Source organism: Bombus pyrosoma, linkage group LG12 (assembly GCF_014825855.1).
Source record: "Bombus pyrosoma isolate SC7728 linkage group LG12, ASM1482585v1, whole genome shotgun sequence".
NCBI lineage: Eukaryota > Metazoa > Arthropoda > Insecta > Hymenoptera > Apidae > Bombus > Bombus pyrosoma.
The window spans coordinates 10882729-11332309 of NC_057781.1; the positions used below are offsets into that span (position 1 = coordinate 10882729).

The window sequence follows — 449581 nt, forward strand, 5'->3', positions numbered from 1 at the left end:
TCCAACGACGTGACCGAGGTAGAATCAATTGTAAATTTGCAGTAAAAGTCTCTTTCGTTCAAATTCTCCCGTCGTTGCGGTAACAATGATTTTTCGATTTATCATTGAACGTCCGTTTCAAATTTATGTTTGTCACAATGTAGGGCAATCAGGAAGGATCGGTTGATACATTCCCGTCCCTGTGATTTCCTAGTTCTCGCCTTTTCGTAACATTTGCCTTATTCGATTATTTTCTACTTTGATCAACGATGTTCTCGATTAGGTAGAAACATCGATGATGATTCTAAAAGCAACCGAGGAAGAATTTATCGCGTGTGTCGTGTGACGGAACGGGAGAAATATATACGTTTTATAGCAGAGGCTAGCGGCAACGTCGCAAACCGTTTGTCGGACTCAGCCGCCGAGTCACCGACTTTTCGAGGCCACGGTACGTTGTATACCCGTGTGCTTAAATTCATTCCGATTACGAGCGCGATCTACCGGTGCTGGGAAATATGAGCTCAAGGACGAGCTTTTCCCGCACGCTTGTGCCCAAATCCCGGCCGGTAACGCAGAGATTTACTTTCCCTTCTTCGTTCGTGTTCCACTTACGGCTAACCTTGCGACTCTGAATGGCAGCGTTGCGGAGTTTACGCTTTTTCTTTTCTAACCGTTAACTGATTTTACACATCGTTCTAAGATTTGTTATCGAATGATCTTTTATTAGCCAACTTCGGCTATATTTTCCTTTTCCATATTCAACTAGGACACGAGTGTCAAAATATTATTATTAATCCCATAGTTCGCAGGAGAAAGTGACAGAGTATGTATTTTTAATTCACCCAGTGGCCTTCTTGAGTGTAACATTGTTGAACCAGAAATGTTAAATTAATAATTTTATTGACTCTCGCTCTGACACTAACACTAAAGTATATTTCGATTTTACTTTACTTTACTTTATTTTTTCTTATATAAAAAACAAAATATTTTTGTTTGATTTCCACAATTACTTTAGTCATGAAACAAAGTACAACCACGGTCTTATGAACTGTTATAAAGAATAACAGTATGATTTCTTTTGAATAAATTTATTTTCCAGCTATCTACTTGAAAACATTGGATAAAGCGTTTCGTTGACTCTTCTATTTATCTCTCTTTTCTCATTAGTATTGTAAGTTATTTTTAGTTTTATTTGCGTACACATTTTGTTCGAATGTTTTTTTAAAGCAGAAAGCGTGTAGGAATTATGTAGAATTCGTAAATTCAATAAGAAATATTTGCATTACATTTAAACGTAAGTGTTCCTTTGCGATAATGTTTCAATTTTTAGATCCTAGAGCCTGTTTATAAACGACACGTTCAAATAAAGAAAACTTTCATAAATAATCATTGTACAATTATTTGAAAGCATATGCATATGTTATTGCGTTTGCGTTTCGTATTCTATTTGTATTGTAACAAAAGATTCATGAGTAATTGTCTCAAACTTCTAATAGATAGGATAGATACAACAGCTTGTTGTATTTAATTATCGCACAAGCAGGAGGAATGTGGTGGTTTATCAGGTTAAATATTTACTGTACGATGTCGATAATTGAGTAAGAATTAAGTAAGAACTTTTCTACGAATCACACGAAAATTGTTTACGATAGAAAATCTTTCCATTAGTAATACGTATATTCTATCCATCATTAGGTAATTTATTTAACAAATGTTTAAAATTACCGTTATTTGTGTGCTTTTATATTAAGAGCAGTTATTTCTATCGTATTACTCTTTTTCCATATTTCACAAGTTCATTTATCAAGTTTTACGATCGGGAATCAATTTTGAAATCAATCAATCTCGCCATGTGTAATTAATATATAAAAACTCGTTCGCAATGGAAATATAAAACTGTAACGCAATATGAAATTTGCTGTTTATTTTCCGCTTCTAATCGCTCTACTTTAATCAATATTTTGCTTGTGTTCGATTTGGAAAAATTCTCCGTCCTCTATGTGCGAAGCTTTATTGAAAAATGGCCCCGTTCATTTTTCTGTATAATGCCATTGCATTTTTATCCGAATGTCTTGCGCAATCTTAGCTTTGTGCTCGTTGCGGTATAAAGAAAGAATAATTTTTAATATTATTATGACGAGTAAAAAAAATGCGGTCATTGTAAATTATTCATTACATTAAATTAGGATATGTATGTATGCACTGTGCTATGCAATGTGAAATACAATATGCAATGCGACTTGCTGCGGTCAAATGAAGTAATACGGTTTCGCGTTATTATTTAACAACTTGATAAGAAAAGATTCTTCGACTGTGATTCCAACAATATCGTTAGATTATTATTTAGTTTTTACATGTAGAATGGGAAAAAACGATAACCGAGGAAGAAAACGTTTTTCTTATTATCGTATTTTATATTATCGTCTTATTAACGTATTTCTTATTATGATAAATATATACGCCGAGAAAAGTAGAGTTTTATAATAGAATGAAAATTTATCTTAATCCCGTGTTAAATAAATTTTACTTGAAATAAGAAAGCGACGATTCAGAACGGTATTTCGTTTTGTCAATTGTAATATAAGTGTTATTCAGAACGATACGACGTATCGGTTTATTTGAAGTAACAGCAATTTCAAATAATTGTGTCGTTTCATTATCTTTCTATTTCAGCTATTGATAAAAACAAGTCGCTAGCTTCTGGTCTCTCGTAATATATTCAGTCATTTTGGTTACATGATCAACGAAATTATACTTACTTAAATATCTCTTTCGTTTTCACTTACTTTTATGTAAAATAAATCGACTGTTTTTGATAACGAAGCAGCTACCTAACAAAATAATTTATCGTTCAGCATACAATTTCTAGAATGTAAAGATTAATATAGAAAATAAAAGATGAAAGTTTGGTAAATCTTTTAGAAAATTATTTATCGTTGTTTCTGGACAATTTTTCTTTTTCGGCCATTACTAGTAGATGCTATAGAGTGCAGTGTTGATTTAATCGGCATAGAAATGCAAACTATGTACATATGTAACGCGAAATCAGGGTTGCGCTGTTTCGTTATCTTGACACGTGGAACTTCGTGGCACAGTTTACTGTTTTATTAAAATGAATTGGAATTTTTTTTCATATCATTATTTTGCCAATTTTTTACATTTTTAATATATGCGACATATGCAACTGGGATAACAGGAAATTAGTGTTTTTTATTCGACTTTATTATTTTGTGCTACCTTTTATGAAATACTCTAATTTTACTTCTCATTGTCCTCGCCTTCAGAATTAAAAACGTCCAAGAATTATCTTCAACATGATTCAACATGGATATTCACGTTATTCTAAATGTATATATTTTTGATACATTTTTACAGCAATGCATCTATATGAAAATGCTTTTATAATATATTGTTTAAGACGGTATATAATTTATCGAATTGGTGATTTAAACGTTATTAATACAGTTAATGCTTTACGGTTGCTACAATTTATTTTATTTTTCACAGATTCGGCACATTAGGGAACAGGAAGGCCCGAATAGTCATGCGGTACAACAGGGAGAAGTGTCTTCTTCGAATCCTAACATACTGTCCAACGATCAAGTTGGTCCTATTTTACTCGAGGTACAACTCAATTTAAATCGAATCTCATCAATCCATTCTGTTCTTGTTACTTTAGTTCATTGATACGTATACGCCCGGAGCATCTGCATGTTTTCTTTTATTCCTGTTTACTGACAATTTGTAGCTAGATCAACGAAGATCTGCTTCGATAAATATATCTGCTTTGTTAAAATTAATCAAATTTCTGGAATACACAGATATATTACAGATAGCGTATCATTGTAATCGATATATTGTTAACGCAACTTATAAATTAAATTAAAAAGACGTTAGACCGAATAGAAAATTATTTCAACTAAAGATCACCTTTTAAACTTTATTTATTGTATGCTCGCTTATGATTTCGGACATTTACAGATCATCCACTGATGTATAAATTGTCTACAAGACGAGAGATTTTACTTATACGAATAATCCAATCGTTCTAACAAGATCAAACGTTAAATCCTAGAAATATTTTATTGAGTGAAAAAAAAAGAACTACGAATACTTCTTGAAACTCTCCAATATTGATTTTTATAAGAATTAAATAAAAGATAATCTAATGATCAATTAAATTATCGCACTTTCACATAAAGCCGTTTATCTAATCAATATTGTATCTCTTTATTAATCACTGTAGACCATCAATATTATATATATATATATGGAATACCGTTAAAATCAAATTTGCTGTGAAATTTTTGTCCAGGCGCTAGATGGCTTCCTTTTTGTTGTAAATACGGAGGGACGAGTGGAGTACGTAACAGATAACATAACTCAGTACATAAATTACACGAAGGACGATGTTCTCGGCAAGGATATTTATAATATTATTCATCATGGAGACCACAACGCCTTCATGCCGAGCTTGTTGCCTATACCATTAGGTCAGTACGTTTTTCAAATACAACCTCGCTCTTATTTTTCATTTTAATTTCACTTTTCATTTTTTCTTATCTCATCTTTTATTTCGCTTTTGTTTCTTGTTTTTTTTTTTTTTTTTTTTTTTTTTTTTTTTTTTTTTTTTTTTTTTTAACCAAAAGTGGAAGATATATGGAGATTAAGTTTTCTTTAGAGTAGAACGTGTTTCGTCCTCGACGAATACGCGACGAGTACACGATAAAACAATTATTTATGGTTGCTTTTCATATGCGTCAGGGATAGTTATGATAATGTAACTTTAGCATTTATTTACCGGTCGGTGTGCACGTGTACTTTTCAGTTTATCTTGCTTTGTTATGGAACTTCGGTAGCGGCGCATCGGAAAGATTTATCTTGTGTAATGGAAGGAGACAGCTTTGAAATTCTGTAGCGCAGCAGAAATGCGATGCCATCGACGGAGCGCGTTGCACTTCGACAAGTTTGCCTTTTCCTGCTAGCTGTCAGGACACGTGAAATTTTCTTCGCTCGATGCTTACGTTAGTTTACACACTTAAGCTATTTTTTTTTTACATCAAATGCATTGAACTTTTTGATGTTCGAATGAAATACATATTTGTTTGTTTTTTTAATTCTAGTTGAATTGCTTAATACCACGCTCTTTGAAAGTAATGACAGAAATATCTATGAAATATCCACTATATATATTTTAATTATCGTGTTCTTATTTAATCGAATAATTTCCAAAACTTCTTGTCACTTTATTTAAATTATATCCTACAAGTTTCGTAGGAAATTAAACGCTCAAAAGAAAAATTTCGAAGAAAAAATTTCCATCATTCTTGTCATTTTCATAAGCAATAATTTACATTTTTAAATGTATTCGGTAAACCTTAAATTACGATTAACTTTTATCGTTATATTATTCACGTTTTTCATTTGCATAAAAGTCAAGTACAAGTATTCCACAAAGGTTGAAGAATCTCTTCATTCTTTTCTTCTTTTTACAAGTATTACGACGAATTAAAATGATATATGAGATAACCGATTTGTCACATTTAAAAACGAGTTTCGTTTGTAATTCAGCCTGGATGAACGAGCAGCAGCCGCCCCAAAGGAACCGTACCTTCACTTGCCGCTTCTTGGTGAAGCCTCCCGATGATAAAGAAGAGACTATGGAGGAGAAGCAGCAACGAGTATCAAAATACGAGTCTATGCAAATCTGTTCAGCTCTTTTGCCAAATAATAGTGATCGTCTGGAGAGCGGTGACGTATCGTCTGAATCTTCAGACAACGGTCCTTGCGTAATGTGCGTGGCTCGCAGGATACCCCTAAACGAGAAGCCCATTGGTACGCCCATCGAACAGTTCACCGTCAAGTTGGACACTACGGGGAAGATTATCGCGGTTGATGTTATCTGGTTATCGTCTCCTTACTCTGAGTACCTAAGCAAGGTAAAGAGGATGCCAAAGATCTCTGATATATTTGCTTTGGAACTGGCTATTTCTTTTAAATGCTAGACATTATGTCTACGTTATTCTTGAGGCTTATGAAGAAATGATTTTATAGCTATTTAATGTAGTTGAAGTCGAGGAACCTGTGATATTTGTTTCTCTTTGCAGTTGTTGTTGTTCATTTGCAATTTTTTGAAAGTATGATGATCTTATAAGATTTATGGTATTAACGTTAATAAACGTCTTACCTCGTTTGTAAAGTAGTACGTTGCACATAATTATTCGTAACGTTTTATTGCAGGAGCTAATTGGCACGACGATAAGGGACCTGTGCCACCCTGATGATCTCAATAACCTAACTGCACATTTGAACGACACGCTTCAAAAGGGTGAGAGTACCAGTAGCGTGTACCGACTACGCGTTAGTCCTGATAAGTTCCTTAATATTCAAACAAAGTCAAAGCTTTTCAAAGCAAATGTGATGAACACACTTGTTGCCGACTTCATTATGGCCACCAATACCATCATTGGGTAAGTTGAACCATCTCACACGTATTCCCTTCTTATGCGTTACGTACGTTTTTAGTCGTAAAACATAGGCGCAATAAATATATCTTCAAGACTAATTTTCTCAGATTAGTGGTTTTCGGATTAGCAGAGTCGGATTAGTCATTGTCTTTGTAAACGTTCTATCTTACAAATGTATTACTTTCACAAATGGTTCTAAATTTCTTTTCCAAAATGTGACGTTTCATTAAATCTCCGTGAAATGAATATCATTGATAACGATTAATCTGAGGTTGAATGTCTTATTACGTACATTGACTACCAAAGTATGAAAACCTAAAGTTCAAAGCATCTGGAAAATGGAGTTAAAATGCGTACAGATTGTCTTTATTCGATTACATGAACAGAACTAAATACAATCTTGTAAGTTGGAATGCTATGGTATTCAGTGGTATCGAATTAAGAGTAGTTGTACAACTATTAAACTACTAGGATTGCGAGAGGATACCGAGAATAAACCAGTAGAATCTCGATTATTACAAATTACGAGATCGTGAATAACTCAGTTACGACCAGCAAAAAGTAACGAATAATTGTACGATCAGCCTATATTTTATGTTACTCGATTGTTTGTTTAATCGTCGTATAATTAGAGTCGTTAAGGTTTTTCAGTAATCGACGTTCTGCTGGATAATTAAGTAAACTTACTAGTCCCTCATATCGCTTTACTACTGTTCTATTGGAATACAGAGGCAAGGGTGACTATATCTACACGGCATATTCTACCTATGAACTTCCCGCTGCGTTAGGTTTCCGCTAATATATTCTATTTGCCTAACTTCTCCGTGTTTATCTTATGGCTATTGCTTCAATAACATTCTCGGGCTGATTCGAAGGCAAAGTCGAAAAAAAAAAGACGGATAAGAAAAAGAAGTACAGAAATTACACGGAATTTGTTAGCACGTATTCCCAGAAAATAACGCGATTCGTTTCAATTCGAAATTTATTATAGATTATTTTTTTCCAAAAGTTTTCTACAGGTTTTTCGGTAGTGATTCTTTTTTTTTTAGGTTCTTATGAGATTCTTGCATGTTTCGCAATACACGGGGTATTTTTTCTCGGTGTTGGAGATCTGGCCACTCTTGAAATTGAAAACAATTTATTCCCCTCCCCCATTGTGACGTTTTACGATTACGACTTCGTTTATCGCTTTTATATATCGCTTTCTAACACTTCGTTTGCTAACAACTACTATGTATCACACACGCTGGTCTTAATCGTTATCTCATCGCTCACGAATCACTCTTCTTCGCAATGTTCGTCTCCACACAATCACATTCTTCATATATTGTCATCGGAGCGGGAATGGCAAAGGTTAGAAGTGATACGGTACAACGTTTATTGCTGAGATTGTGCAATTGAAAGTTTAAACAACTTCTCACACGATCCTTGCCATTTCATTCTCGATTTACGAATTTCGTGACGTTTTATATTTGTCGGGGCAAACGGTGATTGCAAGACATTCGCGAATAGTTGAACTTGTTCGGTTCTCTTCGGTTGAGAAAATTCTATTTAAATTATTAAAAAGAAATAACGAAAGAATTTGATCAATTATCTGAATATTTCGATTTTATTCGATGAAGAGAGCGGTAGAATATCAAATTAAAAGAAAGAAAGAGATTGGAAACTCGAAGATTCGTAATTCTTTACTTATCGTATTACTTGATAGTTTAGTTCTGATCGTGAAAGATTATGGAAGTTGGTAAAGAGTTTTGCGCTCGCCTAACGCGTTCAGGCTGCGAGTAGTTAGCGAAAGTAAGATTTACGATTATCATGGTAGAATGCGGCAAGTCTTACTTACGCTTATGCAACTTAAAATTAGGGTATCAAGGTAGCACGATTGATGCTGAAGGTTTCTCGGTAAACAGTGCGCGTGACGCGAAGAACATCATTTTTACACGCTTAAAATCCTCTCCTCGAGTGCTATTTAACAACAATCCCTATCGGCTTAATACGATTTATCCATCATTTCAGTCTTCTCATTCGAAGGGATAAAGTGCATATCTGTTCGTTCTCTTTGAATCGCATTGACGTTGTTCCGTGAGCTTGAAACCGCGGGTAAACGCAAGAGATATTACCTGGCCGAGCACTGTTCACCGCGTTCAACGCAAACCGTTACATAGTACATAGTAATGCTTAGTGTTAGACTAAACCGAAAAAAAGTGTTTTTTATGGTAACTGCCAAATACATGTGTTGTTTTGTTTCTTGTCCATGATAGGGACAATGACTTAACGCCTATCGAGGGTGGTCAGCTTTCCAACAACAAAGTGTGCTCTGGACACTCTAGTAACCGTTGTGCGAATAATAGTAATAATAATAATGGTAACAATAACAATAACGTGGGTGGCCCGCTGATGTCCGTGGCGCATCTAAACGGTCAAGTGAGTGGTATCAGTAGTCGGGGGTTGGCGGGTACGTCGTCGCACACCGGTACCGCCGCGACATCGTCAAACTCGATAGTGTTTAGCGCGGCCGAGTCTTGCAACCCCCTGCCGTCGCTGAGTACCAGTAATCCGTTCAACCACTTTTCGGGGAACATGGACTTGGAATTCGAGCTCTTCCCCAGTTCCACATGGGACTTGGATAGTAACAGCGGGTGGGCAGATAGGCCCGAATCGAGAGCGAGCGGGCCACCAAATTCACGACCATCTTCCCAGCCAGCCCCGACATCTCCGAGTCCCCAGGGAACGTTCTCCTCTAACTCGGCGGTGGCGCCTCACTGCAGTCCCCTACGCGCGTTCAGCCCAACTTCAGGCAACGCAGCTCACACCTTCAGTAATTCGTTCCCCTTCAGTCCGCTTCAGGAATCACAGACGTCCTCCTTGACCAACAGCGCTACTAGTAGTGTTAGTGCCAACGGAGCCGCCGGATTGACGCCCAAGAGACAGGATGAAGGGAAGACCGGATGTTCGACGACCAACCAATCTGCCATGGAGGCGGGCAACGCGAGAAACAACGCGACCTCCGTCACTGGAACTGCGGCCGTTGCAGCCGCTGCCGCAGCCGCAGCCGCGGCTGGCCAAACTGGCTCCACCGGGACCGTTATCGAAACTCAGAACAGTGTTGTGTCCACCGAGTCTGGTAGACTAAGAAACTTGTTGACCAAGGGGGCTAGTGCTAGTGAGGACAGTCAGGACAATGCGAATAACGATTCGGAGAGAGAAAATAAACATAGAATATTGAAGATCTTGTTGAATCAGCAAGACGAGGACGATTTTCATCCCGAGCATAATAATAAAGTGCGCACGAGTCCTAGCAACATGCCGAAACCGAGCATGGAGCATTCGAAATCTTCGCTTGGAAATAATATGCTGCTACAGGTAAACAAGCTGATCATTGGCATCCAGAAATTCCAACTGGTATCGGACTGGTGCCAATCGGACTGCTTTCAACTGCTTCGCATTATCTTCTTTTTCTTCTTTCTCCTTTTTGTTTTTTAAATTCCTTATCGTTTCCCTAGCTTTTGTAGTGGACGTGATCAACCAATATATCTATTTTCTTTCATAAGTAGCAATTCACTACTTCTTGCTAATTGAGTCATTAATGTATCAAATAGTATTAGCATATTGTCGACGAACGCTGTATTATATCTGTAATTTTATCAAAATGTTATAGTATACAGGGTGGGAGCTATTGGTTGATCGCAATATATTCTATTATATAGTAATTGTACTTTGTTTTGTATAACTATTTTATTTCGTGTAATCTCTTCTTTTGAAGCTATTAAACGAAAAGAATGACGACGAAGATGAAGAGGCTCGCATTGGCTTGAAGAAGAGGAACGAACTTTTGCAACAGCTTCTGAAAGACCAAGATGACGAGAGAAAAGTACAAGAACAACAGGTAGGTAGCGATAAGCTTAGCCTCAATATAGTTTGATACTATATGGATGTATGTACGTAGCTTATTACGAACTTAAAGTTATTTGGTTTCATTCTATAGAATATAATGGCGTTTTAGTTCTCGGTTCTTTTGTATAGAGTCTTTTTGCATGAAAAATTTTAGAGTTTAAGATTGAAACTATTGATAATGTCGTGTCAGTTTGATTAATGAAAAGTAATTCGAATAGTGTAAGTCACAAACCCGGGAAGAGGATTCTCTGTTGCGAAGTCTTGGATTTCGGAACACGACGCCATCGCCGTCTCAATCAAGCGACAATGTCGGACACGGTGGCTCCACTCAAGTCGGTCAGAAGAGACCTGGCGAAGATGGTGACGTGAACATAGCCGCGAAACGACCCATGGATGGATCGCATCAAGTGTCTTCTTCTGGCACGTCCACTAACGCGACCAGCAAGCTCTGGGAGAGGAACAAGATGTTGGCTTCGTTGTTGGCCAAACAACCTCCTCAGCCAACCACTATCCCACCAATACCTGCATCTGTGATATCGGCTACCCCGCAGGTAATTAATTACTTAATTATTTTCTAATTTTGTGAAGTGTTAGTTTTCTGATTATACTGATCGTGATAATTTTAGTAGTAATTCGAAAGAATGCATTTTTTTTTTTTATTGTACATTATCATATAATTTACTTAGTGAAATAGTTGCCTATCTAGAAAATGATCCAAGTCTGATATTAATTCGCCAATATTTTCAAACTTCCCCATTTCATAAAATTTTTATAAGTGGTTCTATCGTGCATTTAATCTTTGCGGCGATAGCGTTGATTAGTATGTAGTTCCTTCGATAAAAGTTGAAACAGTCAATTCTTTCACTTTTTAAGTCTCAACGTTGAAATTGAACAAGTCGCTTAAATAATTTATTGATATTGTCATCTCTTATGCAAGGACAAGCTGCTTCGCATAGGGTTAAAATCCCAACAGCAACAGCAACAGTCACAACAACAGCAATCCCAGCCACAACAACAACAGCAACAACAGCAGCAGCAGCAACAACAGCAGCAACAGCAGCAACAACAGCAGCAGCAGCAGCAGCAGCAACAACAACAACAGCAGCAGCAGCAGCCTTGGACAGGTGGCAGCTTGCAGTCGGTTGGTGGCAATAATACGATTACGACTACCGCTACTTCCGCACGTACTCCTCTCCAAAGCCAGTCGAGACAACTACCTCGCCAAACAACCAATACCTACCTCACTCATATGCTAAGTCAGGTAATACTCAGTTACTTATTATATAAAATCATTCAATCGTTTATTATACCATTTTGTTAAAATATTGGTCTTTGTCTAATTACAGAGTAATTGAATAAATAATTACGAGACTTGTTACCTGTTTATAGCAACAAAGACCTCAAATTGGTCAAATAGATTCGGAATTTACGGGCAGCGGGGAGTATCGGCAAACGAGCACCGATCCCAGTGGTTGGGACAACCAGTCATCAGATCCTGATCTTTCCGATATATTGGATCAAGTTATCGAGTTCGTGCCGGATGAAGCTATCACAGGTATACAATTAATTATTACTGCCATTAAACGCATGAACCGTGTCTAATATATACTCGTCTTTCACTCGTTTATGTTTAATATATTTTAGATATATAACTGTATACCTTCGCTGTCACGGCATAATTATAAACCTTGTGATTTTGCTTTCTTTTAATGATGCTTCGTTCGAGAGATACTCGTTAGCAGTAAGCTAATACACTCACGGGGGTTATTTGTGCAATTTGTTGCGCGTGTGACAGCGAAAGTAATTATCATTATAGATAATAATTTTTATTCAATAGATTCGTCTGCGATAGCAAATCTCCTAGATGCAATCGAAGCACCGCAAAACAACGCGTTGAACGAGAAGATGGCGATTAACGCGATACAGAAGTCGTTGATGTTATGCGAGACTGCCGTAAATCCAACGTCTTCCACCATAACAATTCCTGGCACGCCTCCAGCTTACTCTACAGCAGTAAGTTGATATCCTTTTCGCGCGTATTTTTATAACGCGTCTGCGATAATCGTAATGTACGTTTAAATATATATGTACACATTACTTTAAACATCGACCGTTCTGGTAGCGTTCTATCGATATTACTTGTCGCATGTTATCGTTACACGGTATTACATGGTCGTAATAATTAATATTTATGAACGATATAATTTTAGTTGGGTACCACCCCTGTAACGACGAGTCATAGTTACCAGCCACCACCGATATATCAACAACAGTCAAGGATGAGGTTTAACACGCAACCGGGCGTCAGGCAGACGACCGCTCAATTCACGCAACAGCAGCAATTACAAATGCAACAGCAGCGGACGAAAATGATACAACAACAACAACAGCAACAGTTGAAGCAGAGGTTGCTTCAGCAACAGCAGCAACAGCAGTTACTCATTCCTTCCAATGCTACAGCTACGGACCAAATTACTACCGGAATTCACAATATCGATAACCTTTTGAACAATACTGTTGCGCCAAATGTATCGTTACAGGTAATTACAGAGTTAGTCTTGAGTTGTTACATAGAATCACAAACTTGTTACACGTAATTGATAAATTATATTGTTCTCAGCGGTCGAGTGTTCCAGATTCACAAGTGTCCCCAGGTTATGGGGGATCCGTCCAGATGCCTTCCGGTCATCGACTTGCTCATTCGTATTCTCATCCTGCAACGTTACCACAACAGTAAGTTAATAATTAGTAAAATTAATAATCATTCTGCAAGTATCTGACATTCTTCATTTGTTTCTAGCCCTATTGTAAACAGTAATTTTAACAGTGGTCAACAAGTGTCTGTGGCAGCGCGACTCTCGCCGCACTCTCCGGCTGGTATTTTGTCATTTTCCCACCCTCAGCCGTTGTCGCCACGGGTGACGCAAGTACGTTTCAAGAGTCATTTAATTAGACAAGGCGTCCTAAATGCCTGTTGCGTAGTTTCATTTGTATTTTTAAGTTTTGTTTTTATTTTATCGAGAGGTGCGCGCGCGCGTCGTTTCTTAGAATAATTTCCATTGTTTACTTCGTGTCCCGTTTATATAATTTGCGTCCTTGTTTACGTACGACACGAATATTTAATTTTTCTTTTACGTTTTGTGATTAAGGGCAACTATGGTAATACCCCGAGATTATTCACCGTTAACCAGGTGAGATCGCAGCAACAACCTACCGCGCAGCAGCAGTTGCAGCAACAGCAGAGATCGATGCCGTCGCCAGGGACTCCGGCATCTGCTCGACAGTCTCCGTTTCCTGCGGAAACCTTTCCCCCACCTACGTCCCCCACAGCCAGCCAATTTCCACCTGGCCCCAATCCTGGTGCTCCAAATCCTTCGACCCAATATCGGTTGCAACGGACCACTTCTACACCTTCAGCTACGACTCAGTTGCCAGGTAGGTTGATATTCTGTTCGGAATCCTTCTTCGTTGACGGTGTAATTATATATATTACGAATATTTATAACGAGACATTTTTTCGTTCGTTGCTACTGATCACGCAGTGGTGCATTTATTACGTTTAAGTCGTGTATCTTCCATAAATTCCATAGGTTGTGTGAAATTTTTTTGTTTTTTATGTGATCGCAATACGTAAAATTATACTGTTAGTATTTACCAATTGTACATTTAAAGAAGAAAGTTTGTAGGCACCTTTTAATGCGTAATTGCAAATGTATATATTAACTTGAACCCGTATTCCGTGCAAGGCGTTGAAAGACTCTAAGACGGTGATCGCGTTGTGATTTCGTTCGTCGTGTCGGTATCGTCAAAGATATTCAATACTCTATATTAGTGTGATTAATCTTAAGTATTTATGCGAATAAACATATATAATACGAATACGAAACAGAAGGTGTGATCTAAATATATATATATCTTGTCGACGCGTACGTAGGTAAGTATAAAACCGATTCCAATATGTGTTTCTCTGTTGTATGTTCAGAAACGGAACAAGTACGTCTAGATTAGATAGATATGTGTATAGATAGTTATTAGACATTTTTTTATATCAGTATTTTTCAACTTGTTCTAATTTTAGAAAGAAATAATTTATTTTTTCGATATCATCTTCTATTGATTTTACAATATATATATATATATATATATATATATATATATATGATACATCCAACATTCTCTTAAAACTAAAATTATATTACAAACAATCTTTTCTAGTATGTCTCCGATACGACCAACAATTTATGACTGTGAGACAAAATATTAAAAAAAATTCAATCGAGTTTAAGCATAATTCGATGATAATCCAAACAAAAGAGGAAATAGTGCATATAAAGTATAATAATATGAAGTAACATGCATTTAATATCCGTATAGTTATATACGATTATATATTATAAAACGAAGAATACGAAGAACTTGACCAAAATTATATTATATTAGACGTATTCCAATCTCAAAGTGGAGCATGGAGGAAAGCTGACTAGAAGCGCTATAAACGCTATTGCTATGAGCTCACAAGAAGCAAGGAGATAGACAAGCTTGATGTTGCAGGTGGGGTAGGTTCGCCCCGGCACTACGGCGGAGTGAGTAAGGAACAACCTCTTCTTTCACCTAGTCATCCACATTCGGGTTGCAACCCGGCAACACCGACTCACAATCAACACAACGTAACGAATACCCAACAACACTTCTCCAACCAACAACATTCTTCTATGATATACCACACGACCGCCAATACTATCAACACAGCTGACATGCAGAACAATCAGTTCTGTTACGATCGGACGTCTGTTCCACTCTATTCGTCAGGGCCTGGGGACACGCAGGATGCCAGGTCTTTGCCTCCCGGTAATCCTGTCAATCACCAATTGGGTGGTAAGTCATGTGACCACTTAATGTCATGTGACCATCACTTCGTCATCATCACACCCCCTTCCGTATACGCCCTTCTTTGTATCTAAAATACCTCGTGTCACGAGATCGGCTACAAAGGCATGAGACATACTGTGTTCTTTTTTCTTTTTTTTTTTTTTTTTTTTTATTTCGTTGATACGTGGGAAAGCACATCATTCTCTATTCACCATCCACCCATCGATGTATCTACCTAAGCAACTGTAAATATGACGATCGTATAAGCTGCAGCGTTTTTTCATGCGTTCAATGTACCCCTTCACTTTTTAGACGCCCTGTATATTTCCTCTTTTACGTCTCATATGGGAAGTGGTGCTTGCTGTGTGGCTAATCAGATGCCGTGAAATATCTTGTGATTTGATTAGAATCAATCGGATCATTTCATCTCGAATTCAACGACTGTTTTACTCTCATGCATTTCCATTTGCCTTTATTCATCAAGATCATCAAGACATCATTCTTGCTTGTTAGATCGCAATTGGAACGATAGAGTTATGCCTGAACCACTGTCGTTTAATAGCATTCCTATGATTCTTGAGATTCGAAGGATCCTTTGTCTTTTTCAATTTTGGCTAGTTCCCGGTGTCTTGCTCAGTTTCGAGCTTTTTCAAGCGATCAGTGAAACAGACCATCGTCATAATTCTTTTTCATGTCTCTTTTCTGACGATCATTCCTGTCGTGTATCTCATAAGAGATGTCAACGCAGAGTAGCGTATCCTGTGGAAACAGCGTTAAATGTTGCATGGTGCTTTTGTTTATAGTTTGACAGCCGACTATTTTCGTAATCGTACCAACGGAATGTATTCTTCGTTTACATTGTAGTATGGATTTACGAATTAAAGAACACTCTCATCCTGTCCTTTTTCTGTTTCTTCAGTTTCATTTGAAAGATACGTATACGTTACTTGAGAAATTTAGTTTCTACAACTTACCTTATAGTCATAAATATACTTGCCCGTTAACTAATTTAATAATCGAGCATTTTTTTCACAGTCCAAAAGATGGATAGAGAGAGAATATCTTTTAATCGTTCGACTTTGTAATAAGAGAAAGATGCGACGAGTTTATTTTGTACTTGCTCGCTACCTATACTGTGCTAGAAGAAAATTCTCTTCAATTGAGTCTCGGTATTTGTGTTTGAAGATAAAAGATTAAATATTCATACGAGTGACGTATTCGAATTTTTTCAAGATAATGCGACGAGGGAAACAGCTACCATTGTATAACTGTAAACTAACTTCAACGATACCATGTTCTCATTAGATGATCCTTTCATTCTGTGAATAACAATCCATATGTGATCCTAACGACGCAAAATAGTTAGACTTTTCCACAGCAAGGACTTTGTTAAATGTTTGTCTGTCGAAACACGTACATTTTGTAAAAACGTGACAAAATGCCTCGTGTCTGCCTGGGGTAAATCGATTCATCTGTATTTTACGAGAATCGTGATGTAACATAGTACATATTCATCCCCGTTTACGTGATACACCCCTTCTCACACTAATTTCAGCGATACAAACATAATGTTCGATTCTGCACTCTAATTCTTTTTAGCGATATAGAGACTACACTTTCCTGTGGTGATTGTAGACACTGATGTACTTATATGTAATGACATAGTAGATAAGTCAGTAGGAAAGACTACCCTTTGTATCATATCTTTTTAGGTACCTTTCGTATGGCTCGTATGCGTTTAAATCACCGTACTGTTTAAGGTGGACCGGAAACGGAAGCGGGCAAACCATGTGCAAGTTGCGATATACCGGACGTTATCTAACAAATGTTAATCATAGCGAAGAAGACAGCCAATAAAAATATAGCAAAAATATAGCAAACGATAGAAACGGTAGTTCTAATTTTATTTTACATAACATTGATTTAATAATCAATTCTAACGAATTGTGGTTTCATTTGATTAAAATAGAATACAATTTTTCGGAAATAAACCTGTTAACCGATGTTACGACTCCTGCTGTCTCATATAGCATTTCGAATCGTATTGTTTTGTTTATTATTCTGAAATACATATATCTTTTGTTATTCTTATAAAAATTTCAATTTTTCCCTTTAAATACGTAGACGTAATTCGACGTTTGGAGCATTATCTGGCACGATTAAATGAAAATGATTCTTTTGAAAGAAGATCGGAAAACAACGTTTAGCCAGGATTAAAAGAGCGATTGAAAATAGCTCTTTGAGTGTTGATTTGCCCATTTCCGGTTCAGAACGTATTTACACTATGTATTTAGTGACTACCTCCGGCACTTCCGGACCACGTAAAGTAGCGTCATTATCACTTGCACCACATATATGAACTTTGTGTTACAACTAATATATTATCATATTAATATATTAAACATATTATTATCTTCCTATCGTAAGAGTGAATCTTTTGTATCAATGAAATTAGAAAAGAAAACAATGACAATGTGTAAAAGCGATTTCCTTTGCTTTTTCTTTTTTTTTTTTTTTTATTAAAAATTTAGTTTAGCGTTAAAAGTACCGTTTTCATGAATTTTCGACATTAGTTGAAATTCGAATGTAAAGTTTCATTATCGTTTGGTCTATAAATTTTAATTAAGATTGTGAAAGTATTTCATTGTGGAAGCATACATTGAAGTGAATTAATTTTGCATATATCGGTGTAATTTATACTGACTCGATGAAAATCATTATTCATAATTCTCAACTGTCTACATTTAATTTTGTATGCTTGTTATGTCATGCTGTTTCGTTTCTCTTCTGTTTATGTTCTTCATCGATCTTCGATCCATTCGTGATTTTTATTCATGCGTATCAATTATTTTTATATGTTTGTAGCACTCGTTATATGTTGCGTTATTTTACAATTGGAGCATGATCAATGCAGACGATTCTTTCCTTTGCTTTGGTTCGATATTGTCCATTTTGTTTTCAGTTCCGATCGATATTAACAAAATTTTTCTATTCCACGATTTTAATTATTTCATAATTTACGACTATACTTACATATTAATGCATTGTTAATTTTTATTTGACTTTTTTTTTTTATAGTCTTAGTAGTCTTATTGTTAGTCTTAAAAGTAATCTTTTAGGATTATAATCACATGTACGAATTGTTAATAGTACTACTACAAAATGTTAATATCATCGATAAACTTAAGCTTGTTTGATATTCTTATCAAATTGCGCGCGAATGAAATGTACGAAAAACTGAGGCACTTGGTCGCTTATTAATCATTCTCCAATTTCCACTGAACTTTCATCCGTACGGTACAATAAGAAAAGAAAAAAAAAAAAAAAGAAAAACAGCGTGAGTCCACGGTTTTCAGAACCGTACGTATATCTTAATAACGAAACTAAGAAGATATTACTAACAACGACGCATTCTCATGTACAGTACATCGGAGCTTTTGTGATTAATCATTGTCACTAAACGCAGTGTTACTAAGCATCGTCGAGTACAATTTACGTTAAATGTTTTTCGAAGCTCTATTTTATACGTGTGATCCTAAAACAAAAACAAAAAAAAGAAAACAAAAAAAAAAAAAAAGAAAAGAAAAGAAAGAGGAGAAGAAGACAGAAACAAAAAGGAAAACTCAAAGCTTTTTTGTACGGCGCTCCTGTAACGAACGAAGCTTCGTCTCCTAGCACTTTTATTTATTATTTTTTTTTTTCTCTTTTTACTATCTCTTCTTCCACCAACAACATCCTTATGCTTGAAATATCATGATAAATATCCACGAAAGGATGGGCCAGGTATCGACATGTTTCAGAATAAGTCATTTATTCGAACTTATATCAACGGAATATTGTAAATACCGCATTTTGTAATAAAGCAATCATCCTGTACCTTTGACTAACTTTTATGTTATTGCTTGCACAATAATACACGATCTACGAGTAACTACTTAAGATGTAATTAAGATTATAATTATCGAGTTGTCAGTTTACATGAGAAAAAGGAAAAGAAAAAGAAAAAGAGAGAAGATAAGACGAAATAAAGAGAAAACGAAGATCGTGGTTCGTGTTTAGCGTGTCTATATATAAAAATCTAACGAATCCTGTTTCGTTTTGTCACAGGAAATGCTAGCAGCACTTCGGAGTTCGTAAGGCAAGAACTGAGAGCGATCGTTGGCGCACGAACGCAACAACAGCAACAACAAAGGATACCTAACAATATTCAGAACAATCTTTCTGGTCAAGTATCTCAGGATGATCTCGAAGCACTCGGTCTGACGTTCGAAATGTCTTCTGCAGGTACGTCTGTCGGAAGAAGAGATACATACGTTTTCTCTTTCGAAAGTCGTGTGTTAGTCAAAAGGCTTAGTCGAACAGCTTGTAACAATAGGAACGGAAAAGAAATTAGTTCTCCACCTAATTTCTTTTTCTTTCGGAAATTCTGTTTTTTTTTTTTTTTTCGAAAACTGGGGGAATTATATTAATTGCTAATGATGTTCATTGGTTTCTCGATATATTAACAAAATTGATAAAAAGTTGGATTTCGCGTTCCGCTACGGAGTACATTCATTGATCTTTAATCGTTATAATTATTTCTGTACGTTGTAAATAGCGCGTGTAATGTGCTGGAAGCTGTGAAAAAGTATTACAGGGATCCTACATATATATTCACATAAAGTTTCGCTTCATTTATATCACGTTTCATTCAATTACACTTTTTAACAACTTTCTTAATAGTCGTTCGTTTAATTTTTTTCACGTATTCCCGATATTGTTGTAAAAATTGAATCGTTCTCGTTCTCGCATCATCTCTGTATTAATAGCTGCCGTTAAATTGAAAATATTAGGAAAACGTGTAGATATAATGTTAAATATGTTTAGTAGGGGCGGAGAAATTACGATTCAGCAGTAAATGGTACCAATAGAACTGCTTTTTCGTCGAGAGTTTCGCGTTTAATTAACATTCTCTACCTTTCTCAGTTTCTTCTTAATTATATTTTCTAGAAATCTGATGTTTTCGTTCCAAAACTTGAAAAAAGAATTTTCTCTGAAAACCGTGAACTTTCTCGTTCATGAAATTTCTCGGTGTATAAATTCTTGCGCAAAATTCTATACGAAACAAAGAAATTGATCGCGCGATACCATCCGCGAGAATCTTTTCCGATATCTGTTCGCGAACGAGTAGAAAAGTATATTCAGAAACACAAATTTCATCGGTTGTATCTATCATATCTCATCATCAGTATCACGATCGAGACGCGGATCTATCAATCGCTATCAGACAGTGGGTACCGGCTTTCACTTTCGATACAATTGTCCCTTTCGACTGAACAAAGAATCGATTCTTTTCTTTCGTAAACGATCCGAACCGCGGGAAAAATCGAACGATAGTTGTTTTTATAGCTCGTGTCTGTCGTGCGCGTGAGGACAATATAGTTACGTGCCTATTACATATAAATATGTACAGGATCGAAAGATGTGTCCGACACACGAACACGAATACGTCCGCTTCTTGTAAGAAAACGCATTATTTCTAATGAAAGACTGGTGGTAACGCCTACTGTTACAATGTCCTAACTAGGTGAGGCTGTGGTTAGCGATGGCCCTGCCAAGAGCTGGGCCATTGGGAGTGCCGGAAGTGCCCCCTCATCCTCCAGGGTAAGACCCTTCCGACAATTACTTTTACGTATACATTTATATATTTATTATATACATACATATATATATATATATACTTATTTATTTATCTCTCTCTTTATACATACAATTTTTTTTAATTTATTTCCCATTTGATTTTGTATGCTATGTCTTCCCTTCTTCGCTTGGCTTCAGAACTTATGTGCACGACATGTTTAACGAGTACTTTTTTTTTTTTTTTAATTTCTCTACGCACTGAGCGTAAAACTTGTAGGGGGTATTTTAGCGCTCTCTTTTTGCATGTGTCACTTTGAACGTTATTTACATTTATTTACATATTTCACTGTAGTAGTCGTAAATACGTTCGTAACGTTAGGATAACGTCTGCATATTTGTATAGATCGTTGACGCGCTCACCAGCTACGCAGTATATAGCGAGATTTATCTTTCGCATCGCGAAACAGTATTTCTCAAGGTAGTGTTCGCGTCTCTCTACTACTTTTCTTCCTTTTTTTCTTTTCAAAGTTGTTTTCACATTTTTACTTTCTACCGAGTTCTGACGAAACGAGAGCCGATATCTTATCTTTCGTTGAACAGACTCTTTGTTTTCCACCGTTCGCGTGCATACTACACGGTTATATCGACTTTGTACGATTGACAGCTGCGTGGACGTACAAAGGGTACACCGAGCCAGCTTGTTCGTCTTGTCAGACGGTGATCATCCGCGTTTTATAACGTCCTTTTTGTAGCTTCGTTTAATTATTCCGTCGTCACTGTATCTAGAGATGCAGGGGTAATCGAGGCATGCGTCAATTGGGTAATTGGAGGAAAATTGGTATTCCATATTTCTTTGTACATACGTCTCTGTTCCGCCTATACTTTAGTCAGAGTCGAACATCTGTTTGCAATATTTCAATTGAATTCAAACGAAATTATATTACGTGCCGGCGAACATTGAAAGTAGAAAAACATACGTTTGTTATTTGCCAAGAGTTCTCGCAATTTTTTAGTCACCTTATCGTAATCGATTATATCTAACGACATAGACGTACACGTAAGGAACGAGGTTAATTAACTTTTAGATAGGAAAATAATAAGAATAACGAGCGACTAGTTACGCTAGCGAGATATCAAAAATTAAAAAGTATCTGTGCCGAAGGATTAACAAATTAGAATATCGATAGTTATTAATCACGACGAGCCTGCTATACCGTTTTCCTGTCCACGTTCAAAAGGCAGCAAAATATCGCTTTATCCTCGTTATTCATTGGCGCATCTTGTTTCAAGTTTTACACTCAGTGACAATTTACGAGACTAGGAAATGCGACATTTACCTCTTTGCATAATTCTGTCAGTTTGACTAATATCATCGTTGTGAAACGAGAGAAATCAGTTTTGAGAAACGACTGGAGATCTTCGAATCAAACGCGTTAACGTTTCTTACGATCAAACGTCGTGTAATTTCTACGCATAGAACTAATGTTTATTCTCTTAAATCGTATTAATTGCAAGTAACCACGCAAACATTTCTCGTTGTTCGCGACTGACTAACGTAACGCAAAAATATGAAGATATCAAATTCAAATAATCGCGAAGATTCGTTTAATTTTCGACAGTGACTGTTCGATAAAAGAATTAAATTCCTTGTAAATTATATTCCTCCTTTTCGAAATTCTAGGGCTTTTTCAAATTTTCTTACGATCAAAGGAAACGTAAATTGTTTGCCCATATTTTGGGCAAAGGAATATTTTACAACCGTTTGAAAAATAAATTCGTTTAATACAAAAATGTGCTATTGTATATATTTAGAACAATAATAGAAGGTTTTATCGTCGCCATCGTTTTCAAGAATTGGGAACCTGGAATACTTTCACTTGATATCTTTATCTCGTAGTAAAGACACGACATAGAGCATATACGGGAGAAGAAAAGAAAAGAAAAGGAAAGAAAAAAGAAAATTGTAAGCAAAAAGCAAATATTTTTTGAATGATCTCTTTTTCATCATTTGTTTGACAAGTGATGTCTCTTTAACCGTAATACCATTTTCTATCAATTTATGAAGAAATTCTGTTGCGATTTCTAGAAAAGTGGGTTGATTTTTAATTAAAAAAAAAAAAAAAAAAAAAAAAATATCGTTATATAGAGAGAGAGGAAGCTTTACGAAAATTCTTTCAATTAAAATATTTGTCCAAACGAAACGAAATGGAAAAAAGACGAGTAAAATAACATAAAGTAAAATAAATTGAAGTAACAAAAAATATTTGTCGCATTGTATTTATGTATATGCCTGATGTGACATTTTTTCTTTTTTTTTTTTAAGGCTGCTGTATCTTAGTTCGTTAAGAAAGAAAAGCTGTAGTTGTTTGTTTGTTGACGTTTCAAGCATAAGTACGATGGGTGCTGAGACACGTTGTTTCCTCTTCATTCTACAGGGTGATGGTGCCGTAAGCTTTAGCTCATTCGAAGTAATCAATATTAATCACACTGCCATTGTTGTATCGTGTAACGTACATTTAGTATTGTAATGCTTTTTCACAGTGAGCCAAATGGATATCTAAACGCGTAGCTCCTTATTACATACCTACTATTTTTCTCTCATATGCTGATTGCTCTCGTCGCATGAAGCGAAATTATTCTCGCGGTAAGTTTCACGCCGGCAAAATCGATGGAAACGCGGAAGGAAGCCTCCGAAGGCCAATCGCGAATATTAATTTCCTCGCATAAATCGTTGATTAATGCGAAATAGTCGCGGTTCGTCGAATTTTCCTTCGAAATTTCGTCCCAGTTAATGGCAAATCATTCTGATGGCGTAGCCGTAGATCAACGTGTTCGATACGACAGTAATGTTAACGTAATTTTTGTGAAGTTGCGCTCCTGTAAATTTCAATTTAAACTTTGTTCGATGAAATACGAAAAGTCGCTGCAATGATCGAGGGGTTTCGAGGAAAAGTGGAATAAGCGCGCTTTTTCTACAGATAACGTAAATAGTTACCGGAGATATTTCTTTCCATGAATTTCCAGGTGCTTATAATTAGCCACGTGTAGCAAGATATTGTTATCTTTGGACGAGCGTAAATTTTTCTACACAAATTTACCTCTATATCTTCCACGAATTACGTTTTATCGCTTGCAACACTCTTCTTCCGAGCCTCTGAATTGTTATTTTTTCGCGTGTTTATAATTACGCTTGCAAAGTACATTTTCAAGTAAATTTCGAGTAGAGGATAGAACGGAAAAAAAAAATTGTATAAATTCCTTGCCTTGACATAAATTGTTGAAATCATTGTTGTGTTCGTGCTGATAGAATTTAAACTACTCGCGTAGAATTGCTTCTTATCGTAAATGATTTACTGCGAGTTGAACGCGTTAATACTATTCGATGATCGACAATTAATTTGAACATCGGTCTTATTGTGCTCGCGATCAAACATCGATCAACTAATCGGTCTATTCGTTTATCCGCGTTCCAGTTGAAAGATCGGGTCTGCAGAAGCAAGTTTAGTAATCTTTCGACATATTGCGATACCCTTAACGTAGCTTCTTTAACGTTTCGCGAAATAACTGCTTCTTATAAATAGAAAAAGGAAAGAGAAAACTCCGTTTCTCTCCTTATTCTTTATGAACATCGTTAATTCGCGCCCGGCCAAAGCGAATCTTTCTTCCTCTCCCTTGTTTATTTTTTATTTTATTTTACTTTTTTTTTTTTACGTTATTAAACTAGCGGCCTTTGGTGTGCATTGGATCTTTGGATGTGTAGCGAACATATGTGGCTTCAGTACAGTTTTCTTTTGAGTTTTGACTTTGCGTTTGCCTCCGCAGGAGCGTTTTAGAATTCAGAGACGGCGTCGATCGATCCCATGTCGAGAACTTGTCGAGATTCTTTTTTTTTTTTTTTTATTCATTTATTTTATGCTTTCTAGAAGAAGCGATGAGCTGGTGCGAGTACTCAAAAAGTTCGATATTTTTATTTACTTTGATCAAAGTTAGAAATGTTTGATCCAAATTTGGAAATTTTCGAAAAAGAGCGATAGCACTAAGCGATGGCGTTAGTTCAATTTCTAAGGCAAAACAAGCGAATGTGTTTAAAATTTGTATTAAAAAAAAAAAAAAAAATAAAAAATAAAAAATTGCTAGTTTAGTACGATTTAGCGGTAAACAAATTTATCGATTTTATACGAGTCTTTGATTTTACTTGGTATATAATGGCCAAAATTTTGAGTACTCGCAGACGCTAAAACGGAAACGCATTAGTTTTGATACGTAGTGTCACGATCACGGGTTTTTCGAAATATTCAGGATGTAGGTGCTTTTGGACAGATCACTTAATTTATTCTCCTCCTTTGTTATTATTACTTTGTTTTAGAATAATTTCATGCCAGTTAACTTACAATAGTTTAATCATCAAATTTTGTATTACAGCTTCAAGGATTTAAACAAATTTACACCGGTCTTTTACCGAGACAGTTATACTTTTAGACGCTTGCTTTTCTTCATTTCATATTAGATTTGCTATTAGCAATTTCTTGCCTATATCCAGAAGGATTTACTTTTAAAACAATGTCTCTTTAACTTCAAAAGGTGTCCCATTATGCAACGCACATAATTTCATAGAAACAAATTTTCCCCAACGCAGAGTAAGATAACTGTTTTATATTTTATATCCTACCATAGCACACGTAAAACGAGCCTGCATTATGCAACAAGACTACATAACTCACGTAATTCAATACGACGTCATTCTCATAATTTTCGTCACGTAGTACTCTGTCCAATTTTTTCTACATTCTGAATTGAACGACGGCAACCTTCTAAAAGAAAAAAAAAAAAGAAAAAAGAAAAAGATAAATAAAGTAAATAAAATAAAATAAAAATAAAAAAAAAAAAAGGAAAAGAAAGGACTGGTTGTCGGTATCTTGGCTACCTTATTACAAAAGCCTGTAGAACGATGCATATCAAACTAATCAAACGGAATTCATTTTGCAGACTTCTATGGAGGAAGTAGCTCGAGGTGATCCGAAGGTGAACCAGTCGTCCCTGTTACAGAAACTGTTGTCCGAGTGACTGCCGGCCAACGCTCTGCACAGTAAAGGGATCTATGTAATATACGTTTGAACGCGAAACCAGAAACAGGAAGAACGAGAAAAGGGAAACAAGGAATATGAAGACGGAAAAGGAAAGGGAAAACGAGAGAATGAGAGAAAAGAAATTGGATAGGAATCGATGATACATACACGCATGTACACCCTATACGTAATGGATACTAATTGTATTATATGTAAACGCTGCAACACACGAAGTCAGTATTCAGATACGTATCACCAAATACAATTTCGAAGGAGGAATTAAAGAAAAGAAATGTTAGACCGCTGCGCCGTGCTCTCCGTGGCCTCTTTGCGTTTCCAACAGTTCGAACTCGCGGAACAACATGTCACGGAACGTCGACCGAGTGCATCGACGTTTAACTCGTTCGAACTCCAAGGACGAAAAAGTTTCCGTTTTTCGTTTGGCTGTGTCGAGATTTTTTCCATGATTCTACTAGGTCGTCCTTGACCTCGTTGACGTTGAGACGGATGATCTTAGTTTTCGGCGAGGAATAACCGGCAAGGTGGATCAGTGTTGATGAACGATCGAACAAACAGCAATTGGTGGATCGAAATTTGTGAATCGAAACCGTAGAAAAGGTGTGAGAACATGGATCTCGCGATTCGACGATGTTACGGGGATGAGAGGAGGTTTGGGCGCGGGGAGCACGTGGCACGATAGCGCGATGTTCTTATTTTATATATATACATGGATATATAAAAAAGAAAGAAAGAAAGAAAGAAAGAAAGAAAGCCTTTCTCGGGGCAATCCAGCTTCGGACGATATTTGAGTATATATAAATAGATAAATATAAATAAATAAATATAAATATATATATACATATATATATACATATATATATATATATATATACATATGATTACAAATATAATACCGACACGATAAACTGACGGCCGTGTAACTCTATATTCAGGGTTGCTACGCATTGCCGTCAGTATTGTATTTGGTATCACTGAAAGAAACTACGTAGGTACCTCAAAGGTATACTTTATTATACCACTGGCTGTTGAACATAGAACTATTTATAGGTTTAATTATTGTACACAAGAGTGATGAAGTAAGAGTATGATAAAGAAGGCGGTGGAGAAGCTGAAAAAAAAAAGAAAGCAAATAGAGCACTATTTCACGTATTCTCTTAATTTAACGATCCGTTTTGACTATTACATTTATGAATAATATATTTGTGATTGTAAGAATCCGCAACCAAAATGTGACAAAGAATACTTGTTGTTGTTAATATGATTATAACTATTATTATTATATAATAATTATTATTATATTATTTTATTTTATTTTATTTTATTATTATTATTATTATTATTATTATTATTATTGACATCATGATTATTGCTATTACCAATATTCTTATTGCAATTACTATATTATTGTAATATTAAGGATTATTATTATTATTATTATTATTATTATTATTTTATTATTATTATTATTGTAATAATAATTATTATTATATCAATATTGATATTATTGAACACTTGGAATATGCATATTTCTATTCAATAGTAAGAGTACCTTTATATATACATATATATATATATTGTATAAATGTATATGTATATATATGTATAGGGATTTATATATCGTGTTATATATACATATGATTCGTTCGTTTATTTATATATAATCGGTATATAAATTTGCGTATATTTATATATGTATGTATACGTGTGGAGAGGATGAAGAAGATGAAATGAAAAAAAATATGGAGATCGATCCTTCTATTTTGCATAGCTCGGTAATTCTCTTTCGAGTCTTTAGAGATGCACACTAAATTACTTCTCGAACGACATCCGTTGTTGCATTGATCGTAATTGAGAAAAAGAGAAAAAAAGAAAGAAGAAAAGAAAAAAATGTATCGAAGAGAAATTAAGGGAAGCGAAAAAGAAACAATGGAAAAAAAGTGGAAAATACGTCTAATTCACGTTTATTGTATATATATATACACACGCCGCGCGACATAAAACAATCGGTGTGTATATATGTATATTATACATGCATATGAAAGAAATCTCACGCAAGTGTCTTATTTTTCCAGGATGTTCACCGATTATTAAACGAAAAGAAAGATTGAAAAACAGAGTTAAAAAAAAAAAGTGTAGAAAAAAAAAAACAGCGGAAGAAGTAAGTTGGAAGAAATTGCCACGAGGTAGACACTCGCGAATTTTGGTGACAGCGTACTTTGTTTTTGACGGAAGTCGCTATTCACCGTCGTGACCAGAAGTCTGCGCCAGAATGCGTTAAAAGTTTGGTTTTTCTCTTACTTTTTTAATGCGAGGATAGTGTCCCTTAGCGTAGCTGTTTTAATGCGATATACATATATATATATATAACATGTATTTTTTTAATCCAAATTGTTCGTCGTCGAGATTCTTTTTATTATTCTCCCCAGCATTCATTCTTTTGTTAATATACTCTGTTTCTTTATTTTCGATTTTAAGGTGTAGAAAAGGTGCAAACGTATGCGGGGAGATTGTTGATCAAGTTTAACGTGATTGCCTGTTTGAGTGTCTCTTATGTTAGGCGTATAGATGAGGAATTCGTTTTTTTTTCTCCTTTTTTTTTTTTTTGTTTAGGCACAATTTTATCGAGCGTTCGTAGTTTTTAATGATTTTATTGATAAAAGGGATGTTACCGTTCTGGAGGTTACGTTTAGATCGTAAGAATCGATGATCGATTGGGAGGGCAAAATGTAGTAATCGATGAAGATAAAACGACGTACTATTTAAACGGATATGGAAGAAGTATATGAAACCGTACGTGTAAAAAGAAAAAGAGGTCGTCTGCGTAGAAGAAAACAAAGAGAAACGATTTGGAAGGACGAAGACCGATATTTGACGAATATAGTTAATTGCTGTGATGACACTGGCCTGCTCATCTCCGTTGCACTTTCTTCCAATTATTCGGGCAGTTACAAAGAGTTGCGTAAAATAAAAAACAAAACGACAAAAAAAAAAAGAAAGAAAGAAAGAAAGAAACGAAGAAGAAGACAAAGATACGAAAACCCTATAAAACACATTCGTGAGGTACTCTGAATATGTACACGTGCATACATAGACATGTATACTCGTTTCGTTAGTCGCGCGTCGCCGTTCACACAGCGGTTATTTTGTGTGTGTGTGTGTGTGTGGCGCACACGCGCGCCCACGTACGTGTGTATGTATGCCCGCGCGTGTGTGTATGTGTGTGCTTACGCCTGCGTGCGCGACGAAGAATGAATGGTATTTCACGGTGTGCGTGCGGCTCTGCGTGTTTTTTTCTCTTTGTGCGTGCGTGCGCTCGTAGGCATGCTTGTACGCGTGTGTGCGTAGTGAATTACGTCATATAGATAGATCATATGTGCTTTCTAATGATGAATAATTTTATAAATATAAATATAATATCGATCTCTCACGTGTACATTTATTTTGGAAATTCGCGCCTGGTCCGCGCGGGTTTGATCATTAAACTGTAATTAGTTTTCATGTGCTTTATTTTCCTTTGGATATCGCGTCTAGCGATATCTCTGATTATCCTTCTACAAAAAAAAAAAAAAGAAAAGAAAAACGCCATCCATCTACTCTGACACTTTGAATCTTGCGGATCCATTCGACGGCTAAAGGTTCAAGTTGCTCGTTCTCCGTTCAACTCGATCGATTTTATGACTCGAGTAAATACACCAATTTGAATAATTACTTAATACGTTTTATTACTTAAAATAACGATACATATATATATATATATATAATATATAAATATAAAATTAGGGTAATCTTACTATTACACGCAATAGTTTCCTTCGTTATATTTATTTTTTACCATTTTCTATAATATGCATCAAGCATAAAATCGACATTGCGCGATCATTATTATTCAATTCTCTCTATACCTACGTGACTTTTAAATAGCGATGCTACGATAGTAGTTATAGCTCATACGCATGGCAAGTATCGCGCCGATTACCGCTTTTCATTTTAATTATTAATGTTTTTGGCACAATTTAAGTAAACAGAAAAGAAAACAGAGAAGATAATATATTTTCTTAACGTGGCAGTGGAAGAGTCAAATTTTTATCTTACGAAATATCTATTTTATACTATTGATACACGTTAATAGGAAGATATGCTCTCTTTCGTGCACGCATCTTCGAGTACCTGAGTTGACGGGAAAATTTTAATTACCCATCAATTGACAAAGTCGACGAATGTCGATTGAAATCGGCTGGAATTAAACTAAGAAAATTCAAATTGTTCCTTAAGGAAAGTAAACCGATTAGAAGATTAGATGAATTCATTTTATACAAATATATATCGCTCTACCAAAAAAAAAAAAAAAAAAACATTTCCGGTTCGCTGTCAAGCATTTCGAAATCGCGATCACGAAAGAGACGATTGAACACAAAATTCGCGACGTGCCGCTGCACAAAAATCATCAGGCTGTTTCAGCGTCCGGTAGCTTCTATAAAACTGTTTTATTCGACTCAATGTAAATACATAGGCAAGTAAATGTTACAGAATAAAATAGCGATACATATGATACACTGGATCGTTAATTTAAAATTCGATTGTTTGCGCGAGTTCGATCAGCGTCCGTGGTGGCAGCGGATGCCGTCGATTGGCAGGTTTTGGCCGAACACGTTCGTCCCCGTATCGTATTTTTTGGCATTAAAAACGACCGACGAATGGCCTATTCGCATTGTGAATGCTCCTTTATATTCCTTCGTTACACCATACGGAACAGACGCGATAACTTAACTAACAGATTCGAACATCTCGTTATATATACACACAGACTTGCTGTTTCTAGCGATGGGATTTGAAACGTTACAAATCGTTTCGAACCTGTATGGACGACGAAAAATTCGAATCACTTGGAACATGATCAGAAGTTTGCAACTCTCGACGAGTCTTGAGAAATTTCTAAGTGTTTGATGTTTCACTATCGTTCTCGATACGTGTTTCTCTTTCCAAACGATACGTTAACATAAAGCGTTAACGACAGTGTCCGAAAGAATAGCGCGAACGTTGATGTCCAGATATCCATCCGGTGGAAGAAAAAGATCTTCGAAACTTTCAAGACGTATAAAGATTTTAGAGATTCAAGAGCGAAGATTTACGTGTAACTGAAGAATCTTAAACTTCGAGTCATGTTCAAAGTGCTTCGAATCTTCTTCTATAATCTTGAAAACCCTCGAATGGCTTTCGAGATAAGATTCAAACACCCATTACTAGTTGTTCGTTCGCACGATTACGTCCGTGCTATCGCATCGATCGTTGTTTAAGCCGCGTTCGGAGATTCTGTCGTTCGTTCGGGTTTACGTAGTCTGCCTCTTCTTCGATAGTGATACGGAACGCGTCTATTAGGATCTCTCGTTTTGCTTATAGGCGGTTTCTTCTGATATTGATAGTTTGGATAATATGAATGCGGCGGTGGGTACTGAATGTTGCCGACTTGGTCTCTCTGGCCGTTCGGCGTGAAAGGTCTCGGCGTTCTGGCATGTTGGTCTTCCGTGACGCGACGTCGAATGCACACCGCGCAACGACTTACTCGCGATGTGTGATCGGCTTTCAACGTTTGTGGTATAGGCCTGCGGAACATCTCGTACTCCTTGATGATGGTTAACCAGTAGGATATGGCAGTGGAGTAATAGTTGCACGCGCCAAAACCATGGCACTCGATGAACGGTCTCGTGCGGAATTCTTCTAAACAGGAACCGGGGGACACCAAGGACTGACCGTATCCGCGTCCGCCTGCGTCTCGATGCTGAAAATTTGTCGTTGTTGCAGCTTTCAGATTATTTCAGAATCGTTCGATTTTGGCTCGTTAATTTTGTAATTGAAACGTGTCTTGTTAGAAATAAGCAAGCGACCGGATACTCGCGAGCGAGAGCGAGAGCGTGAAGCGAAGAAAGTTATACTCACCATGAGGAAACTGTATCCGATCCAAAGTTCTTCCCAACCGCCGGGACACTCTGGTATAGCCATGGATTGACTGTGCACCGCGATCACTCGAGTTGGAGCCTCGCAAACGGAACATCTGGACAGATACCTTCCGACTTCCGGTGCCGGTATAGACGCCATGGACATAGGCATAGGTTCTGTCGTGCTCAACCAATAGCTGTAATCGTTCTTATTGGCGTAGTCGCATACGTTTTGCAAATTGCACATCGTGAAAGGCATGGTGGAGAATTTTTGAAGGCAGCTTCCAGCGGTTCCTGAAACGAAATATAATCTCCATCACGCGTTCCATTCTTACGAAGGAGAACAGCCGAGTTAATCAAGAAATTTAATGCTGATCTCCATTAGTCGTCTTTAAACGTTCTTACCAAGATCCTGTCCGACAGAATATCCTTCGCCCATTATGTGCAAAAATGAGAAACCGTCCCAAAGTTTCACTGTATTTCTTGGACACACTGGTATCATTTCGGATTGCGAGTGTCGAGCAAAGAAGAAACCTCTGTTTCGGGCACCAGGTGCCGGTGGTGCCGGACTTCCCCGTATTCCGGGGGATCCTACGAATTAATTTGCATTTTTTTTTACATTTCCAACGTATCATAACTGTATCTCGTGCCATTGAAATGTTTCTGAAGCTAAACGTTGGTATTTCATCCTCTTCGGAATTCTAATAACATTGCTCGTCACGATATTAAAATATTGCTTGTATCTCGTTAACAAGCGATTTATTACCTCGAGGACCTTGTCGGCCAATTGCACCGCGAGGACCAGGATAACCAGGAGAACCAACAACGCCCTCTGGCCCTGGAAGACCGGGAAGTCCTTCCATTCCTGGTTCTCCTTTTCTTCCGGGAATTCCATCTTCTCCTTGTTCGCCTATCATGCCCTGAAGCCCAGGGAAACCTACGCAAATGTAAATGTATAATCAAAATGTAAATATATATATATATATTAAATGTTCTTTCAGATGATAAATTATTGATTTATTTTGAAATTCTTTTTGCTTGTTATAGTACCTGGTAGCCCTGGAAGTCCTACATCACCGGGTAAACCCTTTCTTGGGAAAGGCGAGAATGGGTTAATACCATTATCTCCTTTCGGTCCCTGCGAAGCGTACAAAAATTTATATCAATTTTCTGGAATAATTATTCACGACAATATATTAATCAAATTATTCAAGTTCTTTTACGTTCTTTATCAATCTAAACGCGTTAATTGTATCTCGTTACAGCGATACTGCAACTTCAAAGTATTTCGTATAATACACGCGATATGTTTTCGAAAATTGTTTAAATTGGCAGGAGTTCCTTACTTTTATGCAACAAAATTTGTATATTTTTTAAACTCTCGATATAGTTGCTTATAAAAGAATTTCCCTCATATTGAAATAATTAATATTGTATGACTAATAGCGCGTCGAATATGTAAGATAATTGAAGTAACTAACTTTTGGTCCTGGAAGTCCCATCGCACCGGATAAACCTTCGTCTCCGTCGTCACCGCGTTGTCCTCTTCGTCCAGGTAGTCCTTCGCGTCCAGGAATGCCCACTTCACCAATTTCTCCTTTTACTCCTTTTCTACCGTTAAATCCAGGCAATCCTGGTTCACCTGGTCTTCCTTTAATGGCGAATATAGGCAGTGCACGGTCGCCAGGTTCACCTTTTGGTCCTTGTAGACCAGGTATGCCTTCTAACCCCTCTAATCCTGGAGCTCCAGGGAAACCCGTGAAACCTTCTGGACCTACACACGAAGATGAAATATGAAAACTTGTTCGCGATTCGCGATAAACAGTGATCCTGTCGATAGTCTAGATTTTTATAAATATTCTTTTAATTTAAATCAATTTTTTAGACAACTTTTCTTTTTTAAACAAATTTTAAAACAAATTTAAACATTATAAACAATGATTATAGAAGGTGCATGAAATACATGGAATACGCATAGAATGTAAAAATATATAAAATATGAAAAATATAGAGGTGTCGCGTCTGCCAAATATTATAGAAAACGGTGTATGTGATATTTTTGTTATTTTAGATAAAAATATATTTCTGCGTATTACCAGCACTTTTTTCAAATTTCCGATGAGAAGCATAAATATATACGCAATTTACCTATAAATCGTAAATGCGAAATTCATTCGTACTATGAGAAGAGAGTAATACCTCGATCCCCTGGAAGTCCCTTTGGACCACGCGTGCTGAAACCAACGTCTCCCATAATTCCTTTAGGTCCATTATATCCGTATTCTCCTGGTGCGCCCTTTTGACCCGGAATTCCTGGAGTCCCGGGTAGTCCATCTAGTCCAGGTAATCCGTCCTCGGCTGGTTCGGCCAACTCACCGGGTAATCCTAGATAACGAGTATAATATAGTTATACGCATTTATACAACGGATATCTTACCGGTGATCGTACTGTTTTAACGCGAGACTTGCAAATTGACTAGTTTCAAGTTTGTTGCCTTTGACATTGCTAAAGATACGTGGGGATTTCTGAGAAAATTAGCGTTTAATTTACCTAAGACCCAAGTTCGAACCAAATTCCAAGACCCGATGGTACACTAGCTGGCGAAAGTACAATTTGAACACTCTCCACAGAATATTTTTGTGTTCTTGATATTTTCATGAGTCTGTGTATATATTTATATTCTATCTCTTTATCTATAATTTTCTATATCTCACACGTTTAAGTACAGTGCTGTACAGAAACGTGATTGGTGTTTACCTGGGAAACCTTGAGGTCCTCGATCGCCAGGGAGACCCGGGAAACCTGGCACACCTGGGAATCCATCTGGTCCAGGGAATCCAATATCACCTTTCATACCCTGGAATTGTTAAATTATCATTAATCGTCCTTTAATCGAACGATTAAAACTGCTAAAAACAAGCAATTTCGAAGGCTACTCTTTTATATTAGTTATTTATGTACCTTCCGTCCGTGCAATCCTATGAAACCTTGTTCACCGCGTATTCCTTTTTCACCTTGCAAGCCTTCGAGGCCAGGAATACCGAAATCACCCCTTTCTGATACACCATACGATGGAGGACCTGGTTCACCTACCATTCCTTTGGGTCCTGGTGCACCCATTAAACCGGGTAATCCTCTAGGACCCGGATCACCAGGCATTCCTGAATAAAATTTACACATTGTACAATATTTATCATTTTTTCTGTTCGCTAGCGTCATATTGTAAATTATTAACATTTTGACGATTCCTTCGCGGGGTTGGTTTGATAAAAAAAAAACGTAGATTTTAGTCTTTTTTTACAATTTACAGATAAGAGCAGTAAGACAATTTACAACGTAATTGCGAAACCTACCTGGCAAACCCATCTGACCTGGATCTCCATCCATTCCTCGTTTACCTTTAGGTCCGCTGTAACCAGGTGGTCCTATCGGACCTCGTTCACCCTTCACACCAGGTAAACCGTGAATACCGTACGCTCCAGGCGTTCCCTTTAAACCCCAAATTCCTCTTGGCCCTTTCAAACCATCCGGTCCCATGTCACCCACCTCTCCCTATATGAAACAGGTAAACGAGGAGCTCCTATTATTGTATTATTTATTCCCGTTATTAACATTATAATGTTATATATCGCTATCGTCATTTAGTATTCTTTGATATAAGCACGGAACGTTGATGTATAACGTACGGTTATAACGTTATTAGGTTGTTGGAATATTCATAGCGAAAGTTAAGAATATTTTAACTGGAATTAAACCCTTTGCCATCTATAACTTCGCCAGTCTTCTGTCGAAAACATCTTTGACAAAATACGAGAAAATTAATTGATTCAGATCTGAAAATGTGTACAGGTGGTTGGTAGAAAAATTGTAAAGTTAATTTTATATATCGTATTTATGCGATTGAATTTTTCATTTTACATGGAAATTTTCCTATTCGAATCATTCCACTGTTTAACCATTTCCTCTAGATTCCATCCTAATTGTAATTTTCGGACAAATAACGATGCCCTGAATGCGCGCACCGAATAAACTCGTAGAACCAATTATTTTCTACTGTATTTTTAAACATCATCGTCGCTGAGGGACTTACTTTTGGTCCAGGTAGTCCGTTGAATCCGTCAAAACCAGTTTCACCTTTGATTCCCTTCAGACCAGGTGAGCCATTGCGACCTATTCCTGGTTCACCAGGTGGGCCGTGTCGTCCATCCATGCCAGGGAAGCCAGGAGGTCCGACTTCTCCCATGAAACCAGGCTCACCCACCTCACCTTGAGGTCCACTGAACGCGCTTTCACCCGGAAGTCCGTCCAAACCATCCGGTCCCACGTCTCCAGAAATGCCTTTTGGACCAGGTAATCCTATAATTCCTATAACACCTTCGGGTCCGACGTCTCCCGGTTGTCCTTTAGCTCCAATTATTCCGGGCATTCCGTCGGGACCAGGCCAACCAGGAGGACCGGGCTCGCCAGTTTCACCATCGGCACCGTCTGGTCCAGGAGGACCCGGTTGACCCGGTGCACCATCCCTTCCTGAGTAACCCATCGGTCCGGCATCGCCGTCGTCACCTCTGCGTCCGATGAAACCGATTTCTCCTTTCAGACCCTTCATCCCATCGAATCCAGGTGTTCCGTAGGGACCTATTTTCAGCCATTTTATTAGCGATTGATCATTAGTAAATTGCAGATTTTTACGCATTTGTGGGAAATTCGAAAGCGCATAAATCCATAGAACGTGGATAATGCGCAAAGGTATCTAAAATATTTGAAGTTATAATATTTAATACATAAAACGATCGTCTAGATAGATTTCATTTTTTTGTTCGTAAAAGCATATAACATAATTTGCTTAAATATCCGCGATTTAAATACCAAGTTTCCGCGTAATTCTGTTGCATTCTACCCGCTCTTTCGTTCCAATATACCATCGATGTTTGATAATTGGACTGCAGTTGAAATATCCGATTCCGTGTGTGCCATTCAAAGCATGTAAAACAGGCTGTTCGCAGTTTAAATATCATCGTTATACAGAATTTTGTAAAGTTTGGATTTCCCTGGCCTTTTCCAGCGGGAATGTACATATCGAGCGAGGCGTGTTCGTCGCTCGTTTATTGCGTTCATGCGTTACGGTTAATCCTTGTTTATAGTTACCTAACAATTCCCATGAATCGTCGCAACTGTTTCGAAAGGACCATTCTCTCTAGAGAGTCGGTCGATACGCCGAACAGATTTTCTCGTGCATTTAAAAACTAATCGGATGCCAATTGCGTTGATTAACATTTCCGATGTAATGACTGTAAATACTTGAAATTCTGCCGTGCAGAGTAAAACGTTTGTGAAAAACAAGCGCGATAAATTTCATGTCATCGATATTTAACTCGAATTAAATAAAATCTCAAGCAACGACGAATAATATTGAAAACTAATCGATACAATTTTTAGTTGAAACAATGGATTTCTTTGAAAATCGACGAGGTCTGGAAAGAATAGACGCGACACAACTATCCCATTAATTTAATATCGCGAGTAATCAAAAGTATTACGTGTCGATTATACGGCGATTGAATTACTCTTCTTAATTGTGTACGGTCACGATCCGCGAGAAATTGCTTTGCTTTGCAGCATAGCGTCACAAAACACAGATCAAATATGTATCAATACACGGATCAATAGATAGATCAAAAAGTTGATCCATTTGGTCAATCTTCTATGTGTCAAAGGATTCGTTTGGCAAATAAAAAAATAATAATAAATTTCTGATATTCGAATTGAATTAATAAAAATTAAAATTTAAAAGCCATCTTACCTGTAATACCGACTTCTCCCATTCTTCCGGGCATTCCAGGTTGTCCAGCCATTCCAGGGAAGCCCCTAGGTCCCTGAGTGCTGTAACCTCGTTGACCTTTGGCTCCCTGTTGATCGATTTTTCCCGTTAAATATCAAGCGTCAAATATCAAGCGTCAAATATCAGACGTCTATCACCTTTGCCGTCTAATTTTACCTGTAGTCCAGGTAATCCTTCTTGGCCAGGAGCACCTTTGCTACCTTTTGTTCCTCTTGCACCATCCACTCCGGGTCTACCTTGTAAACCTCTAGGACCAGGATCACCAACGTCTCCCTTGTTACCAGACCAGCCCATTAATCCATAATCGCCATACGTCTGATTTGATCCTGGTTCTCCGCGATCTCCTTTGTTACCCAAGCGACCCTAAAGATCCGATCAAGAGAAGACAATTTTATTTCACCTGTGTTACGCGATAGTTGCATAAAAATTCAACATCATGAAAGAAAGATATTATCAATACATTTTTGTTGATTTTCTGTTTTTAACGTTATTTTACGTTACGTTATTAAACATTTGATTCGATCTCCTTTGTTCATATGCCTACCGTGAAACCTATTGGTCCTTGTAATCCTGGTGTACCCGATGTTCCGCGAGGTCCTTGATCTCCTGGCATACCGGGGTATCCTTTTAACCCTATAGGACCCTGACGCGATATACCAGGTGATCCAGAAATTCCCGGCAGTCCCGGAAATCCTTCGTCACCAGGCCATCCTTCGACACCTTTCGCACCGTCCTCTCCTATAGGAATTTCATCACACGTTTACTATCAAATAGCGATTGACAATCGCTACCTTTTTAAAATCTTTCATTTATTGTTAGTATAGTATAACTATATTATAGTGTGGTATGATAATTGATAGGAGAAAAATTCAGAGAATAAATGTTGTCCCTTTAACCTCTTACCTATATCACCTCGTCCTCCTTTGTATCCTTTCTCTCCTTTCAGATTTATAACCGGTGGCGGATAAGATTCTCCGGGTTCACCTTTTCCTCCTTTGTCACCCATTGGACCTTTGGTTCCCGGAATGCCCGGGAAACCCGGCTCACCCCGAAGAAACTCTTTTGGTATCGATGCGTTGTCACCCGGAACACCCGGAATACCATCCAGTCCGGCGAAACCATCGCGTCCTGGAAATCCTGGAGGACCAAAATCACCCTGAAAACAAAGGAGCGCTGTTCGTTGCCTATGCTTTCACGAAAAATTGATTAACTCTCGCAAAAATATATATTATCACAAAAGACATAATTCAACAATCATAACTCAATAATTATAAATATAAGTAACAATTGTCCTTCAAATATTTTCTTGAACGACCAAGTCTCTCAGATGCCGTTTTTGATTCAGATAAAACATATTCTTACCTTTTCTCCCTTCGGTCCTTGAATGCCAGTGTCACCGCGACTGCCAGGTTGACCTCGCGGGCCTCTTGGCCCTTCGACACCAGGGAAACCCTTGTCACCGATGTCACCAGGCATTCTAGTTAGTTTGTCTGGCCATGTCAATTTTCCCATTTCTCCTTTAGGGCCTTGAGGACCAGCGATTCCTGGTCTTCCACTGTCTCCTTCCAATCCTCTGGGTCCCATAATGCCCCGTTTACCCTGTACACCTTTGAATCCACGAAGTCCGGACAATCCCGGGTATCCTGGCGTTCCAGGATATCCGTCCAGGCCGGAATCACCAGGTTCGCCCTTTCTACCGGGTAGACCTGTTTTGAGAAATAGTACGTATCCATATACTACGTGTAATGTATAGTAATCGATCGGAATTTCTTTTTTGGTAAATAAGAACTTCGAAATATCTTTACAGTTAGATAAAGTACAAAATACATGGATATTCCATAAAATTTTCTCTAATTGTTAAGATATTTGTATGAGTTGCCGCGTGTCTATTTTTTGATCGACGATAGTCAAATCGAAACGTAGAATTTGATTCAAGAATGACAAAGAAATTATTCTGCAAATAATTAATTACCGATAAAAACTTTTTTATTTTAAACGAATCATTCGACTGAATTCCTCTTTATCTATTAACCACCGAAGTGGATAATTCTCGTAACAGTTAGAAAATCATTTTCGTTCTTTCTTCCCGCCTATGTAGTTAAAATTCCCACGTATTATCTAAAGTGGGTGGTAGAGATTACCCTCTTTTAACAGATTCGTTTCAATTGCGTTTAGTCATTCACGATCCGAATTCTCGTAGAACACGAAAACATAAAAATAGAGAGGATGTCGTAGTAAACGATATTACAGAAAGCTTTTAAATATTTCTTTAATGGAACATTCAGAACCTCAGCGTAGGCTTATAAGCATGTAAGTAAGTGAATAAGTACACGATGCTATCAGATGCGATAACGTTGTAATCCTATTGCAAATTCAAGATACAGCAATAACTGTCCACCGTTCTTATCTCAAGATGTCATCATCATTAGTCACGCTAGTAAACTGATATTGTCTCGACAGTAGCAAACAGAGCGGAGCAATAGTATAATATACTATTAAAGCACAGATTTTCGATACGATGTTGAAATAGAATATTAAAGTTCAACGTCCATAGATATTAAAATGAGAAATAGTTTTTCTTCCTTTTTGATTCATCGATATAACATACCTGGCGTACAAACACCACAGTCGTCTCCTTTAAGACCTTTTACACCTTTGAAGCCTGGCGCGCCTGGAAATCCATCGGGTCCAGGAAGTCCAGGAAGTCCTGGTAAACCACGTTCACCCGGAGGGCCTCCGATCCTGCTTCCTTTTCCAGGGAAACCTTTCGGACCTGACCGATCGAAACGTTAATTAGCATCGCTACAGGAAATTGTACAGCATACCAAATTTCCATTACAGCATATCGATGAAGATTTCTGCTTATAATTAAGAAAAATGACCACGAACGAATAAATTGTCGAATACGAGCGATTTCTTCGTTGCTCGCGAAATATCTGTGTTTTTAAACCAAGAGCATTAGATAATACTTTGATCAATTTTTGTTACGAGAGACCGTTTCCTCATTTTTTTTCATTTAATCAGCAATTTTTCATTGATATTCCGACAATTATTCAATCGCTTTGTTAATCGATGTTCTGATAATCAACGTCCTGAAATAGTACAGACGTGTATACAATCGTGAAACTACGAATGTAGGTGTATAAATATAAATTATAAAATAGACGTATGTGCAATTTATCAAACGAAGGAAAAGGTACCTTGGGGGCCATGATCACCACGATCTCCCGGTAATCCAGGAATACCGGGGTATCCGGGTTTTCCATCTAAGCCTGGTGGGCCGTGTATCGATATTCCAGGAAAACCTTTCGGACCGGCGAGGCCGGGTATACCCGGTGCACCTGGTGGACCTTGTAAACCCATCTCTCCGGTAAGACCTTGAAAAGAGAAATGTAACGAAGCATGTTTCAGTCAGTTCAACACGTTCTTCGATGGACATTGAATCGTTAAATACAAACCATCTTGCCCTGGCTCTCCTTTGATGGAAGATCCTTTCAGTCCTGCCGATCCAGGAGGGCCGACCGGTCCTGGAGGACCAGGTGGCCCGATATAACCTACTTTACCGGGTAAACCTGGTATTCCTGGTTCTCCTGGATTACCAGGCGGACCTAGATAGAAAGGAGCAGTTGTTACATCGAGATCTTTTTTCGTTCTATTTTTAGAAATGGATACTGGATAAAAACAAACCTAGATCTCCTTGAATTCCGATATTTCCTTGAATTATTTCGTCCAGTTCCGGTATGTATCGTCCAGGTTCTCCCGCAGCTCCTTGTTTACCAGGTGGTCCTTGGTTTCCGGGCTCTCCCAACTCTCCCTGAATTCAAAATACAGAGCTACATCTTTCCAAGTCAATATTCAAAAAGTCATCTAGTTTGTTATCGCTATCCTGTTGAAAGATAATTCTTATTCAAATCGATTATTAAATTAAATATTTTCGTGTCAATTGTAGTGAAACGCTGAAACATAATCGTAGATTTGCTTCAATAAATAAACCTCAAGAATCTCAAGATTAATAGAATCTCAAGGTACATATGTACGTAAAAAGTGATCAATTAATTTTAAACCAAGTACGAACAGCGTACAATTTGAATAAAATACGCGATCGAATTATTTTATTAAGTTTCTTTGACTAAGAATGAAACGGTAGAGTGGTCTTACATCTAATCCATCGGGTCCCGGTTGTCCGGCATAGCCCGGAGCCCCTTTCTCTCCTTTTTCTCCCGAAGGTCCTGGCGGACCTATTGCACCCTGTTTGCCTCTAGGTCCATCGTTACCTTGCTCTCCCTTCGTACCTTTAGTACCAGCGAATCCTGGACGACCCTGCGTGAAAATGTCACGTATATACAACACGAATACGATGATCCATAGAGATTATCTTTTAATTTCGCAGTTTTTCCCATTTGTGTGGCCGTGTTCGCTTCAACGAGAGAGACTTTCTCTCGCCGCACATGTTTTAAATCGAATCAACACTAACGTGACGAAATCCTTTTGTTTGATTATTAATTTTAGAAGATTGGAAATAGAGAAGGATACGAACTACTGCTACATCGAACTGTTCTAAAGCGTGTTCGACGTTTTAAATGTTAAATTCATTGTTTTGATATAATTTCATACGATGCAATGTTTCTTCGTTCCAGGAAGAAACTACTTAAAGACTTGCATATTTTTGTACCTCGCTATTTCTTCTTCCACTTGCAACGTACAATTCTGTGGAATTTGTAACAATTTAAAGTACACAATGTTACTTACGTGAGGACCTTTCATGCCAGGCTCTCCCTTTCTTCCTTGACCACCTTTACCTCCTCGCATCCCCTTTTCGCCCCTACTGCCCTTCACCGGATAGTACATGGTATCTGTTTTCTTGTATTCATCTTTACTCGGTGGGCCAGGCTCTCCTCTGTCTCCTTGTTCACCCACCGTACCTTTCGCGCCATATACAGTTTCACCTACTTCACCTTGCATGCCTGGTAACCCCATGGGTCCGCGGTAACCCTAAAGGATGATTCAATCGTTCGTTATTTATCTATCATAAATAAGTAAGCTGGCGCGATATCACTTCGTTTCGTACTTCGTATTATCGTACAGATAATATGAAAATTACGTTAACATTGTGTATCATTTTATACGCTCCATACTCTATTGCGTCTGTTATTAAAAAGCTTAGTTTTAAAAGGGTTAAATCTACGAGTATAATTCACCCGGAAAGTACTACGGACTCAAAGAATTCTCAAAAGTCACGTAAAACGAAATTGCATTAGAAGCTAGATCGCGTTAGATCATAGTTGGATCTAACCGCGTTACCGGAACGAAATTATATCCAATTTCTCATCTTTACTGTCACACGACAGAGTAAGAAGGCAACATGCACGCGTGCACGGTGGCCAGTTTACAGAAGGGCGAATGCAGCTAACAGAGGTTTCGAGTTTCTCGGAAGTTGCCGATCGGCCGCAGTGGAATCTTCTTCCGAGGGTAGACGGCTCGTATTATCAGTGGCTGTCGTGTCAGCAGATAACAGGCTCTTGAAACGCGACGTTTCAGATTTCAGCGGATTCTGCCCTGTTTAGAGATTAACATGTAGCTTCGTTGCTTCAGCGACTGATCGTCGCCTCTTATCCAGCTAGTTTCATCCACACGTTTCTATATTTGCTTGCCATATTTTCTCGTTGTTTTATCAATGACGAAATATCACTCGAACGTCACGCAATAACTACATATAGTAAATCGTAGAAATATTTGAACAATTACTATAAAAAGCTTTTACTCGTATATCTTACGTTATACGAAACAGCGAGCAATTTTATTCGCACGACGAGATACCATCGCCACGATTATCAAATTCGAAATCGATCTGCGTTCACCGCTTCGTCTTATCGTTAATTCCATTTTACACGGCGTCCGCCGGTCGAAACTGATTTTTATCGTAGCACGCGAGTTCGAGGGGGCAAGGACAAAAGATAGTTACACGATTGTACAGCGGCGATTTTTACGAAGCTGCATGTAAGAAGATTCCATCGCGAGCACGTTATCAAGACGCGATATCGCGCGGCCCATGAATTCCTTTAAATTCCAAGTCGCATCTCGTTCGCCTCCGCATTTCTTATTTCCGGCGTGTCCGTTAAATATTGCCGGCCAACACTTAGTCAGCCAGACGATATTTCATGCGAGCAGGTGGCGTTTCGCAAAAAGGAACGAAACGCGTCCAAAGACTGGACCGCTTCGCCCTTTCCTCGTCTTTTTCATTTTCTTCGTCGCTTCTCTCTTTCTCTGATAGCCTCGTGGCTTGGCGAACGAATGGCATGACCTAAACGTTCGTAAGAGGTTCACGAACCCTCTGCTTCGCCCGATCGGTCGTTACGGTACCTGAAGCGCGATACCAACGGATAAGTCGCGATCTTGTACTCACCATGTCTCCTCTCTCTCCTGGATAGCCCATTTCGCCGGGGATCCCATACGATCCTTGAAAACCCTGGGCAGAAAATTTTTAATTTACCAATTATCATGGTTTGCGCGATCAATCGACGATTTTCTAGTCGACGACGATGTAAATTACGCACAGAATACTACGAAGAAGCGTGTAAGTTTTGAAACGATTTTACCTTAGCTTTTACGGCTACTGCGACGACTGTAATCGCCAGTGCCAATCATACTATGGATAATAGTTCATTTGACGCGTCTTTTGTTGTTCTTTTTCATTCTAAATAGAGGACAGTGGTAATAAATCCTAAAAGTCGATTTAACGATAAACGACGATAATAACGAGTTTAACGTACGTAAACGACGTAAATGTCAAACTCGATAAAAATGATTTTCCTTTATTTCTATTTAGAATCTTCGTCTCTGGTACTTAAGTCGTTTACCATTTCAATTCTTCGACTATACTTTTTTAGTTTCTTAGTTTTCAACGGGTCGTGGGACCTGTAAAGTTCGTTACCTCGGGTCCGTCGATGCCTGGATTCCCTCGAACACCTTTCACGCCCACAGAATTGATACCTCCGTCACCAGGCTCGCCAACGATCCCTGGATCTCCTTCTAGCCCTGGTTGACCACGTTCACCATGCATACCAGGCAATCCTGGTGCACCGGCACGTCCATCAGTCCCGTTGCATCCGTCCAGACCGTCCGGTCCCATTACACCTTCTGGACCGGGATTACCCTACGGCCAAGGATTCAATTATTTCAGATTTCTCTGATTCGTTCCGTTTTATTTTAACTCGGGTAAATCTCGACTAGCAGAAACACGAAAGATCGCTTGGCTTCGCGAAGCTTCCTGGGAATTTTTCTTGGGTAAAGTTTTAGGAACGCGTCAAGAAGATATTTTTCTAACGCGGTTAAAGATCTGAAGAATTCCTTTGATAAATACGTGGACATAATAAATCTCATACGTATTTTCATAAAAAATATACATAAGTTAATATTCTAAATTATAACAAATGCGTTTAGGTGCATGTTTGATGAAAGTATTGTGTCATCCAAAAAGTTTCTTTCCTTTTGTAAGGAAATAATGGATGCAAAACATTTTCTGTTTTATATTGTTTGGTCGAATCACGTATGATCGATTTTGTTCTATCAAAATAAAAATCATAACGTTCGACGGATTAGGTTTCGTGTTTATATAAAAATGCGTCGTTGTAAAAGACACTTTTCGGACAACCTAATATTTAGAAAATTGGAAAATCCGAATATTTGGATCATTTCAACGAAGATAAAAATTCATTGTATATCTTTGAGAAATTATCCGTATTTCAGAATAGCGTACTTAACGTTACGTGTTGTTTGAGCAAAAAAAAAAAAATATTTCCGTCTTATTTATAAAATTTAGGTTCAACAACGAAAAGATGTAGGAAGAATTCAAGTATTAAAAAGCCACGAACCGAATCTTCGTCGATGAGAATTCTCGTACATTCGATTTAACGAGCACGATCTGTAGCCATCGCTACTCGTTGCACAAGTTTCGGTCTATTTTTGTTTCTTCCCGTAAATAATATTTTTTTCCTGATAAAAGACACAATTTTTATCGTTCCCGTAAAATGGGACGAAAATAACAACTCTACAAAAGTTCACGCAGATACGTAGGCAGCGAAGCTTTATCGATTTATTTACAGCTAAAGCGATCAGATCATAAAGTTGGCTCCTAGAAGAAAATTTCAAAACGTAATTATCACTGACAACGAGTTTCACATTTTGTACGCGTGCAATAGCTTAAAAAGGCCAATATTATCCTCTTGCACGACTGAATTAGTACGTGTTAATGAAATCTAATAGTAAGGAGAATTCATTATCAGGAATTGGTAAGAGGAGAAAAATTAATGGGAAATTTTGCGCGAAAGTGCAGCTTGTTGAGCGTGATTCAGAAAAGATGTCTACAAATTGGTTGGGATATTTAAATTCATAGCTTGTGGGATCTAGATAACATGTGACGGACAAATTTGGAAATTCAGGCGAACCTTGAATGTAAAAATTGAAACTCGACAAACAAAGTTTTAATGGAATGGAGATTTTTACGTACCGGTACTCCTGGAGCTCCAGGGAATCCTCGTATACCTTCGTCACCCTGAAAAGAAAATAGAGAGATCAGATTCGTTGAACGAGTGTCTCGTTGCAATTGTAACTTCTGCCACGATCTTTCATATTTCATATTTTTATTTTCGCCGAAAAGATCGTGCAAGAAGTTTATAAATTCATGGGAAGATAAAATACGGTTTTTCGTTGGTTTCAGTTGGGAAATTTCAACAGGCTTACAGATTATAAATCACAAATCGCAATTATCAACCGCATATATTCCTTCTTCAACGACTGCAACAATAATCAGCTTATTCGACGAGACATCGGATGTGGTATTACCAGACCCATCAAGGATATCACACCCACTCCTCCTTTCCTATAAAAATAAATTTCACAATTATGCGTACACCGCCTACTACATATTTCTTTAAATACGTTACATCGTACATGATTCGTCGCAATTGCGAAAGTACGATTATTGCATCGCACAATTGATTCGCTGGAAGGCCATCTAATCAGTGGTGCAACTGCAACCGTTTCAAATGTGTACTTCCTGATCTGGAGGTGCTTGTAAAAGCGCACGATCGTTCGTTGCTGATAACGCGATTCCGTTCTGTGTGAAATAAAATGCGTCGTTAACAATTGCCAGTATACTTTCGCGAGCGACTGTATGTTACCCTGTTTGTAATTTTTCATTATATTTATTTAGCTATTAATAGAAAAAAGTATGGTATTTGAATAGCATTGATAAGCTCGTTATTGTATCGCAGCGTTTAATCGTAGCACGGACGAAATCATAATAGAAGATTTTTAAACAAAGTAAGTAACGTAGAACTGTGATCGTTTTAGTAAAATTAATCCGATTGTCGTGCTTTTACGTTTTGTAAAAGTCGTAAAAATTGATAGCGGTGTACTATGCTGTTTTGCTTTTTCTAACAATAGGAAATTTCGTTCCCATTGCAAACAACAATAGGGAAATAGATAAACTTTTTACAAGCTGCGGTACGGATGCGTTGTACGTCGAACGGGTATCAGAAAAAATAGAAATATCCTTTTGCATCGTACTGTCACTTTGATCGAAATACTAATACGAATTTTTCTTTTGTAAATGTTGCTTATAACAGAAGATTTAAGATGGCGAAGGAAAATAAATAAACCGTTTTTCGTACAAATTAGCAATGAGCCTAGCAACGAGTAATTTCTACGCGGATGTTTTATATTTTTCTGAATGCAACTGAATAAATAAGACAGAGATTCGTTTTATCCACTAGATATCATCACGAAGCTTTAGCTTTGCTAATTTCGTTTACCATAAAGTGTACGTTGAACGTTGATGAATTATAAAGAATAATAAATCATACTCGGCTACTTAACATCATCGTTATGATGTGTTTCCACATAAACATTTTTCACACCCTCCTAAGAACCACTTTACACACCGGCGTCGTGCTGTACCGTAATAATCCGTCGTGCCTGAAGCGTAACAACGAGGAGGAAGGAAAGGAGCAGAGTCCACCGCAACGAAGACAATTACACCATATAAACCACCGTACGGGACAAACAATGTGCATGCATACAGGATTTCACGTCGAAAAAGGAGTATCCCGCGGAAAGTAGTCCCCCGGGCAAGTAACACGCGGTAATTTGCACACTCGCAATTCCGCCACCGTTTCTCTACATACGAAACTCGAATTACTCGCATAATTAAGATGTACGGCTCGTGGTTGTGGTTAATTAACCGACGAGCGTTAAATCGAGAATAAAAATGGCAAGGAGAAAGAAATTGAGAGATAAGTTTTTCGGTAGGAAGATGAAACGACAGAAACGTAGATCGAAGGTACGAGCAACGAAGATAGATCTCAGCTTGGACACAAATTTTACGAAATTTACTTTATGTTATTCGGACGAAAGTAACATAGAGAGATACGACAGTCGTTAGAATCGAATTACTTTAGGTGAAGAAGAAAATAGCAAAAATGTAGATCGAAATGGAAAGAGGTTTTGGAAGGCAGAAGAAGCGAAGGAAGAGATAAAACGGAAAACTGCTTTCTTACGGGTAAAGCTTTTTTGTGTTAATTCTCGTGACAAGGGGTGGAACGAGGGCAAAAGGAGTTTACGAGACGCGTCGCAAGCTTACCCGTGGCTTTTCACGCAACATTTACGCTCGCTCGTCTCTGGTGAACGCGTGGCAATCACGGAACGAGTGGTTATTTGTACCCTCCTCTACTTTGCTACTACCCTCGGCGGATCTGCTTTGATCCTGACGCGTGTCTGATGAGTGCTCGACCGACTACAGATTATTTGTGTGCTTATCTTTGACATACAACGATGTGGTTATTACATCTACGAATATCCGCGCAGCTTCACGTCTTTATCAATGTAACTGAAGAAACAGAATCTGAATAGATATTTGTTCCTCCTATTAAATGTTACAACGAGCTTCTTAATTTGGATATTTTATACGTCCACGTGGATTCTCTGTAAATTTTTACATATACAAATACATAAACATTTCCAATTTAACGATTACAAAAATTCCTCGAGTTTCAATATTATTTATTGATTTATTAATCTAGATTATAATATGCGAGAAAATAAAGAAGAGAGAACGAATAAGGAGAGAAGATAGATAAAGGAAAGATAATCTTGGTTAAATTGTACGCATGTATAACGGCAGATACAAGTTGGAAAATTGATGGCAATAATATTATTCTCGCCTTTATCTTTGTCTATGCAGCATTAAAGTATAAACTATTTTGCTTGTTTTCCAAGTATTCCTGAAAACTGTAATTGCATTGGGAAATTTCGTTATGCATTAAAAATGCGTACGTTGCGTTAAGTACGAATTACGTCTTGACGCAATCCTCGAATTAGCTTGAATTTTTATTTGTAGTGGAAAATTCTTAGCTTCGTCAGATCTTCCGTCGACGATTAACGCACTTATCTTGCGTGATTACAGTTTTAAGAAACGGTAAAAAAAAAAAAAGAAGAAGAAACAGCTTTATCAGTTAACCTGTTGCGCAACTCTCAAGAATCATGCCTGATTGAGAATGCTGTACCACAAGACTGTAAACTAATTATATATTACTTCTTTCCCTGCTGAAATTTTTCATGAAACGCGATTTTACAACGATATTTCGACGACTATCTTCGCAAATTCTTCCTAAACTATTATGCGTTCCATCCGAATTACTTTAGCATTGTTTCATGGAAAGTAGTTTAGAATTTTAATATCTGCACGATCAACCGTAAGATATATAAAGACTTGATAAAGTTCCGTGCTACTGCTCGATACGAATCGATCGCTGTCGTGGACCAGAATGGTCCTCCTGACCAACACAAGCGCCTCGTTGCTGCTACGCTGATCAGACCAACTTCCTTTGTCCATTGTCTTATTCGTGGTATCCACGTGAATGTTTCCACGTGGCGTACCGCCATATCTCACATTTAGAAATCTTTGGTGAACTCGTAAACTTATTAGCCGATACGGACAGCGGAGTCGAGTCGCTCGTGGACTGTTTTACTCTGACACAATTGCAATGTTATACATTTTATATTCGTAAAATTAGAAAGAAATTCGTATTGGAAATAATAATTTGAATATTGTACGCGTTTTTCATTTATCATACCGAATACATTTATGAATCATCGATGCGTGATATATACGCGAGTATATATGGAACGGTTATTTAAAATTTCCAACAAAGGGATATGCGGTGAATAGAAGATTCACTGCCATTCGCCTGGAACGTGGAGAAACGGGACTGAATCGTTTCGTGAAACAGGCGTAAAACGGATATATATCATTCGTGTTAACGATCCTGTATTTCACACTTTAATTATACATATCGGACATCCGAAATTGATGAACTATGCCCGATGTAACGTCGACCTATTGCGGGACTCGCTTGTTCAGCGGAACGTTAATCACACCTCTTATTTACAATCGTTAAAGTGAAAAGTTATAAAGCGGCCCACCGATTCGCGGAATTATTTATGCGTTCGCGCCGATTTATCTTAATTATTTATCTTAATTGAGCGCGTCCGAGGAGGCCCTCGCGCTGTTACGTTTCCAAGTTGTCGCAAGCAAAGCGAAACGCGAATGTGTGCGCGCCGGCCGACTAAATTAATATGGAAACGCGGCTGATTCGTATTCGGGTCAGATAACAGCGGATTCGACAGCTACCCATGAAATACTCATGGGAATCGGTCCGCGTGCGTCGCGTCTCCTCGCGTGAAAGTCCGCTCTTATCATCGCGGCTCCGCGTTTCGAAACTTTTTAACGACTCGATAACCGAGGCTCGTAATTTTTGCCCGTGCGCGATGTTCGTCGTGGATGGCAAAGTATAATACGTATACAACCATACGTAAAATAGACAAAGTATTTGTTATAATATTTAGCGAGCGAAACACATGTTTGTTTTATGTTTCCTTTATTTCGTAAAAATATGAATATTTGATACGGATAACGAAAATTGTATAAAAAGTCACAGTTTATTAATTAAATGGTGATTTTTTGAAGAAATAGAAAAATATTGTTCAATTATTTCTATAGATACGCGCGTATTTAGACGGCTAGATGCGCAGGCGAACGAATAAATGGTAGAACAGATGCATAGTGGAATTAATAGCCAGACAACTAGCTACGTAGAGACAAGGATAGAGGGATACGTATGGAGTAGAGAAGAAAGGGAGGCTGAAAGTAGGCCGGGTATAAAGCGGACAATAATTGTTCTTGATAAATTCATATGACCACAAATCGTTTGTAATTGCTCAATATTTCAACGGCCTCCATGGAAGCTGCGTGTGCTTTACTAATTATGATTGGGAAAACGCATGCCGCTGAAATATCACCGAGCAGGTACCGAGTCGAATATTTCTATATTCCGCTGGTGAATCGATTTTGTCACGCTGCCTATCGCCATGCGTTTTTGTCGAGCAGTTAAATTGAGAGGCCAGCAGAAACTGCTCAATGCGTAAGAAGCAAGTTTTATCGCCTTCTTTCGCCTCAAAGTAATCTTTAAAGTACCTAGAAGTAATTAGAAAAGAATCTTTGAAAGCTATGTTTCATGAACATGAGTGGAGGAACAGAGCGTCGGGTAAATATCGTTTTATTTGGAATATTTTACTAAAAGAGAACCTCGATTAAAATTGTAACGATGGTAATGAACAGGCGACGTGATTTATTTTAAATTGATGGATCAGTAGATATATATCGATCGATATGTTATACGGCGATAATATAATATTTATCGAAATTCGGAGACATTTGGAATAAATTGAAAATGAGGGGCAGGAAGGTTGTTCACCTTTGGAAAACATGAATTTACGATGCAAGTACCAGAGAGTATAGTTGGTAGAGGGTACCGGTGCCTACCAAATATGGTCAGACTCGATACAAATTGACACACTTCCTTTTAAGGGCTTGCACTGATTGGTCTGGTGTGAACTCAGGGAAAGGGTTAAATCTAGGATGACGAGTCATAAATCCTCTCCTTAAACGGAAACCGGCGAATCCAAGATGAAAGTGTGCACGATTGAAAAGTAATTTCGATGTAAAAGACGATAAATTTTAGAAAAGAATTTTCATAAATGAAATCGATTGGTCCAAAAATATTTAATAAAACATGTACATATTGTTTCGGAGAAATCCTTGTTCTCCAACAGAATCTGTTTATTCTTACCTTATCCTATATTTCTTCTATATTAATGTTTGATTCGTATATCTATATTAATACCCCACCATATAATGAAACTCGTCAATTGTTAAAACACGTCTGTACCGACGTATATACTGACGTATTTCAACGTTGTAACATTTTGTTCAATTTCGTTCGTAATTAGCCTCTCCTTTAAATTTCATGGTACGCGTGACCATCATTGACCATCAGTTTTATAATTCACGTTTCACAAAATGTCGAAATATCAACATCAAGCTGATCAAAGTTGCGCATGTAGTTGCGAGCCTTCGCAGACCGAACAACGAACGAACGAACAATTTTGTCCATATCGCAGTACTTACGTTCGTATTTTTCAATCTCGTTCGAACGATGGCCCACGTTTGTCGAAATATCGTACAATTTGACAGATAAAACACGTTTACGGTTCTCAATTAGCAGAGTTGGCTAGCCGATGACAGGACCAACCGAGAGACGATTAACTTCATCGTTTTGCGCGAATAAAAAAAGTTCTGATCGATTAATCGTCTCGTTGACAATGTACGTAGATCAATCGTCGTGTTTGATACGAGATGAAAAGAACTTCTAATAAGCCGACCACAGAACGACTAATGTTAAAAGCCAGAATAAAGGCTTTGTTCGATGCATCGTTCTGTGTCGTGGATTCTTTTTTCTAGAAAGCTCCTCAATTCCTTTTTTTTTATCTTCTTTTGTTCACAGATAAACTATTCGCTGAAATTCTGTGAAACGTTAAGGAAGGAAGGGTAGGCAGAGCGTATCTGGTTATGAGATCATTCGACATCCGGTTTCACACTGCTGGAAGCATAGAATGATCTGTCAATGGGAAGTGCGTTATCGCAATACGCGTGGTATGTCATCCTCCCTTTTTCGTTCTTTTCTCTCTCTCTCTCTCTCTCTCTCTCCTTCTGTCTTTCGGTCGGTTCGTGCTTTTAATGGGACGACCTAATTTCGTGAAAATCTTACGCGAAGAAAGACGATTCAAATGGCCCGCTAGATTGGAGCAATCAGCGAGAACGCGAACATCGCGAAGGCTTGCGAAATTTCGCGGTATAAGTGTGGGATAAATATCGGTGGATAAAGAATGTAGGAACAGATCTCCGAGAATAGAGTCTAGTTTTGGTAAATTTCAGACGACGTTGATGTTAAAAGTAATATTATACCGGGTGATGATATTCTATCATGCGGCTGTGACTGAGTATTTCAGACGGTGTAACACATTCGTTGCATTGATAGGTGGAACAAGTTTTATTTTATCATATACTTTATCATCTGCCCTTTTCGTTTTCGAGTATTAAATCGGAAACTTTGTTCGTCGCTAATCGAATTCAATCGAACAACGGTCAGTCTTTAATTTTCGCAAACATATTTTCTACGAATTAATTAATTTTATCAATTTACACTGAATGATGAATGAACGATAAGAAGGTCAGTTTTTTTCATAAGCGAAATCTCGTAGATTTTATCGAATTCGATATTCGTCGGATTTTTCGCGGTAAAAGCGTTGCCAGTAACTGCAAGGTATTAGATTCAAGCGATATGTAGATGATTGCGGAACGGAAATGCTTCTCACCCCCACATTTTGCGATATGAGAAGACGAGCGAACGCGTAGGACTTGGCTGCGTGTATCCGTTCTATGGCCGTTATCACCTTTCGGTATCCGTTATCGCTGCATGAAATGTACCGGCAAATCAACAATGGGTCGAATGTGAATTGAAAGAGATTACTCCGATTTTCAATAAATCTTCCTATCAGACCAGTGCGCCCATGCTTTATGGCGTATTTTTTGACAAACGAATTTTACGTGCAACAGGTAGTTATAAAATATCTCTGGTTATATCGATAATTTAATTTCTAAATCGATTGTTTGAAGCCTCAGAAAATAGCGATACACAGCCAATACAGCCGACAGGATTCCTCGTAAATGGAAAAGTAGCAAAATTAGAATATATGAAAGATGAAATTGATCAGTTTGGTTAACATATCTTTCGCAACAGGTTGATGCTGATATCGAATTCAGCGAAATTGATGCGATCATTTTCGAACTAGCTATTACGTCAACAAATATGTACATCCTTGCAAGTTTAAAGTGTGTATCAGCAAATCACGCACTGTCGTAGAGTTCAAATGAAACATAAATGACGAAACTCGAGCAATCGAGTATTTTTCGACCCAATTGCAAGAATATACTCGCTATCGAGGAGGATTGAACGATTAATAAATTTCATAATACATACTGCTTTTTTAATAAGCCTGTTCTGTCTCAATCTAATTTGAGCACATGTTTTTATCGCGTAATATACTTTCAAACATAAATACGACAAAATTATTTCCAAGAGAAACGAAGCGATGCATCAGAAGATAGAGGATCCGTAAATAAGGCAACTTGGTATTTAAAAGATCGAAAATTCGAGCGACATATTTGCTTCGGTCAACAGGTTAAACGATCATCGAGAATTCACACGTATAAAAATGAATGTCACGTAAATTTGTTCGGCTATCGACGATGGGGTGGTACAAAGTGCGAATGTCACGAGGGGTTAATGGCACGTAGGTTCGGTATCAAAGGAGGATAGCCGCATGGCAGAGAGAGGCGTATCGTCGGTGAAACGGAGATTTCTTTATCGGCGCTTAGATACCCTACTTCGTTCAAGCGAAACAAAACAGGGGTTACACGTGCTCGTCCCAGCCTCGTCAACGTCGCCGTCTCTTTTACCGCGTGGGCGTGCACTTCTGTTTCCTTTTTTCCTACCTCGTGTATTTTCTCGTCGCCTTTTAGTTTGCTCTTTGATCAGCTTAACGATCCCCACGTGGACGAGCTTAGATTTTTCTAATTGTTTACCGTGTAGGAAATCTTCGTCAGTTATTAATAGATTCGGTCCAGCATATTTTCTTTTTCATCTGTTCCAACTTTACTAAAATCTATCGATTATCAGAAAGCTACAAACTTCCCGAGGAACCTACGTAATATTACAATTTTACTTTTTCTCTCGAAATTGACCATTTTTTTTTTCTTTTTTTTTTTATGTGTGTCACTTGTCTATCAAACCGACGCGTCGCGACAACTGACGCTACGAAAAGCGCAAGGAAGCAGGAATCGAGTAATCTCGGGGCGGAACTGCAATAGGAAAGGCCCGCGTTTCTGTTAATTCGTGTCAATCCTGATAACGAGACAACGACGTAGACGACGACTTCATCGGTCAGCTCGTACAAAATAGTCGTGGCACGTGGGTATGCTTGTAATATGTAATATCTGGGTAATCGTTACGTAGATAGGGATCAATGCCAAACGCGAGGAAGGCGAGATGCTGCAATTTATCATTAACGCCTACGTCCTGAACCGTCGGGCCGAATTGTTAACCCAAAGCGCAGAATTGTGCCATTCCCACCACTTCGGTGGTAATTTCGGAACGAGGTCTGCAGCTTTTGTTCGCCTCTGGCGACACCACTGCACCGAATAATTTTCCAATTGAGTCATTTTTTACAAGCTGCATCGAGTTTATTTCGATCGGTTTTACATGGGTTTTGAACGTGGGGGAAGCTCGCGCGTACTTTCAAAATTTCGCACTTTTCGATCACTTTTCATCTTCCAGATTGGCGCAATTCGATATTTTCATATTTTATTACGCGGTTTAGAGATATATTCTATTTTTTAATTCTATCTCGGTTCTCTAATTGTTTATGGTTCAATGTCGTTTTAAAAAAGACCTTGAAAGAAATTTTTTTTGTCAGCACTTTTTGTTTTTTGCAGTACGAACGAAACATCATACGTATCAGTAACGATTCTTTCATATTCTTCTCAAATTTCAGAAATTTTCGGAATACGTTCTCCAAGCGGAAACAATATTTGTAACGACACATGTATGTATTAAAGATATTTTAAGTGAATAATTTTTCCTTCGATAGAATTCACAACCAAGGACTATTAATCGCGTAACATTTTTTACCGCTATAAGTTTAAAACTTACATCAAACAATGCAACGAAAAAGTCTCGATATTACGCAGAAGAAAGTATATCCCTCGATCGGTAGAAATATTTTATTAACGTGCAGAAATATTCTTATTCGATGGAGCCACTCTATACGACGTCGCGCAAGCAGAAATCTTCTTTCAAGTGGAGTGGTATCGCGAAATAACCACGGAGAGGAATGTTTATTTTTTCACTTGTTGCTCGGTAAAGTGTCGCGTCAGTGCGGTACCATCGAACACAGCATCCGTTCTCCAGAAAGGACCATGACGTCAGCGTGTTCTCGCGCGCGCGTTCCTTTTACGACACGTTTCGTGCGAATCTACCAGCGAGAGAAAAAGATCCTCAAAGCTGTAGTTCGTTTGAATTGAACCCGATACGCGGCTAGAAAATTAGAGAAACTGAGAACATCGTAACACGAAGGTTAACTGCGACGTCGAAACAACGATCGGGTTAATCGAGTGCGTCAGCCTCGACTTTATGGTCGCCATGGCGGATGATACCGAAAGATTTACGATCGTCAGGCCAACGATGAGCCCGATGAAATTTACATACGACCGCTCGAGATTTCTACTTTGCCCTTACGGCCAGATATTTAACGAATATTTTTGAATAAATGAAAAAATTATGCGTATCCTTCGTTTTATTGTCACGACCAACCTTTATTGTCCAACCCACGTTTCTAGAAGCTGCGTGGAAATATACAAGATCGTTATTCCTCCTACATCTAGCTGCAAATCGATGTTTTTAGACAGTAATGACGCACGGTTATCGAATGGATATTGAATAATTCTATGAAAAAATAGCATCGTATTATGAAGAAACATCGCGCTATTGGAAGAAATGTCATTACGGTTCATTGTGAATTCATTGTCGTTGGCGGTTATTACCGTCTTGAAATTTTATGATTTAATGATTAATCCGATATCAATCGTTGCGACGTTAATGGGAAAGTTCGTTATCAAGTTGGAAGAACTTAACATTCTTTGCAATTTGGTATCAGTTTATTTAAACGTTCTCTTTAAGTAAAGTATTTAACTGCGTGAAATTTAATTTATCTTGCAAACGATGAAACAATTTAATTTTACGGGAGGAAATGTACCATTTTCGACTGGTTCCTACTTTATTGCATTTTGCTATAATTTGTAATTCCTGCAATTGCCAATTGATTTTACCTTGGTAATATAAACTGTACGATAAGAGACAACGCTAATCATAACAACTAGAGATTGTTCGATAGAATCCACTCCTAGCTTAAATTTGTAACATCTACTGCGATCAATTTTTTACAACTAAAACTATTCTATAAATTTATATCAACGATGTATTATAATTTGTTCCAAAATGAACGGTCAACCTCGAAGCGATCTTCTAAATATTCTGACACCAACGATTTAGTAGATTAGTTACCTAGAAGAATTATTATCATCATAAAGTTCAATAAAATTATCATTTGTTTCGTTTATGGCATCTTTTTAAGCTGCGTAAAAAAGGTCAGAAGCGATGAAGAAAATCGGGGATACTGGCAACGTTGCAGCGGTCGAAAAGGTCGCTCTCGATGCAGTGGTACCAGAAAGGGCCATGACGTCATCCAGATGACTCGTTTGGAGCCGCCGGCGTCCCGATGTAAAAGATGCAATCCGTATGTGTCGTAAAAAAGAGAAAAATGCGCTCGTAAAGTCTTATCTTGCCGCAAACTGATAGATGTTCATTAAGGAGTCGACTGCGCAACCGTGAAGTAGCATTCTCTTAACATGGTTCCGCAATATTTCGCATCGTTTTGATAAAGGTCCTTATCACCTAGTTGCTGCGACCTCTGTTCTTCTTGTGACCTGATTTTTTTATGTAACTTTGTAACTTGCATAATCATACGACATCTTTGCTTATTACGTGTACTTTCAGAATAATTCCACCTTCAAGTTTCCCATAAATCCATAAAAATCCACAGTTTAGTATATTATTTAGTATATTTAAGTATATTTTATTCTATCGTGTTTCTCTAAAATTTCACGAGGTTTTGAAAGATCAGCGAAAAAGGTGAACTGGAAAAACAAATATTACATCAATATCAACTTCGACTATTTGCCATCGAACTTTACAAACCAAACTCGATCAAATTTCATCGACTCCCACCTGAAAACCCGTTCAACCCTCGACCGCAATGATCGACAATCGTTGATCAGGATGACGGGCGACATCATTGATCGTGAGACAGCGTGATTGGATACGGTTCGTAACTCTCCTTATCTCTTCTTCGTCTCGTCTCAAGTCAGCTCTTCGTCGAAAACGAATCATTTCTGTTTCTCGTCACGGTGTAATGTTCCATCATATTGTATCGGGTTCGGGTTGCGAAAGAATGGATTCGCGGTACTTCTGTGCAAGAGGATCGAGTGCGGGCGGACTTTGTGGGAGTTCCGCGGTAATTCCTTCTCGTTCTCCGCATTTGGAAACGCTCCGTTTCTGGCGGCTGACGCCATACCGCTCTTTTTTAATCCCCCTTTTGAACGCGTACACGCGTACTCAGCAACAATTTCATCGAAAATCGAACCGAAAAAAAAGCGGCTCTGGTATCCTCGTTAGCTGAACAAATGGAGAGAATACGATAATCCCGCTATGCGATTTCGATTGTGTTCCTTCCGCGTATTCGGTTTATACAGTTTTAGCAAAAGAGAAGTGGATCTAGATTTTTTATTTTCAGACGTACAGCTATGCTCCATCTTGATATTCTACTATTTATTTTACACGTATTTATTCGTGTCATTTTTAAGCGTTTAACTTTTAACCGTGATATGTTACGTATTATTAGGTCGGCCGAAAAGTTTCTTTCGTTTTATAAGGAAATAATGGATGCATAACATTTTTCGTTTTATATTATTTCAAGATAAAGATTACAACGTTCGACAAATTAGGTTTCATGTTTGTATAAAGATGCGTCGCTGTAAAAAGGACGTGTCTGTAAAAGAAAGACACTTTTCGGACAACCTAATAGTAATATGAAATTTTCTTTTGAAGAATTTTGAAGATTACAATTTCAGAATGCAATTATTACGGAATTATTGGATACTTTCGAAATTATTAGCTATGCGTTGAATTGATTTTAAAGAATTTTTTAATTAAGATATGGTAATGTAGAACTAAAGTGATCGATGTAACAAGTACCGTATTTTTAATCATGGCTGCCCATGAAGGAATAAATATTTCGCCCAATTCTGGAGGACCAATTTAGGCACTTCTCGACGGTTACGGACTGCGGAAGCAATTAAGAAGCAGCTGCGATACTACGGATTCACATAATTTCCCCGTATTTTATTTTCTGCTAATACACCCACGATGTTGAGTTTGACTCATGGTGATAAAAAAAAAAAAAAAAAAAAAAAAAAAAAAAAAAAAAAAAAAAAAAAAAAAAAAAAAAATGAAACATAGAAAGAAGAAGAAGACGAGACATCTGTAGCCCTCATTAAGTATTTTACGATGTAATTGCGTCAGTTACTAAAAATTCTGCCTCTATCAAAATTGTTTAAGCAATTGTACATTTCGGTTCAACGTAATACGATACGATTTTTTACTCGATTTACAACATACGCGATGTAACTCAGCCCTTTAACAACCAAACTGATCGATATTATCTTTCATGGAACTTAACTTGTGGAATTTACCAACTTTTCGGTTTTCGAGCGGCTCGAATATCATCATCCAGATCTATGTTTGAATTATTCACACATTATGTGAATAAGAATTGGAATAACGATATTTCTCTTGTATATATTTTGAAATTATTGATTATGGATATATGCGGTTGAATAATTGTAAAACTGATTAATACTCATAAACCTATTTAATCGTGCAATTCTTAACGTGAATAATATCGTGAGATATGACTGTTCGCTTACCCTGTAGCCCTTTTCTCCTGTACCACCATATTCTCCAGCAGCACCTTTTTCACCTTTCGGACCGGGTGGCCCATCTGGTCCGATGTCACCAGGAAGTCCTTCTGGTCCCTGAGGTCCAGAGATACCAGGGAAACCTGGTGTACCTTTTATCCCCTTGCAATCGCATTTGTATGAATCTCTGCAGATCTGTAACAACATCGTGACATTGAAACATAACTTATTAATTACTTTAGTTGTTGTTTAATTATTACTAATTATTTTACATATTATTAAGCGATTAAACGATAAATTCTTAAGCAAAGTTGGCTTGAAATTTCAGTGTCCCTTCTCTGCCAAAATATCAACATACAAGAGACGTTTCTGTTATTAATGATCGATAAAACTACATTTTTCTTTGCGTCTAAATAAAATTCAGCCCCGAAAGGTTTAACTTTATGTCTCTAAAATTCTCTCGTGATTTCGTCGAGGCAACATCAGCTTACGGATGTTAATTTGCGAATAACATACGCCACCGTATCTCGAAGGACCATATCTGTTTGAATAACGCGAAAGAGGAGAAAAATGTAATCGCACGCGTTTGTTTCGGAGGATGAAAGCTGTTCTGCTTATGTCAACGAGACTTGAAGAACGACGAACGACGTCCAGCTTTCGAAGAAACCCCGGTACGATGTGTGTACATACATACAAGACACGTGTTCTTTCTTCGCCATTTTTTTCATCGTTCTACAACATTATATTGGCCCGTGCACGAATAAATAATGTAACGTGCGTACGAATAATAAGGTCCGCACGTGCGAGACACGGACCCATTGCAGCGGATCTTTTATATCGAAAAATGGAGCGGCCACGTTTGTGTTTCTTCGGTTATTCGCCTAGTGGTTGGTTATTCAGGTGCTCCGATGTTTGTTGGAATAGTCGAATTTAGAAATTTCGAGCGTTCACCTTACCGGCTTGTTAGAATATCCTAGTTTGTGGCACGCGGCAACTATACGTTACTTTAAGCGTGATAAACAAGCTTTCCGCTTAAGAATTCCAAAGTTATTTTCAACTCGTGTAATCATATCTCGCGTTCTGTGTTATTTAAGCTTCGAAAAATGAGTTTTAGGGAACTTTTTATCCTTTCTTGTGTCACCGTGTTCTCGGAGAGTGAATTTGAACATTTTTTCTTTATTATTAATATTCCACGATATTCATAAAACGTGCAATATTCTAACGCGTTAAAGTAATGTTCTGTACAGCGAAACTGTATTACGTCGTTGAAAGAAATACAACTTCCGTTAATTCAATCGTATTAAATCTGTTGAAATATACAAAGAAAAAGAGGAAAGGAAATGGTTAATTCGTTAGGCAATACATCAAAGCTTTTTCTCTATTTTTATTGACATTTCTGTATGGTGTCGATACTACCAGGAATCGTTCGAACAGTTTGCAAAAATATTTACGAGTTGAAATCCAGTGCACGGGCCAACTGTTTATCGAAAAAGACTCCGGGCAGTTACTTTTTTAAATAGAATCCGGTAATTCGAGCCGGATCGCTGGAATATTTTAATGGCAAGGATTTATGTAACAGAAGAAAAAGTGAATCTGCACTTCAGTTACCACCCACGATCGCAAAGACTGCGCGAAATCAAGGTCACCGTTGCATTAATGCATCAGTTTAATGCCACCTACGTGATTGGTTGTGACAAGTCACCTTGTTTTTAATCATGTGTCAAGGTATCCCCGTGGCTTTGGAGTTTTGCGAGGACCGTATTTACCGCAACATGCGGTCGATGATAAACTTTCGATTATTTGATCGGTGGATCGTAAACTCCTTAATCTCTTTCTAAGAATCGATCGCCGATAATGATGTACGTAAATGGAACAGAATCGCATTTTTTTAAAGAGTTATTACGAAATAATAAGCGCGAGGAGAGAAATATCAAAGAAATTCGAGTCTGACTATCATAGTCTTGCAGATAAGATTAAATAGTAGTTTCGTTCAAATCTTGGAATTCATTACTGAAATCCAAGAAAAGTATATCTCAAGTTACATTAATATATCGGCAGAACAAAATATACTTTGAAGATAATCTGCTCTAAAATTGAATAAATGAATTTTTGGAAACAGTTAGCTATTATTACACTAGGAAAAGTTAATCGAGTACATTTCTCACAGATGTCCATCGGATACATAGTAAAGATTAATATTAACAAACGAAAATTTGTCATAAAATTCAAACGAGCGATCATGCATATTATCGATGATTCTTTCGTACATCTCTCAAGCTAAAACGTCTAAGAAAAATACGATATCGATTAAAAAATAATAGAAAACGCTCGTTTCGATTTTCAAGACAGGTAAGGAACAACTAAAATTTCGATTTCACATTTTGTCTATGCATTTTAAGAATGAATTACTGACATCAGTAATTGCCAGGCAACTCCATATATGTTTCCAGCGAAAAAAATAAACGGTATGTTTTTTAAGAAAGTAGGTGAGCTTGTACGAAGTGACTCGGCACAGGGGTCCTACATAAAGCGAGACCGTAACTCTTTGCGGATTTCGATCTTCGAGCCGTCTTATCTGTCGCGATGTTCATTTTTGTATGATGACCTCGTCGCGAAACGATCTTCCAAATATGTAATGCTCGCGGCGTGTCTGCTTGCTCTTAGCCATCGGCATGACGTAATATTCCAGCTTGGACGAGAGTCGCGTTCGCATGTGACATAATTTCGCGATTACGCATGAGGACGATCTATCGCGAATTACGTCCTGCCCCGTCTCACGAATTTCAACAGTGGAAAAATTCTTCGTTGAATCTATTCATTGAAATATATATAAATTTGTACCAACTGCTTTCAGTTATTTCCTGTATCAATCGCTATGCTTTATGGTTAAAAAATTATGTTATGTTATCCTATGTTCGACGAAAATTTAAAGAAATCGTTGTTAATACGCGTGATCTTACATTCGAATTTTACGTGAAAGCTTTTGCAAGTGTTAAATGCCGTTTTGTTTGGCACAAAAATTCGAAGAGTAGCAACATTTTTCTTTTCAGGGCTTTTCAGGAAAGAATCGGATAATTTGATTTTTGTTCTTACACATTTCCTTAAATCAGTCCTCGTCGCGTCCACAAAATTGCAAATACATAACGCAAATATGAAAATTATTACTTCGAACGAAGGAAATAATATTAGACGTTACATCGTGCAAAATAGAATTTCAGAGCTGAACAGGTAATGTTAGATGACTAGCTTCCTGTTAGACTTTAGTCAATAAAGCTAGGCGGAAGCGTTCGCTTTAGCAATTATTTTCTGAAGTACTATTCGTCTCTGTATTGATTTTTCCTTTTAACCTACATACTTAGTACCTAAAATGTAAATTTCAGTGAAATATTCTTAAACCTCCTACCACCCGTATTATTAAAGTATTTTACGCTCGAACGTTCCACCCTTCGAGTTTCTATAAATTTACCTGAGAATTTTTCTTATGCTTTAAACCGATCTCTATCGATTTTTGTTTAAATATCAACAGCAAAGATAAATCGAGATATTAAGTAGATTATCATTGTGCGTAAGTTGCTTGTTTAACACCTTGTATATAAGGAGAATATATTGCTCTGGTATATTCCATCAATGGTAAAGGACGCGTTAAACGACACAACAGAACACATACTGTGTTACACGTTTTAACTGATAATCTACGATACATCGTGAACGAAGTGCACCACTTAAGCTGAGAAGACTGTCCTTGTCGGCAAGTTTATGCGTTATGAATATGTATCCACGCCAATGGAATCGCTGTTTAAATATTGAACGTGATATCTAAGAAATTAATTGTCCTACTTCTTCCCTTAATATCGCTGTATTTCACGTTACATGTGTCAACTTGAATACGACGTAAGGATAAAATTTGTCGTGAATTTTATTAATCCTAATCGTTTGGGAATTTCATTTGCTCTCTTAATTGTTCAGAACTCTAGATAACCCGGTTTTTAATAATTTGCATTAAAAGTAACGACGATTTGAGTACTTTCTTTTTACTTGAATTTTACAATTTCTTAATCTTTCTAAATACGCTTAATCGTGATTTTAAATTGTACTATTATCGTATATTTCGGTAGTCGTGAATTATTGAAATAAAGTTAGAAATTTCGTAAATTCTCCGTATTAATAATTTCACGTACAAATAACTTATACTTATCTTCTTACATGACTTCTTAAGTTACGCATATTAAAACATTTCTATCCTTTCTCCGTCTACCGGCAGTGGAACTACAGAACTCATAAGTAAAAAGATGATAAAGCATCTTTGAGATATCTTCTGTATTTCAGAACTTTGGAAATGATGGTGTTAACGTAATCGCGAAGAGCATGTTCCAGCATATGCCATCAGTTCCTAGTTTTCACCGAATAGCGGACGTTTACGAGATCCGTTGGTCCAAATATTTATATCATACCGTTTAGGTTCCTGGATCTATGATGTCACATTTACCATAAAACCTTCTAAACAGTTCCTTTTTTCTTGGATCGTCGCAAACAAGCTTTACTAACTAAATCGTTCCAAGTTTTTCGCATGTTATAACATATCACTCTTGTATGAGCAAAGTAACAGACTTCGTCATTCTGTGACTTTATATGGTAGCATGGAATAAAGGAAACGAAAGGAGATAATTTCAAAATCTCACGACTTTTTACACAAAGTAAGAAAAAGACTAAGAATAAGATCGGTTTTTCCTTCCTCGTATGTGGACGATGTAAAATTTTTCTATGGCAGATATTATGAACCATCGTAGCTGACCAAAAATAAAGTACGCCAATAATAACTCTAACAATTGGCCAATCCTTTTAGAATGATACATCTTGTCGCGTTAATAGGACAGAAACGCGAATTCATCAGATCGCTTTAATATCACCGTATTCCAATCGGTCGATTACTACGATATCTCGTTCCAGTGACGCGAAATTTTAAGCACCGATCCTTTTCCAATCGAAATACGAAGATAATTGAATTTGAATTTTCTCCGCACTCAGAATACGGTACACGATCGACAAAATTTTTCAATTATCTGCCTCCGTCGTACTTGCACCTTTTGTCCGGCTGATTTTTAAGCCGTTCGTCGCGTGTTTCTATTTTAAAGACGGCAACGCTCGACTTTCCTCGTTTATCGAACGGAAAGAGAAGCCTCTCTCGAGCAAATTACACCCGGCGGGTTTAACGCGCCACTTTAATTTCCCCCCATCCCTTCGTTGTTCTGTGAACAGGGCACCACCCAACTGATTACGATTGCTATGCCGGACATTCGACCGATAAATGCACGCCAACAATGGCCGGTGTACTGCGACGTGGAATTAACGTATTGTTAAACAAGTTCTACTCGGGCAGGTAACGCGCGTATTCACGGCGAGATCGCGGTACAGCTCTTATCGAACATACGGCGTTATGCCATGGGGTTCGTGTTCCATGGAGAACGCACGATCCCGTATCCGGCGATAGAATGAATTCGATACTTGGAATTTTCCTGCGATTCAACTGCAGGGGATTTCTGCAGTCTCGAAGAGGAGCTCGTTTCAAGCGTACTTTTTCAGTCGTTGAGTATTCTAATTGTTATCTTGCTGGTTGTGCAGTAAACGGATTATTTATATAAAGTTCGACGATAATATTAAGTTGTACTGTTTGCTCACTTTTAGCGATTTTATTTGGGAGATATTTCAAAATATTTTTGATTTTGGAATACTCGGAGCAAAATAGTGAATGTGAAACATTCGAAGCAAAATTTCTCACTTCGATGCGTGTATACAGGGGAATTTCGGTATTCCTATCGTTGCGAATATTTTCACCGATCCGGGCGATCTGTGCGTTTATGATCGGTGGGATTCGTGTAAAGTAAAGAGACGTGGCTCGACTTACGCAAACGAGTCTATCGGGGAATCACCCTTTGCGTTGTAAGCAGGAAATCTGAGAGACGATAAAGCCATTCGCGGGTAATCGTTGTTGGCTAGGGCTAGGGAGGGCTCGATTCGTTGCGCGTTGCCTCCGGTGAAAAGCAACGTGACGCTTAGTTAGGCGTTTCACCGCGATAACGATAACCAACATTGCTTCTCGTCGACAATAATCCAACTTGACTGTGTTCCGTGCTGGATATACGAGTACATATCTGCTATTGTGGTCGGTCGATATGCACTCTTACTGGTTTATTCTTTAATTGGAAACACTACGGTATTTATGGGTTAATGAACGCTTGGAACGAGCTTTGGATTATTCAGGAGGGGCATTAAAAAGTGGTGCTGAAATTTCTTGATAATGTAGCTTCCGACATTTCGCAGATAAGAGATTTTGCGAACGGTGCGTGTAAAACGGTGCAGATATCGGTTGAACATCATATCAGCAACACGGCTGGGCCAATGATAAATTATTAAATACTTTCCCTTTGAACCAGAATTTCGTAAAGATATGTCAAACGATGACTGATTATATCCGTGAGCATATTTTATAAAAAGAATGATTCATACTTCGGACAGTCACGTAACGCGAATGATACGCCAAGTTAAACTTTCCAGTGCTGCTTTAGGGAGTGGTACAAAAAAAAAAAAAAAAAAAATATGAGGAACCTTTATACGCACGATTAATTGCGATACCGGGAGGCAGACGTCGTCCCCTGTTGCTTTATGCAATCCGATTTTCAGTGCAGATTGGCCCGAACCGGTCCAATTGGTTCTGAGACCGGTATCGGTGTAGTGCCGAACTCGTCGAACTTTCTCAGCGAAATTATCAACATTAACCCATTTATACCCATGACTACGCGAACAAAATTTTTATCGGTGATTAAATATATTAAATCGATATAAACGACGTCGGTGCTTTTTGTAACTTTCTGTCAGGAAAATCAATCACGTGCTTTTACTTCGATGATTAAATCGTAAAAATTCATGAAATCCCTGCGATGTTATAACGAAAAGGAAAGGGCGGCACGAAGTTTCTTCTGAAACCTATACGATTCGAGAGTCGGGAACACTAAAGGCTAATGCGGCGCATAACAAAAATTCTTCCCTGTTCCGCGAACCCTCCCGTTCTTCTAGCATCTCCAACTCGCCAAGGCTTCCACACGAGCAAAAGGACGAATCAAAGAGGCAGACGAAGAGAAAAGATGGGAATTAGCATCCAGGGGATCCCAGAAATCCTTCTAACGACGAAACGTCGTGCACGGTGTTCGTTTGAAAAGTTTCTAAGAATTGAATTTGTCCTTCTTTAAGCCGGAACAATTTGCAAAATAGTAATCTTCGTACAAAGTGGTTTTCGCCTGTTTAAAACTCTTCTATCCTAGAAACTCGACGAGACAGAAGCTTCGTAATTCGAAGATTTTTATCCTACCCTTGAGTTTGAGTCACGCCATGGCTTCGACTCTGCATACATTGTCATTTCAACGTATTCGTTGGAACGTTAGTTGGCGAAAAAACGCATCCACTCTAACCATAGTCTAACTGATCCAGCATGCGAAGTAGTCCGCCATCGTTTGTTCGCCGTGCACGCAGCGAGATACCGACAAGAGAAGCGAGCAGGTAGGGGGTGAAACAAGCTCGAACAGCAGAAGAAGAGAGGGCGAAGAGGAGGCACACGGTGTACGGAATCTGCATAATGTGCAGTAATATTAAGCGTCCTCAGCTCTTGGCCGGATGACGCTGGCCGAGCGAAATCGTGGCCAGACACACTGTCGATATCTATATATACGTATAGGGATGTGTTGTACCGCTTGACTCATTTCTCCGTCTCTTTTTCTCTGGTTACGAGATTCTCGTCAGTGTTCGTTCTCAGCGTCCTTTTCTTCGGCTACCTCGCCGTTTCGTTCTCTTTTTATTTCTGTTGCATCGATCTCCGACCGGCATCTTTTGCCACGTCGCGTTCTCTCCTGCTGTCGCGTTTCGTTTCCAGACGAATCGAGGAGTCATCGTCCAAAGGGAAAGAACGATACTTAGAAAATAACGGGTAAAAAAGTCAGTCTGTTACTGAGCTCTCTCTCTCTCTCTCTCTCTCTCTCTCTTGTATCGCGATTGAATTTCCCGCAATGAATTTCATGCTTACAATACCGTTTAATTTTAACCAGATTTATTTTAGTTATAAAATTACGGATAAATCGAACTGCAATGGTTTTATCCCTTATAATCGTAAACCCACCTACGAATAGAATAGAACATTATTGCGCGGTTCAAATTTCTAAAGTCTATGTGCGATAATGAAATTGATTTACTTAATCGTCAAACCTATAGAACTGTCTTGTTACTTGACAAGTAAAGATTAACCTTATGTTACACTTTAACCAGAATTTTTCTAAAAGGACTAACGAAAATATATTATCGCTATGTTTTCGAGTTGATAATTTACCGTTATAGCCTGGTGATACCACAAAAAGACGATAAGTGGTGATGCCAATTATTAATTTGCAATTAACTCGTGCATTTTCGTACAATTCACATATCGCTATTGCGTGCAACCGATTCGATCGATTCAATCAGTGTTCGAATATCTTTTAAGCAGCGGGTAATGTACATACACCGTTTGGTCGATTACATAAGCATCACCGGCATGGCATCGTGAATTTATCCTCTTGTTCTTCCTTTTTACTTTCTTCGTCGCGTTCATTTCGAAGTTCTTCTGATCTTTTTCTCCTTTTTACAGGCTCTTTTTTCTCTTGCGCGCTCCTTTTTTAATTCCTGCAGTACCGCGAGGCGGTATATGCCGCCTCGAACTCATTTTTTTAATTCTGCCTGGATCATCCTCGTTACGCGCGTGTTAACTTCTCTTTCCTTTCGCATGCTCGGCTACAACGACCTTTCCCTCTTGCCTCTTGCGCGCATGGACCGACCATTACATCTTCCTCCTTTTCGTTTCGTTTTTCTTTCGCCTTTCGCTCCGTGAAATTTCGTTTTTGATTCTCGCTGTCCTCCTCTCTATCTATCCTTTTGACGTACACGGCCGTGATTCATCATGATTTCGCTTTATTGAAAACGAACAAGAACTGCTTGAGAACGTTTGGGAGGGATGCTTAATGAAAGATATCGAGAACTACGAAGCATTGTAGCGTGCAATACGTTTTTAATGGATATTGATGGCCCGAGCGGCTTTTTGTACGAATCTGGGTAATTATTTGCAACATGCTTGAAAGAATAATGTGGTAACTTTAAAGATTTTAAGATATTAAAATCTTATAAAATCAATGGTATTAAAAATTGTGGTTTTTTAAAATATTATAAATCCTGTTTAATATATTTTTAAGATGTCAGCGAGTTTCGATTCGTACAATGTACTGTCGCTTCGAGTAGATTAAACAGTCATTTTTATTCTTGTCAACAAAATATTATTCGCCTGAGAAATTGTTTCGCGACCATGTATATTGAGAAATTTAATAAATTTCCTAAACATTATTCAAATATTACAGAATACATTATAAGCGAGTAATTTTAGTTAGATAATTCTAGCCAGAATATTCCTGAATACATACCAAAGCATTGAATTTCGAGCTGTGCTGCTGAAGAAGCTGCTGAAAAAGGAAATTTGTTGAAAATTCCTCCTCGAAAGCTACTAATCGAGCTTGGTTTACTTCGTGTATTGGAAATAAAAAAATATTCACGATGGAATGTACAGTCTCGTAAGAAGCAGAGAAAATAAAGTCATGAGAAATATCGCTACGAACCGATTGATTTGTGTCAAGTAATTTTCGAAGAGGCAGCCGCACTTTCTTCAGCATGCACTCGAGCGTCGAGTTCCGACCTCTGTGCGGTCGCTTCTTTGTATGAAAAAGGAAATTCACTAAAAATCCGTGGTCAAGAAGTGCGTACGATACGGAGCTTCGTAAGTGGATAAGCATCGAGGGAACAACTAACACGACACGCCGCCGTCGTTATGCAAACTCACCGCATGTCCAGGACAACGGGAATTACCCTTTAAATTCTTTTCCTGTGTCCTCTTTTCCCTACCTCCTCTTCCTTTTCTTTCTCTCCTCTCTTTCGTGATTTTTAAGAACTGCTCTACAACGTCTTTCGCTCTCTTTTTTGCCACTTGTTTTCTTCGGTCTAAAACGAAGCATCGGCCGCGTAAAAAAATTGATCAGCGGACTTGCATAAAATATCGCAACTCGTTTCGCATTCCTTTGCTTCTCCTTTCCTTTCTCCGCCGTTTTTTCTAATCCCGCGCCTTTTGTTTCCACCCTCCGACGGCCGTTTGTTTCCATTTTCTACCGATTCTTCGTTTCTTCTCAGTTCGATATCGTTAAGACGTTGCCAATAGTTAAATAGTGACGAATCGTTTGACGACGGGTTAATTACTTTTGTTTAATTACACACATACACACATATGTATATATTTCTATAATAAAGAATTTTACTACTTTTAAAGTCAATATCGTAATCGCACTCAATCTTTATTTATGATGCAGCTGTTTCAATTTTCAAGCCGACGTTTATATTTTATGAAACGTTTTTCTTTTAATTTAAATAGGATTTCATAGGAAACTTTGACTCGCGCCTTGCGCGTATTTCTCTTCGTCGTCATATGTGCTTGTTAATGGAATGATCTTATGTTTACTAATTTCAGAGTTGTACTGGTGAATTGAAGAAAATTTGCATCTTGAAGCTAATTTTCGCATGCTTCGGGTATTAATTTTCATTAACCGAGTTTCGAGCACGTACGATGGGAGCGACAACGCGGCAACAAAGTCATAGTTCAAAGTTGCGATATTACTATAATTATATAGATGATGCGTTTAGAGTTCCCGAACAATTAGCGAAAGGGTAATTTGCAATTTCTTCGAGTTTATAAACGTTCTATCTCGTACAGGAGACGAGATTTTCTTTTATCTCTTAATTCAAACTTTGAAATCGTTAACGTAGATTAAGTAATAATAATAACGATTTGACACAACGTACGTTAGATTTCGAAAAATCTTCCGCAGCACAGAATCGGTCGATTGGAATAAGACGTTGTTTCTTTGATAACTTCGATGAAGTTACCGTCGATTAAAATTGTAAGTTTGCTACTATAAAAAGTATCACTCGATTAAATCTCGATAAATCCGCCAGACAATAGAGTCAATCGATTCTGGCACAACGTAGGACGTAAGATATTAGAAAGCAAAGAGAGGAAGAGTTGAAACCCCATAAATGGCTTTATTCAAATCCCTAATAGGTCGGAAAAGGTTGGCTCTCCCCAACACTTGTTCAACAGGGGCCGGTGTATCGCTATAAACGAGCCGAGTGTCTGACTCGTCTGAACCTGAACGCCATGTCTGCCGGCAGAAATGCTGACCCCCATAAAAGAATCCACGTGTGCGTACGACACATGTGAATCGCCGCCTTCTTCACCTCTATCGATACGTGTCGGTGTACGAAGCCGAATCGACCGGTAATCGTGCGGTAAATACGAGCTCCGGGCGTCGATCTCACTATCGATACACTCGAACGTTATTATTTAGCACCGCGTTCAACATTTTTTTTATTCTCCCCTCTACCACTTTTTCCTTTTATTTCGTTTGCCTTTTATCGCGAGAGGGAAGTAATTACGTAAAAATCGCGGCAGCCCTTTAATCTTTCATGTCCTTCTTCGAGCTGCATGTACGCGCGAGCTTTTTTGTTTTGCAGCAATATTTCATGTTTTATATAGATTTGTATATGTAGCAAGGTGCTCGTTTCGCAAGTTTGTTGAGTAATGGGGATTACATAAGCACCTTTCCATTGCAGTTTGAAAACTCAATGAGATCGGCACGTGTAAAGGTTCGTAGAAAAATTGAGAAATTAATGAAGTTATACGGGAGTGATTTAAAAAGTTCTAAGTAGCCATTAACAACTGTTTAAATTGTTGAAAACAACTTACACCGGTTGTCTTATAAAATCCTTTTACACGAAGAAAAAAATACGAGTACTGTCATGGTATGAAGTGTTTTGTGCGAGTCTGTCAGCCTGTTTTTACTTATATAATAATATATTCTCATATTTTAGCGTAATGTATGCTTCGAAAATTTCAGATATTGCGTGAGTTACGCGTTCGAAAACATAACATTATGTTATTAGACTTATGATACTTTTCTTGGTTCTTGTCGATGTTTAATTATCTTTTGTTGAATTATTCATAAGTAACGCGTAAATGAATTTTGACATAACGCAATAATAGATTAAAAGTTTAAATAGGTTAAAAGTTAAAAATAGGTTAAAAGTTACCTTAAAAAATGGCCACTTTAACTAAAATTACATAGCGAAAACTTCATTTGTTATTAAATAACCTACCATGCACATGCATTCGCTTTAAATGCACAGAATTGAAACTTTTATACTACATGTGTACAAATTACGCTATTCTTATAGCGATGACATTGTCATTTTCAGTTCATTATGCGAAAGAATTAAAAAAAAAAAAAAAGAAAATGTGACCGATAATCGATAATACACGATAAAACATCTCAGATATGAATCACCAAGTATTGTAAAATAGTGCCAATGAACGATTTACGATCTTTGAAGTTAACAGACACGATATGCTAATGGAAACGATGATACGTTCAATGTAGAAAAGTTTTTTATGCTGTGTCTACTCATCCTAAAAAATTATTAAACGCAGAAAAATGTATCTCTTCCGCTATTAAAAGCAAATAATTTTTATTTAGAATATAAAAGGATGAAACACGCGAAATATCACAGTATATAAACAATGTAAAAGTCGATATTAAAATGATTAGCAGCGATAATTAAAAGGCAAGAGCATGTTATTTCATAATTAATTAGTAAATTAATTTATTTCATGTAATAAAGATATTTGCTAATCGATATAAATTTGAATATTGGAAATTAAATTGGAAATTCATGTATTACTTTTCATCGTAAATATGCATTGCAGTACGTATACTTTTAACGATATTCATAAAAATTGAATTTTTTAACATTTACAAAATTCACTCATATTACAATTCAGCGTTAGAAATCTGAAATTAACGACAGATCTTCCCGAAGATGCTTCGTATAGTATGTCATACTGTGCATCTTTTGTTCCTTGAAGTGCTTATTGTTAGCATTGAACTCCCGTGTAATCTTAAACGTTTTGATGCACTTCTAATCAGTTGTGGTGCGTTATGCGTTTGTAGCACAAGGGTCGAATGTCAAGTTTATGTCTTATGTTTGTAGCGACTCTGACCGTGTAAGAACAACATTGGCGCCAATTGTAGCGTCTTCGCCTTGCGAGTCTTTTTCTAACATTCGATTCACGGAACGCAAGTATTCATTGTATTACTCAATTTCCCGCATTCTTTCATTACTGTCATTGACACAACGCCCCATTCTTGATTGCTCTTTGTCGGCATTGGTTGCCTCCGACTATCGATTTAAGACGATAAATGATCATCAGCAAGTCTATTTTATGGCATTTGAATGAAACGAAATTACTTGGTCGAGAATAACTAAATTGATGGTTTATTCGTTGTTATCTTGTATTCAAAACTAATTGTGAATTAAGTGCCGAGAAAGGAGGGAAGATCGAAAGTATTAAAATTTATATTACGATGTAGCTGTAGTTCTTGCTTGTGATATTTTAAGCCACGTAAAATAATCCTTTTGTAATCGAGAGTTGATGATTAATATTCTCAGGGACGTATATATTAAGGATACGAAGAGATAATTATTCGTTATTTTCCTGAGAAAAGTTATGTATTTAAATACGCCTAACCATTGGAGTAATAGTTAAAATTAACATATTTGCACAACATTGATCGCATGTCTCGAATTAAACAAAAATTGAACATACACATATGCATACGTTAAGATCCCTCAAGAGGTTAAGATTTTAATTGGATTTTACGATACGATAAATTGAGACTTGTAATTAAATTGCATCTAATAATTACGTAACATCGCACGAGAGATTTAGATTTTCGAATGATTTAAAGATTCAGCTACTTTAATATCTTGGTATTTGTCGAATCTCTTAGCCTGGTGCCAAAAATTCAGCTTCTACGGCCAGAGATTTTTCAACGTAATTGATGAAAAAGTTGTACGTAATGGGTCTTGTCCGAGTAGAGAATAAAAGCTGGAAGATCGCGTGTCGAGGTGAAAACGGAAGTTCCAAGCGATAACGTGTTACTTAACGCGTCAGCAAGTGATTAAGGTCAATAATTCAATGTAGCCTTAAGAGATATACAAGCTGCATGCTCGTGGCTTTTCGCACAAGCTTGGTCAAGTGTTTTCTTATCATTTTTTTTTCATAAATGGTTATACAACAAAATATTTAGAATACAAACAAAATTTAATATCGTTCCGGTTTTATCGTATCGTTCTGTTTTACACGCGTTAAGACCTTGGTAATAGAAAAACCTGAGGCGCCCTATATTGTTCAACATAAACCTAATCTGGATGTATCAATATACATACTTTTATGTATATTCTCTCTGTCTCCGTCTCTGTCCCTCTCTCAAACAAACAAATAACACGAAGCAAGACAAGATTTAAGGAACACTTGAAACATCTTCTATCGTTCGATATAAATCTAATCATCGCTTCTCACTGTTTATTATTTCATGTAATAAAGATATTTTCTATTATATAGATTATTGTTACTTTTTCTTTTCTCTTTCGAAGGGAGCAAGATAAGAAGCACAAGAATGAGAAAAACATAGAAAGAATCAGCAAGTATAACTTTGTATAACTTTCGTCCTACTTGACAGCCTCCGCTATTCAAACAATCTACTCTACCCGTTGTCCAATTTCTCCAAATCAATACATACCTCCTCTAAACGTAAAAAATCACGATTGGGAACAACGCGCGAGCTTTTGTCGCGTCTCAGCTCCATAATTTCGTGCGCAGTGTAATGCGAGAGCAGCGAGAACCATGGCTTCCCTACTGTCTTTTATTTATCGGCGACATGTGAGCGGGAAAAAATATCCAGGTTATATACATACATCGAGAGCGCATCTCGGCTGGATACGCGCGGAAATAGAAACGGATATGCGGTCGGTACGCGCCCTATTTTTGGGGATCGATCCGATGAAAGCAGCCTACTGAACGCCGATCGTTGGATCCCTTTTGTCACGTGCCTAATCGGTCGCCGCTTCCTACCACGTTACCAGCTTATTTCTCGTTTGAGCGCGTCTAACGAAAAGCGTTGTCGACGTTTGTTACGCCTGTCAGCCGAACGTATTGGTCGACTTGTACGATTTCGATGGGCGTGCTTGCTGTAGCTTGGCTTTTGCGCTTTTTGACGATAATCACGTAGGATTTCGAACATTCCGTTTTCTTTGTACGGCACTAGAATTCCATTTATCTAAATCGTTGTTTCATTCACTGGGAGATAAATGATTCGTGTGAATGAAGTTCGTATGACGAAAGTTTATCGATCGCCCTTACTATTTATGATTTTTCACGCATGCGGGGAAATCTGTATTCCCGTTGCAGGCTGATAATTATCGACATAATAGAATGAGAAAGTCTTTGAGAGATAATCGTGAAAACATTTATTCAAACACAAATAAAAGAGAGATATTATTTAATTTGGTAGCTAAATGACAAATTAGTTTATAGCTAAATAATAATAATTTTCATTGAAAAACAAGAAAACGTGTAAATATTTTTGGTAGCAATTGCACATCGTGTTCCGTAGTCTTCGTATAATATTATTCGATCAACAGCGAAGTTTAATTTAAATTAAAACAACCTGAACTCGAATCGAGCGATCGGACCTTTTCACCTGAAAATCTATCGAGAACAGTTCTTTTAGCGTGGATCGATCAATCGCTTCGTGATTTTTTTACCGAGAAAGACTCGTCGCTGTATACGTAGGCTCGTTTGGACTCGACTGGCAACCAGCCTCGTTGTTCTATTTTCTCCGGCCGAAACAACGCCTTAAAATTCCAACGATCGCAACGGGAACGTGATACGAAAATCGTATGTATAGAGTTACGATTCCTTCACGACCATGCGATCCTACGCGAGAAAGAGAGAAGACGAAATGGTATTCGAGAGACCCCTTGAACTCCGGAGTTTCTTCAGATAATGTGTATCGAGGTTACCACGTTTCGTAAGAGATAGATTGCGTCCACCCTTAAACGTCCCACATAGATTAAACGACGTTCTGGTAACGCTCGTGACACCGTTACTCGCGCCTGATGTAATTTACCAATCTGATAAATGCCTCCATTCGTGTCCGATTCGCGAAATCCGCCAAATTCGATGCTGCCCGTGGCAGAGTTTTCGTACGTAACGTATTCAAACTTCGCTGCAATCCATAGAAAACGATCAATAGCCGTTTTTCAATCCATTCGACGTCAATCTCTATCTACCACCATTACTTTCGCGCAAACTATCGTGAAAGGATCATCGATCGACCACATTCGACGACTGGCAATACCATCGAATCTCGGCAAACGTCGCATCGCGTCGCGTCGCGTCGAGTCGTTTCATCGATTTCATCCCTCGAAATTATTGGCGTTGTGGCATCGTCGCTATTATTAGCCTTTCTCGGTATCGTCGATTTCCATGAAACGCTGAAAGTCGCCACACCATATTCGATTTACGATGCTCGCGTTCACGATGATCTCAGCCTACCAACGACGGCTCGTGGCGATAAACTCGCTACGCGGTTCATTAATTTTGGTGCTCTTTTTTTCTTCTTTCCCTTTTTTTCTGTTGGTTTACCGAGAAACACACAGACAGGCGAATGATGCAAGGGTTGGCGGGCTGGGAGGGTGGTACGAGCGCTCGTGTGCTCGCAAGGAATACCGCGGGTTATCGCGATATAGCCATAAACAGACCGCTTATTCTCCTTTGACGAGTTTCTACTTATGTTATCTCCGATTGTCACGCTGAACTGTTTCATTCACGTTTATAATAAATAACTTTCCGCCGGATGTTACTGATAGCTTAGGAAAATCGATATCGTGGACCCAGCGTGGTTCGTGATCTGTGTATAATGCTATCGACGTTGATGATACTTGTAGAAATATACTATTATACAGTAGAACTTCTTTATCTGAACTCTATTCGTCGAATAGAGTTTTTGATTAGTGTCCGATTTATTAAAATTCTGCTGATTGAGTTAACTTCTTTGAATGTGAACTGTTACTCTTTGGAATGATCATGTAGAGGATCGATCGAATTCTATCATATAGAGTATACTAAGGCTTCCCAATTTCCGAACTTTCACGGACCCACTTTCCAGACAGTCAAATTTTCGCGATATATATATATATATATATTTTTTATAGAATATTATTTTATAGAAATTATTGTAAATAAACGATTTTATTAAAAAAACAAATTTTTCGATGAATTTGTAAATTTCTGAAAATTCTTCATTTTTCTTCGTCGAAATTAAATTATATTTTTCCAGAAAGCTGAATGGTTTATTATCGGGTAAACAAGCAAAAGATTATCACTTGTGGTGTGACGCGAGCGATATCACTGGAAATGGCCTCGAATAAGTAACAATTAAGTAACTAAAGATATGAGGTAACGGTAAAAACGACGCATTTGTTAATAAATAATTTTAGACCGTGATGTCACGCGTAACAGCCTTCACGCATTGAAACTAATATCGTGCAGCGCTTTAATGGTCAACTGACAATTGCCGATCCGTCTCGCGGCATAAACCGCATCAATCACGGCTCATAACGATTTTAGATAAACGATATACTATAAACAACGCTTGATCGAGCTCTAGCTCAGATACCTGATTAAATAATACAAATAGTTAAACATAGGCTGATATTAAGCATTACGTAACGAGAACGTGGAAACATTAATGTTTGAAACTGGCCTTAAATTTGGCATCAATCAATTTTCAATATTATTAGACAGAGCTTCAGGAATCAATTAAATCTCGGTTAAATTGAGATGCTTGACGTTTTGATCAGCGATTGATGATTAACGATCAATATCTATAATTACCGACTGACTAATCCACTAAGCCACTGAACGATCGAATCGCTGGTGAACTTTCTGCGCTGAATTTCATCGATCAATTAAACCAAACACGATTTCTTGCAATTAATTTTTTTTCAATCGGAGAAATTAATCGATCGATTAATTTTTTACTCGTCTAACGTCAAACGCTGTATCTTTATCAACGATTACATACTTTGATGTACTTCAATACCTCCAAAAATTCTAAATCTAATTCTAATAACATTAATTTCGATTCTAATAATTCCAACGTATATCGGAAACGTTCGCGTACAAATTAAAAAGCAATCTGGCGCGAATAAATATTTTCCGTAGCAAAGTTATACTGGATGTAATCGGTGCATTTGCAACGAATGAGATCAGATCGTGATGTCACTGGCAGGCGTTGCTTCTTTCTAAATAACCGACACATGAATTAGCGATGACGGTCCAGTGACGTGCAACCTGATTAACGTTGTGTAGCGCGGTACTCGATTCCATTACGTGTAACCGCACTTTTCTCAAATTTGTAATATGTTAACCCGACATACCGTAAATAGATGTATCGTATTGTGCGGTGACTGAATAAATATTTGTATGACGTCACGCTTTGAAATTGCTTATTACACGCGCGATCGATTGATCACCACCACCAATTACATTCTTTATCTTTCGTCATGCGTTAACTTCGATTCTAGAAAATATCTTCGTTTCGTGATTATTATCTTTTACACACAAATTTCACGTAATTTTGTCATTTCGACGATCATTAATCGTTATTACAATTCTATTCCAACGAAGTTATCGTAACGATCAACACTACGGTATTGATAACCGACGATTAGCCTTTGCCCATGACGTATAGAGACTGCTATAATTATTCGACGAGTGCGAGCGTCGTGATTAATCTCGAGCGTAATGAATTTGCATCATTTCATCTTCTCACTAGAACTGTTTGCGTGCTTACTGTACAATGAAAAGAATTAGCCGGCACGAAATATAAACATAACGGGGTTAATGGTGGCCAATGACGTATTTGCATACAACAGTTCTAGAAGGTGATGTCATTCGCGTAACGCGTTTTATTGTGACCGACACTGTTAATGTATTCGCAGGTTCTACCATTAAGAGGTTTCCACGTTGCGAAGGACATTGTTATTATCGCAGATGTAATTTAGAAAGCGAATTCGAAGGACGTTCGACCAAAATTTTTACTAATATCAACGATTACGCTTTTTATCAAGAAGATGAAACGTAATTTGCTCGTTTAAGTCAATGAATGAAATTAAAAACTATTTGTTGTACTTAAATGTACGGTTCTTCGTTTAAATTGTTATTCCTGTTAGATATAGCGAATTATCTGAATATTTTCTGTTAGTTTAAGAAATAAATTTCAATAAACCACGTCAATAAAAACGATGCAAATGCGGCTATTCGGCCAGTCGCTGTACATTTCAGTTGTGCAAGAAAACTCTAACCGTACGAACAGTAGATTCCTTTTTGGAAGAAGAGGACGAGAAAACTAGCTTTGACATCGAATAGAATGATATTTCTAAGTTTGTAGACGGTGAAAGTATCACGTTTCTCGTAACCAAAGCATCGTTGGACAGGACACCTCTTCCCTATTTTTATTCGACTTCCCTCTCGTTCACGTGGGTGGGACAAGCTTACGTATTTAGCGTCGTGAAATGCAGGTGAGAGCATAATTCAGAAAAACCGTGGCAGGAAAGTGTTTCTGACAAGGGAACGTAAATATTCTAGGAAGATCGCCTGCGTGGATTCAGCTCACGTATAGAATATAGCTCGATTGTCGATATAAATTTCACGTGTCGAAATTTCTCTTTATAACTGTTTTCGTCGATACCATGTGTTGTGTTTTCCAGCGAATAGCGTGGTCCTGGTTAAAATTCGGTCTCTATGAGTTATTATTATTCGTTGGCCAAATTAATCGACAGCGGTATAATATCGGTTAAAAAGTAAGCTCTAACTTTACGTTTATTGTCAACAGAAACGATAGACAAATTTATTTATCAAGTTTTAGTCAAATATATTATCGCATTTTAGAAGAAATAGTTTTGATATTTTCAAGTTAATAATCATTTGCACTTTCAACGAAGAATTATAACTTGGAGGAAAAATATTTCTATATCTTTTACTCAGCCATTTTATCTATTGTTATAAAATTTTTATAAAATTGGATATCAAACGATCGTCGAAGCACGTATTCCTGTTATTATGGTACGTACATAATTAATAACAGCGGTTATGAAAGAACCAGGATACGCTATTAAAATTTCTAAGTAAAAAAAACGACACGATAAATTTTTTTAACTTAATTAAGATGAATCAGCAGGTTTGCCCTGTGTATGTGAATGCAATGGTATGCAAATTTTTATCTTGTCATGAACAGGGTTGCTCTACGCGACGAGGAAGACCAAATGAGTTGCGCATCCTCGCGTGGCGATTGTCTCCACGCGACAACAACAGGAAAAGTTTATCGTTATCAGAGGCAGACTCTTCCTACAGAGCAACAGAAATACAGATATCGTGAACGAAGTTGTGAATTATTTCATAATATTGCTCTCGCCTAAAGGAAATGACCGTTTTCTCTTCAATATATTGTTCGATATGTTCAACGTATATTCGCGTATGAGCTTCCGGTTTGCTTCGAAATTTCAATTATTTTTATATGAGAAATTGAAAACGAAATAATCAAGACCGGATATGCAATTTATAAAAGTAATTGGTTAATTTTCGATATAATTTGAAACAGATCGATCATCTGTAGAGGATGCGTAATTTATTTTAAATTTTATAACGTTAATTCAATCGTAACGTAACGATGAATATAAGTGTTAAAGATATTCTGTTCTTTCTAATAATAAGATCTAGTAAAATCGCCTATTGTTACAAAATTTAGAAAGAAGAGACTCAAAGACCATAAAATGGTATTGTGAAAGCATTTACGATGAGAAGTAGCATTTACGAGTCTAGTAATTTAAGTCGAATATTAAATACGATATTAATATAATTCGAGCGGCTAGAATGAATTATTTGTTGGTATTTCGTGTAAGGTAGCAATGACGAAGTGTCTCTCTTTCACGCATAATTTAGTAATAACGGCCCACGTGAACGAGTGTTTAACCAGAGCTGTATCGCGTGTCTCGGATGCAAGCTTTCTCGATTAGTCAAGGTAACACAGCCTTGTATTACAGTTTCACTGTGGACTTTTGGAATAGCCTGTCTGTGATCGTTGCTGCACGTGCAATCAGACGCTGCCGATATTTTCTAACGTCTCTGTTAAAAACTTTGCTTAAGTTAAGTTAAAATGCTTTAACAAAAATTACGTCACAAGAATAGCCACTTCCCATTGAAAGATTTTTTGCCTATTTCATTAATTTTATTACTGCCATCAAGTGATTCAAGTAAATGATGTAAGTAAATGATGATATAAGTATGTATAATAGTGAGAACCATTTCGTTCAGTTTAGCGGAATAGCGGAATAACAAATAACAGATGACAAAATTTGTAAAAGGATATTCCTCGTAATCCTTATTTGTTGTATTCTTCTCAGAAACTGGCTATTCTTCGAACGTGTCCCGGTCTAAACGCACAACACAACAACTAAAAGACAGATTTATACATTTTCATTGTCACATCGATCAGCAACAGTCTAAAGATGAAAGAAGAAATCCGAAACCTAACCGACCCTATCGAACGATTTCTCACGATACTGAATGACTTGCCAGCATAACGGGCCACTGTCGGCAACCTAGAGGGGGCAAAAAAGGTGCATAAACCTTTTGACCTAACGTTTATTTCATTCTCATCCCCGTTATTGTCGTATATGTCGCCACCCTAAACGTCCACATATTTTCTTTTATGCCCCGTAAAGGATGTGCACTCCGTTCAGGCGTCGAAATCGCCTACACGCTTGTTCACCGGGTGATTTCAACGAGATAGAGGAAGATACAGCTGATATCAGAACAACCACGTCTGCAGAATTATTCGCAGACCTTCGTCCTTCTTTCCGAATAAGATATTTCCTTCTCTCGCTTCCACGTTATGTCTGCTATGGAAGTTTGTTTGAAATTTGAGGTAATTAAATGCTTGGAAAGTAAAAAAGGAATATATGACAAATGTTAACAATAGGATAAACAGAATTGTAGAAAATAATATAATGTTGTTGGTATTCAGAAATTTCAGGTATGATCTGTGTTAATATTAACTATCCAACGAATGAGAAGTTAATTTTCCCTACTTAATAGATTAATTATAGTAAAATATTGTGTAGCGTAATGCGATATACAATTTATTCCCCAAATGTCTTCTCTTCTATAAAGCTGCGCGGGATGGAACGATCCATATTCATTTCATTGTAATACAATACGCTGTAGCGATGTGCATACACATAATTTAGGATGAATCTAATAATGCAATGCTGCGTACAATATCATAGTGTGGTCAGCACGGAAGCACGCAGTGCTAATTATAGAAACTAAATATGAGATAATTAAAGAACTTGAGAGTGGCACAAGTGCAGCTGCACAAGTGTTGTAATTACAAATAGACCGGAAACGGCAGCAAAGTGATATCATCAACCTAAAAAATGAAAAAAAAAAAAAATGATACTTTTAACAAGCTTTTTCGTTATATACGTAGTTCAGAACAGAAGCTGTTCTGCTTTCAAATTCGATTGTTTGTAATGGTTAGCCATCAGCATCGGTACTGACGTCATTGGTACTTGTGCTTTTAATAACTGGATTTAACACATGTGTTACACACAGTGCTATTTGCTAGAGGGCTGTGCCCTGACGTGACGGCTATATATAAAAGGGGTACAATTACCTTTGAATCTCTATTACTCTGCGTAAGATTTATAATTTGTCTAATATTTGCATTGTATTTCAAATATATTGATATTTTCTTCTTTGTCTGTGATCAACGAATTTAACCATATTCGGAATGTGCTAATGTGAAAATTAGATTTCCTTTAAAAAAATTGATAAACCAATTATACACTCGATGAAGAGCTATAAAGTTTAAAGAATTACTTTCAAGTGAAATTTCTTCTTGTTTAAAAATTTGCGTTTACACCCAACAGAGAACTTCGTTTTACGTGCAGCATAATTTTGGAAACGATGATAATCGACATTGTAAAATGTATTTGCACCGCTCTAATCTGGAAAGTTAATTCACTATCGTTTAGTCAATGAATGGGAAGTTCAAATAAGAGGAGCAATCAATGAATATTACCCAATATTTATCACACGCAAGACGCGAATTGGTTACACAACAGGATTACACCGTTGCGTAACTATCTGTATAATTGTAAAAATATCCTCGTATACATTATTCATAACCTCTGGTCTCAAGATAAACGCTTTTAACGGTTTGTGACATCACACACGAGCCACACGTGAACTCAAGTTGCCGGGATAGGCAGTTTGCGCGGTTTATGTGTATGTATATAATTATACATACATCCTCGAAACACGGAACGTCTACTTTTCTCCCCCCTTATGTTTAGTATAATACGATTTCAAGAAATGGAGGAAATGATATAAGATGGTTTCTGGAATTTTATAATTTCTTGAAATTCGGAGCGAGATCTAACGTAATTATATAAAATGGGATACTATAATTACCCGATATATCATTATTAGAAAAGATGCAATTATCGAAGAAACTGAGTAAAAATTATTTCTTCGCCCCTTTTTGCAATTTCGCTATATTATTATTTTCGAATTTCGTTTTTTGTTCAATTTTCTGTTGATTCCTTTCGTAAAAAAGAAAATCATATTCGTCGAATCACGACTATAAGGTAAATTGATGTTGCACACTCCGATCCAGGAAGTTTCTAGTATCGTGTTGAAAATTGACGATTTTGACGAATGAAATTAATGAATTTGAATGTTACAGTATATTTTACGTGTAGCGTACTTTTTTTAAACGCATTTTTTTCACGTTTATTTAAACGAGGAAAGAATTTCGCGGAAAGGTTCAATATTCTTGCATCAAGTAGGTCGCAGAAATCTAATCTAATCTAATCGATATTCTTGGACTACAGGAATGATTTCACAGAAGTGCTAATAAACTGATTAACTTCTCCGCAAACAATTTGAACTAAATCCACATACGGAGATGATATGACCCATATTTCTAGAGCGTTGTAGGAATTAATTACACAGTCAACTAACTCACTACTCGGCATACATAATGAAATTCAGACGTTTTCTGGTTTATTTGATCAGAGCATCGTGCTTATGTAAAATATTAACACGTACCAATGCAATCAAAATATTATTCCAAGCAGTCTACTGATTTTTGTTCGTATTCAGTAATGTATTCTATAGTTCTTCCGTGCCTGTTTATAAATGAGTAAATTTCTAACTATAGAGATTGCCGTGATATAAAGTTAGATCTAAATAATGCAAATATAAGGTAAGATATTAAGTAAATTTAATTAAGATTAAATGCTAAGCAAGGTACAGGTAAGTATTACTTTGGAAGGTAATCTTAAAACGTGTTTCGTTTAATGATCAAACGCCAACATCGCATTCTCATATGTACACGACAGTGTTATCCTGCTGTTTTGAAAAATAGATGATCCTTAATAATCTCAAAAACTGTAATATCATATCATTTTCTATATTTAAAAAGTCAATGTTAGTTGTATAAACGCGAGGAAGGAAAAATTTTGGAAAGATAATGACGTAATAAATAGAATAAATCATTTTATTACAAAGAAATTACTAGCAGCTGAGTTTTGTTTGTAAAATCTTCGATATGGATAATGTCAATTAATTTCACAGCAAAGCTAAGAGAGAAGACACTCGAGAAGAAGGCGATAATGCGATAAATCGAATAGCTCAGAATTGGAATTCGAATAGTGATTCAGAACTGGAAGCTCGACGATTACGTAATATGTGCGATATTATAAAATTAAGTTTATCATCGCGAAAACTGTCTTGCGCGAATGATAAATGAGGCGTGCTGAATTTCTGGAGCAAAGTCATATTTGCCACGCGATCGAGAGATCGATGATAGATCAACGTATAGCCGACATTCTCACACGCATGTGCCGCGGAATCATTGTTCGCATTTACGTTCCTAAAAGTATGGAGCGACGTTACGTCGTCTTGCGTTAAATTGTCCGCACCTACGTTCATAAAACGTACCCACGTACAGCGTTCAATTATTATCGACTTTCTAGGTCTCGTGGCGCGAAAGAAAGGTCTCGTGGCATCTCGTATTCAGATACTACGCGATAACAGCGGCCTACCGGAAATGAGGCCGGCAACTTGCTTCGGAGAACTTCTCGCGTGCCAACTTCGATCAGCCCCGTTTCGAGTGGTGAAAATTCGCGATAACTCCGCGAAATACATTTCTCCTTCTTTTCTCTGTTTCTCTCTCTCTCTCTCTCTCTCTGTCTGTCTGTCTGTCTGTTTGTCTGCCCCTCTCTCCCGTCTGTATCTTCCTCCTTTGGTACAGCGATTTCTTGCGCAATCGTGCTAAACGAACCGGTAGTTCGGTCGATCGATACCACGGGTCGTAATGAAAGTTCGTTTATCCTCGATCGATATTCGTCGAACAGCGAATGATGATTCGAAACGCGAGTTTTATTGTAAATAAAAATGGCTATCGAAAGAGCCGAATACGAAGGTATGTACGACCGGTAACATCACTGGATAAATGACACTTTAGCGGAATGAACGTTAATTCCACTCTTCTCTCTTTCTCTTTCTAAGCTACGACAACGAACGCGCGTGACGATGTTAAACGATGACGGTGGAACGAAGCGCAGCACTGCTTAAACCAGCGACGCGAGAATGGAACACTGTTTCGTTAGAAGATACGCGATTCGTGTAAAAATCCTAGAAGCTAGACGGAATATCTGTGGAGAAGCCCTTTGTCTACGAGCGAACGGTACGTAACTGGAATATTTCAAGGACTCACTCACCACAGCCTCGGTGACCGGTATCCACGTGACGACCAGTAGGGCAAGGACGCAGGTGACTCGCAGGACAACCGGGAACGGACGTAACCCGCGGGCTGCATTGGTTGACGTCGCCGCGGCCCTAGGCCGCATTGTGCCCGACTCTTCTCCTCCTCCTCCTCCTCCTTGTCCCTTTCGTTCTTCCTTCTTCGTTTTCCCCCTCGTTTACCTGTATACGTTGGTGGAGAGTTGCGAATAGGCCGGCAGCCCGCGAAATAGCCGATACTCTCTGATCCGGCTATTCGAACGTCTCGTTCGTACGGTACACACTTGTGCTCGGATTCCGAGTTCTCTGGTGTGTAGTTAAGAGATGTCGTGTCGTGTGGTTGGAAAACGATGCGGTGGCTGGTCGGCCAGCCTGTCGACGCAGCGCGTGTCGAAGGGCCAGACAGACGGCCCGGTTGGCCCGTCCTCCCGATCGGTCGCCGCTTCGCGCAGCCAGACAGGCCTAAGTCAGCGGTGGAGGAGGCGCTCTTCTCTCTTCTCCTCTTCGTGGAGCTGTATCCTTGCGCGTCCGACCGCGTCACGGTGGCGGGTAAATGCTCCCCTCTCGCTCTCTACTCGCCGGTTCTCGCTTCAGTTCGCTCGAGCCAGAGAGACCTACGGCGCGATCGACATCGGCTGAGACCGTGCAACAGTCCTCGTGCGACGCGCGATCGAGCTCGCCTCGACCCGGTCAGCAATCCTCTCCTCCTCTTCCTTCTCCTCCTCTTTTGCCACCTCCTCTTCCTCCTTTTTCTCTTCTGCTGCTCCTCTTCCCTCCAACTTCTTCCTCTTTTTCTCTTCCTCTTCTTCTGCTTACTCTTCTACGCGCTCTTCTCCGCTTACTTCCCTCTCTAACCACACACACGCTCTTCTCTTCCCTTCCTCCCTTCCTCTCTCTTTCGGCTTCTCCCTCTGTCCTTCCTTCTTGCGCCCTGCTGCTGGTGGTATCTTCTGGTCCCGTAGTTGGCAGAGGCAGCCTGGAGAGTTCGATTCTCTTGGCCGCGAGTTAGCGGAGAGCACTGAGAGAGCGGGGGAGGCACAGACTCTGAACACAGTGTGAGAGCACACGAGCTCTCGCGGAATCGAGAGAAGCCTCTCTCCCGATCCTTTCGGCGGAGGAATTCTAGCTGGCGTGGCTCGGCGGCCGCCTCCACCTTCCTTCCCTCCACCCGAGTTCATTCAGAGCCCTCCCTGGATGGGACGGTCCACACACCACGTCTACTCGGTGCCGGGTTCCCCGCGATATTTTGTGACTGTCTGTCCGTGCGGTGCTTGTGCTAGCCTGTGCTCCTCGGCTCCCTAGACCCGTCGCGGAATAGGGAGGTCGAAATGACCCGGTTGGGATTGCGGTGAGTTGCGATTCATCTTACTATTCTCTTCTTTCCAAAATTCTTTTCTCCTTACTTTCCTTATATTTCTTTACCTCCTTCTTCGTCTTCGCCTTCTTCTTCCACTCCTTCTTCTTCTTCTTCTTCTTCCACTTTTGCCATTTCCTTCTTTTTCGCCGTTCTTACTCGTTTTCCTTCGCGGTAATCTTACTGGTTCGTCAACCTGTTGTTACGTCAATGATCTCTGTATTGCGCGAACACGTGCATTCGGTAACCGTGTTGCTCGTGTTGTGCTTTTCCACCAACGTGACACGGAAGCATTGTTCGAGATACATATCTCACCTCCGTGAACTCTGACGAACTACTGTTGTGCGTCGAATAACGTGCTCTTCTCCTCGTTCCACGAGACATCTTAGTTTTTGCAGTCACCCTGCCTAGACCTGCCTTTCGTACCTGCTCCCGTTCCACCGATCTTTCTTCGGTCGATCCTTTTATTCTTCTTTAATTGCTCCGTGCTTGCTCTCCCTCGGTGCACGCGCCACGAGTATTTCAATGATGCACGGAGGGGGCACTTTCATCCCCCCGTTGCATACCGACGGATCGACGAGTGGATTTCAAGGACGAAACCCGCGTGTATTTATGCTCAATTATCCTTTTGACAGAGAACCTAGCACCGTCTCGTGCTTTGTATCGCGAAAGACGTCCGTCCATTCGATCGGTATTTTTGCGTTAATCGCGCGTACATTAGTTTTCGATACGCGAAGTGCTGTGAAATATTTCTTCGGGCGCCTTTATTTATGCAGATAGCGGATTTTTATATTTAAAATATCGCGGCAGACTAGTAAAATTCTTCATGATTCTACCGTGACCCATTTTTCTAATCTCTTCTTTCGATACGCATGTACCTATTTGTCTGTTTTTTAACCCGATACGCGAAGCGATAGAGATTTCTTGGAAAATTCCTCTTGTATTTTGCTTTCTATTTTATTTGTACGATTTAATTCACGTCGAACACTCGCATTTTGATCATCGAAAATTGCAACGAAACCTCCTAATTTTACATTTTACACTTTCGTTCGTAGCTTTCTACAAATTTCTCGCATCGCTGTATTTTACACATTATTATTTCCTTTTTCTTAAATAAATTCTCCACGTTCTCTTTAATATTTTCTAGTATCTTCGGCGTTAAGGTACAAGAGAATAAAAATTTGATTTGTCCATGTTTTATTACGTTTAAGTCTGTTTGCACGATAATTTACTAACGAACGATATTAGTGAATCGACGAGCGACGAGCTATAGGGTACAACGTTCTTTCGCGGAACTTTATTCGTTCGATTTTTAAACTTCGTGTCGTTACGCAACAAAATTTATCGATGCTTCTACGGTAGAACTATTGAGAACCGAGGTTTCGTTCAAACAAACGATATAAATATTTGTAAAGTTACTTATATAGCAGTTCTCTTTTCTTTTTCATATTTATTAACAAAATGAACTCGGGAAATTTAATGTGAAATTTTCTAAATTCTCGAGAATCTATAATAACGCGAGTGAACTAACAAAATGATAATTTCCACTTTAATAAAATAATTAGGAAAAATTGTTTTTTCAGATTCGTCGCATCCGCAGTGTTCCTGGCCGGGATAGTTGGTGGGGTACGTACAGCAATCATTTTAATTTCGCTAATCTCTCGAATCGTAACACATTCTCACTCTGTATATCGCTCGACGCTGACAAAACGAGAAGATCTGTGCGATCGGTTCGATTCATTCATCGATTACGCCTTTGCGTTGGTACATTCGAGCACGCAACGCACGTGCATGGAGCGTTGCATCGAACGACTAAAAAGTCAACCGCGAATCGAGAGGATCGCGTTTCGTGGCGCGTGCTCTCCGACCTTCTGTCTTTCCTCCTCAGTTCGCTTCATTGTGTGCACTGTGCACGTTCGAGAACCGATGGAGTTGCGAGGGCGAAAAAGCTCGATTCGAAGGTCGACAGATCTTTGGCTGGCGTAACACGCACGACTCGCGCGAGCACATTCATTGCCCACGCGATTAAATCATTCGGAGCATCGCGTCGCGTCGCGTCGCATCGCATCGCGTCGTTGTGGTTTTACGTTCTTACGTTCCTCCGCGGAAACGCTTGCCAGACTTTAGGCTTTTTCTATCCATCTGCTGAACGAAATCGATGGAATTGTTTCGGAAATCGCATGGGAATCCTTTGATGATTTGTTGGTTTTGTTAATTAAATTGCGCGTCCGCCGAGTCATGGTCACAGTTGTAATTAATGGGACCTGTAGTTGTTTAATAGTTAGAAGGCATCTTTTATCTTTAGATGACACTAACGTAGGTTGGATGATATAATTGGAAGTGAGCTTTTGATCAGTTAGCTCAAGGTTACTTACTCAAGTTGTAGTTTCTAAGCAATTAGTACATACTTAATAGCTACCATATTTTGTTATTGTATTACGATCGATAGCGATCGATTAATCCAAAGTCGATATAATACATTGTTTATGTTAGAAAATATTTGTAAAACGGTGACATGAGACGATGTGTATCATATATTTATAGCGATAATACGTTACTGATAGCATTAATAGAACCATAGCAAGTAATACAAATGCGCGCAAAAGTAATTGCTCTCCAGGCTGAATATACTATTCGAAAAATGGAAATTTCTCTTATAACGCAATTTCGACGAATCGCAGAAAAGGAGCATTCTGCGGTTCCATATAATAACGATGCCATGGTTAACGAACTGTTTCAAAAACTCAATCTTCATCTGAATAGGATATCGGTACTTTCGATAAATTGCTACGCGAAACTGTTCACCGGTTTTACACAACTCGATTTCGAGCAACGATAACAAGAAATTGTTCTCCAATTGCACGTCATATTTCACCGAATCGTTCCAAGGAATGCTTTATGCCACTCTAGAAATTGTCTCTTCAGCACGCCATATCACTATTTCGACGAATTGCTCCAAAACACCGTTCTTCCATCGATCCCACGCAAAATCGATACAATTTTGATAAACTACTTTTCAAAGTATCAGCTTGTTCGAAAAATTCCTGTCGAAAGTTACAACAAAATTTAGCGTATCTTTATAGAATTCGCGCCGTATCCAATAATATATCCATCGCTTCTATATATACAAATTTTCTATCCTTTTTGCTAACGAATTCTTCGAATAACTTTTACAGACATCTAGAGTAATTAAATATTCAGGCTTATGTCTTACGAACAAGCTTTCTAAATACCACGATAAATAGTAACAAACCTATACTATGTTCTACGAATACGACAGATAGCGTTAAATTATCCATCTAGGAATAAAAATTTCCAGTTCGCCTTTTATCTGCGAATTTCAACGTTGCGTCACCGAAACAGAGAAAATTGTTTCGATATATTATTATTTCTTCTTAACTCCTTTGGTATCCAAGGACAGAGACATTATCGTTCTATCGTTACAATTTGATAGAAGGTTATGATAAAAATTCTTCAAATTTGTTAAATTATCCAGTACGTTGTTTTCGATAATGTTGCTATATACACGTAGAGATATAAAATGTTCTCCGGCGTTCTTATTTCTCTTTTAGCAAACTTATTTCCGAGCAGCGTGCATCGGGCACGCGGTCGATAACGCGAAGATCATGTCGCAGATGCGATAAGAGCGTTTCAGCAGATTTGTCGTCGACCAACGACGGAAAGGTGTTAAATCCGAAATAGGGCAGCCGTCTGTTAGCGACCAGTTCGCCTACGAGACGCCGTAACCGCGCTTTGTGTAATTTTATTACGCCACGTACACGTGTACCGCGCGTACAAGCACATAAGCCAGCTTAGTCACTATTGAAAATAGTTTGGAATTGACCGCGGCTGGATTACCATCGTCTAAAGAACTTAATCGTCCTTTTTGGCTCTCCACGACCGCATGTTCGTTCTTGCAAGAGGTTATTGGTTTGGTAGATTGCGTTTTGGGGTTGAATCGAGTTTAACCTTCACACCATCGTTATGGTCGAATGCAGCTGTGTATGTAGATATCTACTATTCGCTACGCGATCCGATTTTAGCCCGTGTACCGTTAAAATTTATCCTTTGTTGCGGCAATCTACGATGATATTACATGTATACTGATAGTAACGCAAAACAGACGAAAAGCGTGGAAATCGTAGAACCTCTCGAATTGTAGAAATCGCAATTTCTCGAGAATAGTTGGTGAAATTAACTAGTTGTCCCGAAGTTTGGGCATTCGATCGAAATCTGGATTATCAAACATTTGATTATCATAGCTTGATAAAACGTTTTGACAGAATCTTCTTGAGGGCAGTAAGCCCTCTTTCAATTCTTTTCTCCATCGAAGCTTGGGGACAGAACAAAAAAAAAAAAAAAAAAGAAAGAAATTGGATACAATAAAAATGCAAAAAATCCAATCCAAGTTACGTAAAATAAAAAAGAATATTCCAAATGAAAATAACGAAATATAACAATAACTTTGCAACTCCTTAACGTAAGAGTCGTAATGTTGCTCATTTTCAAGGTATTTTAGTTTTACTACGAAAAATCCTACTTTACGTTAAACGCAGGCTTAAACAGTAGTTCTGTTCTCGTCGTATTTTCTTTCTTTTACCTGACATCATAGGATTAAGAAGTTTGCACAGCAAATTCGCCGGATGAGAAGCATATTTATTTTGACTGTTTTACTCGTATATCGTTAGCAGCTGCATTCTACACTTTCATTCGTAGAATATTCGTGACTTACGATGACACGAATCGATTAGCCGATTATGTCCCTTCGATGTTTCGGATGCACCAGCCGAGGTGCCTGTATACCGGCTGTAATGGTAAAACGTTCCATTCTTTCTCTACCTTTTACAGTTGGCAAGCTGCTATTACGCGAGGCTTAAATTTTAGCGTCTCGTGCATGCTCGGTGATGCGTGAAACGTGAAAAATTGTTTCGCGAGGCGGGAACCACTCGCGCCGTAGCGAAAGTGTTTAGTCAGAGGAACGGGTTTACGGAGCGGCGGGATTAACGATGATCGTCGTGAAGTCAATTGCACGTTAAAAACTCTTAAAGATAGCGTTATTCGCCGGATAAATCGCATCGAACGAAATTCTGAATGCGGTAATTAACAGTCTAAAGGCCTGTGTAACTAGACTTTGATCAACGTTGATAACGATTCTTGTTGCACGTTTCGCGATAACAGTTTTACCGAACGAAGTAATTTAGTTTCCTTTGCTTGTAATTTATCGCTCATGACCAGACAGCGATAGAATTTTTCACGAAATCTGCGATTTCGTGTATTGTATATAGGGCAAATGATTTTGAAAATGTATTGCAAAATATTCCGTATTAATTATTTTGACATTAATCAGTTCATCGCTATTTTTCTTGAAATACCGTGCTGCGTTTATCATTGCAGAGAGTGAAGTTATAACTCAACTATGAAATTAAAGGGATGGGTATTTTAATTCTCGAAATCTTAATATTCACTGCCGTAGTTTTCAACTCGCCATGCCGTGTATGTTGTCGACAAAGTAAATTACTTGGTTCCTTTCATCGTATTAACGTACACATATCACACTTGCCTCTTATGAATACGCGTCGTCCATCGAGATTACAAAGATCGCTGACCAACGAATTAGCGAGCCTCGTCCTACACCGTATTAATCTTGTTGAAATACGTGTTGCTCCGTAACATCGTCGCATTCTTGTTCTTTCCACTTTACGGATGATCGATGCGACGCCCGAACGGTTCGTACGAGTTTCATATATCGAAGAAACGTTGAAAGTTATTAATGCGGATATCGGTTGACTATTAATTTATAGTAGGTTCGAAATAGTGACTTGATTTTAATTGATTTTGACTTGAGCTGTATCGATTTAGTGGAATTACTGAAAAGTAATGCGAATGAAACGAGGAATACAGCGAGCTGAAGTTGACAAACAGGAATGACGGAGGATCGAAGGAAAAAAGGATCGTTCGGGATCCAAGCTGGAACGGGATGGCTGATTGGTTACGTAATCGCGGATTCACGAAGGCGGCCAAGAAACGCGATAAAAGGAACGATTCTTGAACCGTCACGAGAAGATAGTCCCGGTATCTAGAATGAGAAAATTGGGCTGGCTTCGTTGAACGGAATGGCCGTGTAGATTGAGTCGTTTTCGTGGATGCTCGAGGACAGAGATGCGTGTGACGTTGATGATAATTTGGTTGGAGGTTTGGTCGAAAGGAGAAAACGGAGATTCTACTTTTGGAAATATTTCTTCGAACAAATTTCTCCGTTTGCGGAACTTGCCGTATGAGATCTACAGGCAGGTGTATGCTTCTGGTCGTTGTCTGTCGTTGCCAGCAAAGAGAACTTGCGATGTTTGCGTAGCTGTAGATATTCTACTGTAGATAGTATCGATAGTATCGTAGTTTCATTTTGTGAATCGAGGAGAATGGAGATTATATTTGTTGATTATTATTTTTCCAATATTTTGGGTCTGAGTATTACGAGGCTGGTAATTGGTCATTTTCTATAAAGTCAACGTACGTACAAATTAATCGTAAATAATTGTAATTCAAAATGAAATATGTAATATCACGGTAAATCGAAGTAAACTGAATTTTGAAATTTGCTAGAATTACAATTGTAACTTGCATTTGTCGATATAGAATAATGTACAATTAATTCTAAATGGTAATAATAGCGAATATGGATTAACATGTGTGATCTAAGCAATTAGTATTCGGTGATTGTATTTCGGAAATACAGTTTTATGTTACTTTGTACTCGTTAATCAAACAACAAAGTTGTTAGGTGAAAGACTAGCTGAGAAATAAACATTTTTCCGACTTTTATACTTTTGATAGTATTATCATAATGTGGTCATAGTAATAAATAATCTTGCTTGCATCTTTTCTATTTTATGCCACGCATAAATTATAGATAAATGGAATAATTTAAAGCTAATGTAGCGCTAAGCGCTACGTAATATCTATGATTCATTGTTTGGAAATAAGTACATTATCGTATGATAATTATGTTTCGTATTCATAGCAGCTTCTTTAATCTCAAATTGCAACTACAATCTCCACTGATCTGTCTACAACATCTGAAATTCTGCCTTTGTTTAATCTTCTACAACATCAAACTCCATTTATCAAAGTAGATTGGTTATAATCGTTTAATAATTATACAAATAAAAGATTTGATTAATCGGGGTTTTAGAGTTGTATCAACAATTAAACGTGAATGGGATCAAAGTGTGATAAAAGTAGAAGAACGTTACGTGCTTAGACTGTTGGTTGAACATTCGAGGATCGTTTGATTCATCTTATAAAATCGTAAGAATTGACAGAAATTGTAAAAATGATTTACCTCGCGACGTATCGCAAAACAGCAATTTTTTACTTTTCTGTAAAAAGTTGGACATATCCGTAGCAAGATCTTATATTCTTGCATCACAGAATTGAGAAGGCATAATCCTGTACATATTTTCAGCAGTGATGTCAGTAAATCAGTTTCGCGTGTAACTCGTGACGAGGTCGTTGCGAATTATCGTATTATCAGCGTCCAGATGTCTGTATCGCTTCGTATTATTAGAATTCAGGATGAAGATTCGACGAATTATGTGAATCTGTTACGACATATGATCCGCTACAAATTGCTATAAAAATAAGCGATTCTTGATCAATAAATATATTTAGCAAAGATCACAAAGATATTACAATACGTACATAAACATTTTCTATGCTTTGTCTCGCGAGTCTCCCTCTAAATTCGTAACTCGTCGAATTCGCTAAGTAGACAAATACTTTTTTCAAACGGTGATAAAATTGTTGGCCTTTAGAATTTTCGAGACTTTTGCCGCTTCTGTTCTCAAAGTTTCCCAAGATGTATGGCATCGACGTGACACGATTATCTTCTGTTTCGATAAAGCCCGTACTATTTCATTCAGCTTTTTCGAGGGAAATGTTCGAGGGAAACGCGCGGCAGAGAGGCTGGCCAGAAAGGGAACCGAAGAGGAACAGCGTGCGGCGCGTCACTTCGAAACGATAACGGGCGAAGCGTTATCTCCCGCGCTTCCTGTCAGCGCGTACCATTCCGAAACTTAAAAAGGATAAAACGTGAAAACGAGGGCAAGACAATGACTTTCTGCGAACGCGATGACGCATCGACTGAATCGAGCTAATTTGTATAATATGGTCGCCGTACGCAGACAGGACTAGATCAGCGATCGAGCGATACAGAAATTGGTCTGCGTGTGTCGAAACATATCTCTTGGAAAAAGATGTCGCTCTATTATATGTACGTACGATGCACTGCCGTTCGTGAGCCGTTAAACATTTTGGTAGGTTCGTAGTTACGCTGTACCGCTCATGTTAATCTTCACCTTGTGAGTGTTTGCACGGTGTATTTGAGATGTTACGTGATTTTTCAGATGTTGCAAGATATTTTAGAGAATAGGTGGAAGGCTTAAGCAACAATCGTGGTGCTTTGGATTTATGAAGTTTACTTTTTGGTTAAATTTATACAACGTTATTTAATATCGCCGTAAAATGTAGATTATCAAAGTTCGAATTAAATATTTCAATCAAAAATAAAATGTGCTCTGTCGTACAAGAAGCGTAGCTGATAACTTATCGACAGTTGATGCAACCTCAGAAGTACCTATTAAATATTAAGATGTAAGAAGATCCTCTTGAAAACGTTTTTAGTCTTCATATCTAGGCATTTGATACATACGCTTAGCTATGCTCTCTCGTTCTAGCGCGAAACATGACTTTTATCTTAATCGTCAAGTCGTATTATATCAAACATTTTTTATTTGTATGTTCCTTTTTTCCTTTGTAATTTATAGAACTAAAATTCGTCAGGAATTTTTACTTCAAGTACTATCCCGCACGTCATTTTAATTCGTTTGTGCCGAGTCTAATCATTTTCTATACACGGCATGCATATATATATATATACACATTTATTATTCTAAATCGATAATTAAATTTAAGTCGAATATAGCCAGTAAGTACCAATACATATTACGTTATTAATTTATTTATTTCACTTTTAGTTGACAAAGTGAAAAAGTTATTTGTACCTCTTTAAGAATAACAGTCGTACTATTCTTTTTAGAAAAGTCAATACATACGCACATATTTGTCGAACAAAGTTTAATGTGTTATGATCAATTTGTTCTGTATATATAATTGCAATATGGTAACAATCGTAATTATGTTAGAATATTCTATTAAACTCCTTTAACTTTTTTTGTAAGCAACTGCATATTCGAAAATTGTATTTTTCATCAAATTAGATCAATTTAGTGTCTGTGAATGATTGGACACATTCCGTCGGTAAAGTAGTTTATAGATCCTTCAGTCAATACCCTCAGATCTGCATGATCTACAGCTCAATCGATATTTACGTTTATCGCGCATCTTCGTATCGATTACTGAGATCTGATCGATTCTGATTGATTCTAATCGATTACTTGATCTACCGACAAGTAGACAATTGATTTCATGTCGAAAAAACTTCAAGTTATACAAAATTTCATAAGATAGGTGAATTCACAATTTATTTGGTAAGTTATTCGAAATATTTCAATCTCATTTTTATCGTTCAACTTGGAAAATCATAATTTTCTGAAAGTTTTAGCACCGTCTTTATAACAAAAACGTGCAATCAATAAATATTGCATAAAAGATTAATTTAAATTTAATTGTTCTAAACTACGAAATAAACGAATATATATAACTGACGTGCTCGATTGGAAAGAAATTACATTTCAGACGATGAAAATCGATGAAAATGTATAGTATTATTAAATATATTGTAGAAATAACAAGATGGGATTTTTCGTGAACGTACTGCGGTAGCGAACGTGTTAAAAGGTTACTATAACTGCAATAGAAAACAGAAAATGAATGTTCTCTTACAATTAAACAATGTTACCTACTTTCGAAGAAGTCGTCAAATAAATCTCCGTTCTATTTTATATCTTTTTCTTTTCCAGCAATATAATCACACATCATGGTCGTACAATCCTCCGCCTGTTGTTCCACTTGGACGAGGTGATATTGGAAAACCAAATAGTACTGACGACGATTATAATATTTCACCACGATGGAGAGCTTTTGTTACGAACAACGAAGGTAACGACGGGGTTTATCTCTTCTTGATTTTCTCTGCATAGAACAAAATTTTCGCTGCACCTCTTGCCGATAAGTATAATTGGATAATATTTTCAATTCTATGTACGGATATCTAGATAACTCCTTTTTATATCCTTTTTATACACTGACGAAATGGAAGATTATCTTTAGAAAAAATTTATTGCAAAGGCGAACAAATACCTCTGTTGAAGCTTTAAAATAGTATTTCTCGTTTCTGAAAATTTTAGCACTGCTTCTTTCCTCTCCGGATAACCTAACCCCAATCGTTTAGTTGATCTTCTCTTTCGTATTTTTATGTAGCTTTTCCCTTAACTTTTATTAAACCGATTGTCTGGTTAAATGTTTATTAATTTTTGCTTCTCCTTTATCATTTTCTACCTTCTTAATTGAAAATTATTAATTTGTGCTGTGTAAATACTTTGAATACATTCTACTCTTCCTGTGAAACTTGTAATTTCACTTGTAATTATTTGAATAATATTATAATAATTTGACATGACATATATAGTAAGATGATCTTGCTTTCTACTGTATAGATTCTGAGGAAGATAGGCGGTACTTAAATAACCAAGGCCAAGGCTATCAAGGTCAGAATTACGATGATCGGTACAACAGATACCCTGATGGCGATGAATATAATCAGAGAAATGATGATTCCGGCGGATATCAAACTAATTATGGTAATAAATTTAAACGATCTTTGACAAAACTTTATACCTCTGATAAAGCAGTGGCACATCAAACAATTATTTCTTTTTAATCATAATGCGATATTAAAATTAAAAAATCAGTAAAAATGCACTTATCACAATTTCCCTCTTTGTCCTTCATATTATTCATCGTGATTTACATACATATGTAAATAATATAAAGGTAAAGTCATGTAATAAGTTAAAGCACGTTGAAATAATTTATTGAAACAATCCTGTTAAAAATTTTAACGAGTAGCAAGAATATGTCCTGTATTAATCGTGCTATTTGTTAATAATTTTCCAAGAAACAGCACTCACCTTCCTTCCTTCGGAACGATTCCGTCGCAGTATCTCCAGATTTACGAATTCAACTTCGGCCTACTAATTAACAGGACCGTACATTTATCTTTTCTCTTTACAGCGTTGTGTAATAGTTTCCTATTAATCGATAGCGCCAGCGGTTATTGCGCGCGCGCACAAGTTTATGGTTTTCCATAAAATTTAATAGGCTAATAGAAAATTGAATTTTGAAAAGGCATAGAACTGATGTCGCTTGGGCTTCGAATGAATTATTTTCATAAAAAAACAAAACTTTAACAGGCGAGAAATTTGTCGAATTTCACAAAATAGAGCTGTGACGAGTAACGTGCATTTTGTTTCGAAACCTTTTCTTCGCCTCTCATTTATGATTCTGCAATTGCACGGCTTTATAATTTTCCAAGCTCGTGCGTTTTGGGTGAAAGACTATTTTGAATTATAATTTCTGCTAAAGCTATTTCTTTATGTTAACGTCAGCGAAATTTATATTTTTCGGTTCATTTACGCATTTGTTAATGGTCGTTTACAATCTTTTTCTCCTATCTGTAGCCCTTACGAAATATCGTCATATTTATCTAGGGATTTCATTCTATGAAAATAACATTTCTGCCTATATTTGAAAAATATAAATTTGCATATACATTCGCTGTAACGATTATAGTTTATTTTTTAGATGATACTAGTTGTCATGGCGTTAAATACGAAAACCAGCGTCCCAATTCATACGATTTCATTCCCATCTTTCCATCTCATAGATCGTCTATCCGATTCGTTTAACACGAGTAATCTTCTCTTCTCAGGAGGCTTGGATCAAGAATCCTACAACCAAGGTGAAGATCAAAGCCCGTTGGATCCTTACAATCAAGAAGCTGGCGATCCTTACGGAAGATCTGGAGGTTACGAAGACCCTTACGGAAGAGGAGAAGCCGGAGGAGAACAAAGATCCAGAGATTCTTCTCGCGATGGCTACGATAGAAATTATGGATCCAGAGACGATTATGGACGCGGAGATCCTTACGGACAACGCGGATACTCTTCGGAGCAACGTGGAGGATATGGCGCGGCCGGAGATTCGGAAAATTATCCGAGTAGTTACACGGTTGTGCCAGTTCCAGGATACAAGCCACAACGAAACTGTACCGGATCGGCCTGCTGCGTGCCAAAATGTTTCGCGGAGAAAGGTTCCAGAGTAAGTGTTCGTCGAAGGGAATTTTGTACGCAAAATTCATTTCTTTTTTTTTTACGGTAATCACGAAAATGTAAACTTGTAATACATAATTGAATATTATATTTCAAGACAATACGAGAAAATCACAGGAGGCGTCGATTTCGAATGTTAATTTCGAAGGAAATGTTGGAGTTACGAATGGAAAAGAATTAGCTATAAAATCAGTGTTACTGTCGTATTCCTTTTGTTTCCTACTAAATTACGATGGTTGGGTTTTTAACTCAGAGGTGAAAGTAATTTGATGTAAATTTCGTTTCGGTATGAGTTATAGGACAAAATATGAGTAATCGCAAAAACACGCATTATGTTATATACATGTATATAACAGAAATGTAACAGATATCTGCAACAGAATGTTAGAACAAATTAAATGAATATAATTTTTATATTATACTAGATTTGTGAATTTTTAATTCATTTTGACTTGTGTGCACAGGGACCGCCAGGTGTAATGGGGCCACAGGGACCTAAAGGTCAAAAAGGATTTCCTGGAACAGAAGGTCTTTTGGGACCAAAGGGAGAAAAAGGTGATCCTGGTCCTCAAGGATTACGCGGTCCGAAAGGTGACAGAGTATGTACTGATTTACTATTAATGTTCGCTTTCGTTTGTAATAATATACAATAATGTATTGTTAACAATAATTTTTTCCAGGGTAAAATGGGTATACCTGGATTCTCCGGTATAAGTGGTGTTCCTGGAGTACAAGGTCCGCCCGGAGCTCCTGGTCTACCTGGTCGTGATGGTTGCAATGGAACAGACGTACGTAATAAATTATTTTTATTAGTAATGCTTATTACGAGAATACGGATGTTTGTGCATTTATGAGAAATTCTGAAGTAAAAAATGAGAATATGTGATAGTATAAAATGAAAATTTGAAAATTTTTTTGACGATTATCTTTCAGGGTGAACCTGGTCATGCTGGTCGTCCTGGTGGTACAGGTCCTCGTGGTTATCCAGGTCCTCGAGGGCCCAAGGGAGACAAAGGTCAATCAGGGTTCGCTGGTAGGTTCCCTGTAGGTCAAAAGGGAGAACCGGGTATAGACGGTGTTAGAGGACCTCCAGGACAACCAGGATTACAAGGAGAACGTGGATTTCCTGGACCGAAGGGTGATCGTGGTCCTTATGTAAGTTACTGTTTGTAAATACTTTCGTATACTGTACACTTAACCGTGTTAAAAGCGAAGTTCGTTTTAATATCGTTCGTTTGCAATAATAATATTATACTGTTATTGTTTGTAATCATTGAAAATAATAATTTTTCTACACTGTATCTATTGACAAATAAAACACTTATATTGGTGAAGGGTTAATCTATAAACGATAATAGTACGATATCGTGAGTTAAAATATTCAACTGTCGTATTCAGGGTCCGCCTGGTCTACAAGGACCAAGAGGAGAAAAGGGAAACATGGGTCTTGCGTTTGAAGGTCCGAAAGGTGACAAAGGTCAGAAGGGAGAGCAAGGACCTCCTGGATCGCCTGCAGTCGGCGGCTTTCTACATCCAGGAGAAGAAATAGCAGGTCCACAGGGAGATCGTGGTGAAAAAGGAGACATGGTATTCTTTTTAAATACTTAAAATTTACAAAATTAAAATAAACAAAGAGTACATAGATTTTGTCAATAACGTTTTAAACTTTTAAGTTCTAGTTTTTTTTTTAAAAAATGCAAATATATGTATGAGCAATTTAGTGTATCAAAATTTGCATTTGTATACATTATTTATATAGTCAAAGAGTACCTAAATGAAGTATCAGAGGATATAAAATGCAATCAGAGCAATTGTACGGTTATATACGATCTGTTCCTTTATATCTATTTTATTTCATTTGCAATGATAGGGTGAAAGAGGGTCAGACGGTCAAAAAGGAGAACAGGGACCAATTGGTGATCATGGTATTCCTGGTACTGCAGGTATGAAAGGAGAAAAAGGTCTTCCAGGCGCACCAGGTATTCGTGTAAGTATATTTATTCGCTTCATTTAAACGTGTTGTTTTCCTTGGATCTATATGGTCTGAAATGATTATTATATTTTAATAGACGTTTTTAAAGTCTAGATAGTTTTCCAATATTTGGTTATATTGGTATTCAATATAATCTCACTCTTTATAAACAAAGTATTGCAAAACGGAAAGTATTTGAAAAGATATAGACGCGAATAAGAAGCGAGGAGAACAGCAATGTTAATGATAAAGTGAAAATGCAGGATAATGTAAATTAATTTGTACATTTACTATATTCAGGGACGGGATGGTTTCTCTGGACCTCCAGGTCCACCTGGACGCAAAGGTGATCGAGGTTACGACGGATTAGACGGTCTTCCAGGTCGTCCTGGACAGAAAGGAGAACCAGGTCGAGATGGATCTATGGGTGTTCCAGGCTTACGAGGACCACCTGGTCCACCTGGAGTAAGTATTACTAGCATTAATCGTATGTGTTTCTTCCTAAGAAACAAATTCTATTTGTTCAAATAAAAACTTTATTTCTAATTGCTAATTGCAGGGTGGGAAAGGTACGCCAGGGCCTCCAGGACCAAAAGGGCCTCAAGGTTTTCCAGGACCCACTGGACCTCGCGGTGCCGATGGATATCCCGGAGATCCAGGACCAAGAGGTCCTATTGGGCCACCAGGAGGACCTGGTTTAGCCGGCATCCCTGGTCCAGAGGGTTTACCGGGAGAAAAAGGAGCAAAGGGAGAACCTGGGATCACAGGATTCCCTGGACCAACAGGTCCCCGTGGATTTGATGGTCCGCCAGGTTTAGCAGGTGCACGAGGACCGCCAGGAGAGAAAGGCGCGTCGATTATGGTGGGTATTTATTTAGAAATCAATACGAATCGATACTCGAATATTTAATAAGTCGAACCAATTCTTCTTTTCCTGGATATTTTATATTTGCTTAAATGTGTTTTTATTTAAAATGAAGTTTGTCCAAATCCTAACACTAGAGTTACCGGCCTTTAACACGTATCTAAATAAGTTATACATGGTTAATTAAATATGTAATTAGAAAAACAATAAATCCGATGCCAGTTATATTGAGTGGTTTGATAGTTCTAATTTGTTTGATATTTAATATTAATTGTGATAATTAATAATATTTCGAAAATTATAGGGTCCCAAAGGAATGGATGGAGCGCCCGGTAGAGATGGCGAGAAAGGACAAAAAGGAGAACGAGGTTACGCAGGACCGCGTGGAGTTCCTGGTGACGTGGATGGTATTCCAGGAGCGCCCGGAGAACCTGGTTTACCAGGAGAACCGGGAACGCCAGGGAAAAACGGCATTCCAGGTTTTCCAGGTTCACCTGGTGAGAAGGGAGAGATAGGAGGGCGTTGTATAGACTGTCTACCGGGATTGCCAGGAATCAAAGGTGATCGTGGTTTCGATGGACAACCTGGACTTCCTGGACCACGAGGTCCGGCTGGAGAACGAGGATTCCCCGGAGAACCTGGCAGCGACGGATTACCTGGACCAATTGGGCCACCAGGGCCTCCGGTATTTTCAGCACATTATTTTACCTTTCATATTTCAAGGAAATATTTTGAAAGAAAAGACTCGCACAGATTTATCAAGTTATTTAAATTCAAGTCGTTTGAGTTAAAACAATATCCAATGGGATGTAGATAACTTTACCAGCACGTACCGGAAATTTATAATTAAGTAGAATTAAAATTTCAACTTATGTAATAGAAAATAGTTACTATATAGTGTATTTCCGATTATTAGGGAAAAGATGGTATCCCTGGTGCAGCAGGTCCACAAGGAGAACCTGGTACTCCAGCAATAGTTACGGAAAACATGCTTAAAGTAGAAAAGGGTGACAAAGGTGTGAGGGGTCCGGTAGGAAGAGATGGTCCACCTGGTCTTCCTGGTCCGCCTGGAGAAAAAGGTCCGATGGGATTTGAAGGTTTCCCAGGACCCAAGGGTATTGCTGTAAGTTATTACGATCTCAACTTTCACGATTCTGTCAATTTTCGTCCGTTCAAATTTCGAAATAATTATGTAATTCTATAATTCTTAATTGGTTTTTGATGCGTTTAATCGAAAAGTGTGTTTAAAATATCAAATACGTGTACTATTATGTAGAAATACTATAAAATCTGTTTAGAGCAGCTGATAACTTTTATCGTAAATAATTTTTTGTATGTTTCCAAATAGTTTTCTGTTTTTCCTGAAAAATTTGTTTAACTTATGTGACTTTTGAAATACACGTATGATATATTTTTTTATTAACAAAGTTCCCCATTTTGGAATCATCATCGAATCTATCGAATGTATACAAATATTTTTATAACCCGCAAATAGGGATCAGGGCAGCAAATGCGTTAAATAATTTTTCAAAACTTTTCATTCCGTTATTGTTTGTAGGGAGATCGTGGATTCCCTGGTCAAGATGGTATTCCTGGAAGGCCATGTGCTCCTGGTCGAAAAGGAGAACCTGGTCTTAGTGTGAAAGGAGAACATGGAGAACCAGGCCGAAGAGGTGAAACAGGTGCAAAGGGCGAACCTGGTCCATTAGGAGATAAAGGAGAACCCGGTAGATATACTTTGTATTTCTTGGAATTCGTGTATTGTTTCTTATTGTAGGCTTTAAACCGTTTCAGTGCTCAATAAGTAATTTGATCATTTCTATTTTAAATAGGTCTGTGTCCAATTCCGGATGAATTAATTAAAGGCATTAAAGGCGACAGAGGTGCTCCTGGTGAAAAAGGAGAGCCTGGTCCACCCGGAAGGGATGGGTTAAGCGGTGACAAAGGTTTACAAGGTATTTCGGTAAGTACAAACTGTATTTCCTATTTGATACAATTTTTTGTTATTTACTTTCATTGAAATTTTGATTACTTTTACAAATTTAATATTATATACTCATGTATTCGTAACATAATAATGAACTATTGTGACTAGGGCCCACCTGGACCACCGGGATCAATTGGTGCACCTGGGCCCGTTGGACCAAGAGGATTACCAGGTCCTCGTGGTGACAAGGGTAACATAGGACCAATGGGTTTCCCTGGGGAACCTGGTCGTGAAGGACCCAGAGGGTTCCCAGGCGCTGCAGGATTGAAAGGAACAAAAGGTGAAGTTGGTATCTCGGTCAAGGGTAGTCCTGGATTGCCAGGACCACCAGGAGAAAAGGGAGAGAAAGGTCTTCCAGGACCACCAGGAAAAGAAGGTCCTGATGGCCTGCCGGGTCTGCCAGGATTTTCCGGAGAGAAGGGTGATGCAGGTATTCCAGGCATAAGTGGTTTGCCTGGTGCACCAGGAGAAAAGGGAGATACTGGTCCGATGGGACCTCCAGGCCCACCTGGTGTTGCTGGAATTCCTGGTATAGACGGAAATAAAGGTATGCAATTCCTAAATTCTACAGTTTATACAGTAGTTACGTAAAGTATTTGCGCATGCCCTTACGTTTTAATGAAACGTTTTCTTTATCAAGTTCCACAATTTCGTTTTCGTGGCATCAAATTTTTGTAGCGATAAGAAAGCATTTCTAGACAATGCAAAATTTAATATACTTGGACCTAATTAAGTCGTATATAAATATTATAACAAATACAACGGTGCATAAATAACTTTTGTAGCCACTGTAGGCGTCTCTCGTGAATCATTCATTTCAAATTTCAAAGTAATATAATATTTGTCACATAAACGTAATTGTTTTGTATATCAGGTGAACCGGGATTGCCGGGCGAGGCTGGCAAACCGGGACTCCCAGGATTCCCAGGTATCAAAGGTGATCGTGGCGAACCGGGTATCGATGGATCGAAAGGTTACCCAGGAAGACGTGGTCTACCTGGTTTACAAGGTAGACCTGGTATAGAAGGTGCACCTGGTTTGAAAGGAGAACGAGGTGAAAAAGGCGCCCCTGGTTTCCCTGGATTACGTGGAATGGAAGGAAAACCTGGCCGACCTGGATTAACTGGACCGAAAGGAGATTTAGGTCATCCAGGTTTACCTGGTCTTCCCGGAAATGTTGGATTCCAAGGACCTAAAGGTGATCAAGGTTTACCAGGATTGCCAGTAAGTCTTTTACATTCGTAAATGCTGATTTAAGCTAATTGCTCGATATTTGTAATATCTTCAATTGAAAAGACTGAAAAGGAATATTATATATATTTATTAACTGGTATTTATTACTTAATATGATAATAGGTAATAAGCTTTTATACTTTTGAGTTATAAAACTTGTATCTTTCTTTTTCTTTCAATGAATACAATTAAAGATATTTGTGCCGCCACCTTATCGCAGCGAATTTGTATTATGACCAATAAGGATTTAACGAAGATAGTGGGAATTGAAAATTTATTGTAACCATTAATCTCGTTAGGGACGCAAAGGAGAACCAGGTCTAGTTTCTGAGAAAGGACAGAAAGGTGAACCAGGAATGCCAGGTATCCGTGGTCCTGTTGGTCCCCCTGGTAGAGATGGCATTGACGGAGACAAAGGAGAACGTGGATTGTCGTGTAATTGTGTAGACGGACTGCCAGGTCTTAAAGGAGAACCTGGTCTGCCAGGTCGCGATGGTTTACCAGGACCTATAGGGTTAAAAGGTGACGCTGGAGTAAGAGGTTTCCATGGTTCTCAAGGAGATACAGTACGTTTTATTTTTTACAGTGAACAAAAATTCATAGCAAGGAGTTTAATTTAAAATATCTTTAAATTACCAGGGACCAATGGGTCCACCAGGTGAACCCGGAACACCTGGAATCGACGGATTACCAGGTGAGCCAGGTGACATCGGTCCACAGGGCCCACCTGGTTTCCCTGGTTTGGATGGTGATGTGGGAGCTCCAGGACATCCTGGCCTCAACGGTGGCAAAGGAGACCGTGGTTTGCCAGGTAAGAGGTTGAAACTCTTTTTAATTTTATGAGAAAATGTACAAACTAATTTTGTAGAAACTAATAAATTTAATTATTTCACAAGGTCTTGTTGGGGAACCTGGTATCCGTGGTGCGCCTGGAGAAAAAGGTGACCGGGGACAACCTGGACCGACAGTTGCGATCAAAGGTGAGAAAGGTGAACCAGGTATGCCAGGATTACGAGGTGTAGCTGGAGAGAAAGGGGACCGTGGTGAGGAAGGTCTAGCTGGTTATGATGGCGAAAAAGGAGATAGGGGCACATCAGGTCCAGTTGGAAACCCAGGTCCACCTGGCCTCCCTGGACCTAAAGGTATTCTTGCATTTTTTATCGTTAACGCAATTCAATTGTGTCTGCAAAGATCAATCTTTGATCGACTATGTGAAATGTGTTATTTTAGGTGAAGAAGGTCCACGTGGACCTACAGGAATTGCTGGACTAACTATCAAGGGTGAGAAGGGTTTACCAGGTATGCCAGGAAAGCACGGACGAGAAGGAGTACCAGGACGATCAGGAGAGAAGGGAGAACGAGGATTACCTGGTTTACCAGGACATAAAGGAGATCAGGGACCTTATGGCCCTGTCGGGCCACAGGGCGAGAAAGGTGATATGGGACTTATGGGTCCTCCCGGTTTACCAGGTCAAGATGGAGCTCCAGGTCATAGAGGACTCTCGGGACAAATAGGTCCAAAAGGTGAAAAAGGTGACAATTGTATACCAGAACCAGGTCTGCCGGGACAAAAAGGAGAACCAGGATACCCAGGTAAATGGACAGGGATTAATAAATTATTAAATCATCCAATAGATTCCTGCTGTTTATTTAAAACCTCCCTTTTTCAGTACCATCTCCATCTTTCTCCTTTTTTTTTTTTTTTAAACGAATAACAGATTTAGTATAACTCGCAACTTTTGACACCCTGAATCGATAAACTTCTTGTTTCATTTACCTGATTACGTTTGGAGGTAAAGTGCCGAACATGATTAACCCTTAAGATCAAAATTTTCTTTCTTAACGCAATCGCAAAACTAATTCGTGCAAATACAAGATATAATGAAAATTGTTTATTATCCAATTTGACAAATTACGAGGCAACTACTAAACTTAACTCAAATAATTTCATCTTATTCTATTTGAAATACGTTTGGTAATTTTGTAAACACGTTCATTTTACTAAATTTACAGGAGTTCCCGGAATTGATGGACTCCCCGGTGAAAAGGGTGACAGAGGTTGGCCCGGTCTAGAGGGTTCACCTGGTCTGGATGGAGAAAAAGGTGAAAGAGGATTCCCAGGTCCAATAGGAAAAATGGGTGCTATTGGGTTTGTTGGTCAGAAGGGTGACAAGGGTCTCGACTGCCTCGAACCACCGATGGGACCAAAAGGAGACCGTGGTTACCCTGGTACGGTCAATTACGTCAAAATATCGAAAATTAAAGTTTTATAGATATCATGATAAGTAATAGCTTGACTATATTAAATTCAATGAATGAGACGCATACACCTGAATATTCCGGCTAAGATTTATCGCGTGCATGTTCCTCCTTAATTCCATTTAGTATCAAAAATATGGATAATATTTATATATATTCGAACATTTTACTATCTGACAAAAGTTCATAATAAAAACGCTGCGGACTTTCCGAACAGCTCAATGTGTAAATCATTTACTTGTATTCATAAATTGTAATTAATTTATAAATCATATCTGCATTGGTAAATCATTTATAATTGTACTAATTTGACTTATATTTATGTCGTTAATTATCAATTTAGTTATTTTTCATATTTTATATTTGAGCTTCTTTTTTCTTTCCTGCAGGACCGACTGGCCCGCCAGGCCCGCCAGGAGAGAAGGGAGTTTCAGGTCAGCCAGGATTCCCAGGATTGCATGGAACGAAAGGTGCACCAGGACTTCAAGGACCACCAGGTCCAGTTGGATTGCCAGGATTGCAAGGACCTGTTGGTGCTCCTGGTTTGCCAGGTCTTCAAGGACCCGTGGGTCATCCGGGTGAACCAGGAGAACCAGGACTACCATGCGAAGCTGCGCCTGACTACCTTACTGGTATCTTGCTGGTAAAACACAGTCAAACTGACAGAGTGCCTGTTTGTGATGCAGGACATATCCAACTCTGGGAAGGATACAGTATGTTATCTACAGATGGCAATGAAAGATCGCACTCACAAGATTTAGGCAAGTACCACGGATGAAAATTAAATTACCGGAAGTATTTATTGTTCGATTTTTCCTTAACTTAAATAATATCTAGACCATAATATCTATGCTGCCCTTTTCCCTTTTTAAATTCTCCTCTTCGTCTATTCTGAGTCACCTGTCTAATAAATGATCACGAAACAGGTCACGCCGGCTCGTGCGTACGAAGGTTCTCGACGATGCCGTTCCTCTTCTGCGACACCGGCAACGTTTGTAACTATGCAAGTCGTAGCGATCGTTCTTACTGGTTGTCGACCACTAAAGCAATTCCCATGATGCCTATTGAGGGGACAGCGATAGAGGAATACATCTCCAGGTACGTTGATCGTTTCCATGAAACAAAATCGCCGGAGCACATCGAATGCCTAGCTACGTTTCCTTCGAATAAGTTGTTTCTTGTAGCGTGGATCTATGTCGCGGAACGAACGTCCGTTCCACATCGATCAACCGTTAAACACGATTATGTCGCCACCCCTTCGACGCAGGTATCGCTGGGAGAAGAAATATAGCGAGGTCATAGAGTAATAGGAAAAAGACATATGTTACTTGCAGACGTTTTGTTCGGATAATAGAGAATTCGAATATTTTAAAGTACTCGTATAATGGGAACTCGGATACTGCTGTATTTAAAAAAATAGAGTGCAGTATACTATTCGAGAAAAAAAACCTGTATGTTATAAAAAAAAAATTCGTTACATCAATTCGCTAATGACTTTTGTGATCTGAGATTCAAGATGCTTCTGAGATGATCTGAGATTCTACGAGATGCATACAACCTCGGACGCGGCATCATCAGTCGATGTTGCTAAGTAGTATTTTGATTCACAACCTCGCTGTATCTCTCTAAACAACTTACAAACCTCCAAAGATATAAGTAATTTTTTCGCGATTTGTTCAACCGAACGGAAATCGATTGACTTGTCACGATAGCTAGAAGGAAATCGTATAGATTTCGTTCGATTTGCTCCCATTTACCATGGGAAACTCGACTGAACTCTATTTGCATCTCGTATTCGACACGATGCATTGGAAACGAGACGTTGGTCTCGTTGACGCGTTATTTGTATGAACGCTGCTTGGTTTTACGGTGGGGCATTTTTATCGTCTCTTCTTCTCTTTTTCTATTGTGGAAATGTTCGCGATCAAGTTCAGATGATTGATATTGATATAGATGGATACCTGGCAACTTTCAAAGGATTTACGACTAGACAGTAGCGCCGTTTCTAGAATTAATTATTTAAAAAATATCGTAGATTCATTTGTTTTAAGTACGGCGAAAAGTAAAACAGACCTGCGAAATAATTTTAATGATACCTCTATAAATTGATTCTCGATGTTGAACATTGGATCTTGTTTCAATAATCATGCTTTTCGGATATAATTTATGTAACAAACACGCACATTGAAAGTTTACGCGAGTATCCAGGTATTATAATAATTTATTGTTCCAATTTACTGTTTTATACAGACTGTTCCGATGCGTAATTTATAACTTGCCGTTATGAAAAATCGTTGATACAAATATTCGAAACATTTAACATATTTAATAATATAAATTACAAGAAGGATAAAGCATACGCTATTCTTTGAACGAAGGAATAATTATTTACATTGTTTCATTCGTCATTATGCCAAACTATGTAAAGTGAAATTTTATTCTGCGTGGAAATCAGTTGCAATTTCAATGCAAGCGTCACGACATTTTAGTTTATATAAAGTTACAAACATTTCCATGAGAGTAAATAGACAGGGGTATGCAAAATGAAATTGTTAATTTAATATACGTTTGTTAATAATTTAACTTCCAGAAGCAGTTGTTACGTACAGATGCTAAATAATACATATATATTTGATATATCGCATCGCCTGATAAAAATGTTACTCGAAATCAAATTAATTATTCGTTCGAGTCAAAACTATCGAACATGGTAAAATGGTATTATGAGTATTAATAAATGAAATTTTATTTCGTTCTACAGATGCGTGGTTTGCGAGGTTCCAGCGAATGTGATAGCCGTGCACAGCCAGTCATTGAATATTCCAGATTGTCCACACGGATGGACCGGCCTTTGGATCGGATACAGTTTTGTCATGGTACGAACATTTCTTTCCATTTCTGCACTCAAACGTGTAAATTTGATTACATACGAAGTTCTTATAAAAATTCAAACGAACAATCGAAAAGTAAAAATAAATTACTACGTTTATCCGATTAATTACATTCGTTCGTAAAAGTTATCATATCAGGCACCTTAACACTGAGTTCGTCATATTCAGCAAGTCACATACTTATCGTATTTTTCCCCTGTAATCTTTATTTATTTTAAGCATTTCTGTCTGCCTCTTTACATGCACGTTCGCGTGTTAAATTTTTGCTCTCAAAGTTATTTGGCAAACATCGTATTTAACGCGACGTATTTTCTACACGCCTCGACGAGTACCTCGTTCACACTCTTAAACACGCGTCTCCACCCTTTTACCTTTTCGTCGAACTTTTTACGTCGAAACGCCTCACAGGCCTCCTCGGTTCGAAGCTTCCCCCCGTTTTCCAATTCAAACTTTTCTCGTTTTACGTCGATAGAAATCCCGAATATCGGAAAACGGGGATTCGACTAATTTTCACGTGCTTCCAGCATACGGGTGCCGGTGCCCAGGGTGGAGGACAATCCCTGTCCAGTTCCGGATCCTGTCTGGAAGATTTCCGTACAACGCCATTTATCGAATGTAACGAAGAACACTGCCATTATTACTCGAACGAAATCAGCTTTTGGATGACGACGATAGAGGACAGGCTTCAGTTCCAAAGGCCTGAGAAACAGACCTTGAAGGCAGGCAACCTCAGGTCCCGAATAAGTCGCTGCCAAGTGTGTATAAAGAACACGTAAATCCATGTAAACCCGCGTGTTTATGCTCTCTTTCCTTTATTCCCCGCGTTTTTTCCTTCTTTCATCTTTCCTTTTTGTTTACTTTTTCCTTCTTTTTTCTTTATTTCTTCCTTTTTAAAACGACGCCAATTACCTTTATCGCTAACTATAAAGAAGGTTATACATAAGACGGAATTAGGTCTGGAAGGAAAAGGACCGAATAAAAATTTGCGGAAGACGAAAGAAACTGAGAGAGATTTTTGCTCCTTGTCGTGCTCTCTTTTTGACCTCCGCCGCAAATGTCTCGTCCTCGTTATTTTTAATCTGTCTCCTTTCCCTTTCGTTTTTCTTTTACTTCCTTTTTCTCCGTATCTCTTCTTCTTCCTATACACAGACTCTCGAAAGTATTATAATATCTGGACGCTTGTAGACACCTTTTTGATAGATATACTATATATATATATTATAGGGAACGTTATGAAATTTCATAATCACCATAATCACACTCAACTATAGCGATTATATCGATAAAGTTTAAAAATCTGGAAATATATATAGAGATTACACGATATCTGGTACAAGTATATCTTTTGCAAAGATTATCGCACCATCTTCGGCATTTATTATTTGTTTAAGCTATTCATACTCTGTATTAATATATTAACTAAATACTAAATATATATTTGCAGCAAATATCTTGCAACATGTATGTACATTTTCCGATTGCTTTCAAATTTTATCAATACGATCGTGATAATAGTATCTGATCACAGTGATAATGAAATTTCAAAATGTTTCGTATAACATGGGCGTTGTATTTCATACAATGCGGACGTAAAAGTTTTCTCTGGTAAATGTTCAAATACTTTCGTGGACCAGTGTATTTATCTTTCTTGTCATGTTCCTAATGCTTTCCTCGTTGATCCTTTCTTTGGTCAAAAATCTCGTTTTACACTTGTTTTTACTGCCGCCTTTGAATTTCCCGCGAATTGCTTTCCTTCCCATCACGAGATCGTATATGCCGTAAGTTTTATTTCTATAACTATTCAAACAAGTGCCTAGCGTACTATTCTCTAGCATGTAAAATAATATATATATATAAAAGTTTATTATAAATATTATATGTATATTTATATCTCGTAAATCTTGTATGAAAAGTAAGTTCATCGTACTACTACGGACACTGCCCATATCCAATATGGCATATTTTACATATTGTATATTAATATAAATGAACTTAGCCTGATAATCGTGTGAAGCCAAATATTTAAGTGAATAGGTATTTTGCTACTGTAGCTAATAAAATTCTATTTTCAAACTTCATTCGTTTTATCTTTATAACTGATTCTTCTTCGACTTATCCTTTCATTTATACCGAAGATTAACAAATTTTAATCTTCTCGTTCGTACGAAATTGTTCGCTACGAACAATCTTCAATTTTTAGCTGCTAGAATTTGAAAAACACTGACAAAAAAAAAAAAGACACGTATACAAATACGAAAATAATTTGTTTTGCTCAAAAAATAATTATATAAACGTATCCTTTCGTATCAAACCATTTCTTTAACAAAAATGTTCATATTTCTGTTTTTTCGAACAGCCGCGGAGAGGCGCGATCGCGAGGAAGCGCGTCAACGGGACGCCACGAACTGATCGATCCCCTATTTCGATTAGGATAATAGAGGTAGTTTAATTAGCATAACACTTGATTAATAGTTCAAAGATATTATATATTTCCAACAACTTTGTAGAGAAGATAGTTACGCTGGTGCGTAGATATAAGTGAAGTAGGTGAATGGTTGAAGGGTGTAAACCCGGGAAAAAGATGTTGACTGTTCTAAAGACGATGAACCAGTGAAGTCCAGCGACGATGCTGTTGCAAAGGAAAACTCTTAGTCGGTGGTGATCGCCCCCCCCCTCCCCCCACTGTTCGCTTGCGAGTGTAATCTGGGGGAAAATTTTTACCCGATGGAGCAATAACCATAAGGAACCTCTCGACTCGAAGATGTTTTATGCCAATTGATGGCCTTAACGATAAATCAAAAAGCCTCGTTTTATGACAGTTCCTTGGAACTACCGCGGTCCGCTTAATTTTATGCGCACAGCTGGTGGCCGTCTCGAACCTAAAGATTCGCCGGACGTAACCATTTTCCTAAAACATAAGACACAGTATAAATTATCCAAAGAGAATTTATCATTGCGTATATGTATATACCATAATGTAGCAAAAGTTTCGTAACTAGTGGAAATTTGAGTAAAAAACTGAATTCCTATCGAAGTACGGAATGCCGACCAAATTGAAATTCATGGAGATTCAAAAAATATTCCAAGTTTCGTTCAATATGTTGAAACCGAGCACGTTTTCACCTTGAACGAAACCTGCTTCGATCCAAGAACGATTCACTACTAGTCCGTCTGGTTAAAATGTAAACACGATCTATGGTGGACAAACATAGACGAGATTTCCTATACCTATAGACACATGAAACACGCGTATCGCTGCCTATTCCATTTTCGGGACCGCTCTTCGACCTATTGGCATATGTTTCCTTTTTAACCACGAGGCTCTCACTGGCGCGGCGATCAGAATATCGGAATGGCGATTTTCCGACCACGTCAGCGACGATAACGTGCATACGACCGATTGCCGGGCCAGTGAATCGTTCGTTTCTACGCATAGCTGTTTTTCCAATCTATTTTTTTTTTTTCTTTTCTTTTCACACGCGCGACAACCACATCAGGTACAGGTGTCGCGAGTAAATCGCTTTCCTTCGCGTCTCGTCCTCCCTATTATCATTGATTTTCATTGAACACCAATTACAGGCTTATGAGTCCGGAGGTGGATGTGAATCGTAATAGATATTCCGTTTCGCTGAAATAACAGAGACGCGTGTCATGTTTGCGTCGTGAATTGTGCATGAAGAATCGTACACTTGATTGCCGCATCGATTGTAGTCGACAGCAGAACGTGGGAAATATTAATTGGTATGTAGTTGGCAATTGTACTAACATTTTTAGTTGTAATACGCGCAGACACGAAAGTGCCTGTACAATCGAAATGTAGGAATACAAAATTTTACCTATGATTAAACGTATTCGAATGTATGCACGTTACACACTGATAATGACACGTAAGTGTAATTATCACGTAATATGAAGGAAACATCCTTAAATCTCGCGAAGGAGACTTTATCATTGGTACCAATGTCTTATCGATCGAATAAGTTTAACGATGTCGTCGTGCGTCGATGCGTTCAAGTGGCTGAAACGAATTACCAATTCAAATAACGAGTTGCCGGTTCTCAAAAACCGTGAAACTAGATCATTTTTAGTTGGTCCAGATTCTATGTATGTTTCTGCAAAATTCCGATTCTTCGTTGAACTTAATCAGATAGATAAATCAGATGTATAAAGCAAACGGCGGCATCTGTGCAGTTTAAATTTCATTCTGTGATAAGATTCTGCGAACGAGAATATTCAATAATCCATAGAATGATTTTCATTCGGCACACTTTGTAGCGGGAAAACTTCTACGAGTTAAGGAATACTTTATTTCGGTAGAATAAACGCATATGATTGTTCTTTATTTCATCGAGTATTACTTTCAAACGTCTAGTTATTATTACGTCACGATGTCGAAAACTTTATTATCATTATCATATTATCATTTATCTACAATTTTAATTCGGTTCAAGAACAGGTATTTTGTTTAATCGTAAATGATCAAATAGAAGTAAAAATAGTTAGATCATGTAAAAACGAAATGACATTCAAATTTCATCAGATTTAGTAGTAAATTCAAATTTTCGAGTTCGGGAATAAAATGTAAGCGAAACTATAGGCAAATTAACTTACGTTGTATTTGAAAAAATTCTAGTTTTATATATATAACATGTCAAGCATCGGTATAAGTCAGGTCGGATATTGAAGGATGATATTTTTAAAGGAAAAGCAACTGAAAGCTAAATTTTAATTTGTAGAAGATCAAAATAAACGGAAGTAAACGTTTATACAAGAACCTCAAACGTAATATTCTAGCTCCCTGCAATATACGTCCACATTTAGCTCTGTGATTAAATACCTACGTTTTATCAGGTTTATTAGCATACGTTTGCATACATTAACAAACCTCCTGAATTATTTACAAACGACAAAGTACTCATTGACACAACGCGAAAGCGTAAAAAGATGTGAGACCGTGTTCTTCCACGGGGCGTATAAATTACGTTAGTTTGTGAAAGTATGCGAGGAACGCTCGTATCGATAGACAGTTTTGGAGAATTTCGGTGGGGTCAGTGTATGTATCATAGTTCGAGAAGACGAGCCACAAAAACACAGAGACCTTGCTTCGACGCGTATACTGCCACTTTCAAGTAGATTCGACGTAAAATGTACCAAACACTGCGAAGGTTCCGATTCGTTTTCGTTGCCATTACAACATGAAAAATTACGAAAGTACAATAAATCGTAAGAAATTCATTGAAAATGAAAATCCTAAAAATTGTTGATTTTGTTAAGTCAATAACAGTATGGACAGAAATTTCAACGAATGTAAAGTGTTACATTTATTTAACGAAAATATTTATTACAATGAAACTGATCGATCTATAATTTATTCTAATAAAATTAATTTTTTATAAGTATCAAACAAATATAACACGATTCGCGATTATGACAGGGTTACAGTAAATATGTCAGATAGGTACTACCTTTCTACACATTCTATGATTTTCAACGAAGATAAACATTCTAGCAGTATTTAATCCTCAAAGGTTCTAAAATAGGAATTTTAATTTTGCTACAATGTTTACTCGTCGGAGAAGTCGGGATCGTGAAAAAAGCAGAATTACAACGTTCTTTCTAAATTCGATTTCAAAAGGAAGCAATTATGTAGGAAATCTTTGCTGTTTCACGTTATAATTTACGGATAAATATCGTACGTTTACAACCATAGATACGAAATACAAATGAAAACAGAATTAATTGGATATACATTGTACACGTGATATCTTTTATAACACATAGTGTTCACAAATATAAATTTTTATTATTCTCTGGTCATTATTTATCTTCCACGCTATGCATATTCATCGTATAAAATAACATAAGATCGAATCATACAGAGGCAAAAAAAGGCGAATCGAAGAAGTAAAGCAAGAATATTATTCGCATCGCAAAGTTCGATCAGCAAACTCAGGAAGGCCAATCTCTTGATTGTTCGCGCGTGACAACAAGATCACGACGGAAGAAAATGATCAACAAACACCGGCGATCTACGCAAGAAAAGAATTTAATTCGTTTTGAATAAACTATGAAAGTAGGTGTGGAGTCCAGTCGACCAATCCGACCGGTTCGACTCGTCCTCCATCCTACGACGGACTTCTTCTATTTTCATAGCAATTAGTATTCGCTGCTTGTTTCCTCGAAATATGCAAGTTTACTCTGTAAATCGTTTCCCATTGAAGTTACTGTTTTCCAAACATCTATATCGAACGTGCTAGAGTATAATGGAAGCTGTTTCGACTAAAGCTGCTTCGATTAAAATTTTAGATTGTTCGTTGATGAAAAATTTTCATGAACGTAGAAGTGGAATGGCATACCCCGTAAACCATGTAACGTTCCAAGCTACGTCGTTGGAATTGCATATATATATATTTTCCGTTTCAAGACGCAAGAGGATTTACACGTTGCATGACTCGATATTTCGCTAATAGAAATACATTGATAAACACGTGCGATCTGGTAATATCTAACGATGAAACTACGAGAGAGATCTACGTAAATACAGAACCGATTTAAATTAATTACGAAAGAAGGTGTGGAATCTAGCCGACTAATCCGACCGGTTCGTTCGTTTTCCAGCCTATAGTGGAACATTTCGATTATATGACAGACCAGAGAACAGATTTCCTCTCACGATCAGTGATGGAACACTGTTTGATCAAGGATTATCGTTCGCCGATCTTTCGATCTCTTCTGGATAAGAAAACCTCAACCACTTGAAATCCATTCAACATTGCTGGTTCATTTTAACGACTCGTGAACGTTTGACGACGTGGTGAATTTTGAAGTGCTGTTAAGGGATACGAAGGAGGGAATTTTGTTCGGGGGTTTCGAAATTTCCAAATTGGAGATGTCGACGCCGGTATATCGCGGTCAATGGAACGTTCAGGCGTCAGATATCGCGAGAAGAACGCACAACCCCATAAGATCCATCGTGGAATGTCTCGTGGTCGAGCCTAATCCTGCCAAGTCTATGATCTCGTTATCCATCGGTGAGATTTTCCTTTATACACAGTCCTTTATATACGATTCTCGCCTGTCATTTTAAGCGGAAGATTAGTCGAGTTGCTTCGAAATTTCTAATCTAATTTCCAATCAAGCAAACTGACAAGCTAACATTAATAAAGCGTTTTAAATTATTTGAAGTAATAACTGTTTGGTTTGCACGCAGAAAATATTAGAAAAAGAGCACGAAACAGAGACAGATAATAGTTTTTAAATTACGAGTTTCTGGGATTGGAGAAGGAATCTCGTGAGACCGGATAATTTCGTGTTCCGCGCTTATCGTGGTCTTGTTCGCGTGTAATTAGTTCGTTTGTTCCTTTTTGCTATCTCGTTTAATAACAGAATTGTGAGCCATTTTAAACTGCCCGTAACGTTTGTAAATTTTCAAGAAATAAATTGAGATAATTGATTTCTTCGTTTTGCATTTTATATACGTATGAATATATTTTGTTTTCTTCGACGATGATTCGAAAAAGAAGAAAAATATCTTGAATCACGTTGCATGATCACGCGTGGCTTTTCATAAAAAAACTATTTAAATTTAGAATTGGCAACAAGAAGTCTAATGAGTAAGCTCTGAACAATTTAATCAACAGAATATGCTTTATAATTATTTTATTTTTGATGATCATCTACTTGAAGAAAATGTTTAAATATTTATTACTTATATATCAAATATATAGAAATTGATTAGATTTAGAGGCAATCGATAAAGTAGTTTAAAAAGTTTAATAACAAAATTTATGTGAAGCACTTCCTCGCGTGGCTTGAACAATTTATCACGTACGGTTGCCTATTGCCAAATTTAGTATACTTCGTTTGAAGATAAAATCAGAAATTTGGATATATAATAATAATAATTATAATTATTTTATCATTAAAGTCAATCAATGGTTTAAAGTACTTTACCAAGAAGTTCTCTATTTTCAGGTGATCCAACTACTTTTGGAAATTTAAAACCACCCAAAGAAGTACTTGATGCTGTTCAACAAAGTCTCGTTTCTCAATTGTATAATGGATACGCACCTAGTACAGGTACTAATAATAAATTAACAATTCAATAGAAAGAAATTGTACTTGCACGAGTAATGTTTACCGTTGACTAAATAAACGTAGATGTTAATCTAGTTCGTAAGGAGTAAATGAGAAACTAAATGATATTAATGATACGTACCTCGATTGATAAAATAGTTTATTTATTATCTGCTGTAAAATTATCGTTCGTATCAATCTTTAAATTCGGTTCCGATTTATTTTTTAAATAATTAATTAGGCAATTTTATTCTAGGTCACCAAAGCGCCAGGGAAGCTGTAGCGGAATATAGTTCCAGCGAATTCGTAAAAGTGGATGCTAAGGTAAATTCTTAATCGTTAAAACCCCGATCTATTGAAATTGGTTAAGAAATCAAAATTAATTAATAAAATGATGTACAATTGTCCCCTTTCTTTGTCGTTGATAATCGTGTTGTCGACGCGATGTTGATCTTCAGATGAAAGAAAAAAGGAGTAATATTCCAGAAATAAGCAAAATACATAATTTCACGTTGAAAGATTAATTATTTCACAAATAGAAAACTCTGATTGAATTTAAAGCTAATACTTTGTGCCGTCGATTATGTATAATTTCAATCTTCGTCATTTTCCAGCGACACAAAATGTTGGAATTTGATAAACAGTCGCTGTTAATAACGTTTGAAATTTTGATACGTCACTTAAGAGTCACGATTGATATACATTTTTCGATTAACTTTTTCCATCCACGAGACAGGGGACAGCTATCGATGTTAAAACTCCGTTTGTTATTGCCTTACAAATGCGTAAATGGCAATTATTTTTGTTCAATGTTTAATAAAAACATTCCTGGCGTTCACGTCAAGTTTATTGCAAAATACAATAAAGCATTATTAAATGTTTAATGAAGGATAGAATTTCATTTCCAGACTTTTAATTTGGAAACTAATTTTTTGTGATAATTATTGGATGTTTTCTAGCAAAGATGAATCTTCTAATCCTTTGGTCTCTTATTAACAATTTTTTATGCATAATTCTGTATGTCGCTTTACCTTTGTCCGAATGTTCTGTTTAATATATGTATTTGAAATATGAAATGAAAGTACATGCGGTGCGTGAGCGACGGTATGACATACTTTGAGATATAATTTATACGGAAATATCGAGTGCGGAATTAAATTTGTAGCAGATTGTAATATATTAAAAACGGTTTATTATCATAAATTCTGTACATGTTTCTAAAGAGACTAATTACGTACGTTTTGTGACAGTTTTTGTAAAAAAGCACGATAACAATCTGACTTACGGCGAATGCATGTTTAATAGTTTGAAATACACCACAGTAATCTTAGTATGTACAAATACTTGTCAAAATTATTGAACATATAAAAAGTATGATAAAGAACGCTGCTTACAAGAAAAACTATCTAATCGATGAACCTCGTAGAGTTGCGATTTTTATGCGGTTCGAAACGGTACGTTACAAAGTTCATAAAAGTGTTAAACAAAAAATAAACTCGACAATTTTTTTGAAATTGTTAGTGATGAGAATTTTTATGACTTTATCTATTAAAATATCTTTGCGCGAATCGGTTTATCTAACATAATAATACTTGATCGTGACAAAATCAGTTCCTATTGCCAACGAGAAAGAAAAAGACAACGATATAGGAAAAATTGAATGCTGGTAAAGAAAACGCAGAAGCATCTGGTTATTCCATATTGTTATCGATCTGTAGAGAACTGTGCTACTGAAAGCCGCGTTGCATACAGATTACTTCCGGCTACGCCTTGTTTTGCATACGCAAATAAATCATGTGTATTAATTACATTCGAAGTCTGATTAATTGCCCTATTTGATGAATTATTTGGATAACATTTTAGAGAACATGCATATCCATATAAATTATGTTCCTCGATCGACAGGTTTAACATTAACACTGAAACTTTGAAATGGAAATATCGAAATATCAGATGCATTGCATTTTCATTATGTATCGCATTTGATTTTGTTAATTTATTAGTTGAGTATAATGAATTATTCTTCACTGGCTGTATTCATTCCTTCTCTTTACCATAGTATTTTTTTTTACGTTGAACACGATCGAATTGGGCATGAAGCTTAAATGTCACGATGTCACAAAAATAGCCAAGGACTTTGCGCGACTGTGACGCCTAGCATATTCTCTCGTTCTTTGCGCGATCGTGGACGAAGCGTATTTAAGCTTTTTAAAGAAATCTTAGTGATTTGTCAGGATTTTACTTTTTTCCCTTTTCCTTACACAACGAATAATCGATTCGTCCAATTAGGTTTCCAACCTAATATACAGTTTTCGATACAGATGCGATCGAGCTTCGTATATTTTCAATCTTCCAGAAGATGTTTCGATTCGAATTAGCTCGACCTGTAACCAGGCGCTTATAGAAACTTGTTCATCTGCAGGCACATCGTGTCAGCTCCCTTTCTGTGTGTATTCATTCGTTGTTTGCGTGCACGTGTATACGATATCTAGTTAAACCGCCAGTTGATCGGAACTGCCGACGAAGTTTGCTGGGAAAACCGAATTTCCCTGCACGATCGGCCGCAAACTAGAAACCACGTTCTCTAAAAGAAGAAATATCATCAATTAACTACGAACTGTCCGGCATCTACGGTTCTCGATACAATCACGAGAAAATCAATAGAATCTCTTCGCTACACTGTTCCGTTCAAACAATCGTTTTTCCGATCAATGAATTTTTCTCGTTTGCTTTGTCGTTCTTGCATGGCCAACGTATCATAGTTTCTAGATTCCAGGTAAAAATTTTTTACTTATTTATCTATTTATTTATTTATTCATTTAGATAGCATGTGATTTTCTGTTCATCTTTCAGGAGGTATTTTCGTTGCGTTATTGCCATAAATCTTTGTTACTATTTGTTACATTTTCTTTTTAATTTCTTAACTTAATTTTCATCGAATCGATTTCATAATTGCTCGCGTGCGTCGTATTTCGTAATATTCGCGAAGCCGGGTATTTTCTACTTTATTCTTGCATATTTAGAATCTTTGTATTTATTATTCATGCAGCAAAATGTAGAATTTATTTAACTTTTGCCATTAAAGGACACTAGACAAAAATTGGTGTTTCAAATGTTAGATTCATACTCACGCGTGAAAATATATTTTAATTTTCCTTCCGAAGGACAAATTTTCCTTTTTAATATCGTCCGATGGACGATTTTCAATATGCATAAGTAAAAGTCGAAAATAAATCAATGCGACGTTTCGTTGAAAAATTAAACGGTCCATCACGATTGTAAAGATCAAATTTATTCTCACATACACGGTACTGGAAAGTACTTTTATGTGTATAACAAATTTAATATTCGTAGTTCGATATTTCGCATCATTGTAAATTTAAAGTATTGATAATATAAAACGAAGCAAAATTAATAATTTTTACGTAAATGAAAAATATCTTCCTTGTAATTCCTTCAGGGAAGAAAGATAAAGGGATTAAACAACTTGTTATTAAATTTAATATTTGATGTTTTTTATCCTCGTCATGCAAAAAAAAAAGGAAGAAAAAATTCACAGATCTAAAAGTAATGTATTATCAGGACTCTGATATCACCGTGAAAATCTAAAATAAAGCCCACCATTTCGAAACCTGAACAGAATCGATATCGTTGAAAAAAAAAATGTTCATAAAGCAAGGAACATTCCCCTTGTGCTGCGAAAATTGTAATGTATGGCATGCAATGAATCTGCTATTAGCTTTATTCACTGCGCCCCCAGGAAATGAACGTCGGAAAAACGACGAGAATCGAGCTTTTTCACAGTTCTAAAGATTTCATGTGCATCGAACGTTTAATTAATGTATGCCTGCGGAGCTATAGGCGAACATTTTTCCTATTTTCTTCGCTAGCATAATTCATATAGGAAAATATATTTAGAAATATAAATACATTCCAAACTTAACGTGCATTTTTACTTTCATTTTAAATTATTAATTTCATACGGCAGAATTAAATTTTCTATAGATCAGTTAGTCACCGGATTTTTTTGTTTCAAATAGATTTTAACGTCGCGTTAATTACACGGATAGTGACTTACGAAAGTAGTCGAACGCTTACCACAGAAGGCTTTTATGTGTTACATGAAAGATTGTGAAACTTCATTAGTGTCGTCATGATACATAACTTTATCCGATGATATTAGTAAAATTTGAAACTAATCTGTAGTTAGAAGCTGCAAGATATTATTTACTACAAACTTGTGCATATTTTGTTAAAAATTAGCACATAGCGGAATAGCGATTTTAAACATATACATATATATCGAAGATAGTTTTATCGAATATCGAGGCTTATTAATATAACGGATAATCGACTGTTTAAATAGTTTCTGGACCTCTATGAATTATATATATACTTGCGCTAAATATTTGGCAGCTTCTGTGTACATTTTTAGATTCGTTTAAAAATTCCTCGTGTACACGTTGACCAGAGTGGAAAAAGATCACGATACACGATTTCTATAGCAAATTAGTTTATAGCAAATTAATTGGCTTCGGTCACAAATTTATTAGGGAGATAGCTTTCAAACGGAATGCTAATTCTCTGTCCTTTGAATTCTCTCTTTTTTCAGGATGTAATTTTATGCAGCGGATGCTCCTGCGCTCTCGACCTCTGTATAACAGCGTTAGCACGAAGGGGGCAAAATATTCTGATACCGCGACCCGGTTTCTCGATCTATCGAACACTTGCAGAAGGTCTTGGTATCAACGTAAAATCCTATGAGTTACGCGTAAGTATAAACGTATCTCGAAAGTTCACCAATATTCTCGCATCTGCATTTTAGTACCAGCATTTTACCTGATATCGATGACAACGTTTTTATGTAAAGAAAAATTTATTATTTCCATGCCTTTTCTTTTACATTCTTTATTTAATCGATATGTTTATATTATACTAATGATGTATATTTTTCTTATCCAATTACACCTTCTGTTCGAAATACGCAAAGATTAACAGCTGCAAACATCAATCTCATTACAGTCACATGTTTGCTTTTAGAAATCGATGCAGTCGCATCATAATATTTTGTTATATAGTTACGATGATGATTATAAAGATCAAAACTCTTGTAATTCGATTTATCCGTAAAAAAATAAGCAGGTGTTCACATACTTTTGAAAAGTAGCGTATATACGTATCTCGATTTGAAAAAAAAAAACAATAAAATGTTAAACTTCGTGATAATAACGAGGTCTTTCCCGTCGTCCCTTTGTCTCCTTTGCCGCGAATTTTAATGCTTCCCCACTCGCCCAGACAGCGCAGCGTGGACTATTTTACCACAGAGAAGTAATTAAAACCACGGTACCGTGACTCTTCGTGGTCTACTAGGGGGAGAAAGAGAGAGAAATAGAGAGAGAGAGAAAGAGGGGGAAAGATTGTGGGTTATAATGCAGAAGTTGACGTGGATTATCCGTATGTAAGGTGGCCCGTATGCGCGTAACTTTCGGTACACGAACTTTCCATTTGTCACGAACTGATGAAAAATTAATTCGCGATACGCGATCTTCTTTCGAGGTCATTATTGAATGTCAAGATTCGTATTAATTTTTGAACGATTCCCATTTCGCTTCAGCGTCTTTTAGATGAACGCTTTCTGAATGTTTTGAAAAAGGAAGCTGTGAAATTATTGATTTTGAAAGTTCTTGAAATATCAGACTTTTCTTGCATAATAGTTTACTAGCTAATGGTATAAGCAAGAAATGCAATTGCTGTTGATAATTTCTACTTGTAAAGCTTCATTAATAGTATCACGTAGATCTGTCGTGCAAGTGTACCGTGTAACTTTAAAATACTAAAAAAATAACTAAAGGTGTGAACATTTGATCATATTTATTAACAAACGATGTATTCGTTGTTTTAATATTTTGCAGTTTTCGAATGCTTCTGTATATGAAGAACAGAGCTTCGAATAAAGAAATTTCAAGATTCAATAGAATTACAGAAATGAAGAAACGCGATTTGTAGTGAATTAAACCAAGATATTGAAGTTATGAAGTCGGAAATTCAATACATTCCCTTCTCCTTTTCAATTTACGAGTGCAGCAACAATTTATTTTCAAATGACAGACATAGAATATTTTAACAAAGCAGGATGAAATTTCTTGGGGTGTACGCGAAATACATAATTAATACTGTAAACAAGATTAAAATCGATAGTTCATAACACTTTCGTGCAACGTATGGTAACAACTTATTTTTTAATACATCATTGTCAAAGACTGAGTTGTGCGTAACAAGTTCTGGTACTTGCGGCTTATCGTATTGCATGGTCCATGCCATTTTCTGTGACTTATAAGCCCACACATAAGTATTGATCCAGCTACCATACGTATACTGGGTGCCCTGAAAATATTTATGATCGCGCAGAAAAAATAAACAATTTTTCAAACAAGATCGCGAACTAGAAATTCCAGCCGTAAACGTTGCGCAACTAAAAAGAGTACACATGATTTACACATTCTTGATGATTTATAAATACAAAATTTTAAATAATTTAATTGATTAGTCATAAACGGTATAGAGATAAACTTCTAAGTCTACGATGTGTTACTCGTCCTTTTAAAATTTCTTTTAAAGTTCCTTTAAAATGAATTTTTTAAAGGATCATCGAAAACTCCAGCCCCATCGTAATATATCGTGAAGCGACGAAAATAAAAAAATTAGAAACAACTGCTTAGTTTTGCGGAATACGTTGAAACCTACTGTTTCTGGGCATTCGCGAAATGCTGAAATAATATTTACATATTTCGTTGCGTGCCGCTATGTTATGTCGGAACAGGTTGTTTCTTTCTTTCTTTTTTTTTTTTTTTTGCTACTTCGTGTGTTGAAGACATACTAGTACTTAACGTGAACACGTACTTACGTAGTATGTATCGCGAGAAAATAGCGTAAGAGGTTGCTGTGATAAATTGGGGTACTTAAACTTATTGCCTACAATACTGTTCCAGCAGCCATTAACTTGGAAAACCTATAAAAATGTGTTATATATTGATATCATAAATCGTTTTATTTGCTTTAACGTCTGCCATAGTTATTAATAACCCATCGAATCTTACAGAAAATTAGCTAAAGTAATTAAAAGTTTGCGAAAGAAAGCAACAGCATAATTCTAACGAAGAAAAATTTCGTTTCAAAGCGGTATATTTAACCAAATATAATACGAAAATGCTACGACACGATGGATTTGTATAAATATCTTTCCTTCCTATTCTGTATACCGAATATATCACAGCTTTGTTTACAAAAAGAGTTCTATTTTACTTTTCTAAAATTTACTAAAAGTATATGCATAATAAGTAATTTAATTATACGTTACTACGCCATAGGAAAATATTTTCCGTGGAGGAACTCGGTTAACGTCGGTTATTCACATTTCTAGCCTGAACTCGGCTGGGAGATCGATCTGGACAACTTGGAATCACAGATCGACGAATTTACCGCGGCGATCATTATAAACAATCCTTCGAACCCGTGCGGTTCCGTATTTAGCAAGGATCACACACTCGACATTCTCGACGTGGCCGCTCGTTACTACATACCAATTATTGCCGATGAAATTTACGAGCATATGGTACGTGATTAACATACGCACACATACAGCCCTTATAGTTTCATTTTATAATGAAATTATATAAATTATAATAAAGTAGTACATATACGTTTAAACTCAATTCGAGTCAACCTATAAGTTACCCACTGAACGTTGTTTTGATATTGAACGTCATATAATTAATATTCTGCAAATCTATAGCTAATATTAAGTAACATTAAATAGACGAGCTTCGTACGGTTTATTTTATTAAAATTTTTTAATTTTTAGAATTTTGCCAAGTTATTGAATCTCGTCGTACTATAAAGTAGAAATCACTTAATTTGATTTTCAAGTTTTCTTTTTTAATTCTGATTTGTTAAATGCATTTTACGATAGTTCATGTTAGGAAGAATCAATTTAACGAACAAGACAAGTGCTTCTTCGATAACAACCGTTGCTTCGTAAAAGTATTGTTTAATTTTCTGCAGGGTACCAAAAATCTTGTACCATGTTTACCATGCCGCATTTAAGCAATTTACTACGTTTCTTTTATCGTTATTTCGTCTTACCAGGTGTTCCCAGGACGGACTTTCCATTCGTTAGCATCTTTGTCGAAGGAAGTTCCTATTTTGTCATGTAGCGGCCTGACGAAGAGGTATGCAAAAATCAACTTTGAAATCTTAGCATGTCATGATCGCGTCGCTTGGATATTTTCATTCCTTGAAATACATTCGTGAAGTTTTTACGTGGGACATTTTACAGCGGTTTACGGCTACATTCCATATACATAATTGCACGAGCATCGTGGAATCAATATTACAGCGAATTCTTGGTGGTCAAGCGGGAAGTTTTGTGGCGGCGAATGTTCGCACGCAACCTGGACACCGATGCTCGTTGTTTCCTATTTTAAAAATAGTTTCATCGCGAAGAGGTTGGAATATATTCAAAACATAGATAAAAAGTATATTATCTGACAAATTTTGGATAAATTATTATTGTTCGAAAGCTTGAATTTACTTCGAGTCGAGTAGTAATTTAATTGTTCGCTAATCATTTTCATTTATTGCCGTCTTAAAGAAGGAATTTATTGTCAATAAATTTTCTAATTGTGCTTTCGATACCAGTTTCAATTTTACCTTTGGAGTTCGTAAATTACTCTCTAAAAAAGAAAAGGACTCGTAGATATATTGAGTGTATTCTTTAATCAAATAATAGAATTATTATGATCTTTATTTATTTATAGCTAATATCAGAAACTAGGATCAAAATTTCCAGAACAATTTACTCAATTCACTATTTTGTTTTATGGTCCCCTTTTCGAGAAAACTTCCCAATTATAATTTAAATATAAATCTGAACGTGAGATTACGAACCAGCGGTATATCATCCTCTGCACTTTCTGCTTGATTATTATCATATAGCGATGTGACTCGGAGCATGCACTAGTAATAATCGAGTTACAACAATGGACGCATTACCAGGTAAACGGTAATCTTCACCGATGTTTCAGATTTTTAGTGCCCGGCTGGCGTATGGGCTGGATAATCATTCACGATCGTCAAAACGTGCTGGAGAAGGAGGTGGGTAATTGCACGATACACTATATACGGGAAAGCTTGAAAATAATTGCTTCTCCGTTCGTATTGTTTCCGTAATAAGAACGACCAGATCTGTTTCTGCGCCGTGCCTTATCGCGTTTGGATTAAATTTCGTTGATTAAATTTTATCCCATCGTTAAAGTTCTCCACTTGGCACCGTTCACCGTGTCCTCAACTTTGCTCGAATCTTACTTTCGTGTTGAGGAAAAAAAGAGGAAAAAGAAAGAACGAAGGAAATCGAAGAAATCAACGAGTCGAGCAAAGGATGAGACTGTGAGCTTCAGCAAAATTTTACCTTCGAAGAACTTTAATTCGTACTTTTCTTTCTTATAAGAATTTCCAATTGTATAATGTGCGATATATTGTATTATTTCTTCTTATTCTCTTATGTAGATAAGGAAAGCGCTTCATTGTCTAAGTCAGAGAATTATCGGCAGCAACACGCTTATTCAAGGTGCTTTGCCTACTATTCTGAAGAACACGCCACAGGAATTTTACGATAGCGTCGTTAGTATGTTGCATGTAGGTTTTTATTATCTTGAGTACCTTTTAGAAATTTATGCAAACTTGAAAATCGCCAGGGTTATATTTCACGTGGGATATTTACGAATATAACAACATTTAAATTAGACGGAACATTAATTAGTTAACCTGTTAAACCGGGGAAGAGTCAACGCGTTACACGAATTTTTAATTTCCTGGATATAACTACATATTCTTTTCTTTATAAATTTGCCGCCATATAATGATCAAATTTTCATTTTCGTTCTTAGGATCACTCGAAAACGGCGTATAACTGTGTGACGAAGATCTCAGGCTTGAAACCAATAATGCCCGACGGAGCAATGTACATGATGGTAATCGTCTAATCTGTGTTAATAGTTTCTCTGTCGATGTCTCGCGATATAAATACAAAGCGAAGTAAAGTAACAAAAGTAACGGAAAACGTAACAATTCCTAAAACAAAATGTGTCTAAAGCCATTATAAATCGGAGTGTAAATCCAATTTGCTCTACTTACAGTTTCCAATAATAAGTTTGAGAAGTAGATCATGCGCGACATGTTATGTAACGTATATGAATAATGAAATTCCAAAGTTTCTGAACAGTACCTTATTTACCATTATTAAACTCGATTACAAGGCGATTCGATTGAAATTGCCATCCGTGTAAATATTTCGTGTAATTAGGCGAAAATCAGACGCGATTTAAACATTAAGGTAAACACATCGACGTTAAGGGTAGCAGATCGCAATTTACTGACTATAAATTATCCTATCGGTCCCGCAGGTTTACATAGATCTACCTTGTTTTCCGGAATTTAATTCCGACCTCGAATTCGTGCAACGATTGCTAATGGAGGAGTCTGTGTTTTGCCTTCCTGGCCAGGTACGCCCAATAAATCGAGTACTCGTTCGACTGGACGTTTTCGTCGATTAAGCGCTTCTCAATTCTTTTCACAGTGCTTCGATTATCCGTCGTACATGAGGCTGGTCATCACGGTGCCCATAGATATGTTGGAGGAGGCCTGTCGGAGAATACAGGAATTCTGCGAGAGGCATCACTACAAAACAGCCGAAGATACGCAAAGAAGCAACTTAATTGCTGCGGAAATTCCATATTAAAGAGTATACGTGATTTAGTTAATTTCGTTGCCTTATTATTTATATTACGTTGCGTTGGTGCATAGGTATAAACTGAAATGTCATCCTTTTCAAATAATATTTTCATTGCGCGCAGTTTCCTTGAAACATGATGCGTTTAATAGAAATATAATAATTTCCATATGATTCGATACATTTTTCCAATAAATATCTGGATTTTGCCATCTCAGATCGTCAGCAAACCTAAGTATTTTATAAGTATTATATCAAATTGTTAAGTAATACTTATAAGTATAGATGATAGCTTATTTTTCGATGTCTAATACATAATTTCCAATATAATTTAATATAATTTTAAGCTTTTATAGGTATAGAAAATAAATTAAACGTTGTAAAAATTCTTTATAAAATATCGAATTTATTTGTATAAGTATACTGCTATTTATACTGTATAATAATACATCGACGTAACAAAATTTCGTGAACGATGTTACTTTAAAATAAAAATAGTTAAGAAATATTTAATCAATCTCATTTGCGATTAATGACTCCAAATCAAGGTTTAAATCAGAAAGATACGAGTCATGTTCGCGATGATGTCCTGTTTTAACCTGAATAGTGATTCCAATTTATAAAATCAACGATTGCCGGTCATGAATTATGTATGACATTAATAAATATTCTATATGTGTCACAATATTTAAACTAACGCCGAGAATGAGACGTGACTATCAAAACGAGTTATAAAAGATAAAAGAATTTTGCAGATTTTCAATAAACGTCAAGTGAAAATACGTTAACTTTGAAAAACGAGAATTTCTAACGCCGTATTCGATAGAGAAATATAAGAAAAATTTTAATAAACAAATAAAAGATTTGCTTGGTTTCTAACTTTGGTTGTCATTAATTTTCTAAAAATTAGCATAAAACTTACCTGTTCATAAATTCTTTGACGTCCAATGAACTATAAAATTGATTATAGAAAAGATAACACTTAGCATAAAATTTACCTACTCGTAATTTCTTTGACGTTCAACGAACTATAGAATTGATTATAGAAAGGATAACACTTTCGATTTTACATTTCCTTACACGTATACTTTTAATAAACACCTTGTAAAAGATACGAAACTTCTTTCTGAGCTCAACGATATTTTCTAAATTTTATGGAACAGTTTGAGATGAATATTAAACGTGTCGATTCGTTTAATAAAGGGACGATAAAATGGTAATAGCCAATTATATTAAAATCACTGTAAGTACAAGTACAAAAATAGTGTACACTGTCGTAATCGTCGCTCGCTCGAAACAATCCAACTCCTCTACTCGCTAATCACTTTACTACTGAACTGTCCTAGAGAGCACATTCGTCTATTTATAACTACAGTTGTTATTATAAAAACATCAAACGTAACTCTGGTCGACGATTACAAATAAGGGTAATAATATTCTGTCGGGAGTTTGTTTACCTTTGAACCTAGCAAACCAAAACAAGTCTACTTAGATAAAATAACTGGATGACGACAAAATAAATACCATACTACTTACGTTTACACGGTTTTATCAGACCAGCCGCGACTCCTAATGTACATCAATATCTCATTAACTTGCACATTATGACTTCTAATTTCTACACACAGAATTTCCGATAAGCTTTGTACACGCGTTTATCTATACAAGCCGATGATCTAATTAATTTCCATTTCGCGCGCGTGTACGTTGAAGTTTACCCCCTGCCAGTGTGTCGCTAAACACGTGAATTCCGGTTAATGCCGCGACGAAACGTTTCCGCTGGAAATTCGATTGCGAACCGCGTTAAACAATGATGTTGTGCCCCCCGTCTTTAACATAATAATCGAATACATCAAACTCACTCTGCAGAATTCATCGAATCAGTATTTTACTCGCGAACTGCCTGCCCTCGTGTCACGTTTGCTTCGAAATTTCCACGACATAAAAACGTTTGCAATGAAAGCGCATACATCCTGATTCGTGAACACGTTGATAATTAAAACAAACGACGAAAGGGACGAGCAATCGGCCAAAGCGATTTGCCACGGAATGAAATTTCCCAAAAGGGTTTTTCTTCAATTTAGACCAATGAGTGTTTATTTACAGCTATTCTACTCTGCTCGAATCGAATTCCCCTGAAATTTTTCTCGTTCCATCGCCAGTGTCGGATCGCACAAAAATGCGTTGACAATTGTAAAAATGGCACGAGTTGATTTCTAACTGGTGTTGTCAATCTACTGTTAGAATTTTACATTCGTTAGACGAATATTATTCGCTACAGATTTTTTTCCTGAAGAATAGGATACAGTCGTTTTGACGAATACGAGTAGAGCGAATAATATATCAAAATAGATGGAACACACGGTTTACTTATACTGAATAGTTCCATCGTTATAGAATAGATTTTTCGGTTCATTTTAGTAATAAATTATAAATAAATTATCACACACAGGCGCGCAAATTTATATAAATATGTAATCACGATTCGTTTTCCTTATCATCCTACCCATTATTCATGTTTTTTAATCGGTGAGATAATAACGATGAATTTTAATTCTCTGTCCACTTTGCATAGCATGTCAAACATCCATTAAAGTCTTTCTTGTTGCACGAGCTTATAGAACACACCTTGAAATTGTCGAACTCCGATTAGGAATTACTAGGCATATCATCCTGCGAAGGGTAATTCGGAAAATATAGGAGTCTCTCTCGTATTTCGTGTTTCACGCGAGCAGAGGTGGCTATATTTTCGTTGAAGACTCCATTGTAACGTGGAACGCTAACGAGCACATACAGCCGGCATATTATGAGACCACCAACATGCATCGTTATTCAAGTTGCGTGATATTGACGATCGCGTTTGGGCCATTGTAAATAGTTTGTGTTGTCGAACAAATAAGGTATAGGTGTGTTATATTTTCTTATAATCTGCACTCTATATAGACGAGAATACTTTTATTTTACAAAAGCGTATACCATTCGCAATAATTGCACGTGCATATTTCAAATTAAATTAAATTCTTACAGTTAGAATACGCAGAGTAAATTTTTAATCAACAGTAATTTTTGGTTCAATTATTCAGATAAAAGAAATAAAAATGAAATAATGATAGATGGAAAGATTTGATAAACAAACGAGGATAATTAAATAAGAGTATTTACTAAGTAAAATAACATTCAAATAATATTTATCAATTAAGTAAATATTTCGTGATATAACTAAGGCAACGTGATTATTCTATATTGTCGCATCATAATTGAGAAACGTATTTTACTCCTCGTGTAGGTAAATTCCATTCTATATTAAATAAACATGTAGTCGTAAAATGCTATGATATTAAAACTCGAAATGTTAAATGTTGTTAATGCATACATTTTTTTAAAAATGTACGAGTTTCTCAAAAGCTTGTTTATTAAGCTTATTAAGTAACAACTTAAAGCATTTATCCATTTTATCGGGTGATGTTTGTGCTAGCATTGTTCGCACCATGAATTAATCAAAATTAATGTCTACGTTCGTCCGGGAAATCAATTTACATGTAATTACCTATCTGAGCTTGCCAATCTTCTTAATTGAAGAGCCCTCTGTGAGCAGGAAACATAGATATTTGGGATAGCTGACGTAGCGTTGATGAAGGAGTATAGAAGGAGGGATATGTTTTCCGGTTTGCTGCATCCCAATCCATGTCGTAAGCATAGATACACATTGGATTATAATCGAGACAGTTGAAGGTTGTACAAGTAACTTAGATTATTTTCTAATTTCAAATTTTGTTCTCTTTCAATGTTAGAAAGTGCTCATTTAGATAAAGAAGAAAGATATATGTTTAATTGTAATATAAGTTTTCAAAGCTAGGCTTGAAGTTAAATGTTTGTGTAATGTAACGTTTTGGAACATATTTCGAATATTTGTTATCTCATTTCTCCTTGCATGGGTTTACGAGGTCAAGTAGAGTTAGAACTCGGTATTACTCGTTGGTAGCCTGAATCCCAGGGTATATTGTATATGATAGAGGGTGGTTAGAATTAGAGACTGTCGAACGAGACTCTTGTGTATTCGCCACTTTGTGGCGAGACTTGACAATTAGCATCGTCTTCCAAATATAATTCTTAATACATTTGAGGCAACCTAAATTTACAAAAATTTTTTTGATATATAAAGTATGGAATGAATTGGAAATGCTAATATAAAGATATATGTAGATTGTACAGATTAAACCACTGTACGAGTATCTTGAGTCACAAAATGATATTAAAATAAAAAGGAAAATCCACAAAAATCTACTTATGTGCTTTTCCTGTGATCATCGAATGCAACAGATATTTAAAAAATTCATAGATCCTTCGTCATCTACCTTAAAAAAGTACCAAGCGATAAATTACGTGATATTTGCTTTATCATCGTATTAAAACATGTTCTATTCGAATTATGTTCGAAAGAACACGACCGAACATATGAGACTTCATGAAACACGTTGAGAAGTCTTTTCATGAAAAGAAATGACAGAAAAAGCAGCAAGGAGAGCATGCATACGAATGTTATCTAAAAACATGCGCGACGTATCATCGTACTCCCTTCGTGATTACATCAGATGCTTATGGCTATCATTTCGAACATCTGTTGCAAGCAGGTTCGTAAGACAGAGTAGCTCATCTCTATATTTTGTATTACGTGCAATGATCTTTTTACATATACATATGTGTATATGTGTATATGTACAATTACATATACTATGTAAGAGATTAGTGGAGGTATCAATTTAAAATTAAATAAAATCAAATTATTTGATTATATAAATTTAAATTAATAAAAATCAAAAAATTACTAAGTTTGATTGTATTATATAGAAAATATCATTTTTCATGATATCGGCAAATTGTTATCGCTTGATCATTCTTGCGGTAATTGACTTAATCATTTAAGCTATTCATTTATAACATATATGCCATTAATTTATAATAATTAAACTATTAATTTATAAAATTTAAGCCATTAATTTGTAACATTCAAACTATTAGTTTATAACATTTAAGCTATTAATTTACAATATTTAATTGAAATCTCACGTTCTCCGGCATTCGATTCGAGTGGCCCCATGGGGATGGCCCCCCCCCCCTACTCGTTCAGTTGGGACCTTGCCTTCGTAATTCTGTTTAGTGGTCCCTTCTCGGGTTCCATTTGTTCAGTTGGAATGTGTTAAAAATTGCAGGCTTACGTATGTGGCTGTATTCACGGCTAGATCACCGCGTTCACTGGCTCGCATCATCGCTCAGTGCCATCGATCGTGACTCGTATAAGTTTCGAACGATGAAACAGAGATCGAGTGACGATCAATCCTTGGACTTTCCGCTTAACCTTAGGCTTACCTCGTACACGGCAGTACGTCGCGTAGGTTTATTAGTTCTTTCGAGAGATCGCAATCTCGTTTGCTCCGGGCACGTCGCGATTCTTATTTTATTCTCTGATCGATCGCGATTTCTTTTTTGCTTTTCCCTACTTTGAAGGGAAATTTAGTTCAAGCATGTCGGAGTTTATAATTTTTCGATATTTTCAAAAGTTTAATGTCACGAAAATGCAATGTTTAAAACAGTTTAGTACAACGATTCGTTTCTTGTTCCTTTCGCAAGACACGAAATTGTATATACAGTGTCAGTAAGTATATTTTCTTTCTCTCGTTTCACGTTAGACAAATGTGTCTTTGATACTGAATGCTGCCAGTAGGGCTACGAATTACTGTACGATGTTTATACGGATCGATGTAATCGTCGTGTAGGATGTAAATATTACGTGTATGCATGGTTTGTTTGAAATTGGGAAAGGTTCGTGCAAGCGCTGCGTAGAAGATTAATGTTTTTGTTGATGTTTACATTTTTTTGTGTAGATCGTTAATCTGTAACAGTGCGTAATAGCTAACTGTGTATCTGCTTGTGCACCGGCTCGGGCGATCCCCCTTCCCCCACCACTTCGAAAGTTGCTTAGCGAAACTAAGTTACAAGAAATCATACAGTCGTCTCCTTTCGTACCGATAACGCGGATCGTATTGTGTCAGGTTTGTAACGTATTCTAACCTATTGGTGGCGTCGGTTCTTCATTACTTCATTACTTCATTATTACTGGTTATTAATATCGCTTAATTAATACACATTTATCTAACGATTCATTGAACATTAAAATAACGAAATTAAGCGATTTTCTGAAAGTTTTGTTTTAATTTCTCTTCGGACGTTTATTTATTAAATGATACTGTTACCGATAGCTTCTATCGTAGACTTTCGTAATAAAATTTGAGTTTAATTGTGTTTTCATTTAATTATTTTATATATTTGTTTTGACTTGTAGTTATTTTTTGTGCAGGTTACTGATCGATAGCAAGGATAATACGGAAGTAACAGCAATATCCAATACTATGTGGACGCAACGACGATTGATGATCGATCAGATGAATTTTCATGGAAATTTGGTAATGTTTAATTTATTTTAACTAAGACAGCTATGTATGAACGATTCTATCGTCTTTTTATTCGAGCATGGATAACATTTGATATACAATTTATGTTTATTTTAAAATATACTTGATACATATTTCATAATAAATAATTTCTTAATTATTTGGAATACTAAGATGAAAGTGAAATTTCAAACGAATTTTTAACGAATTATTTTATTGTTTCAATGTAATCCGCGATATAGAATTGTTGATAATTTAACGATAGCTTCGTGTAGCCAAAGTTTGAAACATAGAAATCTTAATAGCAATAGCTTTAACTAATTTCGATAGGTATTGTAATATTCACTTATTGAATTCAAATTTTTTGCTATATTATGTGAATTTGTTACAGTTAACGTCATATACTTGCAACTTTGTAAGTTATATTTTTTTCATGGAGATGGCGCGCAGTTAGGCTTCAATACTTTAAAGCAAGTTTTCGTGCGCGTTTGTGCAGTATTCTTTGAGTATATTTAGTTATGAATATTTGAATTCTTGCAAATATTTTCGAATATTTATAACACAAGACTATAGTGTATTAGTGGAGTGTATATTTCGTATTCTAATAACTAACATTCACAGTATAATTCTTGCAAATGATTGCATCTCACTCACGGTGTGCATAAGCAGTTGTTCGATATCGAGAAATATCTTACAATTTTCAACTAATATTTTTCATACTTATTCCAATTTCTTAATAACAATCTCTTAAGTGTAAAAAATAGCAGTATTTTCTAAATAATAAACGTTCGATAGGCAAAAGAAGCGAAATATCATTTCGATATTTTTCTTCCATCCCCTCCCCCACTTCAACAGAGAATATTTTCTGAGAATATTTGTGATAGCGCGCAATGCGATTTGTAGAGTCAGTGTTTGTTACGCAATAGACATTTTCAATATTTTCAAATCACGATAGTTTTGATTTAATTCAACCAAATAGTCATACGTGAAAATAATAAAATTTTATCAATCAAATTCGCACGCGATATTAGGGTACTTGTTCGCTGATCATTATTTAAGCGGTCGCGGTAACATAGTCTTTTATTTTTTTACATATATATTTATTTTTTGAATATTCGTTTCCGGTATTAGAGTCAGTGCCTCCCTCAAGAGGATAAAGCCTCCCGAGGAGCTCAAGAATGTTATGTAAATAGTTTTATATATTGTATTTTAATTTATTGTATTTACTATATTTTGTTTGAATTATTGTTAATTATAAAATGAAAATGATTGATAATTTAGAAAGCTGTAAATGTCCTTTCCAATTGAAATAAAATCTTAAAGTCTTAACATTAAAGTAAAGTAAAACTGTGTGATACGCATAAAAATCACTGAATTATTATTATTATTGCTAAAGTTCCATGTTTGTTATTATGTATTAACGATATTAATGATATTTTATGTTTTGTTATAGACATATCACAACTTCAACTTCTTTGTCTTCTTTGGGAATCTAACGATGGCTCAAAAGCCAAGAATGTGAGTAACTTTACATATCATACTTGAATTATGTCTATTCTGTATATTTTGCTTTGAATACTATCGATTAAGAAGTATAATTTGATTGAAGATTTCAAAGGTTAGGTTATTCTTTTATTAAAATAAAAAAAAGTGTTAAAGTCTTAATATGGAATTATAAAACAAATGATTAATATATTTCAGAAATCATTAGATTCTTAATTTCTAGATTTTAAACTTTCATGTTAGAGTTTCAGTTTTTAAATTCATTGAAGTTTATTAGAATTTCAATCTTTATTATTACTAAAGTTACGAATTTAATAAATTTCTATTTTTCATTATCTCCAACTTTTCAAATAATCAGCAATCATTCATCGTGTTTTGTTTTGTAACAGATTTTTCACAACCTCCATTTCCACCATTGGACTTTCAACAGTTCCTGCTTGATGTTAGTCTTCCTGATGATATTCGCTGGGATAGTGCAGTATCGATGGTAACGTTCTCTGCGTCTCTGCTTCTCTCCTTCTAATGGTGAGTCGCATGGATTTCTGTTCCTCCAGTTACTCAATCATGTCGTAGGATGAGAGGTCCGAATCTGCACGGGTGACTGGTTGTATTATGTAGAATTTTTTGCGAGCATAGTGACCGCGGGTATTTTTTATACCCGTGAGTAGTAACATTTAGTAGTAGTAGTAGTAATAGTAGTAGTAGTAGTAGTAGTAGTAGTAGTTCTTCTTTATAACCGATGTATAATATCGGTCCATCATCACACATTGGACATGCCGCGGTTTTTCTTATTGGTATCGCGAAAGATTAAATACGGGTTGAATTAGAGTTGCGAAATAATATCGCGGCTTCTAGTAGTGTCGCGAGAAGATGATTACGGTTTGAGTTAGAGTTGCGATGAAATGGTAATCGTGTTTGCTTTAGAGTTGCGAATTATGGTATCGCGATTGTCTTTTGCAATTTTTATTATGAATTTTTAGAACTTCTTGAGAATGAATTTGTTGCAGGATTTTTTGTGACATCAAACGAAGAAGACTCATACTCCATACAATGTTCCTTCCCTTTCCCTTTATTACATTTAGGTTATTACGTACATAGAGTAACCAGATATTTAGATTTTTATATAGGTGTGATTTATGCTTAGGTAGACTATTTTGAGGTTGTAATCTAAGTAAGTAGGTAAGGTGTAGGTAGTAAATAGGTTGATATAGTAGTATGAAGTATGGCATCGTAGTAAAAGCATGGCATGATAGTAAAAGTATGGCATGGTAGTAGAAGCATGGCATCGCAGTAAAAGCATGCCATTATAGAATGTATATATTATGTAGTAATTAAATCTACAATATATGACACATATTCGATTTTATTCTTTGGTCCTTTTTTTTCAACTCTTGATCGTAATTAATTATTATAACTCTTAATCATAACCAATCAGTTTTCACTTTCACGACAATAAAAGTCGAAAATTTAGATTTCAGGTTTTCATAAATCCTAGTCAGGTTTCTAGTTTTCGTATCGGTTTTTCTTCTTAAGACTCCTTTCGCTGTTCATTTCGAACATTGTGCAAACGTATACCAAAAGGAGTATTTATTTGACGATGAATACATTTGAAATTTTTTTGCGTAAAGGGAGGGTGGATGGATCGCGGATAGGGAGGGTCTCCACTCGCAGCTCCTCCTCACGGTGAGATCCGGGCAATTAGTATTATTTGATATATAATTACTAATTGTATCACTATACAGCAAAAGAATTAACTGTATGATTGGTATAATTATTAATTATATGGCAAGTAATATTGAGCTAATTGGCTGCGACTCTGATTAGGTGTTCGTATCAATCCATCTATGTAAATCTTTTATGAGCGTTGATAATAAGCTTTTTTATTTATCAATTAAATTGATTATTTAATTGAATTATTGAACTGATTTTGAATTTTATTTATGAATGGAAGTAAAGGATTAGTGGAAAAAATTAATCCTCCCACTCGGAAATTTTATAGAGCGGTTTCCGATACGCTCTTATGGATTTACATAAGTAAGCAGGTTTAATATTAATCTACCATTTCTTTTGCAAAACGTCACGTCGTTTACGTTTTTGAATATTACGGTCTTCATCTCTACAACTTGTACGAGGTAAGCTGCCGCCCATGTGTCGTTCGGTTTAAGGATCACTGTGTGCCCCGTTGCATAGGTCGACCTCCTTTCGTTCGTGTAAGAAGGTTTGCTAACGTGCAAGATATTTTGACCGATTTTTAATCTTCGATAACTTAAAAGAAAGCCAAAAACGCACTCATTTTATTCTTGATTTTCGTCTGATTTCGGCTTCAAGAATCACCCCTTACATTTCCAGACACCTGTAGTCGAACACCCTGTATACTGTTTAGGTTGTCACAACGTAGAAATGATGTTCGAATGAATGGAAATGAGGCAAGAAAGTAGGACTGAATAAATATGAAATTTTCGTAAAATTGCCATCGCACGAAAAGCAACGAATGAGATGTTATTATAATTATGAATTCTTTGATTTATTACTAATTGATAATTGCGCTTGCATGTTCAAGCACTACATTCTTTATTATACCTGCGATAACGTGTGTAACACGAGGAAGTTATTGACACGAATCTGCATAATTTCTTAATACATATTTAATAAGTTTTCTTACTATGTATAATAGAATGTATTTGGGACTGCCAATTTTACTAAAAACACGAAAATTGTCAAAAATGTTGAGTAATCGTAAATCGATGGTCAGGAGACTGTAACTAACTTTACGCTACGCTTCGTGATTCTCATCGCTGGATTGCCGAGTGATATGATCTCCAATTCCAAAAAGTACAAAGATCTTTATCAAGCAAAAAAACTAATTCATTGTCCAAATAAATCTTACAAACCGTAACTCTACAGTACTCTTCCATACTATTTATGACATACTATGCATCGTTACAAGATTCATCGTATCCTCCATTTTCGTATGTTGTACATCACTCGATCGAGTACACGATGCCGCGTACACCTTTCACGAGGTGATTTCTCTCTTGCATATCTGTTATCGACTTTGATAAAGAACAATTTACTTGCAGACTATGAAAGGGACTATGGAAACCGTCGGCGCTCGCGCAAGCGTTAGTTATTAATTGATCGACGAGTAAGGAAGAGATTTAACAGCGAGTCGATAGTACATACGAATCGAATGTGAATCGAAATGGAATCCGGCAAGGCTCTGTAAGGGAATTCTCAAAATCGTTCAGAGTGCTATACGGAATCTCACATAATTGCGGCACCAGGATAATCCATTTGAGATGAAAACCGATAATTCGGTGTGCAATGTGAAACTACTTGCACACGGACACAACCTCTGATTAATAATTCGAAGGCGACGTAGACTGAACGAATGTGACCTCTCTTGCAATTGCATTTGTCACTCTGGCTATGACTTCTCCGCGATTCATGGAGTTTCTTCATTGAATATCGTCGATTATGTCGAATTCTTCGCCGATATCGAAATGCACATTCAAACGGGCTTGGTCGATTGTTCCGGTTAATACACATTGTTCCAATCGAATTCGATTTAGTTTGCTTCGTGTGTTTGTTTCATCGTTGACTTTTGAAGCGAACGACGTTCATCATACTCTGTGAACGAGGTAGATCAACGGAGTCTCGGTTTGGCACGAGGTGCGTGTAAATAATTTGGTGTGTTTGTGATATACAATAGTATTCAGTTGGCTTATTTGATATTTGGGGAAAAATCTCTTATGATGTAAGATTTTCATAAATATTTACTGTCTCATTACTTATATATTACTATACACATGACTTAAATTGTGATGAGATATTTCGAATTCTGTGAATTTTTATTTCCATTAATATGAAACAATCGATTTCAAGAGTTTTTTTCTATTTTTACTACAAATTGCGAGCTTTTAAATCACATTTCATTATTTTAGTGAACAGCAAAAAGGTTTAATCCTATAATAAAAGAATTAACGAGATAACATAGTAATTGTTATTGTACGTAAGAATAAAAATAATCAGACAACGTAAAACACTCTCTTTTGCAGAAAGTTACCATTGAAATCAACTGCAAGATGAACAGAAACAAAGACCTCGCCAGTAATTACTATGCTACGAATTAAATTTGGTGAAAATGAATGAATGAATTAATATTTGAAGGTACTATGGCCCCATGAATTTGATAAATTTCTCAAATATGAATTCAATTTTTCGCAACCTTGCTATGACAAGACACTTTTAATAAAACTGTCTTGTAGATACCTTTTTGTAGGTAAAATTTTAAACGAATTTGTTAATGATATCTGAAATACACGTTATTATCGATCACTGTCGTCGAGGCGTGCTGTTTCTGATTTGAAAATGTATTAGGTTCTCGGAGATTCCGTGTAGATTTCCGTAACCGTGGCAAACGTCTGACGCGAACATATACCGAACGACAATAACATACAGCTTGCTATTCGAATCAAAATTGCGGAACTCTCATACGCCACTTACACGCGCGCAACCTATTCGTAAATGTGCTTTGTAAATTCGATTCGCGGGAGCGTCGACGTTCCTGTCAAATTGATTTTCATTGTTCCGAGAAATCCGCATGACTTTCGTGCACCGTGCAAACATTTGCGCCTCCGAGAAATCCATAGCCTTCATATGCTTCTTAACTGATCGAAGGTGAATCCAGAAATGGAACTTGTCGAAGAAACAATTTTTTAGTAACTCAACGATAGGATACCTTATATCGAATTTGTGGCGTATTTCAAAATTAAAAGATCGATAAAAAAAATATAAGCATTCAAAGATTGTTTGACGTTAAATTTATATTCGTACTTTAATTTAAATTGAAACTTAATATTTTATTACACCTATCGTTAAATTCTGTTGATTTCATTAGCCCGATTCGATTTACACTTTACCGCATCGTTGCTTTCACAGGAATATTATTACCAATGAAACATACGAATATATTTTACCATATGAAATGAGACGAACGCTAAATCGGGACCGTTTTATTAAAATCGAACGTCGAGTAAGCATATTGTAATGAAGTAGAAATTTATACTTCCATTTAGCGTTTTTAATATCTATCGATGCGTTGTTTGTACATTTTGCTGTGTACAGCCTACCATTCGAATGCTTTCAAATTTCACGATTTCGCCAGTTTCTATGAATGTTTTACCCTTCGATCGGTTTTGCAAAAGCCATTGCGGTCGTCGCCTATTATTCCCCAGCTAGTTCATTTGTTGCGCGAAACAACTTCGTTCTCAGCCGACAAATATTCGAAAGTTGATATCGATGCGGTACTGATAAAGCTGCTATCGCAAAAATTCGTCGACCGAATCCAATTTAGATCGCAGTCAAATCGTTTTGCAAGAAATCTTCCATGTATACCTCGTGTAAAATATTGCTTGTCGAACTTGTATCGGAATTGCTAAAACGATTACGCCTATCTCGCATATCACGTTTGTTTCCAACGGTTAAGTATTTTTTTGTTTTTTTTTTTTTTTAAACGTCAGAATAAAGAAACATTCGTTCAGAATACAGATAAGAGGTTTCAAATTAATTTTGTCTGTGCTTGACGTGAACTTTAGTAAAATTGATTTTACTTGGTTTATCTAGATTTGTATGTTTTATGCGCTGCTTTCGGTCGCAATTCAGAGATATACGAATATATCTTTCTATGATTCATTGTAAATAGTCAATTACTATACATGTATACGATTACCAAAATACCTTATCGTAAACAAGAGTTGTGACATTTGTATCGTAAAAAAGTATCAATCGATCGATCAAAGTCAGACATCGGGGATGTACGGGGATACTCCTGTAACTCACTGTACCATGGACGTATATGTTTCTTTCGAAGACTTCCTCAATTGAAATTATTTCATGTAACCACTTAAACCTAAATTTCAACCGTCGTTGTATCAACATTTATTTTCTAACGAAGGAAATGCGACAGACTCGGCCTAAATACTTTTTCTCTCCAAATTCCGACGTTCGATCCTCGTAGACTTCCTCTTTTTACTCTGGTAATAACCAGTGTTTCTCATGCGCGCACGTTGAAACGCTCTTGATCTTCAAAGCTAGGGACAACCCTTTTACACGCAGACGAAGTAAGCCGGCATCGTGAAGTGGATGAGGTTGCAATATTCAGATGCCGTTAGGGTGGATTTTCTCATCCAAGGCGAATGCCTCGACTTAAAGCAGCCAAGATCAACGTGGAATACTTGGCCACGCTGCACCGACATCAAGGAATAACTGGCTTTGCGATTGTCATCCTTAAGTGTCCAACCACCAAGGGGCATAATTAAGAGAACACTTTGCCGAAGTTCTTGGTTGCATTGGTTCGAGCTCGAGTAAAATTCGGCTTTGGTGGACGATACAGGCGGTTTGTTTTTCCTCCTTCTTTTTCGTACAGGCACGGATCTGTAAATACCTTAATTACACGTAAGACGCACTTTTTACCAGTGCAAAAGCTGCGAGTAGGACTCTACCACTATGGAAATGTAATAAAGATGGGAAACAGAGTGAAAGGAGAAAAGTAGAAAGCCGAATAAAGTGTGTTTCGATATATCGATCAGGTGTTCCAGTGTTGAAGCATATTGCAGACGTGTGAGTGCAATAAACTTGGTATTTGTGCCATTTAGAAGCAGAGGATGTCCACTACGTCCGCTATGAAAAGGAGGAATAAAAATAAAAACATATATCTAAAACAAAGGAAATTATTTCGACCGAAGATGAAATAATAAAGGAAGATACGAAGGTGTAAAAATATTATAGAAAATTGCAACACGAAGTTGAGACTTTTAGGAAGGTGAACTTCAGATATACATAATTTTGTATAATTTTATTGTTTCATTCTTCATAATGCTGTACAATTTCCAGTTTCTTCTACAATTTCATCTCGTGCATGTTTTAATTTTTGGAAAAATCGTCGGACAAAAATTTGAAGAATACCTATTAAAGATATATTAGAGATTTCGTCTAAAAATTATTTTTTAGGTTGAATATAAACATAAAGAATATTTTGCTCCTTCTTGGAGGAAGAAAGAATATTTAAAATTTCCATAAGAATCGTATTGCCATCGTAATAAAAACATACGATATTTTCGTAATATGCATATTATATATAATCGCGATAACGGTTCCCTCGGCGATCGGTGTCTCTAAATTCGACCAGACACATAAAGACAAAATTTATCCCCCTATAAACTCAGATACGAATTCGTTAAACGACGGGAGTCGTAGATTGGTAGAGTAGCGTGGAAGATCGCGGCGCGCCATCATCAATCTCCATCCCCTCGGCGACCTTATCACGCCGGACCAATATTTCACGAGTTACAAGCGTAAATCATTGCCGATCGGACGATCATTGAGAAAAGAGGAGCCGACTCGACGGAACGGATACTTTGATCTAAGGCGATATTTCGACGAACTGATGGCTAGCGTGCACACGCGTAAATATTTCCATAATTGGTGGCAGCCCATCGGTCAGGACGGGCCAGGGTCAAGCGACGATGCTTTCTTGCCCGAATCACGGACAGGGTTCGTGACGCAGCAGCATCGCCTAATCTCCATCTCCAATCGCATACGTTGGGTCCAGTGACGCGGTCGGTTCAACGTTGTTAACGACACACGCGAAGTGCATGACCGAAGCGTACAGCCACGGTACGGCACAGCACGGTACGGCATGGGTGGTGATGGTGCGCTCGCGCACCCTGCAAGGTTGAGGGGTGACGACGACGCGACGCGACGCGACGCGATGGTCGCGGCGTCTGAGCGGAAGGGAGGGAAAGCACAGGTGGGGGGTGGGGGCGATCACTGGAACGAAAGAGACGAAAGACGAGCGAGAGACGAAGGATAGTGGTGGGGAAGTCGAACGTCGGTGGAGTATGTGTGGTAGGGGAAAAGCGAGAGAGAGAGTAGGGAGTTCGCACGCCGACCGGAACGGCCCCACCGAGTTTTATCCAACGATCCGGGAGGCTCGTCGAGGTAGTGGTCCGCGCCCCACAGCCGCGACAGCTCGAAACGCGTGTCGTTGTGCTGCGTCCGTTTCTCTGTCTCTTGGTAACGTATCTACTCTCTGAAAGGGAAGCATTGACAGGAAAGTCGCGCGTCGAGGCTCGAAATTCGTGCGCTGTTCGGTGTCGTCGCTACACCGGGACCGATATTCGTGTTTTATTCAAAAGCCGAACAACATCGGGGGTCGGGGTGGTGAATTCTCTTTGCTTTCCGGCGGAGAGAAGAGCGCGCGATTCGGATCGCGAACAGAGAACGAGACGTTCGTTCTGTATCCGCGAGGTGGTGGGCAATGATAACAGGAGGCAACGTTCGGGAGGGGGAGACCTCTGCTGACAGTGTCATCGTCGCAGGATTCTGAGTTACTGGAAAAAAGATTTCGAGGAATTATCGTCGATTAACGTCGTATACCGGTGCGTGCGGTGAGCTCGTGCCAGGAGCTAAAAACACAGAGTTTCGTCGAACCTGAAAAATTCGAGGTAGACAGTGAATCGGATCGTGTTAGTAATATACTACGTGTTTCGTGGTACGTTTTTCGCTCGATTCGAGAATTTATACGGCGGGGACTTGCAGGAGGCTGTTCGGTGATACCCAGCAACGTTTGCAGGTGCCAGGACATTCGGGGGTGGTGCCGGTTACGCGCTTCTGTTCCCGACTCGTACGCGACACTATCACGAGCGTTCTGGGGGAAGAGACGCCTTCGACATTCGCACCTGGACATTCGCGTACGTATTTTACAACACACCTGGTTCTCGTACTACCTAGTGCGGCGGTGCCGTGCTATGGCCTCTCTCCTTAGGTTCTCTCCTACACCCCCAAACAGGTTATTGATTTTGCCGAAGTAAGGAGGTACGGATGTAGCCCGTACGCCCTGCGGCCTGCGACCTGCTCATTTTTCCACCCCTTCTCTCTCTCTTTCTCTCTCTCCCCTCTCTCTCTTTTTATCTCACTCCCTCTCTCTTCTTGCTTTTCGATCTCTTTTTCTCGCGTGCTTGTCCTTGGTGCTTGCCACCCTCTAACGGCAGGTGAACTCTTACTGCGATCTTTTGACACACTTTGACGAATGCCATCGCGTTATTAAATATGTCTGGCATCTCGAATAGAAGCTTTCTGTGAAATTTTTTTACCAGAAAGAGAGATGTATTGCTTTTTAAAGCCTGCTTTCTTTCGAGTCATTTTCTAGTTCTTCGTTCGCGAGTGGACAAAATTACAAATTAAGCATTCTTTCTAATAATATTACACGATCGTGAAAAACGATCACGGTCGAAAAAACGAGACGAGAGTTCGATCGAGAAACGTGATGTTTACTAGACTGACAACGTACTTTGGTTCCGGAAACAGCCGGTGTCGATTCTCTGAAGCCAGGCTAAAGCGGTTGTGTCGTATAGTGCACACCGTGTCACTGAACTGTTGGAGCAGACTGTTGCAGTGCTAGCGTGACTATACACGAGACAACACGGCTACGAAGAGATGCCGACTGACAGCGCGGATCGATCGCCGGCGAACTTTTCACTACGAGACTTTGCGGTCCTTTCGTAAAACCAGCGCCTCGTAGTAAATCAATAGAAGCCACGTGAAGTCAGGACCGGAGATCGCGCTGTCGCCCTTATACACTCGCACACACATGTGCGCACAGTTTTCTCTTACATACACGCACAGTTTTCTCTGTTTCTCCTTTTCCAACTATCTCCTGCAACTATCTCGTTTTCATCCCGTCCATCCCCTTCTTGCTGTTCCATCGAACGATTCGCGCGTTTCCTGAGTTTCGTCGAAGCAGCCGGATCGATATGAAGAGAACGCGGTTCGCGTATACTATATTCGTCTTCTCGAGCGGGAAGACGGAATTAAATAATTAGCGGTGATCGTTCTGATAACTTCGCTCGTTAAATCACGCTGCGTACAAAGCATACTCAGTATGCGTGGGTCGTCGTGGAAACGTCAGCCATCTGTTCCACACGCGGACGAGCTCGTCAATTATGTAAGATTTCCCGAATTTCAGCTTATCGATCGACCGTAACCGGGACGTATCTACTTAATTTTTCAGCGATTCGCGTCGTTCGAAATCGTATTTCAATCCGGTTCGTTGAACGCTTCCAGTATCGAATTCTCGCTCCTATTTCAGAGTGACATCCACCCCGCTCGAATGAAAATTTTGTTCATCTTCGGCGAGTGCCAGCACCGCGATTCCATCGTGTCGATGAACCTTTTCGTCGTGCAGGATTTTTCGATGTCGCGTGAAACGCTCGCACAGTCAAATCACGTTCACGATGTAAATTTCGGGAACGAAAAATACGTGGATTATTGGCATAGTATATTACCAGAGGCCAATATTAGCGGTGCAGAGAATGAGAAGAATTTAGGAAAACGTTCGATCGGCTCTGGACAAATTTCTCGGACGAGCTGAGCATCTTTGATCGAAATAGGGCCAACTCGTAGGCGTGTCCAACCTGGTCTGTTGAACCGAGAAATATAACTGTTTCCACCACCAGTTGTACCAAGTTCTATCGCGTTACATTTTTCTCACACGGCCGACGTGCTATTAGGGAAAATTGTATCGCGTTCATCTTAACTAATGAAAAGAGGAGAAACGGAAAGCGCGAGAGATCGTTAGGATTAGATCGAATCTTACCAGCGGTCATGAATTATTGAGTCGTCACATGTCTGCGATCCCTATCGTCGCTGCGTTATGAATTGCTACCGTTCGTATAATAATAGCGTTTATGCTTTGAAACGAATATTGAAATGAATATTGATCCAATAGCGCGAGAAATTTTTCGATTTGCTAAGAATTGGAAAGCTCTTAACAGATTGCGTTATCGAAAGATACATTTTGCTAATGATACTTAAACTGCAGTTTATACGTTTACGAAAGGTCTACAGGTAGCAAAACAAAATAAAATACAAATTAAGGTACTTGTTACGATATTTAGCGAGCGAGAGACAAATTTCCAACTATATTCATAACAATATGAATTTTCATAAGCATCTGCGGTTTAATGGCTATTGACACTTGAATATGTAGAAATCCAGATGATTTCTATTAAGTTGCAGATAGTTCAATAATTTGTAGATCGACATCCACGTTCTCATAAAAAATGATTATCAAACGATATCTCTAATTAACTAGGATTAAAATTTATCGACAGTGTTAATGAGTTCTTGAAGTTGGAAGTCATACAAGTAACGCTTGAATAAAATAAAACAACAGCCCACGCTTTCACGGTAGCAGATGGCAAAATACGGCCAATGACCAAGCCGTGCAACGTGCGGCAATCCATGGAAGCCCGCCAGTCCCGAAATACGTCGGAAGTAACGGCCATGGAAGGACGTTTTCTGAACGGTTCGTAACTCGTGGTTCCGGCTTCTGTGCGCTAAAATTCTAACAAGTAGACAAAAAAATGCTACGACAAAAGATCCGACTACATTCCAATTTTCGTACGATGTCAAACTCTTCGGAATAAAGTAAAAATCACACATCGTAAACTTTAATCCGAGCTCCGAATTTGTCGTTTGGAAATTGCAATAAACCGGAAAAGATGCATCAAATCTCGCAGTTTCATTTTACCGCAAAGCTAAGAAACAACAAGCGTTGTAACTTACGATTAGCGTAAAGATTAGCATACAACAAAGATTTGATAGAATGTACATAAGATCGCGTAGAGTTAAATTTCGTCAAACCTTAAAATATTTTATTTTCAAACAGCGTATGGAAATGCGACAGATCTTGGAATTGGCGAGGCTTATCGCAAATCGAACGTAAAAACGTTGCTGTTCAAATTGCGTGTAGTTTTTTCCAGGCCTGAGAGCAAGTCTCGTGGAAATGAGTTCTCTATTTGACACTGGCGTGGTACAGTCTCTTTGGATACGGCCGTGTATGTGCACGCGCGCGCACGCGCCAACAGCCGCGTGGAATGTTCGCCTACCCCGAATAGCCTTTCTCTCTCTCTTTCTCTTCCCTTTCGCTGTTCAACCGCCCTCCGGTTAAAGAGTCTTTAACGTTTACGTGCGGCCAGCTTTCTAAGGCGACTCACTCGGGTCGAAGTTCACCGGGTGTCGTGCCACGATCACGCTTAGCCAGGAATCGCGATCGTGTCAACAACAAAAATTCTAGGTGGGTGTAAAGCTCCTTTAATCGTAGAAAGTTGAAATGCGAGCCTGATAAGGTAGAGTTAACGCGAACAGCCCTTCGAGATATCGTCGCACCAACGATTTCTCGTCACTGTTGGAACGATGTAGTTTAGGTCGATGTAGTGGAGAACGCTCGGTTGTATTGTGTTTCTGTTTTGTGTGTGCCTTCGAAGAACAGAAAACGATTGCTTCGACAATTGATTCGATTGACAGTGTGCCACTAAACGAGTGAACTAAAACGAAGTTTTCTTGGAAGAAAGATGCTCGTGACCTGTGAACTAACTTTGTTTCCGTGCTGCAATATGTGCTGATATTTCTAGATATTTGCAGATAACTTTGTACATCTTAATCGGTGAAATTTTGATCAGAGTAGGTGTGCCTTATTTATCACTGATTTTATTGTTGGATTTCTTGTTAACGTAGTAACGAAAGAAGGTGGATGGAGATATTGTATAAAAGATGATTTTATGTTACGATTATAATGAGTGAAGCATAGTAATAATACAGTGATTAAAAATGTTCATACCAATCTTTGTCACATCGTATCACGTCGTTAAAGATCGCTTCAGTGACTAACGTAAATCAATCCTGATTCCAAGTTTCCAAAGATAGAGACGAACAGAAACCACCACAAATTCCAATATACAACAGTGTCGATACTAATTTCGTCGAGTAAGCGTATCGTACCCAAGAGTTTCGCTGTTAGATTAGTTCGTTCTACTTCGCGAGATCATCGTGTAAAGTTGTATCAAGTCCTCGAAAACAAAATATTCTATCTTGCTACGAAATATTTTATCCAGATTGAAGGGATCTTAGGGATTTGAATACCACGAAACAGGGTATCTCGCTATCAGACATCAAAGGTGGCGTGATACCGCCATTTCGCAGCGTCTCGTCAGAGAGCGACGCGAATCCCTCGAAATACGCAGGTGAAATTTACTTTCTTACCCCTCTCCCGAGGGAAGTTCAAGTTCTTCGCGAGGGTGACCGCCATGGCGCAGCTTGTCTGCGCAACCATGGAGCAACGAGCATGAGATGGTGATGGTGTAGAGCAATGATTTCACGGTGATTTCATAAAAGATTTACCGTCCCTCTGGCATTTGCTCGTGTCGTCATCAACGGCTCTGGTTATCTACGTTGTCCACATTGTGCACAGAGTACGCCAGGAATCAGGAACGAAATTTACATTTAGCTCAACGAACGTTCTCCTCCCTAGCGTTCCATCCTATCTGTCTTGTCGCCTCGTAAACGAGCCATGGAGGACCCTTTCAGAGACACCGCGTCTGGTTGCACCACGGGGAGAGACCTAGGTATCACCCTCTACCGTCTTAGAATCATCGCGCGAACTTCGTGTGGCGTTACCGGGAATGGGCGTTCCTCTATGTCCTCGATCTAGCGCTTCGCGCCTTGGACTTCTCTAATTACAGTTCATTGTTGTTTGCGCACGTACACAACTCGAACTTTGCCTTTTGCATTCAGTCACATTCGCTTCGTACTTTGCGAAAGATGCTTTTCGTGTTTCTTTAACGATAGACTCTGTTTTCGTATTGCGTTAATCGGAGCAGTAAAACGAACGGGTTCCTTTTGTGTTTATCGCATTCTACTCTCGAGCGAAAAACTGCGATCGAAAGATTATTAGCATGTAAATGTAGAAAATCGTGGTGAGAATACGTAATGTTATGGATAAAAGAATAATTCACAAATTACGAATAGTTACAAGATTTTATACCGCAAATCTCGCGTAATAAAATATTTTATTCCGATACGTTGTGAATAAAAACGATAATGAACGTGTGTACGCCGTAGAATGCATAAACCTGAATATTTGCAATTCATGCCGGTTATTGTATTTAATATATAATGTTCCAGTCTGGTGCTTACGAACAAATGCAGAAGATTTTCCTTTATGATTTAATGTAATACCAATAAAGCGATCATGATATTTCACGGTCTAATCTTTCATATGAATTTTTATGTGCCGCTTGTACGGAAATGATTTCGGTATTTTCTCCAACGTAGCGTCACAATGAGAAATTCTTTAACACTAAACCTACCAGTGCCGGTTAAATTGACCGCTTCCAAGCTTCTACACAAATTTAACTATATTTAAACGTTATCATATCGTTTAATAATTTCTGACTTTTCCTAAAACATGCGTACAATATGTTTTTCGGTATTTACTTTTAGTTTGCTTTTTTCTTTTCTAAGAAAAAACTGTGTTCTGCCACGCCTACCGTGGGTGATCAATTTCACCGGCCGATAAAATATTTTAGTTACTCGAAAATAAATAATACTCGTAAGATTGGTCGGATTCATCACCTAGAATGGTCTGCGTTAGTTTCAAAACGGAGGTATTTCGCTTATTAATTAGCATTAAATCGTGATCTGGTTGGTTTCCGCGGATCTTGTCTATCCGCGCGAGATCCACGAAAGCCTCTCGTATACATAAATTTGCGTTATCCTGCAAAAACCATGATAGTCTAGTGAGCCACGGTACGCGATATACGATCATAGATACAAGCGAAGCAAAATTTCGCATTCAGAAACTTTCGCCGAGAACATTAAATAGGGATTTCCACGCGGTTCAGGTTGAAACTACCTTTACTCGTGCGAGTTATTCTTCCCATTAATAGAACGTTGATGTATTTTTTTTTTTTTTTCACAATTTCCGACCAAACATAGTAAATCATCATTGATAACGTGTCAGTGGGAAATTGATAAATTCAATCGCCTCTTCTTTTCCTCGTGTTCATTCACTCCATTGCGATGTGGAAAAACAATTGCCGTCGTTACTGTTTAAACGATCGTGTGATCGTTATGGAAGATATATGTGTCGACCTTTTTTTGAAGATTTATGCGAACGTTTTTGGCTATGATTTGGTCACGGTTTGTTTTAAAGCGTGCGTTACGTATTTTACAATTTTACCGCAAGTTTTTTGTAATCGAAACTACATAATCTCTTTGTGCTGTATTCCATCTTTCGTATGTTTTGAATGAATTTTTGGATGCCAGGTTGTACGGTTTAACCAAGAAGTGAATAAATCCTTGAAATATGCATATTTGAAATTTAATAATAATTTTCTTTACACTATTTCTCATACCTTTTCGTGTTTTATAAATATGGTTGTATATATATATATATTATATATGTTTATGCATACTACATGAAAATAGATCTGGATTAGTTGAATTGTACATGGCATGAAGAACATAAATATAAGAATATTCTCGTCATTCCAACTAATTTAACGATTAATTCACACCTTATGACTTCACTGACAGAATGACACTTCGGTTACAATTCGTGACGTCTATTAGAGAACGTTTTAAAATCCCCTATGAAATTATTATTGTTTTGAGTATTCTTCGTATTCTTCGAGATCTTGAGTTGTCGCATTCGTAATTTCTCATTCATTACGACAGGACGGAAAAGAGAAGAAAATCTTCAAGCCACAAAATATACGGGAAGGCTCGAAAGCTTGGGAATTATTGTGAGCGCAGTGAACGTTAGCTGCGTGTACCGCGGCTTTTGTTTCACTAACAAATTTATGGAAACGCGTGTTGCGCGCCTCATTGAGATATTTCGGTGTTTATTCCATAATAATCAGAGTTGAACGGAAACGCGACAGGGAAACTTGTCTTCCTGCGTGACAATTAATTCTTTTACAAAACTGCCGGCATTCAACGTAAATTAAGAAGTAATCCTTTTAAACTTTTCGTTTCGAATTGCTTCATGACGCTGTCTTTAAATGATTCCGTTTGCCTAGCTAGGCGAAACTCTCGAAATGTCGTTTCTCTGTCCCTAGTTACTCGCCCGAAGAAAACATACAACGAATTCCTCTAAAATTGGAAATTCAGCTTGCGAATTTCGACTGCCGTAGATTATAGCGAATGGTGTACAATAAATATATTTTTAACGATGAAATTATAACGAATTATGTTCATTCGATGGAATAGAATAATACAAAGTACAGCCTTTTGTGGTATATCTTCTTTCTATGCTTGCGGACTTAAATATATTCGACCTGTTATTTTCCAAAAATATTGTCACTCAAACCAGTGATACTTTTGTTTCCTTACTGTTATCGTACTTTAAATGATTTATATTTTTATCAACAGTTTCATATCCATAATGAAAGTTAGGAATGAAATTGGTTAAAGGTAGATGCGTAAACAGTTCCTAAAACTTTTCACACAAATGACGATAACAAAATACAAAGTACGGTTGACATTAATTTAGAACAAAAAAATTAATCGAGAATTTGTGTAATTAAAAAATTTAGAAGCGCTAATTTGTTGCTTTCAGGATGAATCGAGTGAAACAAAGTTTCCGCGTGTAAAAGCAAACGCGAAATTAATTCAACCTAAATGAGCACGATCAAATGGTATTATTTACCACTGAATACGGAATATTATACAAGCTTGCAAATTGATTTTATTTACAGTACATTGTAACTGTTCTTAATTAATTATACCGTGTCACGCCTCTGTAAATACAGTTTCAGTCGCAGTTATAATACATCGCCTTTGGGTGGAGCATAAAAAAGACCTATCCATCCGTATCGACTTGGATTTTGTACGAACTCGTTATTCACGGCCAGTATTCTCTAAAAGATGAACTCGAAAGACGTAGTGACTCATTGGTTCAATTGACTCGCGTGCCGTTGCTTTTAAAGGATGAATAAGCAATTAGATTCGCAACGAGCTTTAGTTCATCACCCCCCGTTTATTTTACCTACGTTTCTTTTAGGCGATTAATGAAACTCATTGATAATTCGACAACCGCTGACACATTATCACTGTGCTTTAATGCTCTTTCTCATAATATTTAAACGTAAATTATATATATATATATATATATGTATATATTGTATGAATGTAGATTTTATGTTTATTATATACGATATAAGTATGTCTATTACATACGTTCTAATTTAATTTAATGTTCCTCGATTAAACACGATTTTTCCGAACTAATCTCAGTAATTCATCCCAAAGTTCGAAACAAAAACTGCCGTGATGCCAAAGAAATTGCAGCAGCGTTTCTCGAAATAGTCCACGTCTTCGTTGGTGAAGTCTCGAGCAGCTTCAGCTCCACTAATTGCCATTAAATTAAACGCAACTAACAACGGCAGTCGGGTTCCTTGGCTCCTTCATTCGACTCACAATCGACCAAGACAATCGAAACTGTAAAACCGATGTAACGTTCGAAATTGTCTATGAGCATTGCGACACGAGATTTATCATTGTCAAGAAGAAACTAAGAGAAACCGTTACGATCGCAGATCACGTAGACGCCGTTGTTAGTAATTGGCTTTCTTACGTGTGCTAGGAAAAGAAGATAGATTTGGTTGTTAATTAAGTATCTAACAGCTTTATCGACCTTAAGACGAAATTACGCTACTCTCGGCGATAAGAATCATCTTAAATTTAAACGATTACCACTAAAGAACTCTCATTATCGTTCACCCGAGAACCAATTTCTTTTTATACAATCATCCGATAGCTTCTTCAGCGGCTTCCGCGATCGTCCATGGGTGGAATAAAATCTTGTGGCGTATAAAGAAATCGCATCGTTAGGTTTTTATTCAGTCGGCAATACCGGAACGATCATTTCGATTGAATTTACTTAAACAATCGCGGCTCTAAGAATGTAATTTTCTACTTAAAAGTAAATAATTTGTAGTTTCTAATTTATATTAATACAAAACATGTTATTATACCTTTAAAAATCATCGAAATTTTATATTTATTAATTTACAATTTTCTCTCAATGATTTAGATGAATAAATAAATTTTCAATTAAAATAATCAAAGGAGTACGCGATCCATAGAAATTGCATTAATCATAATAATAAATATGTACAAAATCGAATCGAACGCCTAGTCTGCCACTACAGATCTACGGAATTTTTATGAAAAATTACGAAATTGATCATTTAAATCACTCTAACCATTTTAATGTTAAACCTTCCCCATTCAAGATAGATAAAGAAACCTCCACGTTCACAACCAAACCCGAAATCTCTTTCGATACCCATTTACTCGACGCTCAGGTTCACAGGTTCCGATGATCATTCGGCATTTGGTTGGATAGGCCTCCGCAACCTTGAACCGAATATATAAAATCCCCGGCTTGATGGAGGAGTCACGATGGTCAGGCATTCATACTAATTAGGCTATGCGTTTACACGCGAACCAATAACGTGTCGAAGGGTGGATAAACGCATGGGAAGGGGGAAATTCCCCAGGCAGGCCCGTGGTGCGTGCGATTCGCAACAATGGGCAGGGGTGTCGTCGAAGGGTGGAACACAATGAGCCGAAGAGTCGACGCGGGAACAGTTACGCGTGCAGGAGCTGCAATTTTGTAAATAGGGAATAGCGTTGGATTATTCTATGCAGCGATGATTCAAACCTCTGCTTGTTTCGGCAGCTGTGCGGTATCTGGCTTGGGGTTGTACAGAGAATTCCAATCGTCGCGTCGTTTCCATCCAGAGCTCGAATCTTTCGCACACCGCATACTTTCTCCTCATGCGGGTAAATAGAGTGCCATAAAATGAACGTGAGAGAATTGAACTATTCGGAAGTCATTGATCAACTCTATAAATTGAACAGGAGAGACGATGTAAATAATTGAAGATTCCGAGCTGGTAATGGTAGCGAAAAAGAATATTTGTAAAGGAAATTTTCATCCGCATTTCAATTTATAGCGTTAACGATCTCTGAAGTCGATCCGTATATTTGTCGATCGTATAAGAAGACACGTATGCGATAGATATTGCTTTTGCGCGTTAACTTCTCATTAATTGATATGTTTTAGTCAAATATTTATGTGTTGTTGATACTGATTGATCACAGTAGCGACAAATTTATGAAAATGCCTATATGCAATAAAATCTAAAAGTTTACAAAAGGTAAGGTCGATAAGTTTAGCTCCATAGAGATTCGATTATTTCTTTCTCATAGATGTTCCCTTTTTTTGAAAGGGTCCATTGATTTTCCGTGCTTATATTTATTTTGGTGAATTCGTAGACGGAGGTCGATCGAGTAGTTTGATAAGTGTGTTGGGTAGAGAATGAAAGCTTTTGAAATAGGTGAATATAAAGATTTTGTCGCGCTAGTGGAGGTATTGGTGTGTAAGTATTTTTCTAAGCAAAAGCAGTTTTTCAATGGCTGAAAGAGATTTTAGCCGCGAATCTAATTTTTGCAATTTCAACGGTGTTATCCGTTACATCTCGTGAGTGAAATATAGCACAATCCTTCATACTAATTACACCCTAATAGGTGTTATCGTGCAGTATCACGAGGCCGAACCGCGGCTGCAAATAAGCTACATCTATTTACAAGCGTTGTGGTGCGACGACCCCAACGTATAAATAAATTCCACGACTAAAATACACGGCGAATAGTCTGAATAACTCTAAACAACTCATTGAGGCATGCTTTTTCCGCTTTTCCGGAATGACCGGCGTGCATTCACGGTGTCTCGACCAAAGAACAGAGACGTTTTCATAATAACATTTGTTCGCGTTTGTTCACGTTTAACCTGGATAGATTACGAAGTAGAAATTATTGTTTTTCCTGCCAGAACGTGTGAATCGAATGAAATTGAAGTTTGTTATCGAATATTCGATCGAATACTTTTTCATTCTTTTATTCTTTATATAAATATACGTGCAGAATGCACGTAATATGATATACGTGAAATATTCAAATTAGTAGTCGGGTTGTAGGTACGCACTGCTTAATAAATGAAACTAATCTCTGTTTGTTTTCTTTTTATCATCGTGACAAAAACATGAATTTTCATACTCATATCTATTAAAATTGCGGCATGATTTTTGAATTCGTACAGCATGCGATGTTGGACACAAATTTCAATCAAGTTAGTTTTCTAGTTTCTTTGTGCTGCAGTAGAACTCTGTTTGAACTGATCGCAAAACAAACAAGTCATATAACAAGGATGTATTGATTTTTCCAATTGTCTATGATTTTTCGTTCAAATAATAGAAGTCCAGGTTCAGATAAGTGGATTCAATAGGCTGGAGCTTATGTAATTCAGCCAAAATTTTCGTCCCAATGAATGAAATTTTATTGTGAAAACGATTATGTATACATCTTACGTATTGTCAAATCTTATCGAGCGAATAATTTGAACAAATCACAAATTTTACGAATACAGGTTCTATCGATTGACGATTGAAATATTTATCGTACGAAGTTATGTCTCAAATAGTTTCTCATCAAAGGAATTACATAATCGTGTAAGATTTAGATCGGATTATTACATTGTAGGATAACTTTTACTATAGGATTATAGGATAACTAACAACATATTGTAGGCAGATTACATTATTCAATGAGGAGTATCAATCGCTCGACTACCTATTAATTCATAGCGTAATTTTTCCACCAGTATCTTAAAATTATCTCCTTCAAATTATTTAATAAATGCATCAAATTTTGAGAATCGCGCATCGAATACCATGACGAACATACGTCGTTTCTGCAATCTACAACCAAAAAGAGAATATTATAACGAATAACACGCTTCGAACATTTTGTAAATCTTTGTATTTCTTCACTCTTCCAACAAAATCAAATGCAACTACCAACTTCTCTGATGAAAATATTTCAACCTGCCCCACTGTGTGTAACTCTTCCTCACCTCGCTTCCGTATTCGTCCCAACGACCATTCGCCAGCCGAAAAAGCAGGCAAGAAACGACAGCATTGAGGAACGTTCTAGGACCTTTGGAGATCGGTCCCAATATATATTCACGTACACCATCGGATTTCACGCTGCGACCAGTTATGTCCGTGTCGTGCGAGCATTATAAAGTTGGTTACGCCATATGGCGTCGATGGAGCGTAAAGGGTCGGCGGTCCTCGAGTTCCTGAAAGCCGCCTCGCTTACCAGTCCTTCACCTTGGGTGAAGAGAGCTCGCCATTACAAGGAGATCCCGCCCTTTTGTTTGGCCCATCGTTCGCGCGCGCGTTCTCATTTTGCGCGTACGTGCTCTCGCGACGCGTCGAAAGATCGTCGTCTCGTCCCTGGGGCAATTAACGCTTTCTCTCTTCGTTTTTTCTTTTTTTTTTTAACCCTTTCGCAAAGGGTTCGTGGAAATGAACTATAAACGACGGCCCACAGGGAGAGAACGAGTATCGACTGCGCACCGTCGTACTTCCGTCCTTTCTCCAAGATAAAATGACGTTTCTGACGCTTCGTGATATCCCCCGGGTAAGACTCGCGACGCTGATCGATTCGTTATACGTGATCGAAATCTTTTTTCGTCGCCGACTGAAATCGTATACCGTTGAGCTAATTGGCTCATTGTGGGATATCGATGAACCATAATACGTGCATTTCTAGCGATTTTCTGACCTTAATATCACTTTGTAGTTTAACAGAAGAGAATGATGTTTCAACAGACATATTTTGAAAAATGAAAAAATGCTACATAGGATATTTTGACCAAGGGGAGCGATGCGGATGTGTGTGATATAGCATTAAATGGTGGAAGTAGTATTTCATGGAAACTATTCGATGCTTCGTTAAATGCATTGATTCATTCAGTCAGGACACATAGTAACAATAATTTCGAGTTTGTTAACGTAATTATCGGTGTAATGTATTATAACGTGCAAGTGAGATTTTTTAGAGGTACTGTTTTGTCACTCGTATTAAAACGAATTACGTTGTTATATACGAAAGTAGTAGCGGGCATTTTATTAGATTCGTAACTAAAGTTGCCCTGTGTAATAAATTTATTATACGGAATAATACAAATTTATTACGGGGTAGTATCGAATTAAGTGGAATACTTAAAACTCGAACTTCGTCGGAGGATAGTTAAAAATAAATTCCTCGTAATTTATCACGCAAGTGCTCGATCATTTAATTCATTAGCACGCTAAACAGCGAGCCACTGACCGGCGTAATAGAGCGTTTAATTAACTCAATAATCAGAGTTTTTTGCGCTGGAAACTCAGTTTCAACGTTAATTTGCATTTTGAACGCGATATATGGAGAGCAGCTCGCGCATCGTTAAATACGCTCGAGCTTAACTAATAATACGATGACGCGTCTGTGCGTTAACCTTTTTTCTCCCTATTTGCAGGGCTCGGAAGGAAAAAAACGAGCAGTCGCGTTGAACTCCTCGTTGTTTCTCTTCTTAATCGACCGCGTCAATAAATGCAAAACTCTATCTAGCATGCAAAATATTCACTGTGACGGTCCGGCTCGGTCTCAAAGCTGACCCTTCAAAGGGTTGGACGGGAGAATAACAGGATGTGAACGCAATCAACGACGAATACGCGGCGTAAAAGGCGTCGAACACAATGAAGCCGTGGACACAGCCGAGCTTCGATATTGTTTTCCTTTGATCCCTATCTAGGAAGGTTAATTATTAAAATAACTAATTTACTTTATATCACAAGAACTGAGACTATCTCGTTGACATACATAGATTATTACGATCTTTGATTCGGCGGAGGAATTTTTCTTTACTGGAAATTGTATTTTTTGAAAAATAGACATTAGCATACCTAAGAAACGTCGAGCGTATTTAATGAATTAAAATTTAAAATTGTGCGAATAATTATTGCTCGATGTATCTTCATTTTTATTCTTTATAATTTATGAGAATTTAGCATTTCGGCGTTGTATTTAACCTGCGAATGGTCAACGATGCGATCAATTTAGATTGGTAAATTTTATGCTTTAACAAGGATTAATCTTGATTCTTATTCCAATAAACGAAAGTGTTAGGGCAGTTAGTTTACGTGCTTCCTTTGTTAGGCCTTGACCCCAGATCACTGGGTGTAGTTGTTTTATTAATGAAAGACGAGCTTGCACGCAGCCTTCGATTATCCTGCGGCTGATACAGAATTTAATTTATGGCGTAACCAGTTCAGGTACAAATTTCCCAGGAATATGTCGCGTAAGCGCGTTACCGTGGAATTCGCTCGATCCACTTAGGCTTAAGATACTTATTTCTGGTGGCGATATCGCGGTGGATACGAGGTTACGTGGATCAGTGGAGTTTTACAGTGCAACGATATTCGAGGAACTTTGGTGGGACTGCTGTATTCCCTTTCCTCGCCTCCGCAAGGAAATCTCTAGTGAACATACACCGTGGACCTAAATTCGTAATACAAGCGAATGTGAAGGAAATTGTACGGCTCAAACTCGTAATAAGACGAAAATTACGGATGATAAAATGGCGTTGAAAACTCCATTTTTTAGAAAATCGAGTTTCAAAATTTGTCAAACATCTGTACCAGTATTTGACTGATGTTCGATTAGACAAAGGCAAATAATGGACAAGAGGCTACTGTACGTACGAAAAGAAATCGAAGGGATAGAATAAAATTTAGGTCCACTTGCTATATATTGCAGTTACGTTCTAAACAAACGACCAGTTAGCTTATACGTACAGCAATACAATGCTAGCTAGATTTGGGTCAATTATGAACGGTAATTAATCGATTAGCCCTCGATGGTCATCGTGGTTTCGATAAGACTTGGCTGGCGGGAGTTCCATCGGTACATCGTTGGAATTAAGACAGTATTGGAACGTTTGTAATGTCTGACATTACTTGGAGTTATTTCCTTGTGGTTTGCGATTGCGTACATGGAATCAGAGTCACGGAGAATTTACTTTGCCGAAGGTTTAATAATTTCTCCAAAGGTAATTCAATTTTGGACACGTAGCAGTAAACGAAATTTATTGGCCGACACGATTCGTTGGCTTTGTGATACAGGATATGTGCTTTGAACTCTTTTCGTGACGTTTTTAGTCGACTCTTTATGAAAGACCTCGATAATAGAAACCCTATATTACTATCGACGTACTCTTGTGCTTGCTTCATTTTTACTGTCGATACTTGTATTACGTCGATGGTTTCCCTTTTCTCAATGTTTTATTGTTATGTAGCTGGAAGACTTTAAAAATTACTCTGTCACGGCAATCCTTCGTTATTATAGTTCAGCGTTCCACGCTTGAAAAATGAAGATCTGAGATGTAAGGGTGCAACGAATGACACCGATTCCGTAGGAAGGTTAAATAAAAAGAACGTAAAAGATCCGGAGCTATCGTACTTCAAAAACCGACGGGAGTTCAACGAAGTCTTTGATTAATTACCGATTAGTTTAATAATTAATGGTGCGCTCGTCGGACAATCAATTTAAATCAAAAGTGCCGGTGCTGCAGCTGAACTCGCGAATCTCGTCGAATGATACCGGCAAAGGAGTCAATGAAACGGTTCACGTGGAAATCGTTTTCCTGAGAAGCGTGTAAAATCCCATAAATCTTCGACTCGTGACTCAGCGTTACCCCGTCGGGTTACGCCCAGTGATCTTTTTTGCGTTTTACGTTTCAGCCGGATAGGAAGGGGGACAGGATCTTCCTATCAATTACCACGCTATGACGAAATACCAAACGAAAGGGATCGGGACGCCCTGCCTGCACGAGGATTAGTTTAAACGATACAGTATGTCTTGACAGTCTGCTTTTGCAATGCGCGTCGCATTTTAGTATTTTATGGTATCGTGTTCCCCTTGGAAATTTATTTAATTCTCTGTTGCGTTATATTTTTTTTTAATTATTTATTTAAATTTTACAATTTGTCCAGTAGGACATTTGGTGAAATATTATAGCTTAAATATACATAGTATGTGAATGGTCACCCCCAGCGGGGTACCATCTATTGCGTTATATGGCTCGAAAATTGCATATTTTACGATTCGCGAAAATCACAGGAGGCAAATATCGCGAGTAGGAACGTCGTCCTATTATTTCTTGTACTAATTTCTTGTTTCGTGTAATATAGATTCGTACTTTTCCGTGTTATACGGGGGATACCTGTATTTGTAGTAACTGTGTCGAAAAATTATTCAGATCTATATAAATCGCATAGTTCCAAATTTGTTCGTGAAATTGGGAACGTAGTAAAGTATTTTTATACAATCTGATATATCCTTATAAGCGTACATTCTAGAAACGGAATACATTTCCTAAAGTACATCGGTGCTTGAAGTCAGATATGTTGAGATAAAAATTGGCGCACGTTAATTGCTGATAGTTATTCGAATGTTGGCAGTGAAAATAATAAAACTCGACCATTCTTTCTCATGGTACGCTATAAAAGGGTTATGCTTTTTCGCGGCTCTGCTCGACACAAAGAAACACTGATCCCTATTGCGTTCCATGGAGGGTCACATTTCATTTCTCGACGTTGCAGCGTGCTCGACGGAAGTTCCATTTATTTTATTACAAGAATCCTGGTGCAGCAGCTACCGCCCAGACGAATCCGATGTTGGATATTCGTCTTCGTTATAGAGGGACCACTGTGCTCGTTAGAAGGAAATTTTCTACAAGTGCTAGTTTAGCGATTAGAGAGAAGGGAGACCTCGTATATACGTACAACTACTCTTGTGTTTTCTTTGCCGCTTTCTTTTTTGCTCCTGGCAATAAGTGGTATTCTTACGTACTTCGAAAACCGAGGTCGAGGGCCATTAAGAGTCTATGAATTTGATTCGGGGCTTCGGTGGATCGACTGGAAAAATAAACGGTGTCAATAACAAGGTGTGCGTGAAACTATTGGATCGAAATTATTAGGGCGATCCGAGACTGTGATTCGTTTAAATTGCTACTTAATTGGATACTGTACGAAATTGGAGTACACGGGTCGTTTCATAAAATTGAAACCTTAGAAGTAAAATCACTTAGAAGGAAGATATTTAGTTTTATCAGTGAACTGTAGACTTTTATGAAAATTCACGTATTTGTGAACGTAATTTAAGAAAATGGAACATAAACAGAGATTTGTTGTACCATTGCTATCAGCAAGGAATGATTTGTTTCTAGCTTCTGTTAGTCGTTTAAGGAGAATCGAAATCGTGCGCTGTGTTTCTATTGCTTGAAGAAATCTTTCTACAGTCGTCTGGCTGTGGTAGACTCTTCTACATATAGTAGCGAACTAGGATCGATAATTGTTTCGTTGCCTCGTAGAAACAGGTTAGCTACGTTCCTTGCGCCTTTGAAAACCTTGGAATTCCGAACTCCTACGAAACATTCTTTCAATTTCGAACGCGAACAGTTATCTAAGAATACGACAGATGCTGCAGTACTATTTTTAATTTGCGACAGTAGAGAAGACGTTGCTATTTCATGACACTATACACATGATGAGAATCGTGTATGGAATTAGTAAAAATCTATTATTGCTTGCTATAATCGGTAGATACGTAAATTATTTACTCAATTGCCAGACACTTTTTAAATAATAATTCCAAATTGAGCTTTCTCGTTTTAATCATCTTCGATTTACAACTAAAATCAACAGCACAGTTAAAAGATAGGTCATCCACGATTAACCTAAAGAATTTGTTAAAGTTATTAATCTTTTGTGAAAGTTTTTAATCATAAGCTTAGCTCGAAAGAGCTGATAGAAGTACACACCACAAAGAATATCCTTCCACGTCAAATTTAGGTTTTCCTGAAGAAACGAGTCTCTCGGCAATCCTCGGGACCTGTTCATACCTTATTAAGAAAAAGACAAAGCTTACAGAGTTACAAAGAGAGCGAGACTTAAATTAAAGTCACCAAGCACAAAGTAATTCGTTCTTTGAAACAAAGAACGTCGTTACAGTCCTTCAGAAGAGAATTTAAAGACTTTTCATTTGTATACAAGAACGTCGTAACAAAATATTTCATACGAAAATTCATGAACGTCTCTCCTGCCATCTGACTATCGGAATCGTTCTAGCTAACGATAAAAATAATCGTCGCGCGTCTCAGAAAATTCAATAGCTTCCGTTCTCACCGAGCTGGTTGGTTTCGTTCTCGCTGGAACGAGGGAGACTATCAAAAGAAAGTTCTTAACGTTATTTCTTTTTCTCTCTTCCACGGACAAGTTCGTTTTACGTCTAATTATAGCCAGTGCAATCACGTTTCAGTCGTTTGTCCCGAAACCATCGCGTTGGGTTGACCCTGTCCATGGCGCGGCGCGAGCACGATCTAAATTCAGAAAGTTTTAAACTGCGCGACAGTGCAGAAAGCCCAGCCGGAGCAACAACATCTAGCAACTTTGCAGATTAACTGCTTCTAACAATAACGGGCGACAGTAGTAACCGTAGTAGCAGAGGAATAGCGACGAGGGTTGCTTTAGACGCATGCAACCGCTATCGATTGACATCCCCGCTTCGTCCTCGCCACCGACACCGCCATAGTAGACACTGCCGCCACTGCCGCCACTGCCGCGCCAGAACCCTCTTTCCTTTTCTCTCAATCAATTCGAGTAGCTTCATCTCTCTTCGTTCAACGTCCTATCTTCGTCGTCCTATCTTCTCGCGATCCATCTACCTTTCTCCTTCTATCGCGTGGTTATTTCCTCTGTCAGAGACCTGTCCTTTCTCTTTGATTCTCCTAATGCCGTCCTTCCTTCCATAGTGAAATTTTGCGAACATTTTCCATCGCCCTCCGAGTTTCTTCATCCCTTTCACTCGTTGGCTCTTCCATTTACCACCCTCCCCCCGTCTCTTTCTGATTTCGTCGCTGAACGTCGTACTCACGCTCCTCCAAACCGTCTCTCTCTTTTCCCTCTGGCTCACCGTTCTTACTCCCTCTTCACTACCCTCTCAACGTTTTCCTAGAGCCACGAGAGAGCCTCTCTTCATTTCGACCCTCCTTCCAGAGCCGCCTTTCTCCGAAGTATAGCTTCTCTCTTTCTCTTGCAACTGCAACTGCTTCGCCCCTTTCCTGCTGGGTCGGCTGTGTTACTGGTTCCTCTTCGTTCCTCCGGCCCTCTCTCGCTTTCACACCCCACTCGGTCGAGAGTTTGTCGTCCTCGGCGTGGCTGTCTCGCCGTTAGATTTCTTCCGTGAACCCCTGTATGTACGAGGGTCCCCCTTACGCGACACAGACGACGCAGACAACCTAGCACATGGTGGGATGAGGAAAGACGGCGCGGAGACGATCGAGCGCGTTGTACAGGAGACACAGCAGCAGAAAGGAGGAAAACGGCGGAGGAAAAGGGAGGCACACAAAAGGAGCGTCCTCCAATCGGAAGCTTCCGAAATATTTTACGAGCTAAGCTGCGCCGGCGGCCTTTACACTGCCTGCAGGAATCGATGTCCGAAGATCAGGCGCCGAAGGCTAGTGACGGACGCGTGAATCTCTTTGGCTTTTCCTGTTAAGCGGTTTAACTATGTAACCTTCACTACACCTTTCACACAATTTCTGCTAACGAGAACGAGAGACCTTCGTACGTCTTGATTTTGATGAAACTTCGACGAAGAGATCTCTGGAAATTTATAAAATATCGGGCGTGGAATTTATTTCACGAATGACCTGCTTAGGCAAATTTAGCTTCTGTCTATTTGGTTATTCAAGTAACAGCAGAAGTTATTAAAAATAACCTTCCATATTTCACCTGCGGCAGGGACCGAATCGGTTTAGGTCAACGCATAAGTCAGCACATAATCCACTGTCTGATATCGAACTCGTAATAGAAAGTAACGTGTTCGTTTCCTACTTTTTCCAATTCATACTCGGTTATTTGATAAATGTACACTGTTGCATACATATATTCATATAAAACTTGTCGAAGTGCAAGCTGAACACGGATGAAATAGCCCGAACTAGGTGAAAAATTCTTTTTCTCGCTTCCGCAATTTACTCAAAGAATTGGGCTTGTATAATAGGTTTAAAAATTTCCATACATTCTTGTATAATTTCTTTACGCGATGCTCTCTGAAAGTGTTTATTCTTATAGCACGATATAACATATAAACTGCAAAATATCCATACGACTTTTGCAAGTTTATTATTGAAATGAAATATTATGGAGAAAGCGTACGCGCATAAAAAGGCTTGAAGTATTTTTAATAAATAACAATATGTAAGCAGTCTACTATTTTCATCTCCTTCTTTGTCTTCATCTCATCTTGTATTTATGAATAGCACTTTTATCTTTTCTTCTATACAAGTACCACTTTCTCTACGCCTACCCATGCGAATAAAGAATTTATCGGGTCTGAGTGCCCCAGTTTTGTTATACGTACGAAAAATTCTTCAATTTTTTTTTAGTATCTGTTGCATAATTCTAGAGGACTTTTCATCTTCAGATGTATAACATTCTGAAAATTCCTTCTCACGATACAGATGAACGCCTATCGACGATAATGGAGGGGACATAGGTTTCATTGGAAATAAATAATTGAAATAATAAACCGCGTAGTTTCAGAAACACGCGACTAAAGATGATATTCTCGTTGTCGACGCGTTTATTCCATCGTATTAAAGAATTCTATTTTTAATAATATTTTTGTATAACAACACAACTATCCGAGATAAACGTTCGTATTTTAACAATCGTTTAACGAAAACGTTCGTCGTTATTCAGTACTTATCTTCATACTATGTGTGAATCTCATATTCGGATGTATAAATTACTTGTTTCTTTATAAAACAAGCTCCAAAGGAAGCCATCTATCCATCTAACCCGTCTCTGTTTCTAAGTTGATCGAATAGCGTCGAGAAATAACAAAAAATCCTCGTTCTTCTCTTATTGCGAAGAAACTTTTTATTTATGCAGCATGGACATCAACGCCAACGTTCCAAAAAGACACTCGTAAAACTTGACCCGTAACTACATCGTTTGAAAATTTCAACTTGTCCTCTCCGCTTTCCTGCAGCATCTTGTCGGTCCGTTTTTTCCACCGAGTACTTCATGCGAATGCCAGCAGACTGCAGACTTATTGTTAGAAGAATTTACAGTAACCTAAGTCCGTTGCTATAACAGAGTTCAGCTGTTGTATCGTCTGTCCCGATATCGGAACGGTGGACGATGGCTGTCGTTCGATGGCCGATTAAAGGAGAAAGTGCAGTCCCTTGACCGTAGGCTAGAAAAAGGTAGTTTTCGATTTCCGATTATCTGGAAAGCGCAAGCTCGTGGGACCGCGTTATCGTGTCGTTCCGTCGACCCCGTTTACACCTTCCGACGGCTGGCGGCCGGAACCGCTACCGATCGTGGAACAGGTCGTCTAACGAGGCGTGTCTCTCCACGGGAAACTGGGTTAAGTAGCGAGAAAACGAGGCGGAGGCGGAAAAGTGTAATTTTCGACAATTTTCCCGCAGAAATATCCTACTTCGAGGCTCGTCAAAAAGGTATTGCCAACGCTGAAAAAACGTAATTCCGTTCTTCGCTCTGCTTTCTCTCCTCTGCTGCCTCTTCTAGTATGCACGGCCAACAGGCGGCATGATTATTGAATTAACCTTTCCAACCGTATACTTGGCTATCCTTTATAGGAAGTTGATAAAGTATCGGTTTAGGTGGTGCTTCTTATGCGAAATATTAATATTATATTATCTTGCGCTTAAGGTATTATTTCTTTGGAAGTTGTATCGTTTAGATATAGTGACGTAAAAATTGTTTTTTGGGGGCGGGGGAGAGAAAATGGAATAATTATTATGTAAGAGAGAGAGAGAGGGAGAGAGATAATAATTAGTTATTAAACAAGTATGTTGGACGTTACGTTGAGAAACATTAATGCTGTTTGAAATTTTCAAAGTACGCGTCAGTATAACGATGTTATTTACAGTAATTAATTCTTATTACTGATACGGTATCTATATAATTATTATTGTTGCTAGCATTCTGTCAATAAGCTTCTTAATATTTCTTGTGCTTTTAGTAATCTTGGAATAATTTAGCAATTAATTCTACCTTGTTTATTTTTACCTTTTTCCTTGGACGGTTAAATAAACATAATATTTTGTCATTTTTATACATTGGTGTTATTGCAACTATTAGATGAAGAAAGGTAGATAAGTAAAGAACTTGAGAAATGTGCTCGAAGAAAGATAGGTAAAATTTATAGCGATGTATCGTACACCTAAATACTCCTACACCCCAGGGGTATATCTCGGAACAAAAACTGTACCATTGACACCGTAACATGTGTACACGAAATGTAAGCTTGAGAGTATACACTCTACGAACTCTAGGAATATATCATTGTACAGGAAAAAAGCTAAACTTTGATAAATATAACACATACGGATGTGGTCCCTTGGTAGACAAAACACGGCATTGCACCGCAGTTATCTCTCCTGGGGTTCTCTGATTTATCTAAATATTTTTCATGAACGAATATACATTTTTTTCTAAAAAAAAAAAAACGTTTTGCATATGAAATATGAAATTTTCAGTTTTTAACCTCTGGAGGCTTGATTATTTCGAAGTAAACCGCCGTATACGGGTGAAAATACGCTATAACTGGTGAAAAATATAAATTCGGGAGTACCGTTTTTATTAAACTCGCTACGTAATTTTGCCTAGATATTTTTTATAGGTTTCTCTTTAGCTTCGTAATGTAATAGACCTGTAGTCTTCTAGTGCTGTTTCAAAGTATTTCGCTCAATTTAAACGTACAAATCGATAACGACGTTCAATCTCCGTAACTTTAACTTAGAATGAAAAAGTTAGTGTGTTTTGCACTTTCGTGTGGACCCTATTTGAACGTGTGGTTGGAAGTATTTGCAACGACTTCAATTAAGTTAGGAAATCACTTTGCGTGTAATTTTCTTGTACTTGGAGCAATATTGTTTGAAATGTAGTTGAAACAACGATAAATAATATATTTTAACAAGTGTTTAGTTCGTTCAGATGTTTAGTCTTCGTTAACGAAATTAAGAAATTACTTGTCGACTTTGTTTGTAAATGATGATGAATGACGATGAAAACAAAATCACGTTTGTAGATTTGAGATGAAAACATTTTTCCCGTAGGTTCATTGTACCCAGATATTATCAATTTGCATACAGCAGTCTTACTTTTCCCAGTTACAGTCGAAGCTTCTGCTAGATTTTTTTTATGACGGCGCCTCGCATGTTCCAAAGTTTGAAACTGTCTTTCGCATAGTCAAGAACGACTGGAAATAAAGTTGTCATAAAACGCGGTGACTACGCGAACGTAAGTTCTGATGAGTCAAGAATATCGTGAACATTATGAAAACTGACATATTTTGAATTTAATATCGAGTATCCAATTCCATTGATATCGATTCATGAGATACTCGAAAAGAAATCTGAAAATATACGTTTTTCAGGGTCTAATAAAATAAGTAAATATCCTTTATATCCTTTATAAAATATAACTTGTATGAAATACAATATCTTCGGTAGTGTAAGATCTGACAAGTATACGAAACGTATCTTGGTATTGGAAAGAAAGATAGAAAAAATGATATTTATATTGGAACGGTATTTCGACATCAAACATTCTTATAAGTTACTGTTATGGTACACCATCGATAAACTTTCTTGGACGTCGGCGAAAAGTTTGCAACTCTTCCATTTCTCTACCGACCTAGAGTGAAACAAAAACAGCAACTGTAGCTCGGGAATTATATGTCCCAAGTTTTTATGGGAATTCATATCAATATTTACTGTATGTGAAAGTTTAGATTAGTTAAACGTTCGACGTTTGTTCTTATAAGTGGGCCTTTTTAATAAAAACTTATCTAACAAAATTAAGCAAATTACGATTCCTATGAAGAAACACTTGATTGGAGGATACTTGATTCTACACTCTGAACAATATTACAACTAATATACAACTTATCGCTTGTTTTGCAATAAACAGTGTAATTTTGTACAACGAGTGTCTAAAAGCGAATAAGAGTCGTTGGCATTAAATTTTATACACGTAAGATTATTACGCGAATATTACGTGAGTGTCTAACAGTCGTGTTTTCTGCGAATACATAGTAGCAAAATATTTACAATTCCCATGACGATGACTATCGCCTGCACGGGTTTCGTAAATCAAAGTAAAGTCTGAAACGCGGACAGAGGGATGTGTTACGCGTCTAAAATAGAGCGAATAGCTCCAGCTAAAGATATATGGGAGCAAAGGAGGATGTCTGGAAGGCACGTAGTAGCCTTCCTCGTTGCCAGATATCTCTTTTTGCTTCTCTCTTTTGTCTCTGTTTCGCAGTAGATACGCGTAACGGGCTAGAAGAGGTTGGAATTCACAAGGATTTTAGCTACATTTTTATTCGAAAGCATTCTTACGTTTGCCTTCGTGCTTCGAACTTTGTATTCGAGTAATTGGAAACCAACAAAGATTTGACAATTCTCTGCTGGAAATATTCGCGTTTACGTTGTGTTCAACATTTTCACGCGATAGATTGGAAGCAGAAAACTGGCGTTTCGAAAACAACAAAAAATAACAAAATAGCCTTATATCTGTTATCCAGAAGCTTACTATTCATATCCAAAAATGAAATCCGAGAGAAAAATTTCATACAATCGTTATCTCATAATCCGGTACAAAAATTCGTCGTTCTATAAACGAATACGCATGAAAATACTATTATTTTAGCTGTAAAAATACAATCCATCCGATAACTCGTTAATTACTAATCCCAATGAGATGTATAGTAAGCTCCATGAAATAATTCATTTCCCTTTTTAGAATCGATAATAATGTTTAACCTATAAAATTCCCAAGCACTTTTAAACGAACAATCGGTGATATTTAAAAACTAAATCTTTATAAAGCGTTCGAGGCTCGTTATCGAGGATTCTTGAAAATAGTAGTCGCGCGTCGTATTCCGTGTAACGACAGATTCGAAGAATCGGGCCTCATGAAAGGGTACAATGACCTACAATCGGTTTACGTCACGGATCGAGTGCATGCGTACTACCGAGTGCGACAGGTACTTACGACAGGAGTTTTCTCGAGTACACTCGGCAGGTAGATATCGATACTCGATAGATAGGTTATACCGAAGGGGCGACGCTGGTGCATCGTCATTACATTCTTTATGGCCGTTGTCCTAGGTCGTCATGGAGACCTCCACCCTCGAAGTTCATTAGGGATACTGGCGAACTCTAAAGTGTTCTTTGAACGTGTCGTATCAGAATTCTCCTACCGTCATGGGGTTTGACATCTATGGAACATCGACTATAGTTACGATGTTTCAGCTGCTCCTGTCATCGGAGTTCTCGTTTCTAGTTTCCTCAAGCTAGTTCTCCCCTATCTCTCCGTTATTATCTACCTGAAAGCTGCTGCTATCTCGCTAGATTGAATAGAATTTCTTCTTTTACGGGAAATAACGTTTAAGCAACATGGAATTATTGATATTCAAGCGTGAAAGTAGGCGCCAATTCTTGAAAAAAAAAAGAAAAGAAAAATAGTTCTTTCTGTTTGGAATAATCGTTGAAATTGATAAGAACGAAAATCGGGGACACGAAAAATTCATCGATCAAACGCGACGTTCAATTATCTCCTGTTCAAATGTCGCATTATCGACGTGCTTGTGATTACATTACACCACCACAAGACTTACCAATATACGATTCTCGGTTTAAAAGGATCGGGCGTTTTACATCGCATGCAAACACACATGGCCCTTGATGAAACGGTCGTACGGTACAATTACACACGTTTGCCAATGAAATTTGCATTGCATGGACGTGGCCGTGGCGTTGCAAACTTTGACTAATAACCTGCGACAACAGCGAGCGTAGGTATACAATATTATTTGTCAGGCCAACGAACTCGAAACGTCAATATTGCAGCATACTTATAGGGTGGTCGGTTGTTATTTCAGGAGAAAGAAATCGATCGCGCGTGCCTTCTCGATGATCGCTGTCGTCCCCCTCGTTGGAGCGAACGTTGCGACTTGCGCCGCCCGTAACCCCTCATTAACCCCTTTCAATGATTCGAGTGCTCGCGATAATAACCCCCGTTATTACCGGTTTTTTGGCCTCCCTCAGTTTTGTCCGTTAAACGCGCGCCATCCCAGACGGCCACGTCACTTTCTTAGAAAACATTGCGCGGCTCGTTAGCATGCGGTACTTGCTCCTCATAATTGGCTTAATTGAACTCTTCACGTTCATTGCTAATCACCGACGCGATACCGCTCTTACGGTCTCTAGAATTCGTGCATGGTTTCCGAGGTACTCGTACCACGTCGAGTGTCAAAGAAGAAGTTTTTCGTCAACGAGTTTAGAGGAATTTTCATGAAGAATTTTGTGAGAAATGTTTGTTAGAGAATAAAATAGAGAATTGATTAATTGATGCATTAAATAACGCATCGGTAATTGTATACTTGCTTCGTAATAAATAGATCTAAGAATATATTTATAAATATATTTTAAAATTGTATAAATATCCCATGAATTTATAAGTCTCGATAAATTTCTAATTTAACGTAACTTGATAGTTGAGTGAGTTGCTTTCACGTTTTAAACAAACATATTCAAAGGATACTTTATAAGAGGACAATACAACATCAAGCAAATGTTACGAGAGCGTTCCATATTTTACTTAGGAAATTATTTCCAGCGATGTTTTAATAAATCCAACGACTCTGTTACTTAATAAGCTAATACGAAACACATATGCCAATTACGAAACTCCTCTGGTAAACATATCGTTTTATAGCTTCACAAATTACCTACATCATTCAGGTTTCCTGCTAAATGAACCACGCAGACGATGCAATAAACAAAACAACGTAGACGGTTGTATCTCGTTTAAAAATACCCACATAAAGTGCCAACATTTTCCTGCCGCTCGAGAACTTGGAAGATCTCTCTTCCAAGTGGCAAGACTAATAAATAAAATTGAAACGTCACGCTAATTCACCAGAAAAATCATACGGGTACAGCCTCACACTCTTCGTAGGTCGAAAACTTTTTAATGTTTTATATCGTATGATCTTCGGTAAATGGGCTTCGACGATCCTTTTAATAAAAACTCACCCATCCATACTGGTTTCTGTCCGTACTCTTCAATTATTCTCGCATGTGCCCCTTGTAATTCCTCGAGCCGCAAACCCAGCAACATAAGTTATTAATCTTCGATGAAGGAAGGTGTAGCTTTGTAAAACATTTAGAAACCAGGTATTATCGTTTATCCATGAAATATATCAACACGATTTAATTGATTCGTATTTCAAATTAGTATCGGTGTAACGTAATTTTCCGTGCCTCTTGTTAATTTCAATCGAACATTCTTGGCATCATAACTGATAACATATTAACACATAGTTCATTGATTATTGAATTTCGATTTTGATTTTGGTTTACTGATCTTTCATTCGAATTACGTTGATGCTGTAACACGGACAGATCGATAGCGATGAAAGTTAGAAAACGACATTGAAGGGATTGTATAAAGAATTAGTGCTATTAATAATCCATTATGTTTTTTTTTTTCTTTGATAATGAACGACGACAGGAAAGTAGAACGGGAGTCTATTTTTGTTTCATTCGCTAATATCTTATCGGATAAGTATGTGACATGTGTAGGCAAAAATAAGTATTATTTGACTCATTCAGGGTATATAAGACATCTCTTCCTTTCTCTACAGTTTTTGTACAGTTTCATACTTATTTTATAATCCGTTTATCGATGATCATAAATACTTTGCAACAATTAGGTATCATAAAAAAAAAATGTAACAAACAGTCTACAAAAATATAGCGCACAGGAAACAAAGGTACAACATGATCGAATTAACGATCAATACTCCGTGCGCGAGTGATCAAAATATGAAAATGTGTCGATGAAACGTGGCGTTGCATCGAGATTTCGGATTTCGTAATGAAAAGTTTAATTAAAAATAATCAGCTGCGTCGCGACTGTTTCGTCAATTTCTACGCGTTTAAATACACGTATCGTGTGACCGTGTGTGCGTGCGTAGATGTACGTCAGTTGCAATAGTTTTTGCAACGTGGTCGTCGATGTATAACTACCGTTTAATCCGAAAATTGATACTGACGCTAACGAATGACCTGTCGATTCCTGCTGCATGACCAGCCACCTATCTACCCCTGTTTCCACACTCGTCTCACCTATACTATCGCCACAATTTCCCGATAGCTCATTCTCTGTATCCTTCAGATTCGCTGATTACCTTTTTTTTTTTTTTTTTTTTTTTTGATATCGTTGTCGTTGATTTTCGACGATTTAATTGGTGATGGTCGCATCGTTACGAGCATTCCTTCGGGTGTTAGGTGGACCTCGCGTTAATTTAATGCTGCATCGCTCGCAACGAAAAGATCGATCTTGGTATATGGAATTCGAGAAGTTTTCGTGGGGATTAAATTGTTCGTCGATGGTAGAATCGCGAAAGGAGATTGGATATGTAGATAAATAGGCTTGAATTGTTTTTCTTCGAGTAAATTTAGTGAGAAATATTTCTATGATGTTGTATAGTATATGAGTTAAAAATATTGTGATAGTTTCTTTTAGTATAATTTTGTCTTGTTAGGGAGATGGGAGTTGTACAGAAAGAAATCAAAATTATAAAGATATATAGGGATGTAAAGTTAACTTTTTCCGGTTGTACTTTTGTCACAATGTTCTATGTGTACAGATAAGAAGAAAAAATTATGTATAAGAAGAAAAGTTAGAAAGATATTGATATAGACCGAAAAGGTAATACTAAGCGGAAAATAGAACTAATAAATTGTTGAATAATTTAAAAGGTATAAAATATATGGGTTTTTGTGTACGTCAGTTAGACTTGGTAAAATATTAAAATAGATTTGTGTAATTGAAAATATGTAATCGCAGGACGAACGGTTAAAATAACAAAGACACGGTTTGTAGCGTAATTCGTAGTGTTCCGAACTTTCAGAAAGTTTCACAGCAACTGAAAATAGAATTACGCGAGCTAGGGAACTTTTCCATTTTATAATGTAATTAAAGTACACCTCACAAACTGACAGCCAGGGCCTTTAAATCTCTGACAAGCTTTAATTTCGGCTGGTATATTAAATAATTTTACTCGAGCTTTTCTTTATCTCTTTTGATATAAATATTTCGATCGATATTTTCGTTTCGCAGTATATTGAAATTGTTTCAGAAACAACTGTAAGATAAGCTTGCGCATTCACAGCTTCTTCTTCTTCTTTCTTCAAATCAAAGCAGAAAGCAACTAACTTTCATTTCTCTTGGAGGATACACGGTTTCAGCGAATTGTGCATTCAATAGACAATCAAATGTCGTTTGAAGAAAAGGCTTCCATGGCAGATCCACGAGCAACGCGAGCTGAAAACAATTGTTTCACGTCGAAACGCGTAGTAGCGTGCTCTCTTTCAGCGATATCGCGTTAGCGATTTCGAGTTTGCCGGTGCTTTATTCTTTCGGCCTGGAAACCATAACAGTAATGAAAGTTCCGAGATGCATAAAGACTCGGTTGCTAGGTTTCGTGGCCTGGCCGCAATATACATGGATTTCTTTGGTATGGCTAAAAGCCTGCTGTGGTTTTAACGAAAGCCAGAAAATCTCCATCCCTTTGTTTCATTGCTGAGATCGTAAATGATGAGATTTAGAATCCTTCATTCCCTCGTTACAAAGATCACTGTTGACATTAATGTACATAATGTACATAAAACTATCGTAAAGCAGTGCATCAGACTATATATATAATAATTAATAATTTACAATAGTATTTACAATTAGTAATTTACAAAGTACATAATTATTTCGAATCGCGTGTATAAATTATAGGCATATCTATAATACAAGTTAGATTGTCCCATTTCAGAAATTACATTTGTTTAAAACACATGTATTGGCTTATCAACGATTTGCTTTAATCATTGAAGCATAAAATGTATTTTATTCACTGTTTGTTGTTGTGGCTCTGTTTGACCAGTCATATATTCGATTAATTGAATATTTGTAGTTCGTTCAGTTTCAGCAGATTCGTTTCTGTCGTTCATTATGCATAAAATTATATGTATCGCCAAGCCTTTCCAATAGCTCTTTGTACAGACATACATACATCTATTTCGTGTATCGTTTTATCATTAAATAAAACCAAAAGAATAATCGCACCAGAGGTATTAGAGTTGATATCGACTTAATGACTAGGTACATATTGAAATGTTATTATAACTCTTTTATTACTATACTGCCATCTTTTCTGCAAATTTATATTTTTATCAGTACACGACCAAGAAATGGAATCTATTACGAGTAGAGATTCGTTCTTTCACCCATTAACGTTCAAAAACACGAGTACCTGTTGTATTTTGAATACTATATGTAATAGATACATGTGCTTTTGCACATCATATATATTTTAGCCATTCTCGAATCTTTAGATCTTCTATAAATCTATAAGCGTAGGTATAACATAAGCACCATATGACAAGAACGCATAAGTTGTGCATTATTTATTTAAAAAGTCTTTCATTCTTTGGAAATTGCATTTACAAGTCTTTTTGTGAAATTAACGATCAAATTTCATTATTGCTGTATAAAGATATATCTGGCACAAACGATTTATTAATCTATCGTATCTTATTATAATTTTCGTGCAAAATTTCTCAATAAACGATTCAGCCAAAATTGAATCGGAAGTTAAAATTTCCGCCCGATATACATGAACAATGTTAATTTCGCTATTGTTTCGTGCATGTAGATAATACTATCGTGCCATTTAGATTAATAATATTTAGCATAATCACAGATATAAGCACAATTGTTGAGCACCGTGATTAATGTTATGTTATATCAATTTCGAGGAATAACGTCTGCCAACGCATAGCCGGCGAGCATCCAACGATTTCTTCGCGCAGTTAAACGAACAGTAAATCGTGTTAAGGGTCGTATGGAAAATATTTTGTGGATTGCTTGTCGGAAACCAAGAAAATTGTTCATTTCCATTAAAAAATGTCTCTACTTAATAGTGATATTCATAAAACGGTTTCGCATATATTTTCTTCTCTCATACGAAAGTAAAGTCGATTGTTCCAACAGCGTGTGTGTCGTTTTTAATTCCGATAATCAAGCTTTTGCTGTAAACACAGCATACTAAGGAAAGAGAAGCGAGAAAAGTTTGGAAAATCCGATAATTCAACGGAAGTGATAGGTGTTCTGTGCAAAGAATGCACGATGCGTGTAGAGAAGATGAGAAGGGATCGTTTGCCTTCCGACATTTCGAAAATTATACGGATCGAGCGCCGTGAAATCGCGTGGGCACGCACACGAACCCATTGAGCGACGCTCGGGGATAAATCTTCGCTGTTAATAGGCTTATGTCACGATTTAATACGAGCTCCACGGGTTCATGACGATCGAAGAAAAAGGCTACACGTTCGGTCTGGTAATATGCCGTGTAAGCGGATCGCTCTATCGTGAAACACATCGGGATTCTCCTTGTCTTTGGCGACAATTTCGTGTTAATGTTAATTGAGAAACGATGCAATGTACAATGGCGATATGATTTGCTTTTCATGGTTGTCTCTCGTAGGAAGGTTTTCATTAAGAAAAAGTAACTGGATGAAACGCGACGAGGTTTCCTTTTAAGGAGCCGAATCTGATTTTTCTCAGCTCGCTGTCGTTTACATACGAATCCTCGCATTTCATGGATTATCTTTTTTTTTTTTTTTAAGACACTCGACGAAGAAAGAATGAAAAAGTTATGCAACCACGATGAAAGGCGGCAGGAAGAGAATAATACGAACAAGTCTATCAGAGATCCCTGATGCGGCGTTTCGCAAACATTTCCGCGGTATTCGCATAATCGCGTAATAACTTAATCTGTTTCAGTTATTCAGCGTAAGAGCTCGATTCCACCTCCGATTTTCAGGCTCATGAATGAATAATTACGGATTACTCGAGGTGGAAAGAACTTTTCAACGAGAAAAGCGTGTCGTGTGGAATATTTTCGCAAACTTTTGCTCCATGAATAGCAAAAACGTTTTATCGAACTTCCTTCTATTCTACGCTAGAATCTCTACCATGCTAATTAAATTAACAGAATCTTAATTTTATCTCGTTGAATTCTCAGATACACGCTCGAGTAGGATTACCTAAATAATAATTACCTTTTTTAACTTTTTTAAAGGTTCTTCCTACTTGTAATGTTTTGGTCCGAGTAGTTCGTTCAGTAGAAACAATTACTGTATAGATAAAAATTACTGTATTTTAGTGTGTATTATGCAAAAGTATTTGGACCACCTACTAAACGGAAACAGTTTGTTTTTACGCTGTAATTCCGAAGAGCGCTTAAGAATTATTGGTAGTCCTCGAAACACAATGACGTAGCCTTAAGCTACATTCGGCACTCGATCTACGCGTCAGATCGTTTGATCTAATCTATGATTCTTATTAACTTTTCAACTCGTCGCTTATTAACAGCCCCAAAAAACCAACCTACTCTTTCGACCCTTTCTTTTTCATCGTGTTTAACTGTGAGTTGTTCGGTTTACACAGCGGCATCTTACTGGATTTAAAAGGAAGAGGCCTGTAAGAAGGAAGTCGGACGTCTGTCACAAGTGCATCTCTCAGTTTCTTTTTGAAGGGCGGCTGGTATGGGTCGATGTATCGTTTCGTTTTCCATGCTGAAGCTTGGCTGGTCCCAGCTGAAGGCAGTCACTTAATACGTTTCGAGGAGGGATTAGGTATCGTGTTTCTCGGGAGTCCGGACTTAACCGTATAACGCTCGCCCGGCCCCTGGCATCTGCTCTCACTGCGAATTATGACGTCGTTGATTCGCAGGGCCGAATAACGTGACCTTCCACGATCGCTTTCCGATTACAGGCCGCTGGAAACGTTCGAGGGTCTTCGAGAATAGGGATACAATTCCCCCTAGCGCTGTTTTCGGAAGAAATTAAGCACCAGAGATGATAAAATGAGAATTCTGTAAGGTTTAAAAGGATTGAAGCGCTTAAGTAGTAGAAAGAGTTGTTTGGGTAACTGTAATAGAGGGAATTTGCTTGAACAGTTACATATGCGTACACATTAGCGAATTTTTCTGTAGAAGAGAGGAATTTTTGGAGATTCAGGTTGGAAGGGATGGAAGTGCTGGAATTTTAACTAGAGAGGATTCGGTAACTGTAACAAATGAAATTCTACTATAAAATGAAAGTCTACCATTTTTGGATTCTTAAACATATTAAAAAAAAGAGGTGGGGGGAAGAAAAGAAATAAAAGATTCAAGACTTTCACACGTCCTGATTATAATTATGACCAGAATTGTTAAAACTTTGGTGGCTTACGAAAGGTATTAAACCGCATTTTATAGTTTCCCAAACAGATATATTTGACAAAAACGAAATAGACGTCGTACAGGAAAATCTTGAATATACCACTTACGAAGAGTGGTACACTAATCCGTAATTGAAGCAATTGAATGGAGTATATAACAGTTAACGTCTAGACACCCAATATCAGAGATATTCATAATTATTTCCTTACATCCCATAGCTATAGCTCTTCATAGATCTCGTATTGTATCATTGTACGAAGAATAATTCCAATCAAGCGTAAAACGATTAGAATTGAAAACCGATATTTCAATCCAATTGAGATTATTCCATTATCGAATATCGCATTTTTCCTCTTGTATGTTCTTGTGAAATTTGACGTATTATATCTGTCGTTTTTCGTCGCGTTATTTTTAATTCTGCTAATTGACGTGACAAACGATAAAAATTGTTGCGGTCATATTGATAAAAATCTGAGTTTGCATAAATGTCCTAGCAATTATATACATCCCCTCCCTTAAGAACGATTCTTACAGAATTTACCATATGCGTAAATTATATATTTTTGCATATTATTTATTCTGAATATCGTTGCTGTTTAAATTCTTGTAAGAGCGTAAACATATTCGCAGCCTACTCATAGGTATTTCTCGAGATGGGCATGCAAAAAGCGAACACGATGTAAACAATGAACGCGGAGAACGTGAGCGTGGAAGAAACTGCAATCATCGCGTCATTGTCCCCTTTTGTCGGTGGAAATATCAATACTCTGACGCTGGTTGCTGCTTCTGGTGTTCGTTGGATCCAAGCCGAGAGGCAGGAGAGACACGGACGCGACGCGATGAACAATGTCCGCAACGTTGCACCGGAAATAAGAACCGGCGCGTACGAGTTGACCATTGTCATTTAGTAAGCCCCCTGTTCCATTTGATTCTATTCACGCCCCGGGGAGGACCGGATGTGAGGTCAGCCGCGGCTCGTTTAAGTTCGAAACTACTCCGGTGAAAAAAGGTCCACAAAGGACGAGACATTTTCGCGTGACAACGCGCGACAACGTCTCCTGCGTTTAGCCTCGGTTCATTGTTACCTTTTCAATTTCTCCACGCTTCTCAATTTCTCGACGCGAAGGAAATCCTTCTTTTTACGTTGAATAATTGATCAGTTGAAATGGCAAAGAAGCGAATTACCAAAAGCGTAAAAGACGTACCATTTTATTGAAAGGCGGATATTGTTTGTGCAAATTGTATTGATATCGCAAGGAAAAACAAAATCTACGTTCTTACGAATAAACGAAACGGAGATCAAAGAACTTTTTTGGTTTTAAATGCGATGATTAATAATCCAGTCACTTTGTGTATATTGTCATTTATAAAATATACACAAAGTGACTGGATTTTTAAACAAACGAATTTTTATTTTCAACTATTTAAACGAGATGTGAAAAGTTGAAATACGCGACGTAGATATAGGCAAGCAACCAGTAAACACAAATCAACCATGAACATACCCGCTTCGTGAATAGTCCGAAAATTAACCACTCGATATGTCCACAACATGGTGTTCCATACCGTATCAGCAGCGCGATAAGCAGCTAAGTGTCGAAACGCAATTTAAAGCCGACCCTTCATGATGAGAATAGCACGAATTCTGCTAATCATGCCTCATCGTGGCTTCATTCAGTTCGATTCACCTTCCAATTTCAACAGCTTTCAGAAATCGATACAACGGTTCGTGCTATGCCGATAGTACCGGTAATTGTACGCCGACGCAATTAAAATAAAAATATTCAATAAATCCTTGACTTATAACAAACCAAACAAGTATTATACAATCGCACGAATAAATCATTTACGTTTTACTTATGACGATGCTCGTGTGGTCATCGTCACATGGATGACGATGCGGTCGTGTAGACGTATACGCGCGAACTGTTTAAAGGGAGGCATAAATCTAAATCAGCCAGTGGATTATGGTCGACGAAATAATTTATCGTCGTTTCGGGATTGCCGAGCTTCGTTTCTAGCGCAATTTTCGCAAGATAAACGACAATCGATCTCTCTCAAGCCCAACAAATTTCGAAAGCTGTTGACAAATCAAATATTTCGATCGCAGAGAAAACGTTTGTTCGATGACTCGATTCTTCTCTTTGATTATTTACAATCGCGTCAATCACCATAATAAGTTATTACCCATTCAATCGAAATCACATTTCCAACAACGTTAGATTCTAAAGCAGATTCTTAGCTTCAGGACGACATTTCAATACGAACGGAATTATACTGTACCATTCCTTATATTTAACGTACGTTCTATGGTCGATAAATGAAAGGAAAGGTATCTCCAATTCATAACGTAGAAACCATTTAAAACTCTGTCCGGAACACCTCAACTAATTCCATCGTATCTCGTAAAATTTCAGGTGGTGTCAGCACTCATGCTTTAGTAAAACAGCGAAGAAACTGAGAGAGGAGCGGACAAGAGGCAGCACGATGTGGCGTATACTCGTGGTCGCGGTCCTGCTGGTGACCACGGTGTCGGTGGGCGGCGATAAAGTGGTGGTTCTGCCTCATGACGTCTACCCGGGCTACGAAGTGACGCTATTCAACACGAAACGGCCATCGAACTTTCATCTAATGGAGAACAATTTTTCCAAGTTCTTCACCGTGCTCGGGAACGGTCTGGTGATGACCACGTCCGATTTATCGCCGTTGGTCGATCGACCAGTCAACCTTATCGTACTGGAGGAACTGGCCAACAGCACCGAAACGCATTTCCTTCATCTCTACGTAATTAACCGCAGAAATATGATCACCTTCTCGCACGATCACTTGGGCGAGGGAGAGGTTGCAGAGAATTCTGCTGCGGGCACCTTGATCGACGGTTTCCCTGTTCTAAGGGCTCGAGGGAGCTTTCCGGTTCATTATACCATTCTGCCGGACGAGACAGGCGACAGACCGTTCGCCTTGAAAGAGGAGGATTCGAATCAAACGGGATTCAACTTGACGTTGAACAGCCAAAAGGAGGGCGTCAGAGTGGTGACCGCAAAACCTCTGGATCGAGAGACTAAGAAGCTTTACACGGTCGTGATCCACGCTTCTGACGGCTATCTGCTCAGCAGTTCGCAAATCAACGGCCTGGTGCACGTGCTGGACGAGAATGACAACAGTCCCGTGTTCGAAAAGGAGCAGTACACGTTCGAGATCAGACCGATCAGCTCGGACGGTATTAACAAGAACTCGGTCGCTCTTCCTGGCTGGAAACGATTCTCCACCGTGGGCAAGGTGGCGGCGAAGGACGCTGACGGTGACAAAGTCGCGTACAAATTGCTTACACCGAGCAGCCTACTGGTGGTCGTGCCACAGACCGGAGAACTGATGCTCGTTGGCGAACCGGAAATTACCATGGAGGAGGACAGCGAATGCGTGGTGATCGTGGAGGCCCACGATGTGCGCAGTCCGAGTCGATCGACAGAGAAACCGGCCAAGGTTGTCGTAAGATTTTTAACGTCCGATCAGACGGAGGTGGAGGTACATAGAATACAGAAGAGAAGGGTAACGAGAGCTGTTAGGCCTACGAAGAAGGTGGACTTTACGGAAGCGGACGGTGACATCGAAGGAAAAATCGCGTTCTATCTGGAAAAGGAGAATGAGAAAGAGACGTACAAGATTAGGGATGAGAATAAGTGGGTCACGGTAGACTCGAATGGTTCGGTTATAGTCAAACAGAAATGGGATTACGAGGAGCTGGGGTCGGAAAAGACCATTGATTTTTGGGTGACTATTACGAACACAGGTAAATTATTTAAGACGCGTAAGGTACCTTTAACGATATCTTGAGATATTTCTTCGCGAATTTGTCTAGATAATCGTACATCGGTTCGTTTGTTTTTAATTTCTGATAAAACGAAGCTTTCAAGGGTAGAGAGTGACGAAAGAAATAATAGTACATAATATAGTGAAAGATCAAGATATACATATGATACCAATTATTACTTATGAATCACTTTAAAGATTAAGAAACCAAAAAGAGATGATAGTAAAAAAAGAAGCTAGACTCGTCCCAAGTTTCAGAATCGCTCTCTACAGAATTTAATTTCTCCGATTGAATTCTTCTCAATCTTTTATAAATATCGTATTGTTTCTCTTAATTAATCTTTATTTTGTTATTCGCCCCGTGGCCGAAGAACGGTGTTCGCGGTATCCATCGTACATGCGGTGCCCATTCCACGGTACAATTTTAATTTTTACTCGACATTCTTCCTTCAAACACACCGGTCATGGAGCATTATCCGCCTTCGCATCGTCTATACTGTTGCCTCGGTTATTCTCGTACCTTCTGCGAATTTTCTCTCAAAGCGGATGAAGGTGTCCCTCGCTTCTTAGAAATAATGCACGCCAAACGATCATACACTTAATCGATCGATCTCGCGAAAGTAGTAATACGATACAACATCTGGCCGTCGAATTAGGGCCACTTAAAACTTCTAACATTTTTCATTCTTCTAATAAAATTGCGAAACGCGTGGAAACTTTAAGAGGAAAGTTTATTAATTGCCAAAGTGTTATAGATATACGTGGTGTATACTTTAAGACCGGTAAGATTCTACGGGTAAAAGTTTATTTAAGTTACATGTTTAAGAAACGAAGGGAATTTTTTGACAGGTTTGATGAGATTCGAAACAACGTTTGATTCATACGTATTTAAATATATTATAGGTAATTGTAATTAAAGTGGTATAATGATAAATTACTGGATATACGTGTATAACGATGTTTCTATCCGAACAAAAGTGAATATTAATTTTACCAAAAGCACCTGTATCATTTTGGTAATCGTAAAAAACCATTTGATAATCCCAATGTTAAATTAATTACGACTGTCCACGCGATCGATAATAATTGAGACAGCGAAGGCAAGGCAATTTCTCATTTGCGACATAGTATCGTAATTGCGAAAGTAGAATTTTTGCTCACGGATCCGATTCGATGGTCAGAAACTGTACGATACGAGGCACGGCAAGAAATATCGAAAGTTTATATCCGGCGTGAGGCTCTCTGCTCTTTGCTCTTCGCTCGCACGTGGATACAATTTCCTTTCGGAACGGGTAATTGTTCGAACGTGCGGTTCGTACACTGGGGCCAAGCGATAATTACAGTTTCACCGGGAAAAATGTGCGGGGCGCATGTTACGCATGAAGAGGCCGGAAGGAATTAAATTACGTCGTATTCCGGTACGTTAACGTTATTTAGTAACGCGGCTTGCTCGCGAAATTATTACGTTGTCACAGTTTCCAGTATAATGCAGACATCGCTCTTGCGTTTTAATTTTGTTCTACTTCCTCTTCCTTTTTCTTTTGTTTTAACCCCGTCTGTTTGAATAGACCACGATCTATTAATTATGACAGCTGGCAGGAAACTCAAAGGTATTTCTTGCCGTGCATCCGCACTTTAGTTATCTGTGCTTCTGTGTCACTCTTACTAATAACGAATGTTTTCTTTCCCGCATTCTCGGCTTCCACAGGATTTCAATGTAAGTAGGCACACGTGTCATGCTTATTTTTATATTTTTTCTTACAATCATACGTTTGCGTATACTTGATGTAAACTTGACAGACGTACTACGAGTCGATAAAAATTCTATGCTCTTAGTTTTATACTATGTTTCGAAACAAAATGTATCTTCAAATCGAAATACTTGCGATTAAATGTTTCGTTTGCTTCAAGAGTAATATATTTTGAAATATTTCAAAATTGACATGATAAAATATCTTCGTTTGAATTGGCAAAAGAAGGGTATGAAACTGGAATCAGATAATTTTTATCTGTACCTCGTATATGAATCGAAACAGCTTTGGTAGCTTAGTAGTTTGCGTAGAATGGAACGATCTTACATTTTCTTGCATTAGACGCTTATTCAAATTATAGAGCTTGCTACGTAGGGCGCTGTTTCGTTGGGTCGACAGTGTTTATAAGCGATGACGGAGGAAAATGTAATTTAATAAACTGAATTCCTTTCCTGATGGAAGCTTTAGTGACAGAATGTTTGACGCTACAGCAATTCGGCCTATAGATAAGATTTTAACGCCGTTCTGGACCAATTTTCTAAAAATCTGTTCGTCGTTCCGCGTCGTCAGAATCCGTTAACTTCTCCACAATGTAAGCGTAATATCTTTTAAACTCCACAATACAATATTTACCATACTTGCATGGTATCGTCGCGAAAGAAGAACAAACATTTTCAATTTTCTAATAACAAATTCCCTATTTTAATTTTTTCATATCAGTCGCAATTAGATTACGGACGTTTATGCAAATTCATATTTCTCTACATTCAATTAAACCCGAACAGATTTCTTTTAACCAATACACGTTCTAACTCGCTGCTTTTAAATATTTCGTATATCTTTGCATATTACGTGTATCGTGAACATAATCGCACTTGCAAATTTATATCACTATCACGCGAAATCCATTCACAAACATTTCCATCGATCCAATGTATCGAACACCATTTTCGTAATACCAATATAAAGTAATTGGAAACGACTGAAATATTTGGAAAACGTATGGCCAGGCTTGTTTTATCGTACACCTGAAATAGAATATCGTACTAGAATCGAATATACCGTCTATATACAGAGCAATTTCATTCGAAGGCTCGCGTTAGATTTAACAGGCCAAAGGTCAAAGCGTCGGACAAGATAACGTCAAATGGTATTCGGTCACCGCCTTTGAACACTGTCCACCGTTTTCTGTCAACGGGAGGTCACCATTGCCAAGCGGTATCAATAACCGATCGATGATTACAGACACGGACAATCAGCGTGTCATTATCAACGTGAAGGACGTTAACGACGAGCCACCGTACTTCATAAATCGGCCTCTACCAATGCAAACGGTCGTACAGTTGAATGCACCGCCGAATACTCACGTGTTTACCCTTCAAGCCAGGGATCCTGACACCGACAGCAATATTCACTATTTCATCGTACGAGATCGAAGTACGTATGAATTGGATATTAACGTGTATAACCCATAACGTTGCCAATCGAGGCGTGAAAACGCAGCGTAGAAATGCTCGAACGTTACGTGCATTTCGATTGAACGCAATTATCTAGCCTGTACCGCTTGTATAACTGGGAATTACTCCACCGTATATGGCGTAATACCATAATTGCGAAGGGAAATTATGACGGGTAATCGATATCGCAAGCGAAGTTTCTTAATCGTTCGACGCTTTGAGTAGTAGACGCACCGGAGGATTCCGTGGATCGTGGGAAAATATATGGAAGATAATTTATCACGGCTGTCCTGTTCGTAAAAGTATAGGGAGAAGTATGTAGCTAGCTAGCCGTGCATGCGATGTAGGTACACATCTTCCTGAGGATACTCAAAACAGCGAGTAGTATCTATGGAAGATTACGTACGTATTTATTGCACACTGTGTCTTTCGACTTATTATCTATGATACCGACGAATTTAAAAAATAGATACAACGAGACATTAACAAGTACTTTCTTTTTGGTTTTGTAACGATGTGGCAATTACGTACGCTGTATGGTGAGATAAAGTGGTATAATGAATTTTCTATGAAAATGAAATAATTTTTAATTAAGGCCTGATAGCAGATACAAGTTATCTTTGTAAAGCAAGTAATGGCGAAAAATTCCACGAAGCCAGGAAATGTAAAATTCTGTAACGTTGAATACTAAAATTTTATCTCGTTGATAAGAGTTGGAGAAGAAAACAATGGAAAGTTTCGCCATACGCTGATGATAGAAATAACGCGATAAAAAGTTCTATAAAATCTACAGATCCATTAGGGGAAGGAAATAAAAGATTCAACTCTCGAGGAAAAGAAAAATAAGAGACAAAAATAATAGGAAAATAGTTGGAAAGACTGAGAGAGGTATATAATAAGTAGAAAATTGACGATGATTTGCGACAAAGGTACCAGTTACCACGAGGACCGCCTTCCATGAAATATCCACGAAAATCCCGCGTGAATCATTCAATCCCTCCCGTTCAATGTCGGTCGCCATAAAATTATCCAGTTGAAAAATAAATGGTACGCGCTTTACTTTGCAGCCGGAGGCCGTTTCGAGGTAGATGAGCGATCCGGCGTTGTACGCACCCGAGGGACCGATCTTTTTCAGCTGGACATGGAATACGTTCTGTACGTGAAAGCGGAGGATCAGAACGGCCGTATAGATGAGAGGCGTTTTCAGTCGACTCCTGAGGAGCGTTTATCGATCGTAGGTGGAAAACGCGCGCCGCAGTTCTATATGACGGCGTATGAAGCTGAAATACCGGAAAACCAGAAGAAGGATTCCGAGTAAGTTGAACGCTTTTCAAATTTTGTTGTGCAACTCATGCTTGCTTTCACTTAACTCGTTTCACGTATGAACTTATGAGAGGAGATAGATATACCTATCCTGCAGCTTGATTCGATAGCGTGGTTATTCTACTCGACGCTTTCAAGGTCACGGGGAATTCTTTTATTTCAGTATCATATCGGTGAAAGCAAAATCATTCGCCGATCGTGAAATTCGGTACACGCTGAAGGCACAAGGACAAGGTGCAGCGGGAACGTTCAATATCGGGCCAACCACTGGCATTGTGAAATTGGCGAAAGAATTAGACTTCGAAGATCTACGTCAACCACACATTTATTCTCTTAGTGTCACAGCTACCGAAGATTCTGGTGGTTTCTCCACGTCAGTTGAGGTAAATATATCTGCGTCTCTTTGCATTCGAATAAATGTTATTTACAATCTGGGATATCTGTAAAATTGTACCCGAGATGTGGACTATTTTTCAGGATCAAAGTGTCGTTATTTCACTTGATAAAAAATTACGCCACTTAACGAAACAAACGATACATAAATAGAAGATATTTCAATAGAGAACCGAGTTCTTGTAAAAGAAAAGAAATATTTTTTCGTTAAATAATCAAATTATACGTATTATCAGTTTTCTACTTTGAATTTCCTGCTCTAAACCGATATTTCGAGCATCTTTTAATCGCAACTCTTTTATATAGTAAACCGGCGATGTAAAGAAAACTAGGACAGCGAGAAATTGTTATCAAATCGTCGACTTGATCGAGCGGTCGTTGTTCAAATTGTCGCATAATTTTCCAGTTAACCATACGGGTTTCGGATGTAAATGATAACGCACCGAAATTCGAATTGCCTGATTATCAAGCACACAACGTGGACGAGGACATATCGTTAGGCACAAGTATACTGAAAGTGAAAGCAACCGACGCGGATTCTGGTGCAAACGCGGAAATAGAGTATCTGGTGTCGGACGACCACTTCAGCGTGGACTCGAGTGGGATCATTGTTAACAATAAACAGCTGGACGCTGATAACAACAATGCTTACTACGAATTCGTAGTTACCGCCAAAGACAAAGGTATATGTTGCCTTTAGTTCACCATGTACTTTTCTAGATTTCTTAATCTTTTACTAAAATATTGCGGTTGTATTTATTTGTCTTTTATAAATGTTACGGGATGAAACTTGAAAAAGTAAGATTGAATTTTCTATTTATATTCCGCAGTTATAGTACGTAAAGTAGATTTAGTAAGTAAAGAGATTGATGACACTTTAATGCGTGGATTCATCTTTCAGAAATTCAATAAAACTTCTATCTTTCATGTTCCCGTTATTTCACTTCGAAACGAAGGAAAGAATAAAAATGTATTATAAATAGCATAATCATCCATTTTTCAACCCTTTCAGGACAGAATGTTTTTTTTTTCCTTTTTTACATTTTCAGCCACGTTTTGTTTAGCAGTTATCGACAATAGAAATACGTATTACCTTTACTGGTGTTTTTGCAAGGAACACGCTACAAGCATAACGCGCTAAATTTTCAAGGCAATTTTTGTAAAGAGTGTTTTCTTTGCTCTTCGTAGAGCGTAGAGCTTGATACCTCATTTGCAAGCATATCATTTTTTCATATCATTCTTGGCCCAATTTATCTACCTATTCTTTTCATTTTTTTTTTTCATTCTTCATTCTCGTATTATTTCCTCTAACATTTGATTACGTTTCCAGGTGAACCACCGAAAACTGGCACGGCGACAGTGCGCATATATACGAAGAACAAGAACGACGAGGAGCCAAAGTTTTCGCAGCAGGTGTACACGCCAAACGTGGACGAGAACGCCGGACCTAACACGCTGGTCACAACTGTCGTCGCTTCCGACAAGGACGGCGACAATGTTCGGTTCCGATTCGTCGGTGGTAATACCACATCCGGTCAGTTCGTAATCGAGGAGATCACCGGTGTGATTCGTCTCCATGGAAAAGCGATCTCTTTGGATAGAGATAAATACGAGCTGAACGTGACTGCTCTCGACGACGGTGCTTGTTGCCCCAATGGAGAAACCACTACACACACCAGCACAGCTGTTGTCGTGGTCTTCATTACTGACGTGAACGATAACAAACCAGTTTTCAAGGAATGCAGCATGTACAATCCGAAAGTGGAAGAAGGTGCGCCAAATGGTAGCACCGTAATCAAGGTTCAAGCTACTGACGAAGATAAGGGAGTGAATGGACAAGTAAAATACTCGATCGTACAACAACCGAATCAGAAGGGAACCAAGTTCACCGTCGACGAAGAGACTGGACAAGTCTTGACGAATAAGGTATATTTTGCTATCAAGTTAGTTGATTAGAGAATTTATGGTAAATGGATGTAGGTATTGACGGGTATTGCGAATGTTTGTGCAGTTATTGTACGTACAGTGACAAGCTTAGAAATAGGAAAATGCTTTACTTGTAAAGTCAATTAATGGCGTTATGAAATGTTTTATATTTCTTCTTTTTTTCTGTGATATAAAATTTGAAAATACATTTTTTATGTTTGAGAGTAATACGAGTGTAGAACGGCTTGCAAACTTTTACGAAAAGTGATAATTTAGTAAATTAATAAATTGAAGAATTAAGGAATTAAAGTTATCAGAGCTTGTTAAAACTACTTTGATATTTTCAGGTATTTGATCGTGAAGGCGATGATGGCAAATTTGTATCAGTTACCGTTAAAGCAACGGATCAAGGTGAACCTTCCTTGGAAGGTGTTTGTTCCTTCACTGTTGAAATCACCGATGTTAATGATAACCCACCATTGTTCGATCGTCAGGTGAGTAAAACTATAAAAGACTAAAAGTATTACTTGCATAATCTACATAATTTACAAAATGAACACCATTACACAGTTTAAGAAACCAAACGAATCTTTTCATCATATTCCAAAATCTCTGTAAAACTTTAAATTGTTGATTTACTTTTCGATCTTTATAAAGCAACTCCAATTGCATTCACAGAAGCTTCCTTAACAAAATACCCCAAGCTCGCGTAATAAATCAAAACCATTAATGTTCCTCCATCAATAAACTACTCGACTAACAGTAAATACAGAAAACAGCCAGAAGAATAACGAAAATTTTCACGTAAAGCATTTCGAAAAATAGCCGAAGGTGAGCTCTTGCTTTGTATTTTGTTTCGTTTCGATATTTCAATTAGTCTTCCAGATATTACGTTGTAAAAACTACGTTTATAACGTTCATATTGTCGTATCGTTCATTCAGACATGACCAATTTTATTCTTTGAAAATGTGTACGTTGCGAGTAGTATGCGATAGCAAAAAAATTGCTGACTCGCGTCACTGATCACAGTGCGATGCAGGTGCTTGGGGGAGGTCAGTCGCAACGTTCGAGCGAAAAATTCGACAATTAAAATCCCGATATCTAGAAAATTAAATTTCATATCAATTTGGAACGGAAGGCATTCTAAAGGCGAGACTATCAAGCAGTTATTAATATTATTATAAATTAGGGTTTATTAGAGAATGTAATATTATTAATTCCAATTTTTGAAGAAAGGAAAACGCAGTAACATTTAATGATTGAATTTTCAAACAGAAAGTCTCAATAGACGATCTTCTTTCAATCAAATGTCTCCAAATGGAAGACTGATAAACTTAAACGTTAAAAATACTTCTATACTTTCAATTTATATTTACGTTCTAATCGTGAGTAATAAATTTACGTTAGGATGTATTTTAAGTTGAAGAATTAAAGGATTAAAGTTGTTAGGCTGTAAAAGATATTTCGAATATAACTTTTTCTTAAATATTAATAAGACTGAAAAGTTAAACGTTGCTAGATTCGAAAAGGTAGTTCCAAAATATCTTCTTTTTAAATTTCGATGAAAGTAATTAGTCTCAATCTTAATTAAGCTATAGATTAATTGTATTATCAGAATATTATCGAAATGTGAGAGAGAAACACCAGGTTAGAAGCGGATAAATATGCACTCCTTTCAACATATGCGAATGTTTTAGTAGCAAGTGCATGTTTCACGTTTCGTTTCATTTGTATTTGTACCGTGTCTCATTTGGACAATTTCCTGATATTCATCGTCGGAGCAAAATATCAGCGGACATTCGTTGCAAAACGAGAGCCGAGTGTGGGCGGGCTAAAAACTAAAGAAGAGAAAATTGCCTTTCGCGTAGTGGTATTGCGGCACTCGATGCCTTTTGAAATTCAAGCGTTGACTGTGGCGGTACACAAAGGGACACGTTCGAAGGAAATGCAAAAGATGCTTGACCGGGCCATTTTGCACTTTGTGCACCGGAATAGCTGTTCGGAATAAATTAACAGACTCTTGCTCGAAACAAATGAAAGAGGATCTCTTCGTGGTTTGCATATTACTCGTTCGCCATATGTCAGTCTTTTCTCTTTCCTCTCTCGTTTATGAAATTAACATCTGATGCTTTGTTGCGCAAGTATGTGCCATTCAATCTGGGAATTATCACAGAGAAATTTTGTGGAAATCGTGAACTATATTGTTTTCCCTCTATAAAGTAGTCTATTTCTATTTTTGTTCTCTCTTTGTATGTATATCCAGTTCTTAATTCTATTTCATCTAAACGAATATTTGTAAAAAAGGAGACGTTACAAAATTTCTATTAAGCTTTCAATTTAAATTTAATTTTATTTTAACGGTAAAGTAGTTAGGATGTTTTATTTTTACTTCTAGAGAAAAATCTTTTTGCTTATAAAAGAAATGACACTGCAAATTAATATAAATAAAAGTAACTTTTCCCAGTGTAGATCTCTTAATGATTAAACGTGGAATCTATCTTTCATAGAAACCAGCTCTCCATTTATAAATCCGCAAATGAATTCTCATCTATTTTCAGCGATACGTAGAGAATGTAAAACAGGACGCCAGTATCGGAACAAACATTCTTAGAGTATCGGCATCGGACGAGGATGCCGATAATAACGGTGCCATAACGTATTCGTTGAGCTCTCCTAACAATGAACAAGGGTTGGAGTACTTTGAGATTCAACCAGAGTCTGGTTGGATCGTCTTAAAGAAGCCTCTAGACGTGAGTATTCTCGTTAATGAAAATTTACATATACGACTCTCTTTAGCAGTAACAACAGCAATCGTTCTCTGGAGGACCACCGTGTGTTCTCGAGCAAGAAACATCCGGTTCTTCGAGCTGCGTCTATCAACGATCACCTTTTACACTTCGATCGCGTTTACAAATATTTATCGACATAAATGTATGGTATTAGAGCATTATAACGTATTTTCATACAACGATGGTATTATATCGTAAAAAAAAAAAAAAGGAAAAAACGACAAGGAAGAAAAACTAAGCGCAAGATTCATGATGTCAACGAAGAACTGATTAATAAGCCGAGAATGCACGTGGCGTTCTCCAATATTATTAGATATGCCCAAATTTACGATATACACATACACGTATATGTAGCATAAAAGATACTTATACGTGTGTGTGTGTGTATATTGAAGAAATATATATATAGATATATAGATATATTTATATTTATATTTATATCATATAAATACAAACTTTTTGTGAGTGTACACCTTCTGCCGATATATATCTCTATATTGTACGTTTACGTTGACTTACGTTCTTTAACACGAATCCGTTTTGTTGCTGATCGGATAACTTGTATACTAATATACGTTTTGGTCGGCAATTATTTATTCTCTAATTATCACTAATATGCAACGAAATGAGTTTCCTTTTTACGGCACATGTATAGAACTTTTTAATTCCCATTGATATGCACAATGTGTTCACTATGGTAAATACTTAGCTATGCCTGATTTCCTTCAAACGCTTCATGTACCTGAATCGATCGACCGTTCGGGCTATTTTCGCAACAGAACACTCTCTCTCTGTCTCTCTCATTCTTTCTATCGAGAACATGCTCGCGGCGCGAGTACCTTTTAAACAAGTTCCAATCGAGCTATCGAACACCTCTTATCTCCAAGTTTTGTTCATCGCCGTGTCGATCGTCAACGTACGTCATTCTATCTTTTTTCCTTATTTTACATAAGTACTTTTTATTTCCTCTTGATCACTTTCGTTCGATCTGTTTCTTTTTTCTGTTGTTCCTTCAACGTTCGCTTGATGTCAAAAAAAAAAAAAAAGGAAAGAAAAAAGGAAGGAAGAAAAGAAAAGAAAAGGCGAAAAAAGAACACATTTCTCGACATTTTTATTTTTCGATCGTTCAGAAAGATTCGTGTTTTTTCTTCCCGTGCTTTTGTTTCACTTAAATTCTTGTTTCCCGTTCACGATTATTTTCGATTCATCGGAATATTTCTAATTACGAAAAGAAAAAAGAAAAGAACAAGGATGTATCGCGGCGCGGTTTCGAGTTGCGCGACCCGGGCCAAACGACTCGTGACAAACGAGCGGTGTGCACTTTTCATTATCCAACCTTAGCCACGGAGAAAGACTGTCTGCGTATTTTCTTTTTTTTTTTTTTAATCATGGTACTCTTTTTTTTTTGTTCTCTCTCTCTTTTTTGTATACGCGTCACAGAGCGCCGCGGAGAAACGACACCGGGAAGGAAACGATCGAATAACAGAGCAAAAGGAAGGGAAACGAACGAGACCCAACTAATTACCTTTTAATTAATTCTCCTTAACTTAAAATACTAATGTGAATGTTTTTCAAAAGGGAAGTGATGTTTTTTGAACTTCCAGGAGCAGGTGGGAACGACATTTTTTGAGCCCCACGTACGGTGTACTTCAACCTCTACGCATTTTGTGGTGCATCAGACATAAACAATTTTTGAAAATGCTTGCAATATTTTATATGAATGTGTTTTTGATTCCTTTACAGGAACTCTGATCTCTCTCTCTCTCTCCCCCCTCCTCCTGCCCCTCTAGATCTTTCTTTCACTCCGTTTCTCGTATTCTTTCGTTTAAACGTTTATTTTCGGTCTGTTTCATTCGAAATTTTCCCTTTTTCGTTTATTTTTGTTCTTTGAACTTCTCGTTTCGTGCATTTTGTTTTCTATACGATTTGTGAAACTTCTCTTTTTCTCTGATTCGCTTTGTGAATATTCACGAAGTTAAATCAGCGAAAGAAGTAATTTTTAACGTTTGCATTTTGTTAAGAAAGGAAAGAAAGTACATTGAAGGATGCCTTTTGATCTTTGTATTTTTTTCCGTTCTCTGTACACGGAGCAATTCTTTGTTGCTTTTCTTTTCGCGTGTTCTTTTGCATTTTGTACTATTTTTCGTGAAGTTTTCTTCCCTTTTGTCCGTCCGACGTTTCCTCACTTTCGTCCTCTGTGCTCCCCGCAAACCACGACGTGACTGACAATGAGCCAAAAAGATAAAACCGGAAAAAAAAAAAAAGAAACGAGAGACATTTTTTGCCGAGAGTGCAATAACGAATAAAACCGTAAGAAATCTGTCCGTGGTGTGACATTTTTTCTTCTGTGATTGGGGCGGCATACCACTGTCGTAACGAAACAGACAAAAAAAAAAAAAAAAATATGTATATATATATAAAAACGGAATAATGCAGATCTGTAAACACACTCGACGAGGCAACGTAACGAAAAAAATAGTAAAATAAAATAAAAAAAAAAAAAAATACACGGTAAAAACGTCCATCGGTTTTTGAGTGTCGTTAAAAAAAATACGAAAGAATCAGACGAGGGGTCGTCATAATTTTTTTTCCTTCTCTCTGTAACTCCGGTGTTCTTGATCTAAAATCTTTCTTTCTCACGTTACCCTGTTCCTCCTGATGCCTCTTTAAACGCATTCTTGCTTGCATGCAAATGCCTGCATTGGTTGATTTCGTAAAGGAACTAATTTGAATTTCTTATTGTTTATGTTTGTGTTCATTGCACCATTTACTTTCTTCGGATTTGATGATGACAAAAAAAAGGGCTGTTTTCCAGTAAGTAGGAACTACATTCTTGTGTTTCACACTTTGCATCGAGAACACCACGAGTGGGTATAACATGATACGACGATCATTGTTATATCGGCGCAAGAAAAAGACAGAAAAAAAGTAACGATAAAAAGAAATACGAAAACATGACAAAGAAGCCAAAGAATATAAGTATTGAGTTACGGTATAATACTAGAGCGCATTTCCGTTCCAATTAATTCAATGTGTATTTCAATTAATTCTATTCGTTCCATTAATTCGATTATTTCGATTGTTTCGATTGTTTCAATTATTTCGTTCACCTCTATCGTTGTTCTATGATTATTAATTGTCACTCGGAGACGTCACTCTGTTTCTTTTTTTTATATCGCTCTCTCTTTGTATCTGCGTCATCGCGCTTTTTATTTTTTTTATTATCCTGGTCTCGAGTGTATCCGTAGGTGAAGGACCTCTTTATTCTAAAGTATTGCCGGTAACGTATTCACTGAAACTTTTTCGGATCGATCAACAGAATCATTGGGTTGGAAATTTTATGAGAATCGCGTAAACTTTGATTTATTGGACATTTTTTTTAATTCCCGTTTAGACGTTTTACCATAAATTTGTTAAGGAAAATTATTTAAATTTATATATTTTTTTTTTATGAATTCGTAATACCCGCTCATTTAACTGTAACAGAAAATTGTAACGAAAGAAAATAATTAAGAAAAGAACGTTATCGGCATACAAAACTTCAGATTCTTGAATGTGATTTAAAAGTAATCGTGATTGAATCTTAAAGAAGCTGTACGTATGAACATTCGAGTTAAAGTAAAATTACATACCGAACATTCATATTCATCACTGTATAGCAATAACAATAGGTAAGTATCTTTTATAAAATTCCTTCTAGAGACTAATCGCGAAATTAGCGCGAAAATTTGCAATGCGAATCATTTTTATCACACAGCGAGCGTCAGGGTTACCCAGAACTGATTCGATAATGCTAGAAAGTTTCAGGTAAATCACAGATTGGCAGACGCGTGGAAGAATACCTCTAAACGAGTTTTTCGATAAAAAGAGGTCTGGAACAGTAAAAAAAAAAAAAAAAAACAAGACGAAAAAATAAAAACACATACACATACAAAAATGTAAGATAAAACGGATCCCCTCGAGACTACATGGTCCTTCACTTTCTTCTATCTCTTTCGTTTCATTTTGCGATTAAGAGATACCCTTCGGGTCGTCCTCGACGACCACGTTAACCGCGCTCGCCACCGAGTGACTTATCTCTCGTTAATCGCCAATCAAAAATAATATACATAGATGTATATGTAAAAAAAAGAAACAAAAAACAGCTGAAAGAAAAATGCAGGAAAAAAACAGAAAAATGAACCAAAAAAAAAAAAAAAATAAAAAAATAAACAAAAATCCGCCAACAACAATCCTGAAAAAATGTCCTGTGAGTTGACGGCCCAATGTTTTGCCACTAGCGTGACAGCTATCGCCTGCGAGTACGGGCCTCCGACAGAGGGATGCAAGTGTTGCACGCAGACGTGGACGTTGAGTTAGACGTCGTAGACAGAAACAATAAACCACCTGTGTGGGATGCGAATGTATACGGCCCCATTCACATCAAAGAAAATGTCACAGTGGGTACTGTAGTGACGTCGGTGAAAGCCAGGTTTGTATGCTACGACATGACCGAGACAAGACACGTGACATGCCGTGCCGTGCCATACAGTGCTACTCCCATTTTTTTCTTTTTCGTTCCTTTGTATCGTTCTGTCTCTCTTGATTATCGTCCCTTTCCGTTTCCCTCTGATGCTTTTCTTTCGCCATACGTTCACTGTGTACCACTTACGTTCACCTTATACCTATCATAGCTTCACGTTCTGTGTATCTTTCGATCGGTTCGTATCGTTACGTCTCTCTGTGTACACTTTGATTTCTCTCAGTGTATTTCTTCGTTCCTGTTTATTTTCACACGTACATGATGTATTTTGACGGGAGAGGAAGCATGTATGGTTAAGCACGGCGCGGTAGATCGCTGATTGGTCGGACACTCCTACTACTACTACTACCTACTTACTACTACTACTGTTACTACAACTACTACTACCATTACTATACTATTACCACTACTATCTATCCCTTACTTATGTTAATTGTTATCATTCGACGGAGCCGATTTTCAAGAAATCATTGAGAAATCGAGTCGCATCGAGTTCGACTATTTTTCGAGCGTGGAAAATTTAATCACAATGGAATATAAATTGGAGTCAAAGGATTTTTGATGAATCGAGAAAATCGGTTCCGACGACTTTAGCGGAAAACATCCCTAGATGTGTACGAGTTCGGAAAACCGGATGCCGGATTGTCCTTAGCGCGATGATCCGTATATAGGGTAGGCGAAGATGTAGCGAGAGATCGAGGTGCCCTCGATGAAATACACGATTTTGCCCATTTGTTTCTTCTTCCTCACGTGTATCCAGATACAGAAACACGCAGGCGCAGAAGCTGGGCATCAGCGATCAGCGATCTCCTCGTTGGGGGGACGAGTTGGCGTGCCTCGTGGGTGTCGGCACACTCAGCTTCCTGCTGGCGCTAGTCCTGCTTTGCTTAGAATGTAATCTCGCGCTAATAAGTAAGGTAGAACGGTAAAGCGGCTAATCAGAGAGCAGGATATATGACTTTTGTGGGAGGAGAGACTTCGTCCACAGGCGGACAAGAATCTAGGCAGAGACACTGATGATCACGCACGAGCAGGACTGCTACACCAGGATGTGAAAATATGGCGCACAACAGGCAGAAATTGAAACATGGGAGAGAGAGAAACAGACGACGAACAGACAGAGACCGCACGCGAAGAGGGAGAGAGAGAGCGAGAACACACGTGACAGAAGTCCTCCCGTGCTCCTCCCGAGATCAAACAAAAAAAAAAAAAAAAAAAATAATTACTGCCACGAGTCATTACGACTGACACTAACGCCATTTGTTTTTTGTTCCCGTTTGTTATGTACACGCGGTCTGGTGTAGCGTGAGATGTACAAGCTGGAAGCGATGGCCCAAGACAAGGGTTTCCCGCCCTTGTCACGAACGGTGGAGGTACAGATTGACGTTGTGGACCGTGCGAATAATCCGCCCGTATGGGACCACATAGTGTATGGGCCGATCTACTGTAAAGAGAACATGGCCGTTGGGGCTAAAGTTGTGTCTGTTAAAGCCAGGTCTGTCACACTGTTAATGCTCCGTGCGGCTCTGCACGAACCCGCCCTGCACGCAATCTCGTGGCAGTATTGTTCTTGTGCACGTTAATTGATATTGTGTACGATTCCATACACACACGCATCTATAAACTGACACATACACACATACACGTATATATGCGCGCCTATATCGGTCAAGTAGTTAGCGATGGGCTTGAGAATATACAATACGTAGCTTTAAGCTGACGATAGCTTCGAACGTAAGACAACCGATAACGGGATCGTTTGGTTTTTCAATGTCAATTTGTTTGACGTTTCGATGATCCGTCAGAGTCTTGAATGTGTTAGCTGTCTGGACAAACTGTCTTGAAATCGTTTGAAAACTTCCTAGTAGTGGTAGAAGCTGCATCAACGCTGAACCGAGTATAATACAGAGAACAATGTTGGTATAGATCGTTGGTATAGAAAGCTACAGGAATACTACGTATTTTGGTATACTCATACTGCTGCATGCATACGTTCGATTCCAACATTTCAAGACTTCCGACGTTTCGAACCATTTAAGATTCTTCGTAAAAGTTGCAACTTGAACTTGAGTTCCTTAAAAAATAACTCGCTTCAAATTCGAATGGAACGTAATTTTCTCAAGATGTTGGCAGGGTCGCGAATGAAAGAGTCGAACGCCCATCGCTACACGTGACGACACGCGGCGAACACAAGCACAGATGGACACGCATACACGTCAGGTGGTGAGCACGAGTATCGGTTTGAGCAGAAAAAAGCTAAATGAAAGAAAGAAGAAAAATATGGGGGAATACAGCGAGCAGTTCGTTTGCCAAAGCTCGTTCACGTCACTGTGATTCGCACGAGCCGCGCGTATTGTGCGGTCAGCCAAAGCGTTTCGTTCGCTCGGTTGTCGATGTATATTACCGTGAAAAAATGCCGAAAATGCAGCGCTACCTGCACTTTCGATTTTCCACGATACTCGCGCATACGAGGTCCAATCTTACCCATTCGTCGCGATGTTTAAGAACGGGAAAGAAATTTTGATATTTTTCAAACCGATGAAACTACATTTTGCTTAATCCGATGACGTTTTGTTGCATTTTTGCGAACGTGTCGCGAACAAAATCGTGAGCGCCCTTGTAACAGAAATCTATCGATTTTAGGGTGTAGTTGAATTACTGTTTTCACAGGCTGTTCTCATAATGGTGAAACAGTCAAGTACGCGGCATAAGAAGAAGCATTTTCTTTTTGTTGGAACGAAGTTGTAGCCTTGTCGAGGGGATCAAATTATGTTCTACGCGATCATTTTAATTTACTAAAGCCTTTTATTCGCCAATTCAGAAATTTGGTCAGTAATAGACGAGGCAATAAGTTGTCGCGTGATACCGAAGTCCGTTTGATTTAACTTTTCAATAGAAGGTTTCGACGAATCATAAAATTGAAATGGCAAAACGATTCAAGTAATTCAACATTTTCACGTATAGAATTGTTACGCTTAATATTTGCGACAGTAATGACGATTATTTCTGTTTATGTGACATGATTTCTTTTTACAGACGAGTAACAAATTTTTAGTCACGGAATAGTTACTTTCAAAATAATTCATTCCAAATTCATTCCAAATACAAATGTCGGGGTTGCAAAGAGCAGTTCAATTCGAGCAATTCAAAACTAAAGTCATGAAATTATAAGTATAGTGGTAAAAATAAGTAAATCTTCGTTTTAAGAAATATGACTCAAGTAGCCAAGTTTCGTTAACACGGAGCAGATATATAATTTATCCAACGTAAATGCTTCTTTTTCTAGACGTGCTAACAAAAGATCGTAATGAAAACGCGACGGGAAGCGTGTGTTCGACGTGTGGTTTTCAAGCGGAACGTCCCAGAAACAGATGGACTTCCGGCACGAACGGATCGGTTAATTGCGTGTGCATTTGAACCAGATGCCGTGACCACGTGCTGCCGGTGCGGTATAGGGGTCATATCATCGTGTACACAAAGTGCAAGCACTCGGCATAGCGTCACGCGATCGCTCGAATGTCAAACGCGTGCCAATTTCTTCCCTAATACGTTTGCGGTATGGGCAACAGATGGGTTCACGATGCTTTGTTACGACCTCGAGTTCCATATACGGGAATTATACCGGAAAGGGTAATAGAACGTGAAATTTTCCATATTATTACGTATACAAGCGGTCGTTGGTGTGCTATTAGTTTGCTTTCGTCGTAAACCATATATATTGTATACATAAATTGATTGGCTGTAGATCATCGGGCGATCGCGTTGCAACAAAACGTCTGAAATCCAGTGTCGTTCGTTCTATCAACGAGTACGATGAATTTCCAGCGCGAGGACGCAGGATCGATTATAAATGAAAAATAGACAGCGAAGGGTAAACGATCGCCTACGATTAGAGGTGATGCCCAGCAGGAATTCGCGGGCATGTTAAGCATCGGGCAATCGAGTGGCGGATTAACGCAATCGGTAGCGCGCATGCAGCGCGCTCGAGGGGTAAGCGAACTCGCGGAAGTCACATTCGTTCTAGCGATTATCCAGGTAATCGCGGAAGCCGGATTTAGCCGCAGCAGACTCATACAATTAGTGTGTGTGTGCCGTAAATATTTTTTGGGCATGCGTTTTACAAATAGATGCTTCCCTCAGACGTTGGTAATTATTTATTATATTTTTCAACTGATTAATTTGGCCCGTTCAACTGGTTCGATTTCATGGATCCCCATATTTTCCGTTCTATTCTCCAATCGTTCTCCTTCTGTTCTCATTTATTTGTGTTCTTGTCTCTGGTAACTGTATTTTTCTGCACCAGATTGGCTTTTTTCAAAATTCTCTACCTCTCATTGTTTTCGTCTACGTTTTCGTGTATCTACTCGAATTTGCTCGCTGTCCGGTTCCATTTAGCGTTGGAATCGTGTGTCGAACGTCGACGAGCATCTCCGCGGAGATGACGTCGCGACGACACGTCGCCAACTAAGCATTCTGCCGATAATAGAAATGAGAAAAAGATAGCAAAAGAGGAAGCAATTTAAAATGAAACGATTTTCAAAGTCGAATGTCGCGTCGTGTCGTCTAAGCATCGTTCGCCATTTTTTGCGTTCTCTTCGACCTTTTTCCTTTTTACAGTTTATTGCGAGACTTGCATTCAATATAGATCGTCGATCTGTATACATATATATATATATACACATATATACATATATCGTATATATATATATACATTTTATACATACGTATTGTACATTACGTGAATGCCGTATTAATTTTTGGGCATGTTTCGTCAGTTGCTTATCTGCGGTAGGTTACCGTGTATTGTTCTGGAAAGTGACCATTCTCTTTTTCTTTTTTTTTTTTTTTTTTTGTTCTCCTATCCTCCCACTCGTTTTCGTTCGTCTCGATATTTTGTATCCACGTTTCCATTGGAACAGTCTGAATCTCTATTTTCCTCATTTTTTTCGTTTCCTTTCGAGAGCGTAGTGTGTTCTCGTAGTGGTTTTTGCCGGTCAGATACGTATTTTTGCGCCGATCATCCGGCAAGCTGAGTAACAATTAGATTTTGAAACTTCCTTAGTTAGAGCATCTCTTGAAATTATATTCGTTAGTCGGATGTTATGTCGATCGAAAATATCACGATCGATGTAACGTGATTTGAATGCTCGGTTAGCTTCCCAAGAAAAATATATTAAGAAAGAAAGAAAAAAGAAAAGAGAAAGAAGGAGAATATAGCTAAAAACACAAGGAGAAAAGAAATCGATGCGAGATTGCGTTTGAGAATCGACAATTGGAAACGGTGTCGTACAGAGAATACTGGAACAAAGGCGAAAACGATGACTCTGAGATTCTCTTTTCATTTGTCAACGATGCTAATTAACAAAGATCACGCTGATTACACAACTGCCAAAAAAAAAAAAAAAAAAAAAACACCGCGCACCAATGGTTTCGGGGAAAGTTTCAGGCACCGTTTCTTGGATACAACAACGATAGGTTCACGCTGTGTCTTTGTCGTTAACTAATTTTGATTTGATGTATCGACTCGATGATGCATTTATTCGCTTTCTTGCTATTTATGCGAGGCTACTAACCATTCACACTTACAGCGCACACACTAAAAACAGGGCGAGGGATCACGCTTGCGAGCCACTAACCAAAACACTGTCACGTTCAGACATTCGGGTTTCATAATTTACTTTTTTTACATCCGTTAGACCTTTAAACGTTTATCTTGGAGCACTCGGGATATTTATACGAAAATGGTGGAAATGAGGTTTTTGTACTCTTTGATTGCAATTTATCGAACGCCATTCGTTCGCGTTTGCTTTCTTTACGGCATTATCGGCAAAGTACGTTTTTTCATTTAAAGGATAATCTCATTTCAATTTCATAATTGGTTATGATTAAAATTTAAGGCGCGAAATTTTTAATCCCGCAGGTTCTCCGATGAAAACTAATCCTTACTCGATAAAAGTTATTAAACGAGGGAGCTTAAATTGGAGCTTAATTTGACCGTAGAATTTAGGAACTGAAAGATAAAAATTCATAATACAAATTTAGTGAGTAATATCGAATTCTGATAAGAATGCTTATTGATTTGTAAAATTGCATTAGGTTGCTCGGAAAATTCATAAGGAAAGTTATGAAAAATTTAAGGGAATATTCTATGGAATAATATATATACCGTTTCTGTTCGATACACTTGTGCCATCTATCAAATTTGTTCGTCTGTTTCGGTTCTTGGTTACTCCAATTTTTCTTTTCCAATAAGTTTTGTAAATACTACGATAAATAATAGCAAGACCGTACTATATTCGATGAATCAGTCAGATGTTTCCTGCTTTTTATACGTGAGTATCTCTGGCCAAGTTTCGCAGCCAAAACGTTCAAAATATTTGTGCATCAATGTATATTACAGATGGATTTGCGAGATTTCGAAGAAGAGAGCGCTATTTATATCTCACCTCATTTCCTCCATGTAACACGCGTTTTCGAATCGTTCGACCCGTAGCTAAGAGTCGTTGACCAACGTTAAACGAGATTGATCACGGAAATGCCGATGCAAAGCTTCAACTACTTTCGTTCAAGTCTCGAATAGTCTCGATTGCGAATATTTTACTCGAGTATCATGCGACTCTCCGTGTTCGTTAGACGCGCGAAAATATTCGAATAACTACCGTAGGAAACTTTTATGAATAAATATACTGCGCGTTATAGTTTTTGAAATGTAATAACTTTCTGAAATTTTATTGCAAACGTACACTTGATAAAAAATGAATGAAAAAGCAACTGACGGACTATTTAAATAATTTTGCGACCTTTGCGAAAATTACGTTTGCGATAAATATCTCGTGTCTTCTACGCACGCTTTCGAGTTTGTTTCAAATTTTTCCGCCATGATCATGATAATTCTATCATGCCGTATATCGTATAAAATGTATCAGCACAAACAGTATATTCGAGTAAAATATACAGCAGTAAAATATACAGTAAAATATATAGCATATATTGAAAATAAGTTTCCGTAAGTGTTGGAATACCTTTGTCAGCCTGTGTACGTACCGTTTAGAATATTCAAGTTGATGACCGTTTGTCAAGATTGGAACGAGGATTGACGTTGACTCTGTGGTTCCGTTTCCTTGGTCGACGTCCAGTAGTTGATCGAACGTTCCTTCGACACGGTGTTCCGGCGCTCGTTTGAATTGACAAACGGTGCCATTAATTCCGGTGCCTTTGAGCGCTCGACGAGCAGCTATCGAGACGTGGACGTCTAACGGATGACATCGCACACAACCGTATAGGAAGCGATAATGATCGGTGATTGCGTCGAACTGACCAATTTATTAGAGGAACAGCTTTTGTGCAGTCTGTGCGATATCGATATGTTTCAGAGAATAGAAGGTTTGATTTGCAAAGGAATTGGTTTGTTATGCGAATAGCTTTACGCGTTTGTATAATAATAAGAAGAGAAGTGCCGCGACAGCGATTTAAATTTGAATGGAGAAATTTCATTAGAAGAATTACTACGCGTGATCGATTTTTCTTATATCTTGTATTCTATTTATTATTCCAGTAATATCATATCGCTCTAGTGACAATTCTATTTTTATAATTTCTTAACTTTATGAAGGATAGAAGGAACTGCAAAGGGCACGTCGTATGTATTTTATACCGTACCTTGAGGATATATCAGATGTATAAAATTAGATTTTTCTTTTAACGTTGAAAACTACGTGAAGTTGCCTCGAGCTAGTGACCATTTTTTACACGGTGCTCGTAAAAAACCAAAGGAAAAGAAGATGAACGCACGAGGAAAGCTGAAAATTACAAGCATTTTTATATACGTATTACACATATTGAGTATGTACTTGTTATTATATTCGTATAAACACTTTCATACTGTTTTTCTGTCCCTAATTCCGTCGTGTCTTGAGGCTTGATATTATTGGACGAAGCAATTCCATCCGTATAATAAAACGCATCACCGATCATCGACCTGAAATTGTCGAGAGAGCTTAATTAAGTATTACACGATCTAAGCTACCTTGCAACGTTTTAAAACCTCGCTGAGCTATCTATTACGAAAGCCACTTAACGAAACTTACAAGTCAGTACACGTGACAACACAGCGTGACACCCTTTATCTAACCAAGCTGCTCGTAGAAAAGCTAAAGCAGTAGCTGGTAACGCGGATAAGGGATCTGTAGCTTAACAACTAACGACACGAGACTTCGGAACGCCATCCGTGGTATATAGTGGTATATAGTGGTATATAGTGGTATATACTCAGGGTATGGACAAGCTAATACGTTCTATATAGTATCTAAAACGCGTCAGAAACGGAAAAGACAGGCGACGACGGGAAACATAAGCTCGTTAGGTAAAATCAATTAGCCGAAACCGTAGTTCGTATCGCAGCTCCGCCAATGTAACAGTAGATTATCCTACTAGCGGGATGACGTTCCTTTTGTTGTCAAGAAATGAAAAGAATGCTCGAAATAAAAAAAATTGAGGCAAGAGATATACAAAGTACGAAAATTAAAAGAAGATAGAAGTATACAAAAAAGTAAAAATATATATATATAAAAATAAAGAAATAGAAAAGTAAGATAAAAATGAGAAAGAGCAAGAAGATCGACGTACCATATGGTACGAATCGATGAATCGCATGGTGACCTTTCGTCACGAGACGAGTAAACAGCCTCTAACCTCTCTTCTTCTGTAATCGGTAAAAAAAAAAAAAAGAGAAAGATAACTAGCCTTGTATTTTTCGATATACATATGTCTACCCTAGGTAATTTCCGTTCTCGTTTCTGTTTCCGTTTCCCGTTTTCCGTTTATTAAGTCTCAAACTCCGGCGCCCGGAGCTGATTCGAAAGCCGGCCTTGATTTTCGTAACATGTGCCTCTGGTGTGTGTGTCGACAGCTCGGGAATCGACAATAATCCAACGGTGTTTTATCGGCTAATGCCTGGCTCCACTGCACAGACCAACAAGTTTCACACGTTTTACCTTCAGCAACGAGCCGAGAAGTCTGTCACCTGGGCGGACATCAAGGTTAACCATCAGTTGGATTACGAGAGCATAAAGGAATACAATCTGACTATACGAGTCGAGGTATGTACGAGACGAGGCTGTTACTTCCCAGATGTTAAGAAACGCTGCGTTTCCACCGTTTTTCGTTTGAAAGCTGTACGGGTTTGAGAGAAGCGTCCTGGGACGAATTTCGTAGCTACCGTTGGCTTTGCAATGCGTTCGAGCAAGAGAGTCTTGGCGAGAATCTTGGCGAACTTGCGATTACCGAGTTGTTGATGTTTTTAGTTAGTAGTCTCCGCAGACGTTAGAAAATCCGAGCTACGCTTCGGCTTTCCAGCCGATGTTGCTTAATCTTGTAGCTCTGCTAAGAAGTTTTCGCTACGAGTTGCAAGTTCGTCGAGGTTTTAGTATTTTTGATTATGCGCGGGATGTTTCGTAAAGTACAGTATCATGGCAAGTAAATGATTCTTCGTAAAACAAACAAATTGAAAATGGAAAATGGAATTCTTACTGGCTCGTTTCAAGCGAAATTATGTCTTTGAGAAAATGGATTTTAGAAATGTTTTGCGTGCACGCTCGTCCCTTATCTGACGAGGTTTTAAGGTATTTCAATAAAAAATTAAAATCTGAATCTATCGATCGGTTATAATGATTACAAAGCCGAGGCTGACTGAAAATAACCGACTGATATACTTTGACTATGACGATGTTCACGACATTCGTCGAAAAATATATACTTTCCAAATTTTGATCAAACACTCGAGCTTTCATCTTCGTTATTCTTAATTACACAAGAACATCTTGCAAGAAGGCATTCGTTCAAACAGTTCAATTTTACTAATTTTTATTTTACACGCCTCGAGACTTTTATTTCTCATATCTGTTATATTTCAAAGAAACCCATTGAAAAAGACATAAAACGCGAAAAATATAAGGGAGACGGCTATAATTGAATCGCCCTTACTCCACAGTTCCAACCTACACAGGAACCCGTGGTTTTACGTATTTCAAAGCTCGAGTGATACGATATTGAATGCGGTTAATTTTCACAGCCAGTGTATTCCTCCTCAAAATTGTCGAGTGACCATAGAATATAATCTCCTCGGTTAAATAACCGGTGTTCTTTAATCCATTTAGAAACTGGCAACGGAGCAACTTGAAAATCCGCTTACCAATCGCGATATTATTTCTATTTCAGCTGTACAGCTCTGTCGAGTATCTGCACCTTGTATTTCTACGGTAATAACTTTCTCTGCAACGATAAAATATGCTCGTCGTCGTTTCTATGTGGACGCCTATTCAGTCAGCCAGATGACTTTTCTTCTCTGTTCCATTTGCTTGACCTGTTTCTAACGAAAATTCATTGAAAATGATGAAATGCGGGGAAATTTTCGTTCAAACGGTTGTTCGTACCTGGAAATGATCATGAATTTGATCAATGCGCTTCCTTTAGAATCTTTCAAATTTTACAATGCTCGTTCAAGTTAGTTTATTCTTTGAAAATTGTGTATCTCTAATTGTCAAGCTAATGCTCGTTCGTCGAGCACAGAGATATTGCAAGACTTGTTCTTTCGCCATGAAAAAGACGGTATTCGTGTACTGTATCTTGTCAATAAAAATAGGTAAAAAATAAAGTACCCTCAAATAGCTGGAAAAGTAACAATTTGAGGAAAAATCTATTTTCTAAAAAATAATCGATATCTGGAGATATCAATGTTTAAAAATCTTCAATTAAAATAAGTCGAGAAAATGCTAGTATTTCTATCTCTCTTTTGGAATTGCAAGAACAGTGAACGAATCAGCGAATCAAGTAGAAAACGCAAGGTACACGTAAGATAAGGATAATCCTCTTCTACAGAACAATGGCGCCCAACAACTCGCTTCCGAAGCAACCGTCTATATTGTCCTGGAAGACGTTAACGACGAAATACCTTTGTTCACCGAACGTGAGCAAGAAACTGTACTCGAGGGTGAACCAGTTGGCAGTAAGGTTACTCAAGTCAACGCGATTGATAAGGATGGCACTTTCCCGAACAATCAGGTGAGCAGACGTCACAAATGTCCGTTTTTGTTAACACTCGAGATACTTCTTTACGTTATCCAACGTTAGACACGTCCAATGATTGCGACGTAACGATTCGTTCGTTTAAAGAATACTACACGTATCGTTATCGACGATTGATTAGACAAATGTTAATAATTTTTCGTACCAACCATGTCTAGCGGTTAATTAGACCGATAATCCTACTTCGTTCTTAACTGTCACGACTTATAATCCGTTTGAACGTGCAATTTGTTTGGTTTAAACGGATACGTAATCCTAATGAAGTTAATGAAACGTCCACGATGTATTCCATTTAAAACGATTTTCATGAATATTTTCGAAATTATCGATGACGAAGAATCGTGTGATCTTATGGGCTATCGATAGTTATTTGTATTTTTCTTCCTTTATGGGGTTCGTTAGGAATATTCAGTAGGTTTTTTAAGAAACGATAGAAAGTGTTGATATACGTACACGTATGTGTCTGTAGGTAGCTGAGAGATGAAGTGGACAAGCGATTCGTATATTCCCTTTTTCATTTGTAATCTTCTGTTTTCACATTTGCAAACGTTCAGAGTTTTCAATTAAATTCATAGACGTGAAACTGAAATTTTATACTTCTTTTTTATTTCCATTTCTACTTTTTATATCTTTAATATAATTAATCTTTTGTGCATGAGAAAGTTCTATCGATATTAATATCAATATTACTTTCATCAGCAAGTTCTCATCATCGAATCGATATTACTCAACTATCGAGCAACTCTCGTGGCTAGTTTTCCGACTAGTCTCAGGCTTCAATTACACGCTCTGTCTGCCGTATGCTCTATGTTCCGAATTTATGTATAATATTCAATCGTCTATATATTAAATACTCAGAAATATACAGCTATCTCAACATCGATTATTACGAAATTATTCGTTTATCTAGGATCCGATAAGTTTATACGAGGTATTGTGGCTCACGAAAGTATTTGAACATTTATACGTACGAACATTTTTGCGAATATATTACGCGCGTTATCTGAAACATTTTGAAGTTTACTTAACTTTGTAACGAGACACAACTCGCACGATTACATTGGTAAAATCTGTAACCAATTTCAAAATGCGCATACGTATACAATATGCGTATAGAAGTTACGAGATATTTATTATATTTCTTAAAAATCATCAAAGTCAATGGTAATAGCTATGTCACGAAATTTCAGAGACTTTCGTATACAACACACGTAATACAAGTTTCGCGATCGAACGTTACATATATCGCATATACATCATTTTCTGTAACATACATATACGGAGCATATAGCTTGTTTGAAAGCGAACAAGGTCGATGTCAACAAAGCCGAAGTACCAAGGTTTCTGACATCTACCATTGTCGAACAACATAAATATTCAATAGCGTAACGAAATAGCCTCAGGTCTGTAACTTTCCTCGCGGCTGAATGAACTGTAGAACTTTCGAATTAGTCGCTTGTCGTCCTTCGGCGTAGATACTGTTCGTTCGACGTTTATTATCTGTAGGTGAGAAAATTCTCAAATTACATTATATTTTTATCATAAAAATTCGCTCGAAAGAGCGCGAGCCTCTTACGCGAGAAATTAATGGATTAAACTATAAGGTGAAAATTTATATTCACTGGAGGATGCGCGGCTGTTCGATCACGGAATGTCGTTCATTTACAATTATAAGGAATTATTCAATGAGAGAACCGTACACATACTTTCCCTCTGCAATTCTGCTTCAATCGCAACGAGACGATAGAAGTCGTAATTGAAATACGATGCTGCAAACTATTAAAAATTTAGTAGGGATCGCGAATGATAGTATTTCGTTCTACGTTAAATTATATTATGTTTGATTTATTTCGTTTCCAATTTAAACGTAAGGGATTTATCGAGATACGGAATAAAATATAGTTACGTACTTGAGATCGAATATTTTTGTAGTATTTCATTTAAATCAGTGGCTGAAAAGTAAGGACATTTCGTATCGAATATTCAACGTTGATGTACATAACTGATATTAATAAAATTTATATCGAACATTCAGTACCTTTCATATACATATTACATATATTTACATATATGTATAATAAAATGTTATATCAATATATTGGCACGGATTTATTACGTTTGAAACGTTACGTGGGGTAGATATTAAATAAAAATCATCGGTTCACTTTAGTACAACTTAACGTTACTGACAGGGGTAAGTGATAACGTAGTGCGTGCAAGTAAAACGCATTACACGTTTTTCCAATTACAATGTATTACGTGTTTTCCAATTGCGATGCTCGTTCGTCCAATACTCAACATCTCCATCCCGTAACAAATGGCGTTCGATATAATTCTGAAGAAATACCTGAGTGTTAAACGTCGTGAGAATTGATAAGACCGTGGAAGAATAATTCAGTTCTTTCAAATAAATATCGTGGCAGCGATCGAATAAACGGATATAGTATTCCGGCCGAAACTTTGTTAATTTCACACAGTGAAATTGTGTTTGTCGAAGTCGCGGTTCTGATGGAAATGCCGTGTAACTTTGTTCGCCGTGTAATGCCGTTATACTGCAAAATACCGTAATCAAATTTAATCGCAGGAACACCGCCGTTGCTATAATTTAAAATGTCGCGCTGCTCCGTATCGCTGCAAGTAACGTGTTACGCGCGAATGTTCACGATGACTCCTTGCGCAGATATACAACGATTAATATTCATTCATCGCTGTTATTGTCTCTTGAACGTTTATACGTACGTTTTTACGTACGTTTAGTCGAAATCAATATAAGAAACTTTCCTTTCCACGTTGTTATTCAGAATTATAATTAGTCGTGCGATTATTCCGATCGTGGAAGAACGTTGTTTTATAAGAACGTTAATGCGTTGATAGATTTTTCTTCTCTTATACGAACGAAAATCATTGCGGTTTTGCAATTATTTTACGTGGAATATGACAATGTGAAATTTACTTGTAGAACTTTTCCTGTATCAGTACGTACCTTGGCTCTATATGTATGTAATTTAACGAAAGAAATTTTCAAGTTTTTTGAACTTTCGACGGTAAGCGACTTGAGTTGTAAAAATGTTCCCAATAGCTTTAATACCGTTAAAGTATTATAAGCGTAGTTATAAATATCGAGAGACCTTTACGTCTTGTTTATAACAATTTTTGGTTTTCGTATTATTCCCGTAACGATGTCTAGATGAGCAAAAAAACATCTTTCCACAAAAGCTTTCAAGCTTACCTTTCTTTAAAATAAGCCACGAGACAGGGTTGAAAAAGCTAAATAGCATCTTTTTGCTTAGGTATTTTAACTTGATAGCCGGAGCTCGTTAACTTTTACCAAACTATAAGCAGAGTTTGGAGAGTACAAAACGAAAGAGTCTTCTGTTTCTTTCTTTTTTCTTTTTTATTCATACACATCTTGATTCTTTGTATAGTATTGTTTATCGTTAAAAATGAAGAAATCTTTTAATGTTAAATTTAATCAAAAATCACAATCTCTCTCTCTCTCTCTTTCTTTTACTCTCCCCTCCCTTTCTATGGTACATATTAGTAAATCGGTCTCGCCTATTTTATGAAATATTTATTTTAACAAAAATGGGCGAAAAGTGAAATTCTTCTCGTACAATTCATTGCTTCATTTAATCCTTCGTAACGTCGTGCGAATCCGAAGCGAGATACATTTTATACTCTTGTTTCTGGCTAAATATGTACTTTTACGTAGCCCGTGTTATCATATTATTTTATTATTTACTCGTTTTACTATCATGAAATTATTTACTCGTGACAAATAATGCAAAAATACATGAAATATTCCGAGTAAAGGACTTGCAATATTTAGCATGCGAAATAAATTTCTGCTTAAACACCATTTTCTGAATTATGTTCATAAAGATATAGAATTTTGTAAATACCTGTAATCTACTTCAAAATGATCGCTCGCGTGAAATTGAATGTAAACGGATAAATATATCGAAGGAATATCGGTTAACCGAAATATAAACCAGCATTGTGCGACCGATCACGCAAATGAACTAATTATAATTATCCGCTCAGAGCTAAGTTTTCCTGTGCACGGGAAGTATAACCGTTAATGTCATCAATTATCCTCGTGATTATTAATAGTACGTGCGTTATTAATTCGATCCAGCCAGTTAATTAATTTAATTGGTGTCTTTGCTGATAGTATGGTCGCTTCGTCGCTTCAAATTTCATTTTGTTCGCCTTACTGCGATCTAAAATCGAGCTTTTCTTGTACGTTTTTTCATTGGAAACGCGCTACGCGATTTCACTGCGACCGTGATTTTTTTATTTCTCTTTTCACGATTTACAAGCAGTCGTGCGGGAACACTGATTTCTTGATTCTCGGCGCTGATTTCTGTTTTTTCTTCGCGCAAACATTTTCGTAATACGCTTGCATGCGTTCTTCGATGGATTTTCGTTTACGAGCGAACTCTATGAAGTCTCCGGAATTGCGTATTTCTCTTTTTCCCTCCTCTCTAATTTCGTTCTCCCTTTTTTGTTTAAATTTCGAGGAATGTCACGAATGTTCGGAGTTACTTCTCCCCTACCCCGTAAAACGAGCACGAGCGGGCGTGGGTGGAGAAAAAGTCAAAGTCCTGGTATCCAGAACGCAGAACGTTCTAGCTTGAAAATTATCGGTTTAAAAGTTTCTGTTTATCGGAAACATTTAAGGATATATTGCGATTATACGTGTACTTAGATGTGTATTATATTAATATTTGCTTTTATGAGAATTTCAATCAGTTTTTAAATTATCGAAGTTTTCGTTGCATTTGTAAACATACTTTATACGGAACAGAGCGCGTGCTTCGCGCTAAATCAATGTGTATTCGATAATAAAATACATAATACGTATAATCTTTTAGAGGATCAACATCATAGGATACATTTTGACAAATTTTTCGTACTTTCGAAAGATATGGATCTGTTTATCTACATAGGTCTTATCATACGTCGCCGTGTTTTTTGAAATAAAAGTTATCAAGCTTTAAATACTCTCAAATTTCAAAATTTCAACCATTTAATCTTTCAAATCTTCAAATCGCTTTAGATTTATAAATTTTAACAATAAATCGTGCACATTATACGATACCGACAAATCGCACACCGGTGAATAGAAATAAATGGAATCTGCGGATCGCATATTTCAACTAAATTCTCAAAAAATTTGAATTTCAATTATTACATTATTACATTATTTACGTACTTACGTAACATAATTGGTCCTGATATAATGCTCAAATTGTTATATTTCACTCGAGACGAAACGAAAAGGATTTCTACAATTTTGAGTTGTTTAATCCACAACTGGTAAGATGGAGCCGATGGAACCGTCGAAATTTGTACGTTTATGGAAATTTGGAAAATACGTGCCGATGCTTTATAACCTACGGTATCAGCTTCCATAAATTTTCGAACGTTTCTATGTCATAAAATGGTCACTTTCGATTTAATCGACGAACGATCGATAAAAAGTGTAACGACGTAGATTGGTAAAAAGGGATTAGTTCGCTAAAAGAGGAGTAGATCGATAAAGAAGGAATAAATCGATAAGGACGAAAGGAGTGGTATTTCATGGAAGCCTCCGATAGGAGGCATCGGAACGCGCGCCATTTCAGTTATTGTAATATTTCTAGAGGAAAGGTTAAGGGATATCAGGAGCTACTTTTTGAGTAAATTTTCTTAAAATTCCTATCAAATATTCTAAATAATGTGAAGTAGTTGTGTCTTTACGAAGAATTGACAACGATCCATACCAGGTACACGTCAACGTACGATTTAAACGAGAAACCATGCGCATAAACGACAATCGAAAGTATTGCGACAATAAGCAGCTGCAGTATTTCAATTTTCGTACGTATTGGAAAAGGAAGAAAGGTATAGATTCCATGGCCAAAAGTTTTACGTTCAAACATGCAAAAGTTTATTACCACGAGTATTAATTGATCGTAAACTTGTAGGATACTTGTGATAATGTGATTTGACTTTGACAGATTTTGAGTCCTCATTTGTTGGTTACTTCGAATCACTGGAAAACGTAGTTGCATCCTTATTGCAGCAGATCCTTCAACTTTTTCGTTTCTCGTTCAAACTTGAGATATTTCTTTATGGTAAGTTATGGTTATAGTTGTTTCGTATTTTGACGAACTATCGTTATAGTTATATATATATATATATATATGTATGTTCAGAAAAGATGTTTATGAGTGTATACATATACGGTTTTCAGGTATTTTATTCGGCAGAATGATCGTTCAGAATACACATCCAAACCATAGCCTTAACCATAGCCTTGGAAAAATATAATTTGTTTGAAAATGGGTAAAAGAACGCAGTAGGATTAAACTACATTTTCGCCATTAATTCGATTCAACTTCTAATCAAGTAAATCACGTTGTTTCTCTTTCAGGTGACGTATTATGTGGTGGACAGCGACAGGAACGAGGGAAAGGATTACTTCGAGATCAACAGAGAAACTGGCGATATCTTCACGAAGGTGATGTTCGATCGAGAGAAGCAGGGCGCGTACGCATTGGAAGTGGAAGCCAGGGACGGTGCACCTTCCGCGAGACCCAACAGCAACGGCCAGCCGAATTCTGGTGAGTAGATCATTGAATTTCGTTGCACTATGCTTTCGACACTTTTATCTGGTGGCTCGTGCGCCACGTCTGCGCACTACTCGCGATTCGAAAATATCGGACAATTGCGCAAAATTGAATCTACCGTAAAGCAGGAAAGACCCGAATCGAGGGAAATTTAACTTGCAGCGTGCAATCGTATTTTCTTATGCGAACACAGGGACGACGGCTGTTGTGTTCTACATCGAATCGTCTCTACACGCTGATTTAGGAACGATCGATTCCTGAATTTCACCGACCAAAAAGTAGAGACATGGTCGAAGAGTAGAAGTGAAAATGAACGCAACGTTGCTGAATGAGAATAGGAATTGGATGGAGGGTCAATGGTAGATAGAACTAAAAGTTATTTTCAAGTAGCATATTATTTTGGGAAAATTGGAATGTTAAATACCAACGTTACACTTGTGTATCAAATCTTTTAGCGATAGATCTTTCTTGGTAATTTTATGAGAAAGGCCGATGCTTTCTCGTAAGATTACTAAATAGGCTGTCGTTTTAATATTAACAGATAAAGCGAGCGTCGAATATCCGTAAAATATATACGAGTGAGGGCTGTTAAGAAAATTTCAGGTGGGGTTACGAATATTACGATAGTTTCGTTCGCGAAACTTCCTTTATAAATTAGGCAAAAAGCTTGTTTTGCATTTAAAAGCGATATATAAGCCACGTTACTCGGTGCAACTGTAGGCCATCTAACTACTGCCTGTTAAAGTGAATTCAAAGTTTAATGGCACAGCTGAAAATAGGATTTTTCATGAAGCGAATGGTCAAAGGAAATCATCAGCTTCATCGAAAAAGCTAGTATTTTTCTTTGTATTCCATTAAATATAGCCGTAATACGGAGAACAGTTGTGCTTTTCGTAGTCGTATAAAAGTTCCCTCTATTTCAACCATATTTCGTGTTTCTCACTCGGAAGAAAATAAACGAAATTAAACATCGAAATTCTATCGCATTTTGTACGCAGCTATCAGTGCGCTTCCAGCTCAAAACTAAATTGTCCGTAACTTGGAAAATAGACCTCAGACGAAATTTTTATCCAAGAACTTTCTTCTTCGATCTGAATGTCGCTCATTTTTCTCATTTGTATTTTACATGAAAGATGCGACTCTAAGGTCACGGCACAGTTGTTACTTTACCGTTTCGGGGCCAATTCCACGATTACGGTGGAAAAGTGCAGAACGTGATGGCGATAACACACGGCCAGAAATCTTTTTACGAGGCGGTTCGAAACGTCCGACTGCTTTGGCGGTGTCGCGTCGCGGACCAATAGTTGGTTTCCACCGCCCTTAGAATTCCGGTTTAGAATTCCGTTCTCGGTTGCAAATTTATCGGCTATGCCACGATACCGTATTCAATTCCTTGGCTGACACCAATGTAGCCCAGCGTGTCCACGTAGAATTTGCAATCGCATAATGTTTGCTCGGCAAATTACTCTGCACGTGTGCTTAAGGAGCAAGCCAATTGGTCACGTTCCCGTAACTTTTCATGAGGAGCCACGGCAACGTTTACGTTATACCGTATGTACTATGGACCGACTGCTCGTTGTTTCGTGTCCAATCAGTCGTGCATCTAGGAAATTTCGTTTCGTCGTGGAAACTAGACCGCAATCGGAATCCTGACGGTTGCAACTGGCGAATTTATGATGTTTCGAGAGCAAATGGGATTTCTGAGAGATACACGCGTTTATGGCACGACTCCACTTTTATGAAGATATAAGGGTTTTCCTGTGATTTTGGGGAGAGACGAGAAGGGCCAAGGAAGAGTTGTTACGACCTAGAAACGTGTAAATAACGAGGTTGAATAAGATATTTTTCTAGGTCAATGAAAAAGGTAAACGACGATCTTCATCTTTCTTTCTTTCTTTTTTGTTTCTCTCTGTTAAAGATTTCACGTATGATAGAAAGCAGGATATTTTTAACGCTAGTAAAAGTATTAGTAAAAGTATCTCTCTTCGTTCTATTGAAACGTGAACATAATTGAGATATAAAAATTCAAGAACCGTAGCTAAGTTAATAATGCAAAGAGAAATACCTTTATTAATCGCATTCTACCTTGTCGTGCTAAAAATTGGGAATTCCTTGATTGCTTCATGAAGCTTCTAATTTGAAGTTAAAAGGTCCTATAACTTATAACGATTCTTGTCAAAAATAATTCGATTTACGACTAATTTCTTCGTAGATTGTTTCTGAAATTGCTCACGAACTATAATGATATATAAAGCATAGTAAATTCGCAACTTCACAGTTCCTAGAATTTTCTCTCTAATATTGGACAAAGTATTATTTCATTTTAATTTCACCAGTCACTTTTTGCTTCTAACGTTGTACCACCGTTTGTGGCATAAAACCGTTAAAAATTTAATTATCGTTCGCTTCTTTTTGTCATAAAATTATTTAATTTGTTCTTTTTATTGGTCAAACTGAATCTGTTGTGGAAACAGTATGGAGATACTTTGAAACGTTAAATACCGAAGCTGTGGAACAAATTCGATTGCCGAGTTTTGACCGTCGCTGTACAGTCGCTGTATAGTAGAAGAAAATATTATATGAAAATACGAGAAGCATAGAAAGCAGAAGTATCGAGGAAAACTGTATTTAATAGCAATTAAAGCAAAATGAGTAACCTGCCGAATAAAAGAAACGCGTTAAGGAGAAAATTACTTGGCTGTGTGATATTGTACGCAACGAGGAAGCAAAACAACAATCGCTGGAATTCATTGTTGGAAGTTTGGCGAATGTTTTCTTAGCCTGGAAAATCTCGTTTCATCTTCAAACATTGGACTTTCCGTCTACGATTTTGAAAGTTCTCGTTTTACGAATTTCCTAACACAGTGAGAAAGATTGTTGAAAATTCATCGGGTTTCACCTGGCCTGTGTAACTTCCAACGAGGACCTCTCCAACTATTTTTTAAAATAAACAATGAATTCGCAATTGAAGTTTACCATTCCGCATTTACAACTATTTTCTACTTCGTAAATAAAGAGCGGTTAAGGCAATTAGGGTAAATCGTGAATCTCTTGTGATATTAAAGGTAAAAAGGGGCAGAAAGCACTGTGAATTTGAATAACGTAGTAAGCTTTGCTTTCTTTGCTTGTTCCGTAATGCTGCTACCTAGTGAAGTTTAATCTTTCGCCTTTAAGCTGAAATACAGACTTTTTTCCTGCTGTACTTCGACCGTGCAGAATATTTTCCTCGTTAAAGCGAGAAAAATAAAATGCTTGGCATTTAAATAGATAGTATAAAACATTTTTACTTTTCGTCTTGACCCATTTATGGGAATAACATTATATATGTCATGTACGTAACATAAGGGAAGATACAAAAATATGCTCTCGTCGCTGACAGTTGTTTTGTTTAAACTTCACCGCAAATATCTTAGAAAACATAGGAAATTAAACGTTTTAACAAGGTAAGAGAAGATAGATTCGTAAATAATGTGAATCGACAAAATTCCTGTGGAATTACGCAAAGAATCGAGTTAAGAATTAAGATGGATTTTCCGCGATAGGGAACAGTTGCACGAAATTTGCCAGGCAATTTAAAAAATGATACTTGTTTAGTAACAAACGATCGTAGATGATGATAACGCAAAAACTGATTACCATTTTCGACGCCGCTTTTATACACAAGGGTGGTATATCCCGCAATGATTATTCCATTATTGGCTTTTCGGTGTACGCGTTTTCCCGCTACCGAACAACCACCTAGTCGCGGATACGTGGAAATTTATAACGTGTAATGTATTTTGTTAGCATATTTGATGGCCTTATCTACATTATATTACGGGCGACTAAATTTCGAATAATGGCTCGTTTTTCACAGGGATGGCAAATTTGTCCCGTTAGCAGATTAGTTGAAGCGGCGAGGCTACATTTCGCCGTATTATGAGCTTTATTTCGCGTGAAACTACAGCGTATGCGCTACGCGACGATTGTTGTCCAACGGCAACGGTTCTATAATTTTCTTCTCGCGAGTTCTCAATCCCGTCTCTGCTAACGATCGAGAAACGAGTTTATGTTTCAGTGAACGTTTTTTTTTGTATAATCCAGCAACCTGTTGAAGGGCTAGGAAGAGATTTAGGGGAGAGATAAAAGGTGTTCTTTGGTTATTAAATTAATATAAAGTTATCCATTTTCCTGTACCTTGATTTCATTGTATTATTTGAAGATATATTTGAAGTATTGCGGAATTTAGGTAATAATTTTCTACAGTGGCTTATGAAAGTATTTGGACATTTTTTGGAAACTTTTTAGGATTATTTTATCGAAACTTGAAAATCTAACCGCTTTGCCCTTTGGCGTGTTTCTCGGTACAATATAAAATGAAAGATAAAAAGAGGTTTCAAGATATACGACTTTCGTTTGCATGGTAAAACAAATTCTATTTATATCGCCTCTTGATATCCAGTGTCTGTTTTTATTCGTATTTTTTTAGTTAATTCCACTTGAAAGCTCGATAGATAGAAAATATACGAGCAATCAGGAGTAAAATATTTTTAGATTTTTCATGCGCAATCGTATGATCGTTCATATATGTTTTAACAGCCACGATGATTGAACAAAGATTAGTAAACGTTTGGAATGGAAGATATTCGTGAATTATTAATAATACATTTTAGCCAACCGATCGTTTCGTACGGATCAAATTGCTTTTGCTTTTCACACGATACGCGAATTTTGCTTCCGTTAGCTTTTTTATTTTAAAGCAAAATTCGTTGAAAAGAGCGTCGCTTCTTTGATATTCGACAAAAATTGATAAATACATGGATGCTGATTTCGTGACTTAATCCCCGTGCAGTTTGTAATTTAGTCGGTTGCTAATTGGCGAGCATTCGTATCGAGATTTATTCCCAAATATCTGAAAAATATGATATATTTGAAAATATATTTCTAATTTAACGTTAGAAGATTTCGTGTTGACGGATTGGAACAAAGTTCATCATATGCTGTAAGTAGCCAAAGGGGAAATTTTCGTCTATCAAGTAATTTGTCTAATCCTCTTAAACATTTTCCTTCTTCCAACTTGCTCGAAACATTTCGAATAAATCTGATGCCTGCCGAAACTGTGAGAAGTTGAGGTCTTTCGAAGTTGACAGTATTGAAGTCTTGGAAACTTTCTAAAGTTCTTAATGTTGCGAGGCTTTATGAAAGTCGCAAGGAACGAAGATTGACCAATTTTACGATCGCCGAACGAATATGAATGAGGTCGTTAGAAAAATGGCACGTTCTACCGTTAACGCCACTATAATAGCTATACGTATGTGTCGATTGATTCACACAGCAACAGAGCAATCGATAATTTCAACCGTAAGTAGAAGACGAATATAAACGAGTACAACAGTGATCGTTAAACGTACGTGATTCGTGTTAACGTGAACCGGCTACGTGCAAATCACGAAAAGACATAATTTTACCTTAGCGAGGGCAAAGGTGCTAATTAACCGGCACGCTGTGGCCGGAGCAAGAAAAGCCCCGGTGAGTTTATCAGTTTTTCCTCGCGTCATACGTGTCACGCGAATGTAGGAAGTACAAACGTATCGTGATTTCGATTCGTAATAAATTTCCAATCGACGTTACCAGCCACAGTGCGTTCCATTTTTGGCCACGGCTCGCATAAATCGACCCGCAGAAGTTTTGCCGTGACGTGAAACTCGTCGGGAAGGTCGGCTGTCGACGACGTTTTCCACACCCACGCGAATATCGCGATTGGAAAAAAACCGGATCAGTTTACCGTACTTTATCGCTTGGTTTCGCATTAATGATTCTTGACTAGGTGAATTACGTTTTGGTAGATTTAGATTTTCTCATTTTCTGCTTTCTTCTGTTTCCTTCCGTTCCACGAGAAATTATTTTATTATATAATAATAAGAAAAACTGATCGCGTAGCTACTCTTTTAAATCTATTTTAATTATGCGCATGGGAGCTCAGATTATTGTTACTTCAACGTGAAACGTTCTACACAGAAGAACGTTCGATGTAACGTACAACATCCGAGAAAAACATTTTACCGAGACCTTTGTCCAAAAAATTCTTCGCGCCCTTTAATAAATATAAAAATTCCCCAGTCAATTTCTCATGCTGTCGAAATAAAATTTAAACACAATAGCGATTTATCGTCTTCGATCTTTTTTTTTCTTTTCGGTCGTCCATTTATTTTCTCTTTACATTGATTTTCACTTTACACGAGACAATGACACGGACAAGTGACGCGTACAATAGAATGGAATATCCATAAATTTGCCTTCAATAATTCATGGAAGGGGAGCAATTTAAAATTCAAATGGAATTTTCAATTAAATAAAACCAAATGCGTTAGCTTATTATTCGAATTCATACCACGTTTATACTTGGTCTATACTTTCGGATCTTGAAATGTTTCAATTTTCATCCACCTCTCGATTTTCATTTATCGAGCAAATTTTTCTTCCACCGTTACCAGTTCCTCTATATTTTCTCAAATCTTCGCGAAACTTTAACGTTCCTGTTCATTCGTTGATTACGTAATGAAACGAGCATCTCTGTGCCGAAGAACGGTGGTGTCAGGTCGGAGTACAACCTGAATCCTCCTCGCCTTAAATCGCGCTGCGTTGCGTGAAAACCGCAAAGTGATCCGAACAAACGGCCCGGGTTAAAGTAAGTATAATGGAGAGCAAGATTCGAGCGCAGATAGCGGAACAGGTTAACCATATTTATTGGAACGCTGGTGCAAGTGGATAGCCTGGTCGCTTTGCATTATGAAGAGAGAAACGCGGTTGGATCTGGGGTCGCGTTTCTATCGTGTGTTTCACGAAGGGATTCCGGCTTGTCGAGGTTTGATTAATTAACAAGTGCTTTCGCACCTTTGTTTCTACGCTTTGTTTTCTCAAGAAACAAAGTACAGTGTATTTAAATACGTAGAAAAATTCATCAGACTCTTGGTAAAAAATATTTGAAAACTGCAGCTCGAGCTAAATGGAAGTTTGTAGAGGCGCGGAGAACGAATATCTTTACGTCTCTTTGTAATATTATACGATAAAATATTTTTATCGTATCAGAATCTGCGAGCCAGAATTGAAACATCGATTTTTATTTATTTGTAACTTTTGTTTCTTTCTCAGCCACTTCGGTCTATATCAAAATTTATAATCATCTCGATTCCCTTTGAGAGAAGCTCTGATCGATATCGTTATATTCGTTTGCAACTTTTTAAACTATCTCATATTTTAATTGTATTTAACTTTACGAACGTGTAAACTTTCTTCGTAGATTTTAATTAACATTAGTATCAATCTGTAAGTTTTCATATTTTTTAAATGTCACTTTAGAGTTACATTAACGTTGGAATGAAAATTTACAAAGCACTTTGATGCTCTACGCGAATATCAATTAAACGTCGATGCTCGCTAAATTTTTGTATTTTCGGAGAATTTTCCGAAGAGAAAATTTCGGATTGAATTTCAAAATTCTGGTGATTCGTAGGTAGCATACATCAGTGACTTTTGTCATACTATTTGGTAATCTCCATCAAAGCATGTTGCATCGGCGCTCGATTATTTAGTGGCTGTATTTGCAATGACGGATATCACTTTAATAAATTCGCTCGATGTTTGAAGCGGAGAAGCGTTTAGTATAGCCATAGCAAGTAATTAGTTATACGGTTGATGGTAGATCGAAATGGATGCCGGATAAAACGTAAAACGGTTGCTTCAGGACGTTTTAATTAAAATCTAACAGGAAAGTATTGACTTACGGATCCGTATTTTGCGGTCGGACCAAGACTTTGGTTAAATCTCTCCATAGGAGTCATAGACATGTGACGCTGTTCTTTACCGTAAAATTCTGCGACGGACATAATAAATCACTAAGTTAATCCTTTTGCTGTCGTGAAACGCAAGTTCGGCGCAAAGCAAAAAACGATAATATATCGTCGAGTCTGTAGCAGCGTTTCTTGACTATGCACAATACGTATGATATGTGGAACCGAGCAGCAGAGCTAACAAATTGTATTTTTCTTTCGTGTGAAAAATTTCTCATTCGAAACGGTGTGTCTTGGTACATTTTAATATATCTATATACATGTGTATGTATTATATGATATAAGTAGTATATTCTTTAATTTCCATATTAATTTTTTGATTGACTTTTAAAAGGTATAATTTGTAGAATAATGTCTCGTTGATAAAGTCTTGATACTGGTTTCGTTAGCTTCTTTATGCTTGAAATTACCTCCGTCTAATGCACTGTAAAAAATGAATTAAAATAAATTGTTCCAGTTAACTTGTGGCACTAGATTTCTGGCTCTCGTTACTGTTCCACATAAAGGAGCCTAAGTGTTTCACATAGCACTTTGCCATTACAAACTAATTAAGTTTGTCGAATCTAGATAACGCGATTAAAGATCCACGATGTAATAGCACGTTGTAAATCCTAAATAATTAAGTATAATTCCCAGAGCTTCTTAAATGAATAATGCAGGCATTTCGCGTAGAAAACAGCAGCACGGAGATAATTTAAATGCGAAGCATATGAAAAATGGGGTAAATGAAAACTTCAAATAAGTAGAACAAATGAGAATGCATATGCGCATAATACGGGGAATCGGAACGTCTCTTAAATTTAAACGAGCGCGCTATTGGGTCGCGTTTAAAGCAAATTATATTTTACTCTAGGATAGTGACAGAGAAAATGGAAGTGTTACGGTTTTGGCGCGATTTAACGCGAGCCCGCGCTCATGGCGAGCATCGTTCATTAACAATGCGATTTAAATTAAGCGATATGAACGTTTCGGATTCTACAGGGGACTTCGTGAATGATTTAGCATAAATAGCAGCGTTATACCTTCTCCCGGTGGGGCGTACACGTTCGTCGTCCAAATTTCGAATATAAATTAACAATACGGTGTTTGTGTAACGTGACATCGCAATTGATAGCATCGGGTAATTATTAGTAACCGCGTTTACGCTGAACCATGAATGAAAAGCGATCCGTTACAGGCGAAATATGAAATTAATTAGTACGATGACTTTGTTTGGGCGCCGAATAAAATACGTGCCTAATTCGACTGACCGCGATTAATATGAATTTCATATATATATGGTGGTATTGTGCGGAAAATTTAATGCGTATCTAATCTCTTTTCCAAGTACGTATGAAAAGAGAAGATGGCAATAGAAAAATGCTCTATTATTATCTCCTATTGTCTCCAAATTTCTGATCGCGTTCTTCACGAGCGTATAATTTTCGGCCGCGTTAATTAATCGCGCGAACATTTCGACAATTGAACGAAAGTGCGTTGGAAACCGATCGATCGAGTGAAACGTAAGAGAAAAGGGATGAACAATGGCCAGTTCTGAATTGCACGCGTGGGAATTAAACGTGAGCCGGTTCGCAGCCGGTTGGAAACAGGGAAGCGTGGTAACGTTTTCTGATGCGGTAAATTCTAATCGTATCAGTGGGATATCGGTCTCATGCAAATGCGGAAAGTTTTAAGTCGCGCGGCCAACGACGAGCAAGACGAGCGTGGCGAATTGCGGCTAAGTGGAAGTCTCTCTCAGGACAAGTGTTAAATTGCAATTATGCTAAATCGTAGCTCGTAGCGGGTGAGAAGAGGAACAGACCGTTACGTTGCACGTTGCACGTAGGAAAGCCGTGTTAACGATACCAGAGTAGCGTCGTAAAATTTCCACGTTCCCTGTGTCGGACGTGGTTAACAACCAGCTATCCTGGCGACGAATTGCTGTCTGTAATTAATTGTGTCCTCTAGTTGGCTGATGATTAAACGGTAAGATTGTCGTTTACGCCTGGACACCGCCTGCTCTCGAAACATATTTAATCTGAATTTATTTGTTCGCATTTGCAAGCGTTTGCGACGAAAATTTAGAACGCCTTCTAGCGAAACGAAGTCAAGATATACGCACTTTTGCTCGTAAGTAGGATCAGTATTAGGATGACTTTACACGAAATACGATAATTGATGCAAATTATCCAAGAAATCGTTCAAATCGATCGTAATTTTGCGTTCGTTCGAATTCGATCCTATTTTGAGTAGCAAAATAGTAGCTCTCTTTTTCGGTAGCAGAAAATATTGAAGCGTTTAAATTCACTGATTTTATAGAATGTGTCTTAAATCGATTGATAACGATATTAATTAAGCCAACGAATAACGCAGAGCTACTCTGAATAACTTAAGCTTTTTACGCGAAGTGAGTGAACCAACGACATCGTGACCGAACGAATATCGATCGCGTGTTTTGCGCATCAAGCATAGAGAAATATCTACATTTTCATACTCTGCAATTTTACCGTCTCTCGTTCTTTCTAACTGAAAGGTATCTATGTTCTTTAGAATGGAAATATTTAATATCTGCATCTGAAACTCGTCGCAGTAATTAGGATATGATTAATTTTTATACGTATATACGTTTGTGAACATCAAAGCAACGAATAAAATAGAAGGATAACGATTCTCGTCGACGTGAAATCAGCATGAAAGCTAAACAAAATACACGAGGGAGATATTTCCCTGGCTTTATTTAAGTTAGACCTGCGTAGAACTTTGGTTGACCGCTAAAATGAGGAAAGCCATAATTCCGAATGTAGCTCGAACTATGTCTTTATCTCCGGCAAGCAACACAAATTTCAAGTATTTAACGAATCTGCGATGAACCGTATAACGCTACGATATGTAGTTGTGTTTGAAACGAAAGACCGAGATAATAATTCGCAGAATATTTTTGCGCTGTTGAATAATAATTTTGCTCTTGTTCGAAGGTAAAACTATAAAAGTATAAATACGTATGTAGGATGATCTGATTATCCGCTATTCGAGCAGAGAACAAAGAACAAAGAAATAAAATATAAAACGAAAACATTTTACGATATTTAAAACAACGATCATTTATCAATCGAAAAACTCGCTTTAATTACGATCGCGTAATTTAGGTGAAATAAAAAGCCATTAGAGTTTAGTAACGAACACGTAATCACGTACATACTCGGATAGTACTTGGAGTCTCTATAACTCGCAACCACCTCCCCAACGTCGAGATCTTAACGTTAATGGGATAGCGTTCGAGCTTGAAAGCAGCTCGATTCGAGTCGACTTCGTGTAAAGTAATTCCGTGCGAACTCACGAGAGAGGTTCGTTTCGCGACTTCGTCGTCTCACGTTCAATTCCGTTGCTTTTTCGTCCGGTTACGTCAGCAGTCAAAGTCGAAGTTTACGGTCGATGGGAGCCGATTGTTACCGATCGATCCGTTAACTTCCGTCGACGAATGTCGTTTCGCGGCGAGATTTGCTCGATCGAGAACGCGTTATGGAAAACGATCGAAGGATAAAGAAAAAGACGAGGACTAAGTGCAGCAGTTGGAGAGAAAATATAACAGAATTCAATTACCTTGACGGTATTTTTCGTAATGGGAAATTTTGCGTGCTAATTAAACGCCGCAAGAAAGACGAGCAAAAGATAATGGTTTTACGTTATTTCGCTTTGCCTGTAAGTTGAACTCGCACGTTCGTGTACGTTCAATTCCTGCGAAATCAATTCAAGCAAAGTGGATTTGTCTTCTTTTACTTTTACCTTGGCAAGTCCAGCAATTCTTATTCATAGGTTGGCCTGTATTATTCGATGCTAGCTGGATGCACTGGTTTTAGGGCATCTTCGCTCCTATCAGGGATAACCCTCGAATCGGGAATTCCTAACGTGCTGTCCACTCAGGGTAATCCGTTCAAAGTCCTACGATCCCAGGGTGTTTCTTCGTTTGACGCCCCTTGATCCCCAAAATCATGAATATCAGAAACACGTAAAACCAACGGAACCGCTATATATGGAAAGCAAGGTTGTCTATTTATGAGACGTATTATCAAACGGAATTCCATATCGCAGCTATTTAAAGTGCGCTCCCACCGGAAAAATCGAAAGACGATAATCCTCGTTGTTTCGTTAAGGGTTGATCTGCTTTCGCTGATAATTGAAACGTAGATGTGAGAGAAATCTAACGTTCCACGAATAGATACGTTATCGATGTACGTTTTTCTGCTCGAACAACTTCGTTTACCTACTCGTTGTTGTTCTCTTTTTCTTTGTAATCGTTTAAAGCCCGCGTCTCCCTGTGTTCTTTCTTTTTTTGCGTATCGCTGCGTTCAATAGCAATTTCCTTCGGTTACATAACTACGGTAGCTGTTCGATTTTCAAAGAATTTCACGAACCGTACGAACAAGCAATTATCAGAGACGAAAAGTTGCTGGCCGACCCTTTTCTCTTTTATTCGACCTGTATTTCTTCCTTTCGTTCTTTCTTTTCGGTAAACCAATGAATAATCAAAGCGTGAACGTTTGATCGCGAGAACGTCGAGTTGCGGAGAAATAGAACAACGTGTGGACGCACGCTCGGAAGAAACTTTTATTTCTTCCTGTTGAATCGACGTTTTGTGAATGGTTCGACGGTGAATGTCGAATAGTATACAGTATCGTGCAACAATAGTCGTCCGCAAGAGTGACACGCATTCGAAACGAAATTGGAGCAAGCAAAGGTTGCTCTTTCGAGGATCATTACGAGCGTAGCTGAGTCAGATAGGCTACGCTTCCTTCGATCTTTTTCTGTTTAACATTAGGTAACCGTATAACCTCTTTTACGCCTGTGATAAAACGACCAGGAATTCACCAAGGATGAATCAGAATTATTTCTTTGCCAATTTATTCATTATCAAGAACTTGTGCGTATCTAGCGTCTATCAAATAGACATTAACGCAAAATTCCTCTGTTTGTTTCTCTCCTTGAAAACATTTTTTAAGACAGACTTTATGCGTCGTGACACGAAACGTCGAAGGGCTATAATTCAATTTACATAAAAACATTCTCGCAAACATCTCGTTATGCGCGGAGTAGTAGCAAGCAATAATTGTGCTATTCAAAAATACGATGTGCGAATTCATCCTTACGCCTACCGTGATAGCGAAAGTGAGGATTAATTGAATGGAAATCGTAAAAGTCCAATCGAGAGAATGTCCATCGATTAACAGGAGGTGCTTCGGCGATTGAAAACATTTCAATTTTTAGAAACGAAGATGCGGTTGAAAAAAAAAGAAAAAAACGATAAAAGCGCAGGATTTCTTCCAGCGCATTTCCAAGCGAATCGATAGAACCACTTATCGCGAAACGCTAGCCATTAGCGGCGACATATTTTTAGCGAAGCTTTTGCTTCTTTTGGCAAACATTTGCCGTATAAACAATGCACAAAGCCTCGTTTTGTCAGTATTTGGTGCGATGCGCGTCCACGCTTAGAGAATTAATCCGCAGTGAATTCGAATGCCGTTTTGTCGTAGCGAACAATCGATGGAATTTGTCGCGCGGATTTTTAATTTCGCGATCGAACGATCATATCCGACAAATACGACAGAACAATGGCACGGTAATTATCGTCAGCCGACCGAGCAATACTTTCACGTTTTGCTCGACGAAAATGCGACGAAATGCAATTTCAATTGCGTCCAGTCGAAGGAATATTAAGTGCGATCGGATGCTCGAATAGGAAAAATGTGGAGGATTTAAAATGATGTTTGCAACGCGGACCAAAGCCTGCCCTTTTCCGCTTTTCAAAGAAACTTTCTCTGGCAAGATTAAAGCGCGCAATCGAACGCGTTTCGTGCTTTTATCTCGCACGATCGTTGGCACAAGTTTTCACAGCGGCGGTCAATCCATTTTTTTTCTTTTATCACGCTGACCAACGGATGATTCTTCAAAGCAAAGGTTCTATGCTATGTGACAAAGGAAATATGAAGTTTGAATTCTCTACACGAATTTCTTTACCGGCTTTGCTTCGTTTCGATATTTATTTATCCTGGAAAAGAATATCGTTGAGTTTTTAGCATATTTGCGGGAAATGCATCGATGAAACATTTTAAAGGCACCGTTTGAAACGATTAAGAAAGAACGTGTACGATTCGTTTGGCCTAAATCTTGTACACTTGTGTTCGTTGTCAGAAACAAATTGAGAGAACGTATGTACGATACATGATGTCACAATAATAAAAATAAAATAATAAAAATAATAATAAAAATTAATTGTTCTGAATATCACTGGAAAAACAGCTCGGCATTTCATTTAATTATCTCCATGTAATCGCTTGAAAGCGCGCGCGGGATATAAATACATACATACGTATGTATGTATAAGTTGCCAAAGAAGATTCGCGGATCCAGACGCAAAAAAATTGAAGAGTGCCGCTTTAGTTAGAGCATGGTCGAGCTGTTGCTGCGAAAACATTGTTCCCATCCACAAAGCCCGTGGAACTGAGTCAAAGAGGAAACGTGTATTTCCCGTGTTACCTTCCTCTGTTTGCGTTTCCATTGGCAAGACCAAGAACGCATAAAACAGAACGAAACAAAAACTGAGAACAAATTAGGACGCGCTTCCTTGTCCGTAAGAGGATTGTCTTCACAGAAGCCATACACGTGCGCACGTTCAAAAGAAATTTAAATTTTCAGCTCTAATTTCTAAGTCCTTTAGTCCATCCTCCTCGTTCTTTGCGCGGGATTTATCGAATCACAGACGACATTTCAAACGAAGATTTTGAATAAATGGAAAAAATGCTGTTTTACATTTCGTATCGTTAAAACTTTTATCTTCGAACGATCATGTAGATTGGCATCGAGCATGATGAACCGATGGAACATTCCGCATCTATTCGTTGCGCGCAATTTCGCGAAGCATTATTCAAAGCATCTTTGCAGCCGGATGGATTATTTAAGAAAACGTGGCCGTCGTGTCTAATTTATTCAAGCTAGGAAGAAGGTTCGAGTCGTATCGATTGAATTTCTTGTAATGAAATCTCTTTCTTCGAGGGAAACTGCTGCCCCTTTCAAGAAAGAAGGGAGCAGTATACGCAATATCGGAAAAGAGGAAGATAAGAGACGCGATTCGAAACGGTGGCGTGCTTTGATTTGCGATAAAAAGGGAGCCTGAGGTCTCGCGTTCAACTTGCATTGTTATCGCTGGCACTGTTTCCTAGAGAAATTAATGCGCGCACGGTATACCGATGCGAAAAAGAGAGGACAAAAAGCAACGCAGTGCCGCGCCGTGCCGTGCCGTGCCGTGCCGCCTGAGGATAAAGGATCCTTTCATAGGATAGCTGTGCTCCTTTAAGAGGAAAGGATTTGCTCGAAGGTTCGCTTTAAAATAAAGATCCGTGATATTTCAGAAATGTATTTCCTGCTGTGTTTTTACGTAATTTGCATTTCTTGCGCTCCTGTTTCCTTTCTTCCTTCCTTCAATGCGTTGTATAAAGATGCTATTTTTCGTCGTTTTCGGTAATATCGAGACACGGATCGGTCGAATGAAAAGAAAATCGATAAGGTGATTGACAAGGTAACAGTTTATAAAAAAAGTCCAGGAATTCTTACTTTTATGGTAATTTAGAAAATATCGCGAGATACTCTGTGTATCAATATCTGTATCTATACATATTTATGTTTCTACTACGCTAGAAATGTCCTATATCATTTTACTACATTTACCGTTTTCATTCGTAAAATGGCGTATTCCATTTCGAAACATTCCTCATAAATCGTAATTGTATACCGTAGACACGCACGCACACGTATACGAGAAAAATAAACATTCGTGATAAATCGCAAAAATTACACAACACGTAGCATAACAGAACGTGCTTCTCTGCTTGTTTTAAAATACATCTGCCTTGAACATTTTAAAGTTATAAAATATGCTAAATTAAATGCAAATAGGTACATTTAACTCCCAAACCCTATCACGTTCGGTTAATTATTTTCCTGTTTTTAATATTTCTTCTTCCTGTACCTAACATACATCGCGTTTCCTCCTTCTTTTTATACTAAAGACTAACGGTGTCTCGCGACGATATATTACAAATTTGATTATCCTATGCAAAGGATTCGAGATTGAATCTTCAAATGTAGAAGCTTAGCTGACTCGGATAACCCTAGCTCGCTATACGTGTATTTATATAGATACGTATATTTCCGAAGCACCATTGAGAATCAGCAAAAGGGAATATCGAACGAACGAATCGGTCCTAGTCGAAACCAGGACTGCAGTCGAATACGATTACGATCTTGCGCAAGAATCGATGGCGACGGGCCCATTTTTCCACGTTGCTTTACGCCGTGGAACAGGAAGTTGACGGTTCATACGTCGATTAGAATCGCGGCTTTGGAAGCAGAGTGCGCGAAAACAGCGTCGAGATATCGATTCCATCCGACACAATTTCCAAACGGTGGCTAGTAGCGCGCGGCACGTTGCACTTGCGACCGGAAACGTAGGATACCAACGAATCGTAGAAATGAATCGCACACGCGCGCCATGCCAGCTTCATCGAACGAATTCTTCGTTTTGCATGTTGCGTCGTTTCAAGGTTTGATTGGCAGGCTTGTTTCCATACATGGATTTCGCCCCGTGTATTAACCCTTGGAGTACTCGTGTTCTTTTATTTTCATGCAATTTTCTTTCAACACTGCTGGTACCTATTTAGTTTTTCGGCTGTGGCTACAAAATTTGTATTTTCTTTCTCTTTCTATCGTCTGTTCTCTGTCATTTCCTTTAGGAAATCGTCCCAATTTCTTTTCGCCAGGAAACAAGAGAATAGTATATTTGCTTTTGAAGAATGGATGCTGGTAAGCGTGCTTAGCGAGGTGAACGAATAGTAGAAGTGAAGATCCTGAGAATTTCATTTATCCGCGTATTTAAATTTTTAATTAATTATGTTTATATTACGGTTATATGAAATTAATAATGTTTAGTAGGATACATATTACACATGCGACAATTAACACGTAATAGGCACAATTACGTAAGCAGTGCCTTTTAATCCCATGATTCTCCGGGAGAATATAACGTTAATTTATAGTAACTTTGATAAACGATCGAAGTAATTTATAAAGGTCTGTAGAAATAAATAGGTAAACAATTAAAACGAGTGTAATAGAAATTTAATTTCCTCTTTCTACGATAGCAATAATACATATTTTCTTCGTCTCTTTCTTCGAGCTTTCACATGGAACAAGCATGCCGATACGAACCAAATTCTTCCCTTCCGAATCCAAAGTCAATTCTCTTAGCGAACTTCTACTCAAACTTTCTATTCACAAAACCAATCCATCTTCCCTCTTCAGACACGTATATACGCACACAATCGTCGTCCTATTCTATTCTCTGACACTCGAAATATATATATGCCCGACGTTCCTCGCTATCACGTGAAAACTTGTCTCGTATTTATGAGTAATGAACCGCCGCTTTTACGTCCCGTCGAAATCGATTTCATTTCGCGTACCACTGGAAAGGATGCTCAAAGCCGGGCACAAAAACCGTTTGTCCGAATACGATTGTCCAGCTAGCGCGTACCAAGTCAACGAAAGGATTATGTCGACACAGCGTTCGGCGTGCCCGGGGGGGCAAACTTGTCGCGAAACTTTCGGACAGACGTGCACAATTTCGTGTTTCACAATCTCTACGCGCACTCAGCGATGAAGTGAGAGGGGCCTCTGATACCAACCAGCACGGACCAGGATAAGGCCAACGAGAAAGAGAGAAATAATCCAGAAAGACGGATACAGTTATACGTACGAGTTATACAACGAACGAGCGAAAAATACAGACAATGTAACAAAGACGGATGGTAAATAGAGAGCCAGTTAATGAGCGAACAAGCGAGACAACGATAGAGAAGAATACGAGAGAGAGAGAGAGAGAGGGAGAAGCGAGCGAGTAATCAACGCGTGGCGAGGGTTAATAGAGAGGCGAAGAAGGAAGGTTGGGAGGGAAGAACGAGTTGGAAGTTGGAAGAGAGAAAGAGATGCAATGGATGGGGCGGGAAAGACACGGAAACCCGTGAAGCTTCCGTGTGTAGGTAAACGGACAAAGGAAACAGACAGAGGAAAGCTGGGAGAAGCAACACAGAGGGGAAGGTTAGGTCAGAGAAATAGAGGAGGCAAGTAGAGAACGGAGAAGGAAACAGAATTTCACGCCAGAGGCCACGATCTCTGAATTCTGATTGCAACTATACCGTGTCCCTTTTGACTTCCGCCCAGTCGCGATAACGTATGACATTATCAGCGTTGCGTCCGATATTGTCCGTAGTTCTGGTATTTATGGACTGGAATCTCGGTCGCAGGCTGGATTCTTAACCGCCATCAAGAACGGTATCTTCCAGACACCCGCTCCTCGTCTCCTGCAGTTTTACGCGGCGGCGTCCCTGATAAAAATGCCGAAGTAAGTTCTTAAGCTGGCAGAATGGTGGTATCGGAGGATTAGAATAGCAGCCAACGTCGAGCTCGTTCGAGCATTCTGATTTTTTTCTTCGGGAAAAAGAAAAGCAGAGTTCGTAGCCTTCCGGCGACGTTCACTTCGTCGACTTGGAAACTTTCTTATCGAATGTTTCTTTAGTTTCGTCGTTGGAGGTATTTTTCACACGTTCGAACAGGACTTTTATTCGATAGTAGTGTTTCTCAGTAGTTATAATTTTTTAATTGAATAATTTAAGATTTTACGTTAAATTCCTATGAATTTCATCCCGCTGGAACTGTACGAGCGGTCAGTTTTCATATCGTATACGATTTTCTTGATTTTGTGCATAAATATACCGCTGGTGGAAGAAACATTAGCGTCAAATACCGTTTTATCGAGTCATCTGACAACGTTTTCCTTGAAAGTTGTATCAAGCTTTTTGATCGAAGTACCAGAGAAGTAGGATAGAAATAGGATAAACGAATAATCAAACCACCCTGTACACAATGTTCAGAGGCTGAAAAACTGAATTTCGCTGAGAATTCTATTTCTTCTTCCATGGAAAATTTCAAATTCAATCAATTCGATCAAGCTGCATCGGTAAAGATCCCCAAAACCAACTAGCCGAGTAACGCTCGAACTGATTCAACTCTTTTATATTACGAGCCCGAAAGAATCCTCTGTCTTTGCAGGTTTCATTTCTGCCTCTGCTATCTGGGTCGTTCTCTTTCTTTTTGTTCGGACGTTTTCTGTCTCGTCCGTTTGCTTCTAAGGAGCTTTGAAATGCGATAATGCCTGTCGTCTACTTTCATGCGTGTCTGTGCGCGGTTAAAGAAGTTGAAAGAAGTCGGGTACGTGTCCTCTTTAAATTTACTCCTCCTGCCCGGGTGTCGCTCGAGAGCGTTACATTACAGAACGTGATGTTCCACGTCGTCGATAGCAGCCCGGATTTCCGGCTTTCCTGTCGCACGTCCGTCCATTCCTGCGACACTTCTTTGGCCCACGGCTGGAATTTCTACGAGATTCATTCTCTTTCTCCTCTCTCTCTCTCTTTCTCTCTGTGTCTTTTTCGATACTTGCCCGATTTGGCTTGAAATTGAACGAAGTGTAATCGTTCCTTTGCGACTTCGAAGTGTGTTACGTGAGCAGCTTTACCCCTGCGAGAAGAAGTTACGAGTTTGGAAATTTGTTGCAAGGCGACTGTACCAACGGTAGAAGGACAAACGGATTTTTTAAAACTTCGATCACTATGGGAGGAATTTGCATACATACGTATTGGAATTGAGTTGCGTCTTTCGAATCGAGTAGTAAGCAAAAGAAAAAATATATATAGTAAGTGTGATGGATTATTTCAGACTCTTTTAATTTATTACATTTTATAAATAAAAAAATTTAACGACGTTGTTACGGTACATCGAAATATCATTTTCTTTCGAATAGACGATAATCCGCGATATTTATCATTTGATACGTGTTCCTTCTCATGAATAGTCCCGAAACGATTTCAACAATTTCTTTCTTCTCTGGTAAATAATAAAAGTTGATTAAATTTCTACTTGATGAAATAACATTAGGTTTCTTTGACGCGAAGCGGATCTACCGAAAGTAGACTTATTCAAAGAGCAAACATTGCTTGTTATTCGATATTTCTTTCCACGATTTGATCCAGTAATGGGGCAGCAAATTGGTTCTCCACTCGTTAATTATTTGCCAAGCAAGTTGAACGTAAATCAAATAACATTACTGGTCTTAGCCAAGATTCCTTGTATTATTACAGTTTGAAGAAAACTTGAAAAGGGAAACGTTGCTAGATCCTTCAACGCCTAGTAGATGTATTAATTATTATATAAGTACATTAATACTTTAAGGTTAACGCGTTGAAGGAAAACGTTGTACGGTTAGTGTAGGACGTTAGTTCGAAGCGTATCTTAGAATCTCTTTGGAACGACTATGCGGAAAATAGTACTCTACAACAGCTAGATGGAAAATAGCATTGTGAAATACTTATGCAGAATACGTCTGTGGAAAATGGTATCTGCTCGATTTGCATTTTGAAACTAGCAAAGATGGTTTTCAGTTACATTTTAAAATCGAGATCTCATAAGAGGACTTTCACGTCATTCCCGTGCAGAATGTACTTCGACAAATGGAATGGAAGTTGGTAATCTGGTTTTTCTCTGCAACGAAACGATCATAAAATGCATTATCTCGTGCCGCCTTGGAAGAACCTAAATTTCTACGTGGCGAGAAAACAACAACAAAAAAGAAAAAAAAGAAACAACAAACGAAATACATTGTAATACAGAGCAGAACTATACGTTCTCCGGATAAAGCATTCCAATAACGATAATTTATTGTCATGGGGCCCAAGAATTTAGCCCCGACAATAAATCGAACGTTACGACGAACCTCGATATCTCCCTCGCTGAATCTACAATATCGTCGTAGATATTGCTGCCAAGCAAACAAATAAGGAAGCATTTTTAAGAAGAAAAATATCATGGAGTCTTTTTATTAGTCTTGTCGAAAAGAGAAAAAACTGTCGTTTTTCCAGTAAATCCGCGTATGGATTCTTGGTGGTTGCGAGCAACGATCTGACATCAGCAACGATAACTTCGCATTACAGTCGGAGGCTATTTATCTGAAAATAGCTACATCGGATAATTTCATCGGAAATTACACGTCCTTTGTCAGTCCAAGAACGTATGCTAGAAAATTCGCTCGACAACATAGAATAATAATTCTAAAAAAGAGGTGGATATTGTTGAAAAAATCGTTGGATGAAAAGAGAAAGGTTTTGTTTTGTACCTTTCGACAGTTATACCTTTTAATATCTCGCATCGTAAATTATCTTATATCGTGGTATGATTCAGGACTGTGATAGCGATCATGTAAATCTCGAGTACGATATCTGATGCATTTCGGATTATCTTCTGCGATGCATCCCGATCGCCGGAAATATGGAGATGGAGTACTTGAAATCGGGCTACCGCAATAACCGCCTGAAATTTCTCGCTGTTTTCTATCTACACAATGGAATAAAAAAAAAAAAAAAAATGCAATCGATAGGCCAACAGACATTTTATTTTATCTTACGCGATGGTTGACGAAAGTGAATGCTTTATTTCACACCATTTATCGAACATTCCTATTGGATTTACCTTCGACGTTTGTTCCCGTTTTTCGGTATTTATTAGCATAGAACGTCGATACACGTTTTCATGTATTTTAGATAATCGATGAGAATTGTTTTCTGCGAACGATAAATTCGACGAACGGAAAAGATTATGCGCTCGTATCTTGGATTTATCGAAACGAGATGCGTACTCGTTTCGCAAAAATTGATTTGACAGTCAACGTTGTGCGAATGTTTTCCTAAATCAGCACGCTTGGAAAACATTACGAAGAAGAAGAAAATTATACTGTAAATTATAATAAAACTATTTTCCTGGAAATTTTTAGCGAAGGAATATCGCATTTTTAATCGTGATATAATATGACTGCGTTGCCGCTGTTACAACGTTAGGGTAGTAGTAAGTTGGAAGTAGACCACTGCTCTCAGCTTTTAAATCTTTCACTTCCCGCACATGTTATTTCCATCCATCTTTCATACTCCATCACCTTACACAGCAATCCACTTTACCTTGGCCACGAAAAAGCTCCCGTTTTGTATCCAACATATCCCAGGATGTTTCCCTCTACTCCAAACGATTAGTTCCTTCTTGTAAACCATAACAACAACAACAACAGTAATAGCAATAATAATAATAACAATAATAATCACAATAATAGTAATAATAATAATAAACTTCTATTACGATTGATACGATCTTCGTAAACTAAACTACAATGTTCGGCTTCTGCTGCATTTTAATCTGATCCGGAACATCAAACCGTCTTTAATTCGCGGAGAAATACGAAGAAATATAAAGAATCTTTATAATTATCTCTCTTTAGTTGAATTTTTCGTAACGTTTCACCTATATCACTTTGCATTACTGTTGGTATATTTCGTATGTGAAAAGAGCAAAAGAAAATTAATCAATCGCGCCAAATCTCAAAATCTCAATGAAACATACTCATTGTCTTTCTTTTAATTGAATTTTTGTTCCAACGATAAGTCAAATTTCGTGTTCTTCCTGCAACGTTTCGTCAACATTTCGTCATTTATCTTGGAACATTTAGTGTATATGAGAAAGAAAAAAGAAAGGAATTAGCCAATTGTGTCGCACTTTCAAATTTCGAAACTGTTTCACGATAATTGGCCCGTATTGATCGATGATTAATCATTTAATTGCGTCACTCGTTTCGAGGCAGCTTGTCACCGATCAATCGAATCGTTGACACTAATTCGCAGTATTCGCAACTTGAATGCGAGTATTAGCGACGATTAGTCGACTTTATCCGAAACTCGTAATCATTTCGTGCATCGTTGTGTAGATTATTTTCGACGTCGCGCCGACGCGCATAATTTTGTCAAAGCTCGATAATTGTCGTTCCATTGAAAATTGCAAGTTAATTTCGTTATCGTCGAAGACAACATCAGCCGCATTATCGACGAAACACGTCGTTTAATTAGACGGATTTGCAAATTAACGTCGATTGTCAAGTGCCTCGTGTTGTTACGACGTTCGAGCAAAAATTTCCTGCTCGTACAAATATGTACGCGTAAAAGCAAATTTTGTTGCCAGCTTATAAACGTTGAAGATCTTCAAGTTGATATGCAATTTGTTGCTAACAAAAGTGTTATTCCTATAAAAAGCATACGACTAAAAATTGCCAATTGACGATAATTATTCACGAATAATTATTTCTACTTCGCGAGAGACTGTTAGTAATTTATCAGGAAACTTTATCGAGCGAATGGTGTATAAAACTTCATCAGGCAACGGATAAAAATGTATAAGTGGAAAGAAACTCTGACAAAGGAATTTGCGATATTTCACAATGCATCGTGTGGCGATGACTGTCAAAAACATATTGCAAGCAACTGCTATTTCAAATAAGAACTTCCATATTCACCTAATCTGTTTCCCGAAGATTATTATCTATCGTTCAATTTGAGGACAGCGTTACGAGGAAGAGAAAACTCGAGGACAATTCTCAGCCAATATCACCTGCTGAGCTTTTATATTGCGAAAACGGAATTGGAATACGGAACTTATAAATTGGCTAGCAGGGAATTTATTTGATAGAGAAAAACCATTGCTTCGTTCGATTGAAATAAAAATCTTTTACTCTTATCGTATTAGTCTATGTTACGAAGAAAAATATTTAATTTCCCCTATTCTGTACTGTAGTCTCTAAAGTTTATTACAGACGAAATGATTATAGAATATTTATAATTTATTGATTAAATAACTCTCAAGTTGTTAAATTCTTTCGTCGGAAATTTTTCTTCTTGAAACACGTATATCGCGAAATCATTGCCTTTCATAAAAATACAATTAATACTTGTCAATTTAAAATAATAAGGACAAAGTTATAATTTTCTACAAAGTTTGGAAAACGAATATACTTAATTTAGGATAAATATCATCTCCGTATATTCCCAGTATAAGTTTATGTTGATCAAATTATATTTCGCTGTTGGTTTCTTCGTATTCCTGTTCTCTCAGCTTACTTTTAGTCATTTTTTATCTCTCAAATGACTATAAATAATTCCTTGTCAAATGTATATTTTTTACCCATTTGTAGAATCGTCCTATATTTTCCACGTATTTCCTGGAATATTTTGTATTTCTGTCGGAATTTGTTTCTCTATTTTCGACTAATAATTCATTAACCGTACTTGCATCCTTACAATTTTCCCTGAAACTCGTTTCCTTCTATGAAGAATCCTAGCGAAACTATGAATTGTACAATTTTATTTGCTTGAATTTTTGTATACGTAACGACGTTACGAGCTAATGATAAGTGCTATACATGTACATAGATCACGAGCATGGAACTGGGTAATTGATGGTTATTAGTATCACTAAAACATAATCAACGTACAGCCACATTCGGCGAGATCAAATGCTTGAAACGCTAGCACGAAACACAGAGAATAATTTAGTTAAACGGTACATAGAGTCCAATTCTCGGTATGGGCTGAAATTCCGTATGATCCACGAGAAGAGACGTTAACGCGAAAAACCATTTCCGATTTCGAAGTAAATTTTTCATCGTACCTCTGTTCTCCACCTGACCGGTCGATCATTGAATCACAAACTTAAAAAGTACATCCTGCATTGTTGAAACGACCAGCGGGAAAATTGCTCGCATCTACCACTCGATAAATGTAAAATTATGATTCAAAAGCTGCATTACGATTCAGCGCAGTGCTTCAATTTTGCATTTTCGCTGATGTCGTTTAGCGAATGATGAAGTTAAAGAGGAGGCAGAAATACAGTACGTATTTCGTTGTGTAATTGAAATTCCGATATTTAAAATGTAAAAAATATCGTATCGCAAGTATTTAGGCTAAATATTTGATTATACTCTTCAAACTTCCCCTCGGCTATGCATACAGATACGACTGATTTATGAAATTCGTACGATCGATTTTTTTCAAACGACACATAATTTTCTTTATCCTGATTTCACTCCAGGACGATAAGTAAAATTGAAATCCTCGCGCGGAATTCCAGACGATATAAATTCTCAATGGGATTACTTTTTGACGTAGATAAGAGTGCGTTTGAATTCATACGTATTTTACCACTGCGGCATAGATAATACGTGTAAAGGTGAGTCATGTCGGATCATTTTTCTTCGAAATTTCGTTAAGATTTATTCAGAGGAGAAGCCGAAACCCGTACAAAGTATCTTATCGTCTTACGCGAAAGAATGATGCGCTACAGAAGAACGATATTTATCGTATGAAAAAGAAAATACAGAAAATATAGCTCTGGTTTAAAAAAAAAAAAAGACCGTTAGTTGAAACATCGAAGGGTGACAACGTTCGCAGCGTCTTCCCTAAGATTATCAATAGTAACGTACCTTTCCATTTCGCCTGATCCTTTATCAGAACGTTATTTCGCGTAGCAAAAAATACACGTGACGACTAATAAAAAAAACTTCGTTCCATCGACACGTATGGCGTGCACAAAAAAACCGTATCACCGAAATAGTTAGTAGCGAAAAACCAATCACGGAGTGTCTAATAAAACGTAATCGAATCGTTTCATTCATGTAGTGGCGTATCCATTACAACAGCCTAGCCCGGAGCACTTACAAAAAAACAAGTGTGAGAGAGAGAGAGGTAAAAGTGGAAAAAGCGATAAAAAAAAGGGGCCATTAAAAAAGGGGAAAGAAAAAAACTACAGAGCGGTGTCCGAGTGGAGAATAGGAATATTCCCCTGATACGGATAATAACCGCATAAACGGATATCCATCGATCTGAATATTTCCAATGTAGAATCGAAACAATCGCATTTTATTCGGTACGGATACGTATTTGGAAAGGAAAGGCCGGGGGTATTAAAAAAATCCGGATTATTTCCGGTGACCTATATCGCGCGGCGAACAGCCGCGCATCGGCTATACATATCTGGCATAAAGGCGAGCCAACATGCGCCGTGAACCGACCGAAATAAAAGGACAAAATGCCTATAGACAGAGGAGATATGGATTTAACGAACCGCCCAGGAATCGAGATCCCTGCCGCGTTGAAAATGGAACCCGTCTCGTAGACCGCAACGCGCGATCGGAGAACAAATATTTCCTCCTCGAATATCGTTAAATTCAGTAGGGTGTGAACCGATTTTTTTCGTGTATATCGGCGTTTGTTGGAACGACGGTGCGTTTTCTCCGCGCTGGAGTAAACGGCCGATTTTCCAGCTGTCTGTAATTCGTTTTCGATCGAAACGCGTGTTTTGGAAGCGTCCGGCCCGGCTCCGGCTTTCCCAAATTGGATGAGAATATATCTGGAAACGCGCGGCTGGTTAGCGCCCAACGAATCGTACTTTGTTATTAGAAACTACACGCCCTATAAAACGTACAAGTTATACGACACGTAGCCGACCGACAAATAATACGCGCCACAGTGAATGGATATTGTCGCGGAATCAAGTGGATTCGGATTTTTCGATGCAGGGACCTAACGGTGATGAAATTTTGCGGAATCGTAGGTGGACGATCGGGGATCACCGCATCTTCTAATCTTGTCGTCTTCAAGGGTGAATTTATCAAGGACAGGAGAAGATAGTTTACATTTTTCTAAGAATAATAATGTACGCTCGTACGATTATCGGATGTTAAAGTTTGTCATTCGTGAAATGATCTTAGTCAGGAATATATTTTGTATTTTTTACGATTATGCTTTAATCGAAGAAAAATCAAAAGTATATGTATATGTCATAGGATTACCATTGATTATTTTTAGTAGAATGGAATTTAGTTGGAAAATTGTAAGTAGAAAATGTAGTTTCGCAAGCTGTACAGCATAAACGAAATGTTCTTTATCTTCGGATTATTTTCGTTTCTGAAGTTCGTCAAATTTGGAAAAATCCGTTTTATCCTCACGAAATATCTCGATCAGCGTGGTCAATATTATTTTTAACAAAATTACGTCTATCAGCGTTACACTTTGATCTCCAAATCAAAATATAATTACAATATGTGCATTCAAAGCATTATTGAGAATTTATGTGTTCGGTTATGATACGTTCTATTCATCACCTTCTTAATATTGCATTACCAACGAATGAATGTCAAATTAATTGTTACGCACAAACGATAGAATTACTAATTCGTAGCTACGGTGCATACGTAAATGATTGATCACCGCTCTAGCAGCCATTAAATCATTATTGGAACATCGATGTATTAGTCAGTCCTACTTTAGCAGTCTCTATTTCCCAGTAAATATTAGAGCAACGTGCTTGTAAATGTCGCTCGTGAACCACAGGGTGTTAGTGGTCTCGCAGTGTTATTAATAAAATTACACTGGCCAAATAAAGTGCCGAATGAACCATAACGCTGGGAGCAATACTCGTGACGTTATTGATTGACGAATTATTTACCATAAGGTACATTCGTTACATAATACTTTGACACGGTGTTTCTAAAAAAATACTCGTAGGCGTAATTTACAATTTTATTTGACACCTGACGAAAGAAGAAACGATTATATCGTATTTATTTTCAGTTGCAAAGATGTTTAATAATTCCGATGTCAATTTACAAACGTTTGGCTGTAATTTTGAAAAATTACCAACCTTTTAACATAAATTTTAACATAACGTTAGAGATTGTGCGAATCTTTTGCACCATGTAAAAAAAAAAGCTTTTAGCGAAATTGCAAATTTTAAAATATACATTTTTTTAATGTACGTAAATTTTAGATCCGTCGATTTTTGTCAAGATTGGGGTTACATTGCAATTAGTAATTTTATGTCTCCTCAAATTTCATTATCTTCCTTATTACGTTTGTTTTACAGTTTTCCCAAAATAATTCAAAGTGAAAGGAATCTCTTACCGGCAGTCCTCTATTATTTGACTGAAAAGTTTCTAATTTACAATAAACCGTAACTACTCAAATATTTCAGAACCGGCAACCGTTATTACTTACGAATATTCAATTTTTTTAATACAAAACAACCATCTACGTACGTTTTCAGCCAACTTTTATATCACGTACGCCAGCATGTTTGAAAATTATCGATTTGTCAGCCAGCAAGTTTCAGAGGGTAAGAAGCAAGCGTTAGCTTTCTGCAACGTCTTGCGGTTTCCGCGTCGTGCATCGCGTAAATGCGCTAGAAAACGACGTTTTTTTTTTTTTTTAAAGAAATAGCCGTAGTTTCTTTTCGAGTACACTCGTTCCAGTCATGAGTTTCTCGTCGTAATGACCGATGAAACCTAACTCCTTATCACCGATATATCGTTTAATCGAATTCAAAGTTGCCTTTCACCGTTGAACTTCAATACTATCCGAACGCTATTTATTTGGATCATGTTGACGAACAACGTATTAAGTATCAACGTATTGAGAATTTTACTAAAAATTATATGCAATACAGAGTTCGTGATCTATAGCAAACAATGTAACTTTATTAAAGTTAAAAGGTATCCGAATATTTGCGAACGAGAAAGTATACATATGTTGGCTTCTTAAAGTCAAACTAACTTGGAATGTTTCGTAATCCGTGTTTTAGCATCACTCGTAGTGTATCTCTATTCGATGACGCGATCTCTTACTTTTGCAAAACAGAATCGTTAACTTACGAACAATTAAAATCCAACGCTGTCCATTTCTATTCCTCGACGAAGCTCGGAACACAGAGACAATGGAGAAGAAGGAAGTTATTTTTTCGGCACGTTGATATCTTAGTTTAGAGACCGATGAATAACGCGTTCATTATCGCGCTCCTTTGTCTAGCTGTCGGGGGATCTTTTTATTGGCTGGTACAGCTCGATATTTCTCGGTAGAAAGCTTTCTTCCGGCCGACGAGACTGAACGTAAACTTGGCCGGAGAGAATAGAGTATGTCGACCTTTGTCGAGTTAATCGAATTGAAAGGAGCGAGAAATTAAGCGGTAATGTGTACGAATTATGGATCCATCTTGACTTTTATACGATCGTGTTTTTAAATCCTTCTAAACGAGTTTGTGGAAGGAACTACTTCTCTGAAGTTTAACGTAATTGAATTGAGAAAAGTACACTTTTAAATTGCATTCGGTATTATTATTAAGTTCTACGATTTGCGCAAGGACTTTTGCACGAATTTATCGCGTTGATATATGAGCGAAAGATTTAGTAAAATATGTAAGTCGAGGCTTTAAGAGTTAATTAACGTTGTTAACGGATAGTAAACGTGTATAGAGTTTTAATGAAAATGCAAAAATTAATACTCTATAAAAGGATCTTCCCTTGGTCGTGAAGGAAATCGGAATTTATTAAACGCGTAACGTTGCTTATTCTAATAAAGAAGAATAAATGGTAATTACTGGTACAACGATACGGTAACGATAAATACGGCAAGCAAAAATTAGGAATAACCGCGACATTTGTTATTCCATTAAGGAAAGTATAATAGCAAGTATATTTGTATAGCATAATTGCTTTGAGATAATACGCGTTACATCGTAGCAGAGTATACATAGGTTAACGATTCTGGATATGAGAAGCACTTCGCTATCTTTAAATATTTCACCGTAATTTTAACGAGACATATCGGCTTTTTATAACAATCCTATCGTCTTATTATAACTATACACAGTCTATGCACGTCTATACACACAGATACTTGTTCCTGTAACAAAGGAATCTCCTTCTTTCATTCATTTTGCCAAGAAAATTTGTACAATCTGGTATTATCGGAACAGCGCATCAACAGTCTCAATTACCGTGCAACCAGAGCATTAACGAGCGAGCTATTCGAAAACGTTCGATCCGCCTGTAACCAAACCGATCGAACAGAAGAACCGTGCGCGCTATTAAGGGAAAATACAGCGTAATTACGTAAGGATAGTTAGTCGAGTAACCGTATGTGTTATTGCGGCAATTGAGTGCAATGAATGCGGCAAACGAACCATTAGGGAAAGCCAGGAGAAAGAAACGGTCGCAGCCGACGAGATTCGACGTGTACACGAAAGGAGATGTTGCGCCGGCTGAAGAACGCTCTTCCCAGTGAAACCGGTTAATTGAACTGGCGCGACGCGACGTTTGAGCCTGTGGAAAGAAACGGGAACCGCGTACCATGAAATTAATATAACGATACCCGGAGGGAAGGATGAATCGAGCTAAATGAATCATCGCGAACCGAGGGAAACGTGGTCGGGGGCTTCTTTGTCTAACCGCCGGGTTCAAGCGAGAAGAGAAGAGACGAAAAAGGCGAGCAACAGTCGAGGAGGCTCGTTTGCAAGATGCGCTCTCCCGCGATGTGCACGCCAGCTTGGAACGGGAAAGCGGGTCATAGCAAATGTTAAACGGCCAGCTATAACGGCGTTGCTGGTTGCTGGTACACTCATGAATGCACTTGGAAACTCAGAGCCCTCTGCTACCGCTGCTCCACTGCTGCTGGTGTAGCCTCGTAACGTCGAGGCTTAATGGTACTTGTCCAGTTGCCGTTATTAATTGTCATTGTGATGCACGCAAGGTAGCATTAACAACGGTTGCTGTTGGATACGCGTACGAGTGCGTCGAGCAGGCCCTCGAAAGTGGTATTTTCACCCAACAGGATTGCGCCATTAAACGCAAAGGTGCTAACTGGCGTTGATCGTACGATGATAATTATGTTGCCGGTTTTGTCCCAGGCACTGCACCCCACGATGCTACGCTTTGATAGTTGCAGACCGCCATTGCCTCGCTGTTACTCGACTGACGTCGAAATTCCTGAATAATTTGACGGAATTCGTTGGTTAAAGAGGATCGAGTGACAGTCCCGCGACTACTAATGGATTGGACATTGAAGGAAATAATAGCGGTTGATTTGTGGAGCGGAATAAAGCTAGAAGTAAAGATGATTTTCATCGAAATAATCGCATTGAAACGGTAAATGGAACGTATCCATAAAGCGGAGAAACGATATTCTGGATTATCGATGTATTTTTGATAAAAATTCTTAATTTCGATTCACTCGGTACGATTAAAGGGAAAAGAAGGCAAGGAAGAAATGAGAAAAAAAGGCGAAATTAGGACGTCGTTAAAACGCAAAATAACGGCCGGAATGTTTTTCACGAGTGAACGGTCAAGTGGCGAACCCTTGACTTAGAAACAAACTGACGAATAAAATACATCTCACGTCCGTTCGCTATTTCCGAGTTAAATAAAAGTTGGAAGACACCGAATTAAGCCTGAAACATTTGAGCGAACGTTGGACGAAAATTACTTTCTTAATAGATGTATCGAAGCTTGGTTTAATTATAACGCTTTTGAAGCGTCGGATGTCTCACGAGATAAGATGGAAGTTTCTTGCTCGATTACGAAATTCTCCTTTGTATCGTTTCGTCGGAACGGCGACAGACTCCTTGGCAGTTTCAACAAGATTTGATCGATGAATAGCCCTATTTTAACAATATCATAGTTACTCGTATTAATTAATTACAATTTTAATACGAACGCCGACACACTAGCGATTTTTATTATATTTAACGTTTCAATATAATTGTTATTTTACTTTCGAGGAAGTGTAGTCTCTCACAGACTATTTGCTGATTTATTTATTAAATCACCGTGTCGCTCTAACGTAACTATTTTCTTTAGCGATATATGTATAGCGTATAATCGATATAATACATCGCGATAATGAAATAAAAGACACAAGGCTCTATTCTTATAGACTGGTGATATAAAGAAAACGAAGCTTTTGTAGGTCTTTATTTTCTTCTTCTGTTCCAACTTGAAAGAATTCATACGTTGTAACGGTAGAACCTTTGATGGAGCTTCGCGATTTGAGAAACAGGTCTCTTTCAGAAACGTATCGTACGATGTGTAGCGTTGTTGGCTCGCCTGATTATGAAATCACAGCCTCTGTGTGTGGGAAAAGGAGGAATATTAAGATTCTCCTCACAGGCCATCGTTTCATTTCATCTCGAACGATAAATAACACAGTTTCGTCGCTTTCATTAAGTACGAGAAGAATATTTTATTGGAAATTTTCATTAAAATTCGCCGGCTCGTTTCACTTTCCATTAAAAGCGAAAAACTGAATAGGAGCTGCTTTGCATAAAGCTGCGTGAACACGCAGCTCGCAAGAAAACTCTATCATTTTCCCGTCGCTTCGCATCCAAGTATAATCTTCCTACATTTTCGCTCGGATTTTCTTCCGAAGCATAATTTCTGGCACCAACGTATCGCCACGTTCACTTTTATTCCGTGATACTCGATTCTTCGTTTATAATTATATACATATCGTAATTAATCGCCGACTAAATGTACACCAAACTGTAATTTACACACGTGTCGTTTCTTTTTATCGATAATTCCAATTATACGAAACGTCGTTTATAAAACCATCGGAATTACGAAACAGTTGAATGGTTCAATGTATCGCGATATCACGAGATATTTTCGAATAAGAACCCGATTATCAAACGAGAATAGAATGAAGTCGTGGATGGAGAGAATTTGGAGCGAAGAAGAGAACGAACGTTCCACTTTGTTCTGGTGCCACGCGTAAACGGATTTTCCAATTTTCGCGAACAAGACGATACGAAGTACAGACGTTCTGAAAAAATCAGAAACTCAAACAACGTCGGTACATATTTCCTTATGGTAATACTCTTCGTTCTTTCGTTTTATTTTCTCTCTCTTCCCTTCTCGAGGTTACTCTTTCGTCTCTCGCTTCTTCTTAGATATCTCGCGAGATGGGCTGCGCATGCGTTCGCGAATACGCTTTTAACGCCCTCCTTTTTTCCTCTCTCTCCCTCTCTCTCTCTCTCTCTTAACGAAGAGAGATGAAAAAGTAATTTTCTTTCACGGCACGAAAGAAATTTTACATTAACACATTCAGGAGAGCACTCGGGGATTTTCGTCTCTTTTCAACGTTGCATACCAGCGACTTCGCTCGGAAATTCCTGTCTTCCTTTTTTCATCCCTTGCCGGGACGCAACGGGAACACCACGCGGAAATTTTTCACCCTTTATTCATCGCGTACTGATGATTCGTTCTGCGAATGTTATAATCTCGGCTCGTTTTTCCCCCTTTCCCTTCGCGTCTCATCGAAATGTAACGTTCGCGTGAACTCGATCGTTCTTACGCTTCTTGGAAATATAATCAAAGAGAAACCGAGCCGTTGTTCTCCGACCCGAGCTTACGTGACGTTTATTGTCTGAGAAATGTGCTTTGAATTTTATTGTTCGGATTGTTCCTCTTTTCGACGACACGTTTTGATCTACCGGATGAAGAGTGCAATATCATAGGCGATCCACAGGAGTTTGGATAAAATTACTCAGCTTTACAGTTCCTTTCGAAATTTAGTCGAATTTTAGAAGCTTCGTTTTAACTTACGTTCCATTCCGTTTCACGAATGTATTATGTGATATCAGGTGCGTTAATAGAAAAAGCTTGGAAATTTCATTATCGTTATAACAAGACACGATCGTCGCGATTCTATTGATAAAAATTGCAACGAATCTGGAAATGTACATGGAAATTGGAAGGTGATCGTATATATACTTCGCAGATATCACCAAAATAATTGTTCGTTATATTTTTATACTGAAATTATGTCAATACAATGGATATTGTGTTACATCGATATCATAGAAAATGTGTAGATTAGAGCAGGCAGAAATCATAGAAACAGTAATTAATTTCGTACGAAGTAGCTTGTTTGCGCCAACTCGATGTCCATTCGATACATTATCAAATATCTGTCACGGGTTATTACCGATTAATGTCAGGTGCACGGATCGTAGGAATAAACTATCTACGGTGATGGTTCTCTGCCAGATAGATCAATGAATGGCCGTCGCTATTAGTTGAACATCATCGGGTTCGAAGTTTCGCAATGTCAGTTACACGTTGTAATTGTACGGTGCGTTGTCAGGAACCACAGAAACAAATTACGTTCGTTGGCCGTCGAATGTGCGTCACGCTATGCATTTCCTTTGGAATAATTAATGAAACGACTGTATCGGACAACGATGAAAACACCTTGTCGGAAACAACCTGCTGAAACAACTCGACTCTCATAGATGCGTTCCTTGCTCGATAACGTTCGCGTTATTAAACAATGCCGTGACACGTCGCTATTTGCACGTTTTTCCTCTGGTGCAGAAAATTCGAAAAATATGCTTGATGAGGATAGAATTAACTCGATGTCAACATCTGATAATAATCATTGAAAATATGTATATTGACTTTGTAATATGATCGTTAATCGTAATTTTCATTTATTGAAAAACACTGGGCGTTGCTTTCGTACGCTTACGGAATAATATTGTTCCATGCTTCGTTCTGAATTTATATTGTCTCATATTGTTTGTCGAAATATGTACGTAAACTTTATGATGTTCATTATGTGATGTTCGATGAAATTTTTCTCCTCTCGCACTACACCAGAAATAACATTCATTTTCTTCAGGCCGATGATCAAAATTTTCAATAATTTTCTTGTAACTCCGACCATTGAAATTTGTAAGTTATTTTTTTAATCATTTTATCATTAATTTCATAAATGTCGATCGATTCTTTTTTAGTCTTTTTAACAATCACAAAGCGATGTAAGATTTTATGTTTACGATCAAAGTTTCCAGCCAGAGACGAAAAATATCAAGCGATAAAAATTAATCGATATTTAAAGTGTACGTTTAATTTGCGTATCTATTCGTGCTCGTTCTTCCTACGACCGATAATTCTGTATTTTCCATTTGGGATTTTAATGTGAAAGAATAACGGCGTATCCGCGTGGCAAGTTTTATTAATCGGTAATACAGAAAATACGTGTTTGCGCGGATTTTGCAAAGATCCGTACACAGATTGGATTTCGTCAGAAATGCATAAATGCATCGTACCGTTCGAATTACTTCATCGTGTTTTCACGCGAAAATTCACGGGTAAAGTATTACGGAGAATGGCATTTCAAAAATAAAAATATATCATACGGTTATTAGCATTGCAAAGTTTAATCCAAAGAAAATAGCAATTTAGGAGAAAATCCCTCGAACAATATACGAGAACATCGCAAGCTTACGAAGCAAATAAAGTTGTCTTGAAGAGAAAAAGTAATGATATTTTTCAATTAATCGCGACACGGTAATAAAGGGAGAAATTTAGAAACATCATAGAACGAACCTTATCCGAAGAAAATGTTTAATTATCTGATTCTATAAATTGTTATTTATAGATTCTATAAATAACAATTTCAGTTTTTCGGTAAAGTAACAAAGTACGATAAATCGCATTGTTTGTAACATAAAGTTTAGTCGTTACTTTAGCTTTAACTGTAATTAGGTAGCAGAAAAAGAAGCAAGTAAATTTCATAATCTCAGTTGTGACCAAGGAAATATACTATTGCGCGGTAAAATCAATGTAAATCAATCGTTACGATAAAATTGAGCATTTTCTGTTTTTCCCCTTGTCCATCGCATAAGATTTAATTACAACGATAGATAGAGAATTTTATAGCGTTGCAATTCATTAGGATATCATATATAAATATTTTTAGTTTCGCATTTAAATACAACGACGAATATGAAATTGTATAGCTTTCCAATTAATTAATATAATAGTTACGAAATTTGATGGCCACATGAAATTTTTATCGTCCATTGTAACGACGCTCGACATAAATCGTTAAGCTTGCACGTTAAATGCCACCCCCATTTTATAAATATAAAAGGACCGAGTGGAGTACGCTATTACAAAAATTTTAATCAATCAAATTTGTTCGCTTTGTTTTGAAATCGCAGGGTAAGCGAACGTTTAATCGGAACTTTGTCAGGAAATGAGATCTGACGCGAAACGTATTTCGAATTTTCGATAATTAAATAGAACGATATTAAACATTCGTGAATCGCCACGCTATTGGATTGAGTGTCGAGTATCGACGATCGAACGAACAAAAAACGGACGTAAAAGACAAAGTTCGGAACGGTTTAGAATTTAATGGAACGGTGTACGGCCCGTAAACGAAACTCAAGACCAACAAAACCAGAACTCTGTCAAACGATTGTGAAATATTGGCTTGCAAATTTAACGCAATGCCTCCATTTTTTTCGTAGTATCGGTTTTCGCGAGACACGCGACGATAAATTACGAAGCAACTCCATATTAAAAATTTACAACATTCTGATTTATAAAGACGTCAAAAGCTTTTCTCCCTTAAGTATAGTTGTAAAACTTGATCGCACGTAAATCGTATCCCGTCAGAGGATCTATGATCGCGTTTTATTACGGATTTAGCAGCCACGATAATAAAAATTCGGCCATCAATCCTTCATATTGAAAATAAGTTAATGCTTCGTACTGTACGTTCCTCTTGGCTCTCGGTGAATGTACACATTTACCATGATACATGCGGTTTTGCCTAGTAAAATAATAGTTTCTTGCAAGATAAATGTTTACTTCCTGGTACTTATCTTTCATCATTTTACAAAATACGTTATAAAATCTTTGAAATACGTTATGAACTATTGTTCATTCCTATAAGTACATTAAATTCAAAGGAATTTAGAAAAGAAGTTTACCTAGCTAAAAATACAGCATGCAAAGTACTCGTTCGACCAAGATAAAGAAAAAAAAAAGAATAAAAAAAAAAAACAGAGTTTAATAATCGATACCAGGTCATTATACTTTCAAAATAGCGTGAATAAGTATGCAACTGCCGATACCAATACACTGGAATCTGTTTTGCACTTCTACGTGATGTTACATTGTCTGTTTACAGCCCTATTTAACATAACAAAGGCACAACTTTAACGTATGCATATCGAAAACATGCAGCGCAATGTATAACACGACGACCAGCATTATTCCACGCATATTCCACCGATCAGTGGAGGGTTCTACTGCCGAGTGGAAAGTGGAACGACGTCAGTTTATTTTTCCATCAGAAAATAAATTTCCTCGGCGTATTTTACATTGCACATATCTTGCAATAATTATTTCTCTTAACAGTTACGAGTCGAAAATTACACCGAGCACGATACTAATTATTCGTATTACCTATAAAGAAATTACACATTAAGAATACGTTAGGAGTGAATGTGATACGCGATTTGTTCGTAAACATGGAATTAATTTATTTCAATATGAAAACGATATCATCGTTACGCAATAATGTACAATTATTATTGCGAATCTCTATTCGAAAGGAAAAAGAAAATGGAAAAGCCGATAATAGGAAAGCGGACGAATTGTGCGTAGATCTTCATGGCTACTCGAGGTTGGATGCGAAACCTTTGAAAATAATAAGACGGCAGAACAGAAAATTATACAAAGTTACGATAGATGATATTTGAGAAAAAAATATAGAGTAAGATGTGAAAACATATTAACACTGATACATTTTTTCCGAGCGACACGACAAATACTAGCTGCGAAGTACAGTGCTGTTCGATTGTTTGCTCACTTACGTACGTGCTACTTACTGAAAGTACTGTTTGCTCGTCCATTACCGTGTAATGCTGTGCAAAGAGAATCCATTGGAAACACGAAGAGCGAGTGAGACAGATCAACGCTAATACTAACGTTTGATCTATCGGGTTGGCAACCGAGTGATTGCGGATTTTATCATTAAGTGGTAATGACAAAATCAGCGATCACTCGACTGCCAACCCAATAACAATGAGATATTATCGATAGAATACGTTCGACGAGTGATTAGACGACGAAAGGAATACGCGTGAAAATCGATTCAGTTTCGTCGAATGAATAACTTGAAATCGTGGATCGAAAGTTGGCGGCATATTATAAATGCAAATTACAATACAAAGGTTAATGGGTATAACGAATTATCATATATTCTGTGAATTGTTCCTGAGTAAAGCGGCGAGCGACAGAACGGTAATAGTCCCATTAAACACATACAAGGTAACACGACCAATTTACAACTGTAATCACTCGTAACAACGTTGAATTTAATGGAACTTCAACTTTTGGAATTAAACTTACCGATTGTTCTTTTCACCGCCCCCCCCCACCCTTTACTTTCTTCCGAATTTGCAAACCACCCTCGAGGTAGAAACGAAATTACGTGAAAAATTCGAGCGATTCGCGTTTTATGTTGGGAAACTCGGGAAATCGTAACCATTAGGAATTCTTGTTTCGAAATCCAATAACATATTCCAGCGTCATTGTAAAGCCGTTTTGCAACGTTTTTATTATTATAGAAAGCGCGACAGGAGCGGGAATATGGGTCAGCGTTTGTACGCTCATCTTGCGGCGTTTTATAGCTCGAGAGATAAAACCAGGTATTCCGGGATACGTTTTCTGATATTCGTTTTTGATAAAACGAGCTGGCACGTGTGTTTCCGATCGATGTTCGGCTCGTTGGTTCGTGGGAAAATGATTATATTTCAATTTTGTATTTATATCAAATCAGCTTCGTTGTTGAATGGGAGAAAAAATTATTTTCTTATAAAATTGCCCTCCAACGTAAACGGCTCTTTTCAATGTTGATCGTAGAACCCTTCGAAAAATTAAATTCTTGAAAGAGAATTTCACGACAACGTGGAACAAAAAAATAACAGGTGACGTGAAGATATTATGATATTTTGAATACACGAACAAATTACATTTTATTCAATTTTGCCTACGTAACGTCAGGAAATACTTCGAAAATCGATATGGAGCGCCGTTAAAAAATAATCGAATGTATTCGATGTTTGAAATTTACGACGGTCATACGGCGTACGCGATGTGCCAGCGTATCTTTTGAAAACGCGTTGATCTATAGCAACAAGCTGAGACTAAAGCAAGCGCGTGAGACCGGAAGTGTAGCTAGGCAGGTAGTGCATCAAGCGAACGACCACGAAGAGCGGTCAGGTTTCGTCGCATATTACATTTCACCTGGTCGAAAATTCGTTTCTGGCTGAAACGCGTTCGCGGATTCGCGCTGCCTGGCTGGATTAATTTCTGCGAGTTTTTGGCGTACCCGAGCGATGTCTCGTGGCCCGGGTTGAGAGGTCCACGCAAATATCGGTCGGATGGCGTGCAATTCGGTGACAAAGCGAATTCCATCGACCGGGGCCCCTTTAGGCTTTTCATTTGTAAGCCTTAGTTTTCCAGGCGTGTTCTATCGCTTTTCAATCGGAGCCCACGCAGCTGGCGAATGCGAGCTACGAATGATGGGGCGCAGAATTTTTAGATGGTATTTTCGCAGGATTGCCGCGGCATCGCTGGAAGAGTGGTCATTTCCATAACGGGAAAAACAGCAGTTTCAAATTTTAAGATATACCACAAAGGCATCCTTCTTTTAATCTTTTATTTCGATAGGATGTTTAGTTACATGGGAACGAAACGAAACTTTTATGATTTTTGTGTTACTCGTTTTTACGTTCGCTTTATTTACAAGCTATTTGTAAGTCGTAACGTGTTTGTAATATATGACAGGGTAATCTTTCTATTACGTTTGTATACCACGCATTCGTTACTTTACACAATGCCTACGAGAAAGGGCAATTGTTGTCGGAGACGTATTAAATTAGTCACTGTCACGTAGGTTGTTCAAAACAATGCGACGCTTGCAGCAATTTTAAAAGAATACTAAGATAAAGTGAGACGTCATATATTCATTTGAAACACTTGAAAGTGGCTCTATGAGCGTAAAAATACTGCGTGTCACGAAGCGAGTAAAAAGTACGCGAATTAAATCTACCTTGAGAGAAATTTACATCATATACGTATTTCTCTCTATCGTTATCGTTTGAAGAAGTCAGATTGATAAAGCTGATCCTCTATTCGCCAAACGATAATTAAATTTTAAAGAATATTCAGACGAAAAAGTTTAAGAATGCCGAGCAATAGTCACGTAACGCTCTTGTAGTAAACTGCCCGTATTTTCTACTAATTTCTGAGTAGCTTAAAGTAGTAAAATGATATGCAAACGTAATATATAAAACTATAGACAAATTTGAGATTTCTATTCTAACGAATGATACACATGTACCTTTATCATGGAATAACAAACATGTAAGTATGATGTTTCATATCAAATTACATAATTCATGTCCTGTTAACGGTACTGCTTTACTGTAGCGCAAGAAATTTAAGCTCAGACTTACTTGTTATCAAACAGCTTCCAGTTTTGGCGACCTGAAGAAATTGCTAGTTACGAGAGTGTTAAACCATTAAGGGTTAAATAATGGAATATTTTGTGAAAAGTACTTCAACGTAGCATCGGCGAATTATTTATTATTGTTTTATATAGGAAGAACGCATGCAGCAATGTCAGATACTTTAGAAAAGTTCATTACACAAATTACAGGCATACAACAAAGATTTTCGTGACTTGGTAAACTATATTTTATCATATTTCTAGAAACAGGTATTTCCTCGCGCTCTATAAAATTACAAGTGAAAGAACGAAGACAAAAGTAGCGATGGAAGAAACATCGAGCGCATAGTTCTTTGTAACTCAATAATACGATGCGAATGAAGCTAACATTGATTTCTCATGAGACAATAATAAGACCGTCATCTGATAATTAAACAACTAGAAAGAAATACAAAGAATTTCCATTAATAACTGACGAAGCAACATTAATTTGAGTAAAAATATCATCTAACTGAAATAGCACGCAATTCCGAATGCAAACGCACGTAAGAGATTGAATAAAGCGCGCTACTGGCAATGTATTTTCTGTCAAGCCGATATTGCAATTGGTTTGCCGAGACACGAGGCTTTAAAATGTCTCATTTAAAATATACAGATTATCGAGTGGCTATTGAAAATTCCGCAGACAGTATGACCCACTTTTTCTCCTTGGAAATACGTACAAACCTGTACCAATGCAACGGTAGTAAAAAGATGCTTACTAAGCGTCTGCCACTGACCACCGTACGCTGGCCGGGTTTGTGGTGGATCATTGGCAACGTGCAAGCCAGAGCGTAAAGCAAAATGCTTGAAATTACGAATATTTCGCGAAGAAAACTCATATCGAGACTGTAACAAAAACTGTTTTAGGAAACAGATTATTTCGCGTTTAATGGATTCTATTACAATATGTTGCGATAATTTATAGGGAAATTTTGCGAGAGCTCTTCTGCTCTGTCTGGTTCTTATCACTGATTACCCGATAATAGATTTATGGATATAGAGATTAGAATAGAGGCTTAGTAGGTTTTACTAGATTTATGGTTAATTATGAATTTATGAATGTGAAGATTAAAACAGATAAGATTCGTTAATTTGTTAAATTTATTTGGCACGAGGCAATATTATAGGTGCAATGCTGTATTTTATTAATATTCAATTTATGCATCCGAACGCGTACAGGTGTTTTAAAGAGTCGATGGGAACGTAAACGAGACAGTCTGGGCAATTCGTTGAATATTCTTTTGTTGTTGAATGGAGAGGAACGAGGGCAAACAAAGGAATGATAATTTAAGTGAGTTCTCCGGCATACACAATGAGATGAATACAGCTCCTCTTCTTTGTTACGCCGATACCCATTACTTATGTAACTTGTGAGTGTTCAGAGCAAAACGGTAACTAAAAATTGCGAACAAGTAGCGCTGCCTGCGATATATGTAACAATGACAATATGTTCGATAAAATGTGCGATCTCTGCATTTCACACCGCGTAAAATATAAACTTAGAGCTTTCTGTGAGATTTTCTCTTGCTTACGTACAAGGTAAAAGAATTGAAAAATACGTCACGTGTAACTGCTTCCTGACTCTCAACTAAATCATTCGACATTCTTTTAATGAAATTGTTTAATACATTCGTTGGTACTGAAATACAGCTAGTCGTAGCATAGACCTGCGTTTCCTTTCTTAGCAAAAGATTAGAATTCCCGTTTCAAATTATTTCAACGCGCCGTCTTGTTCTTCTCCTTAATCGTTTTCGTCATTAGCCGGTCGTTGCTCGTATTTCCATCATCTCCTCTTTGTCCACTATTTTCACGAGGCTCGACCACAACGTGTTGCTTTTCAATTTTTCAGCAGCAACGTTTCATCGAAGTGGACGCGCGCGACACTCGAAACGACGTCTATCCGTACTAAGCCGAAGCAAAGAAAATATTTCCACTAACTGTCAGAGCATCGAGCGACGTATCCGGATACATCGTAACTGTCGCGCTTCCATATCGCTTGCGCAGCAAACCGCAGCCATTGTGTGTATCCATCAACCATTTCTCCATCCAGGAGAAAGGGAACCGTCTGATTATCGATCTGGCAGCATCGTTGACGGATCGCGTTATTGACAATGCACGTCGTGCCCGGATCCAGACAAGTTTGCGTTACCTATAGATTATGTCTGATGAGTTAGAGAGCAGTCCAGCTTGAGTCAACCTCGCGAGAACCACTGACTATGTGATTTTCTGTGTTCCATCGTGCCATTTACACGCGGGAAGTCGTTCGTTTCGCTATTTAGATCACGCGGATTGCTTTTCTATTCGAAGTCGAGATCCACTCTGTATATCAATGATGGACATGAACGGCGAAAAATATCGGAAGAAACCGCCAGAACTACGTGCACGATCGATGAAGTTTTCGAGTTCATTGATGGGCTTGTATCTTTTATCGATCGTACACTGAAACAGTACTTGACTTGAAGTTTCAGACATTTTATTTGGAACTTCACTACGGCAAAATAATAATAATAATCTATTGTCGCTTAGCGATATTCCTCCATATTTGTCCCTATTGCTTCGAGTGATGTAGGATGTGTTTGTTTATCATTGATTGAACTCTACTCATGTATATATATATATATATGTATATGCGTGTATGTATGTTTACCGTTCTGTGAAATTGGTTTGTTTAATCGTATATCATTTGTGGCCAAGATATGCTCTCGACGTGTTATATTTTCCACATTTCCTGCGTTTTTACAAAGTTACACGAATGTTTCATAAAGAAGCGATCATTTTGATGGTGACGAGGAACACTTTAATTGGAAATTTGTCGTCTATGAATTAAAAATATTTCTGATAACAACAATAATAATAATAGTAATAATAATTCCTTTCATTAGAAGGTATATTCTTCTAATTTCATTTATGTTTCTATCGGATTTCTATGTATCGCATCCCCATAAGCGAAAATGAAGAAATTCAACGAATAACGTAATTGCACAAGAAAAGAAAAAGATTAAAAGCGTACGATGATACCACGACTCGAAGATGTCGGCTCCAGAAGCTGTTTTTTCTTGGACGATTACCCTTTGAATCGATCAACTTTTATCGCAACTTTTCCGCCTTTTAAAGCAACGAACGCGTGAAAATGTTTCAATTAGGCAGGGTGTTCACATCTTTGCAAAAGTTTAAGGCCTTACAGTTTGGTTGAGCGTGAAGAACGTCTAGGCAGCAGCTTTTTCCCAGACACGATGTTCTCGTTGCACCTCTGAGAATTTAAGTAGGTCGCCGTTTCCTCGTGGTCATTCGGTCGAAGACAGATCAGCAAATTTTTTTCACTCGTTCAATCCCATAGATCACCGAAAACTATCGATAAATCAACACCGTGCTCTGGAATCTTTGCGCTCGAAGCTCCCCATAGAATTTTAATGATTTCTCCGATAACGCGAATATGTCGTTTTATATGTACAGTTTCGAGTATGCGCTGCAGCGTACAAATAACAATTTGTTTACCAATGTGCAATAACAATTTGTTTATTGAACCTTTTCAGTGATATGAAAAAGAATGTTTATTCTCATACGCCAACGATTTCGTTTAAACAAAATTGAAGTTAAATATAAATTTAAATTTCATAGTATTTTATATGCGGGGCAAAATCACTTGCTTTTTTTCAATCAATTTAGTTAGGAGACAGGAAATTGAAAACCATTTTCAGTCGAATAATTTCGTTCATGTTTCAAGCATTTTGTTCAATTTTGTAAAATTTACAAAACATAACGCAACTTAATTACTATGAAGAAAGAGACCATATTTTCGAACAAAGAAGAAACCGCAGTTCAATGATCCTAAATACACTGTACGTAGACATTTATCCTCGATCATTTGCCACAATAAATGTCGAAAGAGGTGGGCGAATTTTTTCCCTAAATGTCAAACACCTTTTTAAATAACCGTGTAGAAATAATAAAATATCATAAAATTCCGTACTCCAATAAACAAATATATCCGCTATTCGCTTCGTTTTCACACGCTAATAATCCTATTTGAAAAAGAAGTTATAAAACACTGGCAGCTCGTGGCAGAACGTTAGCAGAATCGGAAACGCGGCACCTGGGTGCCAGACACCTCGTCAATTTCCTAAGAATTGTCTCGCAGGTTTAAAGATTGCCTCACACTTCAGCTTCGCCAGATAAGCGGAAACAGTCGACTGACAAGCGTCCGATACAAATGGAACGAAATCTAGGGGCGCGTTACAAAATTGAATTTTATCCGACCAGAGAGTCGAACAGACCAGCGTCACGCTCCGATGTTCCTTATAACGTGGAACGTTCTCAAAGAGTATCCCAAATATCGTACACCTGTTTGGCTGGAGAGGCCTTTCTCGGGCAGAAATGGAGATCGTTTGGTACAGCGATCTTTGGCAGGCGTCGCGGTTAATATGTCTGGGAGTAGTCAGCAGCAGAAAACTACGAAATCCTTCAAACGTCTGCAAAATGCTGTTTCCATCGATAGAAAGAATTCTTATAGTTTGGAACCGTATCTCGTTGGTCTGATGCGTGGGTGAAATGCCGTATTTTCCAATAAAAGCCTCTCTATTCTACAGCTTAAGGTACTGCGGTGCTCAAGAGATGATAACTAGGTGAAAAATGTTCCTCCTTCTGACGTTTATCGGCTCGATCGATGTTCCCACGTTGATACCGCCACGTAAATGGTACCACTGACGTTTTCTCTGCAATGGTAGAATAGAAGTGACATTGTCAGAATTATGGAGTGTTCGAGTGAAACGTTGGGCTTAGAGTCCGCGACATTCGATTTGGAAAGGAAAGTTGACATTATTTTTAAAGATGGGCATAGACGAAATATCGATATTAAACAACTTCCGACTCGTTTCGAATAAAATATACACGAAAACGAAAAGTATATTTCATCATTCGAACGAACATTTCATACGGGACATAGTAACGATTAGGAAAAATCCATATGTTGATTAATATTTTATTGGCATGTGCATGGGAGATAAATGAAATTTCCATCGTTGTATTATCACATATTTCTCAATTCTGGAAATGTTTAACTAATGATCGTGTTAGTTTGTCTTATAGGTAATTATTAGATTCGTTATTCACAGGTTCACGGAAATACGAACAGCAGTAGAAAATGGAAATAGATATTATCACGGTTCAATCGTTTGTGTAATAATTACGCAATGATTCCAAAGCATTATTTTATCAGGAAATAATGTAAAGACAAATTCGCGTAGGAGGAAGTAAGTCGATTTTTATTAAATCGAAAAACTCCTGAAGCTTACCGATCAATTTATAGCGTCCATAGGATGAAAAATCCTCTTGTGTACAGCAAATCGTAAAAGCATCAGTTTATTATACGACGATGTCTTTTTTTATGGGTCTTTAGAGACACGAAGGTGGAAGATGTTATTTTCGAAACGAAAAATACTGCAGGGATCGAGGTAAATGTCCTTTTTATTTGAATTAAAAATTTATGCCTTTATGGTTGCACATTTGAACAAAGTTTTGCATTCGAGTCGATTCACGCGAGAATATGACCTCAAAAGGAAATATAATGTATGAATTTAAAAAATTTAGAAAGGATGCTTTTTGTTTATATGGCTATTATATGGAATTCCTGTGTATTATTATTACGTTCAATCACTTAATGATATCTGATCAAGACGAGTATCTTCTTCCTTTTAATAAATACATTCTTAAATAAAACTGATCGATCCTACATTTTTTTAAACGTATTTATTTTATTTTTTACTCATTAACTATCATCCGACAATATACATTGAATCCCATTTCTTCAGATTTCATCTCAACTAACCAGACAATCATTTCCGATAGAAAAGTTGTCAATTTTTTGAAATCATATCGTATTGTCGTCGGAAATGAGCATGCGTTCCGAATTTCATCTATGTAGGTCCTCGGGGAGTGGGTGAAATTTCGCTTACAAAATTCCACCCAGACAGACAGATAGACAGACAAACAAAAACAGTAAGCTAAAATAGAAAAAAAAAGGTTGTCAATTTTGTAAATTTGTATCGTATTGTCATTGGAAATGAGCATGTGTCCCAAATTACAACTGTGTAGTTGGTCGGGAGGAGGGGGGGGGGGTGAAATTTCGCTTACGGAATTTTACCCAAAGACAGACAAACAGAAAATTTAGCTGAATAAAAAACATTAAAAACGTAAAATATGAAAACCATTTTTCAATTTTAATTATATTATCTTACATCTCGCGCAAAATAACAACTGATAACGTAATATATTCTAATCATAAATTAAAACCTAGTAATAAATGTGGAATATTTACTCCTTTGCTGAAGCTTGTAAAAGTAATCAATTGATTGAAAAAAAATATATGCATATGTACCGCTGATTATAAAAGTGGTCTAACAATAGCTTAGTAATAAAAAAAAATGTGTAGTTTATTTTGCGTTGTATCGATTTACATTGTAACAATGCAAGCACGCTTCCGCAAGGTACGTAATCGTAAATTGAACCGTAAAATGCAGCTATTATACGTATAAAGTAACTAGTCGCATTTACCCGATTAAATAAAACTTATCTTATATTTTCTAATTATTCCATTAATCTGGAATTTAGGAAAAGGCATTTTTTCTGTGGTGTACTTGTGAGAATTGTACAATCAGGTAAAAACTTGACGTTACAGGTGCAAATATTTTATTAAATGTATATCACGTTACGTAATAAGAAGACATCTTTTTCGTCGACCCACACGCGAAACTCTGAATACACACGACAACTATTAAGTTATCAGTTCAACTATTTCAAAATACAAAATTCAATGAACGTTTCGCAATAACGACAGAAGTAATTTTTTCCAGTTCGTACAAGCTACAAATCCAACTATCGCGCGTATTACGACTGAAATTAAAATTCACGACACCTGAACGTGAAACGAAAACGCGTAGTATCTGAATTTAGATGGACGTTAGCAACGTTGCAACTGCGGAGGCTCGAAACTTCCTATTTATTTTCCAAACCAGAAACAAGAAACGAGGAAGTTTTTTAATTCGTGTTCGATCGATGTCCGAGAGATTTAAAAACATGAATTGAGCGTAGAAGAGGACGCGGATGGCGGCGGTCGCTAGGGGCGATCAGGGTACGGAAAACCCTAGCTATTTAAAATACACAACGTGGTAACATCGATACGGGGCCTTTTGCATAGCGATTCGGCTGTAACAAACTGCCTTCAGCGGGTTTTCATTAAATCAGCGTTCTATATGCGTGTTACCTATGGGAAAAAAAAAACAAGGGACTGCAGGGTGAAAAAGAGCGATGGAAACCATGGTTTCCAATAAAGGAGTAACAAAGTTATAGTTTTTGATGCGTCGAATGCACCTATGTTGATACTTTCACGAAGAATTAATTTAGAAGGTGGAAAGTTCATTATATGACGGCATTTATATGGATTCTATGGCAAATTACAGTAAATGAAGCGTGCACGAGATGAAAGCCGACGCCTCGCGCGACCGTTCAACTATTTAACTCATTTTGATCGTGATTGGTAGTTAATGAGTTTCCCCGGGGCAGCTACAGCTACGAAACAGCGTTGCCTCCCAGAAATCGTAGCTTAACGGGAATAATCGTTTCCGAACGTCGTTATTCGTATTCGCTCCATTAAAATTGGACGATCGCGCGTCACTGGTACGCGACCTCCCTTCGTTGCATCCTACATCGTCGACAAATTAATGCCAGGGAAACGGCATTTAGGTTAAATAGAATTTACACCAAGGACCTTTCAGCTGCCATTTGACTTGTCGTTAAATTCGTTTTGAAAAAGCGTTAATGGTCGAACGCTTGTTATTGCCGGAGTAAATAATTTTCTTTTTATTATCTAATCTTATACTTTGATTATCTTCTACGTTTATTTATATGACGATATTTATTCAGGCTGGGATTTTTCAACGACTTTTTTAATCAAATTCTAGTAAATTAATGTAATGCAATTCTAGCCTGTATCTCGAGAAGTTTTAATAAAATTTCTAGGATTTTTTAATGTTTACCCGTATTCCTGGTTATAGCGATGGTAAAAGATATTATATTCGCAATTTTCAGGACATAAAATTGCACTTGGACGGTTAATTAAGTGTGATCGCTCTTAAATGCTAAACTTCCTTAGTTTGCCGAGGAAAGATTTGCCGCAATCTGTCGGCGAACTTTCGCCAAGTTAATGTTCGACCGAATTCGAATAACTTGGTTGCACGCGATAAACGGCACGCAAATTGCGATCGGGAGAAAAGCGAGCGAAAGTGGTAAGAAGGTTCGTATCTCGGGTCCGGACGAAGGATCGAACAGTTTAGGAAACAGCAGGTCGGATGATGGAATAGAATTGAATTAATTCAAATTGATTCGAATATTCGGGCAAACAAAACGAACGTGAAAGAATATTTTTCCCATCTGGATAAAAGAAGAAAGAAGGAAGGGAATACGAAATATTAACAAACCGCGTTATCATCCTACGTGGTGAAGTGTTATCAACAAATTTGTACAATTCTATCGTTGCTGTAACTTTATTTGTTTTTGCGATTCTAATTTTACGTCCAATAGTGTATCGAACATTCTGTGGCTTACTTTTTTTTTTTTTTTTTTTTTTTTTTTTATTCAACACTGACAAGTGACATCGCGAAATATTTTTGGTCGACTGCGAATCAATTTATTTACACGTGGTATAATTCTTTCGGCCGATTAAACTTTAACGTGAAATTGCTTTTTTCAGTGAGAAATATTCTTCTTTTTTTTTTTCCTTTGTTAGATGAAAATGACAAAACGTGAGAAGATCTATTCATCCGTATAGCGAACCTATGATATTTCGAGATGATATTTTAACGTTTCTAGAGGCAATCTTCTCGCTGTTTAACGTATAAAAGGAATTGCGCAATTGCAGATGTAGGATAGTTGTTAGGTGTATTTTATTCTTAGAGCTAGCAGCGAAAGTAATGGCAGGAAGAGGCAAGTTTCTCTTGACTCGCGTATTTCACGAGTTCGATAAATCGAGGCAAATTTTCAGCGCGAGGGCCGTGGCCCAGTTTTTGATCGGCCTAGAAAATCTGGAATTAATTCAGCCGACGATTATCGAAGTCTGTGGTTGTCTGTCGGCGCCAGCCGATTGCAGAGAACTACGCTCTACGGGTCCAATGATTTCCAGAGAGATGTGCCAACGGGACGATTCCTCTTATTGCACGTACTTCCTGTCACCGCGTATTGACCTGGAAATCCATAAATTCCGGCGACAATATCGATGCTGATCGAGCGTGCGAGAGCAAGACAGCTAACATACGTGCGAAATATAAGCGCGAGCGAGAAAGAAATGTTTCAGGTAACGTCGATACGTTTCCAGCTAACGCTCAGATTGCGGCTTTATCGGCTGTAAGATTTAACGTAGTATTTTGAATTGACGAATTCCCTATCTGTATCGCGGTTTTCGATTATTCGGTGATCGTGTTACGGCCGTCGATTATTTCGCTTTAGTTTGAAAATTCTGGAATTTGATATGTTGGCTGGAAAATTTAATGGGACGGGATAACGACTTTTTCGAAAGGAATTTCTCTTTTGCTATGTAGCTAAATTTTTATAAATTCTTATAAATATGCAAAAAATTTCATCGTTTTCCTGACGATCACACGTCGAAGAATATTATTCTGTGATTTTATATTTACTATAATATAAAAAATAGCGGACAAATATATTCTTTGTCAAGCGAAAGGAAAACAAAAGCTTATAGCTAGCTATAACAGTACATTAAATCGGAACCAGTTATATAGCGAAATTATAGCGAAAACTGAGGATGCAATACGATCGTTATAAAACGACTACTCTCGACGATTCATACGTATACGATAAAACCGTCAAGATCTAATTTATATTCTGACAATAGAGAACGACGAGTGCGCTTATTCACCGCGATGGGCCATTAATAAACAGCGTGCACACACCAGCGACTTTCAAATCCATTTTACCGAAAAACCGTTCCCACGACACAAGACTGTGGATGCGCAATTTCGATCAATTTTTTATAAAGAATTTATTCGAGTCACGGCTTTAAACCCGTAACACTTTTCGATTCGACCACCAGCTCCCCCGCTGGTATTTTTCGCCAAGCTGCAGCTCGGGTGATTTTTAACCCGAGATACTCCTTTGTTTCCCGTGCGAAAAGTAATCGAACGCGAGAGGATATCCGGCGCGCATAAAAAGATAGTAAATTTAATTCCGGCAAAACGGACATCGCCGGGAAAAATATTACATTGTAATCACCTGGCGGAGATTGAAGCTGGCCTCAGCATCAACGTGGTTCTTGTACATCGTTTTGCGCACAGATTAAAATCGTGTTTTTCCGCGAAACGCCTTTTTACGGATTATACCTCGAAGCTTGGACTCTCGTTGTTTTTCATACGCAGACACGCAGAGCTTTGTGCTTCGTTAGATGCCTGCTGTTTCTCCCAGCTGCTGTTCTTTTATTTCAACTCGTTCCACTACGTTCGGGGTCTGTTCGACCGTTCGATAAATCATGCAGAGTTTAACGTGATTTAGAAAGATTCCACTTGCGACAGCGTTACTTGGTAAGCTCGAAGATATATTAAACGCAATATGATAAAGGAGATACGAAGAATACCAGTTAAAAAAGAAATATTCTGTTAGCCTAAATACAGTTATTTGTGAAAATATCGTTGCAATTATCGTATTGCTACGAGCTAAAGAACAATATACGTACTTGAAATTAAGAATTACGTAGTGGTAAATATAGCAAGTTGTAACTGTACCATTCTTTGAATATGGTTCCTTTCGGTAATTTGTTTCCACGTTCGCTTGTATTTGAAATTTATTCGGCATTAAATACCATTAATCATTAAGCTTTAGTTTTCGTTCGAAAATTTGAAACTGCTAGAAGCTAGCGTTGCAGATAATGTCAGAAACGTATAAAAATTTTGAAAGTTTTATTCGGAAGCACTGTATTAAAAATGGAGGGAGCGATTTTTAGCAAACAGTTTATTTCGACGTACGAGGAACTGCGATAATTATTCATAACGGTTATTACACGACCAGTGAGTCGTTTGTTTTTGCGATTCTTGGGTGCGTGCTCGCGTTTCGATCTCTTTTTCCTTTTTTTTCTTTTTTTTACGAAGACTGTTCAATGATGTTATTTTGTAAAAAGAGATTAATTATTCCACGTAATATGCCGAGGTATTAAATGACAGAGAAGAATGAATAATTGAAAAAGTGCAATATTTCCGTTGATTAACTGTAATCCCACCACGGCAACTTTAATTCTCTGAACACCGGGACTAGATTATTGTACACGGTACGGTATTGAAAATTTAAAAAATTGTCGATAGTAATATTATAATAACCTATCTTGTATCCATTCCATTATATCTTAGTATCAAACAATAGATATAATAAAATGTCGCAAAGACATAAAAACACCCGAAATATAAATTTTAAATGCATTATTAACTAATCTTGTATTTATTTATTTAAAGGATACTAGACTCCAGTAAAATACAAGTATTTATAAAAATATGTATTCACGATGCGTATCTAGGATTATTTTACTATTATAAATTACACTATGACTTGATATTTACCGAGCGTTTCTTAAATGAAAGACGATGTTTCTATCGGATCATCGTAGAAATTTCTATGGTTTAAACTATTATTCCAACTAAAGTCCACAGTGTAAATTTTTAACAAGGTAGTAATAAACAATTTAATAATTCGTTCGAACACCGACGAAAGATATAAAATTTGGAGACGTATGCAAAAAATGACAATGTAAGTGTCGGAGGACAAATGTCTGTTGAAACGCTGGAACACAATAATTTTCATTAATATCTGAATAATAATAACAACAATATTCTGTCGTCTGTTCGAAAGACAAACACAGAGGGATATTCTAAGGCCTAAGGTATCGAACAGATGTACATACAAAAAATTGAGAACGTAAGCATCGAAAAGCGAAAAGCACTGCAGACACGGACAGCCTAAAAAGGACGAAAAGCCAAGGTATTTTTTTTATGTAGCAATTTTATTGTCCCGTTATCCGAGATCTTGTCGGCGATGTCGGTGTCGCGTCGTTATTTCAGGACTCGTAACAGTATTGCTCCTTTGGGCGGATCACCGTGACGAAGCAGAAAAGTAAAATTACGAGGCGGCTCCACTTTACGACCAGATTTTAATCCTGTCATTGAATCTTATGAAGTGTAGAGAAAATCTAGCCTTGTTCTTGAAAGATCTTAACATTGCGATTTTCTCTGCTCAAACTGCTCGTTCATCTTTCACAAGTACTGTCTCTGTTCCTTTATGAATGTATAATCGAGTTTCTGGCAGTTAATTTTATATCGATAGATAGAGGAAGATTATCGGAAACAATTTTGTTGGCCAGATAGAAAAGGAACATTTTTACAAAGAAATTTCTAGTTGTTCGATGAATTTTCAAATACATTTACTTACTTTACGATACACTTCTTTGGGTCTCTTTTTCGATAGAATTAGTTAGGAGTGCACTTCTTATACATAGTTCTAAATTTAATCCTCTTGATTCGCTTACGCTCTAAATGATGAAATTTTACTCATGAACACGTCGAAGTTTCTTTCCTGAAAATGCTGTTACACGTGTGGCTCAGAAACTGATCTGAAATTCGATAAGTGTTTCAGAGATTTTTCGAATGTTTAAATTTAATTATTTTAATTGCTAGTTAGATTGATTAATATGTTTTCATTGAAAGATATCATGTAAATGTTCAAATAAATATAAATTAAATTAATTCGTTTCTATCTGTTAACAGATACGAACGTTATCATATAATGCTACAGTATAATTATGTAACATTATAAATGTAATGATATACTATTGTATAATATAATACTCTCTTTATGTTAAATCTGTATTTAACGAGATATAGGTTAAAATATTTTGCATCGATATTATTAGGAACGGACAGAAATGAATATTAATAAATCTCAATTATTCACGCTGAATCTTTAACGTTTCACACGAAAAACACGTACATGCATAAATCATTTGAAAAATTTGTCAAACATTTCGTCATTTCATAGATATGTTAAATACAAACGCGTTGTATATCCTTCTAAATTTCTACAACGTATTACACAATCGATAATATAATATGCGATTCATATCTTTTTAGTTCCTTGCATGATTAACGCGAAAACACTGGCAGAATGTTATCAATAGCTCATTATGGAAACGAAGTTTCTTCTAAGTAGTTCCTCTTTGAAAAACGAAACGATTTCCGGTATATCTACCTGGTCTATATTCTTCTAAAAAATTAAAAAAAAATTCACAGTGACACATAGAAATAGGTTCCTTAATTGCAAAGGAATCGCAATGAAAACGCGTTTCATCAAACACTATCGCTGCAAACGCGAAGAATATCGCGTCGTTTGAGCTTCAGACGTTTTGGAAACTGTCCTATCGGCTACGTATCGGGTAAAGAGGACGGAAGAAAAATCGATCGAAGAGCAAGTGGCTTAAGGCCAGTTTCCGGAGACAACTGTCGGGGAACATTCGTTGTCCTGTAACGGCCTATACGTTATCCAGCAAGCCTGGAAACAACTTGTTAAAACAGTGAATAGCGGTTTCATCGCCTGTCTCGTGAGTTAAGGTGTCTCTAACTCAATGACGTTCTATGGCCCTCCGTTTCACACCCTCCATTCAGCTCTTCCGGCCATTTCTGACTGTATTTTCGCACTAGCGTACATTGTTACAGCCGAGTTTAAACCAGGTGATTCTATAACTTTTCCTGCGGCTTCACTGCCAGTTTTATAGGAATATAGCGCTCTGGACGAGCACTGTAACGTGGAAAGTGCGCGCTTTTCCTACTTTTCCTACTTTCAGTTCAATATTTAAAAGACTATGTAAGATCAAAATGAACAAATAGAATATGTATAGAATATTAACTGGAGATTACAGTCTAGCATAACGTAAAATCTTGTTTATTCGTTCAAATCTATATTTACTCGTAGTACAGAGCAAACTATTTAATCATCGTTAATGCATCATGGGGTCTCTCTATTTTTGTGACAATCCGCGTAACCAGGGTCGACGCAAGGCAGATTCAGCGCGTTCACCGGATCCCGGCCCCTCGTTTTCAGAGGCCCCTCGTTTCCAGAGGCCCCTCGTTTCCAGAGGCCCCTCGTTTTCAGAGGCCCCTCGTTTTCAGATGCCCCTCGTTTTCAGAGGCCCCGCGGTCTACGAAGATTATCTGCGGTCATCGATAAGCCAAGAGAGATTTTCATCTCTGGCTATTCTGTCAATAGAAAGTGAAGTAGCAAATTCAATCAATTTTGACGATGCTATCGACGATTTGACGTCGAAAAAAGCAAGAAAAATTATTTATTACCATTATTGGATTGTATTATTATTTAATATTCATCTTATAAAAAATATATAACATGGAAGAGCATTTGTAAATAAATAATTCCTGGTTGCAAAATTTAAGTGTAGAATTTGAACGTGTATTCAGGCCCCGCAAAATTTTTGAACCGTCCCTGCGTGTAATCATCGTGAATAATCTCATCAAGCAGAATAATCTCCTCTATTGTTTATTTACAGATTATACTACGTTCGCAAAAATAATCCATATAAAATTTGTATATATTTTGTAACAGTTGCTTCTTATCGATATTCGCTACAGAACACCATACCAGGTCAGAATATAGAAATAAACAATGTTCATTAACTTGTCTTTTAGTTGGATTTTATAAAAATATAATTGGAAATACTTCTCGTTCCGTCAATCGTATACCATCGAAATGTTTTATACACTTTCTGTTCTACTTGCTTTTTATGAATATATCGCAAAATAGTTTATTCTGCTAACTGGGCTGCCCAGGCGATCGACAATTTCGAATATATTTGCGAATAAATTTGGAACAACACAGGTAACAACAAACTATGATTGCAATTTGAAAGTTTCAAGCAAATAAGCGATAAACAGAGTTTACCCCGTTTGCCGTACAGTTTTGAAAACTGACAGCTGAGGCGCATAACTTCTCCGCAACGATATTTTCCGAACACCGTATGCAATTACGAATAACTAATTAGCTTGTCGATATCGGAAAAATTACAACATAGTTAAACATTCTTTTCCACAGTTGAAACCCTAGCGCTAGATGAATAAAAAGTTGTATTAAATTCCTAGAGGATCGTTCGAAAATCTTTCCCTTCGCGTACTTCACCCTCCGAAACTATAATCTTATACATAGACTTTAGGACTAGAATTATTGAAATTCGAAAGAATGTTTATGCAAGTGTTCATTTTATGTTTCTCCGTAGCGGAAGGTATTGCTGTAGTCGAAAGTCTAAAGTCGTCTAAAGTCTAAAGCAGTCTAAAGTCGTAATCAAGTACTAAATGTTAATAAAGCGAAGAGGCCGAGTAGCGCAATACTCTATGAAATAGAAAAGTCGGTTACGTAAGTGAGAGAAACACTTTTCATTTTACGCTTTATTTGTGTAATACTTTGTTAAAGTGCTGCAAAAAGAAAAAAAGTACATTTCTTTTACACCGTTTCTTCATAACGTTCTTCGATGTAAAGAGAGTAACAAAGAACATGCAACTGCTGCTTCCTCGGATAGAAATGTAACAATGTAGTTGTTGAACGTGAATTGTATTATCGCTTCTTTTTAAAGGGTAAAGAAACGAATGTACATGGTTGCTGAAGACGTTGTCTTCCGCCGAGTTTTCCTATACGATCCGTTTCCTTTCAATTCCCAGTTTATCTCTGTACGGATGAAATTGACAAATTTGAAAGGATAAGGAACAGAATATACGAAAGTTCCGAGACTTTCTATTCGCTTCGCGGAATAGGGATGTTATCCTTACTGTTTATCTTCGATCTTTCCACCAGACGGTTGCTTCTCTATATTTCTGTAACATTTTGTCACAGCGAATTTGATGAACAAAGTACACACAGGCTCGTCGGAATATATTCGTAAATGATGAAAAAAGTAAAATAGAAATTGTTTTAGAAAAAAAGAAGAGGCGAAACCTAGACGTAAAAGGAAGGAATCTTACGAAAAGAAGTCGCTTGTGAGTTAAACAAATCCGTGAAATAAATAAGAGAAAAGAGAAGGAAGAGAAGATAGAGAAAATCTCGAATACGACGAGAAAGAAAGTAAGCAGAAGACAAAGTTCCGCGACGTCTTGAACGAAAAGCTGTGAGTTTCCACTTGTGAATCGCAGCTGCAAAGCCGACGACGATAATACCACGACGCTATAATCTCCGCTGGACAAGCAACAGCAGGGAAATTTAGATTCGAAAATTTCCGTGTGCCAAGTTCTCCTGGGCCGGTCATACAGCAGTGGTTCTTAGCTGCTTATCCTGTCGGCACGTTAGCACTTTTAACGCGTTTATCGAAGCTGGGATCGTGTAACCGGATTAACAGGTTCCCTCGAATAAGGGAGGAACTTTTATTTCTCGCCACCGAAAACGAGGTAAACAACGTTTTCCTATTATCAGCGTTTCTCCTCGTTTTGCGGACGAAATTGTTTCTCCTTGTTGTCTAAATACATTATCGATTCGTGAATTTACCCTCCCCCCCCTTTTTTTTATTGTAATTTAAGAGTAGTAGAGTTTGTCGTTAGGGATAATTTTGCCATTTTTGATGTATTATCAATCGATGAAGAGAAGAGTGAAATATTCGTATCGGATAGATTTGTATCGTAACGAAAAGGAATTTTATATAACACAATTTATTCAATTGTACAAATGAAAATGGGAAAAAGGTAATTTGTCAGAGATATTGTAACAGTTCTGTGAAATCAGTTGATAGACTGCAAGCTTTAGTCGGAACTGAATCACAAAGTCCGTTGCTTGTTCCATTTATTTACATTCCTGGAATTAATACATTAGCTAGTAGATAAGAGTACTATCAGGTTTAAACTTTCGCGGTTAAAACGTCCCTTGAGAATTTACTGGCTGTGACGCAAAACCCGGCTTATATACTTTAATTAAGACTCGCTAATCCAATATGAAAAAGCGTAGCGAAGACTAAGAATATCATGCTGGCAGAAAATTGAAAAGTTCCACATTTTCAATCTCTCGCCTACAGCTATACTTCTCCAGCGAAATTATATCTATCAAAATCGCTCGAAACCTTAGACACGTTCAATACGTTCGATTCGAAATTATTGCAACTCCGTGATAAGTAGCGTCTTAGGAAAAATCTATTCAATCATCAAAATCATAATTTCAACATTTTAATCTCTGCTAACGTTTCTGATAAAATTAAGTATTCACATTTTAATCTCTCTTACGTATTCTCTTCCATCGTCCAAAATTCTTCAATTTCCCTTTCCTTCCATTCAGAAAGAACATCTCGAATCTCTTCTTCCTTTTCTTTCCTTTTCTTTCCTTTCATTTTTCTCCACATTTTTACACGTTAGCCAGAGGTTCACGAGAGCCGTGTAATTCGGAATAATAACTTTTCGTAGAGCTATCGTTACGTCGGCGTCGCGTCGCGTCCAGAGAATATCGCAGTCAAACGATGCTGAACTTGGTCACAAAAGCTCGAAGTTGCCGCGGTGAAAGACACCGCTAGAAACTTTTACTTCTTTTCACCTATGCACACGTGTGTATATAGTACGTACACACACGAAGATGGGACATGGAAGCTGGGAATAAAGTTAACAGAGTCGCGTTTTGCGAGATGGATCTGCACGCTTTCGCCGTTTGTACAAATAAACGGTCCACCGTGTAATTACAAGAGTTCTTCGGGAAATTGAAATTTAGTCTCCGGCCAGTGTAAAGTAAAGAGGAAAATACGAATACCGTTTCGTTCGGTAAAAGTTGCTCGTTTCTCTTCAACGTCCGGAAATAGAGTCGCAGACGTCGTAGTCTCGTTTCGGAGTAACTGTTCTTCTTTGACTATCGCCGCTTTAACCCCCTGCACTCGATTCGCGTTTCATGCCGTATAAATAAAAACGTCGAAACTCGATTGAGATTAATAGTTGGCACGACCCTGCTTTTCTATCAACTTGTCAGATATCGAAGGTGCTACTACACATTTTCTACATTTTCCGTTAAGCTTTCTTTCTAAGGGTGGCATTTACTTTTTAATTCCTCTTGTTCATAAAATTGAATTCTTTCTTCATACACGTTCCACACTGTAAAAAGCGATTCGAGAAAAGCTTTCGCCTTCTCTTGCAGGGAGTGCGTCGGCCCCTGAAAATTTATGTTCACGCGTGTTAAATATCTGTTATCGGCTGAACATCAATGGGAAAATTGTTATCAAAGAGATCAATATACCGAAGCTTGTTATAAGATCGGATCAAAGAATTTAACGTGTGGATCATTTGTGTACACGCGTAGATTAATTCATAAAATTGCTAAAATGAAAAATTTACGGTAATTTGTAACATTTACAGGTTTGCCATCGTGATATCCTTTATTTCCTTGAATAATATTTGTTAAATTACGTGTACGCAAACGAACGCGTTGACATTTTTCCAATTTCTTTATTCAGTTATTGGAATTTTCCACAACATTAAACAAAAACATATATTTTTTTTAGACACGTGGCATTGAAGAGGAGACAAAGTAATCCTCCCAAAAATTCCAATTGTTTTGACGTTGTTACAATGAAAAACTGACTCGATGCCATTGTGTTGCTGTCATTGTGCAACATATCAGTGTATTTGTACAGAGTCGGTATGACATGTGTTAATTTGCATTGGTTGTATGCTGGTTAGTGTACATCAACGTCGACGTCTGTAAACGTTGTCTGCCGGTATCGTTCGCCACTTTGTTACAAATAAAACAAGCCTCCCCCCCCGCGACGTGGCTTCTATCCTCGTTCCGGCACGATATTGCTGTAACGAGTCAGTTACGGCATCACAAAGGGACAGAAATGAAAATTGAAGCAACCGTTGCGAGTTAACCTCGCACAAAACAGAAACGCAACAGAATAGGAGAAAAGAATTAAAAGAAAAATACGAACGGAAAATATCAAATAAAACCATATATTCTTAACGAGGTTGTCCAGAGAACAGCTTGGTCGTTGTTTTCGAGGATCAACGAGGAAACGCTTTGTCTTTTAATTCTTTCCAAGCTGTGGAATTATTCTTTCCGAGGGACGTGTTTCCATAGAGACCGCTGGACTTCCTTTTTACGCGTTCATACCATTTGCGAATGAAACTCCTTATAAGATTTCGTCAGTTTCATAATTATTTCACGCGAGAAATTAAGCCAATTTTCAAACCTACCATCTTCAAAGGAACGCGAGTTATGAATTTGGAACGTTCGAAATTACGTTCCTAGGTAATACTTAAGATTAGCATGATTTAAGCTGGACAGAGGCTGTTTCAAAGTTACCTGCGTTACGCGAAAATGTTTTTGCAAATACTTTAGCGACTTATTGCCTCTAATCATAAGATTATAATAAGCTATGACTTGAAACGATTCAAACTATTTATGTTCCCTAATCTCAGACACTCGATTCTCCCATGCATCTCCGACATCCAAAACTCATTCATTCTCCGTAAAAGGTCGCACCATGTTCCTGTTCGCACGCTATCACAGCTCACAGTCGATGAAAAGGTTTCCAAACGATCGATCGATCCGAAACGCGAAACATTTCGGGAAACGTCGGAATGTAAGAACGAAAGACGACGGTGACCACTAACGTGAAGAGGAGAAATGCTTTCGGCTATTTGTTCACCCGACCCATTTTACCAGATTCGATGGGCCGCGGACTTATCCGGTGAGTTACGTCGCGAAAGTTGCAGGCGATTTTTCGGTTCAGCCAGTTTGTCATTGCTTGTTCCATGCGCGCGCGACTTTCAAGCCAAGTAACTTTGCTGTACACCCAGTGAAATTCGATTTCCAAGCGAGAAATCTTTGATCCTGATCGCTCTTACCAACTCCCATCGCTTCTCGCGCCAACTTTCAACTCTGCGAAACTCGAGATGCTTCGGAACGTTGTTGGTTAACGCGCGTTTCTTCTCTGTCCGGTCGCAATTAACACCGCATTCTTGTGTCAAGATAAGCGCTAATCGACCTCTCTTTTTTCGCATTCACTGCTTTTTCTTCGTTCCCTTGTTTCTTCTTCTTCATATAAATAACGCAAACTGTCCCTTGTTAATGGAAGAGTCGAAATAGTAAACGATGTGAAAATTCGAAAATTCCTAGCATAAATAAGAAAATGAAATTACTCTTCCATTTAATTGCGTCGGACTCTTAGTTGAGCTCTGTCGAACAATTAGTCTAAAAGCTAAAAGTAAATTATTTTGACACTTGTACATACATGATCTGGTGATTTGGTGTACAAATACTGTCTGCTATACTGTAGCGAGTTGTTTGTTGTTGCTCTATCAATATCGAGGAAAAGTGTTATAAAATACGAGAACAATATCGGTCGTACGATTTGGACTTTTTTTTTTTAAATCGACGATTTATTTACCGTATCTCAGCTGCAATGGCAAATACAACTCAAGTTGTGTAATCAGGGTTACACAACTTTCTCGGTGTTACCGTGAACTTTGAAAGTTCGTAACATGTTTGGTTTGTAGAAGCAGGGTTTATAGCTTGATACTTTAGAGAAGCTTCGCTACAAATTGCAGCCGGCAAGAAGATCGTAGGATCATCTTATTTTGAATGTTAAAAAAAATGGGCGATGGAATAGAATTTACAACTTCTGCAACTTTTCAACGATAACATATGCACTAGTAACACGATATGCGCAAGTATCATAGGCTGATTTATGTTTGCATATAAAATATCTTGTATTTACTGACAATTTCGCGCTTCGTATTGTACAAGTATTTGCTTCGTACTCGTATTTGTCTCATAAAATCAAGAGCACGAAAATATCAACAGAAAGTGATTGCAACAACTCTAATTACCACTTTGTATTACGTATTGAACATTCGTCGCAGAAAACGGCTCGTTCGATGCTAAAAACGATTACAATTAACGGATCAGCTAGCAACTATTAACAATATCTACATGCTCGTTTTCCATTGGATTAACTTTTCTAATTCATGTTTCACATATCTTCGTCATGGCCGCCAGCCGAATTCGCTAAAACTTTCCTGAAATTAACCGAATTCCACGCAGTAAAATGTATAGTTTGTGGCTTGTCGACTTCGTGATAACGCGAGCCTAACTATGGTAGAACGTTTCTCCGTTATTTGGACATCCATTTTTTTTTTTTTTTTTTTTTCGATACGAGAATAAAGTATCGTCATGATCCAATTTCATCCTTTTGTCCCGTTCTTCTTCAAGACTTTTTTTTTTTAGAAATGATCGATTGTATAGTCTCACAACGCTGGTAATATCATCCGTGCAAATTATACTGCGTTTCCTTTATGATTTTCTCGATGCTTTTTTTTACCCTTTTTTCTCATTTTCATGTAAAAAGTGAAAGAAGCTTACTTCGTCCTCGAAAGATGCTCTCGGTAACTAGGTCTTCGTTCCACAGGGAAAAAATAAGCCTGCTTAGAAGAATTCTCGGCAACTATGTCCACGGTATAGGCGACTGTTCTGAAATAGCTTTCTTTAACAAACACTACGCTCCCTACGATACAACGTAATTTACAGAACAGAAGTAATACAAAGAAAATCAAACAGTTGTGATCATCGATCGTAAAATAATATCATACGTATGTATGTATATGGAAACGCAGGCTCCTGTATATTTCGATTCGTTTCCAAAAGTATTGCATGACCGATAGCCCAAGCCATAAATGTTTCGTCTAGGGTTTGGACTAGATAGCAATTTTGAGTGGCGATACTTTTAAGGAATACCACGGATATATTTTCGCCATAGTTTCGGGGTGCCGATATGGGAGCTTCTGATGCCTCACAATCCGCAGCCGAGGATCATGTGCACGATGCCCGATGGTACGTGGAAACTGGGTAGAGCGATAAGTGTTTTCTAGAAGAATCCGGCTATGCAGGGGAGGATGATGAAGCCTCTGGCAAAAGGGCTGAGTCAAAAAGTTCAGCACTTGGAATCGTCGATATTCGTATTATTTAACATATGTTATTCGAACTGATTCGTAATTATTAATTACTCGAACAATATCAAGAATAACCGATGAACATTTATTAAATAATTTCAATTTACGACACGTACAGTTTCGAATTGATAATACAATTAAAACAATGTTCGTTATTGCAAGAAAGAATCATACGCGCTAACAATATCGTTGTCTATCCCTTGTAATAGAAACAAATATTTCGTTAAATGAGAATCATTGTGATGTAAAATCTGTTGGTTCGCTATTTTTCGTAAATTATTGTCATTGATGTTTCTCTTGGAATAGAGCTGCACGTACGCATGCTTATTCGCACGGTTGGTGGAGTAACTGTGACAGGTAATACAGCAAATAGACAGGATAAATGGACACTAACGTAAAATAACGTTTTAAGTCGTAAATTTCATAAACATTATCTTTTGTTGCATTGCGGTGCAGTGCAATTTTTTATCTGGAACCGCGGGAAAGCCTTCATTTTTTACGCTCGAGCAACGAAACATTTCTGACATAGTGCTTTTTACGATTTCCATTGTAAGCCGAGGAACGACCCTCCATTCGTCGCCAAGAAGTTTGTTTAGTATGAATGTCGAACCAAGCAATTTATTGCATAGTATTTTATGCTTGGAAAGCATATTTTACGGTATCAACCGTACCTACAGCGGAACGGAATTTATGGGTTTTGTGAGACACCTCGTTGCTTCTGCCTAGACGCGTACCTTCCTTTTCTCGCGCAGTATAATTCTTAAGGATATCATTGCAGTCAGCGTTCAGCGAACAAACAGGATTATAATCATCCGAACTTTAGCACACGAGGAACGCTAGGAATTAATTAAAATTAGTTTTAATTGAAAATGCCTTCGTGCTATGTGGAAAACGCGAAATTCACTCTGTATCACGCGAAGTACGACTTTTCTAGTCCTAGAGAAACTTTATGCGTGCATTGACGGCATCGAGTATAGTATTTGGTACTCGAAGAATTCAAATACTGGTCGAGTATGTTACATTCACCGGCGGTAGATTCCGAGATGGTATTAGGCGTTCTGGAATCTCTCTTCATGGTCTTCGTTAAATCCATTAAATTTATTTTGGTCCATATCACGTTTTAACGTCGCCTTTAATGTTTTCACGCAACATAATTCCACAAGAAAGTTACTATCTTTCAATGAAATCAAACCTGACATCCTCGATCTCTTAATTTACGTCTACGTTCTACCTATCGCCTAACTTCTCGGATTCTTCCATTTTCTCACCTCAAATCTGCGATAGAGTGATTTAACGCGAGATATCAGCTAATAATTCGCTGATGTAATTCCTTTGAGAAATCATTACTCGATTTAAAAAAATGTCGTCTTACTGTGTTATCTGAAAGCCGTGGTTTTATTAATTAATTCCAACCTGTAAAAAGCTGAATATAAATATTCGCGAAAAGTTCATCGAACTCGGGAGATTTCTCAAAATTATCAGTCGTTTGATAAAGTAGACTTTAACATACGGTGAATCTGAATACGATGACATTGAACCAATTGGAACGCTGAGCTACGAACGGACTAAATCACACGGGTAACACGCGTATGTATCCAATTTCGCCAATGACTGCTGTCTCCTCCCAACTACATTTATCAAGCGGACAACTAACAGTCTACCAGCGCGCAGTGATGTGCAGACACGATAGACAATTCGTAACATTTGTAACAATGCACATAGAAGCGACGAGTAGAACGCGCAACCGCTTTCTCCGAAGTGTTATAACTCAAATATCTAAATGTTTGATTCCATCCTCGACTTTGCACTAGTAAGTGTATGTATCAAGTACAGGTTCGAAGAAACCGTTTACGGGCAAATAGTTGCACAGCCAGTGTTTGAAGTGTACCTTGAATGCTTGCAAGTGCACAGCGAAGCTTAAAATAAACGAGATGCAGCGGATAAAAGCGACTTTTAATCTCGATTACCAATCTCGTTCTGTTTCCTTACGAACGATAGTTCCATTACTGCTCGTATTTACAATTTTCCAGAATTAACTAATGGACGCTTGATTATCGAGGGAAAACTTTCGATAAAACCAGTTTTAGATAATTAAATCAGATATCGATCGATTACGAGGGTCCGACTGTAACATGTACGTATACCAGACGAAGAATTATTTAACTTTATACTCAAATTGTTATCGATAAATTGTATCTATTCATTAGTATCAATTATTCACGTTCTATTTGCTATACGAGTGAATAACCAAATTGTTGGAAAACGCGATTAATTACAAAATGTCGAATAGAGTATCGCGCGATACATAATTTGGCAGGCAAAACGAGGACAAAAGAAAGAACAAGTATTCGTAATTTGGTACAACGATGATATTAACGTAATGGTCGAACGAATTCGCTTTAAATACGATTTCGAAGGATATCCGATTTCGTTGTCTAACTACCGTTTCACCATAGTTTACCAGATAATTCAATTGGGGTCTATGCGATGATGAATCAGTATGTAAATGATGCCCATTAATCAAATGTCATTGTATTAGATTGGACGCGGAAACAAAATTGAGCACATAATGCGTAATAACGCGTTATGAATTCAACGATCAGAAATGAGAAACATCGGGTTCCATGTAAAACTTAGATACAACTTATTTAATGCTATTTCATTTAGGATTAAAATCAAAGGAAGATCGATTTCTCGAAGATCTGATCTTTAAAGAGTAGTTTCGTTAACTGCGTCATTTAGCGCACGGTATCGTTTGCAAGTTTTCAGTCTACAACGATATAATTTCAAATGATTCTCTTTTATTTCGTCTGATATTATTTCCTCTACAGAGTCGGCCACTGACGTAATAAAACAGAATTTCTTTCCAACGCACGGATATTAATATTATATATGGTAATGTAATCGTTGACCATTTCCACCAGGCAACGGTATCGCGTAAGAAATACGCGAACGGGACGGAACAAGCTTAGAATCGAAAGCTTTTATTTACCACTTTCAACGGCGCTGTAGTCCCATAACCCCGGGCTAAAGCACACATTACTCAGGAAAGTATCTGAGCCGGTAGCACAGAGTAACCTTCGTCTTTTATCCCCGCTGTTAATCTATATTTGTTCGGAGAGTTAAAGCAGTTTGTCCAGCAAATTTCAGTGACCGATTAACCAAACCACGATTCAAACGTTCGCCGCTATTTTCCGCTACTCTGAAAAATACACGCGACCAAATGTCCTTTAAATAAACTAAGTTTCGCTTGTATTGTATCGACATAAAATCAGCTAACTGTAAAACCAGGACGGTCTGGATATCGGAGGGACATTGGAACATTCAGCGTTTCGTTTACGCGAAATCTCTTCGTGGGTCGTGACGAGGAATCGGTGCTCCGTCGCATCGATCAAGTTGGTTCCCTTTTGCTGACCTTATATAGGTCATCGTGGTTGTACGTAAAATTATTTGGCAATTGGTCGGGGCGGTTTAACAGCCGACTCGGTTGTGTGCTATTCCGAACACGTGCGCGTCTTCCGAACTTGCGTATTATTATTCGTGGTACTCGCATTACCGAGCGAGGCGGAGAGCCTCGGACCGGGATACAAATCCCTCGACGCTTGGACGAAAACGCGCGTGGAAAAATGTGTTTCGTCTATAGGTGTGGGTCGTTGCAAGCTGCTTGAACACCTCAGCGCAAGGCCATGGCGAAGCGTTTCCAACGGGGTGGCTAAAATTGCCTGGAGTTGGTGGAAAAGTTGCACCTGCATCTGCTTTCAACGACGTCGTTGTCAAAGATAGGGATTTGTCTGACGCGCGAAATAGAAATTTGGACGTTTAGGAGAATGAAAGATAGCGCAGCTGCCGCTTACCTTATGTATAAATCGTGTCGTACGGTTAAACTTTGCAAAAGCACGAATGTTTTGACAAGCGTTTATCGATTTTCGTCATAGTTGCGCCGTCTCGCGAAGAAAGTATGACGCTGGATATCATTTCTTGATAATTCGGTATATTGCGGTCTCTTAACATCGACAGTTACGTGCCTATGAATAAGAAAGAACTGAATAAACAAGTCATTTGTAATTTTTAAGCGTCATTTTTTACATAAAGAGTATTCGTGAAGCGTTTGACATTCCACACACGTTGTACGATTATTATTATTTATTAAAAAAACCTTGACTTGCTAACTTAGTCTATGCTACGAGAATGGAGAAAGTTCGTAGCATTGTAAGTATAAGCTTAACGCGCTGGCTGCGTAGTTTTAAGATTAATGCCATTTCTTGATGAAGTTTCGTGATTCATTGCGGAGCAACCTCGCGGAGTAATTAAATCGTTTGACAAGTAATACGTAGCACTTTAGCACTTTCAATGCCTGACGTTCAATCGAAACATTAGTTTCCATATTAATTCCAGTTCACTTAAGAGAATACTCAAGCAGCTCCATTCACAGCGAACGGTCAATTTACGTTGAAATGAACAATCTTATGATTACTCTACATAGAACTACTGTGTGTACCTCTCGTAGATATATTGTACATAGTACGTATACGTATATATGTATGAAATCCTTCGCAAATCGATACTTTCGTGTAAACTACTGGAAATAATTTTTCCTTCCGATAAGATCTGCGTCAAAACGTTTGTTGCTATTACAATTTGTCCATTAACAAACATACTTGTCTTAATGCAACTGCTTGCCGTTTTGTTCGCCTTTCTCTTCTCTTCATTGAAATATAGTATAAAAACAAGGCCAGCTGAGAACTAAATTTTACGCAATTTAGACGATGCGTAACATACGCGTGAATAGCAGCGAATATATTAAAAGACGTTATACTACCTCGACTAGAATGGTAAAATCAAATTAGATCGAATATTTTAATTCAGTTGGCAAATTTATCAAAATCAAAGTTATTTAATTGTTTAAAAAGATCGTTAAGGTGCACGGATTTTTTCCATTTTCGCTACTAGTTTTCCCAGCAACTATCGATATTCTTTCTTCACCTCCTGCAAGCTTATTCCTTGTCAACTTTCGATACTTTTATCGCGAACAATATCTGTTGGCAATCGTATTATCTTAGCATATAACGATCGCGGATAATCACCGGTAAAACGCGATTTTGAGACAGTCTTAAACCCAGCAATTTATTAGGCTCTTCTCGCGAGAAACCCACTTAAAGCCCTCTTCAATTTCTTATTACGTTAATCCTCTGCAAACGAAGCTACCTTACCATTTCGAACCTTCTTATCTCTCGATCAGCAAGAAACCGTGTTCTCGTGTAGCTCAGATGACACCGTCTAATCTATCTTTTAGATGTCGAGCAGTCCTCGACGAGACTCGAGATGCAATTGAATTCATCTCGACTAGCTTCGACTCGTCGTGTCAGTCCATTTAAGAAGAGAAGCAACCAGGTTCATCGTTAAGGAGAGAAGCGAATAAATTGTTCTTAGGGAGGATTGTTCTAGGATTATCGTTCTAAGGATAAATTAAAGCTATCGTCGAGTTGTTTTTCCTCAAGTTTCCGATCTGGGAACGATGTTCGATTCGCCAGAGTCTATCGCGACTCTGTGATAGCCCAAAGCCGAGATTAAGACCTCGAAAGAAAAGTAATCTGTAGCTGGCGGCAACGGCATACTATTTGCCTAAGTGGTAGTTAAACGTAATCAAATCGTTCAGACAAACAGCGGGCCCGGAGTTCTCGGATTAAATAGAGAACGATTATTCGAGCAATCGTATCCTACGGGTCGGTATCCGATTACCATTTGTCTGATAATCACGATACAATGGCTAATTCTGCTGCGCCGGTGTTTCGATGCACAACGAAGCGAACACTGGCGTAGACGCGACCCGAAATTGTCTGGGGGTTGCGTAATGGAGTTTTGGATCAGTTGGCTCGTATTGTGTCGGCAGTTGTTCTCGTCAACGTCGTCAGACGTGGAAACCGCATTCCCGCGATCCGCGGTATCATGCACTCACAATCAGTGGCGCAGCAAATTGAGCGATGACGTTTCCCATTGCGCAGAAACGAAACGACGTTGCCTCGTGCGATCAACCTACGCTGGCCAATGATTTCGATCTAGCTAAAATTAAAGGATTGCAGTTGCAGGTCAGCCTCGTTATTGGAAATTTTATAGGAATTTTCTATCGTTAACTTACTTACATCGGAAGAGATTCTTTTTGCCAGAGTGTTTCAGTAATTCGAGTAGGTCGAGGAAAATCGTATTATTTAGAATCGTTTCAGTGGGCGAAGAAATTGGAAGTTTCTTCCTTTATGGGCACAGCTGAGATATTAGAATCGAGAAGACGGATACGTGTACGTGAGTTTTGCTTTTAATCTGGAAATCGCTAAACGTAGCGTTCAAGTAATCTATCCTCCCTTTTTACGTAGATTGAATTTTATGTCGCGATTTCGAAATATATAGAAAACAGTAAATCGAGAAATACCGGGCGAAACGTTTTGCCGCCTCTCTATGTATCTGTGTTTATCTACTAATCTACTTTATCGAGACTGGTAGTGGTACGCGCTACGGATGACTAAATATTTAAACAATATAAATTTTCACGGAAAGTAGCTTTCAACCACCTCTGATCGTAAATGTTAATAGTAACTTTGTTAACGCAATTCGACCATTCGTCGAAATGTACTGATTCTAAACATATTACTTCCTCGTTGTGATAATAGATCGCTATTCAATTTCGAAACAATAGATCGCTTAAATCCATTTAGATCCTTTAAAGCCCTAGACGTAAATGACCATTGTGCGTTACGTAATATCTAAATTAACTATTGTTGCACGATATCGAACACTTTCCCTTCAGAATAATCGTTCCGCTGTAATAGGTTGGAAAATTCGCGCAAACGAATTCCACGAAACAATAACCATCGCATACCGATTGATTGTAATTCATCGTATCGACGAATAATCACGAAACAGGGAACGATTTTGTACAAATGTGTTCTAAAATCAGCATCGTTATCCGTCAGGAAAACCCATAAATCGTATTGTTTACGTTCAGCCGTGATACAGCAGCTTCCAAAGCAATTTTACAATGTACACAGACGGATTTACACAAATATGTTTGTATTCGATACAACACGCAGACCAATGTCGCTAGTGTTTCATTCGGTTTTTCCCACTTTTTTCCTTCCTTTCTTTTTCCATCGTTTTTCTTTTCTTCCCGTTTTTCTCTTTCTAACCGTATAGAACGAAATTGGAAGCTACAACAGGGGTAGCTAGTCAGCTGCAAAATCGAATATTATGATATAGACATTGAAAAGAGTTGCGTCGAACGATTTCTTTTGCGAGGGAGACTTGCGTTAACGCTTATCGGGCATATTGAAAGTGTTCTCGAAGCTTTTAACCGAGCGATATTTTTATGAAACTATTTTGCAACAACGTAGCCCGTCACAGTGAACGAAATCTAGCATTGCGATAAAACGGTTGCTCGATATCTGATATCGTGATAAATTATAAAGAAAGCAAGCAGAATTGTTATATCGCGCTATTCGGTTCGATATTTTCAATAAAAAAAAAAAAAAAATATGGAAAGGATTATTCAACGAGATTAAATATTCCACGAATGCGTAAAGATCTATTTGTAGGAATTTTTTGAAACTTTATAACAATTTCAACCACGGTATAATTGCGAATCTCTATTTATCCTGGCGATGGAGACAAGTTGTTCTAACAAGCGGCAGCTTTCTTTCGCAACAAGTCTATTTCTGAATAATAACAACGTGCCAATGAAGCATGGTTAAGTATCGGAACAACTACGCTTCACGAGGTATCGCCAATACAGCACCGTCAGTGCAAACTGTTTCACTGTAAAAGCATTTCAAGTATAGCAGCTTCGGCGAGGATCATTCATAAAATGAATCGCGACGTATCAAAAGCATTACACTCTTTTATAAGGCGGGAAAGTCTTTTTGTAGTAAAACCTTCGTAAAGGAAGAGAGCATCACGTTGTTGGAAAGATATCAGAAGACGACGATTATCGCAAATATAAAGGTCCTTAGCCAGTCATCTTCGGAATATCATGGCAGGCTATACGGAGTGAACGTGGCTCGCAGTGGTATTCTTAATACCATTGAAAACAGTCCATCCGTCACAAAGCGAAAAAGGCGCACAGAGGAAAGCTCTCTCGGCGAACAGTCAAAAGTACTTTCGCGTCGGCAACGGACATATCCTCTTAGAAACGGTCGAAATTGCCGCACCGGGTTACAAAGAGAATCGCTAAATCCGAAGCCTTGAAAGCTACGTCGTGCCAGCGACCAGTCGCTCGTTTACCAAATGAACTAAACCGGTCACCGGTTTTGCGCGAGTGAGTCAACAAATAACGGAGACGTGGTTTTAAAAATATCCTCGAACCATCATATCGTGATCATCCGAGCCTCGCAACGTTCGTGAAACGCTTCTTTCGCTGTGGATTTTATTACGTACAAAGAGGATAATTAGAAACAATAAGGTTCGATTAAGAGCTGTCCGCTTCAATGTTTGATTAAATTTCAGCTAAAATTGTTGCGTTTGCTTCGACGGTATCCTTATTTAGATACTTTGACGTCTAGTTGCGTGAAACTATTACGATTAATAAAATTCTTTGAACAACGAATATTCCGAACATGAACGCATTCTATAGATAACATAGGAGTTGAAATAAATTGTACGTACTGTACGGAATGTTGAGCGACGAAAATATCGATTAAATATATATTTAGGTTAGCAGTTTGACATTTTTGCATTAGTTTGGCTTTTAACGGCAAAGTCCTATAAAATAGATAAAACGCGTTGTTTTACTTCAAATAATATTTTTGGAGATATTTTCTGCAAATATTTCAAAACTGACGATTTTTTACATGTGTCACCCTTTCATAAAACTCACGGTATACACGTCCATAATCTATATACTGATGTAACGTTTATCGAGAACGACAGTAGCATTGACTGCACGTGTGCGTCCAGAAGAGTTAAAAATCCATAGAAAATTGTATTCCTATGAACTTTACAACCTTCAACAACGTATTCTTCGCATTATCGTTCAACAACATATTCTTCGTACTATCGTTCAGCAACATATTCATCGTACTATCGTTCAACAACATATTCTTCGTATATCATGAATTTGAAACGAATATTTCGTGACTTCACACAAAAAGTATTCCAACGCTTGTACATAGCTCTTTCGAATATATTATGCGTGTTACACGGAACATTTTGAAATTTCATTAGTACTGTTATGAGATTCGACTATCACGATTATATTGATAAAGTTTGAAACGAATTTGAAAATATACATACATATAAATTGCAAAGTACCCGGTACGTATTTCGCAGAGATCAGAGACGTATTTAAAGAGCCGGTAATCCATTATATCGAAATAAACCGTGCTATTCAATGGGATCATATTTAACGTTTATCTTCTGCTTAAGATTGCTATTTATGTCGTGTATTCGTTCGTTTGTTAAACAGATGAATGCAATAATCGCAGATATCTTGTAACTTGCGTGTATATTTTCAGGTCGGATTTCGGATTTTATCGATACATGACGTACGTGTTTCATTATTGCGCGAATGAGATTTCAAGATACTTTTATATTTTGATTTCAGATATTTTGAAAAACACATACGACATAGACATAAACGTGCGAATACTTTCCTCAGCGTGTTACAGCCATTGTACTATCCATTATCTTCGCTTATCCTAAACACGACAGACTACGTCTCTCGATTTGCCTACATCTTCCAGACATTACTTGTCAAGAAATCGCGAAATGCAGAAACTCACTTATCGAAATTTCTCACGAAACATTGCCAGCATCGATCAATTTTGCCATACCAGGCTACGGATCAAGATTTCCATAGCTCAGCAAATTTCACTCCGAAGGCAATGTCTTGCCTTCGCAATAATCAATTCTATGGCATTCGGGAGTGGTCAAAGTGGACTTAAGTATGCGTTCTACATGAAGTTCGATCAGCACTCGACACGAAACAGCACCGCGCACAAGGCGAAACAACACTAGGCATAATGTCTGGCAACGAAATACGCGCTGGTTAATCCATTTCGCCATGATTTATGTGATAATCACAGACCATAGCTTAGGGCTATTCTACGTGTCCCGTACACATTGACTCGTGGTCGTGTATGAAATTGTTCGCAGGATAACGTAACAGGGCGTCGGAACACCCGGTTCCTCATCGGCTGCATCGGCGTCTTCGCTGTCAACGGCTGTCACGCCGCGTACTGTCATCCGCGTTATATTCCAAGTACAACGGCTCACGAAATCCATGTTTGTCTATTCGCGATTTCGTAAAATTTAGGCACTTGCGAAAACTTAAGCAAAAGCAAAAGTAGAAACATTAGGAAACGTAGTTATTAAAACGTTTAAAAAATTCTTACTTCCATGGAAACGATGCTATAGAGTTGTATTAGAAAATAAAGCACCCGTGTATTCGATGTTATCATAACCTCATACATTTCACATAATACAATTTTATCCTTTACTTTTTTTACACGTTTATCTGTCGCGTTTCCTTTTTCGTATCTTGAGATTTGGTTTCACGAGCGCTATAACATACTTTCCAAAACAGATTCAAACTTTCGATGAAATTCTTCGAGTTTTCTATCCAGTTTGGTTGCAGTCTTTTCAAACGGATTCAGATTAGATAACCGCATTTGTATTTACACAAATTATTTTAATTCTTTCAAACAGCTTGAACAGACTTTCGTTTCTGACACGCGTAGGTATACTGGCTCACAACCTAATCCCTTCTTCGATAACTTTATATATATTTATTGTATATATTACATAATATTTGAAAACACTTTGATATTTTATTAGCACTGACTCGGCTATTACGATTACATTGATCAAATTTTATGATAAAATTCCAACATTCGTAACACTCACTTTCTCAATTTCTAACTAAAATTGAATCGAACGTAAACATGGCGAGATATCGAGTAAAACAGGCCTGGCGATGGTTTAACGACGTGGATAGATAGACTCTGGCCCTACTAGCGACGTTTATTCAGTTACTACAACGATCGACTTTCGATCGAATCGGAAGACGATAGCTGGCTAACAACGCGGACTCTAATACGCTTCGACGATCTTGTCTGGCATCGTCAAGGAAGTAGAACGACGACGAATAAGATGCTGATAGGGGAGCGGTCTGGCTGTACGAGACTTTAATTCCTCGATATTGCGGTTGCACCGTTGGTTAAAAGTTTGGATTTGTCGTATGAATGAAAACGTAGCAGTGAAGTTTCTTGGATAGTTACTGTACGTATGTTCGATCCTTACAGATTGCCGTGTCACATATTCATATTGAGAAGAACGTAAAATGAATTGTAAATAACGGGGAAATAATTAGACATTTATTTATAAAAGGCAATTCTCCACGTTTGTTGAAATAACTGTATAAGTAAAAGCGTAGCAATACAATTTTTCGTATCATTATTGAGTATATATTTGTCAACAGTTTGCTGGAAACATTTTTATCGCCGGTATTAATATCGAAAGAAATTTTAATTACGATCTTTGTTGCAAATCTATGTAAAATGTTCCACCACAGAGAGCTTTCGAACGTTTGTTTGCCGAGAGTTTCGTCTCTATCGATAATTCGTATCAAAGTTTTGAACCGGCGGTGGTGTAACGATCTGTATAAATGTGGAAAAAGTATTGGCAAGAAATGTACGCGACCAATTAGGAAAAAGAGAAGTCGTAAAGGCTGAAAGAATTGACGAGAAACGGATGAAACTTGGAAGTACGAAATACACGATCGTTCCTCAAGTCAGTAAGCGCATTTAACACCGATTCGTAAATCGAAGATTTTGAAACCAAGTATTCCTTTACGTTAAATAGGTTTTAAAATGTCACAGCAGTCACTATAATCTCAATACATTTTACGGATATATTTTGAACGGAAGATCGTCCATCACGATTGGTAGAATATTCTGTAGAAAATTTTGCAACCGTGTATTAATTGCTTTCAGCGAATGTAGTCTATTAATGTAGTCTTATCAGCGAAAGGAAAACGAAGTAGCTACGTGTATATAGCTGTTTAATAGGAATTTCTATTGGAGCTTGAAGTCCTTCGAAGGAACGCAATTACAAACTCGTACAAAGGTCCATTAAAATACGTTTTATTAGGTATATGGAAGTCCATCAGCCCGCTATTACCTTGCTTGTTTTCCTATTGTATCTCTTCTATTGTTACAAACATCGATAAAGCGAACGGGCATTTGTCTTTCCTGCCATTAGACGCGTTTAAAATATACCGTTGTTGCCATTGAAACTCTAAATCGCGAAGAAGATAAGTGTTTTCGTATAGTGAAATGGCTGGAGAATAGAAACGTCGAGAATCTTGAATATTGCGTGTAACAAAATTGTAGAACGATAAAGATGACTATCAAATAAGCTCCGTTGTTTTTTCATCGCGTATATTCCAATGAAGTGCTGTTCTCTATGAGGCTATCCCGAATATCGTCGAAAGCCTAAAGAATACAAAGGGAAACATTGGCCGTGGAACTACCTCTTCGACGCGAAGTCAAAATTCAACGATGGATCCAGAACGAATAGGGGCTGTGCCGTCCTTCTTTGCTTTCAAGAATAATAAAATATAAAAATATTATGTCACATTTTAAAAAAACTTGTTAGGCATACAATTAATGTCGATTGAATTATCCAGGCTACAGTGTCGCAAATTTTTAATCCTGTAAAGGTAGTTTCAAAGTTGTACCTATGTAGTTTTACACAGTTTCCGCCTCCCCGGCAGCTTCTGAATTCGCCACTACGGAAATTGAATCGCGATCGAGATACTCGAACCGTGCTCCACAGAATCAACTAATCGCACTATTGCAAAATAAAAAACCGAATAGCCGGACCATACGAAAACGATAAATCAGCGACGCGGCACGGTTTCGGACGTAAAAGCGAGCGAATGAAAATGCGCGAAAGAGGCGAAAAGACGCGCGTAGTCGTTTAAAAAGGCGAGAGTCGCGGTTTGGGATAGGCGGTCTGTGCAAACGCAGCGATCACGTCGCCGTTGGTAGTCTTGGTGTTGCGTTGGCGCGTATCAACGGGAACGACGATGTACCGGGCGTCGTATTCGTGAACATCGCAGTGCCACACGTCCCATAGACTATGAACCGCGTTCCAACGATTCCACGTTTCGTACGCGGTGACACAGTGTATTGACTGAGCGTGGATTGTGCGCCGCCGACTGATTTGCCGCGGCTGCGCAAATCTGAGCTCGGAGCTACGGCCTCCGTATATCTACTGGCCTGGTGGTACCGCGTACTCGGGTACTGTACCCTCGTGACTCGTTCCGTACCCTTAGTCCGTGCTCGTGGTACATACACACCGCGTTCGACTCTCGCGTACAATCCAGCAGCCGCGCCGTCGACGCCGACGCCGACGCCGACGCCGACAATCACCTTCTCTCACGCTGTGCTCCGTTCTCCACGCCGTCGCTACCACCACCATCTCTCACCCTCTCTACTCACTCGCTCTACTCCTTCCACTTTCGTTCGGCGCTCGGACAACCACAGCCGCGCAACTGGCTCGCTCTCTCGCACCGGACGAAATATACCGCGAGATAAAAACATGTCGATGACAGGCGTCGTGCGGAACGTACCGAAACGTCAGTGCCGGTCCGATTCGGGACGACGCGTCGCGATATAGAGAAAGAGAGAGAGGGAGAGAGGGAGGAAGAGAGAGATCACCACGGTCCTTCTGTCTAAAGGAATCGTTGCAGGACACTGTGAAGAAGAATCGACAAATCCGATCGGAATTCCTTTGGTCGAAGAAGAAGAGAGTGGTGATTGAAAATTCGCGTTTACTACCGTGATTATTTTTCTGCCTGCAGTTTGTTTCATTTGTTCCTTTTGCTTGTTGGTTCGTTGGTAACTTACGGTGTACGGTTTACTCAATTTTGTTGTTTAACAACACGGTGATCGTTATTCGTGAATCGATTTATCGCACGACTGGTGGACCTCGAAGACAAGTATCCAGAATATTCAGGGACATTGTGTGTGTCGACGCATTAAGCGGTTACGGTGTCCTGTGGTTGAGCAGCCACGGCAGCCGGCTACGCTTCTCCATTGGAACGTGTTGTTTATGTGATGAACGTGGTTTAATGGTTGATCCGCTAAAACTCTTCTGGGTTATTACCAACAGCACCTATTTAGGTACGTCGAGTGACACGCTTTCAATATCGTTGATAATCGTTATTTGTCTTTTACACGATAAGATCACGTACGACACGCTCGCGAAACCAAGCCGAAAGAACAGGGGAAATGAGATAAGGATAGAACCGGGGAAGAGTCGCGGTAAAGTAAGTCTGGCGATAAAAAGATACGAAGGGTTTGTTTCTTCCAATACTATCTATCAGGATTTCGCATCACGAACTCGTCAGACTAGTTCGATCTTGAGAAAATTCAACGAGTTCTAGGATACTCGAGGACTTTGCGAGTTCGCTACAGGATCGCCCGTCTTGTAATTAACGAGCTTTGTGTCGGACGAATTCGTGCGAACGATTCGCAAGTTGCGCAACACGGATTCCCCTTCGCGTATCCCAACAGGTGAACGGGATATTTAACACGATGCGAAAGCTATAGAGAAAAGAAAGTTTTCACGGTCGAGAAGAACGCTCGAGAAATTCTTTCGCATCAGCGTTAGAGTTTTTCGGAAAGCAATTGAGATATCCGTGGCGAGCCGTCTCATCCGCCGCTCCATTCTATTCGATGCTTCTCTATTCGTCCCCCGGAATATTTGAAACGCGATCTGTTTCCCGCCAGCGGACAAACTTTTCGACAAAAGCTTCAAAGGACGAACCGTCACGAAGGAAGGCGAAAAAGGGGCGAGAAGTGGTGGAAGATTTCCGACGAAACGGTGGTCATCCGGCGACGATCAAATTCTCGTTACGTCGTTGCTCGACCAAGTACCGCAGAGGCAATTGGCGAACGTCACTCCCGATACAAGCGATATCCACCATCCTTTCCGCGTGCAATCATCGATCGAGGTCGCTGTTATTTTCAAAGGATACGATGTGTACACTGTACGTGTACAACGACAACCGGCCCAAGCTTGGTTTGCTTCGCACAATTGGGATATCGTTCCATTCAACCGACGGAAAATCAATTCGGCCTGGTAATTACGATCCGCGCCGACGGAGAAGGTATCGGCGACATCGTTGCGTTTGCATCAAGTTGCCATTCTCTCGTGTGCCGATCGTTTGTTTTACTTACGTTTCGTCGATCGTGCGACGCGTCGCGGCTCGCCAAACGCGACATTCCCATCGAACGAAGACTTTGCTCGTACCACTGGAACCGACCAACGAAATTTTCCATGGTCCGTTTTACCATTCAGCGGTTCCATGCGAACAGTTTAGCCAGGCAGGATCGCGAGAATATCGCTTGCTAGCTTATGAACGGTAGCTTCGCAAGATTTAATGTGACCACGCGACGATAAAATTAGGTACTGTTTCTGAACGGTCGAGTCGTAGGGCTACGGTTTATCGCGGGATATCCCGGTAAAACGCATCCTGTTTAAACAATGAGGTACACGTTTCGTTACATTCGACGGACGAACGACTCTTGGCCGCGGTTACTCACAGAAATTCGATTAAGAGTCGGTTCGTTTCATACTATCGTTCTTCTTTGTTCGAAGCTGTTTTTAGCCAGCGTTAAATTCTAATTGTAAGTGTTTCTCCGAGATGAATTCTTTAAGAGTTTGATATCCGGATTCATTTTGGATATTGAAAACTGGGAAATATTTTTGGGCAATATTCAATTTCGATGGTATTTAAATAATACGGAAATCAGAATTTTCTTGCGATTATATTGAAATTTTTCGTTTCGGAATATCATCCTCCCGCGATCAATTCTTTAATATACATAATAGCTCGATATTTCAATTTATCTTGCATGTCGGAAGTGAACGAACAAATTTCGGGAAGAGATCCTATCGTTTTTTAAATTAAACGAAAGTAAAGTTGACATAATCGGTATTTCCTTGCGATTGCGTCGTAATTGTTGGATGCGGAATGCCATTGGAAATGTTAATTTCCGAACACTGTTAATGTGTTAATTTGGTAGGTTATGCAGAAACAAGGTGTTTGGAGGGGAACTCGTGTCGTTGGAAGAGATAGATTGGACTGCTGTCAATTACGACGGCTGAAAATTTGCACAATCTACCTTTGTGCAACAGTGTCTTACTAATTATACCGTGCTGTATTTGCTGCTTTGAAAGGTGATACAGTTTGAATTTCGACATCGTTTCAAATTATGTTTCAATGAGAAACGCGAAATAAAAGATAATTCCGTCGCAAACGAATTAGATCCACCATCAATTTGGTACACCGAAAAGTATCTTCCAGTTGACTCAATTTATATTCAAAAATAATGCCAGCTACAGTAGCGTGTTTGATCTGAAAGTGCCGCCAACTACCTGCTTCATGCCTGAACGTAAAATTTTGGATGATCAGTGAATTTGTTTGAAAAGTCAAGTACATTTGAATTTCATTACTTTCACGTACGCATTACATTTCATCATAAAGCGAAGTTTTGTAACTGGTGCGTGTAATAAAGCTGAGAGTTTGACATAAATCTGTTCTGAATCGAATATGTGTTTGTCAATGGAATTTGTATTTGTACAGTACGTATTCGTATACACGCAGTTAGTGTTGCGGTATTTTAATTAAAAAGCTGGCCAATGTTTAATAGAATTGACTCGCAATTTATACCGCGAAATTGTATCGTTGCATAGTTTACCACGTAGGAAAATTGAGAATTAAATAATAAAGCAGGAAATTTTGCCATTGCAGAAATTATACATTTTTATTACGTTATTCTTACTTGACTTACAAAAATACAGAATCAAGATTACCAAATACACAAGATCATAAAAATTATAATATTAATGACAAATTATATCGATATAATTGTATTCTATTGTTACTAACAAATAGACGTGCAACGTTATAACAATTCATTTCCTCAAATACGACATTTGAAACAACGAGTCTATTAAAGAGTCTTCATTAGCGAAAAAATCTGCTCGACTAATGCGACACAATGTAATTTTATTCAATTTATGAACGTAAATCGTCTCGCGACAAACGCTCAACTATACGTATACAAATTTTCATGCGACAGACTTAATCGCGATGACATTTATTATGAAAAAGTAACTATGTATCGTAAAAAAAAAAAAAAAAAAATGAGAAAATGAGAGGGGGTCGAGTGAGATAGCAAACAGAATCTCGACTTTTCGCATACTTTCTAATTAGCAAATGTAGGTTAACCGCTTGAAATTTTCAGAAATAAAATTTACATTACAGTTTCGATAAAGTCTCGGGAAGATTTACGATGAAAATTAAATTATTGACTGTAATGACGTAAAATGGTTGCGCGAAAGTGCTGATGGAAGCAATTCTTATCGCGTCATTTCTTCGAATCTTTTATTTTCGAAAACTTTCCTGACACGCGTTCATCGAGAGGAATAATTTAGGATACACCACTAACTTCGTGTTTATTAATTACAAGTTGCTGACGTGCTGCTTTTTACAATAATTAATATCGTCAACTTTAATATATATCCAAAATCATCAACAACAGCGTTGGTGTTGCTGCTTACTCATTCTAAATTCATCTTTCATCGTACTGTAAATTCAACTATAAACCAATTAATTTACACGCTATGTTTTATTAACATATATACGAGCAAGAGCCTTCGTTTATATCTGTGAATCAACATTTCCAGGAACGTTACAAATGTCGTATTATTGCAAAATTTGCTGGGAAAAAGGAAGATATAATATTCTATCACGTTCGTTGACAAGGAAACGTTGCTTTTATTCATTCCGTTTACATACCAATACATGGAAAACTTACACCGAGCAGAGCGAAAAGGCATTCAATCATTGCGTTTGTTTCTCTTTCGCCATTGTTCGAGTGATTTAATCCGTTACGAAGCATTTTTCAGTCAGCGCACGTTGAATCGGCTCGATATCGTCAAATACGTGGGTTGCAACGCGTTCCGACCGTTCCGACGCGATGATCCTCGCCAAACAGCGAAGAAAAATTCTCCGGAATACACTTTCGTAGCTGAATTACGGGCAAAGATCGATCTTGGCACGCGCCAGGCATCGTCCAGTTTTTTACATTTGTCAGCGTACCAAAAACCACGTAGCTTGCATCGTCCGCCAACCGAACAAACAAACCGCGTTTCACGCGCTTCTGTCGAGTTGTGTTGGTCGAACCAGTCGTTTCGTCGCCGAAGACACTCGCTGTTTGACAATCGACAAAAGAGTAAACTAGTCGTAGTAATCGTCCCGTGACTGGACAGTGTGAAGCGAACGACAATGATTCGAGAGAGACGAGGAAACATCGAGTAGGCAAACGTACGGGTTACGGTTCGATTCGCTTCGGTGATTTTGGAGCTGCGTCAAAGGTGGTACCCGATGGTTTCTCGCGAGACTCGGAAATTTCCTCAAATTCTTTCAGCGAAACTCGAATCTCACAGATACGCGACAAACACCTGAGATCTAATGTTATCACACCGATCAGAGTCAAGGTTCTAAATCTCCAAGGAACGTCACTTTCTCCGCTTTGCGCTACCCAGCGGACTACCTCAAGCTTTATTCTCGAATCACAGAAACCATCCGTTATACTGCAACCACGCGATCAAGTCTGTCGACATGAGAAACGCAGCGTGTACGATAGTATGTATCTTCACGCTCTTCTCCATTGTATCTACCAAGCCTTGCGGAATATCCTCGTCTACGGAAGTTCCAAGAGATACTTTTCCTAAATTTCGATATATTAAAAAAGAAATACGAATGAAAGAGATATCAGGTGTTGACAAAGGAACGCCATCGAATACACGCGATATTAATAAAAAAAAAAAAGGAGGAAATGTGAAAAAAGGTAATCCCAAATCGAGAAGATGTTATCCATCGCCATTGTGCCTGAGGTATATCACGGAGCAAAACTGCGTGGACGTTCATGAAATTGGAAACGGTGCAGAGCTCCGGCATTCAACAGGAGATAATACGCGCTCCAGTATCGTTGGTAGCAGGTGAGATCGATGCCAGTTCTCGAGATGTACGTGACGGTGTGTAGGTGGCTACTCTATAGGTTGCAGAAAGCTTGTACCTCTTTCATCTCCCTCCCTCTCTCTCTCTCTCTCTCTCTCTGTCGCTATCTTGCATGTTCTTGCATCGACCATCTCTTTCTTGTTGGTGATAAATCGACGCGAAGTGCTCTCGGAAGATCTGTTGAACGACTTTCAAACGACAGGATAAATCATTCATATACTCGCGTTTGTCCGGAAACGGCTGGAAGCAGGCTTTTCGAGAAGAGAGATATCGGTTTAAAGGTGGATCGATTCGGTCTTCCATCCTTTGCCGTTGAACGTTATTCGTGCGTCGCGTCGCTTGCGTCGTTCGTTGCGTGTGCTGTCGCTCGCATGGAAAAGTAACCCCCTACGGCGCTCGAACGTCCTCCAGCTTCTTTATGTTCATATTTCACACTTGACAACGCTGATAATTCTCCGTTTTCTAGGACAAACGCGAACGAGCACGTTACATGAAAAATACGGATTTTTCTGCCAATGAACGGGGAAAGAGCCATGTGTAAGGAGTTGCGCGGTAACGTTCGAACGAAAAATGTAAATGCCTGGCCAGAGAGCTGCCACGAACTTAAATGATAAGGCGACCAACTGATTCGGAAAGAAAGAATAGACGGTACCGACCCATTTAGACGACTTTTTTCTGTTTCGTTGCGGAATCCGTAGCAGCACCGCTTGCAAATATTCATGAGGGACATTTATTTAAATACGACAATGAATTGTTATTGGATGATCAGCGAAAGGAAGGAACATCAGATCTTCCGTTTTGTTTTTCGCGTTTGATGACAATGCGTAATCGAGCGATATATCAAGATATTTATAGCTCAGAAATTATGATTTTATATTACTTTCGTATGTTAGTCTAAGTAATGCAAGTTGTTATTAAAATTTAATCAAAGAGCATAGATTGAAAATGATAAGCAGACTACTGGTGTTTATTCAAATTCATATTTTTATGAACATAGCTAAGGAAATGGAAGTTGAGCAGAGATTTCTTGTATCTCCTCCATTCCCCTGCATCTCCATTCGACAAAATTTAACAAATCTCCTGCGCGAAGATTTCAGATAATTTACATCAAGATCGTAAATTATTTTCAAGTTATTTTCAATTTCGTTAACATCGAGTTTGCCTGGTATAATGATTTTCCAACTAATTTGACAAATTTTAATCTAAAATTCACATTAACATAATTATACACCGCACCACGAATGATCTCTGTTTATCACATACTCTTCCCACGCTAATCTCGTCTGTGCTAATATCGTAAAATCTCCAATTACTAAACGATGAAAATTTAATAAAAACGTACCGCTCGAAGGCAGTACAGTTTCTCAATTAACCGCAACTTGCCTGTACATTCGATAGGTTGCGACGGAACCGCTTTCTCTTGGATCGTTATCAATTCCAAGTCTTAATTAGCGCGAATCTGATACGCGAATCCGATTCGAAGGTTAATTCAGGCGAATACCATTCGATCGGTTAGTTCTTGTTGGTGTGGCGGGCGTACGTTGCCCACGTTTCGACGTCGCGTCGTCCTATGTACGCGGCGTCAATGCTTCAACTACAAAATCCCAACCAATAATCCGGTTACTTTGATCTGGATTTCTATATTCGAGTACGATGATTCTAGCCGAGGTCGATACCGAAACCGTGCCATCGTGAACATCCGGTGATTTCATTCGCGAACGACCGGTTTTCTCGGCGAAATAATGCTTCGTGCACATCGTAGCGATTCTGCAGACATCGTACTTACGTCCGCTGGAAACCTTTTTTGGTCCGCGAAACAAGTCGAAGAGAACGCCATTCCTACGGCGCGCGAACAATCGATTCTTTACTATCCGACGAGAAATAAAATCATTTCCTTTTTTATTCCTATATATTTCGTGCCATTCGCGTAAAACGTTGACGACAGAATTGTTACGTAGACAATTAGCGGATCGTTCGTTCGAGGAATTTTATGAATTCGCTGCTAAGTAACACGTAATACGTATCTTTAAAGCTGCTTCGACTGTTCATGCTCGGTGTCGAGGGAATATGTTCGTTCGATGGCTTATTTAATAAGGACGAATGCACTTGTTTCTTTCTGAAGTTGTAGGAATCACTTTCTATTAACAAAGTTGTGCACCCACATGTTTATCTATATCGTGTTCCGCCTTCGTGTGTCCTGGTGTCTCTTAACTCTCTCACAGCTAAATCATCGTTTAATTTGTGGGAAAAAATTGCTTTTTACCAAATTATTGGTAATAGGAGCACACTAGCGTAAAGAAGATTATCGAAAATAAATATAAAATAAATAGCACTGGAACATCTTGCACAGAGTATGAGATTATAACGAAAAGTGGAAACCGACTGAGAATTCTAATTGTACCGACTTTCGATTTAACATACAAACAAGGTATACGATTCACCCGTTGTCACGACGCGTCTCTTTAAAGCTATCTTTCGTTCCCAAAGAAAATCAAATTTCTATTAGGTTGTTTCTTCGTCGAGGGAGCAGGTGTACGCGCTCGAAAGACTCCGGCCGAAGGAATTCTTGCGAATTGTTCGCGATTTGCATAGAGATATTCGTCGTTTCGCGCGTGTAATCTCTAGCGAGAATTACGAAGCATTTAAATTCAATGCGCCGTGCCTGTTATGCACGCTGACTGACGTGAAAAATTTCTATCGATCTTTTCTCGCGACTTGTTCCTTGTTTCGCGGTTTCGTACGCTTCCCGAATGTAAAGAACGAGAAAGATCGAGAAAATACACTCCTCTAATTGCAACGTCGTTTCTTTGTGCAACGAACGCAACGGATCCCAAGTATATGTTGGCTCGACGACTAAGTGATTGCGGATTTTGTTATTAGGTGATAATGACAAAATTCGCAATCACTTAATTGCCAACCCAATAGAACATAACGAAACAAGCTGAAATCTTCTTTTTTTTTTTTTTTTTAATTTAAGTTGAACTCGTCTTAAACGACCAGCCTGAAATTATTATACGTATATTCGACATTTCACGGTATTAGGCGATGACCAAGAAATTTCCTACGACTAATTCTACTTGACCAATGTACAGAGAAGTCTTTGAAATCGGAGCTTTTGAAAGCTGTACTGGCGCGGATGTCAATAACGCTAATCTGGGTCAGTTGGAGTGGACGGTGCGCTAAGCACGCGTGTATATGTATGTGTTTCGTAAATAATGCAGAGCATACTAGACGATAGAGAAGGCGAGAAGGTTCCAACCGCGTGGAAAACCACGTTGTTCGTCCACTGAGAGTCTGCTGACCAAATTTCCGTTATTGTAAGAGACACGACGAGTTCGTTCAAATATACAGGATGCTCCCGGCTTTAATAGTCAAACTTCGTCGGTGCATTTCGTGAATATAATCCAGCAAATGATGTTATATATATATACATATACATATATGTTATTCATTTTTGCCTGCCGGCTACAAAATGAGATTGATTTACATGGACTTTTCCATTTAACCTTAATACACACTATAATATACACATGCAAACGATGTTGTTTAAATATTGATTATTTAAAACATTGTTGAAAGAATTAGAATAAAAATAGGAATAGTAAAGAGAGTAACACTTTGGTGTCCAACGATATTTCACGATACTGAATTTTTATGTGTCAATAGTTTTAAAGAAGGAAGATATATCAAACAAGTGTTCATACGCGTGGCGCTGATACAAAGAGTCTATCGATTCATTGAGATGAAGCAAAATGAGCTTCGTAGAATAATAGATTTTTAGAGTTTCAGTTTGTTACTGTCGTCGGTTTCGTTTCGACAGGAGCGATAAATATTTTGAAACGGGGTATCGATAGCTAATAATTGTATCGATTGCAAACCTATTCTTGTCGTACAGCTTCGTAGTTTTATTCTAACTTGTTTATAGAGTTTCAAATAACCTGCCTTCAAGTATACAACATTTGTCACTCGGTTATATCTACAGAATATATGTGCAATATTTGGGTGTTAAACTTTGCGACACTCTATATATCTAACATCCTCATAGCGGGGGGCATTAGAAATATTCCCTCTGAAATTCGTCGCCTTTGACCATTTTTCGGTAAAGCGCGATTACACGAGACAAGTTGTACAAGTTACATTGTAACTATTTGGATTGTTAAAAGAACGTGGAACAGGTCCGTTCGTCTGCCGTTCGTCTCGAGGAAATTACAGCTACGATGAAACAGTTCTCCGCCTGTGTTCGTCCGCCACGGAAACATTTAAATAACGAACAGGGATTTCGTGACTTATTACAATTATTATTTACCTACTATGACGAAGAAACTCGAAGATGGAGGCTCCAAGGATATGGCAACAGATGATGACTATCCTGCTGGTTAATATTATTTCAGACTGTCCTTTTTATCGCTTTCTCGCTGATGTGTTTTCTGAGATATTGCTTAGGATTGGGGTGGTGCCATTTTTATTTCCAATTTACGGGGAAATTCCTCGAATGGTAGCTGTATTATTTTACGCTATTAATAAGAATGTTTTCCTTGGGCCGACTATCGAATATAAACGTTATGTCGTCGATCAAAAAGTCCAAAGACCATTTCTAAAGATACACGGTACTTTCTACGATAATATCAAAGATTTGAACTAAACCCGGTCCTTACCGTCGGATGATAGAGCGCTAACTCCTTGGCCAGGTAGCTTAGTCCGTATGAATATCTCGAACAGAAAAGCTATGCTTTAGCATAAGCCCTTGAAAATCCGGAAAATATGAAAACCCAAATTAATAGAGCTTACGAGGAATTCACAGCGAACGTGCCGTGACTTTATGGACACGTTGTAGTATGGCTGGTGCTCATCGCAAGTTATCTTTGAAGTTTTACAGATTTCGATTAGTTCCATTCCAATCGCATTCACTCGCAACCCTCGTAGTTCGTTTCCGCTTAATTAATTAATACTATCGAACTTCGCGTGTAATTCGACAGCTCGTTCGAATTCGTACCGCAAAATATTCTTGAAACTCGGCCAGTTGGACGGCTTAATAATGGGAATATCGATTTCTCATAAAGAAAAGTTTATTGTACCATGCTTGGCCGAATATAATTTTCCCTAGCATTAGTAATTTAAATATTCCCGAAAAGCAACTGATAAAATTCGCGAGTAATTCGCAAATCATATTTCGATGAACTTTGGCATTCACAGAATAGACGCGAGTTGTGATTTCATCTCAACTGTTTCTTTTCTTTCTTTGCTTTTTCCTCTGCCGTTCTTTTCATTAATTAACACACGTGCTTTTAATGTATGCGTGCGCGTTGATATAAATCAGAGACGCGACTCGCATTCCTGTACCGTAATTTGCGAAATTAAAAAATTCTTGCCGTTCGTTGTTCTCGTCCAAATCGCGTCACGCTGCGACGGCGAAGTAGAACATTTTTCAATGGATTGTTCGATCGCTTTCGATTAAATATTCGCGATTATTCCTTTAAATATCGAAAACTAACGTTTGATACGACAAATTATTTGATTATTTCGTAATCCAAGAAGAGAATACAAGAAATTGCTGCCGCAGTCATAAACGCTCGTGACATTCGAAATCCACTCTGATATTTTACGATTGTTCTCACGGAGCTGTACAATTTACCAAAAGAAATACCTCGTCATGATAGAAGCACAAAGTATTATTTCCATTACTTCGCTCTTTCATTTCCAGGGATTATTGTCTCGTGGGCAAATGTTAAAAATATCGATTAAAAAATTACTGTGTGCGCCACTCATTGCCCGCCGTACAATTACCAAATAAATTACCAGAAATAAAATCAGTGGAAAGAAGTTGGCGAAGAATTTCAGTTCGTTAATTAATTCAAACTTTTTTAATTTAACCTCGAAAATGAATCTCGTCAATTATTCGCGATTCAAACAAGGCGCAGAATAGAAATTTACCGAGTCCAAAAGCAATAACGATTCGGCCAATGAATGTAATTCATCAAAATTAGCCCCTGATTGTCCACCGTATATATTTTATTTCATTCTCCCGACGCTGTTCCTTCCCTTTTCGCCCTGAATTTCGAACAAAAGACCAGTCAAAGCAGCGATCATCAGAAATGTTCGCCGCATAAAAAGCAAAATGAATTTAGTGGCTGGCGAGATACGAAGATTTCACGCGAAAACATCGGTTCGTCCCCGAAGAAATATTTGATATTTCTTTTACGTAAGCGCGCGCGCAGATTTTCGCGGAAATAATTCCTGACGGAATGGAAGTGAATTTTCACAGTGTTCACTTTGTTGCTTTCAGTTTGCTTCGAGTTGTTTTCCTCCACTTTTTTTTTCTGTATACGTGAGACGTGTTTATCAGGTGGAAAGGAGAGAAAAGAGGAAACGAGAGAAATTTGCAATCTCTCATAAGTTGACAGCCACGCGAGGAGAAGAGACGTCATCGTTCAAAGCTTTATTCGTCGAGATTACGCAATGGAAACAAAGTTTCCTTATAATCTCGCTTTTATGAAACGAACGTCGAGATTTATGAAGCGCTCGCGTTTTTAATGGAATTGCGGGGAATTTTTGTAGTTCGTTAACGTTTTGAGAAACGTTCTTCTATGAAATTTACGGAGTGATCGCGTGTTCGATGGAGAATCGTTTGTGGTTTGTTAACGTTTAACGAATTTATGAATCTGCCATTAATTTTGAATAATTTTAATCCGATTAATAACGAAGAAGCAGAGAGGATAATTATTTACGCACGATAAATAGTATACGTAATTAATCATAAAAAAATTACTTTAGATACACACGTTTCTTTGGATAGATTAATATATTTACGAAAGTATCTATAATCTCTCTTTGAACTATTTTATTGCATTATAGGTCTCGATATCGAAATATCAACATTTAATTATTCATAACTAGACAGTGAATATTTATACACTTGTGGAAAATATATAGAACGGATTTAGTGTTGGAAAATATATAAAATTTTTGCCGTTCAGTATTGTTCAAAAAAATATAAATTTACATAAAATAGAAATTTGCATCCGCAGTCTGTTTATAATATTTATTCTTCGATTATTCGTTTCTTCGTTTCACTAGATTCAACATGAAGAAGATATCTATGGCATCGCTTTTTTAGTTTCCACAATTCTACATTTTCCCTCTCTACTATCAGCATAACAAAATTGTCGATTTTCTTTGCCACTGAAGCTAACTGAAAATCTAGCAAAAATAATTCTACGCTACTATTTAGCCTCTTGGTGGACGTGATATCTCATTTCCACGTATTATTAAAGAAAATTTTTTATTCTCGAGCATCTTTCTCTTACGTTTGGAACAATGGCAACCATCGTCTCACATTATCCAAAGTCCGGATCTTTTCGAGGCCCATATTGTCCGGTTTTCACAGAGGAAAAGGAAGTAGACGACCGCCGGCAGAAGCTTTTAATCGTCCGAAAAAAGGATAATCGAGGATTAAAATGCAGAAAATCTGCAATTATAAAAATGCTCGAAATTAGAAAGGGCTTAGCCTTTTTTTGGTCGCTATATATATATGAAACATCCTAAAGATTATGTTAAAAATATAATTACAGATAACGATGCTATGAGATGTGCGTGGGCGAGTTAACTATATATAAAATGTCGAAGGAAGTTGAGACAGAGGTGAAATATTCTCCAAGTCGTTGAAACTGGTTTAGAAAAGTTGCAACGATTGAAATAATGGGAAACTTCTTGCAAGCATGAGAAAGATAATTTCACTCGAGTCCCCATGATTACTTCAGAAAATCTATAAAACTGCTACAAACCTGCAATGAAAATCATAAAACTGTCTTGATAAAATAACCCCATTAGGCCTTCGAGTATTTTATAGGGCAAAAATCGCGCTAGGCTAAACGCTTTTTCATTTGCACCGCGTGGGTGGTACATTCGTACCACGAATATGATAAAGTCAGTTTACAATTCAACCACTACAGAAGCTATTAAGCCCGTTCTCAAGAAACATTCTGCTTCCGTAATGACACGGCCTTAATTGTAATCTCACGTAAATAACCACTTTTTCCGTGATTTTCATTTTCCACGTAGCCGTCTTGTCCGATAGTCGGCCATTATTCTCTGAAATTACGACAATTCCTCAGCCGCATTATCTTTTCCCATCGATTTCTCATCATGTCCGTGCATTTAATTCGCCATGAAAAAGGGGCACTCATTAATTTCGCGGAATTTTCGGTTTGTCGTTCATCGCGTAGATCGATCGGTCACCGCTATCAAACAAAACGTTCCATAATATTAACCGGTTCTGCTACACGAGCTGACGTTCGATGAAATTTACTACGTTAAAAACGATGTTGAATAGTTTGTTTAACTGACGATTTTCCTCGGTCGATGAAGAACACAGAATTTATATTTCGACGAAAAGCAACGTAATGGATTCAGATTCGTTCTACTCTGCCCTGTTGCCGAATAAAAGAACTAAAATGGAAGTAAAATCCAGAATATATTCTCCTACGTTTCCCGTGCTTCAGCTTCCATTTTGACAGCGGCAATTTGCTACTTCGGTTTAGCGCTTCCGTTAATTCCCCTTGATTGTAACGGCAAACATTTCGCTTACGTGTTTCCGTGCTCTTGCTCGGAATTCTTTACCGGATTAAAGCCCGTAATTTCGACTTATCTTTTCACCTGGATCAAGCGACGTTCCATTCGTCTATTTTCGCTAGTACGTTAGGTCTCAACTGGTGCTACGTTCGTCGTCGAAATAACAATCGGAAAGTAATTTGAAGTAACAGTAAAATAAAATTAGAAGAGAAACAACAAGATAGGAGGATAAAAAAAGGAAGGAATATCAGAAAGAAAACCGGTTATGGATCTTTGAATTTCTTTTTCTTATTTTATTCGATCTAGCGAAAAGAACAACGATAAGTGCAGCATGGCTAGCAGAATCAGTTGCTTCGGCTTAAAATTAAAAGCAAATTCTTCTAAATTCCCTATCTTCTTACTTTCTTTTTTAATAATTTCGCTTTCGGAACTACCGATATCATTCTGTAAAATAATTTTTCTCGATATCTAATAACTTTAAATCCAAAGTCAGTTTGATGGCGAAAAAGAACTCGCGTGATTTTCTACTGCAGTTGAACGAAGAAGAAACGATCGTATCAAAGTTCTCCAGTTTAACTACAGCCGAACAGTCTTCCTGGTTTGTTACTAACCGATATTATTCTTCTTACGAAAGTATTACAGCAGCGAAATCAATACCCCGGCGGACCTATAACCAGAACGTTACAAGCAACTAATTTTGAGAAACTACTCTTGAAAGTTTGAATAAAACAATCGTATACGATCGCCCGAACACGATCGAGTTACGAAACGACTGGCTCCTTTATAGATTTCGAATTCAGTATTCCCTTTAGAGATTTCCCGGCGCACCAGCAATTTCCTCTCCCCCGAGTGAGGGAAATACTAGGAAAATTCCGGGAAATTCCTGTCCTTCTCTAAAACGTACCGATAACTTCACTGTTCCAGTTTCTATCGCAAGATTTGTCCAGTGTGCTGAAAGAAAAAGATTTTATTACATCGAAATGTAAAGAGTTGAGACGCCGGCGGAAGACTTTTTTCCATTTTCATGTGCAATTATTGCGAATTTTGTCTGCGACAAATTATATTTGACTCGTTGCTAAACAAATTTTTCCAATCAAATAAACCTGCTTTGACGTCTTAAATGGATAAAGAAAAAGAAGAAGGGAATTCCTCCCTTGCAAATTTATTAAGAAGCTAATGAATTCATTGTAATTTATAATCAGCAATCAACTTCTGTGATCGTAAACAATTTAAAAAGGAATTCGTATCATTTCGATCTGAATACCGTCCTCCAGATGTTTACAAATAAATGGTAGCTGTGTGTCAGTACGTGTGTAAAATTCAGCAATTAGCAGCATGTGAAATATTAATATCGGTATCGTACTTTTACGACATTAAATATCGATATGTGAAATTAATTGGTATTAAAATAGCTTCCTTTTTTTGTGAAAGCGTTGGTGGAATCCTTGTTTCTTCCGCAGGACTATTTATTAATTCATAGCTCACGGACGTTGAACATGAATGGTTAATTGCTTAAATAAGATTCGTCGATATGATATATGTACATCGGGAATAACATTTAGCGAATTTAAATGGAGATCGATCGAATAAAGGAGCGCCAGCGATATTCATAGCATTTCGTTGTTATTCGATTTTCAGCGTCGTGTTAACGCGAATCGAATCAATTTTACCGTGCTTATAATAAACGAATCAACAATCATGGATTGACAGTACGAGATAATTCGAGATAAGAGAGAAAATAAACATTTTCGAAATATTAATTGTTATAACATCAATTATATCTTTAATAATTTTATCAAACTTCATGCACTTGTATAATATTTCAGTTTCATAATAAATCTTCTTCCTTTCGATCATCCCAATCGACGAAGATCAGAAAATCAAGAAACGTGATGGTGATCTTCGCTTGCGGTTGTGTCACTTTTAAAGCACGTTTGCTATATCTTACGTACCGTGAACTCTATTTAATAAGAGGAATATTTAATCATACTTTGAAATTAATCTCTCCAAGTTATCTCAAGATTCAATATGAAATTCGTTCTTTTTTCTTTCGTGGCGATTGTCAAGGTATATATGTGACAACACCGGCGTTTAAACGAGAATTAGTATCTTAATTTTAAGATTTTACTGAAAGTGATCTAAAGGTGAAAGATTTCGTTCGTTCGCTTCACCAAGCAAACTTCTCTTACGTTTCAAACGTCTTCCAACGCATTAAATTCACCTAACTAATTTCTGGAATCATCGTTCGAGGGATCCTTGCTTAACTTTCTTCTTTTTCTTTCTTGATAATCTCTAACAAATTCCTGCAATTCGTCCTGCAGGACAATCGGCATAATTGTTAATGGTAATTCCATCGGACCAGTATTATTACAAGAATGTATTTATATTTCTTCTTGCGTCACCAGGTCCTGTTTCTTTCTCAATTTCCTAACGGTACCGTCAGCATACATCGTATTGGCTAGCGCGTATGGGTGGTTTATCGTTCCTGTTTCGTAACTGTCTGATATTCGCTGAATTTTCTCCTTTACAATGGGGATTTGAAGATCTTCGCGTAATTCCATTTCGTATGTGCCAATGTGTGTTCGATGATACTTTACTTTCTATCTGTATCCTTTCGTGCCTGTGCCCTCTCCATGTCAGTTTTGAGTCTGCATGGAGTCCCAGGAGTCTTTACCCAGTTTTGTTTGTGCTATTTCATTCGCTTAACTTAGCAAACAAAATTTCTTTTCGGTATTTCTACGGTCTTCCCCTTCAATGATTCGGTGTCATCCTCGTTTAGAAACGTTGCGGGGTTCTCGTCGCAACGAGAGAAGAGCGCATGCACGTACAAACAATTTGGTGGGATCATGAGCGAAGGTTGTTCGTGTAATGAGCCTGTTTTATTATTTAATCCCCCTTAAACTCTTGCAGATTATGGCACTTACGGCGACTCCTATCCACTACCATCAGGCCTGCACTGTTTCCACCGCCGGTGACATCTCCGCGCTAATTAGCATCCACGTTCGCTGGTTTCACCTGTCTGCGAGTTCTCGCGTCAAAACCAACCACTTCATTCGCCTGTTTTTTGCACTTTCAATTTAGTTTTCGCCGGCGTGTTTCACCGACTCGGCTTTATCGTGGATTACGTGACTCTTTCTTAGAATTTATGAAACTGAAAATGAATCTAGCGTTCCTTGCTTCGATTTTTTGCTTCTCTTTTCACATTTCTCTTACTTTTCTTTAGTTTACGGCTGCAGTTACAGTGGAACGTGTTCCGACAAAGTGTTGTTCCGACGAATGAAACGTCTGCAGACCGAGATGCACTTACTTATAAGAACCGGTATATGTACATATGTATGTATTTGATTGCTCGAGTGTATATATCGAATTCGTCAGAACATGCATCTACCACAACCGTATCCCAATATATTTCGTATAAGCTCGTTACTTCGCCGCACCTGTCTTCGTTCCTTCGTCAAATTACTGCGTCAGCAGTTTACGGTTTAATATCTCCTGCCTCCAATTATTTAACAATGATTTTTTTATTTTTTATTTAGGGAAATCAAAGTATCTGCGATAAGTGAAACAACATTGCATAATTTAATTTAGGGTTTGAATATACCTATTCAACACCCGTTATAAATCGATTACGAATCTTTCGCTTGTTTATCTATTTCTTCTCTGTCATAAAATACCTGCAGTCTACTAATATCCCATTTTGAGTATATTTAAACGAAACTCGTCATTTAGATTACTCGAAATTACTTCGCTTTACCTGTAACTTTCGTTACGTGTGAATTAATGGAGTATGAATTCTTTCGTAATTTTTATTTTTCCCGAAGATCGTATTAATGAGTTATACAACAACAATCAGGCAATATATTTGGACAGGGACAAAAGAGAGGGAGAGAGAGAGAGAGAGAGAGAAAGGGAGAAGCGTATAATACATCGCGAGTAGGGAAATTTTATTAATTTCATACAAATGAAATCCAGCATTAAATAAATTCTTTCGACAGATACGCATTTATAATATTCATTAAATAAAATTCGGAGATTCGTCGGGCTGAGAACATACACGAATCGACACGAAATATTCGTTATATTTCTTTTAATGGATACACATATTTTTAATTAACTTTTAATAAATGCTTTCAATACGCATCTCGATGATGAACGAGCTATCCAAGTTTTAATTGAATTCCTACATCATTTTCTGTATCATTTCAAGTTACAATAGTATTCTAAGGCCCGAGATATTTACTTCTTCGAACGACAAAAAGCAATATTTAAGTATTCTTACGAAATCGGCTGTATCATCCAGATCAGAAACCAAACACAAACGTCGTACGTATTTTCGACCAGCACGCCAAATGGAAACCTCTCGATCCTCTCGCGTTTCAAGCAGTCATATCCAACAAATATTCGATTAAAGCTCCGACAACTCCGGAATAAACGCCGTGGCAGGTGCTTTAATTCTCGTTACAGCGAATCGAATTTGTAACGAGAGGCGGATCAACGAAACTCAAGTAATTCACTACGGACTTCTATTACCAAACCGCAACATTTCTTTTCCTTGTGTCGATAGAACGTTTGCAAACTCGCTGGCCTAAAACTCTCGCGTTACTACGAATTGAATTATCAATTAAAATTTTTCATTCGGCTGCAATGAAAATAAATTGCAAATTTTCCAAAGATTTGCGAACTTAACTAATTCCTGATTGAATATGAGCGAATGTTTATTCAAATTTCAAAGAGAATTTCAAAGAGAAAATATCTTATTCCATATTTTCTACTTATTTTCATCTGTAGGTTAATTTTCTTCGTACTATCCGTTCCTATTCCTTGTTCGAAGAAACTGCTTTTTTTCTATAACTTTGCCGTTAAAAAATTATGCTTCTATAATTCCTTGAAAGCTATAGGATACGTCATATAGATATTTCTGGTGCCTGGCCTACACAAAAACGGACCACTTTCTGTCATCTTCCTCTACCAGTATAATAATTTCAGATGCTTTTGTGAGTCGCTGAACACTCGTTGTCCTGTCTATCGAGGTCAGTTTGCTTTCAGAGCTTAGACTGCGTTTAATTTCTCGTCGCATTAACCTCGAGCCAGTGCATAATACACACGAAGCACGCACTTTGCTCCCCTTTGATTTCGGATTAATAATGTTCCGTACATTCGACTATCACTGTTATTGACAACATCCTGTATCACATTGCTTTGTTACAAATTAATTAACGGCCGGTTTCATCGTGAACGATGTGCAATAAACTGACAAGGAAAAAGAGTGGCGATCCCATTTTTGCTTAGCATCAACGCGAGATATGCAGCAATTACACCGTGAACGCGGACTTATGTAGTTTCGCTTCGATAATTACGCGACGATAAATTCTTCTTTGTTTTCAATGAATTAATATTAATTAAATCTAACACGTTAATTAAATCTACCCACGTTTGCGTTGGTAAGACCCCTCGTGTATTAGGTTGTCCGAAAGGTTTCTTTCGTTTCATAAGGTGATAATAGATGAACAACAATTTCTGCTTAATATTATTTTATCGAATTAGGTATCGTCCATTTCGTTCTATTTCTATTATTACGTTCGTGCATAATACAATAAATTAATATAAAACACAGAAGCATTGTGCGTCTATTATTTCCTTCTAAAACGAAAGAAACTTTTCGAACAACCTAATACAAGGAAAGATGAGTAGAGTATAGAAATCAGGAAGAAGGAAAAATATCTGTAACTTGTAATTCCCTTACCCAAAACGTTATCGTTGTTGGATTTTTCAATAATTCTACAAATCGTTGTATCATTAGATTATTTCGAGTTTCATAGCCTACGGTATTTTAATCGAATTATATTAGTATGTTTGTAACATTCGAAGAATTTAAATGTTCAAATATTTCGATATCGAAACGTTCGTGTACAACGTATACCAAATAGTGTAATGCTACTATACATTCGCCGTTGGCGGATAAGTTGTCCAATATTCGTATCTACTCACCGTATAAAAGTCTTAATTCGCTGTGCGAATTTCTGAATATAAGCGACTTTTTCCCGCGGAACAATAACATTCGCTGCGGTGTTCGGTAGTTTAGGGCTGAAATCAAGTTGTTTCACGAGCGAATTGTATCCCGCCAATTTTACACTCGCAATGCAGGCACCGGTGTGCCGAATCACCGCGTACTCCACGTTAGTTGGCGTTGAGTTTTCGCGAAATCTCGCTGAGACTACGCGTCGTATATACATCGTGCATACGTGTACGTACACCAGCAAAATTTCACTTTTCACAAGGTATATCGTTCCTTGTACGTGTCTATTGTCTGTATTTTCGTTCGTTCTGGTCGGAAAAATACCATCAGCACTTATTTTCTATCGAAAATTAATTCCGTAGGAATATACACATACGCACGTAGGTACGTACGTATCTATATTATATACACGTTTACAGGAATTTTAGAAAGAAAAACATACATACGTAGTAAAAAGGGAAAAAAAAAAAACGAAACGAAACGAATCAACGTTCATGTATGGCTTTTGCGGATCTGGTTAGGAGTGGCCCAGATTTCGTGAAACCAATGCTCGTTTCAGCGCAGTCGTTTGTGCTGTACGCAGCGTTGCGGAATAAGATATAAAAAGAAGAGAGCGTGTATAAACGGAGCGTGCTATGGCATTTAATTATCGTCTCGGAGCATGGATAAATTCCGGCGAAAGGGCACCAGTGATAACGGTCTCAGCTGATCTTTCGAGAAACGCCTATGCGATAAGAGGTAATATTTATTCGATTCATTGTATGTCCCGTTATCCGATTAGAATCTCTTTTGTACGCCTTATCGCGCGATGAAACAACGTCTCGTCGTTTCAGCGACGGCGAAACTACGTGGAATTGCGATTGCTTCTTTATTGCGGACGACCTTTCCTTATGAGTTTTTCTAACGAAAATTACTCTTTTTTTTTTCATTACGAGAAGGATTTTGTCTGACTAAATATATCTCTTTTGATATTCAGTAATGTATGAAAAGTCAGGCACTTTATACGGATCAGAAGATCGACAAAACGAAACAAAATACTTGCAAAGCATCGCCAAACGCTGTACAGCGATATGTGGCAATTTTGCTGAAACGGCTACGCCGTTATTTTCCACAATTCGCCGTTATCTCTATAGAGGATAGCGACAGGCCAACGAGCACCAAAATTTCGTTGCACTACGCATTGCTAACTTTTAGTTGCCACCGACTCGTCCGCTATTTATCTCCGGCAACTTTTAATTCTCCACTTTTCCGGACATCTCCTCCGCCGCGTGCATAAATTCAATCCACCCGGTTAATTAGTCGTCGTTGCGGATGTGAATTTGCAGACGATTACAAAACGAATTTCGACGCGTAATTAATCATTGAGAAGTAAGTAAGGGCGGTAAAGCGGGGACGATGATGATTAAGGGTTCCACGACCCAGCTAGAGCTTAATTAAATTATCGTTGTTTTAATTTAATCAGTCGGGCGTGGCTGACGTCCCCAGCTAATCCACTGTGAAAAGTTGACGAACGATCCTTTTCGATCGTCGGTCACAGCGTTGTTAAACAACGTTACGGTGAATGGCTAGCAACGACTATGACATTGGACTTCTCATCGGTCTAACGTTAATCATCGATGTCTGAAAGCGTTGAATATCAATGAGGATAATTTGATAATACCACGATGAAAAATTGATTTCGGCTGACTGAAGTTCAAATAGTGGAATATTCCAATTATTTGATTCCAATAAAACGATCTGTTTTTCTTTTCACAATTTCTATATTTTTATATATCTTATCCTTTCGATTAGATGATGAATAAGCGAAAGTGGATTGACTAGATTAATTAGTGAAATAGTACGGATATTTAATCCTAGTTAAATTTCAGCAACGTTTTTACCTCGATATACATACATATACGTATATATACATATCTTCTTTTTTTTATTGCATCATCCTAAGCGTGGTTAAGCTATATTTTTAGCGACATGTGCATGGAGGTGATAAGAGAAACACGCGATAAGCAATTGAAACGTTAATCTCATCAGAAATTTGGATTCTCGTGAAATATCGTAAAATCGCTTCGGATCTTCCTTCTACGGACATCTTCACGTCCAAGTTTATACAAAAGTTCGAAATATCGAAATTTTTAACTCGCTTGTACGCTTATACGTGTACAGTTCGAGCGATAGCGTAGGCTGGAAATGTCTAAACGTCGAACATCACGTAAATGTAATACAAAATTTCAAATGTCGCGATCGCAGCGTGACTTTCACGTCGGCTCGACGTCCGCAGTTATTAAGTTTGAAGTAGAAAAACTGAATAGTCGGCTAACTAATAGGATTCCATCGATCTCTCAGGAGCTATTACAAAGAACGAGCAGCGATTAAGTCCCACGGGGGAAGAAGATAGCGGCTTTGAGAGAGAGTCGATGCACGAAGGATCGAAGCTTCGCAGAAAGAAAAAAAGAGAAAAAAGGAAAGAAAGGGTAGTCGCGAGGAAGAAGGTAGCGAACGGGGCTCGAACAAAAACTACAGAGGAGAGGAAAGAATTCTTCGGATAGCTGGTCGTCACGGCAAAGTGGAGAGATCCTCTTGTGAATCTAGCGAGTAGTAAGCTCGCGATGATCGTATCCAACGTTATGAAAAAAGAGAAGAGCGGCAAAAAAGAAGAAATATAAGAAAAAAATATGAATAGAGAAGGGTGTTGGAGTGGGTGGATCTTAAGCATCGCGCTTGAATCCTATGGAGTATAGAGGGAGGCAGAGAAAGTGAGAGAGAGAGAGAGAGAAAGAGAGAAGGGAAAAGAACTTTTCCCTCGAGAAAAGGCTGCCGTTACGTTTATTCGTTATTGGATACGGCACCACGGTCGATTTTATCATGCTTCGGTACGATACTAACGTTAAATCCGTCAGCTCTAGAACCCCTTGCAGAATCTGTGACGGTCATTAAGGTTGGCGCGAAACGCGCATTCCGTAATGTATATAGATATATATATGCGGCAGCACGCAAGTCGATAAGATACTCGTCTGTAAGTTTTACCGGATCTGGCTTTGCTTGTCTATTTTTATTTATGAAGCAGATCGTCGATATCGTTGCGAAACACGCTCCGTGAGAAATGGACGATACTGGATTACCGTAGGAGAAATTTTGTTTCGGGTAAAGTGAGAAATGGCATGGATTAGATAAATTGTGGAAATTCAGCAGCGAGAATTACCACATTCGCCTATTTAATCGGAGAATTAGAATTTAATTGAGCAAAAAATGTACTTCCCGACCGACGATAAATTATCGATGAACGCAATACACGAAATCAAATACTATATCTAATCATCGCCGATACGCGCCGAATTACATTCACGTTTAATATCCCGGCGAATAGAGGATCAGAGTTCGCGAAGTTTACCGGAGCTCCGTGTTTCGCCCTTGGCGCGAGCGTGAAATGGACGCTTGAAATTCACCGTGTCGCCACAATTTTCCCCGTTGAAAATCAAATTCCGGTTTTGAGGCGGCGGAACGTGCTCGCGACCACAGGCAATGCCAACCATCGAGCCAAGGAAGGTTTCCTGCTCGACGTTGATAAACGACCCTTCTTTGTGACTTCGTTCGTTACGAACAGTCGAATTTTTATGAGCAAAGCGTACCTTTAATTCTAAATAAACATCATGAAAACACAAATTTAGCAACCAATAAAGACTCGAGAAAGGTAAAAAGATAAAGTTAATGTTATGAGTATACGTGTAAGGAAGAACGAAATCGAGCGTGTGTGTTACGCGTGTCTGACCTAACACGTGCTCGTACTACTCGTGCCTGGAAATAGTCACTAGACACGGTATTTACCGATAACTGTTAAATAGTTGATAACAAGAGAAGAACGTATGGACGCTTTCTTAATCGTTTTTCACGCGGAATACGACGACTAAACTTTTCCGCCGTAAAGTATAACCTAACCCGAACGATTTCAACAAAAAGTTTGCCACGTGTCACCAACGAGAATTCGTGTAACTTTCCGATTTTAAATGGAGGTCGTAGAGGCAGAAAGATTGATCGTGGTGTACAGGATTCGTGGACGTGTATCAAAATAATGCGAATTTCGAGGCCGATATTCCCGTGAACTTTTTCAATTTCAAGTTTCGAGCAGCGGTCCAAGTTCTTCTGGTCGCCGTCGACAACACGCGAGAAAGGCGATAAATGGTCACTGGCTTTTCGAAATTAAACTTTACGCAGCTTCAACCCCGAGACTTTGTTGATCTTGAATGCGTAAAGTTCCACGCGTTCCATTGAAAGAAAATCCAAGAACATGTTCGGCGTGAGACACACTCCTATCGAATTTTGAAACCTTATCGAACACTTTGAACCAAGAGCGTTACAAAATTAAGATGAACGAAACGTCGCGCGAAAGGTAATGATATTGCCACGGCAGCTTTGGAAATTTGCTCGTTTGAACAAAATATACAAAACTGTGAAACCATCGTTTCAAACGTTATTCGTAATAACTCGGGCTCGTATAATTGAATCATTAGGCGAACAAAGATCTTTCATCTTTCTCTTTGAATTCGTTATACGATCTCGTTCGGACATTTTATAAACGCGCGTATTTATTAACCAAATGACGAGTGTCTATCGACGCGAGAATACGTCCGATTCGACGGCGCGATGTGTGTGATTTAATCATAAAGACTCGTTGTACCAACAACGGCAATACGTTTCATTGTTGCCTGTTTACGCGCGATCATTAGACACGGGTCAACAAGCGTCGTTCAACGTTTTAATTAAACGCTTCTCCGAAAATTGGACCGGAATACGATTTTCGGGCCGACCATTACGCGTTCCTCGTATTTTCACAGAAGAGCGCAACGCATTATGATACTTGACCATCGAATCATTTTATTCAAAATTCGATACAGGTACATATTTAAAATCGTGATAGGAAAATAGATATGTTTGAAATTTCTTCTTTTAGCTTCTACTTTTACGTTGCCGTTTACTTAAATCGCTCATATAATAAGTACATTGTTACGTAACTGATAGAAGCTAAAATATTTTATCATTATCGTAAGATTCAACTATTTTTTATAGAAATTCAACTTGTCGCGATATCGATGTTTCGATAATTAATCTTGTTCAATAAGATTTATCTTACATCTAATTGTTTTCGAATATTATCATTTATCACCTGAGCGTATATAATTATAATTCTTTGATAAAATAGCTCCTTTACTGAAACAACGGAATCTTCGATACAGCTGAAAATGTAAATCGGAAACTGTAATTGTTTGAATTAACGAAAAAGCTGAACTCTCCGTTAGCAAATACAAAGGAGTACGAAAGACTGGTTCGATGTTAAATCAGAGGCCGAATTCTCGTTCCAATAGCCGATTGGCCGTGGAATGAACACGATCCAGATATCCGAGGTATTTACGATCGTGAATTTAGGATTTTGTTGAGTTAAGCGTATCAGTTTTGCCGGAACAAATCGGCTTTTGCGAATGAATGTGCAATAATGCCATCCAACTGACGCGTCCAACCAAATTTGTATACGCCATAATTTATTGTCACTTTATTATTCCGTGTCTAATCCTTCTCTCGAAATGGTTTATTTTCCTGTATAATTTGAAATGTCATAATTTATAGACGTAAGCGATTTATTAAATATTATTCGCATTTATCGCTACGAACTGTTTGAAACGTCAAGAGTTGCTTATCCATTCTTTTTTCATAATCTCTTTTATCACAAATTATCGCAGCTATAAGATTGTTTGAAAATGTGTTTTAACGAAACAATCTATAGAACAAAGTGCGTAATGCAAAGGAAGATGTAAACCTTTATCCACGTATCTCATAAAAGATCTTTTAAATCGTTGAGAATTCCCGAAAATCTATAAAATTGCTATGGAAATTTATGAATTCTATGAATCACGAGTTTTAACGTTAAATTATCCGCGAGATCTGCGATAGATAAATTATTTCATACACCATTGTTTAGGATGATAAATTTACATATATCGAAAATATGTCTTCCTTTTAACGTGAAAAATTTCTAAAAATTTCTTTTTAACGTGATTGAATATTAAACAAAGTTAAACACAGAATTACTCTTACGATCGAAGCGTGTACAGTAGATAATGCATTGATTTGCATAAATTTCCATTCCATCGTTTCTTCAAATTTTGATAAAACAGACCATTTCTATATACTCTTTTTATTTAGTATATTTTAGATAACGTTTCTCTTCCACCTTTCCAACCGCGCATTTAATCTTCTCAAAAACAATCCAGTTTCCAGCGACCTGTGTCAATGTTTATGTTGCATAAAACATGCAATGCGAAATCGTTGTCGTATTTCCTGCTCGCAAATATCTGTCATAACGACGGGGGTTACGTGGTTTCAACTTTAAAGAAAAAGGTCCTGGATCTCGTTAAAACGAATTTTACGCAAATCATTTTTCAACAGCTTTCGAGCATACAGATTCGTGTCGCATTTCAAATGCGTGGAATATCGTTACCTCGTTTTTCAAGGAGGAGCCGTGTTCGTGACAGTGTCAATACGTCAATCACATTCTGTCTAATAAATAAAATATCTGTGCTGTTTCGTTTTTCCATACATAGGGTTTACAGATCGATGCAAGGCTGTCCATGGTTTTCAATACTTTGCGCGCAATGTAAAATACCAAGATTAAAATTGAAAAATGTATAATAGCTCGATATCGACTTTCAAGACTAGTTTGAAACCTCATTACGTTACATCGTGCAAGTTTTAGTATAGCCTGTGGGACTTCATTTAATTAATTTTCTTCCTTACCCTCTTCTGTAAATATATGTTACTCGGTTTCTTGGTTACTTGAAAACACTTTACGCTATCAAAATTTGTTTTCATTCCCCGAGACATAGTCTTTAACTGGCATTTCTCATTTATAGTTGTACCAATATTGTAATAATACCGATTATGACGAGTACAAGCGAATTAAATGAAACTATCGAGCGCCAGGATACGGATCGAAGAATCAGATAGTTTAATAATACTAATATTTAAGCCACATGATTATGATTCACGATTCATTCCTCTTGTTCTTATTCTGTACACGGCTAGCGGAAGGTTTTGGAAGAAGAAGATAAATTTATCGCGTCGAGACCCGTTTAATGATTGACGCTTTTGAATGAATTTGAATGAATTTGAATGAATTCCTTGGAATGGGAAAAATAGGAGAGGCAGGTGTCTCTGGTCTTTGTTTCGTCTACGGGCGTTCAGTTCAGTCAAGCGTTTGTAATGTTCTTTTTTAAGCGATGGTTGTAAAAGTGACCTTGGTCAAACAACGGTTCGACATGCGGTTCTCAGATTCAAGAAAGACGAAAGACCAGAATCTAATAAAACTTTATTTCGCTCGGTTCGTTACAAATGTTGGAAAATTCTAAGAAGGTTTTCAAATAATCTGGAAAGTAATTATTTAAAGAAAATAATTACCAACAGGAGTAAATGTTAACAAATTCGCAAAGCTCTATAAAAAATTAAAGGAGCAATTAACGTAATGGCGATCAATTTGTTTTTCAATCTTTAACTAAACGTAGAAGAATTTAGAAAATTAAAGTACTTATCTAATTGCAAAATGGACAATGGATCGAGCGATGGTTGGTTGCGTGGTATCTTTAAAATTGTTACGTAGAATTATATCAAAATTAATTATATTCTTAATTATGAAATTGTGAAATATAACTTATCAAGCTCTTCTCGTATGGTGATGATAAATAGAACTGTAACACGAAGACCTAGTCGGTGGTGTAGGTGGTAAAATGATTTCTGTTTCATGTCAGTATGACTTTTCGTTCCCGAGATTTGACGTTTAACTTCTTCGGTAGGACGCTCGGCCGTGCGGACACATTCGACGGCTGTCGACTATAGTGGACGCTCGCACTTTCAAATCTCTCCATTACAACTCTCTCGTCGCTCGTAATGGTCAACGACAGACGTTAATTCAGCATCCTTTTTGTTACTACCACGAAGCACGACGCATTTCCAGGGGAAGAATAGAGGTCACGCTTTTTCAATGGCCACTCAACGATCTGTGAATTTTAAATGCCTGCACTTTGAAGTCACACATCTGCACAGTTAATTGAGATATCGACTTGAAACAAAATGCATTTTAAAGGGCATGCTTTCGTCTGCGTTTCTAACTTCATCGAACCAACTTTTATTCCCTCTATTATTTTTATTCAATTTTTATTCGCACAATTGCCGCCTTTTCACGAATATTTTCTGACATTGTAATTACGTATTTAGAACATTCTTTGGAATATTTATTTATTTATTTGATATTTAGAATTTACAAAAGGAATTGTGACGTGCGTTAGAGAAGACCTTTATACATTAAGAAAATAGCCAAGTGAGTTTTTATTTCGCCACTTGGAATAAATTTATCGAATATTTCTCTTGCTGTCGCTATTTTAAATATTTTCCTTATATATCATTCTCGTTCCATAAGTATCGAGAGATAGATAAGAAAAATAGCTGCTTAGGAATTGAATGTCGAACGTCATTTACGTTAAAACGGATTTGGGCAAATAAATCAACGTTTGGTAAATCGGGTGGAATGTCGTCATGATGGCGATCGTCGCAATGAAACCGTCAAAGGAAAAGACACGTTTACCGATAAATCATGCCACGTTCACGAGCCAAGAATAACGATTGCATTGGCGTCGTGGAATATTAATGATCCAGATTTGTATCGATTTCTTCGTGAACTATCGCCACGGACCTACTTACAGAGTAATTCTTCGCATAATTTTACGACGAAACGTCGAATTTCGGTGAATTAGCGGTCTACGTAATAAATCGATAAATGTTTCGTAAAGACAGAACAATTAGCGTTTGAAAATTTCCATTGTAAATAGAAAGAAGGGATAAAAGTCAGCATGTATCGCAAATTAAATTATCTTATTGCTTCTTATTATTGTAAAGATGTTCAATCTTATGATATTAGAGAGAGTAAAAAAAATGATGAAAAATTGTTTTATCGACATTACGTGAATCACTTGCCTCTTTTGTACGATATATATTTGTACAGTTGCAAGTGACTGAAGATTGTTTCCAAACTACAGCGTTACGGATAAAAATGAAGAAAATTTCATATAGCTTCGCCGAAACACGAATTACGCTATATTTTTCTGTTTGTCGGACGAAAATAAGTGAAAGGATATCACTTACTGTATCCAATTTTTATTTGTAATTGAACTTTGCTCGGACCAACGAAATTCTCCTCCTAACACGTCTATTGAAAAATGCCAGCTTCATTACCGGAACGATAAGCCGAAAGGATTGAAAATTAAAGTATCTTTCTCTCTAATCGTGCACTTGTGCGAAATTGACAAATTTAGAGAAAATGCGGTACGCATGTAATATATTTTTCAAATTCTCGTTAAAAAATCTGGCATCCACACAGTTTTATTCATCCTTGTTTCACAGTTTACGATAAATTGTTTAAATAATCCAATTAATAACAAGAATATAATAACAATATAATTTCCAGTCGTTGCAAAAATTTGCGACAATATCGCGCGTTAAAATACGTTAAGAAAGTGTTGCATCTTGTTAAATTTCAGCATCGATTCGCTTGGCGCAGTAGCTTTACGGATAATTAACAGCGCTATTTTCACGAAAAGGTATAATTGCGAAACCGAATAATTAGAGCTGGCTAATTATAATTCTCCGGGATGCTTGTCTCGCTACGCAAAGCACAGTTCTCCGAGACTAAAATCCTTAATTATCTTCTTTAATACATCTGCCAGAGCGAAGGAAGCAACATAAGCCGGATGTAGAAGTACGTGGTCGCTTCCTTGTACTCTCTACCCTTCCGACCGCTTTTTCCAGTAATTTATAGGAAATTTTCCGGCGAAAAGCTAAGGCGTGTCAGTTTAGCAAGTTCACGCGGTATATTTTGCTGCAATTTCCTTCTATAAATCGTCGTAGTTCCGTGGCTCAATCTCGACTATTTCGAAATTCTACAGATCTCCCTGTAGCACAAGTGTGTCATGCAAAAATAACTGCAATTTGTTCCCTTGGTTAACTGCAGAGCAAGATGAACACGCGATCCTCGCTAGAAAATGAACAGATTAGTTTCTAAGCAAATGGTAGTATCTTGTTATTTTTTTATTTTGCTTCTCTTTTGCGAAATTCTACTTCCAACATAATTTCCTGCATATATTAATTTTCAGGCAATATTCTCCTAATTGAAATATCATTCGCTCGATGCTAAAGTATTCTTTGGAACGACGTATCTTAAATTTTTGTAGTCGAATTATCGGAAAATTTGAATCGTAATACGCGAGACTTTTATGTAAGGAGCGAAATTTATATTCCTAACATTTCGAGAAATATCGTACTTTGGCGACGATATCGTTAAATCTCTGATTAAGATAATAAGAAACGCGTAAAAGGCGGGCAACATTTGCAACGAATTTACAAATTTATAAACGTTTCCACCTTTCGTATTTTTATTCTACTTTTGAACAAATTTACACGCGGCAGAGTCAGAATACGTCTATCGTTTTGTAGAGCGTGAACAACAAAGCGCTAAAAATTCCTCCGCATTCTACGTTAACGTAATATGCGCTTTGATGTATCACGTTGTTTCTTCAATAAACGTTGTTCATCTTGCATCGTTGATATTTATATAGCCCATTTCAGACTTCGCTGTAATTCGATCGAGATATTAATGTCTCCTTAAAATTTGTAAAAATTAGAAAATTAAATATCAAAATACAATTGTCAAACCACAACGAATGGCACTAGTTCTGGATCAACGGTATTCCGTTGAAATCGTTCAAAGAATCGAGATAATCCGTGTCTACGGTCAAATATTTTAAGTTAATATACGAATACGAATATACACAGTACAAAATTAATGCTAAAAATCTAAATTTCGTTCAAAAAGATAACACAGTTGTTACGTTTCCTACGTTCAATGTTACAGGAATCATATTGGATCACAATAGGGAAACAGATTGACAGGCTGAACGAAGTTAATTCGTAGCCACATTCCTTCGCTGTTAGCTGATAGCTTTCGAGATTACGAGATTCTATGATGCAGCTATACAAAGCTATCGATCGTTTGATCGTTTTATTGACAAGCGCGCGTTCGCATAAATCCATTGGGGAATTCAAAAGCGTCAATAATCAACAGCGAAAGCTTTAATTTCTTCCTGTTGCTTTGAGATACGCATTGCCAAGATTTGTTTAATCAGCGTTTCATCACCGTGGAATTTCGCTCGTACCATCGTACATCGCATTCAGAACTTGTATCGTTGATAGCTTATATTAGACTCGCGTGCTGTAAAGGCTTCTTCATGTAACGCGGAAATTATGGACTCGTTTAAATAAGGATCGCTAATTGCTCTGATGTGTACTCACGATTTCGGAGGAAAACGAGACGGATGAACTCGGTGCTGATGGAAGCAAACAGATATCCAAATGAAATAGTAATTATACATATAAGATTATTTCGTAAATGTTGTTCAAATGTAATTTACAGTTTCAAATAATTTCTCGAACCTTCAATATAAAATTCTTTATGATATATTAATATTTATATCGTCGAGAATTGCGGATCTTTGAAGCCGAAATAATGTTACGGGAACACAAAATTTACGCTTGGAATTAATATTGGAATAGTTATATATTTATTTTACGGACGATTTTTAATATATTCATCGATACACACTTACACGCGTCTCACCACTTTCTTCTATATCCGACTGTTAATCGACCGACCTGTTTACATTCATCTGTTTTCGAGACGCCACGCACACACATACTTCCACACGCTGATACTCACATACAAGTATCTCTACTACGCATTTAACCCAGTCCAGCACAGAAAATTATACGTATCTCGACATATATAAATACCTTCTATGTGATATAAAATATTATTTTTGTATAACGTAAAACTATAAGAAATCTCTATATACGACAAAAGAAATTCAGAAACGCGACTTAAAATTTTGATTTTGATTTGAATGTGTGAATTATTTTGTCACATAATTCAAAGAGCTACTAAAACAGAAGACCTGTTACGCCGCAAATATTCTTCAACGTTAAAGACGTGACGTTTTCTTCATCTCTGTATCAAACTCCCATGTAGAACATCGCTAAATATCGAACTTCTCATAATCGGAATTAACCGACGCTCACTAAGCAGGAACATGATAACAGATCGCAAATCGACCGTTCTATGTCGGTCACTTACGCAACTAAACGTTCTCTATTTACATCGAAAGACAGGTTTGCGCGATTTTCCTCGCGCGATTTTTCTGGCGCACGCTTCCATACCGGCAATCTCAATTTCACGTGGCACAGGCAACGCGTCGAGCAAGTTTCAAAGCGTCTTAACTACTCTGGAAAGACGCGTGGTCTTCCGTCTGTTGGTTCACTTCATTATCATACACATATCCAGGTTTAAGCTGGTCCTGCGAATGTCAACCAACGCAAGCAACGGAGTATAACACTTGCCCGTTAATAGTAATTTCGCGAGCTTACCGGATGACGAAAATGCTTAGCAAAGTGCTGTATGCACTCTGACACGAATGGAATGCAGCTGATGTATTATATATATACATACTTACTACTTGCTGATCGAACGAACCTACGCATATATTACTACGAATTCTTACGTTACTATCTCTGACGAGAAGGAAGTACGACATTGTTCCCAAACTAGTCAAATAACAAACGATTTTGAGGATCTAATTCGTTGATAATTTTAGATAAGTTGCGTCTTCGTAGACAGTCGGACTTGGGTGAGCTAAACAAAAATGAGAATTACGACATTGTTCCCAAACTATCAAATAACAGCCAAATAACAAACGATTTTGAGAACCTAATTCGTTGATAATTTTAGATAAATTCCATTTTCGTAGACAGTTGGGCTTGGGTGAGCTAAACAAAAGTGAGAATTACGACATTGTTCCCAAACTATCAAATAACAGCCAAATAACAAACGATTTTGAGAATCTAATTCGTTGATAGTTTTAGATAAATTGCGTCCTCGTAGACAGTTGGACTTGGGTAAGCTAAACAAAAATGAGAATTACATTGTTCCTAAACTATCAAATAATTCCATTTTCGTAGACAGTTGGGCTTTGGTGAGCTAAACAAAAATAAGAATTACGACATTGTTCCCAAACTATCAAATAACAGTCAAATAACAAACGATTTTGAGAACCTAATTCGTTGATAATTTTAGATAAATTCCATTTTCGTAGACAGTGGGCTTTGGCGAGCTAAACAGAAATGAGAATTGTCTAGGAATATAAATTTTCTGTTTGCAACTTTGTCGCTTTCTATTACGAGTGAACAGATTGATGAATTTTTGTATCTGTTAAATTTGTTGTTAAGTTTTATATACTCGTACAGAGTGTATGATACATCAAAGTCTACATAGGTGTATTTATGTATTATATATCCAACCATCTATCAGTGTCGTATAGTTTAGAACATGAAATTATCATTAACCAGCTATCAAATTATCGTAGCCTAGATATTGATAGCATTTTAATTTGAATATGAAAGATTCACGTGAAACTTCCACAAATATCTTTTCATTTGTCATTGACTTCATATTACTCCCTTCCTGTAATACTAGATTTTATGAGAGTCGTATCTCATTCGATATTTCTCATAATAAATCGATTCGCTTTTAGGTATTTTATCCTGTAAAAGGTATATATGTGTATTCTATACAGTTTGCTTTACATATGTATATTCCCACAGTTCATTCAAGAGCAAAATGCATGAACGATGTACCGAATAAAAAAGTACACCGTATAAACCAGACCGCAATTACACGTGAATTGTGATTGATGGAGACACCGGAAAGCTTTGCAATGTAAATATCAAGGCATTTTTACTTGATCGATCGGTATACCGGGTAGAATGTACGATTTACTTTGGTTTATTCGTTAGATTTCATCGATTCAACGTTCATCCGGTGCTGTCCCTTTAAGAAGCTTACATCACTCCTGTTAATTTAATTTGCGTTGATGACGTACGTAAATTAGGTACTTACAATTAATTGTTAGAATATTTAGCAGAGGAAACAAATTTCCAAGCCGCTTAATTTCCATTTACGTAATTCTATTCACAAATATATGAATTTCCACAGACATCCACGTTCTACTAATAAAATAACGAAAAAAATATATCAAACGTATAAAGTCAAAGCGAGTTATTTTTCTCTTAATGTAAATTTTTGGAACGAAGTATAAGTCACGAGCTTTTCGATTTGAAACTTGGTTCTTTACAGCGCTTCTTCCGTGAATAACGATCAGCTTCGGAATTAAAAGCACTTGCTCGGCTTATCATTTTTTATACTTTGACAAGTAAGGTCCAGGAGAGTTGGTCGAACTAGTTTGCATGTTGACAACCCTATAACCAGGATGGATGGCCAAGAGGCTTCTAAATAGCGTGCAAGTACGATAACTTTAAGTCTGCAGTGCATACTTTGATGTTGAAACCGAACCAGAAATAACATGAAATTTTGTATGCAATGATCAGCGACGAAGAAGGATCATATCGAACGAAACATTTCCATAAACAAAGTAAATATATTTGCTTCTTAAATTGATACAGTCGAATATGTTAAATCAATAAATTTTGTTGTTAAACCATGAACAGTTATTAACAGTGTTCGATTAAATTAAATTCTAGCCTTTTGTTTAAAATTCCCTCTCCCTTGATACGTATTCGAACAAGTTGTAGCGAATCTGTGACGGAAACTTTCAACTAAATTGAAAGCTGTTGGCGATAACTTTAGAAAAAGCACTTCGAAGATTGGAGGGTTTCTCAGATTCTTGAAAATTTCTCTCCTGTAAGTGGCGAAAAACATAATGTTTATTAGCAAAACAAAACTTTACGATAAGAAAGAAATGTAGACAGCTGAAAATATGTGCTCACAGAGTTTGTATGTTAAAATGGAAATATCGTGAATTTAAAAATGTCAGATTGTGCTTTCTGCTTCTTCAAACGATACACTGAAGCTAGATTTTAGCAATTATCATTATTCATTATCATTATTAGCAATTATTATACGCAAATAATACGTTCGTTATCCGAATGTTTCGTCGCGAAATGAGAAAATTTATTTTCAGAATATCATTTAATCATTTAACATTTTAATACTTCGCGTCTTATCGATCAAATTCATAGCACTGGCAGAGTAAGAAGAACCTACAGAACTTTTTCCGACTTTCTAGGAGCTTCATCCGGGACTGAAAAGCGTCGTGACGTTGGACCCTTCAAAGCCTGTCCTTTTCACGAATACATTAGTTGGACGTAATGTCTGCCTTTCGCGGACGAAAAGTGGATGTGACAGTTTTGTCTTCTTCCTAAAACTTACCAGTCGCTTAGTAATTCTCTTTTCTTGTTCTTTCTGCCTGCCAAGATGCACGAAGAGGGGAAGACGAGGAAACTTTCGGTGAAGACATAAATTTCTCATCGTTGTTAGACGATAACGCGAACTGGACGATCTAACAAAGATACGCGGCAGCGGTTTGCGGTTTTCCGGTTAATTCACGGGAAATTTCGAGGCAACGGAGCAGCGAAGTCGCCTCGGTTTCCACGGGTTTCCCATTCTGGCTCTTTCCAATTTCCTGCGGGTTACGGGATAGAAACAAAAGTTGCTGCGCGCGTTTCCTCGCCGAGCTGAAACATGGCTTGTACGGTTTCCGGTCTGCTAAGAGACCAGTTTGACACTTTCAACTTGCCGACAGATCGATAAGTGTTGTCGGCGCCGAACAATTTGGTAGTTTGACGATGACAGAGTTTGTCGACTACGTTTTGTCTATTTCCGAGGTACGAGTTGCGAAAATATTCGTACCCTTAATCGTTCATTTTCCGACAATTCGCCAGAATATCGTTGCGAGTTCTAGCTTTATCGTTAATCGTTGTTCTTTATTTATAATTATATTCGTCAACTTACATATTCGGTAAGAACTATACGCGGAGTTCACCGCGTTTGTTCTTTGCTCTTCTTTCAGCGACTGCTCAAATCCAAGTGTTTGTTATTAGCCTATTTTGTGTCCTTTAATATTCGAAATTCGGTAGTTTGTTACAAACGTTCATAAAATATGTGTCAAGTAATTTTTTTTTACCAATTAGTAGAGTAAATTGTTTTTTCTTTTTTTCTTGAAAGAGAACGAGACGTCAACGATTAAATTCGACGATTCTCCTCACTGACAATTAAATAACACACTGGTCATAAACTTTGTTTTCGTATTATCTCAAAAGTACTGGGTACATAGCTCTTTCGTCATAGTCGAAGAACACTTTGACGAAGGATAACATTTTGACGTAAACTTGAACAGCCTTATATTACCAATTTGCTTCCAGATCGATAAGTTTCGCTGAAACCTGGCAACTTGATACGTCTATGATATGCAGAAACTAGTTGGCGAGTTCGCAAAGCACGCCTCATTCCAATACTTGTTAGCTAGCCCTTCGCTAATTGCTGCGGATAGTTTGATATCCAGCTAAAGAAGCATTAAATTTTATAAGAACGCGGATAGATAAATTCATTCGATGCCAATGGATAGGTTTTCTTGATCTTTCGATAATTTCCAAAAAGGAAAAAATGTTAAAGAATAAAAAAAATCGAGACACTCGGTATTTTTGCACAATTAGTATGAATATTCCAGTACAACTCCTTAACCTTAATTTTAAAGCTTTTACGGCTTTTAATTTTCGCTTGGCCTGGAATATATTAAGAAAAAAATGTGTTCAACTTTCGTTTCTCGCATACAGAGAAGATTGCTTTTAATTTTTGGAGAACGTACCTTCTAAAGTTCCTCACCGTCGGATTTTTAACTTGGAACATTACAAAGATCTTTCTAAACCACGTAGCACTCTCTCTCTCTATAAATTTCGTATGCAACAAAAGATCGCGAATGGCGGTATATTTGCAAATTGTTGGTACACACGTTTGCGATAAAAATTGTCGAAACTTTTTACCGGAAGAAAAATTCAAAAGCTTCAGAAGCAACGAAGATTTATAAGCTTGCCAATCACAGTAGCATCGTTGCGCGTATTTTTTAAATATTCCAATCGTTTAAACTTTTTGTCAATTACTAGACCGAGACCATTCGCGCTAATATAAATGAATTTAATAGAATCGAACGTATAATCAAAATTATAAATATGATTTACGTTTATGGATAGTAAAATTTCTAGTAGAAGCATGGACCGCGGCATTAGATCGTTCACTGAATTTCTCTAAATTCAATTTCTATGCAGGACCATCGTAACTAAGCTGTGCAACATGAATTTCGACAATCAGAACAAGCTGTCGTCCGCATCAGCATTCGTCGAACAATTTCCACGATCAAGATCCCTCCCTTCTTCCCAGACTATCCCAAAACATTCAACATGTTTCCCCTTCAACTCGCGTTACTGCATTCTCTGCGCGTTCACGGGAACTACATTTTTCATCGCTGAGTAATCTTGTTATCCCAGGTTCAAGGGGCTGGGTCAAGAAGTGCTTAATAACACGCCTGTAGAAATCATCATTTTCAACGACGGCACAACTTCTGACGCTCGACAAACTGAAAGAATCTTTATCTCAGGCTGATTCGATGAACGGGTAGGAAAGCTTGTCGAATATACGACGAGAAGATTGGAAATACGCCTGTGATGTATTAACGTCATTAAACCTGATGGCCAAGCAAGCAGCAATGGTTCACGGTCCTTTTTTCCTTTACTTTATTATCGACGGTTCCTTGCGTTTATCGTGGTTTCATAATTCGTTTAGGGGTAAGTTGATTTATGTCATTCTTTCTTAAGGTTTTTGTTGACCAGAGTCCTCTTGCACGATACATCTAGCAAGCGACAATGTCACATCTATATGTTAGAAATTACAGATTATATGTATAGTTCAATGGCAATCCATTGCAAATGTCAACGTGGATTATAAAAAGTTTAGCGTCGAAGTTTGCTATTCCAGTAAAGGGATGGTTTGTTCTTAATCGTGAAAAGTTTTCGAGAAAAACGGTATTCAATCGACTGCATAATTGAGTCTGAAATGATTCTTCTGGTAGATAAACACCGAAGGACTGCCATATTATTAACTGGAAATACAAATATGCGGATCGTAGCGGAGGAATTTATGAAGCATCTTATGTTGAATCACAGTTATTTCGAAAATTCGAATAAATATTATCATATCAGTATTGAGAAATGTGAAATTGGATGAAGAAATTGAAAGAGTATCTTGTCGTTGATGAAATGAAACTGTTTCTAGTTGCTTTAACCACTTTCACATACGGGGAACCTCCGACAAATGGTAAAAAAGAATCTCTCGATAATTGCGTGGTCATCGTCCTCGCCACGGTGTGGAGGAAGCTTAAACGTATTTAACAATTTTGAAATATTTCAGAAAAACTTCCCAAACATTGCCAAGTATTAAAGTATCGAATTAATAATCTCTGACTAAATCACTAAACGGCGTCGTTCCTGTTCAATAATTTCTGATAGAAGAAAGTCACGAACTTTCGATAATTCGCGAATCAACGCTTAAGTAAAAAGTCTCGTTACACTTTCTTCTTCTTCTGTTACTTCGTTGTTACAGGACGCGCAATACAAATTCTATCGATTACTTTGTCCGATTGTAACGAAAGCACATGGTCGTCGAGTACAGGGCGTCGAGAATGTACAATGCGTTCTCTGATCTTTAAATCTACACTCTATCGATACGATGTAATTCGTCGTAGCCAGGTAAATTTGTATCGCCAAGGTGGTTATCCTGGAACAACGCTCTACTTACATATTCTTTCAAGTTGTCGAGCAATATCGTTAAAAGCATCGTTTAAGAAAGTTCGCAGTTGGATCGTGCAGTTGCCTGGAAATTGCAGGAGCGAATTTTAATACGGCTTCCCCTTTTCGTAAACTGGCTTCGCGCTCTAAATCGCGTAGAAAATTTTAATATCTTGGCGAAGAATGAGGGACGTGTATAAAAAAGCGGCGATAAAGTTTCGATCGACCATCGTTGGACGCTCGAACGAGCTGGAAGTTTAAAGAGTTGGGAACAACGTGTGCCAAAAAACCGTACGTATCGGCGCGTTCCACGTTTTATTCGACATTAATGGCCGATCGATAATCCTGTTTGACGCGGAGGCAACGGCAATGGCAATTTACCTTACTTAGTTAACACCGCTTTGCTTACCGCAGAACAAAGAGGTAAATTCCTGAATACTGATAATAAATAGCCGTAATTAACGACACGTCTGATCCGTAATGGACTTTGTAGCAAATTATTATATTTTATTCGTATTACGAAGCAACGTAGTTTTAATTCAACCGTCGATCGATCCGTCGCAATCGTAAGTGGACAAAATTGTTAGAAAAAGGTGAATGGTTAACTCCTTCTTCTTTTTGTTTCGCTTCATTACGCATTATTCTTGCGTAATTATCTTTCAACTTTCATATTTCTGCAGAATTTCACTGCGACATTTAATATAAAAATTAGCAAATCTATCAATTTTTTATTTCGTGTAATTACTGAAAACGTGCAGATACCTTCGACGAAATTTATGTTATTAACAACGCGCGTAAGTATTGATTCGTACCACTGGTATATGAATATCAGTATAAATTAATGAGAAAATAATAATGGAAAACGATGCTTATTATCTTCTTATGGGATCAACAGATAATACACTTTAATTCTTTGTATAAAGGTTAACACGTACTTGTGCATTAACACGTGTACTTTTAATTTCAGCTTAGTTTAAATTTCAAAGAAAATTTGTTAATACCTTTTAATACGCTTCGGGGAAATATAAATGTGAAAAAGTCAGTCGTCTCAAAAGTTGTGAATCAAAAGGCTTTGCTTATGCTTTGTACCTCTTAATTGAGTTTACGCGTTATCATAGAAAATATCATGCTTCAAGTAAATTTTAAACAATTCAACGTGACATCACGGATGTTGATTCTATACAAACATATACGGAATATTGAAATTTTGCAAACGATTACTAAATTGTTTTATTGTATATTGAACTGTGCCCCGTACGTTGTATTGGTCTTGTTGAATACGCTGGGAAAAATTTTTGGTTCCACTCTTTTACCGAATAAGTGAAAAAATTGGATTCGCGAACGTAACAAATTTTTTTTAGTTTACGTTAAAATCTAGGATTTCCAGCAGGAAGAGGAAATTTCACCATTTCGACTGTAAAATCGGCTATAAATTTGAAATATAAACAATAAAAAATATTTAAAATCTCCAACAATTTATTCAACTGTTCGACGCAAAACGTATTTTTAAAGGTATTGAAATAAAATCGAAAATGCCTGTTATTTCACAATAAAATTTTATATTATTGTTACTAACAATAAGATAAATCGATTGTTCTCAGTATGAATAATATAAAATCGAAAGAGATTAATTGGAAAACCGAATCGGACTACATATAATCTACGATAAATTTAATCCAAACTATGAAATTAGGTTACTACAGATTTAGATCTAAACAAATAAATGTTTACAGCTTTTGAAGATTTCTTTCAAATCTCTGTAACTGCTGCATCTTCTGTTAGTCAGTGGTACTTTTCCGTATACAGTGATCAATGTCGCAATTCTTTCTTTCGGCTGGTAACATGGTGCAGGAGAGAACAAATATTTCTATGCAATTTTCACTGGCAATTTGCTTACGACGTTTAAGAAATTTATCATTAAAACGATATTTCTCCAGTTCGTCGCGAAAATATAAATGGAATCGTCCTTTATTTACAACTACGTATGTACCTCTAAATAAGGAATGAATCGATCCTCGCGAATTCTTTCGCCAAATCAGCTATTCAGAGCAATATTTCGTGTTATTATACTTTCTGTTTGCTACATCGAATCTTGTTACGACTCTTTCGCTTCGAAAGTAATTAATTCTTGATCGATCTCGTCGACGATTCTCAGAAACCCATGGAAAATAGAGAAATCCAAATCATTTTCCGAACAAGACTGATAGATAGGTAAGATTTAATCAGCGATTCTTCGTGCTACTGACATTTCGTCGAGTTATCCGCATTCCTCGTTTTCTTCGTCTTTCTTACGTACGAGCAAAACTAACGACCTATTAAAAGAGAACGCGTGATTTACGAGAGGCCTGCGTTGTCAAGATAATTAACCGATCGAAGAGTAAATCTGGAAATCGATTTGACACAACGTGACTGATGTGAATTTGTGATCGGTTATTTATTTATCCGTTTAGGCGAAGAAAATGATTTTGTTTTCTGTAAGATTTAAGTTATATCGGTTCGTAGAGAAGAGCGAAATATTGTTTTTGACTAAGTTTTATAAATTTTACAAAATTGTGTTGAACGTTTTCATCGAATTTGTAATACTCGAAAGCACCATATTTTAAAGTACTTTTTCATTGCTTAAAATTATTCGATCTACAGTAAAGTATCGTATAATGTAGTGCTAGTTTTCCCAAAACAAGCTAATGTCGGCCGCAAATAATAGTTTACTATTTCTCTTACGTTACATGGCCAGATCTCGCTCCCAGTTTCCAAGTTGCTCTGCTAACAATCCAGATCCTCGTAAAGTACGAGTATGCAGTTCACAGCAGCTGATTTTAATGACCCCGTTCAAGTGACAAACTCTGGTTCGTCTCTCGAACGATTATCTAGCGAATCGCGAACAGGCGTGGTTCGCAGATCGTCAGATTTTGTCACACGTATCCTGGAAACATTGACAATGAACGAATCTCACTTAATATTTCAAAAAGTTTCATGAAAATACCTAAAATCCTTCAGTGACATAGATGTCATTATTGACGCCATCTGATTCTTCGGCACTGCGAGTCTCTCGTAAATAAGGTATTTTCATATAAAAATACATTGCTGTATCCTGTGTAATTGTTATACTTTTTTTTTTTTTTTTTTTTACTAAAAATGATTATTCATAACGGATTGCGAAACTCGTGTAATTTCTTTCTCTTTTTTACCACGAAGAAAATTATCTATCTATTCACGTCGGAATAAAAACTCCTTATGAATTTGAAAGACGTATCGTAATGAGTTATGATGAAATTAGTATACGCCCGTAGTTTACAGTGAATCGTGAATAGGCGTGGTCGAGAAACATTTTCTGTCGAGAATTTGATATATCGCCGCTGTTTCCTCTAAGTTTCGTTATATTCTTTCGAAGTTTTTTTTACAAACCATTTCTTTCGCTACAACTTTTTAACCCTTCGCTCAAGCAACCGAGTTTAAAGTGTATTATTTATTAGAATTTTCTATTGTATTTAATGTTACCAGTGAGCGACTAACTCAAGAAGTAAAATAATAAAAAGAGATTAACATGTTCGCCCAATTAATGTTAGAATATTTTCTGCTATCACAAAATTATTTGTCTACAATTTTCTTCTCGTTTATGGAACCTTATGAAACCTTGTTATTTACGAGAAAGCATCTTAAATTATCTTACTTTTTCAAATTGGTTTCAAGTTTTACCAGCATAATTACAACCGTCTCGTTGTAGTACTGATAAACGCATACGTATGTCTACATACTATACATGTAGTGATCAAAATATGGTCTAGAGCAAGGACAAGAAAGGATGGTTTATTTGAAATTAAGTTTAGTTTTAACAAAAACTGACTACAATATCTTCGTACGTCTTACCCTAACACTGGGCTTTCAACTTTTGACTTCTCAGGTCAAAAATTGCTCACCCTCAACCCTCGTATCCTTCTCTCACTCCTTTACTCATTTAGCTTTGGCGTCACCAAGGCATACACTCTTACTTACACTCTCTCTCTCTCTCTTTCTCTCTTGCCCAGCACTTTTACGCTTCTTAGTTTATACCTTAAACTTACAGATTATACTATACCGAGAAACTCGAACTTAAATATACAACGGACCAAGCGTATACCCCCCTTTTCCGATACTACACGTACGTAAAAGTTTTCCACGATAAATGTTTAAACACGTTCGCGAACTACTATCGCGAAGCTCTCAGCATCCGAACATGAAACCGCGTGCCAACTCACCCTAACAAATTACAATAAAGAGCCATTAAGCGGGTGGCTAATAACGATAACGTTAAACATCGCTCGATGGAGGATCGAGAATGAAGAAGGAGCGTGTGGTCCCTTTAAGCCGGTATATTTCTTGCGGCTAAATCCTGTCACCCTAACTGTATATCAGCTGCTAGCGTCATAACGTTCCATACTTTACGATGAACAATTCGTCCCCAACGCTTTATCGTCGAGTTTCGGCGTTTACCAACATCACACGCCGCTTAAATTAATTAAGTTTACGACATGCCACGAAGTCCCTGTGCGGCGACTGTAGAAATTTCGTGGCAGAACGGTGAATCTCCGTTTGTAGAACGTCACAAGGGAAGCAAAGAAAACGTTGTTTATGAGAACCGTGTCCGGATTACGAAATTTCTTCCCGTTGGTACATTTATCAGCGATAACGAATGGCCGACAGTCGCACGAGCTACGATTCCCACTGGAACGATTTCTCATTAACATCCTGATGTTCCTTATTAACGCGTTCATCGCCGTAATAGGAATCGGTCACGTTGTTTATTCTCCCCATCGCGCATAAAATGTAATATCCTACCGATGATAACATCTACCGGATAAATGTTCCGGTGTAGATTTGAAGAAGGTTACAGCTTTTCCTTCAGTTGTAATATTTCAGAAGAAACTATGATTTTGCTACCGTTTAGTTTAATTAAACTACGCGTATGTTCGTGCATTTAAGAAATGTGCAGGGAAACGTTGCGAAATGTAAAAATCTTGGGTTGAATTATTCTGACGTTCGAGCCGTTGTTTCTCTTCAAATAGCAAATTATCTGTTCAAATATGTACGAAGATCGTTCATAACTGTTTTCGTTTAGGTATACAGGCGTTCAGACGATAGATCTGAAAATAGGACCTAGTTTGGGAAAAAGATACAACGTATCACTTTCTGCCTACAGATTAGGTATCTTTCCCTTTTTGCCTTATCATTGAAATTCATTGGTGCGCAGAAGCAAAAGTTTTCGAAAGTTGCTCTCGCCAGAGATATATTTTTTTCGCTCGCCACAACAATTTATCATTCTGTCGTAGCTACTCGAGATTAAACGCACTCGGGATATACAGAATCAAAAAGATAATGTTCTACGTTGTACAAATGGCGTTCAACTGTGACTTATTTTCCAAATAATCGAGTAATTTTTGTCGTAAAATTCATAAACCACAGTCGACTTTAGAACTCTTTCTTTTCTGAGTTTTGTAGCTCAATTCCATTAGTATTATCGTTAATATACATCGTATCTCGATGTATATAATATATATACGAAGCGCAAATTACTTTAAACAAACTTCGAAATTTTAATTTCTGATTCGATTATATCAATATCAAATAGTAAATTACGTATCGATCGGCGTCTAAATCGCGGCAGCAGTCAACAACTTCAGCAGGCAGTCACTTTAAACCCAAGAGTATGCGGCTTAAACTAATATAAAGCAAACTTTAATTACCGCTAAGTTGAGTAAACATGTTAAAGATGAAAGGTTTGATATTCGTGAGAAATTAATTTTCCAATGACGAAAACCGGGGAGGTACCTATTCTCGTCTTATATCGTATCCATCCACTTGTTATTACATTTCTCTATATTAAACGTTCCCCAAACAATATGAAACAAACGGAATAATTTACGTTTCTCTTTTTCTTTCGCCTTCTTTTCGATTTATTTCGTTGCAGAGAGAAATAATTAAAATAGCAAGTAATGAAAAATTACAGGATTTAAAAAATCTCGTAATAAATTAGTCTGACTATAAATGAAAATTGAAAATATCTCCCTGTTGAGTTTTCGCATTGGCTATTATTTTTCTATATTTCCTTTCTTTCATCTCCATGTTATCCCGATATTTATCTATTTCCTTTTGTCTTGTAAATTAACATTGGACGTTTAACATTAACGAACATCGCGTTTCGAAGACACAAAGGATCTTGCTCATTTGTTCCGGTACATTTTCTGACGTAGCCGGAGTTGTTCTCCTTTGATGAAAAGAGTCCGTCTATTTTTTTTTTTTTTTTTCCTTCTCGACGAAACGCAAAACGAAAGCGGCCAACAGACGAGCGGATAGAAAAATTTATTCCACCGGCGAGGAGAGTAATGCCATGGTTTTCGTTTCTGTTGAAGTTAAAATTTGTAGCTCCATAGATATTCATAAGCTGCGGCACGACCAACGAAATTGGCCGGCTAACTGTAAATTATCGCCAGTCTCTCGATAACAAATTTCCATGTTGTTTCCAACACGCATACATTTTCCTCCGATCGCGTTTTTCAAGAGATCTGACATTTGTGTTTAGTTTCAGTTATTTCGTGTTCACCGTGTCACACGGCCGTGCCCACCTGTTTCCAACTGACTTTTCAGTTTTTTTTCAGTGATATTATTTGTTCTATTGTTAAATGGAAAGTTTATCGCAGTCATCATGATTAATGTTGACGAAGATGGAATTTAATAAAAATTATTCCAACAGTCTTCTCTCCGTTACTTTTTCCTGTTAGGTAAAATACTGCTAATAATCGAAAGGATAATCGAAAGGATAATCGAAAGCCATCAAACGTTTCTAAATTATCACACATCGTATAGAATCAGAGTGCGAAGAATTTATTCTGCGCAATTACACAGATTGAAGCTTCGTTTAAAGCGATACGTACTATAACGTCGTTCGATGCGTTTTCCCTCGTAACGATAATTCATCCCTTCAGGACGCATTTTATTTTGTCAGGTAACCACAATACGAGCGGAAAAATTCTGTCTGGAACATTTCTCGGTGAGCTACTGCTCATAGTCCCGGTAATTGTAGATCAATTAATCAACGACAATGGCAATCCAGACGGTGAGACCGGTTACTGAAAGCCGGCAACGATTCGACTTAATTGGCTGAATTTTGCGTTTTGTCGAGCTGGTGACAAAGCCTGGCTGAATTCGCGCCAACCGGTAAATTGCTAATTTAAATTCTTGCTTGTTTTCTTCGGGTTTGAATCGAGCCTTCGCGCTTTTCTTTTCGCGTACGCGTCTCTTTTTTGTTCGTATTTCCTTTACGAATCACGACGATGACTCTTTAATCGTGATCGTTCTTCCAACCTGATATTTCTTCTTAATTTTTCTTCTTCCCATCGTCGAGGCGAACTACGATCGTTCGTTATTTCGTCACACGTTTTTGAAGCCTGCCGTTTGGTTACGAACGAAAGCAGCGATTCAATCGAGGAATCGACTCGTTGCAGGAACAATCGTCGTTCGATTTCAGTTCTGTCTAGTTGACACGCTTGCGTCTGACAGCGAGCATGTGGGAAGCGAACTAACTGCGAAATGAATTGTTCTGGACTCGTGGACAGGTCGTGTTTCGTGATGAACTATTCAATTTCGGGTTTCGAAGCTGAAATCTTCAGATCGCGAGGACATCGTACCGAATCTTTTGGAAAAATCATTAAAACTGCTAGGAAAACGATATTCCACCAAGACTGCGTAAACACGCGAAGTAGCCGGATGAAAGATTGTAATTAAGTTACGACCTTCCGACGTGAAATCCAGCAATATTTTCACATGACGTTTCTTTATTGACAGACATCGGTGGCAAAAATCTCACGAACATCCGGCAAAAAGCTCTCGCAATGCCTTGATTTCTTGCGCCATTCTCTTCCGTGGAAAACGGCGTAGACACCAGAGACATAAACAAATGAAGCCGGAACAAAAAAAATCCGCACCGTGGCGAGAAAGGAATTTCCGGGACGAAACGCGTTTACCTGACATTTAATTTTCCTGACGACACGCAGCCCCGTCCCTTCCTACTTCCCTCTTTTTTCCCTTTCTTTTTTTTTTTTTTTGCTTTTCCCACTTTTCCGACGCGCGAACTGTTTCCCCTGAATAAGAGCAAGTGGAGTGGAGCTAACTGAGGGACGTACTCAGGGATGGGCGCTTTAAAATCGCTCGTCTAAGCGATGATAAAGATCGTTAGATGAGCGCAGCCGTGTAACACGTACGAGCGCAGATTTGGAACGTATTAGGTTGTTCGAAAAGTTTCTTTCATTTTAGAAGGAAATAATAGACGCACAATGCTTTTGTGTTTTATATCAGTTTATTGTATTATGCACGAACATAATAACAGAAATAGAACGAAATGGATGACACCTAATTCAATAAAATAATATAAAACAGAAATTCTTGTTCATCTATTATCATCTTATGAAACGAAAGAAACTTTTCGGACAACCTAATAGATTCAAACTCGCGTCTATAAAATAACGCGATCCTCTGATACATTCTCTTCTTCGACTTTCTATTTCGAATTACATGACAAATTTAACGAACAAGCTATTGCAGATATTACGGACTATTATGGAGCTGTTCGATTATACCCTCGGGAGCTCACTTGATCGAAACGGTTCAGGTGAACGAACAGAAAATTCGAGTGCAGATCCAACGAATCGGTTGGCCAATTCTTTATCCCGCTTTTCAAGAGGAAGAAGAAAAAGAAATTTCACTGTCTATTCGAGACAGGTAGAATTTTTATTTTTGTTTTTTTCTTTTGAGTCGTTCAGTGATAAAGAATGTCCGAAGGAAGTTGACAATGGGAAGAAAGGGAAGGGAAGAAAGAGAGTAAACGTTCGAGTACGTTTCTTTCTTCATTAATGCGAATGGCGCATTCCGCCGGCGGCTAACCTTTGCAATTGATTAAAATCTCGCCAGGAAAGTACATAGTATTATCTTCAAAGCTATTTCCAGTAAATACTCGATATTATTTCTAGCTTTTCGATAACATCCGTTTGTATGATAAAGAAAAATGGTGTCCTTATACTTGCAAACAAGTTTCTTATGAATATGGATGAATGTTAAGAGTCAAAGATATCAAGATATTTTAATTTAATAGGTTGAGAAATAGGTTTGTTCGCGTTTATCTTAAAAGAGAATCATCACATATTTATATATATATATAACCTGTGCTCTTCTAAGATAAGTTTTATTTTTGAATCACTAATTTCTCTCTATACAAGGATACAAGCTATACAAGGATATAAATTCATTTCTTCTGTGTTCTAAACGTAAAATATACGAAGCGGCCCGATACATAACAAACACCAAACGTTACACGTTACGCGTTTACGATACAATAGACGAAATTTGATGTAGAAATAAAGAAATGAAGAAATGGCGGAATATAGTGGACCAATGTCTTCTGAAAGCGGCGAAAAGCAATTTAATTTTGAAGCTTTCACAGATAACGTTACAAAATAAATAGAAACAGTGAAAAATTGTAGGAATGATGAAAATTTCTAACCAATCTGCGATACGGTATTTCTGTTAAATATTCGCCGGCAAGTCAACTATTTATCTTAAACGTACTCGCAATAATTGAACGGCCTGATTTTCTGTTCCGGAGTTTAATTAAACGTCACGTTGAAAATTCTATTCGTATTTTCTGTCTTCCTGTAATAGCGAGATCGCAGAATTCGCACTGCGGAAGTTTCACTTGTTTCTATATAACGAGCAAAGCTTCGCGCGCCCTATTCATTGAAGCGCGCCTCTCACAAACAGTAACAAGTTATATCCGTGTCATGATACCATTGCTAATGCTCCGATGTCAAAATCTGGAGTTAATGACTTCGTACTGAATATTTGACGCGTAACGATGTTTAACGACGGTTGAAACATCGGAAATTAGAGCAGAATTATTATACGTAGAAATCGCTAATACGTTTTAAAATCGTCAAATTGTACAATTATGTTTCGCACATATTTTTCCATTTTCAAATGATAAATATTTTAACTGTTGTACGTTAAAATAATCGCGAAAGTCAAGCGATAGATTTTCCCTAGAGGAACTTTTACGAATTGAATTTTAATGATCCCCGAGAGAAAATGTAATAAAGTACATGACGATTCATGTGCTTGTCATAGAAAAACAATACCAATGTGGGATATAATATTTTAGACTGACAGCCAGAGAAAAACAACAACGATAATTAATGAAAGAAGGAGAACAGATGTGGCTATAAGACTGTTTGGAAACTGTCTTGACTGTCTTGCTGTTTTAGGAAAATGTATACTCCTCTCGTTTAATTTATTAAATTGTACTACTGCTGCTGGTAAACAAGCAGGGTCTTTAAAAGGCAATAACATCTAACGAACGGTAATGGAAAATTATAATGCTTCGAGAGGTAAGCTTCTAGTAAAATCAATTTTAATTGTTAACTTAAATAATATATGTCGATAACCAAGAAAAGGAAAAATAACTCCGAATAAAATTAACGCTTAATAAATTCTTACGAATATCAAATTCCAACAAAAATAAGGAAATTTTAACGACGTTAAATACGATGAAGTTTACAATTTAATATCCATATACTATTATCAAAGAAGAAGAAATTGGAACATGCATTGTAACGAAATTCATATGCTTCAAGAAGCATGCAATCTGCTACTTTTAATTGAACAATAACATCGATAAAAATAAAATTAACAGAAAATATATGGAACATTATAAGGTTTAATACCAGTAATAATAATAATAATATAGGAATTAAAAAAATTGTATCGCATTATAAAAATACAAATGATACAAAAATATATCATGAATAATTGAAACATTCTAAGATCTGTGACAGCCACCATTCACAAGCAAACGATATCGTTGCAAAGTAAACTTCATCGTCATTTACAAGCTTCTAAGTGCTCTCTAAATTATGTACCAATAATTCAATTGATCGATGAAACGTTAATTTACGCAAAGACCATTCGATTTATCTTGTCTTATAATTTATGGCGGTCAGAAAGTTTGTAGAAACGGATTCCAGAATTTTCATTGACCTTTTCGCGCACCGGAAACGTCGCGTACGCAAACAGAAAAGAAATGTTGCGCTCCAGTTTCAGTGGAGGACGTTCATAATGATCGTATAAAAGCGTTGGGCGTCGCGACGCGTTTTGTTCGAGAAAACGTTAAATTCTCCTCGAAAGGTTTGCCCACGACTCTCCGTGGATGTCTTCGACCGGTGCAACTTAAATAAATTAAAATGCAACGCTCGTTGTGCGAAACAGTCCAAACGCTTTACGTGCAAACTTCGAGTGAACGAACGTGCACGCACCCGGTGTGTTCTTCCGTCCAATAAAATTATTATGCGAAATATGCCGTCACTGAATGGCTGACAAAAGAAAAATAAGTGCGTTTATAAATTAGTTTCAAACGACTAAGTTTTTCGAAAGGCACGTTTCACGTTGTTGTAGGATTTTATTAGTTGTAGTCAATTTTTACGATCCGTAATGCTCCGTTTAAAATGGTAATAATTCACTGAGGTGTCACGTGTGCTTCTCAGAAGCCATATCGATCAATTCCATAAATTGAAATGTAGAGAAAAATAACAATTAAAAATATTATTTCCCCAAATTTCATCTCTTTGTGATAAACAAATCTATGAAAATAAATCCTCCGTTTTTTAAGATGTTGAATTCTAGCCGAATCCTGATTCCCAACTATGTATTATACCTGGTCGACGAAAATCAGAACTTTATAGAAAGCAGATTCGATCAGTTTCGTACCAAAGAGGCTGGTATAACAAATATCAGCATCGAATATAATTAATATATCGCAAACCGATACGCGTTTTATCCTGCTGCATTTACATATAAACAATTTAGTGTTCTCTGTTTGTCAGACACGCAGTCTAAGAGAATTCTATTAATACGCAATTTCGTGCTATCTCGAACAGTAGCAAGAGATCCTCGGGGTCTCGAAGCTCTCTAGTTGATTGGGACATCGAAAGTTGCGCCGGCCTCGGGAAGATGGAAGGTCTTCGAAGTCTTTAATAGGATGAAGGATCTTGAACGTTTTGAAACCTTCGTGAATAAAGTCTTGAGAATCATAGAGGGCTTCGAGCCAACTAATGCCCGATCCTTTGATACTCTTTCCCTAGAACTTCAGGGCCCGTTAAAAATTTCAAAAGTTTCGGAACCAAACGTGTCAAACGTTGGACTCTGTGCTCCTGGATCTAATTTTCTGAAAGTACTTTATGACGTTACTCTCTTTCCACGCATTAAAAAAATTCTTTCTTTAGAATGCTTTTTATAGCCATTTTATGCTTTCCTTCAGCTATGGAGGCGTGAGAGCTTTTAATTTAATTCAGCGAAACGAGTCGTACGATAGCTACGATGGAAACTGTAAAACTTTTTCTTTTATAGCAGATAAACGATTAAAGCGTGCCTTTTTACATACAATTACGCAAAGTGAAGGAAAGGACGTGCAAGAGTTTATCTTCTGCAATTTAACTACGAAATATCTACGTAAAGTTGCTGGATATCTTAAAACTTTCAAACACTTTCAAAGTGTTGGAACTAACCACGAGTCTGAAAACAATTTACATCAAAGGTGATTATTGAAAATCATTCTGGTTCAGAAAGCAGTGAAGTTTCAGTTAACACTGCTTACGATAGCTTAAGATGAAACTCATTTCATAATCTTCGTCGAATTTCACTGTAATCATAAGTATGATAAGTGGAAGTTCTGATACAGAAATTAATTTTTCTAGAAATAACGAGATCTCACGATCTTTTTCTAGTCAAATTTCACGCAAAATTATTTTCAAAAACCAATTCCTATGAGAAAAGAAAATAACAAACGTAACATTTATTTGTATACTTTACATTTATGTTCAGAATATACTTATAATTCTTCCTACTTTTAACAGATAAGTAAATCATTTATATTGAAACAATTACCCTATTATTTCAAGCATCAACAATTTACACAAAGTTTCATTCAGAAATTTCAATGAATCCAAGAATCGGTACCAGATAGTTATCCTATTACTGTCACACTATCGCACAAATTATCGCACGGATGTGTCAAGTAAAGAAGCAAAAAGGAAACCACTGCAAATTAAATATATTGCTTCGCTTATCTCTCTCTCTCTCTCGTTGCTCTCGTTGTAACATTCACTTAAAAAAGAGGAAAACCGAATAACCAAAGGGAGTTTGATTTTTGCGGTAAATAAAAATTATTGGTGATACTGACGGTACAGTGATACGGTTGCCTCTGTGGCATATTCGGTGACTGCGCGACCAACGAACGAACAGGATTCGGTGAATACAATGTTTTTCCCTTGAACAGCTGATGGGATCGATGCTCGATGTTGACTATCTCCGAAGCCTCTGTACCTCCACCAACAGATATAACCAGATTACAAGGCATCGATCTGTGAATAGAACTCGCGTTATCAAATTAAATGTATCCTGGCGCTCGTTCGTCGAATTGCACGTCAGAGATCGGTGTATCGCAAAAAATGCAATATCATCGAAAAAAAACATTTTTTTTTTTGTAGCGGAGCACGAAGAATTTCATTTCTGTCTTCTGCTTTCATTTCGTTTCGTTTGTTCTTCTCCTCTTGGTTCCTTCTTCTTCTTTTTTTTTTTTTTAATCTGTGTTCTTTGAGAATGGACGAACCGGGAAATGACATGTTCAGTGATCGATTTAATTGTATCGCGCTGTAATCAACGCTTTTAACGCCACTTTTAACGAAACGCCGGTACAGAGAATATTTCGAGGAATCGTAAACAATGATCTGGCGTGAAGCACGAATTTCCAAGCTTTACGGAGCGGAACATCGATTTTACTTGGCACGGTATTATGCGAGACACGTGTATTTGTATTTACCTGTATCACAGGCTGAATATGTATATATGGAACTGGGTAATTTGGATTCACGTAACTAAATACGTCTTTGTAAATGAGATCTTAAGTTCATAGTTCTTGCATGATATCATGTCGAAGACGAAGTTGCTTGAACGTAAATTTTAAGGTTCTGTCAATTAGAAAATTTGTGTTTGACGTAACGGCGATGCAACGAGTCACGAGGAAAAATAATAATAATAATAATACGGTTTTCTTCAATTATTGGTGGTTTGTGATTTTTCATAATTCATACGATAAGCTTCAACTTGTAATTTCTTAGCATCTACATATCATTCCATTAACAGATGTAATCTCTAAATACCATTTGAAACGTTCTATTTTATAATGTACTTTTCCATATTGAGATTATTTAAAATTGATGATTTATACTAACTATTAATTCAGTATATTTCATTGAGATAACCTTTTTATCTAAATAATTAAGAAATTCATAAAGTTTGAAGAACGGGGTTTTCTTCGCATTAATAAAATAATCAAAAAAGAGAATTTCCATGTACTTTAAAGGAACGAGAGTTAAAGAAAAGTTCTTGGATATGATATAATGTATTGTTAAACGAGTTACTATTGTTGCACGTTGAATGGGATCGTAAAAATGCAATTGATTCGCCGGTCGATTTCAGTCGGAAAATCATGAATTATTCGAGAAGGTACTTTGTAAATGACAAAGGCTCTAGGCGGCTAACTTGAGGTTTGAAATTGAATTGGCCATTTAAAGGTTAAGTCGAAATACATACCGTATATAACGCCAGGTTGAGTTTCATCTTTTATTCGTAAAGTCTTGGAACTGTACTTTTGCAGACATTGAAAAGCATTAAGCCGAAATGAAATGTACTTTTCCTTGAATTTTAAAGCATTCGTACCTTCAGCATGACACACGATTCTCGAACTTTTGTAACTTTTGTTACTTAATGGAAAAACTTTTTCCTAGAAAAAAGGTTAACTTTTTTAAATCTGTTTTACTTGATAAGAAGCTTCATGGTGCAAGGATGCTGAAATTTTATCCAAGATTAATTACATAAATTGTTTAAAGTAAAGAAAAAGACGAACAGAAGTTTATAAGAATGCTACATGTAAAGTAATTGAATAAAAAATTCTTTGAAAATTTAACAATTATATTCGTCAAAATATATATTCGTAAATTTTTCATTTAAAGTTACATTTAAAAGTCAAAGATATGCTAGGTATAATCTATAGCTAATTTTTTTTTATTAAACTACTTAAAAACAGTTAAATATTTCAAATACTTCAGATCGAAATTTATGTTAATGAGAGTATCAGTTCGTTGTATAGCGTGCCATAAACGGAGGAGTATAGCCTGCGGTGCTAACGCAACGATCGCAATTTCATGGAAAGTGATTATCTACTCTATTATAATTATTCCAAGCGTGTACGACGACAGATTAGCTACTTCCTATTTATGCCATATCACAGGTAAGCATGATTAAGCCCGTCTACTAAACGATTGTACGTACAACAAAGAACTGGTAGTCGTTTACTGTGAACGAAACAGTTCTTTATCCACATAAGCCTTGCATTAGCAGTTTATCCGTTATCCGTGTCTTCTCACGATCCTACGTACACGTATATCTTATAATTAAAAAGATAATAAGAACTGTAATACCAATGGAACTGGAAGTTTTCGCGGAAATAGAAACCTGAAGATTGAAAAAGCAAAAATGAATGACTGGTTCATAAAATAAGATTTATACAAGTAAGAAAATAAGGAATAAAAAAGTAAATGCAAGTATTCCGATTGCAGTAAAGCGTGTAGTTTTTTAATCGAAAATATCTTTACAATCTCGTACGCTTCTTCCCCTCTTTCTTTCAGATAGAAAACACGAGCCAAATTCTAACACGAATAAATAAGACTTCTTTAATCTAAATTACTTGCAATTAAAATAACTTTTTTTCGGGATAATAGCAATTACGAAAGAATCGCTAGATGCAAGGTTAAGAGTTCATATTTCTCTTCGTTGAAAGTCAGAAAACTAGCAACGTTAGAAATGTAAAATTACGGGAATAATTTTCCACGTTGTACGGTAAGACGAACGTAATAGAAGCTCATACGCGATCACAGAAAAGCCGTTGCCAATATTGGTTTCGAGATCGAACATCTTACCCGAAGCTTCTTAGCAGTGAAAACGGATATATCGAAACAGCTTCCCGTCCCGAAGCTTCTATTTCCCTTGGTGATGGTCGGTGTCTTCGGCAATTCCCATCGCGACGACAGTATGCGTGCTTCTGCGTGGTTATTTTCTCGATTAGAATGCGAATATCTTCATGGCCTAGTATCGAAAGCAACTTTTCTGCAATTTCCTTCCATTTGCCTCGAAAGTTTCGCGAAATTTCATGTCCTATGTATCCTATTCAGGTAGCAAATTTTCATCGTTAACGAAAACCGATTCCCCTTTGCTTCTTCACTCACTTCCCTTTTGTTCCCGATACTGTCTATTTTCTGAATATTTCCTCCTTTCCATCAGTTCGATAAGAGAACACGATTCCATTGACTTTCTTTGAAAATTTCGATTCTTAATGAAAGGAAAGCTTACTGTTGGAACATTTTATCAACGGTATTTAAATAGTGTTATTTGATTAATTATATAGCGAAAAGAACACTCTATTCGCGAATAAATATGACGTTTTCTGTAATAAATAGAATGTAACAAAGCTAGAATTTATTTAGCAAGCGTTTAACAAATAGTCGGCAAATAGAGATAAACGTCATCGAGTGTCAATTCTTAAAGCTTTCGTTACTATTACTTCCGAGTGCTCGTTCATTTCCGACGAAGACACACCGGAGTAAACAAGTTTCTTCCTCTCTTATCAACTTAATTCGCAAAAACAGAGACAGGTACCATTCCTTCAGCAATCGAATGGATAAAAATGTGGCTGGAGGAGATCATCGATAGATGTGTTCGATAGGCAAACGAGAGACTTAAACATGGGCCTTTCACTACCAAGGAGTTAACAACGACACCGAGAAAGTCTCTCTGCGAGTCAATTTTTCTTCTCTCTTTCGTTCCTCTTTTCCTTCCTCCCTTTTCACTCCATTTCTTTCATATCTCTGCCCACCTCCTACTCGCTCATCTTTTCTCTTTTGCTCTCTTATCTCCAACTTTTCTATTTCCAGCTCTTCATCGTCCTTTCCCATTTTTATCCCTTCCACAGTCACATTTTTCTCTCTGTTCACGAATATTCCGGAGAAACGCGATCCATCGGTGTAATTCCAACGAAGTTGGGAAAAGCTGCGAGGTCAGTGCAGTGGTCATAAATCTCGTTGGTCGACTCCTTTCGCGACGTGCTACGAGGATCGTTTAAAATTCCAGATTGCTGCTGTTAAAAAGTTTGCTCGTAAGGCGGTGTCGGTAACCGGCGTCAATTCCTCTCATTCCTTTATCCCCCATCCTAGATTCAAGTTCGCTGGAGGACCGCACCCGTGGCTTTACGACAGCGCGCCGTTGACACTTTTACAGTGTCCTAATTCATTGGATCAATGCCCCGGTAATTAGGCTCCATTATGCGGCAAGATGAGTCGTCAAGTTTGTAGTTGAACTTCGGCCCCGTTCTCCGCCACGAAAGAGTCGAACAGCCGCGGAAAACGAAGTCGCGGGGCGGAGTCCGAGCTTCGAACTTGCGAAAGTGGATCCCGAAGGAGATTGATGGCACACACCCGGGAAATTCAACGGCGAACCCTCGACGAATCGTCGACGATCTTTGTCGTGCGATTCCCGAGCTGAATAAATAATCGTCTCATGAACGAGAGGGCTGTGGCCGCAATTCACCGGGTTACCAGCTGCGTTTAATCAACCCGACTTTTTCTTCGTACTTTTCGTCCGATATCTGTTATTCATGACGTGTCCTCCAAGTTGACTGGTATTACCGGAATATGATTTTAAACAGGGAGCTTCTTTTTGTCGTACGTTACGTGAGACGTAATAACGATCGTGAATACCCTTTTTGCGACTTCATCTAACTGTGTTGACGCTAGTTAACGTTATTTTCCTTCATATTTATACATAATAATTCGTCCTGTATCTGCAGTACGACGCTTTACGTAAATAATTGTATAGTAATAGATAAATAAATGCAAATAACGAATTTTGCAATTTTTCAATTGATATTATCCAAATTTATTATTATTGAAATTGAGAGATAGTTTCGAATTTTTTATTATTTAGAATAAAACATGTACGAGCACATAACGTTACGTTAAGCGTTGCACTCGAGATACAAAACAAATTATTGTGCATACGAACGAAGATAAATCATTACTCCGACAGGAGCTTTAAACACGTTGCAGGTAACGAATTAGTGTGAGCTTTAGCTTTCCTTGGAAGTGTCGTTCATAAATTGTGCTGTTACTGTTCTCAACACCTTAATTACGACACTAAGCTTGAAATTGTGTCTCTTAGTAGCGTTCCTCTATGTTACATCCGTTTCCATTAAATCGTAATTGTCATCAAATTTATCCGCTTCCTATCGGTGTCTCTAACCTTTTTGCTTGCAATTTTCTAAAATATAGATAACTAAACTGCAATTATATTCACCTTCCTATTCGCTAAAACGAAAGTACAATAATTTTAAAGGATTACGACATTAACGCAAATTCGTCGAAGAAATACATAACGTATATAGACGTTGAGTATCACTTGAAATTATGCCATTGAAACGCAAATACTATCTCGTACGTCAATAAACAAGCCACGCTAGTTTTTAAAATTGTTCACATGTCCAATTTCAGGTAATATTCCATGTAACCGTGGAGTGGGAAAAGTTGTTCCACAGTTAAGCCATCCTTTTCATAATCCTTCACTTTTGGATTCTTCGATCTACCACAATGAGAAATTACTGGCCTCTACTTATCGTAGACTTTGAAGATCAAATACCAATGGTTATATCATGTTGAGATTATTAGATGTATAATGAGAGAGACGCGTGGATGAATTATAAGGTAGAAAAATATATTTGAAATACGGAAGTGAAAATTACAAGAATGAAATAATAATATGAGCTGGTCCAGATCCGCACGCTAGCAGTGTTACTCTATAACTGAAAAACCCCGAAGCCAGCGTCGCCTGTCGACTGTTTATGGTTTGCCTTCGTCGCAGTCTTTTGTCTATACGCTGTCGATGGCTTCGGTGCTTTAGAAAGCTAAAAAGACCAGATGTAGAGTTTTCTTAAAAGCGGTGACCTTCAACATATTAACTTTCTAACAATCCGCGACATTTATCGAGGAAACAACATGAAGCAAATTATCCTAAAACGATATTGTTTCATTGTTAAATCAAGCCTTTTCTAATCATTCGCTTTTGAACTTTGCAATTTATTCCAAAGCCAAGTTACTTTTCCAATCTCATAAATTAGATTATAAAGCAGAACCTCGTTTTTACAACACAATTTTTCACCTCCGCTTACACCGTTCCACCAGGAAAGCAAAACGAAGCCAATCTTCGCGTATATTCTGCGATATAACTGTACCTTTGAGGCGAAAAATTCCACGAGAAATATCAGAATTTTGCGGTGCACGACGGACGAAATTTTGCGGATTCCAGAATTTGCCGATAATTCTTCGTATAAAATGTTACCTCGCGATAGGCTGCTGCTACTGCAGAGGAGCCACATTGTGTGTCAAAATGGTTGGAGGGTTCGAATTTCGTGTTCTCGACACTCGAATCATAGCAGCCTCGCCCGATGCCACAGATTCCGAGCAAATTCCTGACATACAGGGATGTGTTGCGAATTCTAGATATCACTTTGATTCCACGATGCCTCTGATTCAGTCTCGGCTAATTTCAGTATCAGTACGATGATTCGCGAGAGAAACGCTGATAAGTATGAAACAAAGCGTACATTCTTTCAGAGAACTTCGTTAAGGCTGTTGGAACAAATTTTTCTGTGATTTGAATTTCAAAAGATGTAACGCAAGAGGAAAAAGGGTGGTTAAGCAATGGGATGCAAAATCCTTTATGCAACTTTATTAGCTCTGTGCGAATACTTTATGATATTACTATAGGAGATGAGTTGCTGGATAACGATGAAATAAAAATTCTTCTATGAATATTAAATAAGTTTTACAATTTTTTAAAACTCTGCTATTATATAATATTTGTGTATAAAATATACATACATACATACATAGGTAGCCTTTGTCAATTAACGATACAATCTAAATATAAAAGAAATCTACCAACTGAAATTACATAACGACGTTAACGTCCACGTATATTAACGTACGAAACTTGTAAGTAACTGATCAAATATTAAAATGTAACATGCGTTATGACGTTTTCCATTCTGACACTGGTAGCATCCTGTCTCTTTTATTTAACGTTTTCTCTTGCGCCTGTTATTTCAATTATAGTATAGAATAAAATATTCGTGTTTGTAAAGTAACTGCACAAACCTTTGAAGGCGGCCAAATATTTTTCCCTTTTTTATGTATGAATAAAGTTTCAACGAAATTGAAATGTTACAGTTGCTACGGTCTTCTGAATGATTAGAATACACGAGTTTGAACGTAATAAATCAAGCAAAGAGTATTGAGTGAGCGGACAAAGGACAGAAGCGAACACAGCGGGAATGACCATTTCGTGAAAACGTGAAATAAAGGAAAAGGAATGGTCAACAAGGTCTTGATTGAAGTTTCCAACAGAACAAAAGAATCTTTATTACGAGGTCCATTTTATTTCTGCATATTTTCTTGTAAATAAGCAGGATGAAAGTAACAATGTGCTACGAACTAACAATGTAGGACACGCGTATTTGATACGAGAAGTTTTATACTAAATGTACAGATCGCTATGGAATATTTTCAGTGAAAGATTCAATACTTTTATCTTTGATCAAACACGATAAAAACTATTAATAGGTGTTCTCTTGAAAGAAAACGAGATATTTTTCTAGGATCATCGTAATTTCTGAGAAGCAGATACTTGCGATAAGACACGTTCTGCTGTAGTTGGAAAGTTTTATCTAATTTACTAGAATACTTTATCGAAGTTCCACATGCTCGTGGACTTTATTATAGAAATAGAACGAGAATTTTGATGTTAGTAAGATCGAAGTGGTTCGATAAGACGCACTAACCACAAAGTCGAAGGAAAGTTCTTACACAAAGATGTGGGTCGAACAAGTTTCTTCCGTATTTAATTTTTTTCTGTAAATTCTGTAAATATCTCGTAAGATAAAGTTGATCGTGACATCGAGGAATTTCAAAAATTTGAAATGATGTATAAATTATTTTAGAAAAATTATAGGGAAAGTATATGACTCAAAAAAATTTATATTTTTCCCATTAACAACATTTTTAATATCAAATATAACGGGAAATTCTTACTAATTTGAAAAATAAAATTTGAAAAACACTGCATAGCAATAGTATGGCATATTGCGTTAACATATAAAACATATCCTTGTCGTATCTCGTAATAGGAAACGGTATCTTTAATCTTAAATATAGTCTCTTCTATCTTACAACGCGGTATTAACCAATTCTATTCTGTTTCAAATCTTCGATATCACGTACAAAAGCTAAATCCAACAAGAAATAATCGTTTTTCAGCTCACATTGAAATTATCTTGTATTCCGTTGTTTCCTTACACATGGTAGTTCAATTAATCCACAGGCGAACAGTAATAGTATCTAAATGATGCTAACAATGTTCAAATAGCAATGAACTCTAATATTATATCGATCAAGATATTTCATATTAATAGATGCCCTTAATTTTTATCTTTCTTATTTGCGGTTAGATTTAGAATCGCATAAACGTCTCGAGTCTTGAATTAATAACGACTATTGTTTAAACTAACATTATTAGCAGCTGGGATAAGATATCCCTTCCCTTCGTATGCTTTTTATTCTATACAGTGTCCTAAGAATTAAATCGAATGTCTAAATTCCACAAATTATCGCAAACCCCGGAACCAGCGAAAACTAGCAAGCAAAAACTTGCCACTGTCGGCTACAATACCACGACAAACCATGATTAAACTACAATTCGTAAAACGATTCGTCTGCAACAATCCTCCTTCTACGAAAAAAGAAACAGGATAAAACGTGGCGCGCAGTAATAACTTCACCGAGAACCCGCCTCGTTGCAGAAACAAGATCCGGTCGCGATGAGATTTTACGCAGAGACAGCACACACCGGTCCAGCTAGATTTTATCTGAAAACAGTTTTACCCATGCAAATGGCAAGGCGATCGAATCGACCGGTCACAGGTACACCCTATATATACGTGGCATGTATGAACACACAGGTGCACGGCTCGTAAGCGAGGACGTGATATACTTGGCTCGGACGGCACGTGACACTATTTTTCCCGCGCAATTTATTACCACGGATTTATCACCGGAGATTTATTTCTACGGAAAACAGGAAGGAAATTAAGTCAGGAAGCCCGTTTTCTTCTCGTTGGCTAAACTTTATATACTCCTTTTTTTCTTTCCCTTTGCCCGCGGTGGATCGCGGGGTACCGCGTGTCCCACGACACACGTGCTCCAGGGTTCATAGTTGAACAAACGGTCTTACAGAGGCTATAAATCTTTCGTTACGCTCGTCTTATCTGCAGGATTCGTCTCCTTGCCACGTTGCACTGATTTACGACCGAGGATTAATATGTTACCAGAGGCCGCTTCAAGTGGTTAGCGTATCTAATTGTATTTTTTACGCCACTCGAGCGATTCAGGTCACGAATTTGAGGAATGATACTTTTGCAAAAGGGATTTTCATGAAAGATGCCTGGGTCGTGCTTTATACCTTGTACGATTGAATGGCTTTGGTATTCAAGCAACGATAAAGGTGAATATTATTTCAAAGACTGCCGTCCTAACGATGAGAGGGATGTGAAGAAACTTTTGCAAAGCTTCTGTACATTTATACGTAATAGTACATTTTGCTAAATAATACAATGATATAATAATTGTAGTAATTGAACGTTTACACTAATGGATATTATAAATTAGTAATGCATCGGTATTATTAATGATAGTGCCATTAGGCACAAATTCTATTATCGTAATTGATTTATGAAAGATATCGTTAAATTGCAAACCATTATGACGTATGAATAATTACTGTACGATCGTAGTAATAGAAAATATAGATAATTAATGTTCCTAGTACGAATAAACTTCGAACTCGTTAGCCGTAGAAATAAATTAAACGTTACGCGAAGTTATTTGAAATTATAATTGAACAAATAATTGAAATATATTAAATAAGTGATTGCTAACGTATTGTATGTTAATTATATAACATAGTAATTACGTTACTATCTTTTATAAATTTCCAAATATCCGTCAAGTACATAGTTATTGGTATAAAAGCTTATACGTATCTCTTGCATCAAGCTTAAGGGAAAATATAGCGAATGCGAGTTTTCTGAGAAGCAGACTGAAGGACACGATCAACCTACATTTCTTCTTGATTCGCGTGAAAGGGAATGGTCGTTAAATACGTATCACTCCAAATGAACTTTAAAGCAATGTGAACCAGCTCTTGGAAACTGAAACCGTGCGATTGAAAAGTCAAAACTCTTCCGTGAAAATGTGGATAAGTTGAGTTATATACCTTAGGTATTTCTTTACGTTAGAATATTTTCAATGTTAACGATAGATGCCTCGCGGATTTATAAATCGAAATTTCAAATAACCGTTGACGGCTACAAGATATTAGAACGCGGGAAATTTTCTTTTCTTGTTATTATGTACGGGGTGGGGCGGAAATCGTTGAGATCGACAACCGGGCAGGGGGTGATTCTACGTGAAAAAGTAAGAAAAAGGTATAGCACTCCATCATTTCCATTTCGTTTTCGAGAAAATCAATTTTGAAGATTTCACAAGTATACTTCAACTTGGTTAATTCTAGACTGAACAAAAGTAAATCATCAACAAATAACGAGTTATTGTTTGTTCGTTATTTTCGCTTGTTTTACAGTTTATTTGTTATATTTTGCAAATACCAGCAGAAGATACAATAATGGGAATGTACTTATCAAACTTTTTCCTATAATCTTCATATAGAATCTTTTAATCATCTTTTAATCGCTCGAACAAGTTAGGCGAAAGATTGTAAAAAGTCGCGTAGATTCGTTCATCATCAAATTATCGCAGTTAACTTAATACAATATCGGTTCTGTCGGATCATCGTGCATACACTTTTACGCTTCGAACATCCCATTCTTTTTATCTCTATTTCCGAGTACGGGCGAATGGGAAACGTGAAAATGATTTCCCGGTCGGTGAAACGCGAGAAACTTCACGGGCAATCGCGTCGTCCGGAGCGACGCTAACAAGACAAGCGAAAAAAATTCGTTCGCACCTCGTGCAACTTCTCTGCTCTCCCTTTCGTTGCAAGCAATCTCCGCGCGATTGGATACTCGATTACATCATTGTTGCAAACAATTCCAATTAAGCGAAAAGCGCGGCAATCAGGTTTCGAGTTCGTTCTTTTCAGAAGTCTGTCGCGAGAGGTGGCGAGGCGGGAAAGAAAAGAGTAGGAAAGTCAAGAGCGAGGGAAAAAAGAAAGATCGATGAGATCCATTAGTCTTCATTCAACCCTGGCCCTTCTCGCGTCGATCGAAAGTTCACCTAAATTCTAAACCGTGCCTTAAATTTTCAATCTCGAATTTACAACTCGGATGCACGCACGTACGATTTAACACGCCTGCTTCCCCGTTATACGATTTACATTCAACATGCGATTCAACGGCCAAGATTTTCTCCTAATGTTGGAAACGATCGGAGAAACAGAGAAGAGCCTGAACACGTCTTTGAGAGCATGTATAGAATTTACGCGGAAGATCCAAGATCTGTGTTTTTGAGTTCCAGATATTTATCCCGCGTTCTTAACGATGTACAATTACTTTTTCTTTTCGTTTGTATCGATACTTTTATATCGTATATGTGCTGTTTATTTATTTCTAAAATTAATCCTGTTTGCACGTGATACGAAAAGGTATAGAACTTGCATGAAGTTTTAAAAAAACCATATCAGAAAACTTTTAACAATTTTAATGTCTTGTATCCGGAAGAAAATAACAATAAGTTTATGATTTATGAGAACATCCGAGATCTCGCACTTTACACTTAATGTTTAACGTACATCCGTACGTTCTTCCTCTTTACTCGTTTCTAAAGTACATTACATAGAAAGCTTAATATCTCCAGTTATCTCATACAATATCAAAGGTACTCCGATGAATATCGTCGGTATTATTAGACTACAAACGTTCATAGCTGGTCGAGTGGTATGTGACTAAAATTAGCCTGAACATAGGCCACCCTAATCATTTGTATTAATCGTTTCCTTGGCCATGATCCAACCTCGGTTTCGTGCGAATCGTTTCTAAGCGATTGCTCAGTGCTCACCCTTTGTGTAAGCGTGCTCCGTCACCGTTCTTTATTTCCTCGACGCACACATTTCCCTCGACCTCGTATTGAATGAACGATGGGAAGAGCGAGTCGAAGCAACAGAAATCAAGTATTTTCGAAAGCAATCGAGTGATCCGAGGGAGGGCGCGGTTAAGGATAAGCTTCTCCGGACCGTTGGAGCTTGGAAAGTGGTCGGAAAGGGGTTAGAAGGCGAGTGGGATTGGGGGCTTTATCGATTTCTTACACCGTAGCCCAGTAACGCGTTTTGTACGTCCACAGCGTGGCGTCATTGGGTGTAGCTATTGCTGGTCACGCTACAGAGAAAACAACCCCCGACCATCCTGTACAACTCCTCGATCTATCGGCCGATAACCGATGGCCTCTCGAACTCGTTAAACTTTTGTTCTGTCGTTCCTCCGTGAATTTAATGGGCGACACGGGACGAGGCAGCGCGTTTCTACGATTTAAGTCCACCGATAAATTTGTAAACTCGCGCCATGCCAAGACGACATCCAGCTTTATTGCCATCGGCCGCGACGAGCAGCTTCGATGCTTTTATGTATGAGAGACCATTAACGTCGATGGAACTTAAAGAGGGACAGAGAGAGAGAGAGAGAAAAAGGATAGAGAAAATTGATTCTATTGTAATCGTGGAATTTTTGTTTCATTGAATTGAATGGAAGTGAAATCATAGCCATGAGATTTAATTTGATCAGTCGATCGTTATCGATATTGAAATTTTATTTTTGCCCGTATTTGGGCATTTTTTTTTATTTTTATTATTTTGTATTGTATTCCTAGCGATTGATAGTGTTACCGTAGCATGGTAATTCTTGTAATTGTTTGAATAGTAATTTTTTAAAAGAATCGCTGTTGGAAACAAAATCATAGTCATTAATTTGACTGATCAATTATTCGATCGATAATAAAATTTGTATTTTTACACATGCCCTGATAGCTTTATAATTAAAACTAAATAAATTGTACTATGACATATTATAAAGCAAATTGATATTACGAATATGGTAAATTATTTTACAATCTTGAAATTCAATTATTACGCGATTAAAATTAAAAGAGTCGAACTAAATTTAAATGAATTAAAAATATACATAAAAGCATTTACTTGTAATATATTTGAAAATGCTCACTTCATATTTCGATGGAAGATGGAAAATTTCATTTTCTCGATTCTCCAGTGTCCATCAAAATTGTGGAACAGCTGTGAAATTACAGAAAAAGAATTAATTTCACGAGAAACCCGATAGCTCGCAAACGGAAAAACATTTTTACAAAATTATTCGTAGAGAAACAAGAGGGCTAAATCGAGTGAGCTACGAACGTATACATTAGATGATTCCTGTGCTTTACAGCGTGCAAGCCCGCGCCGCGCTTCGATTTCAATTTTCACATCGGCCCCGATTTCGAAGATGTTTACAACGTCGTAACTTCCTTTCGGGAATCAATATCGCAACGATAATAGCGCACGATTGCAAATTCCAATCTTCTCCGTGGAATAACAGTGACTCTGGGTTTAGCATGGAATTTGCAAATGGGCGCCAACGGAAATCAAGCTTCGTCGAAGCGTTTATCGCGCGGAACATTTGAATAACCCATTATGATTTATGCAGAAAACTTTCCAAAAAGTAGCACGATCCCCGTAGTACGACCACGCAGCTGACTTTCCGCGGAAATGGTGAGCGAGAAAAACGGGAAATCGTCGTCCCTCGAGGTTTCGCGCAGTTCAGTTAGTTTCTGATCAAGTTTCATTTCATGAAAACAGAATGTATTTAAATGTCACTCTCGATATCCGGTCGGATCGAAGATTAAAGGCAAAGTTGTTTCTGGCTCTGGCTGGTTTAAACTCCAGAGTCCAGTTAACGATACTTGTAGAAGATTTTACGCAGCTTGGTCGAGCTATACCTGCAATTGCTTTAAATTTTGTATCGTTTAAACTGTATACCGACATATTGCACCACCTCGGACGTTTATCAAGCAGGAAGATTTTAATATTAAACGTTAAACGTGTAAAAATGCTCGTCGGATCGTTTTGAATTTTTCGATTATCTTGAAATTTCTAACAATTAGCGAGCTTTTTGAAGACTATCGAAAATAAAAATTTATCGTGACTCGTGGAAAAGCAAAGCTTTTTAAGGGTCATGATAATTATCAATTCGAACGTACCTTCATACTAAATAACTTCAAGTAAAATTTTCCATACAATTCACTCGATTCATCATTTTCCCTTATGGAACTCTTTCTCCAAAAAATTCCACAATTGTTTGTTCGAATCGTTAAGGTGGAAAGATTTTCTGGTAACTCAGCAAATTATGACCGCACGTGTTGTAATAAATTTCAGTTTGTTAGTAGAGAAGCGACTAAATGTCGTAACGAAGAGCGCGTAAATTCTATGGAGGGATATGTCGTTGTCTCGCAGGAATAGTAATAGTTAACGATCGCATTTGTTAAATCCAGGATCGCTCAGTTTACAGATCACTGACGAGTGATTGCGACCACATTCGAATGGCGATGAGGTACAGCGTTGCAAAACAAGAGCGTTCGATCGAAGAGTAACGACAAATTTAAACCATTCGTATACGAAGTATATGTCAGGTACCTGTTTCACGATATTAAGAGACTAGTAATATCTCGTGTCGTTGCTATATTTTACTTCAAATATTTCTTTTAAATAAGAGAATAAGGCTCTTTTATTAAGATTAATTTTCTTATTTTAAGAAGCCTCTTACCTTAAAATTCTTCTTTCCTTATTAGCTTGCTAATAAGTGCAAAGAGGAAAATATTTGTTCGTTGGAAGTCTGAGATAAACTTTTTCATTCATTAATAGGATAAAGCTTTATGACTACGTAATTTCATTTTTTATCTTTTTCGTCTAAAAGAGTAGACTGAAAGTTTAAAAAGTAAAATAACCAACTAAAGTATGTTCGCGATATTTACTGAACAAATAGTAAAGATGAATCCGCGGTTTCGTATAGTGTTTATCTTAAAATTCATGCTAGTGTAGTCAGCAGAGCATGAAGCAAGAGAAAAATTTCACAAAAGCCGCAGTTTCATATTTTTTTTTTTTTTATCGTAAAGAATTTGAATTTGAATCAACCTTTTCAAACCCAATATGTAATCAATCGTTTGTGGAATTTAAATAAAGAAATTTCGAAACAATTCCGACTAATATTACAGATCAACGATTCGATAATGAAACGAACAATATAAAAAAATATTATTTCATCCAAATTAAGAAAAAGAAAATAAATTTGAAATAAATCAAATACTACTTTTGTCGATACTTTCAAATATATAAAACGAATCAATTGATATTGAATCGATAATTTACCAGTTTTTTTAGTGAAGTGAGTGATAAAATGATGACGCACATAAAATGCTAAAGATTATTCTAACGAGAAAATATAACTTACGTATGCCTATCGACAGAAATCGATCATGTTGTCAGAACTAAAAAATATTCTACGCATAAATTATTTGTTAAATAAATACAATAAACGGTTTTCTTTGCCGTTCTATCTAAATGTATTACATTTCTTATTTCAATCTACTAAAATTTACATCGCTGAACGATAGCTTTTAGAAAGCTTGTTTATTACCTGACACATGATATAAAGAATATTATATTTGATTTTGAGAAATTTGATTAGATACATAGAAGAGATATGATATATAGGATATTATTTGAAAATCACTAAACGACGAATAATATGATATAAATATTGAAATAGCACGTCATTGAAATCGTGCTGTGTAAAACTTGCAATATTTATACACACATGTATTCCTTTTCAATGAAATTTTAACAAAGAAATTGAGAACATCGGATAATTAAGCGAAGATTTATTGTCCTTGTTAACATTTCGCGAATCAGTCATTTTAAATCGCAAATAAATTTCACGAGAGCTTGTACGTCTATCCAAACACTCACTGCCGCGGATAGATAGTCACGTAGCACGTTGGCCATTTAGTTATCCACCGTATGGATTGCCGTACCGTTAAAAGTTAACGCGTTCCCCGCCAACGTCTGTCCCTCGTAAATTTTAAATTGCACGCGCCGTGCGAGAGGCGAATTTATTTTACCGCTGCATCCGGCATATTTACTGCGAATCACAATTCACGATCAGAAGAGTCGCGATTCCATCAGCCCTTTCTGTTGAATTGTTTGGATCATTAAGCTCTTTTGACTTTTAATTATTAGACGCTCCAACGAAATTGTTATCTGTCGACGTTACTATTGATCGTTAGCATATGCAGCGAATTCAGACGGCACGAGCCTGTTTCAAATTTTATTTACTCAAAGATAGGTTTCGCTGATTTTTATAAATTTACTTAAATACATATATGTAGTATCGTCAATGGGATATATTGTTATTATATCCTGATATTTGTAATTTATTTACAATGAATTGATTGTACAGATATAGACAGGGAAACGATGGTAGTTTACTATGAACTAATCGCAATAACACGCTGCAATCTAGACAACCCTCGACACAATGGATCTCCAACGTTCTCTCTCATGCGGACCACACTCTCTCGACAACGCAACTCGCACCCTCTGACTTCTCGATTGATTCTCTTCGACCTCCAAACTAAAGACTAAAACTGAACTGCCCTCCCATATCTTTTGTCTTTCCGTAGACCCACCACGCACGTGTTCCGCGACCGCTCGTGGCCAAGGCCACGTAGACCTTTTCTACGAAACTATTCACTTGAAGGACCGACACATTGATGGGCCCATCAGCGCCTCGGCTCTCGGGACATTGTTTATGGTTGGCCAGATATTTCTTAGGTCCTTTTCCCCGATACTACATATATGTGTTTCTAACCGTTATGCTGACTATCAAAATCAACTATAAAGGACAATTTAAAGGATCATGAATCGATAAAAGAAGTACTAAATCACCTACAATGTTCTAAATGTATCGACATAGATATATTTTCGTAACGGTACTCGAATATGTCTGAAGAATTAGAAATCACGAAATTCTGGTAGATTTTATAATGATTAATACAAAGCGCGTATGTAAAATTTCGCGATAAGTCTTCCGTGAAAGTTATTTATTAATATTTAGTACAAGGATCTGCAGTGGACGTATTGAAAATATCATGAAACTTTAGTGTCACATATACGAAAAATTCGGTCATAAATTTTTCTATGAAATATTGGAAGAATGAAATATTTTAGAAGGTCGATGCTTTTATTAAATACAGGAAAAATGGAACATCTCTTCAAAAATGTTTTTTATGAAATTTTCATTATAAAATACTAAGTTTAACACGAAACTATGGCCTGTTGCATTATGAGACATACTTGCATTATTTATTTTTCTTCCTTACTGCATAGGTCATAATAATACAAATTACGACAATTTAATATTATGTAAAATATCTACAAAAGTTTAAAAATAGGTACCGCGTTATTTTCCTAAACGCATAAAACAAATATCAGCAATGGTACAACAACATAAATTTTAATACATCCGTTTTAATATTATATCGCTTGTGTAACACATTCGAGAAATGTAGCTGCTATACCCATTTGATTTATAATTACTAAACGCTTAGATACACACATAAGTATTACTTATTACCACGGTTCCGTGGTATTCGTATAGATATAATAATCTATACATAGACCACTGTGCACTGGTTTAATATTGTTTGCGGCTAGTGTTGGATATATGAGGTATCTGGTCATTACGCTCTTTTGATGTTTAATTACTAGATACCTAGGTAAATGTTACTTATTACCATACTTGTTAGCTAAATTATAATAATCTGGCTACCCACACGGCGCAGCGGCGCTCAAATATCCTTTGGAAGATAGTAAATGCATTTCATAAATTCGTAAACGAATTTCCTCCCGTATTTACATCCTTAATATAAATATAAAATTGCTTCGCAGTTATATTCGCTTCGCGATAACTGGAAACAAAAAATGTATTTCTACTATTAATACTTAATAAAACTTTATTTCTTCTATAGGTTAAAACATATTCAGAAAGAATTTTTTAATTCTTATTGGATATGTATCGAATAACGCCTATGAATTAATCTAATAAATATTCTTTAAAAATACGTTTAAGAAAAAGTTTTAGAAAAGAAATTAGTTTACAGCGTGAAAGTTACTTCTCCTCGTTCGCAATTCGATCTCAGGTTACCTCATTTCCTAGAATAGTACATACAGTTTTTACTCCACGTCATTAAACAGATCGCGCAGTGCAACTAAAGCGGAATGTACCGATGTACTACGGTAAACTCTAATTGCACGTTTAACACTAAACCAACTGTGATGCTGTTTCCTAAAGTAACGTAGAAAATAAAGCGAAAAAGATGGCACCTCTAACTAAATATTAGCTGTATGAAAATTGAAATAAATTTTGACAGCGTCTTATGCGTCACTCGTAGAGAAATATCATTTTTCTATTCATTTCCACGCCATCGCTACAAAATTGATATTTAATCGTTTTATAGAAGTGTTTTTTATTTTTAGATCATTATCGCATTTTATTTCGAAGTTCTCGCTCTAAACAAAAAAGAAACAGCGTGAGAAAAGAAGAGCGAAGCTGTTTCCAATAATGTAATATCCGTTTACGAGTCTCCCTTTGCGCATTGGCATAATTCTACAACCAATTCGACCACATTTTGAAACTACATTTTCATGAACATACGAGCACATCGATCAACAATCGCTATCTTCCTCTCGCATGAAATACTCGGTCGAATTCGACCGAGAAATCCGGATATTGCAGGCGTACCCGCATCCGTCTCCTCTTTTTTCACCACCCTCTCGATGCTCCTCTACCATTCCATCGCCTCTGGTTAGCAATAAATCGTGGAAAGCCGCGCATTAAGAATTACGGTCGAGCGAAAGTGGGTCACGAATCAATCGAGAGAAGAAAACCGTCGAATTGTTACGGCCGAGTCGGGGTGGCTTTACCCTGCTGGAAAGAGTAATCGCTGCGGAAGGGCCTCGCAGCATAATTAATTCCTCAGCCTTCCTTCAGTGCCTGTTCTTCATTCTGCGTAAACGTTATACCGTGTACCTCAATTTTTTCATCGCTCCACGACGGAAATTAATTTGATGAAACGACAACAAAGATGAAAGGCTATGAATAATATCAAAAAATCGGTGAAAGCACGAAGAATTGGGAACGTGTTCGACAATGTTCCTCTCGTCTTTTTAATGTTATTGCTGCCTATCGGTGCAAATGGATTTTATATTGCTTTTTCTTTTCTTTTCTTCCCCTTTTCTAATTCTGATGTTACGATGCTTTTTGAGAGATTGCGTTTGTTTCTGTGAAACACAGATAAAAGGACAATGGTGGATTACATTTGACGAACGATGCTTCATTTCGCTTTCTTTTTATTTCACCTCGAGTGTAATTATATCTTTATTCTGTGTTTCCGTTATTACGTTTCTCTAACTATAATCATCTGCACGATATTCGTGTATACATTACAATTACATAAGTTTAAGATTAATTCCTCGTTAATATAATTTAATAAAGCTCAAGCATCGTTACTGTATAAAACTAGTGTACAAACTATGTATACGTGCTGGTGTACATAAATAGAGTAGAAACGTATTCAAGTCGCAGTTTCGTAAAATAAGTTGCGCTCCTATCTTCTTGACAAGAAACTAATAAATTATTTTTAATTTGATCGTCGTAACCAATTCGTTTATGAGACTTGCTTTACGAAGTTCCAAAGCCAACATACCAATCGCAAACTCCTGTCCCATCCTCCGTACGCTCGCACGATATCACAAATTCCACGAACGAAGAATCGCGCGAATCTTCATCGCAACAAAGACAGCGTTTTCTCAAAGAGATTCCAATCCCTATCGGGCTGGTTTCCGCAAAATGCGACTCCTCTTGTTGCACCGTCTTATCCATCCAATGCCATCTAATCGACTGTGAAAATGCTCAAAAAACGATATCGGTTCGCGCGAAATTCACTCGGTCGACGCGAATAGGTTTTCTAGCGGGATTAATTGCAGATGGAATTTAGGATTTCCAGTCACGAATGACAGCAAGACAGAAGCACGATTTCGGTATGGGGTGGCGCGCTAATTGACTTAATCAGACGGGTATTTGCCGGGGAAAGAGAATCGAGGGAAGTTAAACTCTCAAAGATAGGCGGAGGCAAATTGCCTGGAGCGATGCTGCATCCAGGGCGTTCAGCAAATTGACGCGAGAATTCATCTTAATAATCCGCCTATTAGTGGCGCGCAGATATGAGATATGTATTTCGGATACATCGTTTCGCTGATGGCAGCCAGTTACACTCTGAATCCTAGCTCGGTGAAAATCAACGCTGGAATACGCTCGAATTTGTTTCGTTCTCGAGTAACGGTGATTCCGTCGATGCGCTGTTAATCATGGAAATTAAACTTCTGCGACGATCATTTTCGTAAAACATGCTATTTCTTTTTTTTTTTTTCAAACTGTTGCGAGAAACTGTTGTTTCCCACGATGCATTAGGTGCCTGTATTTAGAAAAGTCTGCGAATGGTTGCAGTAGTTAATTTGTACAATTTGTACGGCCAGCAAGGAATTTTAACGAGCGTGTTTAGAGCTGTTAATGATGTCTGTCGAGAAAAGTTTGAATTTCTATACAATGACGATACCACGACAATACAGCAATTTATTACGAAAACGTTCTTTTTCAACGTCATTAATTTACTGCAACTTTTTATATACCTAATTACATCATGAACTAAAGATTTAAATATAAAATCGAGTAACAATTAACGAAACAAAGTTACCATTTAGTAGACAGGTTAGTAAAATGAATAAAAAAAAAAAAAAAAAGTAAGCTTCACTGATCATATTCTGCGATTTCGTGATAAATCAGTACCCGTCGCTGCTTTCGTAATGAACTTCTGTCTTCGTTTAACTATTTTATCGTGAAGATCGATACCTAGTTTCTCAAATCTCCGATCCGCAACGGAAGCTAATAAATTACCGAACATGAATTTTCCATTAAATTATCTGCATAAATTAACCGTGAAATATCAAGCTCTGGGAACAAGTCGAGAACGCCACGCAATCTTGTTCGTACCCGAATGAAAATCGACAAGTAGGAAATTTCAGTCTGATGTATGCGTTTCGTTGACCTACTATCTACGCTAAACGTTACAGAGATGAATTACTTGTCCCGCGAAATTGAATTTTGGAATTAGTAACGAATCCAAAACGCACGTGATTTTCGTGCAACTTTCCGATCATTTAGCAGAATCGATTAATATTATTTTGCAATATTAGCGTGCCTGCAACGCGTTGACAAGATGTGTCTTTCGTTCTTGATAGCAGTTAGAATTTTTACATTTCTATTTGCTTAAAAATGTAAAAGATTGTAGAGATCGTAACTATTATAAAAACAACAACGATCGTACAACTTGAAACACACTTCAAAATCACTGTACAGGCCAGAAACGTATTCTTCGTGCAATATAATATTTAAATATTTACGCGAAGCGAACAGAACGAATGAAATGAATTGAGAAAAATTAAGCATTGGGTGTTGAAATGAATTTTTTCCGATTTTTGCGTAAAATGAAAGTTTGATCGTTGGAAAGAACTCGTCTATACACCCGATATACGTAAATGTCATCCGAGAGGGAGAAAAAGTACATGCGTGCGTGCGTGAATGTATGGAAATCTGGAACGTAAAACGTAACAACTGTAGAAATACGTGACATGTTTTCTTAGTTAAAAAAAAAAAAAAAAAAAAATTAACGACGTAACGTCTCTTAAGAAAAATAGTCGACCACTATCCTTATTACTTGTAACGCAAACATAAAAAACGGTATAAAAATGGAGAACTCCTGAGGCAAAGAGCACCACGAATATGCACGCAATATACATGGAAATTACTTGCGAATTTTCAAAGTAGATATCACGTTATTCTACGTATGTATATGCGATTTTATCCAGCGAACAAAATAAACTTTCCGCTCGATGCACAGGCTGTTCGCTAGTTTTTTTATCGGCAAGTATATATAAGCCTTCGTAAATGATATGACGAGTCTTAGGAAAATCTGGATGGAAACGAATTTGCATCTTGAAGAGACATATCATAAGGAAATACGAGAACAGGCTTTTGAATCTTTCAGAGGGATTACTTTGCAACCCATATTCACTGACTTTCATATCGTAGCGAGAATGGAACGAAATCTAAACGTGTCTTCCTGCCTTTTGTCTGTTTCAGTGACGAAATTCATTCGTATTGGAATAGCTGACAAGAACGACAATCCGCCTTACTTCGACAAAGGCCTCTACGAGGCTGAAGTAGACGAAAATGAGGATATACAACACACAGTTCTCACTGTCACCGCCAAAGATCACGACGAGTGTAAGTGAACATATATGCAAATACGCGATCATTTTTCGCTTTGATGAAATTCCAAAGCTTGTAGCTCGTAAAAAGAAAGAGGCGTGTAATCGTTTCGTCTGAACGCCAGCTATCAGGAATAAAGGTTTTTAAGAAAGGAAAGTAATTGAGATGTTTGCCATGCCAATATTTAATTAGTTAATTGTTTGTACTGCTGGTTTTATAAGTTTTCCAAAGTTTTTGGAGGGAAGATTGTTTTTATGGTAAAAGAGACAGAATGGAAAAAATATTCTGCAAAGTTTGCTTTACTTTTCTAGCGACAAAACAACGCTGTTGCACCGTAGTAAAGATAAATACCGCTGTATGAAAACAGTTACGGTTTGTTTTCTTTCTATTTCTCTGTGAAAAAATTTTATAACGCAACGATATTGTAAATTGCAAATTGATATTTCGCATATGAAAGTAAGATGCGATTCTGTATATTAAAATAATAATATTTCGTGCATAGAATAAGAAGTTTTCATAAAATTATAATCCGTAAACGTTCCAATTTGTATAAAAATATTCACGTTATGCTAGTTCGCGTCGTATGTCTTCCCTTTATTCCTGATAATGATTTTATACTTCGCCTCGAAGTTCTGTATCCTTAACCTGGCTAACAAGTTTCGCTAAAATCCATCTGCCTGTTCGCGACTCGCATCCAAAGGCACATAAACTGCTTACAAAACTTTAAATACCAGACGGTTGGAGCAAAGTCACGAAACATATTTATCCGATGGACCTCAATTAACAACTTAGACGTATGAATTTATTACCTTCTAATGGAACCTGTTTAAGGATACAGTCTTCTTTTCTATTTTTCCCCTCGTAAATGAGAAAGGATGTCAGAGGGAAACTGACGTTGCCGCTACTTATGATCGAATGCGGTCCCTGGGAAAATTTTCCCAGTGGAAATTTAAAGATTAATAAATCTTACTGTTAGAATCGTAAGTTCGTTGTAAGTGAAATGAAATATTTTATTTCGTAGTTATACTAAATTGTTTGATGATAAAATATATATTCTTTCCTGTGTCTCTCGCGATAAACTCGTTGCTCGTTCGGCGAGTTGCTAAGCAGAAGAATTTAAGACGTTTCCCTCTGGCGTACAGCGATCGTTTTGTAAACGACACACGGACGACGGAACGGCAGGTAACGGAGTCATCGCAATCTCCTAAGGAATTTCATCTGAAAGGATCTTTCTCTGCATTTTACAGCCTCGCGTATTCGATATGAGATTACGAGCGGTAACATAGGCGGTGCATTCGCCGTGAAGAATATGACTGGCGCCATTTACGTCGCAGGTGCATTAGATTACGAAACGAGGAAAAGGGTTAGTGCATCATGGTATCACGAACGAAAAGGAAAGACACTGACAGCGGTGGAGAGAAATACAGAAGAATAGAACAAGGAAGTAACAAAAACATAGGGAAATAGATAAAACAGAGAGAAAGAGGAGCGAGAAAGCCTTCGATACGTCCCTGTTTAATCCTTTTAACCGTGTCCCAGGCATCGCGTTTTATTACTCGCGGTCCAATAAAAACCGTGAAATAGTGCGAAAACTTTCGCGGTTATTGCACGTTTCCTATCCGCTCATTTGTCATTGCTTTAATAAGTCTTTCGTTTCGTGTGCTCCGACGTATCGAAGCTATGGCATTATCGTAAATTTTGTTGAGAAATCAGATCACTCTGCGCTTCGTTTTAATCAAATTCCCATACCCTGGCCGGGGTCGCGTCGTCAAAACATTCGCTTCGTTTTGGACGGTTCTGTATGAATTCCGAACTTTTCACATTCGACTTTTATCGTTTTCGTTTCTCCTCTTAATTTCCTTCCTTCCTTCCATTATTTTTAATCAAGTCAATCGGTTGTATGAACTATTAGGAATACAGAATAATAAGAAATTACACGAGATCGCACGTTATTCAACAGTTTAGAAATACTTTAAATAATTTTATCGCTATTCCGTTCGATTTATCGTTCTTTGTCGTACGTATTATTTTATAAGATAATAATTCGTTTTATTAACCAAGGTACACGATGTTCACGTTCTATCTAACATTTTATCCCAATTATAAAATATATAGGTATATTTTATATTCTTAATATTCAATTTTACGTCGAATTTATGTTAGAATATTAGAAAAGGGAATGGTCTCTCGCGGGGATTGAAGCACCAATTTACTTGATTAATCTTTTACTTTTTGCCTTGTTTCATTAAAGCGTAAGGTTGTTCAACTTCGTTCGTCCATTCTACGTATTGCTGCAAAAAAGACTTTCATGCTTTAAAAACGGTTTCATCAGTCCACTGTTTTTATAACTTCCATTAAAAAAAAAAAGTAATCTCGTTTTTATGAACTTTTTTTTGGTCCATTAAATAGACAGCAGCGCTCGATCTTTATAAACTTTTTTTATCAGAACTTCCCGTACCAAGCTTCTCGCGTGCCGCTGGTCTCTGATCTATAAAATGTAACCAAGAGATAAGTTTCGCTGTCAAACATATGTTTCATCGAATTCATCCGAAATTTTGTCGAGAATTTGTTTCCTTCGTTGTTTCTACAATAAACTGCTTATTTTTTTTTACGGTCCGTACATTGTTGCTCGAAAGTACCATTTCCATTATTCTCAGAAAGAGACCGCTGTCGGTGCAGTAACTCGGGTCAGCTGCAAACGCTGTTATCCACTTGTTCTGCTTTAATCTTACAGTACGAGCTTCGCCTGACCGCGTCTGATAACTTGAAAGAAAATTACACGACGGTCGTGATACACGTGAAGGATGTAAACGATAATCCGCCTGTCTTCGAGCGCCCGACTTACAAAACGCAGATCACAGAGGAAGATGACAGGACTTTGCCTAAACGCGTCCTCGGGGTAATTATTCCATCTATTCTGAAATTGCTGCATAATTTACCAAGCTATTCGTACCTACTTTATAGTCGAATCTTATACTTTGAGAGTTGGAGAACTGACATAAGCGATAAATATTACAACGAATTCTTTGATATTCCTTACTGAATATATGATAGTGATTTAAAAAGGAACCGTGACAAATTCTTATCTTCAGAAATGGCCAACGTAATTAAATTGTCCAGCCAGTCGATAAATCCTTCTCTTTTTAAGCCGCGTATATTTCAATTGCCTTTACGTATGATTCGGTCAAGTGTAATCAAGTAATTTCGTCCTAAATCAGGTAAAGAAATGGAATAATAGTAAGAGAATGACGATCTTATTCTGGAAAATTGCTAGCTGGAAAATTGCTGGAATTGATTCGTTAAATCGTTGGACGTGAATTCGATTCTTATTTTATCCAATTACGACTAGGCTATCGTTATGTCTTCCCTGTATGTCCTTTATCACGAACTTCTGGATAAAGGAAAATTATAGTATTTGGACACCAGTACGTTGTATCTCTACGAGCTAATATAGAATTCAGAACGTACAATCCCGAATAAAACAAGGTACATGGGACATAAAGTATGGATTGTATAATATGGAATACATAACACGAAATGTAAAGTATGCAGCATAGAGTATAGGACATAATGCATAGAATATAACATAAAACATGAAATCTACAAATCACGATCAGTGGCGTATAAATTTTTCGTCGTATACATTACCTACGTATGACCAGACGAATTAATAGAAAACAAAAGCGAATATGACATTTTTATTAAACTTGTCATTTTAAGTATACATATTTATGTCGAATCCACCCCAAAGTGTTTAAAATAATATGAGTGGAAATTATCCACTCTGTTCCACGAACGACGTTTAAATCGATTTCATACAGTTTCGTATGTTTCGGGGTTTTATATATTTTGATTGACAGAATAAGAGATTTAACACAATGGCAGGCCTCAATGTGGTAACGAATAACAAATATTTTATATCCATAATGTTAACTAATTCTTACCAGAGGAATTGAAGAATAATAAAGAGAAGAATTATAGAAATGTTCATTAAAAAAAGGCTATAAAACTATTAGACTTAAATTTCTGTAATATCTTCAAATTACATATGTATACAAGTACGATATCGCTTGCAGAACGACCTAGTAATTATAATACTAAATTGCTGAAATAATGTACTTATCGATAATGAATTTTTGACACAGGTCACAGCCACTGATGGGGATAAGGATAGGCCACAGAATATCGTCTACTTTTTAACCGGTCAGGGTATCGATCCTGATAATCCAGCGAATAGCAAATTCGATATCAACCGCACCAGCGGAGAAATTTACGTTCTAAAGGTTTGTTCCATTTGCCAAATTTAATTAACACGAATCAGTATAAAGATTAGTGTATGTAGAAACTTCAATTCCCGATTACTAATTCATCTATCACTAACAAATACTTTCTGTCTTTATGAATTTTTTATTTATTAATCATTTTAATACTTGGATGCCAAAAGATTATCGAAAGAGGAGAATGCTCGCCGCAAACTCTACGTGGCAAATTAAATATTTCTACGTAAGCTCGGAAATCCATTAAAACACCTCTCTAAGTACCTTAAAACTTCTACTTCAAATCACCTCTCGCTGCTTTTATACAAAAGTTATTTAATTCGTTCGAAAGTTTACGATTTAAGTTTATTTAAAACTGATACAATGCAGCATCGAAAGAAAGAAATTAAATTTTCGACGATAAAATCGTGTATTTAATTTGCAATCCCGGTCGAAAGTACGTTTTGTCGTGAAGAAGTATCGTAGAGAAAAAAATTGTGCAGAAGATTCAGCGAAGCTTCTTTTATTAAATTTGCCTCGCATCCTAAGTTACTTAGGGCCGTAATCTCGCTGTTACTCCACAGCCACTGGACAGGGATCAACCAAATGGGAGACCGCAGTGGCGATTCACTGTATTTGCTCAAGATGAAGGCGGAGAAGGTTTGGTTGGATATGCTGACGTTCAAGTGAACCTGAAGGACATCAACGACAATGCACCTACGTTCCCACAAGGCATTTATTTCGGGAACGTCACGGAAAACGGAACGGCAGGTAAAGTTAGATTACATTTTCACTACGAAGGAAATATTGCTTTTTCCTTCACGATGTGTTAACACAGTCTTTGCAATGTATGATTTATTCATGATGCGTTGTTAGAAATATGAGAATGGACAGGCACGATTTATATTCAAATAACGTTTAATAATCTAGATTGCCAATCTAGAACAAATGGACGTCTTTAAGTATCAATTTAAGGTTTGTGTGAAAACGACTATCGTTAATTGAGAGCTCAGTGGAATGTATCGATAACGATACGTTGTTTCTAAAAAGAAATGAAATAAATACAGAAAGCATAGTATGTAAGACGTGTATTTATCTAAAAAAGAGAAAGAACAGTGCATAAGTATTTTAGTATTTTAGTTTTCCACAGTTAAAGATTTTATCATTTACAATGCTCTTTCTGTGCAAACGATTAAGATCAATTTTTGCCTTACATGTTCCCAGGAATGGTTGTAATGACCATGACAGCGGTCGACTATGACGATCCGAGCGAAGGTACAAATGCGAAGCTAATTTATTCTATTGAAAAGAATGTCATCGAGGAGGAAACTGGCTCGCCAATTTTTGAAATTGAATCGGAAACCGGTGTGATAAAGACGGCAGTATGCTGTTTGGACAGAGAACGCACGCCAGATTATTCCATACAAGTGGTAGCAATGGATGGAGGGGGGTTAAAGGGTAAGTTAAAAATTAAAATGGAACCTCTCATAGATCTTTGGAAATTTTAACTTATTAACACACAAAGTATAAAGTATTTTAAAGATAGAAATATCAGATTTATTTCGATATGTATTTCAGTGTTTAAAAATATCGAGATCTTTTTCTATTTAATAATGTAAATACTTGAAAGAGGCAGTAACATGTAGAATTATTTGTTTCCTGCTTTAATTATAATCAACCGAGATTTTGATGGTATTTTTCTAATATTTAGGGACGGGGACAGCATCTATACGAGTGAAAGATATAAACGATATGCCTCCGCAATTCACAAAGGAGGAATGGTTTACGGAGGTAGACGAAACGGAAGGTCCAGATTTGCCGGAAATGCCAATCCTTACGGTCACTGTACACGACGAGGATGAGACCAATAAATTCCAGTATAAGGTACTGTTCATTGCGTCGCTCGAATCGTCCCTTCTCGTATCTTCTTAAAGATACGAATTTCTTAAAGAAATGATGTTAATTGATTTAACAGAAAAGTTTAGAAATATCGTTTATCGTATTAATTTACAAACGCAGGTGATCGAAAGCAGTGGTTATGGTGCTGATAAATTCACCATGGTAAGAAATAACGATGGCACGGGTTCCTTGAAAATTGTGCAATCGTTGGACTACGAGGACCAATTGCAGAGCAACGGATTCAGATTTAGAATACAAGTTAACGATAAGGTATTTAATTAAAAAATTACACAATTCTATAGATAACTTATATCTTTAAATCTACTATTATCTTCCTACTCTGTGTTCCCATACCCATAAATAATGAGATCATTTTTTAGCACATTTAGTACATTCTTCGTCTTGTTGTAAGATAAAGTACGAGTTACCTTATTTTCTTACATTTTTGCGTTACAGTCTCTCAGAAACATATTTCATTCTATTTGTATTTCTATATTTTCAATCAACGACCTGTGCTTTGCGATACTATACGGTAATATCCTCTACCTCGTAGGGCGAAGACAATGACAACGACAAGTATCACGTTGCCTACTCCTGGGTAGTCGTGAAGCTACGCGACATAAATGATAATCAACCGCAATTCGAGAAGGCGAATATTGAGACCACGGTTCCTGAAAATGCTCGCATTGGAAGCAGTCTCGAAACATTCACAGCCACCGATCCTGATCAGGGTGGTAAAAGCAAAGTGTTCTATTCGATCGATAGAAGTTCCGATCGTAAGAGGCAATTTTCGATCAACGAAAATGGCACGGTATCGATCCAGAGGAGTCTCGACCGCGAAGAAACCCCAAGACATCAGGTAAATCATAAAACCATATTGGTTTTAAAATATTGATCAGATGATAACTTGTATTATTTAGTTAATATTTAGATTATATTACTGTACACTGTGCTTAGATACGAGACAAACCAAACTAAAAATCATTTGTTCCAGGTGAAAATCTTGGCCATCGACGATGGAATTCCGCCTAAAACAGCAACAGCCACGTTAACAGTAATCGTACACGACATAAACGATAATCCGCCACGATTTCTGAAAGATTATAGACCCGTGCTACAGGAACACTCGCAACAGAAAAAAGTAGTAGAGATCTCAGCGACGGATGACGACGATCGATCGAAGAGCAATGGACCACCGTTTACTTTCAGGATGGATCCAAAGGCAGACGATGTGATTCGTGCCAGTTTCAAAGTTGAAAGCGATAACAGTAAGTGTGGATCTAATCCTATTACGTTCCTGCTTCAGTGGAACGTTGTTAGTTGTAGTTCGATAGTTCTCGCTAACAAACGCCGGTTTTCTGTTTCCTTGCAGAGGGAGCGAACGGGGATGGCATGGCTATTGTGTCATCGTTACTATCGTTTAACAGAGAACAACAAAAGGAGTACTTGATACCGATCGTTATCAAAGACACAGGAACTCCATCGATGTCTGGGACCAGTACTTTAACTGTTATTATCGGGGATATTAACGATAACAAAATGCAGCCTGGATCAAAGGACATTTTTGTATATAACTACGCAGTATGTATTTCATTTCTATATTTCAATTTTATATAATTTTCTATTTATTTTGACTTTTTGGAAGCAAAGGAATTCATCTTCTTTAATATCAATTTTTATCCCAGAAACTAAGATGTAAATAAAATCAAAATACTATTTTCATATATGACTTATGTGTAATATAATTACTGTGCTAAAATTATATAATTACTGTACTTATTTGAAAACTCAATACTATAATACGTTAGAATGAAATATCACATTAATCTGGTTAAATGAATACTCAAAGAGTTAAAGATTTCAAAGTTATTATTCAATATATAATTATAATTAAAGGTTCATATAATTTAACTTGGTCGAGTTCGTTTCACAGGGACAATCACCAGACACAGAAATAGGCAGAGTTTACGTATTCGATTTGGACGATTGGGATTTACCGGATAAAAAGTTCTACTGGGAGGGTTTAGAGCACGCTCAATTCAAGCTGGATGAGGACACCGGTATGATTTATATGAAATCAGGCACTCACGACGGTAGATATCATCTACGTTTCAAAGTCTACGATCGGAAGCACACGCAAACAGATGTCCCAGCAAACGTGACAGTCACGGTGAAAACAATTCCTTTCGAAGCTGTATTAAATTCTGGTTCGGTTCGAATATCTGGTATAACAGACGAAGATTTCATTCGTGTTTGGGATTATAAAGTAATTATTCTATTTAATTATAGGCCATTAACTCGTTCCTTTTTATATGAAACCTATATTTAATGAATTTTTCATTTTTTCTCTTCCAGTCACAAACTATATCGCGTAGCAAAGCAGAATTATTTAGAGATAAATTGGCGCATTTGTTAAATATCGATAGAGAAAATGTAGACGTGTTTAGCGTTCAACTACGTAGAATGCATCCACCGTTGACAGACGTCAGATTCGCGGCCCACGGATCGCCGTATTATAAGCCTGTAAGATTGAATGGAATCGTACTAATGCATCGTGAAGAAGTAAGTTGAGATGAATTAATTCATGGCATTTCAATTTGTTACAGTGTAAATAATTAAAAATTTGCAATCCAAATCCTTTTAAGATTCTAAATCTTCCCGTTGAATATTTTTGGCTTCTAATTAAATGGAATATCAGTGAAAATATCAGATTATTATAAATATAGGAATATTGGATTATTTCACCTTTTAACAAAATTTTGTATCAGAGATACATCTTTTTCATAGGGATATGTACTAGGGATGAATCCTATTATGAAGGAATTATCAATAACATTCAATCCGATATTATCACATAAATTAATACTTAATGAAATCAATAACAATATTTCATAAATTGGATATTGTTTTTACTGAAGCAAGATTTTCATGAAATGATCTGTTTTATAATTTATAGTAATAAATGACAAGTCTCCAAATCGCAAAACCAATCAAAATTAAATAAAGACTAAAATATATTTCAAACGGTGTGATTCACGCTTAAACAAATCAACTTGATTAAAAAATAATTTTAATTCAATTAGATCGAGAAAGAGGTCGGTATTAACATAACGATGGTCGGCATCGACGAGTGTTATTACGAGAATGAAGTATGCGAGGGTAGCTGCACAAACACCTTGGATATTAGCAGTTTACCATACATGGTCAATGCAAACAGAACCGCTCTAGTGGGTGTGCGGGTGGATGTAATCGCTGAATGTACATGCGGAGCTCGGAACTTCAGTAAAGGGGAATCATGTAGAAACAGCCCTTGTTATAACGGAGGTCGTTGCGTGGAAGGCCGATTTGGATTATCGTAAGTCTATCAACTCGTGAAATTTAGCTTTGTACTAGCATATTAATTTTATTTAATGTATTTTTTACTACGTAGATGTCAGTGTCCTGCTGGATATAATGGTCCAAGATGTCAGCAAACTGCAAGAAGTTTCCGTGGAAATGGCTGGGCTTGGTATCCTGCACTAGAAATGTGCGATAACAGTCATCTGAGCTTCGAATTTATCACTAAGAAACCTGACGGATTACTATTATACAATGGGCCTATTGTTCCTCCTGAGGCTGACGAAATTATGGTTTCTGGTAAGCAGATATAGATCATAAGATAATAATAGTTTTCTTAAGGTAATAATAGCTTCCTCTATGATATCTTTGCCGGAATTTAAGTCCAATAAATCAGTGATTTTTACACTAACGAATGAAATAACATACCATTACGTAATGTACGTATTTACAGATTTTATATCCGTTGAACTGGAACGTGGAATACCTCGACTGTTGATAGACTTCGGTTCTGGTACTTTAGAGTTAAAAGTGAAACCGAAAAGAACTTTGGACGACGGAGAATGGCACAGACTCGACATCTTTTGGAACACGGAGGTCAGAATTATCTTTTAAATAGAAAGGATAAGGTTACAACTAGATTACATCCAGTTTGCAACGATCGCTTGTAATTAATTCCGCGGAATTCTATTTTACTTTACAGACGGTGAAATTAATCATCGATTATTGCAAATCCGCGGATATCTCAGAACCGGAAGACGGCACGCCACCAGAATTCAACGACACCAGTTGCCAAGCTCAAGGCACCATACCACCCTTCAACGAATATCTAAACGTAAACGCGCCACTTCAAATCGGTGGTTTATATGTCGAGCAATTCGATCCAACTCATTACAAATGGAAGCATATGCCAGTTGGTAAAGGTTTCGATGGCTGCATCAAGAACCTCTTTCACAATAGCAAGCTTTACGATCTAGCACATCCTGGATTATCAAGAAACAGCGTAGCTGGCTGCCCTCAAACCGAAGAAATCTGCAACAACCAGGAGTCCACCTTCCGTTGCTGGGAACACGGTACTTGCGTAGGAAGCTTCACCGAAGCTAGATGCCAATGTAATCCAGGATGGACTGGTCCAGGATGTATGACATCCACTATACCAACGACATTCAAACCACAAAGTTATGTCAAATACGCGTTGTCGTTCGAACCGGATAAATATTCCACTCAAGTACAACTGAGATTCCGCACCCGAGAGGTCCATGGTGAATTGTTTAGGGTCAGCGATCAGCATAATAGAGAATACGCTATTTTGGAGGTGATTATTCACGTTATCACATTTTAGAAGTGAAAATAATATTCATTTAAATAAAGAAAGGAAAATAGCTAATTAAATTAATAAAATATTCAATTATAGTTATTGCATCTTTTAATTTCCAGATAAAGGACAGCAGGCTGCACTTCCGTTACAATTTGAACAGTCTGAGAACCGAGGAACGAGACATATGGCTGACTGCGATAGCTGTTGATGATGGACAGTGGCATACAGTTAGAGTATCGAGATACGGATCAGCTGCGACTTTGGAATTGGATGGTGGTGAAGGAAGAAGATTCAATGAAACCTTCTCCTTCGAAGGACACCAGTGGCTGTTGGTTGACAAACAGGAAGGAGTTTTCGCGGGCGGCAAGGCTGAGTACACTGGAGTTCGGACGTTTGAAGTGTACGCGGATTATCAGAAAGGTGAACATTTTATAATTTTTGATAATCAAGTTGAAGAAGAATAGAAATAAAGACTGTGGAAAGTGGTATATTCAATGATATGTAGACGAAAGTTCTTGAAACAGAAAGGTGCAAAATTAAATAGTTAGAAAGGCATTATGTGATAAAATACAAAAAATAAGATGCAATTATAAAAAGACTTCAGTGTTCACAGGATGATGTGAGGAGGAAGTTAATATAATTTTTCATTTGAACAGGATGTCTCGATGACATAAGACTAGAGGGCAAACATCTTCCATTACCACCTGCTATGAATGGAACACAATGGGGTCAAGCAACAATGGCCAGAAATTTGGAAAGAAATTGTCCTTCGAATAAACCCTGTGCCAACGTCATTTGTCCAGAACCATTCGAATGTATCGATCTTTGGAACGAATACGATTGCACGTAAGTATTGTAAAATTTAAAGAACGCCATCTTTAATTTACATATATGTATACATACGTATGATTTGATAAATCTTATCTCGTCTATGTTCCTAGATGTGGAGAAGGAAGAATTCCATCGCCTGATAGCAAAGGATGCATGGACAAAAACGAATGCATAGATTATCCTTGTTTGAACGGTGGTAGATGTATCAATCAAGATCCACGCTTTAGATATAGATGTATTTGTCCCGATGGTTTCTGGGGAGAAAATTGCGAGCTTGTTCAAGAGGGACAAACATTGAAACTCAGTATGGGAGCTTTGGCAGCTATTTTAGTTTGTCTTTTGATTATTCTTGGTAAGTATCGCGTGGACAAGATGTATTGCACGCGTAAAATGCTACAGAAGGAAACATAACTTTCTAGAATGAAAAATTTACACACTAACTAGAACAATTCTACTATAGTTAATCAGTATCGTTCCTTTAATATCCCTCATCCATTAAAAATGAAAATAAAATGTATCTTTACGAAAGAATAATTGAAACATCAAAAGAATTAAAAAATCAACTAATACAGAAAGTGATTAATGATATTCGTATTATGTTGTAGTTCTCGTCTTAGTATTTGTCGTCTATAATAGAAGAAGAGAATCTCATATTAAGTATCCTGGACCTGATGACGATGTGAGAGAAAATATCATCAACTACGATGACGAGGGTGGCGGAGAAGATGACATGACCGCATTCGACATTACCCCGCTTCAAATTCCTATTGGTGGCCCGATTCCAGAAATGGGCGGGAAGCTACCGCCATGTAAAATACCATGTAAGTAATTCTCGTTGTTATATATATCCAAGATAACGGATAATCGGGTATTGATACCATTGCAAATATTTTACAGACACACTAGGACCAGAACCAAACGTGGGCATCTTTATAGAAGATCACAAGAAAAGAGCTGACAGTGATCCAAACGCACCACCGTTCGATGATCTACGAAATTATGCATACGAGGGTGGCGGAAGCATCGCAGGCTCATTGTCATCGTTAGCTTCCGGTAACTACTTCTGTTTTCGTTTAACATGAAGAATGAATGAAAATTAAGATTACCAATTACAGATTCTTTGCAAAAAGGATACTCGACTGTTGCTTGATTCACCTATAAAAGTAAGACAAATATATACGAATAATTATTTTAAAATCAACAGGAACAGACGACGAGCAGCACGAGTACGAGTACTTAGGTGCTTGGGGACCGAGATTCGACAAGCTAGCCGACATGTACGGACCGGCGGAAGAAAGCGAAGAAGAAGACTAAGAATATCATAAAGGATCTCTACAATCTGTAAGCTCGCACGATTTGTACACCCTCGGAGAAACAGTGTTTGCGTGAGCTTAAAAGAGAAGAAGGAAGAAAAGAAAAGAAGAAAAATGAAGAAAGAGACTATCTCCTAAAAAAAAAACGTGTGTGCTCGAACGAACTTTCTATTACGAAGACGAGAGAAAAGGAGACGTACGACAGAATGAAAGAAACCGTAAAAACCAGTGTTTTTTGCGTTATTCGAGCAACAAAGACGTTCCGTTTTGTTGATGAAACAAGTGCACGTTTCCAGGCGCATATTTTTTGCGATGTGCACACGCGAACAAGAACGAGGCGGCCACACGGTGTGCGCGATTACGAGAAAATGAAAGAGAGAGAGAGAGAGAGAATAATTAACATCCTCCGATCGAAATTTTATAAAAATGAAGCTACTCGTCGATGTTGATGTCGATTTCACGAAAAGAGCTTTCTATCCACTTCCCTCAGCCGTAAAAAAAGAAAAAATAAACGAACGTTATCGCAATAAGAATCTCTGTCGAATCATGGTCAATCGTCACGACACACCGTAGGTGGCGCATAACTCTCGAAGGGTGTAATACCTATCTGTATAGCACGTTACGCGTATACGTAGTGAATTCGCGCGTGTCAGCCTGCACGCGAGACTTTTCTATTATAATAAAATAAATCTATATATATATTATATATGTACGATTCATTATTTTTAGTCACAGTCATAGTTACTATTTCTCGGTACAACCGTTCTCGATGTCTCGGTATTCGATCGGTTAAAATTATCATCGGCGCGACAGCATCGGTTCTACTGGAATTATATTCGTGAACACGTTACTACTGCCAGCCGTGCGCGTGATAGGTCGTTTCTGTTTTACCTCATCTAGATTGGGTCATCAAGTGGCCGTATATGATACTTTCAAGGGCATTTCTCATTTATCCGTCTTCTAAATCCCACTGAACTTATTCATCGTATTCAGATGTTAGCTGGCGGGAATTTTTTCGTTTCTTCCGCGAACGCGCACCGGCTAATAGGAACTCCCCGTGTAACGTACCATGAATTCGTATATTGACGTTGTTGAGTATAAGGGAAGAGAGATCTTGAGTAAAATGGTTCATTCGCGACGCCTTCCTGGTTCGCGCGATGCGAACGATCCTAATGTGGTCTATCGTATTAAAAATAGGGATTATTTAAGAGAGAACGAGAGAACGAGAGAGAGGGAGAGAGAGAGAGCGAGAGAGAGAGAGCGCGCGCGAGAGAGAGAGAGAGAGAAAGAGAGAGACACGTTTAGTTGTTGTTCGCGAGTCGTGAACCATCCTCATCGTTGTCATTTTCGCCGTCACTGTCACCCGCATTAGTTATTGATAGTATTATTATTGACATTACGATAAATATATATATTATAAATATGGATTTATATAAATAAATAAATGAATAAATATAAATAAATAAATATATATATATATATATAGAAAGAGAGTTAAAGAAGAGAGAAGCGCACGGCGGAAGACAAAGGGTACTGCAACGTGTGCGGCGAATGAAAGTCCGCATAAACAAATTGAGAATTACCGCGCGCGTATGTAATTATAATTATAATATTATATAGCGGTATAAATATAAATATGAATATAAATATATATACATATATATATATTATATATAAATGAAAGAATCGCATACAAACGAAAACACATTGAAAAGAAGATTAAAAAGACAAAAATTAACAAAAAAAAAAAAAGAGAAAAACAGAGAAAGGAAGAGAAAAGAACCGTAATGGTACGATACGAGGGGCCGGTTGTCGAGAAAAGCTCACGATTCAAGTCTCGACGTAGGATTAATATTTATTTTCTGTCGATGGTCGAACCGGCCAACAAGTTGCGATTACATGAAAGAAAACAATGGAATGCAAAAGTACAGAAAAAAAAGAAAAAAGAAGAAAAATGAGAAAAATGAGAAGGAAAAAGAATGGAAAGAAGAAAAAGCGGAGGAACGAGGGAAGAGAATAATCGGCGAGCGTGCGAAAAAGGAAATGACGCGAAAAGTCCCTTCTACGTCGCAGCATTGATGGCGAGTTCGATACCGCAAATGATTTCGTTGCTCGATCAATGCCCGTGATCGATCGTAAGCGAAAAATCGTTTATGCTACGACGATAATAAGGATAGCGTCAACCTAGTGCATCTCCATGCATGTGTCTCGACTGATTTGTAAAATTCTCTACGGAAATATTAATAGTCAATTTATCGATTAGGTGAAGCTCCGTCGGATCGAGTGATCCGGGCGTGTAGTGTTTAAGCACTTGTACGAATATTGTAAGTAACGTCGTGTATTTCGGTGTGCCGGTGCCGCTCGTAATGTGCCGCGATCGGTACCGAGCATCTCTGTATAATTGTCCTACCAAGATTCGTCGTCTTGCGTATCGTTTCCCGGCAATATTTGTGATATTACGTTTACCGCGCCCGTTGTCTTCGACGTCCGTTTACGTCTGTTCCTCATGAGCCTCTGAGAACATCGAGAAACACATCGAAATCTCACTTTAAGCTACGTTCACATTGCACGTACATTCGTCCCCATATCTCTTCTTTCATTATTTTTCTCTGGATGTTGCCACCCTATATGTTGGCCCGAGATATTCGTTTATGTAGATACGATAACTTATAAACCTCTTTTCTTGTGATTATTCAAATTACTTGATTTGAAGATCACGGAGGAGAAAAATGATAAGTCACATTTGTTTCTCATACGAGTAATTTTAAAATCCAGTACCTTCTCAACTAATCACATATCTGTAACCTTCTCCTTTTAACCCCCTTTTAACCACTAAAAAGAACTTCAAGATCAGAAAATCAACAAAGTTGTACTTGTCGTATTTTTCTCCTGTACTTTTCGTTTCCAAGTATCACGAGACTTTCTGCCGATTCTCAACTAAATTGCGATAGATTGCAACAAGATTCTAGATATTGATAAAGTATCGTTTTCAAATGCTCTATATTGTTAAGATATCTTCTTATAAAATTGTTTCCAACGATAACATTCGTAATGTCAAACAATCCGAATTTCTATTATCACTTCGATTATCCGTAATCGTTCTTTCAACGACTAAACTTTCCATTCTATACTGTCCAAAATGTAGCTGAGTGTTTGTCAAAGATCGTTAATTCGAATTCGTTGCCTCTTTATCAACGGAAACAGATTTTATCCTTCTCGACATACCGAGACCGCTACACTTCACGTTTCTCGATGTCGATAGGTTCTTTACCATTGAATTATCGTTGTTTCATTATCTCACCGTCCTCCTTCGTAGTACACCATTTCGTTTCTCCGGCCATTCCTATCGTCGATTTTACCCCGCCAAGTAGATTCTAAGCAGAGACAGTATTCGACGGACTGGCGTTACAGGAGGACGAACGGTTTATCGTTGAGTAACTGATAATGAGTTGAATAGCGCGCACAAGCGCGCACGTGTGTGTACAGTGGCAAAAAAGAAAAAAAAAAAAAGAAGAAGAAAAGGAAAAGAAAAGAAAAACGGTTGTCGCGTGATTTTTGAAAAGAGTAACTCGCGAGATTAGAACGATCCTCGATTTTCTTGGAGATTGGCTTTGCAAGAAGGAATTAATAAGTCCCCTGATAATACCATTACTCTAGGACATCTCCCTTTATTTGATAAACAAATCCAATTAGATGCAAAGCATTATCAAACTATCGGACATTTTTTTAAATAATAGATACGTTAAAAGAATAATAGGAAATATTACGTTCGTTTCAACATATTGTCGAAAACATAACGTGTATGCACATTCATTTGTCAACATCAGGCAGTAGAAACGTGGATATAGTAAGAACGTTGTTCATTAAAGCGAAGACATTAATTATTCTTCATTACGTAATTACATGTAACTGTAATGGTGTAACATAATTTTAAAAAGATCTAAATGTTAGTAAAGTCAACTTCCGAGACTCACTTTTACAATGCGCAAGTTTTCAGCGTCATTCGACTATTTGATACGAAGCGTCTATCTCCATTCGCTTGACCTAGGCACCTCGAAAAACTTGCGCGATACCTAAAAGGACGCAGAACCTTACGAACAGCAAGTCAACGAAAAATTATGCAATTTTTTCGTTCTTATAAAAATTTCATCTCCTTGCTCGTATTACGAAGCGAAGTAAAATTTCTATGTAAAATAACGCCGAATACATACATTCACTTCGACAATATGAAAACATCTCATATTTGCGATCGAAATGAAACAAATGGTACATCGACGGGCTAGCAAGCTGTGTTTTATCATCGTAACATCTTCGTTAAACTGAAACTCTCGATACCGTATATTCCTTAGTACATATTTTTATATAACTTTAAAGCGAAAGCAGTTCGTAAGGTGCAAAGGAAATATTGTTCAGAGCCCGCTAATCATCTGACGTAAATATATAATATTTGCAAAACGTGTCAGATTCGTTGAAGAAATATTCGTTACGATTTCATTTGCCACTGATGGAGCGTGTTTAGTTGCGAAACGTACAAAAGAGAGAAGAAGCTGTTGACGCGAGTTTGAGGAAGGATCGAGTAGAAAGAAGGAAGAAAGAAACGAACGTTGCGACGAAAACGTTCCTTATCCTCATTCCATAAGATCGTTTTCGTGGTTGGTCGAAAACAATCTCTATTTTTAAGAAATAGAAACTTAAGTAGCTTCGTTTTTAGTAATTAATACGAAATTCTGTAGCCAGCGAATATTTATAAATCTTTCTGTTTCTAACGTATATTTAGAAACGTTCTCTTCGTATTTTCCGTTTATTTATATTTATAAATGACGATTAGTAACATAGCCTGAATTTTGAATAATAGCAATAACGGGTTTCTTAATACATTGTAAATGTTCGAAGCGTGTCACGAGTGACGAGTAAGTGAGTTTAGAAAAAGGAAATCTGTAAATTTTGTAGAATAATTGTGAATATTTAACGTTTCTTTATGTACGCGGTAATTACCAACACTTGTGTCATTTATATTTTTAACGTCACGACGTATATATTAAACAATGCACTGATCATAGAAGACGATTCATTATACGAAACGAATTTAATTTCATCGAATCAGCATATCTTTTATACGAAAGAAAGAGAGAGAGAGAGAGAGAGAAAAAAAAGGATACTCCTGACTAGACGACAGCGTTCTCAGGATCGATTTACTTTTCAAGCAATATCGTTTGTATTATACACCGGATTTCATGTATTTCGAAAATGATAAACTTTACAGCCGTCGAATTGCTTGAACGACCCAAATGTCAGCGTCGATCGAACGATATTAAGTTAAGGTACCATTTGAGGCACACACGGCTCAACTTTTTTACCGAAACCGAGTTAGCACGTGAACAAGACGTCGAGATGTATTTAAGAATAAACGAGAATGAAAAGAAAAATATCGAAAAAGAAAGAGCGAAGCGTACTTATGTTTGAGAGGATCTCAAAATGTTGAGATCGGAAAATGACGAATGTAGGTATCGAGTTTTCCGATCGAGGCGAATAATCTGTAGAAGAAGAGAAAACGTGAAAGAATGGCAGCCACGCGAACTCACGTTACATATCTGTAAAACTTTTTTCCAAGCACTGCCTAATCGTGCACAAAGAACCGAAGCAGCTCATGCCTCGATCTCAAACTAATTGAGATTGAAACGGAACGACGCAAAGATAATATCTACAACGGCACTAGTCCGCTTTGATCGAATGCTCAGCGACGACAGAAACTTTTTCTTCCGGGTTCGGAATTCTTTCTAGCTGTCTTTGTTCGTTTGTCGTCGTCAGAACGCTTTTCAACGAACGCAGTTTGTATTTGCGATGGCGAGCGAGTGAGACACGTCTGCGTATATCGAAAAACGAAACATTGCTCACGAGAATGGGAATATTCGGTTGCATATGCGTACTTGTTGTATCTTTTCCTTCCTATTCGATATGAAGTCAACAATTTGAATATCGATACCGTCTTCTCTTTTTTACAGTATCTACTTACAATAACTTTGAAAGTAATTCTAGTCAAAGAATTAGAATATTTTTAATTAATATATCCTAACGTTTTTCTTTTATCGATAGATTAATAATATTTCGATTAATGTGTTACATTTTTATTTCAAAATTTCCTTCAGATCCGAGATATATGCTTCTGTCTATATAACTTGCTCTTAATGTTATAATTCGTTTAAAGACGATTTTTCTTCGATATTGTAATATTTAATATAATCGTGAATATTGTATTATCCTGATTTCCTATTACAAAGGATTAAATTAATGTCGCATCGCATCCAACAAAAATATTTCTGGACATCGAGCAAGCAAGTACTTTTTCGCATTGTCTTGGTCACCGCTCCATCCCACTCCGACCTTCCTCCCGAAGAAATCGATAATTTATAAAAACGAAGAATCAGTGTGGCGCGACGCAAGAAACAGAAAAGAAAAAAAAAAAAGAAAGAAAGTATATCGAGGAAAATGTAAAAGCACAATCGAGGAGCCGACTTATTATCGTCGGTCAGCGATAATGGATAAATCATTGTAATATATATACTTCGGTGACAAAATGATTGTAACGCTGCCACTGAACACATCCCGTGTAGTACAATTACCGTATATATAGTATTCCACAGTATACTGGTACACACCGTATTATTAATTGAATTGATATTTATTAACGATTAATTATTACATTATTATCACTATATTATCTATACCATTTGTACTTTGCATTTCAGTTGGAATGAAATAAATGCCTTCTTTTTCATAAAAATAAACCAACCGTAGTATTTTAAATAATACAAATCTAGATAAATCCCTAGATAAATTTTCTTCAGTTTCTTTTTTTAAATCGCGTCCTTCGACAAGATATTTTCTTTTGCCTAGTCAGAATGCAGAAATCGCTAACTAACGTTACCTTGTCATCATCCTCATAGAAGACAAATTCCATAAATAGCAAGGAAATAGCGGTGATGGAGTATGAAAAGGTACGAAGAAGGAACAGATTTATTTGACATAAAGAATACTTGTACTCGCAAACGTTTAATTTTTTTCCACGTCTGAAATACATCGTTTTTCATTTCGAACAATATTTTTCTTATACTGTGCATAAGTTCGAAAAATTGTTTAAATCGTCGTTTCTAAGGATAGACGTACGATAGCGTGCAAAAATAATGAAAATAAAACAAGCTAACGATGTAGAAGCATTTAATATCATACAGATATTTAACTGTTGCGATGTTTCAGTACAGCTATTTAACTGTTAATTGTGAAAATAAATTACTATCAGCGAAAATGCGTGTTTAGAGGAAAGTTTTAGAGGATACGACTGTGAGAGATAAGTATGACGCGAAGATAAGTGAAAGGATGAAGTCAAAAGTCAAGAACTGGTTGAAATTACGTCAATAAGCGTAATATACTCGAATGATTGATTTACCGTTTAATATGTTTTATAATTCTAAAAATATTTCTCACATTTTTCCTCTCTTAGAGTGACTTCGTTCAGAACATTAATTATTAAAATTATCTACTGCTATTAACGCCACTTTTACTATTACTTCTTTTACTGCTTCTCCTACGAACTTTACAACGGCACGCTTTGGTTTCTTCGATTAAAAATGGAAATTCTTGTTCCGCTCTTGCCCACAATTTCTCTTGAACGTGAGTTAAGAAACACATTGTTCCACAATCTCTGTAGAAAAACAGATTCAATTTTCAAGTGATATATTTGATCCAGCAATATTTGTTCGATTTTTTGCAAATTTTTGTTCATCCTCGTCGCGCTCGACGTTACGTACGTACAACATTGTATTTTAACAGGCTCTCTTTCTTTTCTTTTTCTTTTTTCAACAATACATTAGAACAGAAGATTTCGTTGTACGGGTTACTTTTATTATTAATAATTCATGCGACGAGACGAAAGATCGTCTCATAGTTCTAAAGCAATTCGATCCTACAGGAGGTCGAATCAATTTTTCGTTTCGATATTAAGCCAATTTAATTACAACGAAATATATGTAGAAATACTATGAATAAAACAAGATTTATATGCTAACTTCAACGGATTTTCCGTCTCACACGGAGTGCTAGGAAATTGTACGTTAAGAAATTTCTTAAGAGCTTTTATATTTATGAAGGTTTATATATCTGATTAGTGAAGACTGGGATAAATCGGGGATATTGCACAGACAAGACAGAAACAAGACTACGGAAATAAGAAAATGTAGAAAAATAGTGGGAAGATGTACGTGAATCAGAAGACGGATCAAATAAAGGAAACTTGAAGAATCAGAGGAATTCAAAAGTCAAGATAGACCAAGTAAATGAAGCAAATGAATCGAACAAATCGATCAATTGGATATAATGAACTCGATCGGTTTAACTTGGTCGTAATTATAAACGAAAATGGTACCTAAGGATATTATAATCCACAGCATCCACAACGTGAAGCGTAAGTATAAGAAACGTAGTTGACGCAGTGTAAGTTAGAACAATGGTCCAAGATTTATTCGTTAAAAACGAAACCGCTGCATCTTCCAGTCCAAACCGTCGAAGCGTCTACTTTTTAAAAATCAAATACATTCTCGTAAATATCAATCTAATTTCACAAAGCGTATATTCGTTTCAATTATTTTTAACCTATTTAAACCATTATGCTATAACCAGAGATGAGATGCCAAAGTACTTGGAAGGGAGGATGAAGTGGAAGGACAGGAAAATTATAGCCAGATTCAGGTGTGGAAACGAGACCAAAGCGAAGGAACATTGGAAAGAGGAGGGAGAAAAAAGGTGCAGACTATGTGGAAGGGAAGAAGAGGACCTGAGGCATTTAATAGAAGAATGTGAAATAACAGGAGGAGCAAAGGACATGGAAAAAATATTGAATGGGACTGGGGAAGGACTAATGGACTTAAGAGCAATAACAGAGAAAAGAAGGGAAAAGGCAATACAAGACGGGGTGGAATGACAGGAAGGTAGTACAGCAAGGAGGAAAAAAAAAGACCAAAGTGGCAACAATGTGTAGTCATAAGTTGCAATAGTTTGTAGGCATAACTTGCGATAGATTGTAGGCATTAGTTTTAGATTACAGGTAAGAATATGCTAAGTGCAATAAAAGAAATGTTTTGTAAAATCAAAAGTTCGTGCAAAGCCGAGAGGCACGGACTAAAATAAAATAATAATAAACCATTATGTTTATGACATTTCTAAGGTGTTACTCTTTTTCTAATATCGTATGGAATATTAAATATTAAAATATTACATAACAGATACAGGACGGTAACGTTGTCGATAAGAGGACGTCTATCGGTGTCCAAATACAGGCCAATGCGAATTCCAGGATAAATGCGGTGGCTAAAAACTAGAAATAAGCAAGTGAAACAAAAGTTTGGCGGGTGAATAAAATCGTTACAAAAGGTATTGTTCGAGAGAACGAATGATAAAAATTGGTCATCGCCGACTAACCTCGTACAGGATCAGAAAAACCATTTTTGGTGCGTGAAAAGATCGTGGAAAGAGCGTAGAATTTACGATAATAATATATATACCAATGCTGAAGAAAACCGAACTAAACGGTGGTCCTGATAGGAGCGATTCGCAATCTTCGTCTTCCATAGCATTGGCGAAACATGTTCGGAAAATCTGAAGTCCGAAAATATTTAGCAAGAGCGCCCAAATAGTATGAAGCAACTTTGCCATTCTTCGTTTCTAGCTGTCTTTCTCAAAATAAATATTTCAAACAGATTATTAAAAAGGACTCGTTAAAACGTGTTTCACAAATTAATCTACAAGACGTATTGTACGAATTACCTTTCGATTATTGGTGTTCGATAATCGAAAAAACAGATGGCAGCTTTGATCTTTAAATATTTGTTCCACTTAAATGTAATACTGGAAATGTAATAGTTGCAAAAATTTGTAACGTTTAATATGGCGATATAAATTTATCAGGAATACTTTAAATACAGAACCATTATATGTGTACGATTGCAAATATAACAGATACTACGGAAACATAACGAAAGATGAGATGCCAAAGTACCTGGAAGGGAGGATGAAGTGGAAGGACAGGAAAATTATAGCCGGATTCAGGCGTGGAAACGAGACCAAAGCGAAGGAACACTGGAAAGAGGAGGGAGAAAAAAGGTGCGGATTATGTGGAAGGGAAGAAGAGGACCTGAGACGTGTAATAGAAGAATGTGAAATAATGGGAGGACCAAAAGACATGGAAGAAAACACTGAATGAGAATGCAGAAAGACTAACAGAATTAAAAGCAATAACAGAGAAGAGAAGGGCAAGGGCAATACAAGACGGGGAGGAAGGACAAGAAGGTAGCACAGCAAGGAGGCAAAAGACCAAAGGACAATAATGTGTAGTCATAAGTTGCAATAGTTTGTAGTCGTTAGTTTTAGCGGCTAGAGATAAGAATATGCCGAGGAGTGCGATACAATAAATGTAAGAAATATAATTCGAATGTTCGTCCAAAGCCAAAAGGCACGGACTAAAATAAATAAATAAATAATAATAATAATACATGTGTACGATTCATGAGGAATTATTAAAATTGCAGTATGGAAAAATAGACTTTATTACAAATATACAAATACAAAGTTATAGAATAGACAAATACAAATCAACGAAATTCGATAAGTTACATCTCTGGTTGCTTGTATTTACTTAAGGAATCTGTGCTGCACATAAATTTATATACAAACCAATCGGTCACTTCTGGATTTGCAAAACTAATCCTTTTCCTTTTACATTTACAGAGAGCCAATAGTCCATTAGTTCTTTCCCTAAGTACAAACGATGCACGATCATTACGATTAAATTATTCCTATCGGAAAAATTGTTGACAACTTTAAACTGGCACGTTTTAAATTCTCCCCTTTGTATTCGAAATACATCGTGTTACATTTATATTTGCAGATTTAAATAAAATTTTTAATTTCGTAAACCAAGGGGTTTCTGAATGATTCGAAGAAACTTGTAGAATTGTGTCAACGTATACTAATCGTTCCTCCTAGTAAGCCAGAATAACTATCGTACAATGACAAATAATATCCCTAATAAAATGATAAAGATTAGGCTAATACGGTACACTGTCGAAACTTCTTTTCCTGCAAATTTAATGCGTAAAGTTTCAATTTGAAAAATGAAGGGAAGAATCGTAGAAAAAAAGGAAAAAGAACAAAGTTACTGGACCGTGTACGGTACACGATAATTTTAATTACTTAAATTCTTGAAATTGTACTCAAGTTAAATACCTATACTAAATAATTATCTCGTCATTTAACTGTGAAATGTTATGTTTAAATCGTTCTACGACATAAGTGTCTTATAAAACTAAACATTACTGGTTCACTACTTGGCCCAAGTGTCCAAAATCGCGTCCAAGGATTCGGTGGCATCCAGCATCCAAACGAACGACAATACGGACATGCAGAAAGCCATATGCGTTGCAGCACAATCTTTCGCCATATAATATGCAAATTCAGTTAAAAACGAGTAGCGACTTAATCCCAACACTGTGTTCAACCATAGCAACTGGAAAATACAGTTTATTTTTTTCCAGAGATACGGCAAACATTTTGCCCAGTTCCTAGTTGCCTAGCTCCATAGAATTTTAATAACAAATAACTTTTCTGTTAACAAACTCACACATTTACTGGATTCTTGGGTCAAACAATAGATGACGTGCATGAGTGGAACCCAGATAGCGCGTGTGGTTAAGTTTGTAGTCAATGCTGCAACCAACATCTAGACAAAAATAAATGTTTCATGAAGTTTGTATAAAATATTTTTATATCGTTTACTATCTTTTTTATGTTATTATTATTATTATTTCCATTATAATCTAAATTATAAAATAATGTGACAGATCTTACGATCGGATATGTTGTTTCATCGCTATTTATAGATAAGAAGTTGAGCAGGAAAATGATAAGTACAAACGAACGAAATCTTTAGTTTGACAAAATCATGCATAAAGTTAAACTCTAATGTAAATTCTTCTAAACATTAAAACAATTATAATGCAACGCGTAGGGAGTTGCTTTTGAAGGACAATAAATTTACGCTACTTTTCCACCGAGCTCCTCGTATGCGAAACAGACGTTCAACGTGTGTACAAAATTGTAATTAAAACGTCGTTAGATTTGTTAAAACATCAAATACCGATACTTACTTCGTAAATGTAAAGAAGTTGAATAGGTGGTTCTTTAAGCGTTCTAGGCCAAAGTCTATATTCCGCTAAGAGGCACAATACGGAAAATATGAAAAGCACCGACGCGTAAGACGGATCGAACGGAGTACTCTCTTCGTCGAAACATAAGCCAATTATGCAAATTTGTCGAAGATGAGTGTACATTCCTGTTACTACCACCGCTACCCAATGAGGATTGATGTACCCTAGGTATTCCTTCACCGTATCCATGTCCTGATATTAAACTTTATAGCGTTGTTACCGTAAATCGTATTAATTTCCCATAATCTTTCAGGATGTCTCGTCGTTTGAAAAGCAAAGCTGAAATGTAAAGAAAATTTATCGAAAAGCAGAAAAATCTTTATTCAAAGCGAAGTTCTCCAAATATGTTCGACTTATGTTGAAACTTTTTCCTTGTAAGAATCTAGAATGACGTCCTTTTCGATCAAACGCGAAAGGAAGTCTCAAGAAATATAAAAAGAAAACCATTGAGCGGTTGTTGGACAAAGACAAAAAGTAAGGCAATTGAAGGAAGAAAGGACAGGGAGCAAAGGACGACGTACCGTTAAATATTAGTCTGTAAAATCGAAGAATGCATCTGTGACGAGGAAATAACGCGCGGAATATAATTTTCTCCGTATTGTTTTTCTTCTTGACGCAGTATCTGTTTGGGAGAGCTACATATATGCGAACGACCTGTTACATTAAACAAACAACTCTCCTTGAACCGTGAAGAGACAGCGACTGTAATTGTTCGTAAATTAATTTTCTACACCGTCAATTTAACATTCTTGTACATTTCTTCTCTCATCAACGAGGTAGGTTATGACATTTATTCTAAGGAGACAATAAAACTCAACGCCTTCTCGAATTTGTTGACGTGGCAGAAACCGAGCGATGACAATTTCACGCCGATACTTTGCTACAAGAAAATTACGAACTTTCAGTTTAAAAGTATACTAACTTGGAACGGAAGGTTCGCGTACGTTATCATTAGAAACTTATCAATCAGACAATTCCCAAGTCTTCCGTATAGTGCAATTCTATAAATTTATGAGAATTTTTAATGTATATATGTAGGTACATAAGTACGGATTTAGAGATGTGCTTCAGAGCAAAGTCTACGTTTCAGGTTAATGCGATTTCCTTGTGTCAGAAATTTTCCTATATCCACTGTCAGTTCTACATCATAACATTTTTCTTGTTTCTTTCCTTTTATTTTTATACTGTACGTAATTAATCAGAAGCACCATAATGGTACTTGTAGAATGGAATTTTAATTTTATTTCGAATTTCCAAGATTTCCGTATCTTGCAATTCTATAAATTTATGCGATTTTTTAATGTAAATATGTAGGTACATAAGTACGGATTTAGAGATGTGCTTCAGAGCAAAGTCTACGTTTCAGGTTAATGCGATTTCCTTGTGTCAGAAATTTTCCTATATCCACTGTCAGTTCATAACATTTTTCTTGTTTCTTCCTTTTTATTTTTATACTGTTCGTAATTAATCAGAAGCACCATAATGGTACTTGTAGAATGGGATTTTAATTTTATTTCGAATTTTAATTAGAATTGAAAGAACATATCGTTGTTGTAGAATTAATAACGAAACAGAGAAATAATACATTTCGAGAACAGAAATATCCAAACATTCTTTTTACCAAAATAAGTGCAGAAAAGAAGAGGTCATTCATAGGTATTACTCTTGACTGTGGTGATTCTTAAAGAGGCTTCATTTCCTGAATCGGCGCCGTTTTACTTGAATATCACGCACTCATACATAATGCATTACATTTGCCGATAGCTTTTCCTCTTGCCAGCGTGAAAACGAATGGCTGCGAATAATACACTATTTCTTCCGCGTCATGCCTCCCCTAAGTATAATCGTTAATCATGTTAACATGATTTTAGTAACAGAAAGTGTAACGCCAAATACATATTGTTTAACAAAACTTGGCAGACATAATTAACATAGGACTTTTTTAAACTTAAAACGTTCAAATGGAAATTTAGTAAAAATATAAAATGGATGACGTTAATATAAAGACGAATTTTTTAAAATTCTAATGTTAAATTGAAAAGCAAAGCCTTCTTTATTTCTAAAACAATTTGACCGACTGCTTTGATATATTTTATTTCTCGCATTCTGAATTCAGGTAAATTTCAATGTTCAATGAAAATGTCGAAACTTGCGTTTTAACTTCCATCGATCTTTAATTTTAATTTCAATTGAACAGAACCACCGTATGAAATATTTCATACGAACGTACACTTTTTTTAATCTGGTTTCTAGCATAATCGCTGAACGAAAAGCATGTTATACATTTTCTCGAATTATACGAAAGAGATATAGTAACGATTAGTAATGTCAAACAGAGACATATTAATAGCAGTAGAGTGATCAAAGCTGTTAAGAGGGAGCTGAATATGATGACTGAAAGCCGGTGGTTTCTTGTGGTACAGAATAGACGAACAACTTTAGTCAAAGGAAATGGTGAACCATGAGACACCAGGAAATTGTCTTTCCAGGCTTGAGTCCTTCTCTCTGTTAATGACATTTTCTCCGCTATAAGAATTGACTGAGGGAATCCAAAAGGCCAGTTAGAAGGGAAAATGAAATAATTTTATCCTGAAATAAATGAATCCTTTCAGATGAAGGCAAACAATAATTTGACAATTGCCTTTAATCGAGTCATAATTTCTAGAATTAAGGCAGAACATTGAAAACATGTTTCTTCATATCCTTAAGACAGGACACCCATCATTTTGTAAAATGTGCAATGTCACATTAACGATAAATTGATCCTGCGATAAAAGAGCTATGTAGACAGCAATTCGATGTAAAATCCAATATAAAGGACAATTTAAAAGATTATAAATCAATACGAAAGCTGCTAAATGGCTCCAATTACGTAACAATCTATAATCGTAACTTTCTGTTCTTTTAATTAAACACTAAGTCGTTCATGCGACGAAAAAGGAGTCATTTTCATGGAAACGCTTGATTTTTAACGAAACTCAAATTTATTTGATCTTTTTTTTTATTTATTTATTTTAGTCCGTGCCTCTCGGCTTTGGACGAACTTTCGATTTTTACAACACATTATTGCACTTAGCCTATTCTTACCTCTAGTCTAAACTAACGCTTACACTCTAATGCGACTTGTGCCTACACACTATTCCCACTTATGCCTACACACTATTGCCACTTTGGTCTTTTTTCCTCCTTGCTGCGCTACCTTCCTGTCCTTTATTTGATCTTGTCAATCGATACAAATTTTTGTAATTGATGCCATCGATCGCCAATGCTCGTACTTTTCGCATAACTAAACTGGTAGCTGGAAATAGGTTTGTCGAACTGAGAAATAAAATGGCCTGATATAACGGAGAACATGTCCTTAGAGGCAGAAGATTATCCAAGACGATGGTAACCATGACGACGGCACAGTGTATCGAGGAAAAGTACATTCGTTTCTTGGCTTTTCGACGACTGAATAAGAGTGGCGAATCGAACAGGGAAAATTGAAGGCACAGAAGGAAGCTCGCTCGAGTAAAAGTTGGTAAGAAGAGAAAGAAGAATTCTCTGCTGTCCTCCCTCGATGAGAACTCGGCCACTTTACCCTCTTTTCTCTTTCAACCATCCAGAAACCCCTTTGAACAAGCACCCAGCCATTACTTTCCCGCATTTATACATCATTCTACCACTCGTCAGATCATGATTTAACCTCGTGATCTATTATTCTTCGTGGGAATTAATACGTCGTCAAGGTAATGATCAAAGTTATATGATCGTTATAGTGAATTTCTGTTACGTTATATCGAACGATTGCGACTGACATATAATAAAACTTTTTCGTTGCATGTTACATGTTATAAGTCTAATGTGAGTTTCTGCTGAGATGTAGAAACAAATTCACCCTTTGACCTATCCATTTTTGGAATCGTTGATATTAAATAATCGAGGAAATATGATTTATTATACATAAATTCGTTAATTATGTACCAGAATATGTGTCATATATCAAATATATATAAAAGTACGAAACAAAAAGAAGGACATGAAATCTTCTGATCAAATATATATTTAATTACACATACAGAATAATACAATTATCAATATTAATGTTATAAATGGTAATATTAAGAGATACTAAACTGATAATTAATTAATTTTGAATATATACTTTCAAAATACGTATGTAAAATAAAACTTACGTACATTGTCAGGCTGCTCGCGTAGCATAACAGATTCGCTAATTATTTCTTATTTTCGTCCTCTCGACGTCTTAATCAACGAACAAGCTATTACCGTTAAACTGCTATTTTCATGAAACGACATTAGCAATACACTTAGGTAGGTTTTAATACAAGGTCTCCATGTGAAAGTAGATCTGTAACGCAGTACCATAGGCTATGACCATCCAAGCAGTTAGGTATGCTTCTGTGCGGTCGAAGAATTTCTCAATGTTATTGATATTATCGTAGGATGACTCAGACTCTATCACGTATGCCTGGTAATTATTATATAAACTGCAGCGTATTGAAATAAGTAACAATAAACGAAGATAATAAACCACGATAAAGAGCAAGTATATAATAAATAGATATTTGTAATGGCGCTCCGAAATTATTACGTAAAGTGCAACGAATTGCAATGGTTAAAATAAAACAATATATAAAATATAATAATGCAATAAAATAATACGAAAGTAATCGATTAGAAACCATTATGCAATAAATTGGAGCAGAATTTAAATTTCCTAGATTTCCATTCATCTAAAATTTTTAATGAAATTTTCGGACCATAAAACGTACGGATTGATAACAGGATGTCTTTTCCTCGATTCAACACAAATCCAAACACAAATATTATGAAACCTTCGGGATATCCCAAGTATCGAGTCAAGAACGTAATTCACAACGCATACGTACGTGCATCAGGATCTTGGAGTGGCGCGCGCGCGCACGCTTTATCTCGGACTTTCCGTTTCCATCTGAATGAGTCAATGCTGTTTCGCGTGAAATTCCAGGGGACATTTTTGCGCGATACGTGGAAGGGAAAAGCACTGGAAGTAGAAGTGGAAGTGAACGAGACACGATTCCGTACATGCCATTGACGTAGTTCTACGATTAACCAGCTACCTCTGTTTCATTAACGACCTGGTTTCACGAAAGACGCGAATAAACGATACTAGTAATTATCCCAATTCGGGGAAACAGTTCGTTGACAAGCAGCTACCCAGTCCGATGAACACTCTGAAGCTACAGGTTTTCAGCTATTCGAACAACTTGTTGATCGTCGACACATTTTACGTCTTACATAATCTGGGTCAAGAGTAGCTCTAAAATAATTTTGTCTCAGGTTGATCGTGAATTCGTTATGAGTTGATTTAATTTCATAATTAATATTAAAGAGACGTGCGAAGAAAATCATGACTAGATTAAAAAAAGGAAAATTGAAATAATTTTTATATTTGATTTTGTCGCAAAAATTTTTCCGGCTTAAATCTCATTACGAGAGAAGGAAGAATTCAACAAATTTTTGTATCTATATAACACTTAAAAAATCATATCTTTAATTATTAATATATTTAACATTAAATAATTACCCGTTGCTAGATTTATTACGACTGTGTTCAAATATTAATTTGCAGATTTTTCGTTGATAATCATTTTTTCTTTTTTTTTTTTTACTTGAGTGTCAAATCATGTGTTCGTTATATCGCAACTTTCACATTTTATATTACATATTCATCTATTAAATCGTCGTTTTAATTAATTGCTTTTAGGCATGGTTTTTCGCAATCTAATTGAACAGTTTTAGTAGATGATATAAAATATAACTTCACGTAGGATACAAGTATCGTAAAAGTTGAAACTGCCACGAATGAATAACTGTCGCATACCGAGGAAAACTAAAAATCTCGCTGCGACACAATTTTACAAGATATCCGTTTCAACGAAACAGCGCCGACTTTGAAAGTATTAATTCGATTTTCCTGTCTGAATGGCGCCTTGATTTCGAACTTGAAATCAAGTTATAATTCGCCTCGGTACAGCTACCTTTGAGTTTCAAAACGTTATTATGCTATTAGATCGTACTAAGATACCTTGTCGTTCTATGTATTTCGTTCAGCTTTAGTTCTGATCTCTGATCATCTCTTCGAAAACTCGCGTGTACGCGTGAAGTACATGAACTATAAATATTTTTGAAATTTGACGATTCAATTTTATAGACTTTGGTATTTAAAGTAAGAATCTTTAAGTATGTATTTTTTTTTTTTTTGTTAACTAACTGAAGGTAAGATATTTTTAATAAGCTATTTTTAATATTATTTTTAAGAAATATGCAAATTACAAGGAAACTTAGTATATCCGTATCGGTGTGATAAAAATGAACAAATATCTCTGAGGGAAAAGAAATTTAAAAACGTCATAATGTACTACGTGTCAGTGGTAAATTACCAAAACTTACGTAACTTTTCCAAAACACCAAGCTACGATATAACGAGAAACGTACGTCGAGACAATAAGGAAATTAATGAGAGCCATCGCGTCAACTAATGGAACATAAAAAGCAATAATAAAATATTCCAACTAATGAATCTTCGCTTTCTGAAATTAATCTTGCATTAAACCGATAAATATCCACAGCAACGATGATCACTTCACGAATAAAACTCATTGTCAGTCCGATAAAACTCATCGCAGAAAGTCCCACTCTCCATCGGCGAAATGCCCGGCGAATGCTTAACAAAATAATTTCAATCTTCGAATAGTATGATTACACGATTACGAACGAGATCCTCCGATTAAATCCTAACAAAATACTCCAACATGCCCGAAGCAATCCAACCGGCAATCATCAGTTACAATGGCCCGGTCAGAAATCACTCGACTGGCATCGAACAATTAACAAAGTTGTTAATCCTGACTTCGCGTATCGCCGCACCAACTCTAATCAAACTCGGTAGACTCGACTTATCGATCCCCGGCTTGGTGTTCGGATCGATCGAATCGCCAATTCAGGGACGAAGTACGCGGATCTACCTGCGCAGCTGGTAATCGCGATCAGTCGAAAGGAACCGACGAGTGGCGCGAGTACTTGGTGGGGTGGTACATAAAGCAACACGACGTAGTGGGCAGACGGCAATTTCACCCGGACATTCGTAGACCGTGCAGCTGCTCGTACGAGTTCGCGGATTTCCCCTGACTCGCCGGGAACCGAATCCACGTGGATAGTCAACTATCAAGTGCCCGTACCGCAATCACGCCTCAGCCTGGTATATTGCTCTTTGATTTTTATTAGTATTCTAGTAGGCTATAGTAGACTGTGAATGTTGGAAATTTATGTTCGCATGCATAGAACTGAAGAATACACGAAGATTCGTTTCAATTTCTTCATTAGCGTTATCGATATTATAACGCGATTTGTTATTAATTTTCCTATGAGTAATATATCCGGATTATTATCACTGTCGTTGTAACTTGTAATAATGTTGTGACGAGTGGATATTCTTTGTGTTTCTGTACATTTCAAGGATACCATTGCTACATAAATGGATAAACATTCGCAGTCTCGTTATTTGTTTTGAAGAGAGGTGAGGATTTTTAGATTCGAAGCGAAAGGAAAAAGGATGAATTAGAGGATTTTTACGCGATAATTTTTAATGCTGTGATTTTTTTACGCTCCATAGGACGATTAAATCTCTGGTGGAGAGTAAGAGCAGGGATTTAAATCGATATATTGGAGATAGTTGTATATAATTGAAGTATTATTTGATATTTCCTTGTAAAAGAGATGGAAGCAGAAATTTAAACCAACACGTTCAACTATATTACGACTAGCCAACTAACTATAATATTCAGTGTAAAATATTTAACATTGAATCGTTTACTGTGATATTTACAGAGAGATAGATGTGAAATCATTTTGATGTAAATAATATACATATATAGATTGATTGTGCTTAGAAAAAATTATTACGCAAAGCAACAGAATTCTTGCTGAGACGAGTATTATTGATACGCGATTGATTATAATTATTAGCATATAGGTAACCAGTGAAATTAAAATAGACTCGTTCGCCATCAAATGTCAAGAATGCCACGTGCAATGTTAAAGTATGTTTTAATCTACCGTGAGCAATTTGAAGAATCGTCGGTTGTTACCGACGTAACACGATTTTCATCGCCTGGCAATTTTTTAACAGATAAGAGCACTATCTCGTGCCGAAATAAGAAACATTACGAAATGAAAACACGTTGCTAAAACTCGTAAACGTTGTTCTATATTTACTGTCAACTTTGTGAGAGATCGACTGATAATATTTTCGAAATCTTGTAAACATCGTTTAGAATGGACTAACGTATTATTTTCCAGCCAATATTTGAAAAATGTTCAAACAATGATTTTTTCTTTAAGGCACGTATTTATTACGGTCGACGTAAACGATAATTAAAAAGAAACTTTCATTTAAAAAGTTCGATTTTAGCTTTCATGTCAGTGTACACGGTAGAATTATTGAAGTAGTCAACTTTCGGAAGATTCGTGTGCAAAACTAAGTGTGTTAAAATTTGAGAATATTGAAAATAAAAGAGAACATTTTTTAAATTTAAATAAAGGTGAAAATAACAAAAGAAGTGGAAATCACGTGAAATCAGTTGCTACATCATTTGCAATCTACTGTATTCTTGGATGATTTATTAACGAGCGCGCGTTACCGCAACAATTTACGTACACGACAAATTATTAAACTTGCCATTATTTCTTTATTCTGAATGGCTAATATTTTTTTCAAATTTATTAGGTTTCAACTTTAACAATGTAATTGTTCGTTTCGTAACGTTGTTTATTTCAAGGCTATTATAGCACACGTTCGTATCCTTTAAATTTCACAACCCTATCATTTGCAGCATTCAAGAAGAAACCGTTTCAATAGAAATTTTTCTGCACATATTTTCTAACATTTATGATTTAACAACTATCGCGTCGCAGATTTACTTTGCAACTGGTTAAAAGGTCTGTTTCAATTAATTGATTCTTTTGTCGAACCTTTTCGCACGTTTGTAAGATATCTTCGCCCGACTGTACTATATCACAATCAATTTTAGTGAGTTCATTAAAATTCATAAGATTCTATTCTTCTACGAGAAAATATGAAACGATACAGTGGAGCATTGCACCATAGAATGCAAAAGAATTTACGCTATTTGAGATCGTTGCGTAAAGATCGACAACATCAGTGGATTTCTCCTTGTGATAAAACACGGCAGAACGAAAAAAATTCAGAATAAAACATTTTCTGTAGTTCTTTACATTTGTAATTAAATCAACGTGTCAATTAAGTAACCAAGTAAGTAAGATACCAAAGTCTTGTATGCTTCTTGATGTCCCGAGATACAAGCTGTGAAGTATAATTTTAATTATTCGCCGTTAACTAGATTACGAATACGAATAATTAAATTTGTAAAACATTGCCTAAAATCGCATTAGAGTTAACGACGCTTTAAGTTTGCTCTCAAAAGTATACGTGCTAAATATCGAAGAATTTCTTGTTTTAAACGGCATCTATTGTCGAAAACATACAAATTTCAATTCCATTTTCATTTCTTCGACTTATGTGAAGTGTACATATTAATAAAAAATTTCTAAATTTGAATCTATCCAAAATGTCCCGTCGTTACCAAACCGTTGACTTTCACCTGAACAGCGTAAATTGAGATTGGAATTAAAATTAGAGATTGGAAGGTGGAAGAGTTGGGTAATTCTCGTTAGGCAACTTGTAAGAAGAAGTAAAAGCTTGTTTTCAGTACAAGAATATAATAACAACGACCTTGTTCGACCGCGGCAATTGAAGAAAACATAATCGGTCATGGTTGATCTAGACCAAATATTATACAGATATGAGACGTCTCAGAGTGTCAGCTGATTTATAAATCTAGGCGATAATTAAATAAAACCGATCTGTCTTTTTCATTTTCTGATCAAACTTCAAGTTTAAAAAGAAAAACAGAAAATTATCACGTATATAAGGTTACAATTGTAAAGTACGATCGAACAGAGGTACAATTTCTTGGCTTAACATACAAAAAAGATGATGCGTGAACCTGTTGACGTCACAGCCGAACGGGGAAATACCCAGGGGATTCCTGTTTCCTTATCGTTCAAGAATTCCCAATAAAATCTCGATCAGTTCCATCACTCGTACGCCGTGGATTATTCATTTCAATTACAATTTGTAGAAATTTAAACGTTAAGGAAAATTGTTGATTGCGCGTTACGCTAATTTCGAAGCTGCTAATTATTGCCTGCTATTTGATTATTATTATTACGATAGCATCGTATTAAAATTGCAAAATACAGCGAGGAACGATGATTCTGAAAGTTCGAAGCAAAAATACTTGCTATTCATTGATTGAGACATTTTCTCAAATTATATGTCTATCGCAAGATTTTGACAACTATCTTGTAGCGAAAATATGAGTAATAACATTCCATAAATATACTGATATTTCTTACTTATACTGTTAAGTAATCGTTCCATTGCATTGCGTTTTACATATAAATATCTTCGAGTCTTTATAACTTGTCTCGATGCAGACATTCGATAAGTTGATTTAACGATAATATACGACTGTGGCACGTAGACAGTTCTCTCATTAGAGACAGACAATTGCATAAATGTAACTGCTTTATATGTTTTTTATGGAAATTGTGAAAAATATAGAGTAGATAATCGGGAAAAATACAGAGTAGAAGTAATTTTCCAGGTTGATCAAATGAGTCAAGTCTCTGGGCTGTAGTATTGGGACGATGATCTCGTTTTGTCGTTACTACGTAGCCTTTTTGTCAGCCTCAGAGATCGGTATCGCGTTTAAATCTTTGCGATTTTCATTATGTCGAACGTATCATGGAGCATGCACGACTATTCTGAGTATCATTGACGTTGCATTATAACTACACCTTCTACGTATGTGTATTTTACAACAACACAAATTACAAGATAGCAAAGACAGAATCTTGCAATTTCGATATTCCGCTGTCTCGAAAAATACTATATTGCGAAATCGGTTAGTGAAAAACATATTGTAGGATCGGGTCCTGTAATAGAAAACAGCGTACAGCGAGTTGCAAAGGGGAAAGGAATCGAACGGAACTTGCCTCACGAAAATGACTCACGGTCATTATTCCTTTGCGAGTCAAGTTGTCCCCGTTCACGTTGATTATTATGAACAGATCAAATCTCTTCCTCTCTTTCTTGCCATCCTGCGACGAAACACGTGTCATTGTCTTCCATTGTCTCGATTCTAAAGACCCACATTGAGAAGGCTAGCCATGCCAATTGCCACTTATCGTATCGCATGTACAGAGCTGTCAACCATTGCAACCTCGCAACTCAGGCATCTGAACCGATTTTAAAAAGTAGTTCCTGATGCAACATAAAAGTTTGTTCGTACTAACTAGCGAAATATCGAAACATTGCAGGGTACAGGAAATGGATCCCGACGCTTTCAAGGAGTTCGCCAAGGAAATGGCGGAATATATTACTAATTACCTGGAAAATATCAGGGACAGGTGATTTCTTTACTCATTTTCGTATCCTTCTTCGTCGTCCTTATTTCTTTTTTAAACCATACTTGCCTTGATTTCGCTGATTACTAACGCGACATAATCTTTTGTAACAACGTATTTTTTTTTTTTTTTTTTTTTTTAAGCTGCAAGTTAATCAGAATCGGCTGTTTCTTCCGTAATTTTATACTCTGCGTACAATTTTTTCTGAATTTAAATCTCTGGAATTCTAATTTACGATAATCTAGTTCATTCTAAGAATACATGAAAGATAGATATCGATTATATAGCTTTTAACTACAGTTATTTTGAACAAAACAAAATACAATATACTATTTATTTTAGTTCAACTAATCACGCTGTATTATAGTTTTCATTAGAGATACAGACGCTTAATCGACATCTATTTAAGCTTAAAAGCTTCTCCTTCGCGTTTGTAAATAAAGTAAAATTTATAGGCGAGTGCTTTCGACGGTAGAACCAGGTTACATGAAATTCCTTTTGCCTGCCGAGGCGCCTCAAAAGCCAGAAAGTTGGAAAGACGTTATGGCAGATATCGAAAAAGTGATAATGCCAGGAGTAAGTACAAGCTGCAATATGATAAACGATATTTTCTGCGTATATATATATATATATATAATGTATCATTGTTCGCGTTACAAATGATAAAAAACTATAGCGTAGAATATCGCAATAATATTAATTCCCAAATACTAGATAATTTTGGTATAAATTTTTATTGAAGCAGAAAATTTGTTCGTCCAGGTTACACACTGGCAAAGCCCGAAATTTCACGCGTATTTTCCTACAGCCCAATCGTATCCAGCGATCGTTGCTGACATGCTTAGCGGCGCTATCGCGTGCGTCGGGTTCACTTGGGTAAGCGTCAACATTTAATTGAAAAATGTTTCAATTCTTATTTACGTTTTCGATCATTTTTACTCCGACGTTTCATTTAATCGAAATTCCAATCGAATAAGGAACATTTCTGGTGTTTATTCAAACGCAATAAATCTCTCTGCTGCAGATTGCAAGTCCTGCTTGTACCGAGTTGGAGGTAATAATGTTGAACTGGCTGGGAAAAATGTTAGATCTGCCCAAAGAATTTTTAGCCTGCAACGGTGGAAAGGGAGGTGGTGTCATTCAGGTAAATTTATGCACAAACTTTTTTCAGCGGAATAACTGGCATTCCTGAGATATGAATGTTTATACAAATTTATATTTTTATGAATTTTTATGAGATGAGAAAGTGAGAGGTAAACAGAAATTTATTTCACGCGCTAGATATCATAATCGATACCGTATTTCAGATATTTCGTACGTTTTAAATTTTCACCTTCGAACGCATAAATATCCATTGATAATTTAGCGATTTAAATCGTGAGATTAATGTATTTATTGTCATATTATGAAAATCTATAAGTATTCTTTTCAAAATCTAGATAATAAATTTGGTGGGCCGGGAAACTTGGATATCTTTATTTTGTATATGATACAATTTTGCGGAATATTAGGCCTAAAGAATTATCAATTAACGTGAATGTTCTGTGTTAAATTCACCTGTTGCTCATCCATTGGGCTGCGTATCAAGAATCTTAAGACTCGTCGCGTCGTCTCGACGAAATCGATCGATATTTCACGAGTAGCTCAGACATAATTGACAGCTCGTAAATAGTAGTTAATTAACAGCTTTGCATTATAGGGAACCGCGAGCGAAAGTACCTTAGTCGCACTTCTCGGCGCCAAGGCTAAAAAAATAAGCCAGGTCAAGGAACAACATCCTGACTGGACGGACAATGAAATTGTGGGTAAACTAGTCGCTTATGGTTCCTGTAAGTAATTTTTTCAAACGATTTGATGCTGGCAAAAGTATCGCTACATTAATCTAACGCGTTCCAATCTTATTCGTGAAATAATTAAACTTTATACCGGAGTGAAACATATTTAACCTTTTAAAAAGAAATCCTTGCTGCAGAGATTGCTTAAATTGCTCAAAATATCAATTTCGATAACAGAATCGTGCTCTTTCGATCTTAACATTCTCGATGTCTCGTCTCGCAAAGGTACGAACTTCCGAAGCCACTCTTCGACAATTTCGATCAATTTCACGTAAATAAATTTTCCACCTTTCCGGAAGGTGAAGTGAATATTCTACGGTTTTGTCAAATATTCGAGAAATATAGATGGATAACATCGAAGGAATTAGATCATCGATTAGCCGGATAAAAATTCGAGGTCGCGCACTGCCGTGATTTCCTGTAAACAAGATTAACGATGACGTTGGCCGGTGCTCTTTAATATTTGACAAAGGCACGAGAGCCAGGGATGGGATGACAAGCCGAGTACGGGGTTGCGGCACTTCATCAGCCAGCACTTTGTCACCATAGCAACGCGTAATAACCACTGGAGTTATTTCAACCCTGTGCCACCCTTTGCCACCCACGCCTAACCGCCTTCGCTGTTCTGTGCTCCTGTTACTGCGTCTCTTTGTTAGCACGTCGAATCACGTAGAAAGCACGTTGAAAGTTTCGTAAAAGGCGTTTGCTAATTTTTCTCCGTTCTAAGTTATTCTACGCATCGATGACGCGAATAGAGAAGAAAAAGAAATATCGCGAATATCCCATGGGATTGCGATTCTTTTGTAGTAATGCTTTTTCTCTTTACATTGATATTCGCTTCGATCAAAGTAGTCGTTATTGGTTATTGTACTGTCGAGATTAAAAATTGCAAAGGACTTTTGTTTTGGAAAGCTTAAAGCACATTTTGTTCGGCTAATGGATTAACGTTTGAGTGGCAATTACGGTTGGATTGTTTGTATTCAGATGGAATAATTTAAAAAAATGATGGATGCATTGATTCGGTGTTGAAACGAAAGAGAGAGAAATGTCTGTCGGTTTAACAATAAACTTGGAAATAATAAGTAGAGAATAACTCGAGTGGGAATTGTACAGGATTTAGCATTCAACGATTGATCAAATTCCTTGTTTCTTTCTTTACGTTTTGCTTCCTTCGATGAATTACGTATAAAACTATGTACGAAGTAAACAACTAGATATATTTCAGATGAAGATATTATATCTTATTGCAGTTATTAATTTGTTACTCAGCTCAAGCTCACAGCTCTGTAGAACGAGCTGGTCTTCTCGGAGGCGTAAAGTTCCGGTTGCTAGAAGTCGATTCGAAATATAAACTTCGCGGTGAGACACTGGCAGAGGCCATTCGCAAGGATAAAGAACAAGGACTGATTCCATTCTACGTAAGTTCATTGTATTCGTATGCAAATTCGTATGCACGCAATCCTAGCACAACTTTTCCAAACGCATATCATGTACATTCCGCCTAGCGATAACGAAACGATTCCTGTAATCATAAGATAAAATATTTTATTCCAGTTCAAACATTTATGACAAATTATTGAACGTTTAACACTTTGAAACTTTGACTAAAGATCTCATTAACGAATATAATACTCGTCGAATAGAGTCGACTTTCATTTCATTTCATTTTTATTTCACAGGCTGTCGCCAGTTTGGGAACCACTAGCTCTTGTGCGTTCGATCGTATCGATGAAATGGGTGTGATTGCAAATCGTGAGAATATTTGGCTACATGTCGATGCAGCTTATGCCGGTATTTTAAACAATTACACGTATAATATATCTAATAAATGTTACGAAGCTATAATTTATTACCTGAACTATTTTCTTCGTTAGGTTCAGCATTCATTTGCCCGGAATTCCGATATTTAATGAAAGGCATCGAATTGGCAGATTCCTTCAATTTTAATCCGCACAAATGGATGTTGGTGAATTTTGATTGTTCAGCAATGTGGTTAAAGGATCCGACATACGTTATCAATGCTTTCACTGTGGATCCTCTGTATCTAAAGCACGATATGCAAGGTTCTGCTCCTGACTATAGGGTAAGACAGTTCGTTAATGATAACTATAACTTTTTTCGTTCGCATAAGTGATCACTATCTATTGAATATTACGAAGGCAAGTAAGAAGTTTCCTCGCACACACGTAGGAAAAGATACTATTACAAAACTGTCATGGAACAACAGTAGAAGACATTGTATCTCGTTTCTATATTTATCTATATTTCTATATTGTTGGAAATTTGAGAATTGTTGCTCATTTTTGCAAGAAGAACGAATTTATTAATATTCGAAGACAGTGAACGTTTTTGCCTTTTGTACAGCACTGGCAGATTCCATTGGGACGAAGATTCAGAGCGTTGAAACTCTGGTTCGTGTTGAGGATTTATGGCGTCGAAAATCTTCAACAATATATCAGGAACCATGTTGTCCAGGCTCACGAATTCGAAGCGCTGGTTCTTTCGGATCCACGATTCGAAATTGTCGCCGAAGTGATATTAGGACTTGTCTGTTTCCGATTAAAGGTAAGAGCGATCTTTCAATTGTACTATTTTTATCGAATGTCGCATTTAATCTCGACACATCTATCGTTGAAAGATAATTATTACGGTTCGCGATTATACGTTGTTTTTATCTACATGATACACATCAGATTTATCGTTGTTCTTTTAATTGGAATAATCAACGAATGGTATGCAACAGAAATGCAGTTTAAACTGCAAATAAAGGAAAAACGGCATTATTTTAAAAGGACACCGTAAAAAAGAAAATCGGGGATACGTATCTGGGTTTATTTTAAATATTATCAGTATCACGATTAAATTGTCTAGTGTCGTAAGATATTTTTATCAATGCACGATATCGTCTTAATAAAAATCATTTCTAAATAAAATTTTTCGATCGACGACAAAGGCCAGTAACAATCCCCAGATTTTCGTTGCGAATCAAAAGAACCAAACGAAAGAATCTCGATTGAATATTGAGAAATAAAATGTACCATTGTAACGACTTGTGATATCATTCGCAGGGATCGAATGACATAAACGAGACCTTATTGAAAAAGATCAACGGCGCCGGAAACATTCATTTAGTGCCATCCAAGGTAAACGACATATACTTCCTACGGTTCGTACTTTGCTCGCGGTACAGCGAAAGCAAAGATATTCAATATTCTTGGAAAGAGATCAAACTGAGAGCAGACGAGGTTCTCGAGGAACAATCGGTTTCTAAGTGATGGCGGGCTCAGATAGCTCGTGGTTGTCGGTCCTTGACGCCTGCAACCTGCAATCAATCTTAGCTTTTAATAGTTTTTCGTGTTAGCGATCTTGGAAGAACGACGAGTCAGATAGAAATTGAAGTAAGATCATTAGCATAATGTATACGTATGATAGCGATGGAAATATTTCCTTCGCATCTTTAATTAATTAATACGATCAGGTTACACAGCTCAGTATTCGCTTACGTTTTTATCGCTGGACGACTGTTAAACCTTCCACGCCGCGGGTTTTCTTCCTTTCGGCGATTCGATTCTTGCTTCTCAACTCTCTATTTCGCCGATCCATCTGTTTGTCGCAGATCGGCACGAATGACGCGACGTAACGACAGTTACACGGTACAGTGAAATTCCTTCGTCGACATTTAGGCTCGCAGCAGACATTTTACGTCTTTCGAACGACAGAGAAATGGAATTGTTCGGTTTTACGAAAGAAGAATACATACGTATGTTGTTCGAGACGGAATTTCTTCGGCAAGGGAATAAGTGTTCAATGGCTTCATAGAGTCGTCGGTGCCAGGAAAGTCAGAATTTCTTGGGCTTATAGACGTAAGCGTATAAACACATAGAAATATAAATCTAAAAAAGTAAATGTGTAAAGATATAAACGAATAAAAAGACAGAAGGATAAATCTGGAATATAAAATATTCCAGATTTATAATATAGCGTAAGAAGAAATTCCGAAATGACGTATACAATTTTGTAAACTCCGATTTCCCGTAAATCGCTCGTCTGCACCGAGCCTAAGTCGACTGAGATATCTTTTCCTCTTGTTTTCTTGCGACGGTAAAGACTTGTCGACGACCAAAGCCGTAACACGCACATGCACGCACACAGGCCCCTTCAATAATATTAATAACCTTGAAATATATTAGACAAGTCCCATATGAGAAACACGCCAAAGATCGTTATTCGACTGTCGTTTCACGTCGGTGAACGCATAATTTGCTGTAAGCGCAATATTACACGTTGCCTTGTTCCAGTTTTCGAACACATACCCAAGCAATAGCGTTGTGTAGGCCCGTTAGATCGCTTTCTTCGAGCAGCAAGACACTATATACATACGTATGTACCTTTAGCAACGCGTTACGCAATTGCTGGCACCGGAGCGTCTTGCAAATATATCTGTTACGTTCACAACTTCTGCCAAGTATTTTAAAAAAGCCTAGTAAGTATCTTAATATAATTCGAAACATTTTAGTTCGCGAAACTTATTTCTTGTTGGTTTTCATCGGCGATCGTATTAAGTTATATGAAATTAAAGTTATTGTATCAAGTTAAAGTGCGTGTGGAGGATGATTAGCCGTTTGGTTTAGATGACGAGAGTACGAGATATTTATATAGAGTACTAATTGGTAACTGATACTAATTCGTACGACTCACTCGCTTCTGGAGAACATGGTCCAGTTATACTGGTCGACGGAGTACTGGAAAATACGAAATTCGTCTTCGTTTAAGCGGTTACTCGTAACGGCGACGTTGTTTTGCTCGGAGTTTATTTATTATCACATTATGTGTGTCCTAACGATGTTGATACTCCGAGGCAAGACAATAACATGCTTTGGATTGTCCTTCAGCTCATGCGCCGCTACAAAACTATATCAAGTTAAAGTTGTTGTATTAAGTTAAAGCGTGTAATTACTTAGGAATTATAACATTTGATAGTAAACGATCAACAGAATTTGATCGTTGACACCGAGTGCAATATAAAATAGGAATTATTCCGCGTGTTGTTGAATTTAAGTCGTGCCCACCTTATCAACGTTGTTTGATCCCTTAAAGGAAATAATATTATCACGATCACCTTTACCTGATTGATAAAGAAAACAGTTCAATGTTCTACGATTCGATGTTCTTCGATCTGTCTGCATCTGAAGAACGTTTTGTGAATATTACGAGGAAATCGGAAATTTTTGCTTAGCACAAGAGTTAGTTTCCAATATCTTTCTCGGTCTTTTCTATCTATAAATACCAAAAGAATGTGAAAAGTGAGATCTTTCTTTATGACGTTAATATTTTTCAAGCAATTCAAATATTTTAACAAATTTTCTCATTATTTTCTGTTCGAATTCACGTTGCGTGAATTATTGATGGACATCCTGAGCAAATATGCCATAGAAAATTGAGTTAGATGTTCCAAGTGCATAAAATACGTAACTATATAGACATGCTTTAATTTATCCACAAACATACTTTCATGTCCCAGCATGTACGTGACAGATAATGTCACATAAAGTAATTATCGTAGATCTGTACATTAGACGTCAGGCAGGAATATTTATATACCGGAATATATTGATTTTAGTTGTATAAAATATACAAAAAAATTGTATATTTTATTAAATTATTTAAAGATTATGCTATTGAAACGAACGTGTAAATTATATTTTTATGTTCTATCCTGTCGGTCTGATATATATTACTCTCGCATATGATCTACTAATTATTAAATTATATGTACTACATTTTTGTTGTAAATAATTTATCAATACGATAGTTATAAGTATACAGTACGTATCTATGTAACATATCTTTGTCTCTTCCACGCAATTCACCTTTATTCCCCGATAATTACCTGCCACAATCGTACTCGAACTACTTTATAATCACACTCGAATTATTCAATAGGACGTCCAATAAGTTTATATATATTGCTTTTTATAACTGTAAAACTAGTTACAGAATTTCTAGCATAAATGCAAGAAGTATTTCTCAAGAAGTATTAAATCTATATTATTCAACAATTATGCAGAATATTTATGAAACATATACGACAGGTGCAAAATTTATTTTTATCGTATTAATCGTATTAATGTATTAAGTTTTGCACTCATATGAGAATAGTACTAACTGATATGAAATTTAATATACTTCGAGTCGAATTGATTTAATGTATTAATTAATCGATGTGTAAATAATAGATATAATGGTGTGCCAATATGTTTTACGATCTTATCTCTATTACGATTTTATCTCTATTAAGCGATTACGATTATCATTTATTTATGCTTAACAATTAAGCGTTGCAGTTTATTTTATTTTATGCTATACTTTAATTGTTCGTCGTTAGATTGCGAATATTTGTGCGTTCGTTCTAATATCGAGTATAATTATGGCATTCTGAACATAATGTAGTGCTGCAACTGGGACAATAAATAGATCTAGAATTACTTTACACTGTTTGGTCTATCGAACGAGCAAACGTTCTTAAAAATAATGAAAAGAAATGTTGAACACTACCATATGCACTGGTTGATACAACGCACGTAATAAGATTTACTTTTGTACACGTTTGACCACAAGTGATAGATCGATGTTATGAAAGTAATAACGGTAATCAAAAACTGCCTAATTTTTGTTCATAAATATATATTTCAAAATATATAGTAAACTCAGAGAAATGTTTGAAAAATAAATATGGTTAAAAGGATAAATTGTAATTTTGGAAGACAAATATACGTAAGTAAACATTACTGTTATCACTCGTGAAGTGTAAGAACGTTTCCTCGACGCGATAACATGATTTGTTGTTAAACGGGACCAACGGGAAGTAATAAAAGAAAATATATGTACGTACGTACCTGTTACGTCGATATGTAAAAGGTTTGTTTCAAACTGTTTATTTCCGTTCTTGAGACGCGCAACTCACTGTAATAAATATATAAATGTACTATACTATACATAAATGTTGAAAGTATCTATGAAGATATCATCGTTATAACAATGCCGATACAATAAACTATAAATGTGTGTAATTACTTTGATCAAACTCACCTTCTTTAATTTCTTCAAGTTCCTCGAGTTCTTCGATTTTGTCAAGAAACGACTTTCTCGATAGTTATCTTGCATGCTTATTTTATATGTTGTCATCGATTGATATTATAATTAATTCCATCTCCATTTACATAGATGAATCTTCTGTGTTTACTCTTACGATATGTTCAATATGCTCGAGACACCAGGCTCGAGAGATGCAGCAGCGAATATTATTTGCCACCGGAATAATAAGCTGACGAATATTGCCAGTAAAATAAAGTCATTGACAAAGATAAATATTTGCCAGCAGATAAAGGGCTATTAGAAATAATTAGAGATAATTAATGGCACTGATCTAACAGGGTAGCAAAGGTTGCAAGAATTCAGTATTTCTGTGCTTGCGACAGAAAAATTGAAGTCTTACTATCGGAAAATGAACGAAACGTTAATTTTAATAATATGCTAAAACGTATATTCTGTATTAAGATTAACAGTTTGTGGTATAAGAGTACAGCAGAGGTATACATTAAAACAACCAAAGGTATAATTATCAAATGAAAAATGTTCAAACGTATCTTTCAAAAAATTTAACACAACTCTCCGTTTCGTGCTTTGCATAAATAATATAAAATCATCGATGTCATAATTTCGTCAAATTTCAAATATGAAAGATTTTATTTGAATAAAATGCGTCGATCGGTGTCATCTTGGACAGAAGACGGGCACGTTTACTATGACGAATACCATTTATGGTAAGTTTTTACTTGCACGAAATTATATGCCAACTCAGCTGTTATCGGATGTTTTCGTTGGCGGACCACCGAACCGTTTCGTTAATTGAATTATTCTTTCCGCTTCGCGAATACCGCTCAATCTGGCGCCGTGTACTGTACTGTAATGTCCTGGAATCGTAGCTTCTCCGGCGAATAAAAGAATCGGTGGTATAGGCTCGCAGGTACCTGGAAAACAGTAAAGCAAGCGCTGGAAGAAAATATTGCAGCTGCAAAATAAAAACAGACTTCGTAGCGGTGACAATCGCTATAATTAAATTAATTTCGATGTAATGAGAATAATTTTCCAATCTTTACAAGTTTCTCGAATGAATTAGTTTTAAAAAATATTCGCGACTAGAAACGACGTGTTCGCGTACCTGGCAATGGACTAGCTAAATCACATTGATGACCAACGGTACTGTCCATCCCCATATAACTACATGAACCAGCAAAGTATTGATCCATGCACCATTTGCTTCTGAGAAGATTTGCTGGGTAGGGAAGTGTAGGATCACCGGTAAATTGTCGAAGAACTCTTGTTATCGACTCCACGACCTCTTCGTCCGAGCACAATTCCATATCTGCCGCCTCTCGGCCACAAACCCACGCACACAAAACATGTTGCGAAGTCGATAACTCTTCCACTATTGAAATCCCTAAGATATATCAAAGCATCGATCGGTTATTTAGAAAGAAATCTAAAATAAATCTTTAGTTTATCTTAAATCTTTAGTTTAGGCTTAGAAATAATTAAGTGGTAATTTGAATTTAAATCGAAAAGAAAAAATAAGTAAGTAAGGCATACGTACGCATATATGTCGCGGTATCCTTCAAGAATGGAATTTTATAGATTATATAGAAATGATACTTGAAAAGCAAGATACTGACGAAGGTACAAATAGATTTTACTAAAATTAGTCAATTCTAAATTAATATGTTGATATTATTTCGATGGGAAATACTTCTCTTCTACTTTTATACCGATAAATAACATTGCTTTCTTGGCTGGATTGGGCAAAGTACGATGAATTCGGCAAACACGCTGAATGTTTTTTACAAGCATATAGCGATTTTATAAATTTACGAAAGGTAATTGAAACTACAGAAGATAATTTGCATTTTCATTCAAGTTCATTCGAAAGATAATAGTTGAAAATTCAAGTTTCCAAACAACTTGTGAATGGCACGTTGAAAAACAAGCTCAGTGTACCTTTCACCCAGTCGCATCTGTCAGCGAGTTCATCAGCTGACCAAGCCAGTTTAATGCCTCCTTCCTTCCAAACCCAGAACGGCCTCGCATATTCCAGGAATATTTTATTTACGTATCCGTATCCTAATTTGCAAATAGCTTCGACTTTTTCCGCGGGTAATGCTGGACAGAAAAGTTTATCGTGTTGATGCTTCAAGACACCAAGGGACACTGTGACGATCACGTAATCGGCTGGAAATTCTTCGCCATCGCAACACTTCACCACCGCTCGAGGACACGAATCGGTTATGGCGCCCCATCTAATGCAACTCACCGGCTTGCAGTATCTGATGTAAAGATAAGTTTCATACAAACGTAAGTTTGATACCTGAAATGTATCACTCTTGTACAATAGTTTAGTATAATGCTATTAGTAAATTGGTAAATCGCAAGTTATTCTCGCAAGCATTGTTTGATAATAATAATAAAATTGATAATAAAGTTCATAATTTTGCAAGATGGTCCCGACATTTGAAAAATATACAGCGTTTGCGTTTGTTGCGTGATATTTGCGAATGCCTAATAAATATAGTAAAATTTTTGGAAATTCCAACAACATAATAGTCTTGAAGAATCTATAGCTTTTTAACAGCGAAGCAACCGATAATATCGTTGCTAAGAAATCGACCTCAAAATTCGTGTATCTTAAAACTATAAAATACGTTTTATGCGACTAGTTTAGTGCATTCTACGTATTCTGACAAGAGCAGCAAATTGATATTGATGAAGGAATAATTGTAAGTTTGGGTGAAAACTATAAAGAAACTAATTTGTGTACTGGAAACGTTATGGATAGATTTTGTGACAGAGATGTTTACGACGAGAGTATACGAATTTCACTGTTGCGTAAGATTCGCAAAGAAAATTGAGTTTCGCAGTTAGTAAGATGAATTTTGAAATAGACGTGTTCGCTAATAATAATGATTAATAAATTTAAGTCTAATACGATCGTACTTGGTCGAAATTCAGTGCATTTCGAGCTCTGTCAATCACATTTTCGGCAATCCGTCTTAACACGTTTTAATATCAAAATTAGGAACGATCGATCGATAAATTTTGCCAAAAATAACGTCATATTTCTTAATATGAAAATACACCAAGACGCGGGATCGTGTGATAAAAATAATGAGAATCAAATGAATAAAGTATTTTTACAAGGATTTTATCTTCAGAGATAAATGATCCAAGATAGAATTTGCCTCGAAATCTTTACGACGGAGTCATTTTTACAACGAAAAAATAAACTTCTCTTGCGAGAATGACATTTATGACAATGTTTGTTTCGACCAACTTGAGAGCACAACTCGGCAAATCTCGTAACAGAGGTGCAAGCACTCCGACGTATCCAAGGGGCACTCTCACGTTACCACCAGGTATCTCGATATAACTTCCAAACTGATCTGCAGAAACCAACGACAGATCATCTCCGCAGCGACATCTCACGCAGTTTGTCATGCCGTACATCACCCTGGCGGCGTCATATCTGAAATCGCGAGATCACCGATGGTACCGAAGCAGAACAATCAACGATATCGTGTCGTTAAAAACGCAGTGATGTAACGTAACGTTGATTAATTACAGAATCTTGCGCGTCACGTTTGTATAAATACGAACGTAAATGAACGTGAAATAATCGGCAAGATGAGCATATAAGTGAAAAGAATTGCTTGCAATTAAAGGGTGCAGAAGAACCAAAGGTACGTACGATACAAATAATAAAATTTTATTTGAGAAATTCGACATATTCTAATGAAATGGCGTGCCAAACGTTACTTCCATTTCCCAACGAATATTTACTACCGTAAATAACGTTTAATAATTACTGAAAGACCACAACTACTTTTACATCGCTGCTGATAAAGTTTGCAGTTGACCTGGGCAACTGTACCGTTGCTCCTCCGGAAAATTGTGCAGCTCCTGCTGAATTCGAACGCCCATAAAATTCAGCAACGTTCCGTGGGTGCGGCCACAACCTAGAGAGAAAAGAGTTGCCGCCTGTTGCTCGATCTGCCGAAACGTATGATAAGCCGTAATGCTGACAGGAAGATCGATAGCTCGGCCATCGCTTGTACAAAAAAGACCACGACTCGGATCAGGCCTGAAGAGCGGTGGCTTCAGAAGACCTTCTTGAGCAGCTAGCGTGAATACAGGATTCGCCACGCACCCTCCTTCGATCCACGTTGCACCCATCTCGGCCACCACATCACCCAACCAACACGAATGAATTCGACCTCCTGGTCTACAAACAAGATTCATTATAGGTACCAAGTAATTCGTTTTTAAACGATCAATCGCTTCTTTGAAATGTTGATCTTTTATTTCTTTCAATGACGAATAAAAGTATCGATGAAAATTAATTATTTGAACGAAGCTTCCATCAAAAATATTTCGAAGGCATAAAAGTGTCTCTCCTGCAAAATTTGACTGTTAAATAAAAAAAGAGGTGAAATTAATGAAGGGTCTGTGAGAAACTATGGAAATCCGTCAACTCGCATGTCTCTATTCGACAAAATTTGATTTTAGATGACAGTTATAAGTGTTTAATAATACCCTCGCACAATTATATTAATTTAACATATTTTAAATACCTATCCGTTGCCTCTAATATTGTGAAATTTTGAAGGCCACATTGCGCCAACCGATGCGCCGCTGAAAGTCCAGCCATCCCTGCACCGATGATAACAACCGTTGGTTCTGGTTTGCATGGATCTAGCATACAGGGGTCCAACTGACACGTTTCGAATCTGGCTAGTTTTGGACATGGTGGTATATCTTTTTCTTTCCCTCCTTTGCTCGATGCAAAGTTTCTACGTATGCATAGATAATACGAATTAATTGATTTTAAAAGTCTGCTTCTTAAAAGTCTGTTACTTAAATTCTTTTTGCAACAATTATTCCTAAGTATGTAGGATATATGTCAGTCATGATTTCATAAACAAATTGTTAGAACACCGTCATATCTTTCGATCTACCGACCATTTTTCTGCAGTGTAAAATTAATAACTGTCGTTCGCTTTAATTAACGATTAAAAAATATCAATAAAAATGCAGAGAATGAAAGACGTTCTAAATTAAATATTAGAAGATTAACGGCATGTTGGCATCCCCTGTCTAATCTGACACAGACAGTAGATGGAGTTGTTAAACGCGAATTCCAACCACGCAGAAACTTTTCCACAAAATCATACGTATCTTTATGGTAAATAAAATACAGAGACTTTGTATCAATTAGTCGTTGTTTCTGTTAGAAATTATATGCGGAGCATGATTAAGAAATCGAAGACACGAGTTTCACGGTTAGGTGGAGTGACACACGTAGGACTGTCTTTATCTACCTTACTAGAATTGTTCGGAATATTCGAAACGATAATTTGACCCTCTTAAGTAGCATCTCATTGGACATAAATCGGCGAAATCACTGAATTTGTTCATGAAGACGATGAATATTAATCTTGATAAAAATTTAGATGTAATTAAGGTGAGTTCCTTATTGGCGAACGTTGCTATGAAGAGAGCATATCACACGCGCAAACAAACGATCCTTACCGTCATGATGTTTTACTGTCGAGAATATTCATCAAAGCCAACTATGATAAAGATTTTACTTAGTCATCGAATTACGTTAACCAACAGATCACCGAAATCATAAGTCATAAATTACATAGCGCACACATCTGATTGGATAAATGGGATAAATCGTTGAAATAAGAAGAGGATGTAGCAGGTATTTAAGTTTTAATTATTTCAAGCTATTCAACTTGCTGTAGCTAGGTACGTACGTAATATTAGCGCAAATATAAATCTATTTATTTATTCATATACTTGCCCTAATATTGTATCTTAGCATTTGATAAAATATTCTTGCCATTCATGTAAATATATATTTGTAAAGATAGGTGGGTGTGCGAGTTGTTATTTAAACGTCGAGATAATTCGAAGTTAAAACCACCGTCAAGTCTATTTTAAAATAATAAATAAATAAGTACAGAAAATATTCGCGTGTGCAAATCGCTAATAACATTGCCGATAACTATTGATTCGCACGACTGACTGATGATTCAACTCTTACGGTCGCGTCCGTTTATTTATACTGGTCGAGGGAGTACCGGAATATTCAAATTACTCTTCGTTTGACGGTTGCACGTAGCGGTGACATTGTTTTGCCTGGAGTTTATTTATTATTACGTTATGCATGCCCTAGCGACGTTGATACTCCGAGGCAAAACAACATGATTTGAGTTGTCCTCTAGCTCGTGTGCCGCTACATATTTCTAAATATACGTACGCGGCACGCGAGAACGTTAAAGTCATCCACGGATTTTGAAATACGATAGAGGAAGATTCAAATTTTTGGAATTTAATTCCTTTACTGAAGTTGGTCATTTCGTTATCGCAGATATAAATGTTAAGGATCAAAAACATAGTTTGAATGCACATGAAATATTTATTATCGACGAAGATACATTCTTATAACGTAATTCAAGCTTAAATTAAATTACAAATTATATTCTATATTTTCTGTGTAGGCTAATATACCGTAGAATATCTCTGTTGTTGAGGTATATTTATAAGATCTAACGCACTCAAATAAGAATAATTTAAAGCTGCGATATATAATTTTCAAAAATCGAACGTCAAGCTTCTACTATTTAAACAACAATAATTTTTGTTCTGCAGCCTGAATCTGTAAATACATATGCTACTATGTAATGTGACTAAAAATCGAGTTTCGTACAAAATGATTGTTTTATTCTTCGTTGACGTTGTCTCTGGTCAAAGAATGTTTTTGCAGCACACTTCTATGATATCTTTTGCGTTTTTGATTCAATGTTCAAGCTTTCTATCCTCGACACGACATCGCCTACCGAATTTTTTAAAGATTTCTCTCTCTGTACCTCTCTCTGTGTAGCAGCAGTCAATGATCGCAAAATTTCTGTCACTTGACTTGTAATTTCCTCCCATGCAAACGTGATATCTTCTTCGCGAGTAATACGGGAACCTACCATAAATCGGATGATTAATCTTCCACGGTGCGTTGCAGGAATTACATAAATCTTTTTCCGTTCTGTTAGGCGATCGATAAGTTCCTTTGTCAACCGATCGTCACCCTAAAATAGGAAATATCTTTTATGCTCGTCGTAAAGTATTCTTTTTTTCAAACTTTTCAATTGAAAATGCATTTTTTATTCAAAACTTGTTCTTTCTTAATTTTGCTAGAAAAATGTCTAAATAGTTGCATTGTACACATATCAGACAATATCCCTCGAGTGTATTTGATATATAAAGTATTGGATATTCTCCAGGGATGTCTGAGATTCTCCCTTTAAAGAGAAATTTCTTGGCTGTTTGTATTTTCTACGCGCGCACCATAACAAAGTTTACATCGTAATACGCGATATTTTAAACACCGAAATTACCCATGTCGCATATTGCACATTGTTGACGATTTGAGACAATCATCAGTTTACGATACGGACAACATTATTGCTATTTTTTGGGAAGATGCAATTTCTCATATTGCACGTTACAAAATTTACAACTCGGACCTATTCGTCGACAAGTTAATTAGCATCTTAAGCGCCGAACGGGTCCGCCCAATGCCAAACGACCTGTCGCAAACTTCCGCGTCACATGACAACTCGAGAATAGAGCAACGGACGATGTCGCTAACTGGACATACGTACCACTCAGGTTGGGACTCTTTGTACAACGTATTAGTAGTTCAACAATTTTGTAAGAACGATTTTTCTATAATTAATGGAAAAATCATTTTTGCAACGGCCTACCATGGGACGTGTTAAAATTTACGCGTTCAAATTTTTAACTTTTAAACGGAGCATTTCTATTTTGACGTGGCCAGGCTCTTTAAAGATCGAATTATGTACAGGTGATATACTAAATAACGTATCGTCGAGATTTCAAAGAAATTGTAAGAAGATCAATCTATAATACAAGCGTCTTCATTTTTTCGTTCATACCTTCAATCTGAAACAGACTAAAGACATAGATCTCTCTGTCGCTAGTTCAAATCTACTGTCAGATTTAACATAATTTTCAAACATCTCCGCCATTCGTATCGTATGTCGTATATACTGCTCGATTCCTTCGCTTCCATATATACGAAGTAGAAACCAGATTTTTAAGGAGCGGAAACGGCGACCCAAAGGAATTTGCCAATGCTGAAAAATAATTATTAGCGTATTAAATTTTTGTTCAAATGTAAAATAACTTTGAAACGTAAGACGTTTTACGATATAACGGAATAAAGTAAATCGATATTTTGAAGAAAAGTACGTACTCTGTAATCTGGAACTGGTCCTTTTTTATTATGTTCTAGGTAAATTCTTTCTACGTTAAACGTCTCGATAAGTTTCCTAGAATCTTTAACCCTGAAATCATTTTCAATTCTTTCCTGTTATTCAATTATCATTCGACTTTAATATGGTGAGATAAAGGTATATACATACCAAAAAAGAGAACAGTCGAAATTAACTAACAGCCACTTGTGTGCGTTCACAACAAAGGAATCGCAATATTCAGCGCCGGACATTAAATATCGATACTCGGGACAAATGAAAGCAGCACCTGTAAAACAATATATTCGTTCACAATTAGTCGTAATTCGACATGTTTGTAAATTTAAATTTTAAATTTACAAAAATCCAACATCCCTATAGTATGCTCATTTTAACAAAAATATACGAAGACAGCTACTACAAAGATAATATCTTATAAGAATAGATTTACCTGCGTAAGCTGCATCGACGTGCAACCACATATTGTATTCGTTACAAATAGGTCCCAATTCGTCAAGCTTATCGAAAGCACATGTACCAGTGGTTCCCAAAGTTGATATCACGCAACACGGTATTAAACCTTTCGCTAAATCCTCCTTAACCGCTTTCAGCAACGTTTCACCGCGTAAGACACATTTGTCATCGGTAGGTAAAAGTCTCATAAAGATCGATGCCAATATCCCCCCTTTCTCTACAGACGAGTTCGATTGATCTATGGAACAAATTTCAAAAAAAAGGTATAGAAGCAATGAAACTTGAAAATACGAATGTGAGTAGATTTTAGAGAGTGTAGTTTTCTTATTTAAATGATATCTTTGTACGGTAACTTTGTCAATTTGTTTTACCATTTTATATATGTAATTAGCTTGTTGGCTTCTAGTCAGATAATAATGTTATCGACATAGTACATAGTTTAGACGACAGATAATATTTTAATCTATAAAAACAGGATCGATCTATTATCGATATATTAGAAATTAAATAATTTATATATTTAATATGTACAGATGTAATTATTATAAATCATGATCATAACTATAAATCACCTTAGGTTATAATTTATAGTACTGATTTAGAAACAAGGAGATTTAGGAAAATAATTAAGAGATTAAGATGGAAAACAAGTTTCGCATTATGTGATACATACCGGATGTGTATGCAACTAATTTCTTCTTGATGGTAGCTTCATCCAAATCTGGGTGTAGAAGTTTCATACGACGTGTTGTTTGTTCCCTTGCTGTTAACAAAGCTATCAACGTGGTCTCGCTGGCTGATCCCTAATTATTCGACACAAATAAAAATGACTGTATTAACAATAGCCCAAAGTACCAATGGCATTCTGCACGCATAAAATTTCCAATTTTTTATTTACTCTAATGCAATTAAAAGATATACGTGCTTATAATTTCAAGTTACTACTCTATATGATAATCATGATTTATTTGAAAGATTTTAACTTATTTACGTAAAATAAATTGTATTGCATATGTTGTGATATAAATTTAAATAAATTAATTCAATAACAAGTAAATTTGACATGGCTGTAGTACGAATGAATAGTAACCTTGAGGTAGAACTAAAGCAGTATACTCGTAAAGTAATGTATGAAAATTAATTTACAATAATTTCTAAGACTTATTTCATTTCGTTAATACTGTTATACAATTATTAATTTTCTTAATAATCAATCAGCAGCCGTACACATCGGCTCGTTGGTCTAGGGGTATGATTCTCGCTTAGGGTGCGAGAGGTCCCGGGTTCAAATCCCGGACGAGCCCAATTTTTTTTTAATTAATGCTACGATTATTAAAAATTGCTAAAATATCATACAACAAAATACTGAACAATTTTGTCATGTACAAAATTTTACTTAACCACTTCGTGTAACATCTGTTAATAAATACTAAGAATAACTCCTTCAATAATAACTTGAGAAGAAACGGAATTGCAAGTATTTTGTACCTAACGATAATATCTTGGTACATTCAAACACATACTTCTGCAAGTTACAACGTATTTTCAACGACGATCTGCAGGAAAATTTCTATCAACGGTCTATTCGTTGAGAGAATATTTTTGCGTTTACCATCGTTCCATCTCCTGAAAAATTTGTTATGTTTTTCATTTATAAATGACCCAACATACGTTGGGTACGACAAAAAATTAGTTTACAGACTCATCAATTGTTCCCCTCCACGGAAATCTTTAGTAAAAGGCGAAAGATTTATACGTGATTTGAAGGGAAACCAGAGTACTGACCCACTCGCTCGGCTGACAGTTATATTATACTGGTACCTACTTCACTAGCGAGAAGCCTCTCCCTCTGGCGTCAAGTTTGTGTACTAATTCGCGTTCATTCGTCGAAACATTACATACCTTATTGAATAGTATATACCGTTGCTTGACTTATTATTGTAAAATATTTTATATATTTATCATTTTATATATCTATTCTTATATTATATATATATATAAAATTGTATACATATATTCTAAATTTATTTGAGTAAATCCTTATCTTATTTGATAATTCGTTCATAATACAGCATTCTGTCGTATACATAAATACTACTTCACAAATAAAAAAATTACTATTTACAAATGTTTTATAAGAAATAAAAATATTACTGGCGTAAGAATGAAAATATGTTTACTGTTTTCCTGTATGAAGAATATTTTTAATATTCTTCTACGGTAACCTTACTTTTTTATAATTATTTACCTGTATAACACCTCCTCCAAATCCTTCGTTACTGTAGAGAAACTGTTTTGGTAATCCTAATAATTTTCCCATCCAATTCAAGGTTATTACTTCTAGTTCAGTGCACGCAGGAGAAGCTATCCACGATAATCCTATACAGCCAATAGCGGCGCTTAGAATTTCAGCTACAATCGAGGGGTACGAGTTTCCCGCTGGAAAGAATGCGTGGAAATGTGGTGAATTCCAATGGGTCACCTATAAAAAAAAAAAACGATTCATTCAGTAAAAAAGTTGTATTAAATATTTATATAGTCGGATAACAATTATTCAAGAGAAAACGATAATTCCACAAGTAACAAAGTTCAAAGTCTTTTCTGCTTATTATTTATTATTTATTTTTGAACATCAATTCGCGAGACGTAAAATTTGCAAATTTCTCCAGAAATGTGACAGGCTGTATTTTATCTGTTGTGTGTATCATGTATGTGTTTCTTAAGACGCGTCTTCACCAACTAACGAACACGTTGACAAACACTGCTCACGAACACGTTACAGCTGCTGATGGATTCTTCGCGAATATGCTTCTAACGAGTTGAACAGTTTCCGAACGCGAAGAAATAAAATCGTGTCCTTCCGGATCACTTCATGTACTTGGATTTACTGCACAAGGACCAACGGTAAAAAGTAGATAGTGCAAACGGGACAAAATGGACAAATTGAAATAAAATAGTACAGAGTCGAGGCATTAAGAATTGCAGTAAGAACTAAAATTAGTATGAAGGTTGATAGAAATATTCTTCGTACGAACCTCTATAATCCAAGTTTTGTTCCGTTCTTTGATGCCAATTAATCTCGATGGGCCAACAAGCCATTTTGTAATGACATAATAAGAAATATATTTTTCTTGTGCCGGTAATTGAATAGCGAGTGAAATTACAAAATTACGAAATCCTTTTCTTTAAGGGAGAGGAAAATTGCACGTAATAAAATGTCTTACCCCTGGTAAAATATAACGCTCGACGTCTGTAAGCACTTGTTGCCAATCTTCCGGTTTCTGTGGAGCTTCTTCCGGTAGCAGTTTAAAAAGATATCCTGGCTCCACATCCGCGAGGACATTTCTATCTCTTATGTTGGCCGTATAATTAGCCACGAAATCGATCATTGCCTTGCCAAAATCGAGGAACTGCTTGTTGTCCATTGTTGGCAACAATTTACGAACAATTTACGAAAATTACGACCTTCGGCTGATTATTTTTGCGTCTATAAATAAAATAGTCAAATAAATTATAAATAAATGAATAGTTAAATAAAGTTATTCGATACTGGAAATAGTATTGATAAAAATAATTATATAATAAAAAATGATTGTCGACAAATTTAAATAATTTTTCTTGAACCATATAAAAGATTTAAATCGAATGTGCTGATTTGTCTTACGGCTAAACATTGATATATTTTACATTCATCCGAACGGATAATCCTTTCTAGCAGAAACTATTTGCACTAACGGATTCGATACATTCGATGCACTCGCAACATTACCAATGAAACGTAATGTGTACATTATCATTTGTCAGCACATCACACACAAAACATTATTTCCTTTCCGAATGAGAAGAGCTAATTTATTTGCATTAATTTAATTGCAACACATTAACGGTGCATTTTTTTATTCCAAGTTAACAGGTACACTTGTTTCACAAATTGAAATACATTAAGGAAATATTCTCCATGACATTTTTAATAAACAGGACACATTATTACTTAAAAACATAATTAAAACAAAACACAATTATCCGCGATTCTTTACAAAGAACGTCAAACTGAAATACATAAAATTATGAAACTTGTTTCCTTTTAACATTCACAGATTTAAAATGACAATTTGTGAATAACAAAGCACACTTCTTTGCTTACGATACTGTGTATATCAAAATCTTAACGAAACGTTTCGAATTAGATGTTTTGCCCGCAACAATCGAAACAAATACTCACATAATATTAGCACCAAATAACATACGAATCTCAAATTTCAAATCGAAATGGATCTTAACGATCGAATGGAATAACACGTGACTAAGAACTATGACACAGATATCGAATCGAGAATGGTCCACGCGTAACTGACTTTTCTTGAACCGCGCTGGATAACTTTAAATACCTATATATAGTAAACTTTCTCCTGATTTCTCCATAATTATTCAAAAAAAAGGAAAAAATACACTTAATCAACGTGTAACACCAAGGAAACGAAAAAGATTCTATTTCAAGAATTTCGAAGAAATTCATTAAAGTTTCGCAAATGGCTAAACAGATTGCCTAATACGGTTCTAATGACATAAATTATAGTATTCCTCGATATTAACAAGTCACCTGTCAACGATACTTATTACGCTAAACACAGAAATGTGATATCATTATGAGCCATTATGCGTAAACAGTTGTATAATTGAAGTTGTATAATTGATGTTACAAATTAGATTTATAGAAATTATTTAGAGAACAAGCTCAATAGTTGAGAAACTATTGATTGTTTATTATATGAAAGAAATCATTTTTTTTTTCTTACTTATTACTTGTTAGTATAAAGTAACGCATACGCGTATCTGTCAGTTTTCACTGTATCTTCTGTTCTTTTATGTTATCAAACTATCGATTTACACACAATTTCAGCTTATTACTTTAATTAAATGATTCCTATCGCACAACAGTACAGGGAGAAAGTAGAGGCAAAACGATTACTAATGGTGTTCCTGTTTACTTATTTTACGTTTAAGACAGTGATATATGCTCTTGTAGCTCTAATATTTCCACATACATTTTCTAAGATTTACTGCCACATAGGACTTATACAGCAATCGTGTTATACACGTGCGCGGTATTAATTTTCTGATCGTGTAATACGCGCCACGAACATCACATTATACGAACATCTATTGTACAAAAAAGATAAAAAGCATAAATTTAACATAAAAATATCATTAGGAAATCGTAATAACGTTATATGTATATGAATGAATAATTAGATACATAAATTCCTAAAATTTATGTAATAATATTGAAAATATTAAAATTATTTGAATAGCAGAGGCTGCTTAAATTTGTAATTAAAATAATTAATTCGATGTATGATAATTCAGAATACACGTTACGAATAGTTCTGTAGAAACGATTTTTGGTAGAAAAACTGATTGTAATATGGAAAAGGAGTATTTAACATTTAAAAACAACTAACGTTCTAATTTTGTTCATTGATGAAATATAAGAAATCATCTCTAAATACTCTTGTCTGTTTTTAATAAACAAAAAGAACCTATAAAAATTTTAAACATAGAAATAATGTCCTTGAAATAATCCAGAACACACGGAAGAATATAAAATCGAAGCGTTCAAGCATAACGGCCTTCGTTTCATCAAAGAAAATTATATCGAGTAGAGAAAGGTGTTAAAGATAAAAAAAAAACGAATAAATAATAATCATTCGGATCGCTATTATCACATTTTATAATGTTATATTAGCTATCTAAATGGCATGTATCTTCTAAGTTTGTAAAATATGTTGTATTTCGTAATTGCTGGTATGACGTTAACGACATTTTAAAATATTCCGAAAAGTAGCTAAAACTAATTATTTTCTTACTTTTCCTATCTTCATAAATTTTAATTCGTTAACAATTACAATTTATTAATTTACCATAAGAAATAAGTTCACATCTCGTTATATTTCTATTTGCACAATTCAATTAATCTTCAATTTATTTGCCAAGTTGACTTTTATAGCATTCCCTACTTCAAAAACAAGGGATTTAACTATTAACTATTTTTAAATGTTAAAAATTAATCAAAGCGCCCAATTTATGCAAGCAATTGACTTACGTTTAAGATTCGCTACCGATCGATCACTCCACTATGGTAATGTCTATGATTTACGATAGAATTACAATAATATCGTGTCAACCATTATTTTCCCAATGAATCAATGCACAGAACCATCGATAAATCAAACGACTGATCAATAACGTTCAATAAATCCGTGAATTCATGAACATGAAATTAACGTTAACAAGATAAAAATTGAGTCATCGAATAAAAGTAAGTTTACTTACTTAAAAGCGAAGTTAATTTCCAATTTGAGCGAAGAGAAAGCAGACTTGAAATTTTTTAAACAAGTTTCACCTACGACGAGAATATACCCCACTGACTGTAATAGTAGAGCCATCCCCTTTATATAGCTTCGGCTACCTAAGACCATTTCCCATTTACCGATTATAACGGTGTTTAAATGGCCGATGTTTCTGTGCATACTATCAACTAAATCGATTTTGAATGCTGCGGCCAACCTTGGTAGATTACGACAATACATAAAAGGCAAAGGCGATTTTTCCATTCATTTCCTGCATATCTTAGATTCTATTTGCATCGCCTTACGTATATAATCGTATGTAATTTCTATGCGAAACAATACCAATCATGATACAATAATAATTAAAATTCAGGATATTTCCATGAGTTTTAACGACATACAATATGATTTCTGTGGATTCTGTGATGGTGGCACCTATATATTAACATATAAATTATACATAATCTAATGATAAAATAGCTAAAATAACTTTTGATTATTTTAAGCAATAATTGAGGATACATTGAAAGTGGCGTATAAGGTTCATAACAAATTTTTATTCGTTGCAATATTTCTTTCTTTACATATGCATGACCTTTGCATCGTTATAAGTGGGCTATAGAAATACTTATTTAAACTTATTTAAACTTATTTAAACTTATTTAAACTAACCTTGTAATCTGTCTTCCACGTGAGCAGATAATGGTTAAAAATTTCTAACTGTTACATACCTAACTAAAACAATTTACAACATATTTTCGACTACTTCAGGCTACAGTCGTATTACGTGTTGCGCTTCTTCGCCAGCATTTCCTGAATATTGCAGACCTGACCAAATGGAATGGAATAAAAAATATCGATAAATTAATAATTTCGTATCAACGCTTCAAACTTGGTTATATTTTATAATCCATAACGATATTTACACGTGGATAATATAACACAACGTGTGAATAATGCAATGAATGAAATCAATCTGTTAATCCTGTTTTACAAATAGTCCATTGAGATTTAGCTGCCAACTGACTGGTACTTCTTTGTCTACATGTATAATCCAGCCAAGGGAAAAGTAAATTGTTCGTTGCATAATAGTCTGTATAAAACTGCTTAAAATTACTAATGTAACCACAGTTAGTACATTTATAATTTAACTTTATCTTTTGTTGTACATTTTACATAAGTTAAACTCTCCATTCATTGACTAAAAAGAATAACGGTTAAATGGAATATTATACCAATAAATCTATAATTATCAACCCTATGAGTAATTAAGAAAAGAATAAAAAAAGATTCACCTTGGGCTCGTCCGGGATTTGAACCCGGGACCTCTCGCACCCGAAGCGAGAATCATACCCCTAGACCAACGAGCCGACTTGAAAAATTTTTTTATGTTAATCATTACCAAGCTCTTGATTAAATAAATAAGGTTTAATTATCAATACATTGTTGAGAAGAAGAAACGTCAAGTCATCATATTTTCGGAAAGTTTCGTTTGTTTGGAAACAACGGAAAGTAAGAAACTTGTCGATGTTTTTGCCTTTCGATCTTTTGTCCCAAACATTTAGCTGATCGCGTTTGTTTTTCTAACACCTGGAAGTGTTATCACCGCGAACAGCGGAGGACGGTAATTTCTTATTCTTCCGCATCCGCCGTTGACTTTTCCGTATATTAGCCGTTCAAATAGCTTAGATTTCTGCATGTTTCGGAAAATTCGAGCAAACCAGTGGAAGAAGATATTTCTACGCAGAGGTAGAAATCGGCGAGTCGATATCGGCTCGCGTCATTGTTAATCAGTTGATCGGCGAAAAATTCAGAAGAGTCAGCATAGTCGACTTTGTTTGCAATTTGGAGTGGCCGTCCGTTTTTGATTCGGACTGCACTTTTGCCTTTGTTGGGAAAGTCAAAATCTTTCGAAATGGTTTCCTACTTCTCAAGTGATACGGACCTCGTTAAGAGGTTATAATCGCCCTAAGTGCCCGATGGGGCAAGTCAAAAGAAACAATTATAAGGAAAATTAGTATATAATGACCAGAGTAAGTTTCTGGAAGCAATATCAACAAAATCTTACAATAGTCTTCATCAAGAAGTCAAACTCTTCGTGTATACTAAAAGGTGCAAATAAATAACCAAACGATACTACTACTCGGCATATTTAATTTACCTCCACCTTGAGCGTTAATTTCGTTCAAGGTTCGCTATATCAACCGATCGGTTGCAACCTGACTCATCGGCACTTAGTTGAGAATTCGCAACAAACTTCACTTTTTAACAATTGGCAGCACGAGTCGCGCTCGAGTCATCGCTGCTCTTCGTTTCATGTTCCGTGCTCGATTTATGCGCGATCCCGTCCCGATCTCGCATCACGATTTAATCCGCGTCAGGTGCGTACTCGTGCTTGAGTTTTTTTATATTATTGAAAATTATTAATATTCTGCTTAAACTGCGATATTTTATAATTTATTTCATAATATGCACGTATATTATGAACGCGATTAACGCGTACTCGTTTATCGTTAAAACGTAAGATTGAAAAGGTTTGTCAAAACAGAAGGTTAAAGCTACTATTTTCCATACAATGTTATCATTGTATACATATTTCTATGATATACAGTGTTACATTTTTAAACTATGAAAATTACGTTTGAACTATACTTTAATAGTAAGACGAATGCAAGTTGACCTATAATTTAGACAACGTAAATGTGGCTTTTCGTCTCATGGAATCCATAGTAAGTGCCTACATTTACTAAGCCTTTACTTGCATAACATCGACAGTTGAGAAACAATAAATAATATGGCCATGAATATTTGTGGTGATTGTCACGGTCAACATGTTTAATTGTATCACTACCATAAACCAGAACTGTTTCATGCTTCTTATACAAATTCTAACTTGAACATGTTTTAACAAAAGAAAAAGTTAGCATTCCTTTATCTAGAAACATACAAAAATTAAATTTGTTGCGAAATGTAACATTTTTACAGTCCATAATAAACATTTTAATACTACTGCAATAATATTGATTTAGATCGTTCAATATATGCATTTCATGCATTATTACGCGTTTTATAAAGTGAAATAAGTAAAAACTTTAATCATATAAAAATAAATGAATATAAATATACAAAATAAAAACACTTTAGCACATGGGGGGCGTAGCTCAGATGGTAGAGCGCTCGCTTAGCATGCGAGAGGTACCGGGATCGATGCCCGGCGCCTCCATTCGAAATATATTTTTTTTAAATAAATTTTATAATTTTATATAGTAAAATTCACAATTTTATTTCATCCTTAAATGGTACTATCATTAATTAAATACAGAATAGACGCGAGGTTATACGAAATTTCGTATCTCGCATCCTGAAAAGGCCTCGAAAAGGGTCACAGCTTTTATTACGTCCACTGCAATTTATAACTTTACCTTTATTGCAATTAGTTCGTTTGAACGTGCTCCGTTTATTCAAACAAGACCTTAGTTATTACCATGTTAATGCTCAATTAAACAAACTTCTGGTCATTAAATTCGTTTATCTGAACGTAAACTATTATTACGGTACATTTAAACTAGGCGAACGAATGCCCGTTTGTTTTCCATTCTAGTATAAATAAAAAATGAAAGTGGAAAGGTACACCTGTTCGTGTCTCCACGATGTACACGTAAGAAAGTGAGAAGGAATGCTTCAAATGCATTTTCATTGCAAAGTGTGAGCTAATGGTTTCATGGCCTATTGTAAACGTTTCGATAATTTTAAACGATAAAAGGTAATCGATGGACGAAGGATCTCGTCTGTGGTTCTATTTGTACTAAATGTGGAGATGACTTTTTCTTAACATACAGGTGTAATTAAACTTTTTAAACTTTTTGAACTTAACAACTACAGTTTTTACATTTTTATTTTTCAACAATAGAAGTACGTACACATGTGCATACATATATACATGTACTCGACAAAATGTTATAAATTATGAAGGGCGAAATAAGATCGGTATTACAGAAGATGTGACGCGGTGTTCCGTAAACCACGAACGACGAGTATAGTTCGAGTTATCTGTGGAGCTATCGAGACGTGGAACCTTTTCGATAGTGTGTTGAGTGTTTTAACGAACCGTCATAGAGGGCAGAGTAGACGAGTATTGGCGCCTTCTTCCTTCTTATCTTAAAATATTGATAAAATACATAAATGTTATATTATTCTGGGTTGGTAATTCTTCAATTTTAGTAATTAAATAAATAAAATAAGTAAAATTATATTACTAAATCGCGTTAGTTTCGGTACAAAATACATGCTACATATTGTTTAAAAAAATTACTAATCGATAGTTTGACAAATTTATAACTTCATGAAAATAGTACAACTGCTTAAAATTCCAATTTCTTTTAATAATAATATTAATTTATGACCTTTTCAAATGTAATTCATTTTTTGTGGTAAAAACACTGTGTTTCTTTTATTTCTTTCGTTTGTTTACTATACCCTCGTACATGTTATCGTCCTTCTTACTTAGTTACTACTTTGTATATTGCTATTTCGTGTTGTTCCGCAAAAAACGTGTAGAAACAGGCGAAACAAACTTTCCCGCGCAATATGTTTCGCGCCACAGGGTACTGAACCAACAAAGTCGAAAATTCGTTGCGTGTATGTAAATCAACGTCCAGTCTTTCTATATAAAATAATACGTGTTTCTTCCGTAGGAAATTTTAGACTTTAATTTCAACAAATATGTTCTACAAAGGGAATTTATATGAAGATATTTCGATGTAATAACAGGTTGTTTACGTCGTGTTCAATTTTAAATAAATAGAGATTTGAAACCTATCAATCGAATATCATTGACGCGATTACTTCCGAATAACTTTCTCGTCGAATTTTCAAATAAAATAAAATAAAAAATAAAAAGAGTCTAACAGGCTAAATAATATTAAGTACAATAGCGTATAGCAATCACGGTATGGCATTTCCCGTGATATATAATCCCTTTTAGTACACAAAGGTGCAGTTGTAACAAATTTTCAGCTTATTATCCATAGCTAAAGTAAGCAGATAGTAGTAACTAAGAAATTCAATTTGGAATTTGGATCACGAGATTCTCAATGAAATTCGAATGAATCGATAATTGGAAGATTGTACGTGAAAGGTAATTGTTTCGTGGATTGCATAAAACTGCTTAAGTCATAACCACACGAGAAGAATTTCTATAGCCAATCGGAATACTACAATGAACGTTTACCGCGCGAGGACTGAACAGTGAAAACATGCAAAGTAATGTAGATTTATTTTAATGAGAATCAGTGTCAGGGAACTGTTTATTAGCGAAAAAGAATCATAAAAGAGTCATAGATGAGAATTTGTACGAAGAAATTATTACAAACTGAATTACAGAAGATGGAAAGAAAATGTTGTTTTTATGATAAATACAAACGTGATTTAGGTATTAGGTATTATATATTGTATAATATAGGTTAAGAATAATAGCGAACACTGTAAAACAATATGACTATATGCATAAAATTTCAATAGTTAAAAACTTCGAAACAAATTTACCGGAAATGCATTTTCCGCATTCGCGTAAATATTCATTATGAATATATATATATGTAGATATACATATAAGGACGAAGGCATTGCTGTAGATTGCAGAAAATATATTGCTTTTCAACTTGATAATAAATCATTGTAACATAGACAGATATCTACTGCAATGATGATAAGACACAAGAAACATACAAGTGTTATCGCATCCGGTTTAATCAGCTGTTTTAAGTGGCGAATTCATGGTAAATTGAAGCGATGAAACTGATGAAACCCCTTATGAGCTAATGAGTATCGTATATCTTTCGTATTGGAAAATTATATATAAATAATTCCGTATCCAACAATTGTTATGAAGCACGTTGTAGGTTCCTAACCTATAACGAAGATTTTCTTCAGAAGAGATATTGATTTATAATGGCAAAAGGAATAATGTTACATTTTGAAGCTCATGAAGCCTTCGGCGAACCGACTGGCTTCACGATACCTCTTATAAATCGTTGATTACAAACGATCTGTTCGAACCATTTCTTGCCCAGAGTAGCGAAGACATCGCTTTCCCATAAAATCCGAATTGAAATTAAATATCAGACGAAGAACAATTTGACAAGCTTTCACGAGCGTTATCGAGAATATCTAGTGGTCTACTAACCAGATATTCATTTCCGAATATCAAATTCTCCAGCTTCTTCGGGACAAGAAGAACCAAATTGTCTGAGAAATTCTTCTATCTCCGTCGAAAGTATTTTATTCTGAAATAAAAAGATCGGTCGCCAAATGTACATTGATCTATCTAATTTTTCATTTTATTCTAGTACGTTGGGCTTGTTCTACGGATGTGTAAGAACAGAGAATAAAAACTACCTTTAGACACCTACAATGTTTTTCATTTCTCTGAAATCTGATCTCGAGCGATATCTTCTTTTCCCATAGCCCGGTTCGATTTGTTAAAGCCCATGGATAGCTCGCGGAACCATCGTTGTCCAACGGACGTCCGGGATTAATGTTCGGCGGACCGACAGGCTCGCGTGTCGCGTGTTTGAACGAGCGCGTGAAAAAGCGTGACGAACGATGTGTACGTGCGCGGCGTGGCTGCATGATGCGGCCGCGTCTTGCAACAGGCAACAGGCCACGCATGCAGATGAACTCGCGGGCTACGTCGATACTCTAGCAGCAGGGGTTCCGTCGATTGAAAAAGGGACAGCCGATAACAGCGCGAAGGGTAGATGAAATGGGGGTTCGTTTACCCCTGGAAGAGTCACCCTGTCCTCATCGATCCTCATCCTCCGCCTTCTCCACGGGCGTCTCCTCTTTTACTCCCTGCTACACTCCCTCTCTCGCACCATCGTTGCTACACCATCCTCGCGCGTAGCGCCTCATTCTATTTCTACTTCCATCCCTGTTCTCTCCCTACCGTACACTCGACGGTATCATCTCTGTCTCGCTGCTTCCTCGCCACCGTGCGATACTCTCTCTCGTCCCACCGTTTCTCCGCGTGTCTCTCTGTTGCGCTTGGCCCGGCACTCCCGTTAGCGTCGCGAAGAAATTCACTTTCGCGAAAAAAAAGCCCGCGAAAAATCGATGCTAGCCGCCTATTGGCCGCGTGGCCGGTGGATCGTAGCTGCATTGGCGCTCGCGGCCTCGCAGGCGTGGCTTAAAGATGAGCTCTCGCTATGTCATCGTTTATATTGATCCTATAGTCGGGCAAGCCGGTGTGGAGAACACGAACGGTGCGTGGTGTGTGGCGTGGGCGCGCACACCGACGTCAATCCGCACCATCACACGCTCATCCCACGCGAACTGGCCCGTACACGCGCGGCCAAGCACACGTCCACCAGACGCGCGTTCCATTTCCGTTTCCACGCTCACCTGTCCGCGGAACGTCGCGCCACCAACTTATGCCGCGTTTCTACGCACCGAGAAAACAGTTTGAAATGGAGGGGGCCGTGCAAGAATGCTTGGCCGTGCCTGTACTCGAAGATCTTTCTTTGAAAGGAACTGCAGGTGTTGCATCACCGACGAACGCGATTTTCGTTTGGAAAAGGCTGCGCGCTTTGAGTTTAAAACGCACTCTCGCCTATACGAACTGGCACGACTGTACGAGACGCTTCGCGCGTCTTCAGTGTGTTGTACGCTTAAGAAATATTGTTTTTAAAGAGAGCGACGTGCGAAGATAGACTATGAAAGATTGTGTTTATGTTATGCAAGTTTGTTCGATGTACACGCATAAATATTCATCAATTTCTCCTGTAGTATACTTTTTGGCGAGGAAAATTCTTTTCGCAGAAAGCGTATCATTTATTTTCTTCGCGCTACTAATTTCAAGCACATTGACGTTCGTTATATTTCAGTCTAAATACGAAAATCTACTTTATGTTTCATAGTGTTTCATAGATTAATTTATTTATACAAGTTGAAAATTGAATACAGGTATGGAAGAAGAAACGTTCCAAATTATAGAACCCTTCTTGGAAAATCTGTCACGAGTTCGTCCAATTACCAAGCAAATTATTAAATATATATTATATATATCGAAGTTATTATAAATTCTAGTTTTATTGAAGCATCGTATGCATATGCTCTTATGTGCATATATGTACGCACGTAGATAGCGTGGAAGTAAACCTCGGATAATACTTTCTGTCGATACCTGAATCTTTCATTCACTGGTAAATTATCGAATCGGGGAATTCCGAGGTCTATAGTTGCGAAGAATGCATAGGGGAGTTTGTGATTAATTTATCTACTGGGAACTCTCTTCATTATGAATGGCATATATGTATGTATATTTGGGTTAATGGTGCCAGCTGGTTTGAAGCCAGAATAGTCTTCGAGGTGGGTACGTGGTAAGAAGTAAAGCTCGAATCTTCATATACATAGGTTCTTCTTCATTTTATATGACAGACAGCTTGCCTTCTCGGTTCTAGCGAAACATTTGAATATCAGAAGAACGTAAAAAGTTCGAAAATTCTCTTTCGCCGATATTCAATGAATTTATCTTCGAAATACGTTGCATCCTTTAATTCGGAATTCTTATCATTTAGATATTGTAACAAAGAAGATTGTAATGTTTTCCTTTTGTTAGGAAAATAAGGACATTGAAATATTTTTCTGCAATTAAAACATCGTCTTTTCAATATTTTGATTTGATTACTTTTAAAGTATGAGCTCACGAATATTGTACCATTTTAAATATGTCCGTAAATGACACGGATTACTAGCAGACTAATGGGCGTTATAGGTCGTAAAGTTAAAATATAGAGTATGAAATCTATGTATATCGTTTAAATAAGTGAGGTAATGATATGGTAATGATATTAATAATATATTGTTCGTACAGCATACAGTTATGACGTACTACTATGATCCATAACATTCACATAACTGAATTGCATTAATAATTTTACTATCGATATTCAAATAATCCTGATGTCAACATAATATGAATAAATTAATCACTAAAGCAATCATTCTCTAAATACGAAATGATACAAAAATTAAAAATATATATATACAGGTATGTACACATAAAGATGAAAGAAAAACATTAAAAACAGAAAACAGAAAGCAAAACATTAAAGAAATACCACTGTTTATTTACATGGTTCACATAAACTATCGTTGTTCGTTCAAGATGTAAAATTCAGAGAGGCGTTTTAAACATCGCAAAGAAATCTTCGTGAGTCAATCAATGACATTACAGGAACGACGTAGCATAATGGTACTATTCATGGAAGCGGTACGATCTTATACTCCTGATATCTCAAATGAAAATGAGCTAACGTTGTACATCTAAGGCCAAGTTGATAGCGGCGTAAGTAATAATTTTTGTCTTTGACACAAAACTAAAAAAAAAAAAAAAAGAAACAGCTGATAATGTACAGCTGGTACATATATCAAACTTGAGATGTGTTGAGTTATACCACTATAATACAAAACAGCGATATACAAAACGTACATCCGTAAAAAGTGAAATAAATTTTTCAAATTTCTCATTAACACGAACAAATCGAATGTTTAATCCTTTGCACTTGGCTGTCCCCTCTGAGGAGACATCGTAAATCTGACAAAACAAATCAGATTTGGCGATTGTATAATACGAAATTACACAAGCCCAAAATTTTGTTAAAATATACGTTTTCTTGTGATTTTCCCGTCACATTGCAAGAAGAGGCAAATAAAGAAATGAAAAATATGCTCAGATATACGTAAGAGAATATTAGCTAGCGATACGTAAGCGCTCACTTCTTTGTAACAGACGATAGCGATAAAGAGCGGTTCTCTTCACGAAAATTGGCCATAACGTTTACGCTATATGATGTGACGTAACACTTGGTTATCCGAAATGCACAAGCTGGTTACTGTAGCATTATAAAAAGAATAGGTTCCGAAGATTATGGCAGACAGTGTTGAAAAATCGAACGAAACACATCGGATACAATTTTCTTACTTTTTTGTTTAATTTCTAAAATAATGGCAAAACGAGAAGACAGAAGTGAGAGTTACGATATAATACGAATAGTATTGCGGAAGAAAACGAAAGTAAAGATAGTGACATTGTTATCCTACTTGAAAAAAAAAAAAAAAGGGAATGAATTTAATTTCTTTCTTCGCAAATTTCGCACGAAGCGTGTTCGAGTTGCTGATAGACGATCAAAGAAAATTCACCGAGTGTCAGAGGAATAAATACAGTGCATAATTAATTTCGAAACTTTAAAAGATAAAGAGACAGGATGGCAAAAGCTGGGTGTGAGTTATATCGTGACCATTTTGATGGATTAATTCGCAAACCGAATGGAAAGCTGCGAAGACTAACTTCGACGTGTTGCGTTCGTTTCATTTTTTTTTTTTTTTTTTTGGAGGAGGAGGGGGCGAGTCTGCGAAAACCTATTACAAAACGACTCACCCAACTGTCTATTGATCTCATGTCTTTGATTATTGTTTCCTAATAATAGCAATGCTCTCTTTACTGTAATCGAATAGCAGGATACCGTATCATTTGCACTCACTGTTTGACAGTATTCCGAGAAACGCATAAATGCTGACAATCCGTTTTAATTAATGGTTTTCGAATGTGTACGAACTTTATTCACTTTTTGAGTTTTAATTAAAAAAAAAGAAAAAATTGTTTGTCCGTTTCTATGATTTTCAATTAATTTTCAAATCATCTATCGATATCGGCTCAATATAGAAAAATCTGCACTAATCCTGCTTTTTGTACTTTAGTATCGTTTGTTATGGGTCCGATGTATCGACAAAATTATTGTCGAATGATGTTTACGAAGCAAAATTTAAATTCCGAAGAAAAGCGTTATAAAATGAACATTTATATATTTATAATTTTCAAACGCACATCTTGTACTATAAAATAAAAGTATGAAGAAAAATATAAAAATACAGATATGTAAAGATAAACAATTTACACGAGTTACGATTTAGAATGTAAAACATAATTTACATACAATTAAGAGTTACGAGACAAAAATATAAAAGTCGTATATTATTTTATATATATATGAATGTGATTTCATGAAAAACACGAATCTACGATTACAATGTACGTACGTTACTTTAAAAGCGTAGAAAATAGGGAAAAAATGCATTTTCTTATTTTCTTAACGAAAGGAAAGGATTATAATTTCCTATTAAATATGAGATTCATTCGACAAACGTTAAATCAAGCAAGGAACTGCGAAAGAACGTAAACAAGTTATCCGTGTCAAGTTGGTGCCTTTGAAATGCGTTGGCGTCACAAGAAGTCCCTTTTGAGGGATCCTGTGCCCTTATGGGGCCCTATACACATCGATTCCCGGCCATGTGTGCCTTAGTCACGGTGGCATATGGCTAAGTCATGAAGCCACTAGGTGGTCCTCAGTATATTACTCTACCTGTCGACATCCCTGCCTTACGGGGGGTTGAGCTCATGGCTATTTGTATGACAACAAGAGCTGGTTTTCGACCGCCCTATGTCAGTCATCGATGACCTACGATTATCGTAAAGTCTATTCTTCCTATTACCTGCGATCTCGTTCATTTCTGTTTAATAATCACTCCAAAGAAATTAAAAACCGTTTGCCGTAGAAAAGCATATACTTATTTTGTCATTGGACATTTAAAGAAACTGTAAAGCAATTCTTTAGATAATTAAATCATTATAAATTTAGAAAGTTAATAGAAATTATAGAGATCAAAACTGAGAAAGACATGTGTATCTTTTGAAATGTAAATGAACAATTATATTATCAATTTAATTTCAAGTTCAATTCTTTTAATTCCAAAGTACGTGCAATTATACGCAAAAATAAAAATAGTGTAGCGATGCCAAATGTAGCATTTCCTTCTTAATTTTGTAATGGAACTTAATGTCGATGTGTACGTTTGTTATATTTATTTATATGTACGTATGAATTACAATTTTCTGTACTATTATATTTATTATTCAATTCGGTATTAAACTTACTTGTTAAATTATATTATATGTTATAGTGGAAGAAAAGTAATATCGTTAAAGCATTTCTCAATTGGGGGTATAGCTCAGTGGTAGAGCATTCGACTGCAGATCGAGAGGTCCCCGGTTCAAACCCGGGTGCCCCCTGCCTTCATTTTTTTTCCTTGCGTACATTTTAATTTTCCGCAATTAATAATTTTAACTTGATTAGAGCTTCTATTACAATTTTTATTCTATGTATTATAAATATTAACCGCTCGCAAATATTATTAGCCAAATGAGTACAATAAAAACGATTGAATGAAGAATAATTTACATATAACGTATTATGTATTATATACGAAATATATAGAAATAATTATAACTAAAAATAAGATAAGCTTTACTGCTTACAACATAATTATATATATATATATATGCATAAAAAGCAAAAATATAAAGCATGTCTTTAAAACGGCACCAGAGAGTAGACCCGAGGCAATGTGTTTTAGTAGGATGCGTAACCATAACCACGAGAGAAGGGTCGTCGATCAATCTAGAAGACTTTTAGCCGCGCTAGACGAATGTTTGGGGTGAGAACCACCTGCTCCAACGCTAAACGTTAAATCCATAAGATCCTGAAAATATTCGACGAAATCCGTGAAATGCCCGCAGTGCTCCGGATGATCAGGCCAATTGGCCAGTCGCCAAATGAAATGTATATCCGACATAAGTCTCCCCATTTGACCCGTTTGTCGTATTTACGTTCGTACGTTCTCCTATATTGCTTTACATGCTTTTCACTATTACCAGTACTATACGTACGACGTACATATGTATCGATATTCATATAATTCTGCGGTATATAATACATGGTATATAGTACGGTAATATATTATAACGTATATCTTTAAAATATAGGATAATAATAGAGGAAATTCTATACACGAGAGATGATAATATACAGTATACGGTCGGCTTAAGACATTGTATTAATTTAACTTTGAAACGGTAACAAATGGTTGGAGAATGTTTCTGCATCTACGATAAATTTAATTATATCAAAATGTTCAAACTGCGTATAATGTATAGAAATATATAATATATTCATTCCATCGAAAATAATACTTGATTCTGTAACATTTTACTTTGCCGTCTGATATTCCTTTCCGTTTCTAATCATTTTGCGACATTCCGTACGCAGTAGATATCTATAGTACAGAATTTAATATAAAATGTTATCGATATTCCACTCTCAATTCCATGGCAATAATCCAAAAATCAGATTGAACACAATCGAAAATGATTTTAAAGAAGCGTGTTAAATTATACGAAGGTTAAAATCGCAGATAAAGACACACTGTTGGTAAAATATATATTTACGTAATTATACTTCCTGAACAACTTCAAACGTAGATATATAAACTTCGACGTTTCTAACACAGAAAGCTTATGGTATTTTGTTGCGTACATGACTAGAAATACAAGCAACCGGTGAACAATTTTTCTCTTCCGTATTACCTATTCTTATGTGCCTGTTAATTAAAATCCGATATACGTGGTATAATTCTATTTGGTATAGAACGGATAGCATAAAACATCGTTGAAACGAGTATGAAATAAACCAGGAAGCAATACGATTTACGCAAAAATATTTCTTAATACGCTATTTTTTATTCAATGCTGGTTATACAATACGAGTTGTACAGATTATCGCGAGTTTCTTAATATTACAACACAACTCGTATAATTCGATAAGTTAAATAATCAGCATGAATGGCTTCGATGAGTGGTGTTAATCTTAGATAAGTAACGTAAATCATTATCACGAACAGTTATCCTACAATCAAAATACCATCGGAACAAATACTTTTAATGTAACAAAAATTTGTCGAACACGTAGAAAATGCAAAATTTCAAGCAGCATGTTAAAACGAAATCTAAAATTTCTATTTAATTGCACGTGCATATCTTCGCTTCGTTTCACTCGTCTTCAGAATTTTTCAATATCGGATAAAAATTTATTCACAGATCATTAAATAACAAACGTATTTTTTTGAAATTTTTCTGATAACGTATGATAAAAAAAGAATATATATATATATATATATATAACTTGAAAGCTAGGAATACTCGGAAATAATAATATCTTGTGAAATAAAATGCGAAATTTTCGCGATATTTTCAAACTCTATTAACTTACGACCCGCTTAAAGGCGAGCTACTTTATCTCCTTTTTCGTCAACGTATCTCGGCTATCATTGCTACGTGTACGCGATTCTGCGTAAGTCAAATGACAGATGGAACCGTGCTAATCCGCCATTATCGTCGTCAATAATCGGCCCTGTGTTGAATACAATACTATCGATTCACGAACCTTAGGGATCCACCCCGTAACAGAGTTGGTTCACTCGTTCGTGAGCAGTCGCGTGAATCACTGTAGGTCGATCTAGCTGTTCCATATAATCTAGCGAGCTATGCGTTGAAAAAGAAGCATTGATTCGTGTAATTTCATGATCAGATATCGCCGCTTGTTTTTAATCGAGTTGGTTGTCATTCTCATTTCGCTTTAGGCTTTGAACACAGCTATGGAACGAAGGTATTTTTGAACGATATTATTCGTGGGGAACGCTTGGAAATTCTAATTAAAAACGATATTAAATAGGAAGAACAATTTTGACAACTTAATATTTTCGCCCGTATTTATTTGCAAATTCGCAACCCTTATACGGTCGGATAGCAACGTGAAAGACCAATGCAAACAGTGGCTTACCACGTGCGATAGGTTCAAAGAGCAGGATCCTTGCTTCAATCACTGGAAAGGCGGTAACAAAGGGTCTTCGTCCCTAAGGGGTTTCTGCGTTTTGTCCTCGGAGGATTGTCAGTCTCACCCCAGCCAATATTCAAGGTCTAAGCGTTTAAATTATTCATAAACAGTCGAGTGATTTGTAGAATATAACTTACTATTACGTGTTGTAACGTCACCGCTATATTCCATCTCGTTTCGACCACTTAAGATCCAACATTTTGCCGTGCACTCTAAAAATATAGCTGCAAACGTATTATACTTCTAACGGATCGATTCGAACAATCTTTCCAATTTTATTTCATTTTTTAACCGTTTTCTATGCAAAGTAAATTTGATTCTTCAGTTTGTCGATTAGCTTTTTCTAACAGGAGAAAACGAATGAAAACCATTTATTTTGTGGTGACTTAAAAATTAACAACGCGGGGAAAGTTTAATGGCAAAATCAAAAATTACCATTCAAATCTCCAAAAACGTATCTATCAAATTTCTATGAAAATCATTCCGATTACTTCAATAGTACTATCGAAGAAAAATTGATCGTATCGACGAAACTGTTCGCATCGTAACGACGTTACTAACGAGCAGAGCAACAATCTCGAAATTTATTCTAAACAAATATAAAATTGGAAAAGTTTATTTGTAGTAAGATTATTAAAATTAGTAAAGATTGACTTGTTAACCTCTCGATATAAGAGAAAATTAGGTTTGTGTCGAGAGAATTATAGACGACGCTAATTTAATTTTCCCTCGTTTCCTTACGGTTCGCGAAAGTCTCTTTGTACAGAGGGAATCCAAGATGGGAACCAATTCAGGATTCTGCTGACCAGAGGTAACGAAAGAGAAAAGTTTCTCGAAAGCAAAAGGAATAAAACGACGCAAAAGTTTGTGGACCAACGTTCCTGAATTGCTGAATGTCAGCGTTGCACAAATACCAAACGTCGTTAAATTTTTACGTAATTTCGATCCTTCTATTATACAAACAATCTTCTGATTCGTAACATTAAAATTAGTTTTCTTAAACACCTTTTAAAATACACGTTCCATAATAAACGTTTAACAGCGATATTAATTAAAATGTCCCTTCGTTCGGGGCGAATCGATACATTGCTCTTTTCTGCTAACCCATTTTTCGCAAGGAGAACCTATATACAGGCTATATATGTGACATTCTATCAGTTAAGCCACCCCACGTTGTCTGGTGATCTAATTTAATTGACACCCTAATAGCGAGCCTGCACGACTGCTAAAGTTCCGGGTACAGTGCTCGAGCGTTCGAGGAGAAGGATGAAAATATAAGGGTGGTTAGCTGAGAGACGCATGGGGCGAAGACAATTGAATTTCATGGGGGTTTGGCCGCTTAACCAGCTAATTGGTTTGTTCATGTTACTGCAAGTACATAACTCATCCTCTATCGGACGTATTCCACGTCCGGCTACATTGTATATCTTTTATTTATTTTTGTCTATAATTTCTTTCCTTTCTAATGGAATTAGAAGATATAAAACTGTGATTTTATAGCGGATAGATGTAGTGGAATAATATTTCGAAGAGAATATCCTTCAGTCTACGTTGTAAAGTCTTAGCTAAGTTTAAAATTGCATGTACGAAGTAAATTTTTATTGCCAATCTTGAACAACTTTCTGTCCTTTTCTTTCCCAAGGAACTTTTCCATACTCTTTGTAGATTTTTCTTCTACGTTTTATACATCAGATTATCCTACGAAACTTATCATTTATACAGAGACGAAATTTCATATTGTATTCGTCGCGCGTTACGTAATATTCAAATAACTCTTTTTATTTAGTAGATACTTTAATAGAATATTTTATATATAATCGCATATTATGTCGTGGAAATTTCTACATCTTTAAATTTTCCATACGTGTACACGTCTTCACAGTTCACTAGATAACAAATAAAGTATAGTAGTAGAACTTGACATTGTGTTTGGCGATAAATTATTCGAATGTCATCGTATTTCTCGCCACTAATATTCGTAAGATTTAAACGTAGATTATAAGAGCGAAGCATAGGTTATAAATATGAAGAGAGAAATATAAATAGAAATTGTAAATTACGCGAATCGGGCTTTACTATGTTTTCGCAGAGAGAAGTACATAAATGAATTCCTCGCCGCTATTCCAGCCAGGCAAGCCACTAAGAAGAGAAAACTGTGCCCCTTTACGGCACTTTCATGAAGTGAATATTTAACTTTACGTCTTGCGGGTTAAAAATGCTGACCCGCCGGCAGAGGTTTAAAAAGTTGGCGAAGTACCGAGATAAAAGATAACGGCTGATAAAACTTGCTCAAAGTTCCGCGACAGACTTTGTGGCACTCGCGTTAGGCACGTCGAAATTACATCGTATTCTTTCAATTAAAAAGTTCTCGTCGCCTTTTTATAAGCAATCATCGAGGGTTCCTCCTAAAATTTCCTATGACAAATACGCCTTTATAGAAAGATTGTTTTCATCTACGAACGAAAGAAATTTATTGCTTAAGTATAAAATTTAATAAATACACGGTTATTATACAATTACACAGCGAATGGTGTTCCACCAATTAATCAATTTCCGTCGCCTTTTTACAACAAACAGTCGGCGGTTTCTTCTCAAATTTCTTGCGATTAACGTATCTTCATAAAATCATTTCCACCATGCTGTAAAACAATTTCAATCGTTACAGGCAAAATATTATACGCGCAGATTCTAGTTATATTGCCAATTAATTGAACGTCGATTAATCTTGTTTGAAAATAAATATTTTAGTCACTTATTATAAAATATTTATGTTACGATGTTTGTCATTAATATTTATATACGTGCGAAATTAACCTTCAGAAATATTAATACTTTATGGATTTTCATAGACGGTATTTAATGCAACACTGACTCAATTATTTATAGAAAACACTTTTGATAATGTATCGTAGATAGATAATACAACAGAGTAGAGTTCGTATCTTGTACACAACGAAACACGACTATTACGAATCATAATTAAAATTAGCATTTAATCGTTATGCATACACAGAAATACGTAATATCTTAAAATGTCTATTCTTATTAGTCATTTAACGAAATACATTTCTCCCAAAAGATTAGATAGTAAATATATTTGAATTAGTTATTCAATATATTACTAAGTACAAAGGAATCTTTGCGTTATCGTGTTCTACACCTTTTTAATGGAATAAAAGAATACAAAAGAAAAAAAAACTCCTTCAAAACATTGTGCTGTCGAGGAGCAGGCCCCGGAGGGATTCGAACCCTCGATCTCCTGTTTACTAGACAGGCGCTTTAACCAACTAAGCCACGGCGCCGTTGAAACGTGTCGGTATTTTTACACATTTTATAGAAACGACGAACAATTTGCGAATAAATTTAAATATTTATATTAATTTAGAAATATTACTTATAAATCGTTAGAAAAGTTGTCAGATGGTAAACACGATTTAAATATAACCTTCTACCGTTTATTTTCCTCGCAAATTCACGAAAGTGACAGAAGTTGAAGATTTATAGCGTTCAAGTGCGAAGCAAAGTATATATCATAATTATGAAACAAACACATCTGCTGATGTTGAAAATCTTCACACGTCGCGCTATATCATTTTTCATTTCAACATCAACCACTCAATTGTTAATTGCTATTTACTTAGATAAAACTGAAATACTGTTGGATTCATTTCGCCTCTGAAACGAATTTCCTACGTTCCTTGTTGTTAGGTTCTTCGCGTAGTTTCTTCTTCTCGAAATCTCGCACGGAAGATATCGATGTATCGAAACTAGAACGTCTGTCGTCTTCCTCTTTTTCGTTTATTGTCTCCTTCCCTTGCTGATGTCTCGTAGATGTCCGTCCGCTTTACAAAAGAAAAAAGACATTATTAAATAAAATAATAGGACTTTGAAAGTTTATTAAACAATATACGCAAACTCCAACTCTTACTTACTTGGACTAGCTACGCTTGTGCGTTACGCCGGTTAATTGGAAGTCTCTTCGTTTCAAGGTCTTTTCACTCTTTACTTACACGGAATTATAATATTTACATACGTAGACGTACGTATAACAAGCGGGTACTCGATTTACCAACTATCGTTATGAATCATCATGCTCGGTTCTGCCATGTTCTATTTACCATAATATACTATAATATAATATGTGGAAAATACATATTACGTAAATATATAATATGTACGGTACATAAACACAGCTTTCTATATAATAACTTTCACACCTCCAAATTTTATAATTAAATTTCCAATTATATTTTCACTTACATCTGTCATCCATTTATTACGTATTAACTTATTCAATTAACTCACTTCTCATCGAATCTAAGTCTCTTCAAAGTTAAAATCATAATTCACTTTCATCCTTTGGTATATCTATGTATCTACATTGAATCGTCTAATAAAGTAATACATAAGTACGCAATCTGGTTGTACTTTCTGTTTCTTCAATTTGATTGCCTCTTTTGTGAATAACTAACACGAAGTTGTAATCAAGGTTTCTCGTATCAAAAGATTTCCTCGTGATTGGGTCGAAGGAACAGATTAAACACCTAGCTCGGGGCAAAAGAACGTTTTCTCTTCGACGAGCTATCTCGCTTACTTCATTAACTGCTAATATATAATCCGTGAAACTGGATTGGTCGAATTGCGATGCATTAATTTCACATTAATTCGGCCATTCATATTGAAAACATCGCGCAAGTACCTGCCTCAAGCTTTTTAACACGTTAAATATTAAGTCGGATTCCCCCCGGAACCTTAAATCACGTACTTGTTTTGTTCTACAATTGAAGTTCGACTTCATAGCACGACGCCTGTTTCTTTAGTTTCTTTACTTTATATTATGAATATTAATCTTATTATTAGATATACAGGAAGCCTCCTGTTTTAAGCCACTTCACCGGTTTATTCTGTGAGCGGAAACAACAATAATCACAAGTCCGCGAATGTCCTATAAAAGGGCTATAACAAAAATATGAAACCTAAAGGCAATAGACGAATATTATCGTGAAAGATGGATCGGTCAGGGAAGACACACCGTTTGGCCCGCGAGACCGCCAGATCTTACACTGTTGGACTTTTATCTATGGAGAACGATAAAGGCGATAGTGTCTCGCGCAAGAATTGATTCGAGACAAGAACCGATATAAAGGATTCATGGTGCATTCGGTGATCTGAAGCAAAATAACCATCAAACTCGGAGAGTGACAAAATCAATCTGCCAAAGATATGAAACGTGTATTCGAAACGAGGGTTGGCATTTTGAAACGTAAAGACCTAACCCGAATTGATTAGTCTTCGTATCGCGTAACTTTTTCATACAGCCTTTGCAAACCTACGTTTATGTAATTTTCTTCTTTCTGCTCGTAACACAAACTGCTGAAGTTTGATCGTTTAAAACCGAGACCGTTTAAATCCTGTACGTTTAATTTAATATTTTTACTATATATTTACCTTATCCATAGAAAGAAACGCGTGGGAAACATAAATAGTGATTTGCCTTTTCCTACAGATCTGGGTTTTTAGATTTTACCATTCTAAATTTTTATAACAAGTACTTTATTCCGGATATTTTATACATTTCTGCATAGACCCGTTCCTGTATGCAGCGTGAAAAGAGAAGCTCGTAGGAGCCAAGAGATTCGAGAAATATAGCAAGGAGATAGATGTATGGATAAAGAGTAGACGAGGGAGGCAAGAAGACAGAGAGAAAGAGAGTATCGGGGGTTCCTCGTAAATTCTCGCGAATAGCTTCAAGTAAAATATAGAGGTGGCTACGTTCCGCATATGTCATTCCTGCTCTTTCTCGCTCGCTTTGCGAATACTCGCGGACGATCACGTACAGACGGATAGGTGTGCAGATGTGTTTTAATCCAGTGCTTCTCAAATTGTTTTACGACTGAAATCGCTATTGTTGTTCCGTGCGATAGTCAACGATCATTATACTATAGCACTGCGTAAAAGAAAAAGAAATGCGGTAAAAAAAAAATAGATGTGGAACGAATAAAAATACGTGTAAATATTTTATGTCTCGATGCAATGGAAAAATACAAATATAAACTTGCCGATTTTAGAAATGTTCATGGTTATTTAGAAACTAAAAAAGGTACCGAGAAAACAGTTTCTACGGTTTGAAAAATTTTGATATTCTTACGTCGAGAATTTTGTAAATTGATATTTGAAAAATTCTATTCTTTAATACTAACTTAGACGAAACACATTCGCGTGCTCAGTGCTGAAATCGCTACTAAGCAGTAACACTCAGCGATGGGATTTCATCAGCACGCAGTATATCGAGGTATTAATCGAAGCGATTAATAACAAGTTTACTTGCGTCTTCTCGTAATTAGAAACCGCAGAAACACAAAATCGCGAACAATAAATTTCGCGCGATCTTACGAAGCTTAATTGGTGGCATTCGTCTTCCTATTCTCTCTCGAGATTTACGAAACTTCATCCAAAGATAATAGCCGTTTCTATCGATACGTCGACAGAGATGATCTTGATTTCAGGCTGTTTGAGAAACGCTGTTCCAACTTACGTAAACGACGATGCCGTTTGGAGCAACGCGCATAGGTCTGTGGAGAAGGAAAGAAAGAGAAAGGGCGAAAGAGCGAAGAGCAAATCGTGGGGACATTTCACACGCGAGAGAACACATGCTCGAGCCAGAAACTACGAAGTACATTGGAAAGGACAGAACAAGATGTGTGCCCGATGAAAGTACATTTTCCGGTTGTGTACCAGCGCCGGCGATACGTAGGATTCGCCAAATGCGCACTGTTCTTTCCTATTTTACTTTTCAGGACGGCTCAACGTCGTCGAGTTTGATATTTTCATTCCAGTATTTGTTCTGCTAATAATTATGCTATAATGATTATCGTACAAGTATATATTTTTATTTTTCAAAGCAGAATAAGTTTTATTACGTTATCGTGTTATTTGATTAATTCTGTTAGACCATTATTGATTTATTAAAAGATCGTTTCTTGAACGATAAACATAAGTTTGGTACTTCATACATACGCAGATATACATATGTAGACGTTGTACTTGATATAATTGATGATATTAATCAAATGTACCTATTCTACTTACTCGCGCCAGCGCATCCTCCATTATGTGAAACCTCAAATGTTATTCTTCAGATGAAAATGCTCTTTTTCGCGTATACGTATGTGTCTACTGTATATACGAACCACGTATATAGGTAAAATGTTTCCACACTATCACCTATGCAGGTTTCAATAAGATTGGAGACGTTCGTCGCAATTGGAGGTTCCAAGAATAAAATGCTAACGACGTAAACGTAGAAAACCAATGGAGATTCCTGAACGTCGAATTATCGTACAGTGAATTTCATATAACGAAGCAGACTGCGGATATTTATGCAATTTTACATTTTTATGAACACAACTGCAAAGATTTGTTTCATCTACTGAATATTGTAATTGGACATTTTATGTACCTCTATTATGCGTATTTTGTACACTTCTGTCCCTTTGAGTTTCCCATTAATCCCTCTCCCTAAAACCCTAAAACATTTGACACTGTGAAATGAAATACAAATGCTAATTAAAAAACGCTTTCCGTAGCTGTATGAACAACTCTGTTCTTCAAGTGGAAAGTATAATATTTTTAACGCGTTGACTCTGGTCACGCTGGTCATCGATAGTCAACGTCTTTTGTTAAATTTCTTGGCGCGATCGAAACATCGACTGAAAAATTTTCAACAATGTGGACGACTTGGATGATATTGGCGGACGACACGAGGGCAAAATATTGCGAATATATTTCAATCTATCGCAACTTGCAGGTGGAAATATATAAAATTCGCGTGACAGTCAAACGCGTTGATACCAGTAGCTTTATAATCAGTGGGGTGTCAAGTCCGATCGTCATTTAGGAAACGATCAGTTGAATGGACAGCGAGGAGAAGCGGCGTTTGAAACTCGGAGATGATCCAGTATCGGAGGTAGCGGAAAGAGGAACGGCGCCATGGCAAAATAAAACTTGAAAATAGAAACTGGCCGGGGCTGCGATATCAGTTTCCGCGAAACCAAATAATTTTTCCCTTCGGTTTGAGGAAAATAACGGGAAATATCGTTCTTTGAAGGCGAGGCCGATCCTCTGACGCGACGCGGCGATCCTGCGGTGCCGATGCGCGCGGGGAGTGAAAACGGCGAGAGAGAGAGAGAGAGAGAGCAACCATAGTAAGCTCGAAAAGCTCGAACAGCTCGAACAGCTCGAAAAGCTCGAAAAGCCCGAAAGAGAGTGTCACGTTTCCATGGAAACCTGGTGGGGCAACTCCGCCTCTGGACTTGCCGGTTCGATATCCTCTCGTCTGCTCCCTTGCTCCAACGTCAACGTGCTCCACATTTTTCCAAGCCGGCCTCGCCAAGCATTTTCCCTGTTAGTTCACCGAAGAAAAAAAGAGAAGTCATCGATGGCGGAGTGGCGATCTGAAAAACCTCTTTTTTCCAACGAGACGCTCCGATACTTTCGAGCCGTTCGAGGATCCTCGCCACCTAGCACTTTCGTGCTCATAACCCAATTTCCATTCCGCGCTACTTTCAATTGCATTAGCTAGGGAATCAAGTAAAAGGACGTAAGCGATTCGTTCGACGTGGATGTTTGAAAATGTCGTGGATGTCGGAAGGGCTGATCGGTGATCCAGAGATCGTTAATCGTGAATGGTACAACGGAGCAAGAATTTATCGCCGTTTTTCTTGTTTG

The 449581-nt window shown here is 37.2% G+C and overlaps 11 protein-coding genes, 3 long non-coding RNA genes and 6 other non-coding genes across 44 annotated transcripts in view; 10 read left to right on the forward strand and 10 right to left on the reverse strand.

The window, feature by feature from the left end:
* LOC122573291 (nuclear receptor coactivator 2-like) overlaps nt 1–27218 on the forward strand; it is a 128140-nt gene extending 100922 nt beyond the window's left edge. For 3 of the 11 annotated variants that reach the window (XM_043739410.1, XM_043739411.1, XM_043739412.1), the window contains 18 exons: nt 3487–3603; nt 4295–4472; nt 5551–5918; nt 6220–6449; nt 8705–9806; nt 10207–10329; nt 10556–10888; nt 11275–11598; nt 11727–11892; nt 12175–12350; nt 12548–12877; nt 12958–13070; nt 13138–13264; nt 13487–13772; nt 14889–15212; nt 19314–19490; nt 20773–20849; nt 25812–27218. In XM_043739410.1, the coding sequence (XP_043595345.1) occupies nt 3487–3603; nt 4295–4472; nt 5551–5918; nt 6220–6449; nt 8705–9806; nt 10207–10329; nt 10556–10888; nt 11275–11598; nt 11727–11892; nt 12175–12350; nt 12548–12877; nt 12958–13070; nt 13138–13264; nt 13487–13772; nt 14889–15212; nt 19314–19490; nt 20773–20849; nt 25812–25889 (4629 nt within the window). In that variant the 3' untranslated portion in view covers nt 25890–27218. Of the gene's footprint in view, nt 1–3486; nt 3604–4294; nt 4473–5550; nt 5919–6219; nt 6450–8704; nt 9807–10206; nt 10330–10555; nt 10889–11274; nt 11599–11726; nt 11893–12174; nt 12351–12547; nt 12878–12957; nt 13071–13137; nt 13265–13486; nt 13773–14552; nt 14756–14777; nt 15213–19313; nt 19491–20772; nt 20850–22637; nt 22789–25811 lie in introns of those variants that run through there. The other 8 variants (XR_006318699.1, XM_043739413.1, XM_043739419.1 and 5 more) reach the window with 8 other exon arrangements.
* Nucleotides 27219–29614: 2396 nt separating this feature from the next.
* On the reverse strand, nt 29615–86238 carry LOC122573290 (collagen alpha-5(IV) chain). 2 transcript variants are annotated; one of them, XM_043739408.1, is made up of 27 exons: nt 85597–86238; nt 59743–59928; nt 46192–46236; nt 44617–44838; nt 44089–44151; nt 42435–42677; nt 41844–42005; nt 41373–41499; nt 41144–41293; nt 40886–41062; nt 40294–40458; nt 39048–39391; nt 38589–38841; nt 38230–38423; nt 37842–38048; nt 37647–37752; nt 35937–36481; nt 35200–35398; nt 34808–35007; nt 34604–34703; nt 34045–34230; nt 33327–33619; nt 32896–32983; nt 32612–32782; nt 32251–32436; nt 31847–32139; nt 29615–31688 (listed from the first exon to the last, which is right to left on the reverse strand). In XM_043739408.1, the coding sequence occupies exons 1-27, from the start codon at nt 85723–85725 to the stop codon at nt 31203–31205; spliced, it is 5520 nt and encodes a 1839-aa protein (XP_043595343.1). In that variant the 5' UTR covers nt 85726–86238; the 3' UTR covers nt 29615–31202. The 2 variants fall into 2 exon arrangements, with proteins under 2 accessions (XP_043595343.1, XP_043595344.1); XM_043739409.1 differs by lacking the exons at nt 59743–59928; nt 85597–86238 and adding an exon at nt 46425–46518.
* A 354-nt stretch (nt 86239–86592) lies between these two features.
* Nucleotides 86593–112604, forward strand: LOC122573289 (collagen alpha-1(IV) chain). The gene is made up of 27 exons (XM_043739407.1): nt 86593–86966; nt 88556–88598; nt 96950–97088; nt 97646–97789; nt 98920–99308; nt 99784–99918; nt 100000–100107; nt 100253–100474; nt 100718–100906; nt 101190–101306; nt 101592–101756; nt 101851–102153; nt 102461–102841; nt 103073–103279; nt 103715–103883; nt 103989–104119; nt 104252–104690; nt 105018–105367; nt 105676–105942; nt 106016–106187; nt 106273–106518; nt 106607–106969; nt 107390–107605; nt 108025–108396; nt 108562–108733; nt 110397–110511; nt 111051–112604. The coding sequence occupies exons 1-27, from the start codon at nt 86947–86949 to the stop codon at nt 111300–111302; spliced, it is 5826 nt and encodes a 1941-aa protein (XP_043595342.1). The 5' UTR covers nt 86593–86946; the 3' UTR covers nt 111303–112604.
* Nucleotides 111391–113737, reverse strand: LOC122573299. The gene is made up of 2 exons (XR_006318703.1): nt 113498–113737; nt 111391–113434 (listed from the first exon to the last, which is right to left on the reverse strand). It is a non-coding gene; the product is annotated as an uncharacterized LOC122573299 (long non-coding RNA).
* A 167-nt stretch (nt 113738–113904) lies between these two features.
* Nucleotides 113905–129896, forward strand: LOC122573292 (tyrosine aminotransferase). Of its 2 annotated transcripts, XM_043739422.1 has the most exons (13): nt 113905–114023; nt 114106–114267; nt 117145–117557; nt 118501–118605; nt 118859–118926; nt 123215–123373; nt 126023–126214; nt 126748–126830; nt 127686–127755; nt 128167–128295; nt 128547–128630; nt 129063–129161; nt 129236–129896. In XM_043739422.1, exons 3-13 carry the CDS (start codon nt 117416–117418, stop codon nt 129395–129397), a joined length of 1293 nt encoding a protein of 430 aa, XP_043595357.1. In that variant the 5' UTR covers nt 113905–114023; nt 114106–114267; nt 117145–117415; the 3' UTR covers nt 129398–129896. The 2 variants fall into 2 exon arrangements, with proteins under 2 accessions (XP_043595357.1, XP_043595356.1); XM_043739421.1 differs by lacking the exons at nt 113905–114023; nt 114106–114267 and adding an exon at nt 116817–117060.
* A 4900-nt stretch (nt 129897–134796) lies between these two features.
* On the forward strand, nt 134797–140553 carry LOC122573296. Of its 3 annotated transcripts, none has more exons than XR_006318700.1 (5): nt 134797–135041; nt 135744–135849; nt 137291–137355; nt 137730–137865; nt 140421–140512. XR_006318700.1 is itself a non-coding variant. In XM_043739425.1 (5 exons), exons 1-4 carry the CDS (start codon nt 134911–134913, stop codon nt 137779–137781), a joined length of 354 nt encoding a protein of 117 aa, XP_043595360.1. In that variant the 5' UTR covers nt 134797–134910; the 3' UTR covers nt 137782–137827; nt 140421–140553. The 3 variants fall into 3 exon arrangements, 1 of the variants encoding a protein (XP_043595360.1); XR_006318701.1 differs by lacking the exon at nt 140421–140512 and adding an exon at nt 138348–138437; XM_043739425.1 differs by having other exon boundaries at nt 137730–137827; nt 140421–140553.
* A 4803-nt stretch (nt 140554–145356) lies between these two features.
* Nucleotides 145357–384532, forward strand: LOC122573288 (neural-cadherin). 2 transcript variants are annotated; one of them, XM_043739405.1, is made up of 39 exons: nt 145357–146093; nt 181944–183316; nt 183708–183752; nt 186333–186524; nt 187612–187858; nt 188031–188250; nt 188667–188943; nt 189591–190186; nt 190534–190680; nt 192746–192937; nt 194581–194646; nt 195779–195790; nt 197257–197447; nt 206407–206596; nt 208374–208556; nt 215002–215191; nt 365150–365293; nt 366526–366641; nt 368013–368177; nt 369424–369561; nt 370119–370305; nt 370759–370992; nt 371246–371418; nt 371554–371703; nt 371987–372292; nt 372428–372701; nt 372806–373014; nt 373367–373699; nt 373789–373995; nt 374517–374788; nt 374864–375069; nt 375224–375366; nt 375473–376084; nt 376207–376507; nt 376744–376933; nt 377029–377270; nt 377524–377739; nt 377816–377971; nt 378123–384532. In XM_043739405.1, exons 2-39 carry the CDS (start codon nt 182014–182016, stop codon nt 378230–378232), a joined length of 9135 nt encoding a protein of 3044 aa, XP_043595340.1. In that variant the 5' UTR covers nt 145357–146093; nt 181944–182013; the 3' UTR covers nt 378233–384532. The 2 variants fall into 2 exon arrangements, with proteins under 2 accessions (XP_043595340.1, XP_043595341.1); XM_043739406.1 differs by lacking the exons at nt 145357–146093; nt 181944–183316; nt 183708–183752; ... (11 more) ...; nt 208374–208556; nt 215002–215191 and adding an exon at nt 290282–291336.
* Nucleotides 251902–258663, forward strand: LOC122573298. The gene is made up of 2 exons (XR_006318702.1): nt 251902–256697; nt 257008–258663. It is a non-coding gene; the product is annotated as an uncharacterized LOC122573298 (long non-coding RNA).
* A 1063-nt stretch (nt 384533–385595) lies between the features above and the next one.
* LOC122573331 lies at nt 385596–387936 on the reverse strand. The gene is made up of 4 exons (XM_043739521.1): nt 387703–387936; nt 387500–387598; nt 386651–386796; nt 385596–385930 (listed from the first exon to the last, which is right to left on the reverse strand). The coding sequence occupies exons 1-4, from the start codon at nt 387934–387936 to the stop codon at nt 385762–385764; spliced, it is 648 nt and encodes a 215-aa protein (XP_043595456.1). The 3' UTR covers nt 385596–385761.
* Nucleotides 387937–388818: 882 nt separating this feature from the next.
* LOC122573607 lies at nt 388819–397467 on the reverse strand. 8 transcript variants are annotated; one of them, XM_043740227.1, is made up of 4 exons: nt 390426–397467; nt 389900–389998; nt 389596–389785; nt 388819–389034 (listed from the first exon to the last, which is right to left on the reverse strand). In XM_043740227.1, exons 1-3 carry the CDS (start codon nt 390672–390674, stop codon nt 389603–389605), a joined length of 531 nt encoding a protein of 176 aa, XP_043596162.1. In that variant the 5' UTR covers nt 390675–397467; the 3' UTR covers nt 388819–389034; nt 389596–389602. The 8 variants fall into 8 exon arrangements, with proteins under 8 accessions (XP_043596162.1, XP_043596159.1, XP_043596157.1 ...); XM_043740224.1 differs by having other exon boundaries at nt 388819–389785; nt 390426–390764; nt 392107–397456; XM_043740222.1 differs by having other exon boundaries at nt 388819–389785; nt 390426–395511; nt 395588–397455.
* A 114-nt stretch (nt 397468–397581) lies between these two features.
* On the forward strand, nt 397582–410925 carry LOC122573606 (aromatic-L-amino-acid decarboxylase). Of its 3 annotated transcripts, XM_043740218.1 has the most exons (11): nt 397583–397728; nt 401934–402023; nt 402476–402596; nt 402783–402896; nt 403045–403164; nt 403720–403849; nt 405125–405273; nt 405535–405646; nt 405730–405938; nt 406220–406420; nt 406924–410925. In XM_043740218.1, the coding sequence occupies exons 2-11, from the start codon at nt 401944–401946 to the stop codon at nt 407128–407130; spliced, it is 1443 nt and encodes a 480-aa protein (XP_043596153.1). In that variant the 5' UTR covers nt 397583–397728; nt 401934–401943; the 3' UTR covers nt 407131–410925. The 3 variants fall into 3 exon arrangements, with proteins under 3 accessions (XP_043596155.1, XP_043596153.1, XP_043596154.1); XM_043740220.1 differs by lacking the exon at nt 402783–402896 and having other exon boundaries at nt 397582–397728; XM_043740219.1 differs by lacking the exon at nt 401934–402023 and having other exon boundaries at nt 397606–397728.
* A 117-nt stretch (nt 410926–411042) lies between these two features.
* LOC122573609 (spermine oxidase-like) lies at nt 411043–415718 on the reverse strand. The gene is made up of 6 exons (XM_043740230.1): nt 415537–415718; nt 414837–415187; nt 414240–414431; nt 412910–413235; nt 412077–412355; nt 411043–411885 (listed from the first exon to the last, which is right to left on the reverse strand). The coding sequence occupies exons 1-6, from the start codon at nt 415662–415664 to the stop codon at nt 411713–411715; spliced, it is 1449 nt and encodes a 482-aa protein (XP_043596165.1). The 5' UTR covers nt 415665–415718; the 3' UTR covers nt 411043–411712.
* Nucleotides 415719–417372: 1654 nt separating this feature from the next.
* On the reverse strand, nt 417373–426183 carry LOC122573414 (3,4-dihydroxyphenylacetaldehyde synthase-like). Its single transcript, XM_043739749.1, has 9 exons — nt 426052–426183; nt 422943–423205; nt 421967–422200; nt 420392–420521; nt 419696–419956; nt 419416–419533; nt 419247–419337; nt 418927–419127; nt 417373–418056 (listed from the first exon to the last, which is right to left on the reverse strand). The coding sequence occupies exons 2-9, from the start codon at nt 423141–423143 to the stop codon at nt 417748–417750; spliced, it is 1545 nt and encodes a 514-aa protein (XP_043595684.1). The 5' UTR covers nt 423144–423205; nt 426052–426183; the 3' UTR covers nt 417373–417747.
* On the forward strand, nt 420951–421022 carry Trnap-agg. Its single transcript has one exon. It is a non-coding gene; the product is annotated as a tRNA-Pro (tRNA).
* LOC122573993 lies at nt 421378–421499 on the reverse strand. Its single transcript, XR_006318854.1, has one exon. It is a non-coding gene; the product is annotated as a U5 spliceosomal RNA (small nuclear RNA).
* Nucleotides 426184–427366: 1183 nt separating the features above from the next.
* Trnap-cgg lies at nt 427367–427438 on the reverse strand. Its single transcript has one exon. It is a non-coding gene; the product is annotated as a tRNA-Pro (tRNA).
* Nucleotides 427439–429218: 1780 nt separating this feature from the next.
* On the forward strand, nt 429219–429291 carry Trnaa-agc. Its single transcript has one exon. It is a non-coding gene; the product is annotated as a tRNA-Ala (tRNA).
* A 280-nt stretch (nt 429292–429571) lies between these two features.
* Nucleotides 429572–433450, reverse strand: LOC122573917. The gene is made up of 3 exons (XR_006318836.1): nt 432479–433450; nt 432253–432352; nt 429572–430225 (listed from the first exon to the last, which is right to left on the reverse strand). It is a non-coding gene; the product is annotated as an uncharacterized LOC122573917 (long non-coding RNA).
* Nucleotides 433451–438123: 4673 nt separating this feature from the next.
* Nucleotides 438124–438195, forward strand: Trnac-gca. The gene has a single exon. It is a non-coding gene; the product is annotated as a tRNA-Cys (tRNA).
* Nucleotides 438196–444082: 5887 nt separating this feature from the next.
* Nucleotides 444083–444156, reverse strand: Trnat-agu. Its single transcript has one exon. It is a non-coding gene; the product is annotated as a tRNA-Thr (tRNA).
* Nucleotides 444157–449581: the final 5425 nt, after the last annotated feature.

Excerpts from the sequence above, each read along its gene's own strand:
- LOC122573607 (XM_043740227.1), bottom strand. The coding sequence starts at position 390,674 with ATGGATACGGTGAAGGAATACCTAGGGTACATCAATCCTCATTGGGTA. Across the intron at positions 389,999-390,425 it reads AACTTCTTTACATTTACGAA|ATGTTGGTTGCAGCATTGAC; the intron begins GTAAGTATCGGT and ends ATTTTTGTCTAG. Across the intron at positions 389,786-389,899 it reads CCCAAGAATCCAGTAAATGT|TTGCTATGGTTGAACACAGT; the intron begins GTGAGTTTGTTA and ends TGTATTTTCCAG.
- LOC122573292 (XM_043739422.1), top strand. The coding sequence starts at position 117,416 with ATGTCGACGCCGGTATATCGCGGTCAATGGAACGTTCAGGCGTCAGAT. Across the intron at positions 126,215-126,747 it reads ATGAAATTTACGAGCATATG|GTGTTCCCAGGACGGACTTT; the intron begins GTACGTGATTAA and ends TCGTCTTACCAG. Across the intron at positions 127,756-128,166 it reads AAAACGTGCTGGAGAAGGAG|ATAAGGAAAGCGCTTCATTG; the intron begins GTGGGTAATTGC and ends TCTCTTATGTAG.
- LOC122573606 (XM_043740218.1), top strand. The coding sequence starts at position 401,944 with ATGGATCCCGACGCTTTCAAGGAGTTCGCCAAGGAAATGGCGGAATAT. Across the intron at positions 405,647-405,729 it reads TGTCGATGCAGCTTATGCCG|GTTCAGCATTCATTTGCCCG; the intron begins GTATTTTAAACA and ends TTTCTTCGTTAG. Across the intron at positions 405,939-406,219 it reads GTTCTGCTCCTGACTATAGG|CACTGGCAGATTCCATTGGG; the intron begins GTAAGACAGTTC and ends CCTTTTGTACAG.
- LOC122573288 (XM_043739405.1), top strand. The coding sequence starts at position 182,014 with ATGTGGCGTATACTCGTGGTCGCGGTCCTGCTGGTGACCACGGTGTCG. Across the intron at positions 376,934-377,028 it reads TGGAACGAATACGATTGCAC|ATGTGGAGAAGGAAGAATTC; the intron begins GTAAGTATTGTA and ends CTATGTTCCTAG. Across the intron at positions 377,271-377,523 it reads TTGTCTTTTGATTATTCTTG|TTCTCGTCTTAGTATTTGTC; the intron begins GTAAGTATCGCG and ends ATTATGTTGTAG.
- LOC122573290 (XM_043739408.1), bottom strand. The coding sequence starts at position 85,725 with ATGCGGCCTAGGGCCGCGGCGACGTCAACCAATGCAGCCCGCGGGTTA. Across the intron at positions 42,678-44,088 it reads CAGGAGAGAGAGGAGACATG|GGTTACCGCGGACCCATGGG; the intron begins GTGAGTACAAGA and ends ATCATCCTTTAG. Across the intron at positions 31,689-31,846 it reads TCGGATACAGTTTCCTCATG|CATCGAGACGCAGGCGGACG; the intron begins GTGAGTATAACT and ends ACAAATTTTCAG.
- LOC122573331 (XM_043739521.1), bottom strand. The coding sequence starts at position 387,936 with ATGGCAAAGTTGCTTCATACTATTTGGGCGCTCTTGCTAAATATTTTC. Across the intron at positions 387,599-387,702 it reads TTTTTCTGATCCTGTACGAG|TTTTTAGCCACCGCATTTAT; the intron begins GTTAGTCGGCGA and ends GCTTATTTCTAG. Across the intron at positions 386,797-387,499 it reads TACCGTCCTGTATCTGTTAT|ACGCTTCGACGGTTTGGACT; the intron begins GTAATATTTTAA and ends TTTAAAAAGTAG.
- LOC122573296 (XM_043739425.1), top strand. The coding sequence starts at position 134,911 with ATGTCGGAGTTTATAATTTTTCGATATTTTCAAAAGTTTAATGTCACG. Across the intron at positions 135,042-135,743 it reads AAATTGTATATACAGTGTCA|GTTACTGATCGATAGCAAGG; the intron begins GTAAGTATATTT and ends TTTTTTGTGCAG. Across the intron at positions 135,850-137,290 it reads TGAATTTTCATGGAAATTTG|ACATATCACAACTTCAACTT; the intron begins GTAATGTTTAAT and ends GTTTTGTTATAG.
- LOC122573414 (XM_043739749.1), bottom strand. The coding sequence starts at position 423,143 with ATGGACAACAAGCAGTTCCTCGATTTTGGCAAGGCAATGATCGATTTC. Across the intron at positions 422,201-422,942 it reads AGCGTTATATTTTACCAGGG|GTGACCCATTGGAATTCACC; the intron begins GTAAGACATTTT and ends TTTTTTTTATAG. Across the intron at positions 418,057-418,926 it reads TAGTCTGTTTCAGATTGAAG|GGTGACGATCGGTTGACAAA; the intron begins GTATGAACGAAA and ends TTCCTATTTTAG.
- LOC122573289 (XM_043739407.1), top strand. The coding sequence starts at position 86,947 with ATGACCCGGTTGGGATTGCG. Across the intron at positions 86,967-88,555 it reads ATGACCCGGTTGGGATTGCG|ATTCGTCGCATCCGCAGTGT; the intron begins GTGAGTTGCGAT and ends TTGTTTTTTCAG. Across the intron at positions 107,606-108,024 it reads AGGAGACCGTGGTTACCCTG|GACCGACTGGCCCGCCAGGC; the intron begins GTACGGTCAATT and ends TCTTTCCTGCAG.
- LOC122573609 (XM_043740230.1), bottom strand. The coding sequence starts at position 415,664 with ATGCTAGATCCATGCAAACCAGAACCAACGGTTGTTATCATCGGTGCA. Across the intron at positions 415,188-415,536 it reads ATATTAGAGGCAACGGATAG|ACCAGGAGGTCGAATTCATT; the intron begins GTATTTAAAATA and ends TCTTGTTTGTAG. Across the intron at positions 414,432-414,836 it reads AATTTTCCGGAGGAGCAACG|ATATGACGCCGCCAGGGTGA; the intron begins GTACAGTTGCCC and ends TCGCGATTTCAG.